Below are 530811 nucleotides of genomic sequence, written 5' to 3' on the forward strand. Positions count from 1 at the left end.
CATTTTCCCACTGAAAGGCGTTTCAATTTGTCCCCGCCGACGCTATGGGCCTCTCGCGGAAAATTTTCCAAGTTCGATTGAGAAATTGACTATTTGCGTACTGAAACTATTGAGGCCTCGGCATCGCCTCGGCCTGCCAACTTCCCTCGTGTTACTACTTATATCGAAACTTATTAGCACTCTTTCGCCACAAAATAACAATCTTAGTTTGATTATCGCCAAGTTGTAAATTTAGCTAGTTTGATGATTCAAAATTATTTTGGGGGAAACATGATACACCGAATGGGTTCTTTGTATCCCTTATGGGTTAACGATACTGGAGGGAGGGCCTATCGATCACTACCGAAATTGTTAATAATTATTGACCCACGCCCACACGAATTAATATTTAATAAGTTACAATTTATTCTAACTTCGGATACACTTGGATTTTGGTGTTTACACCTTTAAGTTGAGACTAAGACTGAGGGTTCTAAGATTTTTGTTGGTCTTTGGGAATGAGAAAACCCAGGTGTTTTTTGGAGGTAGTTGGAGGACTGAGAGGGGCACATTTGGAAGGGATTAAGACAATTTTTATGACAGAAAACAAAATTTTTGAATATTTGGAAAAATTTGGGGAATTTTTCTTAAGTGAGGTTTTACAACTGTTTTACAACTGTTTTTGAAGAAATTATTATATGGTTTTGCTCCGAGAAACGCCAAGCAACAAATGAATAGGAAATTGAGAGGAATGAATGGTCCGTTGAGACGTGAGTGAGATGAAGGAATGTATATTTTCTACAGTCATTAATTATAATTTAAAGAACATCTATTGCGTATGTCATCACGCAACAATCACGAAGTAAGTATTCCACTACTCGTTGAAATCTATTCAGTCACTTGCACCGATATTCCAATAGGTATGATGACATAACGATTTCCGGGATTGTGGATTTACAAATTCCGCATATGTCGGTGAAAAGAAAACAGGGAGAGAAATAAAAATACAAGAAACGAGAGGAGTGGTATGTATCGACAAATAGCGTGTGTTTTTACTTCTTCCACTCGTGACATGTCTACCGTGTTCTCTCGTTATACATTATGCATTGGTAAACGTGAACGGGATGATGAAGAACTTAAAAAAGATTCGCGGACGTTTTTCCATAGGTAGAGCTCGAGTTGACCCAGCGAAAGGTGAAGCTACTCCCATCCATGAATTTCATACTAAATGTTTTTAACTCATCTCATATCCTTTCTCCTAACAAGATTCCCCATTTATCGTTTTTTTAGTAATTAAACTGAGACTTTACGATTCGAGATTACATTATCTTATGATTTATGTCGATAGAAATGTGACACTAATTTGTAGAGTTGAGATACGGTAAAGAAATTAATGTAAGTAACTGATTTCCTTCTCACGCTTTTGGCAGAACTTCAGAGGTGAGTTTCTATTGTAGCCTGGGAGGCAATAATTTGTAATTTGTTGTACAAATTGATTGTTTGATTAGTGGATTGATAGGGGCTCAAGTTGTCCAAAGAATGTTCACTATGAACTGAACTAGCCAACAGACCCTCGTAAGGCCCGGAGGTCAGACTCAGAGGGCAATAGAGCTCCCTCCCCTTGTACCCATCCAGGTCAACAGACGTAAATGGGGAAAACTATACTGGATAATCCTCATGGGATTCCCCTTAAATTATGGTAGGAAGAGGGCTTCATAAACATATACTAATGCATATTTTTTATAGGTTCGAATGGCTTTATAGCAGGGTGAATTTTGCAGTGGAGAAAACTCCCAAATCCAACAAATATTCATATGATTATCAATAGATGATAACACTTTTAAAAAGCTTCCATTGCTATGTCCGGTCTTGGACATTTTTAGAAAATAACGTGTTCAGTTAAATTCCCAGAAAAGTCATAATTTAAGATCGACAACAGTGCAGGGAAATCATGAATTTCAATCTAATTTTTTTAATTAGTTTAAATTGACGAAGCCCTTATTTGCTATTCTATATTTGCCGCTTATGGTCTACACAGAAACGAATTTAGTTAAAAAATTGCAATGTTGACATTGCAGGGGCTGACCTTGGGATTTATAGACGTCCCAAAATTGTCTCCCCTCTGTTTTACATTGTAATTTTTCCAAGTTTTGTTTTTATCGCAGTAAATTTTAATTTTATATCTTTTATAAGATCTTTTTCAAAATCCCCTACAAATAACCTCAATAAGTACCAAAACATCAATTAAGTTTTGAAGTACTGAATTCTTTTTTTTACTTATTGCCGTATTAAAATTAAATTCTTCATCTTATACAAAATATGTATATTTCGTTAATTTTGCATGACCTATTCACCTTTCCTAGAAGATCCCCAATTATTCTTCAGGGTTTTCCCAACTACGTCTGGCCCAAACTCTTAATCCCGCCATAAACCCTGGCGCCACTACGAATTTTCCACATTTCCCATTTACTAAAGGCTAGCATCTGCATGCCCAAAATATAGTCATGCTTCCCTCCATCCCCTCCATTTTCTTCTTGCGTCCTCAGGTAAGGAACTGAGGACTCTGACATTATTTTTGTTAATCAGTTAGATTCCGAACTTCACCGAGAGCACTGAGTCCACTCTAAGATCAGAAATCTCTTCGAACACTTTAACTTAGATTGTCAACCAGCTTCTGTTTTTTATTTTAATTTAGTTCAGAAATCTGTGAAAGGGACTCTGAACTCATCTGAGAGATTATCAATCGCTTCTCCTACCCGGTCATGTGCTGCCTCATTTCTTGCTATTCTACAATGCAAGGGAATTCCGGTTAGGATTTAACCTAATTATTCCAGAAAAGGTACTGGAACAGGAAGAAGGAAGTTCAAAGAAATCATTCCTTAAAGTTGAGATTTCTTCAAATTGTTTGGCAATTTCTTCAAAAAAATTTGGGATCTTAATAGCTTCAAAGCCATTTCCAAAAACAACTGGAGAACGCGATAATCAACATTCATGTTGATTTGAAAATTCATAGTAATTGTGAAATTTTCGTCTTAAAATTCCATTTACTTTATCTAAAAAAAATAATGCCACCAGAATTGTGGGGTGATTGTTGGTTTATTTACAGTGAGAGAAATAACGGGGTGAAAATCAAAGAAATATGTCTCAAAATAATACCAAAACATTATTTTCCTGAATCATTGCAAATTCGTTTTCTTCGATGTATCGTAGGCCATTCCGGAAAATGTATTGCCTCAAAATACCACAAATACTACCGAAATGAAGAATAATTCCTTTCTTTGTAAGAAATATTTTTTTGCCACTATCCAAAAAAATATTTTTTTCTCTCACTCATGTTTTTGCTCAGGGCGCTTCTAATTTTGCATGGAAGTCGACCGGTTAGGCTAGGAAATCCTATAATATTTTCTTAACAATATGAACTAGCTAAAGAAAAGGCGATTAATTGACATGTTGAATTTTATTTTTCGTATTAGATCGTAAATCTTCATAAACTTCTTTCTTTAGTTCTACATATAACTCTAAAAACTAAAAATTTTTTTCCCCTTATTTGAAATGCCTTCCAATATGATAAATCATTCTTCCAATATTATACATCAGGGTTTTTAACCATTAGATTTACCCTTCTTTGCTCTCTAAAAGTAATATAGATTCAGATCTTTCAATTGCCCATCAGAATTTACTTTCTGAAATTGCAAAATGTGAACCTATAAAACTCGTCACGGAAAATCTCTTCATCCGTTGCTGTGAAAGAAGATATCTTCATTGATGTGAATTTATTTTATATCCCACAGTAGTGAATGGGATTTACGAATCTAGTTATCATGTTTCTACATTTTGCTAAGTTATTACATTCATTTAACTGAGTCTATTACATAAATTACATTTCTTGGTTTTGCTTTTACAATGTTTTCTTTTCATGAAAATAGTTATTTAGAATGAAAGAAAATTACGGTAGAGTTGCTGGCGCTCAGTACGTTTACCTAATTTATGACATAGAATATTGTTTATTTTTTCGCATTGACAGAACTTCTTCAGTTTTCAGATTAATATGAACTTTAATCTTTTTTCAGCTAATTCTTTCACCTACGACACTGTTATTTTTTTGCTCAAAAAATAGTTACGATATGTATAAACATTAAAAACTAGTATAGTGAAGTGTCCGATATTTGACGTGTGATTATTGTTTCCTTCATTTCTCGCAATTTGATTGGTAATATGCTTCCGAATGAATTCGAACCAAATTCCTTTCAAAAATGAAAAGATAGATATTTACGATGTGAGTTAGTTGTGGTACTGATATTCATCAAGGGGTTTAGAAAAATATATTTAATCTGAGTAACATCAACTTCAAGAAAACAATAAATTTTGAAATAACCACATGACGAATTGCGCCCATCCAACGTCCCAATTTTCCACCAAATTGTTGAGTATGGAATACTAAAGGGATTTAAAAAAACGAAAAAAGAGGAATATTTCGCGATTTTTATATTAATGGGCATACATATATTCATAGTTTTATACAGTGTATAGTGAGATTAGAATTAAAAAAAAAATTGAAGTCTGTTGAATGGTTCATAAAATATTTAAGGAAATGCATTTATGTAAAAGGTGTGATATTTCTGCCACCGCCGGACCGATGCCGTCCAGCCAAACTAGTAACCTTTTATGTTATGAGAGCTACAAGTGAACATAACTTCAAGTCGCTATCTTAATTTTTTTGTTAATTTATGATGTTCCCAATGTTTATGATGATTATACCAAAAGCAGTGTGTCTTGAAATTTTACCCGAAAAAATGTGGATTTTCCAATCGATATATATATAGGGCTCACTGAAACAAGCATTTTCCTATTCTAAAAAGGAGAGCCACATATCGTATCGAAAATTTCGAATCGAATCGAAATCTCGCAAAGATGTAGCCAGTATCCTATTGGTCGTTTAGGCGCACTTTAAAACATAATGTAAAGATCGTTATGATTCACCGTGAGAGAGAGATTCAAATGTTGATCACTCACTCGCTATGATTCAAGTGTTGATGTCAAATGCTTTCGGCCGAATCAAAGGTGAAGCAAATTGATTTTGTTAAAGTCTAACATGAGTTTAATTCAAATTCAATTTGTACGCCATTTCGCAAAACGTCTACGTCACTCGTGACACAACACCTGACCTCTGGCACCCTTTTCCTTTTTTTTTGAATACAGTTGGTATGAATGTGCTGTGAGAAAACCACGCGTTTATTCTGTATAATACGATCAATTATTAGATCCATTTGTTATAACGTGGTAATTAAAGAATCGTAACTGAGAAATGTTGATTGAAGTATAACTTTATCTAAAGTACCCTCTAGAGCCTACCAATCCTAACAGGTTATGGGCCCAGAAGCCAAAATAAAGAGTGTATTTTAGTGAGGTTAAAAGGTATGCCACGTGCCTCCCTTACTATTTGACTCTATATATACATATATATATATATTTTTATCGGTCATCAAAAGATAATGTCTGGTATCACAATTAGTGGTGCTCGTATCGAGCCGCTCTCAAAAGAGAATTATGATACTTGGAAAATGCAGGTTGAAGCCCTGCTTATAAAGTGTGATCTATGGGAGTATGTGGCTGGGAGTACAAATTGTCCTGATCCACCAGCTAATGGTGCTGATGCGTCGGTTATTGCTCGAGTCGAGGCTCAACGGCACTCATGGGTCACCAAAGATCGCAAGGCACGTTCAGAATTGATTTTGTCCATACATCCATCTCAACTGTCACACGTACGTAATCTGGAAACTTCACATGAGGTATGGGTGAAATTAGAGTCTATATATGCCTCAAAGGGTCCAGCTAGAAAGGCTACTCTTCTCAAGCAGCTGATTCTCCAGCGAATGACAGATGGAAGCGATGTGAGGGATCATATGTTTAAATTCTTCGATTGTGTTGACAAGCTTAATGCTATGGAAATCGAGATTAACAATGATTTACTATCAATTATGTTGTTGTACAGTCTTCCTACTTCATACGAGAACTTTCGTGTCGCAATTGAATCAAGAGACGAGCTTCCCAAGGTTGATGCCTTAAAGGTGAAGATATTAGAGGAGTATGATGTTCGTAATCAAGTCTCCTCAAGCAATGTGATCAGTAATATGGCGGTCAAATTCAACCCCAAAATAAGGAGGAATAAACCTAAAGGTAAAAATAAGCCCTCTGTAGATAAGTCGAGTGATATCCACTGTTTTGTATGCGGAACACCGGGATTCAAGAGTCCAGACTGTCCAGTGTGCCATCCTGATCGATTTAATAAATCAAAACATGCTGCGTCTCGTTCAAAGATTCCGGGTGCTGCAAATGCTGTTGACGATTCCTATCTGGCCTGCCATGTTGCTCCAGAGGAGAGTTATCAAGCTGTCAACTTATCAATAGACAGTCACCGTTGGATTTTGGACAGTGGGTGTACAGCCCATCTTTGTGGAAACAAGGGGATGTTCAATGTCCTGGATTCATCCACGAAGGGTAAACTAAATCTGGCCAGTAATGGTTCGACATCGGTGGAAGGAAAGGGAGTAGTAAAATTACCTATCTCCCATATTCAAGGACGCAAAGTCATTGAACTTCAGAATACCCTTTTTGTACCAGATTTAAGAACTAATTTAATGTCTGTCGCCAAGGTTGCAGATAAGGTCAGAGCTGTTGTCTTTACCAAGGATCATGCTGTGGCTGTAGATTCGGAAGGCAACATAAAATTGAAGGCTGATCGTCAAGGCGACTTATACATCATCCAGGAGGAATCTAAGTTTGCTGGTGTAACCACAACACACAATATACAATGTACTTCGTCTGCACTGTTAATGTGGCACAAGCGCCTTGGTCACCTGAATGTAAATGATTTAGTCAACCTACTCTCTGACCTTGGCTTTCCAGCACCACCCAAGGCTGAGATCGAAGCAGTAAGGCGGTGTGAAACATGCTTGAAGGGAAAAATGACAAATTTGCCTTTTTGTTCGAGTGGGCCACCAGCCAGACAGCTTCTCCAGATTGTGCATAGTGATGTTGTAGGTCCTATGCGAGTTCCTGGGACAAATGGGGCAAAATGGTTTGTCACCTTCATTGACGACAGTTCACGTTTCTGTGAAGTATATTTCCTAAAGCATAAGAGTGGTGTCACTGAAGCATTTAGGCTGTTTAAAAATCTTGTAGAAAATCAGACAAATTTAAAGATAAAGTCTGTGCAGTCTGATAGAGGAAAAGAGTACGATAACCATGAATTTGACTCATTGTTAACCAGTTGTGGAATTGAACGCAGGTACTCAGTGGCTCGAACCCCTCAGCAAAATGGGTTAGCTGAGAGGATGAACCGCACCCTTTTGGACATGGCGAGATGTCTCCTCATCGAGTCGGGGCTACCACCTAAATTCTGGTCTGATGCTGTCGCAACTGCTGCCCACATACGAAATCGTTCCCCAACAAGTGCCTTAAATGGTTTAACTCCATATGAAAAATGGACTGGATCGTCACCAACGTTGTCACATATGAGGACCTTTGGGGCTGAAGCATTTGTCCTTGACAAGGATCCAACAAAAGATAAATTTGCTCCAAAGGCCATCAAGGGTATTTTTGTTGGTTACCCTCGTGAAACTAAAGGCTACAGGATCTGGATTCCTGGAACTACCAAGGTAGTAGTTGCCAGGGATGTACGCTTTGTAAGAGAGCCAGAGCTGACGCACAGTTTCGATGACGCTAACTTTGAGACTTTGATTTTGCCACATGACGATGAGGAACAATACCCGAGGGAGAGAAACTCAAGTGTCAAATCAAATGATGGGTTGAGCAAAGTCTCAAACTCCGCATCATCAACTAGAGGTAGTTCATCTGCTTCACCTACGTCGAGTTCATCGTCGAATGTACTGGCAACTCCAAGACGTCATGATGCTCAACAGATTCCAGAAGATATCAGACGTGCCCCAGGTCGCCCAAGTTTGGTTCGTACAGGCCGTCCAGGTCGACCACGCAAGGTCTATAGGACAGTGAGCAGTGCTCCAGATGGACGGGCCCGTGGCTTGCCTGACATTGTTGATGTTGATGACGATGTCTTCGAAAATGTAGAAGAGGAGTTTGTCGATGCTGAGTCATCGTTCCTGGATAATTTTTCTGGTGCAGCTGAGGTAGACATCAATGAAGCACTAAATTGTGAGGACAGAGCTGAATGGACCAGAGCTATTATAGATGAAATTGAGAGTCTTGTGTCCAACAACACATTTCAAATTATTAAAAGGGGTGATTCTCAGAAGACAGTTGGATGTCGGACAGTTTTGACAAATAAGTATAACTCCGATGGATCAATTGCGCGCAGGAAGGCCCGAATTGTTGCCAAGGGTTATAGCCAAAAGTATGGAGTCGACTATCACCAAACTTTCGCTCCAGTGGCTAGGATGGACTCTATAAGACTGCTATTCGCATTATCAGCGCAATTGAGCTTGAAAGTTTGGCAAATTGATGTAGTTACGGCCTTCCTGAATGGCCACCTAGAGGAGAAAATTGTCATGGATTTACCTGACATGCTAGAATTCTTGCTGAAATGCATTATTGCAAAGACATCTACTCCGCGAGAAGTGAGGCAGCGAGCTGAGGTTTTTCTAAATGACCTACAATCAGGGGGAAATGCATGCAAATTGAACAAAGCCCTGTATGGCCTAAAACAGGCTGGAAGGCAATGGAACAAATGCTTGGACGAGACCTTGAAAAATATCGGTCTCCAGCCAACCAAGGGAGAACCCTGCCTGTATCAAATTCGTGAGGATAACAAGATCGCCTTGTTCCTGATCTATGTCGACGATTTGTTAATCGCCTCAAATGACGATGACCTTGTTGGTCAAATCAAGCGTCAACTGATGGAGAAATATGACTTGAAGGATCTAGGCCTCGCCAAAAATTGCCTGGGGTTGGAGATTTGTCAAGGCGACGAGGAGATTAAGCTATCACAAAAGGGATATGTGATAGGTCTACTTAAAAAATATGGCATGGAGAATTGCAACCCAGTAAGTACTCCCTCTGAGCTTAAGAGGAAGGAAGGAAGACCTGAGAAGACACACGAGGCAAATGATGCCTATCCATATCGTGAAATAATTGGCGCCCTGATGTATTTGGCTACCTGTACTAGACCTGATATTGCCAATACTGTCTCAAGGCTGGCGCAACACAATAATAACCCAACCAAGATGGACTGGATTGCTGCCAAAAGGGTTTTGAGATACCTAGCCGGGACAAGTGAGCTTGGATTGAGTTACAGAACTCCAGGAGGAAGTCTGATTGGATACTCTGACTCTGACTGGGGAAATTGCAGTGTAGATCGCAAATCTTATTCAGGCTATATGTTTCTGCTCGCCGACGGAGCTATTTCATGGAAATCCCAAAAACAACATACTGTGGCCCTATCATCCACTGAGGCTGAGTACATCAGTCTCTCTGAGGCGAGTAAAGAAGCAGTTTACCTTCACAATCTCGTAATTGAACTAAAGATCGAGGGTCTGAAGGATATAACCCTGTATGTTGACAATCGTGGAGCAGAGTTGCTAGCCAGTAACCACATGTATCATCCTCGAACGAAACACATCGACATCCGCTTTCACTTCATAAGAGAAGTGATCAATCGTGGATATCTGAAGCTGGAGCACGTGCCGACGACAGAGATGACAGCGGATTACCTAACAAAACCTCTATCAAAGGATTCGCACTGGAAGTGTGTGAAAATGAGTGGACTAAATTAGATAAATCAAGTATAGGCTATCTAACACTCTATTGATGGAAGGGAGTGATTATCGAATTCTTTTTGATTTTGTTATTATTTTCTATATATATATATATATATATTTTTTTTTTTTGCGTTTGTTAAATTGGCTCTAAATTGAGGGGACGTGTTAAAGTCTAACATGAGTTTAATTCAAATTCAATTTGTACGCCATTTCGCAAAACGTCTACGTCACTCGTGACACAACACCTGACCTCTGGCACCCTTTTCCTTTTTTTTTGAATACAGTTGGTATGAATGTGCTGTGAGAAAACCACGCGTTTATTCTGTATAATACGATCAATTATTAGATCCATTTGTTATAACGTGGTAATTAAAGAATCGTAACTGAGAAATGTTGATTGAAGTATAACTTTATCTAAAGTACCCTCTAGAGCCTACCAATCCTAACAGATTTATATGACAGAAACAAAACTCATCCTTCATTTTCCGCGCGCTGCAGCGCGCGTTCGGTCTCGTTTGAAAGAAAAAGTTGAAACCCTTAAAGCAGATTTAAAAGTATGGAGGAAAAACGAAATTTACAAAAGTTCCTATATCGCCGGGTCTTCTAGGCCGATCGAGTTGAAACAACGTATGAAAGGAACGAATCGAAATTGTGAAATTTCCAGCTTCCAATTTCCAGTTTTTAGCGTTTTATAACATTGTAGATGATTTGCAATTAAAATGAGACAGTCGATCAATCGGCCAAATCCAAAGCTTCCATTCAGAAGCAAAAACAATGGTCCTATAATGTTTTTATTCCATTGGAAAACTTTTGGTCTGTAGATACTGAGATTTTGGGATATCTGTATTGGCTACTATATCAAATTGTTGGATACCGCTTCAACTATTTTATAAAAAGTAAGCAAGGGTATTGCAACTGAGTATGAAAGCATCTTACTGATTCTTACTAAATCCGATCCTGATACCGATACCGATCCCGATCCTTAGCAAATAGCTTTTATTATCTAGTAATCTAAGTACTTTAATTCTTACATATTTCCAAAAAGGGAAAACTTAAGTACTGTTAGCCTCCATCTACGATTTCCCCAATAAATATCCTAATCCGAATTCTCCTATATACAATTTACTAAATAAACTTCATAAATGCGATTTTCTCCACTAATTACATGTAGCTGCCTAAACGTACATTTTCGACAAATAATACATACGCATGTAACGCCCAGAGCATCATCCCTCCTATCCTGACCACTCCAGAATATACTTCTCTCGAATATAGTACTCAGGTCTAAAGTCGATCACTTTTGAAAAATTGTAATACTTTCATTAAAATAGAAGAAATTTTAGGAAGTGAATTATTTTAATCGTGGAATACGCCAAAACATTGATTTTTGTTCTCATTGAATTTGAAGCTACTTTTCCTCGTTATCCGTATGTAATTTAATAATTATCTCTGCACAGGAACAAAGTTATTTAAATGACGTTAAATGTGAAAAAAGGCACAACCACATTTGCAGCCATCCTTAACCTAATCGACTCAGGTCGAGCCCTACCTGGGTATCTATACACGACACAACTACCCCCTCCGCTATCACGAAATGATACTTAACAATTATCTTGAGCAGGGGACAACGAATTAGAATAGTTTCCGTAGTTACATTATATAAATCATCTATACTATATTCAAAGGTCCATCTTTCATATTTTTTGGATAGCTAGTTGAGGAAATACGCCGATAATAACAATCCTATATTCACCTTCTCACAATTTCACATTGTTATGTCTTATGAATATGACCAGTAGGACGGTGGCGCCATTGAAAATATTGAGCGCCAAACTTTGAAGGTGGATCTGTCAATCGCTAAACCTCTAATGAGGACTCCATCGAAGTCGCTTTCTCTAGGTTGAGGTCAATTGAATTATTGGGTAATTCAATAATAAGTTAATAACACAACTGCTTAGAAGAGCACTCTAACACTTTTATTTGGTACAAACTAAGTGTAAATCGGATCCTTATATAAAAATTATTCTTATAACCGATCATTATCAAGCTCTTGAAAACTAATGGAAGATACTAACGGAGAAAAGCTGCTAGCAAAAAGTTTGTATTAGAACTAACTTATCTCAAACTTAAACTCCTAAGGGTTGGATCCGGTAACTCCCACCAGTCCCCAAAAGTGCCGTACGCAAGTCTTCCTCTAGGAGAGTCATAGATTTTTCCCTGTACAACAAGACAATGAACAACACACACAATGGATTCCACATGTGTTGAAGATGTCAACCAGAAAACCTTTAAAATAAGCAGTGCTCAAATTTCATGACTTGGGACCATGACCGTTGAATTGATTTTTGTCTCTAAACGTTGGTTTTTCAAAGAACAGACTTTATGCAAAGAGTTTTTGAGGGTAATAAATTAGATTAGAACTCAACAACGTGATATTTATATTTTCGTGCAACGGTTTTTCTCACGACAGTCAATGTATTTATCCCTGGCTCATTGTTTGTCATTATGGTTGTTCTTTTGGATTTTTCCCAAAATTTTCCTACGGCATTAAAATTTTATCTTGAAATAATAATTCAAAAACTCGCGGATTAAAATGGCTGATTAATGGCGTCATCTATACTATTCACTCCCAGGACTTCAAAACATTATATTATATGCTATTGGCCGATACACGGCATCCCTACATGAGAGACGCTGTTGGGTACTCGCCTTTATCCTCCCTCTTTTGCTCTCTCTAATAGTCGTCCGTAGTAGAGTGGGGTCACGTGGTCACCAGCCTGCGCGGATATGTCTGCGCCTTTCGCCATAGCGTTGAGTACTTTCGCCGTGTTAACACGCCAAAAAACTTTTGCTCGACATAGTCGTAATTTTTAGAAGTGTATTATTTCTCTTTCCTACGCTCGCAACCAGTCTCGAAATGTCACAGGAGTGTGATTGTGATATCGAAAGTGTGGTCCAGGACGACAGAGACTTGGAAAACCCCGAAAATTCGTAAAGCGAAAATTCTCCAATCAAAGATGGCGACCGAAGCATCGGTTCGTCCCCGGCCGCAAAACGAAGCCGTTATGATGACGAGGTACTGTCAGACCTCCTGACGAGGCCAGTGCAACCCAGAGTACTAGAGTTTGGTGAGTTGAAAACAGATGTTGATGAAAACAAGGCAATCAAACCCGCAGTGACGAAGCGTCTCGAGACATTGGCCTCACTGCAACGTTTCAACATCCCTGTTTTGGAGGAGGTAAGGTTCTCTAAAGCTCTTAGGTATTTTCAAGCCTACCCAGGGTTCACCGACTTGAAAATAAACGAGGAGCTCTGTCATCTCGACAAGAGGAAGGATTCAGTCGCCCCAACAGAACGAGTCCTCGCAAGTTCGGCAAATGCCGTTCTCAAACAGAAGGAATTATTGCAGGACGGTCTTCAGGAAGTGATCAATTGGACGTCCAACAACCCTACTGAGTTGAACCCAGACACGCTGTTCCACAAACTGGCTTCAACCTTCGGCCCGGAATCGAAGATGGCATCAAATTTTTCGCAAATTCTCCAGATAATCTGCGGAAAGGGGGACGAATGTGTGGAGATCAGGCGAGAGCGCCTGTTAGCAGAAGTCCAGAGTAAAAACGTACAGGCCGCCATGGGGAAAATCCCACCGAGTGTGGATTACCTCTTTGGCAAGGACAGTCTGAATTCCCAGATTCAATCGTTAGGAGGACCTCAGAATTGGCTCGGTACCCCATCTTACGCAGTCAAAAGGCCAACATTCAAACGTGAATTTCAAAGGGGTACAGGGAAAGGTACATCCTCAGGTAACACAACGAGGCCGAGTCCGGTGGCGCGTAACCAGGGCTTTAAACTAAGGAGTGACACTAAGAAAGTTCAGCCCAAGCCAAGGTCAAATGATTCCTTCCGTAAGCCAGAGGATAAATGACTACCCGACGGCTCAGCCGTTCTCAGGAGGCCAGTTGTCAGCTTTTGTACAGCGTTGGGAGGAGCTGGGAGCCCCACCAGTCAATTTTAAAAATTATCTCAGCATCACAAATCCCCCTGTGCTCAAGACCAACTCTCACCCCAAATTGGCACTCCTCTCCCTTCAAAACAAAGGTATCAGCAACCATGTCAAACCAAATTCAGTTATTGTTGTCGCAGAATGTTCTGGAGCGACCTCACAACCCTGGACCAAGCTTCATCTCCCGCATGTTCCTAATAACGAAGAACAACGGAGAGTTTCGACCAATTTTCGACCTGAGGGGACTAAATCAACACGTAAGGACCAAAAAGTTCAAGTTGATCTCACATTACAAGATCCCAGACTTTCTCCAGGACGGAGATTGGTTGGTACGAATCGATTTATCAATCGCATATTATCACATACCGCGGTGCAGAGCCACCTGTCGCTCCTCCGTCTGTCTTACAACGGGGAGCTCTACCAGATGACGAGCTTGTCCTTTGGCCTCTCATCTGCCCCTCACACCTTTGCGATGATATCGAGTTGGGTTGCGGAGACCCTTCGAGAACAATCTGGAACGCTGAGATCGTGATGAACTGGTTGTCCCGTGGAACGCCAGACCTAACCGTGTTTGAGCTCTCAAGACATACGGCAACACTGCTTCTTATAGCATCAGGTCGGAGGGTCCACGACTTGACCCTCCTGTCAATTGCCAAGGAGTCAGTTATCCACATGGGTGAGGAAATGATCTTTTGGCCATCTTTCGGATCTAAGACTGATCGGTCCACATTTAGGCAATCAGGGTGGCGCCTCTTAAAACATCCCAATCGTTGGTTGTGCCCAGTGACCATGATCAGAGCTATGCTGAAGCGCTCAGAACCTCGGCGTAGCACTGGAGAGTGCGACGCACTCTTCATCTCTCTCAAAGGATCTCTGCAGCCTGCCTCAAGATCCATCATTGGTGGATGGGTCCGCTCATTCGGTCTGCGATCGCATCTAGAGCCTGGCTGGACAACCTACCTCTTGAAGAGATCCTGGCCCGCGGAAATTGGAAATGCCCAAAAACATTTAGAAGGCATTACTGCAGGAGAATAGATACTCCAAAGATACAAAGAACTAGTCTAGTATGAAAAAATTTTGTGCCTATTTGAAAAATTGACAAATATGTATTTTCTTAACCAAAAACTAAGTTTTACAAAAGTCGTAACCCTTCATGTAAGGTTCAAATAGTTTAAACACCTTCATAGAATAATACTTTCTTCCAATCATATAGCGTTGAGTGGTCACCAGCAGAAATCAAACAACACTCTCATCTAGGGATGCCGTGTATCGGCCAATAGCATATAATGCTGGTGTATTGCACTCGAACAAAACACAGATTATATGCGGAAGCCGATACATGACATCCCGGTTGAAATCGGGAATTTGGAAAGACCCAAAGGTATCGCAAGAATTTGTCAGATTAAGAGAGAACTTAAAAATTTAAGTAAGAATATTATAACCAATAAATACGATATTATGTCGACAATTAATACAATTCATTAAGAAAATTGGGAGAATGTCTTCAGGCATCGACTTTTCAAACAGTTGATAATTATGTAATAAAACAACTTATTGCGACCTCCAAACATATGCGTTAGGATAATCGACAATTTAGGACATAAAACGATATCGATGACTCAATCTCGCTGGATTTTCTCCTCAAGCCTTGATGGAATTTAAATTAAAGGCGTCAATAATATATACGATGGACGGATGTAAAATAATGAAATATTATCGATTAGATATGATGGATGAATTACTGCTTCATAAAGAATTCAGAATAATTCTCGAAGGCTACTGACGTAAATATGCAGTGTAAAATCCACAGACGCATGCATAGGGTAGGTTAGGATCAATTAGCCGAAAGAGGGCAGTGTAGCGCGTCAAACACGTGAAATTGATTATTTATTTAGTATTTTTCCGTTCTCTTTTTTTAGTGCAATCTCAATTTCTACCTCCAGCGCATTCCCCAATAAACTCATAAAAAACTTAACAATTTCAGGCACATCTGTTAGAGTATAATAAACCTATAGAATTCTTTTGAATGTTTTCGAAATATTGCTCATTTTATCTTTCAGTAGATTTTTCTTTAAGATTTTACATCGTTTTATTAAAATAATTCTCCAGTCCTTGGACCCATAAGGAACCGTTCTAATCCCTTTATATCCGAAAAATATCCGAAGTAAAACTCTCTTACTTGTACCACGTGACGGGAAATGCCACCATTTGATTGGTTGAAATTGGGATGAAAAAAATAATCAATATAAAATAAAGTCAAGTGAAGTGACATTTTCAATTTTAGTCCTTTGTTCTATCGAATGAATGTTAATTCAATAGTTCGTTAATTCAATAGTTCGAGAAGTGCGTGGGAAAAGATAATTAATCTCACGCAGAACAACTCTAGGAAATTCAAAATTGAATGTGGTATTCCAACAAATATAAAACAGACCGAAACGGTCGGAATATTACAAAAAAATCCTTAAGGTAGTTTGGAGGATTTCCGAGGATGGAAAATTGTGTGGATGAGGAGTGCAAATTAATAACGCTGGTCACAACACCCACATGAACCCGATGCATAATCGGAAGGTCCCGGGTTCAAATCCCGGTCTGGACTATCCATTTTTTCAGTAATTTTCTTGCAAAAATTATATGGAGAATTATTCCCCTTCCTACCTCATCCAAAATCCTATCCAACGATTTCCTTTGACATCACAAAAAATGTGGAACGCTATATAAACTTCCCGTCTTGATGATCATTTTTCAAAGTAGAAATTTCCGCAGTGAAATTTGAAGAAGGATTCACCAGTTTTTTATTTTTAGTTGCATACAAATGTAATTTTTTTAACTAGTATCTGATGAGCAGAAAAAATTAGAATTCACGAGACAAAATTTCCAAGAGACTAATTTTAATTTATGTAAAGTGTTCTCTATTTTTTTGTATTCCATTCGGTTGGGCTCAACCGTTGGAGAGATCCACCAATTTTTGAAGGCTTTCACTGTGCGGAGGAGACCTTATGAAATTCATTATTTTCTGAAATCTTTAAGAGTAAACATTAGTTGTTAATTGATCCGTTTCTGATCTCATTTAAATTCGATATTTAAGGATATAGAAGACTGCTACATGTTCAACAAATCAGAAGGCACTGTCTGTATATTTTTGTTTAAAAAATATATTTTTTTGTAGCAGAATGAACCCATGGGCTTGAAGGCATAAACAAAAAAGAACCTGCAGAAGAGCGATGGAACTGAAGAGACTTGCGGTGTCGTGGCGATGGAGTTAGTGAGTTTTATTTTATTTGCTTGTGGTTCAATTTTTGTTCTTTTATCTGCTCTTTTTTAGACGTTGCTGTGGTAATACTGGATTTACTTATCTGACTGAGAGTATTATCGTAACTTTGTGATGAACAGAAATGACAGAGGAAAATAATCTCGAGATGCTTCGAGATCCGCGAGGCTTAACGTTGAAAGATATTGACGATTACAGGTAAAAAAAATTAATTAAAAAAATGGAGCGGTCTTGTTAGAAAATTCTAGTGACCGTTCTTCTAGTTTTCGCTTCCGAATGAAAGCTTCGTAATCGTCCAATTTTCAAATTTTCGAATTTTTCTTTGAAATTATGTAGAATGGTCTGAAATGTAAAAATACAAAATTTGCATGCCCTGTGTGTAAGTGCGCATGGCCCCCTCTTTTAAAAAATTAAGGGCATAACCGACTAAAGTTAACCAGAGAAAGGTAAAATTTCGTAAAATTACATGTATTAATAAGGACTACGCTCGATGGGCCCAGTCGTGTTTCATAAATTTCCATTTCGTTCTGAACCGGTTTTCGCAAATATCGCAAAAACTATCAAAGCGATTTCAATTTTTCATCTCTCAAAATATTCGTCTGGATCTATTCTATCAATCAAAATATGTAACAATCTATTCAATTCTAATCGAGTGGTTAATTCAATTAGTTGACCATACAAAATTAAACGTGGGAAACGTGATACGCCGAATAAATCTTTGTACCACATATGAAATTGATGGAAAGGGAGGACACGAGGAAAAAACGTAACACTCGAACTAGGAGAATAAAAAATGGTGGACACACAACACTTATTCAACAATTAAATATTACGATTTATTCACTGGAAATAGGATACACTTAATATTGGTGAAAATTGACGAGGCACTTCGGGGGTTGAATAATGACTAACTTAGAGACTAAAAATCTGGAAAAGTACAAATCGGACGAGGAGAAGGGGAAGAGGGAGTACATTTCGAGGATGAAAAATGAAAACGAAAATGTCATTGGTTAAATCAAAGAAAGAGGAGGGTACGATCGAAAAAGCGGGAAAGGGATTCGTTCAATTGGGTTTGCTATCAAAAATGCTAAAAACTGAATAGTGGGGCTGGAGGAACGCAGGGGCGCTGGTGGTTCAAGTGAGGGACTGAGGGGAGGTTTGGGCCTGTCTAAGCAGGTGGTAAAAATTGAAATGGATTTAAAAGGTTGGCGGATTAGGGCGATTTTATATACGTAAATTTTATGAAGAAATGGGAAATTGCAAGTAATAATCAGAGAGAATGGATGGTAAAATGATGAAGGACTCGTGGGTAAGTAAAGAGAAAGGAATTTTTTGCATAGCAAAATTGCCTGGGATTAAAAATATAGCTGGGGGATTTTTATTAATGAGCTCGAGGAAAGGTAGAGACGTTTTTCCCCATGTTGTATAAAATAATAAGGAGGAGAGATCGGGACGGTGTCCGAGCCAAGATGATATGAATATAATAATAAAAAGAGAATTCTATACTGCCTAAAATATCTACTCAATTTGCGATAAAATATAGTATCATTCGGAAGCTTGCCATCAATTTGGTGGCCGAGAAACTATACCCAAACACCTCCTTTACGAACGTTCCCCAATAGAACCCATCATTGACAGGCTTCACAAGGTGACACCTAATTTTCCTCTAAACTAAGTGGACCATATGCGGGACCTTTGCCACAAACGCAATCCTAGGATCTGGACTCGTTACAAATACCCTCGGCATACCTTACTAGAAAATCTCAAAGCCATCGGAATCGAAAATATGGGCCCTGGAGAAGCCTCAGATGGACAACAGATCCAACAATATATTGTATTATTCCGTGACTCCTCCCAAATCATTTCATCCATTCATATGGTATCCTCTCGCTATACACGCAATCTTGTAAAAACCTGTCAATAAAACTGAATATAATTTTTTTGTACTTACAGGCAGCAACTATCATGTATATAATACGCAAATACACCAACATTAGTCGGGGTATGATCTGACTAAATTTCTGTTAACACCCCCCCGCCCCTTCCCGCTATCCAGGTGTTCCATCGTGGAATATTTTTTCACGAGAATTTTTTCTTTATTATTATTTTTTCCCTAGGATTCCACAAATATTGTAATAAGATTCAGATGTAGGGATAATAAATTGATTATCACAAATTTAAAGTATATGTATTCCGGTAACTTCAGAGCGAACTAGAAAATATACATAAGACCACACTAGTTGGAGATTAAGTGAAAAAGCAAGAAAAATGTTAAATGTAACTCTGTCTTTCAAGAGTTTTTTTTAGAGAGACTGACGCTTTGGAACCTGTTGTGCCTTTTGGGGACACAACAAATTTTTCTAGGCAGTGAATAATCACGAGCTTTGTTAGTGTTCGGTATTTAATAAATGGATAACCTGATGTTTTATGACATTTTTACTTTATTTTAAAAACACATATTTTTTAACTGAATTTTCACACCATATGAATTTTAGGGATTTGCGCGGAAATTAATTCAAGGTTCACCCTGACTGTTTTAAATTTGAAAGAAGGCTAGCTCTTTGGACGAATTTTGAGACGTCGAAAGGGGAAAATTTGGGAAATTGGTTGGAGATTGTGTAGGAGGGGAGGGTCTGTTTTCGGACTCGACTGCTGGAGTAAGAAGGTAAGGCTGAGTGCAATAAAAATGTGTCACGGAGGAAATTGATTTATTTTTGGGATTGGGCTGGAGAAGATGGTCATTTAAAATATGTTCCATTAGAAAATGAGTTTGCACAGATGTGTAGAAAATTGTAAACTGCAAAAGGAGATTAAGATGAAACGATAATAAAGTTTGCGGCTAGACAAATTCAACTGCTTCCCAAAGTAAAGAACCGTAATAGAAGATTTAACTAATGGATTTTTCGCAAGTATTTTTCGATAAGAATAGTTATGAAATTTAACAAAAATTTAAAATTTGATTTCCCCGTTGAACATAAAAATGTATCGATTCGGAACAGAACCATTGGTGGAGAGCATTTTTAGGATAGAGGGAGGTTTCGTCTGTCAACTATACAAATGAATAATTTCTATTGGTGAAATTGAGACCCGTCCCTCTCGTTCTATTGTTCCATCGCCCGAAGTTGGGAAATTTGGACTGAAACCTCCCACATTTGAGCTATGATTTATATTGTTAGAGGGCAAACCCCTTTCTTCTGCTCACGGCTAGTAACAGATCAAGTCATAAAGCTGCGCGACACAGCGTCCCTTCCAGATAGACCTTACGACAGCTAGGTAGAAAAATTACTCAATAAACTCATCTTTGAAAGAGTTCTTAGCCTTGTGCTGAACCTTACATTTTTTGGGAGATAGACAAAAACTAAGAGTTCAGAGGATTGATGCGCGGGAGATTTTCCCCAACAAATACACGGTGACATTTGTCACCTTTGCTCAATTCCTTGAGTGGGGTAATTCCCATAATTTGTCGCATTAAAATCCTCGACGAGGGTTAAGGACAAGATATCTGCTCCCTCCACCTTTAATGTCTCTCTACCCCTCCCTATTACTCTTATCTTTAATGTTAAGCAAATTTAAATGGGGTAACAATTAATTTTCTTTTTAAAACTGAGATTCTAATTCTTCTTTTTCGTGGAAGACGAAATAGTAGGGTCGCTCGTGGATCGCAGACCATGAGGCCCCTAGTAAGACCCGATTATCCACCCTCGTTTATTATGGCCATGCTTCCCCCACTCCATTCATCCTTTTATGTGCGTATACACATTTGATGTTCAATTAGTTCAAGTTTAGTCTCCAACAACACGGAACTAATCGGTGCTTATTTCAGCCTTGATCGAAGCGCTTCAAATAGTCCCATCATTCCATTCAACAGTGAAGTTCCTCCGATTTTATTCAAATCCTACTTATAAATTTATAACTATTGTGACAGTGTTTTTTGTGTTTAAAAATAAAGATATCACGGGTTACAAAATATGATCGAGTATTTATTTTATTAACAACGTGATCCAATCGTTTGATTCTTCATCCAAGAACAAACACACTTCATCGCCGAACACACAAAACTGCGCCTTGTTATTTATTAGATTGCAAAAGCTGCTGTAGGTTTATTGTTCTTTACAATAAAATCTGTTCTAGCTTGCTCATTATGGGTATACAGGGTGTCCCAACACTCAACGTCCAAACTTCAAACTTAAGTTGGGGGTGAAATTCTGGATCGCAAAGTCCTGAGCGACTTTTTGATCAGACGCACGCCCTTCAACTTATTCAGGGTTGAAGTTGGACGAATCAGGGGCGGGGGATAACCAGTCGAACGACGGTCAGGAAAACGTGCGAGTGTGGTGGCGTCCCCACCATACGGTACTACTCCCCTGCGTCGGCAGAAAGAGATGACTGGCGGCGGGGGGTAAGAAGAAGGGGAGGGAAATGATAAAAATGAACACCCGCCCGCTACATAAAAATTATTTACTGCTCTCCTAATTAATGCCAAGAGATGAAACCAAGGGCATTCGATGGAGGAATAAATCATCAGCGATTGATCATTCTTTTTCTCCTTCGCTGAAAGAGAAAATGAAAATCTCATCTAACATTGATGGAGATTCCTTTTCTATCAATATTGAAAGGGACGGGAGATTGGCAGAACAGCGAGTGAGAAAGAGGGAAACAGAATTAATTTGCTTCGTTTCCGAGAAGATTTTGAAGTAGTTCAAACTCGATGTTTAACAACGATTAACACGCGGAGAAAACAGTCGCAATCGTCTATTGTTTCTCCCGCCACCCTACCCCCCTGCACGCGCTCGAAATCTCACCGTGAGATTCATTTTCGATGGAGTTTTCGAACGTTGAACACGCAGATATTCATTTTTATTACGGGTTATGTAGGGGGAACGGGCGTCTCGCGGCAGAGGCGTACGCTCGCGATTTTCTCAACCGTCGCCACCCGGATCATAGGGTTTTTATTGCAGTGCATAATCGTGCAAGGGAGGAGGGTCGTTTGACACCAGCTCATGGCGGAGGACGACCCAGGAACGTTGGTGCAGTGCAGCGAGAGGAAGCCATACTCGAGCGTTCGAGGATGATCCTCGTGCCAGCGTCAGAGTCGTGGCTCACCAGATGGACTGCAACAAGTCTGCCGTCCAGAGAGTGCGACAGAGGGAGCACATGTACCCCTTCCATTTTACGCCGGTTCATGAGCTCTTACCGGGAGACGAGGGAGTTCGGGTTCAGTGGTTTCCTCTGCAACATCTTCTGGACGGATGAGTCATCATTTACCAGGGAGGAAGTTTTTTACTACCACAACGAACATCATTGGGCAGTTGAAAATCCTAGGGTTTCCCAGACAAGAGGATTCCACTATCGCTGGGACTGCGTGAACATATGGGGAGGGATTTGCGGTGACGAAGTGCATCTGCGGCTCCTTCCGGATATCCTTGACGTAAGTTTCCTTTTCCTTTCTCCTTTTCTCACCCCTTTCCATCACCTTCATCATCATCTCATTCATAACAAATTCTCAGGGAGGAAACTATCTCGCGTTCCTCGAGGAGAATATCCCTCACATGATGGGGGATGGTCCTGCTGGCAGACTGGTCTGGTTTCAGCATAACGGTGCTCCTGCTCACAGTACTCTTGCTGTGAGGAAGTGGCTGAATGATTGCTTCCCAGATCAGTGGATGGGACGAGGTGGTCCTGTATCCTGGCCTCCACGGTAATTATCATATCTCCGAATCCTTTGAATCAATCCTTTTTCCAAAATGCAATAGCCTATTTTCATTTCCTTCGACGACCCTCTGCAGATCCCCGGACTTGACTCCGCTCGATTTGTTCCTCTGGGGCTTCCTCAAGGAAAAATTTTACTCGGTAGAGTTGGAGAATCGTGAGATGCTGGCAGAACGTATCCACGCGAGCGCAGCTCTCATAACACCTGAGATGCTGCAAAGAGTCCGCATGGAAGTTCTCGGCAGGGCGAGGATGTGTCTGCAGGAAAAAGGGCAGAAGATTTGAGCACCTCCTGTGATGGATTGTTGAAAAATGTTCTTTTTTGAACAATCCATGAAGCGGCCCTTTCAGAGTGTTAGGGGTTGAGGATTGCAATTAAACTTGAATTTTCTAGAGTTGTAAATTCTAGAATTCTACTCTGTAGAAACAATCTCAACTCTAACTACTGCACGCCGAATCGGTTCTTTGTGCAGTTGATTCAGTTTTTAGTAGTTATTTAATTGAATGTATGGAAAGGATGTGACAGGTGAATTCCCGGAGACTTTGGAAAAAATCGGGTGGAACACTTTTGTCTTTTTACTTTCCGTTTATTCACTGTAGAGAGCCTGCTAGAGGTGTTTAGACAGAGCCGTGAAGGATGCGGTGATAATGAACAATTTTGAAAAATGTCCGGCCTATATGCTATTGGGCGCAGGTATTTGGGAAGTAACCATCATTGGAGGAGAGAGGATAGGAGGCTGGCCGATTTGAGTGGGAAGAGGACAACTAGGGTTTTGGTAGGACCTCCTAGAGTGAGACTAGGGAAGCAGGTAGAGGTATCTGCAGGAAAGCAGGAGCAGGTAGAGGTGTTTCTCCAGGTTGGGGACGGACAACTTGGGGTTCCCCTGGAGATTTGGAGAATTTGAAGATAATGAGAAAATAAAAACGATTGAGAGAGCAGACGTGGAGGATTAAAATTACAATAAAGCAGAATTTGGGTGTCAATAAAAAATCAAATGAATTCCGTTAATCCGGAAAAATAGAAATAACTGGCGATACCATCTTTTTTGTATATTCTGCGTATTCCATACGCAACACACAGCCACCAAGAAACGGCCCTTTTCAGGGCATCAAATCCAGAACGAAGAAAATTTCGAGAATCGCTAAAATCAGATTGTGAATGTGCGATCACTTTTGGTTGAATGAAGTTTTTAGTTGGTGAGTATTTCATCACCACCATCATATTGATAGCTTTTTTTTCCTTTGAAATAAATAGAGGATGAAATAGGTATCAATTGATGGAGAATTCATGTAAATTTCAGCGCTGTTTTTTTTTTTCGATCAGTGTCCGGGATAAAATGGGCCTCACTTGATGGGGAATTTATTTCCACATCGAATGACCTTGGCTTTATCCCTTGGCGTTAACTAGGGGAGAAGAAACTGATTTTTAAGGGCCAATGGGGCTTTAGAAAATTAAATCGCCGAGTTTTTTTTCCAGTGCTGTAATTATCAGCGCTGGTTTTTTCTCTTTTTCGATTAGATTAAGGGATGGAATGGGCCTCAATCGATGGGGAATTTATTCCTCCACCGAATGCCCTTGGTTTCATCCCTTGGCATTAATTAGGGGAGGAGTAAATAATTTTTATGTAGCGGGCGGGTGTTCATTTTTTTTACTTCCCTCGCCTTCCTTTTACCCGCCGCCGCCAGTCATCTCTTTCTGCCGCCACAGGGGAGTAGTACCGTATGGTGGGGACACCACCACACTCGCACGTTATCCTCACCGTTGTGCGACCGCTTATCCCATGCCCCTGATTCGTCCAACTTCAACCCTGAATAAGTTGAAGAGGGCGCGTCTGATCAAAAAGTCGCTCAGGACTTTTCGATCCAAAATTTCATCCCCAACTCAAGTTTACAGTTTGGACGTTGAGTTTTGGGACACCCTGTATACCTGTACAGGGAAAAAAATTTTTAGTCGTTTAGAAAATGCTACCACAATGGAAATTACTATGTAACATCGTACTACAAAACCATACGTTAGTTATTTCAAAAATTTCACCGATTAACATAGTAAAATTCTAAAGTGCTACAGTTTATATTTGGGAAAATACAATTGTTTTTTTTCACGATTCGACAACGTACTTTTCATTTTGGTTCGCAGTATAAAGAAAGAGTGGTCGACAGGCACATTAAGGAGGAGGCACTGAGGGCAAACCAGATATGCCCCTCACAACATACATACCAAGCTGGCAGCTCAACTGAGACTGCATTGCACCACTTGGTAGGCATAATAGAAAACGCAAAGGAAAGGAAGGAGAACACCATCGGTGTCTTTATTGACATAGAAGGTGCCTTCGACAATACTCCCTTTGACATGATGAAAAAAGCGGCGGCATCATTTGGGATCGAGGCGTCGGTCACCGAATGGATAGCCACCATGCTCCGAACCAGAGTTGTCCCCTCCACCCTCTGGGACAGTGCGGTAAGGGCTGTGGAGGGGCGGGGCTGCCCGTGGGGGGGGGGGTATCTCCCCTCTGCTGTGGCTCCTTACTGGACTCGAGGAGCTGGGGGTAAGGACAGTGGCATATGCGGATGATGTGGCACTGCTGGTAGCTAGCAGGGACGCGAGCCTGCTACATGGCAAGATGTAGAAGGTGCTGCACTATGTTCAGCACTGGTGCACAGCGAAGGGCCTGAGGGTAAATCCAGGCAAGACGGAGATGGTGCACTTTGCAAGCAAAAGGAGCGGTATCGTCAAACCCCCCTCCATTTACAATACAGAACGGAACTTCTCTAGGGAAGTCAAATACCTAGGTATCTGGCTCGACAAGAAGCTCAGCTGGGAAAAGCATATCGCCATGCAAACGAACAAGATCACTATGACATACTGGGCGTGCAGGCGAATGTTCGGAAGCACATGGGGGCTAAGGCCGAGGATAGTCAAATGGATCTACACGGCCATAATGACCCCACAGCTTACATACGCAGCTGTCGTGTGGTGGACGACCTTGAATAAGACCTACCACAGGAATGCGGTGGACAGAGTAGGCAGCGTGGATTCGTGAAAATTACAGCAATTATCAATGGGATGACGATGAAGTTCTTGCTGAATTATTTAATCAGTTCGAAGACAATGATGCAACCGACAGCGATTTTCAGTGCAGTCTGCGGCCCAGCAAGTTGAGAAAACTCAACATTATGACTCCGGACCTTACTGCCATTTTGGATCGTGCCAAAGTCAGCGATCGTATGGCAGCGCGCATGTTAGCAGCTGCGCTGATCACAGTTGGAATTACTCTAGAAGACGTTCATTTAAGCCGAGAAACGATCCGCCGACAAAGACAGATACAGCGGAAATCTTTGAGTGACACAATTAAAGATAATGTCAAGAACGGATGTTCCAGTTTCATCACTGTCCATTGGGATTAAAAGCTAGTACCAGCGATAGAGAACATATTTGAAAAAATTGATCGGCTCTCCATTCTTATATCGGGCAGCGGAGGGGATCAGTTACTCGGAGTTCCACAGATTAAACGAGGAACCGCTGAAGAACAGGCGAATGCTGTTTTCGAGTGCCTGAAGGAATGGGAATCTGTCGACGATATATATGCCATGCTTTTTGATACTACTGCTAGCAACACAGGCAGTACAAATGGCGCATGTTTCCAACTGGAGAGATTAGTAGGAAGGCATCTTCTACATCTTGCTTGCGGTCACCATGTTCTTGAGCTGCTACTGAAATCTGCCTTTGACACTTCCATGGGGCCAACTTCAGGGCCAGATATTTCTATTTTTAAAAGATTTCAAGGGCAGTGGAAGAATATTGAGAAGGGAACATTTTCACGAGGAGTGCAAGATGCTGATGTAGAAGCAGCAGTCAAGGATGATATAGAAGAGGCCCTTGCTTTTGCTTATTCATGCTTAAAGGTCAGTTATCAATAATTACTAATAGTACTCATTATGAGTAAATGCTTCCCTTTTTCGTTAATCAATTGACAATGAGAAACCTAACCTCTTTTTCATTCATCACTTCACAGATTAATAATATCTGAAAGGACTACAGAGAGTTTCTGGAGTTGGTGATCATGTTCCTAGGAGGAAATCTGCAGAATGGCAATAGATTTCGAGCCCTGGGCCATATTCATCATGCTAGGTGGATGGCTAAAGCAATTTATTCGCTTAACATTTTTGTATTTAGAGAACAATTCCACATGACCTCCCATGAGATATCAGGCTTGAGAAATGTATGTATTTTTGTGGTTCCCGCAGGGGGTGTAATGACGGATAAAACCGCCCTTGCACACGGGGTGTGACGACCCCGTGGACCCTGAGTCGAACTTGGTGTAACGATTGGGATCCCCCTTTTGGGGGGTCTCAATAATTATACCAACAGGGGTTATGGGTGCAGGGTGAACCCCTGCGCCCAAGGGGGGGTTCGGCGGGGGAGGGTCGCGGATTTGTGGGGTGGGCCGGACTTCGGGAGTCGCGGCGGATGTCGAAATCGGCGGGTGGAGGGGTGGGTCCACGTGGTGGAGGGCGAAATCGGCGGGTGGAGGGGTGGGTCCACGTGGTGGAGGGCGAAATCGGCCGTTGGCGGGGCGGGAGACCTACCTACTGTGGGGTTCGGAGGGGGAGGGTCGCGGATTGGGTCACGGTGGCGTGGGCCGGACTTCGGGAGACGCAAGGGAGGGCGAAATCGGCTGGTGGAGGGGTGGTTCCACTTGGCGGAGGGCGAAATCGGTTGGTGGAGGGGTGGTTTCACGCATCGGCGGAGGTTCGGGGGGACAGGCTGCTTCGCAGTGCGAAGGGCATGGACGCTGTGGTTCTCGCAAGTAGTTCTAGCCACGCGTTAGTAGTCGGAACCTCCCGCAACGGTGGAGTCCGGCGAAAACGCGACGCCACACGTGGGGGTTGGGTCAGGGGGAGTGGGTGGGTATCCCTCGGAAAAGGAACGGTTCGGGGGGGGTGCGGGGGAGGGAGGACAGGCTGCTTCGCAGTGCGAAGGGCATGGACGTTGCGGTTCTCGCAATTAGTTCCAGCCGCACGCCAGTAGTCGAAACCTCACGCAACGGTGGAGGCCGGCGAAAACGCGACGCCACACGTGGGGCTGTGTCTCAGGGGGAGTGGGTGGGTATCCCTCGGGAAAGGGACGGTTCGCGGGGTGGGTCGTCGGGTCCAACGGGTGGGTTCCCCCTTTCTGTGGGTCTGCTCCCTCTCTGCTCCTCTTTCGAGTGGAGCCGAGGTGGAGCACTCCTGCAGCGCCTCCACCGGGCCCCGATCCGAGCTACCCAGCTCGGCGGGAACCGGGAGGCCCCTCCCAGGGATGGTGCCCAGCGTCCCGAGCTACGCACCGCACAGAGGAGCGCGCTGCTAACAGTGACAGGTGCGTACAGGACGGCCTCACACGAAAGACTCTGCGCAGCGGCGGGAGTTCTTCCTGTGGACCTTTTATTGAGGGAAAGAGCAGCGCGCTACCAAGCCCAGAAAGGCATTCCGGTCAGAATAGGTGATGTAGAAATAGACCCCGCGAATCCGCGCGTCGATGACAACGGCCGCCCGATCGAGGCCGTCGAGGATATAAAAACAGAGATCCGAAATATCTGACGGCGTAGGTCCGAGCGGGCTTCAACCGGGAGGAACGTATATGCGTTCTTCCCCGATACTGCGGCGCGCCTGGACGCTAAGTGGGTCGAGTGCGACCACTGGGTCTCGCAGGTCCTGACAGGGCATGGGCAATTCCGGTCCTATCTTCACGACCGTTGCCTTGCCCAGTCACGCAACTGCGAGTGCGACCACGCTGAAGACACAGTCCAGCATTTCGTGATGGACTGTCCGATATATGCACCACAGCGGGAGTGCATCGCGAATATCATCGGGAATCGCCCATGGCCCCAGGCGGCACAAGCGCTAGTGTCGTCCAGGGAATTCTTCGCCGCGTTCGCGGATTTTTGTAGGGAGTGCATGTGGCTGAAGTGCGTGGAAGCGTACGCGGAAATAAGAAACGGCGGCGACGATGAGTGAAGGAATGAATGCGACCAACCAGCTCTCGTTGTCGGAGACGAGAGTCGTAGGGCAGGAACCCGGTAACCTTTTCCGGGTAACCCTGTCCCGGTTGGAGATATGAATGAGTATTCGAGTCACCTCTTCTCTTTTCTTCCCCTTCTTCTATTCTATTTCTTTTTATCCCAAATACCCTTATCCACCTTTCACATTCTGGGTGTCAGGCTAACACCAAGGACCACCGCCCCGAGGTTCCCCGTGGGAGCCATGCCTGCGTGTCACTTGTGACCCGGCGCCGTCATGGTTGCTAAGTGTCCTTCGGCCATCTGAACCGGCCGACAGTATGGATTTTTCCAAACCCCCCCTTTGCAGTGGGTAATGGCCTAAGTATTTGTTATCATGTAAGTAGAGTAGATTCATAGGCCATGCGAGGTTCCGAAAACCATAACCTGGCAAGGTTGTTTTCATAATACCGCATTGAGTGTATTTTTGTGGTTTCTCTGTACCAAAAAGTTGGTTCACAGCTTCAAATACTGTTGAAGCTCCCAAGAATGACTTGGAGCCGTTGAAGCGATTAACAGCTGATCCGAGCATTCCATCATCGTAAGTCTGCAATGCGGTATTTGAAAAATTTGGGAATCATCTATGGTACTTATCGGAAGAACTGATAGCTCTCGCTTTTTTTGATGAAAATTTAGATGTAGACTGCAAGAGGAAAATGTGTGAGGCTATAAAATCTCGTCCTGCGCTTAAGAATGATCGAAGAAAGAGAAAATCAAGAATGAAGGATCGAAAATTTATCCAAGAATCGGATTTAGATTGATTTGTGACACAGAACACAATCGAATTTTTCAAAATTTTGAATCTGGACTCTCATTTTTTGGATGTCGATCCAACAACGTGGGCGCAAAGAGAAGATTATATAAAGGCTTCCAAAATTGTGAGATCACTTCTCGTGACAAACGATGTAGCTGAGAGAGCTCTCGTGAGCGAGTACAATGGTTTGCTCACGAAGAGTGAAAACAGTAAACAAGATGCTTTGCTCGTAGTGAAAAAATTGCGGGAATTAACAGCTGGTTGCACAAAAGACAGTTTGAAGTTTTCATCAGAAGACTATTTGAATAATTCATCGGTGGATATTGTCAGTGACACAAAATAGCCCTTCAGAAAATAAATTGAAAGCGTTCTGAATTGAGTTCAGTGTTGAATTTTCATAAGAAATCATGTTTCACGTTAAACTTAGAGTAATAAAAGTACAATGAACTATTTGAGCGTCAGTGACATTCGAGAATTGTCAGTATTATGTAATGAATTATACTTAGAATTAAGCTATTTTTACGATTCAAATTTTGTTGAAATTTCTGTAAATTGATGAAATTACCAATGTCTATTTTGTAATAAAAATATAAATAATTGAGAGATCTTCATATTCGAAATGAAATTATATGGCATGACTAGCTTAACGTACTAAGGGTTCAGTTCCTTTCCAGGAAAGGTCAGTCCGGCAGGCCAAATTTTTTTGCCTGAGTTCCATTTCATTTAGGGTTCCATTTTGGGTTCCATTCCATTTCGTTTGGCGCCTCTATTTTTTTGGAGGCGCCAAACTTCTATGGCAAATATTAAGGTCTGTCTGGACATTTGGGGACAGTTGAAACCTAATGGTTTTATTCGTTCAAGTGCGGACCCATTTGGTTAGGATGGGAACTAAGTTTGAGGCTTTAGAAGGTTTGGAATGTATTTGGGAAATTGAGGGTATTTCAGAAATAGAGTAAGGAAATAATGTGGGTATACAACAAGACAATAAAATAGTGTAGTATCGGAAAATTTTATATGTTTCATTTTGGATAGCATAATTTATGAAGGTCGAGGCATGAGGTCGTTTTGTTATTTTATTGAGGGTAGGAGAAAAGATTTTTGAGCCCTGCCTAGCGCATGCCGGTCGAGTTTGCGGACTTCGCCAAAATTGGAAGAGTGCCATTAGGGTCGCGGGATGTTTGCGGGCAAGGGAGGAGAGGTGAAGGGAAATTTTTTGAGACTTACGGAGGAATGCGGATCACTTAGGAGACAGTTCATTTTCAGCTGCAGTTTCGCCAAGATGTTCTTCCACGTGAGTATCAGAGGAAGTACACTTAAAGGAAGTTTAGACGGAACCCTTGAAAGAGGTAGTAGATAAAGTCGCGACAGAACCACAGTACAATAATAATAGTTTTTGTAATAATTTGTAAACTAGTGTAAAGTGACTAGCCCAATTAAATAAAGGGTATTAACCGTAAGATGTTTTATCTGTTAAAAGATTATTCCTCATAATAGAGTAGACAATTTTAGGAAGTTTTTGCATCCACACGGGAAAAAGCATATATTTTTTAGTCCCAAAGGGAACTCATCTGCAGTCGCATCACTTCAGTCCCCTGCTTATTACAAATCACTATGTTTCGTCACGAGTAACAATCTAATTGATTACTAATCAAGTTGTAAATTCAATTAGTTGTTTACACAAAATTAATCTTGGGAAACGTGATACGCTGAATCAATCTTTGTATCACATATGAGTTCATAGGGTGACACGAAGAACAATGAAACGTAATACTTAAACGGAAGAAGAAAAAATGTTGGACACACAACACTTATTCATCGACTAAATATGACGATTTATTAAGATAAGGACACACTTAATAGTGGTAAAAAGTAACACGACACTTCGGGGGTTGAATCTTAACTAACTTAGAGACTAAAAATCTGACAAAATAGAATATGACTAAGAGAAAGGAAAGAGGGAAGACATTTCGATGATAGAAGATGGAAGCAAACATATTATTGGGTAAAACAAAGAAGGAGGAGGATACTATCCAAAAAGAGGAAACTGCATTTGTTAAATAGGGTTTGTCATCAAGATTGCTAAAAACTAGAGAGTGGGGCTTGAGAAACGCAGGGTCACTGATGGGTCAGGTAAGGAACTGAGGGCAGGTACGGGCTGTTTCAGCGGGTGGTAAAAAGAAGTGGATTTACAAAGTCGGTAGAGTAAAGTAATTTTATATAGGTTAATTTTAGGAAGAGACGGAAAATTGCAAGCATTAACCGGGGAGAATGGATAGTAAACTGATGACGGACTCGTGGGATGCCAAGAGGAGGAGATTCTTGTTAGTATAGCCAAATTGTAGAGATTAAGAATGTAGCATGGGGAAATTTTGGTAATGGATTTGAGGAAAGGTAGAGAAGTTTTTCCGCGTGTTGTAAAAAAAAAACTCGTTACACTCCGGGAGTCCGGGCAGAAGTGAAAACTTGAACTTATGGCGCGTTGGGCACTTTTTTGGGTGAGCATTTTTAGATGCGCTCGCGACATAAGAAATTGTACATAAAAAATCAAGTTTATCAAAGCAATGTGGGCACTTTTTGAATGGGCATGAAGTATAATAATATAATAACTATATGCGAAGGAAGTAGTTTTATTTAAATGAGTAAATATTAGTAAATAGTAAATACAAAATTGTTCAATTCTCATCCATAATTTCAACAACTCTTACATCATCATTATCAGGATTTTCATCAAATTCTAAAACTGAAACAATAGGTCTATGGCAACTAAAGTGTGAAATGAACAATTTTGATTTAAATCTATTTATATTTATTGTGAATACTGCATCACTAGTAGTTTTGTATTTTTTTGTGCTAACATTGCGATCATTGGACATCGTTAAATCAAATTCTTCATATAAAACCGCATCCATTCTCAAGACAAATCTATAATCAAAAATAAAAATGTAGATTTTTTTAAAGCTATAATCGTAGCATACATGTATACCTATGCGTATACTAATAGCAGTACATTGTTGTTTGAAGTTTTTTTTTCAATTTTTTTTTTTCAAATGAACAACATCGAAATATATGCTTGGCGCATTTTTTTACAAAAACATTTTTTGTTTTTGTGTTTGGGGGGATTTCACAGCATTTTTTTCAAAATGGGCAAGAGATTTTACACTTATTTTAGTAAATGTCCACATGTCACCTGGTCTAACTCTCTCTAGACTAACATTAAACAGGATCGTCCTCAAGACAATTTCGGCTTCCGCCTGACAGACCGCGTTGCTGCTGTGGTGCTGCTGCTGGTCTCCGTCCTGGTGGCAGTGGTGGTGGTGGTGGTCCTTTTTTTGCTGCTGCTGCTGCTGCTGCTGTCAGTGGCGGCGAAAGCCGAGCGGCGCGGTTTTGGGCCAAAGGCAGCTAAAAAAAACATATAATTAATAATATACTCTAAGCAATTGGCAATAAGAGTGTGCTAGTCGTGTGACAGCAATGAAATTAGAAATATAACCCCTTTGAGCCGAAAGAGAGGGGAAAATACGTTAAAAACACTTCTCTACATTTCATTCTCAAAATTGAATTCTCTAAATTTATTGAAATGATTTAATGACATGAAATGCTCCGAGAATATGCACAATTAATCCTTTCCAATACGGAATTAGCTCATAGACGTTTCTAATACCCTACACATTAATATATTCATGTATTAGCAACTCCTACGCGCTAAGAATGTAATGACAAAGACTATTTGTGCATTTTATTGGGTGAAAAATTTTTTTTCTCAATCATTTTCAAAATAATGCATTTTCTTTTCAATTATTTTTGAAACATCTCTCGTTTTGGAAAAGTATAGCGTATCTCGATTGTCAAAAACCATTTTATACTTTACAGTGCAGTAAAGAGGGTTTTTTTTAGAAAATCTGTTTATTTACAAGGATAAATGAAGAAAAAAGAAAATAGTTTAGTCGTCAAACGCCATGAAATGCCAAATTATGCATTTCTGTTTTTCCTTTATCTCTGATCACTGACAATAAACAATTTAGAAAAAGTGTTTATTTCCCAGGATAATAGATCACTGAATCATTTATCACTGATCACTGAAAATAAACAATTTAGAAAAATTGTTCATTTCCAAGGATAAAAGATCACTGAATCATTTACCACTGATCACTGAATCTTTTATGACTGATCACTGAAAATAAACAATTTAGAAAAATTTGTTTATTTCCAAAGATAAAAGAACAAATTGAAAAAAATAGAAAAAGTGGGGTTAGGTGTCAACCGCGATGAGTATCCGTGAGATAGGAGCGTTTTTCTGGAGGATTGTCTGTCCCATCCTCGCGGATGATGTAGGATAGGGAGTCTCCCTCTCTCCACGTGTTGGGTGCTGTCTTATTCAACCGCATTGCCAGATCTGCATGTGCAGCGTAGATGCCAGTGTGGGCTTGTGGTTCACGAATCAACTTGTGAGTCGTCACCAGAGAAGGAATGAAAGCATCCAACATGGTATGTCTCTTCATTCTTGCGATTCCTTGGAGGTAGGTTTTGATATTGGAGAGTTTCTGCTCGTGGGTCTGGTCGCGGAAGACCTCATTCAGGACGTAGTAAACAGTGGTTTTGACAAGATCAGAAGAGTACGTATCTTTCAGGAGTTTTCCTTTGATTCCAAACGGAAACCAGTTGAGCCATCGGAGCGACGGGTGACGTAAAGACCAGTATAAAGTTTCCTGTTTGCTACGAGAACGTACTTGTAGGTCTTCTCATGCACCAGTTGGATATGGTGATACTGTGTTTGTACGGTGTCCCTGATTCCCTCAGCAATCTTCAGGGCTATGTCCAGATCCTTCTGTTTAGTATCTATCATCATCGAATCTGTGTCACCATAACTGACACCCTAACCTAATGATTCCGCTATGGTGCATCCCATCTTCAGACATTGCCGGCCTGTTTTAGTGATAGTAGCAGCCAAATTGGGAGCGTAATATCGAAAATGAACTGAACCAAGACATCCGTAGAGAGTGTTCACTATGGGTTTGAGGGCTAGTTGTTGGGTTTCATATGCTAGTTTCATTGATTGTGGGATGCATGGCGATTCCATCAGGCGTTTGGTTTCTGCGCGATTCTGGATGATTCTATCAACTAGTTTAGGAATCACTCCCGCCCGTCTCTTAGGGTCGACTTCAACATCTTCCAATTTCTTGTAGCAAACCCCCGGCATTGTCGAGAAGCAGAGGTTGTACTCCCGGATGATACTAGGGTAGAGAGACTTGTAGTCCATCATGAGGACTATGTCATCGTAGAATGCGACATTTGCATCCAATACTAAACCACCCGGGATGTCCTTCACAATCTTGCTCTCCTTTCGATCAGGGAGGATGTAACCTGCCTCGTGGAAGGCGTGCGTCAGCATATAATCGTTCATGTCGTTTCGCAAAAATCTCGGAGTCTTTGATAACACGTAACCCCCGACTTTCGTCATTTCCACCATGAGGGGAATTATATTTAGAAAACGAGTTACCTGCATTATACAGTCTGACTCTATTCTCGTGGTCTGAATGAGTTCAATCATGCCCTTTGCTGAGTTGAAAAACTCAATAACTTTCCAAGGAGCCAGTGGTCTACCAGTTGCAACTTTACTTCTCAAAATGTTTGAACAAACTGTGTCAAACTCACCTTGAAGTGACTTGGGGTTCACCTCCTTCAGGGCCACTTTGATGTCGCACGATGCAGGACATTGCTGGGTGTGCGAATTTGGAGCTGCTTCAGCTTCATCATATCATTTTTTATTCAAGTTTTCAAGCATCATCTTATCATTTTTTACTTCAAGTTTGACACAGTTTGCTCGAACATTTTGAAAATTAAAGCTGCAACTGGTAGACCACTGGCTCCTTGGAAAGTTATTGAGTTCTTCGACTCAGCAAAAGGCATGATTGACCTCATTCGGACAACGAGAATAGAGTCAGACTGTATAATGCAGGTAACTCGTTTTCTAAATATAATTCCCCTCATGGTGGAAATGACGAAAGTCGCGGGTTACGTATTATCAAAGACTCCGAGATTTTTGCGAATCGACATGAACGATTATATGCTGACGCACGCCTTCCACTAGGCAGGCTACATCCTCCCTGATCGGAAGGAGAACAAGATTGTGAAGGACATCCCGGGTGGTTTAGTATTGGATGCAAATGTCGCATTCTACGATAACCTAGTCCTCCTGATGGGCTACAAGTCTCTCTACCCTAGTATCATCCGGGAGTACAACCTCTGCTTCTCGACAATGCGGGGGTGTGCTACAAGAAATTGGAAGATGTTGAAGTCGACCCTAAGAGACGGGCGGGAGTGATTCCTAAACTAGTTGATAGAATCATCCAGAATCGCGCAGAAACCAAACGCCTGATGGAATCGCCATGCATCCCACAATCAATGAAACTAGCATATGAAACCCAACAACTAGCCCTCAAACTCATAGTGAACACTCTCTACGGATGTCTTGGTTCAGTTCATTTTCGATATTACGCTCCCAATTTGGCTGCTACTATCACTAAAACAGGCCGGCAATGTCTGAAGATGGCATGCACCATAGTGGAATCATTGGGTTACGGTGTCATTTATGGTGACACAGATTCGATGATGATAGATACTAAACAGAAGGATCTGGACATAGCCCTGAAGATTGCTGAGGGAATCAGGGACACCGTACAAACACAGTATGACCATATCCAACTGGAGCATGAGAAGACCTACAAGTACGTTCTCGTAGCAAACAGGAAACTTTATACTGGTCTTTACTTCACCCGTCGCTCCGATGGCTCAACTGGTTTCCGTTTGGAATCAAAAGAAAAACTCCTGAAAGATACGTACTCTTCTGATCTTGTCAAAACCACTGTGTACTACGTCCTGAATGAGGTCTTCAGCGACCAGACCCACGAGCAGAAACTCTCCAATATCAAAACCTACCTCCAAGGAATCGCAAGAATGAAGAGACATACCATGTTGGATGCTTTCATTCCTTCTCTGGTGACGACTCAGAAGTTGATTCGTGAACCACAAGCCCACACTGGTATCTACGCTCCACATGCAGATCTGGCAATGCGGTTGAATAAGATAGCACCCAACACGTGGAGAGAGGGAGACTCCCTATCCTACATCATCTGCGAGGATGGGACAGACAATCCTCCAGAAAAACGCTCCTATCTCACGGATACTCATCGCGGTTGACACCTAACCCCACTTTTTCTATTTTTTTCAATTTGTTCTTTTATCTTTGGAAATAAACAATTTTTCTAAATTGTTTATTTTCAGTGATCAGTCATAAATGATTCAGTGATCAGCGGTAAATGATTCAGTGATCTTTTATCCTTGGAAATGAACAATTTTTCAAAATTGTTTATTTTCAGTGATCAGTGATAAATGATTCAGTGATCTATTATCCTTGGAAATAAACACTTTTTCTAAATTGTTTATTGTCAGTGATCAGTGATAAAGGAAAAAATAGAAATGCATAATTTGGCATTTCATGGCGTTTGACGACTAACCTTTTTTCTATTTTTTTCGTTTATCCTTGTAAATAAACAGATTTTCTAAAAAAAACCCTCTTTACTGCACTGTAAAGTATAAAATGGTTTTTGGCAATCGAGATACGCTATACTTTTCCAAAACGAGAGATGTTTCAAAAGTAATTGAAAAGAAAATGCATTATTTTGAAAATGATTAAGAAAAAAAATTTTTCACCCAAGAAAATGCACAAATAGTCTTTGCCATTACATGCGCGTAGGAGTTGCTGATACATGAATATATTAATGTGTAGGGTATTAGAAACGTCTATGAGCTAATTCCATATTGGAAAGGATTAATTGTGCATTTTCTCGGGGCATTTCAATTTTGAGAATGAAATGTAGATAAGTGTTTTTAACTTATTTTCCCCTCTCTTTCGGCTCAAAGGGGCTATATTTCTAATTTCATTGCTGTCACACGACTAGCACACTCTTATTGCCAACTGCTTAGAGTATATTATTAATTATATGTTTTTTTTTAGCTGCTTTTAGCCCAAAACCGCGCCGCTCGGCTTTCGCCGCCACTGACAGCAGCAGCAGCAAAAAAAGGACCACCACCACCACCACTGCCACCAGGACGGAGACCAGCAGTAGCACCACAGCAGCAACGCGGTCTGTCAGGCGGAAGCGGAAATTGTCTTGAGGACGATCCTGTTTAATTTTAGTCTAGAGAGAGTTAGACCAGGTAGCATGTGGACATTTACTAAAAGAAGTGTAAAATCTCTTGCCCATTTTGAAAAAAATGCTTTGAAATCCCCCCAAACACAAAAACAAAAAATGTTTTTGTAAAAAAATGCGCCAAGCATATATTTCGATGTTGTTCATTTGAAAAAAAAAAAATTGAAAAAAACTTAAAACAACAATGTACTGCTATTAGTATACGTATAGGTATACATATATATTTTTTCCGACTATCTGAATTTCCGATCGTCGATTCACGTCCCTAGTGAAATTCTCTACTAAATTGAGTATATTTTTGATTTTTCGGGTTTTCCTACTTTTCCGGCTTTCGCATAATTTTTAATTCTTAGCTGAAATGAGCATACTGATAATTCTCCTAATTCCCCAAAATTTCGAGATTTTCTGTAATTTTGTAGAAATTTATCAACTTCAAACTTTAAATGCAGCGCATTTTTAAACGCTAACGCCAAACTTGTATTCTTTTAATGTAACTATTGGTAAAACAGGAAGTTGTTTCCCTAGCGGAAGAAAGGAACAGCTCATATATACCTATGCGGGGGGGGGGGGCTCCGTTTGTACTTGTTCAACTGTACAAATGATCAACTGTACAGAGAATTTTCAAACGGTGAGAGCACCACTGTGCAGGGATTCAACTGTCGAGACAAAAAGCTAAGCTTTATATGTGGCGCTGGGTCCACATGTACAGCCTAGCTTTTGGTGGTTTTGTGGTGCTCTCACCGTTTGAAAATTCTCTGTACAGTTGATCATTTGTACAGTTGAGAAAGTACAAACGGAGCCCCCCCCCCTATCCGTATACTAATAGCAGTGATGCCAGACGGGGGCAAAAATCCCACGCGTGGGGGTTTCATGGGCAACTCCCTCGCGCAACTACTGCTGCGGAGTGGGACAGTGGGAGACGTGTGGGTCCCGCATCTGGCATCACTGTGAAATCTCATCTGTCGCGAGTTCACGAGAAAATGCTTACCCACAAAAGTGCCCAACGCCCCATAAGAAGTTTTCACTTCAATAATAAAAGGAGAGAGGGAGATTGCGATGGTGTTACAAGCAAGATAATATGAATATAATAATTATAAAAAACAGGATCTCTGTACTGTCTAAAATATCTGCTTAGTTCGCGGCAAAATATACATAGCGTGTCGGCACGCAACACACTTAATAAGATAAACAAAATTGTCAATCAATTTCGCTAAAATGTTTGAATTCCTGGTATTCAGGGATTTTTACCTAACAACTAAAAATTGAGTTCCGTCTTCCATTTTCTTTTTATTGGAATCTAAACTCATCAATCAATGCTAATTAAAGAGCCGATTTTTTACAGATATTCCAAAATCACCAACACCAAGAGCATTATTTGACTGAATGTTTTTCTAAATTTATGTGGAGCATGTTTTAGATTTATCGAGGACTCGAGAAACTCGTGAAAATAATCCCGGGAAAGAAGACGTTAATCCTCATTGCAATGCCACGCACTAAGAGCGTCGGCTTAATCGCATGACAAATTCAAAAAAACAGGGATAGGAGACCAGTCGCGGACATTATCCCTGAGAATGAGAAGGAAGGCAAAGCGGAAGCGAGAGTACCAGTGGCTCTTCGTGATGGCGATAAGCCAAGTGCACCTGTCCGACCGACAGCTTTTCTTTTTCCGATGAATTTACCACGTGTGTGATTAAATGGTGAGAAAAACACGGAGTACTGGAGTTGGTATTGATTAGATGGGCTTGAGAAATCGATTATGAAATCATCAGGAAGATTCCACGGTACACATCGGCCACTAATAATTTATGACGTGGATTGTACATTGATAAGAAAATCGTAAAAGTTATAAATACAGTGTTGTAATAAGTCGTGAATGAAAAATTGAGAAATAGTTTTCTGCTTGAAAATTATTACTATTATTTGCCTTTCTAATATTTTATAGGATGACCGTGCAAACATTGTCGATAGACAATAAATATTGTGGAGGTAAATATGCGATGGACTTTGGCAAAAAATTTTTAGTGCGTGTGAAAAAATTCAATTGACGAATTCGTTAGAAAATACTAGGGAATTTCTATTGCACTTTCCATTAGTTTTTTATTGGTTTTGGTATTGAAATGCTGGTAAATATGAAGTAGCCTTTGCATGGAGAAAGGAAATTTCTTTCTCTATTTGGTTTTCTACCAATAAATCCATAGAAATATTTTCGAGGGACATGCTAATACCAAGTAAATGTTCTTGTAACTAATTTATACTCTCAGTAGACGAAATTACTATACCGTTTTATAAAAGTGTATCATCGTTTATATCATCGCTACATGCAGTCGTAATACCCCAAGACCTTCAAAATTATCGGATAGTTCCCGAGAGCTTTGTTACCTAGCAACGAGAGGGATAAGTTTTGCAGATTAAAAATCCCAAGCGCGAAACGCGAGGGTCTTTCTGCTAAGTTTATCCCTATAGGGTATTTGGCTGCATTATTATTTTCATTCCAATTTCAAGGAATTAAATGTGTGGCATTTCACGTCATATGGTATTCTTTTTCACTGGTAGTTGTGGCTTCCAGCGTATATTTTCTGTCTCCACAAAATACTGCGAATTGTTTCGAAATTGTGGGTTTTGTCTTTACCGTATTATTAGGAACATTTTTAAAAAATTTTTGATCAATAATGTCCGGCACTTTTTGACATGGGCTGAACGTAGCAGCAGAGAACTAGGCAACGATCGACCGATACTGGCCCAGTGTCGGCCAATGCTGGCCTACCTTCGGCCGACTGTCGGCCACTCCTGATGTCCTCCCAGGGTAACCGTTCATTTCATTGACTATTGACAAAAACATCAATTTATTTGGTCATATTCACCTTTACAATGGTACAATAGTGAACGAATTTCATTCAGATTAAATAAACTATTCTATCAGTGCTCTTAACCACAACTTCATTTTAATTTCCGCTTCGAGGCCCAAATTGGTGGAATCGTGCATAAACGATAATTTTTTCACTCCATTTGCGAAAAAAAATTATCCTATTTTTGATTGACCAAAAATTCTCTGATCTATTCCTACACATTATTTTCATTTCATCCCCTATACTTATGTGAAATCTTCGTAATATCTTCTATTAACACTAATTGCATACTCAGAACATACAATTAGCCCCACAAATGAGTCAACATTTACAACAATACTATAATAATAATGTCACGATTTCTCATGAATACCAGAGGACAAATTGGTGAAATGCCGGTGTCACTCAATTAAAACGGAACATCGCTAGATTCCTAATGCCTCATACCTCTCATCCACGTCTTTATGAACGAAATGTCGTCCGGATTTTTCCGGCTTGAGATATGCCCGAGCTCATCCGGTGTGATTTAGCTCTGTGAATAATTCGCTTTTTTATTCCATTTTCCATCATCAGTGCACCACGCTGGCGCAAAGAGCAACGAATAAGGATGTAGAAAGTCGCGGATACGTGATGTAATGCACGAGATGTTTATGGAATTCAATGCACGACACAAAAGTCGTATGTATGCACAATATACAATTGTATGAGTTCTAATGCACTCCTCTGATTGTAAAACAGTACAATCTATTTTCAAGAAATATTTGTCTGGAATTATTCCAACTGTGCCCTGATAGAACGGATTAGTTACTATGTCGTATTATGGAAAGAATTGTCTACATGGAAAGAAATTTTTAATAATTTATAAAATACTAACATAGTAAAAATTGTTATGAAACATCGCAATGCAGGACCATATGTCATTTATTTGAAAATTTTGTTGTTTACCCCAATATTTCAATTCACATTTTCTGTATTTTCCTAATCCCCCTGACAATTGCCCAATTGAATAACCCTTAGCAGACATACCTTAAATGAAATTGTCTGCAATAAAGCGTAATCCGGTGGGGAATTCCCAAACATTTTAGACCCTACGACACATGTCTCAAATCCTTCCCCTCCATTTTTTCCGCAGATCCTGAGACACATAAAACTGAGGACTCCTTTAATTTTATGTTAGTTCTAATTTGTGACCTAGCAAGGTAGTCACTCCGAGCTCCACAATTCTCTGTCGACTCGGTTGTTGAATAACTAGTGGTTCTCGATTAACATATCAGTTTATTTTAAGAATAAATCTGTGTTCAAAATTTATTTATCGAGAATATAACAATATCATATGTAAGATGATAAACTGCAGAAGTGCGACAATTTAAATTTTGGAAAATGCGATTGTTTTTCTTACGATTTAACATCGCACTCTTCATTTTAGTTTGCAGTATAAACACAGACAGTAGCTAGTTCCAAATCGATGAAAACAAATACTTTCAACAACATTAACATGTAGCGTACCAACATAGAGAGACCCATCTTAGCCGTAGTCATCTTAGGTCCAGAGGACCCCCGAACTAGTCCTGTTCACTCGCAACAGGGTCGGAACACTGAGGAGGTGATTGTGAGAGTTTTGTTGCAATTGTCTTAATTTTTTTCACGGATTTACACTTGAAAAAAATCACAATTACATTTAGCGGATCTCAAACAATTTTATTTTTCAACCGAAATGTGTATTATTTGAAAACTGAAATCTAAATTTAATTATATAGACAAGGGAGTGTAACCGGGAGCGATGTAACTCATAAACAGATACAGCTGATAGCATAAGTGTTGGAACTTATCCTAGTCTGATTAACTGGTGATTCAATAACTATAGAATCTTGACACTTGGATAAAAACGACGGAACTAACTAGAAATGAAATAAGACGAAAATCTTTATGTGAAAGCACGGACCATGGAGAGATCCTAAAAATTCATTTTCCTTATGATAGGGAGTAGCAATAATTTTTTTTTTTTTTATTTATTTATTTAAGGCATTAGAAATTCTACAGGGAACTTATTAGCCTAATAAAGAGAAAAAAGAAAAAAAAAGTAGGCATAGTACATGTTTTTAGATACAAGAATTGGAAAACAATAGTCAAATTATAATTTACGTCTATCGTCAAATGTTCAATTTGCATTCTTCCAAAAATTGATCTATTGCCAAAATTACTTTAATATTCATAACATTTAACATACTGTTCGTATTAATTGGCAATTGAAAATGCTTCTTAACTATGTTCAGTAGGTCTATTCTTTCATTTTGGAATCTATCACACTGCCAAATTACGTTGTCGATGTCTTCTTTCGAGTGTCCACATGGACACATAGCACTGTCTTTAACACCAATTCGATTGAGCGAGACCGATATATTGTAGTGATTAGCGCGAACTCTGTTGATCCAGACTATAGTTTTGCGTCGAAATTTGAATTTGTGGAACCAGGGTTTCGTTGTGCTCTTATGAAACATGGCGAAGTAGTTACTCCCTTTGGATGTGCTAAGGTCAGTCGCCTGTTTGACAGTATTTTCTTTTGCCGCAGTTTTGAAGACTTCATTTAACTCTGTGAAGGGTATTTTTGGAAAGTCGTGTTGAACTGCGTCTGTAGCCGTTTTGGCAAGTAAGTCTACTGTTTCATTCCCAGTAATGCCAGTATGTGAAGGTATCCAGCAAAAAGTAATTTCCCGATTTGTTAAGTTTGGGCTATTGAACTCATTGAATTTTCGACGGATTTCTAGTAGGAAATTGTTCGTTTTGACGTTTAACTGGGGGTGTTTCAAGGCTTGTAGAGCACTCAAACTGTCTGTGAAGATGAAGACATTTTTTTCATTTCTTTGAAGGGCGAGATCCATTGCTTCATTTAAGGCAATGCACACTGCAGTGTATATCGATGCCAGTGGATTAATGCTTTTCGAGATACGGATATTTTCTTGAGGACTGTAACATGCTGCGCCAACACTGTTAGCTCCTCTAGGCTTACTACCATCAGTGTAAATTTCGATGAAGCTATCAGTTTTGTCCTTGAGTACTTCCGATAGTATCCGAGATTGGTGAGTGGACTTTATGTCTCTTCCTATGTCAAACGGAGTAGCAATAAAATCATTCGACGGATCAGGAAAATTATTCGAATAATCAGGACCTGGGAAATACCCGTCTATAACGAACGAGTAATAGATGAATTTTAATCTCAATAAAATAATTAAAAGATTTGACCCTCAATCAAACAATTAGCGGTGGAATCGAGTAATAAAAATACAAATTATAATAATTTGACGAGACTATTGAATTTTAAACAAAAAAAAACCGTTTCAGCGACAAAACAAGTCCCAAAGATGTAATGAAGACACCTGCATGAAACATGTACTCATAGATTATTAACAACTCCACTTAGAAAGAAAATCCGAAGAAAATTTTAAAAACCCAAGGAGGTTGCAAACAAAATAATCAAATTTCTGAAAAGCACAAAACTTTACAGTTCCAGTTAAGAATAACCATTCACCTCCCAACATTATATATTTTCTTACAATTTTTTTACTCCGATCTCAAAGTTATACTGAAAACCAAAATTGTATTTTTTGTAATTATTTTAGGTTCTTTATCAAGTCTCTTAAGACTTGAGATATTATATAGCGACCTTAAACAAAACTATAACAAAAAAACTCGAGAAGAGGCAATTTCAGGACGATTTTAAATCTAGTATGATCCACCACTGCCATCCTAACACAGCAGTTTTAAGTTTAAATTTCTTTCCGTGGAGGGTTATGGTTTTTGGAAAGCTCGCGAAGCTCCTAAAGGATCTCTTCGGTCCTGGAAAAATTCAGATCTCCCAGCGAACTGGAATACTTTCACTACGATGCCACCACTTTTTTCAGATTGTCAACATCACACCCACGGGGAAGTAGTCCCTGGCATACCTCCAGACATATAGGACCTCACATCAGTGAGACTGTCCCTCAGTGTTCCATTTCCCAGATCCCCAAAAGATGTGTTATTATCAAAAACACATTGAATGTAGTATCAGGAAAAATGATGGGGAAATCCCCAGTGTAAGAATGATAATCTGTCGAATATAATAGCCAGATATCAACAGTATTTTATTAAGATAGGACTAGGATAAGATGGAAGGCTATAACATTATATTTTCTAGTCGTAGCGTTGCCCCGCAAATAGACATGGATTGATACAGAGTTGCAAGCCTGTATGATAGAAGCATTTAGAGGATCAGATTTTGTGGGTTTATGAGGCCAACAGATGTGACAGGCGGAAATCGTTACAGCCAGCGAGGTCTAGGGATGCTAGGACCACGTGATGCGATTAAGACCCAGTACAGCGTTGAGAAGAGAGATAGGGTCAGAGTTGGTTTTGAGCAAGAATAGACGATCGATGCGTGGTTAGACAATTAGGACTTAGACGTTTTGTTTTTGTACTGAAAAATGTGCTTAAGTGTGTATTAACTCATCAAGACAAATATAAATAAATATGGCTTAGAAAATCTTATCAATATTATATTGATCATAATCAATCGGAAGTTGTTAATCGACTGGTGGGAAATTGAGGGTGAACTTCAATGATATAATGAGGTAATTTAACGTCGCTAAGAGTAATGCCCTGTCATCGACATCTTTATTGTCGATGATGCCACTTGGTACCAATCTAGCATACCAATAGCCAATAGTGGCCGGCTCTTGGCAAATCGCATGGTCGATCATTACCTCGATATTTAGAAGATAATGCCTAATATAATTGAGGTCATGTCCGACCCAATTATGGTTGCAATCTTGGCTCATTATTGGGCCAAGACTGCTAATGGACAAAAGATTTAGTAATCAATTTTCAGCGAACGATGACAGGCTTAAACTGAGCCTAATATCACGCCAAGGAGCTTTATTGCACCGATGGTACCTAACTTTTCGACTAAAGATTTGTGTATCATTATTTTGGTTATTGATGATGGGCTCACCCTGATAAGAATTGCCAAGCATTGAGCAGCGGGCGAAGCTTAGTTGACTCTAAACTGACAAGCCTGGCATTTCCTAGCATGGATCTGCCTTCAACCGTGAAGCCGATCTGGGGCCAACGTTATTTCATTAGGTCACCCCGAAGACTGGTAGTGAGCCTAGTTGATAGCCTGGTTCAAGGTTGTTGTTGGTTTGGAACATTCAGAGTGGATCAGGGTGCAGCCAATGGTCATAGCAATGGAGCCATAAATTTATGGAACATTGATTGGAGTCGATTATTGTTTATGTTCATTTAAAGAATCAACAATTGTCCTACGTTAATGGTTGGTTAATTTCATGTTGACTAATTAAATAGGCATCACCTGCACGACTTAATATATGCAATACGAAGTTTTTTTAAACATCATATTGAAACAGGCCTTTTTTATTTTGGAATTTATTCAACAATATAATTTCTCCTCCACGATAATATGAAACAATTGTAGAAAGCCATCACCTCACGCAGCCTGGTTCAAGGGCTGTTAATGCTCCAAGAAATTCCTCTTAAGGAACAGCAAATAGTTCCAATAACATTAATTAATTGGGCGTCAGTTCATTTAACGAGAATTAACAACGTTTTTCCAGCAATCTCGGTGACCGGAGGTTGGAAGGCCCAGAGAGAGGTTAAGTCGATTGAGAGAGACAGGAGAGAATTAGGCAGTTGTTAACTCTGATTGTAACCCCAAGAAAATGGAGCTAGAAAAGCAGTTGGAACAATTAAAACACGTTTTGGCGGAAGAAGGGTTAAGACACAAAAGGCTAAGGAACATGCACAGGCGGGGCGGTGGCAAGCGGCGGAATTTTATCAAGAATGTGAGAGGCTTCGAAAACAGAAGGAAGCAGCAGAGCAGTCCTTGCGTCATGCCCGAACAACCAGTCAGACACCTCAATTTAATATAGCGCACAGTAATAACGTAAGTGAGCAAATTCTTCGAGGTTTGGCTGACCAAATTTTAAATTTACAACTAAACGCAAGAGTACCTCAGTTCAATGTCAAGTCAAATCCTAAGGAATTCATACAGGAAGTGAGAGACTATGTCAGATTAAAAAATATTAACGAGGATTTTAAATTGATTTTATTGGAGTACTTGGGGTCAGGCCGAATTAAAACACGGTATCAAACCAACAAAGATGAAAGGACAACTTTTTCAACTTTCGAAAATAAATACCCGAAGCAATTTTATTCAATACCCGCGAGAGTAGCGTATAAAAATCAATGGACCAATCGTCAATATCAGAGAGGTGATGGAACAATGCAGGAGTATTTCTATTACCAATTGCAAAAGGCGAAGTTCTTTGAGCCTCTTCTATCCGAGTATGAAATAAATCTTTCAATTATACAGCAAATCCCACCACCAACACAAGTGGTAATGACCACAGTAAATTATTCAGAAACGAAACTAGTTGCCCAGGGACTCGCACAACTGGATATTACCCAAAATCAGTTCAAGGTCGACCATCCTCATACAAGAGTTGCAAATCAAATCCAAGTAGAAGATGTCTTTCCGGGATATTATTGGGGCGTATTAAATACAGGTGTCAATTCGTATTAGGGTTTGGAGGTCCCTAAAAACCCTAACAAACCCAGCAGGTACAGAGAATACAAGTGAACCCTATTTGGAAAACTGTCCTCTTCGTTTTTTAATTGACCAGCTGATCAATTAACAATATGTGATTAGCCAATCTGCCCCACTTGACTTTGACTGACTTTTATTGCCGCTAGACGGTCCTCATTAGTCCTGAAGTACAACCAGCCTTTCGGCCATTTTACACTCTGCCCTAGCCAGCCGTCTTGTCGATAGTCTCGAGTATCTGTGCCCTACGCGCAAATACATATGTAGAGTCCCTTGATACCGTCCCTGTCGACATGTATATCCGCGCATGCGGACCCGAAAACCTCCCATCTGACTTCATCGAGTCCGCTGCATCTTGTGCATCGGTGAAGAGGGTCCTCCTCTGTCAACCCGCATCTATTGCATAGGGTGTCAGTCTCGTTGCCTATTCTCGATAGGTACAGGGCCAGGGACCAGTGCCCAGTGACCCAGGTGGGGAAATTCAAGCTTGAACGATAGGCGCTAGCTTGGACCAACCTAGGATACCAAGCCTTGGAATTCCTAGTTTGGACCAACCTTGATCCTATGAAATTACCATGGCTCAACCAAGCGAGGTAGTTCAATGAAAATACAAGCTTGGATATCATTTTTTCACTTAATCACCCATGCAATATTTAAATCATTACTATTTTTATGCTCAGGAATTATAATTCACAATTATTTTAACATTCAAGATATTCGTATAATATCATTTACGGAAATAAATATACCTTACATTAATTTAATTTTTAATATTGCATCATTATCTTTATGTGGAATACCTTTTATATCTGGATTTTATTCAAAAGATTTAATTATTGAAACTTTCACAATAAATCAATTTAATAGAATCATTTTTTCTTTAATATTTATTCCTATAAGATTAACAATTTCTTACACTTCTCGACTAATTTTTTACCTCTCTATAAAAAATAAAATATATTTTCATAATTTTTATAAATCCATAAGTTTAATAAATCATTTAAATCAGTCGATCATATGGTGCAGTGGTCAGCATTTTGGGTGGGGGAGTTGAGCACTGTTACGCAACATGTGAGAGGGGGAATCCCATGCCGCCAGTCGTGGGATTCCCCATTTTTTATTTTTGATAGTGACGAAAGAACACCATTTGACGATCCCCCCGTTTTAGGCAAACGCACGTGCGCGTGGTGTTCAGTTATAACCGTCGATTTTTACCAGGGCGTACTGGACTCGAGATTAATTTATTTAAAAACGTTTAAAGTTGAAATTAAAAAAAAAATACGTTTCAAGTAAGTATTTTTTTGTAAGTGAACATACAACTGTTTCTCTTCCCATTAGTGTTCGCTTTGTGGTATATCTTTTTTCCCGCCTAACCTAAAACGTTCTGAATAAAAATGTTAATTATTCGTTTAGCATGATTGACGAATCGACGGAGGTAGATTCCTATTGAATCGTTGAATTCTGTGGTGAACGCAATGAGAGAGGGCCAAAAGTGCTTGAAATTGTGGCTGTGAAGTGGATGTATAAAGAGGATAAAAATGCAAAACGAGGCGTGCTATTTCCCTCCGGAGAACGAGTATGAAAACTTCGAAAAACTTCTGAGATCTCATACTAATCCAAAAATGAGATGGGAAAAATTTGATGTGGAGATTTTGACTTCTGCCGGTAATGTACTAAATAATAATAATAATAAATAGTTTTGTGTTTTAATGTACATTTTGCGCAGCTTGATCAAATCAAGTTGTAGTGAAAATGCAGAATGACCGTTTTTGTTCGTGAAAAAAAGTCCCATTTTTTTTAGAGACTCTGCTGGTGAAACAACTACCCAAATAATAATTGATTCCGAGCATCCGTGATTTTATTCTTTTTGATCTTTTGTGGATTTATTAATTTTTATTTCTCAGACTTAAGCCTAATTTTCAATTGCAGACGTAGTTGAGCAGATTTATGAAGGAAAGCCTGAGAAATTGAACATCCAATCAGCAACTAGTTCGTTTTTGGCACTTTGGCGTGATCATGAAGGAGGATGTGCTGAGCGCCGCAAAGCTACTCGAAGTGAAATCTCATAGAATATTAAGATAATAATTTTTGTTTTTGATTCCTTTAAATTATACAGTCTAAGTGTTCTAGCAGTACCAAAGTTATAGCGTTCCTATAGAATACCTTATAAATGTACTAATATTATTTTATAGTCAATTTGTCATAATAAAAATACTAAATTGTGATTAACAAATTGTAACATTAAATCAAGGATTGACCAAGGTTGGTCCAAGTTTGAACACCACCCTCCATTGGGCCCTCACATTCAGGCTAGGACCAAGCTTGGCGTTCAAGCTCGGATTAAGCTTGGCATTGGAGCTCGGATTAAGCTTGGCATTCGAGCTCGGATTAAGCTTGGATTAAGCTTGGCGTTCAAGCTTGGATTAGCGTTACAAAACGAGGATTAGCCGAGCTAGATCCAAGCTTGGTGTCCAAGATCGTCCCAAGCTAGGTTAGCATCGGTCCAAGCTTGGTTCAAGCTTGGACCAATAGTAAATCCCTACCTGAGGATAAGCCCCACTATAGCTCGGAGCTTAGCCCTGCGTAGGCCCAACAGAGCTTCTGCAATCTTCCTTGTCTGTCCTTTCAAGCGGGATTTTGCGTGTCTGGCGCCCGTTTCCGAGCCCCACCTAACTACAATCCTCCTGTCCCCACGTTCCTTGACTAGGTCCTTCACAAAGTCAATGCCGCTATAAGGAAAAAACCCTGCCGGGTTATGGTTTCCGGAAAACGCAAATCCGTTGCAAAGTCTCTTCCGTCTTGGAAAAGTCCAGATCTGCCAGCAAGCTGGAGGGCTTTCGCTACAATTCCACCACTTTTTGCAAAGTACCGACATTACACCCACGGGGAACCTCGGGGAGGTACGCCCTGGCCTAAGCCCAAATATGTAGGACCTCAAGCATTACTGCCCCTCAATGGTCCATCTTCTAAATTCGCAACGGATGCCGTTACAGTCAAAAGAACATCTGATGGAATTTAGAACTCAGCGAGGTACCAATTTCCATGGTTTAGTTTCCATATTTATATTTGGTCATATGATCGAATCCCGGTGCTCTATATAATGTGTCCCCCCCGCAAAGGATATTTGCGGAGTATGAGCTTTTGGCATGCCCCTTTGAATGGTTTGGCAACCATGCACGCAACCAGGAACACACACCACGCACTTGGCATTATCCTTACTTCAAGTACCCCTGTACAACCTCAACTGGTGGTCCGGCTAGTTGAGATAGAACCATCTCGAGGTTTTGGTCCCCAGTGAGGTGCACACGGAGCACAATCATATTTCAAATGCGTTCGAGCGTGTCTGGAGGTTCCCAGTTGGACTCGGGGTCCGCGGGGTCGTCACACCCGTGTTCAAGGGGGGGTTTAACCCCCCCCCCCTTTGCCCCTGCGGGACCGATCACAAAGTCAGTGTGCACGCCTACGTGCTCCACTTCCCCCTGAGAGGCCCTCCTGCACCCAAACACCCCACAAGGCAAGGTATATAAGTACTACCGCCATATACCGGAGCTCATAGCCCTGAAGATGCAAACTGCAATGTTCATGAAACGTTGGCGGAGGATTGCCCCAAACGCGGCATTCATCTGGAAGTCAAAAAGAATATAATTCAAGGCCGCGAAAACCTGGAAACGAAAAACAAAAGATTTATTTATTGCGCCTTCTTCCCCTCCTCATCTCCACCTGCGTCGAAAGATCAGTCTTATCAGTTAATTGGTGCCTGAGCAGTATGGGCCCACGATAACACAACTGAACCTCTTCGAGGCGAAGGTGCCCAATATATTGGCTGCATCCATCGGCTCCGCAGATTCAACGTCGACTAGTGCGTGTCTAGCATATTTTAATTTGAATAGTAGGAGTGTTACATTACGATTACCCCGGTTTCTCTCTGTGCACCGTCACGGCATGAAGAAAAAAAAAACCAGAATGCGAATAAAGAAAAAAAGGGAAAAGTGAGTCATGACCCGACCGATATACACGTGTGCATTGTTGTGTTCTCCCCTTACATTTCATTTTATACTTGTCTCAGGTCTGGGCATCAGGTTCAACATTTACGCGCGGTGGAAGTCGCATGGGAATGAATGAGGAACGAAGAAATGCGTAAGTTAAAAGTAACAGAAAAATGGAAAGAGAAAATACGTTAAAAAATTTGGGGGGGGGTGGGAGGGAGAGGTGCGGAGAAATAAGTATCTTATGTAGCCCATAACCTACCTCCAGGGTAATTACACTTCGTGTTATATCCGTTGGTGTGTCAGGTGATAGCGGTACGGTATTTTCTGAATACCATTGCCATCCCATCCTTTTCGGTTACCTGATAATAACTCCGTAAAGACCGTAATTATCGGCAGATTTTCCGTTTATTTAATTGATAAGAATAACGTTATTTTTCAGAACTGTTTTTTCCTTAATTATTTTGTTAGGGTCAAATTATTCAGAGTAAAACAGATTGTTTATTGTGATGATTGTGTGAGAAAATTACGGCCTTCAGGTGATAAACACGGAAATAATTATGACGTGTGTGGTACTTGAGCTTTCAGAGTGTGAATGATACAGAGTTGAAGGATAACATGATTGACGCAGGAAAATTGATTGAAATATTCATCGTATAATTTTTACTGAGGATTATCATGATATTATTAATAGGAATCGCCGGTAATGTCGGATCTCATATTATTTTTTTTGTATTGGAGATTCGTTGTAACAGCTGCTTAGTTAGTGTGGTATGTTTATGGCGGCCAGATATATTGAAATTGAATCTAGACAAAAACGTTGATCTGCCGGGCGATTCTTTTCGGTGAAGGACCGCCCTTGACTACACGGAGAAAAGATTAGTTAATTTTTATACTGTGATTCCGATAAAAATTATGTTACTATGTTGTCTTACAGTCTCGGCGCAAACTGCTGACGGCAGAAAATAGTATATTTCGATACTAGTCCGACGGGGTGACAACGAGTGTGAAGTTGGCGGCCCGAGGCGAAGCCAAGGGTTGCCCGTCATACGAGTTAAAAAACCCCGTTGCGCGTGTTGTGATGTCCTGCCGCCTGAATTTCATAAATGGCACTATTAATTCACCATTTTATCCGCGAAATTTGAAAATGCATTCCGATGAATTAGAAACTTAAGAGCGCTCAGCTAAGGAACAATGAACAAGGGATGGAAAATAATTCCACTAATGTGAGAAAACTAGCGGAAATCATAAATTTCAATACTTGAGTCTGCTTGTCAAATTTATAACTCTCCAAAATGCATCGCAGAACACTTTCCTAGAAAAAGTCAAAATAACAGAGGGAAATATATTCGACGGTCTCGGTGGTAAAATCATAAACCCTCTGTTACTAGATATTTAGAAAGGTGTCTCGTTAAGCGTGACCCACACATGTTGTTTCTTCCTCTGTTCATTGTATTGTTAGCTCAAAGGGCCTGAGCTTCTCGCAACGCAAATATGCAATACATCCCTCTTTTCTTTTCCCTCTCCCATTTTCTCCTAGGAGTTGTCCTTCCTATATTTCTATACACAAGAATTGCGCGCGCAACTAATAGACTGGTGGGGGTGTAGGACCCACCCCCTAGATGTAATTTTTATTTTCGTTTCTGAGGCGCGGAAAGCGCTACCTACCGGACTGGTTTGAGAACGATAGGTTAAATATTAGAAGACGGGACTCCACCGAGATACATTACAGCTCCTAGGAGTGTAGGTGCTTACCTACCCTCCGCGATCTACTATGCCTCTAACGGAGACTGTCGGAACTTCAGAGTGACATGACAGTTGAGAGTTATTCATTTTTTAGCATTTTGATTAAGACTCTCCCACCCACCTTCTTGCGCCCCTTCGTCCACCCACCATAGGTCTTCGTAAAGAAAAACAGATTATGGCATGAGGACAATTGAGTCGTTTCGTCAATTTTCCAAAGCCACATATCATTAATTACAAAATTTATTGTAAAATTTACGGTATTGATAGGAATTTTAATGCATGACTATAACAAATTTCCGTATTCTAACATGGTGCACCTCAATTCTAGTACCCGATACAGTAATTTTTCACAGACCTTCCTCGTCGTGTGCAGCCTATCCCTCTTTTGCTGTTACCATCTGACTTTCATTTGATTATAATCGGAATCATCCCATTCCATCTATAGACTGCATTAGATAATCTCCTAATAAGTGAGTGGAATATTTTGAAGCTTATTTTATGAAGAAAGGCAAATCGCGGTTTAGTAACAAGAACCTTTCCCGTCGCATTGCTTAATGAGTAAGTAGAGCTCGAGCAAACTGTTATCATCTGGCTTATTCACTTTGGAGGAAAGAATTCACAGAATCTCCATGGACCTGGAGCACGTTCTGTGGCACTGTGATCAACATAGAGAGTCACTATGTCATGGACTCCGCCTCCTAGGATATTTCCCACAATATGAAGCACGTATATTGTTAAAAGCAATGAAAAAAGAATCTATTCAGATTCTGAGTAAATTTTCGAACGAATGTGTTTCATCGTCAACGCAAAGAAGGAGAATTTGAAAACGAATTTTCATTTTTGGTATATTCTTAATCATCAGAGCAACAGAAAAGAGAAGAACGAAAGGCAGAGGGAGGACGAATCTTCCAGCACAAATTACTGCCAAAGAACGTTCAATCTTGGAAATTAAAGAAAGAGCACTTTGCATCAATAAAATAAATGTTTCAAACTTTTATTGGACATTTTTGCGGAAAATCGCTCTCACATAGAACTTGGAATTATCAGCCTTTGGGTGTCCAGAAGGGTTTGAAAATTCTCGAGGCTCCATGAAAATTTGAAAAGTATTCCTGAAATCAGTTTCTTACTCAGTTTGTCAATTCGTGAAGGGACATGTGGTGACAAAAACAAGGGTCATCTCCGAGGGCTCTCTGCATGCGCTCGACTCAATTTGTCGTCAAGCACACGACACAAAAAAGGGGGTTTTAACCCAAGAGGGCCATAATTCAAAAGTAGAAAATGGGGATTCCCCATGATAAAATTCCCATTTTCCAAAGGGTGGGACCTAACCAAAGGGGATGGACCTTTGTCAGCCAATGAAATTCTCGACCGATTTGTGAATTCAAAGAAGAAAACCTCTCTCTGTTTTTCTAAAAATTGACCACAAAAGATAGAGAAGACCAGTTCCTCTGGAAATCTCGTGGAAGACAGCATCTTTTTCGTGATCCTTATGCGAGTTAAAAGACGATACAAATATCTCCAGTCTTTAAAATTACAAAGTGGTAGTGTGGATTTTTTCCTACTTGTCAGTTGGTATAAACAAAATAAATTAAGCAGACTTTGTTTACTTATCAGTGATTGGCGTACAATAAATTAAAATTAATTGACTCTGGTCTAATTAAAGTGTGATGTGTTCTTGGTATTTACAGTATAATTCAGCCATCCTACATCCCACCAATCAGTGCACCCCTTTTCAATAACTAAGTGCAAGTGTAATAATGAAGTCCAAACACGGCATTGAACCGACAGTAAATTTTTGTCAAAATCTAGACAGTGACAGATCAACATCTCGCGTGATATTAAATTGATAGCTTGAGTACACTATGATTAACGTGGTACACAATGTAATATTGAAGTCTAAATTGGTGGAAAAAAAATTTTGTATATAACTCTCCATCACTATTGTAGATCACCATTAAGAATTATCTTCCCTTTTGGTCTCATTATATATGAAGTGAGTTGGGTATTTAACTACGATAACTTAACTATCAATTATTAAATATTTATCGAAGATAAATTTATTGCGTGAAAAGATGTATACAAATCAAAGGTTAAATTTAGACTGCTCAATCTGTTGTTGGTCAGTCGCGATAATAATTCGGGTCGAGTGTTAGTGTATCGGTGTACGACAATAGGCGAAAGGGGCCGAATAATAACTTCGTCTTAATTTCGCGTCGTTGGTGTCGATGTGGTAGGATACCACATATATACCCTTCTTAAAACATATATGTAGATTTAGTTAAGCTCAAAATTAAAAAAAAAAAGATTTCATCGAATTCGTATCAACTTGCTCTGAAGAAATCCTGACGAAAAACGCCAACACATCTTTTGTCAGAACCTAATCCAATTATTTCATCACTTTTTGATCCATTATCACGCCTGACCTATTGCGATTTTGATCTGATCCTGATGTGAATTTCCAATATATCTATTATAGTACTCCATTCGCTCCAAAAAAGTTTTTAATAAAAATTTTCTACCTTCCCTACATTCGGAAATATTCATCAAAAACTGGTGATTTATAAACAGTACTGGGTACACGAGTTTTCGAACTCAATTCAAATGTGAACACCACAGAAAAACGTCCACTAGAGTTATCGAGCGAGCAACCAATAACAAAAAAGAAAAAAGATCCGAATATTTTCAGCCCTACTACACAGATACTGTTAGCAGTTTAAGACTAGGTATAAGAGCTGGAAACTTCAGAGAGAAACAAAAGTTACTATCAATGGTATTACAATCAATTACCACCTAGCAGACCTCCCTGGAAAGTTGGAATTATCAACGATCTCAGCTGCTCCTGTGAAGCAAGAAACCAAACTTTTGATCACGTCCTTTGGCATTGTCCTACATATGTAGACTCAAGACAGGAGTTGATTGACAATCTAAGTGAATCGAACTGTACACAACCTTTTACGACCAAAAAAGGTGCAAATGCAACTGATAAAAAATATACCAAATAGATAAAAAAAGAATAAAAAAAAAAAGAATAAAAATAAAATAAATAAATAATGTAAATATCTAAAAGCTTGTGCTTTACGCATTTAAATCAAATTAGGCCATAAGAGAAAAATGTATAATAGTAAATGTTTCCTTAATGATGAGTAAATAACCGAATATGAGCTACATCACTTTAAACTAATAATAAAGAAAAAAACAGCGAGTAGGTACCTCGAGGGGCTATTCATTCGTGAAATCACTGTGTCACTTCGGGCTGAAATCATGTTTGAAATCACATGAAATCTCATGAAATCGGTCGAAGTTAATTGCAATCAGAGAAATTCTGGGATTTCATCGATTTCAGGTGACTGCAAATGAAATCACATGAAATCAGTGAATTATAAAACTTGTTTATTAGGATTGGTGTTGAGTTTTGTTTATTTGGATGGGAGAACAATAAAATCTCGAGAGTTTTCAGGATCATATGCTCGTGTACAGGGTAATGTTAAAGAAATAGGTGTACTTTGTACTTGGTATATTTTAAAGAAACAAAGATTTTTGAAATGCAGTCAATGACTACTCATGGCTATATAAATATTAGTCAATACCGTCAAACAATTTCCTCTCCAGTCATTTCCAAAGATGGTCTCCGAGTTGATGAGAAAATATATAAAGACGTTGTCAAATATTTTTAGTTCTAAATTGTTTGTCCTTTACTGAGACGTGAAGATTTTATTTCATTTAGTTTAATTCAGTTCAGTATGTCAAAGATATACTTTATTTTACTATGTTGAATAAATGATTTATTGAAAAAGATTGCCATATTTCTCCTTGTATTTGTCATTACATGACTTGGATATAACTGCTGCTAGTGCTAGTATTTTATCCGGAGATCTAATTGAATCCAACATATCTCCCCTACCAGCCCTCACCGCCCTTGCTGCCCCATTCGCATTAAAGACTTGAAATCATATGAAATCATTTGAAATCGTGAAATCGTGAAATCACCGGAAAAAATCCCTGGCAATCACATGAAATCGACGATTTCAAGAAATCATTGAAATCATCTCGAAATCAGATGAAATCAGCAATCACTGTGTCATCGAATTTTTGAATGAATAGCCCCTCGAGGTACCTCCTTTTAACACTTTTCTCTGGAGTTTCAAAAAAAGATACGTAATTTTTAATGAGTGTTTCTCTTCATGAGCCTAAGAAAATGTAAGTTTCAAGTTCAATGTCCTCCGCGCTGTTATCTTCTCTCCTATTTTGCCCGTCGTTAAAAAATAATTGCAATTAGTGACGTAACGAGATCACAATTTACCAGGGAATCAAATGAAGTTCAATCCTACGGTACCCATCAGCTCAGTGGAGCCCGAAGTTTCACAATTCTCATCGCTGATTTAGCAGTCACAATAAAGACTCGTGGCAAAAAGGTGAATTGGCCGAGTTAAAAAACGTTGTCTTGAACCGTTACAATTTGCCTGACGATTCATAACTCGGCGCGTACACGTTTTCTCCACTGCATATCAATCACGTGTGAGGCGTTGGTGAATACCAGTGACAAGATTAATGCGAGGCCTTTTTAAATTCTCAATAAGTATCTGTGGATGTTATTTATTGCTGAGCGCAACGTATCGACAGTAATTATGATTTTTATTGTGTTCAAATTAGCTCGAAGGTTATTGGATAAGCGATCTAACAGAGAACGTTGAAACTTTCTTCGGAGATTAGAAGGTGTTCCGTTGCGGAATTGTTCATCGTGTCGGGGTAATTTAACATCTGAGAAAAATCAAAACTAATTTTTAGAAAAAATGGCCCAGTCCACTTTTCAATGTATTGTGTTTTGCACGGTTTCGTTAACTTCACTGGTTTCAAAAAATGCTAAAAATAAAAAAAAGCGAAGCTTGTATAAATACACTGCCTTATTTACGAAGCCTCCACTGTGAATACAACGTTTATGCCAGAAACGCCTGATATTTGGTCGAAAAAAAATGTTCAAAAAAACCTCATCAGATGAGAGCTGCTATGTAACTAAGGCCAGTTTTCATCTAAATTATCGAGTAAGTTTATCAACTAAGAAAAAAGGACTGAAGGTGGTGGAAGGGGAAGTTGTGTGGTGTATAGATACTTAGTAGCTTTCGGCGATCTTTCGCGTATGAAACGTGTACTTGGCCGATACGCTACCGCGTATCTCGATTAGAAAAAAATCCCGTTTTTTATAAATTTTACTTGAAATTATTTTATTACTCCTCGTCTCGAAAATTTTAATCGTTTAAAATATTGTAATTTTGCTGTCGTAAAGCCTACATTCTCAAATATTCCGTCAGCTAAAAACGAAAGTTTTATTACAGTCGAAATTTTAATCTTTGGAATATTTCTTAAAATTGAAAAACCTTTTCTTTTTTTTCGTATCCTATTTCTTCGGATCCGAGAAAATACTTCATTATTCCCGCTCATTTATTATACTTTTCACAAAATCCCCGAAAAATATTTAATTATTTTAAGCCTTTATTATAATCATCAACTGTCCTCTTCTTTAAGAATTTTAGGAAAAATATTCAACTGCTTCAGAGCTCGGATCATTTATTACTTGATTACAGTTACTCGGATAGTTCAGACCCAGACACGTTCCAAATTTACGACGCCCTTTTTCTTCCACCCTCCCTTCATCTCATATAGCAAATCAATGAAAATGTTCTTGTACTTTTTTTTAATCAATTAAAATTTAACAAATTTTACTGCACAGTCCACGTGGACGTTGAATATTTAACGTAGCACTTTGCTCCACATTTTGCAGTATTCATTTTTTTACTTGACAACTCAACATCGTAAAGTACCGACTCTTTTTTTCCGTATATTTTCGTATAGTCGAATAGTCACATGGCGTCGGTCCTACTCAAACATACAATTCCCATAATTTTAACGTCGTTCAGAGTCCATTTTTAATTTATATTATATTATTTCAAAATTCATCAAGTCTATATACAGTGAAAACATATATTATTTTTTAAAGTGAAGTGTCTTGATGTTATTTTCTTATTGAATTTTCTCTCTAGACTTTCCAACAGTTTGAATGAAAACAATCATTCTCACCAAACTAAACAGAAGGTTTAGTTGAAAATTCAAACTGTCATTTGACTGATAGATCACCTCGAGATTATAGTTATAATCGTCTCGATTGATTCTTGAAAAATTCATCAACTCCTCCTCGTTTGTGATGTTCCCTTGAGGCGTTCATCTGGATCCTAAATTTAAATACTACCTTTACACATATGTTGAGTTGAATGGATGGCTTTGGTGCATGATAATTAAATTTCAGAATGGGAATTTTCACATCAGTGTTGTATTACTTTCAAGTTTTTTTTTTCTCTAAAGGATTGAAACGAGGTATTGAAACATTGCGAAATACCCGAAAATCATAAAGTCCATAAATTTGTTTGAATTTCGAATAAACAGATGTGTAAAAGTCTTTTCATGTTAAGATTTGCAATTTTAAACATTTGCAAATTCAAATACAAATTGAAATAATTTTGCATTATGTTTAAACTTTTTAATGTCTACAAAATATTGAACAAATGTGGTAGGAAAAGGCTCTAATCAATGAAATTCTTATCAGTTCATTTCGACAGCTGGTGAACTAAATTATCATGTGTCATATATGATAATAATTGAAGTTATTAAAAAAAATGGTGTCCATATGTGTAAAGGGAAAAAGCAAAGACCCTCAAATTTTTTCCTTTTTGATAATTCCAAAACGATAAAAGATGACGAATTATCTGATCTGATAAGAAGCTGTTTGATCCTACAGATATTCAGGTGCATAAAGACTTTGACTCATGTTTGAAGTTTAAACAAATTTGCATTTTATCCCACCGTTTTGTAAATGTCTGAAAAATGTTTACAAAGATGTGGAAGGGAAAGAAGATAATCAATTAAAATTTTAGTTTATCTGTTAATGAACTAAATGATCATGTGTCATACATGATAATCATCGCTATTCCAAAAACCCTCACATTCATTTTTTATAATTCCAAAATCGCAAAAGATGGAAGATCATATCCTGTAATCAGAATTCCTATTATCTCAGAAATACTGAATTGATATCGAAATTTCGTCGTAAAGAGTTTAACTAGAATCTTATGAATTCCATTGTTCGATAAAAATTACGAAGAACCCAATAAAAATCTCAGAACGCTCCGTAAAAATTATGAAACGTAATTGCTGTATCGGGAAAAATTATGGGGAAATCCCAGTGTAAAAATGATAATCTGTCGAATATGAAAGATAGATGTCCTTCGTATTTTATTAAGATAGTTGTACGGCTATCGGATTATATTGTAGTCGTAGCGTAGGTGCGATTTGTGGGACAACCCCGCAACATGACATGGATTAGTACAGGGAGGGAAGCCTGTACAATAAGACTCCCTAGACCAGTGTCTCGCAAACTTTTTTAGTCTGCGGCACGCTAACTGAGGAATTTTTTTTCCGCGGCACACTAAGCTAAATAAATTTTCGGAAGAAACCGTACATTTAAAAATAATTCAAAAAAATTGTTTTACAAATAGGTACATTAATTAATATTTGGTACAATAGAAAGGAACATATTTTTATTTTAAGCTTAATGTGATGGACGGGCTTGTTTCTGGGAACAAATTTGCATTATTCGTGGTTCGAAATAGGACAAACACACTCGCATCTCTCCATCAATCATCTGAAGTCGCTCACGTTTTTTAGATTTAATTTCAGTCAATGAATCAAATGCAATTTCGCAGAGATAAGAGGAGCCAAATGGTAACAAACTTCGAAGAGCTTCCTGCGTTCTGGCTAATTTAGTTAAAGTTAAATGACTACTTTTTGGGTAATTTTATAGTTATCAGAAATTGGTTTTTAGATTAATCTCAGAATATCTAGTGCAACTTGGAAAATCTTTTGCGGCACACTTAACATTCTCCCGCGGCACACCAGTGTGCCGCGGCACACAGTTTGCGAGACACTGCCCTAGACAGTCATATTTTGAGGGTTTATGAGAGGTCCACAGATGTGACAGGCAAAAATCACTTCAGCCAGCGAGGGCCAGGGATGCTAGGACCACGTGACGCGATTAAGGCCCAGTCCAGGGTTGAGAAGAGAGACAGGGTCAGAGTTGGTTTTGAGCAACGATAGACGATAGACGATAGACGCGTGGTTAGACGATTAGGACTTACACGTTTTGTTTTTGTGTGTTTAAGAGTGTCTGAAGAGTGTATTAAGAGTGTAGTAAATAGTGAAGATATAGTGTATAGTGGTAATGTAGATTTAACCTTTTTCACAGAAAATAAACTGTCACTATCTTTTTAAAAACTAACCCTACATAATTGTTATCGAATATTAACTGTCGTTCCCAAATTCTGGGACTTCTCCATAATTTTTCCCAAATATTTCTCTCCGTGCGATGAATAAAAGAAAATTTTTTGTTCGGTGCTCATATTTACCCGACGACTTTATTTTATTTTTGCTTTTTTATTATTTTAGAGCCTCGAAACTCGCATATTAAGTTATTTACATTCCCATATACTACTGAATATTAATTCGATTACATTGTCTTATATCAATTTACGTCAATCGAACCTAAATTTCACAGTATTTTGAGTATCTGCATATTTCTCTCATGTATTTACAATCTGTCGGATTTACAAATTGTGTTGTATTGAATGGCCCAGCCAACGATGATTTATTCAGTCTCTTGCTAAACGGTTGAGGGTGTCGAAGTATGAAGCATGAAAATAAAAAAAATTCCACACCGACCAACCTAGATTCGAACCTGGGTTTCCGGACCGCCAGTCAGTCACTGAACTAACCCACTGTCATAAGTAGTTGAGGCGATTTAACCGAAAAACGCACTTTCGAAAAAAACATACTTATCCTAGTTTACCAATTCACCACAGCATTGGTAACAGTTGAGGCCCACATATGGGGGTTAAAAAACTGGGACGACACAGAAAACCGAATATCGAAATTTCACATACTTCTTGTAGACTCTCTACGGGCACTAAAAAAATATGAGGAAAATTAAAATGTTTCGGAATTTCAATCATGTGAAATGATTAAGTCTATTCGATTGAAGTTCAGACATTTGTTTTTGCAGTGAAGTCCCCCAAATGAAGGTCAATTGATATCATCAGTTCTTGTAGGATAATTTATTTGAAAATATTCTTGAAATTTCATCAAAATTCTGCCTTAATCATACGATCTGTCGCGCAGCAGGCGGGAACTGGGTGATTTCACCTTCCAGTGCAGAGAGAGACATATTCCACCAGATGAAAAAAAAATATATAACTTAATGATGAATATTATATACTCGACTTGAGAATATGCTTTATATGTAGGATAAGCGTCGGTTTTTGGGGTTTTCCCAAGTGCAAAATTCAACCTGCTATGAAATTATTTTCAATATACAGGAAATATTCATTAGTCTATTTTTGGGAGGCTCTCCTGCTAGAATAATTTAAGGGGAATCCCCATGAGGATTATCCGCTATAGTTTTCCCTACTTACGTCTGGTGACCAGAGAGGACCAGGATGGGTACAAGGGGAGGGAGCTCTATTGTCCTCTGAGGTTGAGTGTGAACTCTGAGCCTTACGAGGGTCAGTTAGCGTAGTTCATAGTGAACATTCGTAGTGTGTACTGCCTCTTGAGTGGATAGAATCAATAGTGATATTTTAAATATTGATTTGATTAAACCAATAATAAGTATATTAATATTGTTGGATTTTTTCATGAAATAAATAGAGAACAAAAATCAATCCTATTCTTTTCTGAGTGTTTATACTTAAATTGAAAAACATTTTTATGGGTTGGAATTCTGAGGAGTGTGAGGAATGGTGTTTACGTTTGATTTTAAGTATGTAGACAAATTGGAATGAATAGGACTCTTTAAAAGCATGTGACTCCAGGGTGTTGTTTCCCTTTGTAGACCTAGTTAGCCCCTGTTGCGTGCCAATACCCGAAATTAGTATTTACCACTTATTTATCTCTCGGCGCGTCTTGGGATATAAAAATCAAAAAGGGTCTTCTAATTTCATAGAGCTATTTAGCCATAAATTCCTCATTAACTAAAATTTTTTCTCCTTACAACAAGGGATTTTTTTTCGCCCAACCGTCGGTCTACTCTGTTAATGATTATTGACAGCAATTGGACTAATCCTCAAAATGTCTCTCTTAAAATTCACTGATCCCTTCTGCCTACTCCCTCTTCCCCTTCCACCATGCAGTTTTCCACTAACAAATTTTACACGGAATATTCAGACAGTTGAGAATGAACAGTGAGTGAAAGAACATTGTAATTAAAACCCCAAGTGTATCCGGTATTTTACTTCAATATAAAGCATTCCTTATCAATCGTCTAGCATTCCTTCCTATCCTCGTGGACCCTAGTGATACAAAGAACCGAATCGGCGTATCACGTTTCCAAATAAATTGATTTTGCATCAGCAAACCAACCAAATTTACAGGTTGGCTGGAATCAATTTTGATTATTAATTTGTGAAGAAACAGCCCCTCTAAGAAATCGAATTATTATTTCTGATAACCCATTTAGGACAATACCTGCTTCACGAATATTTTATACTGTTAAAAAATATATTTTTTAGTTAATCCTGATGTTTCCGAATTTCCATGAGAACATTGGTAAAATAAGCAGGTGACTGACACTTTTCGACAAAAGTGATGTGACCGATACTTTACGCAGTATTTTTTCTTCTTTTATTGTAGTATCGGGAATTTTTATATAGCTAGTAGTTTTGAGAAATATATTCTTAGAGCTTCATGGTTGTATTTTAGAGTAGGATTAAGAATCGTGGGATGAAGTTCTCCCAAGTGTAGCTATAAAATTTTATTGTAGACGTAGAAATAGGTGCTATTTGTGCGGAAACCCTGCGAATAGAGATCGATGGTACAGGGATGGGAGTCTGTACAATACGAGTACCTAGACAGTGATATTTTGGGGGTTTATGAGAGGCCCACAGATGTGGTAGGGGAAAATCGTTTCCAGCTAGCTAGATCCAGAGGCGCTTGGACCACGTGACGCTGCTAGGACCGACTCTGGAGTTCAGTAGAATGTAGTCAGAGTTGATGTCTGATAGTTAGAGTGTGGACGAGGTGTGGAAAGAGTACCACCCTAAGCATTTTATGAGAGTTGTTCTGTCGCAGAATTAGTCTCTCTCACATTAAATTTATTTTCCTGAAAAATATACTACATTCACAATTCCCAAATTTTAATAGTTGAAACTTTTCCCAGACTTTTAGTTTCATGACCAAATCGTTTTATTGCGGATTTGGCTAAATTGCAGAAATTGCTTGTTCCTTTTATTAACGAAAGAATTTTTCCCCTTGAAATCTGTCTGACGCGATTTTATTACCGTTAAAATATTTTCTCTCCAAATATTTTATTGCGATCGGACATTTCCGAAATTTTAATCCCGACACTCCAAATGGTTGTCCCATTTTGAGTTGGTCCATAAACTCCTACACACAGACTACTACACCAATCTACACGGTTGTAAAAATTCTCTATCGGTGCGTCGGTTTTCTCAACGCATCAGTCTCTCAATGCGTCTATGCCGCAGCGCATCAGTCTCTGTGTTTCCGTGCCTCGCGCAAATTCTGCTTTATTTTGTGTTGATTCAAAATTACCCGCCCTTCAAGTACATTGGTGCTTCATTTTTCTTATTGTTTAGTATCCTTCTTAAATTTCAATATTTGAACCTTAACAATTAAAAAGTGTGTAATCCACCTAAGAGAGTGTGGACAATAAATTAGACATATTAACAATTATGTTTAAATGAAAGAGAAAAATCAGCCAATTCTCCAGCGAAGAATTCGAGAACATTCAAACTGAGGAATTCGTCTCGAACCTTCCAAAGCCTTGGGTTGCTAATCCCATCAAAACAACCCTTGGGTATATAAAGAGACCCAAAAACAGATATACCTTCAGTCTAGAATAATTCAACGATCAACAGTGAATACGCAATAAGCAATTCTCGATAGAATATTCGCAAATTGGAATCGGACTCAATTCATCAAAAAATAGTGTTCTCCATAATTATCAAACTGTACATCACCAATTAGAGCCTATCGCGATGATAACTAATTATCCCTTTTAGTTATTAAAATTCAAATAGTTTCTCTCAAAATCCTATAGATGGATCAAAGCCTACCACGCGCTTAGATTCGTCTACTCATCGGACGTTTCTGACCAACAGTTAGTCTACAACGTTGACAAGTAACAGACGAAAGTGTTCGTAGTCACTCTCAGCTTAAAATCTCTGCAATCCTCTGATTTTCATTCGCGTAATTTAATAACCTCCATAAATGTATTAGTGCATCACCATAAGTGCGTGAACGAAAATTCATTACACTCCATTGTGACAAGATTTTCTCAAAGGACGCGAGGTTGCGCCTCAAATTGTTTTTCAATAAATTATACAGTGCATCTCCTATTAGTTACCGTGTCTCGTGTTTTTATTTATTCTCCCACTGATCCCAAAATCGGCACCGCAACCTCGTCTCTATCTCAAACAAATTATTTTGACATTTGTCATTCACCTCCACATTAACTCGACAGTGTGCGAGTGAACAAGAGTAGTGTAAACTAGAGTCAAGTTGTATTTTCATAATAATAAGTTGTAGTGTTTAATACTGTATAAGGATATAAATAAATATATATCTGTTAAAGGTTTGTGTCTTTGCGACAAACTTCCCTTGGCCCACAGATCCCACAGTAATCTTCAAAATAATGACACGATATGATTATAACGTTCATTTTTTCGGGTTTCATAATATTCTAGATAAATTACAATTGACATAAGAGAATCGAAAAATCTGTCAAATACAAGACTTCCGTTCGGTAGCAATACTCAATATGGCTATCCGTAATAAACAGATTGGGAATTTGTAGTTCTCACAAAAATAAATAATATCTCCTTTGAATTATGGCGTCCATTCAACAGGTGTAGAAGATTCTCAAACTCTATGTAGTCTTTAGAGCAGGGGATTAATTACTAAATGGTGAATTCCAAATATTAAATATTTCAGTAATTAATTATTCAGTGTCAACTACATACTCATTAGCCGCTCATTGATCAGAAAAGCCTCTCACCGGAGGAAAAACAGCCTCAGTTCTTGCATTTGAAATGAAGCTGGGACTCAATAAATTAAAAAAGCTACAATTTTTCATTTAACATTATCAAGAGTACTGGGTATGAGTATACAAAAATTAATAGTATTCCATAGCTGTTTCCTACCCACGTCAGTATTTTATAGTTATCCTCACGACAGCATCAGGAAAAATTCAATAATTTAGGTACAAGGGCCCGCTGCCAAATCGGTCCAGACCCTAAAAAATTTGCGTGTTATGACTCAGTTGACCTTGAGACGTCCTAGGACCAAGATCGACCTTCTTCATTCGTTTGAATAGAAATCGAAGTTCATGCTCCATTAATTTCGATATTATTTAATACTAGAAGGAAATGTAGACATGCAATACAATAATTTCTTATAGTTATGGCTGAAACTAAAGTAAATTAAAGTTAATTCAAATTTCTCCTTTTCCCTATAATATTTTCCGTACTTATATATGAATATATATATATTGTTTTAGGCTAGCTCGAACACAAGCCAATGTGAAATGAGCTTTAAGAGTAGTATGTAAGAATGAGACATTAAAATGAAACCATACGAATAGCGGTTAAAGGGAAGAGAAAACAAAATGTAAAAACCCGAAAGGGTATACAGATGTTCAATAACATAATCGGAAGGTCCCGGGTTCAAACCCCGGTCTGGACTATCCATTTTTTCAGTAATTTTTCTTGCAAAAATCATATGGAGAATTATCCTGTTCCCCTTCCTACCTCATCCAAAATCCTATCCAAAGATTTCCTTTGACGTCACAAGAAATGTGGAACGCTATATAAACTTCCCGTCTTGATGATAACCCCGTCCCGGCTGTTCGGAGTTAACAGTAGAAAGACGGGAGCTTAGTATATACATACATATATTGCCTGAAAGTAGTCAGAATGCATTGCGAAAAAATAATTGATGCGCCAAAAAATTTGTGCAACAGAAATTTTTTATATATTTTATACCACTTACCGTCATATAATAAGTTATTAAAAAGTATTGACGATTTTTTAAAACGTATTTCAGTTGGAACAAAGAAATTTATAGATTATTTCAACATTTTAAGCATATGAAAGTGCAACTCTTCTTGGATGTGCATCTTCCGCAAACATACTTTTTATATTTTTCACAAATATTATTTGTTCTGTTATTATGACAAAATCATATTTGACAGATTTTTCGTTTGGTAGAATCTGTTGTATTTGAAGATGTTGCAGTTGATAGTTAGTCACAATGACTGCTTTCGTCAATATAGGTATAACACACATATATACCGGAAATGAAGGAGGTCTGGGGAGGGGGCAACAACAATGATTACTTAACCCTTTTATATTGTAGAAAAAATCCCAAAATTATAAGAATTTATGACACTATTTAAATAATTATTTTTTCAATTGAAATTCAAAAGCATTCGACATGACTTGCCCGGGCAATCCAGTGTCAACAATCTCTGTCCATAATCCAATAAAAATTTCTTCTCAAAGTATCTTCGTCCATTAAACTGCGACATCACCACTCACGTGACTCCAGAACCTTTGAACACTCAAAATTTCCCCATTGCAAAAATAAAAATTAAATTCAATCGTCAATTCCATTCCGAAAATAGAATCATCACTCTGTCATCACCTGAACTCATTCCCCATAACTCCCGAGTTCATTCTTTACCGGTCACCCCGTATAAGCACCTGGTAGTCCTCGCCGTGCCCTGCTACCTCCCCCTCCTCCTCCTCCACCTTTCGCTGTTCCCCCACTCCCGGCCGATTCCTCCTGAGCAATGGGGGGGGGGAGAAGACACGATGCCGTCGACTTGGTACTTGGCCGATGCCACTCATGCACAGTTTTATAGAGTTTCTGTTCACTCGAGCCTCTCCACGCTCGTTTGCTCTTCCCTCGTATTTTCCACTCTCCTGAGGGGCCCCCTGCGACCACAAAAACCGCCTGAAGCCTCAAAATTCCGCCTATCCATTATCCTTGAAAATTCAAATTCCTCAGACAGATGAATACGTAAAGCTCAATCATCGAGGAATCTCGCTGTGCCTTGGCTTAAAAATCGATTATTTAAAAAAATTGAAGAAATTCACGTGCCCCGTGACAAATTCAATTTTATTATTTAAAGAGGTGCAGCAAGGTGTGGCGTGAGTGAGAGAATAAACTTCACTCGCCCCTCTCGTACTTCACGAGTACCAATTCCCTCTCTCTATGGGCCTTAAAGCACTATCCCCACCTCAATTTACTCGCTACCTTTCCCTCCAGCCGCAATTCCCAAGTCTGGTCGGCTCGAGTTCGGTCCATTTTGGTGTTTCGCGCCGTGCGGTAAACAACACCATCGTCGATTACCACCTGATACCGTTGAAATATTGATTGTAAAAAATTTTTTAATCAGTATTCATGATTTACGTTAGTGTGTACAATGTGAATGTTGGTTCATCGATGATAATTCATTCGAGTGTCAGTGATCCCCAGTGAATCAGGTGTTTTTTTTTTTTGTTACTGTAATACTCAGTTGTATTTACTCAATTATTTCTTGTTGTTTAACGTCTACTCATCTTTCAACTTCTCCTCTGGTTTTTGATGTTAATACTGCATTTATACCTCGGTACTTGCTCGAGCATCGTGCACAGTGCGCGTACTGTATTATTATTTTCTGGTTGAAAAAGGAAGGAGCAACGAAAGACAGAAAAGAAGAGAAGTGCATTCTCCGTACCGGGCATTTCAGGTGAGTTGCGTGCAGATCGACTTCTCATTTTTTTTTTATTTTAACATTCTTTTTTCGTCTTCTCTGCCCCCTCTTCGGTAAGATCTACCGGGTGAATCATTCCCCTTTGGTGATTTTGTTTTCATTTTTTTTTTTATTGGTTTCTTCACCGAGTTCTGCCGCTCATCATTACGATAACAATGTTTTTTATTTTCGATAAAAATGGGTAAACGTTTCACCTGCCATTTGCTCCTCCAGTTTTCCCGGGTCTTTTTTAAAACCGGGACGCGGTAAAAATGGAAGAATCTCGAGGGGGTGATTGGTGGTTTTTTTTTATGGAGGGTACCAGCTACACTGGAGTCGATTGGGCGAATTGTGTGGGAACCAAATGTAAAAGTCGATGGGTACGTAGGAAAAGGCTATTCCTTGGGTAAGATGGATAACATGAAAACGGGTTTAAGCGTGAAAGTAATTGAGGAAGTTGGACGGGTGCTCACGAACTACCTCGAGGTACGTTAGAATGGACGATCAGGGAATTTGTGATTTTTTTGTTCAGCTAATATGGATAATGTTGTGGGAGCAGTGTCGGCGAAGTTCACAGGAAGGACACGGAAAAACTAATATTTAAATTTCACACACTATTTTTTATAGATTTTTCGGATGATAGAAGACGTTTGAATGAAACGAATAGGTGACATGACTCCTTAATTCACGTTTGAAATTCAGAAACATTAATTTCATTCTATTCTATTCGTCTCATTTTATTCTGACGTTGTCTAGTGTCGTAAAAACACAGACAAATCAGTCAAAAAGAAATGATTTCAATTCTTTAAAAAATATTATATGAAGAATATAATATTTTAGTTTGAACGATGATAGGAGAGCACTTGCGAACAAATCAAACCGACAAAAATCTAAATTACGAACTCGTCACATCGGGATTAAAGAAACAAATTTAAACGCTCCAAAAATTATAGAGGAATTTATTATGAATAGCGAACAAAAATCTAGAATGACAATTGTAATGTACTTGGATACATAGGGTAAATTAAAAAATACCGCTGATGTAGTATAAATAAATGATTTATAGACACGATTATATGTGAGTGATATAGATAATTAAAAGAGAAGGAGTACAAGAGTAATTGTATTAGCGATTTTCATTTTTGATTATAAAACTGTAGGTTCCCTTCTATTGCTCGGCCACTCTCCTACCAAAGTCAATCAGTTTTAAGAGACCTGAATAAAAAATGTATAGTAACCATCTACAAATTTATTGAAACATTTACCATAAATATATAACTGATCGACTCCTGAACACATCATAAAGAAAAACCAAATTCTTCAACTTTAATTATATGTTGGATTCCCTCTTAATAAATTTACACATCCAATTTTATATTGGAATAAACTGATATTTATTATAGAAATCGTGTTGACACTTATACGTAGCGTGACACTTAGGTATTTTCTAAAGTAGATGTTCTGCTGACTACTCTCTATTTTTAACTAACTAATTTTCGCATGTCCTCAGTTTTATGTACCGGAGGGTGCAAGGAAAAGTGGAGGGGGTGAACGAAGCATGAAGGTTGTGTTGTGATCTCATGGGGAAATTTCTGAGGATTTTCCGAGAGTTTATTACGGTTTTGGCAGATCGAGGAATTTCTGTTGGTGGTGGGAATGAGCCCTAAAGACCAAATTTGAAGGAACTGATGGGAGAGAAAAATAAGGATCCGGATATTTTGAAGTACTAAAGGACCCAAAGGTTCATTTATGATCGTGTCGATTGTCCCAAGTGTCCAACAGATTTTGGAAAATAACAATTAAATGATTTGGGTGAAGCCCATGGGATTATTTGGGGAAAACCCTAGCGGATTACATGGGTAAAGAATACTTAAATATAATTAAAATAATAGGGTATACAACATATATCTGTATATACGTGTTTGCAGCATTATAAACCTATAGGTTTAAACAATCTTAAATAAACAAATTTTTAAAAAACTATAGGGTCGAAATGGTTGGGAATGAAAATAGTTATTTTCTGGAAGAAGACACTATATGAAATTGAGATGATGTTCTTTCAATTATTATGTATCATAGTCCGGAAGTAAGTGATCGTGTGGGGATTAATAAGTGATGACCCGATTTAAGCCCTCCGGCAATGTTTGTATATCTTAGAAATATCAATTCGTACTATTTGATGATGTTGAGGTCGCAGTAATTGAATAGTGGACTGTATGATTGCTGATATAGTAAACCGGAGATATGATAGTCAACTCCCGACGCTGTCCTGATTTCCAACCTGACGTATACGCCTGATTATTTGATAACGACGGCCTGATAGTGCACCTGAGAATGACCGCTGACGCCCTGTGATTGTAACCGACTGAATGATTGACTGTTCGTGAGTGTGATTGCGAGTATACTGACCCCCTAATTTCGACGATGTGTATATTAATAGTACATGGTACTATAGCTGTGTTTAGTCCATGTCAGTATTTTATAATTTTTCTTAGAACAGTCCCGGAATGTTTAGAATAGTTTTAATAAACAGAAACGGAGAAGGAAAACAATTACGGATTTCCGAGCACTTTTTAAGAGGGAAGAACGAATAGAGACAATTAGCAAAATCGTTGAAATAGGAAAGAAAAAAGGTGTACATTATTTCGTACTTTTTCACAAGGAGTCTGCAAGACCATGGTACGGAAAATGTAAGCTCTCTAGAGAATGTATTGTCACTGTCAATCGCGTCAGAGCTAATCATTATCATCTCGCAGCCTCTTTGGCTCGAGTGGGGATCTCCAATGACCCCAGCTGTTCGTGTGGAGCAGAAAGCCAAACTTTTGACCACATTCTATGGCACTGCCCCAAGTACGAGCAACAAAGAAACAAACTAGTAGATAGACTATTTGAAAAAAAATTTCCTAGGCCATATACGACGAAAAAATTCCTAGATGCGACAGATTTTGGGTACATAGAGGAAATATGTAAGTTTCTCAAAGACTGCAAAATACAAATCTAAATTAGAAATTAAGGAAAAAAAGAAAATAAAAAAAAAAACAATGTGTCAAATGAGAAATGTACCACTTCTGCAAGTGTAAACAACCCCTAGATTGGGTTCATCACTTTAAAATAATAATAAAAAAAAAGGAAAACAAAGAAATGAGAGAACAAGGGCCTTGTGTTGAATGGGTCCAAAGGGTGAAAACTTTGGTCACAAAGGGGTAGTTCCTCTGGAGACATCATAGAGCAAGATATAGCTTCTGCGGGCGATAATAAAGAATTAGAGTTTATAACCGAATCGTTTGACATTATTTAGCACTAAAAAAACAATAGCTTAGTATATACCTATATTGCCTGAAACTACTCAAAATGACTGCGTTGTGAAACACTAATTAATGCGAAAAGAAATTTGTTTAATAGTCATTTTTCATATATTTTATATCACTTACAGTCATATAACTAGTTATTAAAAAGTATTAACAATTTTTAAAAATGTATTTCAGTTCGAAAAAAAATAAATAATTTACACTTTATCTGAACGTTTTAAGCATATGACAGTGCAAATCTTTTTGGATGTACATCTTCCGCAAACATACTTCTTACATTTTTCACAAATATTATTTGTTTTGTTATTGTGACAAAGTCGTATTTGATAAATTGTTTGTTTGGTAGAATCTGTTGTATTTGAAGATGTTGAGGTTGATACTTAGTCACAATGACTGCTTTCGGAAATATAGGTATAACACACATATATATATATATATACCGGAAGTGAAGGATGGCTGGGGGTGGGGTAACTACAACGATTACTTAACCCATTTATATTGTAGAAAAAGTCACAAAATTATCAGAAGATGTGTCACTATTTAAATAATTATTTTGTCAATTGAAATTCAAAAGCAGTCGAAATGATTTACCTGGGTAATCTAAGTACATCCCTATCCATAATCCAATTGTATACCGATGTCTCCTCAGATGTTATTATTATTTTTCCTCCTCTGGTGTTATGCCCTTGCACCCGCCACTTTCGAAAACCGCCGTCTGAATAGCGTTTTATTAATTAGCCCGTTATCCATTAATTTATTTAAGATTGTCCCGCCTTAACGCTATCAGCCGAAATTAGAGGACCACTGCTAACTTTTTGAAGGTCCCACACGACTGCACGATCGACCGAAGGGCTCAACAGGTTACCGGTCACTCATGCCTCGGAAACGCGCGTATTGGGACGTCGATTTAATATTTTATTGCCCGACTGTTCTATGTGAAAGTGTCAGCTGTCAAAAGCGATACAACTAAATGTTGGAAACTTAGAACACAGTGTTGTGCCTTTTGGTGACACAACAATTTTTTGTCAGTTAACAATTACGACGTTTGTTAAGGTTCAATGTTTAGATAACGAATAACGTTATGTTTAAAGTCCTATTTTTATTTTATTCAGAAAAATATATTTTTTAATGAATTTTTACACCTTATAAATTTTTCAATGATTCACATGGAAATTATTTCACGGTTGATCTTGTCTGTTCTAAATTTTGAAGATAACTAACTTTTTGGACGAATTTCCCCTACGGTCCGTACGTGAAATTTGGTCGTTGGGGTTCGTTATATTCAAGGACACTCTTTACCAGTTGATCCGATCCCCTCGGTTTCCCCTTTGCGCAGGAATCCACAAAAAGGAAATGGTACAGAGCGAGACATATTCCGTAAAAATTACGGAACTCAGTTCGCTAATTGATTATAAAATAGACCAGAAAATTTTACGAGAGAGTATCGTAATTTTTGGCAGTTGATTCAGCAAAAAATTACGGAACTTTCAGGGAAATTTTCCTGGCAGTTCCCTAAAATTCTCGATGTTTAGAAGCGTATAATCATATGATACGAAACCTTCACACATTCGTTGAAATCGTGTATATGTTGCGCACGCGAAATTAGACGGATGCACTTTGAAATAATAAAGGGAATGTTGCACTTGTGAAATATAAAGTTTATTGTACCAAGTTCGTATTGTGGACAATAGATTAGAAGAGACAACTTCTTCCTTCGAATGTTCGAATGTAACTAACTCAAAACTAATTTTACAAACCCATTCAGGGTCTCGCCTACTTCTTCTGGCAATACAGACCCATATTAAGTTTAAACTTTCTTGTTACTTAGTTGTATAAACCAATCCAAACTAAAGTCGTTAATGATCAGGTTATGGTGTTACCTCACCCTTGGTTTCAAACGGGACCTTATGGCGTGGCCCAAGTGAAGGACGCATGCAGCCAACATTTCCTTTACAACATGTTCTAGGAGATGAGCTTTGGAATTTTATACATTTTAATAACTATTGCTTCAAATGCCACAATACTGAATATATAAAATAATCGCGTGTACACATGCAGGCTCCCAACACTCAACAAAGGTATTTCACTCCCGAATAACACGGAGAGAAAAATTGTGTAAAAATTACGTGCCACTTCCATAATTTGCCAGTCATCAAAATATTCGGTAAAAATGACGAAACAATCACGCACTTTTTCAGTGAAGTCCCAGGAAAAGTTCAAAACGCACCAGAAAAGCATGGAACTGCTGTATACCCCTATGTTTCACTTTATATTTTACATTAATATTGCTGCTTCCCATTCACCGTTCCTAAACGATTCCCAATTATTGGTCAGGGTTTCCCCCAACTACGTCTGGCCCAACTCTCAATCCCATCATAAACCCTGCCACCACTACGAATTTTCCACATTTCCCATTTACTAAAGGGTAGCATCTGCATGCCCAAAAAATAGTCATGATTCCCTCCACCTCCTCCATTTTCTTCTTGTATCCTCAGGTAAGGAACTGAGTACTCTAACATTATTCCTGTTAATCAGTTAGATCCCGAATTTCACCGAGAGCACTGAGTCCACTCTAAGATCAGAAATCCCTTCGAACACATAAATCTGTTGTCACAATATTTACACGTTGAGTGAATTTCCTAATAAATATCAGTTTTTATTTAAATATAACTTCTGTGTTTTTAATTTGTTACGGGAATTCAACAGAACGCTCAGTGAAAAAATGTGTTACTGTTCCCTAATTTTTACGGAATATTGTGTTGACTGGCAGATTACGGAACAGACACGTCATTTTTCGCGAATATTTCTCTCCGTGTACTGCTAAATTCATTATTATCTTGAAAATCTGTATATTTTTTTTTCAATTTTCATCAAATATCTCTTTTTCGTACCTAATTTTGTCGACTGGAGGCTCTGAGGTGCGCTGAGAGAATCGGAGAGTACAATGACCTTATGCCCTTCGTTAAGGGCTTGTGTTAGTCAATAGAATTGTAATTTCCAATGATTGCAAGTGATGTCCTATAAAACCGTCGAACTTAATATCCCTGAGCTCATATAATTTCACGAATTTCAAGTGATTTCAGTTCAGTCATACAATAATTTCCGCAATGAATAGTCACTTGAATTATGTATTGGTTTATTTACTCTGCAAAAGTTGTGTGTGAAATTTCGACAATTGTTGTGGCTGAGGGAAGGATCGATGGTTTTTGAATTTAGCTATGGAGATCGAAGATAACGAGCATGTCCAATTTTAGAGAGACTTGGGCTCATACCACGATTTATTTATGGTTAATAAGCCGATTCGTTTGAGTGTTTCAAGGTCCATTTGTTGATGGTTAATATACAACCCATTCGAAAGAACTATGAACTCCGAGAAAATATGACTTTTTACAGTTAACTGAAAGTTTTATTGCGACAACTCGAGATTCGTTAACTACCAGCCAGTAGATTTTTTCCAATTTCTCCTGTCAACTAAATCATCCGGGAGTTGATGGGAAATATTTGTTTCGTAGTATTCAAATCCATCAATAGTTTACCAAGCTTGTTAACAATGAATGAATCATCGTAGCCGATGCGCTGGGCGGATCGAACGTCAGTGACAATAATTTTGATTAAAAAAGTGAAAGGCCTTTGATTATTTTTAATTAACTTGATGATGTTCACTGCATAAAAAAGTGAATCATTACGATATTTATAAATGCATCAAGAATATTTATTCTGCTCTTTTCATTATCTTTGTTCTCAATTTTTAAAAATTATTTTGAGATTAATTTTAATTAAAGTCTTTTAAATTATTGGGATATGGGTAAAAGTAAATAAATAAATGTAGCAACAGAGTCAATTAATTTAACTTGAACTCTTTCTTATTGGCACGAGGAAGGCACGACTGACCTAGAGGACCGGTGTCCAGAGACTGAATTTTTACTATTTGAAAAACCTTTACTAAATTTCATTTGTTTATTACTCCAGAGGACAGAGTTTCCTTTGAATTTAACATGTGGTAAGGATTGCAATGCTCTCAAGTTCGGAGCACAACAGATCATAAATTAGTCATTTTCTGGAGACTTTCAAATGCATCATAAACCTTGTTGAGTGATTTTTGAAAATCAACAGAAGAGCTGTGTTCTTATTTTCCAACATAAATTTTCGACTTCTTAATATTTAAAGAAGTATTTCAAGAATTTGCCGACTCATAATTTTTTCCGCCTTTGAATTTAAGAAAAAGTTTCTTTTTCGAATATTATTAATGTTATTTGTGGAAATGTCAGTAAAACAAGTGAACTGGAGAATTTGCTACTGCATAAGTGAACACAATTAATTATGTTTAACGGGTATTCAATAACTCGCAAATTATTCATTAAACTTAATAGGCCATTGCCATTATTAGCACCTGGAATTGCAGAACACTAATACCGTTTTTAAGCTCTTTTCGAATAAGGAAGACATTAGAGCATACACCAACCTGATGACAGAAATAATCAGAAAAAGGAGAATTTATCATATCCAAGTAGTACAACAAAATTGTTGTTTACGAAAATCCCTTTGAACACTCGTGAGATATGTGGGCCAAAGACAGATTGTCGCAACGACAAACGTTTAACGGATATATATTTATTAATCACCACTATATACCATTAAACACTTCTAAATATTACATTTAAGTTATTATTATAAACACACGACTTGACTCAACGCTAAACAATACGCTACTCTTACAAAGCACTTCGGGTGGTACTCTTCCCACATCTCGTCTACACTCTCACTATCTGATCTCAACATTCTCAACTCTGACTACCTTCTACTCTGAACTCTGAACTGTAACTACCTTCTACTGAACTCTAGAGTACGCCCTAGTAGCGTCACGTGGTCAAAGCGTCTCTGGGCATTGCTGGCTGGAAACGATTTTCTCCTGTCACATCTGTGGGCCTCTCATAGACCCCCAAAATATGACTGTCTAGGTACTCCTATTGTACAGACTCCCATCCCTGTACCATCTATGTCTATTTGCGCGGTTTCTCCACACATAGCACCCATTTCTACGTCTCCAATAAAATCTTATAGCTACACTTGGGAGAACTTCATCTCACGATTCTTATTCCTACTCTAAAATACAACCATTAAGCTCTAAGAATATATTTCTCAAAACTACACGCTATGTAAAAATTGCCGATACTCCACACTTATGGAGGGGGATCAAGCGTTGCCGCCTAGTCATCATAAGATGCAACGACAACAGTCAAGTAAAAAATAATCAAAATATTTTGTAATTATTTCTCGGAATTTTTGCAACAATTTTACTTATTCATTATAAAAAAATTCGCATTAATGAATAATGATAAATGCACGATTTATTGAAGATGCGCAGCAAAAAAATTAAGGTCATTCGACGTAACTATGTGATCCTTAAGGAAGAAATAATTTCAAATTTTTTTGGAAAAATAGCGTACGTCCCTCGTAATTTGGCAAACGCTTACCTAGAGATCTCATCGCCTGGGTTAACAGAGCGAGATCAGGTTATTCATCTCACCAAATCAGTAGAGCGAATTGCAATTGTCAAGAGCAAGGAGTGCACCTGTAGCCCTAAAATTCAGGACATCAACGATATACTTGGGGAATGCCCTCAAGCTACAACTGGAAGAGATAAAATGGTTGAACAACAAATAAAAATTTAATGCCCAAGGTCATCTGCCATTGACTCACTCCGGTAGCACCTCTAAATATCACATTTGAAAAATATCACAACAAAAGATTACACCTAAAAATATCAAATATTTGAATATCGCAGCATAAAATATCCCATCTTAAAATATTATAGTGCTACAATATATCACAATGAGAAAATATCATGGGTTGAAAATATTATTATCATTATGTGAACAGTTAAATTTGATTTTTTTCCGTTTCGCCACTTTTACGAGTCGATGTTGTCCTTGCTAATACAAAGTTATTAATTTTACTGTATTGGACACACCTCGATATAGCCAGACCTAGCGTTTGGGACATTGCCGACAGTCGGCCGAGGGTGGGCCAACAGTCGGCCCAGGGTAGGCCAACAGTCGGCGATCACTCAGCGACGTCTCCAAAGGCTTCACCATACCCCATCTCAACCAAGATGTCATATCAAGATATTTTGACCTGGATATTATGACATGGAACGTTTTCCCCGCCCAGGACGGAAAAACGGATCTACAGTCCGACCACAAGGCGAAGACTTCTCATTTCTAGTTATGTAGTTTAGAAATAATGAGTACACGAATGGGCACCTGATACAAGCGAGAGGCAATATCTCACGTAATCCTGATTACCGTAAACTTGAATCCGATACGGGTTTATCGGAGTAATGAACTCCGCGAGTGAACCGTGAATGATTAACGAAAATGTGGGTATTAATTATCTAGCGATGTCTCTGGTTTTTTATATCATCTCTATATCGGTTAATTAATTGTTATCGAGATTCTCGATGGAGTCGTTCAGAGTTGATTACAGAATTTTTTCATTAATTTGCTTATAAGCTTCATTATTATGATAATTAATTCATTACCCGGAGGAAATGTGACGATGCATTTGGACGTCGCCGGGGGAAATGGAGTACTTAAAAATTTGTTGACTTTTATTCTGTTTTTCGAGTACTTCAGAATAAAGTATGGTTTTTTATGGACTCCATAAAAGCTTGAGAGTGTGCAAGGTTTAAGAAGGTTCGGTTGGGGACTGGTGTTCATGTTTTTCAAAGTTGTTCTGTGCCATAAGGTAAATCATCTGAAAGTGAACTAACTAACGTGAACACATCATTAATCCACTATTTCCATCTGAATTATTTAAATTGGATATGATTATTCGAATGGGCTCGAATTTTATTTATGTGGATCATGATAATTACCATTTTTTAATGAATAAAAGTCGATAAATGTGATGTTATGCTCTTTCAATTATTCCTGTCGAGGTTTGGTACATGTTATCCTATCTTCATCTTGTGATTTAAGTGATATGGAAAGACGATAACCGAACTAATTACATCGCGAGTGTCCTGTTATGTGATAAAATTATATTGGAAAATATGTCGAATTACAGGATTATATTTTTACCGGAGGGCCCAATTTTGGAAAAAAGAATTATCCCTTAATCCGTTATCCGTTGGGACTTCTGTGAAGGTTCGAGATAATACTTTAATTTATGGATTTTCATTAAGTTCGGTCGAGAAATGTTCGATCTTATTTTACTATTAAAGCGGAGATATTGAGATTTTAAAAATTATGAGCTTCTTGCGTCGCATGAAATGGTTCTGTTGGTCTGTTGGTTCACGATTTAATTAAGTGCAGGCGATTACGAAATGGGGGAGGTGAGATTTCGTGCCACTGTCTTCGAAATTTAAGATAGGAATTTAAGTCATAAGGCCTAGAGTGGATTTGTCTTATAAATTTAATCACAATATGCGCATTCGGCTTCGACGATAATTTACATTTCACACACAGCAAAAACTAATCGTTAAATACGAGACTTAAACCGTAATTTACGTGATTTTTCAGCACATAAATTACGATTTTGAAAACGTAAATTAAGATTTCTAAAATGTAAATTACGAGATACGACCTCGTAAATTACGTCTTTTCGAGACGTAAAATACGAAGTTAGACCTCGTGATTTATATTTCTTTTCTCGTCATTTACGAGATCTCAATCACGTAAAATCCGTGATTAATGAAATCCAAAACGCAATCGAAAAAAAAATTTGTCTTGTCAATATGAAATCTTTACGTTTCAGATGATTCTGAAGCATCTGGGCCCATCTTTCCGAGACTTTTTTTCAATAAATTTTTAAGGCAATTTCGGAAACATTGCAAAAGACGTTTATTAAACTGATAAAAAAATTTCAAGTGCTATGTTTCGCAAATTTTCTTTTCGCGTTCTGCCAAGATTCAGAATAATTCGACCCTTGCAAATTTTGGCTAGGTCAGTATTAATATTACTGTAAATTCAATATTATCAATTATTGTAAATAGGAGGGCTCCTCGTCATTGTGCTGGCCCTACGATCAAAGCGTCCAAGGATGCAGTGTCAAGTCCCGGTGATGAAGGATTTTTTCATCGCCAGTAAACGAACCCAGTGCATATGGAGTTCATTATAATTATAACGGTCACACCATTTCACACCACCGTTTATTTATTTATTACTATAAATTGTTGGATTTCGGGGTTTTCCCGGGCTTCAAAATTCGTTTTTCTAGAGTTTTTATATTTCCGGATTTAGAAAATATTTATTTCTTTGTTGGTGTGGGACCTTTTCTTTATGTTATAATAAAAAAGGGGGAAGCCCCAGAGGGACTTTCTCATTGCGGATTTTTCTCAAAATATATCTGGTGACCAGAGATGGTCAAGAAAGAAAAGTCCAAGGGTTAAGGGTGGAAGGAGAAATTATATTGCCCTCTGGAGAGGAGTTTAACGTGGGCCTCATCAGTAATGTTTAGTCAGTTCATTGTCAGTCTTCGTTCAGTAAAGTACCTCTTGACTGTCTAAAGTCTTATCATTTTTAATAATAATTTTGTCTTAGAAACACTCCAAGAGTTTATTTATGACGACCTCCATAATCCAATATAAATAAAAGTGTTGGATATGCAGGGAATAAATTGAGCAACAACAATCACGTTAATAAATAATACGTATATTACGGATTGCAACAATAAATATAAATATACTTCGAACACTGAATTTATACGTGTTCACTCGTTCGCCATTATAATCGACCAGTAACATTGACACTCACAGTGGCGAGATTACGATTTACTAATTACAATATATAGGTGACAGTAGAATCCACGGTCGGTAACCAGGCTGTCTTTGATAGCTCTTATCAACAAAAAGTTTGTGAAATATATCAACATTGCTTCAGGGTTTCAATCGGGTCATCATTAATTAATCCCCATCCAATCACTAACTTCCGAGCCATTTAAACAATTGAAAGAACATCTCAATTTCATACACAACATTTTCATTATTTAGTTATTGTATTTATCTTTGAAAACAGAAAAAAATCTAGAAGTTGTTGATTTTATCAATTTCTCAAATCCATCCTCTTTACTTTAGAAAATACAGACTTTTGACAAGACGTAAACAATGTCATGAATTATTTCGAAATAGTCGTGAGAAATTTTTTTTAATTCGACTCACTTAAAAAAAATCACGAGCAGAGAAACTATTAGGCGATAGTTGTTTTTTGTACCGATTTTTCGAAATTTCAAATCAATATTCAAATCGATCTAGCCCAGCCTCGTTCCTAATCGAGTTCATTTCATATCATTATTGAAGTTCTCCAATAAGTGTGAAGCACTTATGGGTGTAATTTAAGGTGTATTAAGACAATTTGTAGTGCAATTATAGTGATCGTTCGAATGACCCACACATTCATATTCATTTATAGAACTAATATTTAAAACTTCACTCGTAAATTAACAACGACAAAGTGAGAAGAGGATGACTTCGTTGTCTCAGTTTCTTCTAGATTTTGTGGTAAACAAATTACGGTGAAGACGAAATTATCAGATATCCCAAAGCATCTCGTGGAATCAGTGATTACAGCGTCATAATATCTAACGAGAAATGACTAACGAGTAAATTTACAACAATTATTTGAACAACTGTTGTCTAATATGTTTTGAAAATTTACAAACCGTTTATCGACGGATAAACAGTCCGGAAATTTGCATTTCTCATGAAAAGCAGGTGAACTTTCAGTTATAAATATTTAATTCTACACACAAAATACAATAAAACAACAATAAAAAAAATTAGGGAATCGAGAAATCCGTCAAATGTAAGGCAGGAAGCAAAAAAGTCGTCAAATTGGAAGGAAAAGGCATTAAAAAACAATAATGCAGAAACTGCATTTGTTTTTAAAATATGAGAAAGAATCAGAGCGACGGAAAAATAAGAAAACGTCTAATAAATTTTCATGAGGTGCTTTCAACATTAAACTCCGAACTCTATTTCATCAAGTTATTGCTGCGGAAATATTGTTGCGTGATGACACACGCAATTGATATGTTTTATATTATAATTAATAATTGTAGAAAATGTCCATCCCTTCATCTGACACACGCCTCAACGCGCCATTCATTCCTGTCAATTTCCTGTTCATTTATTGCTTGACGCGTCGTGGGCCAAAAACGTATGGTAATTTCTTCGAAACAGTTGTAAAAACTCAATTAACAGAAATTCTCCGAACTTCCCCAAATGCTCGAAAATTTCGTTTCCTTTCAGAAACATCGTCCTAATCCCTCAAAAATCGAAAAAAAATCAAAAATCAAAATGAAAATTCAGGTCAACATTGTTTTAATCCCTTCCAGATGTGTCCCTCAGTTCTTCAATTGCCCCTAACAAAGTCCAGGGTTATTCCAGTCTCAAAGACCAATAGAACTCACCTTATCTTCTTCAGTCGAATTTTTCCCTCTTCAAGTTTTCAGTCAATGACTTTTCCACTCTCATCGATGATTCCTTTAACCTACTCTCTACCTCTCTTATCTTGGCAAATCTCTCTCAACAAAAATCTTACAACAAATTCAGTATTAATTTAAACTTAAAGGTGCAAACATTAAAACAAAAACCCAAGTATATCCGGAATTAAAATAAACTGTAACTTGTTAAATATTAATTCGTGTGTGTGTGTCAATAATTATTAACATTTTTGCTAGTTATCGATACTTCCTCGTCTCGTTAATCCCTCCCTCCAGTATCGTTAACTGATAAGTGATACAAAGAACCCATTCGGCGTATCACGTTTCCTCCAAAATAATTTTGAATAATCAAACGAGCCAAATTTACAACTGGGCTAGAATCAAATTAAAATTGTTGTTGTGTGGCGAAATAAATATTGTAGGAATTATTGATAGAAAAGTAAGATCAATATCTTCTTCAACTTCTAAAATTTTGCAATCTATTTCCTCTAAAAAAATCCTCAGATGGAGCCCTTGAAGGAGATAAGTTATCCGTGAAGCAGCGAAGTTGATGGATTTATTGAATGAACTGCTAGAGTATTTCAAGACCTGAAAATTCTCTCAGGTGACATTTTCTTCGAGAGCCACTTATCCTCAATACATTTGCATAATTAACAAAATTGTCACGTTTACCTTGACACAGCTTCATCTGTTTAAAATTCCATTGGTTAACGCATTTTTAATTTCGCTCCTCACACGATTCCCCACCTGCCTCTCAAACACAATCATTTAAATAATAACATTCAGACGATTTCGTATTGAAAAGAGCAAAAACAATTCGACGGTCTTAAACTTATATAAATGAAATTTATTACTAATGTTTACAAAATAATATAAGCAAGTGACTATAGTCAGTTCAGCCTGGAAGGACAGAAACTGTACCACGTCAACCGTAGTGCACTCGAGCTATCAATCTAATATCACTCGAGATGTTGATCTGTCACTGTCTAGATTTTGACAAAAATTCGATGTCGGTTGAATTCCGTGTTTGGACTTGATTATTATACTTGCACTTAGTTATCGAAAAGGGGTGAACTGATTGGTGGAATGTAGGATGACTGAATTGTATTGTAAATACCAAGAACACATCACACTTAAATTTGACCAGAGTCAATTAATTTTAATTTATTGTAGACCAGTCACTTATAAATAAAGAAAGTCTGTTTAATTTATTTTGTTTATGCCGACTGACGAGTAGGCAAGAATCTACACTAACACTTTGTAAATTTAACGAATGGAGATATTTTCATCGTCTTTTAACTCGGATGAGGATCGCGAAAATTACTCTGTCTTCCACGAGGTGTCCAGAGGAACTGATTTTCTCTTTCCTTTTTGGTAAAATTTTTGGAAAAGCAGAGAGTCCTCGGAGGTGGCCCTTGTTTTTGTCACCATATGTCCCTTCCCGAATTGACAAACTGAGCAATAAACTGATTTCGGGAATTTTCAAACCCTTCTGGACGCCCAAAGGCTGACAAATCCATAATTTATGTGACGGCGATTTTCCCCCAAAAATGTTCAATAAAAGTTTGAAACATTTAGTTTATTGATGCAAAGTGGTCTTTCTTTAATTTCCTAGATTAAATGTTCTTCGATAGTAATTTGTGGTGGAAGATTCCTCCTCCCTCTGCCTTTCGTCCTTCTCTTTTCTGTTGCTCTGATGATTATGACTATACCAAAAAATGAAAATTCATCTTCAAATTCTCTTCTTCATCTTCTTGTTTAGTTCAGTGATTGCTATCGAAGTGAGAATATATCGACTGAAATAGTTCAACTGAAGCGAAAATAATACAAGCTAGTCATCCACTTTAAAAAAATCCACCCTAAAGTTCTATGCTATGGGATTAGATATTTTGGGGAGTGAGCAATCCGAAAATTTTATTGATGATTGCTCCCTTCCTTCGTCCGGTCATATTTAATTCTGTACTAATTTGCCTAGTAGTATTGTGTCCAGCAATATTTCTACATAATATTCTGTCCTGTAATATTTAGAGAGGTGCACTGAGAAAAGAATTATTTTTCCCAAAAATTCATTTACGCCAAAAAAACATTTTTTTTTCCATTCTTCATTTCTGAAATTGTGGCACTCCCTAAATTGCGTCAATCACATTGTTCTAAAATATCATCATATTATTTATAACCTTCAGTGACCTCCTTCAATAATTATGAAGATTAAATAATTCCTCAAAACTCTTTCCTCACGAAAAAAAAAATTTATAAAAAAATAAATAGTTATTAATAAAGTTGATTCACGGTTACATAGAAAATACTCATTTTCTAAAGTCATATATTTATCACAATTTAAATCTAACTCTCCCCCCCCCCTTAGTAACGATTACACCGAAGAAATAGAATTTTGAAAAAATGAATATTTCACAAAAATAATTTTTTTCTTTCTTCGGATGATGTGTTATCGTCCAAAAACGATGATTTTCCCTGTCACCTCAGTATTTCGCAAATAAATAACCAAAGAAAATGTATTTTGTTGCAGTCAAGCGATGGCCTTGAGGCTTCGCACCAGCAAAGATGTCAAAAAAAGTTCCTACTACGTATGGTACCTTGGTGCTAGGGAAGCAAAAGGGGTGGATGCAATGCCCGGTGCCATAGCGTATCTCCTCGAGCGTGAACGGCTTCAAGAGCCTTTCAAGGTCACACTTCAGGTAAAACAGTTATCATAACGCCCACAAATGGTCAACCACCGAATAAGAGTTGGACTGTGCTATTTATAGAATTTATATCTACCCATCCCTGAGTCATTAACGAGCTAAATAGAGCCGGTTCCACAGGGACTCCCGTGCAAGGCGTCTTCACTTTACATAAAAACAATAAACCTTTCGCATTTATACGGCAGATTCAGGCCTCAGGTCTCGCTTATCGCATTCTAATTTTGTCGCCATTCGTTTTATTTCATTTTGTATCGAATGCTCGCCAAAACCTTCGCAAATTCAATGCAAAGATTCTCGGGGCCCATTACTGTTATTTATTTATGGGTGACGCTGATATTTTGAAATGTCCCAACGAGTTTTACAGAATTCCTGTCGTCTATTTATCTGAATGTGAGGTTATGTTTATAATCGAGAGTTGTTTTCCATTTGACATTTCTGCGCGGAAAAAATTCTGTTTATTGAAGACCTGTCAGAAAGCTTCAGAAAAATTATCAAAAGATTTTCGGAAGATTCCCCTGGTGATCGTAGAAAATTCGGAGGGTTTTGGATGACAATATTTGGTTCCGGACGTTCTGCGTTGAAAAATTTCTGTGTGGAAAGTGTTCCAGAGATCTTCAGAAGAGTGATTATTTTTGGAAGATCTTTTCGGTGATTCTAGATGATTTTTTGGAAGGTCTTTAACAAAGAATTTTTGGTTAGGTCTGGCCTGTACAGAAAAATTTTGATTTGCCGAAGATCTTGTAGAGATCTTCAGAAGAATCATCCTTTTTGGAAGACCTTTTCGGGGATTCTAGAAGATTCTTTGGAAGGTCTTTAACAAAGAATTTTTGGTTAGGTCTGCTCTGCGTAGAAAAATTTTGATTTTCTACGCAGAAGATCTTGTAGAGATATTTGAAGATCTTGTAGAGATCTTCCGAAGAATCATCATTTTCAGAAGATCTTTTTGGTGATTCTAGAAGATTCTTTGGAAGGTCTTTAACAAAGAATTTTTGTTTAGGTCTGGCCGGTGCAGAAAATTTTTGATTTTCTGACGATCTTGTAGAGATCTTCAGAAGGATCATCATTTTCGGAAGATCTCTCAGGTGGTCTTAACAGATTCTTTGAACGGTCATCAGAAGTCAATATTTGTTTAGAGATATCCAGTGTAGAAGAACTTCTACCTGCTATTGAAGATCGTGCAGAGATCTTTAATCGAATCATCAAAAGTTTTTCGGAAGTTCTGCTTGATGATCCGAAAAGATTCTTTGGAAGGTCTTCGAGAGACAATATTTGGTTACAATATCCCGCTTAGAAAAAATCCGTCTGTCGAAGATCTAGTAGTGATCTTGAGAAGAATCATAGCAAGATCTTCGGATGATCTCCGTGATGATTCTAAAAAATTCCTTCGAAGGTCTTCAGAAGCCAATTTTTGTTTAGAGCTGTCCAGTGTAGAAGAATTTCTGTCTGTAGAAGAACTTTCAGAAATCTTCAGAAGAATCCTATGAAGATCTTCGGATCATCTCCGTGGTGATTCTAAAAAGTTCCTTCGAAGGTCTTCAGAAGACGATTTCTGTTTAGAGGTGTCCAGTGTAGAACAATTTCTGTCTGTTGAAGATCTTTCAGAAATCTTCAGAAGAATCATAGCAAGATCTTCGGATGATCTCCGCGATGATTCTAAAAAATTCCTTCGAAGGTCTCCAGAAGATAATTTCTATTTAGAGGTGTCCAGTGCAGAACAATTTCCGTCTGTGAAAGACCTCTCAGAAATCTTCAGAAGAATCATATTAAGATCTTCGGATGATCTCCGTGGTCACTCTAAAAGATTCCTTGTTAGGTCTTCGGAGCACAATTTCTGTTTGGAGACATGTTCGGAAGAAAACTTTTGAAGAATTATTTCCAAAGTTAAATTCCGAAAATTAAAAAAAAATGTCTTCCGAAACTTTTTGCGGATCTTTTGCGGATTTTTCTGAATGAATCTTCGATAAGCAATAATTTTCAGTGGAATTACGATAGGATAAAGATGAGCAAAATTCTTTACGGAAGATTGAAAGAAAAATTGTTAATAGCTGAGTAAAGTTTAATTAATTCATCCAATAATTTTACAACCTTCATTCAAATATTTTTACGCGAAAACTACTTGAATTGATTTCAAAACTGGTTTTCTCGATCCGAACTAATTGCCTTCAGTGTGTAACGAAGTATTAAATTTCTTGGCTTAAGATTTGTCTCAGTTTCGAATGATGTGCACCTCATAATTTTCAAATCACGAATTTTATTGTTCAAATAAACGCGTATTTTTCAAAAATTCTCATCTTCCCAGTGTGGCTTATCATCATATAATCATATCTTCAGTTCGACCACTTTATAATTTAGTTTCTAGCACAAACGTTTTTCCTATCGTTATCTATTATGTGGCTTCGAACTCTTACTTAGATAAGAAATGTATCATCTGAACAAATTCATGAAGAAAAAATCGTACGATGAAGTAAAGGGTCAACTAATAATCAAATTTCTAGGCCAAAAAAATAAAATTCAAAACATTTTCTGTCACCAAAACGTCGGATCAGGGTATTTTTTGCACAAACTACTATTGTTGTTTTAGAATGGAAGCCTTGTATTTGACCGAATTTTTGAATTCTCCAATTTCAATTTCAATGCATCTAGAATATTATGCAACATGTGCATTTCTGCTGGAAAATTCGAAATTTTGAAGATTAATTTTGAGAAAATTGTAAAAAATATAATAAAATTTGTAGTTAAAAATTGGGATTTTCAACTTATGATGGCTATCTTTAACCTTTACTTTGATGCGTCGTTTTGGCTCGATCGGTCCAGTAGTTAAGGCGATATCACAACTTTTGTGTGAAGGTATTTTCTTGAATATCTCATGAGCCACTCAACAGATTTCAATTTTCTTTTTTTCAAAATACTCGTCTCAGTGAGTACCATACAAAGTTATGAAAATATGTACACCTATTGGTATGAAAATCGCGAGATATTGGGATTTTTTCTGTTTTTTTATATTTTCAGTATTCTATACTCAATAATTTGATGAAACATTGCAACTTAAACTTTAATATGATCATAGCTTTTATCATATGAAAGCATCAAACGTCAGATAAGCGCATTCCATTGGCTACTTATCAAAGACTTTATTGTTAAATTGAAGTTCATGTTACTAATCGGTTAAATATATTTTTCTAAAACTCCTGGCGAATGTCTGTACCATAAATAACTCACATCGCGAATATCTACTCTTTCATTTTTGAAATCGACTTGGAGCGGATCCGTTCGGAACCGCACTACCAATCGAATTCGTAGAAACGAAGAAGAAAAATAATAACGCGTCAAATATCGGACACATCAGTTCTGTCGAACAGCGACGATCGCCTACTTGTTTAGAATCTCTTTTTAGAATCAAATGAAATTTTTTTATTGAATTCTGAATAACATTTTATTTCGTTTGAATTCATTTTGGCAGAAATAAATATTCCTCGTGTTTAAAAAAATCACATTTCCATGAATTCTGTGAATAAGTGACTTCAGTGAAAGTGTTTTGATTATCTATATTGAGTAAGATCGTATGAATCTAATCAGAAAACACGAAATCTGGACGATTTGACTTCTCTAGAATCATTTCGATGCCATTTTTTGTTACGGTACTCACTGTAGTGTAATCGACGTTCTTTCATCATCTCCCTGATAGTGAAACCATGGAACAGACATCTTCTCCTTCTCCCCACGCCCTAAATGTCTCACGTGATGTATGCGCAGACCCGAATCGCATGTTCCCATCAGGCGTCAAATATCGGTCACATCACTTCTGTCGAATGGTATTGGTCGCCTGCTTTTCCTGATGTGATTGGCGTTATGTGTCAACAAGAATTCCAACTTTTTATTCATTTTATTTATTTTATTTATTGTTCGATCTCGTGTCCTTTGGCGGGAAAATGAATCTGGAGAGGGAGCCCCTGTCGATTGCTAGATGCTACTTTCAACTGTGAAATGAAAAAAATTTATTTTCGAAAAATATTCGGCAATTCTACTATTTCTTCCGGAGGCGATTTCCAAATCAGTTGCAAGTTCTCATTTTTCACGAACTTTCATCGACCGGTAATTGAAAAAAATAGTGAAAGGAGTGACAGAAAGTGAAATGATGAAGTGTTTTTCAATTATTGGGACCAATTTTGAGAAGAAAATTATGACGATTATCTGTGATTCGTGGGCTGTTTTAATTAATTTTGATTTTTTCGTGCTGACAGCACTTATGTAAAATAAATTAGTCATTTCGACTAGTAACGTAATCATTTGATATTTTTCATAAAACTCCCGGAAACACTACACAATTTACAGGCGGGAAATTTCATCACCTTATTTTTTTATGAAATAATGAATTTTTAAATCCGATTCTTTAATGGACCATTGAATTTCAAAATCATGGGATTTTGAAAATTCTTGAAACTTCAGAATAGGATTGATGATACTTTTAAATTGCCACTTACCTCTTCTGAATTTCAAACTCCACATTATGAAAATGTTGTGAATGTGATTCAATTTAAAAATAAATTAAAAAATTGATTGATCTTCAATACATTCAACGACACGTGGAAAATTCTCAGACAGATTACAATTACATGTGTATGTATGTATATGTTATGGCCAAATCAAACTACTTCCAAAAAAACATCGAACAAAAATCGTTATTTCATTTATCTTTCAGCTTTTCAAAATAGCGTAGTAATAAAAATGATGAACTGGAATAAGTTGGAAAATAGGAAAAAATAAAGGTATGAAATGAGTTTCTTTAAATTACTTTAATAATTGAAGAAAAATAGAGATAGAGCCGTGAAAGTATTTAAATTAACATTAACAAAGAGAATACTGTGGTGCCCTCACGAGAAACGTCTTGCTGGCAAAAAAAAACATTTCCGTTTACCACTTGACTATTTCCAAAATTCCTTCGAATCATTTTATTACATGTCAACCGTTGTCCCGTTGGTAAATGAGTTTGCACGGATGTGGAGAAATTTGTAGACGACAATAGGCGACGACTACAAAACGATAATAAAGTTTTAAGACGCAGAAATATTCAAATACTTCCCGAAAGTAAAACCGTTATAAAACACAACTGATGGATTTTTCCGAGTAGATATTCGATAATAATAATTAATAAATGTAACAAAATTTAAACTTGTTTCTCCGTTTGAACATAATAAACGTTTCGATTCGGAACACTCACTCCTCCCTTATTGTTTATTTAATTTCGACCTCCTGTAGGGATTATTTTGACCGAGGGGCTATTCATTCGCGAAATCACTGTGTCACTTCGGGCTGAAATCATGTTTGAAATCACATGAAATCACATGAAATCTTATGAAATCGGTCGAAGTTAATTGCAATCAGAGAAATTCTGGGATTTCATCGATTTCAGATGACTGCAAATGAAATCACATGAAATCAGTGAATTATAAAACTTGTTTATTAAGATTAGTGTTGAGTTTTGTTTATTTGGATGGGAGAACAATAAAATCTCGAGAGTTCTCAGGATCATATGCTCGTGTACAGGGTAATGTTAAAGAAATAGGTGTACTTTGTACCTGGTATATTTAAAAAAAACAAAGATTTTTGAAATGCAGCCAATGACTACTCATGGCTATATAAATATTAGTCAATACCGTCAAACAATTTCCTCTCGACATTTCCAAAGATGGTCTCCGAGTTGATGAGAAAATATATAAAGACGTTGTCAAATATTTTTAGTTCTAAATTGTTTGTCCTTTACTGAGACGTGAAGATTTTATTTCATTTAGTTGAATTCAGTTCAGTATGTTAGAGATATACTTTATTTTACTATGTTGAATAAATGATTTATTGAAAAAGATTGCCATATTTCTCCTTGTATTTGTCATTACATGACTTGGATATAACTGCTGCTAGTGCTAGTATTTTATCCGGTGATCTAATTGAATCCAACTTATCTCCCCTACCAGCCCTCACCGCCCTTGCTGCCCCATTCGCATTAACGACTTGAAATCATATGAAATCATTTGAAATCGTGAAATCACCGGAATAAAATCCCTGGCAATCACATGAAATCAACGATTTCAAGAAATCATTGAAATCATCTCGAAATCAGATGAAGTCAGCAATCACTGTGTCATCGAATTTTTGATTGAATAGCCCCTCGATTTTGACACTAGTCCGAACCACCGACCCATTGTAAACATCACCGGGAAATCCAGAAACACTTCGGCCGTTTATGACCTAAACAATCCAACACGTGGACAACCCAATAGACAAAAGGGCCTTATCGTTGGGTCAGACCGCTCACCCTGGACGAACCGATTGCTACGACACCTTCAAACAGTCTCTCCACCAAACCACACGGGATATTCACCCCAGTTACTTTTTATATCGAGTCTTCCCCTAAAATCGCATATGTTCTACACCGGAATAAAGATTGTGTCATATAATTAAATAGTGGAAATTATTTATTTCTTGCATTTCGCACAGGGAAAGGATATTTCCAGATAAATAAAATCGAAGTGAAATAGAACGAAGAAATACCATAAACCAACAGCGAATAATGAGTAATGAAATGTAATGGTTGTTTGGTGTTGTTAAACCTCAGCAATTAGGAGCCATCTGCAATTTCATCTTTCTTTAAAGTCCAACGAATCGTGCTGCCTTATCCGCTCTATTCACCTCAATGTAGGTCTTAGATTCCACACGAGAATTCCAAGCGCTCAATGATTGGAGATAGAATAACCCTGGGATTTTTCTTTCACCTCTTTCTTTGGTTCGAAAATCAAAGGAATTGAATGGTTGTATTCATCGAGCAAATGATGCGAGGGGAGAAATGAGGTAAGAAGGGGGGAGGGAGGGAAAAGAGAAATGCGTAAATGTATTCGGTGTTTCGATGCCATCAACTCGGTGGACTTGTTTTCTATAGGTAGATGTGTGTGCTGGGCATTCATAAATGAGGGGAGAGGTGGATTTAAAACGCGTGCGCATTGTATTGGAATCTGGAAAAGGAGATAGTGGCCCGGTTAGGCCAATTGCTGGGGTGCCACTTTACGAGTAGAAAGGGATAAAACACGACTGGTGTCATGTATTTCGATAGGAATTTCGACAATTTTCAATGTGGGCTCGTCCGTCCGAAGAATTTATGCTATTTACAGCTCCAGGAGTCCGGATGAAATGAGATGAGACGATGAGATGATTTTGTCAAGTTCGTCTCGGTCTAGAAAAATAAATTGACAATTGAATAATCGGTCAAAAATAAAACTTCCAGTTGGAAGTAAAAAAAAATCTTTAGTATTTTGTGTAGAATAATTACGGTGTGCGAAAGATGTTCTAGAGTTTTTCAGAAGAATTGGAGAAAGTTTTTCGGAAGAAAATTTTTTTTTTGTGAAGATGTTCTCAATTTGATTTTGGAAAGTATTGGAATGTTTCGATAAATTGGGGGAATTGATTTGAGTAAGAAATAACGATTACGAAAATAAGTTGGCGGAGAAGGTTCCAGAGTTCCTAGGCAGTTTACATAAACAATTAGACAATGATTTCATGGGAAGAAAGAACAGAGAGGTTTTTCATTAAGTGATGAATATTCTATCGGTCTTTGTTACCAGTCTTTAGCCTCTTAGAGATATCTCCGAAGTACAAACGTTTGTTCTTCGTCTTATTTTTAAATAGAGGGAAATTAGTGAAGTAAATCTATTGTAAAGGGTGTCTCAAAATGATTTTCGTTTTTAAACTCTAATTAACATATAAAAACGAAAAACATTCTGAGATACCTGATATTTTATATTCAATCAAATCCTATTTCCAACACGAAATATCCTGAGAAAACTTATTAAAGTTTATATCCCAAACTGTTTATCAAAAATTAATTTTCAGTCGGACTGAACAGGTCTCTGTACGATTTGTATTTTTTTTATTCTCGTGTGTCCACTTGAGATTGGAAAACATTTTTATGGGTAAAAATCCTAAGAAGTTTGGGGTGTGATGTGTATGCTCTGTTTTCTTGGGTTTAAACAGAGGTGCAGGAGTGGGACCAGTGTTAATATGAGTCATCAGGTCCAGGGCGTTGTGACCCTTTAGTATTTTTAGTTAGTTCCTCTAAGGAAACGAACCAGAGCGGTTGTGCCTTTCGAGCGTATAGAATTAAGAGAATAAATAACATTCACACGTTAAAAATCATTATTACCATCCCTTTTTTAATAAAACTCCCTTCGAAACATATTTCCAAACAGTAATTTTTCCTATTCGTCTATTTTTTTCTTATTTTTCTTATTCTTTTTTATTCTTCTTTTTATCTTGATCTTAATGACATCAATATCATCTCGATCTCGTCCTGACGAGATGGCTCTAACTGAAATTAGAATGTTTTTCAATCGAAAATGATACTTATCTAACAAATTGGATGAATTCAAAATTATGTTAAATGGATCATAAAACTAATATTGATTAATATTAACTTCTTTCATGATTTATAGTATTAATATATAATAAAAGCATTGGTATATTCAAAGAGAATCATAACAGTAGCATTTTAATGTGATACGCTATAATTTAGAATCATTCTCTAATTATTTAATTGTATAATTATACTGCAATACTGTAACTGTTGTTTTGTCGTGTACTATATTATTTTACACTGGCCGCGGCTATTCACACGAGGCGTGAAACACGCAACGTGTCACAAGCATCATCCATATCAGCTTTTCCCTTCAGCATGTTTCACACACTTCGCAGAATTTTTTTGGCGTTTTTCAAAGCTATCATAAGCCTTAAGCGAAATAAGTCTGCGACGTATTTCTCGCACATTCGTTGAAATCGTGTATATGATGCGCACGCAAAATAAGACGGATGCGCCTTGAAATAATAAAGGGAATGTTGCACTTGTGAGATATAAAGTTTAGTGTACCAAGTTCGTATTGTGGACAATAGATTAGAAGAGACAACTTCTTCCTTCGAATGTTGGAATGTAACTAACTCAAAACTAATTTTACAAACCCATTCTCGCCTACTTCTTCTGGCAAGAGAAATCCATATTAAGTTTGAATTTTCTTATTATTTAGTTGTACAAACCAATCGAAACTGCAGTAGTTAATGGTCAGGTTATGGTATTACCTGACACTTGGTAACGCCAAACGGGACTTTATGGTGTGGCCTAAGTGAAGAACGTATGCAGCCAACATTTCTTTTACAACATGTCCTAGGAGATGAGCTTTGGAATTTTATACAATTTAATAACTATTGCTTCAAATGCCACGATACTGAATATATAAAATAATCGCGTGCACACATACAGGATCCCCACACACGCCAAAGAGTTGTTCCCAATGTGTGTGAAAGGCTGTGAAGACTTCAGGCTTCTGTAGGTGAAACACGCGCAAGACTTAGGAATGATCTACGTGGAGATGCAGATGAGTTTGACTTATGGTGCGGGCAATACTTTATAAAGTTGTGTCAATGTCTGTAGAAAAGACCGAGGTCTCATGCTTATTATTGTGCCGGAAACACGCCGGGGACTTAGGCATGATGTGCGTGAAACACACTAAAGACTTCAACTTAATGTGCGTAAAATACTTCAAACACTTATTCCAATTTGCGTGAATCACGTTCCCTACTTCATCCCCCATTCGAATAGTCAGGGTCGATCTTTTAACAGTAAAAGCAAAACTCTTCACACGACTCCAACAACATAAATCATTCTTCATTGCAAACACAAATGTCGATTCATACAAATTTCTTCACATAATTTCTCGTACTATTTCTTAATTTAAAATATTTGTACAGTTTCGCAAAATTATAGGTTATAATCTTTAATCGTAGTTTCAAATCTTCCGTTAAACCATCCTAACATTTAGATCATGTGCTCTGGCACTGTCCACTTTATGAGCGATATATGTAGGATTACTTTTTAAAAAAATAAAAACAGTTTATTTTCTATGAAAAAAGGTACAATTGATATTACCATTATCTTTAACACACTACTTAAGGGGTTATTCTCATGTGAACGCCTATATTTTACCACTTTTTCGGAATTTTTTTTTTATGCGACAACAACCTTCAATCATGTTGATTTTTTAATATATTTTTATTTGTATTTTGAAATATACGAAAAAATTTTTTTTTGGCGTTTTTTACGTTTTTAACATATATTTTTTTTAAGTCAAAGTAGTCCCCAACCAAAAAAGGTAGTTCACTGGTCAAGGTGATAACAGCTATTCATGTTGTCTGAGATAAAAAAATCGAATGGATTATTATTCAGTAGATATGTGGCTATCGTCCCTACCAAATATAATCAATTTCATTAAAAACAAAAAAAAATATCGAACTTCAAAAAAAAAATCACGAAAATCTCCTTCTTTTTCGTTACAAATCGTTTAAAAAAAATATGAAGATATTGTCGAAAATAAACAATTGTGGTAGGGACGATAACTATAAATGAGTAGAAGAACATATGTAAATTTTAAAGCAATCGGTTGAATACTTTTTCTTGTAGGACCTTGACCGTTTCAGAAAATGATGATTCGAGAAAAACGCGTTTAAAGTTTAAAGCCTGGTAGACAATCGCTTACGACGCGTCGGCGACTATGAGCTGTAACTTATCAAATACTATGAATTTCGGCCTGAATTTGTCACAGCATGTTTGCAATAGGTTTTACTGTCAAAATATCAAACAAAAAAAAATCGATTTTTTGAAATGCTCACATGAGAATAACCCCTTAATACACACTTTAGTCCTTTTGACTCTAAGCACAGAAAACCGAAACGTCTAACAATCCTAACAATTCTAATCGTCTATCGCTCCGCAGATTCAACTCCAACCCTGTAGTCTAAACCCTCTTTTCTCAATCCTGACTACTCTCCCCTCCCTGGAGAGGGCCCTAGTGACGTGACATGGTCCTAGCGTCCCTGGACCTCGCTGACTGGAAACGATTTTCCCCTGTCACATCTGTAGATCTCTCATAAACTCACAAAATATGACCGTCTAGGTGCTTCTATGGTACATGCTTGCATCCCTGTACCAATCCATGTCTATTTGCGGGGTTGCCCCACAAAGAGCACCTACACTACGACTACAATATAATCTTATAGTCTTACATATTATCTTAGTACTATCTTAATAAAATACCGTCGACATCTGTCTATCATATTCGACACATTACCATTTTTACACTGGGAATTTCCCCATAATTTTTCCCGATACTAAATATAGTTAAAAACATTAATGGACTGTAAAGTCAAAGCTATTTTCCACCTTATGAGCTACGCTATTTTCGGAAAACTTTAAAGATAAAGATTACTTTGTTAAATGATTAGTTTCTCATCTCATGTAAATTAGATATTTAAGGATATTGAAGATTACTAAATGTTGAAGAAGTGAGACAGCAATTTATATATATATTTTTTTCTAATAAAAAAAAAGAAAAAAAAATTTTTAGAGCAGAATAAATCAATAGGTTTGAACACATAAAGAAATAAAAACATCCGTTACTTCTTTGAGACAGAGCGGGAGCTTACCATAAGTAGCTTCGTCAAATTCTAAACATTATTAGTGGATTATGTCATAAACAATTCTTATCAAGCGTTTGGAATTATATCAATAAAGTTGAGGTGTGAAAATACTGAAAACCGATGTTCTTCAGAAGTTCCTCGGTATTTCGATAAATTTGTAGTATTTTTCGTGTTGTAAATTAGTTTATTCATTGAAAATTTCAAATTTTCATGAATTTTCTAATCCAAAATGAAGACGACACATTATTCCAAATATTTTTATCTCCAAATTCTGGAATAAATTACTGTGTGGTAGGATTTCGGTCATAATTCATGTGACTACTTCCTTTTCTTTATCTCGATAACTGGGTGAATGAGAGGAAAGTAGTGAAATATTCTTAACAAGTATATGAAGTCGTACACATTATGATAGATAAGAGTAGGTTGAAAGTCCTCGACATTCTTGAATGGATATAGCTACGGTCATGGGAATAATTGTCACGAGAATTTTTCCAATTACTAATTAATTCCAAAATTTTAAAATACCGTTGTCTTAGGAAGCGTTTCTAAAGTATCTTCACTTTATTAGACCGCGATGACTGGATAAAAGTAAGATGCTTGAAGAGATACTGCGGTGAAACTTCGAAATCAAATACTTTGCATTGGACCTTCTCCGATTACAATCTATAATTTTTTTTATGTCTGAAAAAAGAAGGGACTTATGGTGGCAATGAAAACTTCCAGTTTTGAATTATTTAGCGAGACATTGGAATGAGACAATTTTATTCTAAAATAAAAATATTTTTTTGGAAAAAATGTAACAATAAAAAGTTTAGGGCAGTGGTGTAGCCTGAAATTTTTTTGAAAAATAAATAGAAATAAAAAAGAGCATTGAATGAAAGTTCTGGATTATTACAAAAAACATGAACAGAAAATAGAAAAATAGCTAACTATAAAAATATTTTAAAAATAAAAAAAATGGGAAAGAAAAGAAAAATAAAAAATCATAAAATATTTGGAACATAAAAAAATATCACTATAAAATATGACAATAAAAAAACATGAAAATATTTAAAAAATGAAAAAATATGAGAATAAAAAAGAAAAATAAAAAATCGTAGAATATTTGAAATATAAAACAATATGACTATACAATATTACAATAAAAAATTTAAAAATAGGAAAATTTTTTTTAAATAGAGAAATATAAACAAAATATACAAATATAAAATTAAGGAACATCGAGGTTTTTGTAGCGGATTTTTTTCACGTACTGTCTCTGTCGAACTCCATAGCATCAATTCAATTCTCTAATTTCCAGTCGGTACACTATTTTCAACTTAAACACTATTTAACTGTCACTGCTCTAGTCACTACTGAGCAACTCATTTCAGACGTCGTAATTCACTTTCTTCTATTATTCAAACCTAATTGAATTCTGAAGTCTAATTTAGCTAATTTAGTAGATTAAACAGCTGTGAACCAATGAGGAATTAGTGTAACAGACTTTCGAGATATCGATAGTTCCGATGTGTTCTTTTTATAATTAGAAAATAAACATTTATGGAAAAGAAAACTGCGGTAAAAATTGAATTTCCGAGTTTTTCACCATAAAAACTTGGTTAACTCTATAAAATTATATTTTTATCTGAAAATTCACAAAATTTCTCATGAAACATGCCATTTTTGATAGTTTTTCCCACAATAAAATTGGTATAGCCCAGAGAAAAGTGAATTTTAAGATAAAAACAAAATTAAATGATTTCTCGCGTTAAATTCTACAAAAGCCACTCGAATTTATTTTTTTTCTTTAATTTTGTTTTCCATTAGTTTAAAGTGATGTAGCTCATATAATGCCTTATTTACACTATCAATAACGTTAATAATTTAACTATTTTCCATTTTTCCCGTATGGCCTAATTCGATTTGAATTCGTAAATTACAATCTTTCAACTATTTACAAATAAATTTGGTAAATTTTTTATCAGTATCATTTGCAAATGTTTCACTCGTAAAATCGCGTACAGTTCGATTTGCCTAGATTGTCAATCAACTCCTGTCTTTGGTCAACATATTTAGGATAATGCCAAAAGACGTAATCAAATGTTTGTCTTCCTGCTCCTACGGAGTAGCTGGTCTATGGAGCAGCTGGAGTCCCTCTAGTAGAGCTGAAAGACCTCTCACCCTTTTTTCTTTTTGACATTGTTTGCTACCTCTATAATCGTCACCAACGTCTCTCTCTGATGTTCACATTTAAATTAATATTAGGTCTATGAATAAGTCTTTCCCGTTTTTTGTAAGAGATGCCGCCACCAATACTGTGCGAGTATTCAATGGTTACATATGTCATAATCAAAGCTTATTCATCTGTCAACAATTCCACACTAACACATTAGTTGAAATTTTTTCGCATCATAAATTTTTGATACCGTGAAAATGTCGAAATTTGAGCCGAGTCGACGTCATTTGCGGGAAGTTTCACTTTATTGGTTCAATTTGAAGAAATCTGCTGCCGAGGTGCATCGATTGCTTCAGGAAGCTTATGGAGAAGGTTGTGTCGATGATTCAAGTGTTCGCGGATGGTTTCGACGCTTCAAAAGTGGTGATTTCGACGTGGAAGACAAGGAGCGTTCCGGGCGGTCGCAAATCTTTGAAGATCAAGAATTGGCGACTTTGCTTGATGAAGATTCGTGTCAAACGCAAGAAGACGATGGCCAATACTTTCAATAATTCATTTGTAACCATTTTTTCACGATAAAGGCTCAAAATTTGAAAAAAACGGGAAAGACTTATTCACACTTCTAATAAAATAATGTAAACAAAATAGCCTCAAAAATGATGAGGCCAGCTCTTTGCCCAACATCTGGTGGAATGTCCCACCCAGGAAGAACATGAATTTTCGCTTTTTACTAACAGTCGACCACAACAATAGAAAAACATTTTACTGCTTTCAAATGGGCGAAGTTCTTGGCAAATTTCTAAGGAGCGAAATGTAAAATTCAAAAAGGACAATTAGAAAAAATTTTTACAAATGAGTCTCGACGGGTATTTACTGTACCATTGCGACAATCGTAAACTTTCGCTGGATTGCGTGGTGATTATTGTTTGAGCGTTAACACGCTCGCGATCAGATAACAGAAGCGTTTGTTACGCACGTGGGAATAATCCCCATAGCTCAGCGCAGATTGGAAATTTTGATGATCCTATCTCCTGTGGAGAAGAAAAACATTCAGATTGTATTTCTTTGTTTCTCCTCAAATGACATTTTTTCTTCCCGTTTCTCATTGGTTTGGGAATTTCTCCTTCGTGTTGAACCCATCGGATGAACGTAATCTTGTTTCTCCTCATGCTCAACTGGCCATCAACCAGCGGATCTACAGTCTAGATCGTGATCAGATTCATTTCGTTTGTCGTGGATAATACGATGGAAAATTGTGCGTGACCTGTTGGTTTTTTATGCTCATCATACAAGGGAACATTATCAGTAAATGGGAGGAATTTATTGCAGCCTCAGGGTAACATGCAATAACATGTTCATAGAATTCCGAATTAAAGAAATTTATAGATTCCCTGGTATTGTGGAATAGAAGGAAATGAGGTAGCAGGTAAACTGGGAGGAGAAGTCACTAATAATCTCAAAGTCCCATTTCTAGATTTCCGAACTCAATTCAAATGTGAACGTCCACTAGAATTATACAGGAAGCAAAAATGTCAAAAATAAAAAAAGGGTCAGAATTTTTTTTTTTAATTAAGCATTTTTCAAGCTGGTGGGTTTATTTTCATACAAATGGTAGGATACAAAGCGGTTACATTGATCTGAAATTCTTATCGAACATTTTTTTAGAAATTCGATAATGATCATCATGGATTTTTTCTCTAGTCTGGCCAAAAATTCCCCAGAATAATGGGGTAGAAAGAACTTTTGGTCGCATAATTTGTTAATCATTATTTATCTAGCCAAAGGGTCAGAATTCTTTCAGCTCTACTGAAGGGACTCTGCTAGGACTTGGGATAAGAGCTGGAAACTTTTGAGAGAAACAATAATTACTATCAATCATATTAGAGCCAATCATTACCATTTAGTAGATTCCTTGGAAAGGGTTGGAATAATCAATGATCCCAGACAAACATTTAATCACGTCCTTTGGGATTGTCCTAGGTATGTAGATCAAAGACAGAAGTTGGTTGACTATTTAAGTAAATCGAACTGCACTTGACCTTTTATGAAAAAAAAAATTTTGCTGATGGAACTGACAAAAAAATATACCAAATTTATTTGTAAATATTTGAAAGAATGTCATGTAAATCGAATTAGGGAATGAGGAAAAATGTAAGAAAGGTAGTGTAACGATAATGACATTGTCGATAACCGATTATTCGGGCTACATCACTGTTGGGACCCTGTATAGATGCACGCGATTAATTTATATATTCAGTATCATTGCATTTGAAGCAATAGTTATTAAATTTTATAAGATTCCAAAGCTCGTCTCCTAGGACATATTGTAAACGATATGTTAGCTGCATGCGTTCTTCACTTAGGCTATGCAAGAAGTCCCGTTTGGAACCAAGAGTCAGATAATACCATAACCTGACCATTAACTACTTTAGTTTGGATCGGTTTATACAACTAAATAATAAGAAAATTAGACCTTAATATGGGTCCCTCTTGCCAGAGGAAGTCGGCGAGACCCTGAATGGGTTTTTAATATTAGTTTTGAGTTAGTTACATTCGAACATTCGAAGGAAGAAGTTGTCTCTTCTAATCTATGGTCCACAATACGAACTTGGTACAATAGACTTTATACCTCACAAGTGCACCATTCCCTCTATTATTTCAGGGCGCATCCGTCGAATTTCGCGTCCACAACACATATCCGATTTCAACGAATGTGTGAAGGTTTCGTGTCATATGCCTATACCCTTCTAAACAGTCATTTTAAGCAAAATTAAAAAAAAAACATATGATAAGATTCATTCTGTTGGACTTTTCATGAACTAAATAGAAAACAAAAATCAATCTTATTCTCTTCTGCGTGTTTATACTTTAAATTGAAAAACATTTTTATGGATTGGAATTGTGAGAAGTGTGAGGTATGTTTAGGTTTGATTTTAAGTATGTAGACAAAGTGGAATGAATAGGACTCTTTGATAGCATGTGACTAAAAGATCCAGGGTGTTGTTTCCTTTTGTAGATCTCGTCAGTTCCTCTAAGGAATCGGTACAAATCGGATGTGTCTTCCAAGCACAATTATTTGAGTTAAATAATAATGTAGAGATATAGTTTAAATTACCTACAGAAATATTATTTTAAATAATCCATATCCAGCACATTCGTCAAAAAATGTCGTCAACACAGCAAACTAATCTTATCTGGTGGAAAATTTCAAAAAATTTTATTGTCTCCCAATTGCTTTGGAATTTCGAAAAATTGGATACTAAGAGTTCAGCATTTAAGCGAAATATGAAATAGGACTGTAAATTTCCGTTCCATTTTTCCCTGAAAATGACTTCCGATTCAATTTCAAATTAAATATAATTTGATACCGAAGGTTTAAGAGAAATTTTTTTTTTATGACAAATGCACGAAGCAAAAGGTTTTTTTCCGCAATTTTTCTCACGTTTATATTCTCGCTTGCGAATGACGGAACTTGTACATAATTTTTATTGAATGTTTTTCTCGGTGTAACAGAAATTGTTGAGAATTCTTGAACACTCAGGTGTTCAGAAAGTATTTTACTGTCGATATATATCTGGCACTCCATCTAACCCTGTTTCGGACCAGTGAGCATATATTTCATACTACAGGCAATTATAGTTGATGATGATAGAAGAGATTTACTCATCAGGAAAACGGGAATGAAATAAAATCAACTGATGCAAATCAACGATCAGCATTCCTTATCACTTATCTGAAACCAGTTAATGTTTATGACTACCATCAGAGACATCCAGGAAGGAAGTGGATTTCTTACGAGTAATAAACCAATAAATATTTTCTTGAACTCATGGAAAAACGAATCGAGATCGAGACAAATCTCTGCAATTAATTTTTGAGCGGAGACAGACACTAGAATTATGAGTGCAGTATCGATACTGCGGAATGTCGATATTTTGAACTTCGATATCTGATTTTCAATATCGATATTTCCTTGTTGCGGTATTCGTGGGTATCGATATTTATGTCCGATATCGTGGGTATGGATATTTTCGACCGTTATCATGAATATCGATATTTTTTTCGATATCTTAGGTATCGATATTTTTGTGTGATATCGTGTCTATCGATATTTTTGTGCGATATCGTGTCTATCGATATTTTTGTGCGATATCGTGTATATCGATATTTTTGGCCGATATTGTGCCTATCGATATTCTTGTCCGATATTCCTATTCTAAAAAGGAGAGCCACATATCGTATCGAAAATCTCGAATTGAATCAAAACCTCGCAAAGATGTAGCCAGTATCCTATTGGTCGATTAAATTTTAGGCGCTAATTTTAAAACATAATGTAAAGATTGTTATGATTCACCGATATTTATATATATGAATTTAATTTGAATTTCACATTCCATTATTTGATGGTCGCAGTTCGCAGCAAAATGAAATGGCAGTGAGCTTCAATACAGATTTTTATTTTATTTTCAAAAATGTGTTGACAAATGCCAGAAATTTTTTAAATATATTCAAACATTTAATAGTGGTCCACATCAAGATCGCGGATAATTTTATTCATAATAAATTTCCTACGTGTTGATGTCAAATGCTTTCGGACAAATCAAATTGATTTATATCACAGAAACAAAACTCATCCTTCATTTTCCGCGCGCTGAAGCGCGCGTTAGGTCTCGTATTGAAAAATTAGAACACAGCTCTTCTGTTTGTCTTCAAAAATCACTCGACAAGGTTTATGACATGTTTGAAATCGTCTCCAGAAAATGACTAATTTATCATCTGTTGTGCTTCGAACTTGAGAGACTCTGTCTTTTGAAGTCATAAACGTTCTCTTGTTTTTTTTCCTTTAGTAATAATTTTTCAAATAGTAAAAATTCAGTCTCTGCATACCAGTCTTCTAGGACAGTCAAGCCTTTTTCGTGCCAATAATAAAGGGTTCAAGTTAAAGTAATTGATTGTGTTGCTACATTTATTTATCTACTTTACCCAAATCCGAATAGATATCGCTATTAATTGACGGAAAATGCAGGTGGATGCAATCGCACAAATATCGAGATAGTTACAGAGCAGTATCCAGCGATAAACGTTGAGAACGACAAACATATATCTATATACCTTGTTGTTTTAACTCCTATTCATTTTCTGTTTTTTCCGTTTACTTATTGACTAATTGTTTTTATTCCGACCTGCTACTTGAATCGATTAAATATCAATATTTGTGGTAGCGATATGGTTGGTATCGATATTAAGGTATAGTTGGAGGGGGTCACGTGATCATGAAGCGCGAAGACAAATAAACGGTCGAAATAATAGTTTTATTAGAGTCAAACATAATTACCACGTTACGGAAACAATAAACAAAGGCTGGTAATTGGGTTTGTTAATTATCAAATAATTATGCTCGTTGCAATTTGTAGGGGCAATTTAAGATTGTGTAATATCGACAATTTAGGGAATACCGATATTGTTTGGATATCGAACATTTCTAACCTCTATCCTCAGGTCGGTACCGACCGGATACGATGCCTTTGAATATTGTCAGGTGCCAAATTTTTCACCCAATTGCATCACTAAAATTTAAAAAAAAGTATCAGTATTATCCCATTAAGGGGTTATTCTCATGTGAGCACTTCAAAAAATCGATTTTTTTTTTTTTGATATTTCGACAGTAAAACCTATTGAAAACATGCTGTGAAAAATTCAGACCGAAATTCATAGTATTTGATAAGTTACAGCTCATAGTCGCCGACGTGTCGTAAGCGATTGTCTACCAGGCTTTCAACTTTAAACGCGTTTTTCTCGAATCATCATTTTCTGAAACGGTCAAGGTCCTACAAGAAAAAGTATTCAACCGATTGCTTTAAAATTTACATATGTTCTTCTACTCATTTATAGTTATCGTCCCTACCACAATTGTTTATTTTCGACAATATCTTCATATTTTTTTTAAACGATTTGTAACGAAAAAGAAGGAGATTTTCGTGATTTTTTTTTGAAGTTCGATATTTTTTTTTGTTTTTAATGAAATTGATTATATTTGGTAGGGACGATAGCCACAGATCTACTGAATAATAATCCATTCGATTTTTTTATGTCAGACAACATGAACAGCCGCTATCACCTTGACCAGTGAACTACCTTTTTTTGTTGGGGACTACTTTGACTTTAAAAAAATATATGTTAAAAATGCAAAAAATGAAAAAAAAAATTTTTTCGTATATTTCAAAATACAAATAAAAATATATTGAAAAATCAACATGATTGAAGTTTGTTGTCGCATAAAAAAAAAATGCCGAAAAAGTGGTAAAATATAGGCGTTCACATGAGAATAACCCCTTAATTAAAACATTAATTAAAACTCCCGGAAAGTATTAATAATCGAAAGTTGTTGTTATTTTTTACAAACGCTTTCTTCTCATAAACAAATAATACAACTTGTCTTTCAAATACTGGATTACTTTTTTGGGAGTGTCAAAAATTCCTCAATTTTTTTAGTTCTCATGATCAAAATTCAGATTTTAATCTTTGCCTACAACGGAAATGTTAATTGTTCCATCAAACACTGTGTCTTCAGATTTTTTAACTGTTTTTTTCAACGGAAACGATAAGTCAATGGATGAAAAAATTAACTATTCCAAATGCGATCGAATTTTCTAAAAAGTTGATGTATTTTTTCCATAATTTTGGAGTTTACTGAAAGGACAGAGTTGCTTCGATTTTTATTTTATGAAGCATTTGAAACTTACTTGTAAAGTTTATTAGCTATAAATTAAAAACATATGGAATTAATGTATCGACTGTATTGATTCCTTAGATTTTGAGTTTTCCATCTTTCAGAAATTTATCGATAGAATCAATGACATCCAAGGCCATGTAGAATATCTAACATTCTACAGAGGAGTATAAAATAATTATTAATTTTCAATGTCATCATTTTTCACTGATCTTCAAATCGTGAACATTACCACATGATGTGATGCATTGGATTATGGTATTAAATAAGCAAACACATTTGTCAACTTTCAGAAATGATTTTAATTTTGAATATCTCTAAGACTTGACAGACAGAACGCACTTGACACAATGAATATCTACGAGAGACTAAAAAGGTATTACAAGGTAGACTCAGTCGCCCCGGAGAGGGTAATATAATTTCCACCCCCTGAAATATTTCCTTTTTCTTTTTTATGACCCCTTCTGGTCAGCAGATGTATTTTGGAAAAATCCAAATGTTATAAAATCTGATGAAGAACTGTGGACATTTTCCTTAATTTTACAATCAAGGGAAATACCAAGGGAACTATCCTTTGTTAAATGAGAAAATCAAACTTAGAAAGAGTGAATTTTATACCCGGGGGAATCCCCGAAAACTAACATGATCTATCGATATCGATATCTTCCTCCGCATAACTGCAATTACACTGGGAGACAAATATAATTTTGTCAATCATATTTGTTTTCACCCAACAAATGCTCGAAATTTCCAACGGAAAATCCGTTTTAACTTCGTATCAGAAAAATATTGAATTGGCAAAATTATATTTTTCTGTCAGTGCACATAAAGAATCATTTAGACCCCAATCCTGGGCAGTTCTGGGCACCTTTAAATTCTTTCTCCTAGCAGTCTTATGATGTAACGGAAGTATTTGTTAACGGCACTAAATAGCAGTCAGGGCATGAGCCTGATGACTCCAAAATAATTACTTAATCATTTCATATTTTACTGCATATTTTTTACTGAAATTCTCCCAGAACAGTAAAAATATTTAATAAATTTTCTAACTGTGACCTCTCCTTTTGCGAAATTCAGGAGGCGTCTCACTGACAGTCAGCAGGGCTATTTACTATTCCCTAGCCACAATAAATAGCAGTGAGGATATGAGTCTGATGAGGCCAAAATAATTGACTGATCATGTCACATTTTACTGAATATTTTTTACTGTAATTTTCCAAGGACAATAACAATATTCAATAAATTTTCTAACTGCGACTTATCCCTTTTTTGAATCTTAGGAGGCAGGTCTATTGACTATTTACTATTAATCCTAAATAGCAATCAGGGCATAAGTTGGATGAGGCGAAAATAATCAACGAATTTTTTTCTATTTTACTGTAATTGTCCGAGAACAGTAAAAATATTCAATAAATTTTCTAATGATCGCCTATCCTCTTCAAAACTCCGACGTCTCACTAACAGCAATCGGGTCTATTTACTATTTACTATTAACATTAAATAGTAGTCAGGGTGTGAACCTGATGAGGCTAAAATAATTAACTAAAAATTTCATATTTGACTGTGTATTTTTTACTGCAATTTTCCGCGAATAGTAAAAATATTCAATAAATTTTCTAACTACGACTTATCGTGTCTTTTGAAACTCAGGAGGCGTCTCGCTGACAGCAATCAGGCCTATCCAACTTTCTCGCGTAGCAGTGACACCCAGTTGTTGTCGTAGTTGGACGGTTGGAGAGCATTGCAATTATAATTGCGCAATTTAGAGGCGAATGCATCCATCGTACTCTCGCATTTTCTACTAGTACAATTACCCATGCGACTTGTGTTGCCGTTGCGATAGGATTGCGGAAAAGGAGGAGACGAAACATTCCTCAGATTCTCCTGTCTTTTATCGAGGGATCCTGTGTGTGCTGTGTATCTTCGTCTCATTAAAGAAATCGTAAAGTTCGGTATTTACTTAGCTTGATAACGATTTTTTAATCAATTTGAATTATCGGTAGGAGGAAGTTTCAATTAAATTCAATAATTTTCGTTATCAGAGGTATTTCAATACGATTGATAGGAACAAATAAATAAAATAAATGGAAAAATGATAGTGTAGGGGATATATAAGTGATTTCCACTAGTGAATTAGAAATGTGTTTTCGAATGGTTGTTTTAGCCATCACGTGTTTTTATCGTTGATAGCTAATCGTTTAATTTTATCCATTTGACTGAGATTTCATTTCCACGCGGAGAGAACTAAGGAAAAAATCATTTCTGTAAAAAATGCGTTAAGAAAAAGTTTTGTGTGGGAGTCTACTTGAAAAATGTGTGAATAATAAATAGAAATAACAAAAAGTATCAAACAAAAATTTCGTATGGTGAAAAAGAAATGATAAAATCATATAAAAATAAAACACTTAAAAAATATTTTTAAAAACTTCATTTTTTCCCGCTATACAAAATTTTTATTTGTTGTTTTTTTTTATTGCTATTTCCTTTTCGGAAATTTGGAGGGTAGTCTACCCAAAATTTTTCTTGTCGCATTTTTTCCAAAAATTTATTTGAATACAGATTTCGTAAAATTTTTTCAAAACAAAAAAAAGGCAGATATTTGACATTTTCGAACTCATAAATAAATTCCTGGCCAGATCCTTCTGAAAGTGTATTCGGCGTATGGGTGCTAGTGAAGTTGGGGAGTTTCCCACTATAAATTACGGGTTCGGAGGTTGTTGGTCTCCGCGCGATTTTAGGGTTGATAACAAATAGTGAATTGCTGAAGAGCTGATGAGTTTTGAAGAACAAGATTTTTCCCAGATGACCAGTAGCTTTGTCCAAATTACTAGGTCGTGATTTTCTCTGGAATCGCCGGATTAGACGAATAAGAAAAAAAGATTAAAATTGCAGTTATTCGCGTCCTCTCTCTTCTTTCGCTCTCCAAAATGTCTGGGAATTTAGAATATTTCCCTTTTCTAGAGAATAATAAATTATAATTAAACACAATTATACCATAAATAAAAATAGAGTTGTTGGAAACGAAAGACTGGTATTTCAGTTATTTTCGTGATTGAAATCAATATGGAGGAAACGAAAAATCAAAACTAATATAAACAAATGATATATTTATTCTATACAAAACGAGACCAACATGACACCAACGATTTTCATTAATTTCGCAATCGGGACGAGACTTCACAAAATATCGTCTTATCTCGTCTCATGCCCAGACCTTAACGTTTTTCTCCGTTTTCGCTCCTGAATTGCGAGTTTTTAAAGCAACGAATAAAAAGCCATCGATTATGTTTTTGCCAACTCCTAATGCAATACTAAAAACGTGCTATTATCATCACCGAGTCCCGCTACCTCTCACCTCTCGTCCTCTTTTGCGGCCAATAAATACCGATTAGTTGCCCGGACTTTATAAATAAAAACAGCTCACTTCAGATTGCGCTTAACACTCCTAAACTCGTAAAATATTCAACTTGCAGTGGGATGTTATTCACAGCCTCAGTTCTTCATTACTTAATTCTGTTCCAGGGGCTCGTTCCTTAATTTTTCCTCGGGCTTTTTATCGTGCGTTGATCATGTGCCGTATATGTATAGATTGGCCGCTGCATCCTGAGAAAAATCCATACCCGATTTTAAAGGCGCGTTCGACATTAAAAAAAAATCAAAAGCAGTAACTGCGCTTGAACGTCAGGTTCTTTAATTAAGGGCAGCGCCATTACTTCATACATTCTGGCCTTTGAATTCATATTTTATGACATTAAAAAGTCTCGACCTTGATTCAATGGGGCCGTGGTTTGGTTGAACTTTTTTGTTTATTGTTATTATTTAAAGTGTTGAAATCTGTCATAAGATTCATCTACACTGTCGATGTAATACTAAATAAATAAATTGTTAACATACATTCCTTTGAATATTGACAACTGTTAAAATGATATAGCAAATTTATTTGTAAATATTTGAAAGACTAATTTAGGAATCTAAATAGAATTGGGCCATAAGGAAAAAACGTAAAATGGCTAGATGATAGAAAAATGAAAAAAATAAATAAATAAATAAAAACATAAATGGGAAAAAATTGTTTTAAATTAAGAAAAAATATTGACAAATTGTTTACATATGATTAAAGTCTCCTCTACTTGCAAATTTACACGTAGTATACGGAGGAGTGCAGATAGGTCTCTTTAGTCAAGTTAATAATTTGTTTCTTTGAATTTCAACATTAGGGTAGTACCATAGGATGTGAGCCACCCGGGTCATTTATAACTCCAAATCGATGCAGTGATGCTCCTAGATGACAATAGTTTGCTCTAATACAATTGACACTGACTATAGATTCTCTGGGTAATTTACATTGCTTGTACCAGGGGTGTGAAAATTATCTAAAGTATAATTTAGGGATGTTGGAATATGAGGAACAAAATGATGGAAAACACACAGTTAATATTCCAACACTAAACTTTAATGTATTATTCAGACTCTACTTGTCAAGAGGACACTGTACACTCTATGAAATCTTAGAAGAGATTGAAAACTAAATTACTAGTGAAGCCCCGATTCCCCTCTACTTAGAGAGGGCAATAAACTGTGCACCCCCTGAAAATTTGAAAATAAACTGTTTTTTATCTTTTTAAATACTAACCCAACATTTAAAGTATTTGGAGCTTTTTTTCTTATGGCTTGGTGATTGTGCCAGAATCATGATTGTTAAACTAGAGGATCCCTCTGTTGTAAAATGATTTTGATAATCTGTGTAGGGACTGGGGAGTCCATCTAATAAATCGTCTACCGGGCTCGTCGCTAACCTGTCAGTTGTTTCATTTCCCTCAATCTGACAGTAAGGGGATCCACACGAATTTCATCTCGGTTCCATTAGAGGATTTTTTTGTTAGATTCTGTTGGATTTCGGGGTTTTTCGAGCATAAAATTCACTCTGCTATCTAGTATATTTTGGAATGAAGAAATTTAATTCGCTAATTAAGGTCCCCATGGGGATTATCCGCTGCAGTTCTCTCCAAAATACATCTGGTGTCCAGAGAGGATCACGACGGGTGCAAGGGGAGGGAGCTCTATTGCCCTCTGAGATTGAGTGTAAACTCTGGGCCTTACGAGGGTCAGTTAGCTAGCATAGTTTATAGTGAACATTCATAGTCTGTACTGCCTCTTGAGTGGATAGAATCAGAAGTGATATTTTAAATAATAATTTAATATAACTAACATTTAAAATAGTGTTTATTCTTTTCTACCCCATAATCCAATAGAAGCCGTTCTCATCCCTTTATTGACGCTAAACTCTGCGCGTGGAAGTACTTTATAGATTGTTTCCCCCAATTGTTATATTGTCGACTGCAATAATCATTTTTCGGCCTACTACAAGATTCTGTCCTAGCAGAATTATTGCCTTTTCTCGAACTTGAGACATTTCAAAATTCATTTTCCGCTTCCATAATGTTTCCTCCAGCTAGTATTGTCGCGACTTTCATCGCATAAACATCTCAACAGAGATCTTTCCCTTCCTTACGATATCTGTACATTGTAGTTCACCTTTAGTTTATAAAATATTTTTGAAATTTTGTATTGAAAGTGTTGTGTGTAATTCAAGTAAATTCCCATTCTCCTGAAAAGAACATAAAACAGCTACACAAAAATTACTTTGACGTGTAGCAAAAATTACAGATACTATTCTGTATAGGTCAGATTTCTGGAATTTACAACAGAAAATTAAAATCGAACGCAGTAATCCTCAGCAATATATTTCAGACGGTAGGAGTTTACGCCAGATCCACTACTAACAATTAACCTTTAGATATATAGGTGTTTAACAACATTATCAGTCGCTTCTTCTGTCAATTTGTCTGCTGCCTCATTTCTTCTAATTCCACAATACGAGGGAATCCATAAAAGGGAAATGTCGGTTAAACGATTTTCCGTTTGTATTTCTCCCCATTTTAATGTTCCTTCTCAGCCGACCAGGACTGTTTTGGGCGGTAGAGGGTATAATAACGTGACTTGTGTTACTCGCCTATTCGGCCGGGAAAAACGGCCCAGCGTTGTGGCGCGTCTCCGTGTCACGCCGGATGTTATACAACATACGGTTCCCTCCCTGTCACCTTTATGGCCCGTGTCGCTTTTCCCCTCATGGTCAGAGGAAGGGAAAGACCAATATAACCCCTCTTCCGTGAGACGCAGACACATTCAAGTCACAGTGAATGGATATCTCTGATAGGAAATGAGGAACGGGACAGGGTTATTCCAGTGCTGACAGTATTGGCCCAGCACTCGGCCAACCATGGGCCAACACTGACTCGTTTTCCATGTCCGCGGATTCCTACTCGGTATTTCGAAAAACATTTTCATAGTCCTGTCTCGGTATCCCCACTCTCGAATTCAGATATGAATCGGACCCTTCCCCCCCCCCCTTCCTCACGGGAGGGTTACCAGCTGACGATTTTTTTGGAAACATTTTATTGATTTTGAGTCATCAACATTAATACGATAGAGTCGATGCCGCGAATGGTTAAATTTTTGTGAATGACGTCAGTGATATTTTATTGAGATTTCACCACGATGTACCTTATTTTAAGGAAATCGAAGAATTCTGGAAAAAAATTAGCGGTCTAGTCACCCCCTCCCCCTCCGCCACAGCTAATCTAAGAATGGCCGGCCGACACTGTTCTTACAATGTCTCGACATTATAAAAATTTCTGTGTTGGTAATTTTTGGACCAAAATGTACCTCAAATTCGTTACTGTGAAGTTTAAAGTCTAATGGGCGACGAGAAGATGGACGCTAAATGGCTGATGCAACAGGTGCCATGACGAAGTCCAATGTCGGCAATGATCGGATGTATTCGACGTTCATCGTTAACCAATCAAAATCAGTAAACGAAAAATTGTTGTGGGGCACAATAACGAATGAAAGAAGGCGTAATAAAATAAACTGATCTGGATACGAATTTCTAAAGGATTTTTATCAATTTTTCAGCGCAACTTAAACTAAAAAATGTGGACCTTCAAACTTTCCGTTTTACGAACCCACATGTTATTAACAATAAAATATGTTTAGAAACGTATAGGCATATGATACGAAATCTTCACACATTCGTTGAAATCGTGTATATGCTGCGCACGCAAAATTAGACAGATGCGCCTTGAAATAATAAAGGGAATGTTGCACTTGTGAGATATAAAGTTTATTGTACCAAGTTCGTATTGTGGAGAATAGATTAGAAGAAACTATTTCTTCCTTCGAATGTTCGAAAGTAACTAACTCAAAACTAATTTTACAAACACATTCAGGGTCTTGCCCACTTCCTCTGGCAAGAGGGACCCATATTAAGTTTAAACTTTCTTATTATTTAGTTGTATAAACCAATCCAAACTAAAGTGGTTAATAGTCAGGTTGCTAACCTTTTCATTATACTAACCTTTTCATTTTTGAAATCGAATTGCTACGGACCCATTCGGAAATACACTACTAATCGAATTGCTAGAAATGGATGAAAAAATGATAATAATGTATAAACAATAATAATAACAACGTATCCATCACATGACTTCTATTGAATGGCGCCTGTCGCGCGTTGGTTTTTGCTTTGATTCTATAACACGTCGATAGATAAAAGTTACTGAATTTCCATTTACCCCTATAAATACCTATACTCTTACGATCCTTCACTGGACGATATATCGGCTCACATTCGATCTATCGATTATATGATCCCATGACTCTACCGAGACTCGACCCCATCGATGACAGTTTCCAAAACCAACTTCTGTTATAATAAATAGAAGCCTTTTAATTAGTTGACAATTATATATTTTTATAAACTCATGTATTACAACTGTTCCAGCACTGCTGTCATGTTATGACTAACTTCAACGACTAACTCAATCTCCTTAGTAACAGCTCGTTATGTTTTTTGCCCTGTGAGGGCTCCACTTCCCAAATACAAATGTAGTCCTATTCTACCAACTTGAGAAAAATTAATTTCTCACTGCGAATTGGTTGAATTGTTCCGTAATTTCAACCGAATATCTCCCTCTCCCTCTCTCAATACACAATGAAACGTTTCCTTTCTGATTTCATTGATAAAATTTTTTCTCGTTTATTCATTACCCTTGTGCCTTTGAAATCACGTCTGGCAATGTTTTGGTAATAAAAACTAGTTCCAACACACGCTCCAAGATAACCCAGTGGAGTTAACGGTTGATTCGTGGCTTCTTCGATCCCTTTTTCAACCTTCATTCCGTATGGTGCACAATGAATCGGCAACCGGCTCTCGAATGAATCGTTGAGACATCCATCGGTCACGAGCCATATTACGACACGCCAAATGCCCACAGGGAGTGGAGAGTAAAAAAGGGAAGGACAGGAAAAAAGAGTATGTGTATTGAGAAACTGGCCTGGAGCATTGCCTTGCGAATGTTTGGTATGTCTGAGGTATTGGGGACTGATCGGTTGGTTGGAAGTGAAGCCAAGTCACCACAGTCCTGAAAGAGATTCCTTGTCGGTGGGTCTCCTCGTTGAACAACAGGGAAATCATTTCTGATGGGTGATGCATTTCGCCAAGTGTACGTTCCCGAGTAGAATTTGCATTGGGTTGGAGTCCTCCTCGGGTTTACCCGGCCTGATCATCGGGCATCATCGGGTAAATCCGACGTGGGCCCGATCGCAGCGCCACGCAGTTGCCTGATAGGGAAATCATCAGGGCGTCCCCGATCGAAAGGCGATGAAGTTTTATTTATTGTTCTAAATTGTTGAATTCGACTGGAATACGGTTGGCGGCGGTTAATAAACAAAATAAACGACAATAGCACGTCAAATATTTCATTCCAAAGTGGAATATGAAATTTGAAAAATTGTCTCGAGGAGACTTGAACTTGTGTCCAGCAAATGCTAAACTGACACCTTTTTTTTCTTGTTTAACCAAGTTCTGTTATCAGAAAAAAATAGTATTTACAACATTTACAGCCTTCAAAACTAGTATAAAACATTATTGGATTATGGAGGTCAAAATAAATAAACTGTAGGAATATTTTTGAGACTCAGAGTTATTATTAAATATTATAAGACTCTAGACAGTCAAGAGGTACTTTACTGAACGAAGACTTACAATGAACTGACTAAACATTTCTGATGAGGCCCACGTTAAATTCCTCTCCAGAGGGCAATATAATTTCTCCTTTCACCCTGAACCCTTCGACTTTTCTTTCTTGACGATCTCTAGTCCCCAGAGGTATTTTGGGAAAAACCCGCAGTGAGAAAGTCCCTCTAGAGCTTTCCCCTTTTTTATTATAATATAAAGGAAATGACCCACAGCAACAAAGAAATAAATATTTCCTAAATCCGGAAATATAAAAACTCTGGAAGAACGAATTTTGAACCCGGGGAAAACCCCGAAATCCAACAAAAATAATCGACAGTTGTGAAATATTTTAATTTTCATTTTCGTGACTGCGGCGCGGAAAGTGCTTCCTACCCGACTGGTTTGAGGACGATAAGTTAAATATTATAAGACCGGACTCCACCGAGATACATTACAGCTCCTAAGAGTATAGGTGCTGCCCTACCCTACCCTCCGCTAAACGCGATCTACAATGCCTCTAACGGAGACTGTCGTAACTCCGGAGTGACATGACAGTTGAGCAACACAACAGCATCAAATGAGTGAAAATTATTAAAAAGGACAATGAATCGCATTATTCCTGAAACTTCAGACGACGTGCTTTCTAGTGAAATGTGCAGTGAAGAGCAGCATTCCACTGATTCGGTTGCATCAGCTCATGTAACTTCTCTGGGACACCAGAACATTTCAGAGACAGATCCGAACCTCAACCTCAAAAGTTTTCTCATCAAAAAGCATTTTATAATATTACAGCATTATTCATTTCTTAGTATTTCGATTAAGATCCCCCCCCCTTCGTACGCCCCTTCCACCACCCACCATAGATCTTCATAACGAAAAAGAGATTATGGCATGAGGACGATGGGGTCGGATTATGAGTCGTGTGAAGTTTGCAGCGCTCGGGGTGACAAGTCTACGTCTCGTGCTGCAAACCTTACGCTCCTCACAATCCTCCACCTAACGTCCTCATGCCATAATCTACTATTTTTGCAGATGCACGAAAAGTTTGCTCATGATGGGCGGACAAAAAGTAAGCACTTTCCGTCCTCCGGTAAAAATTACCTGAAAGATTGTAATTATTGCAAATGAAATGCATAATTTACTGCTCGATCGTATGCACGTGAAGTATCTTCTTCTAGTCTAGTCAAGAAAATTTCTCAAAATTGTATCGATAATCGAGTACAACATTAAAATAATGTGTTATAGGCCATCTACGAGGTGAACGAACTTCAAAAAAATGTGAAAACCAAAGAGGACATGTGGACCCGAGGTCTATAAAATTCCCCACTAAAGAGCTCTCCCAATAATTTATTCAATCATTTATCACTGCGATATTATAATTAAACAATTATGATGCTGAGTTATGAATTTAGAAAGTTAACCAGCGCTACCGGCAAAATGAATATTCATGTTGTTTACTTGGCTACGATTGATAAGAAAATCATGAAAATAATTTGCGAAAGATTCGATATCAGAAAGATTGCGATAATCTTCTTCTCACTGTCGAACCGTTCGAGAGATAGTCGCGGAATTTTATGTCCATGCAACAGATAAAATGGACTATATCGACTCGGTGGACTTAAAATTTTACACACAAATGAAATTCAATTATATTAACTTCGATATTTTGATGTTATTCAAAAAACGACAAGGACGTAATTTGAGGTAGCTACAAGGACCATCGGGAAACTTCGTGTATTAGACCAAAGAGGATTGACTGAAGTAGAGGGTCAGTTCTAGGGGTTTGAGTGACACCAGTGCTTCGTAGTACCACACCCCAGAAGAGACAGGATGTCTGCCCGTTTTTAATTCCAAATAATTCTCAATCCCTATCTTACTCCACAAAATTCTCATTTTCAGAGTTTCTTTGAAACCGCGAATCAAGAAACCATTCGATTGTTCTGTCAGAAAGTTGAAAACAAAATTGGTAGAACCAAACTCGGTAGTTGGGTTTGGTATGACGTCTTCCCAATCTCCTTAATTTTAAGTGAAGCATCTTCATAGCCTCCTTTCTGCTCATCCTAATGTTATTTAATTTCAATGGAAAAAAAGCATTTCGGGGAGGCAGAGAACTAGATCTCCATTTTTAACTAGTCCCTCTGACAGCGGGACTGTTATTGAGGAATTGTTGAGTCGGCTGATGGGCAGACACCCCAGGAGTGCGTGTGGCGCTCTGCCTCTTCTTGGGTGAGGTACTACGATGCCACTGGGGTCACTCAAACCCCCAGAACTGACCCTCTACTTCAGTCAATTCTCTTTCCATTAGATATTTTCCTCGTTGATCAATGTAATTGCCATCTGATGGTCATTTTCGAGGCGGGAAATTCAAATACGGCACGCAAAGCGGCATATTTCTCCTCTCTGTTTTATTGGTAATAACCAAAGTGTTCAAGTGAATTGTGATTAATTCTGTCTTTCATTTATACCTCTTATAACCTCGTCGCTTTCGGGTTAGTCGCCGTTAGTGATAAATATCGTTAAAACCATTGACGTACCACAGAGTATATCTGAGTCTAACAAACTCAGGGAAGGGTCAGATCTCAATTTAAATTAAATTCGACTATCGCGTCAATCAAACGATAAAACACATTAACATAAGACAATTGTTAATGTTTTCAATGAAAATAAAAAATAATCGACATCAATCAATTTTCCATAATTTTCTGGCTCCATTGGTATGATCATTGGCTGAAGTCTGGCCCACTCTAGAAAGTTCCAACCATCATACAGACTATGAACTAGGCTCACTACCGGGGTTCAGGGTGACCTAACGAAATATCCCGGAGGGGGTGTAAGGGGGGGGGGGGTAAAACCACCCTTGCACACGGGGGTGACGACCCCGCGGATCTCGAGTCCAACCAGGAACCTCCTGACACGCTCGACCGCATTTGAAATACGATTGTACTTGGTGTGCACCTCATGGAGGACCAAAACCTTGTGATAGTTCAATCTCTACTATCCGGACCCCAGTTGAGGTTGTACAGGGGTACTTGAAATAACGACAATGCCAAGTGCGCGGTCTGCGTTCCTGACAGCGCATGGTGGCCAAACCATTCAAAATGGCACTTTTCCCAAAAGCTCAAACTCCGCAAATATCCTTTTTCGTGTGTTTCAATATTTAAATCACTGTGACTCGATAATATTACCAAAAATGAATATGGATACTAAACCATGGAAATTGGTACCTCGCTGAGGTCTAAATTCCATCAGATGTTCTTTTGATTGTGACGGCATCATTTGTGAATTTAGAAGATGGATCATTGAGGGGGAGTAATGCTTGAGGTCCTACATATTTGAGTATATGCCAGGGACTACCTCCCCGAGGTTCCCCGTGGGTGCAATGTCGGTACTTTGCAAAAAGTGGTGGAATTGTAGCGAAAGTCCTTCAGCTTACTGGAAGATCTGGATTTTTCCAAGACCGAGGAGACCCTGCGGCGGGTTCGGACTCTCCGTAAACTATAACCTGTTGAGGTTGTTTTCATACCAGGCATCGTCTAACCTAACGAAATAATGTTGGCCCTAGATCGGCATCACAATCGGTTGAAGCCAGACCCACACTAGGAAATGTCAGATTTGGCAGGTTAGGGTCAACCAAGTTTGGCCCCATTGTCAATGCTGGGTAATTCCTACCGCGGACAGGACATTGATATTCTTTAGATGTAAAAATGAGTGAGAGTATCTGCAAAGCGACTTGTTGAATATTTCAACAACTTTTGCTGAGAATCACCTACTTCTCTTGTTTACAGAATTTATCATTCACCACCTCGTTGAATAAAATCATTAATAATACATTAATCATTAATATTTAAACAGGTAAGCAGCAAGGGACTGAAGATCATTCAGACGGTTCATCCGGGCGCATCGACGAGGTCTGCGGTGAAGCATCTTGTGCCAGGTCATGCAGTTCTTGCTGCCGTACAACGGGAGGATGTTGTCGCCGCCACGCTTCTTCTTCCCAATCCAGCCACCAATAATCCTGTTCATGTTCACGCTTACAGGTTTGCCTCTTAGAAATTTTTTCACTCTTTTATTCACCATTATATCAGTATGGTGTTGAAGGTAACGAAATGAAGGAAAAAAATTAACAAAAAGAAATGGTGGAAAAAAAAACAATACCGTTGAGAATTGGACCACAGGCACTCGCAATCTTCATGCAGTCATGCAGAAATGGGTGGAAAAAGTTGTTTACCACTGAATGCTGGAAATTGTTTGGTAGTCCAGTGATATAATTCTGATGTTCAGGATAAATTTGAGAATGTCCTGAATATTTGCCTTTCATTTCGTATTTTGATCTTCGATAAAATCATTTTTGCTTCTGAAGGGAAGTCTTGCATTTAGCGGATTTGGCGATATTGAAGTGGTTTGTCACGAGTCTGTCTTTGGTCTGTTTACCAATCGGATGAGGGATGACCATAGAACATTCTCGAAGGGACTAATTTATTTTCTTTCTCCTTCTCCGGGTGGCTCTCGGCTTTCGAGAGCTTTGTTCCGCAGGTCAGTATGGCGTAGGACGCTGCATTGAAAAGTCGTGCTAAGTTTTTCTACTTTTTTTGATACCATACGCGTTGACCCACCCGGTCTACGAGTACCACTCACATATTAATAATGGGGGCATTAATTAATAGTGATAACGTGTCCAATATTTATTGACCTTTGTCTAACCGTTGTTCTCTTCTCCTCATTGGTCAGAGGAGATAAATCGATAACTTTAACAGGCGATTTTCTAATTTCAATGGCAAATAATCTAGAAGATGCAGTGATTTATTTGAGGTATCGTTAACTTATTAATGGACAGGAAAGTCAAAGCTATTTTCCATCTTATGAAGTTGGCGATTTCCTCAAAACTTTAAAGATGAAGATTATTCTGTTAATTGACTCGTTTCTCAGCTCAAATAAATTAGATATTTAAGGATTTTGAAGATTACTGAATGCTCAAGAAGTAAAACCATAATTTTTGCATTTTTTGTTAAGGAAGAAAAATATTTTTTGTAGCAGATTAAACCGAATGTCTGTGTGGATGTGCTGGAAAAGTCGAAGTTTTGAAGATTAATTTTGACAAAATTGGAAAAAAATACTGTAGTATTTCCACCTAAAAATTTGTTCTCACTTTTTTCTAAAAATTTCTCAATTTTTCGAGTTTTTTCCATCTCTACCCGGGGGTGAATCATGAGAAATAGGGGTAGAAGGCTCAGGACCTTTTTTATACAGAATTACATACTCTACAATGATGTTTACTACCTCTTACTTCGTATTTCGGGCCGTTTCCCAGTTATTTTGGATAAACCATTTTTGGAGAGACTAAGTCCCAGAATCATAACGCATTTACGGCTTAAATCTGCACTTGGCCAGAATTTTCTCTTAAAAAACACTAGCCTGACTGCTAAAACCACCTATTTTTCGATTCGTTCACTGGACTGAAATTCCTGATACATCGAAACGCTCATGATAATTATTGTCATCAGTCGAAGACTTTCAAATGTTTCCCTGGTTCCCCTTCAATAGCAAGAAAATTTTCCGACAGCCGATAATTTCACCCCTACATTAAAACATCAGTTAATCAATCAATCAAAGTTACTCGATTATTGAATTCCCGGAAATGAAAATATAAAAAAAGCCTAACCAGAGTGATTTTGCAGCAATAAATATGAAACCGTAGCATTCAATTCGCTCTCTTATAATTCAAGTCTTTTCAAAGAAAGAAAGACTGTGATAATCGTTGAAAAATGTTGTGAAAGTAATTTCTTCATCAATAGAGCCAATACACTGACTGAAACTGAAAGTAGTTCTCCATTTCTTAATGATCCCTTGGATTCGATGGGAATTAATATGAAATTGATGGTTGGAGAGTTAGAAAGGCCACTCGAGGTCGTCGAGTACTTGAACATAATTTCTTTACGTAGAATCATTTGACCGTTTTATCGAGGGAAATAAAATTTTTGCGACAGGATACAGCCTGTGAATACAATGGTAGATAACATGGTACAGTAACCGAGAATTCATTGAACTAGAATTGAGTAATACTGGGACACGATGGTCTAACGTAAAAATGCAACGATACGTGGAGTACAATAGTGGAGTTTGCTGCTGTTCTAAATCCAAATTTTCTCACTGATTACCGCAACTTAAAATTGCGGTTAAGTGTGGAAATATGTGAATAGGTTGCAAAGAAAAATGAGAAAGAGAAAAATTTACAGAGAATTGTTGGAAACCTTAAATCTGATAAAGAAATCCAAAACTGTTCGGGGGTCTGTTGGAATATGAGGAACGAAAATGATGGAAAACACACAGTTAATATTCCAACACTAAACTTTAATATATTATTCAGGCTCTACTTGTCAAGAGGACACTGTGTTCGGTCGCAGAATTAGTCTCTCTCTCATCAAACTTATTTTCTTGAAAAATATACTATATTCACTATTGGAATATGGGTGTAAATGATCAAATTATTTGAGACACAGTGAAATACTCTTTAGAATATTCTTCATTAGCACGAGGAAGGCACGTCTTAACTAGAGGACCGTTGTCCAGAGACTGAAAACTAGATCAAAGGGAAAAAAACAATTTTATAACTTAAATGAACACAGTCCGTTGTTGAAATTTCAGCATATGTTTAGGATTAAACCGTCTCGAAAGCGGAGTACAACCGATCGTAAATTAGTCCCTTAGTAGAGCTATCGCCCAGAGAAATAAACAAGAGGTGTCGAGTGATTTTTTGTAGAACAATGAAAGAGCTGTACTCAAATATTCCAACATTCACAATTCCCACATATTAATAGTTGAAACTTTTCCCATAATTTTAACTTCATGAAATAATCGTTTTATTATCTTTTTATTAACTATCTTTGAGAAATTGGGAGATTTTTTCGGTTAGGGGAGAGGTGGAAGGGAGCGGCAGAGTTCACTCGCACAGGTTAGAGACACTGAGGAGATGATTGTGAGATTTGTTTTTATTAATTATACTCGATGAAATTACCATTATGTTTAATAGATCTCAAGCAATTTATTTTTAGCAAAATTATTATTAAAAATTGAATTAAATTTAATTAAATATACGGAGGAGTGTAACCGAAAACGGTGTAATTCATAAACAGACAGCTGATAGAATAAATGTAAAAACTTAATCTGACCAACTCGAGATTCAATAATTATAATGTCTTACTTGAGTAGAACTACGGAACAAACTTAAAATTAAGTAAAACGACAATCCTTAGGCGATCACACGGACCATGGAGAGATTCTACAATTTCAATTTCTTTATGATAGAGCGTGGTATAAACCCTTCGAAGGATTAGGACCCATAAATTGATCCACACTAAAATCATTCGGAGGAGTAAAACCATAGCAATTGGTCCACCATAAAATCCTGGGGAAATCCCGACTCTAATGAAGGAATAAGAGATGAATTTTATTCCCACTAAAATATTAAAAGATTTAACCTTCAATCAAACAATTTCGGGGGAAATCCCAGTCGAATAATAAAAATACAAATTATTATAATTTAACAAAATTATGAAAATTTAAACAGATAAACAATCCTTTCTGCGACAGAACAGGCAGCCTGGGGTTTGCTAGGGTAGGTGCAGCCCGTGATGAGGAATGATCGAGACGAACCGATTGGTGCAAGTAAACATTATTGTGGTTCGTCATGAAGGTATTGGATAGTTATAAACGACCCAAAAACGCAGAAATATTTGAATAAATGAGTATTAAAATCTAGGAAAAAAATTGAAAATGTGGACGAAGGGTCTTTTATAGCTGTTTCACGAGGAATTTAATTATTTCTAGATTTGGGGAAAATATAAATACCGTAACAAAACGATTGAGAGAGCACCTGCACTGAGGATTAAAAATAGTGAATATAATTTCGATTTATTAATTTATGGACGCGGGGAAATACGTTCTCTTTGAATAAAATAATTTCTGGGTCAGCTAATTTGGAAAAGAGAGGAATAAAAGGAAAATGATAAGAAATACCGAAAATTCAAGCTTCTGCGAGATGGCACGTCACAAAAACACATGTGATGAGATGAAAAACAGAGAAAAAGACGACAAAGAATTAAACTCTAGTCTGACTATATCCAGGAACTTCTTTAATTGAGGCTAATCGTTGCAGCGAGACTATTTATAAATAAAAAAAATTCGAACAGTGGAGGAAAAAGGAAAAAACTGAAGTTCAACGGAGTTACAATTCTTGAAAGAATTACGACATGGGAACTGGTGTGAGATGAATGTAATGGATCAATTTGTCAAATTAGTGACCGGACAATTCAACACAACACATCAACGCAACTCACAAACAATCGGACATACGGACAACTCACTACATATGCAATAACAATAAGTTCTAATATATATGTACACTCAGAAAAAAAAATCATTTTTGCGAAATATCCATTTACGTCAGGGAAATATTTATTTTTTCGATCCTTCATTTCTGAATTCGAGTAACTCCCGGACGACTATGATTACATTTGAATTGGGTTAATTATATTGTTCTAGAACATGATTATGTTAACTATAACTTTGAGTGAAGTCCTGCAATAATTATGATAATTAAAAAATTCGTCGAAATTCTCCCCTCAAGAAAATGAGAAATTTTGAAAAACTAAATAAATATTGATAATAAATAACAAATATATATTGATAGACTTCATTCAGGGCCAGGTAGAAAATACTCATCTTCTAGAGTAATATGATTATCGTAATTTAAACCTAACTCGGTCCCCCTTGACAGTAATTTACCGGAGAGATACAATTTTCACATATAATACCACAAGTGGTTCAAAATTATCGAATATTTCCCGATAGATTCGTTGCAAACAAATGAAGGAGTCAAGTTTTTCAGGCTAAAAAACTTGACGACTTCATTTGTATGCAGGGAACCTAGAGGGAAATATTCTATAATTTTGAAGCTCGAGTGGTATTCAGGGGATTATTTTTCCTATCCAAATTTCGGCCAAGAGAATTGTGCCATGACATGAAAAGAGGTTTATTTGGTTAAGTGTCGTTTGTTTACCAAAATATTCAAAAAATTATCGCATGTAATACCACAAGAGCTCCGAAATTATCGGATATTTCCCGATAGGTTCGTTGCAAACAAATGAACGTGTCAAGTTTTCCAGTTTAAAAATCACGAGCGCGAAGCGCGAGTGATTTTTCTGGAAAACTTGACGAGCTTATTTGTTTGCAGGGAACCTTGAGGGAAATATCAGATAATTTCGAAGTTCGAGTGGTATTCGGGGGATTATTTTTTGCATCCAAATCTTGGCCGATAGAATTGCACCATGAGACATAATTTTCAACGAATTGCCATTTAATCTGTCAGATACAATTGAGGGTTACTTCAACATTTGTTTTTTTTTATATATATCAACATGCAAAATTTCCAGTGAAATTTCCAAGAATATCCGCTGAAATACCGTGTTGACTATACAAAATAACGTCGAATGGTGCAATCCTATTGGCCAAGATTTGGATGGGAAAAATAATCGCTGATATTCGAGGTAGGCTATACAAAATATCCACAAATGGTGCAATTCTATTGGCTGAAATTTGGGTGGGAAAAATAATCAAAAATAAATACTTCTCTGAAGTAAGTTTTCTCGCATTTCATAACGTTATACATAATTTGCAATTGAAATTAGAAAATCGAAAAATCGGTCGAATACAAGACTTTCATTCAGACGCAAAAAATCGCTATTCATCTTGAACCTGGACATATCACTCAAAAAATCGACTCAGATAATTTAAATTATCTCATTTTACCACTTCACTATTAAATTCCCTCCTAAAATAATTTTTCCTCTCCATGTGAGCATCGAGTGTGAGAGTATTTTTTTCATTCTTCTCACATGCGTGTAGTAATTCGTGATACAACAAGGCCAACCAGTTCATCGTAAGATCTTTCTCTCTTGTTTGGGGTCGTTCGTTTACATGACCTCGCCTATCTCCTTAATTAACGATTTTGCACGATTGTAACGGTACCGGCGCCTCATGCTGATGATGCCCAATGCACATCCACGCCATTTCCATAATTTGAGGAGTAACAAGGGCCCAATTGTGAGGACTGGGGAGTGGTGGGAATGACAGAGAAAATGATAATAATGGATAGACCTGAGTTGCTGGGTGCATTCAAGGCTCGTGGGGCCCATTGCTGAGCGAACAAGTAAATGCTGAATTTTCTCACACATTGTTGAACTACCACTTGGAAGCTAATGGGCCAGGCCAATAGAACCGGTGTATTACTTTGAAGGATTCTATATGTGGATAGCTATAGTTACAACTCGATGAGGAACGACTGGTTCACCGAGTGAAGAGTCGCAGAAAAATTATTGCATCGGGCCCAGAATCGACGTACCAAATGGTACAATAGTGAAATATAGGAGAAACGTAACTAAATAACTAAAAACAAAATAAAATTTCCGCGATTTATTTTTATTTTCCTATCGCCCTAATTTTTAACTTAAACGTAACGACCTTTGGCAATTCACGCGAGGTCAACGGTCGTGATTGCTCGCGTGACCTTCCACCCTAAAACTCAACACAAAATCCATCCTACCCCGTAAATCCACTATTTGAGCGGCAGCGTTTCAACTGCTCCTACACGTTTCCGCGAAAACAATAGAAGGGTTTCAATTCAAATAAATTACGTGGCTCGGTAATATTTTGGCCTAAAAAACGTGATAATTCTCCTTGAACCAAAATCGTAAAACCGCGAGGCGCGTCAATTATCCGCAAAATTTAATAAACATAATTCCTAATTTTAATTCTCGAAAACGCAACCTGAGTTCACATAACTAATGTTTTCCGAAATCTAATCAACTCAAAGCGCAAAATATATATATCGGATTCCCAAAAAAAAAAAAAATTAATTTAATTAAATTCCTTATTCGTAATTTTGAATGACTTAGTTTCTCTCTCTCTCTTTTTTTACTCACAAAATTAGGGTTAGACTAGACCTCGAAGGGATTCCTTCAGAATTCCTTACAGTTTAACACGCAGCACTTTCTTTCACTTTTTACTGTGCCCCATACAGTTAACTCATTCATTAACTCATGGTGATTGGTCAACAATGAGCACCGAATATATCCGATTATTGCCGACGTTGGACTCCGTCATGGCACCTGTTGCATCAGCTGTTGAGCGTCGAACTTCTCGTCGTCCATTAGGGTTTGAATTTTGCGAGGTCGATATGGAACTTTTGCGAAGCTGATAAAGAGTAATTTTCCTGGAGCCTTTGGCGAACAAATTGATTATTTCCATGAATTGATGCTTGAAACAATTAGGAAATAATTTGGGAAACTTTGGGAAAGCCTTTTTATAATTTGGGAACGAAAAGTTAATTAAGAATCATTAAAAACATTTTCAACCGAATACCGAAATTTGACGGCGACGATTGAAATCACACGATAAAAACTCATATTTTTCTCTTCGTGTGAGAGAGATGACATCGAAAATGGGGGAATAGAACGTCTCGTTGCGAGAGAATCGAACCATTCACATTTTATCGTCTTATTCAGGTGCTTAGAGAGTTGAAGTTGTGAATTATTTATGAGGCACATGACCATATGGTTCTGTTCAGTTATTGTAGTCGGGAGGAGGCGGGATTCAAAGGGATTTAAGGAGTTTATCAGGTTTACGCTGGGGAAATTATCGTAGAGGAAGCGGTGAAGGTCTCCGTTGAATGTCAGATGGGGAGATCTTTCAGTTTATTATGAAATCTCTTCGTTATTTGGGAAAATTGATAGTTATGTGAGTGTGGGATTTCGTTATTCTTTATGTTAGGTAAATACCACGATTATCCAACTGGAAATAGGAGATAGAAATAGCTTCAGATGAAGTAAGTCATTTTGTTATTGTTCAAGGGCCTTGACATAGCTCTGCCCTTTTAATAAATTCAAAGACTAGAAAAAAACAGACAAAATGTTCTGAAAACTCGATTGCATTTGGAATGAAATTTTTTTCTTCAATTTAATTATCGTCTCTGTTTATTTAAAAAAAGGAGGAAAATCAAAACTTGATACAGTGTTTGTTGGGAAAATCGAAAATTTCGTTGGAGGCGAAGATTAAAATCTGAATTTGTTATAATTAGACGAATAAAAATTAAGAAATTGTTTGACATTTAGAAAAAGATAATTCACCGTTTGGGGGTCGAGTTCTATGATTTGTTTATGAGACGGCAATAATAGAAAAAATACCAGCACTTTCGAAAATTTAATTTAGATTTATGAGAAATGGCATCGTTATGTTGTATACTCCATTATTTTAATTATATTTAATTATTGTTTTCCCCAAATAGTCGCATGGGCTTCACCCAAACCATTTAATTGTTATTTCCGACATCTGTTGGACACTTGGGACAATCTACACGATCATAAATGACCCTTTGGGTCCTTCAGTACTTCAAAATATCCGGATCCTTTTTTTTTCGTTCCCATCAATTCCTTCAAATTTGGTCTTTAGGGCTCATTCCCGCCACTAATAGAAATTCCTCGATCTGCCAAAACCGTAATAAACCTCGGGAAATCTCCAGAAATTTCCCCATGACACCTGTTGGTACAAAAATCGCGAGATATTGGGATTTTTTCCGTTTTTTTATATTTTGAGTATTCTGTACTCAATAATTTGATGAAAAATTGCAACTTAAACTTTAATATGATCATAGCTTTTATCATATGAAAGCATCGAACGTCAGATAAGCGCATTCCATCGGCTAGTTATCAAAGAATTTATTGTTAAATTGAAGTTCATGTTACTAATCGGTTAAATATATTTTTCTAGAACTCCTGGCGAATGTCTGTACCATAAATAACTCACATCGCGAATATCTACCTTTTCATTTTTGAAATCGAGTTGGAGCAGATCCGTTCGGAACCGCACTACCAATCGAATTCGTAGAAATGAAGAAGAAAAATAATAACGCGTCAAATATCGGTCACATCAGTTCTGTCGAACAGCGACGATCGCCTACTTGTTTAGAATCTCCTTTTAGAATCAAATGAAATTTTTTTATTGAATTCTGAAGAACATTTTATTTCGTTTGAATTCATTTTGGGAGAAATAAATATTCCTCGTGTTTAAAAAAATCACATTTCCATGAATTCTGTGAATAAGTGACTTGAGTGAAAGTGTTTTGATTATCTATATTGAGAAAGATCGTATGAATCTAATCAGAAAACACGAAATCTGGACGATTTGACTTCTCTAGAATCATTTCGATGCCATTTTTGATTACGGTACTCACTGTAGTGTAATCGACGTTCTTTCATCATCTCCCTGATAGTGAAACCATGGAACAGACATTTCCTCCTTCTCCTCACGCCCTAAATGTCTCACGTGATGTATGCGCAGCCTCGAATCGCATGTTCCCTTCAATCGTCTCCGATTTAATTATGACCCCAAGGCGATAATAAAATTTTCGTATCAGATACATATTTTTACAAAGTTACTCCAGGAAAATTTACTCAACGTAACAATGATTTTTACCGAAAGTGTAAAATTTGCCCTGCAGTCCACAAAAGGTATCTCAGCACCTAAATTTTCCTAGTCACTTCCGTAATCGATAACCAAACTCGACTTCCACAATTTGTACTGAATATTTTTCTGGATGTGTACATAGTAATTATCGTGCCATGAATTTCTCGGTGGAGATGAAGTAAATTTTTCAAAAAACTTATGCCTTCTCGGTGTAGAAAATCTTAATTATAGTCTATAAAGGTGGAAAAAAATACTTTATATTTCTCCAACGCTTCCCATCTCCAAAAAAAATCTGAAATTCTGTAAAACTTCGCTTCGGACTTTGTTTGCTCAACTCGTTCGACTATAATTACCGACGTAAAACAATTTTCGTATGCCTGAAGATCTTCAAGAAATGTTGGGAATAATCATGAAAAGACCTTCGAAAGATCTCTGTGGTGACCAAAAAATATTATTTCAAAGTTTTGATTCTGGAAGTCTAGCACTAACTACTGACTCAGGCCGAGCGTTACTTTTTTTAATGATTATTTTTCCCACCCAAATTTCAGCCAATAGAATTGCACCATTTGTTGATATTTTGTATAGCCTACCTCGAATATCAGCGATTATTTTTCCCGTCCAAATCTTGGCCAGTAGGATTGCACCATTCGACGTTATTTTATATAGTCAACACGGTATTTTAGCGGAAATTCTTGGAAATTTCACTGGAAATTTTGCATGTTGATATATATAAAAAAAAACAAATGTTGAAGTAACCCTCAATTGTATCTGACAGATTAATGGCAATTCGTTGAAAATTATGTCTCATGGTGCAATTCTATCGGCCAAGATTTGGATGCAAAAAATAATCCCCCGAATACCACTCGAACTTCGAAATTATCTGATATTTCCCTCAAGGTTCCCTGCAAACAAATAAGCTCGTCAAGTTTTCCAGAAAAATCACTCGCGCTTCGCGCTCGTGATTTTTAAACTGGAAAACTTGACACGTTCATTTGTTTGCAACGAACCTATCGGGAAATATCCGATAATTTCGGAGCTCTTGTGGTATTACATGCGATAATTTTTTGATAATTTTGATAAACAAACGACAACTTAACCAAATAAACCTCTTTTCATGTCATGGCACAATTCTCTTGGCCGAAATTTGGATAGGAAAAATAATCCCCTGAATACCACTCGAGCTTCAAAATTATAGAATATTTCCCTCTAGGTTCCCTGCATACAAATGAAGTCGTCAAGTTTTTCAGGCTAAAAAATCACGAGTGCTTCGCACTCGTGATTTTTTAGCCTGAAAAACTTGACTCCTTCATTTGTTTGCAATGAATCTATCGGGAAATATTCGATAATTTTGAACCATTTGTGGTATTATATGTGACAAAATTTTATTAAAACAGAACATTATTAATATTTTTATAAATATATGCCTCAAACTTGGACAATTAAAACACAGCTCTTCTGTTTATCTTCAAAAATCAGTCGACAAAGTTTATGACGTGTTTTGAAAAGTCCAGAAAATGACTAATTTATGATCTGTTGTGTTCTGAACTTAAGAACGTTGCAATCCTTATCACATGTGAAATTCAAAGGAAACTCTGTCCTCTGAAGTCATACAATTTCTCTTGTTTTTTCCCTTAGTAAAGTCTTTAGTTTGGTAAACAAAAATAATTATTTTTATCTGAACTGTACAAAAATCTAGGGGTAAAAAGTCAATAGAATATATCACCAAATCACTTCACCTTAAAAATTGAATATATTTTCACTTTTTGATTACACTTGAATGCTTTTCTACTTTTGAAAGTAAAAGATAAAAAACTATTAATTGGACTGTAAACGGAGTTAAAGTTGCGGGAGTTAGGAATAAAAGCGCGATCTATGTGACAACTATACAAAAGAGAGAGTCGATACTCTACGATCTTGCTGCCGATTGCTTGAATACTGATTCTTGTGAAGGAAAATGCCGAGTTGGGGGTTCAAATTCCACGTGACCTGTGGAAAAAATTTTGATGAATTTCAATTAATTAAGAGAAATGTACGGACATTTTCATTTGTCCATCTATTGTGAGGGTGTAGTAGGTGGAGATCGAAAGGGGATCGTAGATGGGGGAAAGGGCGTCATGAGTTCGGAACCTGGTTGTGACTGAAGGACGATCATAAAATCATAAATGATCCGCGGGTTGAAGCGAGCAAATAATTTTCCCGACTTGAAGGATAATATAAAACGAACAAAAGTTCTTGAAATTGGAGAAAAATCGGAAATTTATATTTGTTGCTACAATCAACCTGTGGTCGAAAACGAAGAGAATATTTTCAAATGGCGGATGATCCGGAATATGGCGTTTATGGTTGAAGTATGTTGGAATATGAGGAACAAAATGATTGAGAACACACTTTTAATCGAGGGGCTATTCATTTGTGAAATCACTGTGTCACTTCGGGCTGAAATCATGTTTGTAATCACATGAAATCTCATGAAATCGGTCGAAGTTAATTGCAATCAGAGAAATTCTGGGATTTCATCGATTTCAGGTGACTGCAAATGAAATCACATAAAATCAGTGAATTATAAAACTTGTTTATTAAGATTAGTGTTGAGTTTTGTTTATTTGGATGGGAGAACAATAAAATCTCGAGAGTTCTCAGGATCATATGCTCGTGTACAGGGTAATGTTAAAGAAATAGGTGTACTTTGTACCTGGTATATTTTAAAGAAACAAAGTTTTTTGAAATGCAGCCAATGACTACTCATGGCTATATAAATATTAGTCAATACCGTCAAACAATTTCCTCTCCAGTCATTTCCAAAGATGGTCTCCGAGTTGATGAGAAAATATATAAAGACGTCGTCAAATATTTTTAATTCTAAATTGTTTGTCCTTTACTGAGACGTGAAGATTTTATTTCATTTAGTTTAATTCAGTTCAGTATGTCAGAGATATACTTTATTTTACTATGTTGAATAAATGATTTATTGAAAAAGATTGCCATATTTCTCCTTGTATTTGTCATTACATGACTTGGATATAACTGCTGCTAGTGCTAGTATTTTATCCGGAGATCTAATTGAATCCAACTTATCTCCCCTACCAGCCCTCACCGCCCTTGCTGCCCCATTCGCATTAAAGACTTGAAATCATATGAAATCATTTGAAATCATCTCGAAATCAGATGAAATCAGCAATCACTGTGTCATCGAATTTTTGAATGAATAGCCCCTCGCTTTTAATAATTCAACACTGAACTTTAATATATTGTTCAGACTCTACTTGTCAAGAGGACACTGTACACTCTAGGAAATCTTAGAAGAGACTAAAAACCAAATTACTAGTCAGGCCCCGATTCACCTCTACTTAGAGAGGGCAATAAATTTCACACCCTGAAACTTCACTGAGAAATTCCATCTTGACCATGTCTAGTCACCACATGGTTTTGGGGAAACCCCTTCGGAAAAGTTCAGTAATAAAAAGTCCCAAGGAAAAGGCTCCGACGACAATTAACTTATAAAACATTTTCTCTAATCTTAAATATAAAAACTCTGGAACGAGTTTATTTTGTATTCGGGGAAAACCCCAAAATTCAACAAAATATTTTGAAAGAAGGTATAAATCAAAATTTTGAGATATATATAGTAAAACCTATTGGACATAGGTTATTTAAAATAATAATTCTGGAAATAATTTAAACTATTTCTTTACTTTATTACGTAACTCAATTAATTGTGCTCGGAAGACACATCCGATTTTTACCGATTTCTTAGAGAAACTAACTAGATTTACAAAGGGAAACAACATCCTGGACCTTTTGGTGACGTGCTCTCAACGAGTCCTACTCATTCCACTTTGTTTACATACCTAAAATGAAACCTAAACACCGTACCTCACACTTCTCAGAATTCCAGTTCATAAAAATGTTTTTCAATTTAAAGTATAAACACTCAGAAGACAATGAGATTGATATTTGTTTTTTATTTAATTGATTTTATGAAAAATCCAACAGCAAAATAAATAGAAATGAAAAGCAACGCCGAACAAAAGTTCTCAATAATGAAAAACAATAATTAAACAAAAGTTGAGGTTCTTGACGCAGATTAGAAAATGAAGAATTAATTTGACGCCAAAAAATCTCCATAAAAAATCTGCTTTTTAACGCCCTAAAAAAATAGTTTCCAAACTAAAAATCAGAACATTCGGCGAAAAAAAATCCCCATCAAAAAACTGTTGAAGACTCTTTTTGGGTCACACTCGGGGTCACCAGACGACTCTTCCGATCCTTCGCTGATAGTTCTGAAGATTCCGGAAAGATCCTCAGCAGACAAAAATTTAATTCTTCGTGCACGCTTTTATGAAATAAATGTCAAGTTAACTGTCGTCCTAATTCTGAATTTTTAATTGCAGATGTGATTCAGTGGAAACTGCCGAACTTCTGGGTGGCCAATTAAAAGCCCTTGCCTCACACTCGGACAATTCGACGAAGGTCAACGCCACAGACACCCGAGTCCGCAGTAATTTGGGTAGCGATGGTAGGAGTACCCGTGAATCCGAATCATCAGAGGGTAGTGGTGAACATCGGCACATACCACCGCAAACTGCAACAATATACGAGTCACTTGCTGCTGAATTGCGGGCTAAACTAGGTATGTCCTGGTCCAATTGCATTTTATATTTACTGATGGGGAAAGTCGGTTGTACTGTCCCACATATTTCAACTCTTTTTTTTTATATTGGAGTAAAATTGTGGAACAAAAGTTGGCCTTGTGCACTCACTAGTGAAAAAAGAAGACGCGAGAAATGCGGGAAACGTGGAGAGTGATTAAGGTTTTTTAACGAATATTTTTTTTCGAACGTTTTAAACAAATTGCAGAAGATAAAATCGCGGATTTTATGGACTGCAATTTACCGTTTTTTTATTACTTAGATCCTTCACCGTAGTTCATAATACCCCGGTTTGTTCATGGACTACGAGGCCCCATAAATTTTCTTATTGGAATTTACGTTTTTCATGGGGCTGACGCCAAATTTCGAATTAACTCACCCGAAGGTATTTTTAGATATTTTTCATAACAATTTAATATGACATTGAATTCCCAGAAGCGCAGGTTCGAGTCCCGATGATGAAACATTTTTTCATCGCTGGAAAATGAACCCAGTGGGTGTGAAGTTAGTTATAAATATCTGGAGTTAGTTATAAATTAGTTTAAAGGCAACTGGTTGTAGTGAATTAGGCTGAGATACTGCGTAGATCCTGGGATGAATAGGTAAAGGAACACAACGAGCACATCATCTCGTACTACGCAATATAATAATTATCTCTGTGTTGAAAAAAGTTATTTAAATGACGTTAGATTTAAAAAAAAAGGCACACCTATATCTGTAGAACTTCAGGCAGCGTATTGTCACTGCGCACCGGTGGCAGTACGATCAAAGTGATTTTAATGAACTCCAAACAGCTGATCGCCATTAAGATGGAAAAAGTCGATGTTTCCTCCTAAAAATGGGCCCAAAAAAGTCTCAAAATGGACACCAGTCAAGGAAAACAAATTTATCTCCGTGAATTCAACTGACATTTGAACCAATTTTGATATGACTTGGAATGAAACTAGTTTAATGTCTGTAAGGCCACTTTTTAAAAAGATAAAAACAGGTTATTTTTTATGAAAAACGGTACAATTCATATTAACACTATGTTTAACATACTACTTAATACACACTCAAGTCCTTCTGCCTCTGAGCACACAGAAACGCAACGTCTAGCAATCTTAACAATTCTAATCGTCTAATTACGTGTCTATCATCTATGGCTCCTCAGATTCAACTCTGACCCTGTAGTCTAAACCCTGACTACTCTCCCCTCCTCGGAGCGGGCCCTAGCGGCGTCACGTGGTCCTAGCGTCTCTGGACCTCGTTGACTGAAAACGATTTTCGCCTATCACATCTGTGACCTCTCATAAACCCACAAAATATGACCGTCTAGGTGCTTCTATCGCACAGCCTTCCATCCCTGTACCAATCCATGTCTATTTGCGGTGTTGCCCCACGAACTACAATATAATCTTATACCCCTAGTACTATCTTAATAAAATACGGAGGACATTTCTTCATCACATTCGACACATTACCATTTTTACACTGGGGATTTCCCCATTATTTTTCCCGATACTACACAAGTTTTTACTTTTCGTTTACTTAAGTAAACGAAAAGGCACTTTTCGACACAAAAAGTCTGTGAAATTCAGAGATGCCTTTGTGCTGTACAAAAAAAAAAGAGTTGCCTCCTAAACATTATTAATATGATACCTTAGACAATGCTGTACCTCACAATTGCATACCAGTATTTGTTTTGTCTCATTCATCGACGTGCTCTTCTTGGCTAATTAGTTTTCCACGTAACTACTATCATTGTGACTAAAGTGTTTATCTATCCTCGCATCCTCAGCTGAGACCACGAGTGGATCACCGTTTTTGAGTGGGTTCCGAACTGTTTAGAAGCGTATAAGCATGTGACATGAAAGTTTCACTCACTCGGTGAGATCGTGTATATGTTGCACACGCAAAATTAATTGGATGTGCCTTAAATAAATATAGGGAATACTGCACTTGTATAAAACCTTAAGTTTATTGTACCAAGTTTTTGATTTGACAATGGGTTAGAAGCGAGTATTTCCTCCTTCGAATGTTATAGTGTAACTAACTCGCCAGCTAATTCTACAAATTCATTTCGAGTCTCGACTACTTTCTTCTGACAAGAGGGACCCATATTAAGGTTTAAATTTTCATACGAATTTGGTTGTGTGAACCTACCCAAACTAAAGTAGTTGATGGTCAGGTTATGGTATTACCTAACCCTTGATCTTAAACGAACTTTATGGCATCGCCTGAGTGAAGGACGCATGCACCTAACATTTCCTTTACAACATGTCCTAGGAGATCAGCTTTGGAATTTTACAATTCGATGGTTTATTGCCTCAAATGCAAAAATACTGAACATATAAAACAATCACGCGCACACGTACAGGGTCCCAACACGAACCACTGGCGTTTGCGATGTACATTAATCCGTCCGCGGGCTCATATCGTTGTGGGGCATTTAGCCAACTCGATGGAGAAAGAAAAATAATAGGAAACAAAAATTATTCACCATTAAATTTCACATAGAATTAGTTTTATGATGTTTTTCCTGCGTGATGGGGCAAGTTACTGAGACGGCTTTTATTTATTACAGTTTCACGAGTGAACGGTTTAAAATATGGAGAAAAGTTCCGCATCGAAATTCGTTACTCCATCAAAAATATATAGATTTATTCTTCCGTTTCGTTCGTATTTCCATTATTCACGGAGAGAGTGTGGGTTACGACATTGAATTTCATTGGCGCCTGGTAAGCGTGTGGACCGCCTGCGCTCTCACTTCAAACTAGTGTAAAAGTGCCTTGAATTTTTAAGATATAAATCAGAAATAAATTCCAGACGAAAGTTAATATGAATTGAAATATTCTAGGTGGGTTTGTGTCCAATGGGCAGTCTACTTTGAATCTAGAACTAAATCTAGAATAATCGTAATCCATCTAAAAGTGCAATAGTAATGCTGTTCCATTGCTGAGAAAATCAACTCTTGGAGTTTACAAAAATGATTCTAATCTAGAAAAATTTATAAAAAAATACTAACAGTTTTATTCTTAATATGAAAATCCTGGCAATTTAGCAAAGTTATATTTTTCTCTCAGCGTACAATTTAAATTATAAGATATGTAAAAATGAGTAACTACGTTACATTCAACAGAAATGCAACAAACGACAGTGTAGAAAATTCAAATTAGAGTACAAACACTTTGTACCACGTTAACCGTAGTGCACTTGAGCTATCAATTTAATATCACGCGAGATGTTAATCTGTCACTATCTAGATTTTGACAAAAATTCGATGTCGGTTGAATTCCGTGTTTGGACTTGATTATAACACTTGCACTTGGTTATTGAAAAGGGGTGAACTGATTGGTGGAATGTAGGATGACTGAATTGTATTGTAAATACCAAGAACACATCACACTTAAATTTGACTAGAGTCAATTAATTTTAATTTATTGTACACCAATCACTTATAAATAAAAAACGTCTGTTTAATTTATTTTGTTTATGCCGACTGACGAGTAGGGAAGAATCTACACTAACACTTTGTAAATTTAACGAATGGAGATATTTTCATCGTCTTTTAATTCGGATGAGGATCACGAAAATTTGCTCTGTCTTCCACGAGGGTTCCAGAGGAACTGTTCTTCTCTTTCCTTTTTGGTAAAATTTTTGGAAAAGCAGAGAGTCCTTGGAGGTTATCCTTGTTTTTGTCATCATATGTCCCTTCCCGAATTGACGAACTAAGTAATAAACTGATTTCGGGACACCCAAAGGCTGACAAATCCATGATTTATGTGAAGGCGATTTTTCCCCAAAAATGTCCAATGAAAGTTTGAAACATTTATTTTATTGCTTCAACGTGCTCTTTCCCTAATTTCCTAGACTGAACATTCTTCGACAGTAATTTCTGATGGAAGATTCCTCCTCCCTCTGCCTTTCCTCCTTCTCTTTTCTGTTGCCTTGATGATTATAAATGTACCAAAAAATTGAAATTCATTTTCAACTTCTCCTTCTTTGCATCAACGACGAAACACACTTTAAACAATAAAACAAAAAAAGAAAAAAAAATTATCTTTCTTTCATCACAACAACGGATCGCATTCGTAACGACTTTAATTAAACGATTAATTTCGGAAGTTTTCAATTTTTAGTCTAAAATGATGATGTGAAATGCCTCAAAATTGAGTGGATAAAATTCGTCTTTTAATCAAATAATTTTCTTCTTGTTTGATGTAGGTCGAGGTAATGCAGGTGATAACGACGTAGGCCCAATTCTTCTTCCGCCCCGTGACTACGACACAGTCCATCGGCATCGTGGTAATCTAGCGGGGATTGAATTTCGTCGTTGTTTGAATCAAACAATCGTGGGTGGTAATACAGCCATCGACAGAGGTGGTACACGTAGTGCAGCGAGTAGTGGTATCGGTTCGGACAGCGCAGCGACACCGCCCCCCTACCAGTCACATCATCCACTCGGTCCACGACCTTCTCGACCGTCCAGGGACACCTCCTCGGGTGAGTAAACTCGTCCCACGCATTTATTATTTTTTTTTTCACCGACACTTGACCAAATAAAAATCTAACGGAGTTTTTATGATTATTCTTTTTCATTCATGCCTCTTTCTCTGGAGGATCAGCGGTGAGTTATGGGGAGGATGGAGTATAGTATTATAACTTTGCGAATTTTTATGTTGGATAATCTCATAGTGAGCTCAATTTTCTATTTTTTTTTCTCTATTTTTCTCTACTTTTTAATTTTAATTTCCTACATTTTTTGTCTACGAGAAGTCAATGCTGAAGTTGTAGAACAGAAACGAGTGGACATGTAGCAATCGGTTTCTGGAATTCGCGCATGCGTACCGTGCGTAAAATGTCACTTTACCCGCAGTGTACCATAAAATAGTGTTGGCTATACGTGGGAAAAGGGGTTTTTGACTCGTAAGATTATAACATGGAACAAAAATACTTCAGGTCGCCCTATACATTTCCCCCGAGCCTAAAAACACTTTCCTGCATTCGGATGAAAAGGTAATATTGCGGTACAAGTGCGTAAAGAATTTATTTTGCATAAAGCACATGTGCAATACGTACGATTTATGTAATAAATCCTACGCTTCTTAAGGTATGCGAGAAATTCTCAAAATTCAGTATAAACACTAGCTCCAAATTTTACGCACGCAGTGCGTAAAATCAGCACTTTACAAACGTTAAAATGTTTCAAAATGATATTTTTTGGAACGATGGACGGGAAATCGGGGTTTGCGCATGCGGAGCTTGCGTAGAAGGTCACTTAACACACAACGTGCCGTAAAATAGTGTTGGATATGCGTGAGAAAAGCGTTTTTAGATTCGTAGAATTGAAAAACTCGTCTTCGGGGCGCCATATAAAGCTCTTAAGAGCTTAAAAACACTTCCCTGCACTCGGATCGAAATAGATTATTATGACACAAGTGCGTAAAGAACTCAGTTTCGTGAGCACATGCGCACTACATACGATTTTTGTAATACTTTCTGAACCATGCGAAAATCTCCGAAAATTCCCTTTAAACACGTTTCAAATATTACGCACGCGGCCGCTAAAATCAGCACTTTACGCACCCTAAAATGTTGCAAAATAATATATTTAGGTACAATGTGCGGAGAGTCGAGGTTTGCGCATGCGCAGCGTGCGTAAAATGTCATTTCACTCACAGTATGTCGATAACTTAAAAGTGGGGACTTGTTCCGCGTGCGCAAAACACCACTTTCCGCATATTATGCCACAACAAACAAGAAGAAAGAAGAAGAAAGAAGGAGAAGAAGGGGAAGAAGATGAAGGAGAAAGAAGAAGAATTTGAATCAACTGCAAACAAATCCTATTTATGAAAGCAGAAGCACATAAATGAAGTTCGTCCGAGTCGAAATCGCGTAAGGTCTTTCCCATTGGCCGATTAAATGAATGAAGTTTCGCATTAGTCGAAAAGGCGAGAACGTTCGTGTTCCTAAAAGCATCCATTGTGAATCAAGTTACCTCTCTCATCATATTTATAACCAACGACTTTCACATTCGTTCTTTTACGGTGTGATCGCCCTTCATCAGTCTATGAAAGCACAAGCACATAAATTAAATTAAATTAACCACAGAAGTCATCGAGTAACTTCATGTGTAAGACTTTCTCCTAATTGGTCAATGTGTTTGAGGCGGGAAATCAAGATAGGGCGCGCGAAACGCGCATTCGGTCTCGTAACATATTGTAATACAAGTGCGGAAAAGCTGATTTTTCGTACGCATTACATTCTATTTTTCTGAGACTGACTGAAGTGCGTGCGAAAACTTTAAAAGTAAAATCAACACTCTTCAAGTTCCGCGTAGAAAAATTATTGTTGTCCAAGCCGAAGGTGAGGAGGGGCATGACGCGAGGAAAGATCAATATGGCCCTCGTCCTGGCAAATACTATGTCTTAAGATGTTCGGAATTCGACTTCGGAAAATATTCGTAAGAAACTCTACGCCGAAGACATCTCTAAAGAAATATTTTCGTTCACAGATCTTCTAAAGGATCTTTTGGGGTCATCTGGACGAATTATCATAAATTAATCCTTTTCTAGAGACTTTTCAAAACACGTCATAAACATTGTCGACTGATTTTGGAAGATAAACCGAAGAGCTGCGTTCAAATTTTCCAACATGATCGAGTGCAAACTTTTCTGTAGTTGAAACTATTCCTAGGAAGACATATCCACATGTCTACGAAGCCCTCGGATCGACTAATACCCTGTGACAAAAATCCTGGACGTCTGTCTATGGCGAAATGGACCCACAAGTTCTCCACTTTTTGTACGAATGTGTAAACTCAAAAGCAAAAAACCCGAACACTTGTTCACACACTTCTCACAATTCAAAATCGAAGACTTTTCAAGTAACAACGTAAACAAACTGTGAAACATAAGATTGACTTTAGTAATTATGGAGTGTGAACTCCAACAGATCTTCCGAAGATCCGTTGAAGATTCGTCTGAAGATTTCCGAAAGATCTTCGACAGAGAATTTTTTAGGCGCGTTATGAGAAAAAAATCTTCTGCTGACGAATTTTCTTTTTTTCTCGAAGTACTCATTATGTAGCGATATATTTATTTCAGTCAATTTATTGAATATGGGGTATATAAGTGAATATAAAATGCTGTGGATTTAACTTTAACTTTATCTTCATTCGAAAGGACATGAGGAAGAAATGTCTGTTCTCTAGTCTCTAGACGAGACTAAAAACTGATGACAAAACCTAAAAGAATATTCGTGACCTAAATGAAAGAACTCTTTGTTCTTTCTCCCTATGAAATCATTGTTTATGTCTATATAAACACTTTGGTCTTTCTTCCTATGAAATCATTGTTTATGTTTACATAAACACTTTGTTCTTTCTCCCTATAAAATCATTGTTGATGTCTATATAAACACTTTGTTCTTTCTTCCTATGAAATCATTGTTTATGTTTATATAAACACTCGGGCGGCACTTCGGCGCCGCCCACGTTGATTTGTTTTTGTAACCGTCATTTCTCTTTCAACTAATTCTACGATCTTAACGTAAAATAATCCAATAAAATTAGTTAAAACATCATTTGTCGTTCACCAATTTATTGCAGTAACCGACCAATTTGTTGCAACAAGATTTTCCTTCTGAGAGTAAATGAAGAATTCAGGCGATGAGGCGAGGAAGTTATCGCATATAATACCACAAGAGCTCCGAAATTATCGGATATTTCCCGATAGGTTCGTTGCAAACAAATGAACGTGTCAAGTTTTCCAGTTTAAAAATCACGAGCGCGAAGCGCGAGTGATTTTTCTGGAAAACTTGACGAGCTTATTTGTTTGTAGGGAACCTTGAGGGAAATATCAGATAATTTCGAAGTTCGAGTGGTATTCGGGGGATTATTTTTTGCATCCAAATCTTGGCCGATAGAATTGCACCATGAGACATAATTTTCAACGAATTGCCATTAATCTGTCAGATACAATTGAGGGTTACTTCAACATTTGTTTTTTTTTATATATATCAACATGCAAAATTTCCAGTGAAATTTCCAAGAATATCCGCTGAAATACCGTGTTGACTATACAAAATAACGTCGAATGGTGCAATCCTATTGGCCAAGATTTGGATGGGAAAAATAATCACTACAATTTGTCAGACCAGCATATGCAGTAGTCGAGAGTGAAAAATCGCTTTTGCTAAGACACGAAAAACTATTAAAATTTAATGGGTATTTGAGGAACGTAGAAATTGATCTTTGGCTAGAAGTTTGATATGGAAGGAGAAAATGTGACCTCGATGAAGATGACAAGTTTATGCTGAATTTACTTCAGTTGTGGGGTTCGAAAGCGGAATGAATTGCGAATTTTGCAAGCAATATATCGAGACTAGTCGGGACAGGGAGAGAGATTTTCCGATGACTTTTGGTAATGCATTCAATCGCGAAGGAGAATGAGTATATTAAGATATCATTTAAAGGCGATTTATAAAATACTTTCGATGATTCATGGAGAAATTTTCTTGTGGTGTAGACAAAGACTTGATGGTGCGGTAACTAAACTGGCGGATGATAGTGATTTAGAATGAAGCTTTGTCATCACAAGATACAATAAAAATATTACGTTCTTTGGAAAAATAGGCACTTGAAAAGTTTGTAATGTTTTTTGAGGAACTGAGGATTTTCTCTGAGAGTTTCTGGGAAATGTAATAAATAAATAAAGATCCATAAATAAATAAAATTTCTGGAAACCTAATAAATAAATAAAGATTAATAAATAAATAAATTTTCTGGAAATCTAATAAATAAACAAATAAATAAAGATTACTGTGCTGTCTCCCAATTTCAGCGATAAACTGCAGAGCGGAAAAAAATTACTATTCTGCTTAATAAAATTTCTTTATCGGCTTAGGAAAACTTCTATATCAGCTACGTAAAAACGATGGAGTCCAACGTCGGCAATAATCGGCTATATTCGGCGCTCATCGTTAACGAACATAACCAGATACTGATAAATTGCTGTGTGGTATAGTAAAAAATGAAGGAAGTTACAATAAATAGTATATTTCGGTACAAGTGAGATGTGCTGGCAACGGGTGCGAAGTTGGCAGTCCAATGCGAAGCCGAGGACTGCCAACCACACGAGTTAAAACATCCCGTTACACGTATATGCGAACTATACTTTTTGTTAGTGATGTTACATTCAGGGAGTGACTAACTCTGCCATTTTTCGTTTACTAGTAAATGAAAAGTCTTTTCGTTTACAAATTTTGACTTTTCGTATTCAAGTAAGAAAAAGGCACTTTTCGACACGGGCTGAATGTAGCAGAATGACAAAAATGAACTGATCAAGATTTTCATCAACAATTTTTGAAGGATTTCTATCAATTTTTCATTTACACTCAAATAAATGATGATTGACTTTGTTGGGACCCTGTACGTGTGCACGCGATTATTTTATATATTCAGTATCGAGGCATTTGAAGCAATAGTTATTAAATTGTATAAAATTCCAAAGCTCATCTTCTAGCACATATTGTAAAAGAAATGTTGGCTGCATGCGTTCTTCACTTAGGCCATGCTATAAAGTCGCGTTTGACGTTACCAAGAGTCAGGTAATACCATAACCTAACCATTAACTACTTTAATTTGGATTGGTTTATACAACTAAATAATAAGAAAATTTAAACTTAATGTGGATCCCTCGTGCCAGAAAAAGTAGGCGAGGCCCTGAATGGGTTTGTAAAATGAGTTTTGAGTTAGCTACATTCGAACATTCGAAGGAAGGAGTTGTCTCTTCTAATCTATTGTCCACAATACGAACTTGGTACAATAAACTTTATATCTCACAAGTGCAACATTCCCTTTATTACTTCAAGGCGAATCTGTCTAATTTCGCGTGTGCAGAATATACACGATTTCAACGAATGTGTGAAGGTTTCGTGTCATATGCCTATACACTTCTAAACAGATTTGCAGATTTTATAGTGTTATTTCATAAATTTTACGGAGCCACATATTATCAATTACAAAATATGTTACACATTTAAGGTATTAAGGGCAATTTTTATGTGTGAGTAAAACACATTACCCTATAATTTTTCACAGACTTTTCTCTTCGTGTAGGAACTTCAAGAAACTATATTTGCGTTTCAGAGACGTAAAATAATTAACTCTCCTGCCAAGACCTCAAATCCTTAGCAAAATTAATATTTTAATGAAGTAGACAACAAATAATTTAGTTTTTCGGTTTTCACCTCGAAGTCCTGTTTCTTTTTTTCATCAATCACTTTCCTCGATGAGCGGAAACGATTTCGCCAAAAGCCATTTCAAAAACCTCATAACACTTTCTCTGTTTTTGCATAATACATTAACGCGATAATAAATTTTGTAATTGTAAATTTAATTTCATTCGTTATGGGATTGTTGTCTTTATGTCATTATTTCAATCGCACCAAAACGACCTTTTTCAAAGGCCATAAAATTCTCTATAAGAAAAGATTAATAGATTTTTTTCTCTGTGGACAATATTAGGAAATTTTGCTGAACGCATTAGCTTCAAATTTATCACACGAAATAATAGAGAAATGTTTTATGCAATCATTGCAATGGAATTTTGAATGAGAGAATTGAAAATCTCATGATAATTGCATTCCTGGGCCATTATTTTTTCATAATTATACAAACGTGTTTATTAAATTCGAAAGTGATCATTAGTGTTTCAACGCATTTCGTTCGAAAAGCATTTTTCTGTTCAATTACTTTCATCAACACGTGGAAACAATTTACCCAAAAGCGATCTCGAAAAATCTCATAACACTTTCTCTCTCTTTTTGCGTAATACATAAACACGATAATAAATTTTGTAATTGTAAATTTCATTTCTTCATCTCCTTTCTTATGGAACTGTTGTCTTTCTGTCACTATTTCCGTCGCCTCAGAACGACCTTTTTCATATGCCATAAAATCCCTATAAGAAAAGATCAATGAATTTATTTTCGGTAAAAAATATTTCATCGAAGACATATGTAAATATTCAAAAAATTATAATCAAAAATTTGAAAACCTCAATATTTCAATCTAAAATAATGTACATAAAATGTAAAATAACGATAGTGTAAAGACGCCAACTCTGGAGTTCCGCACTTTAAACAAATAAAAGGAAAAAAAATAATAGGAAAATGATTTCTGAAATCATCGCACCGTAATTCTGAACGAAAGAACCGAGAATCTCACGAGAATTGTATTTCTCGACGACTATTTTCTCATGAACATTCAAACGTTTTCATTAAATTCGAAAGTGATCTCGATAATTCCAGGAAATAATCGGGTAAAATCGGTATCATTTTTTGCCGCAACAAACTCCCGTGTGAAATTGACCAGGGATCGTGCAATAGAGAATAAAAAGTGTCAAATAACATTTTACGCATTAAAAAAAAAAGAAATGATGAGAGACTGTCACTGAGATTACACATCGGACGTCTCCCCAATAAGGAATTTGGACACTTTCTACTCGCGGAACAGGTGCGCTTTTTCGCATACCGGTATTACACACGATGAAAGGGTGTTTTTTTTTCTTTCACTGGGAGTGTGACAGAACATAAAGTGGAGGTAAAAAACGTTCATAGGTGATTGGATGCCGATCTTCCGCGGTGTAGAAAACATGTCCCGTTAACCCAGTTCAGAGCATATGTTTGATTTTTGGCAGAGGAAAGAATTATGAGGATTCGCAGAGAAGAGGAGATGTGAAGTCATTTTTCATTCGTATGTCTGTCAACTGAGAATGGTAACGCACAAACCGTTGAAATTATTTCTATACAATGAGTCATTCTAGGAGAAAATATCGAGACATACTTTGTCGGCGTTTTTTTTACGATGAAAAATTTTTTTTTTTCGTTACTGAGGCGTGGAAAGTGCTTCCTACCCGACTGGTTTGAGGACGATAGGTTAAATATTATAAGACCGGACTCCTCCGAGATACATTGCAGCTCCTAGGAGTATAGGTGCTTACCTACCCTCCGCTAAACGCGATTTACTACGCCTCTAACGGAGACTCTCGTAACTTCGGAGTGACATGACAGTTGAGCGATAGCAATACAACAGTATCAAATGAGTGAAAATTATTAAAAAGGACAATGAATCGCATTATTCCTGAAACTCCAGAAGACGTGCTTTCTCGTGAAATGTGCAGTGAAGAGCAACGATTCACTGATTCGGTTGCATCAGCTCATGTAACTTCTCTGGGACACCAGAACCTTTCAGGGACAGATCCGAACCTCAACCTCAAAAGTTTTTTCATCAAAAAGCATTTTATAATATTAAAGCTTTATTTATTTTTTAGTATTTCGATTAAGATTCGTTTTCCTTAGTTTATATTGTTTATGGTTATGTATTTTTCCAAAGAATGTTTTTTAGTTAGGTCTATTTCGGTCTTTCAGTGGGGGGGGGGGGGTGCTCGCGCCCCTTCACCCACCCGCCATAGGCCTTCATAACGAAAAAGAGATTATGGCATGAGGACGATGGGGTCGGATTGTGAGTCGTGCTGCAAACTTCATACTTCTCACAATGCTCCACCTATCGTCCCTACGCCATAATCTACTATTTTTTAACAGCAAAGGAGCAATAACTATGATTTCATTCGGGGTTTGCTTCCAATTTTTGATTGATTCCAATAGATCCAATCGTGATGAAAAAGATGAAAAAATAAAAAACTTAATACCTCCATTACTTTTGGAGATATTTCCTAAAAACGAATTATAAACAAATCACGCTATCTGAAAAATTACTCGACCGATCGAGCCGAATCTGGGTGCAGAGTTACCCCCAACTCTTAACCTCCATCTGACAAAATTTCAAATTTTTTTGAATTTTTTTACCCACTTAAATCTTGTTTTAACTAAAAAAAGACCGTGATATTTGCAAAAGATTTGGTATTACATTTCCGACCACTCTACATTATTTACCAGCAAAATTACAATTTTTTTGGAGTCGGGAGAGGAATATCTACAATCAAATTATAATTGTTTTGTGGCGAAACAAATTATAATAATAAACTACAGCATTGTATATTTAATTAAGTCCCATTTCCAATACAAAATATCCCAAACAATAATTTCTCCTCTAGAACTGTGAACTCAACTCAATTTTGCAATTCCGTTTCTTCGACGACTGAAATCAGTATTTAGCGAAGTTTATTGGCATATTCTTTTCTTCCAGTGAGATTATCACTCATTACAAAATCCAGTGAATTATTAGTTATAGGACGTTCTAATTATTTGCTTGAAAAAATCGGTGTTAATGGTTCAAGTTGCTAACAAGCCATTAATTTTTCCATAGCATGTCCAACAACATCAAGCCAGCAATAAAAAAGAATAAATGATTTTCAAACAAGTGTGAAATTGCAATGTCCATTTTAATCGCTGTTAATCAGTCATATTGTTCAGAGAATAGTTCACGGAAAACGACTTGAAAATGAGGTAAATGGAATGCATTTGGTTGATGATGTTTTCTCATATGGATATTTCTACGATCAATCATATTCTCTGAGTAATGAATCGTAAAATCACGATGGGTTGAATTAATAATCGCTGTAATTTTCTCTTCGCCAGAGGCCGTGAAAACGCTTAGCATCTTCTCTCCATTCTTCAGGCATTTCTTTGCCTTGGGAGCACAACTAATTGCGTAAGTTGTCCTCTATGAAACACTCGGTTGCACCTACGGAACACTCTTCAGCTATTGTACTCGTCGAGATACCTTCTTCCTCTTATTTTATATTCACTGCATTATCGTGAAACAAGTTTTCGAGATTGAATTGTAATTATCTGAGTATTCTGTTCAACGTTGCGGGTAAAAATTGACGATTGAAGCTTCTGCTCAGTCTGGACTTGAAAAAAAAGTCTGATTTTGGTTGGAAACGATGGAGGACAGCCTGAAATGTGAAAATCCATAGTTTTTGATAATCTTTGAATTCTATAAAATAGTAGAGATACTTCAACTTTGGAGATTTACTAAGAAACACAAAGAAATTTCCTTCAATCGCTGTCGATTTATTTAAAATCACCTGTCATTGTTAGATTTTTAAATATTCTTCAAGAATTCGACTGAACAATCAGTCGACTTTTATTTCGATTTAGCACTTCGCCTTTGAATTTTCAGAACAGTCGTACTAAGAACAACTTATGAGTTAAAACACATTAAAAATTCCTGTTGAATTGAAACTCCCAGAATTTTAAGGTACCCGAAAACGAGAAATCCTTCGTTTATTGGAATTTCCGATTGAATATCTAAATGTTCAGTGTAATATTTTCTTAAAATCCCAAATATGAAATTTCAGTGTAATTGCGATCCTACAAATTCCAAATTTTCCGAACAACCGCACTAAGAATTTATGAGTTAAAACCCCTTAAAATTCCTGTTCCATTGAAACCCCCAGAATTTTAAAACACCCGAAGACAAGAATTCCTTTCTGCACTATAATTTCCAATGGAATATAAATATTCTGTGTATTATTTCCTTAAATTCTGTAATCCGAACTTTCAGTGCAAATACAATCTCAAAAATTCCCGGAATTTCCGTGGAAAACTTAAAAAAAAAGCCTCCGAAAACCGGTAAAAGAATGACAAAATGTTATTCGCCAGAAAAATAAAATTTCTTAAAATCAAAAACGACAAACATCTTCAAAACGCACTCACGTATTGGATTATGGATAGAGATTGTCTCAATAATATAAAAACGACTTAGTTATCGACTTTAATTCTTTATTATCGCACGCAGAAGGTACATTTTTCTCGTATGATGTCTCCAGATCAACTGACTCTTCATGACCAAAGGTTTTACACTCTAGACTCATTTGACAAAAGGCCCTTGTTCATTAATTCTGTTAGAAGGGTGTAGTAAATAGTACCTTACGATTCCTCACTATAAATGATAAAACAATGAATATATTTAATAAACTATGTAATACAAATTGGAGTACACTCTAATAACGTATCGACGGTTTCGAGGGTCCTTTACTACTGAACCGTTACAGGAGTTACACGTGACATGACGTCACGCAACAGTCATGCGCAATGATAACTTTGCAATCCCAACAAATTCCTTTCTGTTTCTTCTCTGGTTCTATTTATTAAAACCATTCTAAACATTTCGTCACTCTTTGGAGAAAACTATAAAAACTATAACAGCTATAGACAGATGATTCATTTTTATCCACACACATCAAGCACTCTCAATACACACAATCAAACTCCGTCTTCGACTTCAGCAAACTCGATCTCTCTTCCCGCCTCATCAGGCCCATAGTCTCCCCCAAAAGAAAAAAAAACCTATTAAACATCTTCATTGAATTCGTTGTCATGAATCATATCCAGCCAAGAGTCCGTCGATCTCACGATCATCGCGGTCACGCGATTTTAATGGGCCACTGACCCACATCGTCGAAAAACCCGCCTAAAGAGGAACAAGTAAACGTTAAAAAATAAATTCAAACACAAGAAACAACGGAAAAATAAATTAAATAAAAAAAATGAACAAGAGGCAAAAGTGAGGTACATGCGCTGTACTGGAATTAATGATGAGGGAAGTGGAATGCATCGAAGGCAGCGCTGAGTTTTATCCTGAGGTGGAAGTCAGTGAGGTGGATCCAAAACATTGAAGTGAGAAGGATGGAGAATAAACTGAGAGCATTGGGCACCTGTTACGTTGGAAGGTGTATACCCTGGCTTGATTTTACCGTTAGGACGTCGTAGCAGGTGACAGGTAGCACACACAATCATACATTTATTCGTGTATGTACATGATTGTTGCTTGTGTGAATGGCTTCGGTGTGTCCTCGTAAAGTCGGTTTAATGCTCAAGCCTTTTGCCTACTTTGGATATGCGGGCATCACAGGCACATGGCATACTTTATCAACAGTTCTACAATATATTTGCGTAACTTCCGGCCGAAGGTTTTTTAACCGTCTGGAGTTATCGTGTGAGTTTGGTAACGGGGAAGTTGTTGGATGGAGTAGAAATATTCAGTTGTTGAATTTATGAAAAATAATAAAGTAAAGTAAATATGTTTTGCCGATAGCTGAATTGTCTGACATGTAAAACGACCGAAAATGCGGTAGGTTAAATATATGGGACAAAATTGACGTGAGGGAGCGAGTGGAATAATGGTTGGGGGAGTGGGGTGTTGCTCCGGTGGACATCGGGGATAAGCAGCGTTTCGTTGGGTTAGTACTTGGATGGGTGACCGCTTGGGACCACGCGCTCGCTCAAAAAATTACTGGCCGGTAGGTATGGGTGTGGAGACAGGGGAGTACCTTTCTGATGAGTGCGGTGGAAGGATACAGAAAAAAGTAATCGGTTATAATATGAGATTTAAAATGTAAATTAGGATTTGGAAAACGTAAATAGGGATTTGAAAAATGTAAATTACGATTTGGAAAATGTAAAGAGCGATTTGAAAAACGTAAATTACGATTTGAAAAATGTAAATAGTGATTTGGAAAACGTAAATTACGATTTGAAAAATGTCAAGAGCGATTTGAAAAACGTTAATTACGATTTGAAAAATGTAAATAGTGATTTGGAAAACGTAAATTCCGATTTGAAAAATGTAAATAGTGATTTGGAAAACGTAAATTACGATTTGGAAAACGAAAATCGCGATTTGGAAAATATAAATTACGTCTTAATACACGTAAATTACGCGTTCTAAGACGTAACTCACGATTAAAAAAAAAATTATCAGGATAAACTCGTAAATTACCTGTTACTATCTCGTAAATTACAATGTGAAAAAAATGGCAATTACGATTTCAAAAAATGTAATTAATAATTGCGAAAATGAAAATAACAATTTAAAAAAACGTAAAATACGATTTAGAAAACTTACATTATGATTTCTAAAACGTCACGTACAACTTTTAAAACCTAAATGACGAGTTTACATTTGTAAACTCTCAGTTACTATCTTATAACTTATGATTTCAAAAAACGTAAAGAATAATTTTGAAACCGTAAATTATGATTTTGAAAATGTACATTATGATTTTGAAAAGGTAAAGTACGATTTTGAAAACATAAATGATGATTTTGAGAACGTTAATTATGTCTCAAAAAACGTAAATTACGAATTTGGAAACGTAAATTACGAGATTCGACTTCATAAATTACGTTTTTTCGGGTTGTAAAAGGCAAGGTCCACCTTCGTGATTTACGAGATCTCACACACGTAAAATCCTTGATTGATGAAAGCGTAAATGCAATCGAAAAAAAACCTTTTTCCCGAATATGAAATCTTGACATTTCAGATGATTCTGAATCATCTGGGCCCAACTTGCTTACACATTTTTTCAGTAATCTTTCACGGCAATTTCGAAAATATTACGAAAGACGCGTATTAAACCAATAAAAAATCTGCAAATATCAAATTGCTCGCAATCTTTACAGCTGTAAAACGCTAATGGCAAAATTGAGCAATTTAACACTTGCAATTTTTTATTGGTTTAATAAGCGCCGTTGGCAATATTTCGGGAATTGCCCTGAGATATTTTTGAAAAAATGTCTCCGACAGTTGGGGATAGGTGATTCAGAATCACCTGAAACGTAAAGATTTCTATTCGAAAGAAAAATTTTTTTTTCGATTTCATCAGTCAAGGTTTTACGTGATTGAGATTTCATAAATGACTGCTTCAGAAGCGCAAATTACGAGCTTAGACCTCGTATTTTACGTCCCAATAGAAACGTAATTTAGGAGGTCGGATCTCATAATCTAGTTCTTTAAAATCATAATTTACGTTTTTCGAAAAAATGTAATTGACGTTTTCAAAATCATAACTTACTTCTTCAAGGGTGACAAACAAAATTTCTATGTTGACCTCGTAAAAAGTCAATGTCTAATGCAAAGAGGATTGACTGAAGTAAAGGTTCAGTTCTGGGGGTTTGAGTGACCCCAATGGCATCGTAGTACCTTACCCCAGAAGAGGCAGGGCGCCACCCGCAATGTTGGGGTGTCTGCCCGTCAACCGACTCAACAATTCGTCAATAACAGTCCCGTTGTCAGAGAGACTATTTAAAAATGGAGCTGTAGTCCTCTGCGTCCACGAAATGCTTTTTTTCCATTGAAATTAGATAACATTAAGCTGTGCAGAAAGGAGGCTATGGAGATGCTTCACTTAAAATTAAGGAGATTGGGAAGGCGTCATACCAAACCCTACTACCAGGTTCGGTTCTACCATTTTTTTTTTACTTTTTGACAGAATAATCGAATGGTTTCTTGATTCGCGGTTTCAAAGAAACTTTGAAAATGAGAATTGTGTGTAGTAAGATTAAGAATTATTTGTATTAAACAAAGGGAGACATCCTTCCTCTTCTGGGGTGAGGTACTACGATGCCACTGGGGTCACTCAAACCCCCAGAACTGAGCCTCTACTTCAGTCAATTCTCTTTGGTCTAATGCGCGAAAGGGAAATGGACGCAACATGGCTGATGCAACAAGTCCCATGACGGAGTTTAACGTCGGCAATAATCGGATATATTCGGTGCGCATCGTTAATCATAATCAGTTAACAAAAAATTGCTGTGCGGTAAAAGAGGAATCACAATAAAATAAACTGATTTAGACAGGAATTTTTAAAGGATTTCTATCAATTTTTCATTTAAACTAAAATAAAAAATTGAAGACCTCCAAATTTCATAGTGTTGTTTCATAAATTTGAGGAAGTCACATATCATTAATCACAAATTGTATTACAAAATTTATGGTATTGATAGGAATTTTTATGTGAGAATACTCGATATTCAAGTTTCCTAGTATTTTGTACCTCACGTCTAGTGCCCGGCACAGTAATTTTTCTGTGACTTTTCCCTCCGTGCAGCCGGTACAGCCACCTACCTTATCGACAACTTCGCACCTCTACAAGACTTAGATAAGCCGTGACGGTTCTAACATTTTATTTTGAGGAAGAAAAAATTGTTGGTGCGCGGTTCACGGTTTTTGGAAGTGTTCTACTAGAAATAAATCGATTTTTCTAAAATTTTTCTACTATATAAATAGTATACTTTGTTACAAATGATGAACTATTACATTTGATAAACAATTACTAACTCGCCAGCAGTATTCACATTGTTTTACCTTTATTGTTAATAAATTATCTCGATTTTCCTCGTCGATAATATTCCGACTTTCTTGACATTCCATGAGATAATTGTGTTTTTTTGAAAAATAATAGAATTTTACAGTTCCAATATTAGTTTGATATTTTGACTATGAATAATATCAGTAATAATCCATGATAAGAGGGGCGAAATTGAATTTCCTCTTTTTTTGAATCATAAATTTTATCGCTGTTTTTCCAGATAAATCTTAGAATAATAAAATGAAATGTTCGTAATTCCAATCAAACATTCTGATCGGCTTCTTTCAGCGGCTGTTTTTCCTCGATAATTATTCGTTGAATGAAAAAGTTAACTTTGTTCAAGTATTTCTGCCACTTGAGCACTGGTGTTTTTCTAATTTTTTTACTTCGTGCCCAGCCTTTGTGGTTCCCCCTGTTTTACATAAAACTGTACAGTTAATCTCCTTGACTTTCCAAGTTATCTGGAGAGTAACAGCACCGAGAATTGCAGACATAACGATGAAACGGAATGAGGGAACTTGGCTTCAAGACAAATTTTTAACGAAAATCCTCTAGTGGACTGAAAAAAATGGATTTTTTTTTTTCAAGCGAAAGAGGTTAAATGGGGAAATAATGAGCAAATATTCAACATTGTTAAATATTTTCCGACTATTTTGCAAGTTCCTAATAATTAATCAGTAATTGATGTGGGATATGTGGGTCGAAGGGAGTTTGTCGCAAAGACTCAATCATTTAACAGATATATATTTATTTATACCACTATCCACTATTAAACACTACAACTTATTATTATTTTACTACTTGACTCTAAGTTAAACAATACGCTACTCTTACAAAACACTTAGGATGGCACTCTTTCCACACCTCGTCTACACTCTAAACTTTCTGATCTAAACTCTGACACTTCGTCTAACCTCTGACTACCTTCTCTGAACTCTAGAGTAGCCCATAGCAGCGTCACGTGGTTCAAGCGTCTCTGAACCTCGCTGGATAGAAACAATATTCCCCTGTCACATGTGGACATCTCATAAACCCCCAAAATATGACTGTCTAGGTACTTCTATTGTACAGACTCCCATCCCTGTACCATCTATGTCTATTTGCGAGGTTTCCCCACATTGGTGCGGACCCATTGGGAAGAATCCGATCAATCGAATTCCTAGAAATGAAAGAGAAAATATTAGATTTTAAGAATTGAAAGCCAGGTTAATGAAAAGAATAGACGATATGAGCAAAAGCAGTTTTATTTCTATGATTATGTGTTCACACTTCGAGAGCAGTCGACAAACTGAGCAAACGATCTTAAAATCTCAAAAACCAAGGCATCGTCATCATGGTTTCTTTCTTTCAATGAACAAAGATTTCCACCGTATTATTCTGGGGAATTTTTGGCCAGACTAGAGAAAAAATCTATTATGATCATTAGTGAATTTCTAGAAAAATGTTCGATAAGAATTTAAGCAATATAACCTTCTTGTGTCCTACCGTTTGTATGCAAATTAAACCCACCAGGTTTAAAACTGTTTAATAATAAAAAAAAAAAAATGAACAAAGATTTCTTTATATTATTTAATAAACATAAACTGGAGTTTTTGTCGTAAAACCACGCAGACGGTCCCTCCAGGAAACAATGACCTCATAGTATTGATATAGACTTATATAGGTCTGTAATATAATCATATTGTTTTTGCTCTTTTCAATAAAAAATAATAATAATAATGTGTAAAGTATCCGTCACATCACTTCTGTCAAATAACATCGGTCGCCTGATTGGTCACCGAATATTTCTCGCACATTCGTTTTTGCTGTTAATTTTCACGGTGGGATGAATTCTTCATAGTCAGTACCGTTGAATATAAACGACGGACAGTTACCTTTTCGTCAGGATTTTTTCCCGGATCGAATTCACTCTCTCTTCTCAATCTCGAGACATTTCCAAAAAATTGAACTGAAAGTTGTCGTGTCACTATATTCATGACTGGAATATAATCTCTGAAATTATCTGACTCCTCTGATCCTCATGAAGCGACAGTGGCGGATAAATGTCAAGCGTCCGGACACCCGGAAATTTGTTTTTTAATCGTTATTTACGACTTTTGTTGGATAACAAACCTTTCATCCTTTCGTAATCGCTCCTGAGTTTTTATGATGAGAAGAATCCCTCAAAGAAATTTTCACTTTTATGATCATTAATGAGGAAATATTAGAGGTTATTAGCGTCGGTAGGAAAAAAATGTCATTTCTTGCAGGATAATATCAATTTTTTAAACAATGACGTTGTGTTCACCATAAAAACATGCAAATTTTATTGAAACCGCAGTGGATTTTCATAGCTTTTAGTGGCAGAAAAGTTTATCAAAAGACTTGAACGTTTAATTAAAAGGTTAGTCGTCGACGTCTAGTCACATTATAAATATTTAATAATGAAAAGTTTAAATATCATGTTTCATAGTCAACGCAAAGAAGGAGAACTTGAAGATGAATTTTTATTTTTTGGATATTCTCATAATCATTAGAGCAACAGAAAAGGGAGGGACAAAAGGCAGAGGGAGGAGGATTCTTCCAATCAGAAATTGCTATCGAAGAACGTTTAATCTGGGAAATTAAAAAAAGCGCACTTTGCATCAATAAACTAAATGTTTCAAACTTTTATTGAACATTTTTGGGGGAAAATCGCCGTCACATAAATCATGGATTTGTCAGCCTTTGGGTGTCCAGAAGGGTTTGAAAATTCCCGAAACCAGTTTATTACTCAGTTTGTCAATTAAGAAAGGGACATATAGTGACAAAAACAAGTGTCACCTCCGAGGACTCTCCGCTTTTCCAAAAATTTTACCAAAACGGAAAGAGAAGATCAGTTCCTCTGGAAACTTCGTGGAAGACAGAGCACTTTTCGTGATCCTCATCCGAGTTAAAAGACGATGAAAATATCTCCATTCGTTAAATTTACAAAATGTTAGTGTAGATTCTTGCCTACTCGTCAGTCGGCATAAACAAAATAAATTAAACAGACTTTCTTTATTTATAAGTGACTGGTCCACAATAAATTAAAATTAATTGACTCCGGTCAAATTAAAGTGTGATGTGTTCTTGGTATTTACAATACAATTCAGTCATCCTACATTCCACCAATCAGTTCACCCCTTTTCAATAACTAAGTGCAAGTGTAATAATTAAGTCCAAACACGTAATTCAACCGACATCGAATTTTTGTCAAAATCTAGACAGTGACAGATCAACATCTCGAGTGATATTAGATTGATAGCTAGAGTGCACTACGGTTAACGTGGTACATATAAAAAAAAGTTCAACGATCAATTAATTTGTCCATCTTATTATGCCTTTCCCATCATTAATGTTAATGAGACTTCACTGAAACTCTCCCTTAACTCTAATTTCCAAAAAAATAATCTCACCGGAATCCGCAGTCCAGAATTTTTATCACCCAACCGTCAAAGTTATTCGTCAATTCTTGCGATATAATATCGCGCTGATTAGTCCGGGATAAAAAATTACAGTCGACAAAGCATTGTCGAAGTACCGTTTGAGAATAATTCGATCTCTTACTTCATCTCGACTGGATTTCTTGACACGGTTTTTTCATCCCACTGAATCTCCTTTTTTCGTTCAACTGACCACACCGAAAAACGATCGTTTCGCCGGCTTAACGACTCGATACACCAGCGCATTTTTTGCTTCTTCATTACATTTTTTTCCGCTTCGAAAAGTCGAGCTGGAGATGGCGGTCAAATGCTCCTGCAGAGGTGAACAGTATCCTCGCCAATTGCGGAGAAAGTTTATTAAATTATCGAACTGAAATGCCGACAATTATGTTGAGAATTATAAGCGATTAAATTTTTTAATTAAATGGAATTAATGTAATTCATTCGATTTCGGGTTGAACTTCATTCTGTGTCATGACATCCATGTCATTACTGATGATGCAATCGACTTGATAACGATTTGCAAGAACTCTCTGGAGACTAAAAGAATTTGACTTGATAAATTTAGGTGACGGTGTGGTAATTTCGAGAAAATAGAAAATATAACTTTGATAACTAAATATTTTCCTCATTGTCAGTAAAAGTAAAAAATGTTCTAAAAAGGCGCGATGTGGATATTATTATTATCGACTTCTAACGACGTGAAATTATACAATAATTTTAATGTCTCTGGAAAATTTTTTTCATAGATGTGTTTTCATTTTTCCTTCTGAGTGGAAGTCTTGTCATTGAGCAATTTTTCGATTGTCTAATTTCAATTGCAAATTATCTAGACTATTATGAAATGCGAAAAAACGATATTTTTCATATCACGTCTGTGTGGATGGGCGGGAAAAGTCGAAATTTTGAAGATTAATTCCAGAAAATTGTAAACAAATACTGTAAAATTTGTAACTAAAATCGAATTTTTTCAATTTATAATAAGTATCATTAACCTTTACTTTGATGCGTCATTTTAACTCGATCGGTAGTTCAGTAGTTCAGTAGTTCCTGAGATATAGCAACTTTTATAAATTTATGTTTTTCTCAATATCTCAAAAACTACTGTAAGGATTTCAATTTTCGTTCAAATTCTCGTGTCAGTATCCTATCTAAATCGATTGAAATAGCCTCATTTTTTATTTCGATTATAAAAGATTTTATGTCATCATGTTTTCCCGTCATTAGATAATTTTATTCCCTTGCGAAATGTTTCTCTCAACGGCATTTTTCCTCAGAATCACTAAACTCTCCGAGTATTCCTGTTTCCGAAGCATTGCAATCGTCCAATCCCGACCCAGAAATCGTATTTTTCACGCCTATGCCGAAAAAGTGACTCACGGTAGGAGAATTATAAAGCTCATGAATTAGAATCACTTTTTAAGCCACGACCATGACGTTATTTTATTTCACTGCATCCGAAAACGTGTTTCTAATCGAGCGAAGTGACCAGTGGCTGACGCCATAATGAAATAAAAAGTTTCATTTTTCTGGGTAACGATATAGAATGGTCTGAAATGTAAAAATACAATTTTTTAAAATGTCTTTACGTAGACCTATGACACGAAACCTTCACACATTCGTTGAAATCGTGTACATATGTATATGCTGCGCACGCAAAATTAGACAGATGCGCCTTGAAATAATAAAGGGAATGTTGCACTTGTGAGATATAAAGTTTATTGTACCAAGTTCGTATTGTGGACAATAGGTTAGAAGAGACTACTCCTTCCTTCCAATCTTCGAATGTAACTAACTCAAAACTCATTTTATAAACCTATTCAGGGTCTTGCCTCCTTCTTCTGGCAAGAGGGACCCACATTAAGTTTAAGTTTCCTTATTATTTAATGTATAAACCAATCCAAACTAAAGTATTTAATAGTCAGGTTATGGTATTACCTGACCCTTGGTAACGTCAAACGGGACTTTATGGCATGGCCTAAGTGAAGGACGCCTGCAGCCAACTTTATACAATTTAATAACTATTGGTTCAAATGCCACGATACTGAATATATAAAGTAATCGCGTGCCCACATACAGGGTCCGAACACCGTCTGCGTTTTTAAGATCATAAAACAGAAAATATTCTTCCAAAAATATTCGAAAAAAATTTCTCTTCCGAAGATCTACAAACGAAGTCTATTAGAATTTTCCTTTCAAACCTCTTTCTACGTAGCAAAAACAACCCTTGCGAATAATTTTTTGACCATTCACCCGAAGTTTTCACAAAGACAGTCCAATCACGAGGCCATTGCCATAAAATCTATGGGTTCCAGGTTCGATTCCTGGCGTGGTAGACAGGGTCTTGATCCGTCGCCACATAATCAACTAGACTCGAAGCCACATAACATGAAAAACAATATTCCAAGCCCAGATATATATCTAGGTAGCTATCTCATCAAACCCAAGTAACATCTCAGAATATAATTTTATCTAAATTTTCAGTTAATGGAACACAACCGCAACGTCGAAGAACGACGGTTTATCCAGACGGTGTCGATGTCGTGTCATTGCGCAAAATGTCTCCCGTATAGTTTTACCATGCACACATATATCTTCAGTCCTTTTTATTTCTCCTCAAACAGGTAGACATCGTAAATTCGTGTGTGAATCAACATGTTCAACTCCTCCGGCATCTCCGTGAGAAGGTTCCGCATTCTCGGCCCACAGCCTCAGGCAGTCCTATTCCCGAACACAAACATCGTACCATTCAATTCTATACCATCAAAAAGTATTTCAGTTGTTTTGCAGATGTCCTCGATCCCCATATAAACAATATGTCTACAACAAAATATACTAACAAAAAAAAAATCGACAAATATATCCTATAATTTATAATATATAATATATAATATATAATATATAATATGTAATATATAATATATACTATATACTATATAATATATAATATCTATATATATATATATAAATTACGTGTCACGTTGTTTGTCCGCGATGGACTCTTAAATTACTCAACCGATTTTAATGAAATTTGCACACCCTGTGCAGTTTCATTCAACTTAAAAGATGGGATACCAGCTGTTATACCAGCTTTAACGTCTTCCTTCGTAAATATTAATTTCATTGTACTAAGGGGCTACGGTAGTAGAAAATCTGTCATGGAGATCGCCATATTTTTTTACAAATGACATCTAGGTAAAAAAGCATGGTTATCACCCTGACTGATGTTCTCCTACCGTTCCTCCTAAATCGTTCAGTACAATGTAATATAACAAAAACCTTAGCCACAGCAACGCGTGGCCGGGTCTGCTAGTATAGAATATAATATATAATATTGGGGAATATCACTGGGCACTGGCTCCTGGCTCGGTACCTATCGAGAAAAGGCAAAGGGACTCATCACCTATGCACAAGATACAGCGGACTCGATGAAGTCAGATGGGAGGTTTTCGGGTCCGCATGCACAGATATACATGTCGACAGGGACGGTATCAAGGGACTCCACGAATTTGCGCGTAGGGCACAGATACTCGAGATCATCGACTAGACGGCTGTCTAGGGGAGAGTGTAAAATGGCCGAAAGGCTGATAACACTTCTGGACTAATGAGGACTGTCTAGCGGCAATAAAAGTCAAAGTCAAGTCAATATATAATATATAATATGTAATATATAATATACCATATATAATGTGATTATTATTATATTAGATCTTTTTAGGCTTTTAGTGATTTAGCGTTCCTCAGAAGGTCAGGAAGTAGAATGAGGTTTGCGGCCATTTTGAAAATCTGTGCATTGGCAGTAGGACCATTGGCCTAGCCCATCGGTGGCAGTATATTGGTCTTCCGAACAAACAAGTAGAGCCCTTCTATTCCATCCCTATTAAGATATATGTCCTTGATGCCAGTAGTCTTGACAATATCCCACCGGATATCCTCCAGACCACTGCAACTAGTGGTAAGGTAGTGCTGATCCTCTACTGTGAGTCCGCATTTCGGGCATCTGGGGTCGTTCCCCCTGCCTATTTTCGTCAGATAAGAGGCCAGTGGCCGGTAATGAGGCCCACTAATGAACTAAGCTTTACTCTGATCAGACCCCGTCTCCGTTCGTTCTCGGATCGTGCTTAATAAATATTATTATATTATTATTAATATATTCTCAAATTATTAGAACACATTATTATTAATATAGTGATATAATATATAATTCAGGTCATTGTAGTGAAATAATGAAAATTCGAAGAGAATTAGAATTAGAGGACAAAATTATTTCCGGCTTAACGCAGACGGGAATCGAACCCGGGTCTCCCAGTATTGCGCCGAGCACTGTTACCGACTGAGCTATCGGATACCACAGAAGTTCACTGATATTCAGATTTTTAAAAATACAAATTGGACTTTTGTTTTGTAATGAAAATTCGGAAGCTCGTACACTTGTGACGAAGAACCCAAACGAGTTCTTCGCCAAGGTCATATAAAGTTTTCTAATTAGATGGTTCAGGAGGACTGTAATGTTTGCAACTAAACGTCGATTAGTTGCAAACATTAGAGAATCTCAAAGAATCTCAATCTTTAACTGAAATAATTTTTGTTGTCTGGGTGTGAGTTTTAGAGTAGTTCTACCCTGTTAGTAAATTGAAAAATTAAATTACATACACTATATAAAACTATATATATACACAAAATGTTTAGAAAACACGATCATATGGAATCGTATTTTTTTAAATTTAATTATCATGTCTCTTTTTCCCTAAAAAGAGTATTAAAATCAGAACTTCACACCATCTTATGAGAAAATCCACATTTCCGTGACTTTCAAAGATTTAAATCTGAATTTGTGAACATTGGGCTTTAAAACATACAGGAATTTCTTGCCACTTCGTAAAAGATAATCAACCGCATGAGAAAAAAGTTCTATTATTTGTTTATAAGAAGGAAATGTTTGAAAAAATATCAACACTTTCCGAAATTTAATTCAGATAATACTGAAGGTCAATGATTTTTTTCGAATTTTACCTGTGATTTGTTCGACAATTCGGCGACTCACAACATTCAAAAGCAGTATCCGGTCGGTAAAATACCGACCTGAGGGCAGAGCTACTTTAAAATTGTTGAGGCCTTTTCACCAATCACCGGTGAATCTTTTCCCTTGGGTATAAAAATTCCAGGGGACTCGTATGGGAGAGGGAGAATGGTATTTACGGGAAACCTCGTGGCCTCCTTACATCAGCGATATTCCCTGCATGAGTAGCCATTTAACGTTATCCTTGATCAGTACTGGAGATCTACCCTCGGGGTACTTCTTTATTTTCTTTTCCTCCTCCTTTTTTTTCAGCGTCTGAAGATTGTGTCGACATGAATTCACAGTTGTTGGGAGGCTCAATAAGGAGAGAAGTAAATGCCAATTGATTGTGATTGTGTTCAATGGTATTTTAAAGTAGCTCTACCCTCGGGTCGGTATTTTACCGACGGGGCATCTTGCATTTGAATATTTTCGTTGCTAAATTTCTCAACTATGTTTTATCGTTTTATTGACGCAATCGTCGAATTTAATTTAAATTGACATTTGACCCTTTCGTGTTGTTTCGTGTCTACCAGTTAGTCACCTTTTTTTCTCTCAACCCTAAAATCGCGCGAAGACCTAGAACCTCCGAACCCGCCATTTATGGTGGGGAATTCCCCAATTTTTACTAGCATCCATATGCTGAACACACTTCTAGAAGAATCTGACCACAGATTTATGACTTCAAAAATGTCAAATTTCTGCCGTTCTTCATGTGACACCCTCTCTACTCCCACCATCAATAGATCACACCAATGAGTTCGAAGGTTCTTGGCCCACCAATCAGAGAAAACAAAAAATAATTGTTGTATTGAAATTTCCCGACTCTTGCTTGGGTCTCACGTACGAGAAAAACCGGAGGAGAGTTCAGTTCGTTTTTGGGGGTTAAGTTAGAGTGAAGTCATAAGTTTTTTGTATACATTGTACGCAAAGCCGTATCAAATAAAAAATAGCAGATAGTGTTTGAAGCACACCGTGTCCGTGTCAAGTGATTATTAGTTTCCTTCAACAATTAACTTTCTTCTCACGCAGTTTTAACACCTGGAGAGACTTCAGAGAAAACATAACATCTCGAGGGATATTGATTTGGTAGCTCGAGTGTATCAACCCTAGGTTGATACACGTGTGTTTGTAAGACTGAGGTATACACTGTGGTACTTCAAGGGTTACAACGATATTTATTACTAACGGCGAGTAACCCGAAAGCGACGAGGTTATAAGAGGTTTAAATGAAACACAAAAAATTAATCACAATTCACTTAAACACTTTGTTTATTTCCAATAAAACAAGGTTGAGAAATAAAGGGAATGAAGTAAACGAATTATACAGTTGCACTTATTTTTAAATATGAAGGGAAAATTTCACAAAGTTATTTTCACAATAAGCTTGCTCCGGATGTAATGGATTTGAAAAACTGAGCTCACTCGATGTTGACTTTTCGAAATCTCCTAAGTAACTAACTGTTGATATCTCGAAATTTTCACGTACAGAGTCAGGATAGAGGGGGCAGGCCCTTTATTATCGATAACAAAGATAATAAAAAAAGCAAAAAATGAACGGAACCAGAACCATCTTCGAGTGGAATTTATCATGGTCATGTTGTTGACAGGTGTGTCCTGTGACTAAATTTTCATGAAAAACAAATTTGGATGTGAAGTGGTTGACAAGGGTTTTCTCACATTAAGTAGGTCTTACGAGTTCATTTAATCCGTTCCATGAATATCTGGAGAACTGCCTGTAGGACCAATGGATCTTAGAAAGTTCTTGAAATTTTAAGTTGAATATTTGCTTAGAAACTTTACTGGTAAAATGACCGAGATCATTTGGAAGTATGACTTGTCACGGAAACGAGTAGTATGACATTGTAGTGCACACGGGGAGAAAAATTCTTTAAAAATTACGTGACTATTCCGTAATCCGTTGGTCAAAACAGAATTCAGTAAAAATTACGAAACAGTTACCCATTTTTTCATTGAACGTTCCATACTTTTTCTTGAAAGTTCACTGAAAAAGAACGTGACTCCCGTAATTTTTACCAAATATTTTTTATTACACTGGTAAATTACGGAAAAGTGGTAATTTTTAAAACAATTTTCTCTCCGTGCAGTTTTCATTCAATTAAATTAATTTTTCAATCGTTCTCTTTAAATTGATAGTCATGGAAAATGTATTGAAAAATCAGGAGTTGACTTATTACGATAAAATTGTTTTATAAAAATGTTTAAAATCCAAAAAATGTTCTTTATAAATATAAAGCCCCAGAAAGACTTTCTCATTGCGGGTTTTTCCCAAAATACATCTGGTGACCAGAGATGGTTAAGAAAAAAAAGTCCAAGGGTTAAGGGTGGAAGGAGAAATTATATTGCCCTCTGAAGAGGAGTTTAACGTGGGCCTCACCCCTAATGTATATAATTGTCAGTCTCAAAAATACTCCAAGTGTTTCTTTATTTCGACCTCCATAATCCACAAATACACCTGTTGAAGTGGGGAGAGGACTAGCCCAACTCTTGGTACTGCAACCCGATACTCGTTACAATGTCCTTGACCGCTACGCACCACCGTATTTCGATAAATAAAGGATAAACTTCCACAGAAATACCGGTAACGGAAGACATTCATCCGAAACATTTTCGATCGGGGAAATTCCATAAAATTCCATTTGGAGGATATTTTCCTTGGAAAATGTGTTTGAAACTAAGCCTAATTTCCATGAAGACGGCCGATCAAATCGATCAAACCCGTCAGATTTCGGACATCGTCGGGTCAACGGTCAGGCCCTACCGCAAACCCGGAAACCCAACGGCCAACCAGTTCAGTATTGTATTCGGCCTCTAACGTTACGCTTTCCGTTTAATTATGTGTTCGTTTTGTAATTATCGGTCCACTACTGAGTGTTCTCAGCTACGCCACCATCAGTGTGGACCTCTTTTCCAGTAAATTTAGATACATCACCATCACCGTTATATAGTGAAAATTAAAGACAATCACGGGAAATTATCCGCGATTAAGAATATCAACATAAAGTGGTGTTTTAATTTAATTGACCTGAGTGATAATCACGACAGCAATAAATCAGTGAAATAATTAACCCTTCTTATAATTTATTCAGAACAAAAACCACCCACCATAGCATTCTTCCCCATCCACCCTAAAATTCAGTATCCTCTCCAAACAGAATGTTCGTTCGGAGAGTTGTCAGTGGAAATTTACTTCCAAAAATTTTTTCCGCTGAAAAAATTCCCAGTAATCAATATTTAACGGTAATTTTGAATTAATTGCGTTGTTTAACGGTGAATATGACCGCAAAGTGACTTTTCCTTTAATTAAAATTTTCAAAGAAGATAATTTGATAAATATTCCACGAAATCGGCCAAATTATCCCATTAATAAGCAAAAACATTCTTCCCAACAAAAATGAATAGCTTTGTAAATGCGCATTTGTCAGATTCTTTATAACAAGGATATAAATTCTTATTTGTGATACTGTAAACTCCATTTTTATTAATGAATAAATTTTCATGTAATCAGAAAACTCAGTAAGAGAAGAATGAACCAACGCATAAACGTTAATTTCCTCAATCCATCGAACCATAAATTAATTTTAACTTCCAATAAAAAAATCCTATTATATTTAATGTCTCTAGTCCATTTGTGAATAGATCGATAAATATTTCCCCTTCATTTTTATTACATTCCTCTTCATTTAACGGTGTATCATTTTCTTTAATAATTATTATTGATCTGCAAGAGGTTCCATGACGAGATGGCGTGATGTCACGTATCCCAGAAGACCCCGGGGCAACCCACGTGAAGGTGTACAATTTTATTTATACGGTTGATCCGTGAGCGTAATAGTCAGTTCATGTTTCGTGAATCTTATGTTCGCGTGTGAATGTGGGCGAGGGTTCATGGCACTTGAATTCGAATGTTTCGTCATTTGTCCAAGGTTATGGGTCCTGTCAAACCTCTCGAAAGACCACGACATTAAAGTTGCGGCAATATTAAGGCGCAATAAAAAATGAATTTCTTTGTCTATTGCAACAAATAATGAGGGGTCCATCGGTCTATGAGAACAATTTATTGGTGTAATTAATAACTAAATTATTGGAAATGAGTTATTTGACATAATAATTCTGGAAATAATTGTAACTATTTCTCTACTTTATTATTTAACTGAAATAATTGTGCTTGGAAGACACATCCGATTTGTACCGATTCCTTAGAGGAACTGACTAGATTTACAAAGGGAAACAACACCCTAGAGCTTTTAGTCACGTGCTCTCAACGAGTCCTATTCATTCCACTTTGTCTACGTTCTTAAAATCAAACCTAAACATACCTCACACTTCTCAGAATTCCAACCCATAAAAATGTTTTTCAATTTAAAGTATAGACACTCAGAAAAGAATGAGATTGATTTTTGCTTTCTATTTATTTATTTCAGGAAAAATCCAACATAAACAATAACGATTCGTTATTTAGGATTAATCAGTAGTGCAAGGTGATCTTGTTATGGAATGAGAACAATTATTTTGCCGCCGATGGAAGTTTTGGATTTTATTTGATGTTTCGATTCTCTAATTTCAATTGCGAGTTATCAGGAATGTGATGATACGCGAAAAAATTGTTTTTTTGGACCATGTTTGTGTGTAAGTGCTGGAAAATTTGAAATTTTGAAGCTTGATTTTTAGAAAATTTTATATAAACAAGCAGGTGACCAACGCTATTTGACAGAAGTTATGTGACCGATACTTTAAACGTTATTATTATTATTTCCGTCATTTTTACCAATTCGATTGATCGTATACTTCCCAATGGATCTGTACCAATTCGATTGTAAAAATGACAAGGTAGATATTCGCGAAGTGAGTTAGTTGTGGTACTGACATTTCGCCTGGGGGGGGGAGGGTTAGAGAGGTATATTTAATGTATTAGTAACATGAACTTCAATAAAAAAATAAATTTTGTAACAACCGTTCGATGAATTGCGTCCATTGGACGTGTGATGCTGTCATATCATAAGACCTATGATCTCACCAAATATTTTCATCAAATTATTGGGAATAAAATACCGAAAATATTAAAAAATGGAAATATCTCGTGTTTTTTGTACGAATGGATGTACATATTTTCATAGCTTTGTAGCTTTGTATTATACCCACTGAGACGAGTATTTTGAAAAAAAATTGAAATTCTTGTAGTAGTTTTTGAGATATTGAGGAAAAACGAAATTAACAAACGTTGCCATACCTCAGGAACTACTGAACCAGTCGAGTTGAAATGCCGTATTAAAGTAAATGTTAATGATAGTTAATCGGAAAAAATCCGAAAGGTGCAGGGGAACAGGATAATTCTCCATATGATTTTTGCAAGAAAAAATTACTGAAAAAATGGATAGTCCAGACCGGGGTTTGAACCCGGGACCTACCGATTAACTATCATTCCGATAGGTGAAATTGAAAAAATCCGATTTTTAATTGCAAATTTTACAGTATTTTTTAACAATTCTTTCAAAATTTCCAATTGTCCACAACATTCTAGATAACTTGTAATTAAAATTAGATAATCGAAAATCCGCCAAATTCAAGGCTTTCACTCAGAACCAAAACCTTCCACATTTTTGTAAGCTTTTGGTCGAAAGCCCTCAGGCGATAGCCCATTGCAAAAAAGCTTCCTCTTTTTTTTATTATTTAAAGTCTTAAAATAAAAAAGTATTTAAAATGTTATGCATAATCTTTTTTCCACTGTCGATTCAATCCTAAAATCTTAACTTACATTCCTTTCAATATTAAGACATTGTTTCTATGAACTTAAAATAAAGCTTTTTACTCATGTCTTTTGTCTTTCCATAAAGTACATTGAAAACTAAAACTACCGATTATTAATTCCAACAAAAAATTACAGATGAAGACTGGGGTAATGCTCCAGAAGATCCCGAGTTCCTCCCAGAAACAACGAATGTGGCGTTGCCACGTCTTCCCCGAAGCCCAGAGCGTCCGGTGGCTTTAACCCGAGGAGTCTCTCCGAACTCTCACAATCGCGTACGGAGAGCCCCAGAACATCGTCAGCGCTCCCCAAGCCCTCAGTACCAGCCAAAAGTTGATCCACTTGAGGTGACGAGCCCTCGGGAGAGATTTCAAGATGCCAAGGAGATGTTCAAGGCCATGGAGAGGGAAAACCTCTCGCGAGGGATCATTACGAGGCCCAGAGATCAAAGCGATAATCACGGATTGCACAGGTGAGTTCGTAATCTATTAAATTCATTGAATGCATTTCAGAATGATGTGACAAGACCTCGGATTATTTGAGAAGAATTGGGAGAGAGATTTTATTGCCATCAGGACGAAAGGTCATGGAAAATTAATCGCGTTCATTGGGATGTGGGTAAAAGTAGATAAATAAATGTAGCAACACAATCAATTACTTTAACTTGAAGTCTTTATTATTGGCACGAGGAAGCCACGACTGACCTAGAGGACCGGTGTCCAGAGACTAAATTCTTAATATTTAAAAAACCTTTACTAAAAGAAAAAATATGTGTATAAAATTTATGCACGACAGAAGAGAAACTTCTTAGCCACAGATTGTTGAAAAATTTTGTCTGAATTTTTTGTGATGATTTTCAGAAATTTTTATTGAGCCACACAGAAAGATTTCAGAACATTTTGCCATTGAAAATTCGGGGAAATCTCGTGGAGAAACCAATTGGAATAGTCTATTTCTGTTCCATATTTCTCTGAATATGAACAGAAAACAAAGAAATTGCTGTCAATGCATTTTCGAATTCGGGGAACAGTGACACCGAAGCCCATTTAGGACAAAAAATCAGGAAATTTACGATTTCATTGGAAAATCAAGGAAATTGATCTCCAATATTCATATTAGAGTATATATTTAAATAAGTTACGAAATTCTCATTTTCTTACCGCTTAAAATTCGGGAATTTTACTGAAGGATAAGTTAGACCGGAGATTTCATGATTTTCAAATGTGTAAAAAGCATTTGATGCCACTGGATTGGCAATTCCCAGTGAACTATTCCGATATTAATAAAAAGGTTTTATTAGTATTGTTCATCATATTAACAAAATGAGTCATTTTCTTACTCCGAATCTATCGCGATTTCGTTTCTCTCGCATGTCTCTTTCCGTTCGACTGCCCCACCACGCGCGCCATCCCCTCCCTTTTCCTGTCGCTTTTTCGTTACATACGATATTGGATTTACAGCCCAACGAGCGCAAAGAAGTTTCACTTCAAAAACAAGAAAAAGTTTATGACTCCAGAGGACAGAGTTTCCTTTGAATTCCACATGTGGTAAGGATTGCAACACTCTCAAGTTGAGAGCACAACAGATCATAAATCAGTCATTTTCTGGAGACTCTTTCAAACACGTCATAAACCTTGTCCAGTGATTTTTTAAGATAAACAGAAGAGCTGTCTTCTAATTTTCCAACAGCGTTCAAAGATCACGTCGTGAGAATAAAAAAAATATTATTGTGGGATGTGTGGGTCAAAAGGAGTTTGTCGCAAAGACACAAACGTTTAACAGATATATATTTATTTATATCACTGTCCACTATTAAACACTACAACTTATTATTATTTTATTACTTGACTCTAGGTAAAACAATACACTACTCTTACAAAACGCTTAGGGTGACACTCTTTCCACACCTCGTCTACACTTTCTGATCTAAACTCTGACTACTCTCCCTGAACTCTGACTACCTTCTCTGAATTCTAGAGCAGCCCCTAGCAGCGTTACGTGGTCTAAGCGTCTCTGGACCTCGCTGGCTGGAAACGATTTTCCCCTGTCACATGTGGACATCTCATAAACCCCCAAAATATAACTGTCTAGGTACTTCTATTGTACAGGCTCCCATCCCTGTACCATCTATGTCTATTTGCGAGGTTTCCGCACAAGTAGCACCTATGTCTCCGTCTACAATAAAATCTTGTAGCTACATTTGGGAGTACTTCATCCCTCGATTCTTAATCCTACTCTAAAATACAACTATTAAGCTCTAAAAATATATTCCCCCAAAACTGCTAACCACATTAATATTCCCTATACTACATTATTTATCGTAATAAAATCGTGGAATATTATTTATAATAATAGTTTAACGCATTTATGGTATGTCCGAGTGCAGATTCGGGTCGGCTACCCTAAGTTACGATCATAAATTATTCCGACAATAGTCAAGTTTCATCTGATCAGATCGGTCCTCATACGCAGTCAATGAATTTTTTGCTTTACTGTTATCGTCTGATTTTAATTTGATTCGAATCTGATGCGGGATTACTTCATCGATCAGTCGTTAACATCAGCAGTGGATATGTACCTTCGGAATGAATTCGGCCCTTCCAATCTCATCACAACTAGATCAAATGATTCCATAAATTCGGATCAATTCGATCTGATCAAATTTTCACCAAAAATCTCGTTACACTATTGATCAGAACCTGCACCAATGATTTCATCACTCTTTGATTCTGCTTTCATGTGACTTCAGTCTAAATCTTAACTGAATTTCCACCCAGATATAATATACATCATAAACATTACGCGATAATTAAAAATAGTACACAAAATATTCCTAAAAAAAAAGAGTATTTTTGCAGAAAAAAAATCATCGATTATTTCAATGAATCGTGATATTGTATTCTTTCACAGACAATTCGGATAAAAATCGTGGAACTCTCAAAAAAATATTTTTCTTTTTGTGAATCAAAATAGTCACATGTGATGGATAAATTAATTAATGTTTAATAAATAATTTTATTAAGAATAAGGTCCCACGTGAGGCCTTCGAGAACACAAAATACTCAGAATGTGAGGGAGAAAAATAATATTTCTATCAAAATTATGGCGACATTTTACGATTGCGAGCTGTTGAAAATAACTAGCAACAAGAAATCAAGTTACAAAAAAATCTAGGAATGTTTGTTATTATTTATTTATGATTTGAAGTGACTGAAAATTGTGCCCCATTTGTACTGTCGATGGAGCTGTGCAATAATGAATAATGCATCAATGATTTCCTAAGAATTACTGGAAGAAATGTATTTCTCACATAATTTGGTAATGACATGTTGCGGAAGAAAGTCGCGAGGAATTTCCCAATTTGCAAAAATATTAACTTCAACACGATTTTTTATGCACCAATTTTTATGCACAACCAGTACATTCATTAATGTCCCGTTACATTGCCGTTAAAATGTAGAAAATTCATGAATAACGTGCTGTTATGTAAAGACGCTCGTGTGTAATTATTGTTTATTAATGACTAAATGGTCCATAACTGCGCAGTATTAACTTGCGGTATTCGCTGTAGTGCTGGAAGCATCAGATTATTTAATCGCTCAATTCTACACCGAGATAAATCACTTTCAAGTTCAGTCTTTTAAGACAACGTCAGCACCGTGCGTTGAATCTTAGAATGTCTTGCACTTTTTTTGTATAAAAAAATTAATTTTAATAAACTTTGAACTGATGTTAAAAGAGCTCGATTTGTCGATCTAATACGTCCGGCGTCACCTCAAATCATCAAAACCATCAAAAGGTTTTTTTTTCTTAAATTTATTTATTTAAAATTTATTGGGATATGGGTAAAAGTAGATGAATAAATGTAGCAACACAATTAATTATTTTAACTTGAACTCTTTATTATTGCCACGAGGAAGGCACGACTGACCTGGAGGACCGGTGTACAGAGACTAAATTCTTATTATTTAAAAAACCTTTATTAGGAGAAAAAACAAGGGAACGTTTTTGACTCCAGAGGACAGAGTTTCCTTTGAATACCACATGTGATAAGGATTGCAACGCTCTCAAGTTCGGAGCACAACAGATTACAACTTAGTCTTTTTCTGGAGACTTTCAAACACGTCATAAACCTTGTCGGGTGATTTTTGAAGATAAACAGAAGAGCTGTGTTCTAATTTTCCAACGAAATTAATTTCAATGGACCTTGAACAAAATAATTAAAAGTTTTATTTTTCTTGAATTTATTTATTTATTTCGAGTGCGAAAATCTGCAAGATTCATTTACACCAGTGTCTCGCAAACTGTGTGCCGCGGGAGAATGTTAAGTGTGCCGCAAAAGATTTTCCAAGTTGCACTAGATATTCTGAGATTAATCTAAAAACCAATTTCTGATAACTATAAAATTACCCAAAAAGTAGTCATTTAACTTTAACTAAATTAGCCAGAACGCAGGTACTCGTATTTGCCCTCCCAAATTTTGTCGTAACAACAAGATGCACAAGGGAGGGTGAATTGGTGAGAGAGGCACTGGCGTGGATTTTCCCCCACTCAACGTACCGTTTTGGATCTCTCTTCAAAATCAATATCCAGAATTGAGCATGAAAGCTTTTCGAAGTTTGTTACCATTTGGCTCCTCTTATCTCTGCGAAATTGCATTTTCTTCATTGACTGAAATTAAATCTAAAAAACGTGAGCGACTTCAGATGATTGATGGAGAGATACGAGTGTGTTTGTCCAACTTCGAACCACGAATAATGCAAATTTGTTCCCAGAAACAAGCCCATCCATCACATTAAGCTTAAAATAAAAATATGTTCCTTTCTATTGTACCAAATATTAATTAATGTACCTATTTATAAAACAATTTTTTAAAATTATTTTTAAATATACGTTTTCTTCCGAAAATTTATTTAGCTTAGTGTGCCGCGGAAAAAAAATTCCTCAGTTAGCGTGCCGCAAACTAAAAAAGTTTGCGAGACACTGATTTACACTATTGGTTGTATCCCTAGTCTATCATATTTGAATTGTTTATATGGTTAGATTTTTTCCCTCCTTTTTAAAATATTAATTCTACATTTTGGAAAGAATTGCTGTAGTATTTCAAAGGTTACGAAATTTACAGTTTTTGAAATGAAGGAAATCGAGTTTGGAAATGACTGTTATTTTCTCAAAATTTCTCTTAAGCGTTGCCCTTTCGTAGGTACATTAGGGACAGTACCATATTATATTGTCTCTATGAAATTAAGATAAAATTTTTTCAATTAGTATTTATCGTGGCCCGGAAGTTAACGATTAAGTGAGAATTAATTTGGTCCCTTATTTGGATTAGTTTGGTCCCTGCGCTCGTCGGCGCTGGTCACATCTGCGGACTTTCGCCGTCGAGTTGTTGACGCTCCTGCGAGTCTTTTCCTGAGTGAGAATCGTGCAACGAGTCACAGGCGACCCATAAGCGCACCACGTTCGCGCACAGGCGAGTCGTATGCGATCCTGACTCGAGAACAGTCGGTAACGGGACAACCCTGCCTAACATGATTCTACCGGAATAATAACCCGACGTGAAGAGATATTGTCTGCGCGGAGAGAAAAATCTGTTAATTTTTATGGTGTGATTCCGATAAAAATTACTGCGCCGCGTTACAATCTCGCGCGAACTGAGGACCCGAGAAACATTTCAATGTCGACTAGTAAAATTTCTTTATCGACTGATTGAATTGGATATCGTGGTAAGTGTCCGAGCGATAGAAGACCGTAGATCATGGGATTGCTGTACTGCTCATAGAGACGACAGTTCCACAGGACATGATCAACGTCCTCACTCGGATGACCACATCTACAAACGGCAGAATGTATCAATCCTTTACGTTCGAGGGAGGAGGCCAGATGTTAATGAAAAACTTCAATCATGTTGATTTTTCAATATATTTTTAGTTGTATTTTGAAATGTACGAAAAAAAATTTTTTTTTCGTTTTTTACATTTTTAACATATATTTTTTTAAAGTCAAAGTAGTCCCCAACAAAAAAAGGTAGTTCACTGGTCAAGGTGATAGCGGCTGTACATGTTGTCTGACATAAAAAAATCGAATGGATTATTATTCAGTAGATCTGTGGCTATCGTCCCTACCAAATATAATCAATTTCATTAAAAACAAAAAAAAATATCGAACTTCAAAAAAAAAATCACGAAAATCTCCTTCTTTTTCGTTACAAATCGTTTAAAAAAAATATGAAGATATTGTCGAAAATAAACAATTGTGGTAGGGACGATAACTATAAATGAGTAGAAGAACATATGTAAATTTTAAAGCAATCGGTTGAATACTTTTCCTTGTAGGACCTTGACCGTTTCAGAAAATGATGATTCGAGAAAAACGCGTTTAAAGTTGAAAGCCTGGTAGACAATCGCTTACGACACGTCGGCAACTATGAGCTGTAACTTATCAAATACTATGAATTTCGGTCTGAATTTTTCACAGCATGTTTTCAATAGGTTTTACTGTCAAAATATAAAAAAAAAAAAATCAATTTTTTGAAGTACTCACATGAGAATAACCCCTTAATCCATGAAATAGTTCGACGAGGTAAAAACCTTTTGATTGTTTTGATGATTTGAGGTGATGTGTGACGTATTAGATCGACAGATCGAGCTATTCTGACATCAGTTCAAGGTCCGGTGAAATTAATTTCGTTGGAAAATTAGAACACAGCTCTTCTGTTTATCTTCAAAAATCACTTGACAAGGTTTATGACGTGTTTGAAAGTCTCCAGAAAAGGACTAATTTATAATCTGTTGTGCTCCGAACTTGAGAGCGTTGCAATCCTTATCACATGTGGTATTCAAAGGAAACTCTGTCCTCTGGAGTCAAAAACGTTCTCTTGTTTTTTCTCTTAATAAAGGTTTTTTAAATAATAAGAATTTAGTCTCTGTACACCGGTCCTCCAGGTCAGTCGTGCCTTCCTCGTGCCAATAATAGAGAGTTCAGGTTAAAGTAATTGATTGTGTTGCTACATTTATTTATCTACTTTTACTCATATCCCAAAAACTTCTACATCGACCTCGTAAAAATTTAAAGTCTAATGGGAGATGAGAAAATGGACGATGAATGGCTGATGCAACAGTTCCCATGATGGAGCCCGTCGGCAATAATCGGATGTATTCGGCGCTCATCGTTAACCAATCACAATGAGTAGAGTAAAAAATGAAGGAAGGTACAATAAAATAAACTGATGTAGATACGATTTTTTAAAGGAATTCTGCAATTTCTTTTATTTAAACTCAAATAAAAAATGATAGACCTTCAAATTTTCTAGTGCTGTTTCATAAATTTTACGGGGCCACGTATCATTAATTGCAAAATGTATTACGAAATTTATAGTATTGATTGGGTTAGAATTTTTATGTAAATAAAACACATTCTAGAATTCTATCGTTTTGCATCTCGATTCTAGTGCCCGACACAGTCACTTTTTTTACGACTTTTCTCTCCGTGTAATAAACATTTTTAAATTTGTACACCCCAATCTTGTGTGAACCATTCGATAGTGCTCAACAGTTACTTACTAATCAATTTGATGCTCCGATGTTTTAGAAATAGTTTCCAATCACATTAAAATAACTCGAATTTACCAACTGACTAAAAAACAGAAAAATATATAATAAAATTTCAAAACTAAAAAAATTAACATTCAGTTTATAAACAAAGTCATAAATTAATTCAAATAAGTTTCCTACTTAATTCGAAAGTATCATCAGTCCTATGAAGAATTGTTGATACATTACCCTTTTGTTTCTAAGTGGAAGCGTTGATCGATTTTTGAATTCTCTAATTTCAATTGTAAATTATTTGGAACGTTACAGAACGCCATAAAACAATGTTTTTTTAATTATGTCATGATTAGTTTTAAGAACATTGTAAAAAACCCGGTAAAATTTCTAACTAAAAATCTGAATTTTTAACTTATTTTTTGCGCATGCGCAGAATACTCGCGACCATTTCACGAAAATTACATTATTTTTCGTGAAACCTGAACATACCGATCACTTCCCCAATTTATCCTCATTTTCGATGTCCGCCCATAAATTATTGTCCAAAATTCACGTTGTGACTCCGATAATTATGATGAGACTTTAATTTTGAAGTTCGTGGATTGCCTCCAGTGATCACCGGGGTAAAGAACTACAGCGGAAAAAAGACGTGAAAAAACCGTTGTGCAGCGAGAATAATAACAGTGACAGTGTCCAGACGCGTGTCGACAGAATCATAATTTAACTCGAGATTTTTCGAATTTTTAAACATTAAGTAAGAATAATTGCGGAATGCAGACATTTATTCCTCCTGCGTCCTTGGATTCTCGAAGAATCCTCGTACAAGCTATGAATAATTCTGGAATTGCGAATGGAACACGAACGGAATAAAAAATGACAATGAAAATTAATAAAAGGATATCCAGCAGTAAAAGTTGATTGTAGATATCGATAATTTGAAACGCTTCGAGACTCTGTGAGTCATCTTTTTTATCGTTGGATTATATCAGTCGTGAGTTATGCCGGGATAAATTATCGCAAGTTATATTTTTACTGATGATTTTTCTAATTTACAAAAACACTCTTTGTGGGTATTGAGGTGATTGTGCAGAGGGGACCAGCCGCATTAAAAATTCGGGTCAGGAACTCTGAGTTAGAATCAGTAATTGATCCGACGGTAATTAGGTTTCATATGATCAGGTCAGATCTCATCAGAAATTGATCAGGTTTTCATGCAGAAAATTTGATTAAAAAAATGGCAGCAGTAGATCCTGAGGAGATCCTGATCAGAATCTGATGGAGTGGAGATGATCTCAGTGTGAGGTCAGGCAGCTTGAGATCATTCTGATCTAAATTTGATGATTCCCTATCATCACTCAGAAGACAAATATTCTGAAAGTCCTATGATCTAAATCTGATCATATTCACCTGATGACACTTGTCAAAGGACATATTTTGTCATTGTCATGGCAATGAGTTGCATAGTTGTATAGTTGTTGTTGTGCCTTTTGGTGACACAACAAATTTTTTTTGTCAATTAATAATTACGAGGTTTGTTAAGGTTCAATATTTGAATAATGGATAACCTGATGTTTGAAGTCGTATTTTTGTTTTATTCACAAACACATATTTTTTAATGAATTTTGACACCTTAGGAATTTTTCAATGATTTACACGGAAGTTATTTCACGGCTGATCTTGTCTGTTCTACATTTGGAAGATAACTAGGTTTTTAGTCGAATTTTTAGAAGTCCAAGATGGAAATTTGGGATGGCTAATTTGGTTATGCTTCGGTTACAAAATATAAGACGAAGTTTCATTGGTGGATTAGGAAATTGGTGGAAAATGAGGGTGGCGATTATGTATGAAGGGTCAGTGGTTCGGAACCCACTTGACAATGTAGGTCCACTCGTGTTCTCATACGAGGACACGAGAATAAATAAACACCACAGCCAAACTATTGATAGTATCTATGTGGAGAAACCTAAAACAGCAAAAAGAAGAAGCCGATGAATGAGACAAAACAAATGCTGATATGCAATTGCGAGGTACAGCGTAGTCGAAAGCTTCACCTAGTGGTGCTTAGGAGGCAAATTTTTTTTTTCTGTATGAGGGGATTCTCAACCCCCTCTCCCGCCCCCCATGGCAGTGGGTAATGGCCTAAGTGTTTGATATTATGTAAGTATAGTAGATTAATGGACCAAGCGAGCTTTCCGAAAACCATAACCTGGCAAAGTTGTTTTCATAATAACGTATTGAGTATGAGAGGAGGGTCCGTTTTGGGACTCGACTACTGGGGTAGAAGGGTAAGGTTGAGTGCAGTAAAAATGTCTCACGGAGGAAATTGGTTTATTTTTGGGGTTAAACAAAACTGATGAATGAGAAAAGGGACCGGGATTAGACTGCAAGAGATGTTAATTTTAATGTGTCCCGTTGGTAAATGAGTTTGCACAGATGTGGAGAAAATTGTAGACGACAATAGGAGATGACTACAAAACGATAATAAAGTTTTAAGACGCAGAAAACTTCAAATACTTCCCGAAGTCAAACCGTAATCAAAGACTTAACTGATGGATTTTTCCGAGTAGATATTCCATGAGAATAATTAATCAATTTAATAAAATTAAAAACTTTTTTTTCCGTTGAACATAAAAAATGTATCGATTCGGAACAGTTGTATAGTATAATTGCATAGGATTCGCAGTTTTTAATATTTTGAAAATCGTTTTATGAGGACAGATGCGAAGAAGGAAAAATATATCGTACAGCGCAAGTGGTAGGAAACTGAGTCGGGAAAAACGTGGAATAGATGATCGGGAATGACACGGTAATAATTTTTACAGCTCTAATACAACCAAAAATCAAGATTCAATGTATATAAACTTGAATCTCACGACTCAACAATGACTTAACAAAAAATTACTGTGTGGCACAGTAAAAAATGAAGGAAGGCACAATCAAATAAACGGATCTAATATTGGATACCAGAGTAAACGTACTCGTTTTTAATAATCCACAAAAATAAAAGAAGTTTATTTGCTTGTCTGGGAGTACAATTTATTGAGACAACCAGTCGTGTCCAAAGGTGATTCGAAAAGTGAGGTCTACAAAATATACTTGGGGGAATTTGAGGGATGACCATGTGATAACTATTAGAGAATCGGAGTAGGGGTAGAGAGTGGACATGTGGGCCTGAGGATCAAGAAGGGTCTTGAGTGGGATTCTTCGCAGGAAAATTTTTTAAATGAGGGTTGTTTATTGAGGAGAAAGTTGAAGTGGTGTTGGATTAGGATATTGCTTTTAACGGCTTAAGGTTTCAATTATAAGGTTTTAAGGAGAGGAAAAATGTGGTTCTAATGCTGGAAGTTCGGGGTATGCAACACTAAATAGGAATTTGTCCATGATTTCTATAAATTTTTTAATTTAACCTCAAATAAAAAATGATAGACCTTCAAATTTTACGGTGCTGCTGCGTTAATTTTACGGAGCCACATGTCATTAATTAGAAAGTTTAGTACAAAATTGATGGTATTGACTGGAATTTATTGGAATTGGAATTATATGGATTGGAATTATGACCTCCGGTGTCTGTGAGTAGTCCTTATGCGCCATCTTCTGCGACGGTGCAGTTGGGGGGGGGGAGGCACCCAATCAGGTTTTTAATTGATCAGCTGGTCAATTAAGAACCATAACGCGGCATCCACCTGGTATCCAATGACATCAATAATCGTAGCCGCGAAAGTCTCAAAACTAAAATTCTCAACATCTTATTCAGAGGGGAAATTATTACATTCAACACATGTTTTCTTCTTGGAATAACTTAACGACTGAATTAACATCCATTACTCACAACTTTATTTTCAAGAACAGAGTACACGTGTTGTTGCCGTTAGACTTCATGGCAGTGATTTTCATCGGCAAAGTGCACATTCTCCAGATCGAATTTTAGAAATGCTGTGGTGAACAGGTGATAAATCATTTCCAGCCATTAAAATCCACAGTGAGACCTGTCTACGGTGAAAATCTGCGGTAGCTAGATCAGAAAGTTGTGCCTCGATGACGATGGAAAGGGAGTCTGGTGCGAGTGAAATTATTGCCTTTGGGCGGTGCCTTGTTTATCGTATCGTGTCTCTACCAATAAAGCTGCGTTATTTGGAATTAATAGATTCAGTCGACTCGTTGGTCAATGTTTAATGTAAACAGTCGATCGGATGAATAAAATTGCTGGGATTTTATCGATCAGTTGGTGAATGTATTCCGTTTCCATTTGCTGAATTTCATTATTTCTTCATAGACTGTTGGGAAAAAATGGAATTTCATGGACAGTTTATTATGAATTTTATTGACAGTTGATTATTGATGTTAACAGTCGATTGGATGAATGAAATTGTTGGGATTTTATCGATCGATTGGTTGATGTATTTCGTTTCAATTAGCGAATTTCATTCTTTCTTCATAGCGCGCTTCGCGCTCGTGATTTTTAAACTGGAAAACTTGACACGTTCATTTGTTTGCAATGAACCTATCGGGAAATATCCGATAATTTCGGAGCTCTTGTGGTATTATATGCGATTATTTTTTTCATCCCAATTTCAACCAATCAAATGGTGGCATTTCTCGTCACGTGGTACAAGTAAAACGGTTTTACTTCGGATATTTTTCGGATATTTCCCTGTTTGTTGCTAAGCAACGAAAATATCCGATAAACAATTTGTACGCGTTTCAAACCCCAAAACTGTCATTACAAAAAATCAAGTTCAAAGACTTTACCTGGACATGAGCAGTTTTGGAGGAGAATCCTTGGAGATTGTTGATCGAAAAATTAAAAATAATGTTCCTAATAATACAGTGAAGACAAAAGCCACAATTTGGAAACAATTCTCTGCATTTTGTGCAGACAGACAATATACGCTGGAGAAGCCACAACTACGAGTGAAAAACCATACTATATGACGTGAAATGCCACACATTTAATTGTTTGAAATTGGAATGAAAAAAATAATCCAGCCAAATACCCCTCGACCTTCAAAATTAATCGGATAATTTCGAAGGTCTTGGGGTATTACTACTGAGAATTTCACTAGGGACGTGAATCGACGATCGGAAAAGTGCCCAACCCGCCATAAGTTCAAGTTTTCACTTCTGCCTGCACTCCCGGAGTGCAACGAGTTTTTTTTAATCTTAGTTTGAAAAAGGCTTAAAATTTAGGCTTCTAGACCAGAATACCGCCTTAAGCTCTACGAATCTCTTTCCCCAAAACTAATGGCAGCATAATTAATTTTTACATATTTAATTTTCTCCCCTCAGAATGGATCAATCGCGATTGATTCACGAGGACCGCACGAGTCGTCATATCTCCAACAATTCGTCATCCACTCCACTACATCACGAGCACATGATTCGACGGAATCACCCTGAGTTGGAACGTGAAAAAGAGCGGGAAAGGAGTGATTACAGAAATAGGCCGAGGGTCAGAGGACAGCATTATTCATCGGATCGTCCAGCTGATCCTGAGGTCACGTCCAGACCCAGGCCTAGAAGTTTCTACGATAATTCCTCGAGTGGAAGGGAGCCGAGAGAGCAGAGACATATGATTGATCACAGAGAGGTGGGCAATGAAATTAATGATCCTTCAATAATGATGAACGAACGATTATCAATAGCTTCACGAGTATAAGTTGATCGATCTTCAGGAAAAATGTTGAGGTATTTTCTTGAAGCCAGAGGGTACCTCAACTGTGCAGTAAAAAAAAATTTCCATAATTTTTTCGGTTATCGAAATAATGTAATTAGTAGATGGATAACGCTCAATAGTTTTATAATTTATGCCAATTTAAATATCCAAAAACCGTATGCAAAAGGGTTGAAATTAAAAAAATACATCAAAAAGCTGTTTATATCAGTAGAATAATAATATAATTTTTATTACTGCAATAAATAAACATCAAATTACTATTAAATGGGCTTTCGAGTCATTAAAAACTTTAATCGCATCATTCGTTCACGAGATATCGTTGATCAAAATTTTTGGCCACTCTTTGATCAAAATCTGGAAATGTTTATGGTGTACTTCCGATAAAAATTACTGCGCTGTCTTACAATCTCAGCGCGAAGTGCAAACCTGAGAAAAAATACTGTGTCACTTAGTAAAATTTAATTATCGGTTTAGGAAAACTTCTATATCAACCTCGTAAAAATTCTAATGGGCGACGAGAAGATGGATGCTCAATGGTTCATGCAACTGGTGCCATGACGGTGTCCAACGTCGGTAATAATCGGATATATTCGGCGCTCATCATTAACCAATCACAATGAGTTAACGAAAAATTGTTTTGTGGCAGAGTAAAAAAATAAAAAAGGCACCATAAAATAAACTTATCTAGATAAAATTTTTTAAGAATTTCGATTAATTGTTCATTTAAACTCAAATAAAAAATGATAGACCTTCAAATTTTTTAGTGCTGTTTCGTCAATTTTATAGAGTCACATATCGTCAATCACAAAATTTATTACAAAGTTTATGGTATTTATAGAAATTTTTATATGTGAATAAAACAAATTTCAGTATTCTAGCATTTTGCACTTCGAATCTAGTGCCAGGTACAGTAATTTTGGTGCGACTTTTCTCTTAATTTTCGATTTTCAAGGTGATTACAATATTTCCGTGGCCCAAAGAGTTGGTAATTGAATTATAAACAATCACCTCCTGTAACTGTATTCTTCCCTAAATAACAAATTCCGTTCCAACACAACTGCCCACATAAAATATGCGACTGTCAATTCCCCACTAACTTCCATATTTTTCCTGTCAGCGTGTGAACTCCTGTATTTTCCCAAAATTCACTTCCTCTTTCCCATTTCAAATTTGGTCCAATGAATTGGGAAAACATTTTAATGAAAGACCCACGACATCCTGAGGCCCACAAACGAGTCAATTTCCTGGGAAAACAATTTGTCACAGAACTCAGAATTGAAAGAAGATAAGAAAATTCTTAAAGACCCGGTTTCGTATGCCCTCCGATGAAATATCTTTATAGTCTACCGTTAGGTCCGACGATTACAATCAAAACCCCGAATCATCGAGTGATACGATATGTCAATGAGTCTCTAATTTTCTTCTTTTTATTTCAGACCCGAGAGGCCCGAGATCGACACTCTCGTGACCTACGAGAGAAGCAAAGAGTCCGGCCAGTTTACCAGGACATTCCGAGGCATGAAAAATACCTGGACCGCGAGACACGTCAGAGTATGGAGATTCTTCCGACTCCAGGACGTTATCGTCACAGTTATGCCGAGCCCCCGAGACTGGGCCTGGCTGCACTCGATCCATATTGAAACTTAATTAAAAAATCAGTGAAAATAAACTGAAAATTCTCGTGAGGGGAATGAGAAAAATAAAAGTTATAGTACACGGAAAGAAATTTAACAAAAAAATGCTATGTTAATATTGCTTGGATTTGAAGACATCCTAAAATTGTCTCCTCTCTATTTTATTATGTTATTCTTTAAATTTTTTTTTAAAGTAAATTTTAATCTTCTACCTTCTTCTTTAATTTTCTACCTTCTATCAAAATTTTTTCAAAATTTTCTATGAATAATCCTAATAAGTGCCAGAACGTCAATAAAGTTTTGTAATATTCGGTTCGTTTTTCTACTTATTACCATAGAAAAATTCAATTCTTCGCATTGTAAAAAAAATACTATTTCTTTAATTTTTCAAAGCTGATTTCAAAAATAAATTGAGGATTATTCAATAGTAGTTTTGATATGTTATATTAGCATTATTGAAAACATCTATCTTCATCGATTTTAAACTCTTTTTATACTGCGAACTAAAATGAAAAGTACGATGTTGAATGATTAAAAAACTAATCGCATTTTCCCAAATTTTTGCTGTAGCATTTTTTAATTTTAATATGTTACATATGAAATTTTCAAATAAATGACGTATGGTCTTGCAGTGCGATGTTCCATAGCAATTTTACTGCGGTAGCATTTTATAAATTACTAACAATTTCTTTCCGTGTAAACCGAGGAAAAATGAGCAAAATGCACTGCGAGAAAAATATAATTTTGCCAAGCAAATATTTTTAAAGCGAATTTTTTAATAGGAAACAAATGTGATTTCCAAAATAATATTTTTTTCTCAGTGTGGACTTACAAAATTCACAGAACATATTTTGCACGGAGAGAAAAGTCATAGATAAATTACTGTGCCGAGCAGTAGAATCGAGGCCCAAAATGCAAAAACACTAGAATGTTTTATTGACACATGAAAATTCCAATCAATACCATCAATTTTTTAATTAATGATATGTGGCTCCGTAAAATTTACGGAACAGCACTATAAAATTTAAAAGTATATCATTTTTTATTTGAGTTTAAATGAACAATTAATCGAAAGTCTTGAAAAATTTTTATTTAGATAAATTTTCGTCAACTCATTGCGATTGGTTAACGATGAGCGCCGAATATCTCCGATTATTGCCGACGTTGGACTCCCTCATGGCACCTGTAGCATCAGCCATTTAGCGTCCATCTTCCCTTTGCCCATTAGAATTTTTACACGTTCGATATAGAAGTTCTCCTAAGCCGATAATCAAATTTGACTAAGCGACTCAGTAATTTTGCTCGTAATCACACAATAAAAATTCACAGATTTTTCTCTCCGTGTGAGGTCACAAAACTGATAAGGAGATGTGAAGTATTTTCTGTCCCACTGATTAATGGATTAATGAAGTATTAATTAACCGATATATCGTTGAAACACTGATATATTGTTATTATTATCTGCCTGTGCGTCTCGCCACGTCGTTTCACTATCGGCTGGCCCTTTCCTCCCAACGTTCCTTTCCCTCCCTATTTCAACCTCGCCTTCATCCTTCGCTCTCTCAACATTTTCTGACCGTCTTTTTTTTTATTACTTTATTTATTTCTCGGAAAATCTTTCCTCTCGGTCGGACGAATAAAAACGAAATGAATCGTGCAGACCTCGAGGCATGCGAGAGTTTAAACGACCTGTCTTCGGTAGAACGTTGTTGAGTCATGTTGTAAATTATCAGTTTATTTTTTATTTAGATTTGTTTGATTTTTTTCGATCAATATTTTTAATATCTCTGGAGTGTAATATCTTGTTTAAGAGCAGTGAACGAGTAATAAAATTTAATTGATAGAGATTTGTTTGTGGAATAGATGCGCCATTTTACTGAATTCATAGAGGTGATACGAAAGTATTTCATTTTGGGATGAAGTCCTCTTGAGAATTAGAGTAATTAATTTTACGAAATTAACATTTTTGAAATTTCATTTGGAGGTTTTGGAAAAATGGGTCAATCGAATTTTGTAGTTTTTATCGATGATTTTATTTATAATTTTAGAGTCACAATTGCTCAAAAATGACCCTCCGTATAAGACGGAGATTGAAAAATTAATCGATTAATCGAAATCGCAGAGGAGCAGACGATGAATGTGACATAAACTGATTCCCTGGTGGATAGCGCGATGGTGAATCGATTAGTCGAATAATCGATTCGATTAGTCACCGAGCGATAGTGAATCGATTAGTCGACTATTCGAATCGATTAGTCGACTATTCGAATTGATTATTCGACTAATCGATTCACTATCGCTCGGTGAATAATCGAATCGATTATTCGACTAACCGAGCGATGGTGAATCGATTAGTTGACTAATCGAATCGACTAATCGAATCGATTCGAATCGAATCGGATCGAGTCGAATCGATTAGTTGACTAATCGAATCGACTAATCGAATCGATTCGATTAGTCAACTAATCGATTCACCATCGCTCGGTTAGTCGATTGTGCATCGACTTGAGCACGTGATCAATGGCTGGGTGATCGGTAATCGATGAGTTAGTGATGGACGATTAGTCGATAGTCGGAGGCTGGTCGATAGGCAGTTGACTGCTACTCGATGGTCGATCGCTATTCGATTACTAGTCGATTCCTCGATCGATCAGTTCAGCAGAGATCGACTGGTACTTGACTCGGTGCACAACTCCATCTCGCCATCGTATGATCCATCAGGATTTGTCGATTACTTCGTGAATATCTTTGTATTGCTGAAGTTGAAGAATTTAGTGAATTTCATTGTCAGAGTGTATCGCTCCTAATTATCACGGGGAAGGATAATCATAAGGCAAATGATCACAAATTTTATCACACGGACGAATGATCACAATTTTATGAAATGGATCAATGATCACAATTTTATGAAATGAGTCAATGATTCCTAATTTTAACAAATGGATAAATGATCACGAATTTCATCGAATCGATAAATGATCACAAATTTGCTCACAGGGCAAATGATCGCACATTTCATTCCATGGACAGATGATCACAGATTTTATCACATGAACAAATAATCACAAATTTAATGAAATGGACAAATGATCACAATTTTATCAAATGAGTCAATGATCGCAAATTTTAACACATGGATAAATGATTACGAATTTCATCGAATGAATAAATGATCACAAATTTGATCACAGGACAAGTGATCCCAATTTTTATCAGAGGAAAAATGATCATAATTTTATCAAATGAACAAATCACAATTTTTATCAAAGGAATAAGTGATCACAATTTTTATCACATGGATAGATGATCACACATTTCATCCCATGGACAGATGATCACATATTTTACCACATGAACAAATGATCACCAATTTATTGAAATGAACAAATGATCACAATTCTATCAAATGGATCAATGATCCCAAATTTTATCAAATGAATAAATCACAATTTTTATCAAATGAACCAATGATCACAATTTTTATCACAGGACAAATAATCATAAATATTATCACATGGATAGATGATCACACATTTCATCCCATGGACATGGAAAAATGGCCATCAAATATTATATCATAGGAGCAACTCTCAAATCTGTATAAATCTTCCATCCCCCATACATCTTCTGATGTATTTCTTAAACATCTAATTATCCTGTGATCAATTGTCTTGTGACTTACTGTTGTGATCAGTTGATTTGTGAACAATAAAAGTGCAATCGCTTCAGAGACATCAGTGTAATCAATAAGTTGTATTGAATTTTCATTGAATTTGTCTTGCAGTTTATGAGTCTTTCGCTTACTCCATTGGAAAATAGAAAATTTCAAATAGAAAATATCACAACCGACTAAATTGTATAGGAAGATCAATTGCTCTTTTTTGTATATTTTGTATAAAATAATTCATATGAAATATTTCATTTAAAAACAAAAACTGGTAGAGCTCCTGAAATTTACTATAAAATGGGAGAAAAATTAATTCTAATGAAATCATAAGATGAAGAAAATCAAATAAAATTGGATTTCGTCAGAACTGCGACAGAATTTGTTCATAAATTCGTCAGATTGTGCGATTTTAATTAATTACTTTGATCTCACTTAATATTTCTTCTTTATCGAACCATTTCAATAAGTAAAAGTTCAACAAAATTGCATTTTTGGGGAACGTTTGATCAATTACAGGAGATATTTTCACATATTTTCCTTCAGATTCTTCAATATCATCGATATTGACGAAAAATTGTCCCAAAATCCAATATTTTTCATGTAAAAAATTATTCTTCTCGTACTATCCATTTTATTAATTATGCAAAATGCGCGGATTGAATTTCATCCCATGTGTATTTCAATGAACATAAATAATGTTATTTTTTAACCGTTGTTATTTCAATGAAGGGTGAGTGCTTCGTTCGCGCTGAAGAAATGATATTCTTTAGTTTAATATTTACAATGTATTAATTTGTACTTCTAAACACTATTACATTATATTATTCAATTGTTACGCGAATGGAACCGCACTAACGATAGTAATAATAGGCCTTCGTACTAAAATTTATTAAAAAAATATGATTATTGTTTTATTTATTTTGTACCACCTTGATGATTACCTGTTTATGTTGAGTTCATGGAAGCAATGGAAATAAGAGAAATATTTTGAAAAAATTGAAACCCGACCACACCTGGGAAGAACTAGTAGCAAAATACGAGACTTAGAAGAGTTTTAAACTCGTAAATTATTATTTTGAAAATGTCGATTACGATTTTGAGAAACGTAAACTACGAGATACGACCTTGTAAATTCCGTTTTTTTTGGAACATAAAATACGAGGTCCACCCTTGTGATTTAAATTTCTTTCCGGCGGTCAGATCTGGTAATTTACGTTTTCAAAATCATAATTTATTACTTTTTTAATCGTAAATTGCAAGATAGGAATTCGTAATTCACGAGTTTGAGCTCATAATTCACATTTTAAAAATCATAAATTACATTTTTAAATCGGTAATTTAAGTTTTCAAATTCATAATTTACGAGATTTTTAAACCTCGTAAATTACGTACTTAAAAATCACGTGAATTACGTATTAAATCTGGTATTTTATGATGAGTTTTTTTTGTGTGCAGTCATCCGAGGGATATATATACATATATACATATATATTTGTTTAATTTATCAAGTCGCATCAAGGACGAAGTCTCATTTAAAATTTTCTAAATAAGATGGTAAATTCATTTCTATAAATAATTTTATAATTTCTGTTGTATTTGTGTTGTTTACCATTTGTGTCGGTTGAGTTGGCAATTGCAGACCTATTTATTGTTTACTAGTTTAAAATGATGCAGCCTATATAATGGGTAATTTACACTCTCATTAGCGTTACACTAACTATTTTACATTTTTTCTTATGACCTAATTCGATTTAAATTCGTAACTTACAGTCTTTCAGTTATTTACAAATAAATTTAGTATATCCTTTATCAGTTCCATCTCTCCTGAAAAGACCCACAAGGAAGATGGCAGAAGCATTGTTGGGCCTAAACAGGGCTAAGCTCCGTGCTGTAGTGGGGGTTATCACTGGACACTGGGCCCTGGTTCTGTACCTATCGAGAATAGGCAAAGGGACTCCCTGTACAATAGATGCGGATTGACAGAGGAGGACCATCTTCACCTATGCACAAGACGCAAGGACTCGATGAAGTCAGATGGGAGGTTTTTGGGTCCGCATGCACAGATATACACGTCGACAGGGACGGTATCAAGGGACTCTACGAATTTGCGCGTAGGGCACAGATACTCGAGACCATCGACTAGGCGGCTGCCTAAGGGAGCGTTTAAAATGGCCGAAAGGCTGATTACATTTCTGGACTAATGAGGATCGTCTAACGTTAATAAAAGTCCATATCAGTTGCATCTGCAAATTTATTTAGTTGCTAAAGTTCACGTAAAGTTCAATTTACTTATATTCTCAACTATTGGAAGTGCATTATTTGAAATAATAATTCTGGAAATAATTAAAACTATTTGTTTACTTTATTAATTAACTGAAATAATTGTGCTCGGAAGAGACATCCGATTTGTACCGATTCCTTAGAGGAACTGACTAGATTTACAAAGGGACACAACACCCTGGACCTTTTAGTCACAAGCTATCAAAGAGTCCTATTCAGTCCACTTTGTCTACATATTTAAAATCAAACCTAAACATACCTCACACTTCTCAGAATTCGAATCCATAAAAATATTCTTCAATTTAAAGTGTAAACATTCAGAAGAGAATACGATTGATTTTTGCTTTCTATTTATTTATTTTCTGAACAATCCGACATCAACTAACTCCTGTCTTCGATCTACATATTGAGGACAATGCCAAAGGACGTGTCAGGGCTATTTTGTTGCTCCATTAGTTCCTGAATTGTAGGAGTATGTGTTTGAGAGTGAGATTGTTTTGGCAGTTCCAACATTTTGATGGGTCTTCCTTCAAAATGATGGAGTTCTGGATGAATCTCGTCCGGACTATCCTAATCCTTGTCATGATAGCTTTGGTCCTGTCCATTACCTGACAGTTGCAGTTTTTTTTTATTGCTGTTGACTCTAATGTCATGAAGTTTCGTTGGGACCTAGAGTTCGATCCAGATCACATTTCAATAATTTCTTAACTCGACTATAACTTATCACATATATTTTATTATAATCCTATTATAATTCCGCAATTTTCTTATAATTTTATAATTTTATTACAATTTTGTAATTTTATGAAAAATTTTCAGGTTTATTACAATTTTATTTTAATTTCGGCTAGATTTTTTGTGATGTTCTCGGTATTTGAGTCAAATTCTATTGCTCGTTCAGCTATTTCAGCAACTAGTTCCTGTCCCTTGATTCCCTGATGCGATAAAATCAACCGCAGTCTTACGTCTTTCATCTGTCGTTCAAGATACTCAAATTTTCTTTAAATATTTCGCACTATAAAGCAGTTTTGTTTCAGGAAGGATCCCTAGGAATTTAATTATTTCTAGATTTGGAGAAAATATAAATACCGTAATGAAACGATTGAGAGGTCAGCTGCACTGAGGATTAAAAATAGTGAATATAATTTCGATTTATGAATTTATGAACGCAGGGAAATATGTTCTCTTTGAATAAAATAATTTCTGGGGCAGCTAATTTGGGAAAAAGAGGAATGAAAGGAAAATTATAAGAAATACCGAAAATTGAAGCTTCGGAGAGACGGCATGCAACAATTATTTCAATTTGAATATTACTATTGATCCCCAAAGACGGTGTACCATGTACCATTTTCAAGGATGACAATATCTCTCAGACTCTGGTAAAATTTGAAAGTTTTCGGTTGCTCAATGTCACTATCAGGTGCCTTTCCATTTCAAACGCACGACATTGAACACTTTTATTGGAAAATAGATTTAATCTCTTCAAAAAAAATTGATTCCCTGCGCAATCGAGATTTCCTTATTTACGTAATATGTTAAATTTCATGTAATAAACTAAAATCTTTCAAAAATATTTCGTTCAATTTTGTGGAATAGAAGAAAATTTTTCACGTCATTTTTGTTGATTTTTATTTTATTCTTAATGTATATTATTAGTTTGAGAACCTGTTTTAAGTTATACTAAAGTGCTAAAACTCCAAAATAACGTTTTGATTTTCTAATCAAGAAGGGGTTGTGGCAATTTAACGGAAAGAATTTGACTGTCAATTTTTTCTCTTATTTATTTTATAAATTTCACCATTGCTTCAACAGTTTATTTATGTTCGCAATCTATGATGATGAGACCCTCGCCAACTGGGCCTTAAAGTAACTCTACCATCCGGTCGGTATTTTACCGACCGGATAAGCTGTTTTTGAATATTTTCAGTTGCCAATTTTTTTTTGATCTAATTTCACGAGGAAGAAAATGTTTTGTGTAGTGGTTTGTTCGGAAAATTTTTGAAAAATAAATATAACTAAAAAAGAGTGACAAACAAAGTTCTGTATGATGAAAAAAATACTGGTCGGACCACCAAAGTTGTTGGCGCAAATTGAAAAATGGAGAATTGATGATTCAACAATATTGTTATCATCGTCCAGAACTTTTATTGCACGTTCCTTTTTATTTCTATTTGTTTTTCAAAGTTTTAAAGGGTAAATCATTACACAAAACTTCGTCTTCCCCCATTCCGCCCCCGTAGAAAAATTATTATTATTATTATTATTATTATTGTTTTTTTCCAGTTGTGAATAAACAAAAATCAAGATTCTGTTCCAAAGGTAAATGGAAAGAACAAATATTTTTTTGAAGAAAATTTATATTTGGAAAAAAAAATTTTGATCGCAGTGTGAGATATTTTTTACTTGACAATAAGTGAAAATTTCTGTTAAAATAAATATTAAATGTCCCGAGGTGTTTCCTATCAACAGCTTCCTCATGCAGTTAGCGCATTGAGGCGGAATAAATCTTAAATCCAAATATTCTTCTCGGAAACAGCGGAGAACCTGCCTAGCGATCATTTCTCACTCACTTTCTTCTCATTATTTTCCCAGTCCTCAACCTAAAGTTGAAACAAATTTTTACACTTGAGCACCGAAAACCCCTATTCTGCATGCAAAACGCAGACGAAAGTAAATTGCCTTTCTACACTCTGAGAATTCTGTGCAGTCATGCTTAAAACTTAAATCTCACTTATCAAATCTGCCAATCAGATTGCAATGACAATTGAAAATGAGAATGAAAAATGACAATTAAAAATGACAATTAGGAATGAGAATTAAAACTGAAAATGAAAAATGATAATTAAAAATGATAATTAAAAGTGATGATTAAAGTAAAAATGACAGCTAAAAATGATAATTCTAAATAGCCATTGAAAATTAGAATTAAAATCGAGAATTGAAAATGACAATGAAGAATGACAATTGAAAATGAGAATGAAAAATGACAACGGAAAATGAGAATTAAAAATAAGAATGAAAGATGAGAATTGTATATCACAATTCAAAACGAGAATTGAAAATAACAATTAAAAATAAAAATTACAAATGAATAAATGGAAAAATCGAACCGATTAACCCACATTGTTAACAAGCTGTGAAGACTTGATGATGATACAAGGCGAGAAAAATCTCTGAATTTTTGTAGAGTGATCCTGATGGAAACGACTGTGCCGTCTTACAATTTCATCGCAAACTACAGACCCGAGCAAAATTACTATTCCGTCTAGAAAAATTTCGTAATCGTCAATGTCTAATGAGCGACGAGGAACTGGATGCTAAACAGCTGATACAATTGGTCCCATGACGGAGTCCAACGTCGGCAATGATCGGATATATTCGGCGCTCATCGTTAACCAATCACAATGAGTTATCAAAAAATTACTGTGGGACGCAATAAAAAATGAAAGAAGGCATAATCAAATACACTGACTTGGATAAAAATTTTTAAAGAATTTCGATCGATTTTTCATTTAAACTCAAATAAAAAATACTTTTAAATTTTCTAGTGCCATTTCGTAAATTTTCCGGAGCCCGATATCATTAATTACAAAATGTATTACAAAATTTATGGTATTGATTGAAATTGTTATGTGTAAATATAACACATTGCAGTCTTCTACCGTTTTGCACTTCGATTCTAATGCCTCGTACAGCAATTTTTCTACGACTTTTCTCTTCCTGTACTAAAGAGTGAAGACATCAGTTGTTCTGTTGCAAAAGGGGTTTTTTCTGTTTAAAATTCAAGCCTCGTCAAATTATTATAATTTGTATTTTTATTACTCGACTGGAATTTCCCCCGAAAATTGTTTGATTGAGTGTTAAATCTTTTAATTATTTTAGTGGGAATAAAATTAATCTATTACTCGTTCATTATAGTCGGGTATTTCCCAGGTCCTGATCATTCGAATAATTTTATCGCAGACAAATTTTTATGGTTCTTAATCCTTCGAATGATTTTATTGTGGACAAATTTTTATGGTTCCTAATCCTTCGAATGATTTTATTGCTACTCCCTATCATAAGGAAAATGAAATTCTAGGATCTCTCCATGGTCCGTGCGTTCACATAAAAATTCTCGTCTTATTTAATTTTAAGTTTGTTCCGTAGTTGTTACCCAAGTGTCAAGATTCTATAATCATTGAATCACCAGTTGATCAGACCAAGTTCCTACACTTATTCTATCAGCTGTATCTGTTTATGAGTTACACCGCTCCCGGTTACCCTCCCTTTTCTACATAATTTAATTCAGTTTTCAGTTTTTAAATAATACAGTTTTCGGTTTAAAAATAAAATTGTTTGAGATCCGTTAAATGTAATTGTGATTTTTTTCAAGTGTAAATCAGTGAAACAAATAAGAACAATTGCAACAAAACTCTCACAATCACCTACTCAATGTCCCGACCCTGTGCGAGTGAACATCAGTCATTTCTCTTGATAGATAGAAATTATATTTTCATCCTATGAAGGAATACATGACGTATTGTGATGAGACCTGGAAGAATAACACATGTAAAAATTTATAATTAATACAGGAGATGAGTCTACTAGCTACTCGGCTTTCATTTCCTTAGTTCATGTGTGTATGTATGTGTGTGTGCATGAGGTGAAAATCGAATCAAGAATCGGTATAAGGCGAGTGATCTCTCTGCTTTCCAAGAAGGCGTTGCCTCAATTACTACCACATTTTTTAATGCCATTAATTGTTGGGGCTATTCATTAAATAAATATCTGGGGTGGGCTCTTGATAGACATCTAGACAACAGTGATAACTAGTACCTGAAGCTCACACGGCGTTTGTGATCGTTTTTGAGATATTCAAAATCGTGACGGATGGAGCAACTCGGCGGTACCCAGTTCCCGGGCACGAAATACTCTCACCGCAGTATTTAGCGGAAATGGCACTACGGCACTCATGAACCTACCCTTTTTGCTTCTGAATGGAAGCCTTGTATTTCGACGATTTTCCGATTCTCTGATTTCGACAGGCAGTTATGTAGAATGTTTTGAAACGTGAAAAATGGCAATTTTGAAGATTAACTTTGTCTATTTTTCCCATCCAAATTTCAGCCAATAGAATTGCACCATTTGTTGATATTTTGTATAGCCTACCTCGAATATCAGCGATTATTTTTCCCATCCAAATCTTGGCCAATAGGATTGCACCATTCGACGTTATTTTGTATAGTCAACACGGTATTTCAGCGGATATTCTTGGAAATTGCACTGGAAATTTTGCATGTTGATATATATAAAAAAAAACAAATGTTGAAGTAACCCTCAATTGTATCTGACAGATTAAATGGCAATTCGTTGAAAATTATGTCTCATGGTGCAATTCTATCGGCCAAGATTTGGATGAAAAAAATAATCCCCCGAATACCACTCGAACTTCGAAATTATCTGATATTTCCCTCAAGGTTCCCTACAAACAAATAAGCTTGTCAAGTTTTCCAGAAAAATCACTCGCGCTTCGCGCTCGTGATTTTTAGACTGGAAAACTTGACACGTTCATTTGTTTGCAACGAATCTATCGGGAAATATCCGATAATTTCGGAGCTCTTGTGGTATTATATGCGATAATTTTTTGATAATTTTGATAAACAAACGACACCTAACCAAATAAACCTCTTTTCATGTCATGGCACAATTCTCTTGGCCGAAATTTGGATAGGAAAAATAATCCCCTGAATACCACTCGAGCTTCAAAATTATAGAATATTTCCCTCTAGGTTCCCTGCATACAAATGAAATCGTCAAGTTTTTCAGGCTAAAAAATCACGAGTGCGAGGCACGAGTTTGCAACAAATCTATCGGGAAATATTCGATAATTTCGGAGCTCTTGTGGTATTATATGCGATAATATGAATATAATAATAAAAAGAGGATTCTATACTGTCTAATATATCTGCTTAACTTGTGACAAAATATACATTGCGTGTCGGCACGCAACAGATTTATATACTCGATCCGAAGGACCGAGATTTACTCAGCAATATTGTCATTAGTTCTTATTTCTAATTTAAGTAAAAATGTAAAAATACAGGTAGGCTATACATGGCAATCTATAAACTAAAATATAATAATCGGTAAAATATCGGTTCCTTCACTTCTGTCGAATAGCGTCGGTCGCCTAATTTTTTTATTATTATTATTTGGAATTCATGTGCAGAATTTCATGAGCTGCGTTTATCATTAATTGGGTTTATCATTAATTCTGAGTAGTCATTTTATTTTTTACGACCTTTTCGAATGAATTTGTGACTGTAAAGATGATGAGTTTTTTTTTTCAAGATCGCTCATGATTAAAGAAATTGTCGAGGGAAATGTAAAGTGATTAAGTGGAATTGATTCATAAGTGAACACAGCAACATGTGATTATGAAATCATCTTGATGATGAATGATGTGAGGGAAAATTGTTGATAGAAGTGTTGATGATTAATTTTGCAGGCTTCAATCAAAGTTTTTATATTCTGTACCTGAAAACTGTCATTAACGAGATAATTTTAGGGTCAAAAAGTGTGATGATGACTCAATTTATTTTAATCGTCATTGATTGAATATGTTATTAAAGCATTCGTTTAAAAAAATAATGAATGGCGCACGTAAAGAAATAAAATATAAAGAGAAAATTACTGTAGCAGACAGTAAAATGGAGGTGCTGAATACTAAAATACTGGAATATGTTTTATTTATACATAAAAATTCCAAATACATTTTGTAGTTAATAATATGATCCTTCGTAAAATTTACGCAACACAACTAAAATAAAATTTGAAGGGCTATCATTTTTTATTTGAGTTTGAATACTTTGAAACAATTTTGAAACACTTGATTCATTTTTCAACTTATTACCATAGAAATTTTGAATTCTTCATATTGTAAAAAAATACTATTTGTTTAATTTTGCATAGCTGATTTCGAAAAATTGCTCTATTCAGAAATCAATTGGCGCTTATTCAATGACGATTTTGCTGTTACATTAGCTGTTTCGTCCCCAATAACTCTATTTTTATTTGTGGCCTAATTGTGTTTAATTATAATTGATTATTCTCCAAAAACGGAAAATATTCTAAATTACCAGACATTTTGCAGAGCAAAAGAAGAGAGAGGACGCAAATAACTGCAATTTTAATCCTTTTTTATTCATCCGTCTAATCCGGCAATTCCAGAGAAAATCACGACCTAGTAGTTTGGACAAAGCTGCTGGTCATCTGCGAAAAATCTTATTCCCCAAAACTCATCAGCTCTTCAGCAATTCACTATTTTTTTGCCAACTCTAAAATCGCGCGCAAAGACCAACAACCTTGGAACCCGTCATTTATGGAGGGAAACTCCCCAACTTTACTAGCACCCATACGCCGACCACACTTTCAGAAGGATCTGACCAGGAATTTATAACCTCGAAAATGTCAAATTTCTGCCGTTCTTCAAATGACACCCTCTCTACTCCCACTATCAATAGATCACACCAATGAGTTCGAGGGCTCTTGGCCCGACAATCAGAAAAACGACAAAAAATTGTTGTACAGCAAATTACCGCCTCCTTCTTCGGACACTCTCACGAGAAAAAAGAAAAGATCAAGTTAGTTCGTTTTTGGAAGTGAAGTTGGAGTGACATCTTGAATTTTGTATCTCTCAATTGCAGGCAAAAGTCGTGGTCAATAAAAAATAACATTTTAGAACTTTGTGCGACCCAGTGTCAGTGTAATTTGATTATCTCTATTAGTTTTCCTTATCAATTAACTTTCCTCTCACGCAGTTTTTATTAATCGAGTGACAAAACAACACCCGGAGACACTTCAGTGAAAGAATCACATCTCAAGTGACATTAATTTGGTAGCTCGAGTGTGTCACCCCTGAGTTGATACATTAGCATTATTGAAAATATTTGTCTTCATCGATTTTAAACTGTGTTTATACTGCGTACTAAAATGAAAAGTACGATGTTGAATCATAAAAAAAAACACTCGCATTTTGCCAAATTTAGACTGTAGCCCTTTCGAATTTAATTGTCACATAAAATTTTTAAATAAATGACGTATCGTCCTATATTGCAACTTTCCATAGAAATTTTTATTGGCGACACCGTAATTTCTTTAATTTTATTTTCATTGATGGTACCACAATTTTTCATAGAACTTTTCAATAAAAATGACGAAAAATTACGAAAATGTTTCGAAGAAATTCCCTAAAATCTTCCTCAGCTAGATCTCTCAGAATTACGGAAAAAATATGTAATTTTTATTTAATTTTTGTCTCTCTGCATTCGGTAGCAAAAGACAGTAAAGATTTCGAATAATTGTTGAAAACCATTGTCTTAATTTCCATTACGTAGAAGTATTTCATATACGAGAGAATGTCAGGCTTTCTCTCTGCATGAGAAGCTATTGATGGAAGTGAGAAGCGCTCAAGTAAGATTGATTCATCACTGATGAGCTTATTGAGCAACTCATGTAAACAAACTGCTATTACAAAATTAATGAAACAGGTGATGAAATAAACTTCTATTCTGGCACAGCAATTACCGGGGTACACATTGTGAATCATTGAAGCACAAATTACGGGTTGAGGGAGCATTATCGAAGTATCAAATTGATGAATAATTTTGTGAACTCTGTCGAATTAGCGGGGATTGGAATTGCGAAGTCGAGGTATTTTTCAGTTCAGTTATTGATCATTGTTGTGAGTCATCAGTCATTCCAGTCTATCATAAAATCCATTACCAAAAACATTGAAAAAAAAAAAATTTCTACTTCAATAGATTTTCAAATTTTATTTTGACAAACAGATTTGATGATTTTCAATTTTAAAAATTGCTATTTGGAGAAAAATCATTTTTTACACGCTGAAACTCACGAAATTCAAACTTTCGTTTGGCGCTCTTTTTTATTTCTAATTATTTATTCTTTATTTAAAGACAAAGCATTACCCAAAACATTTTCTTGGCGCTATTTTGACAAAAATTTTTTTTTAATTTTTTTTTCAACAGATTTCATCGATTTTTGTCAAAATACAAAAACAGTTTTCATATTTCATGGACTTTGTTTTTTCAAATTTAATTTAAAATTCAATTGAATAGAGTCGGATTTTCTATTTGACTTTTTCGAATGTTCACAACATATTCAAATCCACTGTTGGTAATACTTCAAGGTCGTACGTGCATTGGAGGCCTCTATTCAGGTGGGTCAGTGCTGCCAACGCCACAAATTAATTCTAACAATTTTATAATGCGAATATGGCACCGTATTTTCTCAACTATAGATTCAAAAAACATGAAACATGTCCTTGAAAAGAGCATAAACAATTTATATAGTGTAACTAATAGCAATATTCTAATGCATATTCCCCCGCTCGAGATAATTATTAAAAATCATTCACAGCTTTGGGGGGAGGGGTTGCGTCATATACAGATACCCGGTAGCACTCGGCCTGAGTCGGTTAAGTTCGGGCTGGACACTCAGAATCAAAACTTTTTCTCGACGGATGCCCTACCGAGCATCTCAATATTATTCCAAAAGTCATTGCAGATTTTTGCTGTTCAGTAAAATTAACAACAAATTAATCAACATCTAAAAATCATAATTATTAATTTTTAGCTGAGCAAAATAAATTTTGATTTCAAAAAATGTATTGCATAACTACCGACTTTCAGTACTTTTCACTAGATTTCATGGTGATCCATTGGCTGTGTCAATGGAAAATGACAACGGACCGTTCTATTGAAAAATGAAAACATGTAAATGATTAAAATCTGGACTTGACCCGCTCGAGTCGTTCGCTGAGTGTTGTCGTCGTCTCCCTTTACTCGCTGATGAACATCATCGCAACCGTGCGGAACATTATTACTTCATGCACGTCACAATTGCGTCAATGCACTCAGTGATCAAAATATCGGAAAGGTGATGGTAGAACTGATGATAATTTTATGATATTCCCGTGGGAGCATATGTTATTTTCATTATTTTTCGGTTCTAATTCCACGAAAGATATAAAACAGGAGTTTCCGATTAATACAGAAGGTCGAATGTATTAATAGTTCAATTTGGGGCACAATAAAGTACTAGAAAAAATGAAAAAGACGTTTTATTTTGTTTGCTAATCTGTATTTATATTCTTAGAAGATGTTTTAATGGCTAAATTCTTTTCAATCGTCTATCAAATTTAACTTAAACTTATTTAGAATTTATTGTAGTTGCCAAGTGCTAAACCGTAATGTTAAAACCTAACATTTCGATAATTGTGCAGGTACCACGTTAACCGTAGTGCACTCGAGCTATCAATCTAATATCACTCGAGATGTTGATCTATTACTGTCTAGATTTTGACAAAAATTCGATGTCGGTTGAATTACGTGTTTGGACTTGATTATTACACTTGTACTTAGTTATTGAAAAGGGGTGAACTGATTGGTGGAATGTAGGGTGACTGAATTGTATTGTAAATACCAAGAACATATCACACTTAAATTTGACCAGAGTCAATTAATTTTAATTTATTGTACACCAGTCACTTATAAATAAAAAAAGTCTGTTTAATTTATTTTGTTTATGCCGAGTGACGAGTAGGCAAGAATCTACACTAACACTTTGTAAATTTAACGAATGGAGATATTTTCATCGTCTTTCAACTCGAATGAGGATCACGAAAATTACTCTGTCTTCCACGAGGTTTCCACAGGAACTGATCTTCTCTTTCCTTTTTGGTAAAATTTTTGGAAAAGCAGAGAGTCCTCGGAGGTGGCCCTTGTTTTTGTCACCATATGTCCCTTCCCGAATTGACAAACTGAGCAATAAACTGATTTCGGGAATTTTCAAACCATTCTGGACACCCAAAGGCTGACAAATCCATAATTTATGTGAAGGCGAATTTTCCCCAAAAATGTCCAGTAAAAGTTTAAAACATTTATTTTATTGATGCAACGTGCTCTTTCTTTAATTTCTCAGATTGAACGTTCTTCGATAGTAATTTCTGATGGAAGATTCCTCCTCCCTCTGTCTTTCGTTCTCCTCTTTTCTGTTGTTCTAATGGCTATGACGTCACCGAAAAAATGAAAATTTATCTTTAAATTCTCCTTCTTTGCGTTGACGATGAAACAGTGCATTTATCTCATCAACAACTGATCTCACGAAAAAATATCAAAAAATCTCTTTTCTAACTGATGAAAATTTCCATAAAAAAATCCTGTTTGTAACGCAACTGACTTTAACTAGGTTGAAGCTCGAGTAGATCGGCCAATAACGAAATTCATCGGGCTTTTCCGGGTCAAGTATTAGGTTAGGTCTAGTACAGTCATCGAAACGCAATGCAAATCAGTCGAAAAACTGGAATCACCACTGTAACATGTCAATCAAATACTACAACAAACTCAATCATTTACTTGATATAATAATAACTCCGCCATTCAGTAACTTAAAGCGTTAAAGAACTCAGTATTCCGCACGGAAGCAAACAGATGTGGAAATGTATTTTGCATATATCTGTGTTGCGGGCCAATACCCGAAATTAATATTTCCCATTTATTTATGTCTCGGCGCATCTTGGGAAATAAAAACCAAAAAAAAAAGTCTTCTAATTTCATAGAGCTATTTAGCCATAAATTCTCCATTAACTAAAATCTTCCCATTCTCGACAAGTTTTTCTCTTCACAACAAGGGATTATTTTTTCGCCCGACCGTCGGTCTACTCTCTTAATGATTCTGACAACAATTGGACTAATCCTCAAAATGTCTCTCTGAAAATTGTCCTAATCCTAAAATTCACTGATCCCTTCTGCGTACTCCCTCTTCCCCTTCCACCTTGCAATTTTCCACTAACAAATTTTACACGAAATATTCAGACAGTTGAGAATGAACAGTGAGTGAAACAACATTGTAATTAAAATCCCAAGTGCATCCGGTATTTTACTTTAATATAAAGCATTTCTTATCAATCGTCTCACATTCCTTCCTATCCTCGTTAACCCAAGTGATACAAAGAACCGAATCGGCGTATCACATTTCCCAATGAATTGATTTTGCATCAGCAAACCAACCAAATTTACAACTTGGCTGGAATCAATTTTGATTATTAATTTGTGAAGAAGCAATCTGAATCATATGCCATATAAAAGCAGTCAAAAATACGGTATGCGAAATATATGTGTAACATATGTGACATAATATAAATCAGACAGATATATTTCGTATATTTTTCAATGATAAAATTACATAGTTGAGGCATATATGAGATTTGTGTTTTAAAATATATGTAAATTAACCAAAATTGCTGTACCAAAAATGATATACCCCATATATGCTACATATAAAAAAATGTGACATATATGTTAGATATGTATATTCTACATATGTAGTATATATGGGACGAACGGCATTTTTGATCAATTTACATATATTTCACAAAATAAATTTTATATACACCTCGAAAATATAATTTTATCATTAAAAAACATATGAAATATATCTACCAAATTAACATTTTTTCACATATATCCCACATGTATTTCGCGTGCCGTATTTGTACCGCATGAACAAACCCAAGTAGACGAGAAACTCTAGATCCCTTTCTCCCATAAAGGGCGAACCTGGTTGAGTTCTCGATGGCAGTGACCCGATGGGCTGTCCCCACCCCCCTCCATTCTCATACTCATTGAAATTGTATCGACTGCTGGAGACTCACCGCGACAGTTATTCCCTGAGTTGTAAGTTAAAGTCCTCTCTTTTGAGTAATTAAATAACTATACGAGGAGAAATTTCTCATAAAATTAGTTCATCATTTATAAATAAATGTAGCAACACAATGAATTACTTTAAATGGAACGCTTTGTTATTGTCACGAGGAAGGCACGACTAACCTATAGGACCGGTGTCTAGAGACTGAATGCTCACGTTTATGACTCCAGAGGACAGATGTGGTATACCCCTATATTTCACTTTGTATTTTACATTAATATTTCTATCTCCCATTCATTTATTGCTTGAGGCATACCCCAACTACGTCTGGCGCAACTCTTAATCCTATCATAAACCCTGGCGCCACTACGAATTTTCTCCATTTCCCATTTACTAAAAGCTAGCATCTGCATCCCCAAAAAATAGCCATGCTTCCTTCCATGCCCTCTATTTCCTCCTCGTGTCCTCAGGTAAGGAACTGAGTACTCCAACATTATTCTTGTTAATCAGTTAGATCCCGAACATCACCGAGAGCACTGAGTCCATTCTAAGATCAGAAATTTCTTTGAATACATAAATCTGTAGTCACAATATTTACACGTTGAGCGAATTTCCTAATAAATATCAGTTTTTATTTAGATATAACTTCTGTGTTTTGAATTTATTACGGGAATCCAAGACAGAATTTCCTTTGAATTCCACGTGTGGTAAGGATTACAACGCTTTCAAGGTCCTAGCACAACAGATCATAAGTTAGTCCTTTTCTGGAGACCCTTTCAAACACATAATGAATCTTGTTGACTGATTTTTGAAGATAAACAGAAGAGCTGTCTTCTAATTTTCCAACATCATCCGATAAAAGTAGATCACGTCATTGCGACCGCATTTCTGTCCCAAAATGTGATAAAAGTTTATATGATGAGGTGGTACTAAAATTTTGCTCATGTCAGCCACGGATAGCCCGCGATAATTCGACAGTTCTTGTCAATCGCCAAATTTTTGGACAATTAACCAATGAGGGGTCAACGACTCTGGTGGGTACATTGAGTTGTGCTGAACATTTTTCTCGCTGAATATATTTTACAAATTATTATTTTCTGCGCTTGTTTTTCTTACATATAACTCAATGTGAAATATGAACTGAATTAAATTAATTAATTTCATATTAAATTTATTAATTATAATATTTAAATGTAAACTGATCACCACCGTAACAGGTCCATTTAAAATTAACCTGGCTTCTAATTAAAATCTGAAGCGAAAAATGAAAATTTTACTCCAAAAAATAATGGGATTGAAAATCTTGCTCTGATGATATGTCACATGACCAGTTAAGATTAACTTGTAATCGTCTTTCAGATTCGAATACTTGAGATTCTCTTCCAGAATGAAATAGAAAATTTACGATCAGTGATACGTCCCTGGAGTGTTGAGTATGAATTTCAGTGCTGTCTACCTTCAATAGGCACCAACGTAAATGCAATGCCATGACCCCGTGGCTATCTACAGTCAGCGGTACGTGATGGAAAAACGGATGCCCCTTGTCGGAAGTTCCCGTTGTTCTCGATCAACGGAAAATTTTCATCATATTTCTCATTCCATTTCCAGCAATCCAACTGACTCCGCAGTGGGGTTTCATCTTTAGAAGCGATAAAACTGCATTTTTAGTGTAGAACTGTGGAATGCAGGAAGTTAATTGTCGGCTGTGGAAAGAGTGTCACGGGAAAGCCGGGGAAATTTCCATTTCTAAATGCTGAAGGAAAGTACATTAACGGATGACAATATTCAAGACAGCGAACTCGTAATTTATCCGGTCTGTCAGACTCTATTGAACAAATTACGACTCGACGTTGTTAGCGTTCATCTCTAGTTTGTTTAGTTGAGAGCTGCATTACAGTTGAAATGCTGGAATTCTGGAATCATAAAATTCAAATTAATTGAAGAATTGTCATATTATTGGAAATGGATTATTAGAAATGATAATTCTTTAAGTAATTTAAATTATTTTCTTTCTTTATTATGTAACTCAAGTAATTGTGCTCGGAAGACACATCCGCTCTGTACCGATTCCTCAGAGGAACTAACTAAATCTACAAAGGGAAACAACACCCTGGTCCTTCTAGTCACATGTTCCCAAAGAGTCGTATCCATTCCACTTTGTCTAAGTACTTAAAATCAAACCTAAACTTCATACCTCACACTTCTCAGAATTCCAGTCTATAAAAATGTTGTTCAATATAAATATAAACAATCAAAAAAGAATAAGATTGAATTTTGTTCTCTATTTATTTCATGGAAAAATCCAACACATATCGAGGGATTTTAAATTTTGAAACTGCTGGATTTTCAGTGAAATCTGGAATTCGATGGTTTTTTATTTAAAAGTCTGTGACAGTCGGCCTAAAATATGTTATTTGTTTACTCGCACTGTACCAACTCAGGGTTGATACACTCGAGCTACCGAATTATTATCACTCGAGATGTGATTCTTTCACTGAAGTGTCTCCGGGTGTTGTTTTGTCACTCGATTAATAAAAACTGCGTGAGAGGGAAGTTAATTGATGAGGGAAACTAATAGAGATAATCAAATTACACTGACACTGGGTTGCACAAAGTTCTAAAATGTTATTTTTTATTGAACACGGCTTTTACCTACAATTGAGAGATACAAAACTTAAGATGTCACTCCAACTTCACTTCCAAAAACGAACTAACTTGATCTTTTCATTTTTCTCGTGAGAGTGTCCGAAGAAAGAGGAGAGAATTTGCTGTACAACAATTATTTGTAGTTTTTCTGATTGGTGGGCCAAGAGCCCTCGAACTTATTGATGTGATCTATTGATGGTGGGAGTAGAGAGGGTGTGATTTGAAGAACGACAGAAATTTGACATTATCGAGGTTATAAATTACTGGCCAGATCCTTCTGAAAGTGTGTTCGGCGTATGGGTGCTAGTAAAGTTGGGGAGTTTCCCGTCATAAATGATAGGTTCGGAGGTTGTTGGTCTTCGCGCGCGATTTTAGAATTGACAAAAAAATAGTGAATTGCTGAAGAGCTGATGAGTTTTGGGAACAAGATTTTTCGCATATGACCAGCAGCTTTGTCCAAACTACTAAGTCGTGATTTTCTTTCGAATTGCCGGATTAGACGGATGGAGAAAAAGGATTGCAATTGCAGTTATTCGCGTCCTCTCTCTTCTTTCACTCTCCAAAATGTCTGGTAATTTAGAATATTCTCCTTTTCTGGAGAACAATAAATTATACTTAAATACAATTAGACCATGAACAAAAATAGATTTGTTGGAGACAAAACACGCACATCGGGATATTGAAGAGTTGATTGTGGGAAGAATTAAAAATAGGAGTTGTCAATGAGAAAATCGTTGTAATATTACTTTCCACCTGTTTTTACTTTATTTCGACTAAAAATCAAGAATCTCTAAGAAATTATTTTATCATGTCTGGATATCAAACACGAAATTATTATTATCGACGGGGAAGTCTATCTATAATACCGCGAGGTTAGAGCAACAACAAAATACACAAACAAGTTAAAAAATTCAGGTCCTCTTGGAAGAAAGCGCGGACCATGACGAAAGTCGCGTTTTTCATCTTCGTGAAGAGGACCTTTCGGGGATTCTCCAAGACTCTAGAGAAAATGGAACCTTAAAATTTTAACCGTACTAAAATTATTCGTTGCGATAGGATGGGGTAAGGTTAAGGTAAGGTTTGACATTTATTAATAAAACCCGAACATTTTGGGAATTTGAAAGAGTATATGCAATAACTCGTTTGAGCGGACAGACAGATGTTTTCTAGAAATTAACAGGTTAGGTATTTTTTTCAATATTAGCGATTTCATGTTCCCCAAGATTGCGAATAATTTTAAGACGAATAAAAAGAGCTCATCCACGACGGAATACTATTCCCTTATAAAAATTGAAGAATCAACAATTTAAAACTGGTAACAGTAGAAACTAGACGTGAAACTGGTGAAAATTCGAAGTCTAATGAGCGAAGGGAAGATGGACGCCAAATGGCTGATGCAGCAGGTGCCATGACGGAGTCCAACGTCGGCAGTAATCGGATATATTCGGCGCTCATCGTTAACCAATCACAATGAGTGAACCAAAAATGGCTGTACATCGCAGTGAAAAATGCCGGAAGGCCCAATAAAATAAACTGATCTAAATAAAAACTTTCACAGGATTTCTGTTAATTATTCATTGAAACTCAAATAAAAAATGATAGACCTTCAAATTTTATAGAGCTGTTTCGTACATGTTACGGACCCACTTACCATTAATTACAAAATATACGGCAAAATTTATAGTATTGATAGGAATTTTTATGGGTTAATAAAACGCATTCCAGTATTCGAGCATTTTCCACCTTTAGTTCTCGGCACGGGAATTTTTCAGCGACTTTTCTCCTCGTGGGCGAAATTTATGGGATACCCCCACCACCAGTGCTCTCCATTAATAAAAATTAATAATGAGTTCAATGTACCGCTTCACTTCTTTTTCAATTCCCTAAAATGATAATAATGGTTTCATTTTTTTTTAACATCACAACACGTGGAAATATGTTTTTCACCGATCTTTTAACAAAACCCATTAATTAAAATGGTTTTTAACTATTGGATTATGGGATTAAAATAAATAACACTTCAGGCTGTATTTTCACTTATTAGATTTTAATTGAAAGCCAGGTTAATGAAAAATAGACGTTTAATTAAGAGCAATTTTATTTTACGATTATGTGTTCACACTTCGAGAGCAGTCGTCGAACTGACAAACGATTTTGAAATCTCAAAAACCAAAGCATCGTCATCATGGTTTCTTTCTCTCAATAAATACAACGATTTCTTTATATTATTTAATAAACATAAACTGGAGTTTTCGTCGTAAGACCACACAGACAGCCTCTCCAAGCAACAATTACCTCATAGTATAATAAATATAAACTTATACAGGTCTGTGATATGATCGTATTGTTTTTGCTCTTTTCAATATCACTCACTATTGTTTATTCTCTAAAAATAATTCGTGACTCTACTCTAGTCAAGAGGTACGTTGCTCTACGGATTCTCGAGAGAGAGACTAAACTTAAAGAGAGTAGAGCCTTATTTTGGGCCTTTGGGACCAGAATATTTCCACCCCCAAAAAGGTTTTCGTTTATCATCTCATCGCCACTTCTGGTCGCCAAATGTTACTCAGAAAAACGAGTAATAAAACTTCTCCTACTTTTGAAGTGAAACTTCTTTGCGCTCGTTGGGCTGTAATTCCAATATCGTATGTAACGAAAAAGCGACAGGAAAAGGGAGGGGATGGCGTGCGTGGTGGGGCAGTCAGACGGACAGACACATGGGAGAGAAACGAAAACGCGATAGATTCGGAGTAGGAACATGGCTCATTTTGTTAATATGATGAACAATACTAATAAAACCTTTTTATTAATATCGGGATAGTTCACTGGGAATTGCCGATTCAGTGGCATCAAATGCTTTTTACACATTTGAAAATCATGAAATCTTCGGTCTAACTTATCCTTCAGTAAAATTCCCGAATTTTAAGCGGTACGAAAATGAGAATTTCGTAATTTATTTAAATATATACTCTAATATGAATATTGGAGATTATTTTTCCCATCCAAATATTGGTCAATAGGATTGCACCATTCGACGCTATTTTGTATAGCCAACACGGTATTTCAGCGGAAATTCTTGGAAATTTCACTGGAAATTTTGCATGTTGCCTATATAAAAAAAAAACAAATGATGAAGTAACCCTCAATTGTATCTGACAGATTAAATGGCAATTCGTTGAAAATTATGTCTCATGGTGCAATTCTATCGGCCAACATTTGGATGGAAAAAATAATCCCCCGAATACCACTCGAACTTCGAAATTATCTGATATTTCCCTCAAGGTTCCCTACAAACAAATAAGCTTGTCAAGTTTTCCAGAAAAATCACTCGCGCTTCGCGCTCGTGATTTTTTAACCTGAAAAACTTTACTCCTTAATTTGTTTGCAACGAATCTATCGGGAAATACTCGATAATTTTGAAGCACTTGTGGTATTATATGTGATCAATTTCCTTGATTTTTCAATGAAATCGTAAATTTCCTGTTTTTTTGTCCTAAATGGGCTTCGGTGTCACTGTTCCCCGAATTAAAAAATGCATTGACAGCAATTTCCTTATTTTCTGTTCATTTTCAGGGAAATATGGAACAGAAATTGACTATTCTATTTGGTTTCTCCACGAAATCCCGAATTTTCAATAACAAAATGTTCTGAAATCTTCCTGTGTGGCTCAATAAAAATGTCCGAAAATTATCACAAAAAAATTCAGTCAAAATTTTGTAACAATCTATGGCTAAGAAGTTCCACTTCTGTCGTGCATAAATTTTATGCACATATTTTTTTTATATATTCGGGGCCCTACCGCAGTAAAACTGTAGAACATATTTCCATATGAGAAAGAGTGAATTTTGTACTTCAGGAAATCCCCAAAAATTAAACATTAACAAAAACCGATTCTGTTTTTGTTCCATTTTTTGTTTTTATTTTTTTGGGCATCATTTACAGGAAACAACTTCCAAGACCGATGAGTTCATGCACCTGACATTCAAATGAAACAGTTGAATCAAACAGCAAAAACCATGAGAATTAAGAGAGACGATGAGTCGAGAGGTTTCGCATTCGCGGTGAAATCACCGCAGCGACATCGCTTCTCAGGCGTTTGTGTCTCCCGTTATTCTAATCGTATGTATCTGTATTTCATCGCCTAGTATTAGTACATCGCCACAACCGCAATATTCTCAACATCGGATTATGTATCATCATCGCGTTAAATTCAATTGCCAGAAATTTTATGCTCAAAACGATAATTTGTTTTGGAAAAATGACATTTGAAATGGGGGAATACGAGTTTTCTTGGGATCGGTGACGAGGTGAATCGTGGAATGAGGTAATAGTTTATTGCCGAGGCTGAGAAAAAATTGTCTTTGCGTAATATCGTGGTTGGGAATCTTCGGAAAGACCAACGGATTAGAATTACATCTAACAGTAAAAAAATTGTGAATTTTAAATGCAGATGAGGGTCAGTTCAGTTCCACCAAACGTTTACTCCAGATATCTTTGTTCATGGAAAGAAAGAAACCATGATGACGATGCTTTGGTTTTTGAGACATCGAGATCGTTTGTCAGTTCGACGACTGCTCCCGAAGTGTGAACACATCTTCCTAAAATATAATTCAATTACTCTTACTTAAACGTCTATTCATTTATTAACCTGGCTTCCAATTAAAATTTAATAAATACGATTTGTTCAACAACCTTCAAAGATATCTCTAAACCACAATTATCTTTATAAAAATCGTTTAAACAATTTTTCACGGTCGCCAGAGAGATCTTCCGAAGATCTTGCGATGATGTCCCTGAAGATTTCTTGAATATCAAAGAAATATTTTTCTACATGAAATAATCATTATGTCGTATCATCACCGATGAAACAACTGAACTCGAATGACCATTATCCCTTGATTTGTAAATAATTTCTCCTTCCACATTTCCGATGACGAAATCTCATGAAATTTCAGATAATAATTGTCACACGATAAAAAATTGTAAGAAATCTGGGATTAATTTCACAGTTATAACACTATGGCAAGAGAAGACAAAAAATGCATTTCCGGTAAGAATCAGGTCCACGACACTTCGGACTGTCTAAAGAAAAATCTAAAATCATAAATTTAACATTTTTCACCCACCAACGAACATAATTGCGTCAATAATAGCTGCTGCCAATGAAAAATTTCAACAGACATTGCTTGTTTGGAATTTTTACAGCTACAAAGCCGCACAACACAGCTAAACGTCTCACTAATTTTTTCCCGCTCTACTTCAAAATTAGAGTTTGCGAAAGCTCGGACTCGGGAACAAAAAGGAGCTCCCACCAACCATTACCGCCTCGCTGCCTCTCTAAAAAAAATTAATTGATAACGCCCATTGTCAATCTGAACATTCGTCTGAAGACTTTAATCATGTCCTGTGGGACATGTCCTGGTATAGGATTCGCGGTTTTAATTTGGTGGGAGAATACGCATCGTCCACACGCAAATAATCAATTAATATATTTATTTCGCCGAAGCGTTAGTCAATTCTACAGGTTTTAATTCCAGAAAACCTTAAGGCGGTATTTTGGTCTAGAAATTCGAAAAAATTCATTTTTTTGCATATTTTCAAAGTTTAAACCTTTAAGAATATGTCCTTAAAAGGATTTTTCAAAATTCGAATTATTTTCGGAGATACAGAAGATTTTGTGAGGCGTCATTTAAACCCGGCGAGTGAAGCGAATCACACTTCAACGCGTTTTTCTCGAAACTACTTTTTTCGAAATGGTTGTCATGATATCTCAAGTTCTACCCGACCGATTTGTTTGTAATTTGGTGTAAATCTGCTTTATATACCTCTCTATCGAGTGAGCCCTGGATTTTGAGAAATTTCAATTTTGAGTATTTTTTAAAAATTCGAAAAGGTCAAAAAAAGAGGGTAAAAAAATTTTTTTTCAAGTCGGCGCCATTTTGTGAATTTTTTTTTTTTTGTTGCTAAGGTCTACTCGGTAGCGACATCTTTACTGATTGACAATTTCTCAAAATTCTTTGTTTCCGATCACTGAAAGGGGTGGAATTATCTCAACCAGGGTGCACCGTTTTTTTTTAGGCCCCCACTACACCGGCCTGTAATTTGCCGAGTTTTGGATTTTTTTTTTGTATTTTTTTTATATTGTTGAAATACCAATAAATAACATATAAAAAAATGGATAGTAAAAATGTTTTTCATTTTTTTAATCTTAGTTTGAAAAATGGTTAAAATTTAGGCTTCTAGACCAGAATACCGCCTTAAGGGGTTACTCTCATGTGATCACTTCGAAAAATCGATTTTTTTTATATATTATGACAGTAAAACCTATTGAAAATATGCTGTGAAAAATTCAGACCGAAATACATAATATTTGATAAGTTACAGCTCATAGTCGCCGACGTGTCGTAAGCGACTGTCTACCAGGCTTTAAACATTAAACGCATTTTTCTCGAATCATCATTTTCTGAAACTGTCATGGTCCTAGAAAAAAAAGTATTCAACCGATTGCTTTAAAATTTACATATGTTCTTCTACTCATTTATAGTTATCGTCCCTACCAGAATTGTTTATTTTCGAAAATATTTTCATATTTTTTTTAGACAATTTTTAACGAAAAAGAACAAGATTTTCGTGATTTTTTTTTGAAGTTCGATATTTTTTATTTTTTTTTAATGAAATTGATTATATTTGGTAGGGACGACAGCCGCAGATCTACTGAATAATAATCCATTCGATTTTTTTATCTCAGACAACATGAACACCCGCTATCACCTCGACCAGTGAACTACCTTTTTTTGTTGGGGACTACTTTGACTTTACAAAAATACATGTTAAAAATGTAAGAAATGAAAAAAAAATTTTTTGTACATTTCAAAATACAAATAAAAATATATTAAAAAATTAAAATGATTGAATTTTTTGTTGTCGCATAAAAGAAAAATTCCTAAAAAGTGGGAAAATGTATGCGTTCACATGAGAGTAACCCCTTAATGGAATAGTGTCGACAGGTGAGACACCGATAAACTACTCAATCGTGACGATTGGGTATTGTCCAGAGGTGTGCGACGAATTCCTCTGGATGCGTGTGTGTGTGTGTAAGCCACTGAGCTCCTGTGAGTGACGTCACGTAGTCAACCCTCAGATGGTATGCAGCGAGCCGCTACAGTGCTACACTGGAACATATCCTGTAGGACATGATCGAAGTCATTTTTCGACTCAAAAAGCCCCTGACACCTGGACTAAGACTCATTTGTCACATTTAAAGTGGAAAAAAAGGTTTACAAGCAGTAAAAATAAAATGGAAAAGTGTATTTATAAACGTAAATAGTGTTAGCAATTACAACTGTCTCCTAAAGACAGTGTTTAGTCACGGGACAGTGATAAACACTCTTGACGATCGTTATTTAAAAACCATCATTCTCCGGCGGAGTGAAGCGAGAAAAGGCATGGGAATGCTCTCCGGTTATTTCTAAAGTCGTGCACTGGCAGAAAAAAAAATGCAGAAAAGAAGGTGAATCGTTTTTTACTCAGTAGAAGGTGCGAGAGATTGGAATGCAAAATAGTACACACAGTCGTGGTGTGGTCTCGCGATGCCCGGAATTTACGTCCCATTTCAATGGAGAAAAAAAATCTTGAGAGCCAATTATCATGTTTTTAAGGAAATTAGAAATAGTGAAACGATTTTTTTCTTCTAAATGAAAACTCTCTAATCCTTCATTTGCACGTTTCTCTAATTGTGGGTGGAAATGATCTATAATGGTGTACTGAGAAAAAAATATAGTAGAATTTACGAAATTTATCTTGTTGAATGTATATTGTTTGGTATCTGTTGTAGTTTGGATTTTTCCCCTATTGGGATTTGGCTAAAATTAGATAAATAAATGTAGCAACACAATCAATTACTTTAAGGGGAGGTATGGGATAACGGGCCAAAAAAAAAGCGTTTTTGAAAAATTTTTTTTGAGAAAACTACTGAATATTTTTGAATAGTTTTATTATCATATTATTCAGTGACATTTCAAATATGTTTTCAAATTTCTAGACAACAAAATGTCGAAAATCAACGAAGTTGCAGCCACTTGAAGTAGGCACTCAACGGAATTCCGCACATTGCGGTGTCCCGGATATAAGATTGTAGAATCATCCGAAACACATGGGATAAAAAAAAATTAGTTCTTTAGAAGTATATCTCCCAGCCAACGTTGCCCTTTTAAAAGAAAATTTTTTTTTTCATTTTTTCAACGGTCGGTGAAGGTAAAAGTACGTTTTTAGCCCTAAAAATGCGCCATTTTGTGGCTGTAAAATCGAATAGAAGCAAAAAATAAATAAAATGGGACCGTTGACTGGGAGTCAATTCTATGTTGCACAAGTGTGCAAAATTTCAATACGATCGGTGCATAACTTTTTGAGTTATCGTGGACACCGACTTCAAAAAAGGCGTTTCGAGAAAAACGCGTTCATAGTTTTGGGCAAGAAAACCGACTACCTGCTCGACGCGCTTAACGGTTTTCGATGGGGTTCGGTGTTTAACGTCATATCTCAGTCAGTTTAACTCCGAATGAGCTGAAATTTTGAGACAACATTCTTCAATAGTTGTACATTCGATTTGAGAAATAAAAAAAAAAATCATTTTAAAAAAAATTTTATCCCATACCCCCCCCCCCCCCTTAACTTGAACTCTTTATTATTGGCACAAGGAATGCACGACTAACCTATAGGACCATTGTCCAGAGACTGAATTCTTACTATTTGAAAAACCTTTATTGAGGGGAAAAAAAACAAGAAAAAGTTTATGACTCCAAATGACAGACGCAGTTGGGGTATGCCCCAAGGAAAATAAATAAGTGGAAAAATGAATAAATGAGTGGAAAATAGTAATGTTAATATAAAATATAGCGTAAAATATAGGGGTATACAACAGTGGAAATTTAGGAAATTGGTGGGAGATGAGGGTGGAGATTGTGTATGAGGGGAGGGTCTGTTTTGGGACCCGACTGCAAGAGTAGGAGGATAAGGCTGAGTCCAATAAAAATGTCTCACCGAGAAAACTGGTTTATTTTTGGAATTAAACAAAAACTGAGAAATTAGAAAAGGGACAGGAATTAGGCTGAAAGGGATGGCAATTTTAAATGTGTACCATTAGGAAATGAGTTTGCACAGATGTGGAGAAAATTGTAAACTACAATAGGAGATGACCATAAAACGATATTAAAGTTCACTGCTAAAAAAATTCAAATGCTTCCCGAAGTAAAAACCTCAATAAAAGACGTAACTGATGGATTTTTTCAAGTAGATATTCGATGAGAATAATTAATAAATTTAACAAAAATTCAAAACTTGTTTTCCCCGTTGAACATAAAAAATGTATCGATTCGGAACAAACGTCAATCAATTCCTCCAGACACTTCACACTAAATTATTAACACTAAAAAAAACTATAAAAGAACCAAAATAAATAAAGAGGCTCAACTTTACGTGCCACAACGAACTTATTCAACTGGCAGAAAATCATTGTTCTAAATTCTAAGAGTCTTTTATTAATACTAAAAGTTATTTCCCTTTTCACCTTAAAAATCTTAAAACCCACAGGAAAAATTTAAAATAACAAGTGTAACGTTAATACCAGTGTAAATAACCCATCACACGAAGCACATCACTGTAAATTAATAGAAAAAGTAAATGGAAATTTGGCAAAAATAATTTTTCCCCATCTGGCGACGAGAAATTCCTTGAATTCAGTGATCCTATTCGCCCATTACAGAATCACTCTAGAGACCGGTCCTGGAAAGAGAGATCTCACCAAAGTCGCTGTCAAGTCTGAACTCCTGAAAAAGAGAGGCTGTGTGTCAATCTGATGTCATTAGGAGGTACGAGAAAGAGAGTAAATAACTCAACTTGACGAGTGGCGACGCACATGTCCACATGGGGACGACCCACTGACCCATTCAACTGGCAATTTCGTTTCGCCGATATCGACATCTGTTTTTATTCAATGCTGATGAGAAAAAATAATCTGAAGACTGTTAAATTGCCATTCAAACATCCCAATGACATACCGTGAATTTCGTTCCTTTCTCTACTTTCCATATTCTCCATAACATATTGCGAGAAATTTATTGAATTTTCTCAGTCGCTCCCAGGAAGTAAAATGATCGTCGAGATGGAGAAGTCGCTGGTGAATCTCTAAATTGAATTCTGAAAGAAAGTTATCATTTATATAATGACATTACATAATAAAGTATTTTCCTGTACCTTGAACAGTAATTCGGGGTAAATGGGTGGCACATGCGACGACAATTACATGTCAAATGGGACACGTCATGTTACCGCAGTGGTACATGCAGAACAACGGGTTCCACAGCCTTTACACAATTCAATGTTTAATTCAAAATTAATGTCTATTGGATTATGGATAGGAATTTACTAAATAATATCAATCGATGTTGTTCCGAATCGAAACATTTTTTATGTTCAACGGAGAAACAAGTTTGAATTTTGTTAAATGTATTAATTATTATTATCGAATATCTACTCGGAAAAATCCATCAGTCAAGTCTTTTATTACATTTTTACTTCGAGAAGTATTTGAATATTTCTGCGTCTTAAAACTTTATTATCGTTTTGTAGTCGTCGCCTATTGTCGTCAACAAATTTCTCCACATCTGTGCAAACTCATTTACCAATGGGACACATTAAAATTACCATCTCTTCCAGCCTAGTCTCAGTCGCTTTTCTCATTCATCAGTTTTGTTTACTTCCAAAAATCCACAAATTTCAGTCTTCCAAATAACTGTTTATTACAATCGTTGTCGTCGTAGAAAACCCTGATCTCATTAAATCAATTTCCTCCGTGAGACATTTTAATTGCACTCAGCCTTACCCTCCTACTCGAACAGTCGAGTCCCAAAACAGACCCTCCCCTTATACACAATCTCCACCCTCATTTCCTAATTCGCCAATGAAAATTCGTGTTATATTTTGCAACCCAAGCATTGATCAAATTCGACATCCCAAATTTCCACCTTAGACTTCTAAAAATTTGCCAAAAACCGAGATATGTTCCAAATTTAGAACAGTCAATATCAGCCTCAACATACCCATCATGTGAAGATCGTTCGTAAAAAAACAAATTAAAATCTTCCATGTAAAATCATTAAAAAATTATAAAGTGTAAAAGTTTATTACAAAATATGTGTGTTTGTGAATAAAAGAAAAATTCTACTTAAACATCAGGTTATCCGTTATTGAATGAAAAACATTGAACCTTAACAAACCTAGTTAATTATTAACTGACAAAAATTTGTTGTGTCACCAAAAGGCGCAACAGATTTGCTTATAAACTTTAATTCTTATTATCGCACGGAGAAGGTATATCTTTCTCCTACGATGTCTCCAGAGGAACCAACCCTTAGTGACCAAAGTTATCACACTCTGGACCCATTCAACAGAAGGCCCTTGTTCTCTCATTTTTTTTTCTTTTTCTTCTCTGTTTCTGTTTATCAAAACTATTCTAAGACGACACTAGTTGGACATTAGGTGAGAAAAAGCAAGAAAAATGTTAAAAGGAACTGTCTTCCAACAGTTTATTTGAGAGACTGAAGCTTTGGAACCATTGGTGGAGAGAATTTTTTGGATAGAGGGAGGTTTCCTCTGTCAACTAAAAAAATGAATAATTTTCATTGATGAAAATGAGGCCCGTCCCTCTCGTTCTATTGTTCCACCGTCCGAAGATGGGAAATTTGAACTGGAACCTCCCACGTTTGAGCTATGATTTAAACTGTTGGAGAGAAAACCTCTTTTTTGGCTCACGGCTGGCAACAGATCAAGTCGTAAAGCTGCGCGACACAGCTCTTCCACATGAGCCTTACGACAGCTAGGTGGAAAGATTACCCAAAAAACTCATCTTTGAAAGAGTCCTTAGTTGTGCTGGAACCTACATTTTTTCGGAAAATAGATATTAGGTGTGTGAATAAGTCTTTCCCGTTTTTTGTAAGAGATGCCCCCACCAATACTGTGCGAGTATTCAATGGTTACATATGTCATAATCAAAGCTTATTCATCTGTCAACAATTCTACACTAACACATTAGTTGAAATTTTTTCGCATCATAAATTTTTGATATCGTGAAAATGTCGAAATTTGAGCCGAGTCGACGTCATTTGCGGGAAGTTTCACTTTATTGGTTCAATTTGAAGAAATCTGCTGCCGAGGCGCATCGATTGCTTCAGGAAGCTTATGGAGAAGGTTGTGTCGATGATTCAAGTGTTCGCGGATGGTTTCGACGCTTCAAAAGTGGTGATTTCGACGTGGAAGACAAGGAGCGTTCCGGGCGGCCGCAAATCTTTGAAGATCAAGAATTGGCGACTTTGCTTGATGAAGATTCGTGTCAAACGCAAGAAAACGATGGCCAATACTTTCAATAATTCATTTGTAACCATTTTTTCACAATAAAGGCTCAAAATTTGAAAAAAACGGGAAAGACTTATTCACACTCCTAAAAACTAACATTTCGGAGGATTTTCCTCAACAAATACCTTTGCTCAATTGCTTGAGTGGAGTATTTCCCATAATTTGTCGCGTTAAAATCCTCGACAAGGGTTTAGGACAAGATCTCTGCTCCCCCCACCTTTCGTGTCTCCCCGCCCCTCCGTATCACTCTAACCTTCAATGTTAAGCAAATTCAAACAATTAATTTTCATAACATACATACATACATACATACTTCTCCCGAGTAAATGTTTACGCCATGACCCAACCACCATCGGAAGCATCACCTGACCTTTACCAAGAATTTAACAATTCTCCGTCTCACGTGTGATCACCTCTGGAATAACACATGACGACTTACTTCAGTGCTACAGTGACAGTTATAAAAATTCCCTCCGCCACCGAGTCGGACTCGTACCCGTTACACAACAAAACTTACGTACTAAAATTATAAATCTATCTTCTTCCCCTCGCCGAACCTGTGAAAACACTTTAACATGAATTTTAATGGTTCGTAATTACAGATTACGAGAGGCGAAGGAGAGATGGAGGTAGGTGGACTGTTCAGGTGTACCAATTGCTAACTGTTCATCTGCATCGTAAATTCAATCGGTTGTTTCAAAATCTGCATTTCCAGCGCATGTAATTCACTGCAGAAAGGAAAAAAAAATTACAGTCGAATAATCATGAGAAATTACACTTATTTATTTCCTTTTTTTTTACCATCCAGTCGGATTCCCACGAACAATTTAAGAAATCTCTTCCTCACTCGTCTGCTCCACTGACATGAAAAATCTATTTCGTTACCGTGAAATCAGAGACATTATCGTCTCAACAATAACATTCTTCGGGTAAAAAATGACTGAGTTGGAGTTATTAAGATTTCTAATTTTCTTTTGACGAGGGATTTCTGGTTTTCCCAGATTTTCTAATGCTGGACATTTGTTATTCACGTTTTCTTTTTACATTTTTGTGGTGAAATGGAAAATACGGGGGTATGAACTCATTCGGAATTTATACATCATCTAATTATGGAGAGTTGTGTGTGGATTCATCTCGGCAATGACAAATCTGGTTTTTTCAAGGTCGAGATGTGATGATATCCTCTGGCTCATTGAACGAAGAGAAGTATTCAGTCGGACTGGCATCAGAAGGCATGCGATGTTAAACACTCAGATGGTTCGACTGAATATGACGTGCATGAAATTCGATTATTTTTTGTATCGATTTATGAAAATCGATTCTCGAATCTCGAAATTCGATAAGTCGAGAATATCGATAATTTCATTTAACTAACGCCACTGGCGCTGTCGCGGTAATGACTGTTTTGCCTCTATTGTTTCACTAATCGATTATCGATTATCGAATGATCGATTGGGGTAATGAAATAATCGATTACCTGTATGAACCCGCCATATATTCAATTAGTGACCGGTCCTTTTCGATACCGTATATTCAATAGGAATAAAAAAGATAATCGATTTTCGACTTATCGAAATTCGATAGTTCGAGAATGTCGCATTTTTTGTTTTAATTAGCGTCACCACGACCGCGCCATTGATTTTCTTTTTAGGTCTACTTTTCCAGTAATCGATTATCGATTATCAAATGATCGATTCCGACCATGGAATAATCGATTATCTTTATGAATCCGCCATGTTCAATTAGTGATTCGCGTCCATTTTTTACAGAATGTTCAGTAGGAATAAAAAAAATCGATTCTCGACTCTCGAAGTTCGATAATTCGAAAATGCCGCATTTTTTTATTCAACTAGCGCCGCCGGGGCTGCAGCGTCAATGTCCGCTTCGCCTCTACGTTTTCACTAATCGATTATCGATTATCAAATGATCGACTATTGCATTGAAATAGTCAAAGTACAAACTTCGATTTGTACAAAGTACAAACTAGAGTAAATTGAGTACAAAATATTTCTTTCTTTTACAACTACCTCATGATATATTTACCTCGAAGACTTTAGACCGAAGACTTTCAAATTTCACCTTGATCCCCTCTCAAAGTCGAATTCCAATCGATGCTAAAGTGATGAATAAATCCACGTGACGAGGAATTTCAATGCGTTTAGTTATTTTCCCACACAGATCCGACCCAGTAAAACTTTAAGGAAATTCACACACGATTTTCCCTCAGGAAAACGTGTGTTTTACGCATGTTGAGGTCCCTGCAGATGAAAAACTACCAAACTGCCCTCAATTTGAGAGCTGGTGGGGCAAAATGGACCGGTTAGGAGAGTGCAGGGTGGGACAGAATGGACAGGGGGGGGGGGGTCGATCCTAAAAAGAATTTCCGTCGGGAGAACCTGATCAACATCAGGACCTGATCGGGTGTTGCTTCGGCGAGTCTCATTGAGAAGAACCCGATGAAGACCTGATCGGGAGATCATCAGGTCACCCCCATTTGATGGGAAATTATCGGGTCGGGAAAACCTGATCGGAAATTAACGAGGGCATAATCAGGTTCGCTTTGTGGGACTCGGAAAAATTTCAGCGGGTCAATATATACATTCTTTTAAATTAATGGTGGTACCTGATTAATCAATTAATAGGTTATGAACATCATGAAGACTGACGGGAGTATCAATTAATTAGAATAATTAAAAGGAAATTTCCAGAAAATGAGATGTATTCAAGTTATTTTAATTAGATGACTTGATTAATTTGATCAATAAGTTAATGAATCAAACCCCGGTCTGGATTATCGATTTTTTCAGTAATTTTTCTTGCAAAAATCATATGGAGAATTATCCTGTTCCCCTTCCTACCTCATCCAAAATCCTATCCAACGATTTCCTTTGACGTCACAAGAAATGTGGAACGCTATATAAACTTCCCGTCTTGATGATAAAAAAAAAAAAAAAAACATCATTGATTATTTTTCCCACCCAAATTTCAGCCAATAGAATTGCACCATTTGTTGATATTTTGTATAGCCTACCTCGAATATCAGCGATTATTTTTCCCATCCACATCTTGGCCAATAGGATCGCACCATTCGACGTTATTTTGTATAGCCAACACGGTATTTCAGCGGAAATTCTTGGAAATTTCACTGGAAATTTTGCATGTTGCCTATATAAAAAAAAACAGATGTTGAAGTAACCCTCAATTGTATCTGACAGATTAAATGGCAATTCGTTGAAAATTATGTCTCATGGTGCAATTCTATCGGCCAAGATTTGGATGCAAAAAATAATCCCCCGAATACCACTCGAACTTCGAAATTATCTGATATTTCCCTCAAGGTTCCCTGCAAACAAATAAGCTCGTCAAGTTTTCCAGAAAAATCACTCGCGCTTCGCGCTCGTGATTTTTAAACTGGAAAACTTGACACGTTCATTTGTTTGCAGCGAACCTATCGGGAAATATACGATAATTTCGGAGCTCTTGTGGTATTATATGCGATAATTTTTTGATAATTTTGATAAACAAACGACACCTAACCAAATAAACCTCTTTTCATGTCATGGCACAATTCTCTTGGCCGAAATTTGGATAGGAAAAATAATCCCCTGAATACCACTCGAGCTTCAAAATTATAGAATATTTCCCTCTAGGTTCCCTGCATACAAATGAAGTCGTCAAGTTTTTCAGGAAAAATCACTCGTGATTTTTTAGCCTGAAAAACTTGACTCCTTCATTTGTTTTCAACGAATCTATCGGGAAATATTCGATAATTTTGAACCACTTGTGGTATTATATGTGAAAAACTTGACTCCTTCATTTGTTTGCAACGAATCTATCGGGAAATATTCGATAATTTTGAAGCACTTGGGGTATTATATGTGATTATCTAAATTAAATACGTTGCGCAATTGGATCTTCGGGAATTTAGAATTTATTCAAGTTATTTTAATTAGATGACTTGATTAATTTGATCAATAAGTTAATGAATCGGTTTTGGTGATTCTAAATATTGATAATGATGCTAAATAATTATGAAAAATAAGGTGGGATCATAGGCAGTATTGCGTATTGTACCACGTTAATCGTAGGGCACTCGATCTATCAATCTAATATCACTCGAGATGTTGATCTGTCACTGTCTAGATTCTGACAAAAATTCGATGTTCGATCGCCTTTAAGGTTTGTAAATAATTGTCGGTATAAAAAAAATTTGGTTTACAAAAAGTAACATTAGGACTTGACGAACGAGTTCAAAACTTGTCGACAGTATCTTATCAATTTCTTGTTGTGTTTTCTCGCGGAAGCAGAACACGACGTGCGTTTCGATTTTATTTTGTTTATTCACCGCTGCGAGCCTTACTCCAATGGATTTAAACAATTTAGACCGATAGTTAAAACTTCATCGGAGTTCGATCGAGGAAGTCCCAATGTTTTCCCCATCGGGCGACTGCGTGATACTGATATCGGGCCCCTAGGTATGAAATTATTGTATGTAGACCGTTGATTGACTCGTAAATACTCGAATTAATTGGAAATACTGTACTACCGTAATTATCTTACACTATCATAACTGTAATGATGATTAAATAAATAAGCTATTCAATAACCAGTACATTAACGAGACTAAAAACTGTAATAAATGGATTACTTATTAAATATCAGTAATAAAATATCGCAAATGAAGAATTATTGCGAATAAAATTTGTTTTTCTGTTTAAAGTGCTAGAACCCAAGAGCTGGGTTATTTACACTATTTACATTTTGCTTCTTGTATGCATTATTTTACTTAAAAATTTCAGGTCATGTTATATATTAATTTGCACTCGTTAAGATATGTTGTATACCCCTATATTTTACGCTATATTTTATATTAAGATTACTATTTTTCCCTCATTTATTGCTTGGGGCATACCCCAACTATGTCTGGCCCAAGTCTTAAGGGGTTATTCTCATGTGAGCGTTTCAAAAAATCGATTTTTTTTTTTTGATATTTTGACAGTAAAACCTATTGAAAACATGCTGTGAAAAATTCAGACCGAAATTCATAGTATTTGATAAGTTACAGCTCATAGTCGCCGACGTGTCGTAAGCGATTGTCTACCAGGCTTTAAACTTTAAACGCGTTTTTCTCGAATCATCATTTTCTGAAACGGTCAAGGTCCTACAAGAAAAAGTATTCAACCGATTGCTTTAAAATTTACATATGTTCTTCTACTCATTTATAGTTATCGTCCCTACCACAATTGTTTATTTTCGACAATATCTTCATATTTTTTTTAAACGATTTGTAACGAAAAAGAATGAGATTTTCGTGATTTTTTTTTTGAAGTTCGATATTTTTTTTTGTTTTTAATGAAATTGATTTTATTTGGTAGGGACGATAGCCACAGATCTACTGAATAATAATCCATTCGATTTTTTTATGTCAGACAACATGAATAGCCGCTATCACCTTGACCAGTGAACTACCTTTTTTTGTTGGGGACTACTTTGACTTCAAAAAAATATATGTTAAAAATGTAAAAAACGAAAAAAAATATTTTTTTCGTATATTTCAAAATACAAATAAAAATATATTGAAAAATCAACATGATTGAAGTTTGTTGTCGCATAAAAAAAAAATTCCGACAAAGTGGTAAAATATAGGCGTTCACATGAGAATAACCCCTTAAGCCTACCATAAACGCTGGCGCCACGACGAATTTTCCCTATTTCCCATTTGTTAAAAGCAATCGTCTGCATGCCCAAAATATAGGCATGTTTCCCTCCATCCCCTCCAATATTCTTTTTTCATCCTCAGGTAAGGAACTGAGGGCTGCGACATTATTTTGTTAGTCAGTAACATTCCGAATTTCATCGAGAGCACTGAGTCTACTCAAGTATCAGAAATCTCTTCGAAAACATACATCTATTGTCATAATACTTATACATTGGGCGGATTTCGTAATAAATATCAGTTTTATTTAATTATAAATTCTGTGTCTTTGAATTTATTGTGGGAATCCAACAGATAATTACATATGTGTTCTACATAGTTGAAGGCTTTAGCGTCCGCCATTTTTTTTTATAGTTAAGGAGGGAAACAGTTGTTGACTGTCAGTTTATATTGGATTATATAGTTTCATTCTTACTAAGAAATACTTCAAGGGCTTATGTATTCAAAAACGAATCGATGTAGAGAGTACCGGAGAGTGAACATAAACATAAACAATGACTCCATGTCTCCATGGCGAGAAAGAAATAAGAGTTCTTTTGTAAATAGGTGACGATATTCTTTTTGGTTCTATGACCGTCGTTTTAGTTAGCTGAAGCAGCCCATAGAGTACAGACGTTTTTCTTCCTCGTGCGTTTTAAAATAAAGGATAAAGTTATTGATGAATTCATTGCATTTAATATTAATTAAACTTCCCATTTCCAATAGTTTATTATACAAATTTGTTCTCTGAAGGTGATACTGTGGACAGTTCCATTAGTACATTTTGTCATGAGAGCGATAATCGTCGGTTCGTGAGGAGTGTGAAGTTTGCTGCACGAGGCATGAAGACGAGGATCGCCGAAGGCTTACGGCAGGCTTACGGCGACTGTCGAAGTAAAGAAACGCAAAAGTCACTTTTTGCAAATTAATCACAAACATTTCGTTCATTTTATACTCATTTTAAACAACTTTTTTTAACCTCAAGTACGTGAAAAATCAATTCTTTGGACGCTCAGCCACACACGACGATAAATATGAATGCCTCCAGGGGAATAGGTTATGAGGTCGCTTCGGGCGCTGTCAATCACACCGGACTATACATTTTTCCGAAGACAGAGCGCATGCCCGAGCGATGACAGTGCCTTAGGGCTCATCAAAGAGGATTGACTGAAGTAGAGGCTCAGTTCTGGGGGTTTGAGTGACCCCAGTGGCATCGTAGTACCTCACCCCAGAAGAGGCAGAGCGCCGCACGGAATGTTGGGGTGTCTGCCCGTCAACCGACTTAACAAGTCCTCAATAACAGTTCCGCTGTCAGTGGGACTAGTTAAAAATGGAGGTGTAGTCCTCTGCGTTCCCGAAATGCTTTTGTCCATTGAAATTAGATAACATTAGGATGAGCAGAAAGGAGGCTATGAGGATGCTTCACTTAAAATTAAGGAGATTGGGAAGGCGTCTATTGGAATATGGGATTGAAATAAGAAACACTGTTGTTTCTTTTGAACACACTACTTTACTCCACACACACACACACACACGACTTTTTGACTCCTCTTATGTCAGGAGGTACGTTCCTCTAGAGAATCTCACGATAGACTGAACTTAAAGATAGGATTTTGGGTCTCATGGACCAGAACATTTCCACCCCTGAAAAGGTTTTTATGTTATAGCCTCATGGCCACTTCTGGTCGCCAGATGTTGCTAAACAAGGCGGGTAAGAAAAACTTTTCCCTTTTTTTCATACATTCGGGGCCCTACCACCATAACTTTCTGGAACATATTTTTCAGAGGAGAAAGAGTGAATTTTGTATTTGGGGAAATCCCCGAAAATTCAACAGTGTCATACCAAACCCAACTACCGGGGTCGGTTCTACCAATTTTTTTTTCAACTTTTTGACAGAACAATCGAATGATTTCTTAATTCGCGGTTTCAAAGAAACTCTGAAAATGAGAATTGTGTGTAGTAAGATAGAAATTAAGAATTATTTGCAATTAAAAACGGGCAAACATCCCAATATTGCCTGTGGCGCCCTGCCTCTTCTGGGGTGAGGTACTACGATGCCACTGGGGTCCCTCAAACCCCCAGAACTGACCCTCTACTTCAGTCAATCCTTTTTGGTGCTCATTGTGATTTCCGGTTATAGTTCCTTGGATGAGTAAGTGAGGTTTACCGGGCGTGGAGCACCGATTATTGACGTGCAATGTTAAATGTCATTTAGTCCAGTGGTTCGGAACCCACTTAAAAATGTAGGTCCACTCGTGTTCTCATATGAGGATACGAGGATAAATAAACACCACAGCCAAACTATTAATAGTATCCATGTGGAAAAACCTAAAACAGCAAAAGAGGAAGCCGATGAATGAGACAAAACAAATACTGGTATGCAATTGCGAGGTACACCATAGTCGAAAGCTTCACCTAGTGATACTTAGGAGGAAACTCCAATTTTTTTTTTTTTTTTTTTTAATGCCATTTACTCCCTTCCAATAGAGGGGCAGTAAGCGCCGCCTATCGGACCTCAGGAACGAAAAGAATGTGATCAAAATCTTGTGGTTCTGCACTACATGGACACGTGAGATCATTAATGATGTCTATTCCGTAGAAAAAGGCTCCAAGATCATAATGGTTAGCTCAAATATGTCTGACCATAAAACTACTACCTCTAGAGAGCCAGAAATTGACAGGCCATATGGACTTGAAGACGCCTTGTAGATAAAATTATTTACACATAATTACGCTTATTTACTTCAAAGTAAATAAATAATTTAATAAATGAGATGAATTTCTCATGGATTCAAGAGAATTCTTCAGGGAATTCATAGAGATCAGTAACGAAGTGGTCAAACGAGAAAGTCACTTTTGACTATTGATTAGTCTTTGATGAATATCTCGAAATCTAGGGAAAATAGAGAAATTTTTGTTCTCAGGTTTTTTGTGGAGCAAATTGAGTACTACAATAAATGTTATGACACAAATTTCGCTATCTCTGTTAGATTCGGAGTTATTGCGACAGAACTAGACTCAGGGGTGAGTCCACTTATCTCGTTTTACCACTTCACTACTGAGTTATGACCGTGATATTTGAAAAATGTAGATGTGAGTGTCTGTTTGCCCTATGGGGATTATGAAGCGCATTCCATCATTCAATCGATCGATCCATTCTACTTCTCTTTGCCACGTGAGCCTATTGAAGTATTCTCAACGGTGTACAGTTTTTTTTATCGGACTGAAATTTCTCAGAGAATTTTTCTGTGTTTTTCTCTCCACTTAAAATGTCTCAACCAAAAATTGCTTGAATATCTCGTCCCAATTTTAGATCAATATCGATTTTTCCACAATAGTGATTTTTAGCGAGAGGGAGAACATTTTTTTTTAACTAAAAAGTGAGAATAACTACGATTTCTTCCAGGGGTCACTTTCCCATTTTTGATTGATTCCAATAGCTTCAATCTTGATATAAAAAATGAAAAAAGAGAAAACTTAAGACCTTGATGGATTTTGGAGATATTCACAATTTTTTTAAAACGGTTTGATCAATCGAGTTAAATCTGGATCCAGACTTAGCCTCAACTCTCAACTATCACATGACAAAATTTCAATTTTTTTGGAAATTTCTTACCTAGCTATATTCTTTCTGAACTAAAAAAGACCCCTGAGCAGGAGGCATTTCCGACAAATTTTACAATTACAATTTACAATGATTGGAAGATGGGTAAAAGTAGATAAATAAATGTGGCAACACAATCTCTTGCTACATTGTAAGCAATTGTAGCACACAATATAGCTAGAGTTTAAGCTAAAGTAATTACTTTAACTTAAACTCTTTATTATTGGCACGAAGGAGGCACGACTGACCTAGAGGACCAGTGTCCAGAGACTGAATTCTTACTATTCGAAAAACCTTTACTAAGGGAAAAAAAAACAAGAAAAAGTTTATGACTCCAAATGACAGAGTTTATTTTGAATTCCACCTGTGTAAGGATTGCAACGCTTCCAAGTTCGACCCACAACAGAGCATAAATTAGTCAATTTCTGGAGACTTTTCCAAACACGTCATAAACCTTGTCGAGTGATTTTTGAAGATAAACAGAAGAGCTGTGTTCTAATTTTCCAACAACAATTTTACAATGTTTAGATCTCAAACAATTCAACATCTGTTTCAATCAAAATTAGATTTTTTTGAGGTCCAGAGTAAACGATTGCAATGCTTTCTTTAGGAATTAAAAATAAATAAAAAACAAATTAAACACCCCGACATCCCCCGGCCTCCCCTAGTCAGTATCGTCCATATTGGAGTTTACATGTCAAACTGTTTATCAAAAAGTAATTTACAGTTAGATCGAGATACGCGGTAGCGTATCGGCCAAGTACGTTAGTCGCAGCGTTTTTTTCAACATTTTTTTTCGACCAAATATCAGACGTGTTTTGCATAAACGTTGTATTCTGAGTGGTGGCTTCGTAAATAAGGCAGTGTATTTATACAAGCTTGGCTTTTTTTTTATTTTTAGCATTTTTTGAAACCAGTGAAGTTAACGAAACCGTGCAAAACACAATACATTGAAACGTGGACTTGGCCATTTTTTTCAAAAATTACTTTTGATTTTTATGAGATTGAATAGGTCTTTGTACGATTTGTAGTTCTTTTATTCTCGTGTCTCCACTTGAGATTGGAAAACATTTTTATGGGTGAAAATTCTGAGAAGTTTGGGGCATGATGTGTATGCCGTTTTTTTGGGTCTAAACGGAGGTGCATAAGTGGGACTACTGTTAATGTGAGTCATCAGGTCCGGGGTGATGTAGCCCTTTAGTCTTTTTGGTTATGTCCTCCAAGGAAACGAACCAGAGCAGTTGTGCCCTTCGACCCTATAAAACAAAAGAGAATAAAATAACATTCGCACATTTGAATCATTACAACTGACCCATTTCTAATAATCCACAATATTTTTTCTATCTCACTATCCGAATAATTCCGAAATGAAAAGTTCCACAATGAGACGTCTCATGACGTGCGCATGCGAACGACTAGAGGGTCGCGTGACCACAGGCCCTGACCGTCAGTTACAATTTCAATGTCAAACTCCACCGCAGTATGATAAACCCATCCTCGATTTCCTCAGAACACGTAGTCCCACGAATTCCAATGCTAATTGTATCTCTGAAATACTACGAGCGTTCGATTATTTTTTTTTTTCACATGCAACGACTAGGGGACTCCAAAGTGGTCCTGGAGAGGATCGCTAATGGGAGGACGTCGAGTTTTCGTCTCGTTTCTCCAGCTATTTCAAGATGTAACAATGAAATTCGAAGAATACCGGTTTCAGTTTTGTGATAATAAATATTGTTATTACCTCCGAGAACAGCAATAATATTTTCCAACTGTGATAATAATATTTATTTTTACAATTGTTTCCAGTGAAATAAATTCTGTGTTGTTTAAAAAAAATTATGACCGTCTCTGTGTCGGGGTGAACAACTTTTTCGAAAATTAGTAATTGAAAAAATGAAGATTATGAAAAAAAAAATTTGATCAGTTCATAATTGAGGAAAGCAGTGGCGAAACGAGGTAAATAGCTTTTTTTATGAAAAATTATGTCTCTCTCAGTGTCGGAACAAATAAATTTTGCGAAAATTAATAATTGAGACAATGAAGATTATAAAAAAAAAAGATTAATCAGTTGATAATTCCGGAGAGAAGTGGCTGACAGTCGGCCCAGTCGACTGAACCGTTCCTGATGTTGAACCAGCGTTGGCCGACGTTGGCCCAGTATTGGTCGATCGTTGGCCATTCGGAATTTCCTCGAAGGATTGTAACAACGGATTTACGTTGCATTTACATATGTATAGTGCTTATTATCTTTGATCGGCAGATTTTAACTCCGATTTACTGCTATATTTTTTCAAAAATTGTGAGATAGTTTAAAATTTTTTATTTTAAACGTTGCAAGGATTTTTTCTATTTTCGGTAGTCTGATGTTGCTTTTGGGGATTTTTTTTGAAGAGTATATTTTGGTGTTCGACCTGGTTGGGACTGTCTCAAAAAATGTGGTCCAAATCTTGCAGATGCGTCCCTTCTGATTAATGATCAGTTTTTGAGTAATATCTTAGAATCGAAAGATGACAAAATTTTTATTAACATTTCGTTTCTGGAACGAATGACATGATAATCATTACATTCTAGTAAAAGATATGAATTGCTTTTAATATTCATTTTCATTTTCATATTCGTTCAGAAGACTTGACTTTAAGAAATTTTGAAACCGCTTTATAACTTTGTCTCTTAACATTTCTGAGGATCTTTTGTATTTTCGGTGGTCTAGTGTTATTTTTGGTAATTTATTTGAGAAATCTCTTTCGATTTGGTTGCACAGTTGGAAAGAACGTTATCCAAATCTAGCAGATAAGTCACTTTCAACTATTGGCCAGTTTTTGAGAAATATCTCAGAATCTAATCATGACAGAGAACATGACAACAAAAATTGAACACCTTGTTCAGTTTAGGAGATATTTTCGAAGAACGAATTATAAAAAAATCACGACTTCTCAATAACAACTTCACCAAAATTCAACCTGCTATAAAATAATTTCAATTTAGAAAATATTTATTAGTTTATTTATATGAGGCCCTCCTCCCTAGAGAAATTAAAGGGGAATCCCCATGAAAATTATACGCTGTAGCTTTCTCCAATTGCATTTGGTGACCAGAGAGGACCAGGATGGGTCAAGAGGAGGAAGCTCTATTGCCTTCTGAGGTTGAGTGTGAATTCTGGGCCTCACGAGACTTCATTAATTAGTTCAGTTCATAGTGAACATTCATAGTGTGTACTGCCTCTTAAGTGGATAGAATCAGAAGTGATATTTTAAATAATAATCTGATGTAGGACCAATGTGGTGGACAAGAAATAAATGTGAAGAAGTCTATTTCAAAAAGAACTATAATAACAAGAAAATATCAACTTGGTACAATAATGTTGATTAAAAAGTAAAAATTTGCTGCGATTAAAATAAGTCTGTTCTCTCCAAAAACTCAAAACGAACTAAACTGTCCACTCTTCCAAATCTCACTTATTCCCATCTATAATTCCCCTCTCTTCACTGCACTAGAACCAACCATCCATTGTTTATCTGTCCGCACACTGTCTCCACTGGACCTCACACAAAAGCCCCAAAACAGGCATGCATGCCATAAAACTATCACTCAATTATAATAAACACTTCACGCTAAATTATTACCACTACGAAAAACTATAAAGATACAAAATAAACATATAGGCTAACCTCTACGTTCCACAATGAACTTACTCAAGTGACAGAAAATCCTCGTCTTATTAGGAGTGTGAATAAGTCTTTCCCGTTTTTTTCAAATTTTGAACCTTTATTGTGAAAAAATGGTTACAAATGAATTATTGAAAGTATTGGCCATCGTCTTCTTGCGTTTGACACGAACCTTCATCAAGCAAAGTCGCCAATTCTTGATCTTCAAAGATTTGCGGCCGCCCGGAACGCTCCTTGTCTTCCACGTCGAAATCACCACTTTTGAAGCGTCGAAACCATCCGCGAACACTTGAATCATCGACACAACCTTCTCCACAAGCTTCCTGAAGCAATCGATGCGCCTCGGCAGCAGATTTCTTCAAATTGAACCAATAAAGTGAAACTTCCCGCAAATGACGTCGACTCGGCTCAAATTTCGACATTTTCACGATATCAAAAATTTATGATGCGAAAAAATTTCAACTAATGTGTTAGTGTGGAATTGTTGACAGATGAATAAGCTTTGATTATGACATATATAACCATTGAATACTCGCACAGTATTGGTGGCGGCATCTCTTACAAAAAACGGGAAAGACTTATTCACACACACCTAATAATTTCTAAGAGTCTTTTGTTAATATTAAAAGTTATTGTCCCATTTATCAAAAAATCTTAGAACCCACTTTGATATAATTAAAATTGAAACACTGTTTATTCTTTCCTACCTCATAATCCAATAACTCTGATTCCCCCCCCCCCATTACGTCCTCTACAGGTCTAATTGTCATTCAAAATTTCTTTCCCCGTGAAAAAATTATTTCCAAAATCCATTCCCTTCAATTATCAAATATCAGACACCCAATCTAAAGATCAAATTTCGATACAGTATCTCTCGATTCTCCCGGTGCGCAGACCCATAACGTCCGTCGACATATGGAAATTGTAATTTCACCTGTTGCATACACCTCAGTCCAAACAGTAAAACGGAATTCGAGACATCCTGACCTCAAGACCTCGAATCACCTTGCACCTCTTTTATTCCACTCCCCTACCCATCCCCCCACTCCCACCCCTAACCTCCTACCCTCCCTACACAATCCTCCCCCCTCCTCTCCCCCTCCCTCTGCCCTTCCATTCATCCATCCAGAAAGACTTACAAGTTGCACACACTGACAGCACAATCTTAAACACATTCTCTCCTTGTTATTCGACCTACGACCCACAAAACGATCACAAAAAAAACATCATCCGACGTGCGTGTACTCGACCTGTTATTATCAACTAGTCCACGTACATCAAAAGCAGAGCTACAGATACAAAAGAGAACATCATGAATTTTCATTTATTTTTTTTAAATTGAGGAGAAAAATAAAACAGGATGCCTCGCCCTTATGTGAAATAACTGGAACTGCATTCCCACGATATGATAAGAATTAATAAAAGGGGAGAGGGGGGGGATGAAATGAGGAGAGTGAATATTGGGAATGGGTTGTTTATTGTAGAAGTCAATCCGGTTGAGGTGAGGTTTTTTTATGAATTGTTTGATAGGGGGAGAGATTCAGGAGCTTCAAAATCGCTGAATCGAGGGGATAAAGTATTGTTTGTCAGACAGAACACTTGTTTAAGGGTCTTTTTTATTGCTATTTAATTTTTAAGATTTTTCGGGTCGCGTTTTTTGCAGAAATTAATTTTTTTTCTACAAATTTCATAGATTTCTTTAGAATAAAAAAAGGTATTACATTTTCTGAATTTTATTTGCAAAATTCAATTTAGAATTTATTTAAATGAACCTGATGAACTATTTTTTTATCACACAGAACTTTTGTTTAGCGCTATTCTTTATTTTTATTTATGTTTTACGATTTTCCAGGATAAGTCACTAGACAAAACAGTTTCTCGTCGCATTTTTTTACAGAAATTCATATTTTTCCCTGCAAATTTCATAGATTTCTTCAAAATAAAAAAAAAATTTACATTTCCTGAATTCTGTTTTTTTTTTTCGATATTCAAGGAAATATATTCACTCATGAAATATAATATTTTTGGAACCGCTTGGTCGATTGCGTCCAAAATAGCAGTCTTTTATGTTATGAGTACTACAGGTGTACAAAATTTCAACTCGCTTTCTCTACATTTTGTTAATTTATGATGATAAAACCTAGAAAGCCGATATCTCGAGATTTTACTCGAAGAAATGTGGATATGTCCATCAATATCGATAGAACCATCTGAGTCCTTACAATAATTTTTGATATATTAAGTAAAACGAAATTTCCAAAAGCTGTTATATTTCAAAAACTACTGGACCAATCGACCTGAAAAGACATAAAAATAAACTTTAATGATATCTATCACAAGTGGAAAATTCCTATTTTTACCCACAAATTTTACTGTATCTATGAACAATTTCCCAAAAAAATGTTCAAACCTTCGAATTTCCCAGCCCAGAAACACGATCCGAACTGTTATTTTTTTTATGAAATAAATAAAAAACCAAAATCATTATTATTCTCTTCTGAGTGTTTATATTTAAATTGAAAAACATTTTTATGGACTGAAATTGTGAGAACTGTGAGATATGTGAGATATGTTTAGGTTTGATTTTAAGTATGTAGACCAAGTGGAATAAACAGGATTCTTTAAGAGCACGTGACTAAAAGGTCCAGGGTGTTGTTTCCTATTGGGATATGGGTAAAAGTATATAAATAAATATAGCAAACAATCATTTACTTTAACATAAAAACTTTATTATTGACACGAGGAAGGCACGACTAACCTAGAGGATCGTTGAAAAAGAACAAGAGAACGTTTATGATTCCAGAGGACAGAGTTTTCTTTGGATTCCATATGTCAAGGATTGTAACGCTCTCAAGTTCGAAGCACAACACATCATAAATTAGTCCTTTTCTGGAGACCCTTTCAACCACATCATGAACCTCGTCGACTGATTTTTGAAGATAAACAGAAGAGCTGTCTTCTAATTTCCCAACACCTCCTTTATAAATCGAGTCAGTCCCCCTAAGGAATCGCTACAAACCGGATGTGTCTTCCAACCGCAATTATTTCACTTAATCAATAAAAAAAGAAAATAGTTACAATCATTTCCACAATATCATCATCCCAAATAATCCATTTCCAATCCAAACCCATCATTCTTCCCATTCCATAACACTCCATCCAACTCGCAACTGAAATAAGAAAATCGAAAAGTCGTTTCACCTCAACCCCTCCATTCACAACCAAAAACCCAAAAGAGTTATGAAATCCCCTCACCCATCGCTTCCATTTATTTCGCACAGACTCGTATTTAAAATCCCACGAAGCCAGCATCCTAGACCCCAACAATCCCGGAATACCTTGAATCCCCTCGTCCCGCAGTCCTCCCACAGCCGATTCCCACTCTCCCCCTCTAAACCATATTAAAAGTTATCCCCCGCAGGCACAGCTACGGCCTCCTCTCCCCCAACACCAACAAAGACAGTCGCAAAGGACACCACTACATACCACCTACCTTCCTCAGACTTCACCGTACCCGCAGGTACTCACCTTCCAACCAACTCGCCTCAGTTCGGCCCCGACCGCCAACGTCGCACGAGCCCGCGCCAACGGTACCGCATACCTCGTGGATCTACTGCGCGTGCGCACCGCCAAGTAAATAGTCCCCTCCCCTCTCCCAAGCGTCGGCGTCCAACCTGTTCCACGTATTCCACCGGTGGACTGCCGAAACCTGAGTAAAAGAAGGGGAAAAAAGCCGCAGGAGAAATAAGAAAATACCGAATACCCAAAGGATCGCGTAGTGAATAGTGCGGGCATTAAATCTCGACGTGTTCAGAGCCGTGGGAACCTGGTGTAACAGTGCAAAAATTCGAGTTCACTCCTTCCCTGTTGCCGAGTCCTCGTGAAGATCCGGGGAATACGAAAATTATCCTGAAATCCCTGAAATCAACGATTCGTTAAAAATCGGTTAAAGTCCCGGTGACAGCCGCACCTCCAGATTCCATAGTCTCTTGGGACTGAATCCTCCGGGTGGAAGTGAGCGAATAAATCCCCCCCCCCTCCTCCCCAGGGAATTAGATAGAGGCGAAAGACATCGGCGAGGAAGGAGGACGAAAATTCCACAGGGGCAAATAACACACACATACAGCATCAGGTTCTACGCCACTGGTTACCTGCATACCAGGGACGTGCGAGTGAGATAAACTCATCCTACCATAAAACCGTTTTCCTCCCCTCCTTCGTTGAAGAAGAAAAAGGAAGAGGCTAAATGGTGGTGGGGGGGCTGCTGGTGTACAGAAACCTCGAGGAACTGGACATAACAGTGGTGGGAGTTTAAAGTTCCTGAGAGAGAGAGAGAAGTTTCAATCGCAGGTACTGGTGTGTTGGAATTGTGAATAAGTTTTTCGAAAAAAAATATACGATTAAAATAAGTGAACGAAGGAGAAGTGGAGAAAGGTGGGAGGAGAGAGAGAGGACTGGAAAATATAACAATAAAATTGTGTTGTCTCTCTGTGATGGTAGAGGAGTCAGCCATAATGGAGTAAGAGATATCCGTGAGGCGGCTACAGCTGCTGTGAAATCGTGATCAGGGGGATATTTAGCAATAGTATTGGGACACGATTCACCGCGAGTCTAATAGTCTCAACGAAACGTTAACAGTTAGAAACTTGATGATATAAGAAAGCGTTTGAAGTGTCGGTTGTTAACAAGTTTTGTTATTGAAATAGTGTTTTTAGTGATGACAATGAGGGTCCGTAACGTGACTGAAATATCATCGTAATCCACCGCGTCCCCGATGGTAATCGAGCCGTGGAGAGAGAATAAATAATAGGTCAATCATCGTTTCCATTATCACGTCTTCAGGTTGTGATAGTTCTCCATGAAGATGAGAGGATCAAGCCAGGATACAGCGACCCCGTATTGTCGTTGCCGAGTGCTCTACCTCGGCAGTTCAGTACCCCACGCCAGCAAAGAAGGTCTTCTTGGTGTTCAAGAGCCCCTTCGTGAACTTTATCCAGAGCAAGGAGCCCTGGGAGCACGTGGTATCGACTCCTGGTTGAGTGTCTGGTCGAATGGTCTTCTCCTCGAGAATGTCGACGAACATCGAAAGAAAGTTACGCGTTTCTTTCCCATCGAGGCCCTTCACTATTGCGCAGCAGTGCGTCACGTCAAAGGTGGCAACAGTGACATCTCCAACGCCCGATTTCTTCCCCTGGACTCACCATTCGCGAGAAATCCATCCGCAAATCATCCACCACTATTTGCCGCTGTACTCCGTCGTACAACGGGAATCAAAGTTCTCGAATGCCACGCCTTCATATGTAAACGTGACATGGCGGCCAACGCCCTGGTGAGATGTTGTTTTCATGCTTACGCTGACAGTAGTTATGCTAAAGGTCTCGATCCAAATACAGCGACAATCATTAGCAATGGCACATCGCCAGGACCTCATCCAACAAATGGCACATCCAACGGTAGTTTGTACCATACGTTGGGCGGTTCAAGCACAACACTAGACAATAGCAGTCCACCAGGTACGCGTTTGGATAGTGCATCCAACGATGACATCAGTCTTTACAATGGAGATGAGAATCACAAAGTTTGGGCGAAGGGTAGGGACGAAGTGGATGCCGTTTACCAGGAGCAGGGAACATTGAGAAGTACCAGGGGTTCGAGACCGAGACAACTGGTGGCACCACCACCACCTCCACCACCACCACCACCACCGTCCCAGCCCCTCATGTCAGAAGAGTCGACCTCATCAACGAGGAGAAAAACAAATAAGAAACTGAAGAAGATCAAGAATCGTCATGAGGATCAGATTATGCCACATCCTCAAATGCATCCCCAGATGCATCCTCAAGCAATCTACACAAATGGTCATGGACATCATACTCTGGGTCATCCAATCAGGCAGCAGCACTTCCATCAGATGCCACCCAGCAGTAGATCAGTAGCGGGTACTCTAGCAAGACCAGCGCCAGTTCTCCTCGTTCCTGCTGCTACTCTTCCCCGAAAGGCGCATCATCATCATCGGGGAATGCGACCGATTCCTGCAGCTGCACCGATCGTTCCTATCTATGCTCCACTCCCCGTCGTTCCGCCACCACCAGCAGCCCTTTATCAGCCGACGTATGGGACAGCTGGAAATCGGGGGAGGCGACATCATCAGGAGGAATCCTCGACACTGGGGGCCAATCGAAGGCTCGCGGCTTCTCATGCAGATCTAACTGCTCCTGATGGAGCGGCTGAAAGCCCCGACGGGGATTCCCGCTTTGGCACCGGAATCTACCGACGCAAAGGACATCTCAACGAACGGGCGTTCTCCTACAGCATCAGGGCCGAACATCGCAGCAGAAGTCATGGGAGCTTGGCATCACTGGGATTCAGTCCGCAAAATGGTAATGCTCATCCCAAGGAGGAGAAGAAGGATCGGGAATTTGCTCAGATGGTCGCTGAACTCAGTCTTGATGATCATGAGAGGGGACAGTACGGAAGGAATAATCATCATCCGCCGCAACCGTTGCCCCGACCTCGTCGATAAATTTGTTAAATTGATGGTAATCTGGGGCCTTATTTTAGGGTAATACTCATGGATATGATAATTTGATTAACGGAGATGTTGCTTATCTGGGGGAGGAGCAATAGGTTGATCATTTGGCGGAGGAAACTCGTGGAGATTGATCGTTAGTTTATCGAAGTTTCTATTTTTTTTTTTTTTTTATGATAGATTCAACGACCTTCGAGCTAAGTGCCAATTAGTCGGGAGTAATTGTCCTTGCAGGATACAGCGTCACGCTGCAGGACTCTGGGTACATACGGTGTCCTTGATGGATGAGGATTTAGCCAGAATGTTTGATACTTTGGGGCTGTTTTTGGATAAATTTTTTTAACTTAGATTGGTCACGTGCTTTTTAATGTGCCCTCTTTTTGGTGTCACATCGTCTCGAGAGTCGGCCTGAATACCGGCAGTGGTGGCGCGTGCTGGTAATGCCTTGAGGCAAGAGAGATTGTGCACGTGTACGACGAAGAATCGGTAATTAGCATTCAAACTGTCCTAAGTTAACCGGTCCCATAAAAATGCGGGTGTCGCAATGCAGGCGGTTATGGTTACGGCAATTTTTTTAGTCTCAGGTGTGTCAGCCCGGAAATGAGTCTCTTGACCTGGTATTTCGGTGGGGTCTAATGGACTTTGAAATAACTGAAAATATTTATTCTCGATATTTTTGAATTGAGCGGGAAGTATTTTAATGTGGAAAGGGTCAAGTGGTTTCAATCGACTTTCGGTAGTCGATTAGACGTCGATTTCAGCAGTTGGTTGATGGCTGGTTGATGGTTGATCGATGATTAGGTTAGGTGATGATCGATCAATCGATGGGCGAATGGTAATCGATAGGCAGTCGATTGGAACTCGATTGTCAGTTGATTGTTGGTCGATCGATGACTAGTCCATCTTCAATCGATTTTCAATCGATTACTAGCCGATTTTCAATCGATTACTAATCGATTTTCGTTTGATTACTAGTTGATCTTCAATCGATTACTAATCGATCTTCAATCGATTACTAGTCGATCTTCAATCGATTACTAGTCGATTTTCAATCGATTACTAGTCGATCTTCAATCGATTACTAGTCGATTTTCAATCGATTACTAGTCGATCTTCAATCGATTACTAGTCGATCTCCAATCGATTACCAGTCGATCTCCAATCGATTACTAGTCGATTTTCAATCGATTACTACTCGATCTCCAATCGATTACTAGTCGATCTCCAATCGATTACTACTCGATCTCCAATCGATTACTAGTCGATCTCCAATCGATTACTAGTCGATCTTCAATCGATTACTAGTCGATTTTCAATCGATTACTAGTCGATCTTCAATCGATTACTACTCGATCTTCAATCGATATTCAGTTGATCGCTATTCGATTGCTAGTCGATCAATTGAACAGAGATCGATTAGTATTTGACTGAGTTCACAACTCCTTGCTATCGAGTGATCCGTCAGGGTAGCTCTTGTCTGAATTTTTGAGAAATATCTCGAAATCTAAGGGAGATAGAGAAATTTTTATAAGAACTTCATTTGTGGAGAAAATTAAGAGCCACAAAAAAGGTCATGATGAAATATTTGCTATCTCCCTTGCATTTCGAGATATTCATTGAAAACCGGCCGGTAGTTCAAATCAGTTCGAATCGTTTTGCCAGTTCGTTACTGGTGTAGTTCGATACATCTGGAGGGAGCGATTGTTGAGAAGAGTCGTTAAGTCTTGTTTATAGCCCAGAATATGGGTTAAAAATGCTCTATTCATGGGCTACCGTGCTTTCGGTACTAAAAGGTTTGACAAAGTATTTGCAAATGCAGTTGAAAAGAGAAATTCCATTCCCTGGAGAGCTGTAATTTTTAGAAAAGCCACGTTGAGTTCAACTTAGAGAGAAAATAAATGTATAAAATTCACTAGAATTTTCATAAAGTCCTATATTTTTTAAGAACAGGACAACGAGAGTTTCTCAAACTACTTAAAATAACGATAAAAACGTGAATGTACGCTACATTGGCCAGACGTCGGTGATTTAAGAAGAGATATACTAATATTTTATTAATATTCATGAATTTTCATGAAGCAATCGATTTAGAAGTTACAGTTTTCAATTATTTTTTAAAAGAGATAATGAATTTTTAATTAGGATTTTCGTGGTTTAGTGAAAAATTCAATGTTCGTATGATAAATATCAGGTGAAAACTTGAGGTGTCATCAATAGTTTGATAAAAATGACCAGATGACTGATCATAAATTGGTTTTTAGGGAATCAAAAAACCTGAAATTTTTATTTTTTTGGTTTGATAAAATTGCATTTTATGAAAAGCTGGAAATCCACAATTTCTGAATTTAAAAGAATTTTTAACCAGACTCTGGATATTTAATACCAAATGTTAATTACATTGCATTACCGCTTTGGATTAATTAAATTACGATTTTGACTTTCCATGATTTTTTCATCGAATTTTTAATATTTAATTACGTACATTATTTTATACTTCATTCAAACCCTCCTTCGATGAAAATGTTTGAAATTTGTTTGCAAATGTTTTACAATTTTTATAAATTTATTAATAATGTTCTCAAGAGGAATGTTAAACTGTATTTAGAGGAAAAATACTTTTAAAAATTCCAATTATGTGAAAATTTAATGGAATTTCAATGTTTTTAGTACCAAATAACTGAATTTTTCATTTCTCATGATTTGTCTTTCCAATTATGAAGTCAGAAGAACAAAAGTCCAATTACGAAATGATAAAAAGTTCAAAGAAACCACAAATTTTCATCTGAAAACTCTTCTGCAATTTCTTCTGAAAGATATTAATTTCTCAATTTTTATTTGAGACTTTTCTTTGGTAAAAAAATTTTTATCACATAATTTTCTGCCAATCCAAATGAAAATTGCAATAATTTTTTCATTGAATCGATAATATTCAATCACATCCATTATTTCATATCTCAGCGGAACTATCATCCGCTAAAAATATTTTTAAAAATTCTGCAAATATATTACAATTTTCATAAACTTATTAATCATTTTCTGAAGAGCGATGTTAACCAGTACTTACAAAAAATATTAATTTAAATAATCCAAATTTCTCTCAAAAAATTATGGAATTCTGAAAATTCTTTTGAAAAAAAAATTTCTTCTGAAAAAAACAAATTTCTAAATTTTCTTCAGCAAAAATTTTCGTTCGAAAATCATTTAATAACAAATATAGAGAACTCTTGACCATTTTCATTTATAAATAAATTTTTGTCGCATAATTTTCTGCCGAGCGAAATCGAAATGACGAGAACAAGATTTTTAGTTACATCACAGACACGATAATAGAGATGACAACAATCGGATGTGCATCCAGTCCTCGCAATCTTTATCCTCAACGTCATCAAGGTCACCGTATCTATCTTTAGCAATTATTAAACATTATTGTTTTTATCCGTTAATTTTTATTTTATTGCCAGAATGAGGAGAAAACGGAGTTGAACCCGCCTGGGATTCCCTAACGGTAAAAAAAACCCGGTTCGCATCTCATCGCGAATTTTCGTTCGCCAAATGTGTCACACACTTTTCTTCTTGGTATTGAAATACGAACAAAAAATATTGTTTATGGTTGCAGAAAATTATCAACGTCTCGTGGTAGACTATTTTCACGACTTTGAGTGGAGAAAGAGCCATTTTAATACTATAATTGTTAACGGACAGACAGGAAACTCACGATTTACGTTATTTCCAGTGTCTCGACATGGAAATTCATGCCAAGGGGAATTTACTATGTTAATGTTAATTGTACACTAATACATCTCAATGTCGTATTTATTGTTGCGACTCGGGGACAGTTTGAGGCTTAATTTACACTGAATTTCACGCAGAGAAATATTCAAGAAAAATTACCACACTCGACGTTCGATTATCGATTACAAAAATGACTGAAAAATTACAAAAATATTCTGGAAAAATTACGAAACTCGACGTTCGATTATCGATTACAAAAATGACTGGAAAATTATGGAAATTTCAGGAAAAAATTACCACACTCGACGTTCGATTATTGATTACAAAAATAATTGGAAAATTACGGAAATTTCAGGAAAAATTATCGCACTTGGCGTTCGATTATCGATTACAAAAATGACTGAAAAATTACAAAAATATTCTGGAAAAATTACGAAACTCGACGTTCGATTATCGATTACAAAAATGACTGGAAAATTACAAAAATATTCAGGAAAAATTACGAAAATCAACGTTCGATTACAAAAATGACTGGAAAATTACGGAAATTTCAGGAAAAATTACCGCACTCGACGTTCAATTATTCATTACAAAAATGACTGGAAAATTTAGGAAATTTCAAGAAAAATTCCGTGACATTTCCATTTTTTTTTTTCAATCACACTTTTTTAGAAAATTACTGGTAAAAATACGTAATTTTTATTTAATATTTCTCTGCGTGTGAGGGAGTCATAATTCTGTCGATAAATAATTTTTTATTGAGAACGAATACAATCTCAATCTTCATAAACAATTGTATTGTGACACGTTTGAAAAAATATTGTGAAAAGACCGACGAAATACGCCAAAAAATTCAATGGAATTGTTGTTAAGAGATTATTGCCCATATCTTTTCATTTCTTATTTTTTTAATAAATTTTAAAGGAACGATTGGGAAAATTTACGTGAAAAATATCCGATTTTTAGATTTTGTTATCGTTCAATGGCTTTTTCAGGGAACTGTTGCTAAAGTTCATCGAAATTTTACCAAAAAATTAGCAAAATAAACCCATGACTATGAAAATTTTTCAGTCATTGATTAATGTCAAAACCTAAAAATCGTAAATATATCAAAATATGATAATATATTCCACAGAATTTTTTTATACAATTGATTTTATTGAAATGTGATCTATAGAATTTTGATGAAACAATTTCCCCAATTTTTCCGTGTGATTTTCTTGAAGATATCAAGAGCTGTTGATAAAAAAATTGAAATTCTATAGAATTTTGAAAGATCTTTAATCGAAAACAATGATATTAAACATTTACGAAATTTGCGTTGACATTTCACTTGTTTTTTAGTCACACATTCTATTAAATGTTTTTATAGAAAAAAATCAATTGATCTCGATTTTTCTGTTGGGTTTTTTCTCTCGAGATTCTACCAATTAAACTTATGGTGCCCAATAATTCTAAAAATTTTATTTTTATCCACAATATTTTGTTTTGCAATTTATTCGCTTTGCAAATATGTTACACCATAAATCCCAAGCGAATATTCTCTCAGAAAAATCGATATCTCATCGCAAAATACTCCCAAAAACCGCAATTTCCCCCAGAAATCCTTCAATTTTCCCCCAAATTCCCCCAAACTCTCTCAAACCTCCCTAAAATTTATCTACAAATTCTCCCCACCCCAACCCAATTTGTCCGACAGAATCACATGTTTTAATCATTATCGAATTATCGAATAACAGAACTATCGAGTCATTCAATTGAAAATACCCATCATTTCGCTCCCCTCAATTTATTTTTCAACTGTTTCAACTGTTCACTCTCCCGAGAAATAAATCGAGCCTCAATGCCACTAATAGAATATTCGAAAAATATAAAAATAGTTACAAATAACTATTAACCAGTGGAAATCAGTGCGGGACAGATCGATGTCCGTAATTTCTTTTTTTTTATATTTTTTTTATCGTGAGTGCATGACGCGTCGCAACGCATTTGGCTTTCTACGTCTTCCGTGTGTTAATTTCGGTGAATGTGTGTGAGTGTTACGCAATGATGAATGGTTAGTATACAGTAATACGAAGGAAGCATTGAAGGATATCAAATTACCCCTCCTCCTCTGCCCCTACCCTCCCCCTGACGCCCCTCACCGAACCCTTAACAAGGATTAATTTTAAATTGACGCGATGCACTGAAAGAGAAATATAATTTTGCCAATTAAATATTCCTCCGACAAGAATTTAAGCCGAATTTGTTAATGGAATTTCGGGCATTTGTTTATCCAAAACAAATATTTGCAAAATTATATTTATCTGTCAGTGTAGATTAAATATTATCGCTCATATGAATATTTATCGTCCGAGAAATAAATTATTTCTTTTAATAAATTAAATTGAAATTGTTCATTCGGTTCTGTCGAGGTAGAAGGGGTTGATCGCTAGGGGTAAGTTATGCCTCTTTGATTGCGAATGAAAGTGTTCTACACGGAGAGAGAAAAAGTTCAGTAAATTTAGAAAATTACGTAATCGCGAGGGAAGAAATTTTTTATGAAAATTAGACGTCCAGAGGGTGAAACGTCAGACGAAATGATTTTTAGCCAGTTTTTAGGATGAGTTTTGCCCGCAAAATTGAGTTTGAGGGTCTAATTTTTTTAATAAAATGAACTGTCGCCTTAGATTTTGCCATCTAGAGGTTTAATTGTTATGAAAAATTTCTTTTCGTGCGGAAAATCGTGTTGTATTTTGATCGTTCGGGAAAATTACCGACAGAAACATTTCCTGAGTGGAAATTCTGGTTTCAGATAGTGATCAGGGATTTATATCAGAATTTGATGAGAGATATAATGCCGCCATTTTGAATTTTTTATTAGGATTTAATTGAGAGAAAAAAATCGAAACGTTTTGAAACGGGAATTGAACCCGAAACCTCCTAATGTCGCTTCAGGTGCTCATATATTATGTATTATATATTATATATTATATATTGTATATCATATTATATATATTATATATCATCTATTATATTATATATCATATATTATATATTATATAATATAGAAAGTGATGAAACAAAATGAGTCACTTTGACTGGTGACCAATTTTTGATGAATATCTCGAGATCTAGGCGAGATAGCAAAATTTTGGTTAGAACCTTTTTTGTGCAAAAAATCAAATACTACAATAAATGTTATAACAAAAAATTTACTATTTCCCTTAGATTCGGAGATATCGCTCAAAAACTGGAATCAGAGATAAGCGAACTTATCTTGTTTTATCACTTCCCTACTGATATATGGTATATAATGTATGATATGTTCATTGAAGGTCATGTGCAACGTAATCCTTGTCAGGACCAATACGATCGCCATAATTGCCACCTAATTAAATGCCCCGGGGAATAACGCAATCGAAGAAAGAAAAGTTCCAAAAATAAAAATGTTTTTTGTCAGTGTACACAGAGAGAAAAGTTCGTTTGTGACCTTGTACAACTGATCTTTGTTTGGGGACTTGTGGAGGAGATACAAAATTAAATTCGTGAGCTATAAAATCACTATTGGCAGTGCAGTCTGTTGTGGAATAACGGAACTGTCTTGATTTTTTTTTGAACATTTGAAACTTATTTATAAAGTTTATCAGTTGTAAATTAAAAATATAGAATTAATGACTGGACTGTATTGATTATTAGATTTGGAGCGTCTTGAATTGTGGGAAGAATTACCCAAAAACTTTAGTAATTCTGAAGCGAAAGGTTGTGCAGAGAAAAATTGCGGAATAAATTTAAGTTTTCAGATGACATTATAAAAAATTACGGCGTCTTTCGTAAAAATTCAGTGACTTTTGTATAATTTTCTGATTTTTCTATTTTAATGAAAATTTTAATAAATTTTAGTGAGAACTTATTAAACCTTTCATTAAAATAGAAAAATGAGGAAATAAATAAATAATAAATTGTTATTCAAATTTTCCCTCCCTGTAAAAATGAGTCTTTTCTGTAAAATTTTGATGACTTTTGAATGATTTTTCACCTCATGTCGGAATCCATTTGATAATTTTTCTAAATGTTTCGAGCAATTTTCATTAAACTTCCCCTTCCGCCTAAAAATGACAGTTTTGTCCCCAAAATTCAGTGACTTTTATACAATTTTTCATCAAATTTCTAAATGCATTTGGTAATTTTTCCAAATCTCTCAAGTAATTTTTATTAAACTCTTCTGTTCGCTTAAAAATTGCAGTTTCGTCCACAAAAATTAATTATTTTTTCTGTAATTTTTTATCTCACTTCCAACTTTATTTGATAATTTTCCAAAATTTCTGGCATAATTTTTATTCAAGATTTCCCTCCACATAAAAATTGCAGTTTCGTCCACAAAAATTAATTGAATTTTATACAATTCCCCCCTAATTTCCACCATCATATGACAATTCTTCCAAACGTTTCAGGTAATTTTCCCTAAACTTTCCACTCGATACCAAAAACCTAAAAATCGTATCGAAATCCGAACGACGATACAAAAAAAAGTGCTACACATGTAAATCAATGATTTATCAGTATCAATTATTTATTAATATCCCGGATTAATATTAATATTAATATCAATATCAAATAATTAATTAATTACTTAATTTTCCCTGAGATTTCGCGTATTTTTCTCTCCACGTCGAATACTTCCACTTCCACCCCCGAATTTGTAACTTTTTCAACCCCTTCCCTCGGCCCATTTATCCCTTCAACTTAATTATCATAAATCTAGGAAAATACTATTCTGTGCCGGACGAATATATTTTGTATAAAAAAAAAAGTAAAGTGCACCGACCAGGAATGTGCCATCCCTCCGAGTTATGGGAAATAAACTCGCGTAAATATAAGCGCTGAATCGTGCACAAGAACGCGAATGTATAAGACGATGTTGGTTAATAGGAATAAAATAAAAAAAAGCATTAACGCACGAATGTGAATGTTAAGTGGTGATCATCCTTAAGCCGTTCGATCGGTTACATTCACCTCACAGAGGAATTTAATTATTTGTCAATCATTCGCAAACGTGTTTACGCCATTGATTTATATTTATTAGATAATATATTACGATATTCCAGGATATTCATTGCGAAATGAGGAGTTTAATGATAAGTCTATGTCAATGTACGGAGATTAATGAATAAAGATTTGTAGAAACATATGTATATATTAAAGAAAATATCTTAAACAATTTCCATTCATTTGTACCTGATTTTTTTTGTGGGACTGGGGGCGAAAAAATGGAGTTTTTGGTGGTAGTTCAGAGGTAAGAAAATGATGTTCTGCTGCTCTCGTCATGAAAAATAAGTCCTCGACTTGTTTGGAGAGGATACGGATTTTTAGGATGGATTCGGAGGAGTGTTATGATGGGTGGGTTTTGAACTGAATAAATTATAAGCAGGGTAAAATTAATTCGCAGATTTATTTCTGTCGTGTTTAACCACTCGAGTCAATTACACCAAAAACCCCTTTAAGGGGGGAGCCTGCTTTAGAGGCTTCAAGAAATCTATATTTTCAAGGATTTTTTTGGAAAGGAAAAAAATGTCTGATTGAGATCAAACTCTTAGGATTTATTCTTATATATTTAAAGAGTCTTCTCAAATTTTTTTATTATTATACATTAGATATTCTTCATGTTTGAAGAAATTTACGGAGGCGCCTCGAGTGTGCAATTTCTGTGTGTCGTACAAGATGCAGGTCGCAATTTTCATGTGAAACAAAAAAACAAAAGAAATTTTTAATTTTCAATAGTGTAATTCCCAGGTTAACCACGAAAATTCAACAAAAAATGAAAAATTCAACAATTTTTCGCAGATTGAAAAAAAAATGCATTTTTAGAAAAAAAAAATTATTTTAAATCGTTTAAAAACCGGATTAATGTAAACTTTCTTAAGATATGTTAGGTTTACCTGGAAGAGAATATAATTCCAAATTCAAAGCATTTTGATTCGTTTCGATAGGACGTTTACTTTTTTTCCTATCTTGTCCAACAATTTGAAAAAATCATAAAAATGGAAATCCGAGAAATCGCGTGTCAAAGTTTTCGTGATGCTCGTATACCTGCTTAACCCTTGCTCACTATTTCGTCTGCATCTCCGGAAATAATCCGAATTTTGTTCTGAAATTTTGGAGACATATTCTTGGATAGTTTAGGAAGTGATTTACGCAAAAAAAAAATCGATTTTTTTAAGCCTCTAAAGCAGGCTCCCCCCTTAAGTTGATCATCTTGTTCGCGAATAAATCCCCGTGATTGTCTTTATTTGCAACGATGCAAAGGTGATGGTGGTGTAGCTAAATTTACTGGAATTTACGTCCACACTGGTGGTGGTGTAGCTGAGAAACCTCAGTAGTGGACCGATACTGGTAGTACGAAACTCTTAATTAAGCGAAATGCTTAGCGTTAGAGGCCGAATACAATACTGAACTGAACTGGGTGACCGTTGGGTTTCCATGTTTGAGGTAGGGCTGACCGTTGACCCGACGATGTCCGAAATCTGACGTATTTGACCGATTTGATTTCTTGGAAATTAGGCTTTGTTTCAAACAAGACTGTCTTCATGGTCCGTGATGACTATTTCCCGACTCAAACTAACGTTTTCAATGTTCGTCGTAATTTGAAAATACGTCTTGAAGTGAAAAATGATACTCTGACGATGACTCCGCCATTTTGATAAAGTCTACTTGTCCACAAATTGAACTGTGTAATACGTCGTATTCTCCTAATCTCTTCGAAATTATTATCGTAAATTATGTGATGTGTAATTAACTGCCAATTGGAGATTAATGAACGACGATAAAATTGAGTGACGAATATGTTAGCTAATTTATGACGAGTGATGACAGTGATGTACCTCGTGAAATTCTGGAAGAAGGACAAATTTAGTTTAATGATACTCAACCTGATAAATCACAAGTGACGTATATTAAACGATATGATAATTTCATGAGATAGCGAGAACATAAAGAATGTGATTCTTTGATGAGCCAGCTCTAATGGTCTATTTCGGTCCCTTCATTACAATTCAGTTGATACAATAAATCGAATTGGGAAAACGCACTTTTTCCTTTTGCAACTTGACAACAAAATTTTTTGATGTCTTTATGATCATACGATAAATATTGTAATCAGAAAAAATAGCGCCTCACGTCCGGAAAAATAGTATGTGATTCGCGCCAAGAAAAGTGCGGTCCAAAGGACGACGTGAAATTAGCAGGACGAGCCAAAGGTCACACGATAAGAGTAGAACTGATTTGGAGGAGAGTTTTTCAATAATATTTTTCAACGTCAAATTCAGAACATCTCCAGAAACGAAAATTATCTTCCAAAAATCTCCCAAAGAATCTTTTGGCGTCACCAGAGAGATCTTCCGAAGATCTTTCGATGATTTTTCTGAAGACTTCTAGAGGATCTTTAGCAGACATTTTTTCTACGCAGGCAGCCATGTCTTTTTTTGAGAACTTCTTGTGATTTTCATCTGAATTAAAAGGGCGACGTGAAATTAGCAGCAGGAGCTGAAGGCGAACGGAGAGAGTCGAAGCCGACGCCAAGCGACGGAAGCCGAAGGCTAGTGCTACTAATCTCACGGCGTCCCATAAAGCCACTTTTCTCGACATGGCGCACAATATACTATTTTTATTTTTACTCCTACTAATTACATTAGGAGTAAGCTTCCAAATAGATTCCACCAAATTCTTATAAACTATGACATTAATACACAAATCATACATAAATAAAATACTAAAGGGATTGACTTGGTATTTTATTTATAAGTGTAACTTGACGATTCGAATTACTGTCCGTTGGTTCAGATGTTTGCTCGACTTTCAATCGTATTAAAAGTTCATTTTTACGGAGAAATGAGACTATTTTCGAACTTTTTAGTGGGGGCTATTCACATTTGATTATACCTACACTGACGACATTAAGACGAACATTAGAAAAAAGAAATCGAACCGGGAGTTGTTGAGATAATAAACAACACAGTTTTGCATATAAAGTGGCATAGCTCAGAAACTTATAATCCTATTTCGTATCATCATCATCTTCAATGTGCTACGCAGGGAAACTGGAGGGAAATATCCGATTAATTTTGAAGGTCGAGGGGTATTTGGCTGGATTATTTTTTTCATTCCAATTGCAAACAATTAAATGTGTGGCATTTCACGTCATATAGTATGGTTTTTCACTTGTAGTTGTGGCTTCTCCAGCGTATATTTTCTGTCTACACAAAATGCAGAGAATTGTTTCCAAATTGTGGCTTTTGTCTTCACTGTATTATTGGGAACATTATTTTTAATTTTTTGACCAATAATCTCCAAGGATTCTCCTCCAAATCTGCTCATGTGGAGGTAAAGTCTTTGAACTTGATTTTTTCTAATGACAATTTTGGGGTTTGAAACGCGTACAAATTGTTTATCGGATATTTTCATTGCTTAGCAACAAACAGGGAAATATCCGAAAAATATCCGAAGTAAAACTCTCTTACTTGTACCACGTGACGGGAAATGCCACCATTTGATTGGTTGAAATTGGGATGAAAAAAATAATCAAAAATATTTTACAGGAGGAACAAAATAAAAATTTACGGTGATAAAAAGAAAACATAAAAAATCACACAATAAAATAGAGAACTATTGGATCATGAACAGGAGTTATCTAAATCATATCAAAACAATTCGACTATGAACTTTAATTATTTATTTATCGCACGCAAAAGGTATATCTTTTCCTATGATATCTCCAACAACGGCCTCTTAATGACCAAAGTCTTCACACTCTGGACCCATTTCACAAAAGGCCCTTGTTTATTAATTCCTTTCTGCTCTTCTCTGGTTCTATTTATCAAAACTATTCCAAACATTTCGATACTATTCAGAAAAAAAAACTATAAAATACTGACATGGACTAAACACACCTACGGACAGACGATTAATGTTCCTCCACACATACCAAATACTTTCAATAAGAGAAGACAATTTTAGGACGTCTTTAAATTCAATAAATCTCACAACAGCAATTTTTCTTCAAATTTCTTTTTCTGAAATTATATTTTCCTCCCAGTGCATTTCTTTTGGATCTCAAAAAATGCGATAAATTCTGTGAAGAATATTTTTACATTTTTTCGAACAAGTGACCCATTGTAAACATCACCAAGAAATACGGAAACACTTCGGCCGCTTATGACCTACCCAATCCAACACGTGGACAACCCAATAGACACAAGGACCTCCTTCAATGGTGACTCTCCAACGGTCTCTCGAGTAAACCACATCGGATTATCAACTCAGCTACTTTTATATCGAGTCTTTCCTTTTGTAAAAAGGACATACACCTCAAATCTCGAATCGAATCGAACATATCGAAATTCCGTAACACTTATTCGTGATTGGTAGATACATTCACAGCGGCAAAATTTGAATTTCACAAGTACACAAGTATCAAGTAAATCAAGTCAAAGGATGAGTTAATTAGTAGAAAATAAAAACTTTGTTAGAAAATGGAAATGAAACAAGTTACTCATCAAATGTAAATATCTATATCTTATCGAAACTCCTGTATTTTCCAAGTCGTCTTACAGCTTCAAGACATTTAAAATTTTGCATGTTGCCTACAAGTGGGAAATAGATCAGCTGTGAATATATCAGCAATTTTTAAAAATCCATGTTTACGAAATGATGACGTGTTCAACGTCATACGCGATTACTTCAGGATCATTTTGGTATAATTATTTTGAATTTAAATATTACATTGACTTTTTATATCCCTATAATTCAACTGCTCTACTCATACAGTAGTTAAAATAAGGTGCGCTCACCGCAAATGTGACTTAAATAAAAAATATCACAACAATTAAGATCAACCAAATCGCGCGCGGTGGCGCGCGACTATGTCTCGTCTTTCCCTAAAATCGCATATGTTAAAAACGTAATAACGATCGTGTCATATAATTAAATAATGGAAGATATTTATTTATTTATCACAATTTCCTCAGGTGAAAATGTATTTCACCTGAAAAATGGCCTCAGGTGAAACTATTTTTTCCAGAATTCAGTGATTATCGCAGACACGTAAAAGCTTGGATTACAGTTACAAGCTAACGTCGGGTAACGGTCGAGGTGTTCCTCCTTGAGTGCGGCAATTGGGTCAGCCGGTTGAAACACTTTTATTAATAAAAGCCTTCATTTTTAATGTTGTATATTCTTCCATAATTTCCGTGATACGTTTTATTCAGTGATCAATTATCACGATCGACTTTACTGCAAGTGGATGTGGTGAATTAAGTTGTGTAGCGGTTCTAATAACGCTTCGACGACTCCATAAATGCTGAGAGCTGGTTGGTATGCGCTGATACCTCTTGCCGAGTTCGGTAAGCCTTGTTAATTCCGGGGAGAGTGATCGACGTGGGCGTGGATAATTGAGATGCTGATTTTTATGGGGAAAGTATTTGGAATTCATGTTTCTGGAGTTCTTCCTCAATTTATCCGGCAGTTTGAGGCAAATATGCGGTTCATATGCGTAACTGTCTTCGATTGAGAGAAGGAATGTGACTTGTTGCGTTAGTGAGCTATTCAGCCTTACTCAGAGTTTCATTTTAAATTACGTCAAAACATAAATATTTGGATTTAGTTAGAATTTCATTAATTATTATATTTAGCTTTTTCGTAATTAAAGGAATTTTCGCGCTGGAATGGAAACATTGGGATCGATCAAATTAAAGTTTTGATTTTTTAGGGTATATGAATCGATATATTTCGCCTCGTCTAACATTAGACTTACATTAAAATTTAAAAATTAGAGTTTTATTAACATTTAATTATCTATTCAATTGAATTATTTTATAATTAAATGATCTTTTGTGCTAGAGTGGAAATATTGCAATCGATCAAATTTAAGTTTCGATTTTTGTAGTATATGAATCTATTTATTTGGTCTAGTCTGGACTTGGACTTGGAGTTGCATTGGAATATGAATATTTGAAATCAACTAACGTGTAATTAATTATTCTATTTGATTATTTTGTAACTGAATGAATTATCGAGTCGTAATGAAAACATTGTAATCCATCAAATTGAAATTTCGATTTTTTGAGGTGTATGAATCGATTTATTTCGCCTCACCTCAACTTAGATTTACATTAGAATTAAAAAATCAGCGTTTTATTAACATTTAATTATCTATTCACTTGAATTATTTTATAATTAAATGAACTTTTACGCTAGAGTGGAAGCATCGTGATCGATCAAATTTTAGTTTCGATTTTTTGGTGTATATGAATCTACCTATTTGATGTAGGCTAGTCATCTTAGACTTGGAGTTACAGTTGAATATGAATATTTGAAACCAATTAATGTCTAATTAATTATTCTATTTAATTATTTTGTAATTAAATGAATTATCGCGTCCGAATGAAAACATTCTAATCCATTAAATTAAAGTTTCGATTTTTTATGATATATGAATCGATCTATTTCCCCTCGCTTAGACTTACACTTACATTAGAATTTTAAAATTGGGATTTTATTAACATTTAATTAATGATTCACTCGAATTATTTTATAATTAAATGAACTTTTGATCTAGAGTGGAAACACCATGATCGATCAAATTTAAGTTTCGATTTTTTGTTGTAAATGAATCAATCTATTTCGCCTCATCTAAACATAGACTGTTACACTGAAAAATAAAAACTTAAATTTAATTGAAATTCAATTCATTACTTAATTAAAATGTTTTGTAATTAGACGATTTTTTCTTCCGCTATTGAATTTTATCGTGTTATATCAGCAACACAATTAGGGGATAATCGCTGTCAAATGAACGCAGCCAGTCTCTTTTCCCCTTTCCTCTAATTATCTGACTCTAATTTGATTGGAATCTGCTGTGGGATTGATTCATCGATCAATCGATCACATCAGAATTGGATATAAACATTCATAATAACTTCTGGCCCACCAAGAATCATCCAAATTGCATCAAATCAATTAATCAAATCTGGATCAATTTGATCTGATGAAATTCCGACGAAAAACCCCGTTACAAAATTCACCAGAACCTGATCAATTGATCAGAACCTGAAGTGATGGATCACTTTTTGATTCATCATCAGATCTATTTTGATGCGACTTTGACCTGAACCTGAACTGAATTTCCCCTCAAATAGTCTCCAGATTTTGTGATAGCAAATGATCCTCTGATTATGTGATTGCCTGCAGTCTAGCCTCTCAGGAATTTTCAACTAATTAATTATTACTGTACATTATTTTTATTGCAATCACGCACATGCACACGTACAGTCGCCTACACATATATTCGCATCCGGTCCTCAAGCAAGTTTTACTCTCTACGCGACATTCAACACGAGAATTGTGAGTAGGCTCTGGATATAATCCAGTGGAAACTATCAGAATGATTTCTGCACTGGAGCTCCATCTCGTAGACTCTCTCTCAAATGAATCGACTTGAAAGGTCGATTATCAACCTCGTCAAGATTTTCAATGTACATTCTAAATGAATTCTTCAGATGATCCTTTGAAGAGTGTAATTAGATTTAGATCATAGTATTTTTAGAATATCTTACTTCTGAGTAAAGTCAAGAGGGCATCACTAATTATAGATCAGAATGAGTTCAGGCTCCCTGAGGTCAGGCTGAGATCATGTCCACTCCATCAGGTACTTTTAATATTAGGAGTGTGAATAAGTCTTTCCCGTTTTTTTCAAATTTTGAGCCGTTATTGTGAAAAAATGGTTACAAATGAATTATTGAAAGTATTGGCCATCGTCTTCTTGCGTTTGACACGAATCTTCATCAAGCAAGTCGCCAATTCTTGATCTTCAAAGATTTGCGGCCGCCCGGAACGCTCCTTGTCTTCCACGTCGAAATCACCACTTTTGAAGCGTCGAAACCATCCGCGAACACTTGAATCATCGACACAACCTTCTCCATAAGCTTCCTGAAGCAATCGATGCGCCTCGGCAGCAGATTTCTTCAAATTGAACCAATAAAGTGAAACTTCCCGCAAATGACGTCGACTCGGCTCAAATTTCGACATTTTCACGATATCAAAAATTTATGATGCGAAAAAATTTCAACTAATCTGTTAGTGTGGAATTGTTGACAGATGAATAAGCTTTGATTATGACATATGTAACCATTGAATACTCGCACAGTATTGGTGGCGGCATCTCTTACAAAAAACGGGAAAGACTTATTCACACACCTAATACTTTCAGAATATCCGACTTTTGAGTAAAGTCAGGGGGCATCACCAAATTTAGATCAGAATGGTTTCAGGCTCCCTGATCTTAGACTGAGATCATGCCCATTTCATCAGATACTTTCAGTATTTTTAGAATATCTGTGTTCAGAGTAAAGGTAGGGGAACATCACCGAATTTGACTGAGAATGATTTTATGCTCCCTGATCTCAAACTGAGGTCCACTCCGTCAGATTCTGATCAGGATCTCCTCACTGCTGTTTCCATTATTTTTTTGTCAAATTTACGGTATCAAAACCTGACCAATTTCCAACCAGGCGCAACCTCATCACATGAAACTTGACAACAGTCGATTCAATTTCTGATCCTAACTCAAGACACCTGACCTGAATCCCCCACTCCAATTTAAAAAAACAATTCAGGGAACTTAAACCGATTGATCACATCACTCCAAAATACATAATCTGATCCACAACATTCGTTAACGAAAATCGATAAGATACGAATCAATTGATAAGAGTTTTTTATCGTAATCCAACACTGTCAATGCTTCTGTTTCAAGTTCAACTCTTCACACCACACGCAACATGATTTTTAATTAGTCGCCTCTTTCCTGATTCTCATAGTTTGTCACGCAATACCTCGTGGAACTTGTGTGTCTCATCGTCTCGGTATTGTGCTTTCACAAAACAATTCTCAAGTTAATTTTGCTCGAGAGGTAACACTCAGTCTCGACAATCTCACTTGACAATCAGACCCGATAGTGAAGTTCCTTTTCGAGGTAACCAGACTGTGTAATTGCCTGGTACCCCCTTTCTTCTTTAGTTTATTGATGAGTTTTTGATGGGACTCGTGTGGTAATAGCTGGCATAATCAATTATCTCACGCATTTTGTCCTCATCAAGACTAAAAAAAATAACACGTATGAAGAGAAAATTTTTTGAAGCATTCTTGAGGTGTTGCACACGTAGTGCATATCGATCTTCTAGAATAACTTTTTATAAAAACTGTCGAGCTTTACGGTACAGGGCAAAGCTTTCATGTAAAACGTAATTATTCAAAGCAATGATGTTGAGTATCAAATCATGCGAAGTTACAATTTTCTTTTGGAAATTAAATTATTGTTTCGTCTCCAACAACTCTATTTTTATTTATCTTCTAATTGTGTTTAATTATAATTTGTTATCATCCAGAAAAGGAAAAATATTCTAAATTGGAATGCATTTTGGAGAGCGAAAGAAGAAAGTGGACGCGAATAACCGCAATTTTAATCCTTTTTTTTTTCATCCCTCTAATCCGGAAATTCGAAAGCAAATCACCACTTAGTAGTTTGGACAAAAATACTGGTCATCTGGGAAAAATCTTGTTCCCTAAAACTCATCAGCTCTTCAGCAATTCACTATTTTTTTGTCAAACCTAAAATCAAGCGCGAAGCCCAACAACCTCCGGACCCGTCATTTATGGTGGGAAACTCCCCAATTTTACTAGCACCCATACGCTGAACACACCTTCAGAAGGATCTGACCAGGAATTTATAACCTCGAAAATGTCAAATTTCTGCTGCTCTTCAAATCACACCCTCTCTATTCCCACCATCAATAGATCACACCAATGAGTTCGAAGGTTCTTGGCCCACCAATCAGAAAAACGACAAATAATTGTTGTATAGCAAATTCCCTCCTCTTTCTTCGGACACTCTCACGAGAAAAAAGAAAAGATCAAATTAGTTCGTTTTTGGCAGTGAAGTTGAAGTGACATCTTGAGTTTTGTATCTCTTAATTGGACGCAAAAGCTGTGGTCAATATAAAATAGCATTTTAGAACTTTGAGCAACCCAGTATCAGGGTAATGTGATTATTAGTCCCTCTAATCAATTAACTTTCCTCTCACGCAGTTCTTATTAATCGAGTGACAAACCAACACCCGGAGAAACTTCAGAAAAAAAATCACAACTCGAGTGATATTAATTTGGTAGCTCGACTGTATTAACCCTGAGTTGATACAATTATTTTCAATTATGCATAAGAATGTTTCATCATATCAATTCAAATCGTTGTTCTCCCCAACCAGATTAATTAAAACTTAATTATGACCGATTCCATTATTTAGACAAACAGTAAAATCCAATTTTTGTACCATTTTTTTTCCTTTCCAGGCCGTTCAAATGTTTTTATGGGGATAATCCTTACAATCTTCTCAATTATTAAATTATTTTATAATTTCGGTCTCTCTTGTGCCCATTTTACTGAGTGCCATTATTGCCCCTTATTTCTATATTTATTACACTTAACCCTCTAATTCTTGCAGACAGACGTTCTTCAGGAATCGTTTCCAAAGACGCCAAACTCTCCTTCCCTTCCTACTTGCACCCATCCAATTATGATATGGCCCTTTCCATCACAGGTAATTTCTCCAATTACATAGCATTTCCAGAAAACTTTTTCTTTCCCATCTTTCCATCCCTATTTTAGACAATCTCCACACCCCTGGTATAAACAATGTAAATTACCCCCAGAATCTATTGTCAGTGTCAATCGCATTAGAGTAAACCACTACCTTCTAGGAGCATCACCACACCAGAATCTCTAGATGTTGATCCCATCCTGTGGTACTGCCCAAATTTCCAAATTCAAAGAAACAAATTGTTGACTAGACTAATCAGGTCTGTCTGCACTTCTCTTTATACAATAAACAAATTTGTAAATGGAATAAACTTTAAACATATAAAAATAATTTTTCAATATTTAAAGGAATGTAAGTTAAAAATTTAATGTTAGATTGACAGTGTAAATAAATCTTATGAACAGATTTACAATCATTAATTTATAATATTTAATTTATAACAAATTAACACTGGATAATTTTTTTAAAAACTGTCCTGAAAAAAAATAACAAAATCCTCATTTTTCAACTGCACCCAAACGTAATCTTAACATAATCATTCCGATTAAAAATTCCCCTAATTCCCTACGATTAATTATTCCCATAATATTCCAGATCTATTAAGAACAAATTAATGATGCGATAAATATGCAAAATGCAATAGTAAAAAAATAGAAATTCTTTCATTCCAGCGTTGCACAATATTTAATCCAAGCCTCCTAATGAATATGTCAAGCTACAATTATCATTAATCCTCCTCTAACGGTATCGAGAACACAAGAACGTTGGAAATTAAAAAATCGAAAAATCAGCATATTTAAGAGAGTAAGGGCACCACCAGTAAGGCGATCAAGGCCAGCATTATAATACTCCGGTCAGAAATAAGAAAAAGTCTAGAGAACGTCAACTACCTCATAAACAATAATTCTTCCTCCGTCGAGAGTAACTAACGGGCTTTCATAATTTATAAGATGTTTATAATCCGTTTTTATTTTTTTCATTTTGTTAATTATTTTTCCCATCTCATCAGGCACAGTTATTCCAATTTTGTTACTACGTTTCAACTGTGTGTCATTCTGCATGATTTATTGTCGTTTATTTTCAACAAACGCAAGGTGTTACTAAAAAATTTGGTAGGGAATTCGCTAGACGGAGAGAAAAATCTGTGAATTTTTATGGTATGAATTCGATAAAGATTACTGTGCTACCTCACAACCTGCGGAAATCGGTGCAGCCAGCGAGGTCCAGGGATGCTAGGACCACGTGACGCGATTAAGGCCCAGTCCAGGGTTGAGAAGAGGGACAGAGTCAGAGTTGGTTTTGAGCATCGATAGAAGATAGACGCGTGATTAGACAGTTCGGACGTAGACGTTTTGTTTTGAGTAGTTAAGAGTGTGCTTAAGTGTCTTGAGTGTATTAAGCGTGTTAGAAACCGTAAAGACTGTTAACATCAATTCTACCCTTTTTTCTAATAGAAATAAACTATCCTTATCTTTTAAAAAAGTAACTCTACATATATAAGGTTTTTTTTAATGTTGGCCATTTTTGTTGCTCTCCAATTTAGTGTTAAATCTTTTAATTATTATGCTCCCATTGATTATCCCTTAATCCCCTAATTATTATGTTCCCATAATATTTTAATAGAGTAAAAGCCGCTTCTATTGAGAGTAAATGAGTAAAGGTCATTAACGGCGCCCTAAAAAGGAAACAATATGTCTGAACCTAATTGAGATTAATTTTTTTTTTTTTTAAATTGTTCATTTCTTTGATGTTACAAACGTTTTTACTTTGTTTTACATCCTCTCCAGCCTCTCTTCTTCTTTCCCCCCCGCCCCCTGTACCACATTTGCCGAAAGGGAGAAACAGGAGGGAGGGAAAAACCTCACTCGAGGGAAAACCTGCCCTGGTACAGTCGTCCTTATGACAGGACTACCGCTCGACAGTGAAACCGTGAGATTAAAGCGCTAAATTTTTAAAATTTTGACCGCCGGTGCCCGGTATCGAACGCGGGTCATTGGCTTGCGAGTCTAGCACTCTAACCGCACGGCCACTGCCGTCGGTTAATTGATATTAATTAAAATGTGACAAAAAAGAGTGCGTGAATAAAAAAATTAATAAAACTATGTCCGGGGGAAGAGAGACAAAGTCGCTGTCTCATCCTTTAATCCCCGTTGATTATGATTTTTTTTTTACTTTCTATTCCATAACACTAACTTCGATGATTATTTAGGGGACACGAAAATCATCCTTTGCTCACTTGTTGAGGCATCTGTTTTGGGACCTTTTGGTTTGTTTATACAATTGTTCCCTTCTGGCGAACTCTCTGATGAACTCATCACCCTCCTCAATGCACCAATATTTCCCGATTAATCATTAAAGTTATTGGGATATGGGTAAAGTAAATTAAAAAATGTAGCAACAGAATCAATTATTTCAGCTTTATCACTTTATTATTGGCACGAGGAAGGCACAACTGACCTAGAGGACCGGTGTCCAGAGACTGAATTCTTACTATTTGAAAAACCTTTACTAAGGAAAAAAACAAGAGAACGTTTATGACTCCAGAAGACAGAGTTTCCTTTGAATTCCACCTGTGGTAAGGATTGCAACGCTCTCAAGTTCGAAGCACAACACATCATCAATTAGTCATTTTCTGGAGATTTTTCCAAACACCTCATAAACCTTGTCGAGTGATTTTTGAAGATAAACAGAAGAGCTGTGTTCTAATTTTTCTAACAAAAGTCATTGATATCTGTTAGATAAATATCTTTGGAGGATTTAATTCTCTGTTTGTTCGGTCTTACACAAAGAATTATTTCTTAAATTAGTCGTTGAAAGCAACAAATTCTTCAACCTTCATAGAACAGACAAATTTAGATTCCAATGTTATAGCAGATTATGGCATGAGGATGATAGGTGGAGGATTGTGAGGAGTGTGAAGTTTGCAGCACGAGGCGTGTAAAATTCTGAGGAAATTTCAACTTTTCCACGGAAAGAAAATTTTTTGAAAAATCACGCGCCTCGTCCATAATCTGTCAGTCAAAACATTCATTAAAAATTAAGTAATAGTTATGCATTTTTTCACTGAACCTATCATACTTTTTTTGGAACATTTTAAACTTTTTCCTGAAAGTTCACCGAAAAATACGTAACTTTTCCGTAATTTTTACAGAATATGGTTTTGATTGGAAGATTATGGCACAGGAACGTAATATATACAGAATTTTCTTCTTTTTCTAGTCCTCATAAAGAGAAACGAAATTAATGACATAAATTTTGAAAAACAAAACTTTAGAAATTTTCGAAAGCAAAACGTTATATCACAATTCGTTGAAATTGTGGAGCATTTGCCAGGCGCCTCTGGCATTTGATAAACGGAAAAAAATGGGAAATGAAAACTGGAGAACGCCCCGATGTAGTTGAGAAGACTCACATCATTTCGAACGCACTGAACGTTCCTCTTCAGGTGCTTCATTAGCATTCAGTTTGTTTATCATTGAAGGAACTATTGAAGGGGAGAGCATCGGTTTGCAGCGCAATCGCTGTGACTTAGGCGAGTTAGAATGGATCCACACAACCGATGCATTTATTTATTTATATTTTCGCGGTTGGATGGTTCCTTCAACGATAAGTAGACAAAATTTTAATAAATCACTTGAAGAGGAAGGCAAATAGTACATTCGAAATGTTGTACGGCTTATGAACTACATCCAAACATTCTTCAGTTATCATTTCCTGCTTTTTTTATTCATAACTCGAGTGGAATTCAGCTCAGGTTCAGATCAAAATCCCATTGACCTAAAGCTAATGATGAATCAAAAAGTGATGGAATAATTTGATCAGGTTCTGAGGAATAGTATAACTAGTAATAGTATAGTTTTTCGTCAGAATTTGATCAGATCAAATTGATCCGAAATTGATGAACTCCATATCAACTCAGGGTTGATACATTCGAGCTATCAAATTAATATCACTCGAGATGTGATTTTTTCTCTGAAGTCTCTCCGCGTGTTGGTTTGTCACCCGATTAACAAGAACTGCGTGAGAGGAAAGTTAATGGATTGGGGAAGCTAAAAATCACATTACACTGACACTGGGTTGCTCAAAGTTCTAAAATGCTATTTTATATTGACCACAGCTTTTGCGTCCAATTAAGAGATACAAAACTCAAGATGTCACCCCAACTTCACTTTCAAGACGAACTAACTTGATCTTTTCTTTTTTCTCATGAGAGTGTCCGAAGAAAGAGGAGGAAATTTGCTACACAACAATTATTTGTCGTTTTTCTGATTGGTGGACCAAGAACCCTCGAACTCATTGGTGTGACCTATTACACCAATTTTAGTTTTTTTTTAATCTATCAAATCTCCCGCAAGAAAAGAGAAATAAATTTTTGTAGAAAATGTGCCAAGAAAATGTTTGCCTAGTTCTCCCTGAAAATTTTTGAAAAATAACTAGAACAAGAAAATAACACTAAACAAAAGTTCTCTGTGATAAAAAAAATAGTTTATTAACTCTATTCAATTGTACTCTAAATTCCTTTTTTAAAAATAAAATCAATGAAATATAAAAATGTTCTTTTTTATATTAAAAACGTCTATGAAATCTGCCAAAAAAAACAGTTTTTGCTGGAAAAGTGCCAAGAAAATATTTGCGTAGGAGTTTTCCTTGGAAATTTTTGAAAAATAAATAGAAATAAGGAAAAAACCCAAACAAAAGTCCTATGCAATGGAAAAAATAGTCGAAGAAAACTAAAGTTTCCAGCCCTGGATTAGAAAATAGACAAATAAATTGATTTAACAAAATTTGACAGTGACAGCGAAGTAATAAAAAGTCTGCGTCAAAAACCTCGAGTTTCCTCGCACCATTTTATTTCACATCGAAAACGTTTCTTCCAACCCTCTCTCAATTTCCATTTATTTTCAACAAACTTCAAGACAACTCACTCCCCAAAACTTCCTCTTCCCTTTTTTTTCAAAAATCCATGTTTATTTTTTCCGCTATGAATAAAAAAAAATCAAGATTATCTTTCCCCGGGAAATGCTTTGACCGAAGCTCATTTAAATACCTTAATCTTTCCACCTCAGTAAATATTTTCGTGATACCCTGCAGGTACCAACATGTTTCCCAAAGGTAACGCATGGCATCTGGCAGAAGACTAGGATAGCACACCAGACCCTCTCGCAACAAGTGTAGAGAACGGATTTTCCATTTTTTTTCTACTGCCACTGAAAACGGTTCACTGTTCTTTGAGTGTCCAGCACGTTCCATCTGTCGGCCTCGTCATAGATACTAAACAAGAAATTACTACCCAGACACTCGAAGAGTCCCTCGTTACGGCTCTAACGATCAACATGTGAGTAATCGCACCGGGAGGGAGACGTAATTTTTGTTGATAGTAAATTACACACGAGGAAGTGTCAAGCCATCTGGAAATCGATCAATTCACCTTGAGCTGATGGATTGGTAAAAATGATCGAGTATCTTCGCCAATTAGAATTTATCGTGGTATAAGTTTATTGCCCTCTGTCGAATCGGTGAGAAAATATTCGTTTACTGTTTAGACGTCAGATGTTTTTTGCGTTGAAAAATATCTGTAAAAAATCTTATGTTTCCATTTGATTATTAAATTATAACGTTAAAAAATCTCATGTTTCCATTTGATTATTAAATTATAACTTTAAAACATCTCATATTTCCATTGGATTATTAAATTATAACCTTAAAAAATCTCATATTTCCATTGGATTATTAAATTATAATTTTGAAAAATCTCATGATTCCACTGGATTATTAAATTATAACTTTGAAAAATCTCATGTTTCCACTGGATTATTAAAGTATAATTTTAAAAACTTTCATGTTTCTATTGGATTATTAAGTTATATTGGAAAGGGGTTATTTAAAATAATAATTCTGGAAATAATTGAAACTATTTCTCTACTTTATTACGTAACTCAAATAATTGTGCTTGGAAGACACATCCGCTCTGTACCGATTCCTTAAAGGAACTACTAGATTTACAAAGGGAAACAACACCCTGGACCTTTTAGTCACGTGCTATCAAAAGTCCTATTCATTCCACTTGGTCTACATAATTAAAATCAAACCTAAACATACCTCACACTTCTCAGAATTCCAACCCATAAAAATGTTTCTCATTTTAAAGCATAAACACTCAGAAGAGAATGAGATTGATTTTTGCTTTTTATTCATTTATCTCATAAAAAATCCAACAATTCCTTATAAAATTATAAACAAAAAATGTCTGAATATTTTTTTTGTTATATCAATCGAATGAGAAATACTAGCGAGTAAATACGCACCCCGCACTCCCCAAATTGTGCCTTGGACTGAATAGACGAATCCCTCGCTCGGTTGGTACTCCATCATCCAAAAATCATCTGTAAATAATATTCAAATAATTTCAGATATGAAATCAGGTGGAATGATAGATAAATTATTTATAAAAGTCTATACCCCACACAACCATGTTTCATTTAATTATTCCCTTCCCACAGTTCTTCTTACAACAAATAAATTTAAATACAAAAACTATTACTATTATGTACTGTTATTCGAAAAGTACGCATTTTCACCGCAATTTTCATCAAACAATATATTACTATTGTGATTTTTATTATTATGATTTTTATTATTATGATTTTTATTATTATTCCAGGAAAACACGTTTCTCCTCCCCTCCCATCCAAAAGGACCTCAGGAAGAAAAACAGAAAGTTGAGTGCGAGACTTCCGTGCTTGTATTTTCAAAATTATCAAGAAAATGAAAAAAAATGTTGAAACCTTTTTTGTGTGGAATTTTATAAGGAATAATTTTGTATTTGTGTATTATTTTGCTGCGAGCGATATTTACGAAGATATTCTGGAAAAACGGTCAGAATAACTGTAATTTGTTTAGAATCAAATCAAGTTGAATGCAATGAGAAAGAGATACGCCTCCTAAATTGCAATAAAAAATTATTTCACTGGTGGATAAGCTGAACAGGGTCACTAGGATGTGCGTTATCCACCTCTGGAACATAAAACCCTGGGTAGTTACGTTATGTAAATTTTTATCACCGTTTGGTTACTAAAGAAGAAAGTAGGATCACCGCAGCATATAATATGTCATCTTCTCTGCAGCTGTCATTACGGTTCACAGGCGTTTACCTTCACAAATGCACTTAAATTACCTTTTTGGAAAATTCGAAGATTATGGACGACTGCACTAAATGTTAACAAAACTCAATCACATTTGAAACCGTAATTTTTTGCTGAATTCAATTTTCAATTATGGAAAATTCGACTTTTTCATTGCCGTCAAAGACTTAAATCTGAATTTTTTGTCATTAGACGTCAAACAATCAAAAAATCTTTTGCCCCTTCGTAAAAAATAGTTCAGTTTTTGGGAAACAAGTTCTATTATTTGTTTATAAGAACGCAATGTTAATAAAATATCAATACACTCCGAATTGTAATTTAATAAATACCAACTACGTCGAATTTTCTTCAAAGTTTCCAAGTAATAATTAATAATTAATTGAATAATTTATTGAAAATTGAGGTACTCTAAAGTAGCTCCATTTTCAATAAATTCCAAGATTATCGAAAATTACAGAAATTTTTTAAAAACTTGATCACATTTGAAATCTTCATTTTTATCGCAATTTAATTATCGTTTCTGCTCTTCAAAAAAAAATCAAAAAAACCAGAACTTAACGCAGTGTCTTATGAGAAAATGAAATCTGAATTTTTATCACTAGTCGTTCGAAAAATTGAGGGATTTTTTGACGCTTCGTAAAAGATAATTTATCGATGACAAAACAATTTGTATTATTTGTTTATAAGAAGGAAGTGCTAAAAAAGTATCAATATTTTCTGAAATTTAATTTAAATTGTGCTGACTATGCCTGAATTTTTCGGAATTTTACTCATGCAATTACTTGAAAAATTTGACATCTGAAAATCTTCAAAATCCACGGAACCAGTCAGTAAAATACCGACCTCAAAGTACAGCTACTTTAAAGTAGATCTGAGATTTCCGTAAATTCCAAGAAAATCGTAATCTTTCTCTTAATTTACCTATCGTTATTGTTTTCCAAAAAAATTGTCAAAAATGAGAACTTAACACAGTGTCCCATAGACAATTATCGTGTCTTATTAGAAAAACCAAAATTTCCGTTGCAGTCAGAGATTAAACTCTGAATTTTTTATCATTAAACGTTAAAAAATTACGAAATTTTTTTAGCGCTTCGTAAAAAAATAATCCAAACTTCAGAAACAAGTTCTATTATTTATTTATAAGAAGGAACTGTTAAAAAAAATACCAATACTTCTCGTAAATGAATTCAGATAATGCTAATTATATCTGAATTTTTTCGAATTTCATTTATGCAATTTCTTGTTAAATTTGGCCACTGAAAATATTCATCCGATCCCTAAAATACCGACGTCAGAGCAGAACAACATCAAACCCAGAAATGGACCAAATAATCCGAGCAGATCTTCAAATCCCGTTCGAACTCCATTTCATCAATAGAATTGAGGAATTCATTAGAGAATACGCCCGGAAATACCGACATGACACAAATTGGAGATGAGAACCCTTCGATGCAATAACCCTGAACCGGTTCTCTGCTCTTGAACTCAGCCAATATTATAAATTTGGTGCTCAAACAATTTAATACATTTCCCTGGAATAAATTTTATGGTTCGAAATCCCGTACTGATGTAACTGGGCCACACGTGTGGGTCTCATGTTGTTTTTCTGTGGTTGACACCGTGTACTCGAGTATTTTTGCGTCACTTTGTTGTTTTTGGTAATAAAACGTTATTTTCAATGACATTGAAATGACATTGAATGTGTTTCTGTTGTTGTATTCCACCACTGAAACAATTCCATTTCTAAAAACTTCTTTTATTTTTATAAAAGTATTACAATTTTCAAAAATGATCCACAGTAACTAAGTACTATGTTCTAGAGTGGTCAGGATAGGAGTGCGTATACCTTGAGTGTTACAGGCAATATTGTTACGTGTCCCCCTTCGAATATCATTCATTTGTCTATGATCTGAACTTGGTAAGAAGAACGACTGTCTTTTGGATAACCTTAGTCTTGGTGTGTCTCTCTTCGGAGCTCTTACATGACACGTCGGAATACTTCTTGCAATTAATAAACCGCCCCAAACATTTACCAACCTGTGTCGTTTTTATTCTTCGCTGGATATAACAATATATATATTAGGAGTGTGAATAAGTCTTTACCGTTTTTTTCAAATTTTGAGTCTTTATTGTGAAAAAATGGTTACAAATGAATTATTGAAAGTATTGGCCATCGTCTTCTTGCGTTTGACACGAATCTTCATCAAGCAAAGTCGCCAATTCTTGATCTTCAAAGATTTGCGGCCGCCCGGAACGCTCCTTGTCTTCCACGTCGAAATCACCACTTTTGAAGCGTCGAAACCATCCGCGAACACTTGAATCATCGACACAACCTTCTCCATAAGCTTCCTGAAGCAATCGATGCGCCTCGGCAGCAGATTTCTTCAAATTGAACCAATAAAGTGAAACTTCCCGCAAATGACGTCGACTCGGCTCAAATTTCGACATTTTCACGATATCAAAAATTTATGATGCGAAAAAATTTCAACTAATGTGTTAGTGTGGAATTGTTTACAGATGAATAAGCTTTGATTATGACATATGTAACCATTGAATACTCGCACAGTATTGGTGGCGGCATCTCTTACAAAAAACGGGAAAGACTTATTCACACACCTAATATTATTCGTTGAAAATACTGATTTTCTAAGGAATGTTCTGTCCCGCTATAGGTTTAGGCAGCTGCGTACAATTTAGTGGGTAAAACGCATTTATGAAGGTTATGTAGGAAATCGTGTGTGGGATAATTCGGATTAGGACATTTCCTAGGGAAATTGTATTTAGAGGCTAAGAGTACTTAAGTGTCTCCTTTTTGAAAATAGGTAAGAACGAAGGTACTTAGGTTTTTAGGTTTTGGTATATGAGGAACAAAATAATTGAGGACACACTGTTAATAATCACAACACTAAACTTTAAGATATTGTTATATCCAGCGAAGAATAAAGATAACACAGGTTGACAAATGTTTGGCGCGGTTTATTAGTTACAAGGAGTACTACGATGTGACACGTAAGAGCTCCGAAGAGAGACACACCAAGACTAATGTTAATCAAAAGACAGTCGTGATTCTGACGAAGTTCAGATCATAGACAAATGAATGAGTCTTCGAAGGGGGACACGTAACAATATTATTCATACTCTACTAGTCAAGAGGACACTGTACACGCTATGAAATCTTAGGAAAGACTGAAAACCAAATTGCTAGTCAGGCCCCGATTCACCTCTACTTAGAGAGGGTAATAAATTTTACACCCCCTGAAACTTCGCTGAGAAATTCCATCTTAATAAAAGTTCCAAGGAAAAGACTCCGACAACAATTAAGTTGTAAAACATTTTCTCCAATCTTGAATATGAAAATTCTCCAACGGGTGAATTTTGTCTTCAGGGAAAACCCCAAAATTCAACATTAGGTAATAAAGCTTTTTGCTAAAAACCGGTACCTTCATACTTCGTTACAATACCGTTGATTACTTGTATAAATACTTGAGGCGGTATCCAACACTGTATTTACTTTCATGAAACTCATGAAATTGCGTACATCGTTTCCATTTAGTCGACGACAGTGACAGCCTTAACCTAATAATCCTTCAGTGCGTAATTACGAAAACAACTGTTGTGTATTAATGATTCAAGGGTCGAATAAGTTTTATAAATCCTTTATTCGTGTAAGACACTAAAATCTTTAATAAATGGAGGTTGGTATGAAGGAGTGAGATACTCTTCAGATGGTAGATGTTACTCGTGTAATGAGTGTTTTGGGACTGAACTGGATGTGTCAAGGAGAGGTTTTTTGGAAAAGTGAGGAGTGCGAGGATTGGAGGGATTGAGACCCAAAGGCTCAGGAGACGTTTGGCGCCAGTATTGGGGAGTTTACGTAGAATAAATATTTGTGATGTTTTTAGGGATTACAAATGTTTTCTAAGAATTAGACTTACGTACTACGGTAAATGTATTTATCTCTGTCTTTATTTGGTTAGGTGTGAAAATCAGAGAATATAACACTCGCCATCAGCACGTCCTATAGACCTACCACGAGATCATAAACAATTTTCCGGAGTCATCCTCTATAAAAAGCGACAAGGGTCACTTATCGAGCATTGCCGATATCACGGAAATAATCGATTACGTCATAGTTCTAAAAAAAAGACGTGCCTCCTAAACATCATTAATATTGTTATATCCAGCGAAGAATAAAGACGACACAGGTTGGTAAATGTTCGGGGCGGTTTATTAATTACAAGAAGTATTACGATGTGTCATGTAAGAGCTCCGAAGAGAGACACCAAGACTAATGTTATCCAAAAGACAGTCGTTCTTCTTACCAAGTTCAGATCATAGACAAATGAATGAGTATTCGAAGGGGGACACGTAACAATATGATACCTTAGACAATGCTGTACCTCGCAATTGCATATCAGCATTTGTTTTGTCTCATTCATCGGCTTCCTCTTTTTTGCTGCATTTTCTCCACATAGATACTTTTAGTTTGGCTGTGGTCCTTATTTATCCTCGCATCCTCATATGAGAGCACAGGTGGACCAATTTTTTTAGTGGGCTCCGAACCACTGGATAATTTTTTCTTTAGCTATTTGTAGGTATCAACGTCATAGTTATTAAAAAAAAAAAAGAGTTGCCTCCTGAGCATCACTAGGTGAAGCTTTCGACTATGCTGTACCTCACAATTGCATACCAGCATTTGTTTTGTCTCATTCATCGGCTTGCTCTTTTGCTGTTTTAGGTTTCTCCGCATAGATACTATCAATAGTTTGGCTGTGGTGTTTATTTATTCTCGTATACTCATATGAGAACACGCGTGGACCTACATTTTTAAGTGAGTTCCGAACCACTACGTCATAGTCATAGTCGATCATTTGACAATCGATAATCGATTAGTGAAGAAGCAAAGGCAGAACCGGCATCAATACGGCAGCAGTGGTGGCGCTGGTACCGTAAAAAATCGGAATCGGAATTAAGGAAACGATAAATAAAAACGAGCTAATAAAGCGATGAATAAAACAAATATTTTTAAATTGTCATCTGCAATTCCATGGTTTTAACAGGATTGCACAACAATTAAAAAATGTTGAGAACCATCAGTTACGACTGACCAGTTCCCTAGGAAGTTGCTAATTGAATTAGCTCTGAAATCGAAAGAGAGAAAGGGTCGATAAAATCGACAATGGTTATGAAATTTCACTGGAACCAATTCCCTCGGAATTCTTTACACATCTGCATCAGCATCAAACCATTAATTTCGCAGCAATCGAAGCGAAACTCAAACATTTATTCAACCGTTTCTTCCGCATTCTCCTGTGTCCCAGGCGATTCATTATGAGCGGTTTATGCTGCAGATGAAATATCAGAATTCGGTGACAAAAAAACAATTCTAGAGTTTTGAAAAAAATTATTAAATAATTTCGCGAAATGAATTTACTCAGTAGTGCGAAAAACTGATATATAAATGGTATTTCATCATGATATACTTGAACTTGAACAAATTTATAATTTACTTAAATATTAAATTAATTCGCTCCATAAATTGTTGTATATTAAAGACTCAAGTGTCGAATAAGTTTAAATAATGTTTATTGGTAAAGGGACTCAAATTGTTACAACTGGAGGTGGTAACAAAGGGCTTGTGGTTTTTGGGAAGTTGTAAGGCGTGGGAGGGGTGCACATTTGAGAATGCACATCTCTAATGTTTAGGGATTAAAGATTAAACTTACGTAGGACGTTAAAAGTAGTTGTCTGTTAAGTGAGGTGTTTAAATAATAAGAGCATAAGAAGATATTTTGAAAATTATTAATAATGAGGAGGAGGCTGGGGAGGATGTGAAACAAAGAAGAAAATTTTTGTAACATCAAGGAAATAAGTAATAATAATAATAATAATATTAATAGTGAGGAGTTTGTGAGTTTTCTAATCTGTGGAAAAAATAATTAATAAATTTTGAAGTATAGTGGGTATACCACAAAATTTAACAATTATAGGGAAGACTCGGGCAACATGGGACGCAAGGCACAATGGAATGAAATGGAGGTCTGATGGGGGAAAGAATCGATTGGACGGAGCCATTATTCAATTGTTCAGATTTTCGAAAGTTGATGAAACTTTTTTTAAATTTTTTTATAATGATGGAATCTATAATGTAGGTTATTTCCACTATCATTTTATTACATTGCTCTGCTGTATTCATTGATTTCTTCTACGGTACGTAATTTGTCAAAATTGTAATTTGCATTTTTTTTTTAATTGGCAAACTCACTCTATGAATTTATGGTCATATGCGTCTGAATCCCGCCAGGGACGCTACGCCCCCTGGAACCCCGTAAAAAAGGAAGGAGGGGATTGCTGGCCGGAAGGGAGAAGGGCAACAGGGATGATATCCGTGACGAGAGGGATATCTTTTCCGGAGTTATTTTTTCCCGGAATATTTTTTGCGCCCCCCGTTACCACTTCTTCAGATAAATTTTAACTTTCCCAGATATTCAAACTGGAGAAACGCGATGAGTGAGCTTGGTGAACTTATCTGGGACCACTTTTTGTCCTGCAAATGAGGGCTATCAACGAGAGCATCAGGAAAATTTCACTCAATATCAAATTAATAAACGGTAAAATGGAAGTTTATCTCAAATTTTTTACCGTCAATTTTGTAAATTATTTCCAAGGTCAAAGAGGCCAGGTATATTATTTCTTGCGCAAATTAGTTATTGTTTCAAGTTTTTAGTGGAGAACATGATATGCGCACGGCGAGAAATAATAGTAAACAAAATTACTGTAGTATCGGAAAAAAATATGGGGAAATCCCCAGTGTAAAAATGATAATCTGTCGAATATGATGGACAGATCCTCCGTATTTTATTAAGATAGTACTAGCGCTATAAGATTATATCGTAGTCGTAGCGTAGGTGCGATTTGTGGAGAAACCTCGCAAATAGACATGGATTGGGACAGGAATGCAGGCCTGTACTGTAGAAGCACTTAGAGGGTCATATTTTGTGGGTTTATGAGGCGCACAGATGTGATAGGCGGAAGTCATTGCAGCCAGCGAGGTCCAGGGATGCTAGGACCATGTGATGGCATTAGCACTGAGTCCAGGATTGAGAAGAGAGACAAGGTCAGAGTTGATTTTAAGCAGCGATAGACGATAGACGTGTGGTTAGACGATTAGGACTTAGACGTTTTGTTTTTGTGTGCTTAAGAGTGTCTGAAGAGTGTGTTAAGTGTATTAAAAATAGTGAAGACATAATGTTAACATCAGTCGTACCCATTTCCATAGAACATCAACTGTCTTTATCTTTTTCAAATGTAACCCTACATTACAATTATTTTCCGTAATTTCATGGAATTGAGGAAAATATACGAAATATATTTTCGGACTGGGAACGTGAAAATAGAACTTTTCTCGGTAGTTTAGAGGTAAGAAAACGAGGTTCGGCTGCTCCCGTCATGAAAAATAAGTCCTCGTCTAGAAAAGACTGTCTTCATGGTCCGTGATGACTATTTCCCGACTCAAACTAATGTTTTCAATGTTCGTCGTAATTTGAAAATACGTCTTGAAATAAAAAATGATATTCTGACGATGACTCCGCCATCTTGATGAAGTCTACTTGTCCACAAATTGAACTGTGTAATACGCCGTATCCTCCTAATCTCTTCGAAATTATTATCGTAAATTATGTGATGTGTAATTAACTGCCAATTGGAGATTAATGAACGACGATAAAATTGAGTGACGAATATGTTAGCTAATTTATGACGAGTGATGACAGTGATGTACCTCGTGAAATTCTGGAAGAAGGACAAATTTAGTTTAATGACACTCCACCTGATAAATCGCAAGTGACATATATTAAACGTTATGATAATTTCATGAGATAGCGAGAACATAAAGAATGTGATTCTTTGATGAGCCAGCTCTAACGGTCTATTTCGGTCCCTTCATTACAATTCAGTTGATACAATAAATCGAATTGGGAAAACGCACTTTTTCCTTTTGCAACTTGACAACAAAATTTTTTGATGTCTTTATGATCATACGATAAATATTTTAATCAGAAAAAATAGCGCCCCACGTCCGGAAAAATAGTATGTGATCCGCGCCAAGAACAGTGCGGTCCAAAGGACGACGTGAAATTAGCAGGACGAGCCAAAGGTCACACGATAAGAGTAGAACTGATTTGGAGGAGAGTTTTTCAATAATATTTTTCAACGTCAAATTCAGAACATCTTCAGAAACAAAAATGATCTTCCAAAAATCTCCCAAAGAATCTTTTAGCGTCACTAGAGAGATCTTCTGAAGATCTTTCGATGATTCTTCTGAAGATTTCTGGAGGATCTTTAGCAGACAATTTTTCTACGCAGGCAGCCATGTCATTTTTCCAGAACCTTCTGCGATTTTCATCTGAATATCCTCCGAAAAATTACGATACGGTCAGTTGAATTTTTCCGATTCGATTCCGTAATCACTGAGTGAACTGTGAGTTATTCCGTAATTTTTACGGACCATTTCTCTCCGGGCAGAGAATATTGGTTCCCTCACCTCAGCAGGTTTTTTCCAAATTAAGTAATCGTTGCTCTTGAACTCTAAACTTGATGGACTTGAATTGGATATGAAATCCGATTGTTCGATGAAGTCTAATTGAAAGCGCAACATCAGGATGAATGAATTTCTCAGGTTAGAGTCCTGCGTAGAAAAATTTCTGTGTCGATGATCTTCAAGAAATCTTCAAAAGAATCATCCAAAGATATTCCGAAGATAGCCCTGGTGACCTGATCAGAATCCGTTGAAGTCGTCATGATCTCAGTTTGAGGTAAAAAAAATACTGGACTATCGTATCGTCTTTTGAGTATTTGAATCCTGTCGAGTGGTTCAGAACTGTAGGGTTACTTTTTAAAAAGATAATGACAGTTTATTTTCTATGAAAAAGCGTACCATTTATGTTAACACTATGTCTTCACTATTTTTAATACACTTAACACACTCTTCAGACATTCTTAAGCACACAAAAACAAAACGTCTAAGTCGTAATCGTCTAACCACACGTCTATCGTCTATCGTTACTCAAAACCAACTCTGACTCTGTCTCTCTTGTCAACCCTGGACTGGCCCCTAGCGGCGTCACGTGGTCCTAGCATCCCTGGACCTCGCTGGCTGCAATGATTCCCGCATATCACATCTGTCCTCTCATAAACCCACAAAATATGCCCCTTTAGGTATTTCTATCGTACAGACTCCACTTCCTGTACCAATCCATGTCTATTTGCGGGACTACATAAATTACATTAATTTTAGATTCTTATCGAATATTGATCGGCCAGATTTATCGGTTATTTCGATTGATAGGGATAGGACTCACTGAACCGACTATTTAAAAAAATTGAAGTCTTTGAGATAGTTTTTGAGATATCAAAGAATAACGAAATTTACAAAAGTTGCTATATCTCAAAAACTATTGAATCGATCGAGCTGAAACGACGCATCGAAATAAAACTTAATGACAGCTATCATAAGTTAAAACCGCAGATTTTTAGCTCTAAATTATACCCTATTTCTTTTTTAAAAAGCCCGTATTTTCCCAAAATTCAAAAAATTAATCCTCAAAAACAAATTTCAAATTCAAAATTCTTAAAAAACAAACTCTTTCTGTCACAATTAATCTTGAAAATTCAAAAAATGAATCTTCAAAATAAAATTCTAAATTAAACATTCCTCAACAATAATTTCCTTTTCTTAAAATTAATCTTCAAAATCGCAAATTTTCCAACACACACCCACACACATGATTTAAAAACCTCATTTTTCCGCCTTTCATAACGTTCTCGATAATTAGCAATTGAAATGAGAGAATGAAAAAATTAGTGAAATCCAAAACTTCCAGTCGTAGCCAAAAACAAAAAAAAACTAGACTTGCAAAAACCTATGCTCATGTTTTTTCTCTAAATATATTACTCCATATCACTCCATATATGACACATTTCCGGTGCATAAGACCCCACTCCGTAAAAATCCCGAAACTCTTATTTTTTTTTCCACAAATTCCCATGTGGTTAGAAATAACTGTACTCACGTAGGCGCGAATCACTGAAGACGTTCCCGTGGAATCCCGTTACCGTAGCTCGCAGTATCTCGAGAGCCGCTGAACACTCGAGGGGCCCGACGAGAGGCCCCGAAGAAGATTCGTCGTATGCGTCAGTTGAGTTCTCCCCGGGACTTACCTCCTCCACTTGGGGCCTTCCACACTTGGCCGCCAACGCTCTAGTCCCCAGTGACGTCCTCACGATACAAACGTATCGTCGATTCCGCTCGATACAGTCGAAAATAATCCCCTCGAAGTGAAGCAAACAGATCGATTGTTCCCTCGACCTTGGGAGATTAAATCGTCCCTCAAGGACTAATCGGCAATTTTTTAAAAATCATGTTCAAGTGCAATTGATTAATTAATAAACTCTCAAGAGTTAACGACGCATCATTGTCGCTCCAGTTACGATGCTCTGGTTTTGTTCAAAACTTTAACATAATTAGTCGAAGTGCCGGATTTGTTACTGTGATTATTTAAAATGTGTCTCATGTGGCTGTTGTGATTTCAAAAATATTTTGAGTGACCATGAGTGCAAGGACTAATGGTAATTTTTTTTTTGTATTATTCCTGTCTTTTCAGGACTGCAAATAATTATTTTCTAAATTATTTCTATTCTTCGAGGACTACAAATAATTTTTTTTAGTTAGTCATGTCCTTTGAGAACTGAAAATAATTATTTTTTAAACTATTTCTATTCTTCGAGGACTACAAATAATTTTTTTTCGTTAGTCATGTCCTTTGAGGACTTAAAATAATTATTTCTATTCTTCAAGGACTACAAATAATTTTTTAAAATTAGTCCTATCCTTTGAGGACTTGAAATAATTTTATTTTAATTAGTCCTGCCTTTTTAGCACTAAAAATAATAATTTTTTTATTAATCCTGTCCTTTGAGCACTGAAAGTAATTATTTTCAACTCGAAAAAAGGAAAAAAAAATGACAATTGCAGGATTTGGTGGATGGCGGGGGGAGGGCTTTCATTAATTATTGGTTCAATTAAATAAGAAAATTGATTGAATGTCTGAGGAGAGATGCGCTCGTTGAAACAAATTTTGGAATAATCTCGCTAGTGGCGTCGACTGACCTTCGAAATGAGGATTTAAATGATATGGAAGTGGGACATTTCGACTTTCTTTCATTAATGAATTTCATTTACAATATTTGCATAATTTTTTTGCTGCAGCAGTTCCGCTGAAGTATTTTGGGGTAATCGTATGAACATGTTTTTTATATCAATCGACTTATCATCGAATAGCTCTTATCGATATCGATTAATCGTTGGAACTGATGTACAGTAAATTTCGAACGTTTTGTGATTTTTGAAGAGCGAAAAATTGCGCGAATTATCTGTTGGAGCACAATGTGAAACGTCATTTCCATAAATGCAAAGGTCGGGGGAAGAATCCGAGGATTGGGAGTCGGTAAAAATCGAGAAAGCTTAAAAAATTAATCGAGTTTATTTTACAGTTGAAAAATGCAGTTGTAACAGCGCGAATGCGTGAGCGGTAAAGCCGAAAAGAGAAATAGAGAAATTTGCGCTAATTTTCATGGTTCGTCTGCTCACTCATCGGTCGCAGATTCCATGATAAATGCACTAATGAAAATGATAATAGGCTCTTACATCCCGTCATCAATGATTTTTTTATTTATTTTAACCCAAAATTTATTGATTGTCTTCGGCAAAATGTCTGATTGATGAAGAGAAAATTTGTAGAATTCTATTAGTAAAGAAATAGTTTAATAAAAATTGCGCGACAGTTCGGTAATTTTAGAGTTGAAATAAAGGGCCGAGGAAAATTAGGACGCGTTTAATGAGAAATGGAAAACAGTGCGAGTTACGTAATTTTTAGGGAGCAGTCGGTACTTTTTATTGGATGAAATAGATCGCGCGGGGCAACGCCCTTTAATTATGGAAATGTAGGGTTACTTTTTAAAAAGATAATGACAGTTTATTTTCTATGGAAAAGGGTGCAATTGATGTTAACACTACATCTTCACTATTTTTAATACACTTAACACACTCTTCAGACACTCTTAAGCACACAAAAACAAAACGTTTAAGTCGTAATCGTCTAACCACACGTCTATCGTCTATCGTTACTCAAAACCAACTCTGACTCTGTCTCTCTTCTCAACCCTGGACTGGCCCCTAGCGGCGTCACGTGGTCCTAGCGTCCCTGCACCTCGCTGGCTGCAACGATTTCCGCATATCACATCTGTCCTCTCATAAACCCACAAAATATGACCCTTTAGGTACTTCTATCGTACAGACTCCACTCCCTGTACCAATCCATGTCTATTTGCGGGGTTTCTCCATAAATAGCACCTACGCTACGACTACAATATAATCTTATAGTCGTAGTACTATCTCAATAAAATATCGTGGACATCTGTCGATCATATTCGACAGATTATCATTTGTACACTGGAGTTTTCCCCTTTATTTTTCCCGATACTACAGAAATGAGGGGTGAAAATTTCAAAATTTAATGAATTCTGAATTCAAATTAACCGCCTCAGGTGAGTAAACCAATGGGGGATGGGTGTGATAGTTTATCGAAATATCGATAGTATCGATATTTGTTATTTTTCGAGTAGGACGAGATGAAAGACGCGGAAATAATAAAAATAGTAACTGAAAATTTGAAAATTGACTGGTCAGACTTTCGAGATATCGATATTATCGATATTTGGTCTGTTTAGAGTAAGAGGAGTTCGAACGTTCGCTTCAAGGCGATGAGTTTTCTTTTACGAAATTATTAGTGTTCATTTCCACTGTTGCTACGTATTATTTCTAAATTTTTAAATCTGCGCCCAATAGCAAAAAGGGTCCCAATAAGGTCGAAATACTCTAAAAAAAAATAGAAAGTTTCTGAATTTTAAACACTAACAGAAACCGTCCAATCGTTCTCGAAAAAATCTTCAAGTTCAACGTCTCAGAAAATTAATTCTGATGTTTGTATTTTATGACGTTCATTATAAATTATTGGATTATGGTATTAAATAAGCAAACACATTTGTAAACGTTCAGAAATGATTTCAATTTTGATTAGCTCTAAGACTTGACAGACAGAAGGCACTTGACACACTGAATATCTACAAGAGACTGAAGAGGTATTACAAGTTAGACTCAGTTGCCTCGGAGAGGGTAATATAATTTCCACCCCCTGAAATATTTCCTTTTTTTCTTTGTATGACTCCTTCTGGTCAGCAGATGTATTTTGGAAATATCCAAATGTTATAAAAACTAAGGACGAACTGTAAACATTTTCCTTGATTTTACAACAAGGGAAATCCCGATGATGTGGCTATAAATCATTCTTACTTACCCCTTTTGAGTACAGCTGGAGCCGATATATCGGCTCCCGGCACTAAAAGAGGTAAATGAGAAAATAAAACTTAGAAAGAGTGAATTTTGGACTCGGAGAAATCCCCGAAAATCAACATAAATTAAATCTAGGCCATCAATGATTTTATGACAGAAACAAAAATCTTTATCCTCAGTTATGATTTGACGCGGTGTTTAATTACGACAATTAGAAGATTCAAATCCATTTTGTTAAATATTGAACGGTTTTATAGCAAAAAATCAAAAAACCAAAAATGCAGTGAAAGCCAAAAACTCAAAATGTATTGAGAGGAACTAAATAGTTTCCCAATTAAAGTACTATTTATTTCCACAAAAATTGTATCGCACGATATAAGAACGACTTTTTCCCCCTAAAAGCTGTAATTTATTAAGGAACTGAGTGGAAGATCTTCTGAATGGTGAAACGCTCGTTTCATCTTTCCCCAGATGATCTCTCGCTCCAACTCATGAACAATTTTCCGCAGAAATGCCAGACTAATTTGTGCAGAGAAATCCAGAAGAAAATCGATAACATCCTGTGATAAATCAGTTTTTCAATCGAAACATTACTACGACTTTTCAATTGCGATGAACCGAAGGTACTATTCAAGTAAAGAAGAACTAATTGAATCGGGTATGCTCATTATTCAATTAAATTCTAATTATCGGAAGACATTTCGGAGACGTGAAAGAAAGTTTCAATTACACGGAATCATCGATAAGATCTCCCATAACCCTCGGATCTTTCCGGAAAATTCATTCGAAGCAAATGAGTGCGTCAAATTTTCTAAGACATAAGTGTGTTTAGGAGCGTATGGGCATACGACACGAGACCTTCACACATTCGTTGAAATCGCGTATAAGCTGCGCACGCGAAATTAGACGGATTTGCCTTGAAATAATAAAGGGAATGTTGCACTTGTGAGATATAAAGTTTATTGTACCAAGTTCATATTGTGGACAATAGATTAGAAGAGACTACTCCTTCCTTCGAATGTTCGAATGTAACTAACTCAAAACTAATTTTACAAACCCATTCAGGGTCTCGCCTACTTCTTCTGGCACGAGGGATCCACATTAAGTTTAAATTTTCTTATTATTTGGTTGTATAAACTAATCCAAACTAAAGTAGTTAATGGTCAGGTTATGGTATTACCTGATCCTTGGTAACGTCAAACGGGACTTTATGGCATGGCCTAAGTGAAGAACGCATGCAGCCAACATTTATTTTACAACATGTCCTAGGAGATGAGCTTTGGAATTTTATACAATTTAATAACTATTGCTTCAAATGCCCCGATACTGAATTATATAAAATAATCGCGTTTAAACAGATAGGGATATCCCAACAAAGTGATTTTTCCGGTGAATTTCCCCGGCTGGAATCAGTAGATCAGATGTCAGGTCATGTGGTACCTGACGCGATCATTTTAAGGGAAATTAGAAGGGGAATGACCAGGTGCAGCTGGGCCTTACAACCCCGAAGAAGAGTCACCAACTATTTTAAAAGACTCCCGTGTGGTGAAGAAGAAACGGATACTCCCGTTCTGAACGACTGCGACAGGTACGATCTTCCGAGAGAGAAGTACATGAAGCGGTTGGGCATGAGCGTGATGAACGTACAAGAGCTTGCTCAAGATGAAAAATCATTTCGGATCTTTCAGGACTTTGCAAACGATTTGCTTACAGAGAAAATAGCCATGGAAGCTCAGGAACTCGAGTTACAAAAGTCCCCAGGGGAGGGCGCGTAGTGGGGGCAAGCTAAACCCTCAAAAATCCCTTAGTAATAAAGAAAATACAGAGACACGCGCAAATAGGCGGAGAACAACAAACATTCAGTGGTTCGGAACCCACTTAAAAAATGTAGGCCCACTCGTGTTCTCATATGAGGATGCGAGGATAAATAAACACCACAGCCAAATTGACAGTATGAATGTGGAAAAACTTAAAAACAGCAAAAAGAGGAAGCCGATGAATGAGACAAAACAAATGCTGGTATGCAATTGTGAGGTACAGCATAGTCGAAAGCTTCACCTAGTGATGCTTAGGAGGCAACTCTTTTCTTTTTTTTTTTATTTTTTTATTTCCAACCCAAATATGGAAAATAAATAATAATAATATGGAATATGGTTTTTTCTCTTTTTTTTCATTTTTTTACTATCACGCTAATTACCCGGTACATTTAAATAATATGATGATTATAAAATAATTTCTAAAATAACGGTCCATTCAATTCTGCAGTGCAACGGCATTGAGTTCTGTCGTACATTCAATTTTGTAGTGCTGTATACCTACATATCTACATATGAAGAATTAATAGCGGACCTCAAATAAACTCCTATAATCCTCCGGGTCTTTCACCAATAAAACATCTGGAGTCTGTTTCGAAAATCCTCTGGGTCCTTCCCCAATAAAACTTCTGGGCCTTTCCAAGATAATCCTCCGAACTTTTCCCCAATTAACTATATTCTCCCATTGGTCACGCATCCCTCCAGAGACAGAGTTCCTATTGCCTCACTAGAAAATATTCCCTCCAACGAACCAGAAGGACAAACTCTTTAATAGAAGACCTCCACATTTTTCTTCAGTAGTAGATATCCATTCGGCATAGACCAACTAACTATTTGTCAGCAAGATATCCACAGAAGTGGTATTTTAGGCCGAAAATAAAGATTTCGTAGAATAGAACGTTCTTACCTTCTCGTTTACAAGTAAACGAAAAGGCACTTTTCGATACGGGCTGAACATGTCATCAGTGACAAAAAAGTACATTATGTCATAAGGGCGACAAGCGGCGGTTCGTGAGGGGTGTGAAATTTTCTGCACGCAGTATGATAACCCTGCGACTACGGCGATCCACATCTTTGACTTACTATGCCTCGTCCAGCAAACGTCCCACGACTTACGAACCAACGCTATCGCCCGGATAGCATATACTATTTTTCGTCTTGAAGGTCCCAGGAAGTGTCGGAGGGGGTCCAGGAGGACGGAGCCTCCCCGCCCCTATAGAAATAAAGAAAAGCAGAAGTTACTTTTTTTAATATATCCTAAACATTTCTTTCAAACTCTCGCGAAGTACAACTTCCTGGATTAATAGGGCTCGTGCTAATCACCATAGCCTCGCTGAGTCTTTAGCAAATGTGGCCACACTGTAGAAGGTTTGAACCACATCTTCTGGCAATCTCTCTTATATAGCCAAGAAAGAGACACGATGATTTTATCCCTATGCAACTATAATGGTTTCCCACCATATCATATAAGATATTTCCTACGCTCAACGAATCTCTTACTTGTGAAAATTATTAATGGATTTGTTCATAAATGCCAAATCTGTATTTAAAATAGATTATAAAATAACTCATTGTAACTCACTATACCATCATTTTCATATACTCCGTATATGTGTGTATTTATTGTAGCATAATAAACCCATCGGTTTCAGAATGCTTAAATAAAATTTTTAAAAATATTTCTTCCATTTTAGACCTATTTTGCACAACTTTTTTCAACCTTAAATGTGAGAAAAAATAACTCTTTGGCCACTCTTCCACGCACGACAACAAATATGGCTACTGCCAGGGGAATAGGTTGTAGAGGTCGCTTCGGGCGCTGTAACTCATACCGGACTATTTTCCCGAACATTTTCCCGAACACGGAGCGCATACCCACGCAATTACAGTGTCTTAGGGCTCATTGTGACTTGCACTTATCGCTCGTTGAATGAGTGAGATATACCGTGTGTAGAGCACCGATTGTAGAAGTACAAGGTTAAATGCCATTTATTCCCTCCCAGTAGAGGTCCAGTAAGCGCCCAGGTGATGATAAATCCGCGTCGTTCCTTAAATTTAAAGCACTTATGGGTATTTTATACCCGGACGTAATATGGTTATCTCACAACTTCCATTCTCATAGTAAACTGGCCACAAGTGAAAATTATGCCATGAAAATAATGATTTTGTGATACACATTTGTGCTAAAAGTTATACAAAATTAGTTTTTGTATTTCGTCAGAAACAACGATGACGATGAGTGAATGAATGAATGAGACCAACCAGCTCTCGTTGTCGGGGACGAGACTCGTGGCGCAGGAACCCAGTAATCTTCTCCGAGTAACCCTTGCCCGGTTGGAGATATGAATGAGAATTAGCGTCTTCTTCTTCTCCTCTATTTCTTTTAATCCCAAATACCCTTATCCACCTTTCACATGATGGGTGTCAGCTGACACCATGGACCACCGCCCCGATGTTCCCCGCGGGAGCTCTACCTGTGTCACTCACTTGTGGCTCGTCGCCGTCATGGTTGCTAAGTGTCCTTCGGCGATCTGAACTAGCCGACAGTATGGATTTTTCCCAACCCCCCATGGCAGTGGGTAATGGCCTAAGTGTTTGATATCATGTAAGCAGAGTAGATTAATAGGCCATGCGAGCTTTCCGAAAACCATAACCTGGCAATGTTGTTTGCATAATAACGCATTGAGTGCAGCAATACTGAGCCCCAATGAATCACTCGAAGAATCAAAAAGCTGCCAATAAGCGTAAAAAATCGAAGATAATCCGTAAAACTGATAACCGTTAGTGTCCGCGATGCTGACGCATTTGAATAATGTTAACAGGATTAATTTAACGGTCCATTGAATTCCGGAGGCTGTCTATCCACATAAATGTGGTTTGAAAGCCACTGGAGCCACTCGAACACCCCTGCAGCCCACGCACATCCTCAGTCATTTTTCACCACTTTATTAATCCTTTTTCCTTGAGGCAGGTGCATCAACATCCTGGGGTGTGGCGGAAGTCTTCCAGATTGGATGATTGGAGTGAAATAGCGGCTTCACAATATCACAAGAACCACAAGCAACGAGGAATAAATAAAATATGAAAATGTCTTGCTCCGAGGAGAGCTTCCGTTTGAATGATGCGGTATCAGTCTGTTCAATGAGGAGTAAAGCGATGATCGATGCCCTCTTCGAGGACACCCGATCCATTTGCAGTTCTACGTATTCAGGGTGGTATGCGAGTGCTCGGGGGTGCTCGATCAACCATGAGGACACAAGTACCGAGGGCATCAAAAGAGCCAACTGTGCTGTCCAGGCCAGGATCGAGGCGATGTTTGCGTCAGTTGAAGCCGAGACTGGAAAAGCTGGTGAATGTGCTGCGGCGATACTTCCGGTGAGTTTTTTTTAATTGATTTTTTGGTTTTGTAAATCGCGATACATTGGTTCGAAGCGCGGCATTGCCGACAGTCGGCCGGGGGTAGGCCAAGATCGGCGAAGAGTGGGTCGTGTCTAAAGATACCTCGGGTGTAAAGCGCGGCAGGGCCGACAGTCGGCCGACGGTAGGCCAACATTGGCGAAAAGTAGACCGAATCTCGAGATATCGAGGGGCGAAGGGAGACATCGCCGACATTCAGCCGACATTAGGCCAACAGTGGACCAAAACTCGAGATATCGACATGCGAACTGAGGCATTGCCGACATTCGGCCGACACTAGGCCAACAGTGGGCCGAGACTCGAGCTATCGAGGTCCGAAGCGAGACATCACCGACAGTCGGCCGACGGTTGGTCATTCCTCGTCTCTATTGGCAGGGTACGCTACCACCTACCCTGCTAAGAGTATGCAGGGGTGGAGCAACCCTGATTGTTGGCAGAGTAGGTGAGGGTAGCGTCCAGAGTGAAAATTCAGGTTAGGTACCCCGAGTTAGGATCAGTAACTGATCCGACGGTAGCCAGCTTTCATATCATCAAATCAGTCCTCATCAGGAATTGATCAGGTCAGTCATCCAGTAGATTTTGCCAAAAGTAATGGCAGCAGCTCTAGAGAGAGCCTGATCAGAATCTGATGAAGTGGACATGATCTCAGTACGAGTCGAAAGAACGTTAGACGCAGTAACATCCGGATATTTACTGACATCATCGGGTGATTAGCTGTAATATCATACTGATGTATCTTAAAACGCGACGAAGTTGCAAAATATACTTTTTTCGTCTGGCTCTAATTTAATTGCAATCTCATATGGGATCGATTCACCGATCAGTCGTTCACATCACAAGTGGATATATAAATTCTGAATAGATTCAGTCCTCCCAAGCATCATTCGAACTGGATCAAATGATTTCATCAGATTCAGATCAATTTCATCTGATTAAATTCCGACGGGAAATCCTGTTACACAATTGGTCAGAACTTGATCCAATTATTCCATCACTTTGTGCACTGCTTCAATAACTTGTATAAATCTCGGCAACTTTTATATTCAACACCAGAAGCTCCTAACGAAAAAATCTGCCAGGAACATTGAATTAATGGGACTCCCGACGTTCACCGAAATGCCTGTTTGCCATTTTGTGAAAATAAATTTGTCGGAAGTCATTGAATACTTTATAATCTCCAGGAAGACGCTATTATGACTAATTAATTCTATTAACTTTCGAGTCGAGTATTTAAATGAATGAGGGAAGAGGGAACGGTTGAATGAGCCCTCAATTATCAAGAGATTTGCACATTTCCGGTGATAAATAAATTCTTAATTAACCGCTAATACACCGTAAATAAATTATCTCATTTGTTTTCCCTCATTTACCGATGGTTTCTGTCCATCCCTAACATTCTCGAGACTAAACATATACATATATAATATATATAATAAAATATATATATATATATATATTATTACTATTATTATATTAATATTATTAAATACATTTTAATTTCAGTTAAATAATATATATATATACAATGAAAATCAATAACAAGATATTACTTGATAATAATTGTGAAAATAATTATTATTTATAATACATAGGGAATACTATTCAACCCCAATTACAATATACATATAATATTAGGAGTGTGAATAAGTCTTTCCCGTTTGTTTCAAATTTTGAGCCTTTATTGTGAAAAAATGGTTACAAATGAATTATTGAAAGTATTGGCCATCGTCTTCTTGCGTTTGACACGAATCTTCATCAAGCAAAGTCGCCAATTCTTGATCTTCAAAGATTTGCGGCCGCCCGGAACGCTCCTTGTCTTCCACGTCGAAATCACCACTTTTGAAGCGTCGAAACCATCCGCGAACACTTGAATCATTGACACAACCTTCTCCATAAGCTTCCTGAAGCAATCGATGCGCCTCGGCAGCAGATTTCTTCAAATTGAACCAATAAAGTGAAACTTCCCGCAAATGACGTCGACTCAGCTCAAATTTCGACATTTTCACGATATCAAAAATTTATGATGCGAAAAAATTTCAACTAATGTGTTAGTGTGGAATTGTTGACAGATGAATAAGCTTTGATTATGACATATGTAACCATTGAATACTCGCACAGTATTGGTGGCGGCATCTCTTACAAAAAACGGGAAAGACTTATTCACACACCTAATAATATTAATATAATAATAATTATTATTATACTGTTGCCTACCGATCACTGAACTAGCGAGTGAAATTTCCTTGGTAAAGACAACCAGTTATTATTTCCATATCGAGACACCAAATCTTCATCGACACGCAATGCGAATCTACGCACGAGATGAGGCGCCTTGTTTTAATAGAAGATCGACATACGATAAATATCGAGATACTCTTTCTTACATTTCGAGATACGAGAGACTTCCTCCGGCGCTCTCACCAGTCGTAAAAAGGTAGACGAGACGGAATTTAAAACTGATTCTAGTCTCATTGTTGTCTCCTTTCTCCTTGCAAAATTAAAACTTCACTTTCATTATCTTCGTCCGTTAATCATTGCAGTCAACTCGTCAATATCGATTGCTGGAAAGTGACGATTACGGGAGAACGAGCGATGGGGAGATTTTTTTCGTGGATGGAGATGGAAATGCGATGAAAATTTAGTAGCGAAGGGGGAAAAGGAGATCAGTCGATAAAATTTGGTTGAATATTTAGTTAGTGCTTATGAAATAAGTCCGCCAACATCATTTATATCTTATAAACAAATAAAACTTATTTTCCAAGCGGTGGATTTTTTAAAAATCGAAGAGAATTGGAATTAATTAGAAAACATTTTTTCTTTAAGTGGCAACATGAGACTCAATTTTATAATCCCATCAGACTCGGTGCTCACTATTCAAGGTCATTTAGTTATTATTTATAAAATAAGTTCCCCACCACCTGTTGGAATATCCCCACCCAGCCTTAAGAACCCTTAGCCCTCTCAACTTTTTTTTCCATTTCAAAAATCCCTTTAAATCGTCTCATTACAAAGCAATTCCTATAAAATCGAAATCCATCGAAAACTACTGAAAATCGATTAATTAATCAACAAAATAATTGAGCAGTTGCGCAAATTTAAATTTCAACAACAACAAAACATAAAAATGTTACGTTTCTCCGAGTCAATCCGCTCGATAATTTTCTCCAAAATAGAAAAAAACTGGAATTTTGGCTAAAAGAGTCCGGAAAATCCTTCCACTAAAAGAAAAATATAATTTTGCAAAATAATATTCATTTTAAACAAACACAGGCCCGAAATTTCCGTTAGGAAATCCGCTTCAAATTATTGTCAGAAGACTATTTAATTAGCAAAATTATATTTTTCTCTCACTGTAACTAACGTATCATAAAAAAAATTTCACAACAGTTTTCATTTCCAAATGAACTTCCTGAACTCTTCACACGACGACGACATTTCATTTCGAGCGGCTCCACGACTAGAGTTCATTTCTTCACACATGTAATCAGCAATTAACGTCAGTTGATTTATTACTCAAGGTTGAAACTCGTTCCTTTTTATTCAGCAGTCATGAATAGTCTAGCTAATGAAACCTCAATACAAACTTTAATTCTAGGTCAGTTGCAGACTAGCTTCAGCGAAAAGTAAATTTTATATTGAAATAAACTCTCGTTCGTTGATAGAAAATGATTTTAGCGATAAAACAAACGTTTTCTGATGGGCTTTTATGGATTTTCACCCATTTTGGGGCATTTGGAGAGTTCTCCTTTGCAGTGAAAAATGAAGATTTGATTCTTTTAAGGAGAACAGCAAATACGAAAGCTCACCAGATGCGCAAAGAACCGAAGAAAGTTTGTACTTTCTTAGTTTGAATTCATCAGCACACGTGAATCCTTATTTATTTATGCTCACGTCCTCTCGTCACTTTCATTGCGTGATCAGCAAGCCATAACGACTGTGGATGTGAATATATATGTGTACACATGAGTATATATATGAGAATTCGTGGAGTGATAGAAAGAGTTAATTTTACGAAGAGAATTTTTGTAGTGGAGTGGTAAAAATAGAAAAGTCACTTATGACTATGGACCAGTTTTTGGTGAATATCTCAAAATCTAGGAGAGTGTTGGAGCCCTGTATGTGTGCACATGATTATTTTATATATTCAGTATCGAGGCATTTGAAGCAATAGTTATTAAATTGTATAAAATTCCAAAGCTCACCTCCTAGGACATGTTGTAAAAGAAATGTTGGCTGCATGCGTTCTTCACTTAGGCCACGCCATAAAGTCCCGTTTGACGGTACCAAGAGTCAGGTAATACCATAACCTGACCATTAACTACTTTAGTTTGGATTAGTTTATACAACCAAATAATAAGAAAGTTTAAACTTAATGTGGGCCCCTCTTGCCAGAAGAAGTAGGCGAGACCCTGAATGGGTTTGTAAAATTAGTTTTGAGTTAGTTACATTCGAACATTCGAAGGAAGGAGTAGTCTCTTCTAATCTATTGTCCACAATACGAACTTGGTACAATAAACTTTATATCTCACAAGTGCCACGTTCCCTTTATTATTTCAAGGCGAATCCGTCTAATTTTGCGTGCGCAGGATATACACGATTTCAACGAATGTTTGAAGGTTTCATGTCATATGCCTATACACTTCATTTGAGCTTCCGAGGTTAGTTCGTTGATCTACTGACCCGAGGTGTCGCTCCGGAATTTTGGGCATTGGTCGTCTATCATCGTTTACCGACTGCCGTTATTATTTCACGTTTCCAACAATACTTTTTTGTGAAGCGAATTAAGAGGTGCGAGATATATTATAATAAAAACGAAGGTATCGTTCTTAGATTCGGAGATATTCGTCAAAAACTGGACGTAGAGATGAGCCAATTTATCTCCTGCTAGCAATTCACTACTCATTTCATTTGGACGACGGATCATTACGTTGAAAATTTCCAGACTGAAGTGGTTCTATCGTGAGGAGGAGTTATCACTTCTGTCAGATACATTTGATTGAAAGAGTTGAGTGGAAGAGTTTCCTAAAAACTTTTCTACAGTTTCTGTTGGATTATGGAATATCTCTAAGACTTGACAGACAGAACTTCACACAATGAATATCTTCAAGAGGCTGAAGAGGTATTACAAGTTAGACTCAGTTGCCCCGGAGGGGATAATATAATGTCCTCCCCCTGAAATATTTCCTTTTTCCTTTTATGACCCCTTCTGGTCAGCAGATATATTTCGGAAATATCCAAATGTTACAAAAACTAAGGAAGAACTGTGGACAATTCTCTTGATTTTACAACCAGGGGAAATTCCGAATAATGTGGCTATAGACAATCATTACGTAAATGGGAAAATAAAACTTAGAAAGTAAATTTTGTACCCGAGAAAGTAAACTTTGAATACCCAAAAAGCCTGACCTTCATTAAAAAACTCCTCACCCACTCACAAAAAATTTCCCCCATAAACATACCACAATTACCCACAAACTCATCTCCAAACTTCATGTCCTCAGGTCAAGTATTTGGGAGCAGCACCAGTGGGCGGTCGAGTCGCCAGTATCCGGGGTCTCCAGGAGCCCCTGCGTCAGCTGCTAGAGCGCCTCGACACTGCCATATCGGCGGAGCTCGAGATCTCCCGCCGAGGCCTGACCTTCCGCACCTCGGAGACGTTCGAGAAAACCAATCCCTTCCGTCGGATCGCGGTCTGGAGTGCCCTGAAGCTGCGCTCCCGCTCAAAAGCTCCCCAGACCCCCTGCGATATTCATCACGCCTTCCTCCCCCTGGTCTCCGACGATCCCTCTCCGCAGTCCGACGAAAAGTACTCCGACCTCTACCGGAGTATGCGAGGTCTCGAATCCAACGTCGAGAAGTATCCCCCCGTCTTCGCTGTCATCATGAGGCGTCCAGGTGCAGTTCGTGTCCTCGAGTGTCACGCGTTCGCGTGTAAAACTGAGGAGGACGCCATCGCGGTAGCCGCCACACTCTACCGCGCCCTTCTGGCTGATCTGGACTCAAATCGCCGTCGACCCAGACAGTCGAACGGTCTGGGCTGCGCTAGTCTGGCTTCAGTGGCCTCAAGCTACCTGGACCCCACCTCAGTCTTCAGTAAGATTGACTACACGAAGACGATCGCATCACGACCGCTGCCCTCCCACCCGATTCGTCCCCCCAGAACCAAAAAAACATCGACGTCCGGATCGACAACCGACGGAAGTTCGTCCGTCATCAAAAATAAGATTCCCCGGCGGAAGAAACTGTCCGAAATCAAACCTGAAGACGTTCTCGAGGCTCGAAAGCGCCGGACTTTGTCCGAAGACTCGAGAAGTGTCTTGCAGGAACTGAAAGACGACAAATCAGTTGCTTCCGCGACAGGAACGAACAGAAGCTCGAAGGGACGAACTTCCAGGAGCCGAAACGAGGATATCAACAACATGCGGAATAAATTGTACTCCGGCGATGCTGCGGTGATGAAGAGCAATGATGAGAACGTCATCTACGTGGGAAAGATGAACAGCTACGAGAGGAGCCCGAGGAAACCGAAGACTTTCGTGTCAGAACGGAATTATTCGTTTGTGGAGAAGAATGGGAGCATCGTCGGGGAGGTGGTGGTCACCACAGAGGCTCAGCTGTATGATAAGAATCAGGGGAAGTCCTTTGAAGTTGGAAAGTGTTCGTCCATTTATTCAGGTGGATTTGGACCGCAGGGAGAGGATGATCAGTCCAAGAGCTGTGAGAACTCGATTTATGAGCGGCCGATTGAGAGGAAGCTCAGCAGCCGGGAGAAGTTGTATGAGGAGCACTTCAGGGACGCCGATAAGATATTCAGTGTCGAGCAGGAGGAGATGACATCGCCGAGGAATAAGCATCAAAGGAGGGCCCAGGCACCGCAGGACAACGTTAATGGGAACAAAAGTTGTGGGAAATATGACCGCGGAAACGACCGCGTCGGGGAGGAAAGGGCGGGCGCGGGGGGTGGGGACGAGAACCAGAGGCGGAACGACAGGAACTCGAGGATTGATGGACTCTCGAGGGGATCCGGGGAGGATAGGAGGAAGGGCGGTTGCGGTCATGGGAGGGAACGGAAGAAGAGGAATCGGGCGGGGAGCGAGCCGCCTTTGAGCAGAACTGAGGACGCGGGGAAGAAATTGGAGGTGAAGCTGAAGAGGTCCCAGAGCGATCTGGAGGAGAGGGGGGACCTGATGACGAGGGTGGAGTTACCCAGGAGGGGGAGCTTCCTGAAACCGGGGGCGCCGAGGTTGCCGAATAATGTCAATGGGGGAACGCCACTTGGGTTCACGGAGTTGTTTGATGAGTTCAGGAATCAGGAGGGACTGACTAGTGTTGATGATATTTTGGCTACGATTATTGGTGAGATTTTGATTTTTTTTTATTATTGGATTTTATAGTTTTGAACAGATAATAGGATAATAGGATAATCGGATCGAGAGGTCCGGTAAGGCCGCCATGGGCCAAGACAAAATTTTGAGTCTTTTGAGTCCCCGGTTGGAATCAGGAGATCAGATTTCAGGTCATGTGGTACCTGACGCGATCATTTTAAGTGAAATTAAAAGGGGAATGGCCGGGAAAAGGTTTTGACCTTGAATGTCCATCCCGAACTTAACCGACTCAGGCCGAGCGCTACCGAGTGTCTATACACGACGCAGCTATCCCCTCCACTAGCTCTAAATGATTTTTAATAATTATCTCGAGCGGGGGACAATGAATTAGAATGCTGCCCCTAGTTGCATTATATAAATTGTCTGATCTTTTCGATGGTATATCTTTCATATTTGTCGGATCGATAGTAGGGAAAATACGGTGCCATATTCACATTCTCACGATTTAACAGCAAAAAATTGTCAGAATGAATTCGTGGCGTTGGCAGGACTGACCCACCCGAAGGGAAACCTCCAATGTCTGTACGAGATTGACGTATTACCAACAATCGATATGAATGTTGCGAACCAAAGAGGATTGACTGAAGTAGAGGGTCAGTTTTGGGGGTGTGAGTGACCCCAGTGGCATCGTAGTACCTCACCCCAGAAGAGGCAGGGCGCCACACGCAATGTTGGGGTGTCTGCCCGTCAGCCGACTCAACAATTCCTCAATAACAGTCCCGCTGTCAGAGGGACTAGTTAAAAATGGAGATGTAGTCCTCTGCGTCCACGAAATATTTTTTTTCCATTGGAATTAGATAACATTAAGATGTGTAGAAAGGAGGATATGAGGATGCTTCATGTAAAATTAAGGAGATTGGGGAGGTGTCATACCAAACCCTACTATCGGGTTCAGTTCTACCAATTTTTTTTTTCAAATTTTTGACAGAAAAATCGAATAGTTTCTTTGCGGTTTGCGGTTTCAAAGAATATCAATCACAATAATAGTCAATTGCTTGATAATAATTCTGCGAAAAATCAGTATTTGTAATAAATGGGAAATACTATTTATCAACTCAATTTTTAAAATTTTATTTTCCCCTGGAGGGTGCGCAAAATCCTACTTTACCCAGGGTATCCAAAAAATCCTTTGCATCGACAAAACTCCGACAATAATCCGCCATAATGATCTCCTATTTTTCAAGACGACCATCAACTATTAAAAATTTATCAGTTATTTTTTTTTGTAATTTTGCGTTTTAGATCCTGAAGGAATGTCCTTCAACGAACTGAAGCCCCTCTACAAGGAATTTCTCTTGAAGCTAGCGTCAACATTAACTCAAGACGAACTTTACCAACGGTCAGCCAACATAATGAAGCGCCGGAGAAGACCCTCCCGACGACGATCGATGAGGAAACCGTGCCTCCTGGGTCGGGCGATCAAACGATCAGTATCAAAAATCAAGACCGGACCAACCGAGTTCACGTCTGTTATTTTCCCAGCGAGAAAGTTCAACGAGAATTTTGACAGCAGCTCCTCCTGCGATGCCAGGAACAGCAGGAGAGTATTGGCCAGTAGACTGAGCAGGAGGAGGTCCTCCTGGAAGAGGACGAAGGGTTTGACTACCTCCGAGGACAGTGACACAGGTAGAAAAACTGAATTAACAAATTTTACATAGAAATCCTTTTGAAATTTTGAAATGTTTGGGGCAGGATCAAGAGGAGTTTCACACAAAAGTCAAAAAATCGATATTTTTTGGTAAGAAATTTCTTTGAAATACTTCAAAACGAGGTATTAAATACGAAATAGCCCAGGAAAATTTAATAGTAAAGGGGTAAAACGTTTTAAGTAGAAAAAAACAAATTTTGGGGGAAGAAAAAATTCATTACGGCTACCCTGTTCTAAATTTATTCAAAATCAATGACAAGTTCGACGAAATTGTGAATGATTTTACTCCATGAGTTTCACGTTTTGTATTACATAATATATTATATATTATATATTATATATTATATATCATATCTTATTATATATTATATGAGAAAAATGACTTCAATGTAAAAAATTGAGTCTCTAAAATCACAACAATGATATATTATTTGATAATAGTTATAAAGCAAACTTTGGGAGGGGGTGTTCCGCCAATCACATGTTTTTAATTGATCACCTGATCACTTCAAAAACTGGGAGAGCAGTTTTCCAAATGGAGTTTGATAATAACTATTCGCAACTTCCTCCCTCCCCCTCTTTGCAATGATGTGAGTGTAGCTATTGTGCGGCCGATATTGAGCCGTTTGACGGCCAACATTGAGCCATTGGATGGCCGACATTGAGCCATTGGATGGTCGACATTAAACCATTGGACGGCCGACATGAAGCCGTTGGGCGGCCACCATTGAGCCATTGAACGGCCGACATTGAGCCATTGGGCGGCCGACATTGAGCCATTGGGCGGCCGACATTGAGCCGTTGGACGGCCGGCATTGAGCCGTTGGATGGCCAACATTGAGCCGTTGGACGGCCGGCATTGAGCCGTTGGATGGCCAACATTGAGCCGTTGGATGGCCGACATTGAACCGTTGGACGGCCGCCATTGAGCCGTTGGACAGCCGCCATTGAGCTATTGGGCGGCCGACATTGAGGCATTGGATGACCGACATTGAGGCATTGGATGACCGACATTGAGCCATTGGATGACCGACATTGAGCCATTGGACGGCCGACATTGAGCCATTGGACCGTTTTTCACCATCCCCGTAATTTTAGCATGGCCTGATTTTCCCCCCTTATTTTTTTCATTATATACAGAAAGATATAGGAAAGAATAGGTAACCTTGATAATCACTTTCGGTAAAAATTCTCATCCCAATTTTGTCTAATCCCCCCCAGGTCGCAGAATGGGTCGTAATACCGGAGCAGGAGCTAATAGAAGTAGCAGCGGTTACGTAAGCTGCAGTGAATGCAGCTATGACTCTGAATCATGCACCTGCATATCAGCGGACAAATGCTACTGTTCATTACCCCGAAGATCACCACCACAGAGTTCAAGCAACAATGCAATTGTCTGCGGTTGCGACACTGACAGCTGCTCCGAGAGCAACAAGTGTTACTGCCCTCGACGTACCATTCAACCCAGTATTATGGAGCAATTGAGACAACGTGGGATTGTTCCATCAGAGGGTACATTGTCGAGAGGTGGAAGTCCCGAGAGATACAGAGTATCAAGATCCTCCAAGGGTCAAACATCGTCGAGGAGCCTCGAGTACACAAACGTAAGGGGAAATGCATTAGCTCATTTGGCTGCAAAGGGTAAATTATCGAGGGATGTTCTACCCCTTTCCTCCATAAATTCATTTTTTTAACGCGAAAAGCTGATGTTTTTCAATAATTTTGAAGGTCTTGGGGTATTACTACTGAATATAAAACAAAATCTCATGTCGTTATCCCAAATTTCCAGGACCTTCTCATCTTTCAAATTAAAAATGAAAATAATTTTCCTCCAACTCTGGTGTTCTCCAAGATATTCATCACGAGTATTTTAATTTTCTAACACGTGCAGACATGTACCTGGCGATGTAACGAAACATTACTAGATAAAAATGTTTATTCAGATGTCGTGTGCAATCCGTTGAACTGATAGTGTCAATTTCGGAATTATCTTGATCGAAATATCAGGTACATCACCGAGTTTGTAACTGGTATTTTGGTCGAGTGAACTGAACGATAAGATTTTTCAATATTTAATCCAAAGAATAATTTTTAATTATCGAAGTTCTATTTAAATTAAGACCGATTCGAGTTTATATCTAAATAATGAGAATTTAATTATTTGAATGGTACCAGATGATCTTATTGTTGTTGCTGCAGATATTAGTTAAAAAATATCCAAAAGTTCATTTTAAAGGAAAAATAGAAAAATGAAAATAAGGGGCTAGTGATACAGGCCAACTAAACACGCTCAAAGATTTTTATACTCGATCCGAAGGACCGAGATTCACTCAGCAATATTGTTATTAGTTCTTATTTATAATTTAATTGAAGAATATTGAAACCCGAGTGGACTACACATGGCAATCTATAAAATAAAAAAATTGAAAAATGAAAATATCTCTGAACTTTTCAATGACGGATATTTATGTTTAATTGGATCTATAAACAATATCAAGACGAGCATTAAAAAACAATCGGATCAATAATTTTTGAGATAATGAAGAACAAAGTTTTATTTATAAAGTGGAATATCTTAGAAACTATTGATCTGATTTCGTTGATATTTCCTACCAAACTTTGTTATCGTGCTAAATTTCAATTTTTTATCTTGATTATTTTTCGAGTCATGACGCACACAAACAATTTTTTTTTTAATGAAAAAACTAGCATTAAACTGAATGACGTCAGGTGCAATGAAAAAAATTATGGGATAGATCAAAAGGTTAAGAAGATAGCAGCGAAAAATGATTTTTGAAAAATCCATTCATCTGCGGAATCGCTCGAAGAATGAAGCTGACTTTAATCTCGAAATTTCAGTAATGAAAGCACTAATTGACAGCCAAAAATTCAGAGTCATTGCGCCGACAGTTCTCGAATAATACGAACAGTCCTGGACAAGTTGCCATAATTATACACACACATACAGACAATCTTTAAAATCATAATTTGATGAAAATAGTTCACGTGTCTAAGCATTTCCAATGAAAATTAATAAATCAGAAAAAATCATAATGAGAACATTTCCATTCGAAAGAGAAAATTTCCAGTCTTCAAGACTTCATTTATGAGACGAGCATTTTCAACCGAACAATAACAACCACAAAATAAAATTTAAATAATACCCATGTCTATGAACTTCTATTGTTTATAACAGAATTTAATTTATTGACGAATCCAGGAATTAAAAATCCACAAATTTTCTTTCAAATTTGCAATAAATTCAAATTTATAAAACTTATCTACAGATTTTTCCCTCACAATTTTCTCTTCCACTAATATATTCCATTTATTATTCATTAATACACATAATATATTATATATTTATTATCTGTTAATTAGCTATGGGTTATATATCGATTGTATATTAATATTGTCCATTGTTTCCTCCAGATAAGACCATCGCCAGGCAGAAGCAGTTCGGACAATTTAGCCCTAGATTATGAGCTCTTCAGTCCTGGAAAAAAATCCCAGTGTTCAGCTGGCAGTGAGAAAGTCCTTGTGGTGAGCGCTCGTGATCCTCAGGGACGATTGGTCTACGTGGGTGGAGCAGAGAGGAAGAAAAAATCATCGTCCAGTGGAGCTCACAGGACTGGAGCTCATCATGAAGCTTTATCAATAAAAAAAAGTGCTGAAATTGCTGCTGTCTTTGGTGACTCGACTGTCAGGGGCTGCAGAAGGACCGATAGTTTCTCCAGCATGAGAAGCTCCATCAGTCTAGAAGCTGGACTTGGATATTTACCTTAATCACTTTATTTATTATTACAATTTTTAGTTGAGAGTGAAGATGTCAGGGAGAAAAAATCATTGAATTTGGGAGGAATTTATTTACTGTTTATTCTGAGAATGTCTCGAACGAGAGGTCTCGGTAGAAAAATTAGCGAAAGATATTTTAAGAGAAAAATTTTATGAAGTTCAACAAATCTTTTGAGGGAAAATTATGTTGAAAACTGAAAGTATCTGGATTTTTTCGCAACAAAATACGGAATGCAGTAGTAAAATTGTAAGAGGAGATAAATAACTTTGAGCGTTGGGGACAACAGTGTTTAATAAATGCTAAGTATTCAAATACCTTCGGCCTTGATATTTTCCACGTCCTGAGTAACGAAGCATTGGAATATTTTGGATTTTGTATATGCAAAGTAATTAGGTATTTAAGTATTTTGTATTTATGATCAATCAGAATGCTGAATATTTTGGTATTTATTACTTGACAGATGTCTAAATATCAAGTAAAAACGTATTTGGTATTCATGATGGATCATGTCCTCCTCTTTTCGCAGTGAGAGATAATGTTTTGAGTATATGTATTAGGTTTCACTGTTTCATTAAATGTAGAAGTACCTTTTAATTGATTATGGGAATTCAATTCTAATTAATATGAGGACATTCGTTTTTTTCCTATATTAAAGAAGAATTTTTTCCAGAATCATTTACTTTCTTGGGGGCTTCGTTTTAATTACGAAGGAATGAAAATCTTCACATAAATCTATCTCTACCTAAATTAGAATTAAATTCCAATAAGCAATTAAAAGCTACTCCTAATTTAATCGAAAAAGTGGAAAGCGATTTATACAAGAAGAACAACAGCTCGCATTTCAAAAAGATGAGGCCTTTATTCAAGTCAGCATTAAATTCTAATAATGGATTTGAAAGGATGAGAAGGTGGGGTGATAAACAATCCTTTAAAGTAGCCTCTTAATCATTCAAAGAGAAAAGTTTGACTGCTCTTACATTTAGTATCTCCAGGTAATTCAACTTGATCTACTGATGTGAATTTAAAGTCTTCATTTGATACAAAACCACCGAGTGAGTTAAGTTGACTCAAAATTAGTGGTGCCCCATCAGGTGCAACTCAAGTGCATTCTTCTTCCCCACATTACAAATTACGATCACATAACAATAATAATATCATAACTCAGTTTTTCTATGATATTTTTATTCCATAACAAGATTGATTTTCACCTCTGCAGCGTTAATTGTTCGTGAAAGCGAGTGTTATTATCGGTCTTTTAATGTTTAAGGGAAAATCGTCGAAATGAAAATCGAAAAAAATGCCAAACCCCTTGCTCTTCTAATAAAAATGAATCCGGTACTTAGCATTTTCATTTTTAATATTATAAATAAATATTTCAATGGGCTCTGTAAAAATGACAATTTTAATTTTCTTTTTTTACACAAATCGGTGTAGAAAGTCGAGCTGGAACTTTCAAAAGAAATTTCAAAATTTCTTAAAGAATATTCTCAAAAAAATTAAACCCTATTTTCCATGTCCGTCAATTCTATTCTCAAATTCCTTGAGTATTAAATAAAATAAATATATTATTTTTAACTGTCAAACGCAATTACGATCGCCCCCCTATCAGTTACCGAATTAAATATTTCGACATTTTTTAACATTTGGACGTTTTCAATCTCCTGCGCTCTTTAAAATTCGATGGAATATAACTTTTTCCTTGTGTTCAGGCTTTGAAAGGAATATCATGGTAGCAAAATTCAAGAACTTTCAAGTTTCAACGTCTTAATCTTCCCTCAAAACCCCCTCCAATAAATCTACTGGTGTTAAACCCATTTACAGAATAATCTGCACAAGATCTAAAATATCCAGTTTTACCAATTTACTGCATTTTTTTATTTTTCACTGAATTGCGTGATATCTTCAGGAAAATTCAATGGACAAGTACCTGCAAACGTAATGTTAAGGGAATCTCTGTAGTTGAATAATCTCTTTTTCTCCTTTTTTTATTTGATTTTTAACTGAAGCGAAGAATAATGCTTTCACCACGAGGGTGAGATTTTCAGAGGCATTTGCGAGTATTTTGAGTGATTTATAAAATTATAATTTTACTGTTTATAAATTTTTTATGGCTACGATAAACCTGATATGTCGAAGAGATTATTCTCTAGTTAAGGGACAGTGCAATATTGACTGTGCAATAACCATTATTTGTTGACCTTTGAGTTCATTGTATTTAAAGTTATAAAATATAGAGTATAAAATGTGAAGTGAGTTGTACATGTAATTTTTATTATTTCTTCTAATTTGTTTATCAATCGTCCTTGAGGAAGTCTTCATCCATTTTTTTGAATTTCTCAGTGTAATCTTCAGGTACATCCACGAGCTTCAAATTTTCCAGTCCTATTTCGTCTTCAGTTCTGTGAAATAAAACAAAATCAATTAGTTCAATACTTTATTTCCTTGATGTTGCAAAAATAAAACAAATTCATTTATTAATATTAATCATTTAATATGAACATAAAAAATTTGTTCGATTGAATATTGAACATTTGTGAGAAGTTTGAAGAAAATTTCCTTTAAAAGCTCATGATTTAAATTCTGGAATGAAAACTTTTGCTGGATTTTGGTTTTTCCTGTAGGATTAATTGTTGATATGTCTTTAAACCCTGTTATTAATTTATTCGCGTTTATAAATGTTGTTTTCCGAATTTTCCGGACTTTCCTCGGTAGTTTTAAGGGATGAAAACGATATTCTGCTGCTCCCATCATAAAAAATAACTCCTCATCTAGAAAAAACTCTCTTCACAATCCGTGATAACTATTCCCCGCCTCAAACTAACGTTTTCAATGTTCGTCGTAATTTGAAAATACGTCTTGAAGTGAAAAATGATATTCTGACGATGACTCCGTCATCTTAATATAGTCTACTTGTCCACAAATTGAACTGTGTAATACATCGTATCCTCCTAATCTCTTCGAAATTATTATCGTTAAATATGTGATGTGTAATTAACTACCAATTGGAGATTAATGAACGACGATAAAATTGAGTGACGAATATGTTAGCCAATTTATAACGAGTAATGACAGTGATGTACCTCGCGAAATTCTGGAAGAGGGACAAATTTATTCTAATGATACTCCACCTGATAAATCACAAGTGACATATATTAAACGTTAAAATGATTTCATGAGATTACGAGAACAAAAAGAATGTGATCCTGTTGATGAGCCAACTCTAATGGTCTATTTTGACCCCTTCATTACAATTCAGTTGATACAATAAATCGAATTGGGGAAAATTCACTTTTCTCCTTTTGCAACTTGACTACAAAATTTTTTAATCTTTATGATCATACGATAAATATTGTATTCAGAAAAAATGTCGTCCCCTGTCCGGGAAAATAGTATGTGAGCCAAGTCAAAGAAAGCGATTGCATTTCCAGGAAATTGGAAATTAGATTATAAATTATCGTTAACCAATTTTTATCATGAGATGGATTTCAAGTCACGGCATAATAGAATAGAAATTTTATTTCACAGGGTAGTTTATTATCTGATATCCCCTAGATCACATCTTGTCACGGTATTCAATTCAATAAATCGCCCATTAACTATTTTCTCTCTGTCTAATTAATTATTAGGTGTGTGAATAAGTCTTTCCCGTTTTTTGTAAGAGATGCCGCCACCAATACTGTGCGAGTATTCAATGGTTACATATGTCATAATCAAAGCTTATTCATCAGTCAACAATTCCACACTAACACATTAGTTGAAATTTTTTCGCATCATAAATTTTTGATATCGTGAAAATGTCGAAATTTGAGCCGAGTCGACGTCATTTGCGGGAAGTTTCACTTTATTGGTTCAATTTGAAGAAATCTGCTGCCGAGGCGCATCGATTGCTTCAGGAAGCTTATGGAGAAGGTTGTGTCGATGATTCAAGTGTTCGCGGATGGTTTCGACGCTTCAAAAGTGGTGATTTCGACGTGGAAGACAAGGAGCGTTCCGGGCGGCCGCAAATCTTTGAAGATCAAGAAGCGGCGACTTTGCTTGATGAAGATTCGTGTCAAACGCAAGAAGACGATGGCCAATACTTTCAATAATTCATTTGTAACCATTTTTTCACAATAAAGGCTCAAAATTTGAAAAAAACGGGAAAGACTTATTCACACTCCTAATAATTAATTTATTTATTTATTATTCGAGATTCCCCTGTATATCCTATGCCACCTTTTTCGTTCTTAAATATATTAAAAATATAAACACTAGTGATGAATAAATTCCAGTCCTTCAGGTGAAATATCCAAATCTGACTACAATATCCAACATTTTTCATAAAATTTGAATCGATATAAACCAAAATTCAAAGGAAAAGAGGAAACTGAAGTTTGTGAGAAGCAATTATGGATTTTTTTGGTACAAGGAGACCTTAATGAGTCTGTCTTCATCAATAGTCCACTTGTGACATCATTAATTAACTTTCTGAAGCTCTATTTCTATCTGATTTATTATCTATATAAAAAAATCTTTTTTAAAGCGTAATTTTTTGTTTATTTTTTCATTCCGTTGTCAGACTTTTTAAGAACTCATTTGTGATGGAATAACCAGTATCCAGTGATAACTGATATACTTCAGATTGTGGAGTTGGAAAAAGAAATTGGGAAAACGTAGATAATCCAAAAGATAGTCCACAGGAGCCGGAAATTATATCACTAGACAACACCGTTGTCAGAAGATTGTCTCCACGTTTTCCATAGATAATATTATAATATGTGTCATAGCTATTGAGTGGCTATCGAAAAAATGCTAATCAGCCGTAAAACACTGATCAGGAGATAATAAATAATGGAACGCAGGCTTTTAACACGCAAGACATAAAGCCAACGGGAATTATGGGCCCCCCTAGACTCATTTCCTTTTTTAATTATCTAAAAACAATTTTTACGATATTCCTGAAACACTAACGCACGATTAATTGATAAATATCGAATACCATGAATAGTTAGTAAAATTGTAAACTATGTAATTTGGATTTAAACTCTAAAACATAAAAATTTAGTGACATTATGTTTTATGTAAAGTAGCTCTAGCATTTTAGTCAATTAAAATTATTGAAAACTATAGAAAATTTTTAGAAAACTCCATCACAGTTGAGATTGTAATTTTTTCCTCGATTTAATGATCGTTTCGGATTTTTTAAAGTACAAAGTTGCAAAATCAGAACTTAATATGACGTCTTATGGGAAAATTAATGTTTAGGTTATTGTTGAAGATGATAATATGATTTTTTTATTATGACTATGTAATGTTGTGATGAAGTGATGAAATCAGAATGAATTATTTCAGGATTTTCAAAATGCTGAGAACTGTTTCCAAATGTGGCTTTAATCTTTACCGTATTATTAGGAACATTTTTCTTAATTTTTTGATCAATAATGTCCAAGGATTCTCCTCTAAATCTGCACATGTCGAGGTAAAGTCTTTGAACTTGATTTTTTCTAATGACAGTTTTGGGGTTTGAAAAGCGTACAAATTGTTTATCAGATATTTTCATTGCTTAGCAACAAACAGGGAAATATCCGAAAAATATCCGAAGTAAAAGCGTTTTAGTTATACCACGTGACGGGAAATGCCACCATTTGATTGGTTGAAATTGGGATGAAAAAAATAATCGCATATAATACCACAAGAGCTCCGAAATTATCGGATATTTCCCGATAGGTTCGTTGCAAACAAATGAACGTGTCAAGTTTTCCAGTTTAAAAATCACGAGTGCGAAGCGCGAGTGATTTTTCTGGAAAACTTGACGAGCTTATTTGTTTGCAGGGAACCTTGAGGGAAATATCAGATAATTTCGAAGTTCGAGTGGTATTCGGGGGATTATTTTTTGCATCCAAATCTTGGCCGATAGAATTGCACCATGAGACATAATTTTCAACGAATTGCCATTTAATCTGTCAGATACAATTGAGGGTTACTTCAACATTTGTTTTTTTTTTATATATATCAACATGCAAAATTTCCAGTGAAATTTCCAAGAATATCCGCTGAAATACCGTGTTGACTATACAAAATAACGTCGAATGGTGCAATCCTATTGGCCAAGATTTGGATGGGAAAAATAATCGCATATAATACCACAAGAGCTCCGAAATTATCGGATATTTCCCGATAGGTTCGTTGCAAACAAATGAACGTGTCAAGTTTTCCAGTTTAAAAATCACGAGTGCGAAGCATGAGTGATTTTTCTGGAAAACTTGACAAGCTTATTTGTTTGTAGGGAACCTTGAGGGAAATATCAGATAATTTCGAAGTTCGAGTGGTATTCGGGGGATTATTTTTTCCATCCAAATGTTGGCCGATAGAATTGCACCATGAGACATAATTCTCAACGAATTGCCATTTAATCTGTCAGATACAATTGAGGGTTACTTCATCATTTGTTTTTTTTTATATAGGCAACATGCAACATTTCCAGTGAAATTTCCAAGAATTTCCGCTGAAATACCGTGTTGGCTATACAAAATATCAACAAATGGTGCAATTCTATTGGCTGAAATTTGGGTGGGAAAAATAATCACATATAATACCACAAGTGCTTCGAAATTATCGAATATTTCCCGATAGATTCGTTGCAAACAAATGAAGGAGTCAAGTTTTTCAGGCTAAAAAATCACGAGTGCGAAGCACGAGTGATTTTTCCTGAAAAACTTGACGACTTCATTTGTATGCAGGGAATCTAGAGGGAAATATTCTATAATTTTGAAGCTCGAGTGGTATTCAGGGGATTATTTTTCCTATCCAAATTTCGGCCAAGAGAATTGTGCCATGACATGAAAAGAGGTTTATTTGGTTAAGTGTCGTTTGTTTACCAAAATATTCAAAAAATAATCGCTGATATTCGAGGTAGGCTATACAAAATATCAACAAATGGTGCAATTCTATTGGCTGAAATTTGGGTGGGAAAAATAATCAACATTATCATTTAAGTTTTGAAAATTCTAAAAAAATCTCTTGTAATTTTTACTGCTCCATAACTTACCTGATCAAGATGTCAATGACATTTTCACAGGCGAGAAGAGCCGCCTTATCCTTCTCCCACTTATGATATTCCCTCAATATCACGTAAGCATTTTTGCCTCTGATAACTTCGCGGGCCTCCCGGGTCGCACACAGCTGACACAAAGCCTCTAAAATCATTATCCTGACGGGAAAAAAACAGTAAAAATTAATCCACTCCAGATATTAGCAAATAGCATTCATTCAAAATGAAACACAAAACTGAACAAACGTTTATAAACCAAAAAAAATGGAAATACCTGACAATTTTTCATTTTTTCTGAACGAGTGTTAATTTTTTAATTAATCTATATGAGTCCCATTGATGCGAATATTTTGAGAAAACGAGAATCGAAATCCGTCGACTAATTTTTGAGATATTGAGGGGAAACTAAATTGAAAAAAGTAGCTGTATCTCAGAAACTACTGGACCAATCGAGCTAAAATGACGCATCAAACTAAAGATTAATGATAACTATCATAAGTTGAAAATTCAGATTTTTGGCTACAAATTGTACCGCATTTTTTACAATTTTCTAAAAATTAAACACTAATTTGAGTAACTAATGTAATGTAACTAATATACTGTAACTAATACTGTACTGTATACTAATATACTGTACTGTATATAATATACTGTATTTACTAATTAGTAAATTAATTTACTAATTACTTGTAAATTAAATAACAAATAATGAAATATTTTGAGAATTTTGAAGAATTCAACACAGAAACATGATCTAAAAACTATGAGTTTATCACGTTTCATTCAGTCTTCCAAAATCACTCATACCTGATGTCAGGGTCCCTCTCCCGAGTTTTTGTTTCAGCCAAAAACTGGAGATCAAGAGGTAATTTCTCATTGTCTTCGTCGTCAAACTCCTCAGGGCCGGCTAGTGGCAACAATAAATGTGGTAATAGATCGATATCCTCACTCAGAAGCCACAAATGATGTTTATCATCGAAACAACAATTTTTTATGGTCCCCACAACTCCCCCCCGTCTCACAATGCTCTCCTGGTACTCTGTGAACGGTAGGAGCTTCTGAATGATAGGATTATCCTGATCCATCAATCGTCTGTAATTGAAATCATAAAATTAATCATTAAATTGTTTATATAGCGATGAAGACATACGAAATCTGGTCAATTTCCTGGTTCGCTTCACCAGTTTGAATGTTATTAACTTCAAAAAAATCAATTTTGAAAATAAAAATTGTAGAGGACCAGGTGGAAGGGAGCCCAGACCCTCCAGATTATCGAGGCTACACAAAAATCAGAAAAAATTCGATCACTTTTGTAATCGTAATTTTTATTTCAATTTAATTATCGTTTCTTCTTTTCAAGAAAAGCTTTAAAAATCGAAATTTATTATTATTTTCTTTGTATTTAGATTGAAATCTAATTTTTTTGTCTTCAGACGTGAAAGAATTTTGCAACATTTTGTAAAAAATAATCTACCGTTTGGGAAAGAAGTTCTATTATGCGCTTGTATGATCTAAATGTTTAAAAAATATGAATACATTTCGAAATCTAATTAAAATAATATTATACATGAATTTTTTCGCATTTTTCTTATGCAATTAGTCAAAAAATTTGAGAACTTTAAAATTTACGAAAGGAATGTAAAATCTGTCGGTCCGTAAAATAATTTGTGCAAAAAAAATGTTGTTTCACCCCACAGATCCTTAAAATGTCAAAAATAGTCTAGTCTCCACTTTTTAATCTGCAGGATTTTTCCTTTTGTAAAATCTAAAAATTTCTTCCCCCTCCATTTTCTAGTGGAATTTAACTGAGAGAATTAAATCTCGAACGTATGGTAATAGGGAATGATTTCCACACCTACATGTACGTTTATAAATAACATCGTGATGTTTATCATATATATAACTTTCCATTGTATTCATGTACTAAATTCTGCTTATAAACCGATTAAATTTTGAGCAATAAAATATAAAATGATGTATGAAAAAATTTAATAAAATAAGAGTTCCTAATTTGCTTTTCACAATTCACCTGTCGCCCAACTACCGTCAATGTTTTAAACGAGCAATAAACAATTACATTTTTTACGTGAATGCTTCGTTTTTAAACACATGTGACCAATTTTTCCTGTAGCCAATAATTTTTAAAATTCTTAACAGTCTCCCCTTAACCAAATATTTAAACGATTTAAAAATAATTAATTTCTTAGCTTCATAACCCGATGTAATTTCAATCAATAAAGAATTGATTGGACTTGTAACCAGCTACACACAGATCGTTTAAATAAAAAAAATCGCACTGAATATGCAAAATAATTTGAAAGATGAATCCGAAAATATCAAAAAAATAGTTTCCACAGTTTGAGGGTAATTTTTGTACCGATTTCATATGAAAGCGCAAATTTTAATGTGAAAAATCTAAAATTAGTAGAGTAATCACCAAAGTTCAACGAACGACTTCATCACTAATATAATAAATATTTACTAATTCGAAAATCTCAACCTAAAAACTTCAAAAATCAAATGCTCCTGACTCTTTATAACATTCGACACGTGTGTGATACAAACGAGCAATAAACAATTATTTTTTTATACGAATACTTCCGTTGTAAAATTCGTAGGAATTCCCCCTTACTCGTAACCGAAGATTTAAACAATTGAAATTAATTAATTAAGGAATTCATTTCTAAACTCCATCCACCGATGGAATGTCAACCAAACTGTCACAAAACTTTAAAAATTCGTTTTTTTCAAATTCAACTCTGATCCAGCTACCATAGGCTTTTTAAATAAAAAAACTACCACTAAATATGTAAAATAATCCGAAAAATCAGTCCGAACAGATCAAAAAAAATATTTTAAAAATGTTCTAGTTAATTTTCCACTCATTTGATATAAAACACCGAAACTCTAATGTAAACACTCCAAAATTTTCTGAATAATCACTAAATTTCAAGATCCCAATCCATAATTAATATGATAAACATTTTTAAATTAAAAAATCCCCTTCCAAAACCCTCAAAAACCGACCGCTTCTGACTCTTCATAACATTCCACATATGCATGAAGCAACCGAGCAATAAACAATAATTTTTTCACACAAATACTTCCTTTTTAAAATCCATACTATCCTCCCTTAACAGGACAATTGACCACTTGAAAAACAATTAATTTCCAAACTCCTACCGCTTTCTCTTCCCCCAAAGAATCCTCTAAACTCGATTTAGCAATTTGAATAGTCATCACAAACCTCCTGACCGTCTCAGATTGGCTGAGATTACTGAGAACAGGTCCCAGGTAATGCAGGCTCGCTCCTTTTTTATTATAACTCTTGGCAAATGCAAATGCATGAACTATTTTATTCCAACTGTAGTTCCCCTTTTCCATCTGCGCAACAATTCGATCCACGTGGCTAGCAGGTCTAGTTATGTTGGAGAGAATCATGCAACAAGGATCCGCAAGTGAGCTCTCTCTATCCAGAATGAAACTGCAATTGTGGAGAAATTAAATTGGCAATTTAGTCGAGGCAATAAAATCATCAAGAACTAATTTATCTTCTCGTTGTCAGATTTCATTCGACTTTTTTTTTCCTTTTCTTGTAATTTTTTTTTTTTTACCTGATGCACACGTGAATGAGGTCATCGGTTGGACTTTCATTGGGCCCCATTTTCGAGGCCTCAGATATGAGCAGGAGGGCCTTTGCTCCACTCTCGTCACCCGAGATATTCACTAGAGCCAGTGCAGCATCTTTGGAAATTGTTATTCGTGATTTATCGAGTTGAATGAGGAGTATCAGCTGGCGAGGGACATCGGGACAGCTGAGAATCAAATCTCTTCCTTCGGATGTTCCCGTCAAAGCTATCAACAGGACGAATTAATATATGGTAATTAATGAGATAAAAGTGATGGTTCAATTAGTTATGAGAATATTTTTATGTCTAATTTCAGGAGATTTATTAATTGAGGGGAGAACTGGTGAAACTGAGAAGATTTTTTTCGGGTCAGATGGGCATTGAAAAAGTATCTAAGTATCTCCTAAGAAGGGAGAAAAAAGAGGACTAGGGGCAAAATGGGTGGACAAGGGTAAATATGAGGATTTTTGGTATTTTTTTCATTTAAAAATGTTTTTGGACGACAATTTGCAGGGGATTTGGGGGGTTGAGGTCTGGAAATGTTTGGAATAGTCCAGGGTACGAAGCTGAGGATCCGGTGGAGGTTTCGATCAGTAGATCCTAGGGAACAATTTTTTTTCAATCTAATCTATCAATTTTGGGATTGTTTACGATGACTTATAGATCGGTTTCGATTTTCTGGTCTATGAAAATTTAGTATTCATCATTGAAAATATTCGTTTGTCAATTGAAAAATTTTATAATAAAATATGTCGTCAGAGAAGAGAAAATTGGAAAAATAAACTATGGAAAATTGTCATCCTGTTGGGAATCGAATACAGTACCTCCTGTATTTGAAACATGAACCAACTAATGTGACAAATAATTATTATTAGTAATTTTTTCACAACTAATTAGAATTAATAATTTTAGAATCTACATTTGCTGTATATAATACGTTAATCGATCCCCACTTTGTGTCTTTATGATTCGATTTTCTCAAGAAATTTTCTCAACATTCATTCACATTTTTTTGTTTTCAGCTATTGGTTTTCAGGGAGAGGGTCTGGTCATTTCTAGAAGGATCCGATGAGAAAAAGGGATTTTGCGGGATCTATTGATCCTTCGCTTTGCACTCCGGAGTATCTCAAAGATTTTGAGACCTCAAGGGCTCAAATTCACTGAAAATTGTGGTCACAGGACATTTTTAATGAAAGAAAAAATGCAAAATCATCATTTTGACACTTGCCCGACCCGTTCTACCCCTGATCCGCCCGTTTTCTTCCTTTTTAGTCTACCCCTACGCATACCAATTTGCTCCAATGTCCATCTGGAATGAGAAAAAACTTTTTAGCTTCTCGGAGATCTCAAAAATCATAAAAATATATTTTTATAAAACTAAAAAAAATCGAAAAAAGATAACGATTTTATTCAGATGAAGAAGATGATTATTGGCAGTGTTATCTCTTTTAATTGGGACGTCTCATGTAATAGAAAATATCTTACAAATAATGACACTGGAAATTATCCATATTATAAATATTTATCACTATAAATTAATAATAAAAAAGAATTACGAAGCAATCAAAGGAGTCATTTTTCGAGCTGTCACCGATTATCGTTTTTTATGCCATTCTAAACTCAAAAAAAATAGTTAATTTTTTATTGTTTTTGATTGAGCTTTTGTAGAACCAATCGATTATTAGAAAAAATTGTTGCAAATATTTTTGACGTCATCTCGAACAATCGACCCGTTGTAAATCTCCCAGGGAATAACGGGAAACACTCGGGTTGTTTATGACCTAAACGGTCCAACATCTGGACAATCCTATTGACAAAAGGGCCTTATCTCTGGGACAGACCTCTCATCCCGGAGGAACAAAGGACAAGGAACACTCTCGAACGATCTCTCGAGCAAACCATTATTGTATCGTGTCCTGGACTGGAAAGTAAATGTTAAAAAATGAAAAAAAATGTTAAAAAATGAAAGAGTGGACGTAAAATTAAATTCAGAGATATTAATTATTTAGAAAATTGATTATGTAAACTTTTGTTTATATTGCCAATTGATTGTTTGAAAAAATTTATATTTCCAACTCAACTATTTAAATCAGTCGAATGACTCAAATATCATGTCATGAAATCATGTCATGAAATCAAATCTCATTGGACTCAATGAGAATCTCTGGAAACTTCGGGACAGTTCGGGTTCGTCATCAGCCCCGAAGAATAGTCAGCCGCATTCTAGACAACGAGAATATTACTCTACAGTACAGTACAGTTGCAGTAATTCAACCGAATACATTAACACGACATAATTTGATTTATCTCTATTTTTTCTCCGTTAAATCATACCGTGAATTTAGCGAATTATTAACGAATAGCAATTAATTTTCTTTGGTGGTACATCTTGTGTTAGGCACTTATTTCTCTAATTGCCATTGACTCATTAATCAGGTTATGCTGAAGGCATCATCAGGTCCAGTGCCATTATAAAAATTGTATTGAAAAGAGCAAAAACAATACGATCACATTACAGACCTATATAAGTTTATATTCATTATACTATGGGGTCATTGTTTCTTGGAGATGCCCTCTGTGTGGTCTTACGACGAAAACTCCAGTTTATGTTTATTAAATAATATAAAGAAATCTTTGTTCATTGAAAGAAAGGAACCATGATGACGATGCTTTGATGTTTGAGATTTCAAGATCGTTTGTCAGGTCGACGACTGCTCTCGAAGTGTGAACACATAATCGTAAACTAAAATTGCTCTTAATTAAACGTCTATGTTTAATTAACCTGGCTTCCATTAAAATCTAATAAATTAAATTTGTTGGATTTTTCATGGAATAAATAGAGAACAAAAGTCAATCTTATTCTCTTCTGAGTGTTTATATTTAAATTGAAAGAAAGAAAAACATTTTTATGGGTTGGAATTGTGAGAAGTGTGAGGTATGATGTTTAGGTTTGATTTTAACCCCAGAAGGTTGCACTTACTTTCCTTACCCTAGAACGTTGCACTGGGGTACAGACGTACCCCATGAATTAGACCGCAATTTTCGCAGGTAAAAATTAAAATTGGAAAATGTTGTTATACATCATTTTCTTCGTTTTTTAATAACGAATACCGCTGTGTAAGTCGACTTGTGCAATTTATTAAAATCAAATTGAATTATGGTTAGGGTCTCCGGTCGATAAATGCAGGATTCTCGTTTCCACACAACCCTAAATATGGCGTGGGGTATATTTGTACCCCAGTGCAACGTTCTAGGGTTAAGTATGTAGACAAAGTGGAGTGAATAGGACTCTTTGAGAGCATGTGACTAGAAGGTCCAGGGTGTTGTGTCCCTTTGTAGATCTAGTTAGTTCCTCTAAGGAATTGGTACAGAGCGAATGTGTCTTCCGAACACAATTACTTGATTTCCATAATAAATAAAGAAAACAAATTAATTTAAATTACTTAACGAATTATTATTTCTTACAACCCATTTCCAATAACATTAAAATTTGTATTAAATTTTCTCATTTCTACAAATGGGGAAGGCTCATCGCTCTGGCTCATTTCCTCGGAGGAACCTTAACTTCCTTCAGAGACCATATGACTTATCATCAGTGTAAAATTTTCAATCCCAATATTTTTTATGGTGAAATGTTTATTTATCGAAAAACTAATTTTTATGCCCTCAATGATGACCTCACACAGAGTCTAACAATTTGTGTTTCCCAAAATAATCATTTCCCCCCACAAAATAATCAGATTAAAATTTTTACTGTGATGGTAGGTTGTATGGCCGCTTAAATGACAAAAGAAATACAACACCCTGGGCCTGATGAACCACATTAACAATAGTCCACTCATGGGACTCAGTTTAGACCCAAGAAAACAGAGCTTCCACACCACACCCCAAACATCTCAGAATTTCCACCCATAAAAAAAAAATATATATATATTTATATATTTCGAATATATATATGCATATAATATATATATAAATATATAAATATGGAAAAATATTATAGACAAAAGAGGAGATTTTAATGAACTTTGATTTTATTTAGTTTTAACTTTGTACGATTTATATTTTTTTTATTTTCGTGTTTCCACTTGAGATTGAAAAAACATTTTTATGTATACATATACATATATTGTTTGAGGCTAGCTTGAAACACAAACCAATGTAAAATTAGCTTTAAGAGTAGTATGTAAGAGTAAGATGTAGAGATTAAAATGAGACTGTACGAACAGGGGTTAAAGAAAAGGGGAAATAAAATGTAAAAACCCAAAAGGGTATACATATGGTAAATAAAATAAAATAAATCGTACAAAGAATTATTCAATGCAACTGAAAATTAAGTTTTGATAAACAATTCGAAATGTAAACTCCCATGGCCCATAATTCCGAGAATATTGTTGGAAATCTCAAGTGAGAGATAAGTGGACTTATCTCGGTTTACCAGTTCGCTACTGAATTATTTATTTCCGTTCAGTTACTCACTTTTCCTCGTTTGGAGATTGGCACTGACCCTTCCTCAAACACGAAAAAGTAAAAATCACTAGGGAATAATAGCATTCACGACTAGCGCCCTAGGGATTTTTATTTGCGTGGAATGTCGGCCCTCATCTTCGACTCGGGAGACAACGTCACGTGTAGAAAAATCCCTAGGGGACCTGACGTGAAATAAACTAGACGAAAATGCATACTAGTCGTAATTTTCATGTTCGCACATTTTTTATTATTATTTCCTAGTCTTTCGAGATTTTACTTCAAGACTTTCCGCCCTTGGGAACAACTTTCCACTCTAGGGCGAAAAAAACTGACTTTCATCCCTACGAAAAAAAAAGTAAAAAATGAATGGAAAGTTGGTCTCGTTCTTGAAAAGTTTTGATTTTTTCCCCGGAGGTGGCTAGTGCTCACTTTTCTCTCGCCCATCAGGAGGCAAAGTATGAACTTTCCGTTCACACGGAGAGAAATTTTACGTAAAAATTAGCCCTCCAGAGGGCGAAACGAGAGACAAAGGTTAGTTTTATCACAAAAATTACCCCACCCCCTCAAGTCTAATTTTTGCAATAAAACTTAACTTAAAAAGTGGTTGATTGTCATTTCCTCCCACGTTTCGCCCACTAGAGATATAATTTTTATCCAAAATTTGTTTCTGTCAAGGGGTGTGACCAGCATAACTTTCCCTTAAAACACTTGGGTTTTCCTCAAGAAAGTGAATAGGGTAAAACTTTAATAAATAATTTTTATTCTATTTTCATATTAATGTCAATAATATCGAGATTAGAAAAAGATCGTGTGACTTTTCCTTCAATTGTTTCACAAAAAACTCGTCCATGAATTGAGATTTGTTTGTTGAGAGAATGTCGAGGGTGTAATCACTTTTGAAAGCTGGTGTACAGGTTATATTGAAATATGATGACATCCCATGAAATCTTTTGACGTATTAAACCTTGAAATCCCGTGAAGTCCCATGAAATTCCTTGAAGTCTCACGAAATAGTTTGCAATATGAAATACAAGATATTCAATAAAATTCAGTGAAGTCCCCAGAAATCCCTTGAAGTCTATGCCACGAAATCTGCTAAAATATCGTGAAATTTATGAAGTCCCATGAAATCTCATAAAATAGTTTGCAATATGAAATCCAAGAAATTCCATGAAATCCCATAAAGTCCCAAAAAATCCCTTGAAGTCCCATGAAATACAAGAAAATTTTTTTAAACAAGAAATCGTGAATTCTATGGAATCCCGAAAGTTCTGTGAAATTCTATGAAGTCTCATAAAATAGTTGGCAATATGAAATACAAAAAATTCCATGAAATCCCATGAAGTCCCTTGAAATTCCACAAATGTTTCTCAAACAAGAAATCATGAAATCTATGAAATTCCATGAAATCTCATAAAAGAATTGGGAACATAAAATCCAAGAAATTCCATGAAATCCCGTGACGTCCCGTGAAATCCCTTCAAGTCTCACGAAATCTTAGAAAATTTAAAGTCTTGAAATCCATAAAATCCCTTAAAGTTCCTTGAAATCCCCCGAAATTCTTGAAATTCATTGTACACGTTTTTTTGCAGTGATTACCCCCTCGGCGAAAGCTCTGAAAGTGCACGGAAAAAATTTGGTCAACAATAATCGACAAAAAGACAAAATATTCCAGAATTTCAGCTATTTCCAAATAACCTACGAGGAAAACTCAATTTTTTACTTGGAAAATGATTCTTCAGCAATTTAATGTATGTCACAGAAAATCCACTGAAAATTAAGGGCCCCATTATTATTATGGAGTTAATCGATAAATAAAATGAGAAGAAAATTTGGACCAGCCTGTCAAACCCAATTATGTTAATGTTTATAAAATGACTCCGGAGAAAATAGCAAGAGGTAATTTCCATAGTTAAAGGGTTTTCCACGAGAAGACTCGTTTCCAATTACCCTCTAAAACCAATCGATACGGCTGTAATTCCTTCGTAGAAATTACATCTTCTATGGAAAATAAGTTTTGAACAAATTGGTTGTTTATTGGCTAAATTTCTAATGCAAAAAAAAAAAATGACAGCAGATATCCTGGATTTTATCCCCTCCGATTGAGTTAATGAAACGAAAGTAATTAGTACACAGAACCAGACAAAAATGGCTTTTAATTTAATTTTTAATTATTGACAAAAGTCAATAATTAAAAGTATGTGAAGCGGCTAAAAATGTCAAGCTAATCAAATCTTCGGAACAGTTTATAATCGAATTCTCTTTGAATAGTTAATCAAGAGTACAATCCAATCATTGGAAAAATTACTTTTGACCTAAATATTTTATGGTCATAAGAATATCATTAATTATGAAACTAAGTCGAAAGCTGATGGATTCAGACAAAATTGTCAAAATCCTTGATCATGAAGAAACGACAAACAAAGACAGATCTAATAGAAAATCTGGCAATTTATTATTGTTAAGAGAGAGGCTGGGCATTTTTTTTCGATAATTTTCCCTTAAACATTAAAAGACCCACAATAACACTCGCTTTCACGAACAATTAACGCTGCAGAGGTGAAAATCAATCTTGTTATGGAATAAAAATATCATAGAAAAACTGAGTTATGATATTATTATTGTTATGTGATCGTAATTTGTAATGTGGGGAAGAAGAATGCACTTGAGTTGCACCTGGTGGGGCACCACTAATTTTGACTCAACTTAACTCACTCGGTGGTTTTGTATCAAATGAAGACTTTAAATTCACATCAGTAGATCAAGTTGAATTACCTGGAGATACTAAATGTAAGAGCAGTCAAACTTTTCTCTTTGAATGATTAAGAGGCTACTTTAAAGGATTGTTTATCACCTCACCTTCTCATCCTTTCAAATCCATTATTAGAATTTAATGCTGACTTGAATAAAGGCCTCATCTTTTTGAAATGCGAGCTGTTGTTCTTCTTGTATAAATCGCTTTCCACTTTTTCGATTAAATTAGGAGTAGCTTTTAATTGCTTATTGGAATTTAATTCTAAGTTAGGTAGAGATAGATTTATATGAAAATTTTCATTCCTTCGTAACTAAAACGAAGTCCCCAAGAAAGTAAATGATTCTGGAAAAAATTCTTCTTTAACATAGGAAAAAAATGAATGTCCTCATATTAATTAGAATTGAATTCCCATAAACAATTAAAAGGTACTTCTACATTTAATGAAACAGTGAAACCTAATACATATAATACAAACATCATCCCTCACTGCGAAAAGAGGAGGACATGATCCATCATGTAATGATCACCATCATTATATGATGATCATGTGACTATTTTGCCCATTACTTCATACAATATGTCAATATTTTATAACAAACAAGGATAATATCACACTCCGTTTTTCTGTGATACTCTAAAACAATAATAAAAATAATTTTTCTGTGATCTTTTTAATCCATAACACCATTAACGTCCAGTGCTGGAGCCCTAATTAATTATAAACGCGCACATTATCGTTCTAGTACTTGTTAAAACATCAGGACTTTAGTCCTGGACATAAGAATAATACGAATTTCAATTTTTTCACAGAATTTAAACTAAGAGGACGAGGTAAACGCTCATGTGACAAAACATGATCTCATAATTTTCTAATTCTGCTTAGAAGAGTTTCCCACATCCCCTTATTATCGAAAAATACCCTGTCCACATGACCTGTATTTTTTCAAAGTGCACGACATATTTTTAAAAATATTTACATGTCTATAACATTGTTATGCGTTGTTGCAGAAAAATTAAGAGATAATATTTCTTCACATGTGTATTTTGGATTTAAACGTGCATTTGTTGTTATTTATGAGGAGAACTATGAACATCTGGAGCACATAATGCTCTTTGGCTCCCTTCATAATTATTAATATTTAAATATATTAAATATTAATATATTTAGTCAGGGGCAGACGGATATCCTCTCGACGTACCCAAGTGCTTCAGTTATTTGTTCTGCAGTAAAATTCTTTTCTACTTTTACAGTCGAACATCAGACGTTTGAACTCTGTATGACCTTTAAATCTGAATAATTCTATTGTTTCTACTGTCCAGGTGTGAATTTGACTCTTGACATTGACCTGCTACATTTTTTAATAAAAAATTGGCTATTGAAGAAAGATTTATTCCATCATTTCCAGATTAATGTCACCCATGTGGGTTTGGAAAATAAAAATGGAACAATCTAAGTGGATATATAACAAATAAATTTAATAAACACGGAAAAACTAAACCATTCGAGAATGAGAGGTATTTTTCTAATAATTTATAAACAATCAATTTTCCATGATAAAAATTAGTCCTCTCAGGTTCATAACAAATAATTTGTGCTCTGGATTTCCTCAGAAACTGAATAAAAGGTCCAAAAACTATACTTCTAATAATTTCAACAATTTTAGTAATTTATGTCTCAACAATTATTAAAAACTAATAATTGTCTACAAAATTTGATGAAAATAACGTTCAATCGTCATGATTTTTCTCCAGAATTTACTCCCAATTTTTCATTTACTCAACATATTTGATGATAAAAAAATATTGAATTTGTAGTGTCATCTGGGCCAAACTCCACAAGACACTTGGACGTCCTCAATACAAAAAAAACTAATATCAGAGGTCATTTCAACCTCCAGAAAAAATTCAAACCCATCTGATGTTCCCTCTCCCCAGTTCTCCCCCACAAAACCCAAGAATATCCAAAAACCTAAATAAAAATGGAAAATAACCCACACAAGACATGTTGCACAGCGATAGCCTGGAGATCCAGCCTGGTGTCCACCCCCAGGAACTGCACAATCTCCTCCAGAGCCTCCATTATCCCAGGATCAGCCCTCAGCACCAAAACACAGTCTCCTAACCAAATCTATCAACCACATGGTCGAAAAAAATTTCCATCTTCTTCAGTAACGTCACCACTGCTCCTCCAAACATCACGAATCAGCCAATCAGGAGAGACGTATCCCGCTACGATATCCGGAAGAGGAGCTCTACGATTGGTCGGCTGAGCCACTGGCGTAGCAACACCATAACCCGTCCCAGTCGAGTCCATTCCAGCCCAGGGGAGTCAGGTTGCCACAGGAAGAAAAAAAAATAAACCAAAAAGACAGTTTAAAAAAAAATCCAGTCAAACTCCCCACAAAATTCCACTGAATTTTCACCACAATAATCAACCTCTCGACGACAAATGGCTTCAACGAAAAATCACCAAATAACGATAATTAACGAAACGACAATTTCAGTGATAAAATCAAGTGAAAACCGAATGAAAGTCTGGATGTTGTGACGTTGTAATATTCTAAAATCAGCATAAGTTTTAACATCGGGTATAACCCGAAGTCTCCCCTCCCTTCTCCCTTCATGTGGGTAACGCGGTAATATCCTGAAACTACGCATGCGCGAAGAAGGGAAGGGGAAGACTTCGGGTTATACCCGATGTTAAAACTTATGCTGACTTTAGAATAGCAGTGGCGCGTTAGGTTTTGCTGTTTAACCCCACATGACGATGGCATACCCCCCCTGAGCAACTGAATTTGGCCTCGCCCCCTTTCCATCCACGACCCGACAGTTCACAATCGGTCACCTGCATGTGCGGGTCACTATTTTTCCTCGTAAGATGTGTCAAGATTCATCGTACAAAATAGATATCAACAATAAACGTGAATATTTGTGCAAAAATCATTGTCGTACGTGCCAGACCACCGAAGAAGAGTTTAAAGTGAAGTACAAAAGGTTATCATCAGGTAAGAGAAAGAGAAATTAACATTTTATTGTTCGTCTTTGAGAGGATCTGGAGTTTTGGAAATATTGTGGAAGAGGAGAGATATTTGATTCCACTGGTTCAGTGAATTTTTCGGATTTTTCAAGAGCTCGTTGGGAATTTATTCGATGGCCAGGAGGCAGTAATCGACGTGGATGATGAAAATTTCGTGGGAGAATCGTTGGTTAACGTTTTTTGGGGGAACGAGTCACTCGTTGTTCGATGGAATTTCAGTATTTTCGGCGGATTTCACTCGGTTTTCGGGTATTGTAGGGCATCAGGAGGCAGAAATAGGCAACATACTGTCAAGGGATTGGAGTATGGACACGAGCAAAACCGGTCGTGGGGCTTCCTCGCGTCGTTTGGCTCTCCTTAGCGACGACGCTTTTGAGTCCTCAGCTAAACACCACTTTACACTGAATTTCTGGAAATTTTCTCAAAATCCTCACGTCCTCCTGCGGTAGTGAATCACCATGAGGTTCAATCGCGATAAAAAACGTCTCCCCGACACCCCAAAACAGTTTTCTAATTACAATTCATTAATTATTATTCCCTCAAAAACGAACAAAGTGAAATTTTAGTTTCTAGAATTTACTGAATGCCCTTCTCAGTGGGGAATTTGGTGGTTAAAATTGTTTTTAATTTTTGTATATTTTTATTATTTATTCAGATGAGTCAATTGTTGATTACGACAGTTGATTGAGTAAGTGGTGGCTCGAATTGAATATATTTTCAATTTTTTTTTCATTTTGGCGAGGCGAGGTATTTTCTGGTGGCCACATCGTGCCGAGTGATTCATCCAGTTTGCGCGGGACTAAAAATATGATATAAACATGAATCCACTATTTACCCAGGGTATTACATCTGTGTAATTTCTAGTGTTAACAGAAGTACGACAATTTATTTGTGATCCCAATGTTTCGGTTAACAATAGAAATATCAAAATGATGATGATTGATCGTTAATTCTGACACGTGATGGGGTAAACAAAAATTATTCGTTTCGTTTGGCGTTGGAATTTGTGTAATCGTGACTTTGGTTTCGATAATTCGATTCTCAAATGTGACTGGGGAAACTCAGTTGGGGAAATATGGGAATGATAAAGAAAAATGGCTTGAGATAAGAGGGGGCACATATATACGACGTTAAAAAGTCAGCATGGTTGAGTAAATAAACGTTTTATCGCGTTAAAACAATGAACAATATCAATAATTTTGGATCGTCTGGTGAATTGTTTTTTCGTTTGACGAATATGTTGTGCATAAAACAATTTTTTTTGCGGAATTTATGGGATTCGAGGGAATTTTGTGGGAGTTGAGGGCGTGTTGAGGTTAGAATTCCATGAGTCTGATGAAATGAAAATGTTGCCAGCATGTGCAGAACTTTTAGCAGAATTTTGGAGAATTTAGTGACTAATTATTTGCGAAAAGTGTTGATGAGGAAAGGGGGGGAGGGGAGAATAATTGTTAGACATTCCTGGGACTGAGTAGATTTTTTAGGGTGGGCTCGATGAGCACAAATGTCGTTCAGAAAAAAAATGTTGAAGTTGATTGGATGAGTTGTGAAGCACTGATGAATTTGGAAGATGAAAAGTTGTGGAAAATTGATGAATTAGGAACAATAATATAATATCAGTTATTTATTATTAAAATTATCAAAATTATTTCTGCCTTGAAAACAAAAATTAAGAAAAAATGGTGATTCTTCAGTTTTTAGGGGATTCCTAAGGAAGTTAGGGAGATACGATTTTTTTCGTTATTTACTTTTTTATGGAGCGAATCGAGAGCTACAAAAAAGATTCTGATGAAAATTTCGGTATTTTTCGTAGATTCGGTGATACGGCGTGAAAACTCGGCGAAAAGTCAAGTGGAGTTGACTTGACCAACAGACTCTGTTCTGAGTTTTTGAAAAATCAAATTTTTTGCAAATTATTCCTTCAAAATTGTCTGGGAAATATTTGAATAGAGGAGAATATTGATAATTAATGAAATAGGGATTTTATGAGGGTTTCAATTTCAATATTTCTTCTAAATAAAAAAGTTACAAAAATATTTTACTAAATTATATACATTAGTAAAATGCATTTAATTAATTATATGTAACAGCATAATGTTTAACGTTTCTTACACAACAAACACAAATTTCTAAACTGAACACATCTTTGGTGAACATTTTTCAAACCCAAAAAACATTAAAATAAAATAAAAATTAATGCGAACGTCAGGCGGGAATTAAAATGTTGAGCCACGAGTTTGTCAAAATTTCTGCTGAATTTTCATTTTATTCAGGCGTTTTTAGAATCTGAAAATAATTAACACAAAATATGGAAAGTTCAGACATTTTGATGAGTAATTACATCCAGAAATAATTCCAACAAATGATTTTCACGTTAAAATATTTATTTTTCACAATTTCCCTCGATTATAAACCTCCAGAGAAAAATTTCATTTTTTTTTAGAAGAAATTTCTTACAAATTGTTTATCCATTTTGCATAATTCCTCCAGTAATTAGAGCATCAGAAAAAGTCCTGAAAGTGAATGAAAGGACTTTTTTAAATAAAAAGTTCGATCTTTGTATTTTCCCAAACGTTTTAAAATTTCCAAATTATTTTTACAAACTTCTTAGTAGAATTTATATTTGTTTGCGTCTTATTTACATAAATAATTCCCTCAAGTGGTTCTTCCACGTTTGAAGGTCAATTCCATTCAATTTCTCCTCAATTGAAAAAAATCTCAATAATAATTATATGCGAAATAAATGAATGAGAAGTGCAGATGATTGAAAAATAATTGTCCGATGTAAACAATATAAATCCAATTATCGGCAATTTCTTTCATCACTGACTGCAGAAACATCCAATTGTTACAGTCCCATTGATACTCTCCGATCAAGGCCTCCAATCGTCACTTTATTGTTCAGATAAAAGAAAAGAAATTAATTAAAAATTGAATGAAAAAAAATCTTGCAGAACGTAATCAGTAAACTCTTGAAACCTGTTTACTGGAACTAGAATAATTAAATGGATTTTATAAAGATTTAATAAGATTAATTACTTGATAATCAAGAAGTTACCTTCAGTTTCAATTAGTACAACTCTGGAAAATCCGAGGTTACGGGAATTATTCAATGAGGTGCATTAGCCACTGGTGTAGGTACCTCCTCACCACATGGTGAGAATTATTGATGATCAATTACCCAAATGAGACTTCAAGAATTGATGAATAAAAAGGTCTGAGGCCACTGCGATCAATACCATACAGTGAACAATTTTCAGATATTGAAAAAATTTTCAAAAATTTTTTTTTGAAGAGTTTCACGTGTCATTTGAATTCGTAAAATGTTTCAAAATTTTTTGAGAATCAAATAACATAACATTTCATATTTTGTGTTTTATTTTTATGGAATTTAGAATTTTACCACTTCTTAGTCGTCTGATATTTATGAAAAATTCTAATGTTTGAAGAATTATTTTGGGAAAATCATCAAAAAACGAAATTTAGACGAAAGCAGAGTTTTTCAAATTTTTTAAATTGTCACAGTAATTAGATTTATCAAGAAAGTTATCGTGATTATCTTTGATTAACTTAATATTGTTGAAATATTCGAAGATATCCGCAAAAGTCTGATATTAATTTGTAATTTTTCTTTCTGATTTTTCAAAAGTTAAACTAACAATTATTACTATTTCCCCCATTTTCAAACTCGGTCTCGAGGAGGTCCTAATAATTTTTATGAACTCTTATTCACTAAATTCGAAACATTTTTTCAATTATCATGAAAAACTGACTTTAAAAAAATTAAAACTTAATAACGAACTTATTAATTGAATATTAACTAGTTGCAGTAAATAGGACTCACTAAATCGACATTTGATGTAAAAAAACGATTCAATTTCTTCGATCACCAGGTGGCTAACCGCGAAAAACTTGTACATCATACACTGAGATCATAATAATTGAAAACAATACAAAAAATCGATAATTAAAATTTACAAAGTATAATCCGTTCATTCAGAACAAAAATTAAATAACGATTTTCGTAAACAACTGAGTTTAACTCATCAAAAGTTCCACAAAAACTTCAAAGAAGATCATCAAAAGCTGTAAAGCTGTAATATAATTAAGCCCTATTTATTTAAAAATTCCCTTTCACCTGCTGATTGAACACACGTCTTTAACCTACGTCTAGAAGACTCAGGAAAACTCAACTCAGACATCCGGACCAAACCAATATTCTAATCCAACTCTGAACCTCTTGGTGCCTGTCCCAGGATCTGCTCCATTTTCTCCTGCACTTTAAACAAAAAAAAATTGATTTTTTCCTCCCCCCGGGGGTCGGTGAACCCCAGGAATCGCAGGATTTTAAATTTTCGATTAATTCTCATTCATTAAAAAATCCCCTTTCATCTACTGATTGAACAAACGTCTTCAACCTACATCTAGAAGACTCAGGGAAACTCAACCCAGACATACGGTCCAAACCAATATTCTAATCCAACTCTGAACCTCCTGGTGCCTGTCCCAGGATCAGATCCGTTTTCTCCCGCACTTTAAACAAAAAAAATTATTATTTTGTTTCCCTTCGGGGTTAGTATTAGTAGACACCAGGAGTTGGAGGATATTTTTTTGGGGATTATAGGGATAGGGACGATGGCACTTGGTAGTTGATCCTCCCAGGAACTTCAGTGACATCGGTGCACCGAAACAATTCACTTGCCATCCTCGTTCACTCGGCTCGATCGACCGCACGTCTCGCCCAGTCTCGTCCCCAATCACAGCGATGACTCCAATCTTGACGTTATTGGTCGATCTCCACCGGTGCAACACTCCCCAAAAGACTTTTCCAACGTTTCGAAGGTACCAAAAACAACCGTTTGACGGTGTTGAAAGGCGCCTCGATCGGGCACTCCCCCTCCCTCCACCGGCTTTGACGTTTTACCGGCTGATAGAAGGAATGCCAAACGCAAATGAAAGGAAAATAAAACATTGGGAGGAATAAATGAAACTTTGAAGAGGAAACTTTTTAGTTGAACGGCGATGAAGGGAGTGGTGGGAAACTCCTGGAAATTATAGATGAATTTTTGAGGATTAGAAAGTTGGGGAAATGGGATAGATCGTGGATTGGATTGATGTTTTTTTGGGAAAAAAAATTTCTAAGGAAAATCCTTTCTTTGAAAATTTCTGATAGTGATTTTGTTTTTTCTTTTAAATTATTGGAGAATGTTTTTGATTAAGTTGAATTGAGGTTTTGGAGTATTTTGAAGATTTTCAGTGAGGAAAATGAAGTTTTTGGATAATTTTGATGATGAAGTTTTTCTGTTTTGAATGATTCGAGGGTTTTTTTCGATTGAAGTGGGGTAAAAAAGGGAAAAATTTGGAAAATGAAGTTTGATTTGGTTTTTCTGGTGGGTTGAATTGATGGTGTGGAATGTTTTGGAGGGAAAAATTTATGGTGTGGAAATTCTCTCGTTGGGAAATTTGTTTTTTTGAGATTTTTCGGCTTTAAATCGTTCGATGATTTTGGTTAAATACAGGGAAAAATTTAAAAAAGAAAATTGGATTTAGACTAGTGATTGGGTTGAATTGATGTTTTAGAGGGGAAAATTTTCAGTGACTGAAAATCCTTTTTTTGTAAAATTTTATTACTCAATTTTTTCTGCTTCAAATGATTTGAGGATTTTTGTTTATTGAATGGTGATTTTAAAAAACTGAAAAATTTTTAATATGAAATTTGATCTAGACTGGATTCTGTGTTGGAATATTTTGCTGTGAAAAAATTTCAGTGAAGAAAAATCTTTTTTTTCTCTCTGCCGAATAATTCGAGGAATTTTTCAATTGAATTGTTTTGATAAAACCCAAAAATTTGGAAAATTAAATTGGGTTTAAACGCGTTATTGGATTGAATTGGTGCCCTGAAGTATTTTGTTGTAAAAAAATTATGGTAAATGAAAATGCTTTTTTAAAAAACAATTCTACTCTTCTTCAAATAACTCGAGTATTTTTAACTAAACTGTATTGAAAAGAAAACCAAACAATTCGTAAGATGATATTTGATTTCGAATATTGAACTCACAAAACGCTAACACTTGTTAAACCGAAAAAAATCAATTCCCTGTGTTGCTCTCTGAAGACGAATTTCGAAAGCAAAAACCGAAAGAAATTCCCGGGAGTGAAAATCCATTTTCTAGGAAATTCCAAGCTCCTCCAAATAACTCGAATATTTTTCCTAAAATGAGTCAAAAAACCAACAATTTGGTAAATAAAATTTGCTTCAGAAAATTGAATTCACAAAACGTTAACACCTGAACAAAAAAAAAAAAATTCAATTCCCTGTGTTCACCTCTAAAGATAAATTTCTCAAGCAAAATTTTAGAGGAAAAACCAAAAAAAATCCCCCAATGAATGAAAATCCATTTTTTACAAAATTCTAACCTCCAAATAACTCGAAAATTTTCCCAAAAATGTCTCAAAAAACCAACAACTCCTCAAACAAAATTTGCTTCAGAAAATTGAATTCACAGACCGTTAACACTCGTTAAACCAAAAAGAATAAATTCCCTCTGTTCACCTCTGAAAATAAATTTCCCAAACAAAACTCTACAGCAAAAACCAAAAAAAACCAGTCGTGAAAATCCATTTTTTCCAAAATTTCAATCTCCAAAAACCTCCAACATTTTTCCTAAAAAAAACTACGAATTTACTAAACATAATTTGCTTCAGAAAATTAAATTCACAAACCGTTAACACTTCTTAAACAAAAAAAAATCAATTCTCTCTGTTCACCTCTGAAGACAAATTTCCCAAGCAAAACTCAAGAGCAGAATAAAGACCGAATCACCCACAGAAAGAACTCAAGTTTCCTCTCCCATACGTTGCCTCGTCCCTCGTTTCGGCGGGATCCCCACAGAGACTCTCTCTCTCTCCCTCTCTCTTCCTCAAAAATAGTAAAAAGAACCGAACAAAAATGAACGCGAAGAAAAAGGGAAACAGCGCGAAAGGGGAGTCCAGGTTAACCAGTTCCACGAGCAAGAGAGAGAGTGACTAACACCCCCCCCCTCCTCTCTCTCCCTCCCCCTCCCCCCCCTGAAACCGACTGCGACAAGAGCCGAAGTGCATCACCGTAAACTCCCGAATCTCCAGCCAACGAGCATCAGTCTCTCTCCTTTCTCCACCAATCAGCTCCGCCGACACATACCCAACATTCCCCACCCGATATCCCCCGAACATCACCACAACCAAACATCGTATTTTCATATTACACCGAAATCAACCATCTTTAATTCCTTCTCCCCTTCATTCATCCAAAATCGGGAAGTTTTTCAAAATTATTAACATTTATCTCGTACACCTCAACACAATATTTATTACCTAGTGCTGATATCACAATTAAACACTTTTCATTAACTCAATATTCGTTATAATCGGCTATTCGTTAGTGAAGGAACTTGATAAACGTGGTTTTGCGCAGTTTCCATGACCCAGATTGTAACGAATGGGGAGTTTGCTCGCCGAATGGAACAGCTGTTGGAACGAACGAACATGTCTACCATGTACAAAATCACTTGGTTATTTCGTTGGATATATGCGCGCGCAACTTGGCGGCTTCGTCGCCACTATTTTTCAGGGACGTACGTAAAAAAATTCCATTATTTTTCAACGAAACCGGGGGGTGGGGGGGTTTGTATATCGGACGGCTAAGGGGGGTGGGGGGGGGGGGGGGCTGTACAGCTGAGTTACTGCCGCCCAAAACATTATTTGCCCCCTCCCTTCATCGATGGAAAATTGTTAAATTTAAAGAAATTTAAATTTTATTTTCTTGAAATGAAGAAATGAAATTTGAGAAAATTCAAAATTCGATAATTCCACGGGCGGAAATGTCGATCGTGATCGTTTGTTTAAATATTTGTGAGGGGAGGGGGTTAAATGTTACCCTCCTTCAATGACAAATTGTGAAAGTTTAATTAGTTTTTTCCGAAATGAGGAATTTTTGAATTTAAAAATTGAGAATTTGCCGCCGGAAATTGTGATCGGGATGTTGGTTTAAATTTTTGTAGTGGAGAGGGGTGTAACATTAGTACTGAGACTCTCCCTCAACGACAAATTCCAAAAGTCAATTTATATCTTCCAAAATGAAGAATTCAATTTTTAAAAAATTTAAAAATCAATAATTTGCCGCCGTAAATCACGTTCCTCGTTCCAATTCCCTCCGACAGATGATGTGATTCAAACATTACTCTCAACCCTCGTCCAATAACTCCCAAAAATCCATTCCCATTTCCGAAACTTGCAAAAAAAAATTTTTACAAAATTCAAAAATCGATAATTTGCCGCCATAAATCCCGCCCGTCATTCGTTCAAATTTTCCTCACATCTCCAGGGGGGGGGGTTACTGACCCCTGACAGGTGCTTTCCCGCTCTCCGCCCCAAGCTCCTCTCCCCACCCCATCAAATATCCCAAAATCCCCAAATTTCACCCACCAAAATCCCCTCGGACTTTTCAATCCGAATTTCATTTTTCAGCCAAAAATTTCTTCGAAACATTGAAATTACGGTGCCCTCGTAGCCCCATCCCGGCGTCTCTCGCTACGCCCCTGTCTCCCCGATGTACTTCTCCTTCCCTCTCTCCCCCCTCTCTCTTCCGCCCCACCACATCATCGCGCCGTCTCGCTATACGACCAGTCAGTTCCTTGTTTGCCATACAAAATCCAATAGTTTGCCTTGGGTAGCCCCCGCGAATACCCAGTCTCCTCTGCACTCTGTTTCAACCGTCCCCATAAACCAAAAAAAAAAAAAAAAAATATCCCCCCTAAAAATAATTATTCCCCATTAATCACCACCGTCGATACACCCATACCCAGAATTAACCAATAAATGTGTTGAAGTTAATTATCGAAAAATGCGTGATAAAATAATTTTGATACGGAGTACACAGTGGTATGAAACTTATGTGCGTGCCGTGAGGCAAAAGTGCAAGGGAGCATAGTAGTTGTTTCCTGTTGTGTGCGGCCTGGACCGGCCTGTCGTCTCTTCATACGATTAATTATTAAATAGTAATTATTTTAAAATTATTATCGATCTTTTTTTTGGTGGAAGGGGGGGGAGGGGGGGGGTAAGGGAACAGAGGGGGGAAGAGGGGAATGAGCGCATGAACTTGAGAGAATAAAAGGAAAATCGAGGTGGAGAGCGAGAAGAAAGGCATCATCGTATGTGTTGGGGGGGGGGCCCTGGCGTGGATTCTTTCGCTACGTGTGGAGAGATAGAACGTAAAATGACGAAAAGAAAATACAGTGAAACAACGGGGGTGAGGGTGGGGGGCCTAGTTTTTGAGATGAGATAGTTTTTTTAGTGGAATTTTGAGTGAAGAGAGAATTTTTTTGTGTGATAGTTTTTGGTGGTTTTTTTTTTTCCGGTGCGTGGGAGGGAATGATTTTTCGTACATCTCAGGCCTCGAGTCGTCAGCCGTCCCCCCCCCCCCCAAAGACCACCCCGGTATTTGGTTGTGATATTGTGATTCGAGAGGTTGAGATCGTTTGGGGAAGGAATTCAGTGGGTTTTGAGAGGATTTTTGAAGGTTTTTTGGGGGGCTATTTGGGGCCTTATTTTTGATAATTGTTGGGTGGAATTTTTTTGTGTGGAAGTTTGTGGCGCGGTTAAGTGTGTTATGTATTTACTGAGGAATATATTGCGTAACGGAGGAGAGCGCCGGAAAACGCGAGATGGTGTGCGGCACTTTGCGACATTTCTTGGATTTTTTTTGGGCGTTTTTTGAGGTGTTTTTGGGGATATTGTGGGGTGTGATGTGTTTGGGGTGTGTGTGTGGTGAGTTTTTGGGATTTTGGGAATTTTTCGGAGGGGGTTTTTGGGGGATTTTCGATGGAAATACATCACGCGTCCCTCCGCGCGCAGAAACACCAACACCAGTGACGAGTCTAACCAATACCGGGGGAGATGGGGGTACCCTTGCGCCCCGCTCATTTGCTGGCTCGTGGATAAGCAGTGATTGTGTGTGTGTATGTGTGTGTGTGTGAGGTTTCGCCGAGGCCGCTGGTTTTGCCGGCAAACTTTGGTTCTAGGTGGGGGGGGGGGGGCGTGAATTTTCTTTTGGGTTTTGGGGAATTTTCATGGGGGAATGAGGGAAGTCTTGGGGATTTTTTGAGTGATTGGGGATGTGGGTTTTTAATGGGCTTTTGGCTAGGGATTTTTTAAGTAATTTGAAGTTCTTTGGGATGAGGATTTTTTTGAGTTTTGGAGGAGAATTGGAATCTGATTGGTGGAACGTTGGGAAATTTGAAGAAATGATTGGAGATTATTTTCGAAGAAATATTTGCAAAATTTCTGGTGAAATATTCAGTGGCTTCAAGGGGATTTGACTGAGTTTAATGAGAATTTAATAGTAAACAATTGTCGATAATTTTGAAACATATTTTTGAAAGAGACTTTTGAAATTAAAAAAATATTTTGCTGGTGAAAAAATTTTTTTTGTTAAATTTTTTTTCAAAGTGGAGTCGTTTTTACTGAGAATTGAAAATATGGAAGAAACAATTGTTAGTTTATTTTTAATATAGTTATTTTATTTCAAGTTTACTGTACATAATTCAGAAGTGGTTATTGAAAAATAGAGAAATATTTTGTTAATAGGAAGAAATAATGAGCGGATTTTCGAGGAAAAATTTGTCAAATTTCTGATGAAATAGTCAATAGGTTCAAGTGTCTTCGACTGATTTTAAAACAAATTCAACAGTAAATAATTGTTAATAAATTTGGACCATTTTGTTAAAGAAAAATCCATTTTAACGTGAAATTTTACTCCTGAACTTTTTTTTTCAAATCGATCGTGCATTTTCCACTCAAAATGTTAAAAAATAGGAAAACAAATTATTCGTTCAAAAGAAATATCGGAACGTGTTATTTATGTGTTCACGTTCCTTATATCCTTCAATTATTAATTAATTTTGCATTGAAGTGAAGAAAAATGAAATAACAGAATTGAGGATATGATGACGAAGTAAATTGCAAAGAAAACAATATGAAATCGAACTCAAGACTTTAATTTAATAACAAAGAAATACAGATAGTTGATGAAAATTGTTAACGAAATGATTATTCAGGCATTTTGTTTCACGATTCAGGTTAACATAAAAAAATAACAGTCCTGACATTTTTAAACAATTATTATCTAATGTTATATGATTTTTTTTTTACTAGAAAAACGTAAATTTAATGCATTAATTACTCAAAAATTGTTATTAAAAGAAGAATTATTTTTTAATCTTCTCATATAATTTTGTCTTCCAATCTCTAAAATCTCAAAATCAAAAAAAGTCAATTGTTCAATGAAAATTCAACAATAAAAAACTGATAAATGAACAAAAAGTTTTCAAAAAGTCAACTCACAGCAAATATTCAAAACTTTCCATCTCCATTTCCATTTTTAAACTATTAATTTTCTTTTCAATGAAGATAAAATTGATGGAGAATATTTCACACAACAAATATAAACTAATAAACGAATAATTTAAACCCCCACATAAAAAAATTATTTAAAACTCACGAGTAATCGAACCGGATGTGGACTTACTTACAATTAATTATTTAAATCATCAACTTCCTGATTGAGCGACTTGAGTATTAGTCATCAGAAATTATCGCATTGACAGCTTCTCAGTTTGACAGCTTGACTCTACCCAAAACAATAATAAAGTTCCTCGAATAATATATCACATCAACTCAAGCGAATCCATCCAACAAGAAATGAAAGAAAAAAAGTTATAGGGAAATTTCTTATGCATTTAGAATTTTAAGAGCTTCGTGTGCATAAATAACGTCAGATATAATGTGTTTCAGGGCCGGTTGATTCACCTCGCAGTACCTACATCTGATAGGTGAGTCTCCATTCACCCTGAAAGAATAAACGAAGCACAATACTGAATGACAATTGAAAAAAAACATAAATCTTCTTGAAATTGCTGAGTTGAGGGACGAATGCTGCATCGTTTTGGAGAAATTGAAAAATACTGAAAGGCAAAAACTGTGATAGTCATATATATTCTTGAACTATTTCTATAATTACTAAATTTAGTTTTAAAAAATACTGGATCATTGTTGTTCAGATTGTTGAGGATTTTAAGTCTGAAGATATTTTTTTTTTTTTGTTAAGAGATATTTGAAAGAGAAGAAATTAAAATTGAGCATATTTTGACCAAAATGCGGCAAATGGAAGATTTATTTTGAAAAAAAAAGGAAAAACCTTCGGGAACAATTGTGAAAAACATTGAAAATACTGAAAAATTACTACTTCAACGTTGTTGATAAATTAAAAAATAGAAAAATTTCGGATTTTTTATTCACAGACATTGAAACTAGTGAAGAACAATTACTTAAATATTGTTTGCAAATTAAGAGATTGAAAAATGCAATTTTTCTATTTTTTTCAGTCATTTTTTAATCACTTTTGAAATCAATTTTTTCTCTTTTACATTAACAGTGAAAATCTTTACAAACAATTTTGTTAGACACTGAAAATACTGAAAAACACCAACGTAAACATTGTTCACATATTAAAAAGTTAAAAATTTCATATTTTCATTTATTCAGTCATTTTTATTGTCTATAAATTATTGTAAACATATATTATGGTATCATATGCAGATATGGTTTATACAGATATACCTAGATAAAAAAATTACTTAATCTTTAATGAATTATGAGCAATAAAACCATGAGTCAACTTATGTTTTTCTAATCAAACGAATATTGCATTAGACACGCCACAATGAATTATGAAAAATAAGAAAGAACTGTGTGTCATGTTCATGAAAGCTCGGAGAATAACGAGATAATTTGCCAACTACCTATTTGCAACAATTTCTCAGATGTTCCATAAATGTTAGCCATGACTAGTGAATATGATGATTGAAAGCATAGAATGTTGCAAAATAATTTTTATAGTTCTACCAATAGTTCTCATTTAATCAAATCTCATTCTTCACTACGTTCCTTCAACATATCATTTCTTTATAAATAAACGCTAGAAATAACAACAACAATTCCAAACAATTATCGATAAACGATGATAAAATATAAACAAAAACAAATAATTCAAGATAAACGACAGAAAAACGATTAATCATTCAAATTTAATTCAAAGAGTTGACTTCACAAATGACTTTGAAGACTTCTGTCGATTCATAATCAATAATTATTAATTATAATTAATGTAAACCTCTTCCTTTCGGATACTGAAAATTTATTAATTATAATTAACGTACACCTCGGCCTTTCTGATGCTGAAAATTTATTAATTATAATGACATCTTGTTTTCTAATGGTTATGAAATAAAATGATAATTAATTTTTTTTTATTATTTCAGATTTTCCAATGTAAATTGAAATGAAACGAGTTCGTGGGGTGGACGAGGTAACAACGCCAATAGGAGTAACACATAAGCATTTGGGAAGTATCAGTGGAGGTGGAGTAAACAGTGGCAATAATTTGGAGTATCACACTAGTGGAATTGTGAGTGGAGTTACGTCTGGTCAATCAGTGAGGCCATTAACGTCCAAAGAAATGCCGGGTAGTATACAGTTTGGGACTACCCAGACACAGCAGCAATATGCTGGGGCCATTGTCGTACCAGCGGCTGCCCCATCACCTGTCAAGGTAAATCAATTGTCATTGTCGAAAAAGAGAATTAACAATCGAATTTGAGGGACAATCGGTTTCCCCTAACGAGTAGCTCTGTGATTTCATTGGGTTTGGGGGGAGGAGGAGGAGGAGGTAGTCAATGGAGTTATGTCAATCCCAGGGTTTCGGTTATTGTCTGGTCAATATTCACGAAATTAAGGCTGTGACAGTTTGAGAAAGACCTTCCTCGAAGGACAAAAGGGATTTACAGAGGTGGTCTTGACCGAAATTTTACTGTAGTCCCTCAATTTCCAGATTTTTCCCAAATTTTTGGAAAATGGTCACCTTTGGAATCGCAATTCTTCCGTTAATTTTATTATTGTTTATGTTTAAGAAGGACATTATGTTAGTGTCTTATGGGAAAATTGACATTTCAGTTGTGGTCAACGATTAAAATATGAATTTTTGAAGAAATGAGAACAATTTTTTTTTTTTTTTAAATATCAGCTTTTTTCGAAATTTAATTTAGATAATACTTACTTTGTATGAATTCTTTCGAATTTTAATCATGTGATTAGTTAGAAAATTTGGCAGTTGAAAATATTTGAAAACAGATCGGAGGGTAGAATGACTTGAATCTAAATTTGTCAATTACATTAAACCAGATCGATCATTTCCTGAAATCCGGATATGACTTGTGTTTAAATTTATCACTTTCTTTATTTATATTGTGTAATAATTTTCGAAAATTATTATTCGTGCCTTTGATTTTGAGTCATTTGTTGCGGTTTTCATGATGTCTCGTCGATTCTGATGCTTTCTTAAATTGAAAAATTAATAAAATAATGCAATAATTAATTAATGCAACAAAAATCACATGTCAGAAGAGGTAATATGAGTGAGATGAAATTTAAAAAGTTTACTTTCATTTTCGTTCATGATTGCGAATAACCGAACGTCTGGGGTACAATAAATTCTCAAAAAACTTCCAAGAATTTTGTTTTTTGTAAAAATCATTTTTTTAAATCGTTTAATTGGGGAATACCGACGTAGGATAAATTGGTATATGATAGACTAAAGTGGATGCTGAAGAAAAATTGTAACAACAATTTTTTTTCAATTGTTTATAGAGAAAGTTTTTATCGAAAAATTATTTCAGACTAGAACAAAATTTGTTGGAATTATGACTACATTCGGTCTCTTTGAAAATCCAGAACATTTTCGCGAAATTGGGAAGACGAATACGAAATTCGCTTTGGAACGGATATTAATTAATAACTAAATCCCAACTCCAATGAAATTATAATTATGATTTCTTCAATCAACAACGGTACTCAGATAAAAATACTTTCAATGAATAGAACAAATAGGAAAATCAATGAGTAAATAAAAAATTAATCTACCACTTCCCCCAACAAAAGTAAAAATTTCATTTGTTTATTATTTTTCTCAGTTTGAAAATATTTCAGAAATTCAAAAATAGAATTAAACTATAGAAAATCGAGAAATAAATCGAAGGGTCGATTTTATCACATTTTCGCATCACTTTTATAAATTTTAGGACGAAAATTTCTTAATAATCTTCTACCAAAATTCAAAATTTCGACTTTTTTCTAATTTTTTATCTGAAATCTCGATTTCTGGTGATTTTTTTCTTGATTTTCAGTCGAGTGATCCAGTGTTTTTCGAAGTGATCAACGTCACCAACATTTTCTCTAACAAAATATCTGAATTTAATTAGTCAATTTAACAATAACTGTGAAACAGTGAATGATGCAGAGCTCATGAGTTGGATGTTGTTATAAATTTGTATGGAAACCATGAAGTACAAAATTTTCTAGGGTGCAGTGGGTGGTAATCACGGTACAACGTGTAGCAGTAGCAATGTGAACACTGGATTGCACGTTAGTACTGGTTTAGGTGTTGTACCACAACAGCCTATTCCAGGATCACATGTACAGTCATCACATTTGCAGCAACCAATGTTGAGGCACAAGGTATGAACGTCATTGTACTCATGAGCTCTAGCATGTTTTTTATGGTTTATTTGGCAAATATTAATTGCGTTACGATTATTGGCAATTGCTTATGTATTTCAATTAATTGATCATTTAATTATGTTGATAATTTTTCTACAAGCAAAACATACTTTACCACTTCATCAGACTCCATAAAATCTCTGAGATATTTATCGACAATTGAAAATAATAACAAACATTTTTATTTCGTTGGCAGCTTATTGTCTAGATCATTTCCACGTTTGTTTAAATTATTTTCATGAAAATGGTAATTTAATAACACAAACTGGAAAATAAAATAGACAGGACTTCTCTCGGTCTTTGAATTTCATTTATTTATTTGTTTGTTTTATAAATTCTAATAAATAAATGGAATTTATTAAAATGGTCTTTTAATAAATTCCAATAAAGTCAGTGATGACTCTGAGTCTCTGGACTTTTTATAATGATTTTATTATTTCCGCTTCGCAGATCTGAATTGGGATTTTTATGTGGAACCCTTGAAAATTGTTCTAAATCTCTTTTCTGCTATAAAATTAATTTTCCTTGAGACAGTGATTAATTTATTTGCATTTTATATTTCTCAAAGAATGAAGATCTCTAACTATTCTCGAAGAACCGACGAATGTTTAAAAACAATTCTGTGCAAAATGTCATTCATTACATTTCTACTTTCAAATTTACCTCACATAATTGCATTGACAAATTATCTTATCGCAAATAAATCGACAAATTTACATTGCGACTGCTCCCAAACTGCAAAAGACATTTCAATATCCTAAAAAAAAATTTGTTTATTTCATTTCGCCAAAGCTACTCTCACTATTTCTCCTCAAATCTTTGCCCATCAGTCAAAAAAAAATTATTTTGATAAATAAACATCTTCAAAATCACTGTTTAACGACGAAATTTCACAATTACTCACACGTGCGTCAGCTGAATTCGAAGAAACTCCAAAATAGACTCATAGATTATTTCCCAAATGTCTGTTAAAGTCACTTCAGGGAAAAGTAGTGAAACATTTTGTACGATATTTTACCAACAAAAAAAAGGCTTTCTACATTTCTCTTTATCCATCAGTTGGTCGATGGCAGAATTTAATTAAATGGAAAAATCACGTTGAATCGTTTTTAATTAACACAATTAACGAAGTAAAATATATTTATGCTTTCAGGTGCATACAAATACAGCAGCCCCATTAGCCCCAACGCCCCCAGCGAGTCTGAGCACCAGTAGTGGTTCTCAGCAACAATTTCAAAGGCTAAAAGTTGAGGATGCACTGTCCTATCTCGATCAAGTTAAATTCAAATTCAACGATCAGCCCCAAGTGTACAATGACTTTCTCGATATAATGAAAGAATTTAAATCCCAGAGTATTGATACACCTGGTGTTATAACACGTGTTAGTAATTTGTTCAAAGGACATCCTGAATTGATTGTTGGTTTTAATACATTTTTACCACCTGGTTATAAAATTGAAGTACAAGCCAATGAGCAGGGTTATGCATTTCAAGTATCAGTGAGTATGCCGAGTCCAACAGCAACTCATACAGCAACAATATCACAACATCATTGTACTGTTAATGTTGGATCACCACCAGTGGCATCACCACCAAGTCAACCAGCAAAAGCACCATCTGTATTGCAGATAATGCAGGGAACTGGAAATATACATCACTCTATTGCTAATAATGTTGCAAATAATAATTTGACGATACATTCGGGTGTACCATCACCACCACCAATACAAACTTATAATAATTCACATATTAGTGCAGCGCAAGCGCAAGCTGTTAGCCAGGCACTCAGCCAGGCACAGGATGGTGTACAAAATAGTGGACAGACACAACAGAGTCAACCCGTTGAATTCAATCATGCCATCAACTATGTGAATAAGATTAAGGTGAATATACATTATTTATTAATTATGGATAATGAGTAATTTTTTTAAATATTATTTTTTATTGTTGTACAATTTATGGAGAATATTAGGACACGTTCCGGTAGATTTTATTAATTAAAAAACTATATTATTGATTTTTTTTCTATTGATAACAATCAGAGGATGCGAATGAAAGAGAACGAAATTTAACGATAAAGTTTGGTGAATTTTTTGAAAATATTTTTTTAGGAAAAAAGATTTTTTGGTGCTTTTATCATTTAAAAAATTGCAGTTTTGAAGATTTTTTGTGAACGTAACACTTTGACTGATATTTAACAAGAATTCTGACAATTAAAAAATGAAACAAATATTGTTTTTATAATGAGATAATTGATTACGTTTTGTTTCTTGTTTTCTCTTTTAAATCCTCGGTTGTTATCATTGAGTAGGAAACAATTCTTCATTTATTTGAAATCAATGTAAATGGAAAGGAATAACTAATTAAGGGGGGGGGGGATATAATTCATTAACTAATTGTAGAAAATTATTCATTTTTAAGATTTTTTTCTATCATAATAATAGGTCCCTTTTCGATGAATTGTATTCATATAAAAATTAGATTATTGAATGAACAGAAAAGGCAATGAATTTTTTTTTTAAGTTTTTTTTGAACATATTTTTAAAACAAAAATTTTTTGATACTTTCGTCAATAAAAATGTCAGTTCTAAAATTTTTCTTCGATCATAATAGCTTCAGAAATACTTTTCAAAAATTCTCCCAACAAAAAAATAAAATGAAATCAATTATTCTCTTTAAAATAAAATAATTGATTTCATTTTTTTCTCTTGTTGCCTTCTTTTTGTAACAGAAAACTAAACATTTGTTTTAAACGTCAGTTGTTATCTTCAAGCACGATACAATTCTTCATTTATTTGTAATGAATGATAATGTAAGTAGATAACTCATGATCATTAATTTATGAATTACAGAATCGATTTCAAGGACAACCAGACAAGTACAAACGTTTCTTGGAGATTCTCCATACATATCAGAAGGAGCAAAGAAACTTGAAAGAAGCCAGTCACATGGGAACTGGTGGTGGAAGTGTTCCGTCTGGTGGTAAACATCTGACTGAGGCGGAAGTTTACAGTCAGGTGGCCAAGTTGTTTGAGAATCAGGAGGATTTACTCGCTGAGTTTGGACAGTTTCTGCCTGATGCAACGAGTCAACAGAGTGCGCTGGTGAGTTTTTTTTTCTCTTTCGATTGGAGCCTCAGCAGATTCCTTCATTCTTTCATAACATTGAAAATATCAAATGTTCTCTTCGTGTTTGTCACTCTTGATTTCGTCAACAATTTCTTCGTAACGATCATCGCCGAATTTATTTAAAAGCTCCAAAACTTTTCGGAATCTGCAACTGTTATTGTAGATAAATCAGTAATTAAATGATAATTAAATATAACTTTTTTTTTAAATCATTTTGACGAGAAGTGATATAAAAAATTGCTATTGTTAGAAAAACAATTGTTAGTTGATCATAAACTTAATTGCTTTCCAGACAATTCCTTAATTAATGGAGATTTCTAATTTATGTGCTGAATTCTAACATTTCTATCGTGAAAATTAGAAAAAAAATTGGGTTGAAAGAGTTTTTAATGCATTAATTTGATTTGATTAGTTGTAAAAGTCTTTGTAGTATTTCAAATGGAAAGAAATGGAATGGAAAATAGTAGAATAATATTAACAAATTGAAAAATTCTTATCGGGAACTTGCTATAAAATAATTTAGTATTTTCATCAGTAATTAACAAATAGACTAAAAAATCTAGTAAATCACCGTCGAATATTTCTCTAATGTAATTTTTAACTGTTTTTTATAAACGTAATTATTTAATTAATTTAATTCTGATTTCACTCCAACGAAAAATATTTTGAGTCTTACGGTTTTTGTTAATTCTCGTGAAAAATAGCAATTTCCATAAGAGTTTGTTTGAAAAATTATGGATTAATTAAAAATACAAAGAATCAACTTTTTAAAGATTTTTAACAATTCATTAGGCCATTAGAGAATTTCTTCAAATTTTACAAAGCGAAATTTTCGTGAGATTTTTTTTCGCAGTTATTAATTTGCTCTGCAACAGATTTTCTGTAAACATTTGCCCATTGACCTTAAATTTTATCATATTTATTGAAAACTAACAAATTATCACAATCGATTCAACATAATTATCAACTGGTCCCTAAATTCCTTTAAGGGGATGCACCGGTGAAATTAAAAAGTTTTTTCTCGCATCAGATGGACATTGAACAAATGTTGGTATTGGTGGAGGTACCTTAAAAGTGGAAGAAATTACTGGAATAGGGGCGAAACGGGTCGGGCAACAATCAAAATACCGATTTTGCGTTTTTTTTTAATTAAAAAATGTCCTGGGACCACAATTTTCATTGAATTTGAGTGCATGAGGTCTCAAAATGTTCGAAATACCCCGAAGTACAAAACTAACGATCAATACACCTTAAGAAACACTTTTTTTTCCATCTAATTTATTTTTATTTCGGATTAGTCAGTATCATTATTACATTTATTGATATTCTTTCTTATTAGTAGTCTTAGAAAATGAGATTATGATTGTTTCATAAAATTTCATGATTTTCAAACTCTGGGGATGACACATTATCATTGAATCAATCGAAACAATCCTAGACCTTTTCCCCTGAAAGTCAATAGTTGAAAACAAAAAACAGGAATTAATTAAGAAAAATTTTTGGAAAATCTAATCATAAAGACTAACTGGGCCTACATTACCATATTATTTACAACAAATGTAGATTCTAAAATTCGCTTTCTGCGAACATAACCTCTGTTCTCTTTTTTTTTTTAACTTTCCGTTGATTTTTTACGGTTTCTCAGCTTCACATCAAATTTTTTTGATGACACTTGTTTCTGATTGTGACTGGGGTTGTCACATATCATATTTGTAGTCACTGGGGCTCATGTTTCAAATACGAGAGGTACTGTATTCCATCCCCAACAGGATAACAGTTTCCAGAAGTTTAATTTTCCAGATTTTCTTTTCCTAACGAATTTTTTTATTAGAAAACTATTTAATTGACGAAAGAATATTTGCAATGATGAATACAAAATTTTCACAGACCAATCACAACAAAAAATCGAAACCATTTATAAGTCATCGTAAATAATCCCAAAAATGATAAATTAGATCATAAAAAAAGTGTTTCGTATCGATTGAAACCTAAACCGGATCCTCAGCTTCGTACCCCGAAGTATTCCGAACATTTTCAGACCTCAACCCCCCAAATCCCCCGAAAATTGTCGTCCAAAAACACTTTTAAATGAAAAAAACGAAGAAAATTCACATTCCAACCCTTGCCCGACCCGTTTTACCCCCAAACCACCAATTTTCCTTCATTTTTATGTCCCCCACATCCACCAAACTCTTCAATCCCCTTCAGATCCGAGAAAATCTCAATTTCACCATATTATCCCCCCATAAAAATCACCACTCTCTTCATCATCACCCTCACTACATCAACTCATCACCATTTCACCCCACACCCTACAAACAAATACCAAAAATTCTAAACAACATTTTCCCTTCTCCATGGTGCCTAATTGGTGCTAGTCTGCAATGTTTCAGGGTAACAAAACAACGGTAAATGATCACGCAGCAATCGTTAAAAAGCCACTGGTAAAAGCATCCTACAACAATACAACATCACAACCCCGTGATCATCGTGAGCCAGGTAATCCCGGTGGTATTGATCGAGATCGTGATCATCGTGATCGTGACAGAGATCGTGAACGTGCTGGTCCACGTGATCTAAACAATACCCAAAAATTTGGCCACAGTACAGGTCAATTGAAGCGGAGTCCCTCATTTCCGACATCAGTGTCAACCGGTAATTCTCATCATCCCCCTCACGGTCCTCCACCACCGAAGAAGCACAAGGTATCAGCATCGGTGAGAGACGTTACAATAGCAGAAGCTGGAAAATACGGTAGCCTTAATGACTACGCATTCTTCGATAAAGTACGAAAGGCCTTGAGATCACCAGAAGTATACGAAAATTTCCTCAGATGTCTAGTTTTATTCAATCAGGAGATAGTATCGAAGAGCGAATTGATTCAACTGGTGACGCCCTTCCTGGGTCGTTTTCCCGAGCTGCTGAGATGGTTCAAAGAATTTTTGGGTCATCTCCAGGACACGACGAGTATAACATCGACAAATTCCACGAGTACCCTAGTGGAGTCGCTTCCAAATAATGTGGTGAGAAGCCATCAGGATCGACCTCAGGGTGATTTAGCAATGGAGATTGACTACACAACATGCAAGAGACTTGGTGCTTCCTACTGTGCGTTACCAAAGTCCTACGTACAGCCAAAATGCTCTGGTAGAACACAGCTGTGTCGAGAGGTGCTGAATGACACGTGGGTATCATTTCCAACGTGGTCGGAGGACAGTACCTTTGTGACGTCACGAAAGACACAGTTTGAGGAGTTTATTTATCGTTGTGAGGATGAGAGATTCGAGTTGGATGGAGTTATCGAGACAAATGCAGCGACGATAAGGATTTTGGAGGGTGTTCATAAAAAAATGGGTAGAATGACGCAGGAGGAGCTCCAGAGGTTTAAACTTGATGATTGTTTAGGTGGTTGTTCACCTACGATTCATCAGAGAGCGTTGAAGAGAATATATGGGGACAAGGCACCTGATATTATCGATGGACTGAAGAAAAATCCAACAGTTGCGGTTCCAGTTGTACTCAGGAGGTTGAAGAGTAAAGAGGAGGAGTGGCGAGAGGCCCAGAAGGGTTTCAATAAAATTTGGCGAGAACAGAATGAAAAATATTATCTCAAATCACTCGATCATCAGGGAATTAATTTCAAACAAAATGATGTCAAGGCATTGAGATCAAAGAGTTTATTCAATGATATTGAGACACTCTGCGATGAGAGAAATGAACAGAATGACAGTGGTGATGGGCCAGGAAGTGGTCCACACATGGTGCTTTCTTACAAGGATAAATCAGTTATTGATGATGCAGCAAATTTATTGATACATCATGTTAAGAGACAGACTGCGATACACAAGGAGGATAAACAACGAATTAAATTATTGTTAAGGCACTTTATACCTGATTTATTCTTTCATCCGAGACAGGAGTTGAGTGATGATGAGAGAGATGAGGATGATGATAAGGAGGAGGGTATGCCAAGTGGTTCACAATCGTTAACCACAAATTCATCACCACTTGGATTGCAAGGGTCGAGAAATAATAAAACATCACCCTCACCTCCTAATGCCAATATCAAGATCGAGGGGGATATTAAAGTACCTGTTCATGCATTGTCGACTGATCCGGATGAGGCATATACACTGTTTATGGGATCTAATAGTTGGTATTTGTTCCTGAGGTTACACCATATACTGTGCGAAAGGCTGACGAAGATGTACGATAGGACTATTTCTCTGGCTGAGGAGGAGGCTATGTATAAACAACAGAGAAAGGAAGTCGCTGCTGTTGCACTCAGGTTAAAACCAAAAAGTAAGTTTTACATTTATCCAAATTTTTTTTTTTTATTTGTTTAAAGTGTCCCGGAGTTGGATTATTTACAATATTCTCATTTTACAATTTATCTACATGATTTTAGTTTAAAATAGTGAGTCTGTTAAATTTTTTAGTTTGTTTTTTCTTAATTTATATATCTTGTGGATGTCCTTGTGGTCAGTGGCATTTGCAAAATTTGTTGTAGTTTACAGTTTCGAGCAGTTGAATTTTGTTAAATTAGATATTAATTTTGAATGAAGTGTTTTGTAAGTTTCTGGGGGTTGTCGGGGGATTAAGGGAGTGAACGTTGAGGGGGGATTCGAGTTTTTGATGGTGTGTTTTGGCGAAGAGCTTTAGCTCTAGGTTTAGCCAGTTTAAAGGATTTGTTGAGGACAGATGGGGTGGGAATTGTATTAGATGTTTATGGTTTTATTTTCTTGCGAAAATTGAACTTCGATAATTGGAAGTCATGTTGGGGATAGTTTGGTATTTGCTGAGTGAATTGTTTCTACTAAATGAATGATTTTATATAAAAATAGTTGGTATTTAGTATTTTTAACAAAACGAAAAAATTAGACCTCGACGGAATTAACTGATGTTTCCTTTTTTCGCTGGTATTTTCAAAAATAATATTGATAATATTAAAAAATGAAGTCTTTAAATGTTAAGTATTCGAAGATTTAGTATTTAGTCGGCAATTAAACACTAAATAATAAAATATTTAGTATTTCGTTTTGCACTAAATATTAAATACTTTTTTACTTGCTATTTAGAAATGCGTCAAGCAGTAAATAACAATATTTTCTGTTTCTATTGATAGTCAATACAAAATACTCAAATACTTAATCACTTATCACGTGTAAAATATCAAAACCGAAAATAGTAAAATCTGTCTCATCCAAGAATTTTCGTGTTCTCTTGAATTCAGAAAACTAAAAAAATAGACAATTCTTATCCATAACATCTTTTTCATGATTAAAAAAATTTGTTATAAACCCAATTTCGTATTATTAGTCATTCCCTGAGCCACTCTTCCTACGATAATTTGATCGTTCACTCCGTAACTTAAATTTTCTAATTAACCCATCAATTAAAAACCACAAAATAGGCTCCTCCGTCCAAAAAATGACCTGCAAAAGGTCGATTATTGTCCATAATAAATAAAATAAGTGATTCTAATGAATTTAATTTTCTTTTTCTAGATGAAATAGAAATAGAAGAATATTATCCAACATTTCTGGATATGGTGAAAAACGTTCTCGATGGTAATATGGAGAGTACGGCGTATGAGGACACGCTGAGAGAGATGTTTGGTATTCACGCGTACATGGCATTCACCCTGGACAAAGTTGTGTCGTACGCGGTTAGACAGGTAAGTGTTCGCCAAAAAGAAAATTCCAAAACTTACAATTCTAGAAATATAAAAAAATCCTTAGAAAGTTTCCTCTAAGAAAAAACAAAAATTAATTGTCATTAAATATTCATCTACTTGAGAGAAGTATTTATTTTTCAAAAACTATATTTCTTGGGTTGAGTCCGTGCAGAGAAGCTTAATTACCTTACGATGATGACAATCTTATTGCTCCTGAGGATGACAATGTTCCCCAGAATTTTAAATAAACTCCACTAATGATTATTTATTTTTATAAATTTCTGATTCTCTAAAGAGAAAGATTTCCAGGAATTCTTTAATGCTCACAATTATTGAAGTAGTTTATTAATTATTTATTTAACCTGATTATCTTCTAAGACAATCTAATTAACATCATTGAGATCTAATGAATGTTGCTATTGTTATTAGTTTACTAGAGAAAAATATATTATTCAAGATATAAATATTTCTTTGAAGTAATTGAATATTTGGGTGAAATAATTATTTAAATTTTGGATTAATTTATTTTTCTTTGGTATTATATCTTGTTTTACACCACCTCCTTCTACTCCTTTCTTAAACTAACTAATAGGCTATAAATAACTTTTCAAATTGTTATTGATGTAGCAGATACGGAAATAATTATTTTTCAATTTATTAACGTGATTGTTGAATTTTCACTTCAGCTCCAGCACCTAGTGACGGACGCCCCGTGTCAAAATTGTATTGACATGTTCCATCGTGAACAGAGGCAACCACAGGAGAGCAGTGGCGCTGGAGGACTTTGTGCAACCGCTTATTTGAGGGTTGGAGCCGAGGCCGCGTATCAAAGGAGAGCTGAAGCTGCTATGGCCAGTGAAAACTCTTATAAAATATATATTGTAAGTACATTTAATTTTACATCGATCCATTAACGATGTTCAGGCAAGATAGAAAAATGCCAACAAACTTCTGACAATTTTTTTGAATCTTCTGAGATATATTTGGACGTCGTCTGCGGAGTTTCAGATTTTTGAAAAACGTCGTTCGAATGCAATAAATTATTGAAAACAACTGTTTTAGGGAAAAGTGAAAAAGTGAAAAAATGGCACAGGTCAAGCGAAAAAATGTAATCAATACCAAGAAATTTTATTCATCTGGGAGAAATTAACAAAAACATCTTTGAAAAATATAATAACACCCATTGAGAACGTTTTTCAGTCGTTGTTAACAAAAAAAAAAAACACTAAAAAATTAATTTTGCGCGCGCGAAGTTCAAAAGCGTGATAATATCGCAGTTGATTATTGGGTAGAGATAAAGACGATGTATTCAAAAAATTTTTAAATGATTTCGTGGATTTAATATCTAAAAACAATATGGCAGATAAATATTAATACACTGAGAACAAATGTTTTTGCCGACTATCCATTAACGTCAGGGAAGTTTTTATTTTTTCAATTCTTTATTTCTGAATATAATAAATAATTGAAATGTCATTTGAATATAATAAATAATTGAAAACAGCTGTTTTAGCCTGCGTTCTCACGATCAAAGTGCAAAAATACCACACGTCGAGCAGAAAAAATGTAATCAATACCTGGAAATTTCATTCATCCGTGAGAAATTAACAAACATATCTTTGAAAAACATAATAACACCTATTCAAAACGTTCTTTAGTCGTTGTTAACAAAAAAAAAAACACTAAAAAATTAATTTTGCGCGCACGAAGTTCAAAAGTGTGATAATATTGTTGTTGATTGTAGAGTAGAGATAAAGGCGATATATTTTAAAAATTTCTGAACGATATAGTGGATGTTAATATCTGAAAATAATGTGGGAAATTAATATTAACGAGTATATTGGCAAATTACCATTAATAAAGCTTATAAACTATTCATAATCGATGTCAAACGACTGATTAAATAGTTAATAATATAATTTTTATTATTCACACCGAACATTTGTGAATTAATTTCTATTATATTTACGTTATTTATATTATCGTTCCGTCTTTTCACACCACTTTATTAACAAATCAAAAGAGTTTTATATTCCCTTGAGGTAGCGCTTCCCATTAAAAAAAAAATTCTCACAGAGATTTTGGTTTGAAGTTAAGTGAAGCCAATGAACATAAAGACTAGACTTGATATTATCCCATACTTTCTGTGTACAAAGTTCAAAACTCCCTCACTTATATGTTTCCTTTATGATTTTCTAATAATCACCAGCAATTTCACGGAAAATGTGTCGGGATCAAGATAACTCTGCAACAAAAATACGACATCGACCTGACGTTGCCAATTCTGTCTCGCAAATTAATTATTTCCCATTCATTATTAACAGTGGAATTAAAAATGTTGCAATGCCCCACAGCCCATGTGTACAACAATTAAATATTGATGAAAAAAGTTATTTGACTACAGAAAGGGTCAAATATTCTGTAAATATTCATTCGAAAGAAACAAACATTTCGTCATCGCCTGAACATCGTTAATTGGAAATATTTAATTAACTGAAGGAATTCGATTATTTTTACGAAATATTTTTTCAAAAATATGTAATAATTTTATTTCTGTATTTTGACTCGGTTCATAACTATTAGTATTACTCAAATCGTTGAATAACTAAAAAGTTTGAGAAAACAATAAAAAATAGGATAAATTACTTTATATTGTTATTTAAAAAATTTAAATTATCAGAGATTTTTGTTTTGATTTGAGTAATTTATTTTCAAAAACGAGAGTATAAAATCTATTCGATATTGCGCTCATGCATTAATAAGGAATTAATTTATTACGAATTATTATTCTAATTTTTTCAATTTTTTTGGAAGAATTTAATGTAAAAAATCTCAATTCCCAGTCCCATCATTGTTGGACTCCTCCAGAAGTTCCTTAAATTATCCTAGAACCTGACACAACTCAATTTCCCCCCAAAAATAAATGACCTATCTTTAAAATTACCTTTATTTTATTTTCAGTATAAAAAAGAGTGTAAAATGACGATAGAATTACTGGACAATGAGAGTGAGGATACCCCAGAGGGCTGCAATGATCGTGAAAGAGAGGATGTTAATACATCTGAAAAATGGTCATCGTACGTTGAGAGATACTCAACTCCAATAATCCAAACCAGTCTAAAGGATACACCAACATCACCAAATAATGAGACGAGCAATGCAACGAGCACCAATCATCCTGTGAGTAGCGACCAGGCAGCAAGGGGGGGAAGGGGCAGAAAGCGCAAGAACACTGACATTAACAAGAAGGTATAGGACCCACGAGCCTTTTCATTAAAAAAAAAATCATTGCCGCCATTGTAGCTTGCATACATTCGTTTATCCCGTAATTGTGAATTGCAACCGACTACGAGAGAATAAGCTGACAATATCAATATCTCAAGTGCTAAAAATAATCATTTCAAGGGACGTTTGAGTATCACTAAGAGTCCTCAGTCATGTGAATGGACATAATCATGTCATTTGTCATTTTTCACAGTATTTTTTTTTTTTTTTTCATCGATAATATTTCGTTTGTCGTTTGACGTCACCTATCGTCTGTCGCTCTCACTCCGTTACGACATTCCATTTGTCTGTTAAATCATGGGAACTCAGACGTATTTTCTCATCCACATTTTATCGTTTGGGTGTTTTCCTAGTTTTGTCGACCCCGATTCAGTGACGAAGTGGTGAAGCGAGATAATTTTGTTCATTTTTCAGTTCAGTTCGACGCGAATATCTCGGAATCGGAGGGAAATAGCCGAATTTTTGTTATTACAGTTTTTGTAGAACTCAATTCAGACAACAAAAAAGGTTATAATAAACATTTTGATATCTCCTCGGGGTTACGAGATATTCATCGAAAACTGATGAACAGACGAAAATGAGTTTTATTATCGATTTATCAATTCGCTACTGGATTTATTGTCATTCACTAAAATTGAGGGCTGAGTTGAAAATCGGTGGTGAAGTGGTTGAAAAAGTTCTGGTATATCTTTTGGGAAAATATCGCTGAAATTATTGAACATTGAATATGACAATTTGAGTAATTCCTATTAGCAAATTCGAGGATTATCGAAAATTACAAAAAAATTCGAGTAAATTCGGTCACATTTCAAGCTGCATTTTTTTCCTCAAATTAATTATCGTTTGTTTAGATAATATGTCAAAAAAAAAGAATTTAACGCAGTGTCTTATGGATAATATTTCCGTTGTAGAGTAAAAAATTAAAATCTACATTTTTAATCATGAAATGTAAAAAAAATCCTGGAATTTTTTGACATTTCGTTAAACAATTCAAAGTTAAGGAAATAAATTCTATTTGTTTATAAGAGGGAAGTGTTTTCAAACATATTAACATTTTTCGAAATTTCATTTAGTTATTGATTATGTCAAATTTTTATAAAGAATTTCATTCACGAGATTAGTTGGAAAATTTGGCGACTGAAAATCTTTAAAATTAGCGTATGCAGTCGGTTAAATATCGACCTGAGGGCAGAGTACTTTAAAGAAATAATGTCCCTGACATTTTTACATTTTTTCTCCACTGACATTTATCAACAGATAAATTTCTCAATCCATTCCAGTTATTTCGCATATATTTCGTATTTATAATTGACGCTGATAAAAGTAATTAGTAACTTATCCAATTGCTGAATAACATATGAGGGAATCGTCAACCGATTTTCATTCCTCTTGACATTTTTCAATAAAGTCATTAATTTCAAAGATATTTTCCGAACGATCAGTGAGAAATTTATTAGTGAAGTGCCAAGACCATGAGTCGATTTCACTTAAGGATGAGTCGTAAAAATACTTCGTAATCATATTTTATTTACGAAGGTTTCTTTAGAGGCGAGCGGAGCAAAATAGAACACTTGAACGCCACCAATTAAGAAGAGTTCATTATTTTTCAGTTGATGATTAAATAATTGTACTTTTACAATTCTGTTTTCTCCTGCAATAATACATTTTCATCAGTTAAATTCCCTTATGGACTAGCGCTACATTATTAGGTCAGTGATGATGCAGTTTTGATTATAATCGTAGTCATCACATCTCCAGAAGCTCATTAAGCTCATTAAATTATTCCATCCAAACTTTCCGTGATTCGTTGAATCGATTTTTGGGGAAAAATAATTCAGCAAAAACCTCAAAAAAATATTTATCTTTGAGATATTTTTCTATAAATGCCGACTTTGACGAGAATAAAAAAATAATCCGTCATAATTCAGTCTTCAGTTAATTTTCCAAATAATAATTACTCTTGTCACTAGTGTCTCCTGTACATTCAGAGTATTTAGGAACATAAATTATTCCTCGCAAAATTTTTGACACTAATAACGATATTCGTATGAGGCACACATTTATTACAATTCCTAAATATTTTTTTTTTCGAAATTGTCCGTCTACATTAATCATTATTAACAATATAGAACTGCCAATTGACCACAAAATCAATCAAAATATTTTGTATTCTCATCAATTTACGCACAGACTGATTTTCAAAATATCATTTGTAGATAAAGATAATTTATTTTCGATTGTCGACCCTTTTTAACGAATATCTCAGAATCTAAGAAAGATAGCAAAATTTTTGTTATAACCTTTTTTGTGGAGCGAACGAAGTACTACAACAAATGTCATTACAAAAATTGCGCTATCTCCCTTCAATTTCAAAATATTGGTCAAAAACTGTACGGCAACATAAGTCAATTTATCTCGCTACTGATTTAGCTTCATCAAAAGAAAAATTAAAAATTAATTAATTAAATTTGATCAGCATTGCATATGTTGCTTCTCCATCACTAGAACCTAATTAATAATTAGTAAATAATATTGTAGAGAATATGCTGAAAGGTCATTGGACTCAGTGATTGATTTTGCTCCACTCACCTCTGCAACCTCTTAAACTCACGAATATTTATTAAAAATTACTGAAGTTGAGTTGACCTTCTTCTCCACTTCACTGCCACATTATATTACTCACTTCCTGTTCTCTCATTGGCCACTTCACTGCAGAATGCATTTCCTCCTGCATTCGCTTAAACTAACCGAGAATCGCAGGTTCACTGATCGAGGGTTCGTGTCCATCCGCACTCGTGGGATTCGATTATTGATAAATCATTAGCTTTATGGGTCATTAAGATTGAGGCAAACGCTTTCTCGCCCCTCTTTTATTTATTTATATGATATATTTTATCACTGGCTTTTTTTTTTAATCTAAGACACATTTGTTTCGATTCTAATTGAAGTACACGATTAGACGACGATTTAAACCCAATGATATTGATCTTGAGGACATTTTCCTCTCGGGAATATTTGATATCGGTTACCGGGACAATTCGTGGTTTGAGGGTATCCAAATGGTCGATTGGAAATCGATGGAAAGTCATTTAAAGAGTCACAAAAATACGGAGCCAGAAAAATAAGTTATTTGAGTGGGATAAACTTCATTTTACTCGAATAAACGATTCATTTAATTTAAATAAAGTTTTTATTATTCAAATATGATGGGATTAGGATCTTTAAATATTTATTTTCATAAAAGTTATTCTATTCGTTTGGTAAATTAACAAATGATCGAAACCTAGATTAAATTGTTTAAAAACTGTCGCACTTGGAATCGTAACTTTTTCCTCGATTTAATTACCTTAATAATTTGCTTTTTGGGAAAAACAAAACAATTAAAAAATCAGAGCTTATCAACATTTCTATTGTATTTAAAAATTAAAATATGATTTTTGGGTCTTTCAACGTAAAAAAATCGCTCAAGCTTTTAACATTTCGTAACAGATAATTTATTTATGAGAAGGAAATGTTTTAAAAAATATTAATTGATCCCATAGTGAATATTAATTTTAAATACGAAGTTTTTCCTATTTAACTCATGTAATTATTTAAAAAATTTGACAATGTAAAATATTCAAAAACATCGTATTTGATCGGTAAAACACCCACATGAGGATTGAGCTCCTCTAATTAATATGCAGATATCGAAGGTCAATATTTTCTACGCAACGTGAACTTGATCCTTGAATTCAAGAGTAATAATTTTTTTAATGAACATCTGGCGACATTGAGTGACTCATCAGCTTCAGAATTATTCCCTCAAGTTAATTATTCACATCGCAATCAAGACTGAATCATTTTTATATTCTCAAACCAATGAAAAATTATTTTTAAATCGATAACAATTTATTAAGTCGCATATTTCAAAGGCGAGTGGCGAGGACTCGCTTCGGTGCACGTGCGATCCTCCGGTCGAAGGGCCTGTAATCAATCGTAATTAATTATCAATTGATGTGCTGAATAGTCAGTACTAGTGAAGGATTGAAATTTGATGCTCGTTGAGGGCATTGACCTCTTAAATTTTAGTGAAAATGACTCGAAATTGTTCAAAATAAGGGTAAAATTGCGTTTCTAACTGCAGCATGATCTGGTTAAGTCTTATTTTCTCCTCTGTGTTATTACTCTGGGTACAAGGTTTATTTGGATTTATTAATAATAATTTTTGCATTTATGTGGTGAAACGTAATCCGATGGTATGAAATGCTCGTTAATTGGTCGATTACCTCTGAATTGAAATAATTCAATATCTACGATTGCGAAAAAGTTTTTGAGATGTAAATGTTCTCTGGAAAATTGATTCGAGCATTTTTTAATGTCAATATTTGGTAAAAGATATTTTAAAACTCCAAGAAGTTTCAAAAATTCTTAGAATTGCGCTTCAAAAAGTTTTAGAATCGAATTTTCTTTCTCTTTTTAATTCGTAATGCGGTTTTCTTAAAGAAGAAATGACTAAAACCAGAATTTAACTGACAAAGTCTCGTGAAAATCGACATTTTCATTGCTGTAAAAAATTTTAATTTGAATTTTCCATTATTAATTGTAAAAAAGTCAAGATATTTTTTATATAAAAAATAATTTAGACTTTTGTAAACACAAGTTCTATTGTTTTTTATTAGGAATAGGTACGTTCTAAATTGATTAACAAGAAAAAGTGCGTTTTTATGATTTTTCTCGTTCAATTACTGTTGAAAATTGTTGACAAATGATTCAACTCCAAAAAGGGACTTCCGAATAAGAAGCAAAAGTGAATCTTAGTATTTTGATTATCAGAAAAAATTATTAAAACCAAAATTTAACTCAGTCTCGTGTGAAAATTGGCGTTTTTATTAGAGTAAAAAATTAAAATTTGAAATTCTCATTATGAAACGTAACAAAATCAAAATATTTTTTTATATCTGCATAAAAAATAATAAAAACTTTTGTAAATACAAGTTCTATTATTTTTTATAAAAAATAAGTACGTTGTGAATTGATAAACAAGAGAAAATACGTTTAAAAAATTTTTTCGTCCAATTACTCTTAAAATTGTTCCCAAGTGGTTCAACCCCAAAAATGAACTTTCGAAAAAAAAACCCCAAAAACGACTGTCTAAATTACACACATTTTTTGTCCATTTTTTAGTCTCCACCAAAATGTTTACCAAAAGTCTGTGAAATTTCTAAATTCATTTTTGCTCCGGAATTCTCCAATTTTCCACTAATAATTAAGAACAAAGGCCAAATATTGCACACAATTCATTATCCTGATTATCAATTACAATAGTTCACTTCAATCGGCAGCCGATTATCACATCATAAAACTATATTTTCAATTCTCTCAAAATCGTCCACAAAATCCATTTAACCACATTATCGTCAGCGATAAACCACTCATTATCGATACAATCTCCTAATTAACGAAGCAAATCAAATCATTACGATTCACCTCTTGAATGCTGGTTTCGTCTTGCATGTCATCTTTCTCCCCCTCGAGAAAGAATCCCCCCAAAATCCTAAAATGCGATTAGACACTTCTCCACGACATTTCAGTTAATCATAACCTGCAAAATGGGGGCAGTAGATGGATATCAATGAGGTGAATGAAATGGTAGGAGATGATCGAACAATTTTACATTTTTATATTTTTTCTGATTTCTTGAACCCACGAAACGCAGATAAGTTCATGGTGCCATTAAAAGTCAGGGAAATTCTCCACTTCCACAAAGCAAAATCTGTCTTCAAGTGACCATACGACGTACCATCAGAATCAACTTCAATCAAATTATTTTCAACGATAAAATAATTATTTAAAAAAAAAAAACAAATTGTTAAACTCAGTCCAAGACCATCACTGAGCTCACAAGATTATGTTTTTCAAGAAATAAACATTTCATCCTAGAAAATAATGAGATGACAAACTTGACTCTGATGGCAAACAACATGGCGACTTGAGTAAATTTCTAAATGACAATTTCTCTGACTTGTTCATGGATGAGGCACCGTCCAGGCAATCGTACTCTTCTCTCCCATTCCCATCTTCCATAAATTTAACTTATACTTTAACCGAAAAATTAGTGACGCGTGTTGTTTGACACGTGCAGGAAAATAATTGTAATGCAATGAACGTCGAGGAGAGGGCTGAGCGACGAGTCGGGGACAATTCACACTCTTGTTGACGAAGCGAGCTCAGGGCAAGCAACAAAATAATAATGAGAAAAGTATATCGCGTGCAACAGTACAGGAACGATAATTATTGGAATACCGATGAGGAGTCAAACAAGCTAATGAGTTTCATTCTCATTCATAGTTATAAAATATGTACATATATAGATACATAATAATTGAAGAAAAATCATTGACTTGTGTAAATAGAATTTTTTATACGTATCGAGTTAGATAATTAAACGAGTAGAGTCTCCGAAGTAATTTGTAAGGATAAAATTGAGAAAATAATAAATGAATGAAAGCAAGAAAACACAAAATTCATATTCAAAAGACGAATCTCTTCGTGTGACTATTTCCATCGTCACTGATCAATAGAAAAAATGTTGTTATTTAAATAATAGAAAAATTCGTACTACCCATAACATCGTACTGTTCAACACCACCAACGATTGATAAATGTAAAGGGAGAAATAATATTTTTTTTACACAAACTGTGTGGATCTAAAAAGCACTTAACTTCAAAAATAGATTTAAATAAAACTCAAGAATCAATAAAAATCATAACTACAAATTTTTGCAGTATCATTATCATCTAGATATCTCGACAGCTCCGAATAAATTTTTTTTTAATCTTTTTCTACGAAATTTTTTCAAAATGCTGGTGGAATAACGATTAAAAATTTGTGGAGACGAGAGGCAATTTAAATGGCAAAACAACAAGTTCAAAGTAACTGGATAAGTTTTATTTTCTATGTAAGCTAAACCAGGAAATAGGTTTTTGTGCAAAGTTGAGGGGGACACGAGAGTTTTAAACGTGTCAAGTGATAATTACTGTTTAAAGAATTCTTCTTATTTTTTCTTGAATAAAAAAAAAATTAAATTACGGAAATTTAATTGAGTGTCTTTCTTCTGACGCTTTGTACATGTTCAGAAGAATGAAAAATCGTCCCAGTGATAATGAAAAGTGAAATAAATAAATAAAACGTACAACTTTGTTACACGATGCAAAGAGATAAATAATCGCACAATTTGGCATTAAATGAGGAAATGAATAGACGAAAAAAAAAAATTGATAAATGCTCATAACTTTGCACAACCGCCCCTTCCCCCCCCCTGCCCCCCATTCCGATAGAGTGAGAGCCGAAATTGAATAATAGAGATCGTTTTCCAATATTTTACTTTTGATAATTCGGGCCAATGTGAAATTCAGTGGTGAAGTATTTTTTTAAATTTTGTATTTGTTGAGAGGATAATTCAACGTGAGAAAAGTCAAATTCTCGTGCGATAAAAATAATATCCTAACGTTTCTTCTCAAAACTATTCATTACTGACATAAATTATCTAATTAACATAAAAATGAATGAGTTAATTATCGAGTGAATGACTTCCCTCAATCACTCGTTACAGAGATTATTTATAATAAAAAAAAGTGTAATATTCACTTATTATTTGTCACTTCACCCCCGAATCGATCACGAAAAATAATGAAACAATAATTAATGTTATTTCGGTGCATTCTCGCACGTTCAATCCGTCTGGACGTGATATACTTCCTCAAAGTACACGAAATCGTGAAATCGCATAGCTTAGAAAGAAATGTAAAATAAAAATCACAAATTTATCGGACAGCTTTAGATAAACGAGACGTTTTACTGAATAATTGATCTTCACCTGCCGCAGGACGTGCGGGATGACATGATATTAGTTAATGAAAATCGAGACTATTTTTTTTTCCTCTGGGTTTAACAAATAAACGTACTGACACCAGTGTGAACCTGAAAGTTTGAATCGAGACGACAATTGCATGTAAATAGAAGGAAAGGACATCATTGCTACATTTCATAAGGATTTTTCTATTATTATTTTTTTTCTACTTTTTTTTTCTTTTTTGTCATCATCGACACGAGTCACTTGTATAAATATTTTCATCGAGACTAGTCTGTCGTCCGCACTTTCGAGTTTTAATGTTGAAAGGTGAAACTTGTGAACCTACGAGAAAAAAAGACAAACAAAGTTATGATTGATTAGATATTATAATTAATTGAAATTCGAAGACTCCCCCCCTCTCTGACCCCGTCATTTTCCCTTTATATAAACGAATTTTAATCTCTATATATATATAAGATATATATATATATATATTTTGTAACTGTAACTGTATATGAGTAAAAAAATGATATAATGATATAAATAACAACAATATTGTATAGAAGAGAGATATTGAAATACATGAACGATGCTTTTGAAAAAAATATATGTTATCGTCTAACATCATTTTTGTACCACTAAAAAAATTTCATATTTTTTGCTTTTTGAATTCATTTGCTTTCATAGTTTTAAAAGAAACTTTTGTCAAGTGGTGAAGAAAAGAAAATTAGACAAAAAGGGTTTGTGGATATTGTCCTACAGATTTTTACCGAATTATCAAGTTCAGAGGAAAATGTGAAAAAATTATTCAGATTTTTCTCTGAGCAAAATAATTTGGACAATTTTTTTTTTCTAATTTCCCTTCATCACTTGATTATTTAATTATGGAAGGTTTTGTGTTTTATTATCTATTTCATTGTCTTCATATATTTTTTATAAAGCAACCATGAACTTTTGTTAACTGAAATTATTTCGAATTATTGACTGAGGCATTTGAGTTTTCTTGCTTTTATTTTCTTTTATTCTACTTTTGTTTAATTACTTCGAATGAATGTTTTTCTTACTTTTGTCTTGTTTGCATTTGTTACTCGTTTATTTCATTGATTTATTTTAGGGCTTGTTGAGTACTGGGATTATTATAAAGAATATATCTCTTTTCTAACATAGAATTTCACGCCTCTTTGATGATTAACGTTGGTTAAATGTAAATGAGATTAAATTAATTATGAACAGAGGCGTTGCGTGGGCTCACAATAAAATCAAGTAGGTGACTCAATCGACATTGAATTGTGTAAGATTAATTAATTCTTTAGGCGCACAAACGAATGTTTAATTATGCTATTTTTGTTACAGTAGAGAAGTGATGAATATGAAGTCTGGTAATTACGTTATCTCGCTAATGAGCTATTTTTCGACGAAGTTCAAATTTTTATTTTGTAACTCATGAAGTTTTGAACATTTTTTATGTTATTTGCAATCAAAATTATTCAATTGTTAACGATCAAGACGAGTTATATACAATCAGAAGTGATTTTATTTCAATATTTTGAGTTTATTGTTCGTCCTCAACAATAAATATCTAAAATTAATATTTAAATTGTCAACAAATGAAGTCAATTCAATTGATTAATATTTCTAATGATATATTTCATGAAAAAATTGATAGAAATCATTTATGCTAATCAATTATTCCATGAAAATCTATTGAAAAAATCAGGAAATGAACATCAAAGTCAAAAATTGTTGCCATAAAATCAATCTTCGAATGAAAAACGTTTTCCATCGAAAAATTCTACGAAAATCTCATAAACATTTGGAAAGTTCTGATGCTGATTCCAAAATAAAAATGAAATGTCAGTCCCTTAAAAATTAACATCTAATTATTGATAAAATATCACTTTATATCTGACAATTTAATGCAAATTACTGAAAAATCTGTGATCAACAGAAAATGTTTAAAAAATTTCCTCATTAGTGAGATAATCGAACACAATCAAAGATGATCCACATCAGCTAAAATCATTCTCACTTCTGTGCCAATTTCTTAATTATTTTATTACGCTCGTAACAGTTAATAATTTTTTATTATCAACGTGTATTCGGAACCATCGGCCGGGTCTGTTCACGAGGCTGAAGCTTCACTGTCTTGGCGAGTCTCGATGACAATATTTTTTCATTTTAATTACGTTAATTGTACGATTAATCCTGCAAATACCTTCGTCTCTAGACCCTTCCGATCGTTACTGACTGCACGACGTGATCCTCGACTAATTAAAACCTTCGTAGAAACAAAATTACCTTTTCCGATTAGTTTATAGAGTTGGTAGAGGTAGTGATGCATGATTTCTGCTTGATTTTTCATCATCATATCATACGATTCATCATTAATTATCGAGTACTTTAAAATATGGCATGAGTTAAGTAAATTAGTGCAGTTTTTTTGCGCCAATTGGTTGAGGAAATAATATATTCGTATTATTTACTGCTCGTGATGATAATGAATATAATTTCAGAGCAATCACGATAACTTATCAAAATTCTAGTGACGAATAAAATTTAATATGTAATTGGAGATCAATCATTCATTGGTTTTTCATTAGTGGATACCAGGAATTTGTTGTAAAACTTTTAAAACGATTAAAATGGCGACAAATAATTCGAACAAATCAATTACTCAATATTTAGTCAGTAGTTGGTTATGATAATTAATTGGTCAAATGAATTTTACGACTTGAGGGAGATTTACAACTGTCTCAATGTCGTATATTCGTTTGCTGTTGGTAGTGAGGATCAGGAATATGAATTGAGGGAATAACGAGTGATAATGATTGTTGTAGATCGATGGAAATGGTTGGAGCTCCTTAGGCAGAATCTTAGCGGGTCGTAAACCGGTGTTTCTCTGCCGAAATGTCAAGCGATCCAGGAAACATGCTGCCAAGAAGATGAGACCGGCTGTGCCGAACAATCCGGATAAAAATACTGAGTACGACGTTTATTTTTAAAGATTAATAGATTTTTTTTCGTTTGTGGAGAACGAATACGTGGAAGTTTTTACTTTTTTTTTAAGGCATATTTTTCGAGATTTTTTTATTTTAAATAATAATCAGGGTAATGGTGATATTTTTCTTAATAACGATAATAATACTATTTCCCCTGATTTTTAGAGGTTTCTACAAAATTGAAAACAAATTTCGATTTTCCAAATTTTCAAAATTTTCAAAAAGTCCTTGGGAAGTGCTAGAAAGCTCCTCGAGATTTCTAGGAACTTCTTTCAAAGTTACCTTTATATTTTTTAGTATAAATTATTTGATGTTAAGAAAGAATACGTTAGTTTTCACTCTTTTGAAACAAATTATTAGAAATTTTTTTTTTTTAAATTCCCTTGTTTTTTAGAGGTTTCTAAAAAGTGAAAAAACTTATCAAAACTCCTTGAAGCCTTTGGGAAGTGCTAGAAAGCTCCTCGAACTTTTTAGAACATTTTTGCACCTCTTTGAATTTTAGAAAAACTTGGAATTCCCCAGAAATTGGAGAAAAATCTTATATTGTTTCCAAATTCGCATAAACTACGTGAGATATTCCACGAATTTTCGGTAATTTTCTGTCAAATCAGAAGATGTTCTCTTTGCAGACATATGACGTAACTAAAAAATAAAAATTTAAGTGTTTTCTCACTTTCTTTATTCAAAAAATAAATGTTAAAATCATGATAATGTGAACACTTTCCTACGCTAATTACAAGTTGGCTATAGGACCTTTCGAAAACCTCAAACGAGAGTTTTAGAAGTTCATTTATTAATGAATAATATAATTACTAAATATTGAAAAAGTGTAATCATTGCAAAATAACTTGATTTCAGTGCCACTGAGGGTGAGAAATTAGAGGAAGCGGATGGTGTCAGTGAGTTGCTGAAAAATCCTGGAATTCTGCGAATGCCAGGAACGAGTGATAGCACCGACGTAATAACCTCGGACGACACCCAATGCACTTTCAATCTCAACAGTTATCACATGCTCTATGTAGCAAGTAAAGAGGCTTTTCTGTACAAACCGAACTCTTTCGCACGAGCTAAAGAGGTAAGAATTCTGTTCAATAAATTTTTCTACCCCACAATCATGCAAAAAGCGATAAATGCGGATATCGAACAATTAGTAGTGGTAGACTGAGAAAGAAAATTATCATCGTATCATATAATTTATTTCCTTGATGTTACAAAAGTTTTTCTTTGTTTTACATCCTCCCCAGCCTCTCTTAAAATCCCTTATAATTTACTAGTAACATTTATAAAAAACCAATAATTTATTCTCCTTTCGACCCCTACTCTTCCTTATAACCTCCTCTCCTTAATCCTAATTGCCCGTCTCCTTTTCTTGAGAAAGAAAATTATTTTTGCCAAAAATCCATTCACTTAAGGGAAGTATTTATTTTTTTTATTTCTTGATTTCTAACATCGAGTAATTCCCTGACAATTCTGATTCGGTTTGAGTGAACGTCGTCCTTTATGTTATTCTATAACAAGATCATGCTAATTATAACGTTAAGCGAACTCCTGGAATAATTATGAGCGGTAAATAATTCATCGAAATTCTTCCCTCAAGAAAAGAAGAAATTTAGAAAAAATAAATTATGAAGGGAGTTCATTCAAGGTCACGTGCAAAATACTCATCCTCTAGGGTAATATAATTATCATAATTCACACTTAACTCGATCCTCCGTGGGTGTGATTAGACCGAAGAATTTCAATTTTAAAAACAAATACTTCTCCTAAGTAAATGGATATTTGTCAAAAACATTTTTCTTTCTTTCTGTAGTTTATTTTTTGTATATATCCTCTAGAGTTTTGTCATGTTGCTCCCATCCCTCACCCCTATAGTTATCAATTACAACCACAACTTGGTTTGAGTTAGTTTCTTCAAGTATTCACATCGAAATCTTTGCAATTTTTCTTGTTTGTCTTGAATTAGTTCATTTAAATATTAAGAGCTAAATCTTTGAAATTTTTCTTTTGTTAAGCATTTGAAATTTATTTACTCAATTTATCAGCTATAAATTGAAAATATATAGAATTGATATCTGATCTGTATAAATCTTTGGCTTGAATTAATTTATTTAAATATTCACATCGAAACGTTTGGGATTTTTCCAAAATTAAACATTTGCAGTTAAATGTCGCAGTCAAATACAATAAAAATAAAAGTAAAAAATGCAACTGAAAGAAATAACGAATTGTCATAACGTCAATTACACATAATTAATCTCCCCCATTCCCTAATAAATTAGCAGAGTTTCGTTATCACCTTTAGAATTGAAATGGAACAATTATTTTATTTTTATTTTATTTTTAAACATATGTTTTTCTTTATTTTTCAGTGTCACCCCGCAATAACGAAAAATCTCAACACGAAATTCCACAGTTGGTTGTCAAATTGGGCATCGAAAAATGTTGCTGACTCCCAACATCGACTCTGTCAAGACTGGTTAATGGGTCGTTACGAGAATTTAATACCCCACAGGACAAGAGTGATTACCGATAATGATCAGAGTCGTTCACCCTACAGATCATACAATCGATATCGTGTTGAACGAATCAAATCCGAGACAGACTCTGAAACAACGTAGTTCAACGTATTTTCACATTCATTAATCTGAAGCAGGAGAATGTGATAAATAAATAAATAAATAAATAAATAAGTAAACAATTGTGTACACTTCTGGGACCATGTGAAAATTACTCGGTGCGGACGTCTATCGAAGAGACGAGATATCGCGCGTTTGTGTGGAAAATTTCCAAGTTGGCTGATCAATTAATTATCTTTCATCAATGAAGATATTGATTAACAAATAAATAGTGCTCTTGAGAGTGAGAGTAGAAGGATAATGTGCTGCTAATTGAAGCAATCAAATGATGTAAATAATTATTTCATTGTAAGAAAGAAGAACATTTCAATTGTAAAAATATCTTTTATTTAAAAAATCATTGAAATAATCCAGTGGTGAAGTGACAAAACGTCAAAATATTATCGAAAATTCTCAATAAATTTATCAAAATCTCCCATTTCATGGGTAAAATAGTTTTTAATTTTTATGGCATCACTTTGTCGAAAAATTTACGACGAAACTTCCTACGATTGAAGATTTTGATCGATATTTTCCCCAAAATTTATTCTTCAATTAAAACGACTCTTCGTTAACGTTTTTACACTTCGCCACTAAATCTCTTCATCCAAATGTTTTTTTTATTGAATGTTCGTAGACATTTTCTAGAGTAATTGACGTGCATTCCACTGCAATTTTTAGAGACATTGAGATATTTTCTAATGATAATTTCCTGCATTTTTTTTTTCGATGTTTTTTTTTGTATTCAAAGGTGATTTATCCGAAGGTCTGTTATTATTCACCAGAGATTTTTAATCGGGCGATTGAAAACCATTTTGATGGAGAGATGTGGAGGGAAAATTTATTGAAAGATTGAATAGGATGACATTGACAATCATTGATCGGATAGTACAAACAACGGCCTCACTGAGTAAATTGATAAAGCCATGAATAGAAAATATTTGAATGTACAAACAATCTGACTATAAATTCTGTGCTCCTTTCTCAATCGATTTTTTTTTTATTTACTATTGAGAGCAGCTTATTGCATAATACTGTACAGTTATTTTCATTTGCAACCAATTATTTATCGATCGACCTTCTCTTTCCAATTGTGAAAATGTACTTTTCAATATGAATAATATATTTGTACAAAAATAACGTTAGGTACTGTAAAGATTTACTCGTAAGAAATTCAAATGAATTTTTTAAAATAATGAATCTTAAGACTTGTTTTATTGTTTAGTCAATGTTTTAGAAATGATATTTTACACGTAATTAACATCAACCCTAGGATGCTAAATAGTATCTGAGAAGATGAGAATAATCAGATGATATGATTAATTTTATGTAGATGATTGAGTGAGCTAATTAATTTTCAAGGGTTCTTTGATTTCTCGGTTGAAAGTCCAGTTGTTGTCGGGAAATATAATATGTTGAATACAATCAGTGTTTTTTATTCAGGAACAATTATTATTATTTGTAATAAACAGCCTTTGAAAATAATTATCACACTTGGAAATGTCTTTTGAAGAAATGAGATAACATTTTAGTTGTTCTGCCCTTTTCGTAGATTAAAAAATTATCGCAAACTACGCAGCATTTTTGAAAACCCAATTTTTTGGGTTTTTGGAAAACATTTAAGTCGTTCTGCCTTTTTAGTGGATTCGAAGATTATCACAAACTACGCAACATTTTTGAAAATTAAATTTTTTGGATTTTTGAAAAACATTTAAGTCGTTCTGCTCTTTCAGTAGATTCGAAAATTATCGAAAACTGCAGTAAACTTTTAAAAACTAAATTTTTGAAATTTTTGCATTTGTGGAAAACATTGAAGTCGTTATGCCCTTTTAGTAGATTTAACGATTATCGAAAACTGCATTTGGAATCGCATTTGTGTCCTCAATTTAATTATTTGTATAGCTCAATTATTGTTGATCATTACACGTAGAAAAATCCAGGAATTTCAATTTGGAGAAATTGATATTCAAAATCAATATTTAATACGTAAAGTATTATTTTTTTTAAACATTTTCTTATTATGAACAGATAACCGATCTTTTTCCCAACTAAACCCCCTTTTTTTTTGACACGGATTCCTTGCTCTCTAATGTTAGTGGACGTTTCCCTGTGGTGTTCACATCTGAATTGAGTTCGGAAATCCGTGAATGGGACTTGGAAACGTACAGATTTGTTCAGATTTCTTCATTTGACATTCACTGTCTCAACTTTCTCTTAATTAAAACTTCCTTTCATATCATCTACCGAGGCTTCCTCAACTACAGCTCCAGAGAATTGATTTTATTGGCGATCACTGCCAGGAAGAACACTTGTCCCTCTGAAGTCTTCGATGTGGGTGAGTACGGAATTTAATTCAAAGTCAAACAATTAACATGTCGTTTATTTAAAGACAGAACTGCAAGAGACTGAAAAAAAATATCGTTAACAAATGAAAAATCCGAAGCTTTTTTTAATTTCTTTATTCAAAAAATCTGCAAAAACTTGTAAATTCAATGTTTTTTCACATTAGTATATGTATTACAACTATACGAATACACGCCACAGATAAATTACGTGCTAACTTAACAATAATTTCTTAGAAAATGATTATCCTCACATTAAAAAAATATTTTTGTCATAAAAAGAAAAATATAACAAATAAAATTGTCTTCACTCGTTCGTTTGAAATTTTTATAAAATTCTCTTCTCTTAGTTTCCATAATGATTAAGCCGTTTTTGATGCTTTCATTTAGCTTAATTTTCTTTCAATAGTGGGGAGGAGGACTTGACCCTCCTCGTAGCTGGTGGCTGGGCCCGGTGCCAGGGCCTAAGGCCCTCCAGTCCTTCTTGGCCATCACGACACCTTCTCCGGGAATCTTCAACCTCTGCTGCACATCTTATCGTTTAATTTTCCCAAAAATTTCGGTTAAAAAATTTTCGACATTTTTCCAGGGAATAGAAACTCCAATTTTGGAGATATTTCATTAATCATGATTTATCAATCGTCAGACAATCGAATCGCCATCGACTATCGATTCTTATTCATCGAATAAGAATCATCGAGCAATCGAACCGTCATCGACTATCACTCGACCAAGTGCTCAGATCTCCAATTTCCAAAGTTTTCCATCAAAATTCTCCATATACTATATATTGTATATCACACATTATATATTATATACGATATATTATATCAATGTCCTTTTGCACGAGGCTTCCAGCTTTTTATAAGCGTTTAAAATATCTTTAAATATCCTCTCGTGTTTTTTCTGCTGCTGTTCAGTGTCATTCACATGGCGATCAGGATGGTGTATCATCGCTTTCGCCCTGTACGCTTGTCTAATCTCTTCAAGCGATGGATCCATACTCACTCCCAAAAGCTTATATGGATCCTTCTTCACCTGTGCCAACAACCTCTCAGCCTCCAGGATGAATTTGTTACACTCATTTCCAGGGTCCAGATTACAGACCCTGGAAAAATCAGCAATAGCTTCTTCATATTCTTTCATTTCCATGTAACAATGTCCTCTTTGTTGCAGATATAGCACGCACGTTGAATCGATATCTATGGCCTGTGAGTATTCCTTAATAGCTCTGTCATAATTCATGAGCATAAAGGATGCCCCGCCCATCCTGTAGAACAGCTTCCTTTGCATGCGTGGATTGTTAGGATCTATTGAGAGGGCTGATACGTAGGCAACATGGGCGCCTTCAAAATTGCTGCATTTCAATTGTGCGTTTCCTGTTGATAGCAGGGACCTGTATAGTTTGATTGCCTGAAAAGTTACAAAGATTCTGTCATAAAACTGTTGTTCATGTAAAAGGGACAGGAGGGAATTATCCTCGAGGGGTTGTTGTTAATATTTTAGCATTTTACAAGTTTTTTTGACAAATTTCTGAAAAATAGTTGATGCAATTAACTTTTATTATCGTGGACGATTTTTTCTACTTTTTCAGTGATTTTATGTCATTTTATTGCTGAAACTATTGGTTCATTTGCGAAGTTTCTGAATTGAAATTTTGTGTTTTCTGCTGATATCAGGTACCAATTCAGGCGTCAGGCGTTCCATCCCTTAATGTTAATTATGTCAGGCGAGCCTGAGGTTTGATCAGAGCTTGATCTGGTGGTGGCCAGGTTCAACTAATCAGGCGAGACTTGATGAAGAACTGATCAGTTTCTTATTGACTCCATCTGATCGGAATTACTCTGATCAGGTTCTGATACGGTGAACTTGATCTGCACCTGAGGTCCGTTCAGCTGTAATCACCTTGATCAAGTTCGCATGAGATCCGATTGATCAAGTCCGGAACGAGTGAAGGCGTTACATGCCTGATCAAGTTCTAATCCAGTCCTCGGATCAGTACCTGATTATACAGGAGGTCTGACTTGATGCAGACCTGAGTCAAATTTCCACTCGGGCTAAGGGAGAGAACGACGAAAAATCCGCTAGAAAAATTCTGGATATCAATTGCAAAAATTACCTTAACGATTTTATGAGATTTTGTGTGATCCGGATCAAGTTGGAGAACCTTTTTGAAGTAGGCCACAGCTTCCTCGAGATTAGTATAATATATCCGAAGTCCAAGAATGTATTGTGCATCAACATTGATGGAATCCTGCTGCAGTATCTCGTCGAGTATCTTTTTAGCTTCTTCGTGACGATTGAGCAATGCCAAATATTCCGCCTTTTTTACTTTGAAGGACGAGCAAAAGGGACTGATGCCCAGACAGTCATTGATACTATTCAGGGCCATTTTATAATCTTTCTTTGTGATGGCGATCGCCTCCTTCTGCAAATGTCTGTTTAGTTCGTTCAGTCTGGTACGTTCGGTAGATATGATGTCAAGATTTGGATTGATTTCCGATAATTGGTGTAGATGGATTTTGGCAGACATCCGGGTACCCAGAGCCATAGAACACGTAATCAGCTGTGTGTATGCCTGGAAAAAAATGATAATTAGTTCTACTGCCATCGACATTGATATTTTGTTAATCGTAAATTGTGGACGAAGCGATAAACATGACGAAAAATCCGGAAAACCCGACTACAAGGGGAATTGAATTTTTGGATTCATCGACGTTTCAAGTAAAATTGTGAATATATTCGTTATACAACGAATATATATTCGTTGGTTATATTCGTTATTTCAACGTAATGATATGTCGTCCAAATGGAATTCTCTTGATAAAATTAATGTTTTCGACAATACAAACATACCTTGACAGATGAAGGATCCCTTTGAATAACTTTTTGTGCATCGAGGTAACCAGGATTGAACTGCTGCAACTTTATGTAGCAAGCACTACGATTATTGAAGTTGATTGGATCAGTGGGGCACAATTCTAGAATTTATCCACAAACAATCGAAATTTTAAATTTTAAAAATGAGCGGAAATCAATGAAAGAACCAACTTAATAATAAATCACCAAGAAATCCATTGAATTATCAAATTTTCATTAAATTTTCCCGTAAAAATGTTCAATTATTTTCTCTACATTTTTTCCTTTCAAACAAATAGACAAATTACTCGTTTAAAGTAATAATTGACAATTATTAGATGTTTAACTAGTGATTGATTCATTATTCGTGTGATTTATTGTTATAAAAATTTAAAAAGTAGTCAAGCAATCGAAATCAATAGAATTATTTTAAAATATTACCGATAAGTTTGGAATAAGATGATAGAGCACATTCGTAGTTTCCACTTTCATATTGAAGTTTCGCCAACTTCCGGTTCAGTTCAATGGTCCTAGACTCGTGAACAAAAAAAGCAAATAAGTGAACAATTGTATTGATTATAAATTAATAGTTATCATTAATAATAAATTGCCAATTCCCTGCTGATTGGATTCAACATTTTAAATCACTATTTGCTCTAATTTTTGTTTCCATTTATTCATGTCAGGGCTATTGTTAATTAAAATGTCGAAAATTACGTGTCAATTAATTCTATCAAATAATTACATGAAGAAAGTATTAGAGGGTTGGGGTTTACGGGGTTGTGTTTATATAAATACTTTCATTTATTTATATATATATTTATATATGTGTTGTTACCATTAAAGTGTAAGAGATGTTAAGAAAGGCTGGGGAGGATGTGAAGCAAAGAAAGACTTTTGTAACATCAAGGAAATAAATAGTAATAATAAAAAATGATAAATTTTAAACAAACTATTAATAACCAAAAATAAACGAACATCCAAAGACTGTCAACCCTCGCCTTCAATTCCACTTAATAAAAATCAGGAACTTGAATTTTCATCGATATGTTCCCCTTCGGAAGCAAAACAATCGAAAATGACGAAATTAAAAACCTTCGAAAAATCATCTGCACTAAAAAAAAATAAAATAATAAAAATAAATAAAAAGTCAGTGATCATACTTGTCCGACGTCGTTTGATTTCTATTACCATCGGCCTTCGGTTGATTATTCTCATTAGAAAAATTTGCTGGCTTGGAAGTCTCCCTCCTGGGATCGTACCGAGACTGACCGACACTCGTGTGCGCGTATCTCGAATCCTTCCCAGACCGTTCACCCACGTTCTGACAGTTATCGGCATCACCTTCCGTCGAGCTGCTGTTCTCTTCTCCAACTTCATCCTTAGACCGTTCCCCACGTTCCTGAGACTCCTCATTTTTCTCATCTTCGCAATTTTCCGAATGATTTTTTCCTCTATCACTCGATCCATCAAATTTTGTGGCACCTTCCGATTCTCCGGGTGACTCATCCCTGGGATTCTCCCGCGATTTGTTATCATCATTATCACAATCCGTGTTATCACCACAATTTTTTGATCTTTCCGGTCTCGGTCCCTGAAATGTTCTCCTCCCCTGTCCCCGATAGTTCGACCCACGATATCCAAAGTGTCTGGAGTTACCGCGATGCTGATGATTAGAATTTCGCCAGTGCTGGTGATCCCCAGACTTCTCACCTTCTGGAGGTGGTCCAGAGGACGTTCCGTTCCTCGGCTTATCATTCCCTCTGTTGTCCTGGTGATTGCGATTCCGATTGTGGTGAGTCCTGGGGCCCTGGGCCCATGGGCCAGTCCTCGAAGGCCCCTTGAACTCAGAATCACTCGTTCCAGCAGATCTATTATCAGCCCGACAAGCTTTCCTGTTCTTCTGATAATTTTTTTTCGGATTTCTGTGATCGTAATGAGAATTATTACTGTTCTTGTCATTTTGGTTTGAGGACCGACACATTTTGGCGTAATGGCCGACTTTTCCACATCCAATGCAGGTTTTCTCTTCAGCTGGACAATAATGAATGAATTTCCATACTCCACCACAATTTCTGCAGGCTCTCAAAGGGACTCCACGCCTAGTCTCTTGGCTTTCATAATTGTTCGTTGGTTTTTCCACTTTAACATCCCCGTCGTCGGATTTCGATGCCTCGTTCATCCTTCACTATTTCCAATAATCAGAAGTCACGTTCCCCACTAATTTTGTGAACAGGTTAGGAGTGTAAGGCGGTTGGAGGATTGTTAATAAATTTTTGCGCTTATTAACGGTCGCGAAGTGCGCGGAGAATCGACTGCACACAGTGGGAAGTGAAATAAGGGAATCCCGAGAATTATCGTCTCCCTATGTCGCGTAGACCGCTACTAACCATATAGGGTCCCTATGACTTCCATATTATTACTAGATTTAGCCTCTGGCGTTCAACTATTCTATTCAATAATTTAAACTTTCGGGAAAAGGTTCAAGCCATTTGTAATATTTTTAAACACGTTTGAAGATGAAAAAAGACAGCCTTTTTAAATGGTCAGTTTCAGAGACTTATGAGCAGATACAAGTAATAAATTTTAAAATTGATTGACACACCCAAAGAGGATAGACCAAAGTAGAGGCTCAGTTCTGGGGGTTTGACTGACGCCAGTTTCTCCACGTTACCGACACGATTTCACCCCCGAGGAGACGGGGCGCCACGAGTCCTACTGGGGTATCTGCATATCGGCCAAGCGGGGGGGGGCTCCGTTCGTACTCGTTCAACTGTACAAATGATCAACTGTACACAGAATTTTCAAACGGTGAGAGCACCGTTTGAAAATTCTGAAATTCTAAAAAGCTAGGCTGTACATGTGGACCCAGCGCCACATGTACAGCCTAGCTTTTTCTCTCGACAGTTGAATCCCTTCACAGTGATGCTCTCGCCGTCTGAAAATTCTGTGTACAGTTGATCATTTGTACAGTTGAACAAGTACGAACGGAGCCCCCCCGCTTGGCCGATATGCAGATACCCCAGTAGGACTCGTGGCGCCCCGTCTCCTCGGGGGTGAAATCGTGTCGGTAACGTGGAGAAACTGGCGTCAGTCAAACCCCCAGAACTGAGCCTCTACTTTGGTCTATCCTCTTTGGACACACCAGAGACCATAGGGGAGATTAGCAGGGCCAATCCTGGGAGATCAACCGGGGGGGGGGGGGCTCCGTTTGTACTTGTTCAACTGTACAGAGAATTTTCAAACGGTGAGAGCACCACTGCACAGGGGTCCGACTGTCGAGAGAAAAAACTAAGCATAGCCACATCTGTCCTATTATAAAAAGGAGACCCGTGTACAGATCGATATCGATATTTCTCGAAGAAATATCTCGAAAATGCGTAAGCGTAAGACAGAAACCGAAGCGACATCTGTCGATTATATTAGTCGCACATTGGGCTGGAACAAATGAACCGGTAAAAACCATCACATTTGGCAACGTGTTTGAGTGTTTTTATCCTATTATAAAAAGGAGATAATTTATAATCGTGAAACATCATGACATCTCCACCTATTAAATATACGACCAACAGAGCCATTGATCATTTCAATGTTGCAGCTACACTCATGTAAGTATTCCTATTATTATTTTTAAAAAATGAACATATTTCAAAAATTTATTATGCATTCAATCATCATAACCTATCATTGACACGTGTTCGGAGAGTAATTTCATTTTTTTTTCTTAGGAAAATCATCGGCTACGTCGACTGCATTGAAGGCCTGAGAGAGTTGCCAAAGTCTCCATCTAAGTGGATTTACAAGTGCATTTTAAATAACAATGATGGCAGAAGGGTTCGCATACTTTGCTCGGGGGATGATGCTCTCAAATACAAGGATGAGATCAAGATGTATCAGGTACAGGTGATTTCCATTCAAAAAGAAAAAAAGTGAAATTGTCACATATAATACCATAAGAGTGGTAGGGAACCTAGAGGGAAATACTCGATAATGTTGAAGCTCGAGTGGTATTCAGGAGATTATTTTTCCTATCCAAATTTCGGCAAAGAGAATTGTGCCATGAAATGAAGAGAGGTTTATTTGGTTAAGTTATCGTTTGTTTTTTTTATATATAGCCTACCCGCAGAATTATGAAAAAATTATCGCATATAATACCACAAGAACTCCGAAATTATCGAATATTTCCCGATAGGTTCGTTGCAAACAAATGAACGTAAGAACGTACGTTATTTATTTGTAGGGAACCTTAAGGGGAAAAAAATATCAACGAATAAATAACATAAATGCCCAGTTCAGTTTTCTAGGTCAGTTTTCTGTTTTGGAAACAAAATGAATATCTATATGAATATCTATGCGAATATCTGTATGAATATCTATGAGAATAGATGAAAAATTTGAAATTTTACTTTTTAGATAATAAAAATCACTGGAGGGATTATTAAAGCGGCCAATCCACAGTATCGGCGATCAACGGACACTGTGAGCGACAAAGAATTTCAATTTGCACGTAGGAGCACTTTCGACATCTTTGGCACATTTAACATTACGAATGGAGCTGACAATGGAAGGTCGAAGGTCATCTCATATAAAAAATTGAGATGGAGAACGTTTGTGCTGCTCGCGGGCCAGTCCAGATCACTGGATGGCTCAAAGAGCCATTCAGAAGCATTACCACGGTAAGTGGTTCGAGTTATGGATCTGGCATGTTTTGTACAAGGGTTCATCGCATGACCATTCACGTGGTAACATACATCCCGAGAGAAGATTTGATCGAGGGAATCAAAATGACCATTAAAGGTCGAGTTGATTGTCGTGGGGATGGTTTTGTTCTGAATATTAACAGCATGGATGACATTGCAGTCCTGACTGAGGATGTAGCCCTCAATGAAGATGAGTTGGATGATGCTGTCGAAGCACCTCCTCTCATTCTCAAACGAGGGGCAGCTGAATCTGCATCTGGAGAGGCGATGGACGTCGCGAATAAGGTACTTTTTTTTATTAATGGTTATGGTTATCCAAATTTAATTACTTTTAATTTTTCACTATTCTCCCTTCAATGCAAGAGAATATTGCAATATTTTCATCTAATGTTGGCTTAGTTTCAAGCAGAATTCAGTATAATATTTTCATTAGAACATTAATAAAAAAAATTTTCTATGGAAATATAAATGAAAATGCATTGAATCATTCATTAAACAGTTATTAAGAACAGATAATCTTTTTTGTTTCAGAAACTGAAAGCTGAATAGCTTTAATGACGGGCTATTTACTCTGGAAGTTCAATTGCAAAATTGAAAATTTTTTCTATAACAAGTTCTAAACTGTTATTTTTTCACACAAAAATTGAGTTCTATAACAAGTTTAACACTGTTATTTTTTTACGCAAAAATTGAATTCTATAACAAGTTTAATACTGTTATTTTTTTACACAAAAATGAAACATTGACAAGCTTGAGCTCTTTAAGAATCTGATTTTTTACTTTTAAAGACTGCCAACTTCATAGCAGTAAGGTTAATACTCATTTAGCTTTAACAACCAAAACAGGTGGAATTATAATAATCTATTCATGAACATTAGTATTTATTCAGAATTTATTTCAATATATGGCCCTGTTTTTGAAGAAAAAGTATTACTAAACATTTGTATTTTTTATATATAACAGAGAAAACTGAAGACTAATTAATTTTATGATTAAAGTAGATAAAGCCCTCCGGAATCACAGATAAGTGATACAAAGGATGTATTCATGTTAATGTTTGTTCATAGTTCTTAACATATGTTGTAATGTCAATTATAATTGTTGGAACATTATTTTTGTTTTCATTTCAAAATCCGTCCCACTCCTGTAAATGTTTATTGAACGCAAGTGGCATAGGTTTGGAGTTAATGGTTTCATTAATAAAAATTTAAAACGCGATTTTTTTGCAGACATTCAGTTTGAACCTTCCCTACGGTTGTAAGTCGCAGGTATACACCTTAGTGCGGCAACAATGTCTCCTGCACTACTACTCACGAAAAAAAATTCGCAAGCAGCGATGTTCTTGGTTATGTGAAGGGAATAAATAATCTCAATCGCATAATTTGATGTTCACAAATAATTAGAAAATCTTTAATTATTAGATTAGATTATTATGAGACTAAGAACGCCCTCTTCCTGACTTGACTGATTGCTGTCGCTATTATAGCTAAATCTCGAATTTGCGGAAATGTTCTCGATTCTGTATACCGTATGCTGCCTCGCACTGTATAGTATATGCAATCTTAGAGCAATCGAAATATATTAAGATTTTCCCAATTGTCTTTTTCCATGAGTTTTAATTTTAACTTCGAAGATAGAATAAGAGCATTCATTTTCTAGAGTTTTCAATTCTTATGATTTGGAAAAGATGGCGCGTGCGTAGCACGCGCGGACGATCTCGTACAGACAAAGAGGATAGACCAAAGTAGAGGCTCAGTTCTGGGGGTTTGACTGACGCCAGTTTCTCCACGTTACCGACACGATTTCACCCCCGAGGAGACGGGGCGCCACGAGTCCTACTGGGGTATCTGCATATCGGCCAAGCGGGGGGGGGCTCCGTTCGTACTCGTTCAACTGTACAAATGATCAACTGTACACAGAATTTTCAAACGGTGAGAGCACCGTTTGAAAATTCTGAAATTCTAAAAAGCTAGGCTGTACATGTGGACCCAGCGCCACATGTACAGCCTAGCTTTTTCTCTCGACAGTTGAATCCCTTCACAGTGATGCTCTCGCCGTCTGAAAATTCTGTGTACAGTTGATCATTTGTACAGTTGAACAAGTACGAACGGAGCCCCCCCGCTTGGCCGATATGCAGATACCCCAGTAGGACTCGTGGCGCCCCGTCTCCTCGGGGGTGAAATCGTGTCGGTAACGTGGAGAAACTGGCGTCAGTCAAACCCCCAGAACTGAGCCTCTACTTTGGTCTATCCTCTTTGTCTGTACAGGCGGCGCAGGGTGGGTTAAACAGCGTGGACGAGGTAGAGATTGATAATTTTCTCTCGACAGTTGAATCCCTGCACAGTGGTACTCTTGACCATTTGTACAGTTGATATTTAAAATCACTATTTAATAAGTAAAGTATTAATTTTCTTAACCATTGCCTTATTATGAACAGATAACCGAACTTTTTCCCAAATAAACCCTTTTTTCTTTTTGACATGGACTCCTTGCTCTCTAATGTTAGTGGACGTTTCCCTGTGGTGTTCACATCTGAATTGAGTTCGGAAATCCGTGAATGGGACTTGGGAACGTACAGATTTGTTCAGATTTCTTCATTTGACATTCACTGTCTCAACTTTCTCTTAATTAAAACTTCCTTTCATATCATCTACCGAGGCTTCCTCAACTACAGCTCCAGAGAATTGATTTTATTGGCGATTACCGCCAGGAAGAACACTTGTCTCTCTGGAGTCTTCGATGTGGGTGAGTACGGAATTTAATTCAAAGTCAAACAATTCGGTCGTGAAGTGGTAAACTAGGATAAGTGCAGAAATCCGAATTTCTCAGGAGAGCTGAAAAACGATTTGCAGCATTGTAAGGAGGATTTTCACGCATCTAATGATGGATATTTATTTATTGCTCCAGTATTTGTTAATAACGATGGCACCAAGACTTTGTACTAGATTTGATGCCTAATTCACGCACTTATCCTCACTGTCATGATTGGCAACAAAAGATAAGTCAACTTATCTTCCTCGGCAATAAAAATGGAAAGAGATATGTTGACTTATCCTCTAGTTGTTGTCGGGATCATAATCAATTATTAAATTCCGTCGCATTGTGTACGAAACATTTTATTTATGTATTTATTAGACTGCATTTTCAATTGTATTACACTGATCATATCTACCCCTTTTTAATCATTGTCTTCACTTGATGAGATAATGTCTGGATCCGTTAGTCTTCATTTTCTTGTACATTTTCACCGTAACGACGTTTGCACTCGGACAATTCACATACAACTGACCTCCCCCCCGTAAGGAGGGATATTATATAGCAATGAAATCATTCGTAACACATAATTTTATTGGTCCTTGGCTGTGGGTGGTCGTGTACGCAATGGACAGGGGTAGTGAAATTTTGTTATAGTTATAGGGGATTTGCAATTTTTCACGTAAATTATTGAGTGTCGGTTGTTTTATCCCCAAGTAAGATTGGTAGTAGAGAAGAGAAAAAACTCGATAGAGCTGATATTCTCTCTCCTGCTTTTTTGGCGCTGACTCTATTTATTTTGTAAACATTGCCCGTTTTTTATGGCGGGTTATAATTCGTGGTTGATGATAATATTTTATGACCATCAACCAGATTGGTAGATCTCATTGAGTGGGAGATAAACCGATTGAACTACTGTCCCGGAATCCCCAACGAATTATTGTTGATTTGTTTGAATAAATAATTTATTCAAATTCAACAAATAATAATCAACTTCAAGCCGCTCGAAACAGACCTGGTTCAAACAATGCAGCAAGTTGTGTAGAAATAGTAAGATAAGTCAACTTATCCTTTCCCAGCAACTCAACCTCCGAGGATATGTCAACTTATCTTCATTTGCGCTGTCATAATGTCACTTATCCTCCTCATTTTTGTTCGATACTGGCACCAAAAATTGATTTTCAGCTAAATCCTTTTGTGAGGACCTCCGGAACAATGTTATGCTTCAATTTAAACAAAAAACCCATTTTCAAAAAAAATGCACTTATCCTAGTTTACCACTTCACGACCTAAATATTCGGGGCTTCCATCAGAATTCACTGGATAGGACAATATAAATTTCATGTTTCTTTAATTATTTTTCCTCTATATCTCAATCTTGATAAACTATCACGTTTCTCCATTATGTATCACAGTGATTTTTTTTTAATTTAAAATTCAACAAATAAAACCTCTGCAACAAAACAATACCACTCCCGCCGCTGTGATATAGGCTATCTTGACTGACAAGCGTACCAACTCCATCAGCCGAAAATACGTTGTTGTCAAATGTATTCAGAAAATTTTAATAGATGAATAAATTCATGTAAATAATTTAGAATGTCTAAAAACGTTTTGAATTAATTTATTCATCACCAATAACTGAAAGGAAACAAATCAGACTGATTTCTATGCATACATTTACTCATTTATATTTGATGTATGTTTTTTCGCAAGTTGTCGCGAGCTGTCGGAACCTTTGATCTTTACCCCCACTCTATGTTCCCCCACCTATACTGTGGAAGTCCCTTAATCATCATTTATCAATCGTCAGACAATCGAATCGCCATCGACTATCGATTCTTATTCATCGAATAAGAATCATCGAGCAATTGAACCGTCATCGACTATCACTCAACCAAGTGCTCAGATCTCGAAAATTTCCAAAGTTTTCCGTCAAAATTCTCCATATACTACATATTGTATATCACACATTAGATATTATATACGATATATTATATCAATGTCCTTTTGCACGAGGCTTCCAGCTCTTTATAAGCGTTTAAAATATCTTTAAATATCCTCTCGTGTTTTTTCTGCTGCTGTTCAGTGTCATTCACATGGCGATCAGGATGGTGTATCATCGCCTTCTCCCTGTACGCTTGTCTAATCTCTTCAAGCGATGGATCCATACTCACTCCCAAAAGCTTATATGGATCCTTCTTCACCTGTGCCAACAACCTCTCAGCCTCCAGGATCAATTTGTTACACTCATTTCCAGGGTCCAGATTACAGACCCTGGAAAAATCAGCAATAGCTTCTTCATATTCTTTCATTTCCATGTAACAATGTCCTCTTTGTTTCAGATATCGCACGTCAGTTGAATCGATATCTATGGCCTGTGAGTATTCCTTAATAGCTCTTTCATAATTCTTGAGGTTAAAGGATGCCTGACCCATGTTGTAGAACAGCTTCCTTTGCATGAGTGGATTGTTAGGGTCTATTGAGAGGGCTGATACGTAGGTAACATGGGCGCCGTGGAAATTTCTGTACTCGAGTTGTGTGTTTCCTGCTGATTTCAAGTTCATGAATAGTTTGATTTCCTGAAAAATTACAGAGATTCTGTCATAAAACTGTTATTGAATATGTAAAACAGGGGAAAAAGTGGGGAAATTAATTCAATAGATCAAAAAGGAATTCGTATTGTTCATGTAAAGGGGATGGAGAAATCATTCTTAAGGGGTTGTTGTTGATATTTTAACAATTTTCACATTTTTCACAAATTCCTGAGAAGTAGTAGATAAAATGAACGTGGAAAATCGTTTTCAAGGTTTATTATTTTTCAAGGGCTCGCCAATTTGCAAATTTTATTGCTCAAACTATTGGTTTATTTGGGGCTTCAATAGGTACGAAGGGCCTTCGCGAGATTTCTGAATCGAAATTTTGTGTTTTCTGCTGATATCAGGTTGGTACCTGATTCAGGCGTCAGGCGTTCCATCCCTTAATGTTAATTATGTCAGGCGAGCCTGAGGTTTGATCAGAACTTGATCTGGTGGTGGCCAGGTTCAACTAATCAGGCGAGACTTGATGAAGAACTGATCAGTTTCTTATTGACTCCATCTGATCGCAATTACTCTGATCAGGTTCTGATACGGTGAACTTGATCTGCACCTGAGGTCCGTTCAGCTGTAATCACCTTGATCAAGTCCGGAACGAGTGAAGGCGTTACATGCCTGATCAAGTTCTGATCCAGTCCTCGGATCAGTACCTGATTATACACGAGGTCTGACTTGATGCAGACCTGAGTCAAATTTCCACTCGGGCTAAGGGAGAGAACGACGAAAAATCCGCTACAAAAATTCTGGATATCAATTGCAAAAATTACCTTAACGATTTTATGAGATTTTGTGTGATCCGGATCAAGTTGGAGAACCTTTTTGAAGTAGGCCACAGCTTCCTCGAGATTAGTATAATATATCCGAAGTCCAAGAATGTATTGTGCATCAACATTGATGGAATCCTGCTGCAGTATCTCGTCGAGTATCTTTTTAGCTTCTTCGTGACGATTGAGCAATGCCAAATATTCCGCCTTTTTTACTTTGAAGGACGAGCAAAAGGGACTGATGCCCAGACAGTCATTGATACTATTCAGGGCCATTTTATAATCTTTCTTTGTGATGGCGATCGCCACCTTCTGCAAATGTCTGTTTAGTTCGTTCAGTCTGGTACGTTCGGTAGATATGATGTCAAGATTTGGATTGATTTTCGATAATTGGTCTAGATGGATACGTGCAGAAATCTGGATACCGAGAGCCATAGAACACATAATCAGCCGTATGTACCCCTGGAAAACAATCATAATTAGTTCTACTGCTATAGAAATTGATATTTTGTTAATCGTAAATTGATACAACTAAAACGGTTTTACTTCGGATATTTTTTAAATATTTCCCTGTTTGTTGCTAAGCAATGAAAATATTTGATAAACAATTTGTAGGCGTTTCAAACGCCATAACTGTCATTACAAAAAACCAAGTTCAAAGACTTTACCTCGACATGAGCAGATTTGGAGGAGAATCCTTGGAGATTATTGATCAAAAAATTAAAAATAATGTTCCTAATAATACAGTGAAGATAAAAGCCACAATTTGGAAACAATTCTCTGCATTTTGTGCAGACAGAAAATATACGCTGAGAAGCCACAACTACGAGTGAAAAACCATACCATATGACGTGAAATGCCCACATTTAACACTAGAACTACCGACGATTGACGTAGACCTACTTCTACCGGATGGGTGAAAATGACTTGTTTCTTAAATTACTAAAAGATATATAAGAGATGACAGCAATTTTTACGTTTTTATATATTTTGTAATTTTATGAACAAAGCTTAAATATAATCTTTTAATAATAGTAATATAATAGCAGTAATTTTTTAAATAATTATGCATAAAAGTTAAAAAAATTTTTTGCAAGTTACAGATATTTTAGAAGATCATTTACCACAGACTCGTTTATGGCATGTACCACAAATGTTATTCGTTTTATTATTAGTACAATGTGCTATTTGACACCGTTTACGTTTCATCGAAATATGTGTCTGATTTTGTGACGATATACATAGATGATCATATTCCGTCTACTTGATCTGTAGATCTACCGGTTAGTTCTTTGTAGTCAATTGCAACTTCTTCACTTGTCGGATAACGGGAATTTGTTTCAAGTGTCAATCATTAGAACTAATTAAAAATATATAAGATCTTATGGGGAATATCAATCATTTCCCTGAGAGTTACATTTACTGAAACCAAATAAAACAGCTCTTGGATCAAGTCATGTGTATTCACCACAAGAATGAAAAAGCTGATTTTTTAAAAACCAAATATGATCTCCAGCTAAGAAATTTTTCACTTTCCTGAATTGATAAAGAGTTTGTACTCATGAAATAAATACTTCGATGAGTAAATTGATTATTGTTTCTTGGAATGATGACAATCTTTGAATTGACCTTCTCATACATCACATTGAACAAAGTTTGTAATATCCAAATTAGTGGATGATTGCCGTAATCTGTGATTTCGTTATTGTAAATGAATATGTTGTTGTTTTGGGGAGGAAATATAAACTTCTCCCAACTTGACGATATCTCATTTCAATCTCAAAGTTTTTTTCCACGTGACAATGTCCTCTCTGATTCACCATATGAATATCTCCGTTCAATTATAATTAACTTGAAAAAACGTAGAAACGTGGTGATTACTGTAACCACGTATTTAATCATGAGAATCATTTTGGTTCTCAAGGGCACCAAAGAATTTCCGGAAAAAAGAAAACTCGTGATTGACAAGAAATCAAATACTCTTGTTATTCCGATAAACGAAAGGAACTTCAATTCTAGAGAAGTTCCATTTCTTTCAATCAAATCTATCTCGGAGAAAAGATAACTGATGTTTATTGCAGAATCGCTTTGGTCTGAAAATTTTCAACGTAATGATATACCGCCCAAATGAAATTCTCTTGATAAAATTAATGTTTTCTACAATACAAAAATACCTTGACGGATGAAGGATCCCTTTGAATAACGTTTAGTGCATCGAGGTAACCACGATCGAACTGCTGCAACCTTATGTAGCAAGCACTACGATTATTGAAGTGGATTGGATCAGTGGGGCACAATTCTAGAATTTATCCACAAACAATCGAAATGTAAAATTAAAAAACTGAGCAGAAATCAATGAAAGAACCAACTTAATAATAAATCACCAAGAAATCCATTGAATTATCAAATTTTCATTAAATTTTCCCGAAAAAATGTTCAATTATTTTCTCTACATTTTTTCCTTTCAAACAAATCGATAAATTACTCGTTTAAAGTAATAATTGACAATTATTACATGTTTAACTAGTGATTGATTCACTATTCGTCTGATTTATTGTTATAAAAATTTAAAAAGTAGTCAAGCAATCGAAATCAATAAAATTATTTAAAAATATTACCGATCAGTTTGGAATAATATAAGAGAGCACATTCGTAGCGTCCACTTTCATATTGAAGTTTCGCCAACCTCTGGTTCAGTTCAATGGTCCTAAACTCGTGAACAAAAAAAAGCAAATAAGTGAACAATTGTATTGATTATAAATTAATAGTCATTATTAGTAATAAATTGTAAATTTCCTTCTGACTGGATTCAACTTTTTAAATAACTATTTGCTCTAATTTTTGTTTCCATTTATTCATGTCAGGGCTATTGTTAATTAAAAAGTCGAAAATTATGTATCATTTAATTCTATCAAATAATTACATGAAGAAAGTATTAGAGCGTTGAAGTTTACGGGGTTGTGTTTATATAAATACTGTCATTTGTTTTTATATAGATTTATACAGGGTGTCCCAGAATTGCACGTCCAGACTTTAAACTAAAGTTGGGGGTGAAATTCTGGATCGAAAAGTCCTGAGCGACTTTTTGATCAGACGCACCCGCTTCAACTTATTCAGGGTTGAAGTTGGACGAATCAGAGGCGTGGGATAACCGCTCGCACGACAGTGAGGAAAACATGCGAGTGTGGTGGTGTCCCCACCATACCGTACTACTCCCCTGCGGTGGCAGAAAGAGATGACTGGGGCGGTGGGTAAGAGGAAGGGGAGGGAAATGAAAAAAATGTACATCCGCCCGCTACATAAAAATTATTTACTCCTCCACCAATTAATGCCAAGGGATGAAGCCAAGGGCATTCGGTGGAGGAATAAATTCCCCATCGATTGAGGCCCATTACATCTCTTAATCTAATCGAAAAGGAAAAAAAAAGCGTTGAAAATTACAGCGCTGGAAAAAAAAACCCGGCGATTAAATTTTTTAAAGCCCCATTGGCCCTGTATGAGATTTTCATTTTTTCTTTCAGGGAAGGAGAAAAAAAATGATCAATCGCTGATGATTTTTTTTTTTTGGGTGTTCATTTTTTTCATTTCCCACCCCTTCCTCTTACCCGCCGCCACCAGTCATCTCTTTCTGCCACCGCAGGGGAGTAGTACGGTATGGTGGGGACACCACCACACTCGCATGTTTTCCTCACTGTCGTGCGAGCAGTTATCCCACGCCCCTGATTCGTCCAACTTCAACCCTGAATAAGTTGAAGCGGGTGCGTCTGATCAAAAAGTCGCTCAGGACTTTTCGATCCAGAATTTCACCCCCAACTTTAGTTTAAAGTCTGGACGTGCAATTCTGGGACACCCTGTATATGTGTTGTTACCATTAAAGTGTAAGAGATTTTAAGAGAGGCTGGAGAGGATGTGAAGCAAAGAAAGACTTTTGTAACATCAAGGAAATAAATAATAATAATAAAAAATGATGAATTTTAAACGAACTATTAATAACCAAAAATAAACGAACATCCGAAGACTGTCAACCCCCGCCTTCAATTCCACTTAATAAAAATCAGGAAGTTGAATTTTGATCGATATGTTCCCTTTCGGAAGCAAAACAATCGAAAATGACGAAATTAAAAACCTTCGAAAAATCATCTGCACTAAAAACAAATAAAATAATAAAAAAAAATAAAAAATCGGTGATCATACTTGTCCGACGTCGTTTGATTTCTATTACCATCGGCCTTCGGTTGATTATTCTCATTAGAAAAATTTGCTGGCTTGGAATTCTCCCTCCTCGGATCGTACCGAGACTGACCGACATTCGTGTACGCGTATCTCGAATCCTTCCCAGACCGTTCCCCCGCGTTCTGACAGTTATCGGCATCACCTTCCGTCGAGCTGCTGTTCTCTTCTCCAACTTCATCCTTAGACCGTTCCCCACGTTCCTGAGACTCCTCATTTTTCTCATCTTTGCAATTTTCCGAATGATTTTTTCGTCCGTAATTCCATTGATCAAATTTTTCGTTAAGATCCTGAAACTCCTCATCTTTCTCATTTCCACAATTTTCCGAATGATTTTTTCCTTTGTAACTCGATTGATCAAATTTTGCCCCACGTTCCTGAAACTCCTCATTTTTCTCATCTCCACAATTTTCCGAATAATTTTTTCGTCTGTAACTCGATCGATCAAATTTTGTTGCACCTTCCGATTCTCCGGGTGACTCATCCCTGGGATTCTCCCGCGATTTGTTATCATCATTATCACAATCCGTGTTATCACCACAATTTTTTGATCTCTCCGGTCTCGGTCCCTGAAATGTTCTCCTCCCCTGTCCCCGATAGTTCGACCTACGATATCCAAAGTGTCTGGAGTTACCGCGATTCTGATGATTAGAATTTCGCCAGTGCTGGTGATCCCCAGACTTCTCACCTTCTGGAGGCGGTCCTCCTGGAGGTGGTGCTCTGTTGTCCTGCTGATGCCAATTCCGATTGTAGTGAGTCCTGGGGCCCTGGGCCCATGGGCCAGTCCTCGGAGGCCCTTTGTACTCAGAATCACTCGTTCCATCAGATCTATTATCAGCCCGACAATTTTTCCTGTTGTCCTGATAATTTTTCTTCGGATTTCTGTGATCGTAATGAGACTTATTACTGTTCTTGTCATTTTGGTTTGAGGACCGACACATTTTCGCGTAATGGCCGACTTTTCCACATCCAATGCAGGTTTTCGTGGCAGCTGGACAATAATGAATGGATTTCCATATTGCACCACAATATTTGCAGACTCTCAGAGGGACGCCACGCCTAGTCTCTTGGCTTTCATAATTGTTCGTTGGTTTTTCCACTTTAACATCCCCGTCGTCGGATTTCGATGCCTCGTTCATCCTTCACTATTTCCAATAATCAAAATTTCACGTTCCTCACTAATTTTGTAAACAGTTTAGGAGTATAAGACGGTTGGCGGATTTTTAATGAATTTCTGCGCTTATCGCCCGTCGCGAAGTGCGCGGAGAATCGACTGCACACGGTAGGAAGTGAGATAAGGGAATCCCGAGAGTTCTCGTCTCCCTACGTCGCGTAGACCGCTACTTACCATATAGGGTCCCTATGATTTCCATATTGTTACTAGATTTAGCCTCTGGCGTTCAACTATTCTATTCAATAATTTAAACTTTTGGGAAAAGGTTCAAGCCATTTGTAATATTTTTAAACACGTTTGAAGATAAAAAAGACAGCCTGTTGAAATGGTCAGTTTCAGAAACTTGTGAGCAGATACAAGTAATAAATTTTAAAATTGATTGACATACTCTGGATCAAAGAGGATAGACTGAAGTAGAGGCTCAGTTCTGGGGGTTCGAGCGGAGATCATAGGGGAGATTAGCAGGCCCAATCCCGGAAGATCAACCACGAAGAATTTAAAGGAAGGAAATTTTAACGAGGTTCCTGTTAAGAACCGTAGGAAAAATGTGGAAAATATAATAAAACACAAAACAAAATATTGCTAATAACACAATGACTCTGGAGAGTCTATATTTAATATAAAGAAATCAAAGATTTTTTCACTTACAGTTTAGTTGAAATCCGTTACAATTATTCGGATTTAACTCTGGATCTTGAAGTATAAAGACTGTCACGCAAGACAGTGTACAGAAAGAATTTTCTAAAACACAAGAATTTACCACACTGATAATTTTAATACTGAAGTTTTACAATTATTTCTTGAGGAGTTCAGGAATAACTGGGGACTTGCCACGGAATACAGAACTGATCTCAAAGCTTAACTTAACTGAACTTAACTGAGGAGGAAATACACTGGGACGTGATTTTATATCTTCAGCCTGAGAGTGTGTCCTTAGATATGAAGAAAATTAGGGGTCCAATGGTTACTAACCTTGAAACCCGATTTTTCATACTTCGTACTCTAGTCTCGATGCTTCAGGGTTAACTCCGATCCCTCCACAAAAGATCTTGAAAATGTGGACGGAATTTTCCTACCCCATTGTCCTAATGAGAATTGTTTCGGGAGGTCCCATTTTCTCGTTCCACAATTTTAAATACTAAATTGAACATTGAAAAACAAACTAAAATAAAGGAATTTTATCAACAAGGTTTTTATCACTTCCTGTTACGAGGTAAATTCCATCAAGAGCTTGGGAAGAGAAGAAACTTAATCTTCCCATTTATTTAGTCTTAAATATGAATTAAAACGAAACTTATTATCAAGGAACCAAAAGAAAATATAGAGCGTGGATGGATATATATTTAATGGGATAAAGACCCTATTCGAGTCCACAGTCTGCCTACGAGTTTCCTCTGATATTTCGACTGAAAAATGATTAGTTAGTTGGCTCATATGCAGTAGGTCCTTACGTGTCCCAAAGTAAACAATGCAACATGGAGAGCATGATTCCTAGGTTTTGATAACCAGATAAATTTCAAAAGATGACTTGGTATAGATAGTACACTCATATGCAGCTGACCATTATGAATCTTAACACAAATAACCTAACGTAGGACACCCGATTTCCAAATGTTGATACCAGGACAAATATTCAAAATGTCTATTTTTAGACGGATGTTACAAATCATCATTGATCAATCGTCAGATAATCGAATGGCCCACGACTATCGATTCTTATTCAATGAATCATCGAGCAATCGAACCGTCATCGACTATCACTCGACCAAGTGCTCAGATCTCCAATTTCCAAAGTTTTCCATCAAAATTCTCCATATACTATATATTGTATATCACACATTATATATTATATACGATATATTATATCAATTTCCTTTTGCACGAGGCTTCCAGCTCTTTATAAGCGTTTGAAATATCTTTAAATATCCTCTCGTGTTTTTTCTGCTGCTGTTCAGTGTCATTCACATGGCGATCAGGATGGTGTATCATCGCTTTCGCCCTGTACGCTTGTCTAATCTCCTCAAGCGATGGATCCATACTCACTCCCAAAAGCTTATATGGATCCTTCTTCACCTGTGCCAACAACCTCTCAGCCTCTAGAATCAATTTGTTACACTCATCTCCAGGCTCCAGATTACAGACTCTGGAAAAATCAGCAATAGCTTCTTCATATTCTTTCATTTCCATGTAACAATGTCCTCTTTGTTTCAGATATCGCACGTCAGTTGAATCGATATCTATGGCCTGTGAGTATTCCTTAATAGCTCTTTCATAATTCTTGAGGTTAAAGGATGCCTGGCCCATGTTGTAGAACAGGTTCTTTTTCATGAGTGGATTGTTAGGATCTATAGAGAGGGCTAATACGTAGGCAACATGGGCGCCTTCAAAATTGCTGCATTTCAATTGTGCATTTCCTATTAATAGCAGGAAGCTGTATAGTTTGATTGCCTGAAAAATTACAGAGATTCTGTCATAAAACTGTTGTTGAATATGTAAAACAGGGGAAAAATTGGGGAAATTAATTCGATAGATCAAAAAGGAGTTCGTATTGTTCATGTAAAGGGGATGGAGAAATCATTCTTAAGGGGGTGTTGTTGATATTTTAACAATTTTCACATTTTTCACAAATTCCTGAGAAGTAGTAGATAAAATGAACGTGGAAAATCGTTTTCAAGGTTCATTATTTTTCAAGGGCTCGCCAATTTGCAAATTTTATTGCTCAAACTATTGGTTTATTTGGGGCTTCAATAGGTACGAAGGGCCTTCGCGAGATTTCTGAATCGAAATTTTGTGTTTTCTGCTGATATCAGGTTGGTACCTGATTCAGGCGTCAGGCGTTCCATCCCTTAATGTTAATTATGTCAGGCGAGCCTGAGGTTTGATCAGAACTTGATCTGGTGGTGGCCAGGTTCAACTAATCAGGCGAGACTTGATGAAGAACTGATCAGTTTCTTATTGACTCAATCTGATCGGAATTACTCTGATCAGGTTCTGATATGGTGAACTTGATCTGCACCTGAGGTCCGTTCAGCTGTAATCACCTTGATCAAGTCCGGAACGAGTGAAGGCGTTACATGTCTGATCAAGTTCTGATCCAGTCCTCGGATCAGTACCTGATTATACAGGAGGTCTGACTTGATGCAGACCTGAGTCAAATTTCCACTCGGGCTAAGGGAGAGAACGACGAAAAATCCGCTATAAAAATTCTGGATATCAATTGAAAAAATTACCTTAACGATTTTATGAGATTTTGTGTGATCCGGATCAAGTTGGAGAACCTTTTTGAAGTAGGCCACAGCTTCCTCGAGATTAGTATAATATATCCGAAGTCCAAGAATGTATTGTGCATCAACATTGATGGAATCCTGCTGTAGTATCTCGTCGAGTATCTTTTTAGCTTCTTCGTGACGATTGAGCAATGCCAAATATTCCGCCTTTTTTACTTTGAAGGACGAACAAAAGGGACTGATGCCCAGACAGTAATTGATACTATTGAGGGCCATTTTATAATCTTTCTTTGTGATGGCGATCGCCTCCTTCTGCAAATGTCTCTTTAGTTGCTTCAGTCTGGTACGTTCGGTAGATATGATGTCAAGATTTGGATTGATTTCCGATAATTGGTGTAGATGGATTTCTGCAGACATCCGGGTACCCAGAGCCATAGAACACGTAATCAGCTGTGTGTATGCCTGGAAAAAAATGATAATTAGTTCTACTGCCATCGACATTGATATTTTGTTAATCGTAAATTGTGGACGAAACGATAAACATGACGAAAAATCCGGAAAACCCGATTACAAGGGGAATCGAATTTTTGGATTCATCGACGTTTCAAGTAAAATTGTGAATATATTCGTTATACGGGGGATAAATTCTCGATTAGAACCGAACGGCGAATAGTAAACAAATGCAAGATTTTTACCCGAGAAATTATTTGCAGGGAAATTATGATGGGGATAAGAATTTCAGTCATTTTTTCTTGACTTTCTCCTGGGGAAATAAAAACTTGATGAATTGATTACCCTTTATGAACACATTGACAGAAAGAATGATTTTTATTGAGATATTTTGGTCTTGAGATAAGTGTCAATCATTAGAACTAATTAAAAATATATAAGATGTTATGGGGAATATCAATCATTTCCCTGAGAGTTACATTTACTGGAACTAAATAAAACAGCTCTTGGATCAAGTCATGTGTATTCACCACAAGAATGAAAAAGCTGATTTTTTAAAAACCAAATATGATCTCCAGCTAAGAAATTTTTCACTTTCCTTAATTGATAAAAAGTTTGTACTCATGAAATAAATACTTCGATGAGTAAATTGATTGTTGTTTCTTGGAATGATGACAATCTTTGAATTGACCTTCTCATACATCACATTGAACAAAGTTTGTAATATCCAAATTAGTGGATGATTGCCGTAATCTGTGATTTCGTTATTGTAAATGAATATGTTGTTGTTTTGGGGAGGAAATATAAACTTCTCCCAACTTGACGATATCTCATTTCAATCTCAAAGTTTTTTTCCACGTGACAATGTCCTCCCTGATTCACCATATGAATATCTCCGTTCAATTATAATTAACTTGAAAAACGTAGAAACGTGTTGATTACTGTAACCATGTTGTGTATCAAATCATAAAAAACCCCAAAAAATATTATTAAGGAAAAATTCTTAATTACGTTACTTTCAGTCCCAACCATTACTGATAATATTCATTTTCGCGTTATTTATGATGGACAGTCCTCAGACCCCTTCCTAATTCCCAAAATATCCCTGGCGGTCCAACCTTTCTTTATGACGTACCCTCTGCATACTCTGCCATCACTTTTCCCTCTTTTATTACGATACCCATCCAAAATCCCTGACATCTTTCCTCTCCAGAATTTCTTTTACTGGGGAATGGGCCCAATAATTTTTGTTCCTACTACCCCCTCCCTGAATATTCCTCCCTTCCAATCTCATGTCCAAGACGAAATGTCTCTAATTATAAAATCAGTCTCAAAACACCCCGCGCATAAGAAACACCTCACCGGATGTCCCCTAATCATTTTTTGTTATAATAAACAAGTATTTCCCTTTGAATCGTGAGTGCTCATTTCAAGTCTCCTCACCCTAATATCTTTCGTCCTCAACACATCCTACCCCACAATAAATAATCAGCTACACAAGGATTAATTCGGCGTGTAGCATAAATTGTAAATACTGTTTTACCACAATTTAATTCAAACCACGTATTTAATCATGAGAATGATTTTGGTTCTCAAGGGCACCAAAGAATTTCCGGAAAAAAGAAAACTCGTGATTGACAAGAAATCAAATACTCTTGTTATTCCGATAAACGAAAGAAACTTCAATTCTAGAGAAAGTTCCATTTCTTTCAATCAAATCTATCTCAGAGAAGAGATAACTGATGTTTATTGCAGAATGGCTTTGGTCTGAAAATTTTCAACGTAATGATATGCCGTCTAAATGAAATTCTCTTGATAAAATTAATGTTTTCTACAATACAAAAATACCGTGACGGATGAAGGATCCCTTTGAATAACGTTTAGTGCATCGAGGTAACCACGATCGAACTGCTGCAACTTTATGTAGCAAGCACTACGATTATTGAAGTTGATTGGATCAGTGGGGCACAATTCTAGAATTTATCCACAAACAATCGAAATGTAAAATTAAAAAACTGAGCAGAAATCAATGAAAGAACCAACTTAATAATAAATCACCAAGAAATCCATTGAATTATCAAATTTTCATTAAATTTTCCCGAAAAAAATGTTCAATCATTTTCTCTACATTTTTCCCTTTCAAACAAATCGACAAATTACTCGTTTAAAGTAATAATTGACAATTATTACATGTTTAACTAGTGATTGATTCACTATTCGTCTGATTTATTGTTATAAAAATTTAAAAAGTAGTCAAGTAATAGAAATCAATAAAATTATTTAAAAATATTACCGATAAGTTTGGAATAATATGATAGAGCACATTCGTAGTTTCCACGTTCATATTGAATTTGCGCCAATATCCGGTCCAGTTCAAAGGTCCTAGACTCGTGAACAAAAAAGCAAATAAGTGTACAATTGTATTGGTTATAAATTAATAGTTATTATTAGTAGTAAATTGTAAATTTCCTTTTGACTGGATTCAACTTGTTAAATAACTATTTGCTGTAATTTTTGTTTCCATTTATTCATGTCAGGGCGATTGTTAATTAAAAAGTCAAAAATTATGTGTCATTTAATTCTGTTAAATAATTACATGTTTGGACCGACTCATGTTTACTTCACAGTTTTTTTTCTAATTTTTGTGACGAATAGTTCGAAAAAGTAACTGCGAAATGATCACTTTTTGTTTGGAATTGTCCGTTTTAAAATTGAGATAGAATTTTTTTAGATCATAAATTGATATTTTGCCTCAACGTAAACAATGACAGGTCAATAATTTTGACAGAATTATGAAAACTGAAAATACCGAGTAACAAACGACAATAAATAAATGTTGCATTTCAATTCCCGCCTCTTTTTCTGATTTTCTCCAAACCCGATTTTTTGAACTTTCATTCTTCCAAATAATTGCATTTTTTTCAACAAACCAAAACTCCATTTTATATCGTTTTTAGATAATTTATTTAGCTTTAAGAAACATTGAATTTTTTCAAAATCGGTTGAAAATTCGCAAAGTTACAGTAACTTTAGTGAAAAAAGTCAAAATCGAATTTTTTTGACTTTTTTTTTCGTTCAAGTTAAATTCTCTATGATTTTTTAAATAAATTCCACAATTTCACTTACACAGCCGTATTCGTTATTAAAAAACGAAGAAAATGATGTATAACAACATTTTCCAATTTTAATTTTTACCTGCGAAAATTACGGTCTAATGCGCGGTGTACGTTTATACCCCAGTGCAACGTACTAGGGTACGAAAAGTAAGTGCAACGTTCTAGGGTTAATGTGGGTTTTAAGATTTTTTGATAAATGGGACAATAACTTTTAATATTAACAAAAAACTCTTAGAAATTAAGGCAAGGATTTTCTGTCACTTGAGTAAGTTCAGTGTGGAACGTGGAGTTTAACCTATATGTTTATTTTGTATCTTTTAGAGTTTCTCCTAGTGGTAATAATTTAGCGTGAAGTGTTTATTATAATTGAGTGATAGTTTTATGGCATGCCTGCCATAAAACTATCACTCAATATCACATTTTTGGGGCTTTTGGGAGAGGTCCAGTAGAGACAGTGTGCGGACAGATAGAAATGGGATCGTTTGTTCTAGTGCAGTGAAGAGGGGGAAACTATAGAAGAAAATAAGTGAGATTTGGAAGAGTGGACAGTTTAGTTCGTTTTGAGTTTTCGCAGAGCAGAGACATATTTTAATCGCGGCATATTTTTACTTTTTTATTTAACATTATTCTACCAAGTTGATATTTTCTTATTATTATATTTTTTTTTTAATAGACTTTCGCATTTATTTCTTGCCCACCATATTAATCCTACATTAATAACGGTCAAACCTGGCCTTAACCCTATACTGTCGTGGCGATTAATTTTATTACGGTTAAAATTTTAAGGTTCCATTTTCTCCAGGGTCTTGGATAATTCCCAACAGCTCCTCGTCCTGGTCCGCACTTTCTGCCAAGAGGACATGGACTTTTTAACTTGTTTGTGTATTTTGTTGTCGCACTGAGCTCGCGGTATTATAGATAGACTTGCCCGTCGATACTAATAATTTGGTGTTTGATATCCAGACATGATAAAATAATTTCTTAGACATTCTTGATTTTTAGCCGAGATAAAGTGAAAACTGGTGAACAGGGATATTACAACGTTTTTCTAATTGACAACTCTCATTTTCAATTCCCCCACAATCACCTCCTCAATATTCGGATATTGTGCGGGTGAATATCTCTCGTCATTAAAAAATTTAGATTTGTAGCTGCGAATTTTACCGATTTGTTTTACAATTTTCCCCGAATTAATCTTCAAAATTGCCAATTTTCCAGCAAATACACACAAACGTCATTTACAAGATCGTGTTTTTACGTTTCATAACGTTTTCAATAATTTCCTATTGAAATTAGAGAATCGAAAAATCGGTCAACTTCAAGACTCCCATTCGGAAGCAATAAAAAAGCAATAAAAATAAATAAATATATCCATGATCATACTTGTCCGACTTCGTTTTATTTCTATTACCAGGGGCCTTCCGATGTTTATTCTCATTAGAAAAATTCGCTGGCCTTAAATTCTTCCTCACCCGATCGTACCGATACTCAGCAAAATTCCTGTACACGTATCTCGGATCCTTTCGAGATTGTTCACCCGCGTTCTGACAGTTATCAGCATTACCTTCCGTCGAGCTGCTGTTCTCTGCTCCAACTTTATCCCTAGACCGTTCCCCACGTTCCTGAACGTCCTCATTTTTCTCATCTCTCCAATTTTCTGAATGATTTTTTCCTATGTAACTCGATTGATCAAAGTTTTCCCCACATTCCTGAACGTCCTCATATTTCTCATCTCTCCAATTTTCTGAATGACTTTTTCCTATGTAACTCGATTGATCAAAGTTTTCCCCACATTCCTGAACGTCCTCATATTTCTCATCTCTCCAATTTTCTGAATAATTTGTTCCTCTGTCACTCGATCGATCAAATTTTGTTGCACCTTCCGATTCTCCGGGTGACTGATCCCTAGGATTCTCCCGCGATTTGTTATCATCATTATCACAATCCGTGTTATCACCACAATTTCTTGATCTTTCCGGTTTCGGCCCATGGAATGTACTCGTTCCCTGCTCCCCATAGTTCGACCCACGATCTCCAAAAGGTCTGGAGTTATCGCGAAGCTGATGATTAGAATTTCCAGGTGGTCCAGAGGATGTTACGTTCCACGGCTTATCGTTCCCTCTGTTGTCCTGCTGATGCTGATTCCGATTGTGGTGAGTCCTGGGGCCCTGGGCCCATGGGCCAGTCCTCGGAGGCCCCTTGAACTCAGAATCACTCGTTCCAGCAGATCTATTATCAGCCCGACAAGCTTTCCTGTTCTTCTGATATTTTTTTTTCGGATTTCTGTGATCGTAATGAGAATTATTACTGTTCTTGTCATTTTGGTTTGAGGACCGACACATTGTCGCGTAATGGCCGACTTTTCCACATCCAATGCAGGTTTTCTCGGCAGCTGGACAATAATGAATGGATTTCCATATTGCACCACAATATTTGCAGACTCTCAGAGGGACTCCACGCCCAGTTTCTTTAGGTTTACAATTGTTTGTTGGTTCTTTCAATTTGAAATCCTCGTCGTCGGATTTCGATGCCTCGTTCATCCTTCACTATTTCCAATAATCAAAATTTCACGTTCCTCACTAATTTTGTAAACAGTTTAGGAGTATAAGACGGTTGGCGGATTTTTAATGAATTTCTGCGCTTATCGCCCGTCGCGAAGTGCGCGGAGAATCGACTGCACACGGTAGGAAGTGAGATAAGGGAATCCCGAGAGTTCTCGTCTCCCTACGTCGCGTAGACCGCTACTTACCATATAGGGTCCCTATGACTTCCATATTGTTACTAGATTTAGCCTCTGGCGTTCAACTATTCTATTCAATAATTTTAACTTTTGGGAAAAGGTTCAAGCCATTTGTAATATTTTTAAACACTTTTGAAGATAAAAAAAAGACAGCCTTTCGAAATGGTCAGTTTCACAAACTTGTGAGCAGATACAAGTAATAAATCTTAAAATTTATTGATATACTCTGGACGCTGGCCTCCCAAATAAAACATTATTTGCATAATTTTTTGAAATAGAGTTTCCAAGTGTAATTTGAGTCCCACATCAAACCGTTCAACTCATAAAACCTTTTCTCGGAGGCAGTCTAATTTCTCCTAGAAAACTCAAGTATTTTCTCTCTCTCTTTAAAATCCACATGTGAGGCCCCTTTATTAAGATCATGTAGCCCCGGAGTCAAGGCTGAGTGAGCCCAGAGGATCGTGGGGGTGTAGAGACAACCCCCTAACTGAGCTCAATGCCACGACTGATCCCCTACTCCTTATTGTGAAACAGGCCCTTCGTCCTGACACTTAGGCTAAAATTAGAGGACGATTGTGAGGCAGATCGACTTTAAACCCCGAAAAGTTAAGTTTAAGTCTAGAACTTATGAATAAAAGTTTCCATAACCTCATGACATTGGTGTTTGTGTTCAATTATTCAACTTAAAAATCCTGCACTTGTGAAGCAGAGTGATTTTGCACTCCACGAGCATCAGACCTGTCATGTGGAAACCAGCGAACCAGACGAGAACGTAACACAGTACACAGTAGATCAACGAGCTGACCCCGGTAGCTCAAATGAATCAGGTAATCTTAAGCAGTCAGCAGTCTCAGGATGTGGTATTGTCGAGTTAATCAATAGAAAATCTCATTCCTAACCTCAGTATATTACCAAGTACATCTCCAAGTACATCACCAGAACTTTAAATACATCTCTGCAGCGGATATCCGGATACTTTACCCTGACATCCAATCATTAATAATTCAGAATTACTCACCTGAACAACAAGCAACCCAATATTAATTAGAAGCTTAACCACAGTGAAGTAATTTCAATTATAATGGGGAACTTGCATGCGGCCCAGATTTGAGAAATAAATGTATTAATAAATAGTTTAACGCCTATGGAATACTCTCCAATGAAAAATGCATTCTAACTCATTGCAGTTTTTTATTAACAATCAATTGAAAATTGCATAATTTTGAACCATGTTAAATGATAATAACCATAATAACCATAACCATGATAATTTTAAAAAATCATGCAAGTTCCCCATTATCTGACTTTGGTGAACAATAACCCTTTAAGATAAAAGAATCTCGACCAGTGTAAAGTGTCATTAAATACTTCCCACTGGCTAGTCCTAATCCATTCTTCCCTGATTTTTCCATCCCACATCGACCCTAAACTCAGTCAATCCTCAAAGAACCCTTTTTTGTGTAGAATTTTACAACCAATAATTTTGTATTTATTTGTTTTGTTGTTGTGAACGATATTTACGAAGATCTTCAGGAAAAACCGCAGAACCGCAACTGTAATTCGTTAAAACTATATATGCGGGGCAAATTTTTCACATTTCCATTAGTCAATACTAAAACTAGCGATTTCATGTTCGATTGGATCTACATAAACGACATTAAGACGAACGTAAAAAACGAAATCGAACGGTTAATTTTTCAGACAATAAACAACAAAATTTTACTTATAAATTTAAATATATCTCAGAAACTAAATCCGATTTCATTCATCTTCAACCCAAAACTTTATCAAATACAAAGTTTCCATTCGGAAGCAAAATCATCAAAAAAATGTCAAAAAAAATATGTGTATAAAATTTATGCACGACAGAAGTGAAACTTCTTAGCCACAGATTGTTGAAAAATTTTGTCTGAATTTTTTGTGATGATTTTCAGAAATTTTTATTGAGCCACACAGGAAGATTTCAGAACATTTTGCCATTGAAAATTCGGGGAAATCGCGTAGAGAAACCAATTGGAATAGTCAATTTCTGTTCCATATTTCTCTGAAAATGAACAGAAAACAAGGAAATTGCTGTCAATGCATTTTTGAATTCGGGGAACAGTGACACCGAAGCCCATTTAGGACAAAAAATCAGGGAATTTACGATTTCATTGGAAAATCAAGGAAATTGATCTCCAATATTCATATTAGAGTATATAATTAAATAAATTGCGAAATTCTCATTTTCTTACCGCTTAAAATTCGTGAATTTTACTGAAGGATAAGTTAGACCGGAGATTTCATGATTTTCAAATGTGTAAAAAGCATTTGATGCCACTGGATTGGCAATTCCCAGTGAACTATCCCGATATTAATAAAAAGGTTTTATTAGTATTGTTCATCATATTAACAAAATGAGTCATTTTCTTACTCCGAATCTATCGCGATTTCGTTTCTCTCGCATGTCTCTTTCCGTCCGAATGCCCCACCACGCGCGCCATCCCCTCCCTTTTCCTGTCGCTTTTTCGTTACATACGATATTGGATTTACAGCCCAACAAGCGCAAAGAAGTTTCACTTCAAAAATAAACTTCCAATAATTCTAGATATAATTTATTGAAAACTACATGTTTGTGTCGATCTTACGTCAATCAAAACCTACGCATCTCACCTGGTACATTTCCCACTGACAATTGTATAAAAACTGTTTTTGACTTTTAGAATTTCGGTCAGAAATCCTCAAGAATATCTACCAATACCAGGAGACACGTGGTCATAAATTTTTTGATTGGAAATTAACAGTCATTATGCAGAGTATACGATAAGGCTCAGAGAAAGGAGACATTTCCATATCGAATAATCTACAGATGGCATTTGTCAAATTTTCATGTCCAAGGAATTTGATTTGACTACAACGAGGATTCTAAATGGGATAGAAAATTGAATATACAGTCGATTACATTACATACTATCATAGAATAATCGTCATTGTTGAGTGATATTTGTATTATCGATACGATACATCCCTGCGATTCAACACTCTCAATAACAAGTCAGATGTTCAAATTAACGTTTTAAAATAATTATTAATTACTCGGGTATCTCCAACTCCCCGTGGCATATTAAATTATAACATTTCTCGTCCCCTGGTCGTTCCAGATTGCAATACTATTATTATAAAACAAACTAAACGATTTACTGAACATGATTCGACCTTTTTTCTTCCTTAAGATCCGCAATATCTCATTCAAACTCATTCGCTCAACTCAATATCTAAAACTATTTTGCAACAGAACTCAGTCAACAGATCAGTGAAACAAAATTATTCGACTGTTTGAGTTCCAGAGTCCAAATGTTTAGACAGAAATTATTATGAATGTTTTTTAGATAGTTATCAACAACTATTTCTGTTAATCTGACTTCTCTACTCGAAATTGGTATTAAGTTGTCCTGGAAATAGCTTACGATAAAGTGTATTCCATGATTTTTCAATTTTATTCGATAGCGAAGTGGTAGAATTCCCAGTTCTCCAATTAAATTCCCCAATTTCCCTGAATTTCTTACTCTCAGATTGTAATGAGTCAACAAAGTCCTTCGGTATCTCCTCAAACTATTGATCCTCCAGGCGATTAAAAAATCCATCAAAAGTGATTGGAAATCAGTTTGAAAAAATTTCGTGCAGTGAATTACAACTGGGAATGTAAATGACAAAGATCGTCCTTAATTTTCAATAACTAGAGGACAACAGACTGAAATTTTCAAGTTCTCGAGCTTTCGATTATCAAGATTTTTCTTTCAATCAAAAAATAGAATCTCATTAATCCAAATCGACCACAAATTTTCTTTATCGCAGGTTTGAAATAATTTCCAGAAAAACCATAAAATTTATTTTAAAAATGACAACTACATTACGAATTATAAATTCATCCCCACGAAATTCTTGATGACCAGACATTCCTCATTATCAACCCCAAAAACTAATGACACTTTCCCCCCTCTACCACTTCGCTGTATTTACATGCTCTGATTAAGTGGCCAGACGACTTACCATCAGAGTAAAATTTCCAATTCCATTATTTTCTAGAGTGAATCTTTTATTTTTGGAAAAACTAATTCTCATGGTCTCAATAACGACCGTACCAAGAGCCTAAAAATTTGTATTTTCCAAAATAATCATATCAACCTACAAAATAACCGAATTGAAATATTTACTCTGATGATAAGTTACCTGGCCCTTCACTACCCTACGCTTACGTTTTCATCGATAGAACACAAATTGTCATTTATCGGCTTAAGTGAATCCTGATAGACCATCTCCTTCAATTCACTTCCCAAACCCTTCAAAAATCCACCAAATTTTCCCCTCAAATCCTCCAAAAATTTGAATTTAATCGAGACGTGTAATATCTCTGAGCCCTCAGTTTGTATTTCATTCCCTTGAATTGGCTGTATCAAAACGGAAATGGATTGTGCCCTTCGCTCCATCCAAATCTTGTACCATCTGACGACGTGAAGAAGGCCTTGAACATTGAATCAGAACTGAAAGCAGAAGGATCAAAACCATTTTCAAATTCCTCCATACTCCCTCCTCTGTCATATCTCGATCTTTTTTTTGGATCTGAAAGAATAGTGTAAGCTTCCCCAATTTCAATGAATTTTTTCTCCTGCTCCTTTTTCTCTGTAACGGAGGCACTCGAATGTCTGTCAGGATGATGGACTAAAGCCCTTTTTCTGTACGCCTTCTTGATGTCCTCGATGGAAGCTGCTTTATCGACGCCCAGTATCTTGTAGTAATCTTTTCTCTGTGATCTTTTCAGTGCCTCCTTTGCCTCCATCAACAATCGTCGATTCTCTCGTGATTTGTTGATTCTGCAGGCCCTCTCAAAATCCTTGACAGCTTCCTCATAGTCCTGAAGCTCCATGTAACATGATCCACGTTTAAGAATGGCCTTCAAATAATTTTCATCGGTGTTCAGGGCCTCAGTGCATTCTGATATTGACTCGTTGAGTCGTCCCAACTTGGCAGCTGTCAATGCTCGATTGTAGTGGAGCTTAGTATTGGCAAGTTTGTTCAGGGGATCCACAGCTAGAGCTTCTGTGTAGAAATTGTAAGCCTCCTGATAACGACCTACTTTGAACGCTGTTTTTCCATCTTCTTTTTTTTGCTTCAATTGTTTTGCTTTCTGTAATAGGAATGAGGAGAGTGTTAGAAGAGTATTTGGCTGGAGATTGGGAGCAAAAAGGGAGATTTCATGCCTCAGTATAATAGAATACAAATTTTATTTCACTGGGGTAGTTTATGATCTCATCCCTTTAGATGGCAGTTTGTCAGGGTATGCAATTCGTACCGTAAAAAGTTTTTTCTCATGTCAAATGAACATTGGAAAATTTTTTAATATGAATAGAGGTGAAGTAAGAAATACGACCGCCCCAGGGGTAAAATGGGTCACATAAGTGTCAAAATGATACTTTTGTGTTTTCTTTTTTATTTAAAAATATCCTTAAACCACAATTTTCATTGAATTTGGCCGGATAATGCTCATTAAGCTCTTTTTTCACTTTTTTTACTTTCAAAACAATTAATGTTTCAAAAAATACTAATCACTAATATAAAATTGAGGTTGAAATGTAATTTGGAGGACTCGGATTAAAAATTAATGAAAAAATTTCTCAAAGACTTTCGTCGACAGCGTCAATCGCATGTAATAAATAATTCCATATCATTAAATTCCAAACTCATCAAACGCATTATAAAATACCTTGTAAATATCTAATGCCTTGGTGTGATCTGGAGCGAGTCGCAGTACCTCCTGGAAATGGGCGAAAGCTCTGTCTATATTATCCTGATAATACAAACAAACTCCTCTCACATACGTCGCATCCATGTTTGATCTATCCACATGTAGTATATCACTGTGAACGAAATGAGAAAAAAAATCAGTGAATTGCTTAAATAAATTATGGAGTGGGATCATTGGGGAGGCGTTGAGGTGGGTGTTTCCAGCATAAGAACGAGACGAACTGGATGAAATTGATGGAGCAGGTGACATTTAATGAATCAGCATCGGCATTAGCTATGAATAAATGAGACATTAAGATAAAAAAAATTCTAGGAAACATAAATTTTCTGATTTATCCAAATTGACGATGAAATTGATGGAGCAGGTGACATTTCATGAATCAATTGGCATTAGCTATTAATAAGTGATACACTGAGGAAAAAAAAAATCTAAGAGAGGTAGATTCTCTGATTGATCTAAATTGATCATCAATTGTTGCAAAATAAAATTCTATTGGGGGGACAGAAGTACAGATGTGAATGGCATTTTCTTGAATGAATCAATCGTAGAATATTTTTGTCTGAGAATTATTTTGTCTCGGTGTGCAATCAATTCTTGAACTTTAGCACTCACTTTGCTATTTCCTGGGCTTCCTGGTACCTCCCCAGATTCGCCAGACATTCCGCTTTCATCAATTTGAACCGCGCACAGTATTTGCTCACATCGCAGCATCGATCCATGCAATATACGACCTGAAAAACAAATGTGTCTTAACAGAGACCAATTGGAAACGATAATGGGTTCATTGAAATAAAGATGTTGTATGTAGACACTAATTAGGTCTAGATGATGGATGTTTACTTAAATAAGTCAACGTTCAACTGTAAGAGACGGATAATATTGTCATGATGGATCATGTTCTCCTGTTTTTGCAGTGAGAGATGATGTTTTTATTATCTCAATTAGGTTTCACTGTTTCATTAAATCTAGAAGTACCTTTCAATTATTTATGGGAATTCAATTCTAATTAATATGAAGACATTCGTTTTTTTCCTATGTTAAAGAAGATTTTTTTCCAGAATCGTTTACTTTCTTGGGGGCTTCGTTTTAATTACGAAGGAATGAAAATCTTCACATAAATCTATCTCTACCTAAATTAGAATTAAATTCCAATAAGCAATTAAAAGCTGCTCCTAATTTAATCGAAAAAGTGAAAACCGATTTATACAAGAAGAACAACAGCTCGCATTTCAAAAAGATGAGGCCTTTATTCAAGTTAGCATTAAATTCTAATAATGGATTTGAAAGGATGAGAAGGTGGGGTGATAAACAATCCTTTAAAGTAGCCTCTTAATCATTCAAAGAGAAAAGTTTGACTGCTCTTACATTTAGTATCTCCAGGTAATTCAACTTGATCTACTGATGTGAATTTAAAGTCTTCATTTGATACAAAACCACCGAGTGAGTTAAGTTGACTCAAAATTAGTGGTGCCCCATCAGGTGCAACTCAAGTGCATTCTTCTTCCCCACATTACAAATTACGATCACATAACAATAATAATATCATAACTCAGTTTTTCTATGATATTTTTATTCCATAACAAGATTGATTTTCACCTCTGCAGCGTTAATTGTTCATAAAAGCGAGTGTTATTGTGGGTCTTTTAATGTTTAAGGGAAAATCATCGAAATGAAAATCGAACCAAATGCAAAACCTCTTGTTCTTTTAAGAATGAAAATGAAACATCATCAACATTTTTCCGTCATTGTTAGAAAATACTATAGATCTCATTTTTTCAAGTGGTAAATACTGTACTTCACGTTCTTGCCCTTTTGCAGTAAAAAAATTTGAAATTTGAACGTCGGTCCTGATGTCATTACGTTAATTTTTAATCAAATTTGATATTCTAACGACTTCATCGTCCTCTAATGTTTTTATTAATTACATATTAATTAGAAATTTCAATAAAACTAATTTCTGCCCTCATTTTTCATATTTTTTTTGCACCATTATCAACTATTCTGTACTCACTTTACGGTAGTCCTTTATCGCAAGAGCAACATCAGCTTCCTGTAGAAACCGTTTGACGTATTGCAAGTCAGTGGACTCTGCGGTAGCTTGTTTTCCCATTGTTGGATCTATTTGTGTCAGTTTATTTAATGTTGTCTCGGCTTCCACTATTCCTCCCAGTTTCAAACAACACCTGACCACTCTAGTGTATCCCTGGAGATAACAACCATTCTTCATTACCATAAAAATAAGCCACAAGGTCATTGACCGGAAGATTAAGGTTGGCCTGTAAAATATTTACTCGACAGTTTTTGATTAAATTTTTATGTTGAAAAAGTGAAAAAAAAAATCAATCAAAAATGATTCATTTTGAAATTGAGATAAAAACTTTTGAAATTTGGGGAATTTTTCACGTGTTTTAATGGAGCTTTTAAATCAATTTTTTCTTTAATAATGGTTCAAAAAAGTTTGTGAGGGGGGGGGGGGGAGAAGAGTTCAATTAATGAACAAAATTACACTCGAAAACTTTCAATTTTGAGTTTTAGATTTTTTTTAGATAAATTCATGATGAGCTAAAAACATGAAAAAATTCAATTTTTAGTCCATATGTGTTCAAAGTTTATATAGAGTATATTATATAAGTAAATAATATGTGTATATATTATATAAGATCATGTAAATATATAAGATTGAATATCTAATATGATATATCAGTAGCAAAGTGGTAAACAATATAACTGAACTGATTTTTGAGTCGCGTTTTTGAGTAATATCTCCGAATCGAAGAGAGATAGCTAAATTTTTGTTATGACATTTATTGTAGTACTGAATCTGCTCCACAAAAATGGTTCTGGCAAAAATTGCGCTATCTCCCCTAGATTCGCAGAAATTACTGAAGAATTCGACTCAGACATTAGTCAACTTATCTCGTTTTACCACTTCGCTTCTGGATTTTCATTGGAAATTTCTCTTCGTGTAGATTTCAAGACTTTCATTCAGTGTTTTACAGTTTCTCCAGTGTCATTACCTTCAGAAAATCCGGATCGATTTCTATTGATTTTCTTGCGTCTACCACTGCGTCTTGAAATTGATCTAGCATCATATAACATGCTGCTCGATTTCCATAGTATTTTGCAACGTTGGGACAAAGTTCTGAAAACAAATAGGAGTAAATAATTTATTATATGGTTCAGGGTTGGGCATAATTAAGTAGAACTTCATTTAAATACTAGTTTAAGTACTGAATATTGGAGTATTTACTATTGACGAGCGATGCAAATACTAAATATCGAAATACTTAATGTTAAAAAATGAAAATACTAAATATCGGAATATTGATTTACTTGAAGAACGCCAAATGCTAAATATTCATGTACTTAATACTTGAAAGCATACTAAATAGTAATTATCGCTAGTATTTACTCCTTTAATTGGTTCTAAATAATAACTACCTTTATATTTAAATACCTGGTATTTAGTATTTTCCACAAGAAAAAAAAATCAATCTCTATTGGAATTAACTGATGAAATGTGGACTTATGGACTTTTATGATAATTTCTAATTAAAAATGAATCAATGAGTGACTTATGGACCTTTATTAATAGATTAATGAGTCTGTAAAATTCACGATACTTTTAATCATTAATTTGACGACCGTTTCAGGGCAATTTATGAGATTAAACAGAATTAAATCACAATTATAGATTTTTAGTCTTCGATTTTAGTTTTATAAATCGATACATTATGTTAAAAAAGTCTAAACTAAATCATTTACTAATCTCCCACGGGTGGTAATGATGACAATGGCATGTTAAAATTAATGAATAATTAGTGAATTGTTGAATACGCGTTGAACATGATCAACTGTGTCTGCGTATCAACTGAAAATTGTGCAATTAATTTTTTTCGCTGGCGTTTTTCAATATAATATTGATAACATCCAAAAAAGAGAAAGTTTGTTAAACTCAAACTTGAAAAAAAATACTCAGAGAATACTCAAACACATCTTTAAATATTAAGTATTCGAAAATTTAGTATTCAACACACAACTAAATACTAAACAATAAAATATTTGGTGTTTAGTTTTGTACAAAATATCAAATACTTTTTTACTTGATATTCAGAGATGTATTAAGTATTAAATACCAAAATATTTAGTACTTTGGCTGGTGGTAAATACCAAATACTCAGCTACTTAATTACCCCGCACGTATAAAACACAAAATATTCCGATACTTCGTTATTCACCACGTGGAAAATATCAAAATCGTATTTAAATCCTTAAAATTAATAAAATACTGTTCTGCCCAACACTGATGTGGTACTTTTCCACTACGTGATGATGAAAATTGTCCTGAATTGTGTGAAAGTGTTTCAAGGATAATTTCATTCATCTCCAGTATCGTTATCATCTTACCTATTGCATTCGTGTATGACGCTAGTGCTGATTTGTATAGCTTCTCTTCGTAATACTTCTTTGCTTCCTCTATTTGTAGTTCTGCTTGTCTGAAATATTTCAATAAAATTATTATTATTATCCTGAGAGAACAAAATTCTATGAATTCATTCATGTTTGTAATTATTTTTACATTTTTTAGAATTATTTAACACTAAAGCTATGAGTTTATACAGCTTATGTGTAAAATTCTAAATATGCAAATATATACATATACGTACATATATACATATATGTTGTATGTATATATGTGATCTCAACATTAGCGTGAATACTTTGATTTTGGAATTAATCAGAAAGTCAGGAACAATTTGGATGAATTTCGAGTAAATTAATATTTAATCAAAATAATTTTTGTTTCCAATTTTTTTATGTTTAATTATTATGTTTAATTAATGGTAACAATAAAGTCAAATATTATCGATTAACTACTAATCTACCAACAAAAATCGAACCATTAACAAAAATTTGCTTATGACACTCTCCTAGATTTAAAAATTGTGTCTCACTTCTCTCTGATTTATTTATTTATCCATTTATGGATCGGATATTATTGAGTCGCTGGCGTCAACAGAAATTTATAACAATTATCTTCTTTGTAGAAAGTAAAAATACAAAAAAATTTATGCACTTTTTCAATTTATGCATTGTGTTATCTATTTTCCGTCTCACGCGAATAATATTTATTGTGAATTGAACAATTTCCATATTCTTATTTTCAACCTTGAGGAATAATCAACGGAATCGTCTTGTTCGACGATTTCGTTATTTTTCTGACACTTCATTATTCATTATTTATTGTATTGTATTTTATTATTTGTTTAATTTTTTATTCCACAAAATCATCCAAAAAATTATGTTCACTCAAACACTCGAATAAATAAGAGAATTTCCAAATTTGTGTACAAAATCAAAAGAGAAATTTCTGGAAAATCGTGAACCAAATGAATGTGAAAAAATACATCTTGTTAAATTTTTATAATCATAAAACGACTAAAATTATTATAATCGAGCGTCTGTTTGTCCAAATGTCTTCATAAACTTTCGTGAACGTTTGCAAAAGTTACCCAGAAAACAAAAGTTCTTCCAAAACCTAAAAACGTGGACTTTCCCACATTAAAGCGGTTAACGGTTTCTCAGAAATTTGTAAAAAACTTTTAACAATCATGAGACATCAGCAACTATTTCCGACATTCCCAGACGTGTCTAGAAAAATCGAGAAGAACTCGAGTGTCACTAGTTTCGTCAAATTCTTAAAATTCATGGAATGGTATTGAAATCCAATGAATTCAATGAAATGCCTGGTGTACCGACACTCGTCACCATATGCAGAATTTTCGATACGTAACAACCAAGTATCGACACAATTAACGAACTAGAAAGAGACAGACATTAATTGATATCACACTCACTCAGTTGCTGAAGTGATGTCTGATGAATCCATGATGACAACATCGTCACTAGTCTCCATGTTCACGATTTCATCAGCCATGATTTGTCGATTTTAACGGTGTGGCACAGTGAGAAAAATGTGGTGGGTTTTCCTTGTCCCGAGGGGCTTCGATCGCGTTCCTCGTTGTCCCCAACACTTGTCCCTCTCCCCCTGTACCGTAAAACAAAGAAATAATTTCCCAGCTTCAGTAGTTGTGTTGGGTGACGATGCACGGGGATACACTGGTCACTGTCGATGGCACAAAAGACCCAGAAATGTTATTTCCGGGGTGACAAAAACGATTGAGGTCTTCTGATCGTCTTTTTTGTCACTTTTCTGGCGGCCAGACAGCGACGTGCTTGGTGGTGTGGAAGCACAATGGCTGTCGCTGTGTACAGGAAAGGAGTGAGAGAGAGAGGAGGGGAACCAGGTGGAAAGTGGAACTGTGGAGTCGTTGGACTGAGGAACGGTGGAATGAGATGGAACGGAGGAATAGGAACCAAAATTTGGATATTCTGATGAGTCCAACTTAAAAAACGACATGGGTCGCTAAGGAACATGGTGATTCCTGGAGATAATTGATTATTTCATGGTCGTGGTCGATAATTGATTAGGGGAAACATGAATATTGGCAGTTAATCCGAGATCCTCATTCCCGTTTACCACTTAACTATTTCTGAAATTCCTTCGAATCTTTTTATTACATGTTTATTGCGTGTCAATAAAAACCCTCCTCAGCACATTTTCAGGTCCTTTTGTCGCTAAACCGACATTATCTCGTCTTTCCCCTCGACTCACTAATTTGGGCCTTTGCCAATACTCCACTCCAGCTCCTAGACAATTTCCTGTTTATACTAATAAGGCCCATCCCGAGAGGTCATGGCCAATCATCTACTTTGGGCCCTTCTCACCCGAGGCGTGATTAGTAAATTATTTAGCTTAGAATTTTTCAGAACAATGTATCCATTGACAAAGTTAAAGTCGAAGACTAAAAATTTATAATTGTGAGTAAATTTTACTCGATCTCATGAATTGTCTTGGAACGATTGTCAAGTGTGAATTGATGATTAAAAACATTTTGAATTTTACAGACTCATTAATCTATTAATAAAAACCCATGAGTGGCTCATTGATTCATTTTTAATTAGAAATTATCATAAAAATCCATAAGCCCACATGTCATCAGTTAATTCCAATTAAGATTAATTTTTTTGTGGAAAATACTAAATACCAGGTATTTAGATATAAAGTTATTTATTATTTAGAACCACTTTAAACAGTAAATACTAGCGATAATGACTATTTAGCAAGCTTTCAAGTATTAAGTACATGAATATTTAGCATTTGGCGTTTTTCAAGTAAATCAACACTCCGATATTTGGTATTTTCATTTTTTAAATACTAAATACTTCGATATTTATAATTTTCATCGGTTGTAAATCCCAAATGCTCCAATATTCAGTACTTAAACTATTATTTAAATAAAATTCTACTCAAGTTTCCCCAACACTCAGGATAACGAATAAAAAGTTAACAACCCTGACAATTCTTAATTGCTAATCACCTTTATGATAAACAAAGAAGTTGAGATCATGTTCGGAAGATCATCCACTCGAGCCTCCAACGAACTTCACTTTTGGTTGAGGTTTCCATGAATATTTCCCGATCTACGAAAAATAACGGAATGTTTATAATAACATTTTTGTAATACTAATTGAGGTCTTCAAAAAAAGTTTTAACAACAATTTTGCTATCTACCTTTGATTTGGAGATATCTCTTGAAAAGTGACTGCTAGTCATAAGTGAATGACTGGTTTCACCGCTGCCAATAAGACAATCAATAAATATTCCAGAATTTATCATTTTCTTCTCTCCTTAATAGATATTTCGATATTTAGTATTTTTATCTGCTGTAAATACCAAATACAACAATATTCAGTACTTAAACTAGTGTTCTAACAAAGTCCTGCTCAAGTATCTCCACCACTGGTTCGACGTTCCCTTCAGACTTGTAATTCGGCTCCCACATCTGCGGCCATGTTCGTTCCTCCCCCACTCCGCCCAATTCCCATATAAATTCACGGTCCCCACCTCCCAAATTAAGGATTGGGACTCCCCATCATCTTTGTAGTGTTCCGCACCGGGTGATGAGTTAGTCTCATTGTCAGTGTCACTCAGGTCGGTGTGTGCTACGCAAAATTCAACGAACTGGGAAAAACTTGGAAGAAAAACACTCTTGTTTCCCATATATTTTCAGGATTTCTGCGATTTCCGCCATATTTGTTTGTCTCTTTGTCCCGAAAAAAGTGAATAACATTTTAGTGCAGATTCCAGGACTCTTTGTCAGTGAATTAGAACCGGCATTCGACAACCTGTGGATTGACTGAATTTTTCCAAACAAAAGAAATCGCAAGACAAAGGAAAAAATGGCGGCAGTAGATCCACTGGTCATTTGTCCCTATAATCCTGCTCACGAGATTCGCAAGAGCAGATTACAGTTTCATCTGGTGAGATGTGCAAAGAATAACAAATCACAGGACAAGGAAGTGTGTCCCTACAATTCTGCTCATATCATTGACAAAATTCATTTTCAAGTGAGTAATGAGGGAAAAAATCATATGAAAAATTGCATTGTCTTCTGCAAGAAAATTAATGAAACCTTTTACGTTACTAATTACTGTAAATGGGGTAATTTCTGATTAGTTAAGTCCAGTGGTGTTAATGAAAGATGAATAACGAAAAAGGTCGATAAAATGAATTTGCAATTTCTTTTGACTTGACTTGTGAATATTTATGAATAATGATCAAAGTATTTGTTTGATTTGGACGTAAAATAATTAATTAAAATTACAGTTTCGAAGAATTCAATTGTGGGGTAGTTTCTGATCAACGTTTTACCAGTGAAGGAGTTTCTGTTCACGAAGTGAGCCAGTTTTTGTTCCTAATGACTTTGTTGGAAGCCAGGTTAATAAATAAAAGATAATTTTACATAAGAGCAGTTGAATTATTTCAATTAGATGTGTTCTCACTTCGAGAGCAGTCACCGAACTGAAGAAGACACGTCAAAGCAACAAAGACAATAACATTCACACCGTGATTTCTTCCTTTCCAGGTTTAGTCTCTTCCTGATATTTATAAGAAATAAATAACTTTCACTATTTAATTAAGTGACAATCTTTATTCCAATTTACATACGTAATATGTACATATGTAATGTTTAGGAAAAGACTCGTTAAAACTCAACTGAGTGGAAATCCAGTGTAATTTCCTCGAGAAACTGTTCGAAAGTCCCTCGGCCGTCGGTTCGTCCAGGGTGAGAGGTCTGACCCAAAGACAACAAGGTCCTTTTGTCCTTTGGGTTGTTCACGTGTTGAGCTGTTAATGTCCTAAACCGATTAAGTGTCTCCGTATTCTCCCGGTGACGTCTACAATGCGTCGTTTGTTCAATCCAATGTCAAGATATTCCCCACATATTATTTTGTAAATATTTATTGGATTATGGACAGGGATTGTTAAACAATATCAAAACAGTTCGACTATGAACTCTAATCTGTTATTTATCCCACGCAGAAGGTATATCGTTCTCCTATGACGTCTCCAGATCAACTGACTCTCCAAAGTCACCAAAGGTTTCATCCTCTGGGCCCATCTGACAAAAGGCCCTTGTTTATTAATTTCTCTCTGCTCTGTCTAGTTCTGTTTATCAAAACTATTCTAAACATTTGGGTGCTCTCCTGAGAAAAACTATAAAATACCGACATCACTGATAACAGTTATGGACATACGATTAATTTGGCTTCACACATACCAAGGACTCAATAACATTCATAGATGAATGTTATATTGGAGTTTTAACATTCAACAAGAAAAACTATCTCATCACATAATAAATTAAATTTATATCGCTCCAAAATACGATCGAATTGTCACGAATTGTCGAATTATTTACTCTTTTCAATAGTTTACACGAAATATTCAGGGAACGGAATACAATACAATAAACAATAGTGTGAACCTATTTGTTATCATAAATCATTCATTAATATTTACTTTTCCGTCAACATTCAGATCATTTCGTATAACATCAGTATTTTATAACACATTATTGGGATCACTGAACGATCTCCAAAGTAGGTGATTGGGTGTGCAAGACCGCTCGTGATTATTATTATTATTTATCTATTTATAAAATTTATTTTATGAATAATTTCATTTTATTAGTAATTTAGTTCATTTTTTTTTTTTTGAGTTTATTTTTTATTTATGGGGACTCATTAATGGGATCACTGAACCATCATCCAGGATTATTATTATTATTATTAATATTATTATTGTTGCTGTTCACAGGATCATTTGGCCACATGTCCTGATTACAGAGAAATTCAACAATTTCGTTTCAAAACTGATGACAAAGAATTTCATGGAATCGTATCAATGGAGGAGGTCGCCCAAGCTCACTCGAGACCTGTTATTGGAGAAGAAGATTGGGACAATGTGAATAGTGAATTATATCATATGATTCATTTAGATAAGATATTTTTTTTCATCTATAATGTTTATTTCGATTTTTAGTTGTAAATGGAAGCATTGGAATCGTGGAAAATTGATTAGTTGTTGATTAATAGTTGTTTATTAGCGATTATTGGTTCATTTTTTAAGTTGTGGGGAGAGGGATTGTAGCCCCCACGTTCTTTTGATGATGAAATTGAATTGATAGTAGTTTTTTCTGTTTGCAGGATGTTTATCATGAGACATACGATCCGATGAAGAATTCAGAGGGGCAACCGGTGGTGAGAACTTTGATGGGAGCTTCTAAAGCGAAGCGACGGGAGTTTAGGATGAGAGAACGAGCGAGAATGGCGCAGCTCATGGATGAGAAACCCACGGTGGAACCTCTGAATGATAACTTGGTTGTGAATGTAAATAGACAAATGATATTATTAGAGGTCTAGAGCTGAAAAATATCGAATCTGTTGGAAAATATGGGGTGGCCACCCCAATTGGTCGACTGTCGGCCAGCATTGGCCGAAGGTCGGCCCACTGTCGGCTATTCCTCATCTCCTGTTAGGGATGTCGGATTTTTCGGTTGGTAATGGGGACCTCGGGGTGACGGGATTCTGGATATGGGCCGCTGAGCATGACGTGGTCATCTTTCAGAATGATATAATTACTAGAATCGAAAAATTCAATATTGAAAGAATGAATAATTGTCGGAAGTAAATGGATATTTGGTAAAAAAACAATTTTATGGATTTGGGGCAGAAAAATAGTTTTGGATACCAGAGTAAACGTACTCGTATTTAACCCTAGAACGTTGCACTTACTTTTCTTACCCTAGAACGTTGCACTTACTTTTCTTACCCTAGAACGTTGCACTGGGGTACAAAAGTACCCCACGCGTTAGACCGCAATTATCGCAGGTAAAAATTAAAATTGAAAAATGTTGTTATACATCATTTTCTTCGTTTTTTAATAACGAATTCGTCTGTGTAAGTGGAATTGCGAAATTAATTAAAATCAAATTGAATTATCGTTAGGGTCTCCGGTTGATAAATGCAGGATTCTCGTTTCCACACAGCCCTAAATATGGCGTGGGTTATATTCGTACCCCAGTGCAACGTTCTAGGGTTAATAATCCACAAAAAACACAAATAAAAAAACAACAACAAACAAATAAAAGAACTTTATTTGCTTGTCTGAGACTACAATTTATGGAGACAACCAGTCGTGTCCAAAGGTGATTCGAAAAGTGAGGTCTGCAAAATATACTTGGGAGGGTTTGAGGGATGACCATGTGATAACTATTAGAGGATTGTAGTAGGGGTAGAGAGAGGACATGTGGGCCTGAGGATCGGGAAGGGTCTTGAGTGGGACTCTTCGCAGGAAAATTTTCTAAATGAGGGTTGTTTATTGAGGAAAAAGCTGGAATGGTGTTGGATTAGGATATTGCTTTTAACGGCTTAAGGTTTTAATTATAAGATTTTAAGGCGAGGAAAAATGTGGTTCTAATGCTGGAATTTCGGGGTATACAACAATAGTAGTTTTTTCGGTAGTTCAGAGGCAAGAAAATGATGTTCTGCTCTCTCGTCATAGAAAATACTGTCTTCCTAGTTCGTGATAGCTATTTCCTGACTAAAACCAACGTTTTGAATGTTCCTCGTAATTTGAAAATACGTCTCAAAATAAAAAATACTATTCTGACAATGACTCCGCCATCTTAATAAAGTCTACTTATCCATAAATTGAACTGTGTAATACGTCGTATCCTCCTAATCTCTTCGAAATTATTAGCGTAAAATTTGTGATGTGTAATTAACTATCAATCGGAGATCAATGAAGGACGATAAAAATGAGTGACGAATATGTTAGCTAATTTATGACGAGTGATGACAGTGATGTACCTCGCGAAATACTGGAAGAAGGACAAATTCATTTTAATGATCCTCTCCCTGATAAATCGCAAGTGACATATATTAAACGTTATGACGATTTCATCAGATGACGAGAACAAGAAGAATGTGATCCTTTTGATGAGCCAACTCTAATGGTCTATTTCAGCCCCTTCATTCCAATTTAGTTGATACAGTAAATCAAATTAGGAAAAACGCACTTTTCTCCTTTTGCAACTTGATTCTAAAATTTTTTAATCTTTATGATCATACGATAAATATCGTATTCAAAATAAATAACCCCTCACGCCCGGAAAAATAGTATGTGACCCGCCTCGAGGAAAGTTCCCTCCAAAGGACGACGTCTTCGTCTCGCGTCGTCCCTTAAAACCACCACTTTCTCGCCTCTACACACAATATCCAAATTTCTGAATGCACTAATCTCCTCATTTTTATTTCCCCAGGTCTTGGACGAGCCCCTTCGTCCACCGAAGAACAAGAACATCGAGGAAACCCTGATGTCAAAGTTACGTGCACCAAGAAACCTGACAACTTCCAGCGAAGCCAATCAAGATGAGACTACTAACATCAATGGAAACGGAAAATCCCTCCCCGAAGAGAGCCCCAAACCTGAGGGTTCAGGTGGAAGAAAAGGCTCGAAGACTTGGGAGAAAGTCCCGATCCCAAGGAGAAAGCCAAATCTGGACTCCTCGACGTCCACGATGTCCAGCTTGGATGCTGCAATGTCAAAATTGCACATTCAGAATTACTTCGGGGCTTTGGAGACCGACAAATCTGAGGATCCCCAGGAGAAGACAGATGGGAATCCCATACAGCCGAGGAAGATTGGACGTTGTGCTGCTACGTTCAAGTAAACGTCAATCAACAGCGAGCGATGAGGACAGCACAGACAACTGATTTTTTTATCAAACATTAAACGTTCGATTTGTACTAATCGAATCGCAATTTTCTTAAATTACTTAACTTTTTCTGTGGATAATTACAACTACGTTCGGTCTTGTGGGAGTTTACTTCGAGTGATTATTCAATTGTTTGTCAAAAATTCAATATTTTTTTCGCAAAAACCCAGCTGACAGCATCAAATTTGTGCTAATGAAAGCGCATCTTCATTAATTTATGTTTTTTTCTGGGAATAACTAGGTGAAATTCTTTTTTGTATAAGTTTTGTCCTCGATTACGTCTCAAGACTTTTATAATTATTTTCACGAAGATAAACGAATTTTAAATGAAAGTGTTCGACTTGTCCTAATCAAATGGTCTTTTCCTTGAATCATGTCATCTATTCCGAGAACATGTACATTTAAATTGATTTATGTGTAAGTTTTTGGTCAATTGCTCTCTCGATTACTGTTCAAGAATAGTATTTTTTCATCAATAAGAGACGCGCTAGAAATATTGTTCTGAAACAAATTAACAACGAACATCAAAATATCAATAAAATACTATTGTTGTTGTTGTTGTTGTCCGCATATATTTCTATTAGACGAAACAAAAATTATATCGATTTCAACTAAAATCGATGAATATGAAAAAAACTAGATTTCGTCTTTCAATTATCAACAAACAACATAATTTATTATGAATAAATACTAGTGCCCACTTTTTTTATTACCATAGAACTAAAATGTAGTGTCAAAGACGGATTTGTTTGATGATTATTTGACGTACTCCACGTGCCATTTATTTGTTTTTAGTTTTAGTTTATGGAACGTACAGAATTGTCTGTACAAATTGCAAAGTTCCATCAAAACGTCGAGAAAACGTATTATTGGATCCGTAAACTAATTTTTTAATTTTTTTCATCAAGATTGATTAATTATCAGGGAAAGTTGACTACTTATAAATATTTAAAGAGTCGCATATATCGTATAATCATTATTGTAATGCATTTATTTTTGATCAAATCATCAGTATTCTATGTAGTTGTAAGACATTACTAGTGAAGGAAAATAAGTGTTGTTTTTCCAGTAAATTAATTAATACTTAATTATTTGGATTACCATTTACAGCATTTATTATTATTTATCTCGGGAGAACTGACGAAAAATTATTAAAAAGATAATAGATCACTTCGGTCTCTCAGACCGGATGTCTATATTTTTTATAACATTTATAAAGTTTTCTGGGAATATCAAAACAATGAAATGAACTTGAGAGAAATAACGATTGAAAATCAGAGAAATATTTCTTCCAAAAGCACCAAAACAATAATTCCCTGAATCAATGCAAATTCATTGCTTCGATTTATTGTTCGCCATTTGGATAAATTTATTGCATTAAAATACCGTACCATCAAAATGAAAAATAATCCTTTTCTACCTGAAAAATATTTCTGTGCGACTGTCTAAAACAATATTTTTTTATCTCAGTGTATCATTTAATCATCTCTTTGTTTCATTACTTCCCAGGAGCTCCATCACTGCTGCCCAAAAATACTAATTTGGAAAATTTTAAGAACTTTATATTTTCCTGCGATCGAATCTCAATTAAAATGAAAATGCGATGGGGATAATTTTGTCTTCATTTCTGCTTTTTAATCTTCAAATTTAGAACGTGGAAACTCCTGCTATTTCTGGGAATGTCGTTGGCATTCCTGGGAAGTCCTTTGCAGTCAAGAAACTATCAATAAACTAAAATAAGTCATTGGAAAGCCAAAAGGGAAACAGAGTTCATTTGTTAATAACAAGGTCACTGAAAACAGGGTTTACAAACCTTCTTCAGGTTCGCGGGGGAGAAAATACGTCACTGTAACACAATTCTATTCACGTGGTGTCCCCCATTACCGTACCCTTCCAACCTAACCTCAAATTTTGTTTACGGTTCTGACATCCGGAGGATAAACAGCACAGTTGATGAAACCTCCGGGGTAATTTAATAATTGCAGTTGCATTGTTATATTGGGTAGAAAAACAGTGAAATGGAGAGGGAAGGTACGTCTCGATTTATTCATATTAATTTATCATGTGCTGACGAGAAGTTGATAAGAGTTCCCTTCTGATGATGACAAATGTGGAGAAATACTCATAAATATGTTCGCCTCAGTCACTTCTTTGGGTGCCCAGAAGTCGTCGGATTATTAAGTATGAGGTTATTAATCGAATATTAATTTTGGCTCTAGAGATTTGTCGATATTTTGACCACATTATCAAAAACGAGAAGGATGTTTCTGCTGGAATGGCGGCCATACGGACATTACTGAGAATATTACAGGTTTCTCAGTGTAAGTCATAATTATTTCATTTTTCTGTTCATATCCTGAGCTTGAAAGTCAAGTCAGGTGCTAAATTTTATAAGTAAATTAACGTTTAAATATTTTTTAGTTCATTTGTTGCCAAAAATGTACAAATGGAGATATGCCACTTTGGACTATCGACAGGTTTTCGTTGAATATCTCGGAATCTGAGGAAGATAGCAAAATTTTTGTCATGACCTTTTTTGTTGGGCGGATTGAGTACTACAATAAATGTCATTACAAAAATTCCGCTATCTCCCTTCAATTCGGAGATATTGCTCTTTGGAAATTCTTTTAATGTAAAAGTGCGACTTAACCTCGTTTTTTTTATTCTAAAAAAAGTCACAAAAATTATTTCAAGACTCAAATCGTTTCTGCAGTAGATGGATTACGTATTCAGGAGCCTATTGACATCAAAAAATGAGTTTTGAGAAAAATCAATTTCGAAAATAATCGAATTCAACTGTTTTATCCCTTCATAACTGAATTTATTTAAATACTTCCCAAGGTATGAGAATTATCATGCTTTATGGGTAATTAGTTATTTTTATGCGCAGCGGAAACAGTCCAAGAATTACGATATCGTCTCCAAGAGGCGATAGACTCGATGAGATCCATGGACTACCCAGTAACATCAATTGCATCAGGAGCTGAACTTTTTCTCAGATTCATCACATTGGCTACTCTTGACACACCAGTAATATCTCCAGTTTCTGTTAAAATGTTTAATCATTTTTAGAAAATTAATTCTTAGAAATGATTTATTTTTTTAGTCCTTTGCAGAATGTAAAGGAATTATGCTGCATCGGGGGAAAGTCTTCTACGAAAAATTGGTGGCATCACGAGGAAAAGTCGCTAAAGTTGCGGCTAATTTTATAACCGACGGTTGTGTGAGTATTGTGGAAGAATCTAGTGACTAATTCGGTTTAGAAATATTTGATTTTTATTATTTTAGCATTTATTCAGTCGTGTGACAGTCTCCCTAAAAAGTTCGTAGACTGTGAAATCTAAATTTCGTAAAAAGGAAACGCTTTTGAAGTCTCAACTAATGAATTCTCAGATGTATAATGCATTCACTGGTGGATAGGTGTTCATGTTGACCATTGTTGATGGCGCCCTCGACTCTCGTTACAATTTCTCATCCCCCTTTTCATCACGAAATACTCCTTCAGTATTGGAGATCGTTGTTGGATTTAGCCATTGCATTTTTAAAGCTTTAAAAATTTTGATTGCAATCTTCGGTGAAGATGTTGGAGATTTTAATAAATCCATGACTTCGACCCTTTTTGCCGGCACACTAGGGCACCAGGCGCGCTCCTCCGGGCGTCGACCTTCTGATTGAGGGCTGTAGTGCACAATGATTTTAAATTAAAAACGAAAATTAGTTGAAGGCTTATCAGGTTAGAATACTAATAAATTCGTGGATGTTGGTAATGTTATAAAATCAGCATTCAACGTCTTCCTTGGTACGCACGACCATTTTACAGGATTATCTTGCGTATTGGACGACAATTTTATTTTTTATCACATTACTAAAGTAGCTCTACCCTCAGCTCGGTATTTTAATTAAATTTCGGAAGGTATTTATATTTTTTAAAATATTTCCTTCTTATAAACAAATAAGAGAACTTGTTTTTCAGACGTTGGATTATCTTTTGCGAATTGTTAAAAAATTCCTCGATTTTTTTACGTCTAATAATCAAAAATTCAGATTTTAATCTTGAATTACATCAAAAGTGTTGGTTTTCTCATGAAACACTGACAATTCAATTGGGGAAAAATTAGTATTTCAATTGTGATCTATTTTTATAAAAAAAATTCTGTAGTTTTCTACTTTAAACAAAAACTATCCAGTAAATGATGTCATCATCCCCACTATCGTCCAGATGTTGACCAAATTGACTTTTCGGTCGATCCTAACACGCCATATAATTATTTATTTCTCATTTACTCACTCATTAATTTATTTATTCGTATTTATTTGATTCATTTCTTTTATTGACAACCGATAATAATCAAAAAATTGAGAATTAATTCGGCATCAAACTGCGCCAAATTTGTTACTAACATTAACTAAAATTTATAAAGAAATGCGATTATCCTTTTTTTTCTATCAGAAAATTTTGACACACTCGAGATCTCGAGTCGTCCTGTGTGCAATGAAGGAAGCAGCTGCTCATCACAAAATATTTCATGTCTACGTAACGTATTCGGCTCCAGATAACAGCGGGTAAGTCACCACTGGTTGGCTAATTAACTCTTTTTGGGTCCTACAAGAATTTTCGTCTTTATAAACATTTTTTTCTGATGCAGAAAGGAGATGTATGAAAATTTAACGAAGTTGGGAGTGTCCTGCACCCTAATTCTCGATTCTGCGGTGGGCTACGTGATGGAACAGGTTGACATGGTGATGGTGGGCGCTGAAGGTGTTGCTGAGAGTGGTGGAATCATCAATAAAGTCAGTATGCAGTTAATTAATACGTAAATGTTAGTAGAAGCGATTGATTTTTCTGAAATGAGAGGTTTGAAATTTTAAAGGTGAAAGCTGCGTTTGTTAAGATATTTTCCCATTAAAAATATCGTAAATTTTAGACTCATTACTCTATTGATAAACATCCATCAGTGGGTCATTAATTCATTTTCAACTAGAAATTATCGTAAAAATCCATAAGTTCACATTTCATGAGTTAATTTCAATAGAGATTAATTTTTTTGTGGAAAATACTAAATACTTAGATATGAAATTATTTACTATTTAGAACCAATTCAAGTAGTAAATACAGCGATAATTACTAATTAACAAGCTTCAAAGTATTAAGTGCACGAATATTTAGTATTTGGCGTTCGTCAAGTAAATCAATATTCCGGTATTCAGTATTTTAATTTTTTAATACTAAATACTTCGATATTTAGAATTTCCATCCGTTGTAAATACTAAGTACTACAGCATTTAGTCCTTGAATTAGTATTTAAATAACATTCTACTTAATTATATCCAACACTAATTGCATTCAACAAGAATAAATCTGAAAAACGATTTTGTTACAGATCGGAACGTATACACTCGCAATGTGTGCTAAAGAAATCAAGAAGCCTTTCTATGTATTGACTGAGAGTTTCAAGTTCTCCAGGATATACCCTCTCAATGAAATTGATCTTCCAGATGAGTTCAAAGTGAGTTAATGTGATTGTAAAATTTTTTACTGATAAATCGAGGAGCGGAGTGGTAAAACCCGATAAGCTGATTCATCTTTGAGTCGACTTTTTGATTAATATCTTCAAATCTGAGGGAGATAGACGATTTTTTGTTATCACATTTGTTGTAGTACTCGATTCGCCCCATAAAAAAGACTCCAATAAAAATTTTGCTATCTCCTCTAGGTTCCGAGATATCCATCGAAAACGGTCGATAGTCAAAAGTTACTCGAATCCGTTTATCACTTCTGCTATAATAAATAATAAATAATTTCCGTAGCCCCCGAATTTTTTTGTCAAAACTCTACCCTCACTTAGTTGACAATTTTCTAAGAATTAAAAAAAATGCTGGAACCTCCATTGGGGCCCTTAATCATTATTTAAATAATCTCTTAATTTCTGATCTGAAAATCGATGTTTTCATCCAAAAAAGAGTAAAATCCAAATTTTATTGTAAACAAAAACGTGAAATATTGAATTACTTTTTGACAGCCCACAAAGTATTCACTATTTTGACAACAACTTCTGTTATTTATCCATAAAAAAAAATAAAAAATAATAATTAGATCTAATTTGCGTATTTCCAACTGGGAAAATTCTTTCAACTTTTCCTCTCGTCATTAAAAAATTATAAATATTCAGAATTAGTTTATCCGAGTCCTTCAATAAAGCCTCTATAATTTTGGGGAACAAAAGATTGAATTTATTTATTGAAAAATGCTTGACTCAATAAATGTAGTCTCATTGTGGAAATAGTCTGTCAACTCTCCTCATTTTTCAAAATTTTTCAAAACAATTTCTCTACTTCCTTTAAATTCAATTATGACTTCGTGAATCACGATGTATCATGTTAATGAACAATTATTCTCGTAATATTTCAGTACACGACGAGCACTCGAGAGAAGGATTTGAAAAACGAGCATCCACTGGTCGACTACACTCCCCCCCACTACATAAATCTACTATTCACCGATCTTGGAATAATGACACCATCAGCAGTGAGTGACGAGTTGATAAAACTTTATTTATAATTTTTTTTAATGAGTAAAATAAAGTTATCTTAATGAATGATTCAAACGATTTTTTTTTATCCACTAAAACATAAGACTGTAATCACATTATATTCAGCACGAAATAAATCGTTACACTTTTTTGTTTATATTGAAACGCAAACATCTGTAAGTAAATAACGTATTGCACAGCGCAGATTCAACAAAAATGAGGGAATAAGCCTGACAAACAGCTTTCAAACAGGAGAATATAATTGTCATAACGTTAAAGATAATTAATAAATTCATAATCTACACAACGTTCATAAAATAAATCATCTGTATAAAAACTTAGTCGCAGAATGTCATCTGACATAATTTTCTATTGTGGAAATAAAATAATATGATTCAGAAATTTGACAGCAATGACATGTTGAACGTTTTACAATGATGTGCCTTGAACTAATGGTTTAAATAAATAAACCTCATGATTATGCAGTTATAAACGGCAGCATTAAATTAATAGTTAACAATAAATATAAATTCTGTACAAATCGAATTGATGACTCAAATTAATAGATCGAGTTTACATTTCTAGAGTTACATCACAAAAACTGTATCAAAAATATCGATGAGCAGAACAGCTCAGAAGCGTAATACAAGTAGTTATATTCGCCGATATTGAGAACACTGACATCTCCATCAGATGTACAAATACCTAATCTAATTATAATAATCATCGAGTGTTACAAATGCCAGGAGCCGATCTAACTGTCCAGTAAAAAATATCCAGTGGGTAATATCCAATTTTTAATGACTGATTCGCCAAAAAATTCAAAATAAAATGTCTGCGAACATGAGAGGACAGTTTGAAGACATCCAAAGACATTTATTCATTGAATCTTCTTAATATTTAATTAATTTTCCATTCTATTGTGCACTCGATCGATTTCTTAATTTATCTATCAACATAAACGCGATATTCCTCTTTTAATGATTTGATGTGTCGATGTAATTGGCATTGTGGCTCGGTAAAAATGATATGATTATTTTGGCGATATTGATTTTGTGTTCTATTTTTTTTTATTTATATATTTTTCATTTGATTTTTTGCCATTTGGCGAAGTGGTAAAACGACAAAAATTAATTTTGAATGCTGACCAGGTTTTTCATGAATATCTCGAAATTTATGGGAGATAGCGAAATTTTTATTGGGACCTTTTTTGTGGAGCGAATTGAGTACTATAACAAATGTAATAACAAAAATTTCGCTATCTCTCTTAGATTCGGAGATATTGCTGAAAAACTTAGCGCAATGATAAGTCAACTTATTTCGTGTACCTCTTCGGTACTGATTTTAGAGGTGGATTTTTTTTTATTGGAAATTTTAACACTTGAGGTGGCGGCGGGGGGGGGGGGGGGGAGTATTTTTGATGGGATATTTAATCCTACAATCAATTTTTAAATCGACGTACGTGAACTTGAAATTCCAATGAGTTTTTATTCGTAAATTAATCTGATGTATTTCGGGTAATTGTTATTCGATGATGTTTTGATTCCCTGATCGCTAATGGGAACGCGATATTAATTACTGAGACGAGTTATCTTATCGATAAACTGTTCACACGTGTGACTGACACAAGCCATTAATTATATTGTATATTTGTTCGAAATGGGGCCTTTTGTCCGGTTCATATTCCCAGCATCTCAGCATTAGATTGTAGACCTCCTCGGGTGTGTTATCAGGCGCTGGTAATCGATATCCTATAAATTTGGAAATCGTATAAATCTAATTGGAGTTAATGCTGAGAGAAAACAAATTCTAAGGAATGAAAATTCCAGAGAAAAAAATTATTTTTGTTAAATATTGATTTGCTTGCGAGCAGTAGTAATTTTTCAAAAATTATATAATTAACGTTCCAGAGGAGCTTGATGAGCTTTCAATGGTGACGATATTATTGCTCTCAAGTATGAGTATGTTGCACAGAACTTTAAATGAAATCCTTTAATGATTTTTCATTTTTCAAAATTTTCAATTTTTCGGAGAGAAACATTTCAAGGAATTTTTAATGCTTATAATTAATCAATAGTTTTTTCAAGGTTATTGCTAACGGGATCAAGTTCTTGATCGTTCTAATTAACATCGCTCAAGCCTAATGAATATTGTTCTTATAATGACTTTACTGGAGAAATATTATATTGGAAGAATAAATACTTCTCTGAAGTAAATGAACATTTGGTTATTTACAGTATATACAGTAATCGAAATTTTCAGAACTGAATTATTAACTAACAATGTGATAAAATATTCACTTTTAATGATAGATTAATTATAAAATCAGTGATAAAGTGACATTTGCACGTAGCAAACGAAAATATCACTGAAGATAACAATTAAATCCAATTTTTGAGATTGTGATATTTGCTTAATTAATTGAATAAGTTTGAATTGAGTAATTCCTTTTTTGATGAATTATTAATGGAAAAGACATTACCAGCATCGATTTTTTCTCTAGCTTGTGAATTGGACATTCCGCTGTAAGGGTTTCCTCCCTTTGAGAATATCTCCCACATGAGGACTCCATAACTCCAAACATCGCATAATGAAGTGTATTTTCCTGTTAATAAAAAAAATCTGTAAATTCGGTGGAAATTTTTAACTGATTAGTCAAAAAGTTAAAGTCCATGTTCAAAGTGACAGATATTGAGATAAAAAATCCCCAAAATCAAGGAATCAACCCCCATTCAAAACACAATCCCTTCAACCCCTAAATTCTCAAATCTAAACAATCATCAATCAACAATATTATTTACCAAAATTAAGAGCTTCAGGTGCAGTCCACTTGATGGGAATTTGCTTCATTCCATCCGACACAATGTACTCCTCCTCTTCCCTGGACATTCCAAAATCTGATATCTTGACAATGGATTCACTACCAACGAGGCAATTCCGCGCAGCTAAATCCCTGTGAATACAATATTTTGACTCTAAATATCTCATTCCAGCAGCTGCATCTTTGCACATACGAAGCTGCTCCCTCTGGCTCATCGTCGAAGCATTTTTTCGCAAATACGTTAAGAGGGAGCCACCTGCCACCAACTCCATAACAATCATAATCGGCTGTTTTTGCACGCAAATCCCGATGAGTTTGACGATATTTGGATGATCATATTGCTTGAGTATTCGTCCCTCTTGCAGAAATTTACGTTTCTGCTCATCAGGAAGTGTAACTTTGCACGTTTTAACAGCAACTTCTGTCTGACACGAGTGTAATTTCGCTTTGTAAACGTCTCCAAAATTACCACGTCCAATTTTCTCCTGGAGAATGACATCGTCGTTGTTCAACTCCCACCTCTCCCTCAGAATCGGTGTCTTCAGTACAGCTCCAGATCGACTGGTGACGGGCAGTCCAGACTTCCACTGGTGTCTTATCAACTCCGGAATCGATGGAAACGTCGGTCCCTCGAACCGATAATGACCCTCAGACGTTGTTTGAACGATAAAATGCTTGTGACCGTCCCAACACACTGACAGGACAATTTGACACTCGTCGTTGCGAGTTGTTTCTCTCACTAGGAAGTCACCCTCGACCACTAACAGTCGAACGACTTCTTCACGAGGTAATACTCCATGGAACCATTCCTCTTCGATTAAATCTCCGCTGGTCTTCTCGTTCGTCGAGGAGTTATTTAATCCACTGGGCACCTGAAATTCAATAACGTGGGGATGAGATGATTGCAGGGGTTGGTGAGGGGTTAAAGTAGCTCTAGTATTTTTATAAATTCGGGAATTACTCGAAAACTGGATAAAATATTTTAAAAACTCAGTCACACTTTTTAAATTATTATTTAGTATTAAGTTTATGAGTTTAGACAGCTTTTGGTCGCAGTTGGAATCGTATTTTTTTCGTTAATTTGGTTATTGTTTATGGTTTTTTTAAGGGAGAGAATGGGAACTTGGTACAGCGTGTTATAGGGAAGTTAATGGAGTCAAAGGCTTAAATCTAGATTTTTTATCATTAGACGTGGAAAACTAATGAGTTTTTTGACACTTCGTAAACGAGAATCAAGAGTTTGGGAGACAAGTTCTATTATTTAGTTACAAGAAGATAATTTTTCTAAAATATTAATACTTTCCGACATTAACAGACTAATTAATCTGTTAATTGAAATAATACTCACTGTTCATTAATTTTTTTAGCTACAGCATTAGTCGCAAAATTTGTCAACAGAAAATGCTCAAAATAGTATATCCAGTCGGTGAAATACTGACCTCAGGGTCGATACCCAACCCTAAAGTAACTCTAATTTTTTAGTAAATTGAAAAAATATAAAAAACTACACGAAATTGGAATCGTAATGTCTTCCTCAACGCAATTATCGTTTCTATTTTTCAATAAAAAAAGGTTTAAAAATCAGGACATAAGACAGTGAGTTAAGAGAAAATTAATATTTTCGTTGGAGTGAAAGACTAAAATTTGGATTTTTAATTATAAAATTGAGGAATTTTTTGACACTTCGTAAAAAATAATTCATCGTTCGGAAAACAATTTCTATTATTTGTTTATAAGAAGGAAATTCGTTAAAAAATATCAATACCTTCAGGCATTCAATTTAGACAGTATTGACTGTGTATTAATTAAAAAATATTAATTCATGCAATTAATAGCAAAATTTGACAGCTGAAAATACGTAAAAATAGCATACGAAGTCGGTAGAATAGCCACCTGGGGCTCGAGCAACTTTAAACTGAGTTGATCTACATAAAGAAAATCTGTGATTGATACTTTCTCTTTATTTTAAAAGAAGAAATAAACAAAAGATAATTTTAACTTTAATTTTAATTTTATCAACTTCTCAAAGTTTTTTTCTCAATATATTTCATAGTTTCAGAAATAATTATTGTTTATCGATGATGATCGACAGACTTATGCCACTCAAACGTGATCTGTCCAATCACAAACGAAAATATTAGAACTAACACCTAATGCACACACATACACACTCTCACATCAATAATATTCCCAAATTCAGTAGTAGTGGTAAAACGAGACAGTTCACTTTTGCCTACCGCCCAGTGTTCGATGAATATCTCGAAATCCAGATGAGATAGCAAAATTATTATCATCACCTTTTTCATAGAGAACATTCCGCCCCACAATAGTTGTCATGACAAAAATTTCTCTATCTTCCATAGATTCCGAGATATCGCTCAAAAACTCCACTCAGATAAGTCAGACTTATCGCGTTTTACCCCTTCGCTACTGGAGGCTTCATCGGAAGTAAAGCAACACAAACAAAATAAAAAATCCACCATCACACGAACACGTAAACTATAACATACGGTATGACGAGACGGAGTTACGCGAATTGGTTTTGGTGAGGACCCAGCACTGTGTGGCTTTGCTATATTATTTGTATCATTAACGGAAGGAAAATATTTGAGTGGTGATTTTTTAATCATAGTCAGAAGATGTTGATTTCGTCTCAGTGTAAATAATCCATTATCTGGACCTACAGTTTTCTGAAATTTTTTTAATTTCAAGGATATCTATGAGAACATAGAAATGATCATTTAACATGTGTGATAAAGATTTAATTCTGCAATGAAGTGGTAGCAATTAACGAATAAGTGAGGAATAAAATTCAGTCGTAGTGGAACTGGTAAACTAACAAAACTATTTATTTATTTATGTGTCTATCTATTGATTTATTGATTGATTGATTGATCGAGCTATTTATTTATTTAAAACGAGACTCGTCGACTATTCACGAATGATAGATTTGAATACAACCAAATGAATATTTGTTGACAGTAAACGAATGACTCATTTAAATTGCGAAATTTAATTCTAATAAGAGTTATAAAATTTACGTTTGTTAATTATTAACAAATGAATATTTCGACAGTATTAAATAAGCCCCAATTTATTAGTATAACCATTCGTTAATGATAGATAATCTGGTCTATAAGGGTACGAATATTTAATGGTGAAATGGAATTCATTAAAAAAATATTGTTGTATTTTTATATTGACAGAAAAATAGTATTTTGTGGGTCAAAGCAACAAAAGTTCTGTTTTAAGAGACGAGATGAGATTAACACGTCATCTGTTGGACGACAATCTTCTCCGCGTGGCTCATATATTATTTTTCCGGACGTGGGGCGCTATTTTTTCTGAATACAATGTTTATCGTATGATGTTTATCGTATAAAGATATTAAAAAATTCTGTAGTCAAGTTGCAAAAGGAGAAAGTGCATTTTCCCAATTCGATTTATTGTATCAACTGAATTGTAATGAAGTGACCGAAATCACATTCTTTATGTTCTCGCTATCTCATGAAATTATCATAACGTTTAATATGTCACTTGCGATTTATCAGAGGATAATTAAAATAAATTTGTCCTTCTTCCAGTATTTCGCGAGGTATATCACTGTTATCACTCGTCATAAATTAGCTAACATGTTCGTCCTTCATTAATCTACGATTGATAGTTAATTACACATCACAGATTTTACGATAATAATTTCGAAGAGATTAGGAGGATACGACGTATTACACAGTTCAATTTATGGATAAGTAGACTTTATTAAGATGGCGGAGTTATTGTCAGAATAGTATTTTTTATTTTGAGACGTATTTTCAAATTATGAGGAACATTGGAAACGTTGAAGACAGCATTTTCTATGACGAGAGAGCAGAACATCGTTTTTTTACCTCTGAACTATCGACAAAAGTACTATTTTTCTGCCGCGAGTTCGTAAAAATCATTTTTTCTTTTTTTTCCAACGTTCAAATTAAAATAAATCGGACCGACTGCTTTTGAGATAATGAAAAACAAAGTTTTATATATAACGTACAATATCTCAGAAACTAATGATCCGATTTCGATCTTCAATACCAAAGTTTGTGATTATTAAACTAAAAATCGTGCAAAATTTCAAATTTTTATTTCGATTATTTTTTGAAAATCATTTTTTTCTATCAGTCCTCAAATTTCTTATCTTTTTTCCTCGGATATTACAAAGGGAATTAGACCAAAATAACGGAAAGAACAGGAAATCTTTGTTCACGAATTTTAATAGAAAAAAAAAATTAAGAAAAAAATTGTAACAGGAAAATTCCATTTCTCTGATTTTCTCCTATGAAATATTCAATGTAATTTACCCAACAAAAATTCTCAATATCTAATATAACTCCCATAGAGTTTCTTCAAAATTCCAATAAAATCCCCCAACATCTCGTTAATTTCCTCCCGAATTTCCCACGTGCAACAACAAAATCAGATAAAATCGCCCCAATTTCATTGCAGAATTGATCCCCAATGTCGTTTCATACCTTCGATTGTGTTGAGGGTTCCGTGAACGACCCTTCCATTGACAAGTCACACCCAGATGGTAATTCCTCGCAGCCCAATTCATTCAAAGCTCCACGAATAATTTCCACCTGTCGTGATGTTTTTTTCTCCTGACAACGTAATGCCAGTTCCTCTCTTTCCCTCAAATAATGCAGTGGTGTCATCTTGCTGGCAATTAAAATACGCCCGTTAGTTCTCTCACAATTGTGAGAACGTTAAAATTACTCAGTGATTACTGTAGAAGAGAGGAGGAAAATAGAGGGAAAGACCGAGAGGAAAATAAAATAACAATTCACCTGGGATCGGAGTTATTTTCGGTTGACTGTATACTCTGGCGAAACAGCTGTACTCCCTTCAAGGAACTCTCGAGTTCACTCAAACGGCTACGTAACCAGTCAATCGTTAGATTATCCACGGTCAATTTGTTTGGTAATAGCTTGCCAGACGTATTGTCGACTAAGTTCTCATCGAATAAGAGGCCAAGAGGTGACGCCGGTCGAGTCCTAAAAATCATTTCATCATCAGTATTCAAAATTTATATTAAAAATATACAAAGCAATTAAATTAACGCCTAAAATTAGTGACAAAGTGGTCAATCGATTCACCATTGTTGCCGTAGGAATTAATTTTTCGAAATTTCCTGGTGAAAATCCCAAAAAATTGAATTCATCAGCGAAATGGTTAAACGAGATAAGTCGACTTATCTCTGAGTCTAGTTTTGGAGCAATAACTCCGGTTCTAAGAGAGATACCGGAGTTTGTGTGATTACATTTATTTTAGGACTCGATTCGCTGAACAAAAAAGGTTATGACAAAAATTTTGCTATCTTGCCTAGATTTCGAGATATTCATCAAAAACTAATCGATAATTTCAAAAGTCAGTTATCTCGTTTTGCTATTGCGATATTGAATTCTATCGTTGATTAATTCAAATTTATGTGGATATCTCTCGCGTATAGAAACATTCGAAAGGACCTGGTGCATTTGCTAAATTTTTTTTTCCAACGTTCAAATTAAAACAAATCGGAGCGACTGTTTTTGAGATAATAAAAATCAAAATTTTATATGTAAAGTAAAATATCTCAGAAACTAATGAACCAATTTCGTTCATCTTTAATACCGAAGTTTGTGATTGTGAGACCAAAAATCGTGCAAAATTTCAATTTTTTATTTCGATTATTTTTCGAGTTATGGGTAAACAAGAAACTTTAGGGAAACAATGAAAAAACGAAAATAAAACTGAATTACATCAGGTGCAATCGTTTTATCTCGACGCAGTTGTATCGGCGCCGTCGCGACGAGTTTATAAAAATTGAATCGGTCAAACGGTTAAGGAAATATCGGCGAAAATGATTTTTGGAAAATCATTACATCTCCGGAACCGTTAAACAAATGAAACTGATTTTAGTCCCAAAATTTCACTAATGGAATCACTCATTGAAAGCAAAAAAATCCGTCTCGTTGCGCCCTGGATTCTCGGATAATCCGGACAGTTTTGGGCAAATGACCACAATTGCGCGCACACATACCCACACACATACAGACAATCTTCAAAACGATGATTTTTGGAAATTAGGTCACATGTCTAAGGATCTCCCATGAAAATTGGCAAATGGAAAAAAATAGAAACTCCAACGCTTTCCTTCAGGAGATAAAAAGTTGTCAATTTCATGTTGAGTCAGATTTTTTCATAATTTTCACATCATCAGAATTAATTAACGACTCAACTCACCGATGTTTTCCAATGAAATCCTTGTACTCTTCGAGAGGATTCACTGAATCAGCAGCAGCTTTCATCTGCGCCTGAATCTCTATAAATTTCTCAGAAGCAAAGTGGGAGTATTTCACGGTGTCTTGCAGAATTTTCTTCCTGGCAAAATCATTTAATTATCATTAAAATTTAATTAAAAAATCGATAAACCTCTGAACTATTCACGAGTTAATCAACATTTTTTCATTAACTGACCTCTCTCAACGCTTCATTAGCATGTGAAATGATAAAAATACATTAGAATCACTGACAAAAAACATATCGTAACAATTCTTACCAAGCGACGATGAACTCCTGGTGAAGGGATTGTTGTCTGCGTAGAAGACTCGGCAGATAGCAATTCCGAAGATCCTGTTCGCAGTCTGTGACAGCACCGAGTAGTAACACATACTCATTGTGAGTGAGATGTAATTTACGACAAGCCTTTTGATATTTCTCTCTCACGTCGTCCAACTTTCTCCCTCCTCTCCCAGCTGAATGCATAGAAATCATGAATTTCACTCCAGTTTTGTAAAGATATCCAAGTATTTGTTAGTTTAGCACAGACAACACGATAAAGTATTTGTTAGTTTAGCCCAGACAATACGATAAACTCAATTAGTTCGCTCAATCAATTTATCGTTTAAATTTATGAGGATAATTTGAAAAGAAAGGATCAACATTCTGAGTAACTTAAAGTAAATTTTGCAGAGAACTTCGATTTTTATGGTTTTTCGCACATGATTTTTGCTGGGAAATTGATTATTTATTAATTATTTAAGGGAAATCCTTGTGATTTTTAAATAGTGGTGGACAGGAGAGTATTTTGTACTTTATAAGTGCGAAGTAATGAAATAGTTGAGTATTTTGGATTATCACCAGTTAAAATCCGAAATATTTTGTTATTTAATATTTGACACATCTCTAAATATCAAGTGAAAAAGTATTTAAGTAAAACTAATTACATTTCAAGTATAAAGCACATGAATATCTAGTGTTTGGCGTTCTTCAAGTGAATGAATATATTTTTTGAATACTAAAAAAATATTTTGATATTTAGAATTTTCATTTGTTATAAATACCGAATACTGCAATATTTAGAACTTTAACTAATGAAATCAAATCATAGTTAAGTATCCCCAACATTGTTTTCAAAGATTCCAACTTTTAATTATTGCATCAGCTCTTTTTCAAAATTACATTCCCTATGTTTTTTAATTAAACAATATTTCTTAATGTTTCAATATTCGTTGATGTTTCATTCAAATTTAAATCAGCAAAATTTACTTAACATTATTATTGCAAAACGTCTCAAAATGTTCACCAATGATACAATCAATAATCTCCAAAACTAATCATTAAAAATGTTCATTAAAATTGTGAAAAAAAATCGTTATTTAAATATTCAGTAACAATCAGATTATGTTTCATCCAGAATAAGTTATATTATTCCTGTTTATAAACTATTTAGGGCAAAGCCCATAATGTTCAAAAATATCAATTTTCAATGCAATGCAAGTCTTCAAATTTAAACAATTAAATGTCAGTATTTCACCGGAGACAAAAATAACAACAATACCTGAATATCCTTAATCTTCTTATTTTCATAAAATCAAATAGAAAACGAACTCTTACATTTAACATAATGTTCCTCGAATCGCGAACGTGCGAGTTTGTACATCTCCAAATTCTTCTGGTACTCTGTCTTCTTCCTGGCAACATCCTCGCTCAACTGACCACATAAAAATTGATATTAGTGTATTGAAAAGTTACTTTCACTAAAATTACACAAATCAACAAATACATAACATCTAAAAAAAATATTTGTCGGACCCCTTCTGCCCCTACCCATAACAAAAGTCCTCCAACGTCCACCTGACGTGAGGAAAACCTTTTAACTTCCCCAGGGTCTCCCCTCGATTCCTCAAATAAAAAATCTCCTGTTCCTCTGGGTACATTATCCTCGTAACAATTGTCATCATGAGAAAATCCAAAGTTATTATTCACGTAAATAATAAACAACTAAACCCAGACCACCATTTCACCCTGACACGACTCTCCACATAAAGTTTACCTGCTGAAACTGATTAGTGAGCCAGGCCTGCTCTTCCTGGTACAGTTTCCTGGCTCTTCTCCTCTCGACATGTAGATTATTGATGTGCTCAACAACAACGTTCTCCATTGAATCCGCCTGTTGCTTGATCAACTTGGCAGTCTGATCAATCGAGTCCATGATGTCTCTCCAGCTCTGGGAAAAAAAAAACAACTGGTGAGTCTAGTTCAGACAGGAAGTTGTACAGAAATTCCTGGAAGATGTTACGAACAAGGCCAATGGAATAACTACCTGTGTGATCAGGCTGCCAACGAGGTCATCACAGCGTTCAACTTTTTTACCCTGAATACTCAGTGATGATATTGTCGAGGCATATTCACGATCTGACTTGACTTTAGTTGTCAGACACCTTTTCATGGTCTCAAGGAGTTTAATTTCCGCGTCCTGTCTACCCAGAAGGGCCTCGCGGGATGCCTGGCTCTGGAGGCTCGTTGAAAATCCCATGTTTGGACGTTAAAAAAATTACAATAACTTCCCAAAAATGTCACTGTTTGTTTGTTTAATCAGCAAAAATTGGCACAATCCAGATTTAACTCATTCTTGAAAAAGCACCTGAAATCTGACGTGATCACTTTAAATAGAGAAAATTATTGTTCAGTGACAACATTTCCCTGGGTAATGGGTTATTTTCGTGATGATGGGGGATGATTTAGGGGGTCGAATGAGGGGGTGTCCGGTGGTTTTTTGGAAATATCGAATGCACTGGACAACACATCACTCAACAACTCCAGAAGAATATTCTTTTGATCTAACTTCAGGAAATACCGCCACAAGGTATGGTGCAGGGAGATGGGAGGTGAACTGGGTGAAAGTGGGTGACTAAAATTATGGTGGGGGGGACGTCCAGTGGCTCCATCTTCAGGAGTGGATGGAGTCTTCGGAAGAACTAAAAAGCGAGATTTTTCTGCATTTTTCCAAAAGCAATCAAATGCAGGGGATCAAATTGCTTTTTAGGATTTAAGATTTTGAGGTTATGTTCGGGGTTTTGTAGGATTGAATGGAAAATGCCTCCATCAAGGTGGTCTCCGCCCTTGAAAAACATAAGCCATAATTAAATCAAGAAGAAATGACGACCCCAACTGCGACTGAGTCTCCTAAAAATGTTCTGTAGGTCTTGGTGATCTGTGAATGTCCAAAAATGGTAGAGATAAACGTCAATCAGAAGTCTGGCAAGAGATTATAGGGGAAATTGATGACGTTATGGAGTGGCTTCCACTGCAAAATTTCGTAGCAGTGGAGCATGAACTTGCGATGAAAGATTTTCGGTTGAAGCCACTCCATAAGCATCAGCAATCTCCCCTGTAATTCCTGATCTAACGGTTTCTGGAGGTTCAGAAATTGGCGCCCATCAACCCAAGAGGCGTCACAGTCGCCCCCTATGTGGCCAGTTAACTTACCATCAGAGGAAGATTTTCAATCCCATTATCAGAGATCATAGGGAGATTTCACTCCCTATAATCTCTGCCATTATTGTCTAGGGAGAACTATTTATTTTTATGAAAACGAATTCTCGTCCCTCAGTAATGACCTTCTACAGGCCCTGCCAAGTTACTCTGATGGTAAGTCTCATGTCCACTCAATCCAGAGGTGCCACCGTCGCCCTAGTGACATCGCTAGGGACATGTAAAATGGCGGATGCTGGCGTCCAATGGTACCATTGTGTTGGCATCAGTGTTCGCTCTCCTGGCGCGGGTACGAGGGTAATAACGAGGTTCCGGTGTCTCTCGTGAATGTGCTGTTTTCAAACATGGGGAGGTTAACCCACTGAAACTAATAAATAATATGTGGAAACTAGATAATCCCGTGGTTATCGTATTGGTAAGTCTGTTAAGTGGATGGGTGATTTTCTACACATCATCAGGTGCCCTGATCGGTATTCTCCTGGCCCTGGTAATAACAGTGTACGGTTGTGTATCACTGTTCATTGACGACAGTCTCGTGACACGACACGCATTGATTATCCAAAATTACTTGTCCGAAGCCGGTGATAATTTTCACGATTTAGTGTATATTGTATTGTCAGAAACGTCTGGCTACGTTTTGCAGTTGTTTCAAGTAGTGAAGGATTTTTTCAACCAACAAATAATTAACAGAATGAAACGCTATCGCCGAAACACGTACCAGTTGAGCTCTGAGTCACTGGTGAACAGTCCAAGGACAGCTGGTGAATTCAAGAGTCTGAAGGGACTCAGTCCCATACCGAAGAGAAGTTTTGATGCACACATCAGTGAGTCGGAGAATAATGTCTATGGCAGGAGCCTGGTGGATCAGGAGAGGATCAGGGCCTTTGACAAGGTCACGTCGACGCCAGTCATACCGTGGAAGCTGAGAGATGGCAAGAATGGAGATGTCTGTGGACATTCTGGTGTGGGACAGCAACATGTGAAGAAGTCGGTGTCGGATGTGACATGTGGGGGATCCAGGGAGGGAGAGGGCAGCCCTTGGGGCACGTCAATCAGCCCCAAGATCAGGTCCAGAGCTGCTGGGGTGAAAACTGTTCAGACTGTTGCTGGCCCTCTTCTTGCGTCGACTAGATACAACATTGATACAAAGTGAGTTCTGAATTTTTGATTTTAGGATGGGAGAAAGGGGATTAGGGGACTTCCAAGTTTTTGGTGAAGATGTTGGGAGAATGAGAGGTTAGGAAACATTGACGTTTGATTGGATTTGAAGATATTAAGTGGGGTTGGGTGGAATTGAGAGTTGGGGTTGGAGGGACATCTTGAACTGTTGAAGAAGGAGCTTCTCAAATTTTGATATAAAAAAAAAATCACTTTGGGGTAAAGTTAGATTCAATTTTAGGTGATAACACGTGGTTCTGTTTATTATTTTATATTACTTGGGTCTAGTTTATTTTAGTTTCTTTTAATTGAGTATTGATCGCTGTGGATGGGGGAGACTGGGGTTTTCACTGAGTTTTTGCTATTTTTTGGTGCGTAGGACTCACTTTTGTAGAGAAAAGTGACGGGATCTGAATGATTTTTATGGGGATAAGGTTGTCACGTGTAAATATAAGGAAATTGAGGGAAAATATCGGCTTACAAAACATTTTAATTGTCTTTGTTCCTTTATTAACATTTTTTTTTAGTTGTTTTGGAAAAAAGATGAAGATTTATCCTGAAATTTTTAGGAGAACAATCAAACAAATTGCGGGTCCAACTGAATTATCAGTAAATTTATGGTATGATTTAATGTGGTTTGGACGAGTCATCGGTTAAAAGAACTTCTTCTTTTGATTTTTCAATAATATCTAATGGAAAAAGCCAGATTCGTCTGGAGAGAATGATTATTTTGCTTCGACAGAGCTAAAGGCAGTATTTTTATGTTGACAGACATTCAATAAAAACTCACCTCCATTTAAATTTTTAAGATTCACTATTTCTTGAAAATGTACTTGGATTGCAGTATTTGAAGAATAATCTTTGATAACAAATTTTTATTACGAAACAATTTGAATGAAAATACTGTTTCCATTGAAATTTATGTTTCAATGGAAGTGACTCGCACTTTTGAAAATATTTGAATTATAATTTGTCAGGAGAAAGTCTATAGACTCGATTTGAAGTTAAAAAGCAGAAGAATTTCCACTTTAAATGATAATTGAAGTAAAGTCTCAATTTTTCAACGCTCGGAGGGAGAGAATTCCCCAATTTGATAATTTCCATGACTTTTAAGAGAATTCCCTCTTTTTCCGATGCTCGGCTAATTCCCCTGTAACAATTAGGACTCAAACATTCAATTTAATTCAAAAATCTCAAAATTATAAATTTTCTCTCATGAAATTCTTAGAAATTTTAATCGCAACGATTGACGAATTTTCTAAATTTTTTTCGAAAATTTCACTGAAATATTTTCCCGCGCATTTGAAATCTCCATTTTTTCTATAATTAAATTATCTTTTCTGTTTAAAAAAAGTTAAATAATCAGATTCTCAACATTTCTGTTGTATTCACAGATTAAAATTTGAATTTTCGATCATGAGACGTAAAAAATCGCAGGATTTTTTTAAACAAACAAGTTCTATAATTTGTTTATAAGAAGAAAATATTAAAAAAAAAATTACTACTCTCCGAAATTTAATTTAGATAATACAGACACCGTAAGATTTTTTTTCGAATTTTCGTGACCCAATTAATTAAAAAATTTAGCAACTAAATATTCCAAAGTCGACTCCTTTAATGTCACTCAAAAATAATCCTCAATATTTTATTCCAGGACATACACCGACGTCACATCACCAGGATTGACCTCTCGTCTCACAAAATACGCGACAGAGGCCTCGACAAAATTGCTGCAATCCCCCTACGCAACCGGCCAGTTTCCCAGAGTCAACCTGAACTCCAGTCCAACTCCCCTGATAAACTCAAAGACTGGAAAGATGCGTATGCCAGTGACTGTCAGAATAGCTCCCCCAGACAGTCGATTCTCACCCCCAGAACGTCAACGAGCAATTTCCGACATATGTCACGATTCTCCAAGAACTCCTCCCACAGTGGTCCAGGTCCTCCGAGACATGTCGTTGAAGAGACACGCCTCCAGGGACGACGTAACAGCAGAACTGATAAAGAAAAAACAGCGAACCGATGGTCTCTACAATGACGAACTGGAGAATCTCGAGGAGATGACGCAGAAACGAGCTAGAGACGATTCCTCGAGATCCGATGAAGATCTCTCCATTGACAGTAGCTCCCTGAGACCACTCAAGCGAACGAAAAAGCCCTCTTGCTACGACATATTGAATTCCCTGAGTTCCAGCACAAATGTCAACTCCGGGGTGAAGAGAAAAGCAGATATATCTCGTAGTGGTACTCCAGACATTGGAAAACACTTCAAGTCCCTGGACACGAGCCACCTGGGATCATCAGGCTCTTCCAAGTCCCCTGGAGACATCCAAAACCTGAAAAAATCTGGAAGTGACAGTACACTGTCACTGCCTGAGATAGTCAGTCGAAGAAACTCGGAAAGTGTCTCCCCCAGATCTCCAGTGAGACCACCAACCAACGAAATACCTCCAGAGATTCACGAGATCGAGGAGATATTCAAGGAGGCCAAGAACTCCATGATTGACATACCAGTTAAACTGACTGATCGATTATTCATGAGGGAGGAGCCCCAGAATATTGATAAATTGAAGAATCTGATTGACGAGCACAGCACCTTCTCCTCGAAATTCTCCAAGAGCGATACCGAGGAGATTAAAAAATCAGATATCATCAATATGAGGCAGACCAGCATGAAGGCAAAATTGAAGAGTATGTTTGATGCTATTTCTGGAAAGACAGCCAATACTATTGATCCTAGTGTTGTCATTCAGGCCGAATCAATAACATCATCACCGTCTAGTTTAGCTACACTGAGCTCTTCTACCTCCACCACTAATGTGAACACATCTCCAATATCGACGTCAGCTATTGTACCGATTATTGGAAAGGCGAAGACAATGGGAACACCAGGGAAACACGTGTCATTTAATTTACCGAGTTCTCAGCCATCGACATCATCGTCGTCTGGAGTGGTGGTGCCTCAGGTGAAGTTGGATAAGAGTGAGGCAACGCAGGAGATTAAAAAACCAGAGAGTTCTACTCCAGGTCTGGCTTTTGGTGCGAAGGTCATTACGTCTTCACCGTCGAGTTCAGGAGATCAACCTCGAGGGTTTATCATCCCTCAGATCTCAACTGCAGCATCTTCTGTCTCGAGTTCAACGTCAACAGCAAATATTATGACTCCAGCAGCAACATCCAGTGCTCAGAATCTAGCGTTCTCCTTTGGTACATCATCAACGTCGTCTACAGCATCTACGTCAGCACCAGCAGCTCAGACAGTCTTAACTTTTTCGCAATCGAGTCAGAAGCTTTTCCAGCCAACAACTGGAGCCACGACAACGGTGACTACTCCGAGGAGTGATGTAACTACGAAGGCAACGACACTCTTCACTCCCTCGACATCAACAATATCCTTGTCGGGGTCATCTGCCTCTTTAGCTTCTGGGAATGGAGTCCTGACGTTCACGGGAGCGAGCAAATCCCCTCCCAAAGCCGCTGGATTGTCCTTCACTGGAGTATCTTCAACTTCTGCAGGAGTGAATCAAACGACCACCACAAGCACATCATCGTCAGGGTCAGCAGGATTTATTTTTGGTGGTGGTTTGGGTACTGCTACCACCAGCACTTCATCAACATTCGAAGCAACTACCACTTCAGCCCCTGGAACATCAACGCAATCATCCAGTTTCACGTTTGGAGGGAACAAAACGACTCAGTCAACGACTCCATCAACAGGTTTTTCGTTTGGATTGACAACAACACCTGCTGTCACCTTTGGTGCAACGACAACGTCTCAGGCACCTGTGACAACAGCTCTGACATTTGGAATCGGCACTTCCGCTTCAACTCCATCATTTGGTAGTTCGACGACAGCTTCATCTAGTTTTGGAACACCTTCAGCCACATCTTCAACTTCGTCGTTTGGGACTACATCAACATCTTCTGTCTTTGGAAATTCTACAACTGCATTTGGGACTTCATCAACAGCAACTCCTGTTTTTGGAAATCCTGTAACAACTGCCAGTATTGCCTTTGGAACAACATCTTCTAGTTTTGGGGCTCCAGCAACGACAGCTCCTACTTTTGGGGCTCCAGCGACAACAGCTTCTACTTTTGGGGCTCCAGCAACGACAGCTTCTACTTTTGGTGCTCCATCAACAACAACTTCTACTTTTGGGGCTCCAGCAACGACAACTTCTACTTTTGGTGCTCCAGCAACAACAACTTCTACTTTTGGGGCTCCATCAACAACAGCTTCTACTTTTGGGGCTCCATCAACAACTTCTACTTTTGTAAATCCATCAAACACGACATTCAGCAGTGCTTCTACATTATTTACTAATCAACCCCCAAGTTTCAACCCAATTACGACAGCTGCCAGTGTCATCAGCTTTGGCACTCCTAAGACAACAGCTCAGACATTTGGCACAACAACAACAACCCCAACTGCCAGTTTATTCAATGGAGTTAGCACATCGTCAGCATCAAATTCTATGTTCAGTGGTGGCAGTGCCTTTGGACAGGGAAAAGCCTTAAATTTTGGGTTTACAACAACAACAACAGCCACTGGCTTTGGAGCAACAACAACCACTAGTTTTAGTGGTGGTTCATCGTTGTTTGGGGGACAACCAACGACAACTACTGGCTTTGGTGTTAATTCCTCGTCTACAAGTACAACACCAGCTTTTGGTCAGACATCTTCAGGATTTGGGGGAACAACGAGTGCACCTCCAGCATTTGGTACTTCATCAGCTCTCAGTTTTGGTGGAACGTCGCCGGCTTTTGGAGCACAAAGTTCAGGGGGTAGTTCTAGTTTTAGTGGTAGTTCTGTGTTTGGAGCTACTACAACTGCACCTCCAGCTTTTCCAACTGGTACTAGCTCCACTGGAGGCATTGGAGGTGCTACCACTAGCTTTGGAACACCTACGACAGCTCCTCTAGCGTTTGGAAGTTCCAGTAGTAGTTTCAGTGGTTTTGGGGGTAGTAATGCTGGAGCTGGGGCAACTTCATCGTTTGGAGGAGCTACTTCTGCTTTTGGAACGACGGGGCCTGGAACGAGTGGTACGAGTTCATCTTTTGGAGGGACTACTGCCACTGGGGGCTTCGCCTTTGGGACCAGTGCGACCCCTGCCACAACTCAGGGGACGTCCGGAATGTTCTCCTTTGGGGGAAACAACGCCAGCAGTGGATTTCAGTTCAATGGAAGTACTACAGTACAAACTGGTGAGTTTTAGGTTCTAGGGACGTCATTCAGATGTGGTTTGGTTCTTTTGGAATTTTATTTGGATAATTTTTTATTTGATTTTTCATCGATAAAGACAGGGAATTTTAAACGATTTTTTTTGTCACTGGGATTAAAAAATTAATGATATGGGGTCAATGAGGCAGGTTCTGAGTAGTTGAGGTCAATTTTGTGGATAAAAGACAGGAAAATTATGAATCATTCAATGTAAGTCATAATAAAGGAAAAAAGACTTTCAGAGGGTTTTAAAAAAGATTTTTGGGATTTTTTAGGGGCATTTTTATGGTGGAATAATTAGTACGTGTGATTTTAGGATGAAATGGTGGATATTTTGTGGAGGATTTATTTTTGAAGAGATAATGTCTTCTGATTGTTGATTCCTTTGAAGTAGCTCTACTCTGAGGTCGGTATTTTATCAACTGGATACGTTGTTTTTGAATGTCTTCAGGCGTCAAATTTTTCAATTAATTGTGAATCGAATTCGAAATAATTGATATTGAAAATTAATATTTCATACGGAAATATTAATAGTTTTTAGAATATTTCCTTGTTATAAACAAATAACAAAATAATTTAGAACTAGTTTCCTAAACGGTGCACTTTCTTTTACGAATTTTCAAACCATTTTTTCTTTCTGGAATCTAATGATCAAATATTTAGATTTTAGTCGTTGACTCCAACGGAAATTTTGATTTTTTCATAAGAAATTGCATTAAGTCCTGATTTTTTAATTTTTTTCTCTAAACAAACGATCATTACTTCGAAGAAAATGTTACGATTCCAAATGTGATGGAGTTTTCTACCATTTCTGTGTAATTTTTCATAATTTATGAATTTACTAAAAGGGTAAAGCTACTTTAGACAACTTTAATTAACAAAAGTCAATACTTCAAAATACTTCAAAAAATTTCCGCCAAAAAATGTTAAATTTTTTCTCACATCTCATTTCAAAATAAGTCACAATGACAATATCGAAAAATCTTGGAAACTCTCTTCATTACTCAAATGGTCACTAATTAACAAAAATTGAAAAAAATTAAATGAAAATGTTTAAAAATCTATTTTTGTCAACTTAAACCACTTTATCACTTCGCTACTGAATTAATGAAACTAACAAATAAAATATCAGAATATTATGTTCACTTCTTTATAACAAAACTCAAACAATTCATCGAATTCATACTGACTTTTCTGCTCTTATCACCGTAGGAGGATTCAACTTCAGTGGAACAGCAGCACCAGCATCATCAACTGTTCCATCATTCTCAGCCCCAGCTGCACAATTTGGTGCTGCAAGTGGTGGAAACATGTTCAGCATCGGTTCGGGTTCGGTGGGCGCTCGTTCAAGATCAGGACGCCAGGCGAGACGCCAGAGATGATGGAGAATGTAAAATCAATTATATCGATATAAACATTACATTATCTAGGGAAATAGTCTAGGATGAACAATCGAGTACTCCACGTGATGACTACAGTTCTAAATCACTGAAGTACTTGATGCATTTTTTTTTTTGTTTAAAAATGATTATAAAATTGTGTAAAGGTGATTGTGACTCGACTTGATGACGTTTTGAGATGATTTGTGATGACATTGTCTCGATTTAGGTAAAAAAAAAAAATTTAAACGTAATATATTCATGTTAATGACTGTTGCTCAATTAAAGCAATTTTATACAATTCCACGTGCATTAATCGAGTCACAACAACTTCAAATGGGACTGTTTAACGCGTAATAGATATAACGAAAATATTCCAATGCTAATTGCCCTCGTATAAACAATAAATTTTGTTAAAAGATTCATCAACTTCGAGGCTTTATAATGAACAAAATAGTGAAGATGGTTTTGTATACAAGTGATTACTGATGGCATTACGTCAATGTCGATTAACGATAGGATATTCTAATAAACTATTAATAAACAGTAATCATGTACTTTCGGTTGGTATTTGTCATTTTTTTTAATGTCTCGATAGATTCGACAATTAATTAAGTTGAATTATACATGAACACTGCGCAATATCCAGTTATGGAAATGATAGGAAAAAATGTATCTTAAAATTGCAGAAAAGGTGAGGACAGAATTTGTACAGAGTAATTAGGTGTATTATTATAGAGAAAAAAAATACGAAGCTGGATTTTTCATTTTTTGTTGGTTCTTGTATGATCTTCGATGATCTTAAGGTCCTTTGTTCGAATTCAAGCATCTCAAGTAGGTCATTGAAGCGAATGGGTTATGAAAATGTATAGGAAGAAGGTTTTATTATGATTGTAATGAAACTCATGGCAGTAATAAAAATATTCTGATTAAACATCATTAATCGGTGTGATTAATTAAATTTTTATCTTTACTGGGGGGGGGGGGGGTGCAGAGGAGAGATGGAGTGGTCACGTTGAAAGGGGTGAAAAGGGGGAGAGAAAAATTGGATTCTTTAATGGAGTTTATTGAATGCGAATGTTGATGGATTTTTACGGAAATTTGGGTGCATTGGATTTTTGAAAATGCAGTGAGTATTTTTAGTTTTTTATTTATCTAAAAAATGAATAATTTGGAGAGAATTTTATTTTTTAGGGGAGAATTACACGCCGAATGGAAATGTTTGTTCTCAGTTTTGGTTTCACTCAGAAACTTTAGACTCGTCGGATTTTTCGATTTTTTAATTTTCTTTGGAATTTATGCAAAAGATATAAATAATCAATTCAGTTGATTGGAGACGAATGTTAAAGGATTTCCCCTGAAATTGGGGTGAATTGGATTTTTGAAAATGCAATGAGTATTTTTAGTTTTTTATTTAACTAAAAAATGAATTATTTGGAGAGATAATTTTATTTATTAAGAGAGAATTACAAATTGAATGAAAATGTTTAGTTACATTTTTGGTTTTATGCAGAAAATTTGAAATTGTGGGATTTTTGGATTTTCTAATTTTCTTTGGAAATTATATTGAAAATATAAATATTAAATTCAGTTGATTGAAGACCGATATTAATGGATTTCCAATGAAATTTTGATGGATTGGATTTTTTTAAAATCCAGCTGGTATTTTCAGGTTTTTATTTATCCAAAAAATGAATCATCATAGAAAAAAATGTCTTTGTTAGTTAAAACAAAATTAGAATTCGAATGAGAGCGTTCTATCCCGTTCTTGCTTCCTCGCAAAACCTTTAAAATGGCCCAATTTTTGGTTTTCTAATTTTACTTGTCTCAATTTTGTTTCTTAATTTCTTCATTTGCTTCCCAATAAATCTAATCAATTTTTCCTTCATACAAAAATAATTAACCAAAGACTCCTCAATTTTTTCTCTTTTCATAAATTATCCCATCGTTCAAAATACTAAACATATTCTCCTAGTCTTTATTTCCGACTTTTTTTAATTATCCAATGACGTAATGAATTTAGTATAAAAACTATTGCTGTATCACAGCCCAATAGAATCTCAACCTCATTCCATTTACATTATTTTCCGATTTGGACTATCTCATTTACCGGTCTATCAACCCACTAATTACCAAAATTCCATTTATCAATTCATCTTTCATTAAAAACAGAGGAATTCGAAGAATTATAAATGGAGCCATCTTTAATGTACACTCTCTTACCCCAGCATCCCCTAATTTAAACCACTTCACCCTCGGGTCGGTATTTTACCGATCGAACACACTGTTTTTGAATAATTTCCGTCGCCAAATTTTCCAACTAATTGCGTGACTAAAATTCTAAAAAAATTAATATATAGTTAGTCCTCTCTAAATTAAATTAAAAAAAATATTGATATTAAAATAAAATTCTGTCCTATAAACAAATAATAGAATTTATTTCCCAAAATTTTTTTATGGTTTTCGACAATCTTTAAATTTTCTAAGGACAGCACTTTAATTAAATAAAACCCAACCCTCAAAACAAATAAAAAAAAACCCTTTCAAATTCTCGAATTATCTCCAAAAATTTAACAAAATGTTACAATAAAATAATATTCCATAAAAACCGTTCCCCAGTCACCGAAATATTTCCCGTCATTTTCCCTCCAAAACACCCATTCCTGAACTACCCCTAAAAAACAAGTCAATAAATTACCACCTCCCCCAAACCCACCCAATTACCCCACCATCCTGGACAACCCAAATCCTCTGAGACCCCATTGACTTCACCTAAAAACACCCCCCAACCCCCATCTGCCAAAATCTCCACTAAAAATCCCATTTGAACATTTCCCCAACCCCCACCCCCTCATAATTCCATGTTCCTACTTACCGACCCCATCCACCAACTACCCCCTTCACAAAACCAGCAGCCCCTCTCTCATCCCATCGCAGTCTTTCCCACCCCCTCAACTTCAACCTTTTCTCCCCCAAAAAAATCCCCAAAATTTTGGAAAATCTCCTTTCTAAAATTTTCGAGCCCCGCGGCGCCGCCACATCGTCACCGGCCCCTCTCTCACAGCGGATGGCGTTCTAGCAACAATAAAATAAATCCCCTCTCCCCATTGGCCAATTCACCTGAACTGCCTCGACTCTCAGCCAATCCCATCGCCCGTACCAAAAGCCGTATGTTTGGTACGGTCGCCTGGCTGCCGCAGCCATGTTGGGAACATTAGAAGGTAACCATCAGTACAACCAGAAGGACGGGAACATCTAGGTACGGCAGCGGCGTGTCTAACACCTAACACCACCACCATGGCTGACCCGGAAAAACAGCCCGAACAACCCAAGGCTAACCAGCAGGCAAAATTGGTTATCGGTGAGTGAATTATTTTCACCGATATAAATCACCCAATAAATCCATTAATTCGTCCCCGGGGGTCGTCCGGCATTTTCATCGTTTGCTCCAATTTTGCACATCAATTTCACATCGTAATGGCGCCCAATTCACGCTCTCACCATGTGGCCGGCGTGCCGGGATTTAATTCGCAACCGTCTCATGCGTAATATCATGAAATTAACGATTTTTTTCAGGATAAAAATGGCACGTTCATTTTTTCGAGACTCTTTGTTTGGTGGCATAATTGCGGGTATTTAGTCGTGAAACTTTTTCTTTTTTCTCTTGCACATTGTGACGCAGAGGACGCGACTAATTTGGAAGCCAATCGGTGGCAACCCTCGTAAATTTCACTTCTACATTTTTTGGGGTTTATTTTTATCCATTTGGTTGATGTTTTTTCAGGAGACGACTGAAAATTTCCGGTGATTTGGGGGGGAATTTGTCGGTTTATTTGGCGGTTTTGAGGGAGTGTCAGTGGGGGTTTTTTTTTTACTGTGATTTTTTTTCGTGGGACTGGGGGCACTGCGTCTAGAAGGCTCCAAAATTTAGTGTCGAAAGGATCAAGCGTGGTACGAATGTAAAATGCCGGCGATGCCGACGTATTGTTCGCTTTGTCGAGGGGAAAACGATGGGATTTTACAGCCACGTTTCTAACCTCAAAATATTTATTTATATCGACTCTGATCCAGGTTATTGTTGAATAAAAAGTGTCGATGGCTCGGGGTGTGCAGCAGTGGATGAGAGAAATACTTTCGGTGATTTGAGGAGCAAAAATGGAGAACTTCCGATGCATTTTTCAATTTTATTTCCAACATGTCAAATGTTTTTTTTGTCGTTTGTCATAAATTCATGATTGGGATTTATTAATTGGTCATGACAAGGGCTGAGGAAATTTTATTTCAATTTTGGTTTTTGATGTTATAATTTCTGTGGGAGTTGAGGAGTAAAATGGAGCACTGGGACATTTTTTAATTTTATTTTTGCGATGACAAATGTTTTTTTGGTTATTTGTCATAAATTCATGATTGTGATGTGGTAATTTTTGATTGCAAGGACTGAGAGAATTTTTTTTTCAATTTTGGCTTTTGATTTTATGTTTTTTGTGTGAGTTGAGGAACAAAAATGGAGCATAGGCATTTTTTAATTTTATTTCCACCATGTCAAACGTTTTTATTGCTATTTATCATAAACAAATTTGTTAATCCAAATCCAATTGTTCCAATTTGTTAATTTATTATATCAAGGGCTGAGGGAATTTATTTCAATTTTGGCTTTTGATTTTAAAGTTGTGATTATGACGATTGGAATTTTACTGTTTACGTGATGCCGGGGTCTATTGTCAGGGGATTAATCTCAATGTTTATTCATTTACGAGAGTATTTGGATTATACGATAGGATCGATGGAGATCGACCGGGGTAATCCAGTTGTAGTCAGAGTAATCCCGAGGGTTCCAGTCGTTGTTTCATAACACAATTGATTGAGGCGAATGTAAACAGCCGGTCGATAATTCAGAGGTTTGGGTTTTAATTTCATGGAATTTATTATGAATTACAGTTCACATTAATTAATTATCGAATGCGATCAAAGGGATTAAATCTACTCTGGAAACAGTTGTCGACGAATCCTTCTAATTTTGTAACTTATTAATTTATCGGTCATTAGACGATTTTAGTATTGACTCGATGAACTTTCTTATTAATTACAAGTTTCCGTAATTTTATAATTGCAAAGGAAAACCGAGGGATTGAAATTTACGACGAGTTACTGATTAACAAATGTATTGTTCGTCTTCCTCAGGGAACATCAGACGCTGGATAATTAATAGTGGGATTGGGGTAGTTTATTAATTAATTAAGGGGCGCAGGACCTTCGATAGGCCCTCAGAAGAAGAATTAAGAGGTATCCAAAAGATTATTGAGATCAGGTTCCGTAATTATGAACATTAATCTGATAATTCAAAGTGCACTGATGGAACGATTTATTTATTGCCAATAAAATTAGTTAATAATTAACGAATGATTTTTTTTATTATTGGAGGCAGTCAAATCATTCGGTTTATTCAGCTGAATAATTTGTTTTCTCATAAAAATACAAAAATTTTCAAAATAAGAGAATTTATCTTCTGATTATTTACAGCGTTAATGCATCAGTTGTTAATGATAATTATTTATGCAGAGCTTTCAAATCGTTAATTCACAGGATCTCAGGGAGAAATCGATACGTCCGGTGACTGTCGCAGTTTCTGATTAGTTCAATTAAAATCGTCGATTAAATTCGATTGAAAATTTTAGTTTGAGCTGCAATTATTTATTAATAATTATCAGTAATATTGCTGGAGTTGTATATTAAATAGTTAATTGAAAAATTCAATTTTGAGGCAGTTTCTGGTCAACGGTTTACGGAAGGGGTTTCTGATGATGATGTGAGCCAGTTTGTTCTCACGAAAATTTGTTTGATCTTCTCAGTCGACAGCTGATCACTGAGAGATGAAATACTGTTAATTTTAAGAAATTCAGGAACTCAGTCGTCACTTCTCTGCTGATGGATAATTTATATCAATCATTATTGTCACTGTTGATCAATAGGATCATCAAGACAAGAGAAAACTATATGAATATCCAAGTTGATTAACACTGATTAACAACTGCAGCAGCTTACGATTCTGTATCAGTTTCTGATTACCCCATTGTATGTATTGAAATACTAATTGTCGTGGGGTTTTTAATATTCCGAAGCATTCATTATTTATTTAAGATGTGATATCAACTATTATGACACTAATTCGTCACTTACATGATGAAATACCACTGGTAGAAATCCACCTGCGTTGATGTTTCACTCCAAAACAAATCATTGAAAATGGCAGCTTGTCAGGTCCATGACATTTCAGGATTTGTTTTGCCGGTTCTTCAAGGATATCAGTCATATTATTATGACTGAGAATTAAAGGACGAACACCTTTGTTTACCCAGTCGGTAGAAAAACTGTTGATAATTTCCATAAAACTGGCAAAATTGGGAAAAATACGAGTCAGTGATCAGAGATTGTTTGAGGCATTATTTTACTGATTTTTAATTTTGAAAAGAGAAAACAAATATTTATACATTTTTCTGGACTCTATTCTATTAACAAATTTTGTAATTAATTCAGAAATATAAATATTATAATTATTTTTATAGAATTATTCTATCGGTGAATTTTGGATTTAATGAATGGGAAATAATGTTCAAGAGTTATGTAATAGCACATTAAATATAATATATTCATATATTTACATGTTATTTCGTAAAAAACAAACGCTTTTGAAGTCTCAACTAATGAATTCTCAGATGTATAATGCATCCACTGGTGGATAGGTGTTCATGTTGACCATTGTTGATGGCGTCCTCGACCCTCGTTACAATTTCTCATCCCCCTTTTCATCACGAAATACTCCTTCAGTATTGTAGATCGTTGTTGGATTTAGCCATTGCATTTTTAAAGCTTTAAAAATTTTGATTGCAATCTTCGGTGAAGATGTTGGAGATTTTAATAAATCCATGACTTCGACCCTTTTTGCCGGCACACTAGGGCACCAGGCGCGCTCCTCCGGGCGTCGACCTTCTGATTGAGGGCTGTAGTGCACAATGATTTTAAATTAAAAACGAAAATTAGGTGAAGGCTTATCAGGTTAGAATACTAATAAATTCGTGGATGTTGGTAATGTTATAAAATCAACATTCAACGTCTTCCTTGGTACGCACGACCATTTTACAGGATTATCTTGCGTATTGGACGACAATTTTATTTTTTATCACATGACTAAAGTAGCTCTACCCTCAGGTCGGTGTTTTAATTAAATTTCGGAAGGTATTTATATTTTTAAAAATATTTCCTTTTTATAAACAAATAAGAGAACTTGTTTTTCAGACGTTGGATTATCTTTTGCGAATTGTTAAAAAATTCCTCGATGTTTTTACGTCTAATAATCAAAAATTCAGATTTTAATCTTTAATTACAACAAAAGTGTTGATTTTCTCATGAAACACTGACAATTCAATTGGGGAAAAATTAGTATTTCAATTGTGATGTATTTTTATAAAAAAAAATCTGTAGTTTTCCATAATCTTTGAAGTTATTAAAAGAACAGAGCAACTTTAATTTTAGTAATTTTTTATTGGAATAATAATCCTGATAAAGTTATATTTTGATCTGGAATTTTCAAATGTTTACGTCATACAGAGATTTTATCGATTTATTGCATTAGTTTAAATTCCCTTTTGGTCAATCTTAAATTGATCCTGAGGTGTCTGAAGTCTACAATTATTTCCTCGTTTATTAATATTGATTGAAATATTGATTGATCAATTAAAAAAAAATTTGGATGGAATAAGTTAAAAATTTAGTCGAATTCCGGAAGATTTTCAACATCAACAAGAGAAAATATGAGAAAAGGAAGTAGAATCTTTGTTCCTAAAAAAAAAAATCAGTTGCACTATCAGCAATTATCACCTGAGTTTCACCTTGACTAGATAAAATAACAATCGAATAATACAGTTCTATCGGCTGCCACTTCAATAAGGAAAATATCAACAGAAATATTCGAGGAATTTTTAAAATAAAGAACCGAAAAACCTCGAAAATTCCCTTTTGATTGGTTGAAATCTGAGTGAAAAAAACAGTAGAAAAAATTATTTTCTCATTGAAAATTCCCAAGTTGATAAAAAAGTCAATGGAAACCATAAATTTCTGGCTAATTATTCAATAAAATTTGATAGAACTCTGAGATATCCAGATGCTCTTAATCTTTCGATGGACTTTACACTTCAAAATTCATATTTTTATGGAAAATTCAGACAAAGTGATGAATTGTCATTTTTTTTTGCTCCTCAAAAACTCGGAACTCCATTAAATCTTTAGTGAACGTTGAGACTTGATAATTTTCTCCGCCTAAAGTGAATTTCATGTCGCTCCTCTGGATATAATCGCCGTTTTTTTTCAACATCGTATTCAAAGCAATTATGCAATTACGCTAATGCAACAGCCCTGTAATTTCGTGCAATTCTTTCTCGTTTCAGCTACCAAAGTGACCGGGACTGTGAAGTGGTTCAACGTAAAGAGTGGCTATGGGTTTATCAACAGGTCAGTGTTAATCATTTTTTTTTATCGATTTTTTTTTCTCCACATCCACTTTTCCCTCAATTATTTCACCTCTCGTTTTTCCTCATTTCGAGGGTGCGCACTTACACTCGCAATGATGGTTTTTAAATCATGTGTGTGTATGTGCTGAAAAATTCGCAAATTTGAAGATTAATTATCAGAAAATTCTACAAAACTACGGTAACATTTGTAGTTAAAAATCTGAACTTTCAACTTATGACGGCTATCATTAACCTTTACTTTGATGCGTCGTTTCAGCTCGATCGGTCCAGTAGTTCCTGAGATATAATAATTTTTGTAAATTTCGTTTTTTTTAATATCTCAAAAACTATCTGAAGGATTTCAATTTTTTAACTTTCAAAATACTTGTCTTAGTGGGACCTATTTATATCGATCGAAATATCCACATTTTTTCGGATAAAATTTCGAGATATCGCGCTTTTCCTGGTTTTATCATCATAAACGTTGTGAACATGATAAATTACATCATAAATTACCAAAAAATAGAGATAGCGAGCTGAAAATTTGTACACTTGTAGCTCTCATGACATCAAAAGTTGCTATTTTTAATGGACACAATTGTCCAGCTGGTTCCCGAGATATAGCACCTTTTGCATGAATGTCTTTCCTTGAATATCTCACGAACCACTCGACAGATTTCAATTTTCTTTTTTTCAAAATACTCGTCTCAGTGGGTACCATACAAAGCTATGAAAATATGTACACCCGTTAGTACAAAAATCGCGAGCTATTTCCATTTTTTCATATTTTCAGTGCTCTATATTCACTAATTTGACGAAAAATTATGATAGCAAATTAAAATTTGCTGTAATCGTAGCTTTTATGATATGAAAACATCACACATCGGTGGTCGCAATCCATCGAATTGTCGTTCCAAAATCTATTATTTTGTTGAAGTTGATTTTACTAATAAATTAAATATATATTTCCAAATAAAATAAATATATATATTAAATATATATTTCGTGAATGTCAACACCAGAACTAATTCATCGCGAATATCTATCGTTTCAATTTTGAAATAGAATTGGTGCGGATCCATTCGAAAGCGAACTACCAATTGAATTAGTAGAAATGAAAAAAAATAATAATAACACATCACTTTTGTAAATTAGCGTATGTCATATGCTTATTTATTATAATAATCACAGATCTTGATGAAATTATTCATGACTCCTTGACCTATTTATTAGCACCTGACTCTTCGGATCATTATGGAAAATAATTAAATCCGAATAGTCGTTTCCTCTTCGTAATTAATTATTTTATTCTCCCGATTTGCTGACATTTGATGACGTTTACATGAACAAAGTAGACAATAATCTGAATTTATCTGTACAATTTTACGGGAATATAAATATCTGTCAGATGTGCAATCATTCTCACCTGTCCGGAAACTCGATAATTCAGTCTATTTTATTTCCATCTGTACCATAAAATCGAAATGTTATTTCTGAGTCCATTTGTTTGGCAAATTTCCAATACAATTTTCACTCATTCGAGAACGTAATTTCTGATTCCAACAGCATTCGCAAAGACTTCACATAACTTTCAGCACTTCTATAATCGTCTTAGGTACATGACAGGAAAATGTCATTCGAGGGACTTATAAATTATGGTTTTTGTTCCATCGTTGTCGAAACTTTATCCTTTGAATTCGCCATTTCGAGGAGTTTAGAGTGCCCTTAACTTAAGGGGTCAATTGAAATCAATATCAATTGAATTGTTAAATGTTCCCCTGTGCTGAACTTTAAAATAATAAGTCATTATTGGATTTTATGAAAGTTTTAATGAATAAATGAAAGTGAAAATTCATTGAGAGAACGATTTATTTTTTATTCCAAACGAAATTCGTTAACTATTAATGTTTTAACGTTTGGTGGAAGGAAATCATTGTTGATCTGCCCCCACTATCTAGTCGTTTGTAAACATTAATTTTTTGTATCAAGGGAAATTTAACAACAAAATAATATTGGGTCATATAATAAAAATATTGCATTCCATGAAAACAGAATTTTATTTGTCGAGTAAAATCGAAGTTTAGACATTTAAATTGTTATAAATAAATAGAGGAGAGTTGATTTCGTCAAAGACGTTATCATATTTATTTCCAAAATCGATATCGCATGTAATTAATTCAATTTTCTCAGTAGAAATAAATTAAAAATGATCTTTTTTGGTATTTTGCTCACTTTCGACTATTGACCAATTTTTATTATCAAATATCTTGGAATCTAAACAAGATAGCAAAATTTTTATGATAACGTTTATTATGGAGAAAATCGAGAGCTACAACAAATGTCATCACAAAAATTTTGTTATCTCTCTTAGATTAGGAGATATGCATCAAAAACTTGATGGAGAGATGATCCAAACTACTTCCATTTCCCACTTCACTAAAAAATTTTCAAAAAATCTCTCCTTTACCAAATTTACAATAAAAAAAAACCTTTTTCACATTCTCTTCATGTCTCATGTGATCACAATTTCCCCGCCAATGGGTTCCTCCAATCATCCTCAAAATAAAAACCCTCACGCGGTTGAAGAAAACGCCCTCAGCGTTGAAGTATGCGTTAACGAACCCCCTGGAGGTGCCTCAAAGGCTCAAAATTACCAAAGGTCTTCGTACAACTCGACCGCAAAAAGTCTGAAGCCCCACGACTACTTTAAAAACAGTAGCACGCGATGAGTGAAGCCATGGTCAAGCTAAATGCCTGACAATTAGGGACATTGATTAAACCCCGCTCAACCCATTTAACGCACTTTCCATCAAAAAGGTAAAATTACAAAATTTAATTATCATGAAAAGCCCTCTTGTCGTTGTAGGAAGACCTTTTAAATTCTCTGGATGGTCCGGGCAGAAATACCTGGACCATTTTGTCATTCAAAAGTCCCATTTTATCTTTATTTTCTAGCTGTTCACAGCTTATAGTTTTCAAGCAAAATTAGACATTGATAGACTGACAGAAAAAATTAATTTTATCAAGAGAATTTTATTCGAATTTTTTATCATTGGGTTGAAAATTTTCTAAAAAACGTTTTTTTATTAAATTAATTTATCTCAAACAGACATTTCTAATTTTTAAATACATTTTCATATTATTAAATTATTTTTCAATCAACTCAAAAACTTAAAATATAATTTTACTTTGAAAAAATCTGAAAAAAAATGAAAAAAAGGTAAAAAATTCTATTTCGAATTCAAAGTGGACAATCCCAACCGCAAATCGATGATGTTCCATCTTTTTTTATAACTATTCACTTTAAAGATTTAAACAAAAATTGTGGAGTAAATATTTTTTATACGATAACACCGTTAAAATCCAATTTTGCGGCGGCGAAAAAATTGTAAAAATAACGAAAACGGGTGGAGTTGATCAGCAGGGGTTTTTCGAGGGGGTGAGGGTTGATGGGATGAGCGCATGTCGACATTAGTATCGTCGAGTCCTAGCAGCTGTGGCGTTAACACGAGTATTTTTCCTGGTGAGAGTAGGATGTAGCGTGAGTTCAATGACCTTCCAACTCCGTGCTTTGCTCCCCAGCTTCATGGCAATGGCTATATCTGTATATCTGGTGGGATACGGTTACGTTGAGAGGGTCGCAATTCACTGTTGACATGGTGGGTGTAGCCGTCCATCTAATACACAAACTCGTTCTCAATGGGGCACTGTACAACCGCTTCTTCGTGCTTTGAGGGATTATTTCGGTTGGTGGGATAAAATAGACACTTTGGGATTTTCGAGGGTTCTTATGCTATTGTACAATATTTTGAGAGATAATTTTGACAATTTAGATGAGATTGGAAGTCATAAATCGTCGATTCATCATTTTTTTCGTTCAGAATTAGCGAATTATTTGGTTATTTTCAGGATTTAATCAGTCGGTTAATTGTTTATTCGGAAGGTACTTCAATAATTTATTCAGGGGATATTTAAACAATTTATTTATTTAGTTTAACGATTTAATCAATTGGGCGATTGTTTATTCGGAGGACATTTCAATAAGTTATTCAGTAGATATTTGAAGAATTGAAAGCTTTCACAATTATCGAATTATTTATTTAATCTATTTACACAATTGGGCGATTGTTTATTCGAAAAGTACTTCAATAATTTATTCAGGGGATACTTAAACAATTTATTTATTTAGTTTAACGATTTAATCAATTGAGCGATTGTTTATTCGGAGGACATTTCAATAATTTATTCAGGAGATAGTTGAAGAATTTAAAGCTTTTGAAATTATCAAATTATTTATTTAGTTTACCAAGCTAATGTATTCGTTAATTGTTTATTCTGAGGGTACATTAATAATTTATTTAGTACTTGAACAATTTAGAGCCTTCAACTTTGTCAGCTCGAACAATTTTTTAGATTTTTTTTTAGTTGAAACACGTGAAAAACAATTGAAAAACCAAAAAATGAATTTTAAAAAATCACATTAAATTAGTTTTACGTTTATATTGTTGATGAGAGATATTATAATTTATTTCAAACTTGGGAATTGTGTCAAGAGAATACTTGAGGGTTTCATAGCGAAAAAAAGTCGAATTTTGTCTTTACTATTTTCTTGGGAGCAATAAAAAAACTTGTGAATTAGTTGATAATTTTGAAGCTCTTGTCGCATTGAAAGATTATTATTTTTACGATATTATATGGCATAATAAAAGCTCTTTCGTTTTTTAGTTATCTAGTCAACCAGTCAGTGATCATTTTGCAACTTTTTTTTCTAATTATTCATCAGAAAAATTTAAACAAAAAATGTCGAGTAAATATTTCACACGATAATATCCTTAAGATCATATTTTGTCCCATATTCCATGGCTTTATAGTTTATAATTATTCTTGGAGTTGAAGTTTTAACATTTTCTGTTGTTTTTTTTTTCAAAATGTGATCCTTTGTGATTAACATTCATAGAAATTTCAAAATTTCGTAATTATTAGGTGGATTTTCGTGTTCGGTTTTTCAGGGAATATGAGAAGCTCCAAATGAAACTTCTAAATTCGTTTCCTATCCTCTTTCCTTTTATGGATATGGATGTTTGAAAATTATGGGCTGAGTCGAAATAATTATTTATAGAGTTTCTTCTATTTTTGTTTCAGGAATGACATCAAGGAGGATGTATTTGTCCATCAAGTAAGTATTCGTATTCCAGGAAATGCTCACCGATCTATAATAAATTATTAGGGGGGGAAATATTCTCATCTTTTGGTGGAAAAGCCCTCATTACATTCAACATGAAAGGAATTATGGCCTTTGATCTATTTCTTTGTCAAAATCGAATACAACATTTTTAGAAGATCTGTTGCACCATTTTAGTTTATTTAATGTTATGATTTTAATATATTTGATTCATAATTTTTTATATAATTAATCAACTTCAAAAAGACATTCCTCATTTTTTTCAAAATTTTTCTATTATTACGTTATTTTTAGATCGATTGAAAGGTACAAATTTTACTTCAAAAAAACTTGAAAAATTACCCAAAATTTCTGAAAAAATGTGGAAAGTTTTCACATTTATGGTATTGAAGGAATCCATTTTTTAACTTTGTTTTTACACGTTTTTTTGACGCGGTCAATTGCAATTCGAAAATCGTTTCAATGATTCGCCCATAAACTGATAGAAAAAATGAATTATCTAATGTCATTAATATCATTGGATTGAAAATTTTCAAACGAAAGTGATTCTACAATAAACATCAGTTATCTTTTCTCTGAGATAGATTTGATTGAAAGAAATGGAACTTCTCTAGAATTGAAGTTCCTTTCGTTTATCGGAATAACAAGAGTATTTGATTTCTTGTCAATCACGAGTTTTCTTTTTTCCGGAAATTCTTTGGTGCCCTTGAGAACCAAAATCATTCTCATGATTTAATACGTGGTTACAGTAATCAACACGTTTCTACGTTTTTTCAAGTTAATTATAAATGAACGGAGATATTCATATGGTGAATCAGAGAGGACATTGTCACGTGGAAAAAAACTTTGAGATTGAAATGAGATATCGTCAAGTTGGGAGAAGTTTATATTTCTTCCCCAGAACAACAACATATTCATTTACAATAACGAAATCACAGATTACGGCAATCATCCACTAATTTGGATATTACAAACTTTGTTCAATGTGATGTATGAGAAGGTCAATTCAAAGATTGTTATCATTCCAAGAAACAACAATCAATTTACTCATCGAAGTATTTATTTCATGAGTACAAACTTTTTATCAATTAAGGAAAGTGGAAAATTTCTTAGCTGGAGATCATATTTGATTTTTAAAAAATCAGCTTTTTCATTCTTGTGGTGAATACACATGACTTGACTCCAAGAGCTGTTTTATTTGCATCCAGTAAATGTAACTCTCAGAGAAATGATTGATATTCCCCATAAGATCTTATATATTTTTAATTAGTTCTAATGATTGACACTTGTCTCAAGACAAAAATATCTCAATAAAAATCATTTTTTCTATCAGTGTACCGTACCTTAAGGGAAATTACAGTTTCTAACATTGACTCCAAAATTCATTTCCTCATGTCAATGGACTTTTCCTTTAATTATTATCATTTATTATTATTTCCTTTAATTATTACCATTTTTTCTTCGTCAACAGTCAGCCATCGTGAAGAACAACCCAAAGAAGGCTGTAAGGAGCGTGGGTGATGGTGAAGTTGTGGAGTTTGACGTGGTGATCGGTGAGAAGGGCCACGAAGCAGCGAATGTCACTGGACCAGACGGCGAGCCCGTCAAAGGTTCACCATATGCTGCTGACAGGCGTCGTAATTATCGTGCCTGGTATTACCGACAACGTGGGGCTCCCAGACCCCAGCGTAGAGCACCACGAGAAGGCCAACACGAAGGTCAGTATATTTTATCATAATTTTATTGTAACTTAATTCAATGGATTTCTGATCGAATCATGAATATCAATAGATTAAAACCAGTAACTCCGTGATGGAAAGTTAATTACTTATTAATTATTTATGGAAACACTCTAAACCTTGCGAAATCGCAGTTTTTTCTAGACTTTTTCACTCTTTCACCGAAAGATGACTTTCTAATTTTTTTTGCGACTCTCTAAATGTTTTCTAATCGTTCAGTAATGAGACAAATTCAGGTCTGCGATGTTTAAACAAATTAGAATGTACTAAACGATTTCTCAATTCACCTCTCAAACATTTCCTTCGTTCTTTGTTTTGTTATTTTGATCTGAATTTTTTAATCTTCTGATTCAAATATTCTTGAAGATATTTTTCAATTCCATGTCGCAACTCGAAACTCAAATTTTTCCGAAAATAAAAACAAAATCCTGTGTCTTTACGAACTTTTAGATTTTTTCTCTTCACTTTGAAGAAGTTCTCTAGTTTTTAAAAACTTTATATTTATAATCTCGGGAATTTCGCAGGGATAAAAAATTTATTTCAAACGACACAACTTCGTAGATTAAACATCAAATGAAAAATGATATAGATAACGTTCGTTAAGAATTATTGTCGGCCTTAAAGAAGCTCTACCCTCGAGTCGGTGTTCTACCAACTGAATTGGCTAGTTTTAACTTTTTTAGTTATATTTTCCAACTAATTCCATAAATTAAATTCGAAAAAATTCATACAAAATCACTATTAAACATTATGTTTAAACGTTTAAGTCTTATAAACAAATAGAATTAATTTCACAAACAGTTGATTATCTTTTTCAAACTGTCAAAAACTTCCTCAACATCGAATGATCAAAAATGATGTTTTTAATCTTCAAATAAAAAAAAAATTGATAACTTCTTATTTTAAAAATTATTCTCCCCCTAGAATCGATTAAATTCAAGAACTAATTACACCTCCAAATGTGATTGAGTTTTAAAAAAATTTTTTACAGTTTTCAATAATTTTTGAATTTATTAAATAGTTAGAGCTTCTTTTAGTCCTCCTCTGTATTTTTTACCTCACATATCAATCAATGCAATATCTAAAGTCAAAAGTTTCATGATCAGACGATCAAATATCTTCAGGTGAAGCTAAACAGACTGGTGAGGAGCCCCAGCAGAACGAGGGTGGTGGCCAAAGACGTTATCGGCCACGAAGGCAAAATTTCGAGGGTGGTTACTACCGTGGACGTAGATCAGGCCCACCCCAGAATCAGGGAGAGAACGGTGGTGATGCTGGTGATAATCGGTATGAGAAGGGTGAACAGGGTGGCGAAGGTGGTCAAGGAGGTGGTGCACCAGCACGTGGACGTGGACGTGGTGGATCACGTGGACCACGACGTTTCTTCCGTGGTAATAATTTCCGCGGTGGAAGGGGCGGTGGTGGCATGAGACAACGCAGAGAAGAATTCAATCAGGTTGGTTAACAATAATTGTTATACAAAAATAGAAGAAAAAAAAAAACAACGAAAAAACACTTCTTTCTTTCTGCTGATGAATGAACATTTTCTGGTATTTCTTTCTCACTTTATCGTGATAATCTCTCGTGCTTCATTCATGGATAATTACTCTCGATAAATCATTCGTCAGGTGAGTGATCGTGAAGAGGGTGCTGGTGAGGGGTGCCACATGGGGAGGGTTCAACGTCCACGTTATAAACGTGGACAATCCACTGGGCTCGATGCACGATACATTAACAAAGAAAATATTCAACCTGATTCCAATGTTCCTTCCCAATTACCTGGAAAAATCCTTTCTGATGGTGGTGACAGTGCTGTTACGCAGGTTTATTAGTTAATTAGTTAATTAATTATGGTCTTTTTTTTATTGATCTTGAGGATGGGGTGAATGGGGTCATATAAATCGCTTTCAGTGGTTAATAACTCGAGAATTGCGTGGAGACATTTTATGATTTTGTTATCCTGAAGGTTAAGGGCTGGTTGGAGAGGTTCGCGTGGTTGGTAATCGCGAAGGTGAATAGATTATTTAAATAATGGGTTTATAGGGATTAAACATAATGCTCGAAGGGTTTGGTAACTGTCGAATGATTATTTTCGTTGCAATCTATTGTGGGACTTGTATCGATTTTGAAATAATTCCAAATTTCAATTAAGAAAAAATAGTTTAAACGTTTGTGAGGTAAACAAACAGTTAACAGTTAACTTTAGACTAATTATTAACGTTTTTTGACGTACATAATCGATGAATAATGTTGTTGAAATTAGTTGCAAATTAAAAATTCATATTTGTCTTTCTTTAAAAATGACGACGTTAGTTGTAAATTCTGGTTCATGGGAGATTAATTATCTCGGTGGATCCTGTAGTTAATATTTAATGGGGTATTTCGATGTATCGGTTGTCGTGTCTATCAATATCATGATTTTCATCAATAAATTTCATAATTAATAACTAATGGGACAGGGAATATTCATAAATCAATTAAATGAGCGAAACATGTGACACAATATGACTGGACAAACATGATATTTCGGTAGAGATCCACTTGATTAAAATTTTCGTAATATTGATATTGACAAGTTGTCATGGCTGCGAGTCTAGTTGACAGGAGGCAAATTACCTCGGTTTGTTTTCCAATCAATGAAATTATTTTGAAATATCAATTAGCGAAATTGGATATTTATGTGAGAATCTTGACAATAATCATTTATTAATTTCAGTAATTTGTAAATAAATGAGATAATGAAAGGATGAATAAATTATTGGGGGGAGAGATTACTATTCTTTGATGAGCATCTGGACGCTCCATAGAAATTCAATTAATTAAACGCGATAACTTCGATATTCGCGAGTTGAGAGTAAATTAATTGTTGGATTCGTTTGACTGATTATTCCAGTCTATTTCACGATTGATAGTCAATAAGAATAAAAATATTTTGAAATGGGAGTCGTTAAAATTGGATCATATTGCCTCCTTCGTGATGGGGATTTATTAATTGTAATAATTAGTGACTAAATGGGATAATGGGGGAATTAATAAAGGGATAAGGGGATGAATGGTTTTAATCTTTGGTGAAGAGATTCACTTAATTAAACTCCTGTTAACTTTGATAATACCAATTTTTAATGGAAGTCGAACTTGTTTACAGATTGTTAATTAACGGTTGAGTGCACTCATGAACGAGCGTTGTCTGAGTGGCTTCTTATTTTATTTTTCGTCGACAAAGCCAATGAATCAATTTGAAATGTAATTTTTAATTAATTTTTTGACATTACAAAATCTCCAAAAATTATAGAAACACATTTTTTGATAAAATAAAGGAGAATATTCTCAGGGGCTTTTGAATAAATTTTTGGAGTTAAAATAGTGTAGGGGGAAATTAGACTAGGGGGGAATGTTGGCAATTTTGTTAGTTTTTGCAGGAAATTTGTAAAAATTTTGCAATCAGAAAAAATCAGTTTAAAGTAGTTCTATCCTCAGGTCGGTATTTTACCAATTGGATACGATGTTTTTGAATATTTTTAATTCCCAAATTTTCCAAATGATTGCATGAGTTCAATTCGAAAAAAATAATATTTAATATTGGAAGTATTGATATTGTTAAAATAATTTCAAGAAAAAATTCTTTGGTTTTTTTATGTCTTATGATGAAAAATTCCGATTTCAATCTTTGATGACAACAAAAATATCGATCTCACATAAAACACTGTTAAGTTCTAATTTTTTAACTTTTTTTGAACAACAAAAACTACAATTAAATTGACAAAAAAATTACTATTTCAAATGTCATCGAGTTTTATCAAAAATTTTTGTATTTCCAGTAATTTTTTAATTTACTAAAACTGTCGGGCTATTTTAAATCGTCATTGCTTTGTCGATAAACAAATAAAATGAAAAACAATTTAGATTACGTTCGAAAATAAATATATCCCCTCCTTAACTCAACTCCCTACTTTCTAATTAATATTAACCGCTAATATTTTAAAATTTCATAACTTTCATTCAATCACCTCAACGATCACAAAATCAACTCTTCTAAATAAACAAATCACTGAACGACATAAGCGAAGTATTTCACGTTGTGTGTGCAAATGAGTAGATAAATATTGTTCATTTTCACCTGTTTTTATTTCATTCTCCAATTTAGTTTTCTTTTAAAAAAAATTATTGTAGATTTTAGACGACACTTTTTGCACGTTTTCTTTGTACTATTTGTAGCAGGAGATGAAGTCAAGCGGAATCTCGATTACGATTTCAACTAAAGATCCGGATGCAGTAGTCAGTGTCCCTGCTACTCAGGTAAATTTATTTTCTTTCGTTCTTTTTTCCTTTCTCACATTATTTTATCACGCATTCCATTATTCTCCTTTCTCTCCTCGAGTAATTACCCACTTATCTCTTGTTTTGAGAATAGACAGATCTTGTGCATGATTATTTAGGTAGTTGATTGCCACTCTCCTTCATTAATGTAGTAATTACTGACGCGCAGTTGGTCAGAGAGGAGTCGATTTAATCAACAGGAAAATCGAGGGCTGGTGGACGTATTCACGTTATTCTCATCACTTTTTTCTCATTCACCTTCGTCTAATTTGTTGGGGCTTCGTTGTTAATGGGATTCATTTAATTATATGAAAAGAGAGACTTGGAAAATTGATTGTTTGATGCATTAAAAAAATAGTTGTGACGTACGTTCACAATTTTTCACTAAATTGTTTGAGAGAAATTTAGCAGAGGGGGAATTATTTGTTAGTGTTGTCAAGATACGACTTCCGGATTCAGAAGTTGATTTATTATAAACAAACGATTTTTTCTGTGATGTCAAATGTTTTTTTTTACTAAAAAATAGACTTGAGTTTAAAATATTCGTTTTGAAACTGCAATAACAACAAAAAAGTGATGGATTGACTAAATTAAAGTAACTGTTTGTTTATAAATAGTTTGATATTTTTTATAAAATTAATTTGAAGTATAATTCGAGAAAATATTCATTTTTTTAAGATTTAAAAATTGTCAAATCGTTCTCACTCAGTTTTTTATTAATTATTTTAGATAACAGGATCATTTAAAAGAATTCTTTGAAAATATTTCCAATTTTTAATAATTTTTGGAAGATCTATTTTTAGATTATTGGAGATTTCAGTGACAACAAATCACTTTGAGATTAAATTATTCCATAAATTAAAAAAACAACCGAATGAAGTGAATTTTATAATTTTAATTGTTTTTCAATTAAAAATGTCATCAAAGAAAGAAAAATCAGGGAAAATACCTGAAAATCCTGAAAATTGTTGACAAAAAATCGCCGCAAATGTTTGGGATTTTCCATCCAGTGTTTTACCAACTAACAATTTTAAACAATCACCAACTCCAATTGAACTTTATTTTAATCCCACAATTTTCTATTATGATTTTACAGGAGAGCCAGCCTGTGCAGAACACCACCACAGAGAGCACTGCTTAACAACAATAACCGCTACTACCACGTATCAACACTCCTCAAAATAAAAAAAAAATAATAAAAAAAAAAATCTATAACACCAACACCCGTTATACACTGAAGAAGCAGCGGCATCTCAACATCACGAACAATAAGCAGCAGCAACATTTCAATAACAACCTATATAACAATGAAAGAATACGAAAAATTTTAAAACATAAAGAGAAACTTGAAATACCAGCAAAAAAAACACTACTCAACACTCTCCCCACGATAATAAGCAAGTTAAAGCGTTTCAAGGTATGTAACGAGTAACAGAAAAAAAAAACCAGAGGTGATAATCGAGTGGCGAACACAATGGTAATGTCTAATTGCATAATCATTATCTGTGAAAAAAAAAATCAAGAAATACGTAGAAAATAGGGTGCAGAATAAATTATCAAGCATCCAGAGAAAGTTTAATGACATCAAATCAGTCCACTGAAATCGATCAAATGACATGGTAAAATCGAAAGAAATTCAACAGAGAATAACAAATAATTTGTACTCGTTCTCGTTTATTTTTCTCAATTAACAATTCGCGTTCTGTTGTGTTGAAAAATTGCGTTTTTTTTTTTATTCACTGTTTATACCTGAAGATACAAGTAATTGGCACTTAATCAATCATATAATGAAAATTCGGAGAATTCTCTTGCCAAAAGAAATAGAAAAATACAATAATTGATGAAAGAAATAGCGTTGTGTGCGGAAAAATCATTGTAACGATAAAAATATATATTGCGCGACTCAATTGTATTTTTAAAATTATTTGTTGATTGATATCAACCCAGTGACGACCCCTGGTGGGTCCCGCACCTGACGAAATTATTGGTTGGACTTAACGTGTTGTTTACCCGTTGGACAATCACAATATTCAATGATAAAATCATGGACAATTAGCATGATAATATCATCACACATTGCATGCAGAGTTATTATTTCTTTGACAGTTGTTCGTCATGCGATAAACTGATTCATTTTGAGTTAAAATGCCTCTGGGTGTCATTGTGTAACTGTCTGCAGACTTGATTGACTATTCAATCACGATGTGTCAAGAGAGTAATATGTATTGAAAATTGAATATGATAAAAGAGAATGAGAGAATTTATACATTTTTTTTTGCATGGTGTAATCTTTTTTTTTAACTTTAGTTTGTAGTAACCATCACGAAATAAAATCTCAAAGCTTTTTTTTTTTGGATAATAAATGTTGGCTATTGATTATTCGATGAAAATCTTCAAAATTCACCCTGACAAACGGCTTTTCTGTCTTGCTCTAGTTTATTCAAATTTATTTTCTTTCGCAAATTTACTGGTGAACAGAGAATCAAGTTTCAGGGACCGCTGGATCGGAAATTTGAGAAATTGAGGATTTTTCGAGAAGGAACTCATTGAATTTATAGGAAATATTTGGAAAAATTGAAGTTTATTTGGGTTATATCGAATTTCATTCATTTATTGAATTGAAATTGATATTTTCACCGGATTTTCAGGGAATTTTTATGAGAATTCGGGAAAATTCTGAATAATTCTTCAAATTCCTGAAATTTTCGGGGAATAATTTGAGGAAAATTTTGCTTTCATTGATGTTTCCCAAGAAAATCAATTTTCAGTAGTAAAATTCAGAAAATTGGGGATTTTACAAAAAGGAAACAATGAGTTCATTGAATTTACACGAAATATTTGGAAAAATTGAAGAGTTTATTCGATTTATATCAATTTTCCTTCATTAATTGAACTGAAATTGATATTTTCAACGGATTTTCCGGGAATTTTCATGAAAATTCCGAAAATTCTTCCAATTCGTGAAATTTGTGGGGGAAAATCGAAGTAAAATTTCGCTTTCACCTTCCAAATTATCCAAAAACGTCAATTTTTAGTCGTTAAAATTCCTAGAAAATCTCTGGGAAAATGATGCCATGAAAATTTCCAAACTCGTTCCTGAAATTTTATCACCAAAACCTTTAAACGCTGTATTTGAACATTAAACTTTACGAAGGAAGACATGTGGATGCATAATACCCAGAATAGCAGATGCGAGAATGATTGAACATTAAGTTGTGACTCGCGATTACGTTACATCAATGATTGACGATTTTTAACGTAATTTTTTTATATTTCCATGATAATCTCCCGATGAGCACAAGTTTGTTGATCAAGTATTTACCATAAAATCGCTCAGGTACACGGAGAAAGTGATAAACCCAATCAATTCGATGATTAACATAATCGCGCGGTCCAACACGATGCACCGTAGAAGAGAAACCATTAATAATTACGAAGTAAACATTAAAGAATTTAAAAAATCAAGTAATCAGGCTTGCATGAGAGTGTTTAAGGGACAAACTTTAATGAAAAAGTTGTAATACTGACTGCAAAAAAGTACAATGCATGTGTTGACTGAAATCAAACGCTATGAGGAATATCACGTGCGATAAAAATTGACAGAAAAACCTAACGAATTATCAAAAAAAAATTATATTTCCCTCAAAGTTGTCTGATGATCTTAAGACATTGACATCATCAACATTAATTATCTACTAATTTTCCCCTCACAAATGGCAAAATATTCTAAAAAAAAAAAAAATCAGTAAAATCTGATTTTTCAACCAAATTTTCTTGAAATTTCTCGTACAAATGTTCGCCTCAATTTTTACGTTACATCATTTTAACTAAAAAAATCCCATAAAATTGTTTTTAAAAATTTGCAAGGTTTTTCCCCGATTTTTTCGCGCGTGATAATATCGATAAAAAATAAATCAGAGTATTGAACCATCGATTTGATAACAGCCAGTCTCTATGTCCAGCGTGTGGTATTCGCGGATGAGCGCGTGAACAAGTTTTTTTAAAAAATAAAAGAGAGGCTGGAGGATGACGAAATTCTTTAAAAAACCGGTGATGCTGGGGGAGGGGCAGAAGGAGGGGAATTTAATTGCGAGACGCGAAACACGCCGCTTTGTTTTTGTACCACGTATGGAGATCTAGTGTTGAAATGAGTCTCGGGATTTATCGCGTGATAAACTCCTGCCTCTCTTTTTCATCAATGGAATGCTGATTATTTCAAAGATTTTTTTGTATCAAATTCATTGGAATGAAAAAAACAAAACCAAAATTACAAAAATGAGCGAATTGCGGTTTTTACGAAATTTAATAGCTCGGATGAAAAACGCACGATCAGTCCTCTCTAAATTCCATTTAGAATTTCGTTACTGATATTTAATAAAGATGAGATAGATCATGTTGAAAAATATTGAAATTTTCAAACAGTCAATTAGATCTGAATTAATATCTCGCATTATGTACATGCCGAGGGGTTGGATAAAAGGGTGGGAAGGGGAGGAAGGAGGGGGATGAATGGTAATTAGTTTGGCATTCACCGAATTCTTCCTTTTTATGGAAATCAATTTCGTGGGCTCTGTGATGGCCCAAACACTTGGATTAACCGATATAATTAAAATGCGTTGAACGTGGCAGTAATTGTTTTGATGGAGTGATGAAACCACGTCGACTGCCCAGTGAATTTTGTACCGAAACATTGAAAAGCGCTAAATGATAATTTTCATAAATGGAATTTAATTTTTTCACGAAACATGTGCATTATAAAAAATAAATTGAACAAAAAAAATCGTAAAAGTCATGAAACTGTACTTCGGTGGTTTTTTTTTTTTCATTCTTCCTGATCAATCCCTTAGGAGTTTCATTCGTTTTCACTGGGTTATGGAGTTCCTGGTGAATATCAGATGGGCCTAATCAGGGCCTTGTGTGCGGTGAGGACACGTCATTCAATGGGCACCATATAAATTTAGAAACTGGTCATCGTATCGTAAAGAATTACGAGGAAATTCATGACCTCATCCGAAGAAGAGCAAATCCTCTTCAAATTCGGCGCCAAAAATAGGGGATTTCAGGGCGACATGTTATGTGAGAAAAAAATCCCTATGACACTAGGGTTGTGTCGTATTGATGCTGCCAACAGGACAGTGCTGCCAATTATTTAGCGCAAACCGTTGAAGATGGATTCGTTAGTTGCTAAACTTCTAATAAGGACTCCATCGAAGTTAATTGGCTCAGGTTGAGGTCACCTGAGTTACTAAATAATTCAATAATTAATCCATAACACAAGTGCTTAAGAGAGGACTGTCATGTCCTCCCAGATGTCCCTAGAAAACAGCGCCTACATTCAAATTGGTGAAAGGAGGCAGGAACGTTTCCCAGCCGAAGCCCGGATAGTCAATCCAATGAAGTCCAATCCAAATGACAATTGACAAATCCACAATGTCAATGTTAATTAGGATGAGGGTTTATTTAATCTATGATGAAGAAAACACTGAGTGCTTCGGGAGAGCACGTCAACTATTTATTCACTTAATAATATTACAAACTCGGTAACTGTGAAATCAGAGCACCAGAGCACACGTATTCAGCTGCACAGTATTAATAAGAATAAAATAATTAAATTATTAATGGAATTAAACGGAACATACTGGAATTTAAATTGACGTCAGGTGCGCAACGCCACTTAGTTACGAATGGACAATGACGTAACAGGACATCAACACATTTTCGTCACTGAGGCCCAAAAGAAGATGTCCTCCGAGGGACTAAAGAATAAAGTACTTTCAAAATAATTTTTCGTAGTTTGGTAATTAAAATTATCTCATTTCCAATAATCATCGAACATAAATAACATGAACAATTCGTCGTAAACTAGCGTTGAATTCCTCGTTCATCGATCAGGTTAACTCCTCTCTTTCCGTATATTCCTCGGGGATTCCCCCAACATTCGTTTATAACCCACAAGAGATTTTTATCTACCCATCATGCAATCGGCATGAGTGGATACGACCCCCGTTGTTGACGGAACAATAGCCCGAGCCAATTATGAAAATGTCACGATAGCAGACCAGGAAGTGAAATTTACGAGGATTAAATGTTCACTGGGAACATTTCCACATCCATTCAACAGTTGATATGACTGCGAATACTGCGGACAATTTCTTGAATTCTATTATCTCGAACTGTCGACGTCATGAATATTTTATTTCCGGAAAATTCGAGAAAATATTCTCATCGGGTGATATAACATTTCATTTTGTGGAAATTCATTTTTTTTTATTTCACCAAAACGAATGCGTGGAGGCGATAATTTTGAGTCATTTCGTTGATTAAAATTTGCGCTCGCGCGGAAGTGCATGGGGGGCGGTAAAAAAAGGGAAAATAAATTTACCTCGTAATTAATTCAATCTCCATTTTCGTGGCTATCGGCATTATTGCATTATTTATTTATGGTTACAGTGCTTTTTATCGAGTCGTATAGCACTTTAAAAAAAAAAAGAGTTGCCTCCTAAGCATCACTAGGTGAAGCTTTCGACTATGCTGTAACTCGCAATTGCATACCAGCATTTGTTTTGTCTCATTCATCGGCTTCCTCTTTTGCTGTTTTAGGTTTCTCCACGTAGATACTATCAATAGTTTGGCTGTGGTGTTTATTTATCCTCGTATCCTCATATGAGAACACGAGTGGACCTACATTTTTAAGTGGGCTCCGAATCACTGAGTACTTTTAAATACTCGTTGGGACTAGAATTTAATTTTTCGATAACCAGGAGATTAAAGGATCTATGATCACCAGGAGGCTTAAAGGATCTATTGATCACCAGGAGCCTTGAAGGATCTATGATCATCAGAAGCCTTAACGGATCTATGATCATCAGGAGCCTTAACGGATCTATTGATCATCAGAAGCCTTAATGGATCTATGATCATTAGGGCCTTAAAGGATCTATAATCATCAGGAGCCTTAACGGATCTATGATCATTAGGAGCCTTAAAGGATCTATGATCATCAGGAGCCTTAACGGATCTATGATCATTAGGAGCCTTAAAGGATCTATGATCATCAGGAGCCTTAACGAATCTATGATCATCAGGACCCTTCAAGGATCTATGATCCCTTGGACTGTGCCATTTTACTTAGTAATCCTTTAACTGTAATTTTTGTCTTCGTGTTATTTTTGATCGTGATATTTTGGTTTCTGATATTTTTCTCGTGATTATTTTCATTCTGATGAAACAGCTGTGATCGACTGATCGTCACCTTTATTTATTTCATGAATACCTTACTCAGGTTTTTATATTGTATTTACGGTATCATAAATCGACTCCCTCTTCAACGATGTCGTATTTACCCCACGAGCTGTACGACACGTAGAGACTCTTCTGATGACCAAGAAAAATCACGGAAAACCTTAAACAGCCGGAAATCATATTTCCTGATGATTCTTAGTACCCAGACTTCCCTTCGACGCTTTCCGAAAGATTAAAAATTCCACTGCCCTAAGCCGGACTCGAACCCGCGCCTCTCGGGTCGCATCTTCCGGCCGACTGATTTAACCAGTTCGGCCACCGTCATCGGTCGACAAACACGGTATTATTAAATTACTGAAGTGGTTTCCACCCACTTCACTTTGCCAAATATACAATGAAAACTCTCCTGACTGTTGATTAATGACGGAGTGGATATCGTTTGTACACGTAATACTGACTTTATCAATGTTTCAAACGTTGAAAATATGGGAAACATTTTCATCCAAATAAATTTATTTCGTTTCACGGAGATATATTTTTATTTCATGGAAATTCATGCGTGGAACTGACAGTTTATCCAACTGCGATTATTAACATGCATTACATTCGACGAAATTCGCTGTCCAAAGTTGAATAATTAAATTTTGCACTTTTACAGTATAATATTAAATTCATGAGTTTATTCTCAAGTGGCATTGAAAATCGCGTAATTACAGATGTATTTTTTAATTTTATTAATTAATTCTATATAATTATATATATTATATTATTATTATTTTTATATATATTTATAAAAATCACGGAATATTGGGGAAATAACTGGATATGATAATAATAATAATAATAATAATAATAATAATAATAATAATAATAATAATAATAATAATAATAATATTAATAGATTTTTTAAAAATTTTTAGAAAGTTTCATGCGATCCCTTTCGAGATCCCTTTGCGATCCCTTTCGAGATGTGTAATGAGCTTCTCGGTCATTCCGGCCGCTACAGAACACAGATTATTCTTTTGCACGTCCTTCTGAGTATTTATAATTGTTTCTATTTATTCCCTAATTTCCCATTAGCTCCTTTGCCCCCCCCCCCTCGTTAATTGGAGATGAGAATAATTTATAGTTAAATTTGAGTCACAACTCTTATTTTTTATAATTAATGAGAGGATAAAGGGCTATTAACAATGCAAATCCGATCAAGGACTGCAGGCTTTGGCCCAACGCAGCCCCCACACTTGAATCGGGGGCGTCGAGGCTGAAAATTATTCACGGAAAATATTATTTCGAGTATAGGACTTTAAAATGAGTGGAATATATAAATTAAGAATGGAACACGTGGAGAAGGTGTAAACACATGTCTTGTAACAACAAAGAAAAAAATATTATTATTGTTATTATTGTATTGTTTCGTATTATTATTATTTTTGTCTTTCCATACGACGATCATAAACTTCAAATATGGGGAAGTTAAAAATATTTTTCGTTCATTGAAATCATCTGTTTTTAGACAAGACTCGACGTATGATAAAATAACTAAAAATAACAAACAATTGTAATTGAATTATTCACAAAAGGGTAATTAGTCGAAAATGAACAGGAAAAAAAATCGGTGAATTGTAACTGACGGTCTCGTATGCACTTCATCTAAAAACAATATAAAATTCATGAATATTTTATTCGTGAAAAATGTGGGAAATATTTTCACCTGAACTGCAGAATTTATTGCCTCCCAAGGATATAAATATTTTATTTATTCTTTATTCACTTCAGATGAGTAAATGGAAATGACAGTTAAACCCGTTTTTTGTTTATTAAAGTCCTTCGCATGGCGAATGGGATGACCAACGAAGCTGAATAATTAACTCGTGCACTTTGAGCATATAATATTAAATTCATGAATCCTCTGGCCTCAGGCACTCCGGAGATTATGGACCTCTAAAGATGGAACTTCATTTAATCCCAGGAGTATCAATTTTTTATTGAAATGAACGAAGAAAGGGCGATGTACCTAATTTTTTTCGATTGAAATTATCCACGTGGGAGGAGAATCTATAGAATATTCATAACTCACTTTGATGAAACAAGTTTCATCAATTTGCTGATCATTATGGTGTACTAATAAGTCCCTCGTCATTCCTCTCATCATCATTTTGCCAGGTTCGTCTAATTAAAATCGAAATTCTGAAAGTTTTAATTGGGAATTTTGTTGTGAAGTGGTAAAATAAGAAATCGTGAAATGAAAAAAAAAATTTCATTATTTATATTTGTTCTTGGAAAAAATATTTTAAGGAACATTTCGCTGTCTTTTTGTGATTTATTGATTGAAAATTGAAGTTGGTGAACCTTGCGTTACTATTTCAATAACAAATAATAAATGATGAATACTAAATAATAACGTCAGTGGTTGAAAATTTATTGAGTTCTCAATGATAATTCATCACTAAATGTTTATCTTTTATATTTAATATTAAATTCATGGATATTTTGTTCGTGGAAAATATGAAAAACATTTTCAGTTGAATGAACCATTGTATTAAGGGGTTATTCTCATGTGAACGCCTATATTTTACCACTTTTTCGGAATTTTTTTTTTATGCGACAACAAACTTCAATCATGTTGATTTTTCAATATATTTTTATTTGTATTTTGAAATATACGAAAAAAATTTTTTTTTCCTTTTTTTACATTTTTAACATATATTTTTTTTAAGTCAAAGTAGTCCCCAACAAAAAAAGGTATTTCACTGGTCAAGGTGATAGCGGCTGTTCATGTTGTCTGACATAAAAAAATCGAATGGATTATTATTCAGTAGATCTGTGGCTATCGTCCCTACCAAATATAATCAATTTCATTAAAAACAAAAAAAAATATCGAACTTCAAAAAAAAAATCACGAAAATCTCCTTCTTTTTCGTTACAAATCGTTAAAAAAAAATATGAAGATATTGTCGAAAATAAACAATTGTGGTAGGGACGATAACTATAAATGTGTAGAAGAACATATGTAAATTTTAAAGCAATCGGTTGAATACTTTTTCTTGTAGGATCTTGACCGTTTCAGAAAATGATGATTCGAGAAAAACGCGTTTAAAGTTTAAAGCCTGGTAGACAATCGCTTACGACACGTCGGCGACTATGAGCTGTAACTTATCAAATACTATGAATTTCGGTCTGAATTTTTCACAGCATGTTTTCAATAGGTTTTACTGTCAAAATATAAAAAAAAATCGATTTTTTGAAGTGCTCACATGAGAATAACCCCTTAAGCTGCGCAGATATGAATAATTGTTATTCAATATAAATGAATAATTAAAAAAGAATGTTTTCGTGACGAGAAAAAATGTTGAATCTCCTGAATATATTATCAACAATTTGGTAATTAAAAATCACCGGTGACAACAAAAATTGTCAACACCCAAACAAATTTCATCTTATGATTCATTAATAGTTATTAATAGCTTAACTGATCAGAAACTATAACAGTTACATTAGTTCTGTTATTCAACAATATCTTCATGAAAAATCATCGAGAAACGAAAATGTTTATCGGATTAACAATATTTTTTGTCAATTTTTCTCTCGATATTCTTTTTCATGAGTAAATTGATTTCATTCTGGGCACTCATTTTTTTAATCAATCCAGATTAAACAATAACAATAATTCATCCAATCCAATTCACGTTCCATCCATCCAATTTCATTCATTCCAATTTTCTACCTTTGGAAATACACTCCCCACGATATTGATAAAACTCGAACGTACAATTGATAATTAAATTGTTCAGCTCATCCCTTTTGTTTCGACTTTTCGCACTTTACATGGAGATAAAAACACCGGAAAATGTACGTGGGTAGTCACCTAATCGCTGGCCGATCAATAATTTGTCATTTTTGTTTAAAATTCGTGACAAAAAATGAGAGACGATCTATAAATTCCATCATTTGCAGTGGGAAATTGATGGTGATGTCAGCTATTTCGGTCAGGTTTTTCCGAACTCGGAAAACTTTTTTTGCCCCACATTAACGCCTCAAATAGTTAATTTTATCGAACTTTTTACGTACCTTTTCCAGAATTTTTCTCTACCTGATATCAAATTGAAAATGAAGTGACGAAATTCTTTAATTAAATCGATTATCAAATGGAATTCCTTAAAAATTTTTTGAATTGATATCAAATGGAAAATAAGGTCAGTAAATTTTCTAATCAAATCAAATGACAAATTGAATACTTTAAAAAAATTCTTGAATTGATATCAAATTGAAAATAAAGTCAACAAACTTTCCAATTAAATCACATATCAAATGGAAATCCTTAAAAAATTCTTGAATTGATATCAAATAGTAAATAAAGTCTACAAATTTTCCAATCAAATCAAATTGAACTCATTAAAAAATTCTCGAATTAATAGTAAATTGAAAATAGAGTCACAAAATTTTCCAATTAAATCACATATCAAATGGAAATCCTTAAAAAATTCTTGAATTGATATAAAATTGAAAATAAAGTCAACAAATTCTCCAATCAAATCAAATCGAATTGATTAAAAAACTCATTATGATGAAAATTTCAACAATATTTCCAGGAATGGTATGTGGTGGGAAATTCCATACGTTGAAACGTTCCCTCGGCGATCATTAATTCCACGATGTACATCCTCCGAACACAAAAACATCCACCTCTACTCAAACCCATTTCCGAATCCTGAATATCAGATACCGCCCGAATCCGCAATAATTCGGTCTGAAATAGCCCGAGGGGGATCACTCGGTAAACATTTTCCACGCATTTCCATTCTCTGCCAGACAAGTAGCCAATGCTATTTCCGCCAGATGCGTATCCCTGTGAGGTGGCCATGCATGTGTGTGAAATTTTTCAAGAGCTTGTGCCACTTGACGGAAAGTATCATCCGACTTTTCCTCTTCCATGGACGAGAATCCACGTTTATACTCTTCCTCGCATTCTTCGAGTCTTCCAACATATTCCTTCAGATTTATCTTCCGTTGACAAGTTGTGCACTTTACACTGGGATTTTCATTTTTCAGTCTGAGTGATCCTTTGCAGCCGTCAGTTGTGCATCTGAAAAAAATATTAAAATTCAGAAAAATGTCAGAGGAGAAGTGAATGATGGTGATTGTGATCATCAGTAGTTTCTGATTGTTGATTGCTATTTTCTCCATTTTGTAAGCCTGGTTGAAATTATCTAGTATTGTTATCGACACATGGAGTAATGATAATGCTTCTACTTTAATTTTCAGAGGGGATCATAGGACTAATTAGTTGGAAAGACTGGCAGAATACATCGTGAGATGTCAGGGAGTTGACAAGCTGCCATTTTCAGTGATGTGTTTTGGAGTGAAACATCAGCGCAGGTGGATTTCTATCAGTGGTATTTCATAATGTAAGTGAAGAATTAGTGTGATAATAGTTGGTATCACATCTTAAATAAATAATGAATGCTTCGGAATATTAAAAACCCCACGACAATTAGTATTTCAATACATACAATGGGGTAATCAGAAACTGATACAGAATCGTAAGCTGCTGCAGTTGTTAATCAGTGTTAATCAACTTGGATATTCATATAGTTTTCTCTTGTCTTGATGATCCTATTGATCAGCAGTGACAATAATGATTGATATAAATTATACATCAGCAGAGAAGTGACGACTAAGTTCCTGAATTTCTTCAAATGAACAGTATTTCATCGCTCAAATTCACAGTTTAAATTAATTATGCAGATTAGAGCACTTTAAACAATTAAAAAAATTGAATATGATTGACCATTTTTCAATTTGCCTTTCATTGTCATTAATAAACTCAACTGACCAAAAACAGCGGTTAGTTTATCATACATTTTACCATAAGAATATGGTAAATTATATTTACGAAATAGTAGAAATTTGTGTTAAATTCCAAAAATTATAATAAGTTTTGTAGGAATATTGCATAATTATTCAGAGTTATTTAAGGTACAAGAAGTTTCTTTCCCGTGAAATTAATTTATTCTTCCTCGTTGATGAATTTTCATTCATCATGTACTTTCACGAATCTCATTAATTTCAATTTCATTCACTTCGCCTTCAATGAGCGCACTAAATTGAATTCTCTTTCACGTTTTGACCAGATTTTCCGTCCACCCTGATTACCTGGAATATTCGCCAAAATATGCGACGAAGTAATTAATTTTTTAGGTCCCTCAAAAGTTCGTTAACTGAGATAGGGGTGACCTTGGCGATTATATCTGAAGAGTTTGCAAAAACAAAGTTTTATCATTTTTTTCTGGAAACTGAAACTCTTTGTCTCAGTATTTTTACCATTTTTTTTGCAAACCTTTGGCTTCTTTGTAGATGGCTCACTATGATTTACTTTTATTATCATTCTTAGAAATTCGAGATCAGATTTTTAAATCAGATTTCTGGTTTTCGAAACACTGAACCGACAACGCGATAAAGAATTGGCTTTTATCCTCTGTTAAGTGGAGAACTTACTGTGCGATATACTGATTAAAGGAATTTTACGTTGCAGATGCAAATGTTATACATCTATTTATCATTATTATCATTATTAGTATACACTATGAAACACTATTATAACATTTAAGTTGTTTTGAATTCACTATTCGACTCTAAGTTAAACACGTGAGTCTTCCCGAACGCTTAGGATGGCCCTCCTTCTACGTCTCGTCCAGACTCTAATCTCTAGTCCTCCCTCAAGGGGGGTTTTTAAGCTAAGTCCGACCCCACTCGTGAGGCGTCACGTGGTCCTAGCGTCTCTGGACCTCGCTGGCGGGAAACTATTTCCCCTCTCACATATGTGGGCCTCTTATAAGTCCCCGGAAATTCATTTATATTTTACTTATTCCACTCCCAAAGACCAACAAAAATCTTAGAACCCTCGGTCTTAATCTCAACTTAAAGGTGTAAACACCAAAATTCAAGTGTATCCCAAGTTAGAATAAATTGTAACTTATTAAATATTAATTCGTGTGTGTGTGTGTGTGGGTCAATAATTATTAACAATTTCGGTAGTGATCGATACTTCCTCGTCTCGTTAATCCCTCCCTCCAGTGTCGTTAACCCATAAGTGATACAAAAATCCATTCGACGTATCACGGTTCCCCCAAAATAATTTTGAATCATCAAACTAATCAAATTTACAACTTAACTAGAATCAAATTAATGACGATGATTTTTAAATGAAACTAAACATTATTTTCTTCAAGAATTGAATTATTTTTTTAGAACTTCCTCATGGGTTTAGTATTTTCTCCGAATTTTGTGATTAATTAAACATTATTTTCACTCAAAATCTGAAAATTCCAGGATTTAATTAAATTCCAGGAATGCCTGGAGAATAAATCGAGAAGTGGAGGGGGAACGTTTAAGAATTTCAATTTTTCTCAGTCACATTCAGGCCCTCGTAATAGTTTCAACCGGTGAAATTCATCCGAGTTTTTATGCGAAAATCCAGAGTCCACCGTAACTTCTCTTTTTACGGAAACTGTTCATGTCGGCATTGGGATGGAAACCAGATACGAGAAAACTTTTCTTATCGCTGAATAAAATTTGATTCGTTATGATGAAGTTTAGTGATCTACCGGTCTGACAGAAGCGTGGCTTCTCTCCTTAATGTGAGTAACGAGGCTCAAAGGAAATTCGTGGAATTGTCAAAAGTTTATAAAGTGAATTCTTCAGCGCAGAACTTGGGAAATTCAATGGTTTTTCATTTTGATTCGTTATCGCTAAACGAAACAGACGAAAAAATTAAGAGGAGCAGTTTATTTGAATTAAAAAATCATGTCGATAAATACATATAATTCGTCGTCAGCTTTAACATTTTTCTACAGTCTCTTCTGCCATTCATTTTTCTAATTTTTGGGACGAACGAAGAACGAAAATTATTTTGTTTATCGATTTTACTTACAAGAATTTATGTGCGCGAATTTTCCTCTTCATCGAAATAGCGAAGTCCAAGATATTTTTCGAATTATTTGAACTAAAGTCTAAGTTTATGGAAAGTTTAAATTTATTAACGTATTTAGAACAAAATGCCTCATCAGTGAACGAAATTTGACTCGTAAGGATGAATTTAAGGAATTTCCGGTCTGATAAAAGCTCGTATTTTTCCTTTAATGTGTTTCATGAAACAAAAAAAACATTTACTTTATTAAAAATTGACAAATTGAATTTTTCATGACAAAGTTATGAAATGTAATGGTCTTTAATTTGCATTAATTATCTGTAAGAGGAGTTGATTAAGCAACATCTAGACAAGAATTTCTCTGAAATAAAAACGAAATTTGACTCGTAATGTCAAATTTCTGTGTAATGAAGTTTATGGAATTCAGGGGCTGACAAAAGCGGGTTTTTTCCCCTTAAAGTCGCTGACGAAACAAAAACAATCCTTTACTTTATTAAAAGTTTATAAATTGAATTTTTCATAGCCGATATTATGAAATGTGATGATTTTTACTTTGTTTCAATCAGTTTCTTTCCGGAATGTGAATATGTTAATATAAAAATAAAAATTTAACTGATAATGATTTTTCATCAGGAATTCTCGGTTTGACAAAAGTGGGGATTTTTCCCTTAAAGTGCCTAATGACACACAACAATTTATTACTTTAATACAAGTTTATTAATTGAATTTCTATAACAGCATTTATGAAATGTAATGATCTTTAATTCCTATTAATTATCTCTCACAGAAGTAGATTTAGCAACATATAGAGAAGAATTTTGAAAAATAAAAAATTAAATTTGGATCATAATAATGAATTTTCAGGAATTCCTCGTCTGACCAAATTTCGTATTTTCCACTTCATGGATCCAATGACCGGAACAATCCTTCACTTTACCAAAAATCTATAAATTCAATTTTTACCACTGAAATGACAAAATGCGATGATCTTTAATTTTTGTTAATTATCTCTAACGGAAATAGATTAATCAACACCTAGACAAGAATTTTTTCAAAATAAAAAACGACATTTTACTCGTAATGACGAATTTTTCGAAATTCCCCGTCTGACTAAAACGCCCTCTTTTCCCTTAAAGTGTCTAACGACACAAAAAGATCCTCTACTTCATCAAAAGTTTATAAATTGACCTCAAAACCAGAACTTGCAGCACATAATTATCTTTAATTTTGTTCTGTCGCAGAAGGTTTTTTTTTCTATGTAAAATTCAATAGTTTCGTCAAATTATTATAATTTGTATTTTTATTATTCGACTGGGATTTCCCCCGAAAATTGTTTGATTAAGGGTTAAATCTTTTAATTATTTTAGTGGGAATAAAATTAATCTATTACTCGTTCATTATAGTCGGGTATTTCCCAGGTCCTGATCATTCGAATAATTGTATCGCAGACAAATTTTTATGATTCTTAATCCTTCGAATGATTTTATTGTGGACAAATTTTTATGGTTCCTAATCCTTCGAATGATTTTACTGCTACTCCCTATCATAAGGAAAATGAAATTCTAGGATCTCTCCATGGTCCGTGCGTTCACATAAAGATTCTCGTCTTATTTAATTTCAAGTTAGTTCCGTAGTTGTTACCCAAGTGTCAAGATTCTATAATTATTGAATCACCAGTTGATCAGACCAAGTTCCTACACTTATTCTATCAGCTGTATCTGTTTATGAGTTACACCGCTCCCGGTTACCCTCCCTTTTCTACATAATTAAATTCAGCTTTCAGTTTTTAAATAATAGTTTTCGGTTTAAAAATAAAATTGTTTGAGATCCGTTAAATGTAATTGTGATTTTTTTCAAGTGTAAATCAGTGAAACAAATAAAGACAATTGCGACAAAACTCTCCAATCACCTCCTCAGTGTCCCGACCCTCTGCGAGTGAACAAATCAGCCCTCACCATCTTCAAAAGGAATCTGTCTCTTTAAAAAAAAAATAATGAGAGAAACATCTTTTTGAACGAACACATCAACTTTGAAAGCACTCGTGCGTCATCATTACCTGGAAATAGAATATTTTTTGCAAAAAAAATTTCAATATTGACTCCCCCATCGAACCCCCTCCCCCTCCTGTCATTTTCTTTCCATTATTTGTTCCTCAAAATCTAGAAAACCGGTGACTTTGATACATTCAAATTGAAAAGTTTCCGGGAAAGCGTCGATGGCGACTCTACTCATATACATTCTGATAGAATTTCGATGTGTATTGGTATATTTCTGAATTGATAGTCGACAGTTTCCTTTGTGTCTCTGTCCCGCGTTTTCCGGATCGATTTCAATACTCACCTGAATCCTTTGATGAACACGAATAGGAGATCGAGGAAAATGAGAAAAAAAATTGTGTCATTCAGATTTGATGAGGTGTATTTCAAAGCCAATATTGAAATATTGATTCGAAGTTGTCATTTAGAATTTTCATATCACGTGGGACATTGACAATTTTGTACTGTTGCATTTGAAAAATGAACGACTCAAATTTTGTATAAAAAATATTCGGTAGAATGATACAAATTCTGAGGACCCAATTTCTAATTTTGAAAATTCACGTGACGATCATATGATAAAATTCGTTTAAAAAAAAATTAATATCATGATATAATTGTGGCCGAGAGGCTGATTGCACCTCTGGTTAGGACCGTCTAAAATAATAAAGTCAAAGTCAAAAGTCATGATATAATTGATATTTGTAACATATATTAAATGTATCGTTCGATTTGAGGGAATTTAATTTATCTATCTTTATTTATTTATTTATCGATCTATATTATTAATATAGTATATATGTTAATGCATTGTATATATGTATAGATAATATATACATTGACTGTGTCGTTCAATTAAATTGAATTAAATTGGATTAAATTCATATATCGTATATATCAATAAAAAATATATAATATAAAAAATCACTTCCCGATACGATATAATGAATTTAATTCAATTTAATTAAAATAAAAGTGAAAGCCAGTCAATGGAATTGATTTCAATTATTATTGCAAATTTATATATTTATTAAATCAATTGAATTTGTAGATTTGATTAAATTCAATTTTATAATTAATTTTTTGGGACAGTATTAGTTCTCCTCAAGACATTATTTCTTGAAAAAATTTCTGAAAATTCTCATTTCCCAAATGAAATGGCCAATTATCCCAAAAAATTCTGAAAAGATAAAATTTAACACGAATGGAACATTATCGTTTCGTCTCAAGAGATTATTTATCAAAACAAATTTCTAAAAATTCCCATTTTCCAAATAAAATGCCCATTTACACCAAAAAATTTTGAAAAAATAAAATTTAACACAAATGGGACATTATCAATTCGTCTCAAGAAATTATTCGTCAAACAAATTTCTAAAAATCTCCATTTTCCAAATGAAGTGGCCATTTATCGCAAAAAATTGTGAAAAGATAAAATTTAACACAAATGGGACATTATCAATTCGTCTCAAGACATTATTCATCAAAAAAAAATTCTGAAAATTCCCATTCCCCAACTGAAATGGCAATTTTTACCGAAAAATTCTCCTCGCCTGAAGTGTTATCTCTACCAAATAGCTCCAAAACCGAAATATCTTCAAGTGTACTTCACTCAAAATCTCACCTGAATCGTGTCGAGTAAGTAATGAGTCCATCAAATTGTGGCCAATCCTCAGTGCAAGCTCTGCAAGTACACTTGAACCAATAGCGACCACTCAGTACCCTTTGCCGTTCTTTGAGACTCCTCTTCATGAAAATCGGTCCGTAATTCTCGGCAATCACCTCTCCTGGCTTCAACGGCCGGGTCGCCCTTATGACAATGTCTCGGCCCGTGAAGTACCTTCGATCATTCAGAGAATATAATTAATTTTCTAATTGTGTAATTAAGGCACTGAAGCAACGAACGGGGGGGGAAATGAAGGGAGGAAACACTCGTTTGGTCGTAGTAAATAGCATCTGTTTGATTCGGAGGTATTGGCACTGGTTTCATGGGCTCAGACCCGGTGCATTTTCCGTGAATGTCGTGATTAATTCCCTCTGATTGAGAGAAATACCCCGGGAAACCAGTTAAACATTATTTACCTCCTTAAATTCTCCTGTTAAAATAGGCGAACCGTTAATACTCGTGACCTTGAGAAGATATTTTTCAAACACTAAAAAACTTTCCAGCAAATGATTTTTTATAGTGCCATTTAAATTTTAACAGGACATCAGCATTTTGTAGGTAAATTATTCAAACCATCAAAGTAATTATAATAAATATAATTATAGCAATTAGAGTAAATATGATGAAAGATGAATTTATGTAAATGTTTGATAATTAGTTCATGAAACAGTCGAAAAATCAGAACTTGATAACGTGTCAGGAAATTTTTGATCATTAGATGTAGAAAAAAGTCTAGGAGACGAGTTCTTGCATTTAAAGACGTCCTGTAAGGATAACATAACAATATTTTCTCTAAATTTCTTTTCGTGTAGAATTCCAAAATACCCGACATATTTGGTTACGTCAATAAATTATTCTGTTGGCACTATTGAGCTAAATCGAGTGGCTGAATCAAAGAATGATCGGTTTACTAAATTTGGTCTAATTCGATTTAGATTCGTAAATTACAGTCTTTCAAATATTTACAAATAAATTTTGTATATTATTTAAATACAAATTTATTTAAATAAACAAATTATGGAACGGAATAAATAAACTATTCCATTCGCTTTATAAAACAAGATCGAGGGGTTAAATCAAAAAAAGATCGTTCCTTTTTACTAAATTTCCTCTCCCTTTAACATTATACAGATTAAAAAAATTTTGATTATTATTCCAAAATAATACAGCGCGTTTAATAGATTATTTACACTTTAATTAATGACACACTTCCTATTTTACACTTCGTAAATTAGTCTGTCAAATATTTACAAATAAATTTGGTATATTTTTTATCAATTACATCTGCAAATTTTTCATTCGTAAAATGTCGCGTTCAGTTCGATTTACATAAATTGTCAATCAACTCCTGTCTTTGGTCTACATATTTAGGGCAATACCAAAGGACGTGATTAAATGTTTATCTTCCTGCCCTGCAGGAGCAGCCAGGATCATTGATGATTCCGACCCTCTCCAGGGAAGTTGCTAAGTGCTAATGATTAGCTGTAATACAATTAATAGTAACTATTGTTTCTCTCGAAAGTTTCCAGTTCTTGGCCCAAGTCCCAGCAGAGTCCCTCCAGTACAGCTGAAAGAATTCTGATCCTTTTTTTATTTTTATCGCTGATTCCTCGCTCTATAATTCCAGTGGACGTTTGTTTGTGGTGTTCACATCTGAATTTAGTTCAGAAATCCATAAAAGTGACTCTGAACTCATGTGTGAGGTAATAAATCACTTCTCCTGTCAACATGTCCACTGCCTCCTCTACATTCTGGGGTTCATCAATTAATTTGATGTCAGCGATTATGTCGTGATATTTCCTGGCCTTCAACGAACGAATAAATAAATTTATCCATTTGTTCTACTCCTTGACCTTCCCTACATTATTCAATAAATTCCCCCTCACAATTTGAATAATCATACAATTTCTAAACAATGAACTTTTATTCAGATCGAGAAAACAATTTTTCCTATTTCAAATATCCTCTGCCCGACAGGAATCGAAACCCAAATAAATATCGAGATGAATTTCAATGGAAACTCTGCTATGAATTATTCGGATAAACCCATTTATATCATTCAAATGAACTGTATTGAATTTGAATGCACCATTTTTCTGGGTAACGCATCGATACTACGGTAGAAATATGGAAAGTTGAATAATTTCGCTTTCACCAGTTGGATTATTGCGGGAGATATTGATCGCCAGTTGAATCAACCAAAAATTATTGACCTTTCCTGATTAATGTCGACGGTAGTAGGTGGAGTCAAGGGTTTTTATTTGAGTCCGCATTCCCTTTCAGCGAATGTATTCATTTAGTCATTCGGAATAAAACCGCTGTTGAAACCAAATGATGGATTTTATGAATTCAAATGAAGTATTAGAGAAAGTTCAGACTAAATTGACTGGGGAATGGAAGGGAGCGATAAGAAAAAATTAATATGCAAAGGAACTTGGACTTTGTTAACTTCCCGATAAAGGGAAGTTACGGTGATGATTGCGGTTTTGATGCTGGTTTTGTTTTTGCTCCTTCACTAATCGATTATCGATTGTCAAATGATCGATCATGACTGTTATATAATCGATTATCTCCATGAAATCGACCAGATTCGATTAGTGACCTGTGTCGCTTTTCATATAGCTAGGAATGAGTCCTGAGTTCAAATCAGCTGCCCTAGACAGCTGTGAATCGATCAGAAATCAGCGTGCGACTTTCGAGATATCGATACTATCGATGTTTGTCGTTGCTTACAACTAGCGCTGCCCACGCTTGCAGGCGCGACGTTGATGCCGGTGTTTTGTTTTTTCTCCTTCACTAATCGATTATCGATTGTCAAATAATCGATCATGACCGTGACATAATCGATTATCTCCATGAAATCCGCCATGTTCGATTAGTGGCCATGTTCAAATTAGTCACCTCAGACAGCTATGAACCGATAAGAAATCAGCGTGACAATCATTCGAGATATCGATAGTATCGATATTTGTCATTTTCCCGATAGGAAAGAGTTCTGAATCGAAAATGGGCGCTTCAGACGGCTATGAATCAACGGGGAATCATGAGGAATCAATCATCAGCATTTCGAGATATCGATAGTTTCGAGATATCGATGTTTGTCCTTTCCGCACCTTGCGCCCCCGCGGTCGCGGCGGTGATGTCAGTTTTGCCTTTGCTTCTTCACTAATCGATTATCGATTGTCAAATAATCGATTATGATGATTACATAATCGATTATCTCCATGAGTTTCAATTAGCCGCCTAAGACAGCTATGAATCGATAAGAAATCAGCGTGACAATCTTTCGAGATATCGATAGTATCGATATTTGTCATTGTCCCAATAGGAGAGAGTTCTGAATTCAAAATAGCCGCTTAAATTAGACAGCTATAAACCAACGGAGAATCATGAGCCATCAATCGTAAGAATTTCGAGATATCGATAGTATCGATATTTGTCCTTTTTACAATCCGATGATTCCTTCTCTCGTCTAATTACAGAAGTCTGCAATATCTCTCAAAATAATCATGATTTCTCTCGATATACGAGTGCTATTTCTAAGTCACGTGACCCTCCCCTATTAATATCACCAATTAACAAATTATCATTTGCAATTCATTACTCACTTACCTTGTAACAGCAGGGTAACAATCATGATTGAAACGCGCCACGCTCGGATAAATAGCAATTCCGAGGTAGACGGTCTTGTTCCCACGAAAGCGATGTTCATTACCACTCCGGGTTTCAAAAATTTCGTGAGCGTTAAATTGTAGTAATTGGAGATTCCGAAGCAGAAGTGAGCCTATTGTTATTTCCTCATCTGTCGGCGAGTCTGTGTTAAAAAAGACAAAAAAATTGTTGAATCAAAATTTATAGTTTTCTTGATAACAATAGATTCAATATAATTCTCTCATGTTTTACAAAAGCGAGTCAATGTATTAGAAGTTATCGATTTAATGGTTCAGTGATTTTTCATTATCTACCGAGTGTCAGAGGGAGAGGTGTGGAAGAGAGAAAATGGCGACAGGCGGAAATACTACCACTGTACTACCGAAGAAAAGGGGGTTTCCTGTTTTTCCGCCAGAGGTGAAGATGTTAGTTTTCACCCCGCCTGCAAAGGCCAGTGTGTATTTTGCCGCCTGGAGGGCGGCAGGAAAGGAGGTGCTTTTCGCCCTAGGGTGACAAGCTCCCTCCTCGGGGGAAAAGTATTAAAATTGTAATTAAAGTTAAGGGTTTCTGCCCTTGGGACGAAAGGGAAAGTTTCTAACCAAGTGTGGAAAGTATCTACTTGAGTCCTAACTTTTCGCCCGGGGTGGTTGGTTGGTGAGCGGGGGGAGGGGGGTGGTTTTCTGTTCTAGGGTGGAAAATATCCACTTTCCTCCCCCTTATCAGAGTGCAAAGTACGAACTTCCCCTCCTGGCGCGGTCGATTGATAATGGGTAAAGCAAGTTGCACTCAATCCAACCTTCAAATTATGATTCAATATATAACAGATATTTGGGGCTTAACAGACCGACTATTGAGTAATAATTAGATCTCCTTCAAAGAATATCTTCAGAAATATTGCGTTATCTCTATTAAATTCGGAGAAATTACTCAAAATTTCGATTTAAAAATAAATGAACTTATTTCGTTTTACCACTTTACCACTCAATTAATTCATTCATTAATTCTTATTATTATTATTATTTATGTTTAGTATTTTGCATTATTATTATTATTATTATTGTCACTATTATTATCGTTATAAATTAATTAATTAAGGCTCATTGCACTTCCTCACATTTGTGACAAACGTTACTTTACTAAAATTCTATTAATTAATCAATTCACTTAATTAATAAATTTATTCATTCATTGAGTCTTTCTGCGATATATCACCACTTTACCATTGATTTTGGTCACGTATTCGTGTTAAATTCTGATACTCGGGTTGAAAAATGATAAATATACTCACCAATACTCAGTCGTGGGCTTCCGAAAAAGCCGACGGTCATCAGACACTTGAGTAGAAAAGCGGCCATAAGGGTTCGTTCAAAAAAATCAGCTGATGACCTGAGTGTATCGTGAGTAACAAGTTCATACGCCCTAAAATCCACATCTTCAGTACTTTTTAACTGCCGTGAATTTTCCAGAAGTTTTTTCTTCCTCAAACGTCGTTTAGCGGATTTACTCATACCCCCCTCGGGCTTTGTGAAAGCTTCACTTTGACTTTCCAACTCGTTTCCCGTAGCTTTCAATTCCTTGCACTTACGATGAAGTTTTAGGGAAGTTTCGAGGCCTACTTGGGTTACCATGCGAAGGGCAAGTGTACTCAGAATACTCATCCCAGATCCTGGAAAATATGAAGGAGCGGTTGAAGACTATGAAATGACAATTTAAGTTCAAAGGTAATTTCGAATTTACTGAAATGAAAAGTTCATTTGTGTTGATTCTGTGCTGCAGAGCAAACGGGGGATTTTTTTGGGGATTATGAAATTAATTTTCAACCCCTGATGACACTTCTCTGATTTTCTTCAGATAGCATCATCTCGTATAACTAAAAGAAAATTTTGTTGAGGATTTTTCGTATATTTCGATACTTTTGATATTTTTGATTTCAACTTTTTTTTTCTGATTTTTTTTTTTAATCAAAAATATCTTGATTTTATACATAAAATCAAAAATATCGAAAATCAGCGGAAAAATTGGAGATTCAGTTGAATTCCTTTGATGTTACAAATGTTTTTCTTTGTTTATATATGAAACATGATTATGGTATATAGATTTGTGTTAAAAAGAACGTGGAATTGACGGAAAGAGTTGATGTGAAGGGACGAGAGAAGGGAATCTGTCAGAAATATGACAGAAAGAAAAACGAATTTAAGAGGAACTACTAAGAAAAGAACAATCGAATCGAAGCTGAGATCAGAGAAGGGATTGTAAAGGGGAAAGGAGACTAGAAGATTAACACGTTAGAATGTACCTGCGAAATCGATATTCGTAAAACTACTCCCTCCTTTGAGAGAACATTGTCGTCTTAAATCAAATAAACCTGTTGTGAACAACAGAAATCTCCTAAATCTAAAGTTTTAAGATTTAAGTTATCTGAGAAGCTGAACGCTATTCTGGCTCCTGTGAACCGGCTGTGAAATTAATGAAATGAGTAATAATGGAACGAATGAATAATGAAGTTAATTAATTAATTAAATAAAGTGAAGAGATGAGAGAAGAAATATAACAGAGAAAATGACGAACTACTGAGAGAAGAATAATCGAATTGAAGCGGAGTTCAGAAAAGGGATTTTAAAGAGAAAATGACACAACGACATCAACACGTTATCGATCGATATTCGTAACACTACTCCAGCCTTTGAGAGAAAATTGTCGTTTTAACAATCAAACAAATCTGTTGTGGACAACAGAAATCTCCGAAATCTAAAGTTTTAAGATTTAAGTTATCTGGGAAGCTGAACACCATTCTGGCACCTGTGAACCGGCTGTGAAATTAATTAAATGAGTAATAATGGAACGAATGAATAATGGAGTTGATTAATTAATTAATTAAATAAAGTGAACAGATGAGAGAAGAAATATGACAGAGAAAATGACGAACTACTGAGAAAAGAACAATCGAGTCGGAGCTGACTGCAGAGAAAATTTTAAAGGGATTTTAAAGGGAATAGGTGACGATAAGATCAACATGTGATAATGTACCAACGCAATCGATATTTTACTTGTCTAATGTCTAATTTCATAAGTGTCAAAAGGTAATTGGGACGAAATATTCGATAATCTTAGGTGATAAGACTATCAACAATAAGGACCGCAACCGTAATTTTTAATCACTTAATTATCAGGAGAATTGAACAATACGTAAACAACAGGCGAGCTCAATTTTCATGCTTTTCTTCTCCTAACTTTTAATTAAATTTACTATCTTACCTATGAGAAGAGCCAAAACTTTGCACTCGTACTTGTGATAACTTTCCATAGCTTCGTTCCTGCACGCAACTCCACAAAAAGCAACAGTACTACAATGAGGACATCCCATGGGTGCTCGCAATCTAAAACATGTGAGATATTGTTGTTGAAATATTAAAAAATAATATTTTAAATATGAAGTGAAGATGAATGAAGTGGTTCGTCGAGGGTCTGTCGTCAATCTAGTCACCAATCGGAGGCGAGACACTCATGGAACGCTCTAGAAACGAATTTGATTTGAGTCAAGCTAAGTTTTTTCGATTTTTGCAATACCCGTTAACCCACCAAATATACGAGTCGCACTCTATTAATAATAAAGTGACATTAGAAGCATTAATAACGTGTTCACTGATTATTGACCTTCGTCTCACAGAGTTTTCCTTCTCCTCACTCGTCAAACTGCATCGACAATCCACGAGATCAATTGAATACATTAACAGTTTATCAAGAGTGACGTGTCTAGTAAATGTTCGGGGTAGTTGCCGCGATAGTCTCAATAATTCTAATCACACGACTAGATAATTATTAGTACCCTTCTCTGAGGTTGTAAGTCTCAGGTATATCAATAGATACGGCAAGATGTCTCCTGAACTGCTGCGAACGGATAGTGAGCCAAAAGCAGGAATTGTTTTTTAATTCAATTTTTAATAAATTGAAACAAAACCGAACGCGATGTAATCCACTTATTTTATTTATTAATATAATGACAATGAGGAATTTACAATTTGAGAACTGCACATATGACAAAACAACGGATACTAGTTTAAAAAAAAGAGAATAAGTTCAAAGGTCTTGTCTCGACGGAGTCTTAACGGGTAACTAACAGAAATCTATCTGTGGAATGTGTGAGATTAATGAACAATGAATGAGTGAACTTTTTGTTATTTTGAATATTTGTGCACGTGTGAAAGAATATAACTCTAGTGGACGTTAAGATTTGTTTAGACGCTAAGACTTTAATGTATTTTATTTGTTTGTTCAAAATAAGGAATGCAAGGAAAAGGAGATGTGTGTGTCGGGTATGACAGATTTATGTTAGTTGTGTTTCAAGTTTTGAGGATTTGTTCTATAGGATAATGGTGAAGTGTTGTCCGGCCATGTGGGATCACTCATGGGACAGACCCTGTATTGTTTAAGGACTCAGGGAAGAAAAGGCGTAGTAAAAGAAAAGGATAGAAGACAGTGCATTTTCGGGTGTGAGCTACGGTATGAGTTTAGTGTGTTTTTAGTTTAAGTTGTGACCTGACCGCGGACGCGTGAGGATATTCTTATCATCCTCCTAATATATTTTTGACTTTATAATATTCTGTAACCTTCGTAAAATAAATTAATCATTTAATCCTTTAACTTGATATTGATCCTACATATCTTAAAACTATCGTCTTAGATTATAAGGGAGTGAGGGAAGAAGACGGTATTTTCTAACGGAGCGGGTAGAGAAAATTTTATTGGTCTATTGACTAAACTAAAAGCATTTTAGGTCTTTTATTGAGGGAATAATAAAAGTAAAAATTCAGAAAGGGAAGAGTTTTGGTATAAGGTAATTTCTACGTGAAACCCAAAACGAGACAAATTATGACCGTTTGTAACTACTAAGTGCAAAATTGAAGTTAAGGGATTTGAGTAATCCACAGCACATTAGGGAAAACCTGAGAAACGTAAAAGGTCGTCTTAATTTTTTATATGTACTGTTCACGACCGAACAGTAAATGAGCGAGTGGAGCTTCGGGAAGTCTTGGCGACTCTCCGAATTTGATTGTCTGTTTGATGTGATGGAGTTGGATGACGGAGTATATGGAACAAGGAGATGACTGTTGTCCTTTGTGGCCTTTGCGACTGCCACCTGACGGACATAAAAGCATCTTTTATTCTATTCTATAACAGAGGTGTAGGTACCAAAGGGCAGGAGAACGATGTAGTCTTGGAATTTCCAACCTGCACCAGTGGGGAACCTCCTGGCGAGGACGGACGCATTTGAAATACGATTGTACTGCGTGTATCCCTCAGTGTATTCCAAAACCTCATGATGGTTTAGCCACTACTAGCTGGGCACCTTCTGAGGTTGTGCAGGAGTACTTGAAATATGATTATGTCTAGTGTACCGTCGGTGTTCCTGGTACCTCATGCTGGCCAAACCATTCAAGATGACACTTTTCCCAAGAGGATCAAACTCCACAAAGATCTTTTGTATGTGTTTCATTATGGAGTATTGGGAGTTGAATATGTAACTCGAAAGTAAGTATGGAAAGCAAACCATCAAAAATGGTACCTCGCTGAGTCCTAAATTCTATCAGATGTTCTTTTGATAGTAACGGCGTCTTTTGTGGATCTGGGAGATGGACCACTGAGGGGCAGTTTCACTGCGTGAGGTTCTACATATCTGGGCATGTGCCATGGACTACCTCCCCGAGGTTCTCCGTGGGTGTAATGTTGGTACGTTGCAAAAAATGGTGGCATCGTAGTGAAAGTCCTCTGGCTTGCTGGCAGATCTGGATTTTTCCAAAAACCATAACTCTAGAGGTTGTTTTCATAACAGGCAATACATGTCTTCTGTGATTGATTAACTATTGAACTCTTGGTTAGTTCCTTGACCGCTCTCGAAGAGGCAAGACCTAAAATGAATTGATTGCTCTGAATCTTAATCTTTCCTTCCGAATCGAATCCGTATGGCATATTCTCTATTCCGTCACATCCTTTCCAATGAATCTTAATATTTATTCTCAGAAAATAAATCTTAAATTTATTTCTTCAAAATTATTTTCGTTGTTTGAGTCACCCCCAAGGCTGTCTAATAAGGTGAAGGTTCATTCCTTTTTAAAAGATTTTTTGTTTCGTGTTATGGGAAAATATTCTGCCCTCGTTTTGTCTTGTCTCACAGTGTAACTAACGATAACGTATTTAGACGTAATTTTTATATCCTTTTAAGGGTCCTATTTCTTGGACTTTCAGTTCCACGTGGAAAGTGAGTAGTTGCACAGCTGTTTCATACCCTCAAATATCAAGGTAGCAAGTGTTTACGATCACTGACGGGTGTGTTGATGTTGGAATTTAAGAGGTACTGGAACAGGTAATGAAAAACGGTGAACAACGACGATAAACAGGATCATATAGCTTGTGCTCACGTGAGAAACCCAACTCTGTTTCGGAAATTGCCCACTTGTATGAATTTCGTAGACACGAGGATAAGTAGAGCCTCGGATTCACTTACAGGAGATGGTAAGGATATCCTTAATCACTAATTCAATGGTTCGGTGTAGAATCTCTTATGGGTTCGGTTTCGTTGGGCGATTAATCTTGATACAAATTTTCCCGAAGATCTTAATTGAAAAGCCAAGAGTTCATTCACCTGAATTTCAGTATTCCCTTCATTTTTAGGGAATAATTTATCAGCTATTTCTAATTTTTAATCTTTATTTGATTGAATCCGGGGGCTAGCGTCTCCGCTCGCTAAAAAGGGGGAGGGCTTAGTCCCCCGCTCGCTTCGCTCATCAACACGGGGGGCAGGGCTTAGCTCCCTGCTCGCTTCGCTCGCCAACACTAGCGAAAGAGGGGGGAAGGGAGAGTGAGTCCTCCGCTCGCTTTGCTCACTAGCGTGGGGGGCGGGGCTTAGTTCCTCGCTCGCGTCGCTCGCCAACACGGGGAAGGGGTTACCCCCCCCCCCCCTCCCACTCGCTTTGCTCACCAGCGGGGGGGGGGGGACTTAGCTCCCGCTCGCTTCGCTCATCAACACCGGGAGAGTTAAGGAACCTCACACAATGAAGTATAAAAAATTATTCTATTGGATAAATTATTTTATTGGATATGAATTCAATTCACACGAATTAGAAGGAAAATTTCAACTGAATTTATTCGTCAACATCAACCAAATTCTTTTATCAATGTACGTCTTGATGGCGAATATTTCATGCTCGTCGAAATTGGATATGGAAATGCGGGCGGTTTCCTCGTAAATAATCTTGACAAATGCTGCTTCAAAAAATCTTCATTCTCGACACTCACCTAATAAAACAGTGATGACAGTGAGTCCCATAATAATCTGGCAGAAGACACGAAGCTAATGGAGGTTCTGTCGCAAGTGTATCGCCAACTCGTACATCACTCGCTGCTACAGCATGCCTCCCCACATCCGGTGATTCACGGATTTCCACGCGTCGAGACAGCCCCGGGTATTCTGGATTCGGTCCATCTGTTAACTGGGGTGGAATCGCTGAAGAGGGGGATGAAAAAATTAATTTAACCATTCAGTAAGCACTTTGATAAAAATCTAAGCAGTCCGTTGTGCCAGCTATTCCCCTCCCCCTTTTTTTTCTTTTGTACTCGGAAAAGGGGGTGGGCGTAAAATACAGGTGTTCAAGATAAGCTAAGTTACAGTAATAGAAGTTTAATATTTATTCAATGTCCTATTATTTTTAGTAAAAACCAGTGTTAAGGTAATCAAAAAGATAATCACATCATAATATCTCTGCTAATTTTTAGTGAGTAAAATTTTTATTCGGTAATGAAACTTCATGAGCCGTTGAATAGTAATAAAATTTCAAAATGGTACACTTTTTGTGGCGATTTCCGTGCGGGTAATGAATTCTAATTCGGTGACGTATTATTGAAATAAAGATGTAGTATCGGAAAATTTTGTAAGTTTTATGTAGAATAGGATAATTTATGAAGGTCGAGGCGTGAGGTGGTTGTGTTATTTTATTAAGGGCCGGTGAAAATATTTGGGACCTGCCTGACGCACCCCCGTTGAGTTTTTGAAATTCCCCAGAATTGGAAGATGGCCATTAGGATTGAGGGATGTTTGGCGGCAAGGGTGGGGAGGTTCAGGGAAATTTTTTTGGACTAGTTGCGGGTAGTTGCGATTAACCTACATACTTACAAAAACCTACATACTTACATACATACAAAACATCTTAAAATTGTTTTTATTTATTAGGTTTTTTGATCGAATCAATGTTTTCAGGCTCACTAATTATAGATATGATAACGAATTTGGTGGAATCAACTCTCGTCTATTCATTCGTAACAATTTGAACGTTTAAATTTTGATTTTACTGGAGAAATCAATACCGGTTTTCATAGAGCGCAATATTATTATTTTGATATCACTTCTTTCTTATGGTTTCTATGGGATTTTTATGCGAAATAGGCGATTCTGGAAATTAGTAGTGCGACCCCAACAGGTGACACCACTTTAACGCACGCCAATTCGGGAGGGAGCGACCAATAATAAGAAGAGTGGACAACGCACCCCTAGCTTAAAGAGGGATGAAATTGGAGAGAATTTCCATTGAGCTTTGTGTTGTGTTTGCTTTCAAGTGTTCATTGTGTGTATCGACCATTGATGGAAAGCCACTCGTAAAGGATTCCGTCATTTTATCATGAATAATAGCTGGATGACAGTCATTGATTATTCCTTTCGCGAAAACTTTTAGTGACCGCAAATGCGAAGCTAAATGCGATATTAATATACATTACATTGTCGGATTGCATAAGTTAAATTAATTGAATGCTGGCCGTTCACGATTGCTTTCCGCTAGGATTGTGTTCAGTGGATCATTCTCATTGTTTTAATTGGGCATACCAAATGAATAATGGGATCAATTAAATTACTTTCGGAATTGCAGACGAATAAATTTGTATTACTCTCCAAAATTGCGTTGATTTTTTCATAATTATTATGATTACTCGAAAAGGGAGATGCTGAAAGAGAGAGAGGAATTAACTGTTAGGGGAGGGGAGGGAAAAACGGGCCATTTTATTTTTTATGAATCGATCATTTCATAAAAGCTGTCGACACCCCTCGAGTTCGTTTGCAGAAATATCCTTGAATCCTCCTGGCGATATCAAGAAATAAACGCCGGAATTTTTTAGAAGACGAGGAACGTGAACATGTTTTGAATATGTTAGGAATTTCTAGAAAAATTTGCTAGCAAGGGCGATTGTAAAAAATTACGATTGTGCTCAAGAACCGAATAAAAATGGTAATATTCTCGAACACGTAATAACAACCTCACGTGTTCTGGAAATTCCGAGGAATATCTGAATGTTGTGTAAAAAATGAAGCACAGTTAACATTATTTGGAAAAATATTGGAATTTTCTGAAAATAGTTTATCAAACTGCGTCAAAATTAGGGGCGTTGAATATTAAGGGATGTAATAATATTGTTGTGAACTGAAATTGTGTCATATTCATAATTTGATGAAAGGAAGAGGAGGTCATGGGCCTATTTCCGGAACCGAAATCTTTCCGTGGGAGAAAAATAAAAAAACGAGTTGTGTTACGCGCTTTGATACTCAGATAAATAAATTTTTTTTTGTGTCAGATATAACACGGGGTAGGACTGAACTATATGCCTTATTGATTCCTTCATTTTTGTGATGAAGGGAACGTTTTCGTTACTGATCTATCCAGATACGCGGTAGCGTATCGGCCAAGTACACGTTTCATACGCGAAAGACCACCGAGAGGCATACGCCAAAGATCACCGAAAGCTACCAAGTATCTATACACCACACAACTTCCCCTTCCACGACCTCCAATCCATTTTCTTAGTTAATAAATTTACGCGATAATTTAGATAAAAACTTTATAAAAAAAGGTTTATGACGTGGTTGAAAGACTCTCCAGAAAAAGGACTAATTTATGTGGAATTCAAAGGAAACTCTGTCCTCTGGAGTCATAAACGTTCTCTTATTTTTTTCCCTCAGTAAAGGTTTTTCAAATATTAAGAATTTAGTCTCTGGACATCGGTTCTCTATGTCAATCGTGCCAATAATAAAGTGACAAAGTTAAAGTAATTGATTGTGTTGCTATATTAATTTATCTCCTTTTACCCATATCCCAATGTTTACATAATATAAATCGCGTATCAGCTTTCCACTGATCCAATTATCGGTTTAATTATTGAATGTTAACGAAGATATGCGCATAGCAACGAGCTATCATGCACATTTTTCGAGTTTTTTTTTATGTCCATCAATCAACTAACGGATTACGAGGTACAACCTAACTTAGCCAAACATCACTGTCCGTTATATTATATATTATGTAATACATAATGTGTTATATATATAAAGGCCGAGAGGCTTTTTGCATATATAGATATTATATATTATATATTATATTGTATATATTATATATTATATATTATCTAGTTTATATTATATATTATATATTATATAGTATATATTATATATTATATATAACAGACATTGAATTAAAGAACATGTCAACATGAATACAAACAAATTCAAAGCACAATCAACAATTTTCAGTGCAATAATTTTGCAAGGCAATTATAAACATTCATATGCTTGCAATTAATTCGATCAGCATCATTATAATTTGTTCTCAGAGTAGAATAGAGCTATCTCGCAGCTCTATTATCAGTGGTACCCCCCCCCCCTTGTTACAACAACGCGTCAGCTCGCAATTGTATGTCCTACAGTTTTCAAAACGTGATGATATATTCGGTATTAATTTCATTTGGACCCTGAATAATGCAGGATATTTCGTTAATTCCACCTGCTCTATACGAATTCCCAATTAACTCTGGACAAATGTACCACTGCGATATCATTGGAGAGACAAACTCACGTAAATTGCTGGCTATTGAATTATTCCCAGTTGTTGACGGTTTCAGTATCGATATCAGTGACGATGTTTCAATTGCTATTAGAAGTCTTTTGTGAGGGAGATAATAATTAAATATTTTCCCCTTTGATATTGTCATTCGTATGGCGAGTGGAAAACGTGAATGGAGATCGATTGATTTTGAGTCTCATTGGGAATAAAGAGAATTAATTATTACAGTTTTTCCAGGGAATTTCACATCGTTACGTTAATTTTCGAGGCGATTCTGTGATCAATTTGCAAATTGTATGAACAGAAAATACAGAAACAAAATAACAAGAGATAATACAGGATAAAAACAGGAAAAAATATATCTGGTACTAAAAAAATAATAATGTTGGATTCTCAATAAATAAAATTTTTAACAGATTTATTCTTAAAATAAACTGATATTTTATTTATTAAATACTAGTTTTAACAACCGATTTGTCGAAAAATTTAGGAGTCACTCACTGAAAATGATAAGAGTCCTCAGTTTTATGCACCAGAGGATCTGTGGAAAAAATAAAAACGGAGGTTTTTGGTACTTATTATGTCGCAGGGTCTAGGATGATTGGTAATTCCTCGAGGGATGAGACTGCATTGGAGGTAATTGCAATTAAGGAATATATGATAAGGGTGGATTTGGGGGAAATGTGAGGGGATCAGGATGATGTGGAAACGTAAAGGAAAATATAAGGGTATATAAGAATAGAAGTAGCCGAAAAAACTAACCTCCGTAAAATGACAAAAATTAGTTACCCCCACAACCCCCTTCACAATCCCTCTAATACCCTCTTTTACAAACGCACGTAAATAGACCTCATCATTGAAAGACTCCAAAAACTAATTTTGCTCTCGACAAACTGAAGTCCTAAGTTTCGTGTTCGGACGGAAATAAATTCCATTTTTTTTTAATAAAATGTGTTCAAGTATCAACTATTATTGTTTACTCTCTCTGACTTTCTGTATTGTTTATATTGTTTCAAATCCTGATTTTTAAAGAACTGCACCATTATTGATGTCACAGTCATTCAATACCAGATATAAAAAAAAAAAAGAGGATTGAAAGGACAATGATAAGAAATACCGAAAATTAAAGCTTCTGCGAGATGGCACGTAATAAAAATGGTACCCTAAATTTTATAGAACTAATTTGTAAATTCTTCCACAATTGGAGACAATATTATTATTTACAATTTTTCGGTCTTCTGTCCGCATTTACGTTTCAAACATCAAATTTTCTAGAACTTCCCACGTACTTTTTTCAGTATTTTTCTTTCCGTACTTTTAACCAAATATTTCTATGCGTTTACCTTCTAAATTGATCGAGTACTTCCATTAAACAGGCTGTTATATTCCGAAGAACTATAATTGTATTTTATAATTAGAGAAAATGAAGGCACGAAATACTGTTCACAGAATAATTTATTCTTCAAGCGAGACTCTCAATTTTTTAGAGGTGTTGAAAGATAGGAGGGTGATTTGGAACTGAGGCTAAGGGAGAGTTCCTCTACAGAACGTGTTCAAAAATGGCGGAATAGAGGAAAATTGTGGAGTGCAAGTTTAGGAGGCGCCAAATATCCTGAGGTGTCTATTTATTTAGGATGGAGAATACGTCAGAGGATTAAGAATGGGGAATACATTAGAGGATTAAGAGGATTAAAAAAGAAAATGAGAAATGCGGAAATTAGGAGGATATATAACAAGACGAATACCGTCAAATTGTGGAGATAAATGAATTAATCGATTTAGGGAATAAACAATTTACGATAGAAACCAATATTTTTCTTGGCATATCCGAATTAATTTCCCTTTCCGAAATACGTATTCCATTTCCGTTGCAGTCACCTCTCGACACCTCACAAATGCCCGTTCCCACACACGGAAATGAAATCCTCAATTACTCCTGTAATTACCCCGTTTGTGCTTATACTACAAGTGAACTTAGTTTACAGTGAACTTACGTTTACAGTACTGGTCCTTCTTGGATGGATCCAAAGTCTTCACTGCTTTCTGAGAATTTTCGAGACATTGGCAACATTCTGTCAATTTCGAGTCGATCTGAATTCTGAAAACAGAATTAACAAATTAGTAATCCCTTTCTTATCACTAGATATTGGAAATGTGATCTCTAAAGGTATACTAAAGGTAGTGGATTAAACTTTGTCTTTAATTCTTTCTGAATGGCACGAGAAAGATTTTACTCTCTGTACTTTAGGGATTCCCCCAAGAGCCTAAAAACTAGTCACAAAGACCAAGAGAAAATGCGTCATCTCATAGTAGTAGTAAGTGGGCACGATTGGCGAATTTATTCCGAGAATCCCCCCCCCCTCCGCTCCTTTTTTTCCAGACGTGTCGGAGCAGGTTTTCCCTTTGTCAGTATGTCCTTTGAAGAAAACGTCGACGCGCTGGGGGCCCCCTGGGGTGAGGGTCCCAAAAAATGTTTTTGTTCGACAGGAAGTGGGTGGTGGGTGGGTGGTAAGGCTCACGTGGTTCAAAAAATGTAGGAAAAGGGGGTGGAAAGTGGGTGGTGTGAGAAATGTGGGTTACATGTGTGGAAAATGAAATAATTATATGATACATAATTTCTGAATAAATAATTCATATTCGTCAATAAATTATGTGAGGGCCAACATACTGACAGCAATGGACTAAGCGGCTGGTAATGGTAATGGCAGAGTGTAAAATGACCGGAAGGCTTATGGTACTTCCTCACATTGTGAGGAACGCTAAATCACTAAAAGCCTAATATATCATACATGATATATAATATAGTATATATTTTATATAATATATTATATATAATAATAATATATAATATATAATAATAATATATAATATATTGACTTTATTGCCGTTAGACGGTCCTCATAAGTCTAGAGGTGTAATCAGCTATTCGGCCATTTTACACGCTAACTCATAGAGCCCCTTGATACCGTCCCTGTCGACATGTATATCTATGCATGCAGACCCGAAAACGTCCGATCTGACTTCATCGAGCCCGCTGCATCTTGTGCATAGGTGAAGAGGATCCTCCTCCGTCAACCCGTATCTTTTGCATAAGGGGTCATTGGGGGGGGGGGGGGCTATCCTTGATAGGTACAGAGCCAGGGGCCAGTGTCCAGTGATAAGCCCCACCACAGCGCGGAGCTCAGCCCTGTTTAGGCCCACTATTATATATTATATATTACATATTATATATTATATATATTTCTGTTTCAAGATTACATTTTTATCAAAATAATTGATTATGCACTCATTAAAAAGCATCAAAATATAATTCCATAATATTTTAATTATAACGGTATTTTTTCCATTCAAACATCATGAAATAATGTAAATCCTCGTCACGTTTCTTATGTTCATTGTAATTCAGTACTTTCAGTAGCATCTCTTACTCAACGAATTTCTCTTCTCGTGATAAATTGAAATTTGCATGTATTTCAAAATCATCAAATTCTTACTATGATAATTTCCGGTTGACGATGGAAATAAAATGTCGCGCTCATTATGCGGCAATTGTTTGTGGTTAAGTGCGGCAAATGAGGGAGGAATTATGTATTATGGAAACATGCCACGTTCTCCTGGAAGTTGAGGGAGTCAAAGGTGCTGTGTTACGTGAATAAAAGGCATCCTTTGCCCTGAGGATTCTCCCGAGAGATAAGAAGGAAGAAATTCGTACTCTTGTTCATCTCGTCAACAAATAATGCCTTCGTAACCACGTGCAGAAAATTTCTCGAGGATATACTCGCGAAATCACCGACAAATTTTATTTTCATAGCTTCGTTTCTGTCTTATGTAAATGCACTCAGGAATATTAAAGCAAAGTTTAATTATATTCCTACCGTTTCGAAAATACTTGTACGGTAAATTTGATTTTATGTTTCATTTAGGAATATTTTTCATTAGTTTGTAGTTATTTTTTATTGACACTCTGTTTAATTAATTATTTAAAAATATTGTTAGAGATTTGATGTTTTTAACCGGGTAGGGTGGATTGGAAGCGGAAGTGGAGAGATGATTTTCCAACTCGGGATGGTGACAAAAAACACGTTGATTTTGCCTTATGGCGATCCAATATAATTTAACCAAAATGTACACTATTTACACGTGATAGTTTTCCAATAATTATGATGATGATAATTGCACAGTATTCGATGATAATTAACCAAAATTGATAGTAGAAAAGATGATTCAATCCGATAAAAGCCACGATACAAAAACCTGATAATATCCGATATTTGCGTTGTGATACTGATGAAAGATGATCATGAAGTGAGGTATGTGGTCAGAGTGACCCCTCATGGCACCCGAGCCCACTCCCGAATTATTCCGATGGTGTCCGATCGACCCAATGCCCTGGATCAGCCTTAATTTTGTACATTCCGCCCGCCTTCATCGTCGGATGATGATGAATGATCCTCTTGTTGGTCTTCCTCCTCGGTGCTGATTGGTAGCGGAACCACCTTGTTGATGTGTCTGGTGTAGGTATTTGCACCTCCTGCCCCAGTGGTGATATCTACCACCCTTGTGAGATTGTCATCACTTGGATGAACCCTTGATACTCGTCCTAGAGGCCACTTTGTTGGTGGATACCTCTCGTCAATGATGAGGACTAGTGTTCCGACCTTGATATCATCCGTTGATCTTTTCCATTTGTAGATGGTTTGATAATGATGCATACACTCCCTTGACCACCTGTCCCAGAATTGCTGAGCGATCCTTGCGATCATTTTCCACCTTGTGAGACCTTCCATTTTGTGATTGATGAGTGATGGCTCTGGAACTGCGTTGATGGGTTCCCCAATGATGAAGTGTCCAGGTGTGAGGGCTCTGCAGTCATCAGGATCGTCTGATAGAGCGCAGAGAGGCCTCGAGTTAAGTTGCGCCTCGATTTGGATGATGAGTGTATTGAGTTCCTCGTACGTGAGTACCAAATTCCCTGTGAGCCTTTTTAGATGAAATTTCACAGATTTCACCGCAGCTTCCCATTTCCCACCCATGTGGGGTGATTGCGGTGGGATGAAGATCCATTTTGTGCCATTTGATGCCAGTTCGTTGATGATGTGATGAATTTCCTTCCTTGATTCGTCTAAAAGCTTGCCCAGCTCATTGTTTGCTCCCATAAATGTCTTAGCATTATCACTGCTAAGTGTAGCACAGATACCTCTCCTTCCAGTAAATCGTTTGTAGGTCTCGATGAATGCCTGTGATGTTAAATCTGTGAGTAGTTCAAGGTGAATTGCTGATGTGGCAAGACACACAAAAACTGCAATGTACCCATGATATTGTCGAGCTCCTGATCCTCTCCATCTGCTGATTTTGATAGGACCTGCGTAGTCCACCCCTGCGTGATTGAATGGCCGTGCTGATGTGATTCTTCTTGGAGGCAGCTGTCCCATAAGCTGCTGTCCCCTGATGGCTCGATGTCGTGCGCAGATGACGCACTTGCGAATATGCGATTTTACAGGATGACGACCCCCGATGATCCAATATTTGTGTCTGATGTGTGCCAACGTCGCCTGTACTCCTCCATGAAGAGTTTTCCGATGAGCCTCCTCGATGACCAGTGATGTAAGCCTTGATTGTCTTGGTAGAATTGATGGGTTCCTGGCTTCTGGCTGAAGATTTGATCGTTTCAGCCGCCCGCCTAGGCGAATGGTCTGATTCTCATCCAGATAAGGAATCAACCGTACCATTGGATGATTATTTGCGATGTCTTGTCCATTGATGAGGCGATTGATGATTTGTCCAAAACTCTCCTGTTGTGTATAGTTGATCCAAAAGATTCTGGTCTCCTCCAGTTCTTCTGGCAAGAGATCTAATTCTCTTGGGACTGGCTCCCCTCTCATGTTGTTGATGACTCTCAGGACTCTCGCCGAGATCCTGACCAACCTGTCGAGTGTAGAGTACCTCTCCAAGAAATCTTGAGGTCTCTCCAGATTCAGTGCCACCGGATGTGCAGAGACTGGCCTTTCCTCCAGTGCTGCTTCTGCCGTAGATTCGATTGATGTTGATGATGATGATGGCCAGTTTTCCATTGATAATTTCAGCCATGATGGACCATTCCACCACAGCTGATGATTTACAAGTTGATCTGGTGATAATCCCCGTGATGCACAGTCTGCTGGGTTCTCGACTCCCCTGATATGTTTCCATTCAGCTGCTGGTAATGAGTTCTGGATTTTGATCACTCGATTCTGAACAAAATCCTTCCACCTTGATGGGTGTCCATTGATCCATGTGAGCGCCACCGTGGAGTCAGACCAAAGAAAGAGTTGTAGATTCTCTTTCTCCAGCATCTTCCTGATGTAGATGACCAGATTGGTTAAGATGACAGCAGCTGTCAATTCCAAGCGAGGAATTGTCATTTTCTTAAGTGGTGCGACCTTGGTTTTTGCACTCACCAAGATGACTGATGGCTCAGACTGATGATTGTCCACTCTGATGTATACTGCGGCACCCATTGCCTGATTCGATGCGTCAGCAAACCCATGAAGTTGGATGTTGCTTGAAGTCGATGATGTTTGAAGCCACCGTGGGATTGATATTCGATCCAGATTTGAGAATTCCTCCCTGAATTCTTTCCAACGTTTGATGTGACTCAAGGGCAGTGCATCATCCCAACCAATTTTGAGAAGCCACAGCTCTTGGATGAAGATTTTCGCCCTGATGATGACCGGTCCGATGAGTCCCAGAGGATCGTAAATCTGGGCGATCTCTGAGAGGATTGTCCTTTTGTTGATTTTTTCCGTTGATGGCTTCCTTGATTTATAGATGAAGCTGTCTGAATGAGGGTTCCAGCACAGTCCCAATACTTTGACCGTCTTGTCCTCGAATTCTACCGCCGATGTTGATTTTGTTGATAATTGAAGATCCTGTAGGATTCCTTGATGATTCGAGATCCATTTTTGCAGTGGCATGCCGCCCGCCATGCAAATATTGATGAGCTGGTTGATGAGTTCCTTGAGTTGTTCCTCAGAATCAGCTCCCCCATAGATGTCATCGACATATCTCCCTTTGGATAGAGAGACAGCCGCCAGTGGATATTGATGTCCCTCGTCCTCCACGAGTTGTTGAAGAACTCGTAGAGCCAACCATGGTGCACACGTTTGCCCATACGTCACCGTTGTCAATTGATATGTGATGATTTTCCCCTCCTCATCCTTCCATAGGATTCTTTGAAGATCCCAGTCTTCTTGATGAACCTTGATTTGACGGAACATCTTCACGATGTCCGTTCCGACGATTAACCGAAAAGTTCTCAACCAGATGAGAACGTCTGAGCCTTCCGTTTGCAGTTTTCCTCCTGCATGAAGTATGTCATTGAGTGACACTCCTGATGTTGTCTTGCTGGAACCGTTGAAGACCACCCTGAGTTTTGTGGTGATGCTGTCTTCCCTTAAGACACCGTGATGAGGCAGATAGTAGCTCACTGATGGTTCTGATTCCTCTGAGACACGTCTCATGTGTCCCAGATCCGCATATTCCCTGATGAAGTCCTTGTAGAGTTTCCCATACTCTTGATTTGATTCCAGTTTCTTCGCCGTTCGATTTAACAATTGTAGAGCATGTCTCCTAGACTCTCCCAATGCTGATAGTGATGTTTTGAGTGGGAGGCGTACTACGTACCGTCCCTCACTGTCTCTTGAATGTGTGTTCCTGAAGTGTAATTCACACTCCTGATCGTCTTGATTGAGAAGAATTTCCTTAGATGATGAAAGTTCCTCCTGGACCCAGAATTTCTTAAGAAGATCCAACAGCTGCTCAGTCGGAGACTCTCGTACTGCAGTTAGAGAAGACTTCGGCTTGCAGTCTGTACAGCAGACCGTCCCAGAAACTATCCAGCCAAAGATGGTTTGTTGCGCAACAAGTTGATTATCCGGAGATTTGATAATCTCATGCCCAATGATTTGACCATAATGATCAGCCCCGATGATGATGTCGATAGGACCAGGTTTAAGATAGTTGTTATCCGCCAATTGAAGATGTTGAAGATGATTTGCCTCTTCCTTTGCGCAGTGAATTGATGGTAGTGTTGATGTGAGCTTGGCCAGGATGTGGGCAGTGATTTCGATCTGATGTTGATCGTTGAACCGAGATTGAAGTTTGACCTTTGCTGCTCCACGAGTCAACCCTGACTCCAAGCCTCCTATTCCAAAGACCCTGAGATGTGATGATGATCGACGAAGACGAAGAAGTTGTACCATTTGATCAGTGATGAATGTGACCTCTGATCCCTGATCAATCAGAAGCCTGACCATATGATGAGAACCTGTTGATGTTGATGCAATTGCTTTAGCTGTTGCCAACAGCACAACCCGTTGACTCGCTGAATTCGATGATGATTGATGTGTGACCTTGATGTCAGAGGACGACCCCGATGTCTCTGATTTCGCCAATGATGTTGCTGATACTTGAATATGACCAATTGAGCTCTCAATTGATCCCGATGCCTTTGATGTTGATTCACTCCCCTGTGAGATCTCTGAAGAGTTGAGAGAGTCGTAAATTCTCTCTGTCTCCGTTGAACTCGGTGATGATGATGTTGATGATGAACCTTAATGTCAGAGGACGACCCCGATGTTTCTGATTTCGCCAATGATGTTGCTGATATTTGAAGATGACCAATTGAGCTCTCAATTGATCCCGATGCCTTTGATGTTGATTCACTCCCCTGTGAGATCTCTGAAGAGTTGAGAGAGTCGTAAATTCTCTCTGTCTCCATTGAACTCGGTGATGGTGATGTTGATGATGAACCTAGGGATGGAGACAACCAGATGAGGGGCGTATCATTTGCCAATATAGTGTAATAAAAATGATACTTAACCTCTCGATCCGGATGCTCCGTGATCTCCCTGGTTTTCCTCGATTGCTGTCCTGATCATCCTCACGCTGACTATGCTCCGCGTCAGACATGATAATCCTGATTTATTTTTGAATTAACTAAATTTGTTGATGAGGAGCCCCGTTGTTTACTTTCCGATGATCCTAACGGCCTTGTGATGAGGGAAAACCCGGTTGATGAGAACCGCTTTCCACAGATATGAAACCACGCCGATCAGAAACCCAATTTGACCTTCTGTTGATGAGAACCCCTGATAATATTTTTCGATTTACTGTGATATTCGTGTTTACAAGATGAAAACTGTCCAGTTGTTCGAAACTCGAGCGCACGTCGAAATCAAAACAACATTCCTCTGTTGCGATTGCTTTCCCTCACTCCCGATCGATGACGTCACCACGTCTCCGAGTCCCAATGTTAATGTTTAAATTAATCGCCACTTCACTTAAACACTTCCAGATCCGGCTCGAAGGACCATTTTGTTAGAGATTTGATGTTTTTAACCGGGTAGGGTGGATTGGAAGCGGAAGTGGAGAGATGATTTTCCAACTCGGGATGGTGACAAAAAACACGTTGATTTTGCCTTATGGCGATCCAATATAATTTAACCAAAATGTACACTATTTACACGTGATAGTTTTCCAATAATTATGATGATGATAATTGCACAGTATTCGATGATAATTAACCAAAATTGATAGTAGAAAAGATGATTCAATCCGATAAAAGCCACGATACAAAAACCTGATAATATCCGATATTTGCGTTGTGATACTGATGAAAGATGATCATGAAGTGAGGTATGTGGTCAGAGTGACCCCTCATGGCACCCGAGCCCACTCCCGAATTATTCCGATGGTGTCCGATCGACCCAATGCCCTGGATCAGCCTTAATTTTGTACAAATATATTACATGAAAGTTTAAGAAACAGAAACTTTTATTAGATTTATAGTCAATTCAAAATTGTTTAGTGTTTATTTTTATTGAAAAATGGCGCAGTTTAGGAGATGGTGTTATTCAAGATGAACGATCAATGGAAACTACTTTAGAACATGAAATCAAAATAATTTGATTTTTTTATATCTATTATTATACTTCGACATTTTTTCCAGAAACTCAACGACATCAATTTTCGAAATTTTTCATAATTTTTTTTAATGAAACGAGAAAAAAATATAAATAGAAATCACTTTTAAAAGACTGAATTTGTTATTCAATCCGTGAGGTTTTTCATAATTTTTTTCCGAAATGTCTGTTAATAATAATTATTAAGGAAATTTGTTGCTCAATACCTTGACTAATGTTCTAATCTCTCCCTAATTTCTCCTCCCCCACATGATCTAATTAGAGCAATCCCGGTACCCAGTTAATTCTCGAAATACCGTTTTCATCCAGAATATCAAATTGTTTCTCTACAACTTCTCCGGCAACTGTTTATTCAAATGTGTAGTGTGTGGTACACCCCAATTGTGAAGACAACTGTTAGCATTTCGATGAAACGGATGCAGCGCTTTAGGGGTGGTAAACCGCGGAGGGAGGGTATTGAAATATCTCCCTTTGAAAAACTCAGTCTATCGTTTATTGAACGATCTTTGCGTGGATTTTTTAACTGAGTGGTTTCAAAAAACATTTCGCGAATGTGGAAGTTTAAACCGACTGTTGTTTTTGTTAAACATAATTGAGACAACAAATTACATTACGTTATTTATTTGCGTCACATTAAAGCTAGTCTTTGTTATTAGACAAGCTCTTGTGGCTTAAGTGAAAAGAGGATATGTCAATCATTTTTTTAGTTGAAAAAAAAAAACCAAAATATTTCGTTTTCATTTTGATATATTTTATAGAAATATATGTCATCGGATATCAATCGGGAGGTTCCTGGGTTCAAATCCCGATGTGGACTATTCACTTTTTCAGTAATTTTTTTGTAATATATATGTATTATATATTTAATATATAATATATATCGAGAATAATCCTGGTTCTCTTTCTATCTCGTTCAAAATCCTACCCAAAAGTTTCCTGTGACATCACAAGATATGGAACTCAATAAAACTTTCTCATCTTATATGTGAAAATATATTTGATAAATATGAAATATATTTTATATAACGTATATAAAATACATCAAAATATTTAAAAGTATTCAGACATATTTTTTTCATCAAAAAGAAAAAACCACAATATTTTCTTTTTATTTTGATATATATTACATATACCAAATATATTTTCTATATATGTTTATTTGATATATATTTGATATATTTGATATAAATATATTAAGTATATTTCATATATTTATAGCCAATATATCAGCATATTCAGAAGTATTCAGATATGTAAATTAAAAAAATTAATTAAAATATTTTGTTTTCATTGTGATATATTTAATATATTCATAGAAAATATATTATTATATATATATTTCATATATGCATCGCAATTTAATTATTTATCCCGTATTAATTGGCGAAATAGTCTGTTCTAGACCATTAAACTGTTTCTCCATGAGCCCCTGGAATGTTTGTTCAGGCGTGAGGAGAGTGATTCACTCTAATTATGAAGAAAATCTTTGAAATCCCAATTCATTGAGGGAAGACCTAATGCAGTTATAGCAGACTCAGGAGGTAGCGAATACCGGTTAATCCAATACAAGTGCTTCCGAGAGAGTGAATTTTCCCTACAAATCAAATTGTATTATTTGGTTGTGTGGAGTTTCACCTCAAGGATTGGGATAGATATTGAGATAATGAGGTGTTCTAATTTTCAATATTAATTTCCTTGAGGCAAAAATCAAGTGAGGATTCTCTGGCAAGTGAGTTCCAGAGTTGGCTCAGCATCAGTAAACAAGAACATTTAATTTAATTTTATTTTATTTCAACGTGGAATTTGATGAAATGCTTTCGTAATATTTCTCTCGTCTGTTTGCACGTGGAATATATCCCATACTGAGAAACATAATTTATGCTTTTTAACTAAATTATCAAATTTTGAATAAATGTGTTCGGCGGAATCGTGTCCTCTGGAGGGGACAACGTAAAATTGTGTCAGGAATTGTTTAGGACAATATTTTCGCTGAATTTATTCTCCCTTTTATCCACTTTCATTCAATTAGAAATATTTTCGTATTTTTATTTCATGAAAAACTATGAAGTTGTCAATAAAAAAATGTAAAAAAATATTAAATCAAATTGGGTATCCAAAAATTTTTAAATACTTAATTAATTTAATTGCAAATATTTTTGCATTTTTATTCCATAAAAAATCGTGAAGTTGGCAACAGGAGAAAATTATGAAAAGAATTGAACGAAGTCGGATATGCAAAAATTGTCAAATACTTAACTAATTTAATTGCAAATATTTTTGCATTTTTATTCCATTAAAAATCGTGAAGTTGGTAATAGAAAAAATCTGAACAAAATAAAATGAAATCGAACATCTAAAAATCCTCAAATACTCCCCTAACTAGCTGATAAAAAATTCGAAAATGTTGTCTTTAACAACAAAACCTGACCAATGAACTATTTTTTCCAAAATTCCTTATTTAAAACCGAATAATCACAAAAGTTTCAACAATCAGAAACTTCATTGCTCAATGTCAACAAATTGAAATTAGCTACAACTCCGAAGAAATTCATTTCACACTAAAAAATTGATTTTTTGTGAACTATTTATGAAAAGTCTACCCCTTAACAATCAAATGAAATGATAAAAAATTTCATCAAGCTCTCCCTCAAACAGTTCCTTTTATAAAAAAATTTTTATCACGAAAGAATTAAGGACAAATACGCTTCACGTTGGAATAAATCTCAACTCTTTTGAAAATATAGAGCGAGTCCTTGTGATGTAATCCTCGGGAGCATGAATGTTTAATCCGTCTGCGTACTGCGATCAATAGCATCGTCATTCCGCAAGGACCTCCTCCGTTAGTTCTACAAAGTTGACACTGTAAACCTGTCTCGTGAAGATGTTTTTCAATTCCCTTGAAAATCGGTGGCCCCTAAAATCCTCCCGCCGATTGGGTACAACACGAAGGAACAAATCACAAAAAAATTTATGTTCAATGCAGATAATACGAGGAAGAATTTTCAATTGAAATCCACAAATCCTGAGGAAATAATCCGACTCTTCAAGTCCAATTTCTTTAGCAAAAAATTTACAGTTAAATCGCATACGGAAATTGCAGGATTTTATTTGAAATAAAATTGATTCGAAGGTGGTGAGAAAGGTTTTGCAAAATTTTTTGCACAGGTTTGGTCTCAATAATTTATTTGATTAGAGCTTAACTTTTGTGATTCGAAATGGAAATATTTTTTCAATTTAATGTTGTGGGGATTGCACTCGTGTGAGACTAGTGGGTATCATCTTTCATCCGCAAAAATATCGGGGAAAAACAAAAATAATGTATCGATTGACAAATTGAAATGCAAAAATAGGAATAAGAAATAGGAATGCGCCAAATTTAAGAAAAAATTATTCGGCTCCTGACGAAGTTGATGAATTTCGATTGACAATCGTCAAATAAATTGTTCCTTCAAGAAGGAAGAAGGAATGAATTTGACTAAGAAGTCGATAAATTTTATTGAACGGTATGATAATTTTTGGATAATTTCTGGATAACTTCTGATGAATTTCTCTCTTTGAGTAACCGAAACTCAATGATATGACCTTCACGGAGAAAAAAACACATTTTCGTTACTGAGGCGCGGAAAGCGCTACCTACCCGACTGGTTTGAGAACGATAGGTTACTTATTACAAGACCGGACTCCACCGACATACATTACAGCTCCTAGTAGTATAGGTGCTTACCTACCCTCCGCTAAACGCCTCTAACGGAGACTGTCGTAACTTCGGAGTGACATATCAACCATAAATCTCCATTTTTCAATTTGCTCATATTTACTACCTCTGAAAAAGAAAATCGTCCATAAAAACGTTTTGCTTAGGTTCTATTGTCCATGGTTGTGTCCATCCAAAGAAGAAATCGTACGATTGCAAAACTTATTCACCAAAAAACAAAAAATATTTCCCTGAAGTAGATGGATATTTGGCAAAATTAATTTTTTTCTCAGTTTTCGAAAATAAGACCGATATTTTCATTTTCTCTTGTTTATCAACATCTTTTGTATACAGAATAATAATAATTGACAAAAGTAAACCCACAATCTGGAGGAATCAACGAAACCCCTTCCATTCACTTTATCCCACCGCACAGCGAATTGTTTTCGCCCCTGGGACTGCACTAAAGATCTCCATCGCCGAAACGGTGGAAATAGGAAGGAAATAGGGTGGTTAATCCTGCTAGTACCGCCCACCAGTGTTCTTCGCTTTATGTCATATCACTTGGGAAACCGACTCACAACCCACGGATTTGGCTTTACGATATTTTTATGGAACACGTAAACAAGTCTCTTACAGCTTGGAGAAAATGTCGGGAGGAAAACGAGCCCCACGTAGACATTCGTGATTGCAAACTTATGTGAGAAAAAAAAATAAAAAAAATTTTATACCAACCTCCATTATTGAGTGTACTTGGTCTGAAAACGGTATCACAATAAGACGAACAACTTATGTAAACAGAAACAGAGAGAATTGAATGAACAAAGGCCTCTTGTTAAATGGGTCCAGAGCTTGAAGACTTTGGTCGCTACAAGTCAGTTGATCTGGATATATCATAAAAGAATATATCAATATATGTATATATGTGGTATCCTACCACATCGACACCAACGACACGAAATTAAGACGAAGTTATTATTCGGCCCCTTTCGCCTATTGTCGTACACCGATACACTAAAACTCGACGGAATATTATCGCGACTGACCAGCAACAGATTGGGCAGTCTAAATTTAACCTTTGATTTGTATACATCTTTTCACGCAATAAATTTATCTTTGATGAATATTTAATAATTGATAGTTGAGTTAGTTAAATACCCAACTCACTTCATATATACATGTGCATGTGTATATGTATATATGCAATATATACACCTGCATATGTATAGATGTGTTACTACAATTGTTAATTAGTAATTTAGTAAATAGTCAGTGATTAATTAATTTATTTCATTTAATACTCTTGTCTCTATTGCACTTGGGTGTAGTAATACTCTTAGAGAGTTAATTGACTTTAGCTTATTGATATCACCACCATGATCACCTATTTATTGACTCGATTATATTGATAACTTGGAAAAACAAAAAAAAAATTAAATTAACATTTGTTTGTGTATGAGCTCACTGTCGGAAGGAGTACACCCATATGTGATATTTAAATAAATAATAATAATCACATATATAATATATAATATATAACATATAATATATGTTGGATGCTCAATAAATAAATTTTGAACACAGATTTATTCTTAAAATAAACTGATATTTTAATCCAGAAACACTAGTTATTCAACAACCGAGTCGACAGAGAATTTTGGAGCTTCGAGTGACTACCTTGCTAGGTGACAAATTAGAACTAACTTAAAATTAAAGAAGTCCTTAGTTTTATGTGTCTGATGATTTGCGGAAAAAATTGAGGAGAAGGTTTTGAGACATGTGTCGTAGGGTTTAAAGTGTTTGGGAATTCCCCACCGGATTAGCCTTTATTGGATGCAATTTCATTTAAGGTATGTCCGTTAAGGGTTATTCAATTGGGCAATTTTCAGGAGGATACGGAAAATACAAAAAATATGAATTGAAATATTGGGGTATACAACATATATAATATATAATATCATCATTCCCTTTATGAACTCAGTTTCTTCTTGAATTTCCGCAAAAAATTAAAGTAAGCAAGTCACCCTGGTGTAACGTGACCTGCCGCGTAATTTTCTCTGGAGTTTCTCCTGCGCGTATGAGATGATTAGGGAACACGTTGACAAAAAAATATGCTCCAGAAAAACATTGGTGATCACAAAGTTACACAATACGGCCCTCCGAATAGAGTTTGTGCATTAAAACCAGGGGTTCTTGTTCACCATTTCTATGACATAAAAAGTGTTTTAAGAATCGCGGGATAAAGCACGTACTGCAGATAATCGGAATTATATTTTCGGAGTAATGGGTTTTTGTGGCTAATGTCCGGCAAGGATATAGAAGGATTTGCGTTAGCCACTGCTTTCATATATGCAACACGATCTGATGCCGCTCACGTTGTCACCGTGATATCTCACCAAATTTACGAGAGACGGTGCATGCGGATGAGGAAAATATCACCAGAAGGACATCACGTTTGCACTATTACTCTGCATGAACTTTATATTTGTTTTTTATGTGATTTACCAGTGGAAGACTTGAAATTTCTGAGGGTGTGTCAGGTTGATTGGAAAATATTGATTGCATCGGCGAGTTTTACCTCATTTACGATGCAATACGATGTAAATTAGTTATTCTGCACTCATAATAATGTTAATAAATATGCAGTAAATTCGTGGATTTGATTATTTATTGTCTTGGATGGTTTTCGCAGCTGCTCTCGCAAAAATAATTACTCGGTTCGAGGAAAGTCTATGAACTATTCTCTGGACCATATTTATGGATAAAAACGCGATTGTTTTGGATTTAGTCAATTATGGCGAACCATTTTTTCTAACAAATGAACAATATTTGCGAAAGATAATCCTTTACCCTGCGAGCCCATAAAAGCCTTCTGCCAACTTCACGCCAACTTTGGGACAATATTGCGCCAACCCTGTCCTGATTTTAAATATTTTCTTTTGTTGCACTCCCATAAGATCTCCATAAAAGCCTTGTACCAATTCCGCGCCAATATCATGCCAACCGTGGGCCAACATTGAGCCAATCTTATCCTCATTTCAAATATTTTCTTCTGTTGCACTCCCATAAGACCTCCATAAAGGCCTTGTGCCAACTTTGCGCCAACATTACGCCAACTTTGGGCCAACATTGCAACAGCCTTATCCTTATTTTAGATATTTTCTTTCGTTGCTCCTCATAAAAGCTTAGTGCCAACTTTGCGCCAACATTATGCCAACTTTGGGCCAACATTGAAATAACCTTATCATTACCTCAAATATTTTCTTTCCTCGCACCCCCATAAAACCTTCATAAAGTTGCGCCAACTTTACGCCAACATCATGCCAACTTCAGGCCGACATTGAACCAACGCCGGCCGACTTTGCCACCGCAATCGGTTAGCGAACTTTGAATTCCCGAATGTTTCCTAAACATTTGTCTTCGTGTAGAATCTTTCAGCCGAGTAGATCTACTAGTCTAGATTAGTTATAGGTAGGACTCCAGAATAGACAAGTCCCATTCCAGTTATCCCATCGTCGCAGCCAGCGAGGGAAATCTCGGGCGAGTGATGCACCGCCTACTCCATGAAAATTGCAATCCTTCATATAACATAAATATGACGAATTTCACGTCATGGAGTAGCTGAAGTACACACGTCCCTTGACACTAGTAACGACGTCTACAAGTGCCCTCTCGAGACGGCACCATTCGGTAATCTTCAAGAATGAGAGAAATCCATTCATGACGGAGGGTATCGTGGAAATTTCATCAACTAGAATGACGTCGTTTAGGTACAACAGAGTCGATGGATGTAATTATTTATCGAGTCGTATTCAAGGCAGAAGCGTTAGCCAGTGGATAATAGGAAAGTTTAAGCTCTTCAATTCCACCAATCGATTCTATTGGGCGGGAGAACAGTTGAAGAAGAAAATTACTGCTTAATAGTTTTATATTGCACGTGAAGAATGATTTATTGAGCCTCTGGGAAGAAATCTTTATGTCCGTGTGCTGTCCGTGTGCTTTTCAATCTTAGGCGACTGGAAAGCACATGAACAAAACTTTTTATTAGTTTATAAAATGCCGCGATAGTAAAAAGTACTATGGAACATCGCACTACAAGACCATACGTCATTTATTTGGCATTTGTGAGTCCCAGACAAATATGATTCGCGAAATTATATTTTTGTCAGTTTGTTTGTGTGAATTAGGATTGCCTAGAAGAATATCCGTCTGTCGAAGATCTTCCGAAAATGTTCAGCAGAATTATTGAAAGATCTTCGGAATTCTGTTTCGGATGATTCTTCTGAGGATTTTCGAAAGATCTTTGGATCATTCGTCTGACGATTTTCGAACGATCTTCAGAATTTTTCTTCGACTGATTCTTCTTTGAATTTTCCGAAGATCTTCAGAATTATTCTTCCGATGATTTTCCTCCGGATTTTCCGAAGATCTTCAGAATTCTTTTTTCAATGATTCTCCTCCGGATTTTCCGAAGATCTTCAGAATTCTTTTTTCAATGATTCTCCTCCGGATTTTCCGAAGATCTTCAAAATTCATTTTCCAATGATTCTCCTCCGGATTTTCCGAAGATCTTCAAAATTCATTTTCCAATGATTCTCCTCCGGATTTTCCGAAGATCTTCAAAATTCTTCTTCCAATGATTCTCCTCCGGATTTTCCGAAGATCTTCAGAATTCTTTCAGGGATCATTCTCCGGACTTTCCAAAGATCTCCGGAATTCTTCTCGGGATCATTCTTCTGACGATTCTTGAAAGATCTTCGGAATTCTTCTGAAGATTTGCGGAAGATCTTCAGAAGACAATTTGTTTCCGGAAGTTATATCCGTAACGAATTACAAAAAAATATTTTCCAAAGTGAACCCCAGAAAATCTCCAAAAATTATCTTCCCAAGATATTCCAAAGAATCTTTCTCGTACCACGCAGATCTTCCGCGGATCTTTCGATGATTCCTCTGACGAACTCTGGAAGATCTTTGCTAGACGATTTTTCCCCGCTGAACCCGCCCTGATTCCACCGTCCGTTCCAATATCCCAATCGAACCAGAACCCTCCGACTTCGATTGACATTTTCCTTTCAATTCTCACCAGATACGGTGTGCTACCACTGCCCATGAAATTCTACTTTTTTCTAACGATGTGTGTACTCTTCGTTTAGAGAACAACATGAACGGATGTAGGAAAAAAAATTCATACAAAAATTCGAGGAATTCGTTAGAGAATTCAATTACTGCAGACGGTAGTGCCAGCGTCACGGGAACCAGACTCTTCACCCATTCGGTACGACGCGATAATGGGATAACTGTTACGGGACTTGTTCATTGTCGACTACTGTCTTTGTGAGCCAAAATAGTTAATTCACTCACCACAAAATTTCCATTTGTTCACCAAAGAATACTGTTATAAAACTGGTTGAGTTCATGCATCCATTGCCCCTTTCACGTAAAACAAACGGAAATTGATTTACGTTACGCAAATGTTGGTGAATAATTTCGACTAGTAAAGGCTTTTGTTCGTAAATTTCGAAGACGAAGGCGGGAAAATATTGGATGAAAGAATTTACCGAATTCGCTGGAAATTTCAATTGTTGAAGACTCTGACGTCAGGATGAAGGAAGACACGGCCTTTTCAGGAGGGGAACAGTTCAATAAATATTACGTGAAAGTTCCGTAATTCTCAGGTGAAAAAAAAGTGCGATGAAAATTATTTACGAAGGGTTTGGTACTTTTACCTGCAGCGTAAGTTACTTTTATAGTATCTTTATTTCTTCGTGAACATTACGACACTTTCAAGTAATTTTTATTAAGTTATGTTGTCTGCATGTTGCTGTTACAAGCCACAATTGTTATATTTTGTGACGTGAAGGTCAAGATCTTCATAGATTGCGTTATACGGAGAGATAAATCGATATTGCTAGAGGAAAAGACGGAAATCTCGAACTTCGATATTCGAGAATCGATTGTTTCTGATCGACTTATGAAAGTAATCGATATTTGTTTACGTCATATCCGGTCGAATGTTTACAGGGCTTTGCAGACTTCTACCCCATCCATATTAGTATAGTAAAAGATGTGGGATTGTCGAATTATCGAATTTCGAGATTCGAGAATCGATTATTTTTTAAATCGATTTATCGAAAAAACCGATGTTTATGGACGTCAGATCCGCTCGAACTTTATTATAGTAGTCCTTATATATACATTTAAGAAAGAAGAAGCACTAAGAATTCCGAATAAGAAGTCAAATAGAAACTCGAATAAAAATCGATTTTTTTTTTGACTAGTCATTGCGAGACAGTGATTTACGTTATGTAAATATTGGTAAATAACTGAAAATTGTTTACCGTTGCTCGGTAGAAATTCCCGAGAGGAAATAATCCACTAACAATCGCCAGCGAAAAAACGTAAAAATTACAATTCAAAACGTAATCCGCGAGTGAACTAAAATTCAATATAAAATTCAACTCACGGTTATAAACTACAGAAAAAGTCGAAGGGACTTAGAATTAGATAGAACAGAATTCCGCTTTAACCCGGCCGAGAGTCGAACCCGGGTCTCCCAATATTTGCTTCAGGAACTCTTACCAACTGAGCTACCGGATGCCACGGAAATTCCCTCTCAAATTAACCAGAAACACCTGACCTTCTTTAGGCATCAAAATAATTCGAAGAGAATTAGAATTAGAGAGAAAAAAACAGGAAGTTGTCGCCAACGATTGATCATCATTCCAGATTTCATAATTCCTGAGTGAGAAACCTAAGAGTCCAGTACAAAGTTTCCAACATTCCCTAAAAATTAGGTAATTTTGTCATTTTTATTAAATATTTCTCTCCGCAAATGGAAACATATCATATCCAACGAAATTCCGACGAAAAATTTCCGAAAATTTCCCAAAAAATTCAATCACATTCCCATCCAAACTTTCATGAGTTCATGAGTTGTCAATGTTTACATCCATCGATACTTTCAACGCTCATTTCATTATCTTCATTTACTAAAAAATATTCATGATAATCCGTACCTGAAGTTGTCAGGCAATTGCTCCTCTCTGGCTGCTCTCAAATCATCGATAGCCCTGTGCAATTCACCGAGTGCAATTAGTACATCCGCACGTGCCACCAAAGCCAATGCCAAGCTGTATCCATCATCGATTATCTGCACTCGACCTGCGGAGAAACGGATAATCAAATTTACCGACAAAGAGAATTCTCTCCGGAAATTGTTGATTACGAGTTATCCTGGATGATAGACTTTACAAAAGGGTGGAAATTGTTTCGGCAGGTGTTCATTACCTGTCATCGGTGCACGTAGGACAGCCTGGCTCAACAGGATCAGGGCCTTCGCGTTCTCTCCGGAATGGAAACATTGGACACCTGTAATGATACAATATAAATTTATAAATTCGCTTAATGAACTATTTCCATCGATCCCCAAATACCGCAGTTCATCGAGGCGACTAAGGTTCAATATCAAACACACAACTTCCTGGTTAATCCGTAGAAACAGTACCGTAATGGAAATTTTGGTGAGGCCCAGATCAGTACTGGATCAGGTCAACCTGATGGTAGATCAGAACGTGATGGGGATGTTGGATAAAAAATGGATGCGTGGGGAAGCGCGATCTTTGGACTTTGCTTGGAACTGCTTTTAGATTACGAGACCGAATGCGCGCTTCGCGCGCCCTATTTTGATTTCCCGCCTCAAACACATTGACCAATTAAGAGAAAGTCTTACACATGAAGTTAGTCGATGACTTCTGTGGTTAATTTAATTTAATTTATGTGCTTGTGCTTTCATAGACTGATGAAGGGCGATCACACCGTAAAAGAACGAATGTGAAAGTCGTTGGTATAAATATGATGAGAGAGGTAACTTGATTCACAATGGATGCTTTTAGGATCACGAACGGTTTCGCCTTTTCGACTAACGCGAAACTTCATTCATTTAATCGGCCAATGGGAAAGACCTTACGCGATTTCAACTCGGACGAACTTCATTTATGTGCTTCTGCTATTATAAATAGGACCATATGGGAATATCAGGTGTTGGAAATCCCACTAAATTCCGGGCCCTCCCTTCCCCCGCGACGGCACTTCGACCGCTCGACCCACTGGATCACAACAAACCTCTGTTGCCAGAGAGATAATTGAAATATTTCCCAAATTGGGGCGACACGTCCTGGACACCTCAACTCCGGAAATACGCCTTAAAATCAAAAGGACCTCCAAATCCGCAAAGGAACCTCGTATTACCAAAAACATCCGATGGGACTCAAGTCCCAGCGAGGAACCATTTAGACAGGTTTACCTCCCCCATTATAACAACACCCCCCATACTCCATAACAGAACCCACAAAATTCACTATATCTTCAACATCTTCTACGAAGATTGTGACTCCTCCGGGGACCGCCATTTTGAATGCTTCGTCCGACGCACCGTCCCGACCGCACCGACGGAAAGACCCGAAGCATCCCTACACTATCACGTGCATTTCGCGACCGCCATGTCGCGCCCGGGTGTTCAAGAATCAAATTCCCCCATCACCGCCTTCATTCACTCCCCTTTGAGTTCTACTCCCTTATTACAACACAAAAATAAACATTTAATTTCCGCTAGACGAATTCATTATTTAGTATTAATCATAAAGACATTCCCCAAAAGCAATAATCCTTTCGTGACCTAAATCAAAAACTGACGAATCAGTTCTGCCGTCCGTTCCAGCCCCCACCCCCCTGTAGCGTCACGCTACATTCACGTCTACGTGATACGCGGTCAACACGCGCACAGTTGAGACGACTGGACATCAGTGACATCATTCACCCAGTTAATATACATTGGCCGTTCTTTTCACCCCCATATCTCGATAGGGGTGCGTCTGAGCGAAAAGTGGAAAAGGACTTTGCGGTTCCAAATCACCCCCAAAACATGCCGGTGCAGTCGCAGCAGGATCATATAAATGACCCTGTATAGACTCAGTTGCGCCTGTAGTAGTGTATTCCGAACTCTTACCTTTGTCAGGTATTAAGAGACAGTCGAGCCCTAACCGCTCATCCTGCAGCTTGTACTTTTGTAACTGACATTAACGCATTAAATATTATAGTTTGTTATCTAATTATATTTTGTTGATGGCGTTGTGATTTGCCGAATTAACCTAACGAACATCCCCACACCCCCTCCCCCACATCCTGGGGTTTATTCCTCTTCCAATTGAGATACCAAAAGTTTTCATTACTTCCAATGAATTTATCATTCAATAAAACTCATCACAATCTTCCTCATCAGCCAAATGAATTGAAATTTTCAAATAAAAAATTTATTTCATACGTTTATCAACAAACAAATCGAGAAGCTCAAAATATCAAACCTTCCAACCGCCTCGATTTTGATATCCGGGCGTCCTTATCCCTGTAGATATGTCTAACTCTGTCGAGGGTATTAACAACTGAATTCTTGATGCTGGGGTTGGTAAATATCACCCGCATGCGCTCGTCGTCACTGTCGAGTTCACCAAACACTTTAGTAATCCAAGTATCTCCTGCATTGTTTACCACTACCTCTGTGAAGTCCCGGAAGAAGCCTTTCGACCCGGAACGCAGCGTCTCGGAGGAGCATAACTGTCTGTAATAGGGATCTGGCTCCATAATTTCCGCGTTCACTTCTGTCGAGCTTCTGAGGTCTGGATCGTTCACCGGAATAATTATTTTTACTGATCTTCTGATATTTCACTTTAACCTTGAATACCTTGAAACAAACACTTCACTAAACCCTGCGGATGTTCTTTCCGCGTAGCGATTTCACTTTTCTATTTCACTGATGAACGATAAATTTATTTATTAACTTTGTGGAGGCAGTTTTCATGTGCTTGCAAGCACTTCAATCTGTGAAGTGTGATACTAGCGAGTGTTCATGTTTAGCAGGGGAACGATTCAATTTCACTCGGTATTTACGTCCCAGTTTATTTTGGGCAACTGCACGTTACGCGTCGGGGGCATGAGATGGTGCCACGAGAGTTGTGCCGGTGGAACGAGATTTGTGGAGGACATTTGAGGGTCCACGTGGCCTTCAATAATTTAATATCTGGGGACGAATTGCTGGATATCACATGTTCTGGATAAAAAGCTTTCAACGTGGGTTCGACAGATAATTTTATGGCGAGAAAAATGGAGGATAAATTGTCCAATCGATAGCCACCACTTGTGGACTACCTCGGGTTCTCCACTGAATGAGTCACCAGTATTTGTTGGTAAATCATAATGTGACATTTTTGGCATTCCAACGACTGCCGCGTTGGGACTCAACGTCGCGTCGACATTTCGGAAATGTTGGAGTCGGTACCTTCACTGCTATGAACTACCAAAAATAATTCGAAGAGAATTAGAATTAGAGAGAAAAAAAGGGATAGTCCTTATATGACTTCTCTTGTGGTGGTGGGGGAAGGGAAAGGGAGGTGGGTGGTCAGCCAATCATATTGTTAATTGATCAGGTGATCAATCATATGTTTAAAGTTAATCAGCCGGTCGATTACATGTTTTGATGTGTTTAATGGGATAGTATGTGATGTTGGCCAGCCAATGATATGCTTTTAGTTGATCAGCTGATCAATTAAAAACAACTATGATTGGCTGATCAATTATATAGATCACCTGATCAATTCAAAACATATCATTGGCTGATTCGTTGATCAAATAAAAACATGATTGTTTGATCAGTTAAATAGATCAGCTGATCAATTGAAAATATAATTCGCCGCCATGTTTGAAGTCATATCAAACATATGTTTCGACTATAACTAGAAACATACGATTGGCTGATCAATTAAATAGATCAGCTGACCGACGGCAGTGGCCGTGCGGTTAGAGTGCTAGACTCGCACGCCAACGACCTGGGTTCGATCCCGGGCACCGGCGGACAAAATTAAAAAAAAAAATTTATAGCGCTTTAATCTCACGGTTTCACTGTCGAGTGGTAGTCCTGTCAAAAGGACGACTGTACCAGGGCAGGTTTTTCCTCGAGTGAGGTTTTTCCCTCCCTTTCGGCAAATGCGGTACAGGGGGCGGGAAAGGAAAGTTTAAGAGAGGCTGGAGATGATGTAAAACAAAGTAAAAACGTTTGTAACATCAAAGAAATGAACAATTTAAAAAAAAAAATTTTAATAGATCAGCTGATTACTTTAAAACACATAATTGACTGATCATCCACGAAGTCATATCAAACATATGCTAGGATTACAATCGAATTAGAGTCAGATGATCACAGCAAAATGAATTTAATCGTTACCTTGGACGTGTCAAATTACAATTTGGTTCAACAGCGACGTTCACGTAAATTCATCCACGAAATGTATTTATATTTGGTTCATGTAACAGGTTGATTCCATGAGATTCCGACCATGTCAGTTTTACTGATCTATCACAAAGTGTTTCAATCAATTGATTACCACTTTTCATTCGTCCTCGGGGCACTGATTTCATTATATGTCGATTCGGCTTTCCATCAATTTCGTGAATCGCGTGTACCGCAAACCCCATCAGCACAGGATAATAGAAAACGTATGAGAGAAATTATGTGGGGAGGGGGGAGGGAGGGGTCCCAGGGGCTCTTTTATATGGGACGTGAGAATGCATATGAAGCCAATCGAGTCATAAAACTCAGGAACTTGAATGAATTCATGGCATTCTTTGCTGTATTGTCTTGTTCATCTTCACTTCAAGTACTCCGAAGAGTACGATAAAAGAAAAATTATGGTGCATCGTGAGTTTTCCAGGGCTGGAAATCTGTTTCAGTTTTGACAGTTGAATTGTAGAACTAAGACGAATATCCCGGAGTTTTTAGAGTGCCCTGGAGCATGATTGAGCGTGGAATGATTTATGTCATGTCCAGACCAAATGAAAAAGAGTTTTTTTTGGCGAATTGTTATTTCCGATTTTACATGTATAATTTTCTAGCTCTTTTGGGAAAGTAGGGGTGATGTTTGGGTGCGAATGGAGGTGTCACGTTGTCAAGGGCGGAGTCACTCGTGCATCGCCATGACAGATTTTTCTTTTCTTTTATTTGTTCTCATTTTTTCATGTGATTCTCAGACCCATCGCGATGTACTGAGAGGAGTTTAAGATAGAGAACAATAAAGAAATTCTTAGAAAACCTTTTGACCCTCAGATCCTTATAACCCTTATGTCCCTCGGACCTTTATAACCCTTATGGCCCTTATGACACTTGTGACACTTGTGACCCTTGTAACGCTTGTGACCCTCAGCCAGACGGCGATCATCACCCCCAAGTACCGTATGTATGGCTTGGAAACGACTTCACAACTCCCGACTCGCAGCGTGATGGTCTTCACCTCCTGCCCGAGATCAGCACCGCCTCTGTCTTGTGCTCCGCCAAGCACAAGTCGACCGAGTCCATCCAGAGCTGGATTTTGTCGTAGGCTCAGTCGAAGGCCAGTCCGATGTCCTCCAGGTGCTTGTCAACGAGCTGTGAGGTCAGCCCAACCTGGAGGAAGTGCAGGTCCCCCCGCTGATGTCCCCCTCTCCCCCGCGAAGTAATGCCTGCCGGCGGTTCCGCGGGGGTTTTGGGACGTGAGGAGAGGAGATAGGGTTTTACTGAGTAAAAATCTCGGATCTGGCCTCGACCAACTTGGCTAGAATCTTTTGAAGATTTCCCGAAAACTTCTATAAAAAAAACCCCACTTGTGATCCTCGTGACCCTTGTGAAATAAAAGCTATATTTCTTGACTTCCGGATGGATGCCGCATTTCAATCCATCCGGAAGCCAAGAAGAATATAATTCCTGGTCACGAAAGCCTCAGAACTGAAATAGAAGCTCTTTATATTCCTACATCGCAGTTACCAATAGCAGGTACATCATATCATTATAACTAAATTATTATTAAAATTCTCAATTTGTATTAATCTTCATGGCATCATTAAAACTCATATTGTCAGTTTCCCTTGATCATTGTCCCAGACATTTCACGAAAATATCGGAAAGTTACAACGATACAGATATAAGTTTTCATTGAGTGTAGTCCGAAGACTTTTATTACCAAAAGTATAAAAATCTGTGAATGTTATCTCGCAATTTTGTTAGAAGACACAAAACAAATGAACGTAAAATGAAAAATTTTATTTCATTCAAATGTCCTGCACATGTCGTTGAACCGCGTAGGATTATTTCACCCCAATTCACTACAGAGTGTTCCAAAAGCTACAACAAATTCGTTCTCCGTATCCTCAGGTGGACTGGTTGAAAAATTAAACAGTTAAAGTTCAAACAGATTCCCAGCCCCGGGGAATCTCTGAATGTAACATGAATGTTCATGTTTCTCTGGCATAACGTGAAATGGTAACGTAAAATGGAGATGACCGAGTCCATGTTCGAAATAATGCCATGAGATATGAAATTGTGAGGTTTATGACCCTCTGATATCCTTATATATGTGCTGAATCAACATATAAGTATCCATTTCATTTAGTACTTTTTGCACTCGTTATTTCAGAATATGAAGGAAATACTGAGAGAAAATTCAAGAGAAAGGGGAATAGAAACTCGATTTTTTTAAATTAAAAATTAAAATCGCATTTTTAATATAATATATAATATTATGGAAGTGTGTGTTAGTGATAGTGCAGCTCAACATTGATCGCTAACGTATAGATATATAATATTATGTCAGATTAATTAAATTAAAATCGCCGGAGAATAAATTATTTGTCGATGTCTTAATTGGAATTTCGTTAAAGAATCCTGTGTTCACAACTCGTTGAATAGATTCTCTTTATATTGCGTGATCATTCGCATGTTATGATAACATTCTCGTTTGACAATCGATACTCTCTGTTCTTGACGTTTTTTTCTTGTTCTTTTAATTTTCATTCTCTAACTGATTTGATTTTAGAGAATTGATTGGTAATTTGATGGAATCAATTATTTCGTGTAATATTTTATTAATCACAGATTGGTTGGACTGGCTGGTTGATGATCTGGATCCGTTGATTGGTTGATTTGACTGGTTGGTTAGCTGGCTCGTCGACTGGCTGGTTGTTTGGTTCGAATTTATTTGAGGTATTTTACTAATTAATATGTAGATGTGTAGGTATACAACACATATTTTTTGTCGCGTAGAGTCATAAAGACAGACACAGACATATGTCTGTGAATATATCAAAGAAGCCCTTATGCCAGGAAAGGAAAAATTAGTGACAGTCCTTCATAGATCAAAATTCAGAAACAAACAGGTCACTTCAACCTGGGATTTCTTCCTCTGTTTTTTTATACTTCCACGAGGACCTCAGCATTCGAAATCTGCTACACATATTTCGTACGCCCCCTCCATAGTGTCCTGTTCATCCCCACCCTTTAGGGTAGAAAATGTAAGAACCAAAAACACTAGTGACAAGTTCAGTTCTGATCTTCTGATTTAGAAGTCGAGGAGAACATCCTGACACAGCTTCAAATCTTAATCTCGAGTATTCACCCAATATCCATATTAAATCAACTACTGAGGAATTACTAGAATTAATATAAAAAGTTTATTAAGAGTTCTCCGATACAACACTTTATCTTTCATCAATCTCGATCCATGAGCCCATAGCCCGCATGACCAGCCTGTTCATCAAAAACTCTCCCCCCTCCCCCACCCGACGAGTGGCAGCACTGAATTTTTATCGCTATTCAAATGTGACTCTAATTCTAAAAATTAGAATTGTTGGAAAATTATAACACAGCTCTTCTGTTTATCTTCAAAAATCACTCGACAAGGTTTATGACGTGTTTGAAAGAGTCTCCAAAAAAGGACTAATTTATGATTTGTTGTGGTCCGAACTTGAGAGCGTTGCAATCCTTACCACATGTGGTATTCAAAGGAAACTCTGTCCTCTGGAGTCATAAACGTTCTCTTGTTTTTTCCTTTAGTAAAGGTTTTGTTGAGAATGAGACTTGAGTGAAGTTACATGTGTACTCTTCTATATGGGTGGGTATTGTTGTAAGAGTCTGTCTCACAGTGAGAGTAGTAATATGGAGAGCATAATATATAAAAATTAGAAAACGTGGTTACAATAAACAATTATAAACAAATCGTTCCGAGACTAGATTACTTTATCTAACAGGTTTTTCATATAGTAAGAAGTTAGTCTCTGGACATCAGTCCTCTAGGTCAGTCGTGCCTTCGTGCCAGTAATAAAGAGTCCTAGTTAAAGTCCTTGATTGTGTTGCTACATTTATTTATAAACTTTTACCCACATCCCAATAAGAATAATCTATTTTTGTATCACCTCCTGTGAAATAATTTTGTTTCCTTAAATTTAAAATAATTAAAGATATTTTTTATTGTAAAATTGCTGCACATTTTATCGCGTTGTAGATTGTTATGATGATCCAGAAGTCTGTTTTTCTCCCACATCAGAAATTCAAATGAACGTCAAACACATTGTTTCCGTAGTGCACCTTTTCTCTTGGCGGAGTGATAAAATCAATTGATTTTAGGTTTCCTCACTCCTTGAATTTTAAACTCCTGCAAAATCCCTGAGAAGGAAAATAATTTATTTTCTTTATGACGTTCATGTATGAATACTTTGAGCAGCTCACAAGGCGACAGCTGGTAACGACATCTTCTTCATTTAAGGAGGGATAAAAATTCTCGTCGAGTGTCCTGGTCTTGACGAGGACGTTTTTCCCTCACACCGGGGAACTCGTTGATTTGATAATGTAGAATATACGTGACAATGGGACGCTCCCAGGTCGTGTTGAACGGATGCGTTAAATTGCCGGGTGCCACTCCTGTCTGTAGAGTTTATTCCTTTCAGAAATGACTGATAAAGAAGTTAAATACACCGTAAGGTGACGGTAGCAATAAATGAACAAATAAGCGATTTATTAGTTTTGAAGTAACTAGTCAATTTAATTGTCTTTTCAATTTGGTTTGTTATTGTTTTAATCGATAGAATGACTACCTTCTTCTAGTGAAAATTATTCCATCAGAAAATATGAAGTTAAAGAATAGGAAAAAATGGGAAAAGTGGAAATTACGAAAACAGCAGTTGATGAACAGAGTGATTGACAAATGAATCATTTGTAGCGATAAAAAAATTGATATTATAAAAATAATTTAAACTGTGTTGAGGCCTTTTTGACATGTAGGTATTATGTTTTACTTCTGGTCTCAATAGACAAATTTTTCGGATATCCCATACGTTAAGACAGTGATAATTGCAATAAACGAGACTTTGAATCCGATTGAAAGGAGAAAGACTTTTGGAATTTCAGATTTTCCGGGACAATTCGAAATAATTATTTATGTTTTACGTAATTCTCGAGCAAAATGCGGTTGTCAGGAATTTGACGGAACTGCCACAAAATTTTTCCCGAAAGTTTTGTCATTTTTGCGTAAATCAACTGTAAAAAAGTACGATACTGTCACGTAAAATTTCTCAATCGATTCCGCAATCGGTGAGCAAACTGCGAGTTTCGTAATTTTTACGGAATATTTCTGGATGTCTAGGCAACCTATGCATCTACACCACACCTCACACTTCTCAGAATTTTCACCCATAAAAATGTTTTCCAATCTCAAGTGGAAATACGAGAACAAAAGAAATACAAATCGTACAAAGACCTATTCAATCCAACTCTAAATTAATTTTTGATAAACAGTTTGAAATGTAAACTCCAATATTCGGAATATAAAAGAATGGATTTTTGCTCACGTGCAAAATCATCAGACGAGCCAAAGGGTGGGGAAAAAATCGTAAAAAACCGAAGGTGTTTATGAACGACAGGAAATTTAATTTATTCATTGAATCTGAATAAACTCGTAAATAAAATTGCATTCGATCCAAGCAAGCCAATCCCCACGGATACGGTTAATGTAGACTAAGAAAAAAAAAATTTACTAAATATTTATTGACCTGAGGGGAAGTATTTGCTTTTTCCAAATTTAATTTCTTCGTTTGAGTCATCCTCATGGGGACCTAATTAGGCCTTAATTACATCAATATTATTGTTCTTGAAGATAATTTTTGGGACTAACAATTCAGCAATAATTATTGTTCTTGTCAATGACTACATAGCACATGACCTTGAATGAACTCCGGTAATAATTATCTAAGCTAAATCCTAATTATGTTTTAATAGGTTCCAACGATAATAAGAACAGGTTTCAAATTTATTTTCCTTTATTCACACAATCAATTTTGTATAAATATATGACTTGTTACTGTCAGAGCATGTGACCGATTAACTGTCCATCAAAGTATTGTCAGGATCGTCCCGAAGGATTACCCCCATTCGTCGTGTTTTGATCTCGATTACTGTTACAATTATGCATTTAAAAAAAGTTTTTATCGTCAAGAGGGAGATGTTCGAGAAATAACTATGAAATTTGCTGGGATTAGGGGAAGTGGGACAATTGGTGGTAGAAACTAATTATTATCACAAATGGTCCACGAAACCTATTGCTGATGTACTTTCTTAGTCGTGAGCCTTGTGTCCTTATTATACAAATTATCTCTCGTGGAATTTATAACGTTGCGTATCTCATTAATAATCCGTTGAATTGCTGACACTCCGTTGATTTTACAAAATAAGGTCTTAATAGATGATGTACTTGAAAAAACCCGGTGAACTTATACGTTCCTTTTACCATATCTAAACGCTGATTATAATTCCTCGATAGGGACTTTAGACACAATTTATAGATGAGAACTGCTCGGATTGAGTTTCCGAAGCTAACTGAACGCTTTGCGGTTCTTCTATGTGCACTGGCCCCGAATTCCAATGACCCCAAGGTCGCCCGAAATTTCTCGACTGTTCTGACTCTCAAACTAGCGATTTTCTGTTTACGTTTCAAACAGAAGAAATTTCCAAAAATGGCTTCGCATTCCTTATCATTGAGGGATTGAATTCAGAATTTTAACTACTACTGATAATATTCTATACCACCATAATTGACATTATTAGAGGCCAATAAATATTTTCTACCAGTGACTGAACTGGCAAAATAAAATTAAAAAAAAAGTAAATATTTTTCTGCCCTAAATATTTATCAGAAATAATTCCTACCTCTCAGTACAGAATTGTTCAACCGAGAGCCACCGCACGAGTTCTGCCTTATCGATAACAATCGATCCACCACAAGCATCTCCAACCAGAGAGCAAGTGATATCCAATTCCGCTTATGACCCTCAAACCTCTCCAAGTCGAATTAGATCTCAAGTCGTAGGAATATTGTGTCTGCAAACTCAAACAGGAGTCGGTCCGAGATTCATTACCAACTACCCAACTCCCATCTCCCTTGTATCGACTCCAGTAGCTGTAACTCTTTGTCGAGTTCGAGGGATCACGTGTGAGTGCTCACCGTAAACCTCCCGAATAGGGAGAAGTTTGATCCAATGTAATAGGACACAGAAAACGTGATCCTAGAGGCATCATGCGGTTCACCCATTCTCGGTGTAACATCGAGGACGAACTTTGAAAACTATACGTGACATTCCTTGAGCACGAGTGCTCGTAAACCAGATCAACGATGATGGCTGACTCAATCCGGGCAGTCTTTCACATTTTTGGAATTTTTATTCCCTTGACAATCAATTTTTATAAAGTGAAATGAAGTGTGTTCGGTCACAGGAATATTTGAGTTTTATGGTAAATTACAGGTGTTTCGTCTCCAACAACGAAATGATTTCTTCTCGGAATTTAGTAATATCAAGTAGCAGTAATAATGATGGTTAGTGTAATAATAATTTAGGAATATATATAATAAGGAGAGGTCGCAGGCTGGAGGCTCAAACTTTCCCATTCACTTTCTACTTTTCAAGGGTCCGCCATAAATCATACGCGTTCCTGGTTCCCTTCTTTTCTGTCATTTTTTTTTCATATGTTAGAAGACAGGGTTTGCTAGCCCTTTCATACGTAGAGTCCAGTTTATGACATAATCCTTTGCCAGCCGTGTACTTGCTTCTTTTCCAAGGGTTCATTTTCCCCCAACGGCTAATTCCAAACACATGCAAACGCATTTTCCCTTACATTCCAAATTTCAAATATCCAGCTCGAAGGGTGGGGTTCTATGTTTTTTTGACCAATCAGAATCTTTGGGAATTGTGACGAAGAAGGGATTCCCTCCTCCAGCCCTCGAACCTCTTGGACAAAATGTTTTAGTTTTATCAGCGACATCGTGCGAAAAGGTAGCCTAAAAACCCTCAATTGTGTAACCGCGTGATCTCAAAGTAAAATCAAGAGTCCAACCTAAGTTCCAAAAATAAAATCAAGGTATCCTTCTCGCTTGCTCGTGTACCCTTATCATTTGTAAAAATAAAATAACAATTTAAAAAAAGTGTCTGTGTTTATCACAAGTGATTCATCCAAAGAGAAACTGAGAATTGAAGCCCTTACATATCTCGAGTGATATTAAATTGTTAGCTCGAGTGTAACAAACGTGTGTTGTTACAATAGGGAAAGAAATTTTCGGGAAAAATTGGACCTCCAGGAGGCAAAACGAAGGACGAAGGTCAGGTTTATCACAAAAATTACCAAAAAGTTGAATTTTTCCTGCTAAACTTGACCGAAAAATTTGTTGATTGTCACTTCGTCCGACGTTTCGTCTTCTAGACGCATAATAAAATCATCGAGTGATTAGCTGTAATTATCATTTAGCCCGGCACTAAAAGGGTTGAATAAATAAATCACATCCTAAAAATAAAACTGCTGTACTGGATTTTACACTAATGTAACATAAAGTTTGTCCACTTATCTTACCAAAAGTTGAAAAACGGAGTAAGGAATTTTCTGAACCGAGAATCTACTTGTTAAACAGTGATACTGGAACCGGGATTTTTCTGTTCGTGGGAGTAACTCCACCACTGGCGCCTGTTTATTGACCCTAGACGTTACTTATCGCATTGCGCCATCACTTGGTCATAGCACGCAACGTATTGCACGCGAATCGTGGTAATCAGGTCCTTTCTGTAAGAGTAGTGCACCGACAAAAAAATTATTGTCGTCCAAAGTAGTTGATGGAACGAGCCGTCACTGGGGGCACTAAATGTTGGAAATATTTTTGACACAACTCGAACAAACCTCCCGAACAGGGAGAAGTCAAATAAACTCTTATAATTCTCTGGGTCCTACCCCCATAAAATATCTGGAGCCTATTCCAAAAATCCTCTGGATCCTTCCCCAATAAAACTCCTGGCCCTTTCCAAGATAATCCTCCGGACTCTCCCCAATTAACTCTACACTCCCTTTTGTCACGCACCCCTCCAAAGACAAAGTTCCTATTCCTTTACTAGAAAACATCCCCCTCAACGAACTGAAAGGACGAACTCTTAAATATGGGACCTCCGCAGATTTCCTCAGTAGTAGATTTCCATTCGTCGTATACTAAGTGACTAACTGCCAGGAAGATATCCACAGAACTTATATATATATATATATATTTTTTTTTTATTATTAAACAGTTTTAACCTTGGTCGGTTTAATTTGTATACAAATGGTGGGATACAAGAAGGTTATATTGCTTAAATTCTTATCGAACATTTTTCTAGAAATTCACTAATGATCATAATAGATTTTTTTTATAGTCTGGCCAAAAATTCCCCAGAATAGTACGGAGGAAAAAACTTTTGGTCGCATAATTTTTTAATCATTATTTGTCTAGCACCATTATACAATGAACACTCCCAGAGGACGTGCTCGATATTCTCCTCCTCGTGTCCACATTTACAGCTTGGCGAGCTGATGATCCCAACCCCCGCCAGTGATTCTGCTAGACTATGATGGTTGGCCCTGGCTCTATTTACCCATTTATATATATATTTAACGGAATTCATTGCAAGTTCTTGTAAGAGCTTGCAGCTCGCCATCGCCCGAGGACCTTCAGCCAAGTATTTACAAATATTTACATTTTATTGTACAGCAATTGTTGCAACAAAAAGCAAAACAAAAGGTGATTGGGTTTTTCGCAGCGATGAGAGAAATGATGTTGACAATTTTGAAAACAATGCGTTTTTTTTTAAGTCCATTATTGGAGGTGTTCAAGACTTCGCTAGGAGTCAGATCCCAGATTCTCAATTCTGATAGATTCAAGCTTTTCAAATAAGGTATGACGAGGGTGTTTGTAACGGGTTCCATTCATAGGATTGCGTTTGTGGCAGAGTACCCGAATATAGTCCAATTTATTGATAGCAAAACTCGATGTTAGTTTGAGGAATCTGTCAATGATGGGGTCTATTTTGGTGCGTTTGTATAGGAGAGTATTGGATGGATTGTGAAGTGGGTCAGAACTTATATTTTAGTTCGAAAATAAAGATTCCGTTGATTAGAACTTTCTCATTCCGTGACTTTTGAATTGGCTTCGAAGTAAAATTAAAAACCAAAAACATCTGCCGAAACAACTATTCCCTCCCCGAAGTTTCCAAAGGCAATAACCAAAGACTGGACACAGCATCTGAATGACTTTAATGAAGCAATCAACGAATTTCCTCTACGTTAAGGTAATCTCCCAAACGACCGGGACACAATACGATAACAAAACGTCTGTGTAATTTCAGTTGAATCTTTTCTCTCGTGAATTGTCAACCTTTTACGGAATATCTCCCTTGGAATCTCCGAAGAAGCTTTTCCAGTTACATTTCATTCAATGTCTTTGAAACTGGATTGCAATGTTTTGGTGAATCTCTATTTATTCTTCATTATTTCCGTGCACCCGAGTTGACGTAAGTTGAGGAGAGGGGAACGAAGTCAGAGAAGAGTCTCTCAGAACTAATTGTTTGCGGAAAATACGAGAGAGAATAGAATGAGGTCCCTTGAATAACTGAGAAACCAGTTCGAGGAGTTCATTTTCTTTTTCTGTCAGGGAAAATTTACCCGGGTCATGGGAGGCCTTTTCCTTAGAGTCGAAACAAAGACGGGTATGTGCGCCTGGACCACCCGAGCTATCCCATAAACAACAACAAATGTGAGGTGTCGGATACCACTGGCGACTCAGGGCCAGATTTTTTGTCTAAACAAATGACGAATGCGGCTTTTTTCATGAGGAATACAGTGTTGACGATCTCCATGACGGGTTGGCGTTGGACTGCACATTGGAACACATCTATATTGTTGGATTCTCAATAAATAAATTTTGAACACAGATTTATTCTTAAAATAAACTGACATTTTTGTTGGGAATATTGTACATTTGTACTTATTACAATGAGTGTTACCACCACTTGTAGGATGGGAGAAATAGGAGTCTAGAGCACGATGCAAGTCGGGTCGCTAGGAGTCATCGCTGAAATGGCACATACTGTAAAGTGGAGCGTTATTTTACATTAATAAAACTCGGTTATAATACTAAATCAGATCTCCATTAATTCTAACAATTTTAATCGAGAAACACTTGTTATGCAACAACTGAGTCGACAGAGAATTTTGGAGGTCGGAGTGACTGCCTTAATTGGTGACAAATTAGAACTAACTTAAGATTAAAGGAGTCCTCAGTTTTATGTGTCTGAGGATCTGCGGAAAAAATGGAGGAGAAGGTTTTGCGACATGTGTTGTAGGGTCTAAAATGTTTGGGGATTCCCCACCGGATTAGGCTTTATTGGAGGTGATTTCATTAAAGATATGTCTGCTAAGGGTTATTCAATAGGGGAATTTTTAGGAGGATTAGGAAAATACTGAAAATGTGAATTGAAATATTGGGGTATACAACAATATTATGCCAATTATACCTGCTCTTAATTTACCATAATTATTGTTAAAACACCTCAATACATTCCAGGGATAATAATTATATTCATCCAGGCAAGTGTTCAATGAATGTATTTCGAATATTAATTTTTCTAGTGATAATTTGTGCTACACTTTCTTTCTTTTGGGCGTCTCACGTCTGAACAGATGACGTGAAAACGAAGAAAATTGAAATGACTGAGATATATTGATTTCTTTATGAGTTCATCGGTCAGCTTTCGTGATGAACTCCGGAAACAAAATTTATTGATGTTTTATAGGTCATAGTAGACTTACCTGAAATCGATGTTTTATGTTGTTAGGAGGGGTGGGGAGATTGTAGAATTGATGATTCGCATGCGACTGCAGAAGAGTCTTGTACACATTTGACATTTTCAATATCGAATAATGATTTACGTACGGTAAGCGTTCCAGGGAGGGGGGGAGAGGATTACGTTATTCATGTCACAAGAGAAATTTTTTTTTTGAATTGTTATTTTCGATTTTAAATTCATGATTCTCGAGATTTTCCGGGAAAACCCGCATCTATTTTTAGGTGCGAATGCAGGTGGCCCGCTGTCAAGGTCACGATAACACGCGCATCGCGATGATACATTTTTCTCTTCTTTTACTTGGTCTTATTTTTTGGAGTGATTGTCACACCCATCACGAGGTACTGAGCGGAGTTTAGGATAGAGGACAATATGAAAATTCTTAGAAAATCGTGTCCGATCACGCATTTGGGAACTGTCCTGTATCAGGGGACTATAAAATGTGGGACATCTGACCAGCAGCGCCACTTCCCGTTGAACTATTGACAGATCATCTGCAGCCGCCATTTGTGACTGTTTTATAGAAAAAAGGAGTATTTAAATTCGAATTTAAATGAAGGTAATTCGATGAACAGAAAATTGTAACTTCGCGTGATGTGATACACAAGAAAACGCACTGATGCATCTGAAGGGCATTAGACCCGGGCTTCAGTCCCTGGAGTGAAGGTCATATTTTTGTTTTGGTCCCACTCAGACACCAATACATTAAGAGATTCTTCGAAACATTGCACAGACTTTCTCCGCGAAGTACGTGAATAATCAATTTAAAAAACGAGACATAGTCGCGCGCCACCACGCGCGATTTGGTTAATCTTAATTGTTGTGATAATTTTTATTTAAGTCACATTTGGGTGAGCGCACCTTATTTTAACTACTGTATGAGTAGAGCAGTTGAATTATAGGGATATAAAAAGTCAATGTAATATTTAAATTCAAAGTAATTACATCAAAATGATCCTGAAGTAATCGCGTATGGCGTTGAGCACGTCATCATTTCGTAAACATGGATTCTTAAAAATTGCTGATATATTCACAGCTGATCTATTTCCCACTTGTAGGCAACATGCAAAATTTTAAATGTCTTGAAGCTGTAAGACGACTTGGAAAATACAGGAGTTTCGATAAGATATAGATATTTACATTTGATGAGTAACTTGTTTCATTTCCATTTTCTAACTAAATTTTTATTTTCTACTAATTAACTCATCCTTTGACTTGATTTACTTGATACTTGTGTACTTGTGAAATTCAAATTTTGCCGCTGTGAATGTATCTACCAATCACTAATAAGTGTTACGGAATTTCGATATGTTCGATTCGATTCGAGATTTGAGGTGTATGTCCTTTTTACAAAAGGATAACTCTTAAAGGCCGAATACTTCATTAATTTCATTTTTTCATTTTTATTCAAAATAAGTCAACAAATATAACGTTCACCCGAGCGAAATTGTTTGTGACCCCGGAGTAGTGCTAACGCGTTGTAACAAGACCTTCTCCATCGCCCTACGGTTATAGCAAATTGATGACACCCCAGGTCCAATCAAATTCGCAAATAATTCATGGACCTGGTATCCCAACTATGCGTCAATACCCGGACGGAAATGTGTCCATGAGTGTTGGAATTCTGAGTATTTCGGGAGATGTGCATATCCGAATATTCCTGACAAAATCATGCCGAGAGTATTTGAGACGTTAAAAAATCCCCGCTGATGCCGGAATGCCAAAACAAAGGGAGGAATTTTGCAAGTTCGTTCCCCAGGTCCCGAAAACGATTTGAAGATTTTCCAATTTCGATCAATATTTTCATTTTTTGTGTTACGATATTCCAAGAAGAATTTAAATTGAATGAATATTTTGTTTATTCTAGAGACGAAGGATTGATAGACTTTTGAATTTCGTTGACAATTAGAAACGGGTAAAAAATAAATTTGTTGTCTAATATTCACCATAAGGGAAATTGTTGGAAAATTAGAAAATAGCGATTCTGTTTATCTTCAAAAATCACTCGACAAGGTTTATGACGTGTTTGAAGGAGTCTCATTGGAGGAGTGAATTGTGAACTCGGGGAAACCCCGAAATCCAACACAACTACAACTGTATAGGACCCTAGATACGACCAAAGGATTACGCTTTATCTAGGGCATCTCATAGCTTATTAAAAAAATATTAGAAGGATATTAGAGCTTTGTGGCGATTCAAGACACATCAGTATGATTTTACCTGATGATCTCAGTAAATATTCATTTGCTAAAACGTGTAACAGATGGATATTTTCGCGAATTTTGATTTTGGGTGGTAGAGTGGCGTCTCCATCTAACTTTCTTTAGATGCGAAGAAAGTGGATTGGAGTCTTAAGTTAATTTGTCTAACTTCTCGAAGATCTAATTGAAAAAAAATTTACTGAATTTTGATAATCAATTATGTCTATTGTAGATCCAAGAAGATGGATTGGACTCTTAAGTAAATTTGTCTAACTTTCTAAAGATCCAATTGAATAAAAAACTTATTGAATTTTGAAAATCATCTATGTCTACAGTAGATCCAAGAACGTGGATTGGAGTCAAGTAAAGTGATCTAACTTCTCGAAGATCCAATTGAAAAAACTTAGTGAATTTTGACAATTAATTATGTCTATTATAGATCCAAGAACGTGGATTGGAATCTTAACTAAATTGGTCTAACTTCCTGAACATCCAATTGAACTAAAAACTTCCTGAATTTTGATAATCAATGATCGCTTCACAGACTCCCATGACAATAACCCCAATAACAAATTTCCGACACCATTTCCAAGCACTCGGAAAAAATCTCCCTTCTCCCCGCAAAAAAAGTATCAAATGCACCCGGCGGGGGGTCCTAATATTTCCAAACTCCTCCCGCGGCCGTTGAATATCCTGGTGCCTTAAAAACCTGGCAGACCCCACAGTAAATTATAATAAACGCAGACACTTCGTGTGGAAAATTTTAAATATAAAATTTTCTCACGAAAAAGTCCTCGTTCCAGAAATTTTCATTTACCTTTTCTCTCCGTACCTTCATTCAGAAAATTTTTCTCCTCCACCCACGAAGATTTAGCTTCTGCGAGGATTATTATGGTATAAACTCCCTCATTCTACCTTATATTAATTTAAAATTCAATCGATGTTGCCTCAGGCTCTCATGAACCATTAAGTTGAAGTTACATTGAGGTTTTCCGATATATGACTGCCTCATAAAAATTGATTCTCTTCTCTTCCCTTCCTTCCCTCCCCCCTCCCCCACCCCCAGCGCAGTTCATTCTCCAATCAATATAAGCTCGCGGTGTAGTGAGGGCTAGCGGGGGGAGGGGCAGGGGGTGGTCAGGGGGAGGTTGAGGGGGAGAAATTCAAGAAAATGGAAAATGAAGGGAGTGAGGAATAGCTTTGTGCTTAGTATGCCAAGAGTTTTTTTACGTCTTGAAACATGACTGAAGCTCTTTGCACGTCTCTCCTCACCTCATCTTTTTACGATCGTGTGACGAATCCGCTGGTGAATCCCCAGAAAATTAAAATAAAAATACCGTGAATGTGGGATAGTGAATATAGGAAGATGAACATAATAATATTGAAGGAGTGAAAACTGCAATTTAAATATGTAGATGAAATAATTCTCGGTGCGGAATGAATTTGTGAAGGAATTTATTTTTTCATTGTGAGAGCGTGGGGTTTGGGACAAATGTCGAGAGGAATTGTTGAAGGCTTCGAACTTTATTGGAATCGATTTATATATATGAATGGGAAGGGGTGGGGGAATAAATTTGTTGAATGAGAAAACATTCTGGTCACTGCTGTATAACAAATAGTAGTTGGGATATAAGAGAAGAAATCGAAATGAATAAGCGAGTTTTTTAAGTTTCCAAAATGTTTATAAAAGATTTTTCTGGTTCTTATTTTTAATGTCTTATATTAATGTTAAAGAAGAGAAAAGCAAGAAAAATCCCCCGTGAATTCGCCCCGAGAGAATTGTTTAAACAATTGGAATTCCTGATTTTATTGTTTTTTATTCCATATCTCGATAAATATTGAGAATAGATAAAAAACATAGAGATACAAAATTGTTCCTTATACAATTGCGAACAAAAAAGGTCTGAACATTTTTTTTCTCATGACAAACCGATCGGAGATCCGAGCGCCTGAAAACGTGCGCCGCCAACGCTTCGTGAAATTTCTTTCTGCGCAGGACAATAGATTTTGACATATTTTTTTATTTGTGTATAAACACTGAATGTATTCTCAAGTTTTCACTGTGTAGGAAACATTAATCTTCTGCATCGTCTCCTAGAAATTAATACCATCCAATTTTACGCGAATATCCATAAATTTCAAGAGCAAATTTCTAGGAAAAGTTGACAAACAAATGGTCGTGGGAATTCACTGTCATGGCACCACTTGATATGAATGTGACTTTCCCCGAGTTTTTCTGTAAATCAAAATTCACTGATGTTTATAACATTTCGCGACAACAATCACTTTATTTATATTCTCTGATAAAACAATATCGACTTTTATGATTTTATGATAATAAAAATCATCACTTTATTTATATTTAGCGACCCGACAATAAATAAGATTGTCATCATAACGAAAACTGTTGGAATATGAGGCACAAAATGATTGAGAACACACTGTCAATAATCACAACACTAAACTTTAATATATTATTCAGACTCTTTTAGTCAAGAAGACACTGTACACGCTATGAAATCTTAGGAAAGACTGAAAACCAAATTGCTAGTCAGGCCCCGATTCACCTCTACTTAGAGAGGGCAATGAATTCCACACCCCCTGAAACTTCGCTGAGAAATTCCATCTTGACCATAATTAAATTTTTACTAAATCCAGTTGGGGGAAAAACTATTTGACTGAATATGAAGGGAAATTCTTATACATAATGTAAAATAATTTCATTTCCAAGAAAAACTTGTAACTTCGCATGATTTAATACGCAACAACACGTATTTCCCTTAAAATATTTCCTAAACTCTAAATCCCTTACTTTGCGATTTAATGCCAAGTCACCATTTTCATGTCCCTACAAATATGAATTGTCTGCAATCCTCGATAATCATCGCGGTCCTTCGGGTCGACAGTCGTCCAGCAGAAAACCTCTAGTAATTCTCGAAATAAGTCAGTAATCACCGGACAATCAACGAACATCTTTGAACATTTAATTTCTTAAGCTCAATCGTCACGTCGAATTGCAATTATTATTATCATTTATGGAGTACCACGTCACATGACTATGTACACAGCTAATAAACTGTGTAACTAGTTGTCTAATTATTTAATAATAATAATAGAAAAATTGCACATTAGTCGAATTGTCAGAATGGGCCAACCGCAATAGTTCATGACATCCGAATGAGCATTGGAACAGGTATCGACATATGCAAATTATCTCATCCCTGGGAAATTCTCCCTTCGTAAAAGTTCTTGTTCCTCGTTCCCCCAGTGGAGTTATAATGATATGTAGTAACCTCCTTGAGCTGGGAGTGCGGGAATTATGAAAGTAGTTTTTCCGTATGTGCGCGACGACCGAATCCAGATGATATGCGAAGCGCATACCCAACTCTTATCTGGAACGTTAATCTCCTTCCTGTTTCCGACATAGTCATGTTCTGCTTTTTCACGTGTTTTTCGAATCGTCTTTCCTCGGCGATGCAGAGAGAAGAATCGTTCGGCAACTGCTGCAGTTTCGGGTGAATTAAGCTCAGTGGTGATGATGAAAGACTGGGGCTCATCACTGGGCACTGGCCCCTTCCTGGGTATCTAGCAAAAATAGGCAAGGGAAGTGACCCTCGGTGCCCAAGATGCGGCCTGACGGCAGAAGACCCTCACCAGCTAACCACAAGATGCAGTGGCTTGGAGGAGATCCCTTGGGAAGTCTTCAGGACCACATGCGTCAGGGAAATCTACGTTGATAGGGACGGATTCGATGGGCTCTCCGAGTTTGCCCGCAGGGCACAGATACTGACACCTATCGGCTAGGCGGCCTCCTAGAGTAGCGTCCAAAATGGCCGACAGGTTCATTGAACATCCCGAGAGGGATCGCCTAATATAATATATAATATATAATGTAAGCCGATGAGCTAGCAAAGAACGGAGGCAGAAGGGCCTCTCAGGCGGAAGTGGAGCACGTAGACGTGCACACCGACTTTGTGAAGGGCCTGGTCAAGGAGCGTGGGGACAGGTGGGACTCGGAGACGGGTGCCAGACACACGAAATCCCTCTTGGAAAAACCCACTAGGAAGATTGCAGAAACTTTGTTGGGCCTAAACAGGGCTAAGCTCCGAACCATAGTGGGGCTTATCACTGGACACTGGCCCCTGGCTCTGTATTTATCAAGGATAGGCAAAGGGACTGACCCCCTTTGCCTATCCTTGCAGCGGGCTCGATGAAGCCAGATGGGATGTTTTTGAGTCTGCATGCAGAGATATTCTTGTCGACAGGGACGGTATCAAGGGGCTCTATGAGTTAGCGCGTAGGGCACAGATACTCGAGACCAGCGACTAGACGGCTGCCTAAAGGCAGGGTGTAAAATGGCCGGAAGACTGATTACACCTCTAGACTTATGAGGACCGTCTAACGGCAATAAAGTCAAAGATATATTATATATTATACATTATATATTATATATTATATATTATATATTATATATTATATATTACAACCATGAAATTCCCTGTAATTCGAACGTCTAATTAATTATAAACAAGCGTGCATGAGCCCGATGTACTCAACACACTTTGATAATCTCGTAAGAACTGTTTTCAACTGTTTCCAGTAACGCTGAATAATTTTTACAGTCGAGTGAATACACCGGCACTGAATTAATGCAACTCCGAGGGCTCGGAAATCCGCAAGGAGATTAATGCAATTTCCAGAATACGTCGTTCAAGGCATAGGTAATTCCGGACTACGCAAAATTGACAGGGTGTCTACTGGCAAATAGAGAATTTTTCTTCAGACGGCAACGTCTATTGATCGAAGTATTATTTCCTACTTCTGACCCTTGGGAGTTTCTCGGTGTCTTTCGCGTGCTTTCAACCGACAAAAATTTTTTTTATTTCCTCACCACTGCTGGAGAAAGGATTGCACCTTATGATGGGGTGCTATTAGTCCTGGTTAATGGCCTGTAATATACGACGGCGAAGTGTAAATTGGGGGTTAATACCGTCGATTGGGGGGGAGGTTTATGGGAAACGAGAAGTTGAATTTTTCTTCTGCACGGAGAAGGCATTACATTGTTGATACATTTTGTCGGAATTCTTTACAGTGAATTCCGGAAATTACTCGTTTTGCAATTCCACTGGAGTTTCCGAACGTCTTTTCATTGGAAGTGACCATAATTTGGTAGAAACTTCAAACAATCAGAAATTTCCAGTCTATTTTTTCCTTGGAAACTGTATAAAAACCGGAAAATTTTACCGGATAGAAATATTTTTTAAAAATGATGTAACTTTTACTTAATTCTAGAGCAAATTTCGACTCGCCAAAATTTTATGCAACTGTCAAAGATTTTTTTCTGAACGTTCCGTTATTTTTACCGGAATCGCCGCTGAAAAATTACGACACTGAAAATTTAAATTTTCCAATCGATTCTGTAATGGGTGAGCGCACTGCGAGTTTCGTAATTTTTGATAAATATTTCTCCGAATGGTAAACATTCTTGAATTTAAAGGACGAAAGATTTAGGTTTCATCGGGAAATTAACGTTGGAAATTTAATTTTAACGATAAATCTGATCTTCCTCCTGAATTTCCCCTTCATTTTTATGGAACAATTCTGTAATTTTTGTCTTTGCATAAAAGCTCTCGATGACAAACAGCAATTTTTATTACATTTCTTTATCGCCAATGTATATTACACTTTATGCCTCGTGCTATTACGTTAATAGAAGTCGAGTAATTTTCCGTGCAGTTGGAAGGCCAGAGAGTCGGGTGAATATTTTGATATGGAAATGACCAAAGCTGACTATTTTCACTGACCACAATTTTCTTCCGATCTCATGTTGATGCATTTTCATAAGTCCGGGTTCCCAGCTGCAGCTGGGAGTTATGGAATATGTAATTTTTCCATTATATCAATCGTGTTGTTCTTGCTGAATTAAATATTTATGAACCAGAAAACTTGAATAATTCTAAATACGTATTTTTTACAAGTTATTTAATCTTGTGCAGGTGAAATACGGCAAATGTACCTGAGGGCATCGCAGGTCTGAAATATGGACCTATTTGGGAATACGATTAAATTTTTTTTTCAGTTGACAAAAAAATTATAGACATTTTTGAATAGTGAATTTGCTATACAACAATTATTTGTCGTTTCTCTTTTTGGTGGGCCAAGAACCTTCGAACTCATTGGTGTGATTTATTGATGGTGGCAGTAGAGAGAGTGTGATTTGAAGAAAGGCAGAAATTTGACATTTTCGAAGTTATAAATTCTTGGCTACATTCTCCTGAAGGTGTGTTCGGCGTATGGGTGCTAGTAAAGTTGGGGAGTTCCCCACCATAAATGACGGGTTTAGAGGTTGTTGGTCTTCGCGCGCGATTTTAGGGTTGACAAAAAAATAGTGAATTGCTGAAGAGCTGATGAGTTTTGGGGAACAAGATTTTTCGCAGATGACCAGCAACTTTGTCCAAACTAGTACTTCGTGATTTTCTCTGGAATTGCCGGATTAGACGGATAAATAAAGGATTATTATTGCAGTTATTCGCGTCCTCTCTCTTCTCTCACTCCCCAAAATGTCTGGCAATTTAGAATATTTTCCTTTTCTGGAGGATAATAATTTATAATTAAACACAATTAGACCATAAATAAAAATAGAGTTATTGGAGACGAAACACATTCTGTTCTTAATGACCTTCTGATACATAATCTGTCTAGAATCAGTGTACCGGGAGCATTGCAAGAGAACATGATCTCCATGAGGGTGTAGCAATAGGTGTAGCAATGGGCGATTTCTGGGGAAACCCCGCAAATAGACATGGATGGTACAGGGATGCAAGGCTGTAGAATAGAATTACCTAAACGGTCATAGTTTGGGGGTTTATGAGAGGCCCACAGATGTGAGAGGGGAAAATCGTTTCCAGTCAGCAAGGTCCAGGGACGCTAGGATCACGTGACGCCGTTTGGGCCTACTCCACGAAGGGGACGGCAGTCAGAGTTCAGAGAAGAGAGGCAGCGTTCAGACTAGAGGGTCAGAGATCAGACGGGAGCGTTAGAGTTTAGACCAGAGAGTTAGAGTGTAGACGAGGCGTGGAAAGAGTAGCGTATTGTTTAACTTAGAATCAAGTAGTGTAATAATAATAAGTCATAGTGTTTAGTGGTGTATATTGGTATAAATAAATATATATCTGTGGAACGTTTGTGTCTCTACGCCAAACTTCCTTTAACCCATATATCCCTCATTATTACCTTCGGTATATATATAAATATATCTATGTATATGTGTTTGTTTTCATGAGTTTTATTGGAGTCTCACATGCAAAATCCTCTAGGGCAGTGACTAAACTGAATTATGACAATTTCAAGTTTTCAAAGTCGGCCGACAGAATATTCTAGAAGAGTTGACCGTCTCCTTCAATTTTATATTCACTCGCATTTCCGTATTCATCAAAATGTTTTTCATAACAGGGTCAAAGTCCCATCCATTCAAATATATTGAAAAAGAACTAGTCCGCAAACATTTCCGGTTATTACCGAACGACGAGCAAAGTGCGTTTGAAATTTCCACCCCCGTCTGCAAATATGTATTTTGTCCTCATCGTAATGTTTATTTTATTTTTATTGGAATTAATATGAGTCAAAGGACTG

The 530811-nt window shown here is 35.9% G+C and overlaps 18 protein-coding genes and 8 long non-coding RNA genes across 61 annotated transcripts; 11 read left to right on the forward strand and 15 right to left on the reverse strand.

Annotated features, from left to right (window-relative positions):
- Nucleotides 1-42328: 42328 nt before the first annotated feature.
- Nucleotides 42329-45267, reverse strand: LOC135167949 (uncharacterized). Its single transcript, XM_064131687.1, has 3 exons — nucleotides 45231-45267; nucleotides 42860-43722; nucleotides 42329-42439 (listed from the first exon to the last, which is right to left on the reverse strand). The coding sequence occupies exons 1-3, from the start codon at nucleotides 45265-45267 to the stop codon at nucleotides 42329-42331; spliced, it is 1011 nt and encodes a 336-aa protein (XP_063987757.1).
- A 3013-nt stretch (nucleotides 45268-48280) lies between these two features.
- LOC135168018 (uncharacterized) lies at nucleotides 48281-49364 on the forward strand. Its single transcript, XR_010299965.1, has 3 exons — nucleotides 48281-48428; nucleotides 48553-48804; nucleotides 49069-49364. It is a non-coding gene; the product is annotated as an uncharacterized LOC135168018 (long non-coding RNA).
- Nucleotides 49365-67876: 18512 nt separating this feature from the next.
- LOC135168181 (uncharacterized) lies at nucleotides 67877-182485 on the forward strand. Of its 6 annotated transcripts, XM_064132124.1 has the most exons (9): nucleotides 67882-68476; nucleotides 68627-68721; nucleotides 85003-85171; nucleotides 118505-118689; nucleotides 132559-132797; nucleotides 137023-137301; nucleotides 166327-166660; nucleotides 179022-179322; nucleotides 180846-182485. In XM_064132124.1, exons 3-9 carry the CDS (start codon nucleotides 85010-85012, stop codon nucleotides 181047-181049), a joined length of 1704 nt encoding a protein of 567 aa, XP_063988194.1. In that variant the 5' UTR covers nucleotides 67882-68476; nucleotides 68627-68721; nucleotides 85003-85009; the 3' UTR covers nucleotides 181050-182485. The 6 variants fall into 6 exon arrangements, with proteins under 6 accessions (XP_063988198.1, XP_063988197.1, XP_063988194.1 ...); XM_064132123.1 differs by having other exon boundaries at nucleotides 67882-68721; XM_064132125.1 differs by lacking the exons at nucleotides 67882-68476; nucleotides 68627-68721 and adding an exon at nucleotides 78666-78779.
- On the reverse strand, nucleotides 142601-148838 carry LOC135168183 (uncharacterized). Of its 2 annotated transcripts, none has more exons than XR_010300008.1 (3): nucleotides 148485-148838; nucleotides 147696-148240; nucleotides 142601-146720 (listed from the first exon to the last, which is right to left on the reverse strand). It is a non-coding gene; the product is annotated as an uncharacterized LOC135168183 (long non-coding RNA). The 2 variants fall into 2 exon arrangements; XR_010300007.1 differs by having other exon boundaries at nucleotides 142602-146720; nucleotides 148343-148837.
- A 29550-nt stretch (nucleotides 182486-212035) lies between the features above and the next one.
- LOC135168184 (uncharacterized) lies at nucleotides 212036-215474 on the reverse strand. Its single transcript, XR_010300009.1, has 4 exons — nucleotides 215061-215474; nucleotides 212403-212541; nucleotides 212242-212325; nucleotides 212036-212171 (listed from the first exon to the last, which is right to left on the reverse strand). It is a non-coding gene; the product is annotated as an uncharacterized LOC135168184 (long non-coding RNA).
- Nucleotides 215475-225170: 9696 nt separating this feature from the next.
- Nucleotides 225171-225872, reverse strand: LOC135167857 (uncharacterized). Its single transcript, XR_010299929.1, has 3 exons — nucleotides 225797-225872; nucleotides 225368-225611; nucleotides 225171-225311 (listed from the first exon to the last, which is right to left on the reverse strand). It is a non-coding gene; the product is annotated as an uncharacterized LOC135167857 (long non-coding RNA).
- Nucleotides 225873-231173: 5301 nt separating this feature from the next.
- LOC135167855 (uncharacterized) lies at nucleotides 231174-261060 on the forward strand. 7 transcript variants are annotated; one of them, XR_010299926.1, is made up of 3 exons: nucleotides 231174-234282; nucleotides 258699-259123; nucleotides 260269-261060. XR_010299926.1 is itself a non-coding variant. In XM_064131488.1 (2 exons), the coding sequence occupies exon 1, from the start codon at nucleotides 232579-232581 to the stop codon at nucleotides 234241-234243; it is 1665 nt and encodes a 554-aa protein (XP_063987558.1). In that variant the 5' UTR covers nucleotides 231174-232578; the 3' UTR covers nucleotides 234244-234282; nucleotides 258699-259124. The 7 variants fall into 7 exon arrangements, 4 of the variants coding, with proteins under 4 accessions (XP_063987558.1, XP_063987557.1, XP_063987554.1 ...); XR_010299928.1 differs by having other exon boundaries at nucleotides 258699-259052; XR_010299927.1 differs by having other exon boundaries at nucleotides 258699-258942.
- On the forward strand, nucleotides 246319-294258 carry LOC135167853 (uncharacterized). Of its 2 annotated transcripts, none has more exons than XM_064131482.1 (6): nucleotides 246319-248324; nucleotides 278943-279346; nucleotides 284890-286744; nucleotides 288016-288399; nucleotides 289643-290025; nucleotides 291854-294258. In XM_064131482.1, exons 2-6 carry the CDS (start codon nucleotides 279053-279055, stop codon nucleotides 292205-292207), a joined length of 3270 nt encoding a protein of 1089 aa, XP_063987552.1. In that variant the 5' UTR covers nucleotides 246319-248324; nucleotides 278943-279052; the 3' UTR covers nucleotides 292208-294258. The 2 variants fall into 2 exon arrangements, with proteins under 2 accessions (XP_063987552.1, XP_063987551.1); XM_064131481.1 differs by lacking the exon at nucleotides 246319-248324 and adding an exon at nucleotides 270885-271375.
- Nucleotides 259075-284038, reverse strand: LOC135167858 (uncharacterized). The gene is made up of 3 exons (XR_010299930.1): nucleotides 283591-284038; nucleotides 259913-259990; nucleotides 259075-259191 (listed from the first exon to the last, which is right to left on the reverse strand). It is a non-coding gene; the product is annotated as an uncharacterized LOC135167858 (long non-coding RNA).
- Nucleotides 294259-294403: 145 nt separating the features above from the next.
- On the reverse strand, nucleotides 294404-312677 carry LOC135167856 (protein HGH1 homolog). Its single transcript, XM_064131489.1, has 6 exons — nucleotides 312097-312677; nucleotides 302862-303102; nucleotides 302495-302731; nucleotides 300055-300339; nucleotides 299245-299406; nucleotides 294404-294616 (listed from the first exon to the last, which is right to left on the reverse strand). Exons 1-6 carry the CDS (start codon nucleotides 312179-312181, stop codon nucleotides 294511-294513), a joined length of 1116 nt encoding a protein of 371 aa, XP_063987559.1. The 5' UTR covers nucleotides 312182-312677; the 3' UTR covers nucleotides 294404-294510.
- Nucleotides 302996-304171, forward strand: LOC135167860 (uncharacterized). Its single transcript, XR_010299932.1, has 3 exons — nucleotides 302996-303128; nucleotides 303193-303327; nucleotides 303899-304171. It is a non-coding gene; the product is annotated as an uncharacterized LOC135167860 (long non-coding RNA).
- Nucleotides 304166-312079, reverse strand: LOC135167859 (uncharacterized). The gene is made up of 3 exons (XR_010299931.1): nucleotides 305211-312079; nucleotides 304958-305099; nucleotides 304166-304797 (listed from the first exon to the last, which is right to left on the reverse strand). It is a non-coding gene; the product is annotated as an uncharacterized LOC135167859 (long non-coding RNA).
- Nucleotides 312678-312827: 150 nt separating the features above from the next.
- LOC135167851 (paired amphipathic helix protein Sin3b) lies at nucleotides 312828-355524 on the forward strand. Of its 10 annotated transcripts, none has more exons than XM_064131470.1 (13): nucleotides 312828-313106; nucleotides 324968-325005; nucleotides 326494-326783; nucleotides 328589-328744; nucleotides 329940-330668; nucleotides 331638-331889; nucleotides 334292-336215; nucleotides 337421-337590; nucleotides 338277-338471; nucleotides 340552-340839; nucleotides 351548-351693; nucleotides 352568-352784; nucleotides 354079-355524. In XM_064131470.1, the coding sequence occupies exons 3-13, from the start codon at nucleotides 326514-326516 to the stop codon at nucleotides 354325-354327; spliced, it is 4596 nt and encodes a 1531-aa protein (XP_063987540.1). In that variant the 5' UTR covers nucleotides 312828-313106; nucleotides 324968-325005; nucleotides 326494-326513; the 3' UTR covers nucleotides 354328-355524. The 10 variants fall into 10 exon arrangements, with proteins under 10 accessions (XP_063987540.1, XP_063987544.1, XP_063987542.1 ...); XM_064131472.1 differs by lacking the exon at nucleotides 312828-313106 and adding an exon at nucleotides 320275-320751; XM_064131469.1 differs by lacking the exon at nucleotides 312828-313106 and adding an exon at nucleotides 320862-322173.
- Nucleotides 355525-356768: 1244 nt separating this feature from the next.
- Nucleotides 356769-362102, reverse strand: LOC135167854 (dnaJ homolog subfamily C member 7-like). The gene is made up of 5 exons (XM_064131483.1): nucleotides 360689-362102; nucleotides 359967-360055; nucleotides 359523-359647; nucleotides 358786-359244; nucleotides 356769-358079 (listed from the first exon to the last, which is right to left on the reverse strand). Exons 1-5 carry the CDS (start codon nucleotides 361705-361707, stop codon nucleotides 357492-357494), a joined length of 2280 nt encoding a protein of 759 aa, XP_063987553.1. The 5' UTR covers nucleotides 361708-362102; the 3' UTR covers nucleotides 356769-357491.
- Nucleotides 362103-362823: 721 nt separating this feature from the next.
- Nucleotides 362824-365934, forward strand: LOC135167979 (uncharacterized). Of its 2 annotated transcripts, XR_010299952.1 has the most exons (5): nucleotides 362824-363133; nucleotides 363254-363422; nucleotides 363939-364201; nucleotides 364386-364510; nucleotides 364757-365933. XR_010299952.1 is itself a non-coding variant. In XM_064131745.1 (4 exons), exons 1-4 carry the CDS (start codon nucleotides 363063-363065, stop codon nucleotides 364761-364763), a joined length of 510 nt encoding a protein of 169 aa, XP_063987815.1. In that variant the 5' UTR covers nucleotides 362824-363062; the 3' UTR covers nucleotides 364764-365934. The 2 variants fall into 2 exon arrangements, 1 of the variants encoding a protein (XP_063987815.1); XM_064131745.1 differs by lacking the exon at nucleotides 364386-364510 and having other exon boundaries at nucleotides 364757-365934.
- A 2653-nt stretch (nucleotides 365935-368587) lies between these two features.
- Nucleotides 368588-376088, reverse strand: LOC135167862 (uncharacterized). The gene is made up of 5 exons (XM_064131495.1): nucleotides 374535-376088; nucleotides 372959-373047; nucleotides 372515-372639; nucleotides 370344-370802; nucleotides 368588-369561 (listed from the first exon to the last, which is right to left on the reverse strand). The coding sequence occupies exons 1-5, from the start codon at nucleotides 375707-375709 to the stop codon at nucleotides 368974-368976; spliced, it is 2436 nt and encodes an 811-aa protein (XP_063987565.1). The 5' UTR covers nucleotides 375710-376088; the 3' UTR covers nucleotides 368588-368973.
- A 235-nt stretch (nucleotides 376089-376323) lies between these two features.
- LOC135167863 (dnaJ homolog subfamily C member 7-like) lies at nucleotides 376324-385235 on the reverse strand. 2 transcript variants are annotated; one of them, XM_064131496.1, is made up of 5 exons: nucleotides 383921-385233; nucleotides 381715-381803; nucleotides 381270-381394; nucleotides 378975-379433; nucleotides 376324-378192 (listed from the first exon to the last, which is right to left on the reverse strand). In XM_064131496.1, exons 1-5 carry the CDS (start codon nucleotides 385075-385077, stop codon nucleotides 377605-377607), a joined length of 2418 nt encoding a protein of 805 aa, XP_063987566.1. In that variant the 5' UTR covers nucleotides 385078-385233; the 3' UTR covers nucleotides 376324-377604. The 2 variants fall into 2 exon arrangements, with proteins under 2 accessions (XP_063987566.1, XP_063987567.1); XM_064131497.1 differs by lacking the exon at nucleotides 381270-381394 and having other exon boundaries at nucleotides 384102-385235.
- Nucleotides 385236-385356: 121 nt separating this feature from the next.
- Nucleotides 385357-404578, forward strand: LOC135167865 (protein D7-like). Of its 2 annotated transcripts, XM_064131502.1 has the most exons (5): nucleotides 385357-385442; nucleotides 385556-386104; nucleotides 401285-401431; nucleotides 401674-401856; nucleotides 403791-404578. In XM_064131502.1, the coding sequence occupies exons 2-5, from the start codon at nucleotides 386096-386098 to the stop codon at nucleotides 404199-404201; spliced, it is 750 nt and encodes a 249-aa protein (XP_063987572.1). In that variant the 5' UTR covers nucleotides 385357-385442; nucleotides 385556-386095; the 3' UTR covers nucleotides 404202-404578. The 2 variants fall into 2 exon arrangements, with proteins under 2 accessions (XP_063987572.1, XP_063987571.1); XM_064131501.1 differs by lacking the exons at nucleotides 385357-385442; nucleotides 385556-386104 and adding an exon at nucleotides 399102-399531.
- LOC135167864 (dnaJ homolog subfamily C member 7-like) lies at nucleotides 387856-397331 on the reverse strand. 2 transcript variants are annotated; one of them, XM_064131498.1, is made up of 7 exons: nucleotides 396918-397331; nucleotides 395467-395555; nucleotides 394077-394201; nucleotides 393071-393262; nucleotides 391672-391790; nucleotides 391018-391171; nucleotides 387856-390441 (listed from the first exon to the last, which is right to left on the reverse strand). In XM_064131498.1, the coding sequence occupies exons 1-7, from the start codon at nucleotides 396995-396997 to the stop codon at nucleotides 389710-389712; spliced, it is 1491 nt and encodes a 496-aa protein (XP_063987568.1). In that variant the 5' UTR covers nucleotides 396998-397331; the 3' UTR covers nucleotides 387856-389709. The 2 variants fall into 2 exon arrangements, with proteins under 2 accessions (XP_063987568.1, XP_063987569.1); XM_064131499.1 differs by lacking the exon at nucleotides 396918-397331 and adding an exon at nucleotides 396573-396873.
- LOC135167867 (uncharacterized) lies at nucleotides 404029-406123 on the reverse strand. Its single transcript, XR_010299933.1, has 2 exons — nucleotides 406060-406123; nucleotides 404029-405966 (listed from the first exon to the last, which is right to left on the reverse strand). It is a non-coding gene; the product is annotated as an uncharacterized LOC135167867 (long non-coding RNA).
- Nucleotides 406117-410845, forward strand: LOC135167866 (translation initiation factor eIF2B subunit alpha). Its single transcript, XM_064131503.1, has 8 exons — nucleotides 406117-406277; nucleotides 406466-406567; nucleotides 407137-407276; nucleotides 407353-407469; nucleotides 408697-408809; nucleotides 408893-409037; nucleotides 409628-409753; nucleotides 410656-410845. Exons 1-8 carry the CDS (start codon nucleotides 406265-406267, stop codon nucleotides 410803-410805), a joined length of 906 nt encoding a protein of 301 aa, XP_063987573.1. The 5' UTR covers nucleotides 406117-406264; the 3' UTR covers nucleotides 410806-410845.
- On the reverse strand, nucleotides 410778-422774 carry LOC135167861 (tyrosine-protein kinase Fer). 4 transcript variants are annotated; one of them, XM_064131492.1, is made up of 11 exons: nucleotides 422218-422772; nucleotides 421948-422121; nucleotides 421509-421605; nucleotides 420172-420367; nucleotides 419856-419993; nucleotides 418421-418627; nucleotides 418106-418292; nucleotides 416108-416287; nucleotides 413578-414469; nucleotides 413259-413381; nucleotides 410778-412527 (listed from the first exon to the last, which is right to left on the reverse strand). In XM_064131492.1, the coding sequence occupies exons 1-11, from the start codon at nucleotides 422428-422430 to the stop codon at nucleotides 412385-412387; spliced, it is 2550 nt and encodes an 849-aa protein (XP_063987562.1). In that variant the 5' UTR covers nucleotides 422431-422772; the 3' UTR covers nucleotides 410778-412384. The 4 variants fall into 4 exon arrangements, with proteins under 4 accessions (XP_063987562.1, XP_063987560.1, XP_063987563.1 ...); XM_064131490.1 differs by having other exon boundaries at nucleotides 416108-416314; XM_064131493.1 differs by lacking the exon at nucleotides 416108-416287 and having other exon boundaries at nucleotides 422218-422770.
- Nucleotides 422775-423650: 876 nt separating this feature from the next.
- LOC135168120 (nuclear pore complex protein DDB_G0274915-like) lies at nucleotides 423651-432086 on the forward strand. 2 transcript variants are annotated; one of them, XM_064132034.1, is made up of 4 exons: nucleotides 423651-423804; nucleotides 424080-424538; nucleotides 426202-429752; nucleotides 430981-432086. In XM_064132034.1, the coding sequence occupies exons 2-4, from the start codon at nucleotides 424081-424083 to the stop codon at nucleotides 431148-431150; spliced, it is 4179 nt and encodes a 1392-aa protein (XP_063988104.1). In that variant the 5' UTR covers nucleotides 423651-423804; nucleotide 424080; the 3' UTR covers nucleotides 431151-432086. The 2 variants fall into 2 exon arrangements, with proteins under 2 accessions (XP_063988104.1, XP_063988103.1); XM_064132033.1 differs by having other exon boundaries at nucleotides 423651-424538.
- A 2261-nt stretch (nucleotides 432087-434347) lies between these two features.
- On the forward strand, nucleotides 434348-455691 carry LOC135168123 (Y-box factor homolog). 4 transcript variants are annotated; one of them, XM_064132039.1, is made up of 7 exons: nucleotides 434348-434508; nucleotides 439589-439652; nucleotides 444794-444827; nucleotides 446305-446551; nucleotides 447679-448028; nucleotides 450791-450868; nucleotides 451986-455691. In XM_064132039.1, exons 1-7 carry the CDS (start codon nucleotides 434445-434447, stop codon nucleotides 452028-452030), a joined length of 882 nt encoding a protein of 293 aa, XP_063988109.1. In that variant the 5' UTR covers nucleotides 434348-434444; the 3' UTR covers nucleotides 452031-455691. The 4 variants fall into 4 exon arrangements, with proteins under 4 accessions (XP_063988109.1, XP_063988111.1, XP_063988108.1 ...); XM_064132038.1 differs by having other exon boundaries at nucleotides 434349-434508; nucleotides 450788-450868; XM_064132040.1 differs by having other exon boundaries at nucleotides 434349-434508; nucleotides 447697-448028; nucleotides 450788-450868.
- Nucleotides 455692-459242: 3551 nt separating this feature from the next.
- Nucleotides 459243-507852, reverse strand: LOC135168122 (SET and MYND domain-containing protein DDB_G0273589-like). 3 transcript variants are annotated; one of them, XM_064132037.1, is made up of 11 exons: nucleotides 507494-507852; nucleotides 507304-507434; nucleotides 505232-505312; nucleotides 504961-505105; nucleotides 486283-486386; nucleotides 480705-480912; nucleotides 476667-476788; nucleotides 474700-475077; nucleotides 473373-473574; nucleotides 469719-469934; nucleotides 459243-463214 (listed from the first exon to the last, which is right to left on the reverse strand). In XM_064132037.1, exons 2-11 carry the CDS (start codon nucleotides 507419-507421, stop codon nucleotides 462899-462901), a joined length of 1890 nt encoding a protein of 629 aa, XP_063988107.1. In that variant the 5' UTR covers nucleotides 507422-507434; nucleotides 507494-507852; the 3' UTR covers nucleotides 459243-462898. The 3 variants fall into 3 exon arrangements, 2 of the variants coding, with proteins under 2 accessions (XP_063988107.1, XP_063988106.1); XR_010299989.1 differs by having other exon boundaries at nucleotides 459244-460913; nucleotides 461170-463214; nucleotides 507304-507852; XM_064132036.1 differs by having other exon boundaries at nucleotides 507304-507852.
- LOC135168121 (uncharacterized) lies at nucleotides 488282-494056 on the reverse strand. Its single transcript, XM_064132035.1, has 2 exons — nucleotides 493439-494056; nucleotides 488282-493352 (listed from the first exon to the last, which is right to left on the reverse strand). Exon 2 carries the CDS (start codon nucleotides 492580-492582, stop codon nucleotides 488689-488691), a length of 3894 nt encoding a protein of 1297 aa, XP_063988105.1. The 5' UTR covers nucleotides 492583-493352; nucleotides 493439-494056; the 3' UTR covers nucleotides 488282-488688.
- Nucleotides 507853-530811: the final 22959 nt, after the last annotated feature.

Source organism: Diachasmimorpha longicaudata, chromosome 12, assembly GCF_034640455.1.
Source record: "Diachasmimorpha longicaudata isolate KC_UGA_2023 chromosome 12, iyDiaLong2, whole genome shotgun sequence".
NCBI classification, from domain to species: domain Eukaryota; kingdom Metazoa; phylum Arthropoda; class Insecta; order Hymenoptera; family Braconidae; genus Diachasmimorpha; species Diachasmimorpha longicaudata.

Excerpts from the sequence above, each read along its gene's own strand:
- LOC135167949 (XM_064131687.1), bottom strand. The coding sequence starts at position 45,267 with ATGCGATTTGCCAAGAGCCGGCCACTATTGGCTATTG. Across the intron at positions 43,723-45,230 it reads CCGGCCACTATTGGCTATTG|ACGGGTATTTCCCAGGTCCT; the intron begins GTATGCTAGATT and ends CGTTCGTTATAG. Across the intron at positions 42,440-42,859 it reads CGAAAGAAGACATCGACAAC|TTAGTTCCGTCGTTTTTATC; the intron begins GTAATTTGGCAG and ends TTTCATTTCTAG.
- LOC135168181 (XM_064132123.1), top strand. The coding sequence starts at position 85,010 with ATGGCCTTGAGGCTTCGCACCAGCAAAGATGTCAAAAAAAGTTCCTAC. Across the intron at positions 137,302-166,326 it reads GTCCAGGGACACCTCCTCGG|ATGAAGACTGGGGTAATGCT; the intron begins GTGAGTAAACTC and ends AAAAAATTACAG. Across the intron at positions 179,323-180,845 it reads ATATGATTGATCACAGAGAG|ACCCGAGAGGCCCGAGATCG; the intron begins GTGGGCAATGAA and ends TTTTTATTTCAG.
- LOC135167855 (XM_064131488.1), top strand. The coding sequence starts at position 232,579 with ATGAAGATGAGAGGATCAAGCCAGGATACAGCGACCCCGTATTGTCGT.
- LOC135167853 (XM_064131482.1), top strand. The coding sequence starts at position 279,053 with ATGAAAATGTCTTGCTCCGAGGAGAGCTTCCGTTTGAATGATGCGGTA. Across the intron at positions 288,400-289,642 it reads CTCCGAGGACAGTGACACAG|GTCGCAGAATGGGTCGTAAT; the intron begins GTAGAAAAACTG and ends AATCCCCCCCAG. Across the intron at positions 290,026-291,853 it reads GGAGCCTCGAGTACACAAAC|ATAAGACCATCGCCAGGCAG; the intron begins GTAAGGGGAAAT and ends TGTTTCCTCCAG.
- LOC135167856 (XM_064131489.1), bottom strand. The coding sequence starts at position 312,181 with ATGGAGGCTCTGGAGGAGATTGTGCAGTTCCTGGGGGTGGACACCAGG. Across the intron at positions 303,103-312,096 it reads CGCTGTGCAACATGTCTTGT|CTTTGACGGGAACATCCGAA; the intron begins GTGGGTTATTTT and ends TCCTGTTGATAG. Across the intron at positions 294,617-299,244 it reads GTCATTGACATCTTGATCAG|AACTGAAGACGAAATAGGAC; the intron begins GTAAGTTATGGA and ends TTTATTTCACAG.
- LOC135167851 (XM_064131470.1), top strand. The coding sequence starts at position 326,514 with ATGAAACGAGTTCGTGGGGTGGACGAGGTAACAACGCCAATAGGAGTA. Across the intron at positions 336,216-337,420 it reads ACTCAGGTTAAAACCAAAAA|ATGAAATAGAAATAGAAGAA; the intron begins GTAAGTTTTACA and ends TTCTTTTTCTAG. Across the intron at positions 340,840-351,547 it reads ACACTGACATTAACAAGAAG|ATCGATGGAAATGGTTGGAG; the intron begins GTATAGGACCCA and ends TGATTGTTGTAG.
- LOC135167854 (XM_064131483.1), bottom strand. The coding sequence starts at position 361,707 with ATGAACGAGGCATCGAAATCCGACGACGGGGATGTTAAAGTGGAAAAA. Across the intron at positions 360,056-360,688 it reads AATCAAACGACGTCGGACAA|GACCATTGAACTGAACCGGA; the intron begins GTATGATCACTG and ends TCACGAGTCTAG. Across the intron at positions 359,245-359,522 it reads GGGATCCTTCATCTGTCAAG|GCATACACACAGCTGATTAC; the intron begins GTATGTTTGTAT and ends ATTTTTTTCCAG.
- LOC135167979 (XM_064131745.1), top strand. The coding sequence starts at position 363,063 with ATGACATCTCCACCTATTAAATATACGACCAACAGAGCCATTGATCAT. Across the intron at positions 363,134-363,253 it reads AATGTTGCAGCTACACTCAT|GAAAATCATCGGCTACGTCG; the intron begins GTAAGTATTCCT and ends TTTTTTTCTTAG. Across the intron at positions 363,423-363,938 it reads ATGAGATCAAGATGTATCAG|ATAATAAAAATCACTGGAGG; the intron begins GTACAGGTGATT and ends TTTACTTTTTAG.
- LOC135167862 (XM_064131495.1), bottom strand. The coding sequence starts at position 375,709 with ATGAACGAGGCATCGAAATCCGACGACGGGGATGTTAAAGTGGAAAAA. Across the intron at positions 373,048-374,534 it reads AATCAAACGACGTCGGACAA|GACCATTGAACTGAACCAGA; the intron begins GTATGATCACCG and ends TCACGAGTTTAG. Across the intron at positions 370,803-372,514 it reads GGGATCCTTCATCCGTCAAG|GGGTACATACGGCTGATTAT; the intron begins GTATTTTTGTAT and ends ATTGTTTTCCAG.
- LOC135167863 (XM_064131496.1), bottom strand. The coding sequence starts at position 385,077 with ATGAACGAGGCATCGAAATCCGACGACGAGGATTTCAAATTGAAAGAA. Across the intron at positions 381,395-381,714 it reads ATATTATTCCAAACTTATCG|AATTGTGCCCCACTGATCCA; the intron begins GTAATATTTTTA and ends GATAAATTCTAG. Across the intron at positions 379,434-381,269 it reads GGGATCCTTCATCCGTCACG|GCATACACACAGCTGATTAC; the intron begins GTATTTTTGTAT and ends ATTTTTTTCCAG.
- LOC135167864 (XM_064131498.1), bottom strand. The coding sequence starts at position 396,997 with ATGGCTGATGAAATCGTGAACATGGAGACTAGTGACGATGTTGTCATC. Across the intron at positions 395,556-396,917 it reads GACATCACTTCAGCAACTGA|ACAAGCAGAACTACAAATAG; the intron begins GTGAGTGTGATA and ends GAAATATTTCAG. Across the intron at positions 391,172-391,671 it reads GAAGCCCAGGAAATAGCAAA|TGATATACTACATGTGGATA; the intron begins GTGAGTGCTAAA and ends TTTCGTTCACAG.
- LOC135167865 (XM_064131501.1), top strand. The coding sequence starts at position 399,364 with ATGGCGGCAGTAGATCCACTGGTCATTTGTCCCTATAATCCTGCTCAC. Across the intron at positions 401,432-401,673 it reads GAGAAGAAGATTGGGACAAT|GATGTTTATCATGAGACATA; the intron begins GTGAATAGTGAA and ends TTCTGTTTGCAG. Across the intron at positions 401,857-403,790 it reads ATGATAACTTGGTTGTGAAT|GTCTTGGACGAGCCCCTTCG; the intron begins GTAAATAGACAA and ends TTATTTCCCCAG.
- LOC135167866 (XM_064131503.1), top strand. Across the intron at positions 407,277-407,352 it reads TGGCTACTCTTGACACACCA|TCCTTTGCAGAATGTAAAGG; the intron begins GTAATATCTCCA and ends TTATTTTTTTAG. Across the intron at positions 409,754-410,655 it reads ATCTTCCAGATGAGTTCAAA|TACACGACGAGCACTCGAGA; the intron begins GTGAGTTAATGT and ends GTAATATTTCAG.
- LOC135167861 (XM_064131490.1), bottom strand. The coding sequence starts at position 422,430 with ATGGGATTTTCAACGAGCCTCCAGAGCCAGGCATCCCGCGAGGCCCTT. Across the intron at positions 414,470-416,107 it reads TAACTCCGTCTCGTCATACC|GTGCCCAGTGGATTAAATAA; the intron begins GTATGTTATAGT and ends ATTGAATTTCAG. Across the intron at positions 413,382-413,577 it reads ACCTGAAGCTCTTAATTTTG|GAAAATACACTTCATTATGC; the intron begins GTAAATAATATT and ends TTTTATTAACAG.
- LOC135168120 (XM_064132033.1), top strand. The coding sequence starts at position 423,769 with ATGTGGAAACTAGATAATCCCGTGGTTATCGTATTGGTAAGTCTGTTA. Across the intron at positions 424,539-426,201 it reads AGATACAACATTGATACAAA|GACATACACCGACGTCACAT; the intron begins GTGAGTTCTGAA and ends ATTTTATTCCAG. Across the intron at positions 429,753-430,980 it reads AAGTACTACAGTACAAACTG|GAGGATTCAACTTCAGTGGA; the intron begins GTGAGTTTTAGG and ends TTATCACCGTAG.
- LOC135168123 (XM_064132038.1), top strand. The coding sequence starts at position 434,445 with ATGGCTGACCCGGAAAAACAGCCCGAACAACCCAAGGCTAACCAGCAG. Across the intron at positions 446,552-447,678 it reads ACGAGAAGGCCAACACGAAG|ACGATCAAATATCTTCAGGT; the intron begins GTCAGTATATTT and ends TTTCATGATCAG. Across the intron at positions 450,869-451,985 it reads TCAGTGTCCCTGCTACTCAG|GAGAGCCAGCCTGTGCAGAA; the intron begins GTAAATTTATTT and ends ATGATTTTACAG.
- LOC135168121 (XM_064132035.1), bottom strand. The coding sequence starts at position 492,582 with ATGGTCAGGCTTCTGATTGATCAGGGATCAGAGGTCACATTCATCACT.
- LOC135168122 (XM_064132036.1), bottom strand. The coding sequence starts at position 507,580 with ATGGAGCCAGATCCCTATTACAGACAGTTATGCTCCTCCGAGACGCTG. Across the intron at positions 505,313-507,303 it reads AAAATCGAGGCGGTTGGAAG|GTGTCCAATGTTTCCATTCC; the intron begins GTTTGATATTTT and ends GTATCATTACAG. Across the intron at positions 505,106-505,231 it reads CCTACGTGCACCGATGACAG|GTCGAGTGCAGATAATCGAT; the intron begins GTAATGAACACC and ends GTTTCTCCGCAG.